Source organism: Talpa europaea, assembly GCF_964194135.1.
Source record: "Talpa europaea genome assembly, chromosome: 3".
NCBI classification, from domain to species: domain Eukaryota; kingdom Metazoa; phylum Chordata; class Mammalia; order Eulipotyphla; family Talpidae; genus Talpa; species Talpa europaea.
The window spans coordinates 116,246,943-116,776,916 of record NC_140069.1 but is presented as its reverse complement, the minus strand read 5'-3'; the positions used below and the strand labels follow the sequence as shown (position 1 = coordinate 116,776,916).

Sequence of the window (529,974 nt, the reverse complement as noted above, 5' to 3'; positions counted from 1 at the left end):
GCTGAACAGAAGATTTTTAGTTTGACATAATCCCAGGTGAAAAACACAAACTAATTTTTATGGGATTACTGCATACCTAATTATCCAAGACTGCAAGTATTAGGTACCTTAAGGGATGCTTGTACTTCATTTTGTATAGAACTCTTGTAGAAATAGTCATCATTTCAGAAAAATCTCAATACTGATGGCAGTGTTATGCTATTGATTTGCCAACACACTGGTATCCTTCCGTTGTCATATTATATATAGGTACAAGTATGCTGTCAACTCATAATTTCTGGTATGGCTGGGAAATACTTATTTTAGGCATTCCACCTCTTATAGTTAGGATATTATATTAGTTTTTTTAAATAATAAGTGAAGGTTATATTATCTATAGATCTTATTGCAAGGGAATAAAGGGGCCACTTGAAAATATTTCTTATGTAAAAATGGCTTTTGTTTTGTAGGATGGAGAATCTTCATGAGACTCTACACCCCAAGCCCCTATCTCTGTCACTTTATCCCAGGCACTTTCTACCTGTTCCCTCTGCTACCACAATGGTTTCCTCCTCTCTCTCAAGCCCAGCAAATAGGCTTCCACATCAGCCCTTTATGCTCCCTCTTCCCTGTGATCTCTCTAAGTACCTTCCTTCACTTGGGTCTCAGCTCAAACATCAGTGGCCTTCCCTGGCCTCCCTGTTGCAGTGGCACCTTTGCTTCACTGCATAGCACTAAGTGCTTTATCATTTCCCCCGTCTATCTCATCACTCACCTGTCCTGTATCTGATGATTTCTTTTTATGGCAGCAAGGACTTTGCCTTGTTCACCATGAAATGAAGGAAGGGAAGTTGAATTCCTTGAACAAAGTACCCAGGGCATTGACAACTTACATAGTTTGGATGGGTATTGGGTTTTTTTTTTTTTTTAAATGTGTGAAACCATTTTCTAGAAATTGAAATGCATAAAAATTTACAGCTTCTACCATTATCAACTTTGTTAGACTAAATAACCCAATTTTTCAAGATGCTGTTCTCTTTGGAATTTATCTCTAGTGATGCTGCAAAGAAAGCTTCAGGTTTTGATATGTTGGATCCCAGGAACAGTTTGACAGTTTCCTTACTGCTTATACCCTGCAGTTCCCTACAGAGGCCCCCTCTCCACTGCAGTCTCTGCCAAGTAGTTGTCATAGCATTAATTAAACTGAAAGAATAAAGGCATTGCATGTCATTTTCTATATTGGATGCCTTCATGTTATGGACTTATCTCCATGGAGAAATCCCGTACATAAACTGAAAACAAATGCCTGGTAACTTTACAAAAGCTCAATCAGGGTATTGTTAAGAGTAGAAATGCAGCATATCGAAATATGAACTCTGTTGCATGTATCATATTTTTTAAATGTCTAGCGAAATATGAGTTCACTACTTTTTTACCTTGCTAATTATATTTCAACATTGTCCCCTAAAACATAGTTATAAAATGGTTTCCATCTTTTTTATGTACACAAGCTTTATCATTACTAAATCCAGGCAAAAGCTATTAACTGCTGTGCAATAGAGAAATATATTACCCTAGCATTCATACATATGGATAAAATTTTAGATTTACTTTCAGATGTTCCCAGTGCCATACCTACAAACTGTATTAAGTATGTTGCATTTTAAGAAATATGTTTTTTTAATAACAGTGAGCATAATGAAATATAAAGTAAACTTAAAATTGTGGCCTCATTCTCCAACAGAGGAATAATGGACTTTGGAAAGATAAAGCTTTATCCCCAGGATCAACTTACTGGGCTTCTCTTAAACTAGAATTTGCAAGGATTCCCTAAGAAGCCTCTGGAATAGAAGAAATTGTGGACAGTTAACAGAGCACATAGGCCAACTTTGTGAACTAGAGGATACAGGTGAGGTATAGTATGAGCCTAGGAAGGGCAGAAGAGAAGAGTGAACTCTGAAGCAAGGTCTAGGTTGATGCTTTTCAGTGTGTATTTCTTCAACTACACTGCTGGCCCACCACGCTGTATAAAGGTATATGTTAAGACTAGGTGTTTACAATTTTTATGGCAATTTGATAAAAATTATATTTCCAATGAACCTAATGGTGTGTTTTATTATTCATTTAACTATTATTCTTAAATTTCAATTTTTTAATTTTTTTCTAGTAATTTTATTATAATGTATAGAAGTATTGCTTCACTGAAAACTGGAATATTTTTTTTAAAATGGCCCACCACTGCAGATAATTTTAGAAGCATTGGTCAAAATCAAATTGAACCATTTAGTATATGTGCTGCTGAAGCGAGCACTCAAATTGAATCATTTAAATATATTCTTTGACAAAGAGTCTGCTTTTAGCAGAATTGATTTTAGGACATTAGAGGAAGTACATACTGTCCTCAGTTGGTGTTAGATGGATCCTGAAAAATTAAGGTGTCAGGTAGGAGGTCAGATTATTTTTAAGGTATCTTCCTACCCTGGTTATATGATTAATTAATTAATTCACTTAACAAATATGTAGAGGTATAAGTTGTTCTGGGTTCCAGGTGCACTAGTGAAGAAAACAGTAAAAATGGAATTTACATTCTAGTTGGAGGAAATGAAAATAAATAGTAAGCTTAATAAACAGGTGAATCACCCAAATGTAACACAGTAAGTCAGTGATAGAAATGCCAGTTAGTAGTATCAGAATTCCAAAGTTGCTGTATGGAATGATTCAAAATGAAAAGAGCAAGCCTCATTGAGAAGGTAACATTTGAATAAGTTTGAAGAATCTGAGGGATTAGTCATATGACTTTGTGGGGGAAGAATAGTCAAGTGTGAGGGAAGAGCTTGTGCAAAGACCCTGGGGTGTGGTAGGTGGGAGGATGTGAAAAGGAAGCAACAAGGTCAGTGTAAGAGAGTAGAGTCACCAAGGGAAGGAGATAGGTGATGACATCAGAGAAAGGATGGGAGCCCAGATCTCTTAGGGCCACTGAACAATGTTGGCTTTTACTCTGAAATAGGAAACCATAGAGCATAGGACTTGAGTATTGGAGTGACAGATTTTAAAAGGATTAGTCAGGCTGCTGTGTTGAGACTTGAGTGTGATGGGAGACCAGAGAGAGAGATGGTAAGAGATGATGCCAAGTGAGAGACAGTGTGGCCTGGTCTAGGGTGGTAGCACAGGGGTGGTGAGAAGTGGGTAGATAGTAATTTTTACATTAGAGCTAACAGGATTTTCTGACCTATGGGGATGCAGCATATATGAGAAAAAGAGAAATCAATTGTTTGGTTCTCAAATCTGATTTTTTACAATCACAATTTCAGAGATGTGATTCCTTAGAGAAACTTTTCTCTGTTGTGTGTGGAAACCACACTGCATTCAAACACTAGATTGTGTCCTCAATCTAGACGCAAGCATTGTGTCTTCCCCACCTCTAACTCCAGCATAAGCCATGATTCCAAGTGTAATACAGGCTGTAAATAAATGTTTTATGGAATAAAAAGGATAAGGATGTTATATTTTATTTACATATAAGATACATGCATGGAATTTTCCCATACAGCCTTTGAGACCTTAATCAGCAAAAACCCCAACACCCCATCATCACTTACCAATTAGTAAATATCTATATCAGTCTTTTTTTATAGCAGTCTTTATATGATATTGATTCTCATATAGTGGCTTTTGCCTTCTAATGGGAGTGTAAGCAGTGGAAGCTGCTATATTGGCTAAGTTATTATTTCCAATTCTCACTGGAATTTCTAACTCAAAGAAACCCAAGGAGCACTTTCTTTACAAACACCCTAAAGAAGATCTGGATCCTGGTGATGGCTCATTGAGACAGGTAGATCCTCACACACTTATCTCTGTTGTAGAGCAGATAGGATCTACTGGGCATTCCATAGAATCTGTTCAGCAGACATCAAGCTGGAGAGCTGCGTGATTTTCAACCACGCTTTTTCTAAAATCTAACCTCCAGTCACACCTGAAATTTAGCCTCTTCAAAAATATGCATTTTTATCATAGTTCCCTGACATCAGCAAGCTCTGCATTTACCACCAGAACATTGTCTGATTTTAAAAACAAAATTCCATCCTATCCAGGAGTGATAAAGACACAACTCAGTGAGGCAGCTGTCCAAGAGCCTGTACTGAGCCCTTCACACACACAGTCTCAAATCCAGCCTGCCGTCTCTGAGGCCTGCATTACCATCCCAAGTGATAGACTGGTGAACAGGCTTTGAGTTTAAGCAACTTGCCTAAGATCACCCAGCTGGTTGCTGCAGCCAGGATTTAAACTCAGATGGTTTGATTCAAAGCCCTTTGACATGCACCATCACTGCCTTTTAACATAACCTAACACTTGCCAAATGGTAGTCCCATTCTGTCATCTGAAACTGCAACATACCCTGGTGGAAAATCCTTTGTAAAGATGACCAGGCCTATCTCTACAGTTAACCAGCTCTGGGCATTCATCTTGTCTGGATTGAACTTCAGCCAGTTCATTTTCAGCCAAGTCTCCAATTTGGGCAGCCAGTGGGTAAAACACAAAAACCACCCTGTCAACATCAGATGAAAAAGAAATACAGGCTGGGGATTTTTGGCATAATGATGAAGCAGGAGGTCCAGGTCCCTTGCTGGTATTTTAAATGGTCTCCTATTGACACTGAACAGGGAACATCCCTCTGGCAGGAGATACAAGAGCAGCAGTCCCTCAGTGGACCAGCAATCACCACAAACCACCTTTTGGGTTTTGGAGAGAAGGTTGGAATTGCTGATGCCAAAACAAAGCAAAACTCTATCCACTCCACCGCAACACCCACAATTGAATAGTGCTTGGCTATAGTACATGAAGAATGATAAATACTAAATCAGCCAAATTCAGTTTGACTGACTGCAGGATTCAAAGTGGAAACCACAAGAAGTGGATTGAAATGGTTCTTCTCATCCTTCTGTTCATCTTCAACACACATCTATCCTTCCCTTTATCCTTTCCCCCTGCTTAGCTCTCAGCTGCCAGGAGCGCTCAAATAGCCCAGGTGGGAAGATAGGTGGGCAAAAGAAGTAGTCATCTAACTATAGAAGCTTAGGATTTTTTTCTCTTTGCCCTGGAAGCAAGTGTCAGTCAGGAGGGAAAATCTGGAGCAGCTACAGAGAGAGAACTTTCAGATTCTTTTAGGAGGAAGATCATGAAAGAGATAATGGGAAGAGAATTCAGAGTAGGGAAAGTGGAGGAGGACAGAAGGTGGGAAACTAGAAAAGAGAGGAGGAATGGAATGAGAGGAGGTAAGAGAAGGACCCCAACAAGAATCCAGGAACGCCTTCCAAAATAGTTTTTTCCTAAATAATACTGTCCCTTCCATCCTTTCTTCAAGTCCTTAGAGAATTCAAAAATTTGTAGTAGGTATAAGCATAGAAATTGGAAGGTCTTTTTAGCTCATTTACTGGACCCATCTGCCTGGAACCCCATGGTCTTCCCTCACAGAACTAACAGTTACTGCCACCATCTGTGTGCAAAGTCCTCTCCCCGCCTCCAGACTCAAGGGCAGGGACTGTATCTAGATGGTCTCTGTAGTCTCAACCTATAATATGATTCCTGCCTTAATAAATGATAAAAACATAAATATCATAAAAGCCAAATCATTGGGTAGACAGAGAAGAATACATCCTGTGTAACAATGTAGATAAAGTCCCCAAACAGGCGAAGCTCACCTGGGGGTAGGAGTCAGGATTACTCTCAAGTAGAGGTAATAGGTAGGAGGTGAGTGAGAAGACTTCTGAGAAGTGGTAATGCATTGCTTGATCTAGCTGGTACTTTTTTTGTTTCCTTTATTGAACTGTACACATATAATTTGTGCTCTTTTTTGTATATATGTTATGTATATTCCAATAAAATGTTTACTAAGAAAAGAAAAATTAAATCCAGACAAAGAACCTATCAAAAGAAATTGAGGTGAATGAGAGATTCTAATTATACAAGGAGCTGCTTCTCCCTTCTTTCTTTTGCTAAGTATGAATTAAAATAGCTTGCAAATTGTATGACAAGCCCCACTAACACTTTCTAAACATAATTACTCAGTAGCATATCTTATTTCACTGCTGATCAATCATTGATCCTTAACAGGTCCACAAAAAGAAATACATCCATATGTATGTACAAATTGCAATCTAATTAAGGACTCTATAGTACCATGTCCTGTATTATTGATTTCCAAAATGTTGTTACACAGGAGGTGAACAAAAAGACTTTTCTGCATCACTAAGCTCTCAGGATGTCAGACACTGAAAAGTGAATTGTGCCTCTGATTAATTGACTTTAATAATAATAATTTTATTTATATAGAGACCTTGCCAAGGCATTCAGGGAGCTGTAAAGCAACCCATAATCCATGATTAAAGCATTATGCAAGCAATATATAACAAGCCTCCCTCCTAAAGTAAAACAAAGGGAAGAGATGGATGGGGCTGAGCTATGAAGGTACAGGAGAGGGAAAGGGCTGTAGATTCAGTGTGGAGAGGGTGATAAATGCTTCATTAGGGAAAGAGGGGAATTTCTTCAGATTGGTGAAGGGGTGTAATTTACAGAGTTGGATTGAAATAGTGGCCTGTGGGGATCAGCCCTAACTATGCAGAGTTGTGTGCACTTCCTTCTCTCTGATCCTGATGGAGGGAACACAGATAATAATCACAACTTTCCTACCACCTACATCCTATCTATAAGTAGGATTTTTCATGATGATCCTTATTTCTTGTCACTGGCAAAAGATGTATATAATTTTCTTTTTTACCCGCTCTTAGTCTTGGAAAATAGATACTTGAAAGTATCTGTGACTGTGTAGGTGTCTAAGCGTGAAAGTTCTGAAAGAACAGCAGGAATTGAGAATTAGGTATGATTGGTTGGAACTTGCTTCTTCTGCAGACCCTTCCCCAAGCCTGCCTACACTGCTTTCCCAGGCTACCTACCACTCCCAGCCTTCAAACCCCCTAGCCCTAACCCTGTACCCCCTTCCCCATCTTCCCTGTCACATGATCACTCTCCTCACTCTGGCTCCTCAATCTTCTTTGGTTTTTTATTTTCTTCTATTGTAGCTGGCAGCTGATGCATGGACATTGTAAAAGACGTAGAAAGCAGAAAAAAGTTTAAAGAAATAGAAAAAAAAAATCCTTTTTCAACTATCCAAAGGGAACTACTTGGCAGATTTAGAAAAGATTGTATTTATGTGTGTGTGTGACATATATATAAGAAAAACATCTCCATGCCAGTGTGTCACTGGTTATTTCTAGTTAGTGGAATGATGGTTGATTTTAACTTTTATCTTTATACCTTATGTAATATTAGAGGGTAAAAGTATATAATACCTATTTATTAAAATAAGGGAAAAAACAATAAAGTAAAAAGAGTCGAGCAGGTTATTTCTTTATTGAGCTTTGCCACCTGATTTTAGATGTTATCTAGTCCATCTTTTTTAGATTGAATGATATAATAAAATAAGACTTTCCAAAAGATGGTATGACTGATGCTGAAGCAAAATTATGAACACAAAGCTGATGGTGTAGTGCCACTCCACTTTGGATTACAAATTTAATTTGTATCTAGTTTCCTGAGTAACAGGAAAAGAAAGATTTCATTGTAGGAAAAGGAAAAGTAATTAACAAACAACACAAGCAATGAGATGGAAGATTAAAAGGGACACAGTGTCACTAGCCAGGTGATATATGCAGTTAAACAGAAAGGTCAAGATTACTAAAGGGAGTTTTCTCTAGCCAGAGCCTGGACAAGGAATTCCCTATGGCTCAATTAATTTCACTTAATCCTTGAGCAAATCAAATAAAATCTTTATCTTATGCAGAGTAGATATAGTGACAAATATCTACCCAAAAGACTGCGATGCTATCTGTAATGAGATTTTTTTAAAATGTTAAACTCTTGTTTTGTATTCTTCTTATCTAGGTTGGCTATGTAATCAGGTGCCTTTGATGAAAGCTGAAAAGATGTTCTGGCAGGGATAGAAGGGGAGCCAGAGTTTACTGGGAATCCTTGGGCAATGAGTGATTGATTAGTGGGTGAGGAGTCAAGTGAGAGCTAGTGCCCTGGATTGAATAAAAGAGCTTCCATTATTCAGAGCATGCTAGGGAAGGATGGGGAGAGAGTACATGGAAGGCTGCCATGAGTCTAAGAGAAAAAAAGCAACTTTCTGGGAAAAAAAGCAGACATTAAGGCAAAGAAGGCAACTGTGTTCTACCCATTGAGCAAAAAATTTGACATTAGGGAGGACAGGGGATAAAAAATGAGTCTAGAGAGAGGCAGATTGTAGAACGTTAGCACTGTATGTGTTTGGCTTTTGTGGGATTATTTCTCCTTCAATATTTGCCCTTCTCTGATTGCTGATTATGTAATCACCAATTTTATAGATTGCTATGTTCAAAATGAGGGATTTTTAAAAAGCCTGTGACTGAGGCTACAGATTGCTCAGTTTTATCTCTTCTGCATTTTTGTGTTGGCATGGTGTAGATGGCATCTGACACTATTACAAAAGAAAGAAAACAAGAAAGAATATAAGCCTTCTTGGTCACTCAGAATGGGGTAGCAACTTAATCAAACAGGTTATCTGGTGACAAACCGAGGTCCAATTCTTGGATTACTTTGATGTGATAAGACTGAGTTTCTCCAAACAGTGTTTATCAAGCCGCAGATTTGGAATCATTATTGACTTGTGAAATAAGTTGGGTAGATTACTCAGCATTTTTGCAAAATTTAAGAAACAATGGAAAATATCAGTGCATTGCATAGAGTAAGGGCACATATTGTTTCATAAATTTGCTGTTGTTCCTATGCATACAACCACACACACTCGCATTCCTTGTGTGAGTATTAAGTTGTGATGTAAATATATTTTTATGTGGATCAGAGTTAAAAAGTCTCAAAGCTACTGTTATAGAGTGCATTCTTTAATAATACCAAGTTACAAGTTAAAAAATATGGAAGCATTAAAATCCCAATTCTTTGAAATGAATACTTTATTCTAATGATTTCTAGAAGGATTTCGTAGCAAGGAGAGCTCAGGCTTGAGTTGTTTCAAACTAGACCATGTAAGGATGGTCTCAATAACTGCTCCTAGTTAGCATGCTAAATCAGCAAAGCTAGTGAGGGTATCTGTATGTGAGGGATATTTGATTTAACACATGTCACCTTTTGAAGCCTAAATATGTTAAATCTATATTTGTTCAATTTTTGGTAATTTAGAATAATATGTGGAAGTTTAGCAGATCAGAGAATTGAAAATACTAGATAAAGGAAAACATAACTTGTATTTGTTTTGGAATATGCTACTTGAGTTTTCTTACTAGGTGCTCCACTATTTACATTTCCTATAGAGTAGTTATATTGAAATGAATTTCCGACTGTGAATATTGTCTCACTGACAATGGAGAAAGGTGAGTGACTAAGCTAACAGAGCCACTGGAAGTTGCCTCTTTGAGATTAAAATTTGCCTCATATAATCCACAAAGCTGCTATCTTAAGGGATTTTGCAGCTAGCAGAATTCACATTTGTGAGATATATATATATATATATATATATATATAGTTTTGTTCTGATTTTGTTTTTTTTAATTTAATTTTATATATTTTTTACATAATTTTTCATTTTTGCACAATGTATGCATTTTCATCTTGGTTGTATTCCCCATACAATTCCCATTACTTCTATTACATAATATTGGCCACAGAGAAAAATTTAATTTGTTTAATCAATCTTGAGTCCTAGTGTAGTAAATTTGTTTTTAGTGCACCAAAAATGTTTATTGTTAGGAAATTTTACACCTGAGTCTGTCTTGTTGTAGAGTCTGTGGACAGGGATAGCATATTAACTCAATGTTCATGTGTACACTCACCTGATGATCCATTTACTACCCAGCCAGGCCCCTGTGCTTTTTCAGGACATCACCCAAGAGCTTGGTGTAAAATGGGGCAAACAGTGACATAGATGTGGAAAAAAAATCAATTTTTAATGTAAGTAGTAATATGTTTCACATTTATTTTGTTATACTTAAAAAAAAAAAAACCACGCATGAGATTCCCTCCAAAAGGAAGTCCTTGCTGAACTTAGGTTGGAGGTGAGTGATGAGGAGGCATTGAGGAAAAAAATGAACAGTGGAAAAAAAAAAAACAGCTGCAAGCCCAATAGGGGAGCATTTTATTTTAAAGTCTTTTTCTTTGACAGTCAAACTTCTTCAATGAAGTAGCATTTTAAGAGCTTACATCAACAGATAGAAGTGTGGTTGGTAGTTTTTGAATTTTCATTTGCTGAAAATACATCTTTTAATCTGTTCTTCAGCTAGTTGTTGGAGCAATGTAGTACTCTCTTTAATAATTAGCAATCAGATTTCTTCAAAAGTAAAAAAAAGTCTCTTGCAAAATTATCTTTTTTTTTTTAAAAAAAGTTGCTGATTAAAGAGCACTAGTTCTTGGTGAGAGTGCTGTAGATTACTTGGCAGCACACATCTTTATTCATGAACACCCTTTGAAATTCAGTTTTGCATGTATTTAATGCAATTTTTCTTCAAAGCGAATGAAGTTATTTAAAAATAAGAATAAATACCTCACGTTTAGTCCTTTGGAACAATTAAAATAATTTAAAGTGATTGTCCTTGAAAAGCCTATTGCTTAGAAAAACTTATTGATTATCATCTAAAAGTCATTCTCTGTAGGTTTAAAAAATATTAAACATAATTTCTGTCAAAACCCTAGCTCTTTTTTTTTTGCAGAAATTGATTTGGTGATATTAAAATTCATACAGGGGGACCCAACATATCCAAAAAAATCTTGAAAAAGAAGAACAAAGTTGGAGGACACACACTTTCTAATTTCAAAACTTAGTACAAAGCTATAGTAATCAAGTCTAGCATAAAATTAGCATTAGTTTAGACAAAAATATCAATGGACTAGAATTGAGGGTCCATAAATAAACCAATTCATTTATGGTCAACTAATTTTGACAAGGGTGCCAAGAGAATTCAATTCAAGAGAATTCAAAAGAATAGTCATTTTGACAAATGAAGCTGAGAAAGCTGGATAGCCATGTATAAAAAAAGTGAAATCAGATTCCAACTTCACGCCATATACAAAAATTAGTCTTAGATCTAAAGAGTCATATCTAAATATAGGAGTCCTATATCTAGTAAATATGTAAGTCCTATATTTATTAAAGTCCTATATCTATTAAATATAAGAATCCTATATCTACATATAAAAACTATGAAAGTCTTAGAAGAAAACATAGAGGTAAATCTTTGTACCCTTGGATTAAGGAATCATTTATTGGATATGACACCAAAAAAAAAAAAACATTGAATTTTATCAAAATTGAAAACATTTGTTCTTCAAAGAATAGCATAAAGAAAGTAAAAATACAATTCACAGAATAAGACAAAGTATTTGTAACTCATAGATCTGATAAGGGTTTGGTATCTAGTATGTGTAAAGAACACATACAACTCAATGAGCAAAATATTTGAATAGACATTTCTCCAGAGAAGAATAAATGATAAATAGCTATATGAAAAAATTCTTAGCATCATTGTCATTGAAAAATGCACATCAAAACCACATGAGATACTCCTTCACACACATTAGGATGGCAATAATTAAAAAAGTATTGGAAGATGTGAAGAAGTTGGAAATCCCTAGATTGCTGGTGGGAACATAAAATGGTTCAGATGCTTTGGAAACAGTCTGGAAGTTAAACACAGAGTTACCATTTGTTCTAGCAATTATATTACAAGGTACAAATTCATGAAAGCTGAAAACAAATGTACACACAAAAATTTGTACCTGAATATTCATAAAAGCATTATGATAGATCCAAAATGGAATCAACCCCAAATGTCCATTACCTGATGAATGAATCCATACAATGGAGAATTACTCAACCATGACAAGAATACAGTATTGATGCATTCCATAACATGGATCAACTTTGAACCACTGTGTTAAGTGAAAGAGGCCAGATATAAGGGTCACATGTTGTATGATTCTGTTTATATGAAATGTGTAGAATAGGCAAATCTACAGAGACAAAAGTAAATAGTTGACAGGAACTGATGGGAAGAGAGAATGATAAGTGGCTGCTAATGAGTCAGGATTTCTTTGAGGTGATGAAAATATTATGGAATTAGATATTTATGATAAGGTATACTAATACCACTATTGTACACTTTAATTGTACACTGAATTTTTTGGTATGTGAATTATATCTCAATGAAAAACACAGTAAAAAAGAAACCTTTTAGGGGACAATTAAGGAATGTTAGATGATATTAGGAATAATTTCTAATTTTTTAGGTGAAAAATTAATATGGTTATAAAATATCATTATTTTCAACTGATGAATTCTGAAATATTTAGAGATAGATTATGATGTTTGCAACTTAAAGTTTCATCATTTGTCACTTAGTGAATACTACCTCTGTTTTCTTTATGGGTTGGTTATGAGGATCAAGAGATCATTTGTAAATGCCATACAGATTTCAACAATTTGTGTTTTAAAACTTTGTATTTTTAGCGATTGGAGTGTATCACCAATGAAGTGCAACAAATTCAAAGTCATTGCTTTATGGTAAGTCCATTTTCTGCCCTTTCTTACCATTTTATGGTAGGTCCTTTTCTGCCCTTTCATGTATTTTTGACATACTTCATTTTTCTATTCAAATTCTTTTTAGAAAAATTTCAGGACCACTTTGGGTTAGGTGATGAATAGTTAGCTCTGATTATTTTGATGGCTAACTTTATTTTTCATGCCACTGTGGGGGGAAATGTATTGTACTTCAGAGAGTAAAAACAGAAACATTAGACTTTGCTTGATATACATCATGAGATTCTTGAGAGGAACAGAACATAAATGAGTATTAGCTTGTAAATAGGATTAATGGACTGAATCAGGAATTAGTCAAAATAGAGAGAGCTTAGGAAAATATTATGGAGGCAAACCTCATTTAAGACTGATGAAATAGGGCTTCCTGGTGGCACAGGGGTTAAAGTCTCCGCACTATCAAGCTCTCGCCAGCCACAGCAACATGAGTTTGATCCCCGACCAGGGAAACTCTTTTCAGGTGCACCAGCACAATTTATATAGTATTGTAAATCAATTGTAAATCAACACAGTTATTAAAATAAGAATTCTTTCCAACAGAAAGATCTGTGGGGTGGCCATGTCCCTCTGACTCCCCTTTGGCTCAGTGACTAAGTGACCCAGCGATGTTCTGACAAGTCGGAGATGACACTGCAACACAGGAGCGGGATGAAATCAATTTAAGTTCCTGTCCTTTCTTCATCTCTCCTTTCTGGGTGTGTTCTTATTTTCCATTCCTAAAATGAAACTCATTCCCAATAAGAAATAAGATTTTGAATGTCTCAAAAATGATTTTAAATGTCTTCTTTCCTTAGGTTAATTGCAGTTTAATAACCTAGCAATGTCTTACGCTAAGGAGTAAAACTCAAACCATGGAATTTCCGATATTATCCTTCACAGGAGGAAGCATGTCCTGGCTAGATTAGTTTCCTCACCCATCTCAGTGACCTACTTAATGTGCATCTAAAGCCAACATGCTCCCTGGGAGTCACCAGTTTATATCTGAAGTTGGCACTGGTTGTTCTTGGTGACAACTTGATATTTATGTGAAATGAAGTGGTAATTTCATTTCCTGTTCCTTGTGCAAAGATGCCCAATGCACAAACTCCATCTAACAAATTTCCACCAATAATTAACACCCTATAGGACATCAGACACAAGGGACTGAATAGCCCAGAGGAAAAACCTCTCTCCCTTGAGTGCTTCCTTTAACAAAAAGTTGACACATCCTTCAATAGGGAAGGCTGAGAGAAAGTTGAGAAAGAGCTTGATGTGCAACTTTCCAACCTCTGAGGGTATAAATTGGGTAAGCATTAGGATTCACCAGAATCCGATTTCCTAATCATTTTGAGAAAGCAGCATATAAGTTCAACATGAATTTAGAGATCCTCTTGCAAGGAGAACTAAGCAGTACAAATGTTGTCTTTTAGATTTACAGCTGTAATAGTAGACCCTGCATGCATTTCAGATGATGTGGTCATATTCTATCAAACTCTATGGCTCTAGTGTGAACTCTGTGTGGATCATTTACTGACTCTCCTGATAATAAAATCATCGTAACAGAAACATTCCTTTCTTTGAGAGCATAACAGAGAGATAGATGCTGCATACAATTCTGTGCTTGCATAAGCCAAAATACTGTTATCATCCATTATGACCAGGGTTATATGAAAGTTAATTTGGATTCAAGTAATAGAAGTGTTTAAAGTCAGAGAATTGAAATCATAGGCTTAAAGTACCAAATGTTATGAATAGTTCTTTGAAGTTGCTATATAAGATACTACTTTTTAAAAGGAACCGACATCTTAGAATAGCTATTTAAAATCACAATAACATGAGAACTTCCATGTTTTTTCCTAATAATAACGTTTTAAACACACAGTATTTTATCTCATATATACACATATGTGTGTGTGTGTATATATATATATATATATGACTATGAATACTATTTGCTAAGAATGCTAATTATTATCTATATAACCTTGGATAAGATTTTTTAGCTTTTCTGTGCCTCTTTTATTCCTTTATAAAAACAATGTTAGAGTAGCACCTACCTCCTGACTGTGGTGAGGATTGAATAAATGAAGACACTTAAAGCACAAGATGGTATCTGACAAAGAGTAAGTCCTCCATAAATGATTGTTCTTAGTACTGTCATCTTTTTCATAACCTACATTCATCTGTATTCACAATAAACTTCTGAAATAGAGAGAAGGAATATTAATGTACAAAGTGCTAGTGATAGAACTAGCTTAAGCAGAGAGGTAACTTGGTGACTTATGAACCCAAGGAAGAGTTGGACACCCAAAACTGGAAAAATTCCAGATGTATCTGGTTTTCAGGACTTCTGGAATCAGGACATGGATTCCCAAGTACATATTTTTTACTTTTTCATTTCTGTCTCCTTCTGAGACTGTCTTTCTCCTTCTGCAGACTATCTTTCTTTCCCTGATATGTAACAGCTTCTGATTTCACTTTAGGTTTAACCCTATCAGCTTCTAACACTGATGAAGAACTCATTACTTCTTAATCTGATCCCAAGTGTGAAGTCCTGGGGAAGGATCCTGATTTATAGAGATTTCTAGGGGCCAGTAGACGGAGGCCAGAAAGTAGGATTTTATAAAAACATCACTGTCCCGTTAGATATTTGTGGAGCTGGTGTGTCCTTGACCTCAGTTCCTGTAAGTGTGCGGGTAGTGGTCCCTACACAAACAAACAATTTTCAGATACCAGCAGGATGTCAGAGAATTCAGTTCAAAGCTGGCACAAGCTACCTGGAGATAGCGTTAGATTCTACAGGTAAAGGACACAGTCTCCCAAGATCACTCTCTACTTCAGATGCTGCTTATAAGACTTAGGTGGTTACCTGTGCTTCTCTCCAACCAGCTACACACTGGAGGATTCTGTGACCTCCTCCTCAGACTTCAGGTGCCTGTTGCAAGCCCAGATTATTATATGTGCTTCTGATTGACTAGCTATATATTAGAGATTCCCAGATACCCTCCTCAGATTTGAAAAAGTTGCTAGAATAGCATACAGAAATCATAAGGAAATCCCTTTACTCATTAGATCATTGATTTATTACATAGGATATGAGTCAAGAGCCGGATGAAAGAGGTACAGAGAGCAACACATGGGGAAAGGCCCGGAGCTTCCATGCTTTCTTCAGGCAAGTCATTCTCCAAAAATCTCTATGTGAAGAAGCTCTCTACATTCCTTCCTTTTGGATTTTTATAGCGGTTTCATTACACAGGTATGACTGATTAATTCATTGGACACTGGCAATTGAATTCAACCACCAACCCCCTCCAATAGGACTGGAAGTTCCATCTTTCTATTCCTGTTGGTTTCCCTGGCAACCAGCCCCCATTCGCTGGTGTTTTCCAAAAGTTACCTTCATTAACAGCAAAATATACCTTTAAAACTCTCAACACTTAGGCTTTTGAGGGGCCTGTGAGAGAGGAACTTTGACGACAGCCAAGTAAATATTAGAAATATATATATATATATATATTTTTTTTTTGGTTTTTGTAGACCTCAAATATATATTTCTTGTAAACCACAATATCCCAGTATCCCATTCTGTTGATGGTGGGGGTTAGGAGGTAGAGAATGAGGTACATTCAAGAACAGCAGGGTTGAGAGGAGTGAGATGCTAAGATGCTGGTAGTAACCAAAAAAGATTTTTAAAATTAAAAATTTTTGTTGTTATAATTCATAAACATAAATTCACCTTTTAAAGTATACAATTTAGTGGTTTTCAATATATTTATAAGGTTATGAAATTATCACTGCTATCTAATTTTCTCATACCCCCCCCAAAGAAACTCCTTATCCACTAGTAGTCATTCTTCATTCTCCCTTCTATCGCCTAACAATAGCTAATCTATCTTCTATCTCTATGGATTTGCCTATTCTGGATAGTTTATATAAATGGAATCATAAATTATGTAGTCTTTTGTGTCAGGCTTTTTTTGCTTAGCATATTTCAAGGTTCATTCATGTGGTATCATGTATCAACACTGTATTCCTTTTTATGGCTCAGTAATACTCCACAGACTGTATAAATCACATTTTATCCATTCATCTGGTGATAAACATTCAGGTTGATTGCACTTTGGGACCATTATAAAACATGTTGCTATGAACATTCACTTACAAATTATTGTGTGGACAAATGTTTTCAATTCTCTTGAGTTTACCTAGAAATGTAATTGCTGGGACAAATGGTAACTCTGTATTTAATATTTGGAGGAGCTTCCAAACTTTCCAAAGGAACTGAACCATTTTATGTTCCCATTAGCAATATATGGGCTACCAGTTTTTCCACATCCTCACTTAACACTTGTAATTGTCATCTTTTTTATTAGAGCCATCCTAATGTGTGAAGGGATATCTCACTGTGGTTTTGATGTGTATTTCCCTAATGACTAATGAGGTTGAACATCATTAATTGAATGTACTTGCTCAAACAGATACCTGTGTTTGTTAGCAATGGCATTCTGGTTCATTAGGGCAACTCAGCTGCCATTGACTAATGGACTGATAATAGACAAGGTCAACCTTCAGAGGTCATCCAACCTATACCCCTAGGAAAATTTGCACTCAGCACTATCACAGAGAATGATGGGAAGTATCTCTCCAAATGTGGGAAGGCCTGGCTTCACCTACTATGATTATTAAACCTACCCCTGTCCTGAATATTATAATGGATGTTCTACTATCCCACAAGAACCCCTATCAGGAATAAAATATTTATTATTCCATCTGTTTGGAGTGCTGCTGGCTGATCGTCTTCAACCATCTTTTGGGATTGCCTTAGCTATGAGGTAAGAAAAGATAGATGATGCTAATGTAAGGGAGAAATCTAAGAAATACGAAACAAAATTTCTATCTTTGAGTAGCTCACAGTCCTGTTAGAAAGACAGTCTATAAAAAAAAAAAAAAAAAAGAAGTAAAATTGAGAAGATGAGACAATATGCTCACCACAAGGGTGAGCCAGGCAGCAGTTACAGTAATTTGGAACTTTAGAGGAATAAGCATAATGTCATTTTGATTAAGGTTTATCATGGTAAATTCTCTTTGTAAAGGGTCTTGTGGTCAGATAAAATCAACTAGAATATAGTACAAATAAGGTTGATCTAGAAATTTTTTATCTCTAGCAGATATGTCTACCCTATTTCAAATAAGAATCATAAATATCTGGGAGAATTTATTCCTGCAATGACCATGGGAGCATTCAAATAATAGATGGATTTTATAAAAAGAGATCTACTCATTCTTGCAACAACCCTATGCAATAGGTACTATTATTATTTCCACTTTCCATATTAGGAAATGATGCATGGGATAGCTAAGTGACTTGCCCGAGATTTCACCCGATAGGTGGTTGTATGTTTTTCTACCCTGTTTGCAAGGCTAGTACGGCTTCCCTCTGAGACACCAAAAGATGAGAATTGGATTGAATCTGTTTTTGTAGTGATAGTTATGGATAAGCTACTGTGCCTCTGGGAAAAGGAGCTTGTTTATCATTTCTCATGTTTTCTACAAAAGCAATTTTTGCAGCAGCTCACGTTCTATCATGAGTAAATGAAACAGGTGCTCATTAGACCTCTAGGCTCATGTAGCTCTCACTTTGCAATTGCTGTAAGTGGTGGGGAAGATGAACAACCCTAAAAACTCACCGTAGAAATCTGGACATCTTTTCAATTCATGAGTTCATTGGCCCTAGTTTCTTTAGGCTGGGTTTTATGAAATAGTCAAATGTTGCTGGGTGGGGAAGGGCTTAAAAACAAAAACAGAAGTAATAGAAAAATATTCCCTATTTTTTCCTTTTATGCATACTATCTTAGTGATTTTCATGAAAGTTAATAAAAGAGGCATTTATTTTGGAGATGGGTCAGCTAGTGGCTGAATAGTCTTACTTCAGCTTTGAGGCCTTAGCAGAGAATGTGTGGTATTGTGAAATGTCTGAACAGAAGCCATCCAGTTTGCACAGAGACAAATGGGATTTTACAAACATGGGGAGAGCTCATTGATCCACAGGATTCCTGAAATCACTGATTCATTTTAATGACTTGTTTGGTACTGTCTTACCATTCACCTGAAGGTAAGCCTAGGATCAAAGTTCTGGTTCCCCCAGGATTAATCATTTTCTTCTTTATCTTCATCAAAGTTCTTTGATACAACAAAGCTTCCTCTTTCAGTTGAACTTACTGTATGTTTAGATTTCAATCAATAATAGTAAATATTGACTTGAGAGCTCATGCATACTTGAGGGAAAAGGGTTATCATTACAAAAATTGCCATTTGCACATTTTAAAACTACTTTTCTACTTCTTTTCATAAAGAGGTTTATTGTTATTTTCTCTGAGAACAGAAGTTAGGTCAAACTTTCTTCACTGTTTCACTTATTTCAAAATGCTTAGGGGAATTTTTCTGGTTCTAGGTATATTTTGCTGTATAGGTATTACACAGAGTTTGGAAATACAAATAATTAAGCTGATTTGTGATTCTGTACCTTCTCATTGCCAAACATTGGGCAAGATACCAACCTCACAGAAGGAGATAATGACAAGAGCTACATTTTAAGTTGGTTTTGAGTTTCAAAAGATATAATCAATATAAAGGATTTAGTCCTTGCACGTAAGTGCGCAATAAATATTGACTATCTATGCTCTTGTAATATTTTAAAATACATTTATATGCAAATTATGGTATGTATTTGCATAATCTAAGAACTGTTACAGGTTACACAATCTGGATGTAAGTGGACTCAAGTTATTTTCTTAAAAGCTCAGTAAATCTTAAAAGTCCTTGAACAGAGATATCATTTATATGGGAATATCTAACAAAATTTTTAAAAAATTGGCATGTGCACCAAGCCCAGTTTGATTTTGCTTTAAAATGGGTATATTTTCACTTTATAATTCAAATTCATAGTGTCACAATGCCCAGCATAGTTCAAATAATGTGTATGAAATACATACTAGTTGAAATAATATATACTAACTGAACATGTACAGTGTGTGTGTGTGTGTGTGTGTGTGTGTGTGTGTGTGGGCACATGTAAATGTGGCCATCAGTATTTCAAATACGTAACTGTTGGCCTATCAGTTAGCGGCAATGATATCTTTTCTGTTATAGACAACAGGGAAACTGCATTGCATCAACACTTTTATATGTTTTTTTCAAAATACAGATGCGTAGGCCTCTCTTTGGACTTAATCAGAATTTTCTAGAACGGAATCAAAATATTTGCTCTTCTAATACTGTATTTCTGCCATAACTATAGAAAACTGGGCGGACATATATGAAAGTGGGCTTTGGACATTGGATAACAGGCCATGTGAGACTGGGATCCCTGAAAGGAGGCAAACTCATTTATTCATTTAGCTTCCTTCCTAAATGAAGAGGAACCCAAACAGTGCTAGAGGATCTCCGGTTCTGGGAGGCCAAAGTGGGTACAATTTTTGGGCAACAGAGAAGAGAAAGTTGCGTAGAGAATGTTCTGGAGATTGGCAGAAGGTTCCCTGAGTCTCTGACTAGGTACTGACTTGTTTCTGAGTTGACACTCTGTGAGCCTGCGAAGACCCACCCTCCAGACTCTACTTCCTCCATTCTACCCAAATATATCCACTCAAGAGTATTTTTGCCGGGCCTCCCCGGTGGCACAGCGGTTGAGCGCTGGGTTGCGAAGCTGCCCGCGGCCTCTGTGGCGTCGATTCGATCCCCGGCTGCTCCCCGGCCACCAGAGGAGGGTCCCACGTGGTGCGCAGACCTCTCCTGCCGCCCGCTGCTCCCCTCAGCAGTGTACTTCGGTCCTTCTGCCTGTTCTGCTCCCCGCTCTGGCTCTGGTGAATTCTCTCACCCTCCCGCGCTTCTGACTGTACCCAGTGCATGTATAAACAAAACAAACAAACAAACAAATAAAAAAAAAAAAGAGTATTTTTGCCTATTTTTTTTCACTTTACATAAATGGAATCATATATACATTTTTGGAAGGGTTGACTTATTTTGCTTGAGATCATGTTTGTGACATTGATCTATGTTCACACATTGTCATTGCTCCATGTTCTTTTATTATATTACTAAACCACATAATAGTTATCATTTAGCAGTTAATCAAACTTTGGCTTTTGTTTTTTTTTTTATTTTTAGCTATTGGAAATAATGGTGCTATGAATATTATTGCACATTTGTCTTTCACTTCATATATGTCAGCATTTTCTTCAGCATAAAGCTAGGAGAGAACTAGTTGGGTCATAAGATACTCTGAATGAGAGTTCTAGTTGTTCCATATTCTTACCCAAAATTAGTATCTGTCAGTCTTTAATTTTAGCCATTCTGGTGGAGGTGTGGTGGTATCTCACTGTGGTTTTCGTTTGCATTTTTCCCAGACTAGTAATAATATTCAGCGTCTTTTCATATGTTAATCGACTATTTGAATATCTTTTATAGGGTTGTTTGTGTTTTTATAGATTTATAGAAATTATTTTTTTATATTCTCTTTGTCATGTTTTCCAAATTGCAAATATCTGAAACACCCTGTGGTTTGCATTTCACTCTCTTATTGGTGTCTTTTGATTTAGGAACAAGCGTTCCTAAATTTAATTTACTTGCATTTATTTATCTTTTATTGTTAGTGATTTTTGTGTTCCCTTTAAGAAACTTTTGTCAAGCTCACTTCATGAAGATATTCTCTTATATTTTTTTTCTAGAATTTTTCCCTACCATAGCCAGTGTCCCTAAGGTACTTCACCTATTCAGCTTAACTGTCTTGTGTGTTTCTCTGTGTGTTTGTATACATATGGGTGTGTATCTTCCTGCTTTTCTAGGTTCACTGGGGAGTTAGAGAATTTTAAGCTAAAAAAGCAGTCTCAGCTCATCTTGTGTTAATTGGTTCATTGTTGCGACAGGAATTTTGTTGCCGATTTGTGGCAGGAGCAGTGAGGGACACAGCAGTTGTGGAGCAGATTTGCAAGGGAAGACTGCTACTTGAGCAGAAGTTCCGGTGTCATTTATTGAAATCATACAGGCCAGTAAAAGCTGATCATGCGATAATGGTATGAGGAATAAAATCCAGAGGGTGGGATAGGAATGGGGGACAAAGTTTTATGAGAGACAGGGAAGGGGACATTGTGACCATATGTCAAGAGACATTTGCATCAGCAAAGTATATGATATCACAGGCAGAGTTATCCTGAAACCAGCATGGAGATAGTCACATAATAAGCCTAGGTGTAGGCTAGTCACAACAATGGCCTATGCTTCCCTGGGCCTGCCTCACCATAGGAGCTATACTCTGTAAGTAGTCAAGGAATGTTCTGCTGTGACTTGTAGATAGCAAGTAGGTCACAGTTGCCCCTGAGTGGCTAGCTAGTAGCCAGCTCATAGGAGACCTCTGTCTAGAATTCTTCTGGCATATTCATTTTTTTTGTTTGTTTGTTTTCCCTGCTTCCCAGGCATTTGCTTTTGTAAAAAATTTTATATGCTTTTTACATCATTTTTCATTTTTGTACAATGTATGCATTTTCATTTTGGTTATAGTCTCCGTGAAATTCCCACTACCCATTTACCCGTGAACCATCACCATGGTGCCTTGTGCTCTTCCCACTCCTGTTTTGATCCTACTCCCTTCTCCCCGCCCTGCAGAATGTCTCTGGTTTATATTTGCCTATTGATTTTGATTTTTACTTTATTATAATTACTTTTTTTTCCCCTGATCCCTTATTTGGATCCTCTACATTCCTCCTATAAGTGAAGCCATCTGATATTTTTCTTTTTCTTTCTGGCTTATTTCACTGAAGCATGATCCCTTCCAGCTCCATCTCTCCTGGCATATTTGTGACTAATAAGATAATTGTTTTAGGTCACCAAGCTTTAGAATGGCTTGCTACTCTGTTGGAATTGATGCAGATTTTGGTAGCTGTATCTGCTTTTCATACTGCTGCCATAAGAAAAACCTAAAACTTGTCACTGGCTTTGCCAGCATGTGGTTGTTGGTAGTTGGAAGGAACACGAGGAGAATATTAGTGAAAACCTAAAGGGCTTTGAGAAGAGTGTTAACAGAAGTCTGAAATCCCCAGGGAAGCTACAAGCAAGGGTTTAAAGGAGAGGAACATGGAAGTTGGAGGAAAGGGGGCCCTTATTATGTGTTAGCGGAATATGAAAAATATAATAAAAGAAAATAATAGAATATAACATTAAACTTGATGTTCTAGCTAAGGAGGTTTCCATGAAGAGCACCGATAGTTCTGCTTAGGGTTTTTAGCACCCTATAATGGAGGATTAGAGATGAATCGAAAGGAACTGTGGCAGGCAGAATTCTAAGATTGTCCCATGACCTTGAACTCCTGATGTTGCACCACTGATTTGGGTTACTTTATTTTTATTTATTTATTTTTGATGAGGTTACTTTATATTGCAGAAAAAATTGAAGTCTTTAATCAGCTAACTTTTGGTTAATCAAAAGATTATTCTAGGTGGACTTCATCTAATCAGGTGAACCCTGCAAAGGGACCATTCCCTTTCTGTGAAGAGATTTGAAATGGGAAAGAGCCATAGAAGGGCCACATGGCAAAGATTTGAGAATGTTTTCTAAGAACTGAGAGCAGCAAGGAATGGAGGCCTCAGTTATACAATCCAATGAAATAAATTCTGCCATTAACTGAGGAAGCAGATCTTTCCCTTAGCTTTGCCTTCAGATGAAGACACAGATGACTGATATCTCGATTCCATCTTTGTAAGGCCCTGAGCAGAGGGCCCAAATAAATTATCCTGGACTCCTGATCTGTAGGAACTGTGAGATAATAAGTTGGTATTGGTTTAAGCTACTGTTTGTGATAATTCGCTATACAGAAATAAAAAAGAACTAATACAACAACTATTCAATTTTCAAGAGAAACTAGAAGAAATGTAAAGAAGCTAACACTTCTTAGGTTTGAAAATAACTATCTTCTTTCAATCTCTTAAGATGACAAATTAGTTTCAAATTAAGAAATTGCTTCCAGGCAAAGTTCAAATGTAGGATGGGACTATAAGATCCTTTTTTTAAACCTCAGAATGATTTAAGATGGCACCTCATAGATTCTTTTTTTTTTTTTAGAGGCATGTTTTATTTATTTGTTTGTTTGTTTGTTTGTTTTTATACATGCACTGGGTACAGTCAGAAGCGCGGGAGGGTGAGAGAATTCACCAGAGCCAGAGCAGGGAGCAGAGCAGGCAGAAGGACACTGCTGAGGGGAGCAGCGGGCGGCAGGAGAGGTCTGCGCACCATGTGGGACACTTCTCCGGTGGCCGGGGAGCAGCCGGGGATCGAACCGACGCCGCAGAGGCCGCGGGCAGCTTCGCAACCCAGCGCTCAACCGCTGCGCCACCGGGGAGGCCCCACCTCATAGATTCTTAAGTAGACAAAAGCTCTTCTAAAGATCTTAAGGTATGCCTCACAGACTCTGCTGAGTAGTGGAACATCTTCAAATTTTAAGGGATTATCATTCAGCAGCTTCATAAAGACTCTAAGGTAGAATAGAACTTACCATAAAGACATTTGAGGTTGTGGCTTTTTTTTTTTAATAAAAGATTTATTTATTTTTATACAAGAGCGGGGGTACAGGCCAGAGGTGTGGGAGGGTGAAAAGATTCACCAGAGACAGAGCAGGGAACCAGACAGACAGACGGATCGAAATACACTGCTGAGCAGAGCAGTAGGCGCGACAGAAGAGGTCTGCTGCACCATGTGGGAATCTCCCTGACTGGCCAAGAATCGAACCCACGCTGCAGAGGTTGTAGACAGCTTCACAGCACTGTGCTTAACCCGCTGTGCCACCGGGGAGGTCGTGTGGCTTTCTTAAAAGAACTGAAACTTACTATCATTCATGAACACCCACAGAATATTTAAGAGATTTGTTCTAGTAGAAGCACCGTCAACTTGAATTAAAAACCAAGAATAGAGAATCATTCCCAAGGAACACAACTGGGCTTTCATCAATAAATTAAAACCTGTGCTTGACTGTCTTTCGGAATTACTATGGACCAGTGACTGCCACATGCCTCTCCTTGCATTTCTTTCTCCTTTTCACAGCTTCAGCTATGAATCAACTTTCTGACTTCCCATCCTTTCTCTCTTCCATGATGGCACAACCAAGCCAAAGCAGCTTCTGTCTTGCACTGAAGCTTGTGGTCTCTGAGAGATCCATACCACTGTGAGGTTAAGAAAACTTAGACACAGGCTTTATGCTTTAGATCCATTTCCTGACTCAGGTGCCCTTGGACTACCACAGACATCTTCAGGCAAATGAAAGCAAGATTGTGGGGAAGGATACTGCTCAAACTGGTATATGTCCTTCCCTCCATAGGAAAAATTTCTTTGCCCCTTTGCAGTCAAATCCATTTTCTTGATTTAAATGTTTAATAAAAGAAAGTTATTTTATCAAACACAGAAGCATATGAAAAAGGGAGGTGCTCTAATCAGATATTGCACAGGACCTATCTTACTACTTATTCCCTCAGTCTGGCATCTCCATTAGCTAGTCATTTAGCAACTACCTGCCCCAGCCCCCATCCCATATGTGGCCACTGGACTCTCAGGATGTCCTTGTTAGCATTGGCCCAGCCATTGCACAGATGCAGAGAAAAGGCAAGAAAAAAAAAATATCCGTCACTCAGAAATATTTCTCTCAGAGATACTTCATAGAATAAGATGTGGGTTGACAAAATTGCAGTTTTCCCTCTGACTACACTACTAGAAACTACATACTTTATTTCTTAAAATGAAGAACAGAAGAAAAAAGTTGTCTAAAATGTGCCACATGTGCTTTTTCCTTTCCTGAGGGAAAACCTGTTCAACTTTGGTTTCACCACCCATAAATTATCAAGTTATTTCTCACTTATGGCATAAATATCAGTCTGGTTGGTATATGCACCCACACATCAGCTGAGACTAAAGAGAGCTAAATTTACAAAACATTAAATCAATAAGCATGTGTGAATGGGTAAACAGCGTGATATCCTTAACTTAATAAGGCCACAGCATTACTGTTAATCATCTGTTTTGCAACTTCTGAAGTTTTTTTCCTTCTAATTTTATAGTGTTGCTAGAAGCCTAGATGAGTGAAGGTCCTTCTATCTGAAGAAGAGAACAATGTACCTCAAAATAGAAAATGAGAAATTCTCCTAAGGAGATGAAGCCATGATACAGTCCAAGAGTAGCAACCATTGCAAGATGCTGTATTTGTAAGGAAGGAATAACAACTACAGTGCATTTCCTTTATTTAAACAAATGAGAAACCTTGGACGAGACAGGGCTGCCAGATGTCTCTCAGAAAATCACCAATTTTTCTGGATGAAGAATGGGGAACAAATTTGGAAAAAATAATAAAAATAATATTTTTTCTCCTTTTTTCTAAAGCTCCCCCCAAAATTTGTCTTCCAATTCATAAGGACAAATTGAAAATCTCCTCACATCAAAAAATATCTTTCTATAGAGAAATTCCCACCACATCATGGGCTTTCCTTCTACATTACCAAACAAATGTTACAGGTTTGACTGGAATATTATTTACCAATGCCCAGAATTTTCCAAGGACAATGTACTGGAGGGACCTATTAGTAGATGAGAGACTTCATATAGTAGAAGATGATAATAATTACTACAAATTAGTAAAAACTACAATCCAAAACAGTCCTGTATAAATGCAAAGAATAATTGTTTGAAGATAACCTAGCTGTCAGGCAAAACCCAGAAGGACTCTGGATTTGCAGTTGGCAGGGGTACAATATGAGAGTGAGGTGGGATATGGAAAGTATGGTATTAATTGGAAGTCTGTGGAAACACATAGAACTGTCGGAAGAGAATTAGAGCAGCTGGGTGGGCTCTGGCCTCTGTTCATTCATCTGCCCAGATACAGACCAACTCCCCACCACTTATTCTAAAATAGATCCTATCTATTGATGCCTGCCACTCTCTCTCTACCACCATTACTACACATAAACACAGATCCCAGGCAGCTTTCTACACAGGCATGAGAATAAAAATATACATAGGTATGTAAATTTATATACATATAGATACACATATATACTAACATTTGCAACAGGAGAAATCTTTATCTGCTACTTAGAGCAATCTAGTCCATTTTTACATGTGAAATCACATGAAGAAAAGCAGAATCATGAATGGAAATAAAGAGAATATCTATCCCCAATAACTACAAGGTAATTTAGGAAAGAGAAGAGGATAGAAGAAGGAAAGGAAACTACAACTATATTTCCAAAAAGCTTCAAGGATTTTAAGTTTATAAAATCTCTGAAGAATTCATAGGAAGTTATAGGAGGATTGAATTGAGCTGGGAACTGTGTTAAGAGAACTTATTTGTTACTATACATATTTTAAATGTATTACTATTTAAGTCAAAACATTAATAAAATATGATATGAAAATATGGTAATAGCCCTACATTAAGAACAAAATATGGTAATAGCCCTATATTACTAAAGAAAAGGAACTGAGAACAAGAAGGAGCTCTTGGAAAATAAAAATATTACCAATGAAATAATACAAAAGTTGGAATAACAGCAAATATGCAAAGAGACAACAAATGTTACTCATACGTGCTTCATGAAAATAAAATGGAATGAAAATATAGAAATTATCAAAGAAATAACAGAAGAAAATATTTTATGGGACTTTTCAAGACTTCTAGAACTATTCCCTTTATTGGACTGGTAGATTTGTGGCCTGGGTTAGTATACCTCTCTCCCCATACCAAGTTCTGAGCCCAGAGATGAAAGTGGCAAACAAAGATAAAAATATCAGTTTTTATTTTATTTTATTTTTTTATTTTGTACATTTTTTACATAACTTTTCATTTTTGCACAATGTATGCATTTTCATCTTGGTTATAGTCCCCATACAATTCCCACCCACCTTGTTTTGATCCTTTTCCCTCCCCCCTCATAGTATGTCTCTGGTATATAGTTGCTTATTATAAAAATATCAGTTTTATTGCTGATTACTTTTGAATTGGAAGATGTAACTGGGGTGTGTGACAAGAGAGAAATCCTAATTCTAAATCTCAGAATTTGACCAACTTATTTACTCATCAGAGGCAGCAGAGGAAAACTGTGACCTCCCTCTGCAATGGCAGAGGCTTTAACCACTAAGCTTACATTTGGCACATATTTTCTGCAAGGAGACAAATCTCAAAGTGAAAGGAGGCGTAGGAGGGACTAAGTTAAGTAGTGGCACTCCCTGTTCCTAAGGTCTCTCAGCAGATAAGAAATTCCTCCTTTCCTGGGGATGAAAAAGGGATAATGGAGTCCAAGACTGTTATGCAATGGATGTCCCTTCACAAAGACAGAGACCTATGAAAGGAAATATGGTCCCATGTATTCCTCCTTCAGCCTAGTAAAATTGCTGATTCCCTATTCATTGTTGTGTCCTCCATGCACAGAGAGGGCATCCCCTTTTGTCTGGCACAATAGTAACATTATGCAAAAAAAAGAAGAGACACAAAAATTCAGTGAATAATCAGAAAACATTTTGAGATAGCCGCTAGAGATTTTTCCATCTAGGGTAGGCATAGGAAGTAGACATCTAACAGAAGAGAATTTCCTTTGATGAGTTATAGGCAGTATTCTTACATACACCATATTCTTTTACGACCCTTACAATACCATAATTAATTCTGGGTCATCAAACATAGTTTATGGCCAGAGACTTCTTGCAGACAATTGCTTTATTGTTCTTCACCTATTGGGGCTAGGATAATGTGACAGAGGCCTTCTTGAATAACAGTGAGATTTTCCCATAAAAGTCAATCCTTTTGGTCAGATTGCCTATGATAGCAATGTGTTAAAACCTTGGGTTCCTCTGCCCTTTTCTCCTGGTACCTCACCCATTTTGTGTTTGAGATCCAGCCCTAAAAGATGGATTAAGGAAGGTACACAGGGTACTAAGGTTAAATGTTACTCTTCCAGCCTACTTATGACTGAAACAACAATAACAATTTATTTTGCTTATCTCTCAGTATAATTAAAATATATGTTGATTGTAGGAAAAAGTACCCTGAAAAGCTTGCAATCGAAATAATGTTCAGGGCAATACTATAGAACTAGAATAGCCACAAAACTCTTGAACTCTTTGATAAGATAAACTTCTTTCCTGATTTATGTCCCATTTGTAGTGAAAATGAGGTTTGTTCTTGGTGGTGAGAAATCTTAAAGTCATTTGATATTTGTGGCTTTATTATTCAGAGTAGTTAATTACAACAGACAACCTTGAAATCTCAGGGGTTTAACACAATAAAAGTTTATTTCTCACTCTCATCACAGCCAAATATTAGGCAGGCAACTCTCCATCTTCTGTACGATACATTTGCATGCTCCCTGAGGTTGCCTTTGCTGAGGAAGAGAGTGATAGAGAAGGTATTTCGGGTCCTGTTTCCCTCTGTCTGGAACGGCCAATTGAATTACTCAGTCTAGTCATAAAACTCTAATATAACTGCAAAGGAGATTGGGAAATACCTAATGAAGGTGTGGGCTGCTCTTTTAAAAAAGTACCCAAAGAATGCTATATGCAGCATAATTTTTAAAGGCACTACCATAGAGAGAGCCCATGTTAAGCAAGGTTTTTGTCACTTACCTAATCACAGCTTTTAGGCTATCTTTTAAATCAGTAGTGGTTTATTTTAGCAAGGCATGCCTACTGCATTCAGAATCTTCATTTCAAATCCTTAAGTCTAGAAGCAGAGGTATTAGCATGTTTAAATTAACCGTCAGATATTGTGGACAATACTTTTTCTTTTTAACTTTGCTAAACCTGTGAATAAAAGCTGATATTTGTAATAGTTTTTTTTTTTTTAATTTCTGAGCCTCATTGTCTAGTACTCTCATATCGATTTTGCTTTAGTCATATGGAATTGGAGGACCATAGATAATATCCTTTAAAAGTTGTTCCTGTAACATTATTTAAGAGGGCCTCCCCGGTGACGCAGCGGTTGAGCGCTGGGTTGCGAAGCTGCCCGCGGCCTCTGCGGCGCCGGTTCGATTCCCCGGCTGCTCCCTGGCCACCCGAAGAGGGTCCCACATGGCGCGCAGACCTCTCCTGCCCCCGCTGCTCCCCTCAGCAGTGTACTTCGGTCCTTCTGCCTGCTCTGCTCCCCGCTCTGGCTCTGGTGAGTTCTCTCACCCTCTCGTGCTTCTGACTGTACCCAGTGCATGTATAAACAAACAAACAAATAAATAAATAAACATGCCTCTATAAAAATAAAAAAAACATTATTTAAGAAATCTTTAAGATCCCTGGGTGGAGACAGATGGTACATCTCAGCAGTGAAATAATCAGTCCTCATCAGACTGTTGATCTTATATGTGGATCATAAATCTCAGACAATGACTGATGGTGCTTGTGAACATTCTCCCACAAATTCATCAGATGTATTTGTCATAATGCAGCCAGAGAACCGAGTGTCCTACCGTGGTGATTGTTAGTTACACAGGCAATGGAAGCAAGATACACTTGTCTAAAATACAGTGTTTGACTTGCTTTAAGATAGAAGTTCTCAATCTAAGAATCCCAGGAAGTGGCAGTGTTTGAGTTCAGATCCCAGTGTTTGAGTTTAGATCCATTTGCTAAAGAGTAGAATTTGAAGGTGGATTTAAATATATATATATATATATATATACATACAAAAGGGTAGGTTTATTATATTTTTAAAAAGGAGAGGAAAGAAAAGGATGCTTGCATTGACACAAGTGGACAGATAGAGCTGCAATGGGAAAAGGTTTGTGAAAACAAACAACTGCATGGTCCCAGGCTGGAAGGAGAGCTGCATTTCTGAAAGGGGTAGTTTGAGAGAGAGACACCTGCATAGACACAGGCGGGCAGTCTTGGGAGGAGAGCTGCTGAAGGTGGCTTTGTATGGAGTATTGTTTTCCAATATCTTGGGGGCAATTATCCCCTCTCTGTTGTTCAAAAAGACTGAATTTGTTCTTCATTGTTTTAGAAATACTCCAGCTATCCTCATCTTTGTTTACTAAGAAATGCAAAGGGACCAAAAACACTAACACGGAACCACTTTCTTATAAATATATGCATATATAAAATGACTTTTGCTCCATTATATATGTGTGTGTGTATTAAATGTCTTTGCTCTATTTTATAGATGTTATAATTTCTCCTCACTTTTTAAATTATTTATATATGCTTTACATCATTGTTCATTTTTTTACAATGTTTGCTTTCTTTTTCAGGTGTTTCAAATACAAATATTTAAATATGTATGAAAGGAAATTAATTATGAGACCCTAAGCTGATAGCCATCCTATCAGCATGTTATATTTATCTATTAACTTAATGTGGTTGACTTTTTATTTTTTATATTTATATTTATTATATATTTATATATTTTATGTTTTTACTATAATTTGAATAACCAATAGGTTAATAATCCATTGAGTCAATCTAACACATTGATAAACTTTCATCCATTTAATTATGGTCAGTAATGGAAACTTTTCCTGACATATTACATATAGCATAACTTTTATTTTTCATTTCTTGCTGATCTCTTTTATGAAAGAAAGTTTGCTCCGTAAAGGCAAGGTAGTATCTCTTTTGTTTACCCCTTATTTCTAACATACAGAACTGTGCATAGCATATAGAAAACATACCAACAAACTATATAACCTAAGTGAAGTAGAGAAATCCGAGGGCAACAAACTATTGAAAACTACTCAAAAAGAAATAGAAAATAAAAGGCACAGTTGCAGCCCAGATTAAGAAACAAAACCCAACCTTTTGCTGTCTACAGGAAACACATTTAGCTACAAAAGATAAAAATAGGCTCAAAGTTAAAGGATGGAAAACAATCCTACAAGCAAATGGACCAAAAAAGAAAGCAGGAACAGCTATACTTATATCAGATAAAACAGACTTCAAACTCAAAAAAATAAAAAAAGATCCCAATGGTCACTACATCATGATCAAGGGGACAATACTTCAAGAAGAAATAACACTCATTAACATATACTCAACAAACGAAGGAGCACCAAAATATATCAGACAACTGTTGTCCTCTCTGAAAACAGACATCAGAGAAAACACATACGTAGTGGGAGACTTCAACACACCACTATCAACAATGGATAGATCAACAAGACAAAAAAATAAGTAAAGAAACTAAAGCTCTAAATAAGGACCTAGAGCATTTGGGCTTAACAGACATCTATAGAACACTAAACCCCAAAAAAACGGAGTACACATTTTTCTCAAGCGCACACGGATCATTCTCCAGGATCGATCACATACTGGGGCACAAGACAAACATCAACAGATACACCAAGATTGAAATCATATCAACCATCTTTTCTGACCATGAAGGCATCAAACTAGAAATACACCATAAAAAGAAGGCAAGGAACTTTCCTACCTCATGGAGATTAAAAACCACACTACTGGAAGACCACTGGACTAATGAGATCAAAGAAGAAATTAAAAATTTCTTTGAATTGAATGACAAGGAGGACACCAATATCCTAAATGTATGGGATGCAGCAAAAGCAGTAATAAGAGGAAAATATATAGCAATAGAAGCTCACATCAAGAAACAAGAAAGAACGCAAAGAAACAACCTAATCTCGAAGCTCAAAGATCTAGAAAAAGAACAACAAAAAAACCCCAAAACCAGTAGAAGAAAAGAAATAATAAAAACCAAAGCAGAAATAAATGAAATTGAAACTAAAAAAACAATCCAAAAGATCAATGAAACCAAGAGCTGGTTCTTTGAAAAAATCAATAAAATAGACAAACCCCTAGCCAGGCTCACAAAGGAAAAAAGGGAGAAAGCACAAATAAGCAGGATCACAAATGAAAGAGGAGAAATCACAACAGACACAGCAGAAATCAAAAGAATAATCAGTAACTACTATGAACAGTTATATGGAAACAAGTTCAACAATCTAGAGGAGATGGACAAATTCCTACAACTCTACAATCACCCAAAGCTAGATAAAGAAGAAATAGAACACCTAAACAGACCAATTACAATTAGCGAAATGAAATGGTAATCAAAAACCTCCCCAAAAACAAAAGCCCAGGACCTGATGGATTTACAAATGAATTCTACCAAACATTCAGAGACGAATTAGTGCCTATCCTTCACAAACTCTTTCAAAAAATTGAGAAGGAAGGGGCAATACCAAACACATTCTATGAAGCCAACATTACACTAATACCAAAACCAAACAAGGACAACACAAAAAAGGAAAACTACAGGCCAATCTCCCTAATGAACACTGATGCAAAAATCCTCAATAAAATTTTAGCTATCAGAATCCAACAATGTATCCATAAGATAATTCACCACGACCAAGTAGGATTCATTCCAGGGACACAAGGATGGTTCAACATCCGAAAATCAATCGTTATCCAACACATCAACAAAAAGAAATATAAAAACAATATGATAATATCAATAGATGCTGAGAAAGCTTTCGACAAAGTGCAACACCCATTCATGATAAAAGCCCTTGAAATTCTTGGGATACAAGGAACATACCTCAACATCATAAAGGCCATTTATGACAAGCCAACAGCCAGTATCATTCTCAATGGTGAAAAGCTGAAAGCAATTCCATTAAGATCTGGAACAAGACAAGGATGTCCAGTCTCACCACTGCTCTTCAATATAATACTGGAAGTCCTAGCCAGAGCAATAAGACAAGAGAAAGACATCCAAGGAATCCAAATAGGAAAAGAAGAAGTCAAACTATCAGTATTTGCAGATGATATGATAATATACATAGAGAACCCCAAAAACTCCACAGAAAAGCTAATTCAACTCATCAATCAGTTCAGTAAAGTGGCAGGATACAAAATCAACATGCAAAAGTCAGTAGCCTTCCTATACACAAACAATAATTCTGAAGAAGAAGAAATCAAAAAAACCATCCCTTTTATTATTGAAACAAAAAAGATCAAATATTTGGGAATAAATCTAACAAAAGAGGTAAAGGACCTATACAAAGAAAACTATAAAACACTGTTAAAAGAAATAGAAGAAGACACAAAGAAATGGAAAGACATCCCCTGCTCATGGATTGGAAGAATAAACATTATTAAAATGGCCATCCTACCAAAAGCAATCTACAGATTCAATGCTATTCCAATCAAAATTTCAATGTCATTCTTCAAAGAAATAGAACAATTATTGATGAAATTCATATGGAATCACAAAAAACCCCGAATAGCCAAAGCTCTCCTGAAAAATAAAGAAGGGAATGGAGGCATCACACTCCCAGACTTCAAGCTCTACTACAAAGCCATAATCATCAAAACTGCATGGTATTGGAACAAGAACAGACACACAGACCAATGGAATCGAATAGAAAATCCAGAAATAAACCCACAGATTTATGGTCAACTAATCTTTGACAAAGGAGCAAAGACTATGCATTGGAGCAAAGAAAGTTTGTTCAATAAATGGTGCTGGGAAAACTGGGTCGCTACATGCAAAAGAATGAAGCTTGACCACTACCTCACACCATACACAAAAATCAACTCAAAATGGATTAAAGAACTAGACATAAGACCTGAAACCATAAAATATATAGAAGGAAATATAGGCGAAACACTACGTGATTTGCACATCAAAGACATCTTTACAGACACATCACCCAAAGCAGTGATAGTGAAGGCAAAGATAAACAGCTGGGACTACATCAAATTAAAGAGCTTCTGTACAGCAAAAGAGACAATAACAAAAACAAAGAGAAACCCCACCAACTGGGAGAACATTTTTGCACCCAACACTAATGATAAAGGACTGATCACAAAAATCTGCAAAGAGCTGATGAGACTCAACAACAACAAAGAAAATAATCCCGTCAAAAAATGGGCAGAAGAGGGGAGGGATTGGGGTCAGAATGGGGGGGCTGCAATTGTATGGGGAATATAACAATAAAATTTATTAAAAAAAAATGGGCAGAAGAGCTAAAAAGAAACTTCTCTGAAGAGGAAATGCAAATGGCCAACAGGCATATGAAAAAATGTTCAACATCACTTGTCATCAGGGAAATGCAAATCAAAACTACCATGAGATACCATCTTACACCAGTGAGAATGGCACATATTAAAAAAACTAGCAACAACAAATGTTGGCGAGGGTGTGGAGAAAAAGGAACTCTTCTGCACTGTTGGTGGGAGTGCAAACTGGTCCAACCACTGTGGAGAGCTGTGTGGAGATTTCTGGACCTACTAAACATAGAGCTTCCATATGATCCAGCAATTCCACTCCTAGGTATTTACCCAAAGGACACAGATACATCAATTCCAAAGAACACCTGCACCCCTATGTTTATAGCAGCACTGTTTACAATAGCTAAGCTTTGAAAACAGCCCAAATGCCCAAAAATAGATGACTGGATTAAGAAGATGTGGTACATATATGCCATGGAATATTACTCAGCATTCAAAAAAGATAAACACATGCAATTTGCAGCAACATGGATGGCGCTGGAAGGGATCATGCTCAGCAAAATAAGCCAAAAAGAAAAAGAAAAATACCGGATGGTCTCACTCATAGCAGGAATCTAGAAAACTTAAATAAGGGACCAGAAAAATGAATAACTATAAGAAAGCGAAAATCAAAATCAACAAAAAACTATGAACCAGAGACACTTTTTGGGGGGCGGGAGGGGAGGGATTGGGGTCAGAATGGGGGGGTTGCAATTGTATGGGGAATATAAAAATAAAATTTATTATTAAAAAAATAAAATAAAATAAAATAAAATTAACCACTCAAATAAAAAAAAAAGAAATAGAAAATATGAAAAGACACATATAACAAATACATACAGAAAGTAAAGAGATGAATCATTAATTTTAAAACTCCCCACCAGAAAAATCAGATCCAGGTAATTCACCAGTTAATTCCACCAAATATTTAAAGATGAAGTAAAATCAGTTCTTCACAAATTTTCAACAAAGGGAGGAATGGGGATCACATTTCCTAATTTATTATATGAGACCAATATTAATTAGCCTGATAATTAAAACAAACCGGCATCACAAGGAAACTGTAGGCCAATATCTTTTATGACTATTAATGTGTAAAAAGTCCTTAAAAATTACTAGCAGACAAAATCCACATGAAAGATTTTTACAAAATGACCAAGTGGTATTAATCCTAGGAAATGTGAGGTGGTTCAGCCTTCAAAAATGGGCAAGTATAATATACAAAATCATTGACTGAAGGACAAAGACCATATGATCATTTCCGTGGATGCAGAAAAAACACTCGCAAATTCCAATACCCTGTCATAACACATAGATTACACACATCCACATAATAGAAGGAAACCTCCTCAACCAGATGAAGGGCATCTACAAAAATCCACAGTTAACATTATGCATACTAAGGTAGAGATTCCTAAGGTGATATAATATTGTGGGAAGATTATTTCTTTATATTCTCCTTTCCCTCTTCTGGTATCTGATTCTTCCCAGATGTTTGGAGAGAGAAAAGGAGGGAATAGACAGGATTTCTTTCTAATGTAACTGAAGGGAAGGAGACAGATAACTAATAGATCATGCTGGACGCAGGGAATCTCCTAAGGGAATTCACCTTTGCAGTATGATGTGTCAGAAGAGTTGCTAGATTTTTCCATTGTGAAGCCAGATGTTGTTGAAAGGTTCTTTCCTACTTCCTAGTTGCTTCCATTTGAAGCTTCCTTTCTTTCCAGTATGTGAGAGAAGTTGGATGGTACATAGAACAACTACAACCATTAACAGAGGTAATTTACAGGATGAGGGCTGCAGAGGCTGGGTAGAGAAATGATTATAGAACCTTAGGTACTTTTGAAGGAAACAAGAGAAGACACAGAAATAATGCCTTCTGATAATTGAAGTCATTGGGGCTACCTGAGAATTTAAGAATAAATTCTGAGACTGAAAATGGAAATCAGGGATGACCCAAATAAAGTCAGTTGTAAGCCTTTGCTACCTCAAGAGCCCCGAGTGGGTTGGAATACTCATGTTATTAAGCTCTGGAGTAGTAACAGATAACACTTATTGGAACTTTGGTTTAAGGAATGTGTAGGTTACCCTTACCATCACTCCCAGATCCCCTGTAATCTCTTTAATTTTTCCAGTCTGAGATGAGGAAGTGACAAGAGCCATGAGTAGGACCAGTTAGCATTCTCTTCCCAGTAAACGGCCTGCTTTCACATCGTGGATGAGAATTAAAACTTTCTCTTTTAATTTGTATTATCCAGTGGTGGTTATACACACACCACACACAATTTCCATATATTGGGGATCACTTTTCTGTGTTTCTTTATGAGGTTATCCTAATAAACTCTTACATTTAGGGTAGCAATGGGAGTGGTTTCTAATTAGGGGAAATGAAAGGGATTGAATTAAGAATGAGTATCCTAACTATAGAAAAAAGAAAAATATTCAGTAATTTTATAAAAATAACAAATACAACTCCATTTGATAAATATCCCAGGGAAAACTAAAAAAAGTAGGGGCCTATGAATCTGGCATGGTCCCATTCTCCTAAAAGATGAAATCTCCAAAATTTTGTTGTACTCACTAGTGTGTGCAAATAAGGCCCACAATTAAAGAGGACCAAATTCCTGTTTAAATAAATAAAGAACTAAAACTCTTGCCCACATAGCTCAGAATTTGCAAAAATTTTCATTTTTTAGTTATTCAAACCACCCAGTGATTCAAGCATATCCAAGCACTCAACTCTCACCTATATTTATGAGATGAGACACAATTACTCTTGGCCACAATAATTTAGCATTGGCAGGGCCAGGGTTCCTTCATTGTTATTGTTTTAATGTCCAGAAAAATGCTTTGTTTGAAGCATATTGCAGGACTAATACTTTTTTCCAGTGTCAGAATTCATATGCGTGCATCTCTTCCTAGTCCCTTACCTGTCATTATATAAAACTTTTATGACTACTTGGACACAAAGGCCAAAAACAAACATAAGGGGAAGAGAAAGAGAATAGTTTAGTAAATAACAAACCAGCAATTTAAGCTCACTTGAGGAATTCAGCATTCAGGCCCCAGACTGCTGAGAAGGTGGGATTCGGGTGTAGATGACATTGCTGAGGGAGAGAGATGAGCTTTAAGTGCCCTCAAGTCCTGCTGTTAGTGTACTAACCCTGGTTCAAGTGCTGCCCAAATCACAGAATTCCACATCAATCATTTAATCTGCTTAACTGTTTCTTTTCTTTCTTTCTTTTTTTTAAGGAGCACGTTTAGTCTATTTTTAAAGTTGTTAAAGACTTCTGCTTATTTTTTTCTTTTTTTAAAAAAATTGAGGTAACATTGGTTTACAACACTGTGGTTGAAAAACAGAATCACAACTCCCCCTGCATGTCACCACTCTCACCCACCACCGAGGCCCCCCTAGTTCTCCATCATAGTCCCCTGTGCCTCCTCTGTCTTTCCTTTTCCCCTCCTATTTCCCGTCCTTCAGTTTCTATTCCATGACTGTTTTGTTACCTGCAAAATGAGCCTAAAAAAATAGGTCTCTCCTTTGACACACAATATTTCTATAAAGTATTGCTAATGAAAAACAATTAGAAAAGGCAATGACATCTGCAAATTGTGATTTAAATTCTCTGTAATGAAGATGGCACAACTGCAGGCAAAAAAAGAACTTTGGTTTCTCCTTAACAGTAATAACCTACATTCATGGAGGGTTATGTGCCAGGAATTATTTAAACTATTTCACTTATTTAACCACTTATTTAATCTTTTAAGAAACCCCATGGGCCTAGTATTTCATCTATTGAATGTAGTGAATAATAATTCTACATCTGCAAAATGCAGAGAATAATAATTATACATCACAGAATTGTTGGAAAAATCCAGGCATGGAGGAAAACTCAGTAAATGTTAGCTGTTGTTATTTATTTCAGAATCTACTCCTTTTTTGCTCCCTAAAATTCAGGCATTCTGGGTTGGGGTTTTCTCTTACTTGCACCCAAAAACATTCTTTTTGTTTCTTTTTTGAGTGTACTTTTCTAGTTGGAAAGTGCTTTCCTTAATAATTAACCCATGGTGGGCCTCCCCAGTGGCGCAGCAGTTGAGCGCTGGGTTGCGAAGCTGCCCGCAGCCTCTGCAGCACCAGTTGGATCCCCGGCTGCTCCCTGGCCACCGGAGGAGGGTCCCACATGGCGTGTAGACCTCTCCTGCTGCCTGCTGCTCCCTTCGATCCTTCTGCCTGCTCTGCTTCCTGCTCTGGCTCTGGTGAATTCTCTCACCCTCCCGTGCTTCTGACTGTACCCAGTGCTTGTATAAGTAAGTAAGTAAGTAAATAAATAAATAAATAAATAAATCTTTTAAAAAAATAATTAACCCATGGTGATGATATTAATCAGTCCTTGGGTTAGGTTCAGAAACCTCTTCTATCAGCCTGTCTCATAAGAATTACTCAAAAAAGTATTTTGGTCCATATGTGTGACATTTTCTCAGTCAAGTCTTCATAGTAAAGATAAGAATAAAAATAAAATCCATTTTACTTTACTGTCTTTCACATGTTTTCCTCCTAAATATACCATCTTGATTTTTTATGTAGACTGAACAATTATATACAAAGTCCTTTGTACTTAATGGATCATTATTGACAAAATGTTGACAATAGCAATAATCAGCAGTAGCATGTGAGAAAGACCGATGAGGTTTTATACTTCTCTATAATAAACCTTCAAAGAATTCCTGCTAGTGAATGATTTGCTGCAAATTCTTGGGCCCCACTCAAGGCCTAAAATTTGCCAGCAATCTGTTTTAACAAATCCTCCAAAATAGTCTGTAACACCTTAAAGTTTGAGGGCCATCGTATTAGTGAAAGGATGGTCAAAATAGTTAGGCAGAGACTCCCAGTAGTGGTTATTGGGGAAAAAATAAATTTAAACATATGACTGAATACGAGATCAACAGATTTATCCACAAAGCATGTTGACAAAATATTCCCAGTCAGAAACAGATTACTTGCCTGACAATGTGTTATTTGATAATCTACCATGAAAGTCAATATTTATATGAACATAGAAAACAGTGTTAATAGAAAAGACCACGGTTGTAACTGAAAACCATTAGTTGATTTTTTACTTTCTAAAGTTCTATTAACTAGATAACCCAGCTTTATCATGAAATGGCAATATAGAAAATTCTTGTTCTTCCAAAATTTTAAGGGACACAACGCACTTTTTTGGTTGTAGACTAAAGAGAAAAAATGCCTTGGGAATAAATACATTTGGGAATGTGAAACACAAAGTCCTAACTTTCCAGGGTTAGTCTCTGAATAGAATGTTGGGGATAAATGTACTCACTGTATCGTAGATGAATAGTGGTCAAATGAAGTTATATAATCTCATGTAATCTTTCTCTTTCTCTGAGTCATTTATTGTCTGACACTTTGTCTTTTTTTTTGTTTCTTTTCCTCCTTTGAGATCTGTAGGAGGGTGCTGTAGCACAGCGAGTGCAGCATGGCCTTTGATGCTGATAGCCTAAGTTCAAGCATGGGTTTACCTCTTTTTAACTGCCAAATCTTGAACAATTTAATTTTCTGCTCCTTTGAGTCTTCATATATAAGATGCATATACAGTTAGTTCATTTGTAATGCCTGTTAAGAAAAATGCAAATGTTTCAAAGAAGTTGAGCACAATACACTGTTGTATAAGAACATTAGATGAATGCAGAGTTAGAGCTGATCCAAGTTCTAGTGGATTGTACAAACATACACATGTGCACATGTGGTGAGGACAAGGAAACACACCCCTCAACATTATAACCTCCCCTCTGGTTTCTGATAACCCTTCACAAGAACTCACAGTCACTTAAACCAACAGATGCTCTCCCCTCTTCAATTTTCCCTCTTTCTTCTCAGCTAATTTTGTTTTTCTCCCTTCCCTGTTCTTTATCTCTGTTATCTCATTCTTTTCATATATTACTTTGTTATCAACACAGGATGGCAAACTGGGAGTGGGTGGTCAGCCTGCTGGAGACAGGCACCCAGCTCTACAAGCTTGCTTGTAGACCTTTCAAGGTAAAATGCCTTTTTATTATGTATTTTATAACTACTTCACACCATTTTCATAAATGTTACCATTTTCATAGGATTCTATCTTTTTAAAAATGTGCTACTGAAAATTTTTGAGTATTGTCCTGAACCCTACTTTTCCATAAAACCTGTTTTTTATGACATGATTTTTCAGAGTGGTGAAATGTATACACAATATTAGAGGAGAACTAACAATATCTGTAACTGTCTCCTTCATAAGGCTAATAATTGAGTTAATATGTACAGAACATTTAGGGTAACACTTGGAGGTAGGAAGTGGTATATTAACAAAGGCTATTTTTGCTTTACAAAGAGGTATTGAAATAGATCCAAAGATCTTCCAATTCTGGCGTTTTGTGCATGAGTCTAGGGCTCCTCATTATACAAAGGAGATGGAAGAGTTGAGGACTACTCAGCACCTTATGTTATGAGTTAATGAGGAAATGAGAAAGCACTGACTCTTACTTTCTCTCCAAACCAGTGACTCACAGAATGAAGGCAATAATTGAAAACTAAGTGTAAAGTCTTAAGTATCTCTCAAATTTGAAGACAGACATTAAAGCTTTCCTGTTATGGTAAATTGTGTCAGATGGAAGGACTCTAAGACTCTTAACAGTTTGGGTTGTGTATAAATTTATAGCCAGAAGGCAGATGTCTAGCCTATTCAAGTGTTTTTCTGAGTTCCAAGCACCTTTTCATCTTTGTGCCTGAAGGGAGAAAGGCATACCAGCGTAATATCAAGTCATTGGTAGAGGAACACCTAAAGGGCAATAAGATGTTTATTTTCTCTACCACATCACACTGTAATCTTTCAATACCAATTCCCTCAACCCCCAACATTCAGAACACTCATGCCTATGGGTGAAGGATTTTTCTATATTGGTTCTGGTGTAAGCATGCATGCCTAATTAAGAAGGAATATGTTTTTGTTTGTGTTGAAATATACTTAAGAACCACTATGAATTAAACTCTCTTTAATAACTCTTTTTGTATTGGGTGAAGATTAAAATAATAGATATGTACCCTTCATGCATTATAACCATCATTTGACATTTAGGTTATCCTCCACTCTATAAATGCTGATGACTTTACCTTTATATTGCATTCTTTGCAGCTCTACAAGAACAATATTTTCTCTTTGTTTTTTGTTTTTAAGATAGTTTGAAGGGAACTATGGGTTAATTAATTTTACTCATATATCATTACTTCTTTGGGAGAAGATGAGCCAATACAAATGTGTACAGCCTGCTTGATTTGTGTTTTCATTTCCCAGACTGGATTATATTAAAGTATTAGCAAGCTGGTTTCTTAGAGCAGTGCTTCTCAAAGTCGATTTCATAGACTCTGAAAGTCCTGGGAACCATTTTAGAAAGTCTTCAAGGTCAATATAGTTTCATAAAAATACTGAGATTTTATTTGCTTTTTTTACAGTGTAAAAGCAAGCTTCTGGCACCTTAGCCCAATCAAGGTACCAAATTACACTAATAGTCATTGTATTCTTCACTGGTATGCACTTGCAGTTTAACTGACAGACAGACAGACAGACTGACTGACTGACTAATCTAGCTTCACTTAAGAATGTCCTCAATGAAATAGTGAAAATTGTTAATTTTATGAAATCTTGGTCTTTGAGAATGTCTTTCTTAAGCTGTGTGACAGTTTGGAAAGTGTTTATAATGTACCAAAGTCCAATTGCTGAGTCATGAACTGAACTCATCACTTTTTTTTTTAACTTTAAAAAAATTTTATTTTATGCATACAAGAGCTGGTATGTAAGCCAGAGATGGGTGTGTGTGTGTCTGTGAGAGAGAGAGGACTCACCAGAGACAGAGTGGGGAGCAGAACAGGTGGATCTACTGAAAATGAATGCTGAGTGCTGAGGGAAACAGTGGGCGAGACAGGAGAGGTCTGCTGTACCATGTAGGTCACCTCTCTGGCTAGGGATTGATCTGCGGTGGCTGCTGATAGCTTTATAGTGCTGAGACTTAGCCTCTTGCACTACCAGGGAGGCCCTCATCACTTTTTTTTATGGAACACTATTTTCACTTGACATGAACAAAAGGCATAGGAAATATGCATTATTAGACTGCAAAAATGAAACAAGTAACATTGGTTCTAACTATAGATATTTGTTGCCATTGATAAACTTCAAACTACCAGGTGAAAAATGGGATTTGGGGAAGTTCATATCTGCCACCACGAGGTTGACATTTTCTCAATACTTAAAGATTTTTCTGATAATATTGGTGGTGATATTAATGAGCTTGATTTTTAATACTGTATAGTGAAATAAATCAAAATTTGGAAAAATCTGGATGACTCAGTAAAACAACATTTTCCATGGCATAAGCTTTAGTGATGATTCCTTTAAGGATTCATCATCAACAGCAAGGGAAAAAGAGAGAACATAAACAGTTGGGATTACATGAAACTGAAAAGCTTCTGCACAGCAAAAGTAACCGTAACTAAACAGAAAAGACTCCCTACTGAATAGGGGAAAATATTTGCATGCCATACATCCAACAAAGCACTGTTTTCAAAGATACACAAAAAACACTTATCCAACGTTACAAAAATAAAACAACCCAGTCAAAAAATGGCAGAAGAACTACAGACTGTTTCCCAAAGAAGACATTCGGACTACAAACAGGCACATGAAAAAATATTCACCATCATTTATTATTAAAGAAATGCAAGTTAAGACCACAATGAGGTACTATCTTACACCTCTGAGAATGGCCCATATTGAAAAGATCAGAAACAAGTACTGGCAAGGATGTGTATAAAAGGGAACTTGCCTTCTCTGCTTGTGGGAATGCAAACTGTTCCAGCCCTTATGGAAAATACTATGGAGGAGACTCAAAACATTAGAAATTGGATCTACCAGTTGACCCAGTAATTCCACTTTTAGGCATTTACTCCAAAAATTCAAAAACACTAATTCAAAAGGAAACTTGTACTCACATGTTTATTGAAGTGTTATTTAGTGTAGCAAAATTGTGGAAACAAACTAAGTTGCCCTAAAACAGAAGAATAGGTCAAGAAGATGTGGTACACACACACACACACACACACACAGGAATATTACTCAGTGATCAAAATGGATAAACTCATACCATTTGCTGCAAAAATGAATGGAGCTGGAAGGGGTAATACTAAGTGAAATAAATCAGAAGGAGAAAGATAAATACCAGATGGTATCGCTAATATGTGGAATATAATATAATTAAACTGAATTAGATGAGGACAAGCTTAAAAACTAACTTGTGATAGCTGACTATAGAACTGAAGCACCAAGGGGAGAAGGGGTAAAAACAAAGAAGAAGAAAGCACAGTGGACAGTGGTGGTGGACTGTGGGTGATTTGGTGGTAGGTGCACTATGGTGATAGTGCATACCTGATGGGGTATGCAAATATTACCTCAATTAAAAATAAATAAATTAATGAAAAAATTTAATTGACTAAGAAAACAGAAACAATATTTTCCAAATAATATATGATGGCACAAAGTCAAGAATGGGTAAAAAGGACATCAAAGATACTAGTGAGATAAATGGATTTTAATTGACAGATTATGAAAAGTTTATTGATAGGGTTTCACTTGCTGAGTTTTGCTGTAACATCAAAGAAAAATAGTCACAATTATATGAGAGGTTATTACAGTAGTTCTTTCTTTTCCAGCTGAAAATCTGTTTGAGGCCAAATTTTCTACATAAACTTCAAACCTACAGCAACAGATTGAATGCAAAGCAGATATGAAGATCTAGCTCTCTTTTATGAAGCCAACACTGAGAGATTTGAAAAAATGTAAAGCTATTACACTCTTTTCACTAATTCTTTTTGTTTTGGAAAGTATAGTTATTTTTCCATAACCAATGTGTTATTTATATTAACATATAGTGGATTTACTATTTGTTAAATGAATTTATAAACAAATTGTCTTTAAATTTTGGATACAATACATTGATAGATATGACCTACCAAAACAAAAGCTTTCCATTTTCTCAATATTTCTTAAAATTTAAAAAGTTTCCTGAAGTCAAAAAAGCTTGTCTTAGAATGCTGAACTGGATCTAAAGATATGGTTACTGAAGTATAGTTTGTGAACCAGCCCCAGTATTATTAAAAATAATATGTACATATATGTATAAAGATAAATATTCCTGAGGCCCTTCCCACATTCTTGAAATGAACTTTTATAGAGTGGGGATGGGAAACTTCCATGTCTGAAAATTTCTCAGTAATTCTTATGTCCATACACATTGGTCAAGGATCCTGGACTTAATGTCCAGATTGGCTACAATTATTAAGTGATCTTGGGTCATTTGTTAGGTTCTTGGAACCTGTTTTTGACATAGTAAATTGGACCCATGGGCTCACCACAATAAAAAACCTATTGAGAGTACCTCTGATAAACAGCTTTAGAAACATCCCACATGTTGCCTTTTCTTAAATTACATGGGTTAAATTACTAAAGTACATGTTGCAAAGATGGTATCCTTCACTTTAAAATAGCTGCAAAAGTAGTCTTTTAAAAGACTTTTAAAAGTAGTCTGCTGGATCGATTGTCCATCAATTTCAATAACTCAGAGTGGACAATCTTGTCATTAGTGCATATTAGCTGATTTCTGACCCAAAGTGCATCCCCCGAACTACCCAAAAAGGGAGAGCAAAAGTAATTAATATAAAAGATAAATGTAGACTGCAAAAAACAAAAACCAAACCACCAGCTATAAAACTCAAATATTAAATGAATCTGAGGTGCCAAGGGGCCTAATGGAAGGCTTTTTGAAATGAGAGATGATCCTCCCTGCCTGAGGGCTGCATAAGGATAGAGATGTACAAACTCTTTAATGTTCTGCTAACCCCCAGAGTCCAAAGTTCCATTCCCTTAAACCCCCCCGAAAGGCAAGGGCTAGCCCAGAGTTCATAAAGCTCACTTGGAAGAGTCCTTTAAGAGCTTTAAAAATTAAAAGCAAAAACCTTAATGTGTTGCTTACACAAAAATCTGTTCAAGGAGGTTCAGTTGTGGGCAGATTGCATCCTCTCTGCTCTTCTCAGGAAATGGGGGCCTGCCACTTTGCTGTGTTCCCTTCCAAAAACACATACAAGCCATCCAGTAGCACCTGATAGAGGTTCACTGTACATCTTTCCTTTTTGCCCTTGTACTGGTTCATCATTTCAAAGAAGGCATTTTCCCCCAGAGTAGCAGTCCCTTGATTTCCTACTCTGTTAATAGAGAATGTTAGATATTAGTGGGCCACATTTATTGAATATTTATGTATCATGTACTGAGCTCAGCAACACTGCCAACAATTCTGTTGAGGCAGGGACTATATCATGAAATCTGTTTATCCAAGAGGAAACTGAGGCATAGGAAGGCTAAATACTTTCAAATATCTTCCAGCTAGTAAATAAGTTTAGGATTCAATCATATGATTATATGAGTCCAGGATTTGGGCTCTGAACAAATAACCTATCTGTTTTCTTATGAAAAGAACTGAGAGGTAAAATACCCACCCTCGGGGTGAGTGAAGTAAAGAGGGAGCCCCTCAGCAAAGCCTTTGAAGCCCAGTAATACCTGCAGAGCACACTTATGATATTTAACAAAACCTACAGATTTTTATTAAAAATCCCATTTACATTAAACTTGTTTACATATTTAGTGTAATTTGTTGACCATTTCATGGTAAATGGTAGGAAAGCTGCTAATTTCAGGATTGTGACAGCCAAAGATTTCTAACTCTGTCTCCCTCCGTTTTTTGTTGTTGTTGTTGTTTTTTTTTTTTGCTGTGTCCATTGGTTGGGATTCAGGGCAAAGTCATGAATAGGGATTTTGAATTGTGGCCTAGCCCTAACAAACAATTACTTGTGAGCTAGTTCTATATTTACTCTTTGTCCACTCAGCACAATGTCTGAAAAATATTGTCTTATATTGTACCTGAAAGAAATGGAAGTTCAAAGAAACATTTGTGAATCTATTCACTGTCAGAGCTGTTGCTAGATGCTCTAGAATTATGGTCTTTCTGATATTTTTTCTTCCTTCCTAGCCTCCAAACCTCCAAGCTGAGACTAAAATTATCGTTTCTAGTAGCCCCCATCATTCTTTCTCATGTGTCCTCCAGCTTTTCCCCCACGGAGTCCTTTTTTATATCTCATACTCTTAACATTGACTTTTGTTTTTAGTCCTAAACTTACTTAAGTCATTTGGGAGTTGTATGATCATTGACTTGAGCTGTACAGAGTGAATGTGCTGTAAAATTCTAAAGAAATAGCTTCCTTGCTCAAGGGAATGTCAACAGACAAAGGGAAGGGAAAAACTCTGATATTCTAGAAAGTTTGTATTAGTTTCTCATGTCTTTTTTTCATTTTTTATTACTATTAAACTTCATTTTACTGCAATGAAGGAGTCTTTTGAGAGTTGCCAGTCTGATTTATTAGACAATTGGATTATAGAGTATATTAGAAGAGAAGGTCTTCTCCTTACTATCAAATCCTCAGAGTAAATTATCAAGGTTTGCCTTGTTGGCATGGTGATGGCACTCAGCAGCATTCTGTCTAAACTATAGACGCAGTTGTAACTTAATTTATTTAATAAAATAGTATTTATATGTTTTAATTATGTTGTTATGCTTGTCTTCACAGCAAATGCTGTTCAGCAGGCATCGTTGATAGTACTCAGAATGTTAAAGAATTGGTTTGAAGTCAGGCAGGAAATAAGCAGAGGAGCCAGAACCTCTTTCCTTTACATTAGTAATCATAAAAATTGTTCAGTTTGTGTTTAACAAACATACTGTCATTCAGCAAGTATTTACCATACACCTTTTAAATTAAGTCACCAAAGAAAAATTTTAAAGAGGTAATAGGATCTCAGCCTAAATTCCCTATTAAAGAAAACAGACCTTATATCAACCTCAGTTATAACATATGCAATCAAAAGAAGATGGAACTTTGGAATGTGAGCTGAATATGTGTTTAAAGGGAATAAGGATAACTTGCTATTTCATAGCACACTACCGTGAATTACTTTGCCATGTGAATATTCATCTTCTAGTTTCTTTTCTTTGTCAGGTGACCTTAAACAATACTATTTGTTTAGGTTCTAAACTTTAGACTGAGATAATTTATATTTTGAAATATCTTTCTTATATCATTAGTCTCTAAGAGAGAAAGAGAAATTTGGCTCAATTCTTTCCCAAATGAGAGCAAATTCCAAGTGGGTTGAGCACAAAGTATATTTTAAGAAAATTTGAAATTCAGTTCCATTCTAAGTGAGAAGTCTGTAGTGCATTGCCCACAGGTCTATATATAAAACTATCTTTGAGATCTTACTTACACTAATCACTATCCTTAATCGCAATGACCATCAACTCCTGACATTTTATCTTATATATTTTGACTTGAAGCAGAATCATTTGATCAATTTACCAACCATTCTCAAAGGTGTAAGGTAATATCTTGTTGGTTTGATTTGAATTTCCCAAAATTCAAATAATAATAATATTAGTATAATCTTAAGATTAGTATCTTTTCATGTATCTGTTGGCTATCTGTATGTCTTATTTGGAGTAATGTGGGCTTAGGTCCTCCTCTTATTTTTTTTTTAAAGATTTATTTTATTTATACAAGAGCCGAGGTACAGTCCAGATGCGTGGGAGGGTGAGAGGATTCACCAGAGACAGAGTGGGGAACAGAACAGGCAGACTAATGAAATACACTGCTGAGGGGAGCAGCGGGCAAGACAGGAGAGGTCTGCTCTCCATGTGGGTTGTTCCGAGGCTGCATGGGATTGAACTGGCACTGCAGAGGCTGCGGACAGCTTCATAGCACTATGCTCAACCGCCTGCGACACCAGGGAGGCCACCTCCTCTCATTTTTTAATCAAGTTTTTTGTATATATTTTTTCTTAAAGATTTATTTATTTATGCATACAAGAACTAGGGTACAGGCCAGAGGTGTGGGGGTGAGAAGCTTCACCAGAGGCGGTGGGGGGGGGTACAGAACAGGCAGATATACTGAAATACACTACTGAGGGGAGTAGTGGGTAAGATAGGAGAGGTCTGCTGTGCCATGTGGGTCACCTCCCTGGCCGGGGATCAAACTTGTGCTGCAGTGGCTGCGGATTGCTTCATAGTGCTAATGTTTAACACCTTGTGCCACCAGGAGGCCCCAGTTTTTTGTATATTTTGGATATTAACTCCTTGTATGATGTGTGATGTACTAATATCTTCCCACATTCAGTGGATTTCTTTTTTTTTAAAAGATTTATTTATTTTTTATTTATTTATACAAGCACTGGGTACAGTCAGAAGCGTGGGAGGGTAAGAGAATTCACCAGAGCCAGAGCGGGGAGCAGAGCAGGCAGAGTGACCGAAGTACACTGCTGAGGGGAGCAGCGGGCGGCAGGAGAGGTCTGCGCACCATGTGGGACCCTCCTCCAGTGGCCGGGGAGCAGCCGGGAATCGAACTGGCGCTGCAGAGGCTGCGGGCAGCTTCACAACCCAGCGCTCAACCGCTGCGCCACCGGGGAGGCCCGGATTTCTCTTTTGTTTTGATGCAAGTATTTTTTCAATGGGCAGAAGGCTTTTGGTTTTATATAGTCCTATTGGTATATATTTGGAAAGCATCCTAATTATTAACACTTACTGTAAATGAAAACAAATGAAACAATAATGAACTTTTAATGTCTTTTTGATTTCTCAGGTTAAGGATATTACATAAGTAGACATTCTTGGATGGAACACTTCCAAGTAATATTCTTTAAGCCCATTTGTGAATAGAAATGGAATGTGTCTCTTCAGGTTCAATTTCCTGTTGGGCTCTAGATTCCTATACAAGATCTCTCTGATGTTGAAGCCCAAGGGTCTATATTCAACCAGCAACATAAGATTGTTGAATTCAGGTATTTGACATCTCTGTATTCCCCAAAGCTTGACTTCCCTCTAATTAAAAACATGCCCTCAAGTCAAACCAGATCATTATGGTTATTTTACCCAGTTGCCCATTGGTGTGACGTCATTACTATAGCTTTAAGATCCTTATCCTTTTTTGTAGCAATGCAAAGTCATTATTAATTCCATACTCTCCTCTTTAAATTGCCTCCTCACATGAGAAATAGATGTCTTCTAGTATGAGGATTAGTAATGCTTAAGCAATTTATTTCTTTAAAATTAACAACATTATAAAATGTTTCTCCAAAGAAAGTATATTTTCTAAAAGAGGGCACTTGAGAATATTTATAAGAATACTTTTCTGTTTTTATTATATGGCATTCTAGAAAACAAGTTAATATAAACATATTTTGCATCATTTGTATCTTATAATTGAAAACTGTTCCAAAGTTTTACTACCCAAATTCCTGTTTGTGCTTCCAACAGAAAGGATGCCAAGTGGTAGAATTGTTGCCAGGTAACGAGAAAAGAACAGCAAGGTGCTTGATACACTGAGGATGGTTCTCACCCGAGGAAGGTCAAATGGTAGCACAAAAGGCCAACTGTGTGAACTAGGTTTCTCAGTAGCCTAATGAGAGAAAAATGAGGGAGAATTGAGTCATCAAATGGTAGCATGCCAAACTTTAAATGAACTTTCATCTTAGCATTCATTTCCTTATTAATGTTGAAAGCAAAATGTAGTTTCAAATAGCATGATGTATCATATAACATTTAAGTTGTTAATTGGCTTGTTTTTGCAGATTTATTTATATTAAATTAAATTTGCTTCATATACATAAATATATAAAGGTATTACACGGAAAGTTTACAGCTGTTTATCTAAGGACATAGTGTAGTACCATCTCATTTTATCCCTTACTAGATGTGTGCTCTTGGGCAAGTTATCAATATATAACCTCTTTTTTCCTCAAATTTCCTGATCTAAGAAAAAAGATAATGATTTTATCTACTTCCTTAGATTTTGTGAAGATTAAATGATTTAATATATGTAATGTACTCAGAAAATACCTGAAATTGGGCCTCCCCGGTAGCGCAGCGGTTGAGCGCTGGGTTGTGAAGCTGCCCGCTGCCTCTGTGGCACTGGTTTGATCCCCGGCTGCTCCCCAACCACCTGAGGAGGGTCCCACATGGTGCGCAGACCTCTCCTGCCGCCCGCTGCTCCCCTTAGCAGTGTACTTCGGTCCTAATGCCTGCTCTGCTCCCCGCTCTGGCTCTGGTGAATTCTCTCACCCTCCCGCGCTTCTGATTGTGCCCAGTGCTTGTATAAACAAAACAAACAAACAAACAAATAAATAAAACATGCCTCTTTAAAAAAAAAAAAAAGAAAGAAAATACCTGAAATTATGGTAAGCACTCTGGGTTAGATCTATAATACCTACTACTATTGCAAATAAAATAATTCAAGCCAAGCCTGAGGTTCAAATGGAATTTTTTCCTTTTACAAGTGTATACCAGAGATTAATGTCTTTTTTATTTTCAGTGACTGCTAGAAAGTTGACCACCAAATCTGTGCTCTCTGAATAGCAAGGTTGAGATTATTTTGTCTTATCTGGCCTTTTTTTTTTTTTTTTTTTGGCTCTGTTTATGTTCCTACCATGTTTTCCTTTGTTCATACTTTCAATTTTGAAGGTCTTGTTGCACTTTATGTGTCTTTTTAAGTGCTCTTAGTCCATTTTGGAACAGAAGGTGTGGTACATAAAAATCAATAAAAATGCATATTCATTCATAGACTGTGTGAAAATAGGGCATTTAACACACAATAAGGCTCACTGGGACATATTACCACATACAGGAAGGATCTCAGAACTCATTTCCTGAACTGTGAGATATTTTCTCAGGGGTAGGAGTACAATATAATTGACCACAATTATCTTCTGTCTGTTCTATGAATGTTGCATGTGTTTATCCCATTTCTGTAAAAACCCCTTATGTAGTATTTTTTTTTTCATTTTTTAACTCTCTCACAATGATTTCATTTAGGAGGCTCAATATTTGTCTATATTCTATTTAGATTTCTAAATTTTTGATGCTATCTTTATTTTTCTTGAGAGGAAAATATAGGCATTTATGGTAAAAAAGCCTGTAAGTCTGGTCTAGAAGAACAGAATATTATTTGTGGTGACAGTTATATAATTTCCCTTTCCTGATCTTTCTGCTCCATTTTCTGGGCCAGATTTCAATTTCAAACATTTTGTACTGAGATAAATGAATACCCTGTAAGAGATTTTTAACTGTGTATTAGTATTTGTGAAGTGAGATGAGAAATAACATGATTCATCAGGTGTTGAAATTTGCTACTTATAGTCCTTGGGGGAAAAATACCTATCAGTATATCCAGAATTGTTTTGCTTATAAAGCAATTAGCACTTTGTATTGGGTACTGAGATGGTAGTGAGAAAGGAAGTGATAACTTTATTTAAAGGTGTCATCCATATCCATAATTCTCCAATTAAAATTCCCTAATCAATCTGAAATTCAACTCTCACTTCATTTTTTTTTTACCTTTAATGTTATTTATGTGGTGTGTGATTTAAAACAAGAGGGAAAAAAATGTAGAGAGAAAAAATTGAACTTGAGGACTTCCAAATAATAACTTTTTTTAAAGATTTATTTATGCATACAAGAGCTGGCGTGCAGGCCAGAGATGTGTGTGTGGGAGGGCAGTGTGCATGAGAGAGGATTCACCAGAGGCAGAGTGGGGAGTAGAACAGGCATATCCACTGAAATACACTGCTGAGTGGAGCAGCGGGTGAGTCAGGAGAGGTCTGCTTTGCCATGTGTGTAGCTCCCAGGCCAGGGATGAAACTTTGTGATGTTGTGGCTGTGGATAGCTTCATAGTGTTGTGCTTAACTTCTTGCGCCACCAGAGAGGACCCCCAAATAATAACTTTAAAGTGTTTTTTTGTGCTTCCCCGCATGGAGCCAGTTCAAATTTTATGGCATGACTTATGTGAGTTTTTCTTTTGTTAATTATTACCATTTCTGCTTGCTAGACTTGCTTATAGGTATAACAGCAGAATATTTATTCCCTCAATATCGCCATCTGTTCTTTATGTGCTCAACATCTACTTTCTGCTGGTAACAAAAGTTAGATAGCTACAAATTTTTTTCAATGTCCTTGTGAAATACAATCACCAACTTTAGGTTTCCTTGAGACATATATGTAACAAATAATTTTGACACAGAGAGGTTTCTGGTTCCTTCTGACCTGTGAATCAGCCTGCTACAAAAATGACATGTGGTTGGGTGATAGGAATATTGTTAATAAATTATATGCTAACAACCCTTCCTGCCATGTTTTACTGATTATTATTCCAATGTGAAATATGCCCCTCCCAACTTCCTTGGAACCTGACAACAAAAATTTTAAGTTCAAGAACAGATTTCTATGCTTGATATAGGAAGTATTTGATGAGTTATAAATAGGTAGATCAAGTTAATGGTATGTTTTGAGAAGCTCCTCTTCTATTGGTCCTGATGATTTAATTAAAATAGACCTATTTTTCCCAGATAAAAAGTTCAAAGTCAACCTTTAAAATTTAGATATTCCTTGAGGGGTTACATTAAACTCTTTTCTTTTAATTTTAATTTATTTTTTATAGAAGTAATATTGCATTATAACATTATAAAAATTTCAGATGTTCATCATTGTATATTAAGCTATTTCCAGTCACTGGCATTAGAATTATGTTACTTGTTAAAGAAAATTCAAACAGTACAATTGGGTATAGAGAGAAAACCTTTCTTCTCCTTACTCATACTCAGATTCCACTCCACTTTTGGATATCTTCTGGAAATTTTCTGTGCATAATCAAGTATTTAGTTTAGATTAAGTATTTTCAAGTGGAACTATCCATATATTTAAATGATTAGTCTTTTCATTTATACCTGTACTCCCAGGTATCACAAAGCTTTCAGAATGCCCATACTCCACACATTATTTAGTAACTATTTGCTCACTTAACAATATGTGGACATGCCTCAAAAGTAATAAATACAAATCTTGCAGTTTTTTTCTTTGCGTAACTACACTATTATTTACAATGCATATACCCAATGCCAGTATATGACCTGTTATTACAGTAGTCTTACATCTTATTTTTACATGATAAAATGGATTCCTCAAAGTGAAACTTGTATGTAAAATAACGTATATTACATCTTTAATGATATGGCCATATTTCAAAACTGTGGCAATTCATCCTCAAACTCTTGCCAGCCGTGACTGAATGTGACTTTTCCAAAATGATTGACAGCACTAGATTTGATCACTCTTTATAATTTGCTCACTGCTTTTACTTGTACTTCCCCAATAGGCTGAACATTTTTTGTGTGATTATTGGCCAATAAAATTTACTCTTTTGTGAATTAACTAGTCATATCATTTTGGGATTGCTTGTCTATTTTTATTGCTATCAATTTGTAGAATTTGTTGTATATTTGTGGCATATTCAGTGGTAATATATGTTGCAAATATATTTTCTTAGTCAGTGATAAGAGAGGTAACAGTGTAGTGTTCAGTTTCTGGAGCCAGATTGTCTAGGTTAAATTCTGGGTTTTTTATTTATTGGTTGTATGACTTGGAGCTATAAAATCATCATCTGAAATATGGGAGAGATAATATCACCTAGTTCATAAAATGGGATGAGAATTAAATCAATAAATACAAGATAAATAGAATATTCTCATACTCACTAAACCAATTTTTTTTTGCTTGCTAATATTATTTTTAAGTTGTTATATAGGAACTATATTATTAGTTTACTCCATATTTCCTAAGTTTCCTGTCTTGTTCATGAAGATCTCCTTTGTCCCATGATTATGCAAACTAATTGCTTTATTATTTTTAGTTAACTTTAAATCCATATATAATTTATTTCTGTATATGTAGTGCGATGGGAAATAAACTTTGTGTTTTCTTCTAGATAACCTGCTATATTTGCACTATATATTAAAAAACTCCAATTCTATGAAATGGAATGCTACCTTTATCATTTAATTGTTTAAATTTGATGTTTATTCATTCACTTTCTATTCCACTATTTTATTATCCACTTCTATTTTTTAATCATCATAGCATTACTTTATATTTAATATCTGGCAAGGCAAAGCCCAAATCAAAGTTTTTATTTTCAGATTTTCTTTTTTTATAACTTCTTTAAAGTGGGGGAACATTGGTTTACAATACTGTATATGATTTAGGTATAGGTTCATACCACTTAGATGTTTGTTATTATACCATATCTGCCTCCAAAGCACCCATAATCCTCCACCATAGAACATTGCCTTTGCTCCTTTGTCCCAATCCCCATATTTCTAGGGCTTGTTCTGGGTAAGTTTTGTCTCTTCCTTTGTCAGAGTTTTCTTGGCTTTTCTCAGATGCTTTCAATTGACCTTTAAAATGTTCCTCACCAAATGCAAATGGCCAACAGGCATATGAAAAAATGTTCAACATCACTTGTCATCAGGGAAATGCAAATCAAAACTACCATGAGATACCATCTTACACCAGTGAGAATGGCACATATTAAAAAAACTAGCAACAACAAATGTTGGCGAGGGTGTGGAGAAAAAGGAACTCTCCTGCACTGTTGGTGGGAGTGCAAACTGGTCCAACCACTGTGGAGAGCTGTGTGGAGATTTCTGGACCTACTAAACATAGAGCTTCCATATGATCCAGCAATTCCACTCCTAGGTATTTACCCAAAGGACACAGATACATCAATTCCAAAGAACACCTGCACCCCTATGTTTATAGCAGCACTGTTTACAATAGCTAAGCTTTGGAAACAACCCAAATGCCCAAAAATAGATGACTGGATCAAGAAGATGTGGTACATATATACCATGGAATATTACTCAGCATTCAAAAAAGATAAACACATGCAATTTGCAGCAACATGGATGGCACTGGAAGGGATCATGCTCAGCGAAATAAGCCAAAAAGAAAAAGAAAAATACCGGATGGTCTCACTCATAGCAGGAATCTAGAAAACTTAAATAAGGGACCAGGAAAATGAATAACTATAAGAAAGTGAAAATCAAAATCAACAAAAAACTATGAACCAGAGACACTTTTAGGGGGGCGGGGGGGACGGGAGGGGAGGGATTGGGGTCAGAATGGGGGGGCTGCAATTGTATGGGGAATATAAAAATAAAATTTATTATTTAAAAAAAAACAAATAAATTATGTATGTAAAAAAAATAAAAATAAAATGTTCCTCACCTCTAAAATATGTATATTAATTGAATTACATTTACATATTAATTTTGGAAGGGTAATATTGATACTAAATCTCATTCAGGATCAGAGTATATCATTTAATTTGTTCATCTCTCTCTCTTTTTTTTTTAAAGATTTATTTATTTATGCATACAAGAGCTGGAGTACAGACGAGAGATGCGGGGTAGGGGTGAAAGGATTCACCAGAGACAGAGTGGGGAACAGAACAGGCAGACTGACTGAAATACACCGCTGAGTGGAGCAGCGGGTGAGCCAGGAGAGGTCTGCCGCGCCATGTGGGAATTTCCCTGGCTGGCCAGGAATTGAACCCGTGCTGCAGAGGCTGTGGACAACTCTGTGCCACCAGGGAGGCCCTCTATTAATTTTTAATACTATTAAGTTATTAAAGTAGTTTATTTGGGGTTTCTATGTCTATAATCACATCCTGCCAAAGGAGTAATTTTTAAATTTTCTAATATTTGTATAAATTATTTTCTTTTCTTTTCTAATGAGTTAGCTCTAAAATGATGTTGAATAATAAATAATATTGAAGCGAACATTTTGCCTTGTTCCTGATTTTAATAGAAATGGATGCAGCACTTTACCAGTTAGTTGTTGTTGGCTCTTGGCTGGTGACAAGGAGTTTATATCATATTTTCCTTCTTTTTTTTTTGGAGGTATTGAAAATTAGGAATGGATGGTGAATTTGATAAATCTTCTTTTAGTATACTATTATTATATTCAGAGCAATATTCACTGTTACACTTAATTTGTTGATGTAATGAATGATCTTGAAAGATAATTTAACAATGAACTATCCTAATATCTAGAATAAACTCAAATTTTTGCTCTTTTCAATTATTACTGGGTTAGACTGATAATATTTTACTTAGAAATTTGCATCTACATTCAAAGCAAAGCTGATTTATGATTCTTGTTTTTACTCTCTATTGGATTTTTAAAATTAAGTATGATTAGCTTCATAAAAATCTGTTTTCCCATGAACTAAAGTACATTAAGTGACATGAATCATCATATTTTAAAGACTAGATATGACTGTAAAACTAGCTGAATCTAGACCTTTTCTTAAAGTTAAATCATTATCTTCTAAGATTATTAGTCTATTTAGGTTTTTATTATTTTCTTAGACTAGTTTTGGTGATTAATATATTTTGCTGCAGAATTACCACTTCCTTTAGATTTTTCAATTTCATTGTCATGGGGTTCCACAGATTTTTCCCTGAAACTTTTATAATCTCTTTCATACCTATGATTAAATGGCTCTTGTTATAACATCAATAGTTTCTTTTCTTTCTTTTTTTTTTTTAATAGAGACATGTTTTATTTATTTATTTGTTTGTTTTGTTTGTTTGTTTTGTTTATACATGCACTGGGAACAGTCAGAAGCCTGGGAGGGTGAGAGAACTCACCAGAGTCAGAGCGGGAAGCAGAGCAGGCAGAAGGACCGAAGTACACTGCTGAGGGGAGCAGCGGGCGGCAGGAGAGGTCTGCATGCCATGTGGGACCCTCCTCTGGTGGCCGGGGAGCAGCCGTGGATTGAACTGGCGCCTCAGAAGCCGCGGGCAGCTTCGCAACCCAGCGCTCAACCGCTGCGCTACCGGGGAGGCCCTCTTTCTTTTTTCTTAATCAGGCTTATCTTCTATTTTTTCTTAAAGAAACCACTTTTTTTCCTTTTTAAAGAATGTACTTTTTTCACATTATTTTTCAAGTAAGAGTTAATTGATATTAATAAGAGTTAAATGAAAACATTTGGACACAGACAGAGTAGAGAGGAGAATTCAGAGAAAGGCCCTGTAGTGGGAAAGCGTAGCTGGCTCTCAGCACTGTCTCACAATTCTGTCTTAATAAAACTAATTCTTGAAAGCTGACTATAGAGCTGAGGCATCCAGAGAGGGAGAGCGAGGGGAGGGGTGCGGACAAAGTAAGGAGGAAGCACAGTGGACTATGGTGGTGGATTGTTGGTGCTTTGGTGGTGGGTGTGCTGTGGCAACACCACTTGAATTGGATCCTATACTTTCAAAAGACAAACAATGATGTAAATCAATGTTAGAGCTATTTAAAAAAAAGAAAAGGAAAAGGAAAATTAAATAGATTACAAATATAAAAAAATTAAGTACTTCAAGGGTTAGATAAAACTATAGTTTGGTAGCTATCAGTGTGTCTCAGTGGTAGTTTGGCACAGTGCCAAGTCAAATGCAGCAGCTTGAATGGATTGGAATCTACTGCCTCCTTCTCCATGTTGAGGAAGATACTGAAACCATACTTCTAACAATAGATTTAATTATTAGATTTGGTTCTAGTTTATTTACTAATTGTGAGGTACATTGTTGGCAGTTAACCAATAATTATTTAAGTTAATTATTTAACTCCATTGAGTACTCTTAAACTCACTACGCCTCATCACTTGCACCCCTAGAATGGAATGGTAATACCAACCTCATGGGTTTATTTTCAGTAATAAATAAAAAAAAATGGGTGCTGTGCATGCGTTTTCTCAATTACAAAAAAATAAAATTTATGGCTTGCAACTGTACTAAAATTAGATTGTTGGATTGTTGAGTCATCTACTGACCACTGGCAGTATTTTGATTTCCCTGATCCTTGTTAACAGTTTATCATTCAAAAATAAGCAATTTGGAAAATAAATTTAACATGGATTGCTTATTGGAATTTGGGGGTAGTACATAGGGCTTGCCTGGTCCATGATAGCATGTGACTTTAGGGCTTCCTCAGTCCCTCAACTTAATCTTGTATATATTTTTTTAATTTAGTAATTAGGTCAGGCAAAGTATTTGACCATAAAATCACACATTGGCCCAATTTAACATAATCTGCTCTCATTTGAGTTCTTAAAATGACATCTTACAGGCAATTAGGAAAATTATTCTGATTATTGAATCTAAGAAATATGCCTTTCTTCTTCCCCAAATTCAGATTTCCTTGTTTGTATCTAATTTGACTAAGAAAAAAAAATCAAGCTATTGAAGGCTATTGGATGCCTAAAATGTAACAAAATAAATACCTCCAAGACAAAATCATGACCAGTTTTATCAGAAGTATTGGGTAATGCAAATATTAAGTCAATGCCTTAAAGATCTTTGAAAGTTTAAATATAATTTTTTTTCCTCTTGGAGAATCAGTCACATATGCTCACTTTAAACCTCAGTGAGCGAGTAGTTATTTTATAGATCAGAACTATAGTTGTCCTGATCAAGATTAGCACACTGTTTTAAGCAAACTCGAAATGAGGTAGACGGAAGAAGTTCCATCTAGCATACCTCAGATGTTAGATCTTAACCTACATCCAGCCATCCTTGAGCAGTGAGAACTGTTGTATTGAAGGTCATTTTAAGGTCAGCATTGTTTTTCAACACCAACACTTGTCACAGTCCTCTCTTAAGTTGCAATTGTCATTTTCACCTCTTATTTTTCTCTTCCTTTGACCTGAAAACCCCAGGGCAGGCCATTTGCTGGACATTTATCAGGCCACCCCAGAGTTAAAGCTCTGACACATTCTCAAATTCAGAAAAGGGAGCTCAATGATTAACAGAGTCAGGGAGAAGGGCTGTAGTGGATGCCCACCACTGGGTTCCCAGAAAGTAGTGCTTATTGACTTTACATTTTAGTGTTAGCAATCAAAGCTCTTGATCCCAATTACTCCTCAGCCTCTGTCACCCTGTGTATGGATCAGCTTGTGTCTGCAGGTCAGAAAGCATGGCTTCCTTAGAGCGGCGTGTGATCTTTATAATGGGGTGTCCTAGTACCTTGTCCTTGTGACTTGGAAGCATTTCTAACCTCATCTCATGTGGAGACCCTGCACTGCCCATTCTTGGAGAAAATCCCCTCTCAGGCACTTTAAGTGACTCTCAGAACTGGCCTGGCCACTGGACAGGCTTTTACAAATTAAGCAATGTGGTTAGAAGATAATAGTATGAGGTGAAATCTCATTGTGTTTTGATTTGCATTTCCCTAATGATAAGTGATGTAGAACATTTTTTCATTTGTCTGTTGACCATCTTTATAGCTTCTATGGTGAAATGTTTATTTAGATTCTCTACCCATTTTTTAAATGGGTCTTTTTTTTTGTGGTTGAGTTGTACAAGTTGTTTATATATTTTGAATATATAACCTTTTGTCTGGTATGTGATTTGCAAATATCTGTCATTCACTAGGCATTTTTAAAAATTACTATTTTTAATGAAATACCATTGTTTTACATCCATCTTAATTTTTTGACACTCTAGAATTTCTCCCTTCAAGTGTGATCACCATAGTTCTCCTGTGTTTTCATTTTAATGATGTTTTCTTTTGCTGAGCAGTAGCTCTTTAGTTTGATGTAGTTCCATATGTTTTTACTCTTGTTTCTCTTGCTGTTGGAGATGAATCCACAAAGACATCAATAAGAGTTTTTTACCTTTATTTTCTTCTGTGTATTTTATGGATTTTAGACTTATTCAAGTCTTAATCTATTTGGGTTGATTTTAGTATACAGTGTAAAGTAGTAGTAAGCTTCATTGTTTTACACATGACTGTCCAGTTTTCCCAGCATTGTTTGTTGAAAAGACTTTCCTTTCTCCTTTGTATGCTTTGGCCCTTTGTCATAAATTGTAAAACCTCATATATGTGTTTTTATTTCTGAGCTCTCAATTCTATTCCATTGATCTGTTTGCCTGTTTTAATTACTATAGCTTTGTAGTATAGTTTGAAGTCAGGAAGCATGATACCTCTATTTTCTTTCTGTTTTTCCTCAGGATTGTTTTGGTTATTTGAGATCTTTTGTGATTACATACAAATTTTAGGATTTTTTTGTTCTTTCTGTAAAGAATGTCTTAAGGATCTTAATAGGGGTTGTGTTGAATTTATATATTGCTTTAGGTAGATGACCATTTTGACAATATTGATTCTTCCTATCTATGAGCACAATATATCTTTACATTTTTTTTTTTTTTTTTTTTTTTTTTTGGTGGGATCCTCTCCGGCATCCGGGGAAAACTGCTGCGTCACCAGGGGAGGCCCTTATAGCTTTACATTTCTTTGTGTCTTTTCAATTTCTCTCAGCAGTGTTTTATAGCTTTTAGTGCATAGGTGTTTTGTAGTCTTTTTATATTTGCTCCTAGATATTTTGTACTTTTTGCTACCATCATGAATGATATTGTTTTACTTAATTCTTTTTCTGCTTGTTTGCATATAGAAATCCTGCAGATTCTTGTATATTGATTTTGTGACTTGTAACTTTATTGCATTCATTCATTATTTCTAATAGTTTTTATTGTGGAGTCTTTTGGATTTCCTATGCATAATGTTGTATCATCTGCATATAGTGACAGTCTTACTTCTTTTCCAATCTTTTCCTTCTTTCATTTCTTTTTTTTTTTTAAAGTTTTTTTTTAATAGAGGCATGTTTTTATTTATTTATTTATTTATTTGTTTGTTTATACATGCACTGGGTACAGTCAGAAGCGTGGGAGGGTGAGAGAATTCACCAGAGCCAGAGCAGGGAGCAGAGCAGGCAGAAGGACCGAGGTACACTGCTGAGGGGAGCAGCGGGCGGCAGGAGAGGTCTGCGCGCCATGTGGGACCCTCCTGTGGTGGCCGGGGAGCAGCCGGGGATCGAACCGGCGCCGCAGAGGCCGCGGGCAGCTTCGCAACCCAGCACTCAACCGCTGCGCCACCGGGGAGGCCCACTTTCATTTCTTTTTCTTGCCTAACTGCCATACTCCATTATTTACAAAACTAGCAGGATTTCAGCACTTTTCAACAAGAGTCCAAATTCATTTATACTTCTTAATAATGATGCTATAGCATTGGTCTTGTTATAAATACTTTGCCTCACATTTTAATGTAAAACTTGTGATATTTAACATTTCCTGTATGCATTATATAAATGATAGCGAATTTGGCTAAGTTGAGGCTTTAAAAATTATTATCATTACTTTTTACATTAGTATCTGCAGCTTTAAGAGCAATTTTATAAAGCCATGTCTTATGATGATCAATTTTATAACTCTTAAAGTGTTAGATTTTCAATTATAGAGAAAATTTTGTCACACAACTTTCTATTATTGAGTTCTTTAATATTAGCAAACAATGAAATGTTTATTAAACTATTAGGAAATAAAGTTACATTATGCTGGGTTGTGTAATTCTGAGAAGTTTATGTCTTCAAGAAAAATATTAGACCTGTCCCTGATTTTGAGCAATATCTACAGTATAGCTATTAACTGCAAAATAAAGACAAAAATATGCCATTGTGTCCATTATGTGAAAAATAAAATCTCGTAATATCATAGGCATGGAAGTTGCTTATCATTTCACATTTAGTGCTTTGTTTGAAACTGACCTATGACTTGTTTGAGATCAAAGTTCATGTAACTGGCAAGTAATGGTGGCATTATTGTGTGTCTCTGACATGTGGAATGCACAAAAAAGGAATTCATAGAAATAAATTGCTTAGTACGAACAAGTCCCCTCTAAGCTTTACAGACTTTCTCAAATTCAAGTGATGATAAAGAATGAGACAAACGATTGAAGGTAGCTGGTTTTTTTATTTCCCCCCCACTGTCCCAAGACTTTGGATTCATAGTTCCTAAATATTTGTATGCCTTTCACAGTGAGTTTCATGGTCCAAGACCCACACATTTACTAAACATGATAGAATATTTAGCAGTAGAATAGTGCTATATTTATTTTATCTGTATAATGTGCTAATTAGGCTTTTATGCCCAGGCTTAGCCCCTAACTATGGTTTACTTTATTTGTGGGGAGGCTGAGAAGGGAGTGAAGTAAATTCAGAATTGGAATGAAATCTTCCCTGTAAACATGCACATAGCCAAAATTACGTCCGACATGTCTGTGTGCCATGCACGGGGCAGGCAGAGGGTTGGGGGAGGGAAGAAGTCCCATACTCTACAATGTAAACTTGAGAATTGGCTGGAACAGAATAAGCCCTTAGCTTATTTCTTAGTGCAGAATTTCTACCTTCTACCTCTTCAGGGCAGGGGATGACTCAAAAAGGTGTGAATAGTGCTCTACTTCTTTCTTCAGCACCATTTTCCAAGGGAGTAAGAATAGACTTCTACGTAATAGTTTCTTATATCACATTTATGAGGGGTGATCATTTAAGAGAATAATGAGAAAGAGGACTGTCTGTCCAGGCTAATATTCAGCGTTGGAAGGTTTGTGTTGAGGGTCAGCATGACTAGGTACTTGCAGTATTTCTCAAATCCAAAGTCCTTGGTTTAATCTATACTTTTATTATATAATGGAGACCTTGAGGATGTCACTTGTTTTTGTAAACTAAATTCTAATGGAACAGCTCCATCCATTTGCTTATGTTTTGCCTGTGGCTATTTTCATGATATACTTGTAAAGTCAAGTAGTTGCAAAAGACACTGTATGGCTTGAAAAGTCAAAATTATTTACCTGGCCCTTTATAGGAAAGTTTGGTGACCCCTGATCCATATCAAATGTTAGTGAAACAAACTGGATAAACTACTTCACACTAAGATGTGAATGACTAATATTTCTTCCATACTAGCCCTTACAATATTAACCTAGCAAAGTGCTTTTAAGACAAAATTAATTGCAATGACATGAAAAAATTTTAGTAGGTATTTGACAGATTTTTTTTTTTAGTAAGTACCCTTCTCAAGGTCTACCAAGAAGTAGTGTATTCTTCACTTAAACTGAGCCCACTGTATTTGCTCATTTATTTGCTTGGTTTGCCCTTTCCATATCCATACCATCCCTTGTACCTAGATAATTCTTATTTGTCTTTGAGAATTGGCTCAACTCAATTCTAAGACATTTATTCCCCATTGGATCATCCAACACTTCTACCATCCCACTATATTACTTTTCTTGTTAGGAAATAGGAAATAAAGTTAATTTATTTGAATTTGAATTTTAAGTCTAAGTATCCTAGAGTATGTTATTTGTTTTATCAAAATATTTGTAACACTTTATTAATAATATAATTACTTGTGTGTATGCTTCTTCCACTAAACTATAAACTTGAGAACTCAGACTGTCTGTCTTCACTCTTACATCCCCAGGACTTAGCACAGAGTTCGGCATACAGTAGATGAATAATATTTAATGAATTGATATTTATTAATCTCTGGTAAGTATAATTCAGACTATTTCAATGAGAAGAATGTTTATAGGAGAACCTCCTCGGAATATTTCCTTGTATACTGTGAAAAGAAAGTCAGTAAACATCATTTACATTGTAATCTTATCTGGAACAGAATGTTTCTTTTTCAAGCATTACTAATAGCTTAAAATATTTAAATATAAAATATTTTTGCGTGAAAAAGTTGCCAATAAAGTCATGTGCTCAAAAAGTATGGAGTGTGGCTTTTTATAAGCCCAGGTGTGTCAAGCCATTGATAATGTGGGCAGTATTTTCTCAAGAATGAAATGTTCCTGAATAATTTTTCCATTACATCAGTACATAGCATTGAATCCAGCAGTATTAAACAAATCCTTCTTTTTTATTTAACTTTACTGGAAAGATTTACAGAATTATATATTATTCATGTAGGACTTTATCATGGAAGTAGCAGACTGAAGACCCAAAAAGGAAATACCATTAATATTATTAACTTTTATACAATGTGCAAGGCCCAGACCTTCTTTTACAATGGTCCAGATTTTTCTTGGTGAAGTTAAAACTTACCTTACCATGAATTCTGCTTTTGAAAACTAGCCTGATCATCAGTCACCATTAAACAGAAAAATCTATTCAGATATATTGTCTGACACCCTCCAGTTACTAGGGAAGTACATGACACCAAATGAACCTCTACCATTAGATAATGGAAGAACATTTCAATCTTCTGTTGACATGGTGCAAATTTGTAGTTTGTTCTGCTTAGCTTTCACCTCCCCTCTTTTTGATACATCACATTGACTGTTTCAGGGATTGGTACAGTTGATACCAAATTGATAAAGTTGCCTGACCTTGCCAAGGGCTACCATGTTGAGAGGACCTGCTCAAGAGTGATACTATGCAAGAAATAATAGAGCCCAAAGATGGGGTAAATGGAATCCTGGCAGCACTATTAAGTGCTGCCTGAAACTAGAACTTCCTGTGGATTTTCTGTTATCACAGCCAATAAATCACTTTTTCGGGATTAAACTAATTTGAGTTTGGGTTTTCATAGCTTACAACCAAAAGGTTCTACTAAATGAAATCTATAAGTAATAATGTAAAGAATTTAAAAGTTATCTGGAAAAGATGTCTGGGAAAAGTCCAGAGACTCCAAATAATATAAAAGTAAAATTTAAAGGGAATGAATATTAAATATCTCTAAAAGCATTTTAAAACTACATTAAAAATTTAGGCAAACCCTAATTGGAATGATGTGAAAGAAAAAAGTTTTATTTTCACTTTCCATATTTTAAATTCACAATCTTGAGTATAGCAGTTTAGTCATATTTTGGGCATGAATATTTTAATATTATAATTGATATTTAAGTAGAGGCTATCACTTTTCCTTAATTACTTAAAAAATTTATTACAAAATATTTTATATATCTGGAAATACATTCAAAACATAAAATACATACGTATATATATAAATAAAATAGCCAACACCTGTATACCCATAATTCTGAGTGGAAGAAGTCAGATACAAAAGACCACACATTTTATGATACCATTTATATGAAATATCCAGAAAAGGCAAAGCAATATATAGAAAGTAAATTAGTAGTTATTTGGGTGGGGGTAGAAGATAGGATTTAATTCAAATGGGCATGAGGCATCTTTCTTAGGGTTATAGAAATGTTCTAGAATTGCATTGTGGTAATACTGCAGAACTGTATAGATTTACTAAAGATCACTGAATTATGCACTTGAATGGATAGAATTTATTGTATTTAAGTTAAACCTCAGTGAAGCTGTTACAAAAACAAGAGCATTTGCTCCATTGTATGACCAGGTCATTTATTCATTATTCTATTAATGGTTACAATTAGTCTTAAAGGGAATCCTCTTAATGTTTCACCAACAAGAATAATTTTTCCTGCAGAATTTCTATAAATAACCTACATCATATTAAAGTAGTTCCTTTCAATTTTCCTTTTGTTGTGAGTTCATTATAAATAGATGCTGGATTTCCTGTATCTATTGAAATGTTTCTTTAATTTTTCTTCAATTGCTAATATAGTAAAGAGGTTTTCTAATGTTAAATTATTATGTCAGTCACTGCATGAACCCAGCTTTGATGGACCCATCCTGTATTATCTTTTTTACATTTTTGCGGGATTCTGTTTGTTTGCTAAATTGTTTAGGATATTGCATGTTTGTGTATAAATAATTGGGATTGTGCCTATGATATAACCTCTAATCTGTACCTATATATCATGAATTCAGTTTGTTCCATATAATAGAGAGTAAAAGTATTTCTGGGCATTTCATTAGTTTGCCAATGCATTAAAAGAGGTTTCCCAACTAACCAACGTTCTCTCTCCTAACTGATATGTATGCGTATGTTCACCAAAAAACATGGACAAGAATGTTTTTAACTGCATTTTTTTATAGTTGTTCCAGACTCAAAATAGTCAGATTGCATTAACAATAGATAAATGAGTTTTGATCCATCATATACTATATAGTAATAGGAATAAACAAACTATTGCTACATGGATGCTTCTTAGCCACATGATATTGAGCCATGAAGTCAGATATAAAATCACATATATAATTTCATTTAGATAAAATTTAAAAATAGACAAAAATCAACCCTCTTGAAGATGTTATATTCCTGCTTAAAACTCTGACTCAAAGGGATCACCAGCTCTTCTGTTCCATTTGTGAAAATGCATCAAGCTTTAGACTAATTATTTGACTACTTTTTCATACATGTTATACTTCATTAAAAAGCTTACTTAGGGCCTCCCTGGTGGTACAGCAGGTTGAGCGCAGTGCTGTGAAGCTGTCCGCAGCCTCTGCAGCGCAGTTTTGATTCCCGGCTGACCAGGGAGATACCTACATGGCACAGCAGACCTCTCCTGTCTCGCCTGCTGTACCCTCAGCAGTGTCTTCACTCTGTCTGCTCCCCACTCTATCTCTGGTGAATTCTCTAATCCTCCCACGCCTCTGGCCTGTACCCCCGTGCTTGTATAAATAAATAAATCTTTAGGGGAAAAAAGCTTACTTAATAAAAGTATTTTAAAAAATAATGTATTCAATAGCAACAGTCACCCAGCTGCAATAGACTAAAAGTTGTGTATCATTCATCTCCAATACTTCTCTTTACCTGTGTCTAGTGATCCAATCTATCATCTAGTCCTGTAGTTCTCTCTGCATAGTACTACTTGTCACCTCATCCTCCTTTTTGCTTCCTTTATAGATCACCATCTCTCATCTGAGATGCCTGTACATTTTAGTCCTCTCCCTGCATCTGCTTTCATTCATTGCTTTCCAATCCGTCCTCCACTCTGTAACCAAGACTATCTTCCAAAAGTACAAATATAACCATGGCATGTCCCTGCTTAAAAAGCCTTCTATGCCTCACCATTGTCTTCAGGAAAAACACCAAAATCTTCACTGTGCACTGTGACTGACAAGGTCCAAAGTAGTCTAGCCTCTGCCCATAATAGGAGCTTGTCATACTAGGATCAGTCTCTTCCTTGTTATACCACTGTTACATTTCTTTACTCCATCAGCACTGACATTCTTTTGGGTCTTGAATCTGCCACTTTTCTTTCCACCTAGGCTCCTCTTTATTCACAGTTGCTTTGGCCTGAAATTTTTTTTTTCCCTTCTCACAACCACTTTTTACCAAACTCATTACTCATAGATCTTAACATTGACTTCATCCTTAGTTATGTCTTCACTGGGCCTCCCTAGTGGGGGAAGGGTTTAAGCACCACACTATGAAGCAACCCGCAGCCTCTGCAGTACAAGTTTGATCCCCAGCTGGCCAGGGAGAAACCCACATGGAGAGGCAGACCTCTCCTATCTTGCCCGCTGCTCCCCTCAGCAGTGTATTTCAGTCAGTCTGCCTGTTCTGTTCCCAACTTTGTCTCTGGTGGATCCTCTTACCCTCCCGCATCTCTGGCCTGTGCCCCAGCTCTTGTATGCATAAATAAATAAATCTTTAAAAAATTAGGCCTTCACTATTTTCTTTTTCCACTTGCCATCTTTTCTTCCCTTTAAAGCATATACCACTGTTATATTTCCATTGATTTTAATAGTTGATGTTGATATCTGTCTCTCCCATTTAAATGTAAACTCTATGAAGCAGACCTGTATCTGTCTTGTTCACCACAATGTTCCTAGTGTCTTAAAGTATTTTTCATGTGACAAGGCAGATCCTATTCCTAATTCTAATGTTCAAGGGGATTCTAATCTTAATGTTCAAGGGGATTCTATATCCATTTTTTATATTTTCCTGATTTATGTTTTAGATTATTAAAAAGTATTTATAATGACCAGTTGAACTGGATTCAACCAAGAAAGTCTCAGAGATGTGTGAACTATGGCCTCAGTTACTAGAAAGCACAGGTTCTCTTGTTAGTCCAAAGGACTGCTACGTGGACTATGCCAGCATTTACCCCTTCCTCGAGCAGTTCAGCATCACTCAGGGCTTTATCTGAACAGGCTTTGTGCCTGTTAATGAATAACTATAGGGATGTAGCCAGAAATTTGAGTTTGCACAGTTAAGAGTATAAAAATCACTCAAATGCACATAGGTAAGTAATGCAAAAAGCTAAGAAAGCATTAAAAAAGGGAATACTGGGGGGGAAAACTTTGTTACATAAATTGAATGTTACAAAAGCCACTGTGAAAGCTGCATGAGACAGTACTTCTTATAGCCTAGAAAGAGGGGAACCTCCTGGGAACTGAGACCTTCTGGGAATTAAATGTCAATTATGTTCTGGACCAAATATTAGTGCTTTAGTAAACATGGTTTATGTAAAGCATTGACCTTGGGATCAAATATGGCCAGATTGGCTCCATGGCTCCTCTTTTCACTGAGTGCCCTTGACAAATTAGTTCTGTGAATGTCTTCTCTTCTAAAATGTGAGGATAATTATACTTATTTCACAGGGTAATGAAAGGATTAAACAGGGTAATCTGACATTGGATAAAGAATAGTTTTCTCTCTACTGCTCTAATAACATCAACATGCCCTAAGGAACAGCCCTTCCTTAGAGACATGCAATTAGTTTGTAATGGGTAAGTGTGGGGCCTCTGGCTTGACTGTTTAACCATAGCTTTCTCACTTACCGATGAGTGACCTTGAACAAGTTATTTGACCTTTCTGTTCTTTGGTTTCATCAAATCTAAAATGAGAATATTAATAGTACTTTCCCATAAGGTTGTTTGAGGAGTAAAGGAGTTAATGTATTTAAAGTATTTAGGACAGTGCTGGTCACATAGTAAACATTTAAAGTGTTAAAAAAAAAGTTCAATAGTTTCATATTCTTTCTAGAAGTGATTTGTCTTGTCTTAGTGTGCAATCACAAGAACACGCGGAAATAGTCCTGCCAGCTGTGGGCAGGTAGTTTGTGATTCCATTTGGGGCAACACTGCCTTCCAAGAACAGGTGGTGGTGATAGCCTCCCCTCGAGCTAGAGCTGTAGATGGTTGCAGGGCAGTTCCAGGGGAGCCTCTGGACTCAGCAATCCAGTCAGTCATGCATCCAGCCTTTGTTACTGACATTGGGCAGATTAACATTTCTGACTCTCCCTTGTGAAAAGGGGACCATTTTTGGCCCTCGGAGTGGTGTGAGGATTAAATGAAGTAACCTACCTAGCCTGCATCCAGCAGTTTTTAGTGGCAGCGATAATTTCATCAAATATATACAGCAGTTCAGCCCTCGGGGATTTTGAAGGGAGACCAGAAGGCAGCTAGAAGTGGGCCCTGTCTACCTGCCTGAACTAAGCCTGGGTAAAAGGAAGAAAAACAATCTTTTCCTTTAGCAACCGGGTGACGGCAGAGATCTCCCCTTGGACCCTGCCTTTCACGTTCATCCCCCGCCCAACAAAGCCAGGCAAAGAAAGACATCCTCCCTTCCAATTTTATAATCCACCGGTTCTGAACGTGCGGTGTCAACGAGGTACCGTGGCAAGCCAAGGGTGGGTGGGAGAGGCATTAAAACCTGGCAATGCCGCTCCCCCCATCTCCGGATGCCGCGGGGCTCCCGCCCGCCGTCCTCGGTTAAAAATGTGTTTTTTATTTCACTTGCCCGCAGTCTCCTGTGCAGCAGCTCATTACCAACCGCTTCAATCACCGCTGCCACCATGTCCCCAGAACGCTCCCTCTCCCCTTATTTCAGGGACCTTGGCCGTAACTGACATTTAAAGGAAATAAACACTGATTTAAAAAATTACAGCATCTCCGCCTGCAGAACTCAGTGGCAATGAATAACAGAGCAGCCCAGCGAAGAGCGCCGGTCGGGTCTCGCTCCGCCAGCCCTGCCTGCCACACAATTCCCCACACCCGACCAGCACAAATCACCATTTCCAGGCACCACTCGTGCCTGCCAATTCCACTTTCGCTTAATCTTTTAAATCCGGCCGCAGATGCGGCTCTGGTGCGGCGGCGACGAGCCGGGCGGGGGCTCGGGAGGGGGGTGCGCCAGGCCGGGCCAGGAAGGAGCGCCGGGGCCCCTCGCGGTGCCGGGCCGCAGGCGGGTCCGGAGAGCGAGCGCCGGCCGCGGGAGCTCCGAGGCGGGCGAGCCCCGAGGGGCGCGGGGCGCAGCCGGCGAAGACAAAGAAGCCGGCGCCAGCGCTGGTCCCCACCGCCCCTCTCCCTTCCCCGCGCCTCCTCTCAGGAAAGAGGGAAATTTGAGGGCCGGGAGGGATGGTCTCTCCTCCACACAGCCGGGAGGGAGGTTTTCTCTCTCTCGCTCTCCCCGAGGCGTCCACATTGCTCGTTCTACGTTCGCGCACCCCTCGCCCCCCGACTCCCACCCGCTCCCGCCGCTCGGGCACCTCGGCGGCGCCTCCAGGTGCTCACTGGACGGCGGGGCGGCGGCCCGGGAGGCGTGCGCCGCGCCAGGCGCGGACGGGCGGGCGGGGGCCGGCGGGCGCGCGCGGGGCGGCGCGCGGGGGCGGGGGCGCGGCCGCGACACGTGTGGCGGCGGCGGGGGGGGGACTCGGCGCCCGGGGCTTTAAGAAGGTGTGGAGCGGGGCGGGAGCTTTCCCAGGCCTGGCCGAGGGGCGTCGCGCACAGGCGGCGGCGCGGCGCACGGAGTCGGCCGACGACGCGCTCTCGGCGCCCACAGCCCCGGCCCCGCGCTCCCGCGGCCCAAAGAAACTTTGGGCGCCGCCGTCTCCCGCCGAACTTCCCGGCCGGGCTCTGCCCCCGCGCCCGCTCTGCGCCCGCCCGCCGCCTCCTCGCCGCCCCGCCGCGTGGCTTCTCCGTCCCGGCGGCTCCAAAACTGAATGCGCGAGCGGCGCGCGGGGCGCTCGGCGGCGGCGGCGGCATGGAGCGCAGCGGCTGGGCCCCGCGGACTTTCCTCCTGGCGCTGTTGCTGGGGGCGACGCTGAGGGCGCGCGCCGCGGTGGGCTACTACCCCCGCTTTTCGCCCTTCTTTTTCCTTTGCACCCACCACGGGGAGCTGGAAGGGGATGGGGAGCAGGGCGAAGTGCTCATTTCCCTGCACATTGCGGGCCACCCCACCTACTACGTGCCGGGACAAGAATACCATGGTAGGTACCACAGCATCTCCGCGCTCGCGGCGCGGGCCCGGCGCCCGCCAGCGCAGCTTTTGATCCCTTTCCTTGTTCCGAGGGGCCATTTCGACAGGAGCCGTGGCGAGCCTGACCTCCACGCTGAGCTCTGTGGAGGGAGAGAGAGCAAAGTTAGTGGAGATTCGCGTCGCGAGTTGGGATTCATTCACCAGCCCCCCGCCTCACACTCCCCTCACGCGTCTCCTCGGAACGGGCTGGTTCTCGTGAGAAACGCCTGGGAGTTCCCGGGGGTTGGTGTCTTTCCCTCTCACTCCCGTCCTTGCTGGTGACACGTTGAAGGAACCCGCGCTTCTTGTTTCCTCAGCCCCTGGTCTTTGGAGAACACACCCTTGTCGCGCTGCCGACTCCCCAGAAGGGGCCTCGGTGGCGGCGGGGCTGGCGCGGCGCTGCGCCCCCAGGCAGGTGACAGATTGACGCGCCCCGGCCCGCGGCCGCCCCGCGCGGCGCGCGGCAAAGTTCCCGCTGCTCGCCAGCCGGGGGTCCCTCTCGCCTTTCGGCGTCCGCCGCTCTCCTGAAAGGGGGCTGCTGCTCCCAGCTCTAGTCTTGTTCAGAATGTCAGTAACTGACGCCTTTTCTGATTGTCTTTTACTTTTAACATGGTGCTTGTATCTGTGATGTTTAATTTCCAGGCAGGGACTGGAAGCCCCTTATAATATAGAGATAGAGAGGCACCTTTCTAAAAAGAATCATTATGGAGTTTGTCCAAAAAAAAAAAAAAAAACCCAAAAAACAAAACACTGTCAAGAAGTAAAATTTAGCTCCAAGAAAACAGAATTTTATGAACTGCATGTATTTTATAGTAATTTAAACCAGTATATTGAGCCTGTGGAAAAATAAAAAGGTAATGTCTATTTTCTGTATTTCCACCTGGAACTCACGAATATTTCACTTCTGTGGAACTTTTAAGCCCCAACAGGCACTGTTTGATTAGAATTTCAAAGCAGAAGTCTTATAGCCAACCGAATAGAAACTATTCGCTAATAATCTCATTTTATAGTTTCGATTTCTTGTAGGCAAACAATTATTGACATAGCAGGAGATAATCCACGGAGCAGCTGGCATTTCAGATAAATATGCATATAAGAATTTTAAGAATCTTTAAGAATTTTCTATTTTAAAAATCCCTTTATATCTGCTTTGAAATATTTAGCCTAAGTGAATGCTTCCTGGAGGCTTTTGAAAATAGTGCTTTTACAACTTTCTTGTGCATGGTGGCTGGCTGCCTTGTCTGTAAAACAGGAGTCTGATTTGGTGGAATTTTTTAGACTTTGGAGAATTTTCTATTTCCAGTCCCTTCTTTAGTAAAAGTGCTTACTACATTCTCTTCTCCAGAAGAGTCTGGTGTTTTTTCTGTGGTCAGGAGAATCTTTAGGTGGAAGGACCAGCTAATATGATGGCAACCTGGATCTAGACCAAAGGCTGATTGATAGATCCTGTCACTCCATGTGACCCTTAGTAAAGGTGATTGCACATTATTAGCTCTAAGTGAGAGTGGTAGGTAAGTGAGCCAAGGTTGGACTCAAAGGGATGATTGTCAGATTGTGATGTGGGGCTATGTGATGATTTCAAGCTTTATTTGTTTTCTATTTTTTACACCATTTGTAAGATGTCCTATAGAAAAATTAAAAATACCAAAATATGACGTAGCCTTTGCTTTTGCTATTAAAAGGTAGCAAATTAAGGCAAAGACTGACCGTAACCATGTCTCCAAGTCCGAAAAGGAATTGATGATAGAGTGAGAATAAAGTGTAATGCTTCAAGTTGGACGTTGGGGGGAAGGTCTCGATTTCTACCTCTTTTCTGCCACCAGAAAAGGTAGAGAAATTAAGTTCAAAAAGATCAAATATTTATATGTTTTGAGAATAGTTTATGTCAGACTTTAAATTCCTATTACTTGTTACAGCAAATATTTAAATTTTGAAACTGCTCATAGGCTTTCAGTAAGAATTTCCTCCCATAAATATTCTACAGGTAGAAGAAATGTTTAAAAATGAAATGAAGGTTATATGTGTATTCTTTCCCTTTAGACTTTTGAAACTTGATGCTAAGGTTTTAATTATATAACATCTTTAGGAACTGAACCTACTGATAGGAGAACTTAACGTGATATACTTTTGTGGTTGGCTCACTTTACTAGACCAAAATAGAAGATCATTTAGCAAAAAATCTCTTAAGCTAAGAAGTGTGTAAAATATTAGTATGAACCTTTGTTTCTAACCTCTAAATAATTAAAATGTAGCCTTTACATCAGCAAAAATCATATTCACGTTATCTAGAATTCTCATTGAATGCATTGTTAAGAGGAATGACAACTGATAGTTGTCACTTTTTAATCTAACAGAATGATTGATAGTGGCACCTAATACCCAATAATACTATTGCTAAGACTTTAGCAGTTGCTCAATGAGATTAGCATGGTGTGACAGAGCTTGAAACGTGAAATGGAGCGGCAAATGTCAGTCTAGCATAAAGTGTTTCAAAATTATTTAAATATTTCTATTGAAAATATTAAAAAAACCCTAAAATTAATATAACTTGAAGCATATGAGTGTTAAACAAAATTTACAAATTGCAACATATCTATTACATTTTTGATGACTCTGTAAACAGTAGGTGGTTTCCTCTAGTAGTTTTCATCTCTTAATTAAAGGATGTTACTTGGTATCTCTCTTGCCATCTTCTTGTATCTTTTAGACTTTGTGACTGTCTTGAGATGGCCTTGATAGTCACAGTGAACTATGGGGTCATTGTATAAGTACACTACAATAGAGAAAGTCAGCAAAAGGAGGTCTCATATACATCATGTTGACTTAGAGAGTTCTCAGGGTCAGAACATTTTTTTCTGGAATTTCCCCTTTTTCCACAAATCTCAATATAGGATCCAAATATGGTTTCCAGGCCCAAACCCTGAATTATTGGTAGAAAGTTGAAAATGATGGGGAATAGGAAACAGGAACTTAGACCTTCCAGTCAGGTAGACCTCTCTCTTTGCCAGCCATGCCTGGCAATCTGCTGCTCCTCCTAGGACCAAGACAAAACTGGGAAACATAGAAACACTGAGTTGATGGGTGCATCTTTCTTTTCCCGTGATAATCCCTCTTCTTTACCCCAAACCCTCAGGTTTTTATAAATGCTTTTTGTTTATAACCCACTTCTCCCTTCCAATTTATAGTGCCAATATTAAGTTCTCCCAAATCTTAATTACAACTGTGGAAGGATGTTTTTCCCATTTAGTTTAAAGAAGTGTTGACATAGCTGAGCAGGCAAATGATATATTTGGGTTGGGAAGAATTTTGGAGACCTGTGAAATCATGTCAATAAGGACCTACCTACCCACAAGGTCAGCTTTACTCAGTCACCACCAGAAAGGAGAGATCAGATAAAACATTATTTGTGCAAGCCAAGCATGGGTTAAATGCTTCTGCCTAAAGTGATTGAGCTTTTGTGAGGCAATTTATTTGAAATTCTAAATAGGGTGGGATATGTTACTGCAATATCAAAAAGTGGGGAAAGTGTTCTGTTACAGTGAAAAAATACGATTGAGGAGAAAAATTTGTCTTAAGCAGAACTTAGTTGATGATATGGCATGATGCTTTAAGAAGTGGAATTTTTTTTTTGTCTTTTATAAATTCACCATCACTATTGGTAATTCTTTTGTGCTCAATTTCCTTTCCATTATTTATTTAACCATATTGTGGGGTAGACAAGAAAATCAATTCCTACTGCTAAACCTGAACATTTAGGTAGAAAAAGATTTAAGGATAAAGTATTCAGGGCACTTTGTTATAACAATTGCCAGAATTACTATTACACATATATTTTTTCTGGAGTCAACTTGATGCTATTAAAAATCATTGTTCAGAGGCAGTGCAATGTAATGACCTTTTAAATACGGGGTGATGTGTATTTCATACATAATATATACCTTTCATATATACCTTTCAAAGGAATGATTTTATTATTTGAATTAAAGACATTTGCTTTTGCTAAAGTAATTGTTTTGTTGATCAGGTGTATGGATATTTATTCCTTGTATAACTCAGATTCCAGAACAATATGTTTCAGCTTTCAAATTATTTGTCAAATGCAATTTGCTAGTGAACTGCAGCTGTATCCTCCTTGTATGTATCTGAAAATCTTAAAGCTTTACTTGTCACATATTTTATCACACTTTTTACAATTTATCTCAGACATATTTTACTGATGTGGTCCAGATTGCTTCTTAGATCATATAAATTTTACTTTAATTTATATTTCCTATGTGTTCCAATTCCAACTATAAACTCAAAAATCAAGCCTTTATGATCACAATTAAAAATATATCATTTAGGCATATATTCTTGTATCATTCATAGCACTGCATTGCTAGAAATAATGTAGTTAGAATAAATCCCTCCAATTTGTATGACTATTTAAGCTATTTTTGTTTTCATTAAAATATTAAAGAATAAGAGTGTTTTAATATTATATATTTTTACAGAATTGTCATATTACAAAAAATTCATCTCTAAAAAAGTAGGTGGTAGGTGTTTTAACAAGATATTAAAGTCAATAGTATTGACTTTCCTCTTGTTGCATAAATTAGTTTTATTCAAAAGAAAATGTCAAAAATCTGTCTTTGATTTATTTTTTCCCTCTTTGCAACTGGTTAACTTTATAGATCTGGGAACCTTGCATTATCAGTTATTTAGGCTATGTGGCAAATTATACCATAATTGTTGTTCTGATTATTTTAAATGCTACTTTGACAGTTATCAGTTATGTCTTTAATCTTTACAAATAGTTGCTGATGCACTGATATCTTTATTTCAAATAGCCATTCCATTTGAAAAGCATAAATCAAGCAACCAGTCCTTTTTGAATATTGGAGTTAAAAAAATGTTGAGGTAGGGAAGAACACAGGGAAATAGGATGATGCTTCATGGGTGATATGGTGGTGGGAGAACTATGGGGATTACAATGATGTAAGAAAAACAACTTCATATACATAGTCTCACATAAAAACAAAATTCTTTGTATCGTGTAGAATTAGGAAAAATGGATGGCCTTATACTTCAGTAGAAAAAGAAGGCAGGTGGAGTGCATTTGTTTGGAATGGTAGGTTCACTATGAACAGGGAGAAGTGGAGTAGTAGATATCTGAGTAGTGACATAACACATATAAAAGGAAATTAATTTGTTAAAGTGTATTGGTTTCAAGATACATTTGAGTGGTTAATTCATCTCTCCCACCCCACTGATTTTAGGGTTATTTAAGGAATAGCCAAACTTTATAATTTCAGTCTCATCAACCTTAAGCCAAGAACTATTAAAAACACTTTCAGAAATAGGATTTTTCAAATGTGAAGATTCCACAATGACTGTTCAAATACAGGAATGGTGTATTTTAAAAAAGATTCTTGACTTTTAAGGAAATTTCCTATGAGGAGATCTCACTTTGGTGTCAGTTGTGCAGCTCAGAGAGTCATTTTCACCTTGGTCACCTGCTATGCCCATCTCATTGAAGGCAGAGTTTCTAGAGGGTTGAATGCTGTGCCTGTGGGTTAAGCAATTATTTCTAAAATGTGTGCTTTTCTAAATCTATACATTTTTTCTTCTTTATTCAGTTCCCTGTAGGAATCTACTATGGCAACTGGATTTGATGTATGAAAGGATTGATATAAAGTATAGATATTAATTTGTGACTTACCACACCTCTGATAACTCAAAAATAAAACTAATTAGTTTTTGAATGCCACAAAGACATAGAGAAATTCTGAGGTTCCAGAATAATTGTTGAAAACCCAGATTGTCTTTTAATGCTGAATTAGCCCTCCTTAGAAAAATAAAGCTTTATTTTGAAAACAAAATCAATTCTACTAGTTAAAAGATCCTTTTAAAGTATTGGATAACTCATGAGTGTTTCAAGTAGCAATGCTAAGTGACCTGGAAAAGGAATGATGGTAGTTTACCAGTGAGTGCTACGCTTAACTTCAGAATTTTCTCTCTCTGCCTTTACTGTTCTGCTTCCCTGTTTCCTACATTGTCTCCTCCTAAATTTCTCATTGTCTTTCCTCTTTTGCTTCCTTTCTCCATGTTACAGGCCCTTCCTTTTCCTTTCTCTTTTCTGCTTTACTATTCTAATCCTTTTCTCTTTCTATTCTTCCTTATATTTCTTTATATATAGAAATATATATTTCTATATATATTTCTTTATATATATTTATAAACATAATTTATTATATATTTATTATATAATTTATTATATAAATATATAATTTATAAATATATATTTCTTTATATATATTTCTTTATATATATATATTTCTTTATATATAAAGATAACAAGATGAGTACATTACATCTTGGCTAGAAGTTATGGGTAATGGTGGAGCAAAAGGAAATATGTGTGTGTGCCTATAAGTGGCCATGAAATTTAGTCAGATGAAGTAGAAGTCTACGGAATGGGGTTTGGGAAAGATACTGATAAAATTGATGAAGTTGATTTTTTATTTATTTATTTTTTATTTTTATATTCCCCATACAATTGCAACCCCAATTTTGACCCCAGTCCCTCCTCCCCCCACCACAAAGAGTGTCTCTGGTTCATAGTTGTTTGTTGATTTTGATTTTTTTTCTTTCTTATAGTTATTCTTTTTCCTGGTCCATATTTAGGTTTTCTAGATTCCTGTTATGAATGAGACCATCCGGTATTTTTCTTTTTCTTTCTGGCTTATTTCGCTGAGCATTATCCCTTCCAGCTCCATCCATGTTGCTGCAAATTGCATGTGTTTATCTTTTTTGAATGCTGAGTAATATTCCATTGTGTATATGTACCACATCTGATGAAGGTGATTTTTGAGAAGACTCAGCAAATACTTGCCTTTTGCTCCACCCTTTCCCATAATTTCTATTCAAGATGTCATATAAGCATCTTGTTACCTTGAGGATAATGGTCACATACTAGGGTGGTAGACCAAGAGTTTAGAAGAATCCCAGGGCTTTATATCTTTGTGCACTTGTACCAGCCCCGGAATACGTCTTGTTGTCTTCTAGTATCTAAAGAAAAATAATTTATATTAAGTCAGGCTCCTATTGTTTGCAGCTGAATGTAATCCTAATTAATAGGTATTTCTTCTAAACTCACAGATGAGCCAGTTTATATTCTCTTTAGGTCACTCACAATTCTTGTATCAAGTCCTGAATTATTCCAGTCCTTCTATAGGACTGTAACTTGTTTTTAGTTACTTTGAAGGAGTCAGGATGTTTCCTAAAACACTTTTGACAATATATTTTCAAAATATCCCTCCAGGTGTACTGCTTTGTAGGTGACACAAATGAATGCATTTTATATTAACTTTTCTAGTAATGCTTTGAGAAGGTACCTAAGCCTGACCTCCAATTTCTGGAATTTCTGGTCACTGACAATTTTTGCTGGTTTCTTTTTTTTTTTTTTTTTTTTGGTGGGACCCTCACCCGTGGCCGGGGATCGAACTGGCGCTGCAGAGGTTGCGGGCAGCCTCGCAACCCAGCACTCAACCGCTGCGCCACCAGGGGAGGCCCTTTGCTGGTTTCTTTTACTGAACTTTATTTCGTGACAGTCCTCTCTCCAAAGTGCAGTGTCACCATATGTAAATCCTGTCAACACATGAAATACTTAGATGTGTGACACGCTAGTGAATGTGAGCTCTGCCCCAACCTTAACCTTGTTTGTTATGTGTTGCTCAGCCTTTAGGACCAAATCCAGCATTATCATTTCTGGTGCTTGCTACATATTGACAGAGGAAATAGGCACCTCACTTTTCCTTCAGGAACATAAAATCTTTTTGTTTAGGTCACCTTTGTTATGAATGTTGAAATATCCTATGATCACAGTTCCAGTTCTTTTCCTACTTCCTTTTCTCAAGCCAACACTTCCTGCATTCTCATCCTGCAAAACATGTCACTATTCAGTATTTGTGATAGAGGAATGTAAGAAAATTAGTTGGTTGTGGGATCTTCTAGAAAAAGCAAATTTGCACTCCTAATCAAATCCTGGATACTACACAAAAAAAGGCAACTCAGTGATTTTGGCATAAATTAATACCACCATTAATAATAGCAAATCCTAAAGTAGCTCTTGGTATGTGTCAGGCACTGATTTAAATGTTTTACTTATTTCCATATGTACATATATATGTATAGGCATATAGTCCATGTAATTATCACAACTTCATGATGTAGGAACTATTATCATCTTCAATGGATGTAGAAACCAAGTCATGGAGAGATGAATGTTTTGCTCAAGTCTATAAGGCTTTATGCAGAAGTGCAGAATGCCTTGTTCCAGAATCCATACTTTTTAATGGACATACATTTATTTTTAGAAATGATTATTGTTTCAGGAGAGGGAAAACAATAGGAATTATAAAAGACATTTCATAAAGAGAAAACAACAAAAATGAAAAGCTAATTTTGTTATTTAAAATAAAGATTGCAGAATCAAACCAGGTAGATGATATATCCATGCCAAATAAGGCCAGAAACTTATAGTCCTAAATGATCCTTGACTAGACATTATCTTCCACATAAAAGATATCATTTAATATTTTTTCTTTTTGTTGTACATATTTTATATTTTTAAATAACTTGGTGGTCTTCCCATTTTATATATGTGCCACATTTTCTTAATCTAATAACCTATATGGGCAGATTGTTTCCATTTCTTAGCTATTGTAAATAGTGCTGCAGTGAACCTAGGAGTGTATCTTAAGAAAAATAACCTCTCTCTGTTTTATAATTAATTTCTTCAGGGAGGTAACATTGGTTTACAAAATTGTATGTGATTCAGAGGATAGGGCCACAACCTCCTCAGATGCATATCACTGTACCACACCCCACCACCAAGGTACCCAAGGATACCCTTGGTATCCTCCAGATGGGAGTGGTCAACAGTAGGCTTTGTGGCACCTGAGGAATTACAAGCTGTCGTGTCTAGTGCTTAGATATAGGGTCTTCCCTTGCCTTAATAAGACTTTCATTAGCAGTGTGAATTTTTTCCTGATTTGTCACCATTATAGTTTACCCCAAAATTTGCCATCAGGCTAAAGTGAAATCCACTGAGCCCCAGTAAAAGACAGATGATAGACAGATGATAGAGTACAGATTTAGGTGGAGAGTTTCACAGAGGTGCTCAGAGGGCCTGGCAGGAGTCTCAGTTTTTCATTAGGAGAGAAAAAGTGCTATATTGCAACCCAAAGGGCAATAGTCTTTATAAAGATATTATAAAAAATGTAGAGAAAGTCTATATATAGATATTTTCTTTTCTCTGACCAGTAAGCCAGATCATTTTCCCCTTTAGCAAATGCTGATTAGCTGTTCCAAGTTGTAGCTCTAATGGGAGCCTCAAGAGTGTGGTAGGAAGTCATAGACAGTTTATGTGGCTATATGACCTGATGCAGGTTTTAAACCTTTTAGAATATTTCTCTCAAACATAAATGGTTTATGTCAGGCTTTTAACAAAGAGTGTAAGACAGAGACTTCAATTCCAATCAAATTGTGAAATATTTTAAACATATAGAAAATGACAGCAACTGAAAATTCAAAATTGGTATCACTAATGAGTACCCAAGGGACACCTGTCTATATTCACTGAAATAAAATGTAAATGCTCTGGAGATCAAACTCTTCACAACTGTTCAAATACTACTCACGGATTTGTCCTGTACTGCTCAATGATTTTTGTTTATCTAAACAGGTTTGTCCTGTCCCAGCTATATCATTTGTTCCCAAGCATTTATACAATATAATGAAAACAAGGGAAGTCCCTCAAACAGGATTGGAAATCTTGGATAATGCTCATGCTTGGTTGCCATCCTGTAGAAATAGCTATTAAAAAAACTTCATGATTTCCATTAATTAGAGGCACATATTTCCAGTGAAAAAGGAGAAGTGTTTCTCCTTAGAAATGTTTGTCAGAAAAACATTTGAAATTAGACTTTAAGGATGGTTATTGGAATGTTGCTAAACTCATACTTTTTTTTGTCATTGTGATCATGGTCTCTAAACCTTTACTTATGTTAAAAAATCAACCCACTAGAAGGTTTTCTTTTTTGGGGTCCCTGAATTCTAGATTCAAATTCCTGACACCACAAGTCTCCTTGGCCTGCCTGGAGAGTGATGTTGGGGTGGGAGGGATGTTTCTTCAAAGGAATAGTGAGGTGCTTTAAGAAGAGGGAGTAGGGGTAAAGCAGGCAAAGACCACTGATGATAGCCACAATATTCAGTATATATGTTTAAGGGGGGAAAAGTGTAGAATGCCCTCTGGGATAGCCAGATGTTGTTTGTAACAGAGAACATGTGAAGAAGCAGTGTTCTCTGGGGGCACTATATCATTAGACGCAATGATTTTAGTGATATTTTTAAAACAGAGTTATCGTCTTCCTGTATCATATAGAGCTTTTGTAGTTTCATGAGAATGTCATTCTCTTCTGAAAGCTGCAGTGTGGTAGCAGACTGCCTATCCTTGTAAATGATGTCCAGATTCTCTGAAAAGCGTTTGCTCCTTTTTACCTCAAACCCTCAGGGATTTTAAATTAACAACCTGCAAGAGAATATCAAAGGTAAATGAGCGCGTACATTCCTCTGCTTTCATACATCACTATAGACATCCCATCCCAATATTCACTAGAAAGATGTCAGACTTCTTCTCTCAGTCCTAAGGTTACCAGGACCACAGCAGCACTTGTTACAGTTGACCATCCTCTTCTTGACATGACATACGTTTGACTCTTTGAAGGTCCCTCCTCATTTCTCCCTACCTCCATGACTGCCCCTTCTCTGCCTCCTTTGCCATTTCTTCCTTTCATAATTCTATAGTGTTGATGCACTTAGGGCTTTGTCTTTTCTCTGCCCTGTCTCCCCAGGGATGCCATCCGTTCTGATGTTTTAAGCGCCATCTTCAAGCTCCTTACTCTCACCTGACATCTTGAAATCCTCCCATGTCCTACTCCATACTCAACATCACTTGGATGTCTGTTGGCATCTCAAACTTAATATATCCCAAATGAGCTGCTTGTTTCCACTTATTTTACCATCCCCAAACTAGCTCCTCCTGGACTCTCCCTAACTCCACTAATACAGATTGAGTTCTTATAGTTATTCATTCCCAAAACCTTCTTTTAGCTCTCATCCACATCCAATCATTCCTAAGTCCTACCAGTTTTCCTTTAAAACACACCCAGAAATCTGTTGTTGCCACTGCCACAGCTCACCTGGATTAGGAGAGAATCCTAATCATGTTCATTGCTTCATCACTTGCTTTCCTTCATTCTTTTCCTAAAACAAGGGCAAGAGTGATGCACTTACAACCAAGATGATATCAGTCTTCTGCACCATACCCATGAAACTATACATTCCACAGTTTTCCTGGAACAGGTTTCTCTGACTCTGTTTTTCATTTTCATTCTAGTTTAACATTTTACCAACAAAGGTTCAGATGGCCAAATGTGAATTATAAGTTCTATCATAATTCTAGCCATCCCTTTTGTTGCTTCCAATCTCTCTCAAGAAAAAGAGAAAGTCTCTGGCACAGTCTATAAGGCTCCAGAGCACCTGGCTCTTCCGTTACTTTTCTGACCTTACATCATTTTGCACTGAAACCATGAGGACCTCTTTTCTATTTTTCAAACATATAAGGGGATCAGTCCTATCTCAGGGCCTTTGTACTTATTGTTCCCCTTTCTAGCATGCTCTACTCCAGGCAGCTCCAAGCTGCCTCCTTCCTGCTTCAGGTACGTATTCAAATGTCACCTTCCCTGTGAGGCCTTCCCTGACCACACTGTCTCAAACTGTTTTCCTTTCCAGTTCTCCATATCCCCCTGAACTGCTTTATTTTTCCTCATAGTGCTTTATTTTTTCTCATCATTTATGTATTTTACTTTTTACTTTGTTTTCTGCATACCATCAGTATAATGCCTTTAAGCTCATGTAGAATAGTGCCTAGCATGTAACAGGCACTTCAAACATTTTGATTTGGTCAGTGAGCAAAACTGGCACTTGGGAACCCCATCTAACTCAGTTACAGTTAAAATTGTTGTGTGATAATGGTAATGCCAAAATAATCAAGAAAGTAATTTATAAAGGTGGATTTGTGCTTTTAAGTTCTTAATTTTGGCCATGATAACAATGCTTAAAAAAATCTGAAAACCATGTTTCCACTTTCCCACCCTCTAAACTTACAAAATTCTCATGACTTTTATGAGACGATCCAATGCTATTTATAGTGGTCTGTTGAATTGGCTTTGTTTTAACTATATGTTAGCATATCCAAAAAAGTTCTCATAGCAATTAGTGACTACAAGTATTAATAGAAACTATAATAGACTTTAAGTTCTTATTCCCAGAAACTTCAGTATGCTGCACCATAAATAAAATTGAAGCAATTTTGATGAATGGGTAGCTAGTTTGTATTTAAATTTTCATCTGAATGGGGATAAATAATAGGAAGAATAGAGACCAAAATATACTCAACAGATAAGTAATAACCTTGTAGAAGACATGCAAAAGTGAAACTCAAAAAATTCTCAAAAGACTTAATCTTCTAAGAGGAATCTATTTGGGAGAGTAATTGATTGTTCAGGGAATAGCAGCTAAGAATTCTAGATTTTTATTAAATTTCACTTATTGATATTCTATAACTTGAAAGGATAGGAGGTTCCAGACTTGTGGATATCAGCATGAATGTTTCTAGTTATTGGTGAGATTTTAAAGTTTTCCCCTTCTTGTGTCTAACATATTGAATACTTTTAAGCTTATGAGCCTTTGAACTCAGAGGAGACTGAACCCTTAGGGATTTGTGGTGGTGGATAGCAGATGAGCTCAGGAGACTGGCTGGATTTATTTCTTGACATTGCACTTTCAGCCACCCCTCCAAAATTTCTGTGTCTCATTTTTATCATCTGAAAAATAAAAGTGATGATAAAAGCATACAAGCAGGGATGGTTCAGGAACAGCCTTCAAAACTTAGGATTCTGATAGAAAGGAAGGAGGAGAAAAGGCATATCACGAGGAGGAGAGAGGCATGAGAAAGTATTGGCTGTAGAGATTTGTAGGAAAGGTTTAGTCTCCTAGGTTTTTAATGAAACTTCATTGAGATAGTGCTTGTACAGAGCAACACAGTATCTCACACAGAAAATAATGTTAAGTATTATTGTTGTGGCATGCTTTCTTTTTCCTTGTAGGTAGATCTTTATTTACAGTAACAGAATTTATTGCCTTTTTTCTGTTAAGATTATGTGCTTATTATTTTGATATTTTGCAAAAACATGATTTTAGTGGCTGCATAATATTCTATTGTGTGACTAGTATACTTATAAATTTATTGATGTTTGCTATCTTTATTTTGTTTTCAGTGTTATAGACACTATGATGAATGTCTTTGTACATCTTTCAAATTTGGCAAATTTCTTTTCCCTACAATGTGGTTTTATTTTTATTTTTTTCATGAATTTTATATGCAGAATATGTTAACAAATTTATGAAAACAGACATATCTTTGTTCTGCTATATCGTGTTTGTGCTTGGAGTATCTTTTCCTACTTAGAGACAAGGTAAGTGATATATACTAAGCAAGATGAGGTATAATTACTAAATATTTTCCCTAGTTCATTTATATTTTAAAGTGTGCATTATAATAACTTGCATGGATTGATCTCATTTGTTTATGTTTCTTTTTTTGTGGGGCTAGTAGCTCTCTTAGAACCACAGAGGCACTCTGTGTTGTTACAGTAGTCTTCCGCCCTTACCTGCTTTGTCTTAACCACTAATAGAAATGCTCTTGAAAGATCTATCCCATGTACCATATGGATTGAATTATTGATCTGACTTTGGTGGTTGAGTACAAATGCCAGATGCCTTTACTTAAGCCTCAGGGGAACTTGGCTTCTTTGAAGAGCATATAGTTCACTCTCCTGTACAGGATTCTTTTTGGGATTTTAATATCCTCAATTATGAAACACCACAGGATCAGAGCAACCACTGGCATCATGAATGCATTCTTTTGCTGATGGTACTTCTTGTGAATGTCAATCATAAAAGCAGGGATGGTTCAGGAACAGCCTTCAAAATTTAGGATTCTGATAGAAGGGAAGGAAGGGAAAAGGCACATTACGAGGAGAGAGGTAAGAGAAAGTATTGGCTGTAGAGATTTTGTAGGAAAGGTTTAGTGATCAGTGGTATATAGTCTTATTAGATATGAAAAAATTGTTAAAAGGAAGGAAGAGGCAGGGTTGATTTAAGCAGATGATGGAGTCTCGCACTCAGGACTGAGGCGTTCTCCTTTTGTCTGTGGGCAGCAGGGAGCCACTGAAAGTTTATCAGTTGGGGCCAACTCCCCAGTTGAAAGCTATTGGAATTTCTCTCTGGGGAATCTCTTGAACTCTGACTGAAGAAAAGATTGCTCCATCTGAGGTCTGCTAATGGCTATATAGTTATAGAGTTCCCTGAGGAAGTGCAAACAACTGCCAAAATCAGCTGGTGATCAGTGAGGCAGAAGATGACACAGGCCCCTCACATCCATGGAAAATGATTTAGTTCTGTGGGGTTGTGTAAAGTGGACTGGAGTGATGGAAGCCTGAGGAAGGGAGACCAGATACTAGGTTCCTAAATAATAAGAGGGAAGGCTATGTAGCAGGGTGGGTAAAATTGTGGCCTTTGTTGTTGGTCTGGATGTCTTAGAATCCTGCCTCTCCTACTACTAAACCTCATTTCCTCATCTGTGAAAGAACAACACTCATTTCTTAGTAAGTGCATGTAAAGGACCTCACTTCTTAATGGGCATATAGCAAATGCTTAATAAATATTAGCTATACATATAGCATTGCCAATGAGGAGGTTCGGAAAGGTCACAGCAGTCACGAAGGAATGGTAAGTAGGACATGAGTAATTGGGTATAGGGGTGAAACAGAAAAAGAGAGAATCAGCAGTGACCCAGCATCTAAGTTATTGAGGAGATGGTAGAAGCAGTGGCAATTGATAGGAGTTTTTGAAAGACATGCTCATTTTCTTGAAATGAGCATGATTGTAGACCCCTGTGTGTATTCATTTCCTTTAGGGGAAAGATGTGTGAGTTACTCTAGGATTACAAAATAATCTAAAACAAGCAGCGTGTTCAGTTTGTTCATTCAGAACTAACATTTGGAAAATAAAGGAAGTAATGTAGTCTGGCTTCTGATACATTAATCTTCAGTCTGAAATACTCATCAATAAACACTGTAAATTCAACCATAACGAATAGATTTTTTTCATATTTTGTGTCCTTACTGTCTATTGCTATGTGAAAATTAAATTATATAATTTTAAAAATAAATTATAAATCCAAGATTTTGATGTGGTAAACATAGGTAGGAAATAATTCAAATGTTAGGAATAGGAAAAGAGCAAACAATTGGTTTTATTTATCTTATTTATTTTTTATTTATATACTTTTACATCATTGTTGATTTTTGTACACTACCAAGACATCTGTGAACCATCACCATAGATTCTTGTGCTCTTCCCCTCTGTTTTGATCCCTTTCCTTCCCCCTCCCCTGATGAATGTCTCCAATTTATATTTTAACTGCTAGTTTTGTCTCCCCCCCCCATTCCTTCTGTGGTTTCCCTATGTTCCTCCTATAAGTGAAACCATCCAATATTTTTTCTTTTTTTTAAAGATTTATTTATTTAGGCATACAAGAATTGGGGTGTAGGCCAGAGGTGCAGGGGGTGAGAGGTTTCACCAGAGACAGAGAGGGGAGCAGAACAGGTGGATCTACTGAAATACACTGCCGAGGGGAGCAGTGGAGAGACAAGAGAGGTCTGCTACGCCATGTGGGTCAGCTCCCAGGCTGGGGATCGAACTCGTGCTGCAGTAGTTGTGGATTCTTCATAGTGCTGACGCTTAACCCCTTGTGCCACCAGAGAGGCCCCCCAATATTTTTCTTTTTCCTTCTGGCTTATTTCACTGAGTATAATCCCTTCCAGCTCCATCCATATTGCTGCAAATGCCATGTTTATCTTTTTTGATTGCCGAGTAGTATTCCATTGTGTGTGTATATGTGTGCGTGTGTGTGTATCACATCTTCTTGATCCAGTTACCTGTTTTGGGGCATTTAGGTTGTTTCCATAATTTGGCTTTTGTAAAGAGTGCTGCAATGAACATAGGCGTTCAAATATCTTTTTGAATTAATGTCTTTGTGTCCTTTGAGTAGATTCCTAGGAGTGGAATTGCTAGGTCATATGGTAGATCTATTTTTAGTAATTTGAGGGTCTTCCACATGGCTTTCCATAGTGGCTGGACCAGTTTGCATTCCCACCAACCATGTAAGGGTTCCTTTTTCTCCACATCCTTGCCAGCATTTGTTAGTTTTTTTAATGTGGGCCATTATTTCTGGTGTGAGGTGATATCTCATTGTGGTTTTGACTTACATTTCCCTGATTACAAATGATGTTGAGCATTTTTTCATTGCCTGTTGGCTATCTGTATTTCCTTTTTGGAGAGGTATCTTTTTTTTAGCTCTTCTGCCCATTTTTTGACTGAATTCTTTATTCTGTTTTTGTTGAGTTGTGTAAGCTCTTTGTAGATATTTTGATACCAGTTCCTTATCAGCCTTGTGGAGTGCAAATATTTTCTCCCAATCAGTAGGGTGTCTCTTTGTCTTGGTTACTGTCTCTTTTGCTGTATAGAAGGTTTTTAGTTTAATGTAATCCCAGCTCAAACAACTGGTTTAGAACAGATAAATTCTTTAGTTCATGAACTTAAATGTTTAAATAGTTTTAAATGTTAAATTTTCATGGTAAAAATCTTCCAAATGTTGAATACTGTTTACGTAAATGCTTTAGATTCTCTAGCTTAATATGAAATAAAGGGCTCTGCTATGCTGGCAAGAAGAGAAAAGGTCTGGAAGTTAAATTGATCCAGTCAGGTGAGTAGGGAAATATGTAAATAAAATGGGTTAGCATTGCCATAAATGCCAAGATTAATTTTATGTGCTCTAATGGATTATTTAGAGTCCTAGTCTCTAAGATAACACAAAACATAGAACCAATATATGAGACAGAGTGCTTAGGAATATATAAAAATGATGTTTTAATTTATATTCTTTATATTCAAATACATGATTTTTATGTCAGTTTTATTTATTTAATATAACATTTGGTTTCATTATAAAAGACTATAATGTATTTTCTAGCAAGAATGTTAATGAAAGTGCTCAGAGTAACCATTTTATTCTTCTGGATAAAAGCACTTCATTGATTTTAAATCTGGGTTATTTTCCTTGTGCTATATTAATATTTTACATTTATTTAACATACTTTTTGTTTTGTAGACTGTGAATATACCTGTAAGCACCACTTAAAAAATCCCTATTGCTTTTTTTAATTTAAATTTTATTTTTATATTCCCCATACAATTACAACCCCCTTATTTGGACCTCAATCCCTCCTTTCCCGGCCCCCACCCCCCCATAGGTGACAAAATAGAAGTTCAGAAAGAACAGTGTCTTACCAATAGTCTCATCATCTGTAACTGATGGAGCTGTCCACAGGTTCCTGGCTATGGCCTCTTGAGGGTTGTGAAGTCATGCCTTTGTATAATGATGAATGAAATTTCAGAAGTTAAATGCCTGTGCCTGTGATTTTATTTTTTACTTTTTATTTTTGGATCACCAAAAGGGGATCAAATTGGAAGTCTCTAATCCTTTATGCAGGCCAAAGTTTGGGTGCCAATAATTTGTTTAGTGGATTCACAGGAGTGACTGTTGTGAGAATTGTAGAGTTTAACCTAAGTCATCTGGGTATGTGAGATAGCAGATGGTAGTGGTTAGTAGTATCCAAGTGATGCCTTGAGATCTCCTTCCTTTAAACCCTGGTCTCTGAGACACAGCTTGGTCCTCTAATTGGGTGTAAGTTATTTTTTCTAGTCATTTCCAAACAACTCTTTGGAAGATAAATCACTTATACTTTTTAGATTGATATAATCACAGAAGAAAATATTTACTCCAGTCTCATTTGCTTCTCTTTTGAGTAGCAAGATAAAGAAATCTATCACAATAGTCAGAACTAAGAAGTCAGCATCCAGATCTTGTTAATAGTTGAGGAGTGTGACTCCTGTATGGGTGACTTAGTATATTAGCCTACGTTTGAGTGGCACATTTTGTTTCTGCTTGCTTCCTTACCTGAAAAAGAGAACTTTTGGTATTAGTACACACTCAACAAGGTTATTTTTACTTTCCCTTGTATTTATTATGAAATAATCTGTTTGTGGAGAAAACAAAAGTATGATTTAGCATTTATGCACTGCCACACAGTTGTAACAAATATTAATATTTGCCACATTTACTCAGACTTTTAAAAGAAATGAAACAATAGAGATAGAAAAACTGTATTTCCAAGCCAGTGCTACTCACACCCACAGACCACATGTTCTGCTAGGGATCGCCAGTATCCTGAAGTGGTCACAAGGTTATTTGTATTTAAAAAGACAGATTATCTATGAAAACTCCTAGAAAATCTGTGAAGTAAGCTTCATTAAGCTTTTATGTATCTGTTTATATGTTGGGGAGTAAAATATTGGTTTTTCTTATCTCAGAGTCTGACATAATTATGTGGAAATGTTTTATAATCTATACAGTAATATAGAATGTAGGGCAATGTAATTATTACTTAGTTCCAAGGTCTGTTTTATTGTGACTGGTTATGGAGAAAAGGCTGGGGTGGGAAGAGAGGATAATATGAAGACAGAAAAGAGCAGGAGCAGAGAGGGAAAGATAAAAGAGGATGGAAAAGTAAAATGGGACTTGGGATGAGGGGAGTAAGGACATCTTCTGTAGAGTAGCTCAGTCTGACTTCCCCAGCCTCTTCAGATTGTCTTATTTCCATCCAGGCTGACTTATGCCTCCTGGTTCTGGTGTTTCTGTCTCTAGCACTATGAATATTCTGTGCTCGCCAGAGACTCTTCTACTGGTGAGGTGCCTTATGAAAGTGATTTTGTGATGTGACAGATGACCTGTTTGTGGCACAGAGCTGTTAGTAGGGACACATCACACGTGGTGGTGGTTGGAAAGACAAGCAAGGAACAGAAGTGACAGAGGGAGGCAGCAGGGAAAGGTGGGAATGACAGTTCAACAGAAAGGGATGAGTCCAGCAAGTTGTAAAGGTGTGTACATGTGTGTGTGTGTTGAGAGGGGTGTGTGGGAGGGAGCTCATGGACTAAGGCCACTTATGTAGTTTAGTATAGTAGTTTATATGAACTACAGTAATTAGGGAAGAAAATGAGAGTTCACTAAGGGTCTTAGGGAAGCGTGTTTTGTTACAGGTGTTGTATTTTGCTTTCTGTAACCAACTGTAGGTAAGTGGAGGTATTAGAAATTAAATAAAATAAAATAACTCAGGAATGAAAAAGGAAGGGGGGCTGGTGAGTGTTTTGCAACCATCCCAGGCCAGGTAGGTTCACCATCAGTTCTAGTGCTTTGAAGGAGAATTTTGGAAACCTTGGCTTCATTTTCACAGGTTTGGATGGTAAGCAGGAGGAGCAAGCTAACAGGGAGACAGCAACTTTAGCCTCCTGCGAATCGTTACATGCTTTTTTCTGTGGGCTTTCTCTGGCATTCTTTTGTGGTCTCTTCCTCTCATAGCAGTCCTTGGTTATCTCACAGCTGCTCCGCCGTAGCCTTCTCTGAGTAACATGCCCTTACATCCCTGGCCTCCGGGCTCAGGTGTGCACACTTACACATGTGCACACACCCATGCTCAGGTGTCTATAGTCAGGCACGCATGCCCCACACCCATGTACTCTCTCCATTAATAAGATCAAGGCCGCAAGTGATAGCCACAGAAGGCCAATGGCATAAAAGCCTGACCAACTTCATTTACCCTACAGTGAGGTAAGGAGGAAGGAAGGGAGGGAGAGAATAAAGAAGAAAGAAATCTTTGGGAAGATCCCTCCCCTCAAAATGTAAAATAACTTATTTTTGGGGCCTCCCTGGTGGCACAAGGGGTTAAGACGCAACCTATGAAGCTAGCCGCAGCCACTGCAGCACGAGTTCGATCCCCAGCCAGGGAGCTACCCACATGGTGCCGCAGACCCTCCTGTCTTGCCCGCTGCTCCCCTCAGCAGTTTATTTCAGTCAATCGCCTGTTCTGCTCCCCACTCTGTCTCTGGTGAATCCTCTAAACCCCCGCTCCTCTGGCCTGTACTCCAAATATTGTATGCATAAATAAATAAATCTTTAAAAATAATAATAATGACTTGTTTTTATTTCGTTGTGGTGAGGAGAGGGACAGAGACCCCTTTCACTGGTGTTTGGGAGACTCAATTTATGGCCATTATTAAAAAGTAGCTAAGTTTACTCCCTGCTTCTAACAGATACTTTTTTGGCTACTTTATACGTTATCTCATTTACTTTACAGTTATTCTTTGAAATGTTATTCTCATGCATGGTTTTCACATGAAGAGACTGAGGCATGACAAGAATTAAGTGATTTTCTTAAGTCATAGGATTGCTAAATGGCCCAGCAGAATTCAAACCCATAAGGATGATTTCCAGAGCTTGAATTCACAATTCTGAATTACTTTTAATATATTTGTCTCCAAGCAAAGCAAAGCAAAACAAAGCAGAAAATACAGAAACTAATTCAGCAAACATGTTTGTATTTACTTTGCTCTTAAGTTTATAAGACTATACCATTTGCCACTATGTATGAGTGAATTACCAGCACCTGGTGACACATTACTCAATCAGCTAGTTGCACTTTATTTCTGTTCTGGTCTTATCTTTCCCATTTTATTGTACACTTTTGATCACAAGAATATAAATGATTAAAAATGGGGTTGGGGGAAGGACTTTAATTCATCTGTTTGTGATTTATAAGTCTTAGTTAAGTTGTTCCATAAGTAAGCAAAACTAGATAAAAAATATTTCTCAGGTACTGCCAGCCATAAATTTTAAAGATGAGTTTTGAATTCCTTAAAATTTAAAGTTTACTAAAAAGTATAGTGGGCTTCCCTACTGGCACAGGGGTTAAACACCGCACTGTGAGGCAATCCATGGTCTCTGCAGCATGAGTTCAGTCCCCGGCCAGCCAGAGAGAAACCCACATGGTGAGGCAGACCTCTCTGGTCTTGCCCGCTGCTCCCCTCAGCAGTGTATTTCAGTCAGTCTGCCTGTTCTGTTCCCTGCTGTCTCTGGTGAATCCTTTCACCCCACCCCCCGCCCCCGCATCTCTGGCCTGTGCCTGAGCTCTTGTATGCATAAATAAATAAATCTTTAAAAATAAATAAAGTTTACTAAAAAGTATAGTTTGGGGAAAATACTTGTTCTTCATCAGTACCTGAAACCGTTGTAGAGTATCTTTTTAATTCTGTCTTCTCTCAAAATTGTCATCTGTTTATGTTAGTTAGCCAAGAGCACAGAAGTCTGTAACAGGCATGATTTCTATTTTTGTATTTCTTGTACAAGCAATATTTTAAATTTCCCTCTTCATTAGCACTTTGCTGACCAAAAATATAGTCCACTTTTGTGTTTAAAGAAATTCATCTGCCCTAAGAATTTACATATCCTGCTTGTGTACACTCACTTCCCAAAACATCAGATATCCATAAAAGCTTGCCCAAGCTTGTTAGTGATTTCTGAAGAGTAAAATTAGCTGTGTGTGAGAAAAGCACCTTCCAGTGGTATTCTTTATTAGCTACATGGGCTCTGCCATTTATAATCTGTGGGAAACAGTGCTGCAGTACTTGTTTCTTTATTTAAGTGGGAATCCAGAGGCCAGATGAGAATTTAACTTCACTTTCTCATGGGTATCTTCACAGCAAACACATATATACATACACAGGCATGCATGCGCACTCTTATATAAAGAAAGATATGTAGGCATTTTAATATAAACTTTAGTCTTTTCTTAGTCACTGTAATCCTGCTCTGGGTATCAGTTTCATTTAGAAAGGATTCTCCTGTTCATTCACTGATGTATTCATTCACTTATCAAATATGCTGGAAACTTTCTGCCTTTGTAGAGGTTATAGCCAAGAGGGAACAGTCAGAAAATAAGAAGATAAGTATAAAACATAATATGTGAGATGAAAAATAAAGCTAAGGAGGAAAAACAGAATGGGGATAAGGAATGTCAGAAGGTGAATGGTGGGGAGCAAGGCCCTCTAAGCCCATGAGAAAGAGACTTTTGAGAAACGATTCCAAAGAGATGAAGGTTGAGCTCTGCAGCTCTCTGGAGGAAGAACTTTCTAGGCAGAAGCAACAACAAGCACATAGGAGCTTGCTTGCCTTTGTATTTGAGTCACAGCAAATGTGGACAGTATGCCTAGGGTGGGGACACAGATGGAAGTGAGGGAGATGGGGAAAGGACAGAGATGATGATGCAAAACTTCATAGGCCTTTGTGAGAACCTTAGTGAAAGGGAAACTTTTGAAGGATTTGAGCCAAGACAGAATCCCATCTTGTTTCTTCTTTTAGAAAAAATCTTTCTGGCTGCTGAGAATGAACTGTAGAGGCATAGAAATGGAAGGAGAGACCAATTCGGAGGATATTGTAACAATATTGTTGGCAAATGATGGTGAATTGGACCAGAGTGATACTAGATTTTAACATGTTGAAGATAATATGGGAGACACACACACACACACACACACACAGAGAGAGAGAGAGAGAGAGAGAGAGAGAATGGGAGAAGAAAGTCAGGATGGCTTTAAGAGTTTTGACTTGAGTGACTTGAATTGAATTGTCATTTATTGAGATGGGGAAGATTGCAGGAAGAGGATTTTGGGCAAAATACTACAAGCTTGATTAAGACACATTGGGTTTGAGGGACTCTTAGACATGCATTAAGATTTCTAATAGGCAATTGAATACAAGGTCTGTCATTCAGGGGAGAGGTTTGGGTGGGGCGAGGGAGCATACATATGGGTGCCATCTTCATTTAAATGGTATCCTAAGAAATAAGTTTGGTTTAAAATCCATGGAAATTCAATAAGTAATGCAGAAGAAAAGGAGCAGCGTGTGATTCTGAAAAAATTACTGGGCTATGTGTTTGTGGTTTGTGTGACTTTGAACAAATCTATTTTCAGAGTCAGTTTTCTCATCTGTAGAATGGAGAGGTAAATTGCTACAGCCATCCCTTTCTTTAATTAGATGATCTTGAGGGCTCTGGTCACTTCTGAATATAAATTAATGTTAGTGATTTTATTTCAGTTTTTAGTTTGGCAATGAAGAAGCTCAATTAAATTGCCAGTTATTTCAGTGAGATTGTTTCTGACAGCCATTACATATTACGTAGTGATTTATTGTGTACAGCTAATCACAGGAACTATTTCTGATGCTAGTATCTCCTATGTCCAAATATAAACTCTGACCACAAGCACACACAAATACTTATGCATGCACACACACACACACACACACAAACATATTCACTGAAATCAGAAACACATCAAGACCCTGACAATAGCAAAGATTTCCCCACTATGTGCTCTCTGGTAGGAAGGAAGATGGCTGGGTGACTGAGAGAACAGTGAATATATTTTTTTAAAGATTTATTTATTTATTTTATTTATACAAGAACGGAGGTACAGGCCAGATGCACGGGAGGGTGAGAGGATTCACTGGAGACAGAGTGGAGAACAGAACAGGCAGACTGATGAAATACACTGCTGAGGGGAGCAGCACGCCTGACAGGAGAGGTCTGCTGCACCATGTGGGACCCTCGCTGGCTGGCTGGGATCGAACCGGCGCTGCAGAGCTGTGGACAGCTTCACAGCGTTGCGCTCAACCACCAGCGCCACCAGGGGAGGCCTGAGAACAGTGAAAGTAGAAGACCACATATGAGGCTGTTTCATTCACATTGGACCAGAGATTCTGCTGTACATGTGGGTTTTCATGAATTTTGCAGGAAGTAGGTCCCAAATCAGAACTTAATCTTAATTCAGGAATCTCAGGTTACTATCTTTCCTTGAAATAGTGGAAGGCCATGTATCAAATCTACATAAAATTAAAGTTTTGGGAACAATGGCTGGCACTGGGTCTTATTTATGAGAGAGGAGCAATGCTTTATAAACTAACAAGTGACCTATTCTTAGGGAAGGGGAACATTCATTGATTACTTAACCCGTGTGGGTGCTGTTGGGTGCTCCAAATTTATTATGTTGATTTAGTTACCTTCATATGAACGTGGTAGGATAATTACTGCTCTGCCCAGTGTGTAGATTTGGACTTGAAGCATAAGTGGCTTAAGTTCCTTGCCCTGGATTTCACCCCGGGGCTGATAAGTTTAGGAGTCTGGAATCAAAAAGTTCTGGAACCTTAAAGCTTTTGTTTGTCCCATGATATACTTTGTATTATCAGGGCGAGCAGGTCAAAGGAGCCAAATATTGGAGGGAAGGTCTGGGGAGGGAATTTGAAGGGTGTAAGTCTGCAGATGACAACTGAGGTGTGTGCTGGTTTGGAGTTTCCAGTGCTCACAGGACAACTGAACTATACTTCATTATGCTTCAGGCTATTATTAATTCCTTCTTTAATCCACATTGAGGAACATTTTTTTGCCTTCATGTGGATTTTCTGCAAATTCCCCTTCCCTCCATTCCCCTCTACAAATATGTGTTACTTAGCCAACCATCCAGGAATGACTGTGAAATCTAAAAAGTCCCATCTGAAAAATATTCAAATATCTATAAAACTAATGCACATGCATTCAGGAGAGGGAGGTACAGAGGGCCTGGAATAACAGAGGGATGAACAAGCTTTGCACTAAGGTCTTGTCGTTGACTCCATGTGAGTGTGTGTGCATGCATCTTGATTCACAAAAAGACAAAAGAGATCAGGTAATCTCCACTATCCTTGTATTATAAGATTCATATAAAGGTTAAATTAGACATGTAGCAGTGTTTAATGAAGTGTTACACACATGTAAAGGATGGCTATTATGGTTGAGTCAACCGTCTTAGAATTAGATAATTCTTTGTTAGTTAAAAACCAGGGGACTTATTCTTCTACTTTCAATCCCTGAGATAATTATTGCAACTCTACTCATTTTCTTTCTACTAACTACGCATCAAAAGAATAATTTATTTTACCTCATATTAATTTTCTTCTGGAGTGCTGAGAAAAGTTAGAAAAAATCATTTTTCACTTGAGACAGATTTCTGTGTAGTGTTCTTTTTCCTCCTTAACTCAAGGGAACTGAATTCCAGAGATATTTCCAAAGAGAGTGGACTGATGAGGTCAAGGCAAACAGCCCAGTGCCCCTGCAATTAAACCTCTGCAACACACATCATTTATCCATTCCTGTCTTCTGCCAGTTTTCTTTCCTGCTTTCTGGCAAAAATTCTTAGCCTCCTATTACCTGTGTTTATGCTTATGATTCCAAATATGAAGTGTTAATTTTCTCTCTGACTTAGAGAATCCCAAGACACCAGAAACATCCATTCATCCTTCTTCACCATTTTTTCTTTTCATGTTCCTCTTTGCCTGTCATTTCTAAGCTCAAATTGTAGAGTTGCCAGAACAGTTCTCTTTTAACACTCCAGTGACTCCATTCTTCTTTATTTTGGGCCAACACAACAGTACTTGCCATCTACAGCTTCATCTTTAGCATCTACCTCCTTTTCGACTCTACATTGAAAGTTCTAAGCCTTCTTAAATCCTTGCTAATAATCCCTTTTGGGAGAAGGTATAAACATAGTTTCTTTAATCTAACACATTTTCATATCTTTTCCTTGTTAACCAAGCTTCTATCTGAAGATTATAGTAGATAGTATGATTCCTAATTAAAAAGTTTTGAAAACTCACCCAAAGGAGAGATTTTCTCATAAGATTATTTTTTACTATCCCCATTTTGTAAAGATAAGCTTTTATGTTGTGCTGATTAAAACTCACAGTTTTTGCCATGCTTCTTAAGTTCTGTTTGACTTTATCCTGGTTCTTTCTTTCCTGGGAAGATTAGTTCAGCAATATTGTTCCTTTGTTTTCCTTATAGAACACTTCCAACATCAAAATCAGTTTTACCAAAGTCTCATGTCTTTCAGGGAATCTATTAAATTCTATTAGTAGTTTTTCTAGAGATGAGGATGACTGTGATGTCTAACAGCAGTGAAATAACTAAAACTGACACTGCCGCTGAAAACTTGATCATGGCCGAGGTACCACTAGGGATGGATCACTTCAGTGTCTGTGTGGAATGTAGATTTTGCAATAGGTAAAGAGTGAACTATCATGGGGAGACCCTGCTGCCATTTCAGACATACTGAATGTTACATTAAATAGGGCAGGGCATTTCTAAAAAACACATAATTGGGCTCAAAAGCAAACTGGAGGCTATCTTCTAGTATGGGAAACAAGAAAGGGACTAAAGACATGGTAAAAGATAGAAGCTGCAGTGACCCATGGGGGTATCTGGACCTAATATTTGCCATAGGAGCTGAGGTTTTTAATGTCTGAATTAAGGATTCAGTTCTCTATAAGTGAAAGAAAGATGGGCTTGGCCATCCAGTGTAAGGTTCAAAGCTAAGGCAAGGTTTTCTTATTCCTGTTTGAGTACCAAAAACTCTTTGGTCACCACACTTGGTGTGGTGCCAAGAATGTGCCAAGAATGCAGCACTAACACCATCCTACTATCTAGTAGAAGTTCCAGAAGGAGAGGGTGCAGCAGATGCAGCAGGTTGCAATATTCAAAGATATGATGATAGAGAATTTTATGGAATTAGAGAAAAATTTTAATTCTTAAGTTGAACATTTACATAGAATATCATTGAATAGGATTAATTTGGATCATGTATAATCACAAAGAATACAAAAGTCACATTTGTTCTGCTGGTGAGAAAGTAACCTTAAATTCTAGGAGAGACATTTGATTGTTTTTACACATTTATTAATTTCTAGTGGAAGGAATTCAATAACTGTTCAGGATCATATAATACATCTCTTAGGAATGCCACAGGAGCATAAGAGATTTTGAGCTAGTTTGTATGTCATTGAATTTGTTTCTGTTTTTATGGCTTATTAAATTGAGGTCCAGGAAAATTGGTTGAATTACTCAAGGTCTCCTACTATATAAAGCAACATGTCACTCCAAACATATAAGTACTATGTATCTTCACAGTCTGAACACCAGACCGGTGTTATGGGCTGGTATTCTTGCCTGTGTTTAATGGTTAGAATGGTCTGGTATTAGCTAAAATCTCTTTTATAAAGAGTCTCCCCAGTTTTTCTCTTAAGCTAGGCTTTTTCCACCTTCCTAATCTTGATTATTGCGTTTTCTGAGGCTCTTGAAATTACTCTCCTTAAAAAAATTAGCAAAAGAAAAACATGGAAACATTTACTTTTGTCTAGCTGTTTTTGAAAGTTTTAAAATTTAGCCTGCATCCAAATTGATAACTCCTTGTCATTTCTATTTTAGTTTTCCAGAACATAAAAATAGGTTCTTTTCAATCCAGATTTCAGTATTTTGATAACCTCATTATAAATCTATTGGTGATATATATTTTGTCTAATTTTTCATTTTATATGTATCTGAGGCCAGAACTTGGCCTTAGGTATATTTGGGGATTCTAGTATTTCATATACTTTTGTTCTGTGCCAGGTCATATCTTAATTCAGATAACCTACAAATGGAAAATGATTTTCAGTGGATTTTCTGGAAGACTGAAGAATATCTTTTTGTCCCAGTAAAGAAAAAGGAGAGTAAATAACTCATGTGTGCATACATGTGCATGCGTGCACACATACATTCACAAACACCATGCACCCACATGCTCACTCGGTATTTTCTTCTGTAGTGTTTGGGTAGATGCTTATCACTGTGGCATATTTGGCAACTGTACTTAACAACTAGAAGAGATAAACATAGGAAATGAATAAAGCTGGTGCGTCTTGATCACTTATTTTTTAAAATGATTTATTTATTTATGCATACAAGAGCTGGATGCAGTCCAGAGGTGTGGGGGGTGAGAGTATTCACCGGAGACCGAATGGGCAGCAGAACAAGTGGATCTACTGAAATACACTACTGAGGGGAGCAGCAGGCGAGACAAAAGAGGTCTGCTGCACCATGTGTGTCAGCTCCCTGTCCGGGGATCAAACTTGTGCTGTGGATAGATTGATAGTGCTGAGACTTAACCCCTTGTGCTACCAGGGAGGCCCTTGATCATTTATTTTAATGAAAACACATACACTACAGTTGCTAATTGATATTTGGCATATTTAATATTCTTTATATAAAATTCTCTCCATGTGTTTATGTATATGACCCCAAAAGCAGCACATTCAAGCTGCTTTTAGGGAAGCTGTGGAGAAAACTGAATGTTCTAGTGATTGAATCACATTGTCTAAGTTGTGAGTCCTGCTGATGCTTTATAAGGCAAAGAGTGCAACAAATTGTGTGAGTGGATTCAAATTCAAACAAAAAAGGACAAAAAGGGACAGACTTCAAACTGGCCTTGTGAGTTTTCACAAAGGCATATTTTAACTTTTTCAATAAACTACAATAAGTATGAGTTTAGGACATTTTCAAGAGTTTATTTCCTTTGGAAGCATTTTTTTCCCAATGGTTTTTCCCTCTATCGTGCTGATCTTGAAACAAATCTTTCTTTGAAGTCAGCAGGAATCTTGGAGATTGGATCAATGCACAGGATAAGAGAAAGGGAGGAACTAGGCCTTGGTGATATAGAAATGGCTGTGATATCATAAAGGACTTACCTAATGAGAGTTAGTGGAAGGGAAACACCTTTTAATGAGGCCAGAGCCATTTCCATGTTAAAATAGGATTTTTTCCAGTTACTGAAAATGGGAAAAAAAGTTAAAAACAAAAATGCATATTATCAGAAGATTTCTTTCACCCTCCTTACTATTCAAAAAATATAATTAAAAAATTTTTTGCCTGAACTTTCTTTCAAATATGATAGCTATAGTGTATGTTTTTTTAGTCATATCTCCCTAATGCTTTGTGTGGGGAAAATTCTAGTTCTTAATTTCTGATTTACTTTATATGCATTTATGCCCTTGGGGTGATTTCCACTGATATATTTCCTGACTCAGAAACTTTTTTATAGTGTCAAGTTTACATCAGAAATGAGAAATAGAAGAGGCAGAGTGTGTTTAATGAAATGTTTATAGAAATATTATATGGCAAAATATTTATTTTAGTTGGAAGTTGGAATGGACTGAGAGCAAATTGTTAACTCATGTTTGTTTAAGTACCAAAATGGTAAAATTTAAGGAAAATTTACTTGAAATGAGTATTTTACAATGTGTTTGCAAAGTCAGGAATCAGAATTGTATGTAACTACTTGTAAAAGTTAGTTTTCCATGACTTTGTGAATAGTCTGTAATATTGGTATCTAGAGTCAGAATTCAGCTTCTCACCGATATTTGTATGCAATCCTTTACTCTCTGAAAATTTATCAAATAACACCAACAACCAAAAAATCAAAGCAAAATGGAACATCAACAAAACCACTGGTTTTAAGACCTGAAAACGATAGTATTACCACCAAATCAAAATTATTTTCTTTTTTTTTTCAATGTCTACATATCTTACTTTATTTTTTTTATTTTTTTTTATAAATTTTATTGTTATATTCCCCATACAATTGCAGCCCCCCATTCTGACCCCAATCCCTCCCCTCCCACCCCCGCCCCCCTAAAAGTGTCTCTGGTTCATAGTTTTTTGTTGATTTTGATTTTCACTTTCTTATAGTTATTCATTTTCCTGGTCCATTATTTAAGTTTTCTAGATTCCTGCTATGAGTGAGACCATCCGGTATTTTTCTTTTCTTAAGGATTTATTTGACAATTGTTGCAATGAAAAGATGTTTGACTACCCAATGAGGAGTTGATATATGAATATGTGACTGTAAGTCACCAGACTTTTTAGTTTAGGGGCTTAAAAATCAAAGATGGACTAGAATATAGATATATGTGAAAGCTAAATCACACAAACTCAAAGAATATAATGAAAACCATTTCATGGTTAAGGAGCGTTGGAAAATTTAAAGAAAGAAGTTCAGGCTAAGCCAATTTCACTGAATGATGCAAAACTAGAGTGGAAGGCGTGTCTCCCGAAGGCAGCAGAAAAAATTGAGGTGAACACAGCTCCCACCCTGCCAGATGTGTCTTGTTAGGACTATGCTTTAGGTGATGTGTGCAGTCTCCAAAATAATAATTATATAATAATAAGTCGATTATCATGTGCTGATGTCAACTCTATAATACTTAAAGAACATGGTTTTATTTCCTTTAAAAATGCCATGCTTACTCTCCAGAGTGTTTTCTTCCTTCCTATTTCATTTAGTTTTAATTCAAAGCTATATATTGAAATAGATATTATTTGCTTGCAGTTAAAGATACTTGCCTGTTAGCATTTGGGAAGTGGATAAATGAGTTATTGCAAGTGGTATCAGATTTCTGACAGATTTGATTTCTATCAGATAGATTTGGAGGGTTGGTGAACTCTCTGGTTAAAAAAAAAATCAGCTGCAATTTTAGTGATCGATAGATAGCCTTAGAAGTCCTTTTTGGCAGAAAAGCGTTTCAATATTACACAAATTATATTTTCAATAAATATAATTATATTTATTATAAATATATAATTATATTTTCAAGAAATTTCTTTAATATGGAAACAAACACATCATGGCTGTATGCAATGTAGAAAAAATATGTCTTCATGAAAACTGTCCTTTAAGAATCAAAAGTGTTTCCAAAGAATCTGTGAGGAAAGAAAATGTTCAGAATTTTCCTTGTAGCAGAAGACACTCTATCTGAATAACTGAGTAGAACAGATGTTAAAAACATTTAGTAATATTTGATGCCTGGGATGTTTGGTATTTATTTAAAAAGTTTTATCTGTTATCATATGGCAAACTCTCAGGAGCCACTTAAAAAAAAAAAGCCCTATCTAAATTTAGTATTCTGTGTGACTTCTTTGGAATAAAATTCATACTGTTAGTTTTTTTAATTTTAATTTATCATGAATCATTTATCATGAATATATTAATAGCTTTACTTTTCCATACATGGCTTGAAATTTTATTTTAGGATATTATCACTTTTGTAGAATCTTATTAAACTGATGTTAATTATTATAAGTTTGACTGTGTTTCTTATATTTATCTTATTATAAACTTCACATGTTTCTTTCAAAACATGTGATAAATATTACTGTAAGTTGTTTTGTTTAGTATTTTACAGCATTTACATGCTTTGTTTAGCATTTTGCATTGACACAGAAGGATAAATGCAACATCTGAAACTTTCAGACATTAGCAGTGCATCTTATAGCTAAATATTGGATATTGATCATGTCAGAGGTGCAGAATAGAAAAAAATTTCAAAATTATATTCTTAAAATAACATTCTTGTTAGTTTGTCCACTAATAATGAAAGGAGCAGTTGTGATCTATTATGTCATTATCACTTCTCCTTACACTTGAGCAGACTAGTCCCAGATTTGACTTTGGAACTATGATCTTGGAGAAATTACTTTCACTCAGTGGAAATTTCTGATTGTAAATAATAGTGTCCAGTCTATATTTTCCACACATAGGCATTTTGAGAACTAAAACATTAAACTGACTAAAAAATGAATATATATTCTAATTTATGCAAACTTGATGTGAAATCCCAAATTAAAAAATAATCTATTGAGATATGGTGAGGAAAATTTAAAAACACATACACTGATTATATAAAGAAGTATATTTGTGTTTGTGCATGATTGTTAACCAAATATTTCTTCACATAGCAGACTTATTAGAGAGTACTGCAAATGTAATTCTAATCACAAAAATGTAGTTCTAGCATAAGGTTTCTAAACAAATTACATGATTTAAAAACATTTCACATGTTTTATTAGATATCTTTGCTGCATTTCTGATTATAATGGCCCTGGGTATCAATTGTGCTATATACATTAATATACTTTAGATACACTTTCTTATGCATTTGTGTATCTGTTCTTAACTTGTTTTACTTAATGAGCAGTACTGTTATTTAATGAAAATAATCTATTTTATACTTTATTCTTTGCTGTAGTTAGTTTTGTAATAGGTAGATATATGTGGACAGAAAATAATTTATTTTGAAAAAGATAAAGGGCAATGTCATGCTAAAAATCTACATCAGTGTGGTGAAAGTTGAAAATATCTGCAGAACAAATGTCCTCTATCAATATAATTCTCCTAGGTAACATTGTAACATTGACATTGTTACAAGTAATATTTAATAATATATGATATACAATATTTTGTTCTTATTAATATATTTTTAGAGTTACATTGCAGCTTCACTGGGACTTTAATTTTTATATTTTAGGAATGGAATTTTTCAGTTGTAATGCACAGTATTTGCTTATGTCACTGTTTGTTTTCTATAACTGTTGTAACAAAGAGCCATAAACTAGGAGGCTTAAAACAATGGACGTGCATTGTTTCACCATTCTGGAGGTTGGAGGACTGAAATCCATAGAAAGAATTGGTTCCTTTTGAGGGGTGTGAGGGAAGGGTGTTGGCCTGTGGATGGCCATCTTCAAGTGTTTCCTACTCTCTTCTTTTATGCATGTCTGTCTCTAGTCCAAATCCCCCCTTTCTTATAAGGACACTAGTTTTAATTGTTTTAGGGGCCACACATATGACCTCACTTTACCTTGATTATCTCTGTAAAAACCCCATCTCCTATAAAAGGTAACATAATGAGGCATTAGGACGTCAGTGTATCAGTTGGATGGGGGAGGAAATGTACAGTTCAACCCATAACAGTCACTGGTGTTTTGTATTTCATGAACAAAGATGCTTCCCTGATAGGGTTAAAGGAACTGAATATGTTGTAAGATATAATGAGTCCAGTTAATTTCCTTGAGTTTTCTGAGTGACAGAGTATGTATAAGAATGAAGCATTATGGCTATTATTGAAGTTTTAAATGCCAACATTACTTTTAAGATGCCTGAGAGGACTTGGAATGAATGAATTCATTTGGGAGGATATTATTCTATTTCCACAGTTAGTGTTTAGAAGATTTACTAGACTAACATGCAAGCAGGAACACTTTGTAGTATCTAAAATGCCTTTAGCATACTACTTACATTTATCTAAGAGAGTTCATGAAAGCCTGGTTTTTAGGAAGCTGCTACAAATAATTCATCATGAATGAAAGGCAGTCACATCCCTCAGCACCTACTTTTGCTTATCATGAGTGTTTTTTGTTGTTATTATTATTATCTCTTTGCATCTGAGATAAATGTGTTGAGGATTTCATTGGAAGCTTAATGCACTATAGTCACATTTTCCTCTAATGTAAGATCACTACTGTTCCATAATCAGAATTCTCAGATATTATATATCAACTCTATTGTTATTCAGTTATAAGAGACATAGTAAAATGTAATAATTTCAAGAGACTGTAGAAGCACTAGCATTAAATATTAAACATTTAAATGAGGAAACACTGATTAATTCATAATTTTCTGAGCAGCTCATGAATGTTTAATACCCATATCTTGCCCTGATTGGATATTATTTAACTGAAACTATGGTCACTGTAGGAATACTTAGTTACCATTTTTATTTGCAGGCCCTGTTTAAAAAAATGATTCATTTTATTTTAGGTAAATATAATTTTGAACTTCTCACCATTTTGTCCACTGTTTCACAAGCTAGAGCAGAAGGAAAATTGAAGGTTAACAATATCTGTTAAACGTTTATCTTTAAAGTGATAGTTGAGGATAAGTTTGCTTAGCCTTGAAGTGAAAGTACCTTAGGAATAACTGCCTTGATTTTAATTTTTAAATGCTCTCATTCATTCTGTAGATATTATTCATCTGTTCTGTGCTTGGCACTGGGGTAATAGTCAGCAATGAATGGTACTGTCAGTGCTTCATGAAGCTTACAGTCTATTGAGGGATTTAGAGATTGAACAAATAATTACTCAAATAGTTATTTAATTACACTATGGTAAATTTTAATCAGGAAGATTTGTGAGGATATTTAATGGAACTTGCAACCTAGTCAGGGGGTTCAGGGAGAGTATCCTTGAGGAAAAGCAATTATCCTATATCTTTCAAGCAAAAGAAGAACTAGGAAGAACTAGAAGGGAGACCATTCTAGCCAGAAGAAACCCCACAAGAAAGCCTTGAGGCACCATGAAGTTTTGGGACGGGGTAAATTGAATCAGGATTGAAATTCAGAATAACATTACAAATGAGAACTGCTTTTCTTTATAGATTACAAATAACTTTGGAAAATGTCAGAGAAACCTACAGAATCTTTGTAATCTTCATTTGTAATAATGGATAATGAATACTCATGATTAAGACTGATTGTAGGTAAAGGGATAAAATTACACAAATTTTTGGCAGAGTTAGAGGTAGGGAAGGACCTTTCCAACATCCATTAATTTTGACCTGCTGTTTTCCCTAGTCTTTTGAGAGCAACCCAATCACCCTAGGAGCTTCTAGTATTAAATGGCATTGTTCTGAGTTTCTTGCTATTTGCAACTTGTCTTATCTTTCTTTGAATGTGCTTAACTTTTATTATAATTCTTGAATTTCTGTTTTGTGGGTGAACTGGAGGCATTGCCAGGTGGAACTACAAGGGGATTCATAGGTTTTTAAAAAAATACCTAGGGCTCTGAATTTTGACATTTATGGTTTTAGTAAAGAAGTTATAGGGCCTTATTACCCCAAACTGAAACAAACAAGAGGCTGTATCCAGCACCCAAAGCTCAGTCGGCATTGGTGTCTTTGGTGTTATTTGCTCATATGAGAGTCTGTAAACATGTGGCCGAGAAGCTAAAGGTCCACCTGTATGGCCCACATTGCCACACTGGGAGCCAGCTCAGCCCATGATTTGCAAATCTGCACCTTGCCCAAGGTTTTGCTTGTTAAAGACTCATTTTTTTGAGCTGTATCATACCTAACTTCTAAGTCCTTACTTATAAGATGCAATGAAGGACCCTCCTTTTTCTTCTCAGCCTTGATTAGCATCACAAGTGAGAATTCAGGGGTTCCCTGATGGTCATGACTTAATCCAAACTGTGTATTAATGCTTAACTTAAGTCACCCTTACTTGAACTGAACTTCACTGTTCCTGAGCCATACCTTAGCAGATGACCAACTGTAGTCTAACTCCATATTTTTCTCTGGGATAACAGAGTCAGAGCACTCTGCTCTTTCTTGCTCCATGAACTGTGGTTCTGGCTTGAGAACCACGGTCACTGCCTACCTACTTTCTATCATACTCTTGTAATTCTTAGCATAAAAATAAGATATATTATTAAGGATTATGACGAAAGGAGGTTTTTCATTTGTGCCCAGAAAGCTAAACTCTGAACCATGAGAAATGTCTTCACACAGAGGTGTTTATTTTAGGGGCCCATCAAGGTAATCAGTGGGATAGGCTCTTGAAAAATATCAGCTCCCAGAATGGCAGGTGTTCTGAGATTATATAAGGGGCCAAGAAATTTGAGGGAAGTCAGGGCTTCTATATTTCCAGCTGCAAGAAGCTACCCGGTAGTCTGGATGACAGGAGTCAGGGTGTTTCACTTTTCCAGCAGGGTGTTTTCTCAGTAATCAGCAGATGTTTGTTTCTGATGCCACTATCACCCTCAGAGGGGCACAGAGAATTTTTATTAGGGATGTAACACAATTTCCCAAATCCCCAGGAATGCACTTGGAGCCAGTTAATGGTTAATGGCTAAGAGGGGTTAGGGGAACAGAGGACAAAGGATGGTTAGAATTTAATTCACTTATATCCAATTTTTAGCCTAGGGGAACTTTTTTGTTGCAAAATGGAGGGGATCCATCACACACCCTTCACCATAGCCCATTGGGATCCTTACCTGCTTTAATGTTCACCTTCCTCCTATCTCTCTGGTAGCCTCAATTTTACAGTCAGATTTCTTGGCATTTTTTTTTGGTTTGGTTTTGTCTGACCCTTTGTTTTGTTTTTCTGTATTCCCATATATGCAAAACCATTGGTATTTGTCTTTTGCTTTCTGGTGACCAGACCTTTTACTTGATTTCTGGATAAATGATATTTTGGGTAACTTTCTATCATTTTTAAAAAACATTTTGAAAAATTTCAAAATTTTTGAATGAGTAGGCATTACACTTACAATTACAAAAAAGTATAACTTAGTTTTAATAAGTGAGAAACAGTTTTCATCTGTGAAAACTGAGATAGAGACTAAAAATAGTCAATACATGAAATAAAAAGACATTTCAGTCAAGAAAAGAAATCAGGTAGCTTTAGATGGAGATTTTACTTGTGATTTTGAGTAAAGGGGGATATATCAGCATGTTTTAAAAGGAAGTAAACAGCTTGAATTCTTTCATGCCATTTGGACCATCTTGACAACCTGTATTTGTCTTAGTAAGTTACAGTTTGTCTAAAAGTGTTTTAGCTGCCATTTAGGGGAAATACAGGAGGGTGTGAAATTTATGATAAGACTAAATGTAGTAGAAATTTCAATATGTCTTTTTTTTTCTCAACTGTATGAAAACTCTCCCAAGATGACAGTTATGAAAGTCTGGTCTCTTCTGAGGGAGTAATTTCAATATGATGGGATAGGCAGAAGGGGAAATGGCGATAATGAGGGTCCTCATCCAGAGAGGAAGATTCGGCTCTGCCATGTTTGTTGAGTAGAAGCTAACCTCAATTGACCCTTAACCTTTGGAAAAAGAGGTTATTATTAATTTAGCAATCCTGGATAGGATTGAATCCAAAGTGTCCATCACAGTGTAGATAATAGGTAAAAGCTTAAACAAAAGAAGGAAATGTTACCCCACAGCTGATATCTTATAAGATTACTTCATTAAAGTCAACTGTGGAAAGTTTTGGTTTCTGGTATTTCGTCTCTAAATCCATTATGCCTCGGGGGGTATGGGGGGGCTCCCAGGCTAACCCTATAACTTTATGGGGTACTGTAAGGAAGGAGAGATTGGGGGTTCCACATGAGGAGATAAGTGTGGAAATGGTAGGAGTGGTAAGCAGTGAGATTTGTGGCAGGGGGTTTGAGATAATAGCACAGAATCCTCTCCAAATCTGTATTTTTCCAATAACCTCAGTAAAAATGCAAGTTTTCTTTAATGACAAAATTTTAAAGGTTAAATAATGAATCTAACAGCTTTGAATATATAACATGTACTAGACAATATTCTAAAAAATTCAATATACATTGCCTAATTTAATTTGTATGACTCCTTCATGATTTCAAGATAGATCTTTTTACAAAATCATTAAGTTACTAAGGCAAATACTGGGGAGATTAAAATCTTTTTGTTTTTAAATTTTCTTCCATTTTTTTTTTGACCGTGGTATTTATGTGAAGCATGGCAAATCAACCCTTAAGAAATGTTTTATTGATGAATATCATGCATGCAGAAAAAGAATGAATAACACGAATGTGCAGCTTGCTGAGTTTTCATGAACTGCATGCACCTGGTCAACAAGCAGAGCCTTTCAAAGGATGCTTTTGAACAGAATTGAATCTATTTGCCACTTGAATTTGACATCCTGCTTTTTTCCACTTAACTTTTTATTGTCAGATATTTCTCATGTTGCTATATATTCCTCAAAAAGACAAGCTTTTTAAAGGCAGCATGATAGATATTCACATGGTATATAATAACTTATGTATCTATTCTTTGAATATTGGCAATTTATGATATTTCTCTTTATCATTATTATAAAAAATATTATATATTATAGTATTAGACATAAATCTCTGGCTTCAACTTTGATTATTTCCTTAGGATAAATTCCTAGAAATGTAATTACTAGGTCAAAGAGCCTGAATTTATTAAAGTTCTTGATACATATCAATAAATTATTTCATAGAATGATTATAAAAATCCACCAGATTTCATGAATGTGCCCGTATTCCAATTCCCCCACAGTGTGTGTGTGTTTGCCTTTTGATATCTGGCCACTGTTTGGATTTTCTTTGATTTTGGTAAGGTTAATGTGTTTTCATATGCTTATTAGATATGTTCATTTTAAAAAAAGATTTATTTTTATTTATTCATGCATACAAGAACTGGGGGATAGGCCAGAGGTGCAGGGGGGTGAGAGGATTCACTAGAGACAGAGTGGAGAGCAGAACAGGCAGACCTACTGAAATACACTGTTGAGGGGAGCAGCGGGTGAGACAGAGAGGTCTGCTGTGCCATGAGGGTCAGCTTACTGGCTGGGGATTGAACTCAGGTGGCAGAGACTGGCAATAGCTTGATAGCACCGAGACATAACCCCTGCACAAACATGGAGGCCCCTAGATATGTTAATTTTTTAATCTCTTTTATATAGAAGCTAAAATAAATATAACTACAAAAGTGCTCCTGATTGTTACTTTTTAGTTTCTTTGAGGAAAAAAACCTAAAAAACTTAAGGAGAATGTCTTTTTTAGCTAATAAATTAATGTTGAGAAAATGATGAAATAACTTTTCCCTTTAAGATAATTTTTTCTAGCTGCTTTGGAGAAAAATATAATTTCATTTCTGAAATTTAAGAAGGATTGTAAATAAGATTAGAATTAAAATTATACATTCCAAACCTTTATAGTTGGCTTAATTGTGATATTAAGGTAGTTTTTCAGGACTTAAAGATGTATATGATTTTTATTACCATCTTGTAGTCTTAAAATGTAGGAAGTTAAGAATATTTTTAGGAACTGGTGTTTTTCTAAAGTAGCTTTTGCAGGGAGGCAGTGGAATTTTAATAAAATAGAAAGAATACATTTACAAAAATGAAGATCAATGGGGATGAGGTAGGAGGTCTGTGATTGCTAAATTTATCTTCATTTTCCTATGGTTCTATCCTGAGCCTGGTTTCTGAGCAGCAGCTGCCAGGACTGGCAGATTGTGGTGTGGTTTATGTAATAACCTACAGCTCTGAGCCTGTTAGGATGAGCCCATTTTAACATGTGTGTCTTAATCCCTGTGTAAGAATTCTGATAGCCAGATGTTATCAGGATTAAGCCATTGTTTCCTCTTTTGAAAATAAATTTGGCATATTATCTATACCTCTTAGTATCTGAATATTGACTTTGACTTTTAGTTGTTGTTTATTCCTTGCTCTATATTTTGTTATCAACCAAATCCAGTTACTTTAAAATATATTAAATTTTCCTAGTAAGGGGATTTCTTAGCAGGGATTAGAGACCGGGTTTTCTAACTTCCAATTAATTGATCAATTAAATATCTATTCAGTGCCTACTTCCACCAGACATTACTGTTTTATTTTTTAATAAAAAATATTTACTGTTTCATGTGCATGTCACATACTTAGAACAACAAATTTGAGGCTAAGTACAGTAAATAATATATTAATCTGTAAGTTAGATAAAATAAACATGAAAAAGATGCTGAAAACTTTAGTGGAAATAATAATTCTCTGAGTTTACAAAAATTCAGAGAAGGAGATGGTGGCTACATTGGGGATAAAAAAAGAGAATAAATGGAATATCAGATAGTAAAAAGTTCCGCTGCTGACGTGTGATGACTTTCTTTGATTAACAGAGAACCATGGGAACAGTTCAAAGCAAAAATGTAGTAAATTGAATGAGCATATGGAAAGCAAGGAAGTTTACTTACTACATTTGCAGAAATAATAGGATTTTACCAGGCAGATGTGAGTGTGTGTGTGTGTGTGTGTGTGTGTATAAGAATGTTCCCTGAAAAGGGAACAGTAGATATAAAGGCTCTATGATGGAAAGAAGGGAATTGTGGTTAGAATAAGTAGTAGGGGACATGCTATTTCAGATGAGTATGAACATTAGCCTTAGGCCATTGCTACAGCTTTGTCTTCTGTCCAAAGAAAAAAGAAAAGTCATTGGGATGTGACTAGGGAAGGAGAGGCCTGTGACCAAATATATATATATGCCATTTGAAAAGACTACTCTGGCTTCTGTGTGGGGAGGTGAACTACAGTAAAGTTTAAAACTTGAGTTAAGAAGGCATTGAATCAATACATGATACAAGCTTGAAATAGGGAGGAGATGAGCAGGTTGACATATGGATAGACTTCAGATCATGTAAGAGAGAAATTGATAGTTTGGGGTGTGGTGGAAGAGAAAATCAGATTCTAATGCTTGGATTTGTACCTGGTTGGATGGCTGTGTCATTAAGGGAAGTGGGGAACACTGAGAAGGATGCAAGTTGGAAGGGGGAAATGAACAGTGATTTTATATTTTAAAAGACCAGGGGCTCATTCATTGATGTCTTTCAGCTCTAGAACAGTGACGACACATAGTGGGCAGTCACTAAATATTTGTTACTTCAGTGAATTTTTCGCTCAATTTTGGACAGGTTGAATCTGAATGTCTTTGAGATATTCAGGTGGTGATATCAAATAGCTGCCTAGAGTTATGGGGATCTAAACTGGAGCTTAGAGAAGAGGGACTTGAGATCCATTGTCATGAATGTGGTAGAAGATGCTGAGGTTGCGTAGACATATGGAGTAGAATAAGTGGAGAGGGCCAAGGACAGGACCCTAAAATGGTGCACTTGATAAAAGCTGGGGAGGGATCAGCCGAAAAGAATAAGAAGACATTTCTAGTGATAATGTTAGGTAAAAACAAAAAAATGAGGCCTGCAGAGGCTGGAGCAGCGAGTATAAAGGTACAGGGCAGTCAAGTAAAATGGAGACTAAAATGTCAGTGGGTTTAGCAACATGGAGGTCATTATTGACAATTGGGAGAGCTCTTCTGGTGGCGTGTTTGAGATTGAAGCTAGATAGGAACTGATGGATGAGTGAATAGGTAGTAAAGAAGAGAGGCAGTAAGTTTAGAGGCAGAAAATGAGGACGCACCATTATTTATAAAATATAATTATAGATGAACTGAAAGCCCAGGAATTAGGGAAACTGGAATGTGCTTTTTACCATAAATGCTCACGTTGCAGAGAAATCTCATTCATTTACAGCCAAACATTTAGTGAGCACTCTCTTGTGCTAGATTCTCAGGGGAATTGACAATGTTACAGGTGTTGTATGTAGCTCTGAGTTTCAGCCACTAGTTTTGTTATATGATAAACAGGGAGGTAACCATGTAGATTAAAATTCTATTCTGAGTGGGATCCCTTTCAGTATGGTTGCTTCTTCAAAGATTGTGGTGAACTTTCTTCTATTGTCATTCAAAAACCTCTTTTGGCCTCTCAATTAATTGGAGCCCTAAATTAGCCAGGTGTCCTCTCCTGATGCTATCAGCCATTCCAACTCCAGAGTCAGTGAATAAGTGCTGTCGCTGCCACCAGGTGGAATAACAGGAGCACATATGTGTTTCTAGGCACCATGGTTGCCTAGCAACAGAAAGAGATGCTGATGTATTCTAGATCCAGGTGCTAGATGAACACACTGATTATATGGACCCTCCAGGTCACTTGGAATTTGTTGTTCTGAGACTGGGAAGCTGGACTGACTTTAGAAGTTGAATTTAGAAGAGAAAAGAGGAATATTATTTGTGGTCATTTGGTGACATAGATAGGTACCGAAAAACCAGATTTGGGCTTCTGGCTATGGCTTAAACTATGAAAATAATGGGCCCCTGGAAAAGGACAAGTATATTTTTTTCAGTACAAGAAAGAGTATATTTAGCAGGCATGAGATTCTCACTGAATATGAGGAAGTAGGAAACAAATGTCTACATAAATCCAAAAGACAAAGAAAAAAGGTAGACTTTACAAAGAATACCAAGTATGAAGTAGAAAAATCTGCAGTGGAAAAGATACACACAGTGAAAATGAAATTTTAATACAAGACAAATAATTGATTTCCTAGCTATTATTGAGACTTGGAAGCATTGTGCAAAACAAGTCACTATGTGGTTATCAACTGCCCTGAAAAGATTTGGACAAGTTCCACAATGTCACAGTTTGATAGTTTGGGGTGTGGTGGAAGAGAAAATCAGATTCTAGTGCTTGGATTTGTACCTGGTTGGATGGCTGTGTCATTAGGGAAGTGGGGAACACTGAGAAGGATGCAAGTTGGAAGTGGGGAAATGAACAGTGATTTTATATTTTAAAAGACCAGGGGCTCATTCATTGATGTCCTTCAGCTCTAGAACAGTGACGACACATAGTGGGCAGTCACTAAATATTTGTTACTTCAGTGAATTTTGTGCTCAATTTCAGGTGGTGATATCAAATAGCTGCCTAGAGTTATGGGGATCTAAACTGGAGCTTAGAGAAGAGGGACTTGAGATCCATTGTCATGAATGTGGTAGAAGATGCTGAGGTTGCGTAGACATATGGAGTAGAATAAGTGGAGAGGGCCTATTAGTAAATGGGCATTATTGTGAAAGCTTAAAAGCAAGGCTGCATCTTTCATCATCCCAAAGAGAGGTAGGCAGGAAAGGGCTCTATGGAACTTGAGGTGTAGTTCTGTTGCAGTAGAAGGACACTTCCCTCCCCCATGGGCCTCCCCTTTTATAGAGAAAGTGAATCAAACTGGTCTTGTCAGTGAGTCGGCTTGGGACTAGGCAGTGAGAAGCTAGAGCTGTCTGCAAAGTCACCGGCCTTAGTTCTGGAAACCTTCAGTCCCATGGAGTATTGCAGCTTCCAGTCGAGGAGGAAGCCCCCTATTCTATGGAAAGCTAAGTTTGAGTTGCACACTAGCACCCATCTCCACATAGCTCTTAGGTTACCTGGACTTTTTAGACAATTCTACTTGTTGACCCAAAGATAAATAAAATACATGGTTGAAATGCAGCTTAAAAGGAAGTGTTTTGCTTTAAAAAATCCAGATACTGCAACAGATATTTTCATGTCTTCCTAAATCGAAATAGCTCATGAATGCCGTTTATTAAATTGACAGGAATTTTGTGAGCCAGTCATTATTTGAAATTAAATTATGTACAATTACTATTGAATAAATTATAGTAAGAACAAAGCTCATACATACTCAAAAATCATAACTTCCTAATTTTTTTCACTACATGTTACTGTTGCTTATGTCTCTCGTATCTCTATGGGGAAAATCCCCTAGGATGGAATCCTAGTGTGCTGCTCTTTTTCTCTTCCCAATTCAGTGTTCAGTGAGGAAGCAGCTGTTACCTTAGAATCATAAAACACCCGGGCTTTTTGCCCTCAGCATACTATTGCCCATATCTTTGAGCTTTACCGTTTTACTGCAGTCCAGCTTGCATCTCACTGCAGTTATTTATATCCCAGGCTAGAGGACTTTTTCTTTTTTTTTTTTTAAAGATTTATTTTATTTATACAAGAACTGGGGTACAGGCCAGAGGTGTGGATTGGTGAGAGGACTCACCAGAGACAGAGTGGGGAGCAGAACAGGCAGATGGGCCCAAAGCACTGCTGAGGGGAGCAGCAGGTGGGACAGGAGAGGTCTGCCGCACCATGTGGGTATCTCCCTGGCTGGCTGGGAATCGATGCTGCACTGTGGAGGCTGTGGACAGCTTCACAGCGCTGTGCTCAACCCGCTGCCCAACCAGGAAGGCCCTAGAGGACTTTTTCTGAAGGGTCAGTCTGCTCCTGCCTCTGTGCACTGTGAAACAGCACTAATCAGTGAATGATGACCATCAGAGCTTAGATACTTTTGCTTGCTCACTTTACTCCCAAGGTGCTCATTTTGAGGCAAGTGTTTTATACTATTTCCCAGAGCTTTCTATAGAATTGTTTCAGTTTCCCACTCTGTAGTTTATGTCATGTTGTACTTTCCATTTGTTTCCTCTCTACCCCCTATCACCTTTTCCACTTCTGTCCTGTTACTCCCCCTACCTTGCCTCAGGGTCCACCTTTACAAGAGTTGTAAAAAGGGGAGGAAAGGAGTCCTGTATGGAAAAATAGAAACATACTGGAGAACTTTAGGGTAGGAACAAGGGAAGAGGTAGAAATGTGATATCCTGTGCAAATCAACAGTACGTCATCCATCAGATGGCCCACATGGATGGTGACACTCTTAGCGGGCAGAGAAGCAAGGTAAAGTAGTCATGAGTGACTTCAACTGTATTCATCTCATTCAAATTCTACTAAAAGCAGGGGCCTCCCCGGTGGCGCAGCGGTTGACCTCTCCTGCCGCCTGCTGCTCCCCTCAGCAGTGTACTTTGGTCCCTCTGCCTGCTGTGCTCCCCGCTCTGGCTCTGGTGGAATTCTTTCACCCTCCCGCGCTTCTGACTGTACCCAGTGCTTGTATAAATAAATAAACAAATAAATCTTAAAAAACAAAACAAAACAAAACAAACTCTACTAAAAGCAGAGCATATCCACAGTATTAGTACTGTGCTCAGTGGTGTGGCAATGTGATGAATAAGACATTCCAAGGTGCTTGGATAGGCACCAGAGGATACCAGATGTATATGTGTGTGTGCATACATGCCTGCAAACACACTCACACACACACATTTCAAGGCTTCAGGGGGTAAGTTTCACTGCTGTAAGTGATGGTAGTTCTTCGTAGGGAGAATGAAGGAGGAGTGCCCTGAAGGAAATGACATTTTAGATGAGACTGTGAGGAATGGGATGGGTTTCAACAGGGAGAGATGGAGAAGAAAGGAATTCTGGGTGGAGAGAATGGTGAGAAAGGCTTGAAGCTGGGAACACAATCTTTGTGTTCACTTTCTTGGAAATATAGAGGTGTACAGGGGCATGAAATCATAGGAAAGCCTTGAAAGGCAGTTTAGAGGCAAGTTGTGGGGGCTTGGATCAATTTCTTATTTGGCCTTCTAATAAAGTGTTCGGAATGGAGAAGTACTATATCAGGGGTCTTACCCCTCAGTCAGAAATTCCAAAAGGTGATTTTATAAAACCTAGGAGGGACAGAGATCTCTAAGCAGCCAACTCTAATTATAAATTGTAAATCATTATCATAATGAATAAAGGGAAGAGAGTCCTGATTGATTGGAATTTCAGAAGGCATTTTAAATAGGCAGAACAAGAGACACACAACCTAGAAGCATAACCTGAAGTATGCTTTTGAGAAGGTCAAGCCTCCAATGAGTTGAAGTTCAGAGAAATTCAATGTGAACTAGAAAGCTACTGATGCTATAAAGTGAATTATGTTCCCCCTCCCCAATTCATATGTTGAAGTCTAACTCACAGTGCCTCAGAATGAGACTGAATATGGAGATAAGGCCTTTAAAAATGTAATCAAGTTAGGGCCTCCATGGTGGCGCAGCGGTTGAGCGCTGGGTTGCGAAGCTGCCCGCAGCCTCTGCAGTGCCGGTTCGTTTCCCGGCTGCTCCCCGGCCACCGGAGGAGGGTCCCACATGGCGCGCAGACCTCCCTGCCGCCCGCTGCTCCCCTCAGCAGTGTACTTCGGTCCTTCTGCCTGTTCTGCTCCCCGCTCTGGCTCTGGTGAATTCTCTCACCCTCCCGCGCTTCTGACTGTACCCAGTGCATGTATAAACAAAAACAAACGAACAAGCAAATAAATAAATAAATAAAACATGCCTCTATTAAAAAAAAAAATGTAATCAAGTTAAACTGAGATATTTTGGTAGACCCCAATCTAGTATGACTGATAACATTACAAGAAGTGGAAATTTGTGTGTGCAGAAAGGATACAGAGAGGATACATGTGCAAGCCAAGGATAGGGTCCCCAGAAGAAACCAAACCTGCCAACACCCTGACTTTTTTTTAATTTGTATTTTACATCATGCTTCCTTTTTGTACATTGCATGCTTTCTCTTTTCAGGTGTAGTCCCCGCAAAATTCCCATCACCAGTTCACCCATGCACCATCACCATAGTCCCTTGTGTAAGAACACATTCCCTCCTCTGTTTTGGTCTCTCTCCCTTCCCCCTCCCCTGCAGAGTGTCCCTGATTAATAGTTGCCTGTTAATTTTGTTTTTTTGATTTATTATAATTATTTTTTTTCTTGTCCCTTATTTGGTTCCCCTACATTCCTCCTATGAGTGAAACCATCTGATATTTTTCTTTTTTCCTTCTGGCTTATTTCACTGAGTGTAATCCCTTCCAGCTCCATCTATATTGCTGCAAATGGTATGAGTTTATGTTTTTTGATTGATGAATAGTATTCCATTGTGTATATATACAACAAATCTTCTTGATCCAGTCATCTATTTTTGGGCATTTGGGTTGTTTCCATATCTTACCTATTGTAAATAGTGCTGCAATGAAATTAGGGGTGCAGGTATCCTTTTGAATTAATGTTTTTGTGTCCTTTGGGTATATAGGAGTAGATTTGCTGGGTCATATGGAAGCTTCATTTTTAGTAGCTTTCCATAGTGGTTGGACCAGTTTGCATTCCCACCAGCAGTGTAGGAGAGTTCCTTTTTCTCCACATCCTCCCCAATATTTGTTGTTTGCTGTTGTTTTAATATGTGCCATTCTCACTGGACAACACCCTGACCTTAATCTTAAACTTCTGTGAGAGAATATATATCTATTCTTTACCCACCCAGTCTGTGGTTCTTTGCATGGCAGCCCAAGCAAACTGACATGCATGGCATGAGATAAGCAATGAATGTGGCCTTTGCCTGGGAAGATGACACAGTATATCCTCATTTTTCCCAGATTCCATATTTTTCACTTCAACTACTTGCTAAAATTTATTTTTAACCTTCCAAATCAATTCTATTGGTGCTTTTGCAGTCATTTACAGATATTCACAGAGCAAGGGGGAAAATTGAGCTGGCAGACATGTATTTTTCTAGCTGTAATTGATGCTCTGCCATCTTGCTTGATTTCTCATACTGTAATCCAGTGTCCTTCTCACAATCTATGTAGTACCTTGTCTCTTGCATTTCTGTGCTTTTTGTTGGTCCCCAAATGATAGTGCTGAAAGCTATGATGTGCTTTATAAGGAAAATATGTGTTAGGTAAGCTTCATTCAGGCATGAGTTATAGTGTTGCTGGCCTTAAGTTAAATGTTAGTGAATTGATAAAATATATTAAATAAGATTGTCTTTAAATGGAAACATACATAAAACAAAGTTCTACAATGAGTTAATGAAAATGTGACAGAGGCTGAAAGCAACCTAACTCTGTATGTCCCCAAGGCGCAGTGGTGCAATATTCATTAATTTGGTGATCATGGTGGCTTTGTAGAACATAAGTATCACAAAAATGGGAACCAACTGTAGGATGTTGTAGAACAGTAGCAAAGTGTAGACATACAAATTCTGTTTCTTCTACCAAGAACATTATTGCAAATGAAAATGAACATAAGTATCTTAAGAGTTAAAGTTCAAAGTAGATGAAGAGGTAATTAATGAGATAATCTTGACATTGGAGGTGAACTCGGTTTTTCAGCATCAATTCTGAAAACTGTGCACATGTGGTTACTGAGCTACTGTTTCTCCATTTCATGGACAACAGAAGTAGCACAACTACTTGTGATGATAAAGATCCAGCAACCACAGACCACTTAACTTGATGTTGGATCATTAGTAAACTCCAGAAATTCTAATGAGCTACTACTAACAGTCAGAAAAAAGAGAGGTGCACCATAGTATCTAGAGAGGTTGCCTAACAACCAAACATGCCAACTTAAACACCCACACTGCCACTTATTTTTTGGGTATTGAGTTCATGACATGTAACATTGGATAAGTGTTCTGTAGAGATAAACTTGTCAAATTCAGGAAATAGCTTGTTGTTTTCATTGTTAATTCATAATCAGGATATATAAAATATTATTATAGACTCTGACATTACTATTTAGGTTTATCCCAAATACATTGCAACCTTAGCTGTTCATCTTCATTCTGGATTTGTTTCTATCCTCATCAGTCGGAGAAAATTTGCTGGCACACATGAGGTCTCCTAAGAACAGGTGTCCTATTGTATTCTCATCTTGTTAAATATCATTTGCACTAGGATGAAACTGTTGTATAATAAAAGGCAAAATGACTCTTTACTATAGAGGAATTCTTAATGTAGTTTCTACTCAATTCAATTGTAATTTTCAATTCCATGGTTAGCCTTCATTGGAAAGTCAATTTCCCATGAGGTATCAATTTGGAGCTTTTCATATTTCTGTAATCCAACTCATGATCACCTACAAAAAGTTCCTGGGTTGGACGCTTGCTAAATATGCTTATTACTGAACTTTATCCCAAACCTATGAAATCAGAGTCCCAGGGCAACCATGGGGTGGAGGGGATGGGTAAGACCTGAGAATATGAATTTTAACAAGTTTCTTGGGTGCTAAAATAGTAAAATAACCTTTGGGAGACTTTAGCTTGGCTAATGGTTTTACCAGATATTTTAGTAAAAGTAATAATTTTATCAGATAGCGCTTAGAGACTATGAATCTGTCTGTGTTGATTAGATATTATAAAGGTTATTTTAAATCCTATTGGAATTCTGAACATTTCTGTATACAAATTACTTGTAAACAAGATGTACAAATTTATAAAGATATATCTATATGCAAGTTTTCCTTTAATCTCACTCTAGTTTTGTATAACAAATCTTCACCTTAAGAATTTCAATAAATTTTCTCAAAAAAGAAATCAACAAATCAAAAACAAGTATGTACTAAGGCTAGATTAAGATTTTCTTAGGTATCTTGTACCAGAAAATAAGGAATACCACAGGTGCAAAGTATATTCGGTCCTTTGCAAGCTACTTTTATTAAACCGTTTTTATATAGAGAAACTTAAGTTTCTCCTATATTCTTAAGCCTCAAGATTTTCCTGATAATTAGTCACACCTGGAGTTTTTCTTTATCATTGAAAAAAATTTCTTATAGTTGTAATTGAAAATGCAAATTTATACTAAACTACAAGAGATTTTGTTATTTTCAAAAGGATTTTAAAGTGTTGTAAAACACAAAGTGTGACATTTTCTGTTTTACACATAGAAATATTATATGTAATTACAATTTGACATTGTAAAATTAACCATGCGCTTATTTCTTTTATAATTCATCAAATAACTGTCAGATGCTGTCATTGTAAATGTCACTTGTTATATTTTTATTTAATGATTGAAGAGTAACTAGCTGTATCGGTAACCTGAAAATTTCTTTTACACCATTTATTTTGAGAATTTCAGTGCTAGCAGTTTGAGATTTTATGAATTGGATTTTGAAGTGTGGACTACTATTCTTCTGAAAAGGGACAGAAACAATTATTCAAATTTATTTTTATAAACATACAGATGGCTCGCCGTTGTATCGCCAGTATTGGGTAGTAGCACTTTATAAATATTTGTATCATGAGTGAATGAGTTGAGCCTGAAATATACATACATACAAATATAAGTAAATGAGAATTTTGTATTTGTTCTATGTTGGTTATAGAGTTTTGTAGTTAGTTTAATCATATGTATACCATATGTATAATATAGTCAATATGTATTTAATGGATTCTCTGACTTGAACACAGTTGCTTGTAAATAGTGAAGTGTGTTGAGATGTACATATAGAAGTGTCAACTGAGGATACTATGGAAAATCCCCTTTATAAAAAACTGCAATATTTTTACATCTACATTTGGTTTAACCATGTCTATCGGGTTTATTAATTATTATTTATTAATGTTGATTTAGTCAGTATAAAAACATAACAGATATATGATAACTTGTCACATAGCATATGGAGATTACAGGATATACATCTGAGTACCATGTTTGGCATGTCTTGAACAGGTACACAATTCTTGTAAATATGAGAATATTTTGAAAATTTATGTAGAGTATCAATATGTTGAACTACAAGCAAAAGCCTATATTTATGTTTTGAACAAATTGGGTCACTATTAAAAATCATACTGTGATTTGTTATGAATTCAACTTTAGTTTTCCTTAGTCAAAACCACACTGGGGTGCATTTCATGTTAAAAAGAAAAAAATTCAAGAAAGAGTAATTAAAAAAAAAAACAATTACAATTCAGGTGTATAAAGGCTTTAAACACCTGAATATATTGGAAAAAGTTATACATGTATTTATTCTTAGACATCTTTGCATTTTATTGTAACATATTATCTGTATATGTGCTTATGAGAATTACTAGACTTATTTTTCTCAGCCTAGAAAAGCTTATTAACATCCATGTATCAAGGAGAAAAAAAATTCTTAGAACTTCTCTTAGAAGCTTGATGGTAATATATCACCCAAAATGCATTTTTTAAGGCTTATCTTTGCTTATATTTTTAAAAGTTATGATAAGTTACAGACAAGGTATTCGTCTTTAAAAAAAAAGAACAAAAGGATAAAAATTGCTGAAAACCTGAAACCACATTCTTATTCATATCACTTTAATAATTTATTGAGTGCAGGGCCAACAATATGAAATTTTCATGTATGAGTATCATCCAGCTTCATATAAAAGTAACACATGAAAAATAAGGTCAGAGATAAATCACAAATACCAGTAACACTTGGCTGCAGTTCTCTAAATAATAATAAGTATCTTTTATAAAGAAAAAAATTAATATTTTTGGTTCTAGGAACTAAACAATTTTATAATGTGTAGAATCTTTTAATTCAGAATTATATTGTGAAAGCCAAAGGGAGCTGATACTGTTTTAACTGCAATTAGAGTTATAAGTAGGGTAGAGCATTGTAAAATATTTTTTCTTTGTATTTAAGATCACTAGTTAAGAAATTTGTGTTAGCATACATCGAACAATCTTAAAGAGATTTAAAAAATAATGTTCAGGATTTCATCCCAGATGCTTATTTTGACATAGATATTTAAAGTCTTGGAGAGGAACTTCACCTGAATAAGATATGTGAAATTTACACCAAAGATTAGCGTTTTCAGAAATGCTGTGTGTGCTGTGTGTGTGTGTCCTGGGGCATAAAGAAGAAAGGCATGTGGAGAAATGGAGAAACAGTAAGATTTCCTTTACAGTCACCAAACACTATCATTTAAAGTTATTTCCAACGGGTTTAATTTTAAAATAAATTCACAAACACATTTGACTGCACCTGTTTTATCTCCTAAGAAGAATTTAAAGGAGGGGGGAAAAAATCTCAGTGTTTCTCCTTTTGTTACTGGTTGTGCTGAAAGATTTAAAGACTAGGTGTGCTTCATTTAAATCTCTGCATCTGTGATAAATATGTCATAATAGGCATCCACAGAGATGGTGGATTCCTCTTCCTACTACCAAGAACATTTTCACAGACCCTAGAAAATGTTTTAATACATCATTAAATTTTGCATACACTGGGCCATACCTGTCACAATTCCTGGATCCTGCTCAGTTTTTCCTCTCCTTTCAGGTGGAGACAAAGGTGGGAGGTTGTTTGCTAGGGCTTTCTGCCCCTGTTTTCAGAGGTGGGCTGATCCAAGAGTCTTTGACCTTTTTATTTTGATCTTCAGCTTAGTCTTCCATCACATTGCACTTAGTCCTCCCTGGAGGCCATTCTTTCTACCTTCTTTGTCCTCCGAGGAACAGTACAAATCCATGTAAAATGAAAAAGAGGAGTAATAATAACAATAATAAAGGGCTGTGACAAAGATTGGTGCAGGAGGCATCAGGTTAAATGCATTCTACAGAGCAGCCTGCTGGGCATACTCCCAGGAGACCACACCTGTACCCAGAGCTTGGGAGTACCACAGAAGCACTGCCTTCCAAGAGAAGGTCAAGCCCTTGCCACCCTCTCAGGACTTTCAGGAGAGGGAGGCTGTTGTATTTAACACAGTCCGCTTTAGAGCCAGCTTTTACATGCCACTTGGAAGGAAATGAAGAGAGAGTACCTAGCCCACTCCTTTGTTTTAGTTTTCTCATGGGTAAAAGCTATAACAATAGTACTTATTTCATAGGGGTAGTGAAAGGATTAAATAAGTTAATTCCAGTAAAAGGCTTACAACAGTATCTGACATACAGTGCTTAAATATGGTTTAACTATTATTTTTTATTACTGTTCTTGTGGAGACTCTAAAGGTAAAGAGATTTTAGAGACTATCTAGGCCAGCCATCTAATAGGGACGTAGGGAAGCAGGAAAAGGCCAGTGCTATAGAAGTGCTTTTCTGGAGATGGGGTGGGGGCCCTGTCCTAGGTGGTTAGCCATAGCCTTTCTAGTCATGCCCCCTTTGGGTATTGGTAGGATAAATAGGCGAGGCGTGGATGATCTTATCCATCACAGAAGGCTGGCTGGAGTTTATTTGTTCCTGGTCTAGTTATTTAGGATCTCTGTATTCAATTCATTACCTGGATTCCTGCCTTTCCTTGATGAATCTTGACCTCGAGTCATTTCTTTCGCATATTTACTGGGACTCTTTTTTCCTGGTTGTTGTTGTTAAACAGTGTTATTATTGAAATATCTGGTTTAAGGTTTTCAAGGACAAATTCCTTGAAGATTCTCCTGATATTAAAACTAAATTTCTTTGTTAAAAAAAAAAGAAATACCTGGTTTAATATTTGAAAATCACACAAAACCATGTCCTAATGGAATTAATGTATGTGATGAGAAGTAGCTCAGGGATCAAGTTCCTACACAGAGTTTGAAAGTATATTATAATGTATTTTAGATGGTCTGTATTTGGTATTGAGAGCTGGTAGAACTTCAAAGAATTAGTAATTGAGCACACCTTGTTGAAATTTTGCAGCAAATAAACTCAGTTTATTTCATTTTCAAGTAATATGTTTGTTCCTCAGGCTATTTAATATGTTCTATATTCAAAAGGCAAACGCATTTCTGTTCATAAGGCAAAATGTGGCAACTTTTTTAAAAATACTGATGATATTAGTTCTGCTGGTGTTTTTAATCTTCAGAATATATAAACTTTAAAAATGGGAACTCTTTGTAATCAGTGCATCATCACTATACTTATTTTCAGCATTTTTGCAATTTGCTATCCTCTAATGTTTGTTACCTTGTAAAAGATGGAAACATCATTTCAAATATTATATGTTTCTTTTCTACACATATTAAAGGTCTTTATGTATAAAGTAGTAATGGAATATGCCTGAAGTGATCAAAATTTAATGGACCATAGAGCATTTGTGGACCAGAAGCTTTAGGATAAATGCAAACAGCGTTAAATGTCTAAATTTATTTTCTTCCAGACTTTCATCTTATAGTGATTTTCTGCAAGAATGGTATTAGGGTCTTGTTGGGAACAGTTAATAGAAGCTATGATAGATAATAACTGACTCTGTAATTAGTCATTTCAAGACAGCAGTACTCTTTGAGCCACTGATAAGAATTGAATTGTGTCGCTACATCATGTTTTCATTTTGCTGTCACAATCCAGCAATCCATATTCATAGACTCCTGGTGCTAAGCTCATTGCCAATTTAACACAGATGTGGGAGAGATATCTACAGCCTCCTAGCATTTTGATCCTTTCTTATTTTTTATTTGAGGAAATGGCGGAGTACCTTCAGAGTAGGCTAAGGGTATAAGGTTTCTTAGTAACAAAATTATCAGTAGATTAATTTGGTCTGTACATAGAATTATACACACACACACAAAGTACTTGTATGCAAAAGAGACAACATTATAAATAAATGTAAAATTCAACCAAAATTTTTCAAATGGTTCTGATTTTGGGGTACTATAATGAAATACTGCATTCTTTTAAATTTTTTTTCTATATTAATTTTTAAAATTTTTTTACATCATTGTCCATTTTTAAAAAATATTTGCTTCCCCCCACCCCCTCAGGTGTAGTCCCCATAGAGTTTCCTTCATCAATGCACCGGTGCACCATCACCTCAGTCCCTTGTGCTCCTTCCTCCCTCCCTCTGATCCCTCTCTTGCCTCCTCCCCATGCAGTGAAATACTGCATTCTTTTTGTCCTTTCAGGAGAAATCTCCATTTTCATATATCTAAGAATAATTCTGGCCTTTTTTTTTCTGTAGGAGGAAGGTTAGATTTCACAATTTTAGTTACATTAGCTACACAATATTCTCAATTATATTTTATTTTTATATTGTAACAAAGGTTTCTTTATGATCAAGTCAGTAAATGTTGATTGAGTCCCTCCTCTGAGCCATGCTCCGTGGAAGGTGAAGTGTGATCAAGTGTTCCACAGTCTCTGATGGCTATGGAATCACAGAGGGGAGTGAGGTCACTTTACCCAGGAGGTCAGAAATGACTTCAGGAGAAAGATGGCTTATGATCCTGTGCCTGAACAATGGCAGGGTTTTAAATAAGGGAAACAGAGGAAGTCTTTCTAAGGTAGGATGCCCTTTAAAGAAAGACAAGGAAATGGGCAAGTAAGGATGTTCCAGTTAATTGTATTGTTACAGGGCAGGGAGAGGGGCAGCCCAAACCCTGCAAACCTGCCTATTCTAAATGGGTTCTGCCATCTGCCGCATCAACACAACACATATGAGACTTTAATGGAAAGGAACTTTAATACAATTAGGAAACAATACAGGAAAGGCAAAGAATATAGTTTCTAAATCAAGCACCCAAAGTTACCCGTCTCCTCGTGGGTAAAACTCCATCCAAATGAGATTGGCCCAGAGCAAGGCCCCAAAGCCTGCCACAAGTCTAAAGCATGGGGACCCACAGAAAAGGGTCAGAAACAACCAGACAAGCCCAGAAGGAAAAGAGCAAAATCAAAATCAAGATAAAAGCCGCCATTGTCACCTCCCCTCAGGTCTCTCACCCACATCTCTGTCACCCAGTCCACGACCAAAAGGCAAGCGCAATTTCATCATGCGTCTCTCAGCTTCATCTGCCTCCCCCAGGTCTCCTTCTGGCTCCATCCTGCTTCCTTCCTTCCTCACTCTCCTCTGCAGCCTCTTCTCTCCCTGCTCAGGTCCACCCTCCCTTGGGTGGGCCAGGAAACCTGGAACCTCCCCCTTTTCTGGGGACCACCCTGTTATAGTATCAAAGGGGTTTTCAGATGAAATGGTCATATTTGCCTGGAAAGATTGGTTATGGCAGCAACCTGAAAGTCTTGGAAACCACAGTGAAGATTTAACTTTTTCATCTATGGATGGTAGGAGATTAGAGTTGTTTGTTGAATAAGGAATGATGTAATCTGATAAGACACATTTGCTTTTTGATTATAGGTAATAATATACATACTTTATTTCTTCCCTACTTATACTGGCAAGTTCATAGTTCTACTTATAATCTGTAATATCAATATTGGTTTTAGTCTCTATAATTAAAGTAGTTAGATCTCTTTATAACATTTTAATTGCGAACCTCTAAAAGATATGAGTCTGGGGGGGAATACTAGGGAGGAATTTCACAAATTTTACCATGAAACTTTGTATAATCATGAAAAGAAGTAGATTATCTATCAGACTGAACTATTTAAGCAAGTATTTACCTGTTTACTGTCATTAAATTATTTGACAATTTATACAAATCTTTGGTGTCTGAAATGGATAACTGGTTGGCTCTATCCATAGTGGTGATATGTTTTAATTTGTATAAAATATTCAGAATAGATATGGTACCAGATAGTTTATAAATGTATATATCAATAGGGAACACATTTTAAATATCTATTTTTGGCTTTATAGTTGCTAAAACCCAAATTATAGTGCTAAAAGCTCTTGGCGCATGGAAGTTTTCATATATGTGTATTTGTAGTTTGGTTCTTAATATATAGTTTCTAGGGAATTTATTGTTTGGGTTAATTTGCTTATCCAAAGTGCATTTTGAATAAATATTTTTCTTTCCCTCAACTTTTTAGCATGAAATTTTTCTAAAATGAAAGATTAGCATAACAGATATATGTGTTACCTAGATTCATTCACGATCTTAATATGCACACATTTATATCTTTGAACTCTAGCATTTATTTATGCAAAGATAGTAGTTTCATATATAAATATTTTTAAAGGCCATTTTAAAATTGCATTTGCTTTGGAACATTTAAATTATGTAGTTTGGAATCACAACTTTCAACATCAGAGTATCAAAAACTTACAAAAATATCTGTTGTGAAAATTTAGGGTTGTGTATTTTACATTCTGCATAATGAGTGTATTTTACATCTGCACATAAAAACAATCTTATGATTAATGTATAGTTTGTTTATTTAAAATAATAGACAACAGATATCTGTATTTAATCACCTTTACCAATAGACCAGATATTATGGTAACCATGAGATTTGTAAGTTATCCTTTTAGTTATATACATATAAAATAATTTTACATTCAGAAGTGTGAGCTTTAATATTTTCTATTATGAGCTATATTAGTACTGTGTATAGCAAACTTTTCTGTTAATTTTCATAGATCATATTCTGCTTTCAAAATGATTACTTCAATTATCTGGATGGCAGCAGTTTGTGGGTATAAGTAATGAGCTAAGACTAGAGCAGCTACCATAATGTTGAAGTGTGAGTCCCAGTGGAGTTAGAGGAAAGGAAGTTGAATCAGGGCACATAGGAAGGATAGGAACCAATGCACATTTGGGGAACATGTGAACCTTGATAGAGAGGAGTCAGGGAACTATTAGAGGGTAAGTGAGGGGAGAGGCTTCAAATGAAAAATTAAACCTTCAAGGGCTTATGACACATTTCACAGGTAAGCAGAGTTATAGAGCCCTAGAGATTGTAGCCAGAGCAACCTCAATGGAACAATTACACACACACACACACACACACACACACACCCCTCTCTCTCATTTAAAACTTCTGTATGATTAAGTCAGTCCTCTCTCTCTCTTCTATGTGTGTTTAGAAACCCATGGCACACTAACCAGAAGTTGCATATAGAGCTAAATAGAAGCCACTTGATGAAAGGGAAAGAAAGGGTCAGTGAGAAAGGTATTCTTCACAGCTTCAGTTCAAACTGCCTTGGTGTAAAATCTTCAGTCTCCTGCTTAGATCACTTAATGTAGTTACTACCAGTGCTGTAGTCAATCAATAAAAAGCATGCGGGCTCAAGACATTCTGCTATTTCCTACAAACTGCCAGGGAATCCAAATTGTCAGGTGTTTTTTTTCTTTTTTTTTTTTCTTTTTTTTTTTTTTTTATAAATTTTATTGTTATATTCCCCATACAATTGCAGCCCCCCATTCTGACCCCAATCCCTCCCCTCCCGTCCCCACCCCCCTAAAAGTGTCTCTGGTTCATAGTTTTTTGTTGATTTTGATTTTCACTTTCTTATAGTTATTCATTTTCCTGGTCCCTTATTTAAGTTTTCTAGATTCCTGCTATGAGTGAGACCATCCGGTATTTTTCTTTTTCTTTTTGGCTTATTTCGCTGAGCATGATCCCTTCCAGCGCCATCCATGTTGCAGCAAATTGCATGTGTTTATCTTTTTTGAATGCTGAGTAATATTCCATGGTATATATGTACCACATCTTCTTGATCCAGTCATCTATTTTTGGGCATTTGGGTTGTTTCCAAAGCTTAGCTATTGTAAACAGTGCTGCTATAAACATAGGGGTGCAGGTGTTCTTTGGAATTGATGTTTCTGTGTCCTTTGGGTAAATACCTAGGAGTGGAATTGCTGGGTCATATGGAAGCTCTATGTTTAGTAGGTCCAGAAATCTCCACACAGCTTTCCACAGTGGTTGGACCAGTTTGCACTCCCACCAACAGTGCAGAAGAGTTCCTTTTTCTCCACACCCTCGCCAACATTTGTTGTTGCTAGTTTTTTTAATATGTGCCATTCTCACTGGTGTAAGATGGTATCTCATGGTAGTTTTGATTTGCATTTCCCTGATGACAAGTGATGTTGAACATTTTTTCATATGCCTGTTGGCCATTTGCATTTCCTCTTCAGAGAAGTTTCTTTTAAGCTCTTCTGCCCATTTTTTGACTGGATTATTTTCTTTGTTGTTGTTGAGACTCATCAGCTCTTTGCAGATTTTTGTGATCAGTCCTTTATCATTAGTGTTGGGTGCAAAAATGTTCTCCCAGTTGGTGGGGTTTCTCTTTGTTTTTGTTATTGTCTCTTTTGCTGTGCAAAAGCTCTTTAATTTGATATAGTCCCAGCTGTTTATCTTTGCCTTCACTATCACTGCTTTGGGTGATGTGTCTGTAAAGATGTCTTTGATGTGCAAATCACGTAGTGTTTCGCCTATATTTCCTTCTATATATTTTATGGTTTCAGGTCTTATGTCTAGTTCTTTAATCCATTTTGAGTTGATTTTTGTGTATGGTGTGAGGTGGTGGTCAAGCTTCATTCTTTTGCATGTAGCGACCCAGTTTTCCCAGCACCATTTATTGAACAAACTTTCTTTGCTCCAATGCATAGTCTTTGCTCCTTTGTCAAAGATTAGTTGACCATAAACCTGTGGGTTTATTTCTGGATTTTCTATTCGATTCCATTGGTCTGTATGTCTGTTCTTGTTCCAATACCATGCGGTTTTGATGATTATGGCTTTGTAGTATAGTTTGAAGTCTGGGAGTCTGATGCCTCCATTCAGGTGTTTTTTTTCAAATACAGAAATGGGACCCATTATCTTCTTGAGTAAAAGGGAATCTGGTGATCAGAAAGATAAATTCAAAATCCGAGAGTCTCGAGATCATTTCCTCTTTTTTAAAAACAGAGACCTCTTACCAGTATACATATGGATTATGCATTACATCTATTTTAAGGAGGAAAATGAATGAATGGTCCACAGCTTCAAGATAGTAGCACTTTTCTAAATACAAATATCATTTTTCTTAAAAAATAATTTAATTCCCAGCTCCAGCAAGCAGGAAAAATATTAATTTTTAACAGGGACTTTTTCTTTAGATGATTTGTGAGAATGTATGTATACCTCAGTCAGTCAGCATTTTTTCAGAAATGTCTTTGATATCTTAGTTCTCTCTGCATTGATCTGTGTTGCACTTTGGAAGACATTTTAAATATATAAATTGCCAATTGTTTTCTTTCCGTGTGGCTTTCTAAGTGGCATTCATATGACATATAAAGGTTAGGATTCACAACATACTTTTCCTCTGGAAGTAAGTTAAATGTAAGATAGCCTCTCACTACTGTTATGTAAATGAGTTATTCACTAATAAATATTTCAATAAATATTTGTCACGCACCCAAAGTGTCATAAATTACTCTGGACACATGAGATATATCACTAAGCAAACACTTGAGGTACCCTTAATGGAGTTTAAATTCTGCAAATGAGACTGAAGATAAGCATAATTTAAAAATATCATAAGTAAAATGTTATTGTTGTTTTTGGAGTCTGGATTTAGAGTGCGGGATCCTTGGGTTTACTCTGGGAAAGGCTTCACCAGACCTCCCGTTTCAGTGACACACAGTGAGTTTCCCAGGCAAGTTTCTCCACGAGACAGAGACGGTAGTTATATTTAAAGAACAGGTTTATTAGGGAAAGGGATAGAAGAATAAAGGACACTTGCATAGACACAAGAGGGCAGGAAGAGCTGCCCCAAAGAGGCCTGTGGCGTGGTTGCAAGCAGGCGGCCTTGAGGAGAGTGGCCTCTGCTGAGGGAGGTCAGTGAAGAGAAGTCCAGGCATGCTACAGGTCATGGGCAGCCAGAAAGCTGCTGCCCTGCAGAGGAGAGAGTTGATGTAAAGAAGCACCTGCATAGGCACAGGTAGGCAGTGTGATTGCTGCCCTGAGCCAGTGAAGAGACTGCATTAATATAGTCTTCTTCTGTTTGGGAGAGGCTCATTCCTTGTGAGCCAGTCAGTTTGTAGAATTTGAAAGGGACCAGAGATTCTACAATGGGCTCAATCTCCATATCTTTACCTTTGGATGTGCCCTGGGATCCCTGCCTGGATGTTATGCTTTGTCATCTAGGTGTCTGCCCCTAAGGATCATAGTCTGCGCCTAAAGATATTAGTTTCCGTAACTGTGTCATCAGTGCCTAAGGATCTAGGTTTCCATAGCTGTGTCAATGGCTTTGCTAATCTCCTCTACCCCCAACTCCTTGTGCGAAACAGGTTTCTGGTCTTGTGGCGCACCTCCTTTTCATTTTTTTTCCTATTGTCCTCCATTAGATATAAATTAAAGTTAAGTTCCTGTGGCATAGAAATATCACCAAACTTCTAAATAAAGGCCTAAAATATTCCTAGACAGTCATTTGTATGCACATATTCAATTTCCAACCTGTCTATTCCGGTTCAGTCCAGAATAGGTACCGGAACTTATTCAGGTAGCTCAGGGCCCTAAGTGGCAACCAACTTTGGACAGAACACCTTTCCCTCACGGGGCACACTTACACACAGCCGCTCTCACTCAGACTGGGACAATTTAGACATGCCATTAACCTAATGTGCACACCTTTGAGATGTGGGAGGAAACTAGAGTAGCCGGAGAAAAACTGTTCTGGCATGGGGAGAACATGCAAATGTCATGCCAGCAGCGGGTGCTGCATAAATTGATATTTTTCCCCCTCATCAACATGAGAAATAAATGACATTGAACAACATATTTAAGAACCTGATATAGTATGGTTAAGGCAGGCTTCATTGAGAGGGTAACATTTGAACTAAGACTTGAAAGTGGTTAGGGAATTGGCCCTTGAAGTATCTGGAGGAAGAATCTGATGTAGAAGACAGGCTTGGTGCAAAGGCAGATACAGGGATGTCTGTGCAAGGCTCCAATTCTCAGAAAAGGAAGAGCAAGACAGGGCATAAAGGCCTGAGAGAGGTCAGGGGAAGCAAATTAATGTTCATTGATTAGTTTCTGCATAGAGGATTGTACATATATGACTGATACAGAGATAATACTACATTTCTTTTAATATTTATAGAAAACCTGATAGTATTATCCCATTTTTGTAAAAGAGGAATCTGAAACTTAACCTCAGGTCACACACTGATCAGAGATAGAAAGAGATGAGACTCAAATTCAGGTTTGCCTCACTCCCAAACACATAAAACCATTATTTTTTTAGAATCTTGGAAACAGTTATCAGAGGAGAAACCTAAAAGATTTGAAAGGGCTCCATAGGGACTGTGCTTATACCCTAATACAGGATTGCTGCTATTTTATTGGACAGAATGGAGTAGATTGAGAGGAAATGGACAAAATCAGGGTCCCGTGGTCCACAGTGAGACCCTACAGGTTGGGTCTTATTTGCTGGGAAGAACCAGAGAATCCAGTGGTCAGTGGAGTCTATTTAACAGGAAGTAACTTAATTCTAAATCCCACTGGATGGGGGCACAGAACCAATTTTAGTGCATTTTAACTTAGTCAAGATTGAACCAAAGAATGGAGGTATCAATAGAATCAACTGTGGAAATCTGGATTTAAGCAAGACAGGAGGCTGATGATTAGGGTGGGATTCTATAAATGTGGAAATTTAGACTTAAGAGAGATGAAGTGGTTTGCTCAAGAACAGGTGGCAGAAATCAGGGCCTAAAATCCAGATATCATTGCTTACCTAGCCTAGGATTCTGTCTTAAAGGTCACCTACAGGTGACCCTAGAGGTCATCTCAGCAACCTTTGGCCTTCTGCCTCTCTGCCTCTCTAGTAATAGTGCTATTGATTTCTGCAGCCTTCCCTTTCCTTTTTTTTAAGATATTTCTCATGCATATAACTAATTTGGGAAATGGGTCATTAAGCAATTGTTTGGCCATGATAATTTTGTCCCTTTGGGATCTGGGAAGAGCAAAGAGAAACATAGGAGAGAAGGCATGTAAAATGAATCAAAATATTTAAGTTGATATGAGATAGTCTTGAGTTCACAAATTTCTCATTTGTATCTTAGGAATATTAGTACTCCTTGCATAGAGATTTTTGAAAACTGGAGATAATGCATGCACAACATCTATCTTTGTGCCCAACTAAATGGTTTACATGATTCCTCTCAATATTAGCTATTATTGCTTGTTAAAGGATATTAATGTCATTTACTCTAACATCCAGTACCACTTTAAGGATCCATGATATGAGGCCATTCTGCTAATATATGTTTCTTATTTTATGGTTCATGGATGTTTCAAACAGTTCAATTCTGTTCATTGATCAAAATTTGTATGGTTCTGAACATTTCTTTTATGGCCACCAAGCACGATGACAGCCTTGTACTGTGCACTACCCAAATAACATTACCTTCTCCCAGCTGCTTCTTGCAACTGGCATCATCTTGATCTTATACAAACCAATATGGGAGAAAAATATGTCAAGGAGGAAATTATGATCAATTTTTAGGGTGGAGAGCAAGATAAAATTTTAAGAAGCCAAATCTGATACATTTACTTTTACCCCTTTCTTCCTAGGAACAGCCTGATTTTCTAATTATGAAACCATTTGGATTCTTCATGTAGACTTCATTCTAAAACTTAAACCATGCTGTGGCTTCCGTTTTTGTCCTCAAAAGGAAAAGGGCTGATGGTCTTCATGCAAATTAGTCTGCTTTTGTTGAAAAACTTCAGGGGACTCTTCTGTGAAATGTAGACTCACAATAAGAAATATGGTGCATCTTACTTTTCTTTCAGCTGCTGTAAGATTGTTTCCCACAGTTTGGAATACTTACAAAAAAAAAAGTGTTTCATTACAATGCCAGAACTCTAGCAATGCCTTTGACTGCCTTCAGGGGAAGTGGCGGGAGGGGTGAGGAAAGTAGCTATTCAGTTCTACATTATTTGCAGATGATTTTTCACATAGCTGGAAAAGTGTAAATGAATGTAGAAAGGTAGAACTGGTGTGCTAAATTTAGGATCAGCAATTATAGTTGTTGGATTTCTGAGCTGCTTTTTGCTGCTCCTCTGTAATTTCTAATATAAAGAAAATACTAACTAAGGGTAGTATAAAAATAATTTTTTAATAATGAGTAACGGTTGTTTTGACAATGTCTAACACTTCAGAAATGTATCTCATTACTCTAACTGTATTAATTAAGGTTTCTTTTCTCTCTCCCCCCCCCAATTTCAGTGACAATTTCAACAAGCACCTTCTTTGATGGCTTGCTGGTGACAGGACTATACACATCTACAAGTATTCAGGCTTCACAGAGTATTGGAGGTTCCAACGCATTCGGATTTGGTAAGTTATCCTTACAAAAGAAACCAGTGATTGTGGATATTTTATTCAGTTATAGGTCTTTTTTTGTGAAATATGTTTTGAAAGTATTAAAGTTATTATTTCATGAAAGTAATTCCATGAAGTGATTTTTGTATGTTTGCTTGAAATTGGGTGAATTGAAATAAGTCACATGAATGTATCAACCATGAGTGCGGTGTCATCACACCAAGCTTGATCTGAAGGGTTTGAGTAAATTTCTGTGTTCTGTAATTTAGGTTGTAGGAATGCACTCTGAGGATCATTGCTATCATTCAGTAACCTGTTGTGACAAACCATTCTTAAAACCCAGGAATAGGTAAAAAAGTGTTATATTAAGTTTGACAAGTAAACATTGTATAAAGTGGAAGATATTAAGATTTGTTGAAATGGTCAAATTCTGTGAGTACTCAGAAATGCCATTTCATATTTAAAACAGTAAATTAGAGACCTTTAGGTTAGTTATGTGGAGAAGCATAAGGTTATCTGATAGTCAACTGATCCTAAAGAATTCTGTATTTGAGAATTCAAATTTATCCATGATACTGTAAACACGCCAAGTTGGAACTAAGTAGACCCTTTATAGCATCAACAATATAAGTTTAAAATATCAGCTTAGGGCCTCCCCTGGTGGCGCAGGCAGTTGAGCGCAGCGCTGTGAAACTGTCCACAGCCTCTGCAGCACCAGTTCAATCCAGGCTGGCCGGCAAGAATCCCACATGGCACGACAGACCTCTCCTGTGTCCCCCACTGCTCCCCTCAGCAGTGTATTTCAGTCAGTCTGCCTGTTCTGCTCTCTGCTCTTTTCTGGTGAATCCTCTCACCCTCCCACATCTGTCCTGTACCCCAGTTATTATATGCATGAATAAATAAATCTTTAAAAAAATATATCAGCTTATATAAGACCTTACTTTAAAACTAGAAAAACTGCACAGAACTTCCATTAAGGTGAGAAAGATAGAATTGCATTATCAAAGGCGATTATGTGTTCAACATTTTTTTCTAGGGTTTTTATTGAATAAATAGTTTTTACCTGCTTTTGATATATGAAAGGGCACTCCCTCTATGTCAAGTTCCAGCAGGTGTTCTGCCCAGGTGACTCACTGATTGATTTCAGAGCAATAATGTTGATGCTGTATTGTTACCCTGCTGGCAAAAGATGAGGCTCATAGCCTCAGGGCTTAAAGGAAACCTGAAAGTCATTTAATCATCCTGTTAAATTATTTGACATTGATAGTTTGTCCTGTTGTTAAAAGATATTTTGATGACTACTTCTAAGGTCTAATTCTCAAAAGAAAAAGTCCTTAGGTTGAAAAATTCTACTTTTTAAGCCCCATCTTTTGCTCTGCAGTGTGAAAGGTAAGATTTCAATTACATGTGTGACATATGATGTTCTTACAACCTGTTGGATGACACAGTACCTATAATTAGATTGAGAAAAATTTATAATGCTTCAGGTTAAATTTTGATTTAAGATAAAATTTTTAGTACAAGTATACAATATTTGGAATAAGGTATCCTGGGTTACACTTTAACCCAACTGAGCAAAAACATTGGAACAGGATTTGGATGTTGGTAATTTTTAAATTTCCTTTTGATGTTGATTTAGGGTTGAAAATCAACCTAAACTGTTTCAGATCAGCCCAGATCCTGGGAAACTTGTAACTACAGAGTTTTAGTTACTCTAGACTTAATGAATAGAAACTCTGGACTGTGACCCAGTGACAACATTTTAACAAACATTCCAGGTGATTTTGATAGACGCTAGGCTTTGAGAACCACTTTATACTTTAATGAAGTGGGACAGACAGACATTTATTTACTTTTTTTTGTTGAATTGTATTCTTTTAATTGAGGTAATGTTGGTTTATAAAGCTATATATGATTGAGGGGTATAGGTTCATGCCTCTTCAAATGGATGCCACCACATCCACCACTAAAGCACTCATAGTCCCTCACTATGGTCCACTGGGTCCCTTCAACCCTGTCGTTTTCCCACATTCCCCTTCCCTTGTCATACCCTAAGTCCTGTAATCAGACTTTTGAGGTTTGTTTTTGTTTAGTTTTGTCTTTTTATGTTCCACAAAGGACTAAAATCATCCAATATTTGTGTTTCTCCTTTGAGAGAGACATTATTTAACCATATAAATGTATAATAGCAAATCTTACTAGGGGTTAACAAAGAACTGATTGCTGGGAAAGAGTATGGCAGAGAAACTAGATCTGTTTGGGAATATAGTGGGGTATAGTTAGGAAAGGCTTTCCTGAAGAAGAGGTATTGAGCTGAGATGTGAAAGATGAGTAGGAATTTGTTGGCTAAAATCTGTGGAAGGTGGGGCACAGTATACCTGAAGTAGATGCGAAGGCCTCAGCTTGCAAAGAAGCTGGCTATATTCTAGAACTGAAAGAAAATTTTGGAGTGACTGAATCTGGAATCTAGAGGGAAACTGAATAAGGCTGGATATGAACTAGAGCCAGACCATTCAGGATTTTGAGAAGGGGAACTCATTGAGGGTTTTGAATAGTTTTTCTTTTTAAGGAGGGTCAGCTTGGAGAACAAACTGTAGAGTCAGGACAGGTTGTACCAAGGCTATGCCTCTCCACATAAGTGCAGGTTCTAAGAGGACAGGGCATTGCAGGAGTGCAGGTGCAGGCTGGCATGGGCAACCAGAAGCAGCAATGTATGGAGAAGTAAGAGTTTGTCTGTAGCATCATGCAGACCTGCTTGCAGATCCAGACCCCAAACTTTATTAGTCATGTCCCTCAGCTACATTGCTTAATGCCCTTAAGCTTAATTTCCTCATTTATGAAATGTTGATGATAATGGCACCTGCTTCATAGGATATTGAGTAGTTATGAGGATTAAGGGAGGTGATTTATCTAAAGGGTTTAACACATAGAAAACACTCGGTAGCACTAGGTATTCAAAAACTGCAAATCTTGATAACCAAAGCAGCTGCTTTCCTCAGTTCAGGACTTGTTTATGCCTCTTTTTTTTTTTTTTAAAGATTTATTTATTTATTTATACAAGCACTGGGTACAGTTAGAGGCACGGGAGGGTGAGAGAATTCACCAGAGCCAGAGTGGAGAGTAGAACAGGCAGACTAACGGAAGTACACTGCTTAGGGGAGCAGCGGGCGGTAGGAGAGGTCTGCACACCATGTGGGACCCTCGCTGGTGGCCTGGGATTGAACCAGCACTGCAGAGGCTTCAGGCAGCTTCACAGCCCAGCCTGAAACTGCTGCACCACCAGGGGAGGCCCATTGTTTATGCCTCTTAGTGTTGGGGGACCGGTGGTGGTGTGGGGGAGGCACAGTTCTTAAGGTGGAATTAATCTAGAGTTTATAGGTCAAAATGATTTAAGAGGACTTGTATGAATGAAGTTACTATCATTTACTAAAACAGACGCTTTAAAATGGCTTTAAAAAGCCATTAAGTATAATTCTTAAATATTTTATAAACACATCTTAAAAGGACAGATAGAATATATATATCACATTGTTTCAGATTTTGGCTAGTAAGCCAAAAAAAATCCACCTGAGAATGAAATTGTTAGAAATTATTTGACATTCAAGCTTCAGAACATCTTCTGTGGTGACTTTGAAAGCTGTAAAAAAATAGTTCACTTGAATTAGAATTTATTTTAATTAATTTTAGTTGCACTTTGTCTTCCCATCAGCATCAACCCTATGTCAGAGGGTTGACTGATGGTCTGAAGAGGCTTCTGAACATAGAGCCCATTGATTGTAGTTTGATTTCTATAACCAAATTGCTCAGCTCTTCTATTAGACACTTGGCACTTTTGTAGGGCATGATTTTTATATGAATGGATAGCTCTGTGAGATCATTGTTAAGTTCCAGTAACTTCTCAGTAATTTTCTGTGTATTTATATGAACATTGTTAACAGAGTTAATCTTCCTAAATGATGTTTTTGAATAAAAAGTAGGGTGTGAAATGTCTTTAGATAAATGGTCACTATGAGAATAAAAGAACATTGATTTTTTCTGGTATTTGATTTAAATTTAACAATATTTCTACAATTTAAGGACAAAAAAGATTTAATATGACTAGGGCACAGGTGACAAGGTAAAGGAAACTCTGAAGGTAAACTAGAAAAGAATTGCTGCTTTTGAGTAGTTTAGTAGTTATATTAGGACCAGACTGAAATTATGTAGCATCCTTTGATCTAGAACAAAGGAATTATTGAATACATCATCTATCATTAGGCTTTGACTTTTTTGATGGAATGCTAAGCAAACATGATTTGTTTGGCATTTTCCCAACATGTTGTGAAATTAGTGTGATGTGCATAGCTAGCTGTGATAAAATAGGCAAAGTAAAGCATGTACTTGAGTCTAAAAGTGTACTTGTGAAAGATTTTTCTTTTTTAGAGAGGTAATTTTAATTATACCCATTATACTAAAGTTATAGCAATTCTGCTTTGAATATAAAATGTATGGATGACCAGCCAAAAGAAGATCATGATTATTTTTTTTAAATAATAAATTTTATTTTTATATTCCCCCATACAATTGCAAACCCCCCATTCTGACCCCAATCCCTCCCCTCCCGCCCCCCACCCCCCAAAAAGTGTCTCTGGTTCATAGTTTTTTGTTGATTTTGATTTTCACTTTCTTATAGTTATTCATTTTCCTGGTCCCTTATTTAAGTTTTCTAGATTCCTGCTATGAGTGAGACCATCCGGTATTTTTCTTTTTCTTTTTGGCTTATTTCGCTGAGCATAAGATCATGATTATTATTTTTTTTTTTTTTATAGAGGCATGCTTTATTTGTTTGCTGGTTTGTTTGTTTGTTTTGTTTATACATGCACTGGGTACAGTCAGAAGCGTGGGAGGGTGAGAGAGAATTCACCAGAGCCAGAGCGGGGAGCAGAGCAGACAGAAGGACCGAAGTACACTGCTGAGGGGAGCAGCGGGCGGCAGGAGAGGTCTGCGCGCCATGTGGGACCCTCCTCCAGTGGCCTGGGAGCAGCCGGGGATCGAACCGGCGCCGCAGAGGCCGCGGGCAGCTTCGCAACCCAGCGCTCAACCGCTGCGCCACCCGGGAGGCCCAGATCATGATTATTTTTAAGATACTATTGTACAAATGTAATACCACTAACACAACTGCAGCCTTTTATGCAAAATCAGAATTCTTTAAAATGCATGCCTCACTGACCCAAAATAGACAAATGCCTAATAGTCAGAAATACATTAAAACAATAGCAATGCAAAAGATGACTGTATACCAGCAATGCATGATTTGAAATACCTCATTTTACTTGTCAATATAAGAAAACATGCTGCCCTAGGGAAGTGTGATGTTTAATTATGGATATCTCTTTGTGCATCCCAGAAAAAAAAATTGCTTCCCTCTAGTCGTTAGCATTGAATTCCAGCTCAATCATGTAAATCTTCAAGGCCATTGTAGTCTCAATGAAGGGCTATTTGAATATTCTTTCATACAAAATTGTTCCTTTTCCAGAGGCTGAAATGCATTTTACTCAATATTTAGTATTCTGACTCTAAAAACATTTTACTCAATTTTTGTTATTCTGGCTCTGAAATCTGAGAATTGGGTTTGCAGTTCTGATATGTAGCAGCCAAACTTGAAATTGTTAGACCATTCATAAATTAAACTTTTGTGTTTTGCAATTCCTAGATAATTTTGCACATCTAATACATTAGCCATTTTATCAGTTTTCACATAAACTTCTGTAATTTCTTTTGTTTTTCATTTCTTTTTCTTTGTAAAAATTAGCCATCCTAGATCCAATCATTTATTGTTATAAAACTTGTTAAAAATGGCAAGATTTGATGAAATCCAAATGGGGGGGAAATATAGTAAATAGCTAATATTTTTTCTTTTGAATTTTCCATTCAGTCAAACATTCTTTACTTAAGAATAAAGAGTAAACAACATAAATTTAATACTTTTAATATTATCTATAAAATGTTATATTAGAATTTTTGAACTTAATGATCTGAATTTTTTCAATTTAACTTGACATTCTAACTTTAGGTGAATAGGGATATATTTGCAAAACAAATTGTTTAACTCTTTTAATAAATACTTCAAATTTTAGTAAATCTTATGTTCATCATTAGTTGATAAAAATATACTTTACCAGTAGATTCAGATTATATGTTATTGTTTCATTTCCAGAATGCAAGTTTTTGTTACTACTTTGTTTTATTTTCACTAAAAATAAAAATATAGGGTTTATTAAAACTAAATTTTGGTTCTCTCTCACCTTAAAGCTAAGCAGAACCTTTTTTAACTTTGTCAGTTATCACCAGGACCCCTGCATTCCTGGGCATTAGCTACATTTTAATCGTAGGTGTGACTATGAGGTACACATATGATATGAATATTCATATATTGAGAGTTCAATCTCTGTAAAGAGGGAAAAGCCAGTAGCAATTTCATGAAGTTAAAGTTCTGTATAGTAGTGGTATTTATTAATAAGCTTTTATTAAGCTAAATTACTCAGAATCGTCATGTTAAATTTATTTTGTCTTTTTACAAGTAAATGCTTTGTAAGATAATTGATCAATTTTAAACATGTTGAGGGATTCAAAGGTTGACCTTTTATTGGATATGGTAAATGATCTAGAGTTAACAAAAAGACTCCAGGTTAATTAAATGAATTACTCTAGTCAGCGGTACAAGGAGAATAACTGACAGGAGATGAATTTGCTAATAATTTTTCCTACTTACAGGGTATTAGCCTAAGTTTGGTCTTAATTCATTCCATTTGCTATACCAACATTAGCTTCATTAAAAAAGATTACTATCAGCAGCTCTCCTGCCTGCCTGCCACTCTGCAGATGTTTCTTTTCCCTTTGTAAAACAGCAGCAGCAGCTTTCTTACCTACCTGTGACTATACAGGTACCTCTCTTTTTCTCCTTTCCCTAATAAACCTGTCCTTTTAAAATGTAAAAAAAAAAAAAAAGAGAGCGAAAGAGAATATTATCTATTGGGTTGTCATAGAAATCATGATGTATTTTTCTGTGTTTTTCAAGCAAAAATGCATCATGTCTTTTCTAAAAACCCAATAGTTGGTGTTTAATATATGACAAAGAATTCAGGAATATTTCCCAATTCTTAAATAACCTAAAAGGTAACACTGTTGAATTAATCATTTAGTAAGTTGCTAAGGCAAATGTTGAAGGGCATGAGATTTGGGCCAGTTGGAGAAAGACAGCTTAGTGCAGTGGTTCATTACAAGACCTCTGGAGTTAGGGTCATCAGCCTCCATGCCTCGTCCTGCTTCTTGCTGACTTGTGTCACATGCTGTCCTTTCATGTTCTCATGATCCTCAATGTCTGCACTTGTGAAATGGGGATGATAACATTGGATCTTAGTTCACAAAGTTGTTGGGTAGATTAAATGAGATTATCTAATCAAGTGCTTAGAATTTATTACATGCTCAAAATAGGAATCATTTATTTATTTTTTTAGAGATTTGTTTATTTATGTATACAAGAACTGGGGTACAGGCCAGAGGTGGGGTGGGGTGGGGTGAAAGGATTCACCAGAGACTGAGTGGGGAACAAAACAGGCAGATTGACTGAAATATACTGCTGAGGGTAGCAATGGGTGGGTCAGGAAAGGTCTGCTGTTCCATGTGGGTTGCTCCCTAGCCGGGGATCGAACTCGTGCTGCAGTGGCTGTGGCTAGCTTCTTAGGTTGTGTCTTAACCCTTTGCACCATCAGGGAGGCCCAAAATAGGAATCATTTAAAGACTCAGAACGGAGTGCAAACTCTTCCTTCAAAGTGGGAGACAGAATGCATTGGTGGTTCAAGTAGCACAATGTTTGAAAGAGGGAAGTTGACTTTAATTTAGAGGTTGGGACTCTAAATTAAAAGTCAATCTAAAGTTGACTTTAATTTAGAGGTGTACCCTATCACCTATCCATAGAATTTAGAGTGAAATGAACGTTTGATAGAGTGTGGCTCTCAATTTTTGGATCTGAATGTGTGTGTCAGGAAGCAAGGCCGAGGAAGGACAAGTGGTGACTTTACTTGAGATAGTGTAAGTGTGACGACTAAAACTAGCTAGTTATTATTCGTTCCTGGCAACTACTGATTTAGTTGTTCATCTCTTAATGACAGGAATATATTCTGAGAAATGCATCATTACCTGACCTTGTCATTGTGCAAATGTGATATAGAGTGTAATTATAGCTAGCTGGGATAACCTATGACACACTTGGGGCTCTATGGCATAACGTATTAGAACTGCCATCATATGTATGGTCTTTTGTTGATCAAAACATCATTAAGTGACACATGACTATACTTTTTGTCCCTATGATTTGCCTCTTTTGAGCATTTCATGTAAATGGAATTATATATTATGTGATTTTTTGTGTCTGTATTCTTTTACTTAGCATAATGTTTTCACAGTTTAGCATTGTTGTAACCTATATCAGTACTTCATTTCTTTTTTGTTGCTAAATAATATTCCAGTGTATGGGTATACCATATTTTGTTTCATGGGTGGATTTTGGGCAGTTCCAAGATTCTTAAAAGGATGCAAAAAAGAAAAGTTTAAGCAATAGAATCAACAAATCCCTTAACTACTCATCAGTGATTCTAAAACCTCTGTAGATCCAAGTTGCTGAGCCTGTTCTCTGACTCATACCTGAAAATGGCTAAACTTAAAAATCAAGATGAATCTTCTTTACCTTCCTTCCTGCTATTCAAGAGATATATGTCACTATGTAAGTTTTTACCCTTAGGTGTTACCTTCAGTTTAAGCCACTAGATAAATAACCAGGCTGAATCAATCAAATTTACTAGTACAGATATTTGGAATTGACACTCATCAACACAGTCCAGCTTCTTCTTGAGTTTTATCTAAGGCACATGCAAACATTTGGGATCTCTGGGCACCCATTCTCCACAATAGCTCAGAGGAATGTTGTGCAGGGAGAGGAAAAGGTAAGAGAGACAGGATGTTGCCTCAGATGCCAGAGCTTCCCAGACTCTTATTTTAGACTTTCTTCCCACCAGGTTCAGATAGTCTTGGATTCTAGGAAATAATACTAAAAATAGCTAACATTTATTAAGAATTTGCTATGTGTCAGATGTGTTGCAAATATTAACACTTTTGATCCTAACAAAAATCTTAACTATACTCATTCTCATTTTGCAGATAAAACACCTAAGGCACAGAGAAGATAAGTAACTTGCCTAAGGTCATGCCTCAGGAGTTGCAAAGTCATAACTGAAATCCCTGCTCTATAGCCTCTCATTAAGTAACCCTTAAGGCACAAGCCAGGTTGAATTGCTTTCTGTTACTTCCAAAGAAACCTTGACTGAAAAAAGGCCCTATCTGTTGTAGCCCTGCTTGTCTCTAACCCCCATGTCTTCTCAGCCTCCTTCCATTCTCTTTCTGGTAGGTTTTTCCCAGCACATTTTGCTTGTAATCTAGTAGGTGGTAAATACACATCTATACCCACATACCTATCATAATAATATACACGCAATTCCAAAATTCCAGGTTTTTTTAAACCTCTGTGCTCTTGTTTATGGTCTTGGAATTCCTTCTGCTTCTCTCTGCTGGGCAAACATCCTGCCCATCTTTGAGAACCTCTGTCCCAACTTACATCTTTTATTGAATCCTCCTTTATCAAGCCATTATCACCCCTTCTCTCTGCTCCTCCTTGGTTTCCACTTCCATGGAACTCTTTACTCCTTCCTCCATGCTTCATCCTCTTCTCTCACCTCCACCTGTCATCTCTAACAATCTGTTGAATTTACTTGTAAGTATGGAGGATGCCTATTGGACAATGGATGCCTTGGTGATGGGTGTGGTGTGGTGACACACATCTGAAGGGAGATGATCTGATACATCTGAAACACATACAGTGTTGCAAACCACTATTTTCTCAATTTAAGAATAAATAAATAAAAACCTTTATACCTCTTTGAAGAGATGACCTGCTCACCTCCACTCCAATGGCATATAACAAGTGTTCAATAAATATTTTTTGAATGAATAAACCAATAAACTCTGAAGATTTACAGAGCCTCTTACTACAGATCTGCTGTTAGTAAATGCATGGGTGTGTAGCAATATATAGGTATGGACAAAAGAGAGAGACTATTATGGTTTTTACATTTGATGGTATTTCTGCATACACACATATCTTTATACATAGATTTAAAACTATTAATATATAAACATGTGTAAATTTCATCATCAAAGATTCTGGGGAAATTTATGATTTTACCTCCCACTTTATCCCTTTCTGTTCTGGAAGTGGCTGGCACCAGTGCTTTCATATAGGAGAGTGATTAAGCGCTTTCTGTGGATAAAGAAACCTTCAAGAAATTGTTTAGTTCAGCCTTATAGCTTAGGGAGGGTTAGTGTCTTAATGACACATATTAGTTAAGTTCTTTTTCTGCCTCTTAGATCTTCCCAAAAATGATGAGTCTATAATTTTTTTGTGAACATATTCTAAGATTGAATCAAGTGAAATGATCAGGGAAGATTTGCTTGCACATATGTGTAAGTTTTAACTTTAGTATCTTGCTCATAATATCTTGTATGACCAAAAATGATAAATGATTGTTAAAAAGGTAATTAAGTCACTTGTTTTCTTGCCTTTAGGCAAAAAGAAAAAACCATTCTGTGTACAAGATTCATTCATTTTCTAGCCCCTTAATAATTTTCTTAATTTGTGTCAATTTTCTCTGGACACTTCACTGGTGCTAGATAGAAGAATCTAGTCCTGAAATATGCACAAAAATCTTGCATGTACTTAAAAAAGTACCCCTAAGGAGACTTCTGTCTTGGCTAAGTGTAACCTTATTTCTGTTATTAAAGAAAATATTTTCCCTAACAACTAGGCAGTGAACAAACAAGGTCATTGTGTGGGGTACTTTCCATGTGTTCAAGTCTTTAAGAAGAACTCTAGATAAAAACAGAATCAGGAATACTTTTCTCTCTCTCCAAATAATAATAATAATAATAATAATAATAATAATAATAATAATAATAATAAAATGCCTTTAGGAATTGTGGGTCTTTGCTGATAAGAGAGACTTGTGTTTCAAAGAGAGTGACACTTCAGAGTATGCCAGACTGTCCATTTTAGCAGGAGACATGGTGATGCTTAAGGGAATTAACTTCAAAGGTTGACTCTGACCTATCAGTCATTCTGCTTGTAATGTAGTTTACTTTTGAGCTTTTCCAGTCCTTTTTTTGGTTTTCAGATAATGATAAATGGGTTCATGTTTCATGTTCACAGTAATTGATTTATACATACCCTTGGATAAAGTTGGCTACTTTTCTGGCAGTTAAATTTAAGAATAACTTAAAATAATTTTATTATGTTATTACTTCTTAAAAATGATTTTGATAGTTATCTTTAAAATATTTTTGAAAAGCATTGCCTAGAAAATAGTTCTGAATGCAACACAAATAGATGTAATTTGAAATTAGATGTAGGAGTCTACTAAAGGAACTTCACCAGTGCTGGTTTTGTTTCTTGTCTTCTGTTCTACAGTTAGTATTCAACCCTCTGATGCTGAGATTTGTATGTAGCCTAACAGACGGGTAGGCTGCTGTTTGAGGCAAGCACACAATTAAATTGGTGTTTTCAGGGCTATGAATGTCAGACTGGAAAGATACTTAGTAGTGTGGGAGTTGCCATTTTGGAAAATAGAATAGCAAAAATTTTAATATTTTGGTAAAAGTTCAGACAGAGCTCCCCTCTTGCTTTTCTTCCTACATGTTTTCATACATCAGAACATTGTTGTTATTATTTAGTTGTTTAAGTTCTTCTGAAAAATTCTTCTCCACATTAACTTTAGAAAACAGCAAGTTAAAAGTAACATAAGTGGAGCTGTCAAAGATCATGTGCTAGGAAGATGTTTTCTTTATCCTTAGTTATTTTCTTTTAAACATAATGAATTGCTTGTACTATAGGAATATTTTTTTACCTTGACTTTTAACCTGTATGATTTGATAACATTTCAAGTGATAATAACAAAAGTGGACAGAACCTGTTACTAATAAAGGAAAAACTCAGTTGGAGTTTGGCTTTCTGTTCCTAGAGAATGGGACAAATACCAGATCTAGAATAATTACAAGATTGATGAAGTTTATCCTTCAAGCCCTAACCTACTATCTTTTCCTCCCTTTGTTTTTGTATTCTTTTGAACAAGGAACTGATATGGATCATATCTTAGAGTGAATTTTAAAATTTTGTGTTAATAGTAGCTTTTCCTTCATGTTCTTGCGAACTTATTGTCTCATAATGTGTTAATAGGTCATACATGGGAAAAGATTATTGCAGTATGACAGCTGGAAATATGCTCATTAGACAAAGATAAACAGTACTTAGAATCCTTTAATGTGTTTTACTTTTTGAGCTATAATTCACATAAGTCCAGTGATTTTTAGTATATGTTGTGTTTCAGTATATGATAGTTGTGTTCTACAACCATCACCACTAATTCAAAAACATTTCCATCATCTTTCCATCACCCCCAGAAAGTAGTCCTTTACCTATCTCCCTTTTTCCTCTCCTCTGGCAACACTAATCTACTTTATGTCTCTATGAATTTATCTATTCTGGATATTTCATATAAGTGAAATCATATAATATGTGAAATTTTGTGACTGACTTTAACAAGTTTTCAAGATTCATTCATATTAAAGCATATTGAAGAATGAAGTTCCTTATGCTTGTTTATAATTGTATAATATTCCAGCGTGTGGATAGTCCATATTTTATTTATCTGTTGATGGTCATTTGGCTTGTTTCTGCATTTGGTACTATGCGTAATGCTCCTGTAAAAATTTGTGTACAAGTTTCTTGTGTGAACATATATCTTACATATTCTCTTGGGTATGTACCTAGCCATAGAATAACTAGGTCATGTATTAATTTTGTTTAATTTTTGAGCAACTGCTAAAATGTTTTCTATAGTTCCTGTACCATTTCATAGTCCCACTAACAATGTATGAGGTCCTAACTTCTGCACACTATTTGCAAAACTTGCCTGGGGGTATGAAGTGTTCTCTCATGGTGATTTGAATTTAATTTCTCTAATGGCTTATAATGTTGAGCATTTTTTCATGTTTTTATTGGACATTTCTGTATTTTTTTGAGAAATATTTATTGAATGCCTTTACCTATTTTCAAATTTGATTATCAGTCTTTTTATTGTTGAGGTATAAGTCAATATACTTTACACATCATGAATTTTTAGGAACAGCACATCATGAGGTTTCTTTTAAAATTTTAACATTAACTATTCCCCCAAAGAACAATTATTTTGTTGTATGTACACATTGCTTTGGTTATATGGAGTTAGATTCTTTCCAGTCATCATAACTTTTGGGTGAGTAGAAAGCAGTTATAAGAATTCACATACAACATTTCTAAAAGTTTCTCTTTAAATATTGCCTCCTTGCTTAAAAACTCAAGACACTTTCCCATCATGCAACATTATTTTTATGCTTAAGTTTTTCATCCCACACATGTAAGCTTCTGATATTACTGCACCATTCTATTATATAAATGACTGAAATTACTTCACATTCTTGGATTATACTGTGATAAGCCAAATAGGTTTCAGGACACTCCCTTCACACCACAGACACATGCCAGAAACCAAACAGATGGTAAACTAGGCAGAAATGACCCTCGGCATTCTCATTAGAGCAGTTGGAGAAATGTTAATGGCCCTGCATTTGCCTCGTGCTGTATCTAATACCCTTTGAACTGCCACTTTTTTTTTCCTTGTTACAAGTCAACAACCACTCTGTATATTTTAATAGGGATTATCAAACACAATTTGCCCAGAAGATGTACAGCTCTCTAATGCTAATTAGCCAAGTTTAAGTAATCACTGAGTTCTGGGATAATTGGAAAGAAACACTGTTTTTCTTGCCAGTGCGTAATTACTAATTAACAGGGAGATAAAATATCTGTGTAGTGGTCATATCTAGAAGAATCTCTTAAAAGTTGATTAACTGGTAGTTGGCGCCAAGTTAATGTTGGTCCAGAAGTTTACAGATTAAGTTCTTTCCTAAGATAAATAAATAAATAAATAAATAAACACACTATGTAAAGATTACATCCTTGAGCCAGAGCAGAGTGTGGGTGGGGTAAAGACTGCAACTTTGGCTTAGCATTACAGTGCTTAGGTAGATAGTCATTACATTAAAGAATTAGTGTTCCTTTGGGTCTAAATATTAAAAACACCAACTGCTGCTTGCTACTCTGCTGCTTACACTTAGACTTGAGGCTTTATTAATTTGCTTTTCTCTTGATCCTAATAATTGCATGGGCTTTCTCAGCCCTAAAATTTTCTCATGAGATTGAGAAAGCCTCCTCTGTGTTTTCCTGCCTATTAGAGTTAGAATATCAGTGTATGAAATGCGGCTAGAGATTTATAAAGAAGAAAATAAAAACCTGATTACTAATTTTCTTTGTTTTTATTAATCCAGGCGTTACTATTATCAAAAGTATTTGAAAAAGCATACATTAAATCATTTTTTAAAGGCAACCTTTTTGTTAAAGAATAGCATGCTCAGCATTACTCAGCATTCAAAAAAGATAAACACATGCAATTTGCAGCAACATGGATGGCGCTGGAAGGGATCATGCTCAGCAAAATAAGCCAAAAAGAAAAAGAAAAATACCGGATGGTCTCACTCATAGCAGGAATCTAGAAAACTTAAATAAGGGACCAGGAAAATGAATAACTATAAGAAAGTGAAAATCAAAATCATCAAAAACTATGAACCAGAGACACTTTTAGGGGGGCGGGGCGGGAGGGGAGGGATTGGGGTCAGAATGGGGGGGCTGCAATTGTATGGGGAATATAACAATAAAATTTATTATAAAAAAAAAAAAGAATAGCATGCTTTTAAATTGAGTTTTAGTTTTTACATTTAGACCAATGAGTGAATGGGTAGTGTCAAGCATTTAATACATACTTCTTGGAGATTTAATTGTTTTATTTTTTATTATTTTTTTTAATAGAGGCATGCTTTATTTATTTGTTTGCTGGTTTGTTTGTTTGTTTTGTTTATACATGCACTGGGTACAGTCAGAAGCGCGGGAGGGTGAGAGAATTCACCAGAGCCAGAGCGGGGAGCAGAGCAGGCACAAGGACCGAAGTACACTGCTGAGGGGAGCAGCGGGCGGCAGGAGAGGTCTGCGCGCCATGTGGGACCCTCCTCTGGTGGCCGAGGAGCAGCCGGGGATCGAACCAGTGCCGTAGAGGCCGCGGGCAGCTTCGCAACCCAGCGTTCAACCGCTGCGCCACCGGGGAAGCCCTGATTTAATTGTTTTAAAATTGCAGTTTGCGGGGAGAGTCTTTTAATCACTGGTCAAAAACTAAAATTCAGTTGTTTCTTTATGAACGCATGATTTTTCTTTAAATACTTCTTTGCAAAATCGCTATTGCAGTAAAGAACATACTATAGGTAAAAACAAGAATGTATATGAAAGTCCTATAAATAATAAAGTGTTAAATTGTTCAAAAGATAGGAAGGTGATAAAACACTTGGTAAAACTATGGATTCATAGTTAGCAAAGACAAATAATAGTTCTATTAATTTCTTTTAAAACAAATGAAAATAAAGAAAACTTTCTAGCAAGAACAATTTAATCCCTGTGCACACACTTCCATTTAACACATGAAAGTTATGGAAATGACACCAAAATAGGAATTTTAATGTCATAATTATTCCCTCACATTCAGACCTCATTCAGAAGTCAGCCACACCTGAGAGTAGACTGTCTTCAAAGAATGAAAATCAACATAGTGTCATGGTTTTATGTCTTTGTATTATTCTGTTTTGATGATGGGAAATCACTTACCAAATTGTTAATTACACACATCCCTATAACTTAATGATCCCGAGACTTTGGGAGATAAATAATATTCTTTTGTTAATGTTTCCACATGTCCTGAAAAAAAGACACATATTGTTTCTTTTCTTTTTTTTTTTTTGGTTGTGTGTCCCTTTTTACAAAGTAAAAATATATTCTCTGTTGGATTGTGGTATTACCAGGTTTTGAAAATCATTGCCTTAAGAGTTCCTGCCATTACTGTGTGGTTGCTTATATATGTATATTTAGGTTTATTTATTTATATACATTAGATCTTTGGCATATAAGAACTAATGTTATTTAATGACTGGAAAGCCTACTCCTAGAATAAGACCTTATAATAACTTGCATTTCAGCTAAAGCACAATTTTGAAAGTCACATTTTGCACTCAGTACTTACATCAGTGCAATTTGTTTCTCTAATTTTTCTTACTCAGGATGGGAGTGATAAGAACTTTTATTTGTGAAAATGTCCTACAAAGAAGAAGATATTTATAGCTGGAGGTGACCATGAAGGAAAAGAGAAGAGCTTGAGTGCTCACATTGCTGGGGTTCTGAACTTACAGGTCTTTCTTAAGGGCTCTGCTACCTGTAGCAGTTTCTGAGGCATCTGACTCACCTGTAGCTAAGTGCTAGCATCCCTACTATATTCTACCCTCACATTGAGTCACCTGTGAGCACAGCTTTGGGGAGCACAAAAGTGAAACCTCAATTTCAATCTTTTTCCATGTGTAGTGTCTTTATCACTTTTATCCATGTGCTTGGGGTATGCGGAGTTCCTTCTGACCTCCCTTCAAGGCCACATGGTTGGTCACAGAAACCTGACCAAGAGTCTCTCTTGTCTTTCCAAACTCTTTGTTGGGCTCAGAAGTAAAGACCCCCTTGTTTAAGCATCATCTTTTCTAGTATACTTCTGACACTTACATTAATGATTGATCACAGGTAGATTCTGAACTCTGTTATTTCCTATAGACATACAGGAATTTCCTTACGTAATCCTATTTTTAAAATGATAAACGTCAATACTGGAAAATGCAGTATTATTTTGGAAAGGCTTCATGATTTTAGTTTTAAACTAGACAATACCTAATTTATATGCTAGGGCATGAAAAATATAAGCAAAAAAAATGTATAATCTTACAGAACTGCACTGATTTGTTGAACTGACATTTTTTTAAAAAAACTAGACATGTAATCAAACCTAAAAATTTAAAAGTGGTTTGATCACACAAATTCTAAAAAATCAAATATTGAATTACTTTATGAATAATTGAAACACAAATATAGTTTTTGTGTAGGAAAAAGTCCTACTTCAGAGATGAATGTGTTTACATTCTCCCATAGTTTCCACTTGATGCCCATGCTGGGGCAGAGACATGGGTTGGACAGACCCTCTGAAGCAGTGAGAAGGACTGGTAGAGGTGGCTCAGAAGACCCTGGCAATGGAATGATCACACCAGGCCTGGAAAGAGGCATAAAATGTATTTGCACACCTTACTATTCTTGCTATTTTCTTCTTTCCTCACATTTCAAATTTCTCCTCTATTCTATTTTATATTTTTCTCTCTTCCTTTTAAAAACTCCTCTTTTCAGTCTCTCCTCAGTGCTTCTACTTATTTTTCTACCCCTTTATTTCTAAGTGGTTATTCTTTTCCTTCAATTCTAGATTCCTTTTTATCCTTACTTCAGTCCTACATTCCTCTTTTCCATTGTCTTTGCCCTCCCTTTACTTCCTCTCTTTTTAGCCTCCCTCTTTTCTCTTGGCCTAAATTCACTTTCTACCCTTGTCCCCTCACCCTTTCCCTCACTATGTAAGCAGTATTTACTATTTGGGAGATCCAGATTGATAGTATTTAAATTTCTGGTATATTTCACATAGTCAAGGGGAACATGGCCTGTGTTTCTAGAATGTCAGGACAGAGTAGACTTAAGACTGCACATCAAGAGGATATAGCATTTCAACAAGAAATTTTAAACCAGAGACATACTACAAGGAGGAGGGAAGGGAAGGAGAGATTAGGGTCAAAATAAGGGGGGTGGGAATTGTATGGGAAATATAAGCAAGATGAAAATGCATACAAAAAAAGAGGATATGGCAGCCCTGGTGAGAGACTGGTGTTGTGAGACCTTTTCAGGTGACTGGTAATAAAGTGGGGAAAAGAATATTTAAAAATAATTATATTATGAAAGTATATATTTTTTAAAATTGTTCTTAATTGTATTATTTTTAAAGATTTATTCATTCATGCCTACAAAAGCTGGGGTACAGGCCAGAGATGCAGGGGGGAGGTGAGTGAGAGGATTCACCAGAGACAGAGTAGGGAACAGAACAGGCAGACTGACTTAAATACGCTATTGAGGGGGGCAGTGGGAAAGACAAGAGAGGGCTGCTTCCCCCAGTGGGTTGCTACTTGTCCAGCCGGGGATCAAATTCGTGCTGCAGAGGCTGCGGATTACGTCATAGTGCAGTGCTTAACCCCTTGTGCCACCAGGGAGGCCCATAAAAGTATATTTTAAGGTATGTTTACAATTATTGAATAAGGTTTCATGCTTCCTGTTCATAACTTTTCTTTCAAATATTGAGATAGGTTACAAATTTCAAAGTATAAAATATTACAAATGCATTCATTCTATGTAATTCTTATGGACTACAAGACAAACCTGAGCAGAAGTTGGTTATATTTTATTAAAAAAATCACCCAGATTCCCCAATACACCTCTATAAAGCAGAATTCTTTCCATCACTGTGTTGAGACCTCAGATGTAATCATAGAGTAAAACTGTCTGTCATATAACTTGTACTCTCAATGATTGTTTTCCTCTCTTTGTTCTCATCTTTTAAATCTCCTAATGAATTGATAGATGCTATCATTTTAACCTGCAAAATATCAGTGACTTCAATAAATAGAATTTCTATCCTCACTAATAAATCATTTCATCAGAGTTTCTATGGAGGTTTTGCTCCACATAGTCATTGAAGGACTGACAGTAGCTCTTGTTTTTTTTCCTAAAGATTTATTTATTTATGCATAAAAGAACTGGGATACAGGCCAGAGGTGCAGGGGTGTGTGTGAGAGGATTCACCAGAGACAGAGTGGGGAACAGAACAAGTAGGTCTACTGAAATACACTGCCGAGGGGAGCAGCAGGTGAAACAGGAGAGGTCTGCTGTACCATGTTGGTCAGCTCCCTGCCCGGGATACCCAAAAGAGAGTATCCAGGGTGCAGATGACATGATGCACAAGGGATTTACTGGTTGGGAAAGAAACTTAGTTCTAAAGATTCCTAGATATGGGTTTGACAAAAGAAGCAAAGGAATTAAAGGGCTCAGTGAGGGTGGTTGTAAAGGCATTGGGTATTTGTTGAATAAGTGAATAAACAGTGAGCTGGGGGCAATCTATTAAGAACAGGAAGAATAGGAACATTTGGTCAGGGTTGGGATAGTACCCAAGTGGAACAGATCTAGGTAAGAAAAAGGTCCACATGTCCGTTGAAGTGTTGCTGAGGTAGAGTGGAGAGAAGGTAACTGGCATTGAACTTTTTTTTTTTTATAGAGGCATGTTTTATTTATTTTTTTATTTGTTTGTTTGTTTGTTTTTGTTTATACATGCACTGGGTACAGGCAGAAGCACGGGAGGGTGAGAGAGTTCACCAGAGCCAGAGCGGGGAGCAGAGCAGGCAGAAGGACCGAAGCACACTGCTGAGGGGAGCAGCGGAAGGCAGGAGAGGTCTGCGCCATGTGGGACCCTCCTCTGGTGGCCGGGGAGCAGCCGGGGATCGAACCGGCACTGCAGAGGCCGTGGGCAAATTCGCAACCCAGTGCTCAACCGCTGCGCCACCAGGGAGACCCTGGCATTGAACTTTTCATAGAACTGGGAGAGAAAACTGTAAAAGGAGCCATCCATGTAGGCAGTGATCATGCTTATGATTAGGCACGGCTAGTGCTGGAGATTACTGAGCCTGATGCAGTCATTTGGAGATAACTCTCCTCACCAGCAACATTAATTACCAGAGATAGCACAATGATAAGAAAATTGCCACCCTAATCAACACATTAGTGTGATATGCTGCAATTTACAAATCAATTTCATACATATGCTCTCACTTATGTAAGCCTGAAAGTTTCTAAAGTGAACACAGGGTTGTTTTTAAAATGAAAGAGACTTTATTCTTCTTGTTCAGGCAGAGTAACTAAGGAAGATGTTTAGAGACATGAAAAATGACCTAGTTAGATCAGTTGTTAATTTCTTCTCCAGTAAATAAAGACTTTGATGGAATTCCACTTTCAATTGCTTCTACCCATTTCTTAATTCAGAGAGAGTGGGGATCACTGATCAGACCATTTTCTGTGGTGCTTAATTCCTTATATGGGATCTTGATTGCTCAAATACCAAGAGGGCTTTGATCTGCCCCATAATAGAGTCTCACAGTGTGAAGCCCAATTTTTGATAGACACATTGCACTAGAACTGCAGTGAGGTGAAATAACAGAGATGTGCTTAATTAGATAGAAAAACTTTTAAAAAAGAAGTTCTGAGTTCTACCCACTGTGCACAACCAGGCCCAAGACATAAAGGGAAGGGAAACCAAAAGCACAAGTGACTTAAGTACAAAAACCATTGTCAGAGGAGCCACAGGAAGAACTGGAGTAAAATCAAGGAAGCAGAAGAGATGAGTACAGTAACAAAGGTCATTGAACTGAAAAAAGAATTGCTGGTACTGGTTGGCCAGAGCTTGGAGAAGTCCATGTGCAAAGTGCCAGCTTAATTGGTGTTGGAGAGATCACATATTCAGCTGACGCAAACTCTGTTGGGCTACCTACTTGAAGCACACTGGGAAAATGCATATAGTACCAGGCCATTTGACAAAGACTTGGAGATTGATGAGTCTGAAAGAACCTTATTCCTCCCTAACAAGGAGGTATTTGAATCTTTGTAGGTAATGATAAAACCATTCGACAGAACCTTTACCCACTTTACAGTGTCATTTCCATTTGTAGTTTCATTGTCTCTCCTGCCTGCCTCATTCTGTCTGTCTGTCTAGCTGCCTCTTTCTTTTTTTGCTTTTCTCTTAATCTATCAAGTGGAAAGAATAAAATAACCCTTGTAAGGCTGTACGTTCTGGAGAAGTGTTTGGCTCCATTTATACCTGATTCTGTCAGTAGTAAATGAAGAGTGAGAAAAACAAAAAGTATCTCCTTCAATAGCCTTCCACCATTCTTTCTTTATTAAACCTGTTGACTCTCAGAAGTATAAACTTTTAGATGGCTTTTCACACTTTTCATGAGTTGTGCACTTTAGCTCATAAATTACACATTAATTTCTCAGTAACATTTGCAAAAGAACTAAGAGCAGTAGATCCTCAGTCCTCTGTTGTTAGTTCTCTCAGTGGGTGGAATCAGGTGCCTTCTTGCTACCAACATTCCTGTGTTATTAAAGAACTGCCAGCAAAATTAATCACCTCGAAAATGTGTGATATCAGAAAAACAAAAGTGTTTTACTTACATGACTTGAAGTATAGATTGTTTTCACCTTCCAAAGAAGTCTGGGATCTTAATCTTAGAATAGTTATAAGGTGGTGTAACTGTCTCTCCACTCCTGACACTATCATCCTTGATAAACATAAGCTTCTATAATTGGCTGTTTTGGCCTCTGCATTTTCTCTCATCATAATCAGGGCTGGGTGACAAGGGATCAGAACAGGAAACTGCAGTTTATGGGTCCTCAGCATGCTGAGGTCATGGCTTGTGGGTCAGTGGCCAGCTGGACAGATGAGAATGTCAGGGGCTCCAGAAAGCCAGAATGATAAGGGTCGGTCAGTAAGAGTCATACAGAGATGAAAATTGGGCCTGGAAAGTGGCTGAAAACTTGGAACAGAGTTGCTGTGGATGGCTGTGCAATTTGTACTATACACTAACCCTCCTGGAAAATGGGGTGAAATCGGGTTCATTTTGCATTTCCCGTCTTGTGCTTTCTTGCAACACTATCTTCCAGGAGAAAGCACCCATAGGTTACCACGCTATGGGGTCATGGGCTTCATTTATCCAGAGGGAGTGTCTGTGTTCTACAGAAGACAAGATAGGCTAGCAGTGATTTTGTCAGAGAATCTTCTAACTATTGAGAACATTTTTACAGTAAATCTTCAGAATTTATTTTGTATAACTAAAAGTTCATACCCTCTGACTAACACCTCACCACTTTCCCCCTCTTGTGGATCATGGCAACTGATGTTCTAACTTCCTGCTTCTATGTATTTGACTATTTTAGGTTCCACATATATGTGAGATAATGTTGTCTTTCTGTGTCATCTTTATTTTAAAATATTTATTTATTTATTTATTTGTTTTGTTTATACATGCACTGGGTATGGTCAGAAGCATGGGAGGGTGAGAGAATTCACCAGAGCCAGAGCGGGGAGCAGAGCAGGCAGAAGGACCAAAGTACACTGCTGAGGGGAGCAGCAGGTGGCAGGAGAGGTCTGCACACCATGTGGGACCCTCCTCCAGTGGCTGGGGAGCAGCCAGGGATCGAACCGGCGCTGCAGAGGCTGCGGGCAGCTTCACAATCCAGCGCTCAACTGCTGCACCACCGGGGAGGCCCTTTCTGTGTCATCTTATTTCACTTAACATGATATCTTCTCAGTCTATTCATGGTGTCACAAATTATTTGATAGCCTTCCTTTTTAAAGCTGAATAGTAATACTTTGTATGAAAAATTGCTCAACATTACAAATTATCAGGGAAATTAAATCAAAATCACAACGAGAAATCACTTTAAGACTGTTGTATGATGGATATTATTAAAAAAAAAAAGTGAGGACTGCCTCTATTGGTGAGGATGTAGAGAAAATGGAACACTGTGCACTGTTGGTAGGATTATAAGTTGGTGCAGCCACTCTAGAAAACAATATAGAAGTTCCTTAAAATAAAATTACTTAAAGAACCCTTGTGAGCTGGGGAGAGCAAAACCAGTTCCTTGTGATTCCTTCCTAGGTCTCACTTTACCTTCACTCTAAAAAGACTTAAATATTTGATTCCAGGTACTCAGCTTGTATTTTTTTCTTAGATGAGCTGGTATAAGAAAGTTCAGGTCCAGATGGCTGTTTGGGAGAATAGGAAATTTTATTCAGGGGAAAGCAGATTTGTATGAGATTTTTATGCAGACCAGAGGGTGACCTTAGATCTCTCAGGATATCCTGCAATGCCTGGAAGCAACAAAGAATCCTGACAGGGGAGGAGAAGGCAATGAATGTGCTAGAAATTGAGGCTAGACTGATTTCTAAAGGAAAAGGAGCATAATTGATCTATGTCACTGAGTTTCCTCCAAAACTCTGAGCTAGTTCAATCCTAGTTATTTAGTCATTTTATATTTATGTGTAAGAGGAGAGATGAACATATTCTTTCTAGAAATCTTCTGAGAATGTCAGAGACGAAGGTAAAGAAATAGAAAATCTTTCCCAATTCCAGTTCGTCTTCATTAAATCCAGCCATCCATCTGTGTTTGCACCAATGACACCCGTGTACACACCAAGACACTTAAATTACAGCAGAGACATTTATTTCCACATGACATTCCATGAATGTCCTTCGTGTCTAGACTATGTTATTTTCATGTCTGACCACAGAAAGCTCTTACTCATACAGCATTCAACTCATAATTCTCCATCCCTTCCTTCCATCTCAACTGCCAAAGTCAAAGTAGACCACAAAGCATGATCATGCTATACCCTTCATTCATATTTCTTTTGGCTTTTTGTTGCACAGGAAGCCCATCCCTTTCTTAGCACTTGGCTCTCTTTACATAGTTTACATTTAAGCTACCAATATTTGAGTTTGTATTCTCCCAACCATGCAAACTTCCCTATCTCTTGCAACTCACCTTCTGGTTTGTTCTTGTACACTTTATGAGGAGCAATCGCTTGCATTCTGTACCCTTGCAGGTGCAATGGCTCGGCAGCTTTCTTTTGTTCACTAGATCCACCCAAGACTCATCACAGTGTAGTGAACTAACTCTTCTTTCTGTGTAACTAATAATCAGCCAACACCAATATTGGTATAAACCATGAGTTTGTATGGGATGCCAAATATTGAAGTTGAAAAAGGAAATAAATTCTAACACCTCTGTTTGACCTCTTCAGCAGCTTCTTTGTCTCACAGCTGACATACTTTCTCTTTAGCAATTAAATTAGTGCCAGAACCCAGAACTTCATCTGCATGAAGCACTAGTCTTCACATTCCTGTTATTATTGTTCTGTCTTTATTTGTATTTTGTTCTGCTATATTTATTTCTTCCTGTTCTTAATTTCTGTTGGTCCATTTATATTTCCAGTAGATTGTTACGTTCAAAGGTGGAAGCTGCCTAGAATAAACTCCATTGCATCTAGTACACAGATAGATTATGGAAAAGAATTATCACTAGTAAAGAAATACATCCTTACAATGACAGAAAAATGTATTTCATTAGGGAGTGATGAGTTTAGATGACCTTAATTGTTATCACAACTATTAGTTCATAACTAGCTATCCTTATCTCAAAGCTGCTTCCTAGATAAGATTATAACATTATAGGATTTGCTTAATTAGAAATACTTTTTTTTAATGTTCTGAATATCAAAATGACTTTCATGATCCCACAAAACAAATAATTCACCATAGCTTAAAATCAAGATGTGAATTAATTTGTACATGAAAGATAATCCTTTGCCTGAAAAAGGCTAACTGGGGTTAGCTTCTGTTAGTACAGAAACAGGAAATAGCTTTGATTTTAGCATATGTATAAATCCCTTTTCCAGACTTCCCATGATGAAGAATATCTTTCAGTTGGACATCCTTTAAAGGATTTGATGCATAAAGAAAAATTCTTATCAGGCAAAAAATGTTTGTCCATTTCCTCTCGATATGGATAATGAATCCCCTATCCTATTAGCAGTAGTCGAACTCATGTATACTAAAGAGATGGGGCTCCAACTGTTTTTTTTTCTCCCAAGGTTTTTTCCCCTATACTTTGGCCTATTTATTTCATTTTGGCTTTAAGACTGACAAAAATAGGTTAAAATTGCTTCTTCACTGTAAATACCATTTATCACTTATTTTTATGGCATTGTCTCATTAAATAATAAGATCTAATGTTTAGTTCCTTCACAGAAATTATTTTAAAGATCTGTTTACTTTCACCCATGCAAATAACACAATTTATTTTTTGGAAGAACATAATGGCTGTAGAAATAATCATCATTTTTTCTGGAAAAAATAAAGACCTTATTAGTCTGATAGTAAATGTTTTTAAGAAAGTTTCAGGTTGGAAACACCTTTGATTTAGAAATGTAACTGCGAGGTTCTCAATGCATTTTAAATGTAAGGCATTTTAAAATTTAAAGCATTAGAAAGCTATTACAGTAAAATAGGCATGGGGTGATGAGAGCCTGAACTACACTGGGTACAGAAAGATTTTAATGGAAAAGATAAATTAAGCAATAGCTCAAGCATATTTGTGGGAACTAGAGACTGGCTCTATTGAGATGAAAGAAGGAGTCTAAGATAACTCCAGAATTTAGAGTATGAACAATGCTAGTAATACAATCAGAATGGCCACATAGGGCCCTGGTGTGGAGGGTTATAGCAATTCAGCTTGAGGTGACAGAGAGGGGACACATCTGAGTGGAAATAGTTAGTAGAAAATAAAAGAAGACTAGGTTTAGAAGCATATTAGCGGGAGCTTTAGATTGAATTTAAGTAGCATTAGTTCTTTTCATTTATCCCTTCCTCTCCCCTCTTTTGTTGTCTTCCTTATGCTGTTGTTCAAAGGAAAATTTCATTAAAACAAGTGAAAACTACTAAATTTAGGGTTCTTTGATTGGTGGAATGGCTGATGGATTAGTTGGTTTGTTGGTTCATTCATTCAAGGGAGCTTTATGAGCCAGGAATCTGTTGGTTTCAAGACAGTGAGATGTGATTCTGCCCTAGAGGAACATACAATCTAGAGGGTTGGGGGCATTTTGTGTACCTATCACAGCCAGCAAACCACCCAAAACTTAGTAATTTAAAACAGTAACAAGCATTTATTTGCTCATGACACTGTAATTTGGGCAGGGCTGCTTGGGGAAACTTGTCTTTATTCCTTAAGACCTTTACTGAAAATGGAACATCGAAGATGACTTTTTCACTCACAAATCTGGAATAACTTGAGAATAAGGTGATGTTTAAACTGACTTTTGAAAGGAAAATATGAAGGATAGGGGAACTAGGAGAAGGAATATAAACAAAAGATGAAATGACATACAGAAGACAGTAACAGTATGTAATATGATGCATTTAGGGAACTAACAGTAGGTCAGTGGCATGAAGGGAGAAATGAGTCAAAAATAAGAATATATGATTAATTATAGGAACTTAGAAGTAAGCGAGGATGGTCCACAAAGAGTTATATTTGTTGAACCAGAAAGAGCCTAAAGCAAAGGATACTGATATTGCCGGCAGTTAAGGGTCTATTGAAGAAAAGGAGTTCACAGGAAATCGGAAGGAGCAGGAAAAAGGTAGGAACAAAACTGAGAGAGGGTTATCATGGAAATCAAAGGAGAAAATGTTAAGGATAACATGGTCAACAGGGTCAGAAGCTCTAGCGAGCTCAAGGAAAATGAGGAATGAGAAGCATCCATGAGATATAGCAGTGGTGGACTGTAGCTTTGGTAAGACCACCTTTAGTAGAGGTAGAAACCAAATTACAATGGATTGAACACTTGAAGTAAGGAAATGAAAACAAGAAGAAAGGATAGCAGCTAGGGATGCTAAGAGATAGCAACTAGAGATAGGGATGGAGAGAATTGGTTTGTTGGTTTAAGATGGGCGAGGCCTTTGCATACTGGAAAAGGAATTAGTGAATAAGAAGTGGAATATACTTATTGAGAGCTTATTATGTACCAGATAGAGATATGGAAGCTCAGAAAAATGAAGTAAGTTGTTCTTGGAGATACAGCTAGGAACTGTAGGAGCAGCGCTGAACCTAGGCCTCACTTTCCAGAGCTCTTGCTCTTAACCATTATGCTCTGAAGATACACAATGCTGATGAGGATGGTAGTGATGATGATGACCACAGTGATGATAATGATGGTAATGAATTTTGACTAATGAAATGGGCTCTGTATACATGTAGCCTATACTTTGGTGCCTTACTTTTCTTACTTTTGAAATAGTAACTTTATAATGGCAACAATGAGCTAAATATATAAGAATAGCTAAAAATAGCTTTAAAATGATGTGACACATTTGTATGTATAAAATTCTTTTCTGTGTTTAAAATCCTTTTATTAAGTTCTAAATAAAAGTTACTTATAAATTACACCTAGGATGTGTTAGCTTTTCTGTTTAGATGTGCTATACCACCTTTCTGCTTGTGATGGTAGATGTTAAAATTGCCTCCTTCCTAAATCAGCCATCTGTCTGTAGTCTAGAAGTAATACAAATGAACAAGTGGGCTCAGTCTTGGCTGCTGTTGGGAAGAAATGATTGCATTTTTGTAATTTTTAATTTCAGAAAAGGATAGATGTCTTATTTAAATACGCTATAGTATTAGACCCCAGCTTGTGGAAAATGCTTACAAGCAGTTTTTGTGGTATTTTGATAAACACTGCAATGATATGTAGGGGAGAAAAATGGCTCAAGGGAAAGGAAATTAATGATGGTTGGGAAAGAGCCAGCTGTGTGATTATATGTGTAGAGGATCGGTTTTTAGAAAACATTTTTATTTTTCCTGTCAGTGTCTTCAGTTGTCAAATATTAAAAATTAGAAATATGTCCAAAATAAAATTGGCTCCTGGGAAAGACAACAGTCAAGGTTATCAAAACATTAGAAAACACTGAGTTATCTCACCCATTCCTAGCACCTGCGAGGAACTGAGAAATGATGGAAATGCATATGTTGCCAACCCTGCCATCTGTTCTAGCTAGTGTTTGTCTGGTCAGTTTTTGGAATGGAACACATGTCAGAGAAATTCACGTGTTGCAAGAAATATAGTTGTTGATATATTGGCAGGTCGTTCTCTTCTGTTGAATCAAAATGAAAGAAATGTTTTGGCATTAGGAGTCTGCATGCAGTGCACTATCCTTCCAATGGAGTATGGAAGTATGTTTTGGTTCCCTTACTGTAGTGGACAATCCCATGGCACTTAATACAAACATCAGGACATGAAAAACCAAAGGTATTGTCTTCTCCCTCTTCCTTTTTTAACTCTAGTTATTGTTGCCTGACTTGGCAAACAGAAGAAGGAATGATAGCAATATTATTAAAGGCAATGAGTACTTCGTTGTTTCAGACGTCATGTTAAGCACTTTGCATGTGTTAGCTTGATTATTTCATTTAAGATACCTTGAAAAATATATAATCTATATGAAAAGTAAAGCTAGGAGAATCTGAATGACTTGCCCAAAGTTGTAAAGACAATGACCTGAGACTGTAATCTGGGGCCTGCCTGGTGGCACAGGGGGTTAAGTCTCAGCACTGTGAAGCTATCAGCAGCCCCTGGCCTGGGAGCTGACCCATATAGCACAGCAGACCTCTCCTGTCTTGCCTACTGCTCCCCCTTAGCAGTGTACTTCCGTCAGTCTGCCTGTTCTGCTCCCCACTCTGTCTCTGGTGAATCCTCTCAACCCCCTCACCTCTGGACTATACCCCAGTTCTTGTATGCATAAATACATAAATCTTTAAAAAAGAGAATATAATCTGTGTCTTTAAGTGCAGAACTCAACCACTTAATTATAAAGTTAGATTCCTTTTCATGTCTGAAGAGGACATGGTTGGTGATATTTTACAGATAGTTTGAAATTTAAATTAGAGTACACATATCACATATCTATTTCCCTTTGCCCTGCTGGGCATTAGGGTCTCAGCCTGAAGATCACTTTATTAATGACTCCAAATTTACTGTTTGGAAATTGACCAAAAGTAGTCAAACCCTGATCATTTGCCCACCTGTAGGGAAAGAGGTAAATAGCAAATCAGTTTGGGTTTGTTCTGCGGTCAGAAGCCTATAACCTGGTGGAGATAAACATTTGAACAGAAGCTTTTTAAAAAGGGCTTTGTGAATTTACCTTATTTGAAGACAGAAAAATAAATTCAGTTTTTTGTTTTTTTTTTTTTTTTACTGAATTCTAGTATTATAATATCCCACCTTCATCCTGGGCACACGTGACTATGCAATTTTGATATATCTGTTAGAGTTAATTTTTTTGAAGCAGAAAATTTTGTGATGTGCTCTCAACCCCTTGCCAGACCCTGCAGCTGGGCTCCTTTCATGCACTTCTAGGCAGTTCCTCAAGTTGGAGTCACTAGTGATGTCCATCTACCCTTGTGTTCAGAATAGGCAGTAACTTCTGCCAATTTCTGATTGGTTTATTGGTTTTCTTTTTGTTGAGTTATATGCGTTCTTTGTAGATCATGGATTTTAACCCCCCTTTTGGGATGTATGGTCCACAAATATTTTCTCCAATGCAGTAGGCTGTCTTCACTTTAGTGAGTTTCTTTTGCTATGCAGAAACTTTCTAATTAAATGTAGTACCATTTGTTTACTTTTGTTTTTGTTTCCATTGCCATTGTAGTAAAGTCCCCAAAGACATCTGTGAAGTCAATGTCACAAAGTGTTTTGCCTGCATATTCTTCAAAGTATTTTATAACTTCAAGTCTTATATCCATGTCTTTAATCATTTTGAATTATTTTGTGTGTGTGATGTGAGATAGTGGTCTAGTTTCATTCTTTTTATGTGACTGTACAGTCTTTCCAATGCCATTTTGAGACTTTCAGAGACTTTCATACTGAATTTTTATCAGGTGTTTCAATTATTTTTTCATATTGTTATCAGTTTTTTCATATGGCATTAAGTATTATGTGATATGTTTCTAACAAGAGCATGCGTTGTTAAACTTTTTATGTAGACTTTAGTTCACACAGAGAAAATAAAATCAACCATGCACCATTCTTTTTCCTGTTAACGCTCAATGTAATTATAAAGTATTACTAACATTAACAGAAGGTACATTACACATGTGATAAAAAGTTTAATAATAACTTCTGTTTGATAATGTTTGTATTTCTACATACATTTAAGAATAAACAAAGCTTATAATCCAATAAATACTTTTGGAGAGACAGGAGATAACCATGATTACAGAAAATAGTAATTTACATTCTTTGTGTTCAGAGCTTTCAGTAATATAGTACATCTCAAATTAATACTCTGCATCATATGTGTGAGCTTGGCCTTCCATATTGTCTTCCACAGATATATGTGTTTAGGGCATAAAACAAAAAAACATAGTTGGGGGAAATAAAACAATATATTTTCTTTATTTACTGCCTTAATGAAATGCCTTTCCTTTAGTCTCCTCATACATGTTAATCCCAAAAAAGGGTCAGTAATGTCCAATTTTTAAAGAAAGCGAGAGGCAGAAAAAAGAATAGTCCCTTAGGAGTACATAATCAAACAAATAACTATCCTGCAACAAGAACATCTTGACAACTATGGGGATTCATGTTATGTTATCTTTAGAATGCTTTTTCAAGAATACTTGCTAGAAAGTGACTTTTATGTGATGTTGCATTGACTCTTGGGGGTTACCTCTCACATGTACTTAAAATATGAATTATGCCTTAAGTCTCTTGAATCTCTTCAGAATCATCTTACTCCAAGGAAATTTCATTTGGAATGTCCCAAGGTGATTTCCATTCATCAATTATGAAAGAGAGATTCAGGGATTTGAGTTTTAACTGCTTGCTGTTTTTGACATTTCCAGACTGTGCCTGGAAAAGAAATCCCCAAGTCCTGTGTGTATTTTCTTTTTCTGTGGCTATTGAAGAACCAATTCATAGGTTTATATTCACTTTGTAGTTTTTAATAAGATATTATAAATTTGCTTGTTTTGTGATTGATATCACAATTTTTGAAATTATAGCACATTATATCTCTATTAAATATAGTATAAACCTGTACTTACTATCTGGAAGATATTTCAAAATGTGATATTCTAAGACACTTGAAGTTTTCTATCCAAAAATATGTTCACACATTGTGGTCAGAATGTAAATGATTTTATAAATAATAAGCATTATAACTCATTAGTTTAGTTTCTAATATAATAGTAAAAATTGATGTAATATTTCTAATGTGGACTCTAGTATTTAAAACCTCTGGTAGCTCCCTTATCTTGAATGTAGAAATGTTGAAATATGTAAATGAATAAACTGGACTATAAAACAGGGTTTCCCTTCTTTGCAAGGATATTATTATGGTTACATGTTAAAATGTTTTGTTATTCAAGTTCTCCTCTTCTCATTTCTAATCTATTATTTTATATATGGCGCCTAAAATAAAACTAATTCCCTATTCCTTCACTTCACAGTCTGTTGTAAGTCAATAAACAGAGCAAGTCACTGAGATAAAGTAGTCATTTTTGCTCTGAAGCCATATAGTTAAAATGCATTTGGTTGATATCATTTATTTATACTTTATACTTCCGCATTTATGAAAATAATTTGAGGTTACTTACAATATAAAAAGTTGTTAAAGAGTTCACAAAGAATGAAAATAAACTACTTAGAAGATTGATAGATGTGTATTCTAGCTCTTGAGTTAATTACTTTAGTTGAGTACTCACTGTTACTCTGAGGCTTTTCCACTTCAGCCATAATGGAGTACTAGTACTGGAATAGCTAACCTACTATAATCAATCTTAAAACCAGACAAAATATATGCAGAAGCTATTTACTTATGGGACAAAAGGCAGTATAAGAGAGAAAGTAAGCATCATGGTTGCCTTAGTTTTCTCCTTGGGGACAGTTTCCTAGCCATGGAGCAGTGAGTGGAATGCAAACAGAGCACAATGATCAGTTGAAATGTGAAGGCAGACCAGCGGTCAGGGCAGGTGAATTTGCAAGTATATGCCGGATAGATCACCAGGAGGGAACTTTTTAGTGGTAGGGTCTTAATGGTGCTGTGGAGATTGCTCATGAGTTCTTGTTTGACAGTGGGGCTGCACAAGTACCTATGAGACCACACACACAGTGCCTGCCAGATAGAGGCATGTAAAGTGAATGGAAGAGAATAGAAATAAGGGTGTGTAGTGGTGGAGGTCATTGAAGGTTTGGCCTACCCAGAGGGAAGAGATCATGTTAATGCTTTGAAAACATGCTTAGCATCCAGTCATCAAGATCATTCCTTCAGAGTGGGGACATGACCTAGAGTGAAACATCCTGTAGAATCACCAATTCTTGATGAGGATCCTCAAGGATGACAGAATTTGAATGCTGAATCCTGCTAAGTGAGAGGGACTTAGGAAATTCATTGGACCTTTTACAGATTGGCCCTAATTAAGCTATTATAAAACAAGGGTTACACAGTGTAAGCAATCAAAGACAAAAAACACTATTAATATAAGTGAAATGACTGCTTGCTTGTCAGAAACACTGGAAGCAGGGAGACATGAATGGCATCATTAAGGTATAGGAAGAAAAAAACCCTGTCAGCCCAGAATTCTATATCCAGTATAGATACACTTAAAATAAATTTTAAAAAGATTATTGTTAGATAAATATCAATGGAAATAATTTGGTGCCATCATACCTCCACTGAAGGAGATTCTGAAAGACATTATTTCAATTAAGAGGAAATCATTGCAGGTAAAAACATGGTTCTATACAAAGTAAAGGAAGTATAAGAAAAAGCACTGAAAGTAAATAAATATAAAATGGGGTGGGTGTTTTTCCTCTTGTAATTTCCAAAAGGAAGAAGAAAAACTGTAAAATTGAGATATTTAACATGCCTATTATTACTACTTTCCTAACCCTTTACACCTCCTTTGTCATACATTTCCTTCTATACACCTTTAAAGCACACATTGCACAAAATTTTAGGATTATTATTTGCCACTGGACCTTTGTGCACAGAGTGAGATATGAAAAAGTGATAGACTTGAACCTATCAGTAATCACATTAAATACAAATTGATTAAACACTGATTAAAAGACAGAAATCATCAGACTGGATATAAAAATCAAAATCCACATATATCCTGTCACAGAGGTGCAGTTATATAGAAAAACATAAACCAATTAAAAATATAAGCATGGAAAAAGATGCACTAGGCAAACAGTAATTATAAAAAAATTGGTGTGAATACATAAGTTGAGATAAAGTATCAGGACATTATTGAAGATAAAAGAGGCAATTCATTAAGAAGTTGTAATTATCTTGAACACATGATTATACACTATTCAGCAGTCTCAAAATTTATGAAGCAAAACTGAAAGAATCAAGGGAGAAATAGACAAATCAAAATCATAGTGGAAGATTTTTAATTTAAGTATGATTATTGGGTTCTGTCTGGTTTTGGAGGATGAGATGGGCAGGCTTTCTTAAGCACTGGATTCTGGGAGGGATTTTACATCACACTTAAAATAAGTACATTTCTTAGTGGACTAAGGTTCTCAAATGATATGGAAACACTCTTTAGATGGAATTTCTTATTTTCTATTTTCAAGAAAATAAAATGTAATAAAATAAATTTAATTGACTTCTACAAAGAGCTAGGTTTAGAAAACATCATCTGGTCTTTTAAATTTATTTCAACAAAGAAATAGATTTAGGATGATCTAAATATATTAACATGGCCTTTGCAACCTTTTTTGGGATGTCAGATGGTTCAACCGAGTTTAGCTTGGCCAATTTAAGGCTGAATTTTCAGTTGGCTCCTGAGATCCTATTTTACTGATTGAAAAGAGACCCATGTGTTTTAGGTTACAGAGATGCAGGTGGTATTTCCTTATGAAAATTCAGGCACTCTCTTTGTACTCCTGTCCATATGGAGCACCATCCCACTTATGCATGGAGGTGGCCTTAGGGGTGCCTTTGGATATGGCCAAATTTTTTCTTAAAATAGTGCTTTGAATTTTGTCAAGCACTTGGACAGAGCAGGAGGGCACTTGGCGCCAGGAGGAAAAAAGGCATTGAAAAGGGAGGTGGGAGGACACAGTGGATGAATTTGGCTGACTTCACATCGTTGCCTGGGGTTTACTCTGGTTTGGAATATGAATTAGGTAGTTTGTGATTGGTACACATTGTTTTCTTACTCAAAGAAAATTGGTAGATTTCCCTCCCCACTTGCTGTTCTATAAAATAAAATCAGGAGTATAGCCACTTGTATAGTTATTAAACATTATAGCCCCCTGCAGTCATGAGGAGATTAAATTCCAGGATGATATAGAGGAAATGTGCCAAATCAGGAGTAACAATAAAGATTTTTTTAAATAGCATATTCAAAGGTAAGAATTCTGAGCCAAAAATTAACTATAATATTTCATTTGAAGAAATACTGATTTTTTGAAACTATTTTCATATATTCTGTTAAATTTTTATTTTTTATATCTAAGTATAATAGTTGTCTGTTCATTGTACCAAGTTTGGACTATTTTAAGGTATATAGTTGATGGAGGGGTATAAGAAATCATTAATAATAGTCATTGAATGTACTTAATAATAATAGTTGCATAGAAAACTCAGTAACTATGATCCAGCACATTTTAAATAGTTTGTAATATATATTCCAAACAAAATGTAGTACAGAATCTTCTCTGACTTCATATTTTCATGCCCAAAGGACATATAACAAACCTATGTGTGAGTATTTTTCTTCTGTAAGGCAATATAATGAACTAATTTGTCTCTTAAGGGTTGACATTTCGGGGTACTATTATCAAACTGGGAAATATAACTGGTCTGGTTTATCAGGTTTCTTTTTTAAATGAAGATACTATCTCATGGTTTGAATGCACTGTGTGCGATAAGAGTACATAAATAATATTTATTTTGGAAAGATCCTCACAGAGGTCCTTAATTAAATTCCTTTAAGTAAATATTAACTGTCACTTATTTAACTGTTGCACAACTTATGTAACATCTATTTAGATATGGTTGTATACTTGAAGCAATCTAATTTCAGTGTTACTTGTTCTCATTTTTAGTTAGTGTCTGTGCAAGTGTATTTTATGTATTATCTGGTTTTTAATATGTGATATATATTGACTTACTAAGGTAGTATTTAGGGATAGCTAATGATTCCTTTTCTAATTAATTATGAACAAAGTACCATCTAGTTCTGTGTATCTAAAATGTGGGTGTGAAGAAATGGGGCTGCTATGCATACATCATAGATGTTATGCAAAATGATCTATTGGATGATGTAAAGAAATTATTAAAACTCCTATTTATATGTTGTTTAATCATTACCCTGTTCTCTTATACTTTCTAATTTGGGGTCTATTTTATCACATGCATAATGTAATAGTACAGTAGCAAGTGCATATTTATTATAAAATAAAGATGCAGATAAAGGATTACATGTTATAAAAATATTTTGCTGGTAGGGAAGCCTGATTACTGATTCAAATACAAACACCTTTCCTTTTGATTTAAATATGAAAATAAGAGAAAAATAGCAACTTTGTAAATTATCCCCTTTGGTTACCTAAATATTTATTGTGGTCTAAATGACTTCAAAAGTACATCACAAATACCTAGTTCTTTAAAAAATAACCAATTGTGCCACTTATCATTTGGGTTACCAAAGCTACATCCATTCCAAAAAAGAAGCAAACCTAGCACCTGCTGTCAAACATGCCTTTAAAGCTGGTTTTTAAAATGCACTTTGATTAGGGAGAACCATCAAAGCAAAGCAAATCTGTTTTGATATGTTTCTCACAATTTTAATCAGGATTTTTTTTTAAACTTGTGGTAATCTTTTGTGGTGAAATAGTACTCATTGCTTGCTGCTAGTTCTAGACTGAGGAGTTCATCATATTTCCAGGACAATTCCATTTCAGCAACTGATAATTTTAAATAGTGATAGTTCCTGACATTGTTATAACTTTACAGTGTATAAATTATTCTGACTGGCATTATTTTTTGATCCACCTAGCATACTGTAAATAGAAGGTGGGGAATATTAACTTCATTTTTCAGGTAAAGAACCAGAAATTGACTGGTTGTGTAAGTTGATCAACGTTCCATGGTTTCAAATATCAAATATGGGTGCTAAAGAGAAAAAGAAAAAAAAGAAAGTGGTGCAAGTGATTCTACCCATCTTCCCTCCAAAGAACGCATATCTCTGAGCGGAGGTGAGATCTGGGATGTGAGTCTGCTGTTGTTTCAGTTGGTCTGAGTCTCTCGCATGGTTTCAATGGTGTAAGTACCCCCCTCGGCTGAGTTTAACTATTGTTTAAGGATTCTTATGTCTTGCCCATCATGTCACCTTCGTGTGAACCAACTAGCTCTTTTGGCTCTTGGTCAACAAAACAGTGATCTCGCCCATTGCTGAGTAGTTTAGGGAATTTTGTGAAAGAAAATATTGATTACAAGTGATTTTGCCTTATGTGTAAGATGTTATTCTACCACCATGCCCTGGAGTGAAACTTCCTCATCTATAGAATGAGGTTAGTGATGTCCACTTTACCAATCTCAGGTTCAGTGAAGAAATGCACAGGGAATCATCTTGAAAAAAAATCATCAAAAAAAAAAAAAACCCAAAAAACAACAGATATAAGATAAAAAAGTTAGATTGGTTTAATTACAAAATTGGCCATCCTCTGTATTCCATAATGCAATCAAGGTACCCTGGATACCTGTAACTAAGACCCACTCCAATTTCTTCACAAAAATCTTCCTCAATAGAATAGTACTCAGCTATTTAAAAAGATGATGAAATATTGCCATTTGAGACACCATGGATGGAACTGGAGGGCATTGTACTAAGTAAAATAAATCAGAAAGAGAAAGACAAATACTAAATCATTTCACCCATAAGTAAATTTTAGAGAAACAAAACAAAGGATGAAGGAATTTTGTGACCTTCATCAAATCACATAATCTTGTAAAGTGTCAGTTGCCTCCTCTATAACATTGGATAATCATACCTCTTTTCTGTGGTGTGCTGGTAAATGTTAACAACCAACTCTGCAGAGGATGAACAAGGCCTAATTTGTGCTATTTGCCAATAGATGCTCAAACCAGGACCAAAGCTACCAATTTACTATGAAGGGTTGGAAGACATTTGTACTGCATTCTGTAATCATGATAATTCAGCTCCACTACTGTTAATTCATAGATTGTAGTGGGGATTTGCTGGGGAGAGGGGATAATGCAGGTCATATAGTGAGCATCAATAAATGGTAACTCTTACTGTTGTTAAGTCCAGCCTAATGAAACTAAGAGTCCTTCAACAAATTCTTCCTTGCTACATGTTTTCATGCATTTGAACATCTAGTTCTTATATATCAAGGGACCCATAAAGCAGTGTGGTTCCATCCACTGACTTACTCCATGTAATAATTGGCTTGCTACACATTATAATTAGAATAAAGACTTAAATACGTTGATTCCTTAGGGAATATAGTAAAGAAGTGTTAGTGCATTTACCTCACAGATTTCTTAATATGGTGAATATTAAGTATTTTGAGGGTTGAGTATAAAGTTAAAGTTATTTCAGGGTTGTTTTTTTTTAGTCTTGTCATCATTAATTATCTTTTGCTATTGATAGAAACAGCTGGGGAATATTAAATAACTCCATTTATAGTTATGATATAATGAACAACATATGTCCAATTCAGTTTATGTGACTTGGCTTGCCTGTTTAAAGCCAATAAAACAAGTAATTGTTCTAATGCCTTTAGAGGATGCAGCTTAATGGTTTACTTACATTGCTTTGACATTTTGTTCATGGGGATTTGAGGAATGTTAATTGTAGATGTTGTGTACATTTTTTTAAAAAATTGAAATGTTTTCATTGTCTTACAGTGGATATCGCCTCTTTCCTACATGATCTTTTCTCAGTGAGCTGAAGGCAAATTAGACAAATACCAACCCCCTGCCACTATGTTCTGTAGTCCATTTATTCAGGTTTTGGAAGCTTGCTAAAGTAGATTAAAGAAAAGGTTTGACACAAAAACAAATACAAACATAGTGTTCTAGGTTTTGTGAAGAAAAGTTCAAGAGGCATAAAATTGTCTCACTGTAGGGAATCAAATGTAATTGTATAATTTATTTGCTATATTGTTGAAAATTCAGTTAATATTATGCTTACATTATATTTGATCCAGTATTAATAAGATTAAATAGAAACCTTTAAAAATACCAAGTGTGCAGGACATTATCACAATGAATCTGAAATGGCCTTTCTTTGAGTGATATTAATCCAAGAGTTACATATGTGTTCTAAAAATACACGAAACATGCAGTGTTTTGTCATGAAAGTTAATCTGAAATTTCTATGTTCTTCTTTCCTTCTTTACCCTTCCAGTTTTAAAAATAAAATGATAGAACATTTGTTGAGGGTTGAGTATAAAGTATACATTCTCCTATGATTGGCATACTCATGAAGGCTTGAATATATAGAATAGAGGCCTTTTATCTCCAGACTTCTATTTTCTGTATCCTCTAGGGAAGTCTGTGCTTAGATCTTCATTATGTATAATAAAACATGCAGGGACTTTCTTCCCTATAGGGCTAGTATTCATTTATAAGGTCAGTTAACCATAACAGGATCGATTAATTAGTAAATAAAATCTGCATCACATCATCAACATTTGCTATAATAAAGAATGAAAGCTCTTAGATTACCACTCCACTTTGTTGGAGTGTCTTTGTGTTTTATGTATTAAAGCAATGAGTAATTACGTTCATGAACTAAGGATGTATATTAAGGGATTCTCTAATGACAATGCTGTTACAGGTCAGAAAAGACAGACTTTTATGAATAAGCTAAGTATAGTTAAATACTATATAATTTTTAGCAATGTTTAGGATTTGTAACAGTAATTACCAAAAAAAACCTTCCAATATCTCCCTGAAAAACATCTTATTTCTCAATATTTCTGACCTTTATTCCTCATTACAAGCCATCAAAATATTTTATTTGCTTACTTGAATTTTATAATGTTTCTCTTTTAGGAATGTAGCTTTCATGTTAATGGTGAGCAGATAGTACACTGAATTACAGTAGGTACATTTACTAAGCCCTATATGACAGGTACTGTGCTTAGAGTTTTGCTTAAAACCTTAAATCCCATTAAATCCTTCCAACAATTCTAACAGCTAGGTGTTTTTATAATCCCATTTTATAGGTAAGAAGATGGAGACCTAGAACATTTAAGTTGGCCAGGGATACATAACTATTAAATAGCAGAGGCAGGATTTGAACCCTTTTGTACTCAGTTAACCATTACATTAGACTGTGTCCTATATACAATATATAAAAATAAAATTGATGTGATGTATTTATTTTAAATGCCATAGTTAACACCTGATAGCATAGAAAATGATTTCAAAGATTTTGAAAGAGACTACTTTAATAGGATGTTGTATGGAATAGACATATTAGTGAAGTCATAATTAGGGATAAATGTAAAAATTTAACCCAAATCCTCTGAAATGCCTTAAAGATGTGACTCACCTCCCCTTTACCTCCCCATCTTTCCCTGGTGACTTGTTTTCCTGGAGTAGAACAACTGATTAGCATATTTTATTTCTGTTGTTAATGCCAAGCCTGTTTGCCAGGACTGGTTTTGCCTGATTGGTGGCGTTTAGTGCAGTGCTTGACGGTTCTCTGTGGAGTTCCTAGACATCAGCTGTAAATCATCTGCCCAGCCTCCCTGACTGTGAGCTCTTGTACCTCCCACCTGGTGCACTGGGCACAGGCATCCACACTCTCACCATATGTGAGCAGAATCACGCTCTGCCTCTGGGGGCAACACTGCAAATTAGTAGGTGGATTTGCAGCTCTCTGGACAGGCCCTTACGTGTGCAAATCCTGTTCCTTGTAATTGGAATTGTGTTCCTAAATCCCTATACACTCAGGTGAAGCTATATTATACCACTACTTTGGATGAAAAGGAAAAGACAATCTGCTTAAAAGAAGCAAATTAATTTACTCTAGAAACTAGACAGTTTGTATGGGCTTTTTGCAGTCATGCTCTTTCAAGGAATATAATCACAATCATTCAATGGAGAGCTGCAATTTCTTTTTTTAAAAATTATAAACTACATTTAATGACAGTTTACATAAGGAGGGATTCTTTTTTACTAATAGCTTTTACTAGGTACAATGATTTCTTCCTATTAAAAGGTCTTTGATGGCAAATTTAATGATCATTCTTTTGCCTTCTGTATGTTCTTTTAGAGTTTATGGTAGTGATTTTCAAAACTAGAAGAAAAACATGTGACAGTGGGCTGTCTCAGTAAAGATACATAGTATTGGGTTGTCAGAAAAATCATGATGTGTTTTCCTATTGCAAAGTAAAATTTTCTGTAAAAGTTTTTGTCAACATTTTTTAATATAAATAATCTTTATTCTTCATGTTGCACATCCTTCTAACTCCCTTCCCCTACCCATTGTTTTGTGTCTTGCTTTATTCTGCTTTATTCTTATTTATTCTTGCTTTATTCTTTTCTGCTTTATACTGTATATTTTAGACATGCTTAATTTGTGAAACAGTATTTAGAAAATGAGCTGTTCTTTGATAGCATCTTACTAAAGCATATCCTTTTTGCCTAACACCAATCCACAGAACATTGTGCATGCTTTCTAATTGGAAATGTATTTCTCTGAGTGAGACTACTGCAACTTTTTATGTTTCCCTTCATTCCCTTGAGGTATGTTATGGGTTGAATTGTGTCTCCTCTCTAAAATATATGTTGAAGTCCTAACTCCCAGTACCTGAGAAAGTGAATTTACTTGGACACAGGGTTATTGTAGCTGTAATTAATTAAGTAAAGATGAGGTCATAACAGAGTAAGGTGGGCTTCTAATCTTATTGGTGTTATTACAAGAAAACAGCCATGTAAAGACACAGAGACAAGGGGAATGCCATGTGAAGATAGAGTGATGTATCTATAAATCAAGGAATGCCTGGGCTACCAGAAATTAAGAGTCATGGTCCAGATTCTTGTTCACAGCCCTCAGAAAAAGCAATCTACTGACACCCTGATTTAGAACCTCTAGTCTCCAGAACAGAGACAATAAATTTCTATTGTTTTACTTATGATACTTTGTTGTGACAACCAAGCTACACTAATACAAAGTATAAAGATATCATTTTAGATAAAAATTCTTCTTACACTAGAATTCTAAAGCTCTCATGTGTTGTCCAGTCTCTTGCAGGCACTGTCCTTGGTGTTCTTTGGTTTACACCAATCTATTTTCTTTTTAAAGATTTATTTATTTATGCATATAAGAACTGGTGTACAGGCTAGAGGTGTGCTGTGTGAGAGGATACCAGAGACAGAGTGGGGAACAGAACAGATGGATCTACTGAAATATACTGCTGAAGGGAGCAATGGGTTGAGACAGCAGTGGTCTGCTGTGCCATGGGGGTTAGCTCCCTGGTTAGGGATTGAACTCATGCAGCAGTGGCTGTGGATAGCTTCATAGTGCTGAGACTTAACTCCTTGTGTCACCAGGGAGGCACAGCACCAATCTATTTTCTATACCACTATTATTTAAATATTTATTCTAACAAATGCAAAGATCTAGTGGTCATTCTGCATTGTCTGCAGCAGATCCTCGAGTGATACCTTAGAAAATTTTCCATTCTCTACTCACTTGACTTTGCAACCCTTTCTCCCCTTATGCCTTCTGTGCACATCACTGAATTCTAAGCCAAACTTCACATTTCTCTTTAGTTGGCTCACTGTTACCAGCAATTTTCCATTTCCATCATGCTGTTCCTTTTGTAATATCCCCACCCTAGAGTATTATACTCCTTTCCAAAACAGTCTCAAATGGTAATGTATTTGTTTATTGATTCTCTGTCACAACTAACTGCACACTGAGATATCAAATATATCTTTGCCCTCAAAATAATGTATGGCTATTTTATAATACTTGTAGTAATTTTCTTTGTTTTATCAGTATCAGTGCACTAGTGTTCCAGTGTATTAAGCCCTCGAGATCTAGCATCCTTAGACTAGGTCATGATTCCATAACAGACCTACCAGAAATATATTCTGCAAATTTCAACTTTCTGCTGTACACCTCCTGACTTGTTCCCCTTCATTCCTAAGAGAATACAGCAGTGGGCTCAAATTAAACTCTTTCTGTTCATATCCATCATTATTATATGTCATATCTCCTTACTGACCATAGGAGGATCCTTCTTAGAAAGTCACAGGAAGATGATTTTATTTATTATTTTTTAAGACTTATTTATTTATTTATACAAGCTCTGGGTGCAGTCAGAAGCGCAGGAGGGTGAGAGAATCCACCAGAGCCAGAGCGGGGAGCAGAACCGGCAGACAGACAGAGGACACTGCTGAGGGGAGCAGCAGGTGCCGCAGGAGAGGTCTGCGCACCATGTGGGACCCTCACCCTGCGGCCGGGGATTGAACTGGCACTGCAGAGGCGGTGGGCAGCTTCACAGCCCAGTGCTCAACCGCTGCGCCACCGGGAGGGCCAGAAGATGATTTTTAACAGTACATCTCTTAATTCTCTCCATGACCTGGTGAAGTCTCTAAATTAAATGAGGAAAAATATTTTTATTATATTCTATTAGTAAGATTTTTGAGCCTGGATGTATAATTATACATTTGTCCATTTATTATTTTATAAACTCAATAAACACATGTACTTATGTACTCGGTACATTATAAAAAATATAATACTTGATAGTAAAATACAAAAGTTCTAATATTTTTCCTAACTCTGAGTGGAGATATATAAATTATTTAAAAAAATGTTTGTATCATTATTATCTTTCATTTAGAAACTATAGGTAAAATAATTCCAAACCTAAAATTAAATTTGTTTCTCTCGAAGAATGTAAGCTGGAAATAATGTAAATTTTACCAGTAACATAGGAAGCATACATGATTATAAATTAAAATTAAAGATAATTTGTTATGCATAAAGCCCAAATGAAGCCATTCAGAAGGAATATAATCATTCAAATAGATGCTTGGTATGACAGAATTTGAATGGAAAAGAAGAAACTTTAAAGTTCAAATAGTCAACCATGATTTATTATAAACAAATGAAAACCACAGGAGAGAACAAAATTAAATTTATCTTTAACAAATAACTTGCTTTACTGAGACATATTTTTGGTGACCATTCAAGTGAGTGTGTATGCAAAAAAATCCCTATCTCACTTTTTTTCAACTCAAGTCAATATGCTTAGTTTAAATTGAAGTTAATAGCTTATGACAGTTTTTAAAAAATAGCTGTTTTTTATCTTTTTCCTTTATTAACCATTTTAAATATGTAGGAAATTTAAGAATTTCTAAGACTAACACTTGTAATTATTTAGCCTTGAGGAACATGAAACACTCATGTTTCTTATCCAACATTCAAATTATTCCTTCAATGGAGTATGGATTTTAATAAAATTTAAATAAAAGTATTGTACATCATATTTAAAGTTTTTTTCTGTAATTTGACTTGAAACGTTAGACTGTATTTCTTTTATCTGATTTGGAATCAGATTAACTGAAAACATAATGAAATATATTGCATCAAAAGAATCCATACATTGTGTCATTATGTAAATTGAGCACACACAGTTTACATATAATTTAGCAAGGACATAGCTAGTGTATGGTAGACCTGGGATGTGAATCAGGCAGTTTGGCTCTGGAGTCTTTGATCCTAGTTGCTACAATTCGCCTTACACTCATAGTTTTACTTTGCTGTAAAGTTTGATTTTTTTTTGATAATAGGAAATATGGAAAAGATGAAAGCAGACTTAGAAGCTTATTCATTCATTTAGAAAACATTTTTTGAGTGGTGATATGCAAAATCAATAATATGAAATCACTAATTTCAAGAAATTTACAATCTAATAAAGGGAATAGAAGATATGTTATATTAAAAGAATGTGTTAATCAGGGGAATTCCATTTTGCTGTAATAATAAATTGACCCCCAAGTTGCATCTTAAATCAACAGTCTGATTTGAGTCAAAGACTCTTCAGGGTTGTTGCCCTCTACACATATCTAAGATATTTTCATCTTGTAACTATACTATCTTTATGTGGCTTCCACTGTCATCAAGGCAAGGGAATAAAGAAAACTAGAAGACGCACATCCTCTATTATGTACTTCAGTTAGGAAATAGTACATTTAGTTTCTTTTCATATCCCATTAAGCAAATTTATTCACATGGCCCCTTGAACTTCAAAGAAGCTGGGAAATAAATATAAGGGCACATATGGCTCTTTGATCAGCAATAAATGCCTTGACCAAAAAGTAGGTACCGTTAATTGGAGCAGATGAGATTTGGACAAGAGTTAGTTTTGAAACTACAGGAAGTTGACTAGAAAGTGGTAGAGAAAGTCCTGAAGTCATAACAGAGACCAGTGAAAGAAATTGAGAAATACAAAGCATAAGGCTCTGGGCATCCCGTAAGAAGGAGCTGTAGCAAGTCTTGTCAGTACCATGGAGAGCTCATGTCATTTAATACAGTGATACCATGTGATGCCAACTGTAATGCCTTTATTCATCAACAGTTCATTCCACAAACATTTATTAAATACCTAAGATAGATTTTGTGAATATAAGTCCATAACATCTAACAGTCTAATGTGGAAGATGGACATTTCTCTACAATGTAATAAGTAGTCTTCACAGCAGAACTATTCTCTGGGTACATGAGAGCATTGAGATGTGCTTAACGTTAATAATGGCTACAGAAAGGAGTTGTACAGGAAGATATTGTGGAGGAGATGATTTATGATCTCATATTAAGTGATGGTAAGAATCTGGCCAAGCCAAAGGAAAAATGGTCACTTTTTAAGGCCAGGAATAAGCAAACTTTTGTTTGCTTTTTCTATCTGACCACTTGGTCAGATAGAAAATATTTTAGACTTTTGGAGTCATAATAGTAGGTATCTATTGAGTATCCTTTTTGTTTCACAGATTTTCAAGATGTAGAACTATTCTTCACTCAATGGTTGTACAAATATAGTTATAGAGAGAAGACCTAAAGTTGAGATGTGAACATACAACTATATTCAGTTTGGTTTTTATGAAGTATGAAGTTTGAATAAGTGTCAAAATAAATGAGCCCAGCAAAATAGATAGGGGGAGAAATGTCATGTTGAGAAACCTAGGTTTACTCAGGAAGTATGAATGACCACTTAAGGATATAAACCAGTGGGATGAAAAATTAACTTTTAGAAAGATACCTGTATTTAAAATTAACCTGAGAATGCAAAACTGAACTTAAAGTTAAGTGCACATATGCACTTAACTATGAGATGTGTCTAGCAGAGGACAAAGTAACTGATGAGGAGTTACTGTGTTTGGACAAGGAAGGAGGGAATAAAGGGTAGTGGGGAGAAAGGAAGCAGGAGAAAGAGCGAGAGACCTGAGCTTTGGCCTAGAGGAGGGGCCCTCTTCCTGCTCATGCTTAGATGTTTTGCACTACATCAATATATTTGGAAAGAATTTATATTAGAACAGGAGTCTGTTCCAGAAATTAAGGCACTTCCACTTAAAGGTAGAAGAGGGAAGGAAAGCCCATTGACAGTGTATGATAGGAAAAGTACCTGTGTTCAGGTACCATTCATTTGCTCTTATCCTTGACAAGTCACTTAAATTCACTGATTCTTGGTTCTTTTATCTCTAAAATGAAAATGATGATGATTGTTAACACATATAGCACTATGTGCCACATATTAATTTAATCTTCACAGCCACCCTACTATTATCTCGATTTTACTAAAGAGGAAATTGAGGAACAGAGTGGTTGAGTAACCTGCCCAAGATCCCACAACTTCTTGGCAGTGAACCAAGCATCTGAACCCAGGAATACTGTCTCCAGAGTCTATGCTCTCAATCTTTCACTTTTCCTGCCTCTCCATTAGTAGTAGGTAATAATAAGGATTAAAAACCTGACAAAGAGAAGGCATTTGGTGAATGGTTAGTGCTGGAAGAGGAATGGAAAGAGCAGCACCCAGTATTTTTATCTTTGTTTAGCTGCACTGAGTGAGGAAAGAATCAGGTTAGCATAGAATAAGCTCCTTTTATATAACAGACAGGAGATTTGCAAATAGCATGGGTCTTCATACATTTTTTTTAACTCATTCCCATGGATATAACATTCCAAATGATTTTAGGAGGCTTTGGTGCTTTTTAACTTGTAGACTTGAATCTGAAACCAAATACTTTCAAGTCAATGCTTTAAATACTAAACATGCCCAGTTCACATGTGTGAGTGTGTGTGTGCATATGCGTGTGCATGTACTATTCATTGTCTTGTAACATGACTTGAAAGCAATTGTTTTCATACCCATCTTCATCAAGCTGGTACTTAACAGATAAGCTGCAATCAGGATATTTTCAGGAAGTTCTGTGACTATTTTTCAGCATATAAAATCATGTGTAGCTTAGTTGAAATATTTGAGTACATTCATCTAGCAAAGAAGGCAAATAATAGACAATTCAAACTTGGTAAGTAAACAGTTATTCATATTTGAATCAAATAAAAAGGTTAAAGAATGACAAAATGGAACTCCATAATTCATTTTCTTTCTTCACTTTCAATATAGTCCTAACTTTGCAAACGTGATTTTCAGAAGCCTGTGCTTTTTAATCAATGGAAGCCTTTAACTAGACTTTGTAAAGAAAGAGTAAATGATGAAGAGAAAAGAATAGAAACCATCTTAAAATATTTGTGCAATTCTCCTACATTTCTTGTGTAATATTTATTAAATTTACTAAATTTCCCAACACAGCACTTTAAAGCATCTGAAAGTGTTTGAAATGATAAAAGAATTCTTAAGATTTGATCACTATTAAATACAAAGTTTACATTTTCACATACAAAAATTTGTGATCTTATTGTATTTGTTCTCTGTTTTCTGATATCTAATCCACAGATGTCTTAGTTCTTGAGACCATGAAGAATAAATCAAGACATGTTTTTACCCACTTTAACACCACCCATGGCAAATTGCAAACTAAATAGATTTGAGTAATTCACATCTTTAATCCACAAAATATCGAATTAACCCAACATGAGTGTATAATTTTCTCACTACACATTGATTATTTTTGGTAACAAAATCTTCAGTGTATTTCTTAGAAGTGAATAGCCTACATTTTAAGAGAGTATGTACATTTTATTTTAGAGATGGGGATCATAGAAATTCTAGTTACAGATCTGAAGACCCAAGGTATGCACATTAAAAGCATAGAAGAGTATTCCTGAGGGAAAATGAAGTTCATACAAGGTTTAGTCACAAACTTAAAATAACTGAAGACTTGTCAAGGAAAATGACATTCTGGAAGGCACAGAAATATGTATCACTGTCTTAAAAGGGATGATGGAGGCAACTTTAGAACAATTAAAGACATCATGAGCCTAATATTGCAGAGGTATAATGTGGATAAAGGAAACTCTGGTATATACTCCTATTCTTTAACCACAACTTTGATAAAGAAAACAAATATTAGATAGGTTTAATTTAGCTATCCAATGGTTTGTGGAATGACTTAAATGACTTTAAAATACTCATAGTTTGCCAAAGGAAGACTTATTTTAAAGAGTTATATTGATTTTTTTATTGGGGGCCTCCCAGGTGGTGCAAGGGGTTAAGACGTAACCTATGAAGATAACCGCAGGCACTGCAGCATGAGTTCGATCCCTGGCCAGGGAGCAACCCACATGGCACAGCAGACCTCTCCTGACTCACCTGCTGCTCCCCTCAGCAGTGTATTTCAGTCAATCTGCTGTTCTGTTCCCCACTCTGTCTCTGGCGAATACTCTCACCCCCGGCCCCACACCTCTGGCCTGTACCCCAGCTCTTGTATGCATAAAAATAAAATAAATCTTTTAGAAAAAGAGATATATTAATTTTTTATTGAGTAAATTTGACATATAACATTGTATAAGTTTAAGGTGTACAGCTTATTCCTTTGATACATTTATATATTGTGATTTGATTGTGGATATAGTGATACTATAGTACATAATTATAGTACAAATTACTGTCCATATTTATTACACTATGTGTTAGATCTCTATCTTATCCATCACCCCATGGTAACCACCATTTTACTCTGTTTTTTATAAGTGTTACTTTTTTAGATTCCACATATAAGTGAGAGCATACAATACTTGTCCTTTTATGTACTTTTCTCACTTAGCATATGTTCCAGCTCCATGGATGTTGTCACAAATGGAAGGATATCCTCCTTTCTCAATGCTCTCTAGCATATACCATATTGTATATGTGGTCCACATAATTGTACCCATTCATCCATTGGTGGGCATTTGGTTTATTTTTGGTGTCTTCGCTGTTGTGAATAATGTTGCAAAAAACATGAGAATACACACACACACACACATGTTAAAATCCTGTTTATTTTCCTCTAGTATATGCTCAGAGATAGAATCATGTGGTATATCTATTTTTAATTTTTTGGGGAGCTGTATTGTTTTCCATAGTGGTTGAATCAATTTACATTCCCAAGAAACATAACCATTTCCTTTTCACCACATCCTCACCGGCACCTGTCATCTTTTGTCTTCTTGATGTTAGCTCTTCTGACAGGTATGAGGTGATAGTTCATTGGGTTTTGATTTGCATTTCCCTGATGCAAATCTTTTCATGTGTCTGTTGGCCATTTCTATGTCCTCATTGAAGAGAATGTCTATTTGTTTTTTATGCCCATTTTAAAAGCAAATTGATTGTTATTGGTTGACTGAGTTTTTTATGTATTTTAGATATTAGCTGTTTCCCCAATATATGATATGCAAACCTTTTTCCCCATTCTATAGGTTGTCTTTTTGCTTTGTTGATTATTTCCTTTGTGTGTGGAAACTTTTGACTTTAATATAGTTTCATTAGTTGATTTTGCTTTTTTTGTTTGTGCTTTGGGCATCATGTTCAAAAAAATCATTGCCAAGGCCGATATAATTAGCTTCTTGTTATGTTTTCTTCTAGGATTATTATGGTATCAGGTCTTAGGTTTAAGTCTTTGATCTATATTGAACTAATTTTTGTGAGTGGTGTAAGATAGATGTCCACTTTCTTTGCTCTGCATGTATTCCTCTAGTTTTCCCAGAATTTGGTGAACAAAACACCCTTTCTTTTATTGAATGTTATTTGATGGCTAGATACTACATTGATATTTATATAGAAATTATTGACATGTGGGCCTCCCTGGTGGCCTAAGGGGTAAGTCTAAGTGCTAGCGTTGCTATGGCCTGAGTTCAATCCCTGGCCAGGGAGTTAACCTGGCACAACAGACCTCTTTTTCACCTGCTGCTCCCCTCAGCAGTGTATTTCAGTAATATCTGTCTGTTCTGCTCCCCGCTCTGTCTCTGGTGTATCCTCACTAAATGATCTTATCCCCACACCTCAGGCCTACACCCCAGTTCTTCTTGCAATAAATAAATATTTTTTAAAAAGAAAATTTTGACACAGAAATTATAGCTCGATTATAAATATTCTATTTTTCAATGTGTATACACAATATTCAAAAGAAAAAATTATTTATAACATGAATGCTTGGGGTGAGAGTACAGTGAAAAGAAGCACAGTAGACTGTAGATGAGGACTATGGGTGTCTTGGTGGTGGATGTGGTATGATAACAATATCTGATGGGGATGACCCTATACCTCTAACTCACATACACTATCCAAAAATTTAAAAAGATGTAAGAAAATAAAAAAATAACATTTAAAAAATAAATCACATATAATGTTGTAAACCAATTTTACCTCAAAATAATTTTTTTTAATTTTGCTAAAATTGAGATAATCAATCCTGTAGGACTTCAGAATTTGAAGGCTGTGCTCCATTTTTTGGATACAAAATTAACTCAGACAAACTCTATTACTTGAAGTGCTTGCTTCCTCTCATAGTACAGTTCTCTTGGAAAAGTATAGCTTCTTTATCTAGAGAAGAAATTCTTCATGAAATTTTCCTTTGTGTGATAGTTTGCACATAACCACAATGATGAAAATGAAGTCTATTATAAATATACTATACACATTTTTATATTTATATACCTCCCTGAAATACACTGTGTATTAAATTCTTTTATTATAGATTCCGTTTTCTCTTTTGCAAGTAATGTTAAAAGCTTATATATGTATCATATTATCCAGCATGCAGCAGGATAACCACCATCTTAAATTTAAATTCACTATCAAATTTAAATTTCAGTTATTACAAGAATAGGGTTTCAAGTCAAATATATTAATTAGATGATATGTCTTTCACAATATAAAAGCCATCAAGAAAGTCACTTTGGTGGATGCTGTAAATTGTGTTTTGTAGAATACTGAAAGCTAATTCTGACTGTTCTCATTCTCCTCATTCTCATTTCATATGCATACTTCTACCCATTATGTCTGCCTTGGTGAAATAGTCTCCCATCTTTCTTCTGTTTGTTTAAATTGTATTCAGAGAGTTATGGAACTGAAAGGAGTCTTAGTGATTGGATCAACATACATCTGTGTGTGGCAGAGATCAGATAGTCTTTTGATTATTTCCTGATTCCTCATGTAAATAAAAACAAGTCCATATCGGAAATATTAATGTTCCTCTCAAGACTCAGTCCCAGTTTCCCTCTTTAATAGAGCTATTTCTGACTGTGTAGCTGGGACACTGGTTTGAATTCCATTTGCTGTATGACCAAGAGCAAATTCCTTTTCCATTATGTTAGTGTCCTAATTGGTAAAATGGAAAAAATAATAGCCCCTATCTCTTAGGGTTGTTAAGAGCCTTAAATAAGATAATATTCATGAAGCACTTAGAATAGTATCAGGTCATAGAAACTGTTCAATAAGTAGTAGTTATCATTAGTATAATTGTCAATATTAATCCCTCTTTTTCTCCTATTTTCTATTTTTCATTAATACCACTCAGTTAACACTTATTTTCTGACTGTTCTATTTAGAATATTAGTTTATTACAGTTCCTATATTTCTCCCACATACTTCCCAGAACCTGACACAGTATTTGATGCAAAATAGGGGTTCTGTAAATATGGTTCTTTTCTGCCAGTTAATATGAGGGTAAGTAGATTTCTGGCCAACTTATCAATTTTCTCAAAGAAAATGCCAGTTAAAATGTGGTTACACTATAATATGTTGGTGCTCTATGGTAAAAATGTAGACTGATATTTACTCATAATTTTATTTTTTATTTTTTTTTCTTCATATATTCTTTTTTTTTTTTATAAATTTTATTGTTATATTCCCCATACAATTGCAGCCCCCCATTCTGACCCCAATCCCTCCCCTCCCGCCCCCGCTCCCCTAAAAGTGTCTCTGGTTCATAGTTTTTTGTTGATTTTGATTTTCACTTTCTTATAGTTATTCATTTTTCTGGTCCCTTATTTAAGTTTTCTAGATTCCTGCTATGAGTGAGACCATCCGGTATTTTTCTTTTTCTTTTTGGCTTATTTCGCTGAGCATGATCCCTTCCAGCGCCATCCATGTTGCAGCAAATTGCATGTGTTTATCTTTTTTGAATGCTGAGTAATATTCCATGGTATATATGTACCACATCTTCTTGATCCAGTCATCTATTTTTGGGCATTTGGGTTGTTTCCAAAGCTTAGCTATTGTAAACAGTGCTGCTATAAACATAGGGGTGCAGGTGTTCTTTGGAATTGATGTTTCTGTGTCCTTTGGGTAAATACCTAGGAGTGGAATTGCTGGATCATATGGAAGCTCTATGTTTAGTAGGTCCAGAAATCTCCACACAGCTTTCCACAGTGGTTGGACCAGTTTGCACTCCCACCAACAGTGCAGAAGAGTTCCTTTTTCTCCACACCCTCGCCAACATTTGTTGTTGCTAGTTTTTTTAATATGTGCCATTCTCACTGGTGTAAGATGGTATCTCATGGTAGTTTTGATTTGCATTTCCCTGATGACAAGTGATGTTGAACATTTTTTCATATGCCTGTTGGCCATTTGCATTTCCTCTTCAGAGAAGTTTCTTTTAAGCTCTTCTGCCCATTTTTTGACTGGATTATTTTCTTTGTTGTTGTTGAGTCTCATTAGCTCTTTGCAGATTTTTGTGATCAGTCCTTTATCATTAGTGTTGGGTGCAAAAATGTTCTCCCAGTTGGTGGGGTTTCTCTTTGTTTTTGTTATTGTCTCTTTTGCTGTGCAAAAGCTCTTTAATTTGATATAGTCCCAGCTGTTTATCTTTGTCTTCACTATCACTGCTTTGGGTGATGTGTCTGTAAAGATGTCTTTGATGTGCAAATCACGTAGTGTTTCGCCTATATTTCCTTCTATATATTTTATGGTTTCAGGTCTTATGTCTAGTTCTTTAATCCATTTTGAGTTGATTTTTGTGTATGGTGTGAGGTGGTGGTCAAGCTTCATTCTTTTGCATGTAGCGACCCAGTTTTCCCAGCACCATTTATTGAACAAACTTTCTTTGTTCCAATGCATATTCTTTGTTCCTTTGTCAAAGATTAGTTGACCATAAATCTGTGGGTTTATTTCTGGATTTTCTATTCGATTCCATTGGTCTGTATGTCTGTTCTTGTTCCAATACCATGCAGTTTTGATGATTATGGCTTTGTAGTATATTTTGAAGTCTGGGAGTGTGATGCCTCCATTCCCTTCTTTTTTTTTCAGGAGAGCTTTGGCTATTCGGGGTTTTTTGTGATTCCATATGAATTTCATCAATAATTGTTCTATTTCTTTGAAGAATGACATTGAAATTTTGATTGGAATAGCATTGAATCTGTATATTGCTTTTGGAAGGATGGCCATTTTAATAATGTTTATTCTTCCAATCCATGAGCAGGGGATGTCTCTCCATTTCTTTGTGTCTTCTTCTATTTCTTTTAACAGTGTTTTATAGTTTTCTTTGTATAGGTCCTTTACCTCTTTTGTTAGATTTATTCCCAAATATTTGATTTTTTTTGTTTCAATAACAAAAGGGATGGTCTTTTTGATTTCTTCTTCTTCAGATTTATTGTTTGTGTATAGGAAGGCTACTGACTTTTGCGTGTTGATTTTGTATCCTGCCACTTTACTGAACTGATTGATGAGTTGAATTAGCTTTTCTGTGGAGTTTTGGGGTTCTCTATGTATAATATCATATCGTCTGCAAATAGTGATAGTTTGACTTCTTCTTTTCCTATTTGGATTCCTTGGATGTCTTTCTCTTGTCTTATTGCCCTGGCTAGGACTTCCAGTATTATATTGAAAAGCAATGGTGAGAGTGGACATCCTTGTCTTGTTCCAGATCTTAATGGAATTGCTTTCAGCTTTTCACCATTGAGAATGATACTGGCTGTTGGCTTGTCATAGATGGCCTTTATGATGTTGAGGTATGTTCCTTGTATCCCAAGAATTTCAAGGGCTTTTATCATGAATGGGTGTTGCACTTTGTCGAAAGCTTTCTCAGCATCTATTGATATTATCATATGGTTTTTATATTTCTTTTTGTTGATGTGTTGGATAATGTTGATTGATTTTCGGATGTTAAACCATCCTTGTGCCCCTGGAATGAATCCAACTTGGTCGTGGTGAATTATCTTATGGATACATTGTTGGATTCTGATAGCTAAAATTTTATTGAGGATTTTTGCATCAGTGTTCATTAGGGAGATTGGCCTGTAGTTTTCCTTTTTTGTTTTGTCCTTGTTCGGTTTTGGTATTAGTGTAATGTTGGCTTCATAGAACGTGTTTGGTATTGTCCCTTCCTTCTCAATTTTTTGGAAGAGTTTGTGAAGGATAGGCACTAATTCGTCTCTGAATGTTTGGTAGAATTCATTTGTAAATCCATCAGGTCCTGGGCTTTTGTTTTTGGGGAGGTTTTTGATTACCATTTCAATTTCGCTAATTGTAATTGGTTAGGTGTTCTATTTCTTCTTTATCTAGCTTTGGGTGATTGTAGAGTTGTAGGAATTTGTCCATCTCCTCTAGATTGTTAAACTTGTTTCCATATAACTGTTCATAGTAGTTACTGATTATTCTTTTGATTTCTGCTGTGTCCGTTGTGATTTCTCCTCTTTCATTGATGATCCTGTTTATTTGTGCTTTCTCCCTTTTTTCCTTTGTGAGCCTGGCTAGGGGTTTGTCTATTTTATTGATTTTTTCAAAGAACCAGCTCTTGGTTTCATTGATCTTTTGGATTGTTTTTTTAGTTTCAATTTCATTTATTTCTGCTTTGGTTTTTATTATTTCTTTTCTTCTACTGGTTTTGGGGTTTTTTTGTTGTTCTTTTTCTAGATCTTTGAGCTTTGAGATTAGGTTGTTTCTTTGCGTTCTTTCTTGTTTCTTGATGTGAGCTTCTATTGCTATATATTTTCCTCTTATTACTGCTTTTGCTGCATCCCATACATTTAGGATATTGGTGTCCTCCTTGTCGTTCAATTCAAAAAATTTTTTAATTTCTTCTTTGATCTCCTCATTAGTCCAATGGTCTTCCAGTAGTGTGGTTTTTAATCTCCATGAGGTAGGAAAGTTCCTTGCCTTCTTTTTATGGTTTATTTCTAGTTTGATGCCTTCATGGTCAGAAAAGATGGTTGATATGATTTCAATCTTGGTGTATCTGTTGATGTTTGTCTTGTGCACCAGTATGTGATCGATCCTGGAGAATGATCCGTGTGCGCTTGAGAAAAATGTGTACTCCGTTTTTTTGGGGTTTAGTGTTCTATAGATGTCTGTTAAGCCCAATTGCTCTAGGTCTTTATTTAGAGCTTTGGTTTCTTTACTTATTTTTTGTCTTGTTGATCTATCCATTGTTGATAGTGGTGTGTTGAAGTCTCCCACTACGTATGTGTTTTCTCTGATGTCTGTTTTCAGAGAGGACAACAGTTGTCTGATATATTTTGGTGCTCCTTCGTTTGGTGAGTATATGTTAATGAGTGTTATTTCTTCTTGAAGTATTGTCCCCTTGATCATAATGTAGTGACCATTGGGGTCTCTTTTTATCTTTTTGAGTTTGAAATCTGTTTTATCTGATATAAGTATAGCTGTTCCTGCTTTCTTTTTTGGTCCATTTGCTTGTAGGATTGTTTTCCATCCTTTAACTTTGAGCCTATTTTTATCTTTTGTAGCTAAATGTGTTTCCTGGAGACAGCAAAAGGTTGGGTTTTGTTTCTTAATCCAGGCTGCAACTCTGTGTCTTTTTATTGAAGAGTTTAGTCCATTTACATTTAGAGTTAATATTGATATGTTAACATCTGTATTTGCCATTGTGTTTGTCTTTCCTTTGATTTTATTTATTTATTCTTTTAATAACTTTTTTTTTTTTTTGGCCTTCTTTCATTGTTATTTGTCGCTCTGAGGTTCTGGCTTTAGGACTCCTTGTAGTATTTTTTGGAGTGGGGGTTTAGTTGCAATGAAATTCCGGAGTTTCTGTTTGTCTGGGAAGGTCCATATTCTTTCTTCAAAGAGGAAGGAGAGCTTTGCGGGATAGAGTATTCTTGGTTGGCATCTGTTTTCTTGGAGTCTGTTGACTATGTCCCTCCACTCTCTCCTTGCCCGTAGTGTTTCTTCGGAGAAGTCTGATGTCAGCCTGATTGGTTTTCCTTTGAATGTTATCTGTTTCTTCCCTCTTGCCAGCTTCATTATTTTTTCCTTGTCCTGGATTCTTGGGAGCTTTACTATTATGTGTCTTGCTGTATTTTTCCTTTCGTCGTGGAAGTTTGGCGTTCTTCTTGCTTCTTGTATATCAATTTTCAGCTCCTTCTTCACATTTGGGAAGTTCTCTTCAATTATCTCTTTGAATATTTTCTCTGTTCCTACATCTCTCTCCTCTCCTTCTGGTATTCCTATAACTCTTATATTTCCTTTCCTCATGGAGTCAGATAGTTCCCGAAGTCTTTCTTCGTTCTTTTTCCTTCGTACTTCTCTTTCCTTTTCTGTTTTGGTTCTTTTTATTTCTGTGTCTTCAAGATTACTTATTCGTTCTTCCATTTCATCTATTCTGCTTTCATTGCTTTTCCCAGAATTCTTTAGTTCTTCCATTAATTCTTTGATCTCCTGCATTTCTTTTACTTCCCTCTTTAGGGACTCAATTTCTTTCTTCTGACCATTGTTTTCCCTCTCTAGGGACTCAATTGCATTCTTCTGATCGTTGATTATTTTTCCCTTATCATTGTTTTCCTTTATGACTTCTGTCAGTTTTTTAATCACAGCAATTTTAAATTCTCTTTCTGGAAGGCTCAGAAATTCTTCCAAGTTATTGTCGTTGCAATCTGGGGGCTGGCTTTCTTTTTGTGGTGTGCTTTTTCTCTGGAGAGTTGCTAGGTTGCGTGTGGTTCTTCTCCTCCCTACTGTCTGTTTTCTAATTTGCCGTATGCGTTGGGACACTGTGTTGTTGGGACTTGCCGGCATCTTGGGTGGGCTTCTCTGTTCCCCTCTGGTTCTTCCAGGAGTCATCTGTCAGTTTCAAGCAGCCTTTACTGGAGAAAGGTCCCTGTTCTAAAATGCCGATGTGGGGAACACTCCCCTGTGCGCCTGGTCTGCCCCGGCGGTGGGTTCCTGCTCCCCTCTGGGCTTGGACTGCAGGCCAGAGGGGGTCTGGCGTGGGCGAACTTCCCCCGCTCACCTCTGGCTCCTGAGGAAGCCTTGTGCAGGTAGTCTTTACTGAAGAAATGTCCCTGTTCTAAAATGGTGATGTGGGACACACTCCCTGCGCTTCTGGTCTCAGGCACACTCTTCTGCGCGCCTGGTCTGCCCCGGCTGTGGGTGCTCGCTCTCCCTGTGGGCTCAGACTACTTGTTCAGAAGGGGCCCGGTGTGGGCTAACTCCCCAGCTGGCCACTAGCTCCTTCAGTAGCCTGTGCTGGGGTCAAGTCGCTAGGTGGCACCAGAGATCTCTCCTAGAGCCCTTGGGGAGCTGATTTTCCACCCCGTGGGACAGGGAGCAGAGCGGGGATGGTAGGGTACACCTCAACGGCTTTGGGGTGCTGTGTCTGCCTTGTGCCCCACCGTCGTGGGGATCCCACGCCCCTAATTTTGTGCCCCGGGTCTCAGTTCCAAAGCCCTCAGTTCCAGGACGCGGGCTGTAGCCCAGATCAGTGGCGCGGGAATGGCGCCTTTTGAATCCTGCTCCCCTGCCTGGGCGCCTTGTTCCTGCTCACTCAGGGAGGGCCTCCGCCGTCTCCCCGCAAGCCTAGGTCGCAGGCGCAGGGGCCTGGGCAGCTGCAATCCGAGCGCCGCTTTCGCGCAAGCTTACCGGGCGGCCGGGGCTGTGTGCTGGTGCTGGTCTCCTCCTGGGGGGCGGGGCTCTCTTTAATGGCGCCTGGAGCTCACCTCCGCGGCGGATCCTGCAGGGTTCGCCTCAGCTCCCGTTCACGGGGTGTGGTGGCTGAAATAGTTCCTTTCCACTCACAGTCCCACTTGCTGCATCCGTTTTTCTTGTTGGGCGTTTTGGTTTGTTGTTTCCCTCCTCTCTGCCGGTCGGAGAGTGCTGCCTCTGTGGGCGGGGGAGGGGAGCAGGGTTCTGCGCTTCCCTCCCTTCTGGTCCTCTTTTATGGCAACTTTCTTCTTTGGGCAGTTTGCTGGAGTCGTCCGTTTATCTTCCGTGTCCCAGTTCTCACTGGGACCTGCCGCTTTTCCTCCCTATTAACTTTTTTTAATGGGAGATCTTACTGGCAGCGTCTCCTCGCCGCCATGTTGCTCCGCCCCCCTGTTACTCATAATTTTAAAAGTACATAAACAGGTCCTCAACATTCATGTTTGGGATGGTTTTAGGAGTAGTGTAAGAAGATAGAATATTTTGCCTTTACCATGGTCATTATATAAGACACTGCTGGATACTTATAAACTGTTTATCTGTACCAAAGTGATATGGCTAATATTTCTACAAGCCCTGAATTCTAGACGTTTACTCAAACACATTTTTATGCACATTCTGGCTACACATTAGAATTGTTTGGTGAACTTTTAAAACTCACAATACCCAAGCTATACCCCAAACCAGTTAACTCAGAATCCCTGGAAACCAGTATTTATTCAGTCTCTTTAGGCGATATCCCTGTGTAGCCAACAGTGTTGCAGACTGTTGGATGCAAGAATGTTTTCTGTGGTATAGTTACCCAGGGCAGGTCGTGGGACAATTGAAAAAATATAGCTATCGTATAAAATTTTGTCATTTGGTATCCAGCCTAGACATTAACTCACTTTCTAAGAGAGGTTTTGAGGAATGAGATGTTTGAATGTGAATCCTGTGAACATGTGAACAAAATAAGGCGTTAAAACCTTATTTTGTTTGATTCATTTCCCTTCCCGCAAGATTGTGGCTGGAAATTTTATTTTCCTCTCTAGCCAGACTGACTCCCACCAGTGTGTCATTTTCCACACATTGACTCTCTGCTTTATGCCCAAACTGGGGAGAGTGGCAATTCTTGAGTCATGGCTACTGACTCTGTGATTTCCCTAGGAGTCTCTTCTTTCTGCCTAACTTTATGGTTTCATCGACTTGATGAATTTTGTCTCAAGATGTAGCTTAGAAACAACTTGAAGGAAGAGAGCATCATTAAGATATGTCAAAATATAAAGTTATTTTTCTAGTTTCCAGGATGGCAAATAAAATCATTTCTCACTATATAATAAGGGGACTGGGGTCGTTTCCAGGGTACAGGACTTTTAATACTAAAGTCAGGAAATTCCTGACCCGCCTAACCACCTGCTCTCTAAAATAACCTAATGCAAACCCAAATATTTTAACAAACTCCTCCCAATAACCACTTAACTGAGAGTCCTCCCATTTCTCAGGGGTATCAGATCTCCCTGCTTGTAAATAATTTCAGTGTTTACCACACACCTTGGAGGTGTGGTTATGTTGGTGTTTGGTGATGGGCAAAAACCTAGAAAATATTATACCAACAACTTTAGTAGGTTACTGATTCACAGTATTATTTTAAATGTTTTTTTTTCTTTTCTGATAATAGAAAGTGGAAACTATTTAACATATGAGGAAGTCAAATAACATTATGAAAGCTTAACATGAAAACAATGTCCAGAAAATATTGTTGTGCCACAGTAAGACCGGCTTTGGTAGTCTTTGTAACAGTTTCTTATTTTTTCTTGCAGGAATCATGTCTGACCACCAGTTTGGTAACCAGTTTATGTGCAGTGTGGTGGCCTCTCATGTGAGTCACCTGCCCACAACCAACCTCAGCTTCGTCTGGATTGCTCCACCTGCTGGCACAGGCTGTGTGAATTTCATGTAAGTATCCAATGTGAGCAGTAAGGAAGGCAAAAATTTTTGCCTCTCCTACAGTTACATTTAGGGTAACTACTTAAATGTATTATAATTTCAAAAGGTTTGATTTTAATTAAAGCCACTTATTTTGGTGTCAAAAGAGGTCAAAATTATTAATAATAAGTAACCCTAGCACTTTATTTTTGCATATTTATATACACTTCAAGAATTCTACATTACATTGATGTTAGCTAACAAAATTGCACAATAAGATAGAAGTATGTGGAAAAACAAGGCTAAGAAAATGACTAGAAAATAAGATAAAAACAAGTACAAAATATGCTGTAATACCCCATACACTTTTTGTAAGAAAGCCACAAATGTAGTTTTGAGCTTTCTGGTTGTTAGTGTCAGAGGGTAATGTGATCAGTTATGTGATTCAATGGAAATCTAATGAGTCTTTCAAATTCTTCATGAAGAGGAAACTGGGAATATAGTGAGCAATGCCCCAGCAGCATCCTTAAATAAACACTGCATTGTTTTGGTTCACAGACTGTGAATTGTGGCATCTCTCAATATACAATATCCCCCTACCACTGTCTCATAGTCACCACTCCTCCATCCTGTAGTCTTCTCTTTTCCACCCCCACCCCAAGTATTTAATTTTTTCACTTCTTACACATGATATACTTAATTAATTTCATTATATTTAATGTTTATTGCCCGTCTCTTTCTGCTAAAATGCAAATTCCTTGACAGTGAGAATTTTTTTCTACTTTGTTCACTGATTCCCCTCCACTGTTTAAAACAGTTTTTGGCAAACAGTAAGCAATCACTAAATATCTGTTGAATGGATGAGTAAGCCACTGGAACAAGGTCAAAGACAGCTCAGAAACAGCTATTCTATATGGACAATCAAGCAAAATAAGGAGGCATCTTGAATGATTTTTTTATTCCAGCTTTTTGTTCAGACAACAAAATCCTCTAAAATCTGTGTTCTTCCAAGATTTATCACTACCTTTCCTTCCCCCTTGATAACTTGCAGTTCAGTGTCAAGGCTTCCTATGGCTCCCACATCACTGATGATATACACTTCTGCCTGTCTTCTGGGTTAGCCAGGCTATAAACATCAGATTCATCCCACGTAGCTAGCTGACATTTAATTCCTTGATTTTCTCACTCAGGAAGTTTTTCATAACCTGAACCTTTTCATTCCAATATTTCTTTCTTGCTAAGATACTGCAGTAGCATCCTAACTGGTCTGCTCACTTCAGATAATAGAAAGTCCTCAATAAATATTTCTTAATTGCTAGTAATGATATATTTTATTGATTATAAGATAAAGACCTTTTTTTTTTTTTACCATTTTGGGAGCTCTGAAGTAGCACCACATCTTACATTTGATGTCATCTTACAATTACAGTTGGCAGCATTGATTCTTACAATTGATGGTGATTTGGATATGAAGAACCTCAGCAACTAATATATATCATTTAACATGTATGTGGCCTCTCTAAAGCTGGCAGTTGAATCGACACTGTTCCCCATTCTGTTATCTGATGTAGGTACAGTAAATGTATGATATACATGCTGTGATTTTAAAACCCAGTTACCTATTTAAAAGTCCATCATAAAAAAATCCCACAGTGAGAATTATGGAACATTTAAACTAAAACCCAAGACAATAATATAGATTTCTGTGTGTGCCTTTCCCAGAGAAGAGCAAGTAGCACACGGCCTGGATAAACCAGCTGTCACTGGTAAACCACTTAGCCACACAGCCATCAGGGTCATCTGTTTACGGCCTTTCTGGTCAAAAATAATCAAGTGAGAGACATAAAGGAGAGGATGGCTTGAGGATAAAGTGGCTGGTTTTACTGGTATAGGTTTATAAAATGGATCAGCAACTAAAATTATTTTATCCTGAGTCTTATGACACCTGTTGATAATGTTTACATTTTAAGTGATTAATTTCACTTGGAAATCTGCTTGATGTCTAGATTTTATGACAATTTAATTTTCTTTACTTTTATATTTGTTAGTTTTTTTTTTCAGTCTTCCCTGGTCTGAGGGGGGCTGTGCTTTATTTTTTTTTTTATAATTTATTTTTTATTTATATCTTTTAGTTTTTAGTGACTAGTAAGATGTAAGTTGAAAGAAGTAATTATCCAAACTTCTTGGATAGAAATTTAAAAAAATCCCAAGGTTGAGGTCAGCATGTGGAAGGAAGAGGGAGGGAGAGGAGGAGGAGGAGGGAGAGCAGGAGAGAGGAGGGGGAGAGGGGGAGGAGGAAGGAGAGGAGGGGGGAGAGAAGGGGGGAGAGGAGGGAGAGAGAGGAGGAGGAAGAGGGGGAGGGAGGAAGGAGAGGAGGAGGGAGAGGAGGAGGTAGAGGAGGTGGAAAAGGGGGAAGAGGAGGAGGGAAAGGAGAAAGAGGAGGAGGGAGAGAAGGTGGAGGAGGGAGAGGAGGGAGGAGGGGGAAAGGAGGAGGAGGGAGAGGAGGAGGGAGAGGAGGTGGAAAAGGGGGAAGAGGAGGAGGGAGGAGGGAGAGGAGGAGAAAGAGGAGGAGGGAGAGAAGGTGGTGGAGGGAGAGGAGGAAGAGGGAGGAGGAAGGGAGGAGGAAGGGAAGAGGGAGGGAGAGGGAGGAGGGAGGGAGGAGGGATGGGAGGAGGGAGGAAGGAGGGAGAGGGAAGAGGGAGAAGGGGAAGGAGGAGGGAGGGAGGGAGAGGGAGGAGGGAGAGGGAGAAGATGTGCAAGGGTAAGAACAGGATACAGGATGGAAGACAGGGAGGGAGGGAGAGGGAAGGAATGAACAGAATCTCCAAGCCATGTATCCCTAAGAGTTAGTGAGAAACTACCCGGGGAAGGGGGTTATACAGTCATAGTTACAACATTAGATTTTTGAAATGTTCCAACGAGCTGGCTACTGTTCTAAGTAGATCACATCTTTTCATCTAATTTTTTCTTATAGTAATTTTATAAAGTAGGTGCTATTATTGTCTATGTTTACAGAAAAGGATTTGAAGTACAGAGAGGTTAAGTAACTCACCTGGTGAATGACAGTCTGGATTCAGAAGGCAATCCAGTTTCAAAGACGTGATTTTAGTCCTTCTAAAATGATCACTTATCTATGTTAAAACATCTGTGGTATTTATGCAATAAAAATTAGTTAGAATTTGCAGTGTGAATGCAGAATCTCCTGACCTTTTGAAAGTGCCAAAATGTGTTCCCATGTTCATTTTTAAATCTGTGTCTATATGAGAAATAGTAATGTTATCTAATACATTAAAATATTGAGACAACAGTTAAAACTTATAAAATGTGGAGGGGCATCCCCGGTGGCGCAGCATTTGAGCGCTGGGCTGCAAAGCTGCCCGCCGCCTCTGCAGCGCCAGTTCAATCCCCGGCTGCAGGGTGAGGGTCCCACATGGTGCGCAGACCTCTCCTGCCGTGACTGCTCCTTCCCTCAGCAGTGTATTTCTTTGTTAGTCTGCCTGTTCTGTTCCCTGCTCTGGCTCTGGTGAATTCTCTCACCCTCCCGCGCTTCTGACTGTACCCAGTGCTTGTATAAATAAAAATAAATCTTTAAAAAAAATAAAATGTGGAGAACACAATAAACTAACGCATCAAACATGGAGTGTGTGTGTGTGTGTGTGTGTGTGTGTGTATTCAGGCAGTATCTATCATGTGGGTCCATTCTTTGGATGCTGATTATATCCCATTCCTGGTTACAAAGGGACTTCATATAGAGGAAGTATGCGAATGAAAGACCAACTTCATCTTCATTAGATTTAGGTTTAATTGCTTGGACAGAGATGTTAACATAATATTAAAATATTAAAGGAATATAAAAGAAAATCAGTTTGTGCCTCATTTAATGAGGATTTAACCTTAAATGAATTTGATCAAAATTGAGAACAGACTGAATCAAGCAGTGTTCTATTTAAGATACTGAGCAAGAACAAAGAATGAACTCAGGTCAGCAAAAGATACACAGGTAGATCATAATTGAACACTTGCTATTTTAAAGGAAGATCCTCCTAGAGCACCATTTTTTAAAAGTACACAAAAGAAAAAGAAAAAAAAATCATTTTAAAAATTGAAGACACTAGCAGTTTCTGAATACCAGGCAGGCTCAAAATAATACAGATGGAGAGATTTGAAGTGCTGGCTTAAGTGTATCTCAGGTGCCTTTAATTTTTGATGAGAGTCATTCCAGTCTGTCTGGAGAATTCCTTGGGAAAGAGTATGGCTGCCCACTTATTTCCATTGATCAGAAGAAAGCATCCCAGTTATGTTTGCCTTGTTACTTAAACATTTGAAGTAAGATCAAAGACTCCCTCATGAGTGTGTTTATTGGGAGTGCATTCATACCTACAGATAAGGATGCCAACAGTTGATACATATAAATATTATTTTATTTCCTAGATTACATATAGCTTACTGCAAAAATAAATTACAGGACATATAAAGCTGAAATGAGAGTAGCCACACTGTTTGATAAAACCAGATATGCTATTTCCCAGAGGAATTTCATCTGTCTCCTAAATCACATCTGTTTTTTTTTTTTTTCTGATTGCCCAGTTTTCTTTTTTTAAACAGACATTTCCCAACTTGAGACAATTGTTTCAGTGCTGCCTCAAAAATGTACTCTTGAATGACAGGATTTAAAAAATACTACCTGCCCTTAGAATTGACTGGTTAGGAACCTGATAGCTCCCATTTCCCTGCAGTCCCCTGTTTTTCATTGAAGTTAAATAGCCAGGGCCTCCCTGGTGGCGCAAGGGATTAAGATGCAACCTATGAAGCTATCTGCAGCCACTGCAGCACGAGTTCAGTCCCCAGCCAGGGAGAAACCCACATGGAGCAGCAGACCTCTCCTGATTCGCCCCCTGCTCCCCTCAGCAGTGTATTTCAGTTGATCTGCCTGTTCTGTTCCCCACTCTGTCCCTGGTGAATCCTCTCACTCCCCACACCTCTGGCCTGAACCCCAGTTCTTGTATGCATAAATAAATAAATCCTTAAAAAAATGTTAAATAGCCAATAAGGTTTGGACAAGGAGACAGTTTGAGTTCAGGGACTTAACGCATGTTCTTATTTATCAACATTTTTGCAAATTCAGTTAAGATTTTGCATTTTAAGATTTTTAATTTTAGGGAGTGTGATAAAATATATCCATTAATCCTCAGGTGTGAAGGAAATGATTTTTGTTATATTAATTTTATAACATGTTTTTTAAAAAGTTAGCAGATACTCAAAAGACGACATTCTCCCTTCATTATTTTCTACACTCCTTTCTCCCTTTCTGCATCTCTGCCTTCTTCCAAGAAGCCACAATAAACACTGGTTATATTAATCTTCTAGAGTCATTGTGGCACTTTTCTTTGCATCAAAGTCATAAGATCATGAATTATATTGAGAAAACTCTTCTATTTCAGTAATGAAATATTTTTAACTAGGATCCAAATTCTATGGAATTCTATTCTACAACAGATGTTAGTGAATTAATTTTTTAATCTTCTTTCTTTTTAGGTAGATGTATTAGTTTTTCCTAATGTTAAAACTAGAAGCAAAAAAAAAAAAAAAAAAACCCCAAACAAACAAGAAACACCTCTATGGCAAACCCACCCTTTCCTTTTTCCTATTCCCCTTCCCTTCTTGTAATGGAACAATAACTTATGGAGGATATTTAAGTTAATGAACTGATGATTAGAATCCACAAGATGCTCCTTATTACAAGGCCTTGTGGTTTAGATGGGATTTCTATTCCACTTAAAACCACATGGAACATTTGTGGAACATTTGTGAAAGCAAAAAAGACCAAAGTCCAAGTAAATCTAAAAGCTTTGTAAGTTACAATTATTAATAGTTCTCTGTATCTAATAGAAATTTCCTAACTGAGATATGGGCAGAGATTTCTCTATTAGTAGAATTGATGAAACCAGTTTTAGAAGCCTCAAGTGTGAAATTATTTTTTTCTTTAAACTGCCTACAGAGTTAAAAATAGTGATGAGAAAGATCTGGGAAACAGGTGTATACATTTTTCTCATGGCAACTCCATGAGAAAGTCACTTTTATAGTCACTTGAATAATATATACTAGCTGTAGGATTTTTATTTTTGCTCTACTTTAAGTAAAATCTCTTAATACTGAATATTTTTATAAGACTGAGTTAAAATTTTGACTGTTTCTTCTAGGTAAGAATATTTTAAAGAACTTACTTTGTCTTCTATGACTTATTTCAATAGACCTGTATATGTATTCATATACAGATATATACATATATACCCAATATATATGTATTCTAAAATTGTGATTGAACTGTATTTTAACCACAGTAGTGACAAGCCACATGTGACTACTTAAGTTAATTAAATAAAATCAAATAAAAAATTCAGTTCCTTCATTACACTAGCTGCATTTCAAGTTTGCAGTGTCAAAAAGGGCTAGTGACAATTACATTAGATAGCACAGAACATTGTCATCATTATAGAAAATTCTCTGGTTTACGATTCCCTAAACAGGGAATCTAATGAGTGATCTTTCCCTCTAGTGTTGTCTTAACGTTTACAGAATTTAATCATGCACTTCAAAGGACATTTAGAAGGACATATAGAAGCTAAGATTTTATAGTTGATCTCTGAATTTGAAACATTGTAACTGCTAACCTGACCAAATAAGGTAGTTTTATGCAAAAAGTTATCTAAGTGTTCATTTTAATTGTTTGCTAGTGCAATAATTTCTTTGGGCTTAACTTTATGGGCAATGGTAGGTCAAGTGTAACAGATAAGGATTCCCTCTTGTTACCTTCTCATACAGTTCTGAGGGCTTAGTGCTGCTTTTTGGTTGTCCGGAGCAAAGCTGACTTTATTCTCCTTGTGCCCATCCCTGGATCTCAGCTCTTGTTATCACCTTGCTAGTTCTCCTCTATTTCCTGTAAGTTCTGGCCCTTTTCAAATGTTCTGTTACACCATGGGGAAAACTTACTGCCATGTACCTAATACTTAAAATTAGCTGGTCTGAAAGGTTAATCATTATTAATTTGAAAATGAGTGATAATGGAATTTGGAATGCCATTTGATGATGATGATGATTATAGAAGAGCAGCTTTCATAAACTGAACATCTGTATACCAATAGTTCCCTAAATTCTTTTACTCTCCCATGACCACTGTTATTAGAGGAAGATCTTGAAGAATTCAGAGATAAATTTGTTTCACTACAGAACTTGGCCTTTTAACTACATCATAATTTAGGATATTACTTTTTAATAGCAATTTAGAAAACAGTATAGTAATTTGGAATTTGCTTGGACTAGTAAGTGATAAAAGCATAAAGCATAATTTCTACAATTTTAAATACATTAAAATTATGTTTGCAGAAGATTTCTGGCTTCATGGAAGACTGAACTCACATAGCAGAAACTCCACTAAAATCACAGAAACTCTAGCCTAAAATAAAGCAAAAATCTTAAATACGTATAAAACTCATTAGATAAAAAGTGAAAACACAAAGTGCCACAAAGAAAGTAGAGGTATCGATGCTGGATTAGGAAGTATGAGCTGACACTGTGGTGGCCCAAGGTATTTTTATTTTTTATTTTTTATTTTTTTTTAAAGATTTTTATTTATTTATTTATTTATTTATTTATTTATTTATTATACAAGCACTGGGTACAGTCAGAAGCGCGGGAGGGTGAGAGAATTCACCAGAGCCAGAGCGGGGAGCAGAACAGGCAGAAGGACCTAAGTACACTGCTGAGGGGAGCAGCGGGCGGCAGGAGAGGTCTGCGCGCCATGTGGGACCCTCCTCTGGTGGCCGGGGAGCAGCCGGGGATTGAACCGGTGCTGCAGAGACTGCGGGCAGCTTCGCAACCCAGCGCTCAACCGCTGCGCCACCGGGGAGGCCCTCAAGGTATTTTTAAACTTGGGTTTAGGTAATAGGCCTGAATCTTGGAGCTGTGGTTGTGAGTACCTTCACAGACAACAAGAGACAGAAAGAGAGGGAGCTGGAACTGGGCCTACTGCACAAAGCCTGGTCCTCCAGTATTATCCAACTCTGGGAAAACAGCAAAGAAGTTTGTCACCTGCCTAGAGTTTTTGGTAAAGATGGGTCACTTTTGAGAAACTAAAACTTTCAGCATGTAAGGAGTCTGATTTTATGGTTTTAACTTGTTGATGATCATCCAGCTAAAAAATTAACATCAAATAAACTTTAAGAGGAAAGAATAGGTGGAATGAGGGCAGGTATATTGAAAAGATAACGATGAAGAATTTTCTAGAAGGAAGGAAGTATTGAGTCTTTTCCATTTAGGCAACAGTAATAAATTATCACTGATATAAATCACTGTGATCTTTAGAATATAAAAGGTAGGGAAATTCTCATAGGTAACAAAAAGAAAAAACAGATTTTCTGTCAATTTAGTCCAGTACTTTTCTCGTTAGCAGCAAGAGATGCCAGAAGACAATAGAATATCTTCAAAATGGTGAAAGAAAATAACTGTCATCCTAGAACTCTACACGTACATAAGTTATCATCAAAAACAGTTGAAAAACAAAAGATATTTCCAAAAAAAAGTTTGAAATTTGTACCACACACATACCATTTTAAAGTAAGAGTTTAAGGATGTACTTCTATAAAAGGAAAACAAACTTAGAAAAAATTATAGGATATAAAAAATTATGATGTATAAGTAAGCATATTAGAAACTCCAATAAACATTGAACATACAAGTAAATTTATATTAAAGGCACATACTGATAACTACTTTTGAGATAGAATTTAAAGACAAAGACAATGAAAATACTAAGCAACATCAGTGTATAAGTTGAAAGGCAGAGGAAAATCAGTAACAAAGTTTCCTAAGGTCCTCCAATTATTCTGGAAGGTGAATGCAGACTTCGTTAAGACTACCATAAATGTACAGAATGGAAATAAAAGTATAACTTCCAAAGCAGGGAAGATAATGGGGAAGGTAGAAAGGGAATAATGAAAATCAATCCTATAATGAAAAGAGAAAAAAAAAAAACTAAAGAGCATAAAAGTATAAAATGTAATATAAGGTGCTATAAATAAGTATATATATATATATGCATATATTTACAATAAATGTAAACAGATTAAATTCACCAGTTGAAACACTTTTACTTTCAGAATGCAATTTCAAAAATCCAGCAATATCTTACTGTCTTGCATTAGACAAACCTAAACATAATGGTACAAAACATTGCTAAGTATAGAGATGAAAAAAAAAACCAGACAAATGCTAAACAAAAGAAAATTATGTCACTGTGTTAATAGCAGGTAAAATAATAAAAGTGATAATATTAGGGATAAAGCAAAATGACTTGCATAAAGGCAAAGCTGAAAGAAACATGCAAAAGTAAAGACTATTGATGAGGTGGCAAGAATAATGAATATATACTTTCTAATGTTTCAATTCAGTAGTCTTATAAACTTATTTGGACAAAAAAAATCTTTCAATTTATTTGTTTAATGGATAAATGAATTCTTGCATATGTGAATGAAAAAAATGCATGAGTGCACCCAAGAAGATTGTGTTAGAAAATTAGTTATTTGTACTATGCTATTTAAACCTCCAGGCACACACTGGCAACAGCTGACTTTATAGCATAACATTTTTGGTATTCTGGAAATACCAATTTAGTCATTTTACAAAATGTTAGCAATAATTAAAAATTCTGAGGCAGTTTTTCCTCTAATAATTCAAATGGTATTACCTAAATTCCTCTTCTAAATAGTGATTCTGAAGTTTAAACTTGTATGAGTGAACTATTTCTACTGTTAATTAAGTTAAACAAAATTTCCCCTGCTTTTTGAATGCTCTTTAAACTAACCTAAAATATAAAATTTAATATTATTAACAGTAGTTTTACATTGGAGGGCCATGGAAAATTTTGCTCTTAAGGTTTTTAAAGTTCTTTTAAAAAAAATGGTTTGAGGAAATAAAAAATTTAAAACATATTTTATTTTAATTTTAAGATAGTCTTTAAAATTAGATCTGTGCATATTTAGAAATTGTCTTATTCAGCACTGAGAAATAAATATCAAAATTATTTCCATCTTCATGTTAGCACTGTACAATATTGAATTTAGGTTTTGATTACTCACATTGACAAGTCCTAAGCTAGAAACAAAAATGTGTTAGTCAAATCTCCATTTGTTCCCACTATAAGTATTTATGGACGCGATTATGAATAATATGAGCATATTAGTTCTCTGGACTCACATGTATTTCAAAGTGCAATGTCCTAAAATATATGAAAAATAAACAGTAGAAATGCTTCTAATTAAAAATATACACTGTACTTGCAAAAGGGCTAAGATGGTAGGTCCCTTAATCAACCCTTGGTTTTAACTTGAGCAAATATATTGAAAAGTATGGCTGTAAAGCTAAGCTACATAAGCCTTTCTTCTAAATCCTCCACAGGCATTAATGCTCAGATTTGAGATGGCGTCTTTATTTGCTAAGTGCAAAGATGGTTACAAAAGAGCTTATTCTCACTTTGAGGATAAAAGCTGAAGTATTCTTTAATTTTGGTTACTGCCTGGCTCATCTCAGCACCATAGTAGTTATTTGGCTCAAAACCAAAAAGTAGCAATACAGTCCTTACATGTCTGTGGATCAAAATTAGATGAAAAATTGCTGTTTCTCATCTCCAAAGCTATTTGCTGCACATTTTATAACCCTCAAGATGCCTTTTGTAATATATGATAACAGAGCCAACTGCAGCATCTGCCTGGAAAGAGATTACTTTAATTATGGACTCAATGTCCTATTTTCTGCAAGTGATCCCCAGAGACAGGCTTCCCGCTGGAGAGGTGCAAGGATGCACATTAAAGTCTACACATCAACCACGAAGAGGTGGATAAAGTGAGACAAGGACACCCATAAACTGCCTTAATTTTCCTTGTCTGTGATGCAATGGACGAGTCTATAGTGCTAGGTTTTAATTATTCCAGCATCTGTTATAGACTTCTGATGTTGAGGGCAAGAAGAGCTTATAAAAGAGCAAAACCTTCAGCAAGTCTAAACAGAAAACCGACTGTATTAAAAAGGGTTGGTAAAATATAATTTTCTTCCAAGTTGTCCTTTCAAATTGAAAAATAGATGTGATCTATCAGTTACTTATGTAATATTATTAGAAAGTGGTTTCTTGTCAGCCCCAGTTCTGGATAACACACCAAGTGCTTCATCATTAACAGTTCATTTGCCATTCAGTATAATAGAGCTGCTCATAACGAATTTCACTTAGCATCAAAATCAATGTGTTGTCTTGTATATTTCTATGAAAGTTCTTTATAATTTAACATTGATTTATCATTATGAATGGACACTTAAAGCAAATTGTTACCTTGCTCATATTAATTATAGAATTAGACTCCTTGATGAATAGTTTTTTTTTTTAAGAACGAGTGTGTGTTTTTTCATTTTAAAAGCACAGCATATTTTCATATAGAGTATTTTGGATTTCATCTGATTTCTCAAAAAGTATAAGCATATTTTACATTTTTTTAAAGATGGGGGATTGTAGATGAGTAACTGAGAATTAATTTTAAACTTCAAAGAGGAATTTAAGGGATTTGGCTGGAATCATTTTGTGTGGGGGAGGGAAAGATGAAACAGAAGAATGTACATACAATCATAGTTGGTGAAAATATCAAGTCTATTAAATATTATACCATAACTATGACACTATTTTCTGGTGTTAAATATTATTAATATTTATATACTTTAATGAAGAAATACAAATGAATATACCTTAGGGATTTTAAGTGGTAGCACTTAAATCTAGATGAAATATTTTATATTTTCCAGATTTTCTAATTTATACTAAATACCACATTGGAGGAAAAATTTTTAATATGTCAAAATGAATATTTTACAGACATTTTTATATTCTTTTAGATGAACAATTAAATCTACATTATCTGTTTATCATCATAACTTAAAAATAGAAAAATGGGTTCATGTTTATTTCTGTTTAAAGATCTTGTATATAAGGAATTAGAGCAGTATTTAAGGACTTAAGCAAATAGACTGTTTTAAACTTGATGTTTAAATTTGGGATTAGGTACTACTTATTTTAAAATAAGCTTTAAAATCATTTTATTTCCTGATTGTGAAAGCAACTCATATTTACTGAAGAAAACATTAAAACTAGAGCTAATCAAATAGCTATGTTAGTGCACACACATTCACACTGACACTCGTACCCATATGTACACATGCGTAAATGTGTGTACATGCACACACACATGTTCTTACTATCCCAGAAATAGGAATAGTTAAGTACCTTTGTGTATATTTTCTAGATAACTGTTTGTGATCAATTTTATTTTCAGCAACATTGGGGTCCTATCATACATTCTATTTTATAATCTAGCTTTGTGATTAAAACTAATATTTTTTACAATATAATTCATTATTTCTATATTTTACATCATTGTTCATTATATATATTTTACAATATTGTTGAAACAATGTTTGCTTTATCCTCTCAGGTATAGTCCCCATAGAATTCCTACCTCCAAGACACCAGTGCACTATCGCCATAGTCCCTTGTGCTCTACCCTCCCCTGTTTTGACTCCTCTCTCTCCCCATCCCCTGCAGAATGTCTCTGATTTATAGTTGCTGTTAATTTTGTGGGTTTTTTAATGTTATGATTTTTCCCCTGATCCCTTATTTGGTTCCTCTATATTCCTCCTGTAAGTGAAACCATCCAATATTTTTCCTTTTCTTGCTGACTTATTTCACTGAGCATAATACCTTCTAGCTCCATCTAGTTTATCGTTTTTGATTGCTGAATAGTATTCCATTGTGTATATGTACCACATCTTCTTGATCCAGTCATCTATTTTTGGTATTTGAGTTGTTTCCATATCTTACCTATTATAAATAGTGCTGCACTAAGCATAGGGGTGCAGGTATCCTTTTGAATTAGTGTTTTTGTGTCCTTTGGGTAGATTCATAGGAGTGGAATTGCTGGGGCATATGGTAGCTCCATTTTTAGTAGTTTGAGAAACCTCCACACTGCTTTCCATGGTGGTTGGATCAGTTTGCCTTCCCACAAGCAGTGTAGAAGTGTTCCTTTTTTCTCTTCATATTTGCTAATATTTCTTTTCGCCAGTTTTTTAAATATGTGCCATTCTCACTGGTTTAAGATGGTATCTCATTGTGGTTTTGATTTGCATTTCTCTGATTATAAGGAATGTTGAACATTTTTTCATATATTCTGTGGCCATTTGCCTTTACTCTTTGGAGAAGTGTCTTTTTAGCTTTTCTGCCCTTTTTTTAAAAAAAAGATTTATTTATTTATTTATACAAGCACTGGGTATAGTCAGAAGTGCGGGAGGGTGAGAGAATTCACCAGAGCCAGAGCAGGGAACAGAACAGACAGACCGACGAAATACACAGCTGAGGGGAGCAGTGGGCGGCTTTCTGCCCAATTTTTGACTGGATTGCTTACTTTGTTTTTGTTTAGTCGTGTCAGCTCTTTGAAGATCTTTATGATCAGTCCTTTATCAGAAGTATTGTGAACAAAAATATTCTCACTATCAGTAGGGTGTCTCTTGTTTTAGCTAATGTCTCTTTTACTGTGCAGAAGCTTTTTAGTTTAATGTAATCCCAGCTGTTAATCTTTTCCTTCACTTACTTTGCTTTGGAGTATGAGTCTTTAAAGATGTTACTGAGGTGTATGTCATGTAGTGTTTTACCTGTATTTTCTTCTATATATTTTATGGTTTCAGTTCTTATGTTCAATTCTTTTATCCATTTTGATTTGATTTTTGTGCATGGTGTGAGGTAGTAGTCTAGCTTCATTCTTTTGCATATGGTGGTCCAGTTCTCCCAGCACCATTTATTTATTTATTTTTAAGGATTTATTTATTTATTTATAGAAGCACTGGGTACAGTCAGAAGCGCGGGAGGGTGAGAGAATTCACCAGAGCCAGGGCGGGGAGCAGAACAGGCAGAAGGACCGAATTACACTGCTGAGGGGAGCAGCAGGCGGCAGGAGAGATCTGTGCGCCATGTGGGACCCTCCCTGGGGGCCAGGGATTGAACCGGCGCTGCAGAGGCTGTGGGCGGCTTCGCAACCCAGCGCTCAACTGCCGCGCCACCAGGGAGGCCCCCCAGCACCATGTATTAAACAAACTGTCCTTGTTCCATTGTATTCTTTGCTCTTTTGTCAAAGATTAGTTGTCCATATATCTGTGGCTTTATTTCTGAGCTTTCTATTCAATTCCATTGGTCTGTGTCTGTTTTTGTTCCAGTACCATAGTTTTATTAAAAATAATATTACATTAATGTTTTTCTAATAACACTTATCTATAATGTCATCTGGATAGTATTCTATTATATGGCCCTTCTATAATGTATTTAACCAATCTTTTATTTATGAACATTTCCTTGTTTCTAATCTTCACAATTATAACAGCTTTTTGATGAACAACCTTGTAGTTAATAATCTTTGCACACTCCTTATTGTGAAAGTGTATTATTTACCTAATAGGATCAAATATGAAATCAAACTAACGTATAAATGAAGATCTAACACATATGCATAAGCCATATTATGATTTTTGTGTTAAGGTCAATGTCACATAGACTAATTGCAGTTAACTTCTCAACTTTTAAAAGTAATAATCCGGGCCTCCCCGGTGGCGCAGCGGTTGAGCGCTGGGTTGCGAAGCTGCCTGCGGCCTCTGCGGCACCGGTTCGATCCCCGGCTGCTCCCCGGCCACCGGAGGAGGGTCCCACATGGCGTGCAGACCTCTCCTGCCGCCCGCTGCTCCCCTCAGCAGTGTACTTCGGTCCTTCTGCCTGCTCTGCTCCCCGCTCTGGCTCTGGTGAATTCTCTCACCCTCCTGCGCTTCTGACTGTACCCAGTGCTTGTATAAACAAACAAACAAACAAACCAGCAAACAAATAATAAATAAAAGCATGCCTCGATTAAAAAAAATAAATAAATAAAAAAAAAAAAATAAAAGTAATAATCCTATACACTATTTTATAACTATTCATAGCTTAAGATAAATGCCAGTTTCTATGTTACTGTTCACTTTAATTATAAAAACATTGTATATTTTCTGTCCCATTGTAATATTTCAAAAATGCCTTCTAAATATCTTTTTCATAAGCTATTTCAATAGAAAAGTAACATATTCTGTCCCCTTTCCAAACTCCTGGGAACACAGAGCCTTGCAACTAAGTAGCTAATAGTGAGTGAGCTTCTTAGACCAATATTTATGGTTTTACAATTTCTTTATTATTGATATTTCAGCTATGTAATTTGAATATAGTATTTCTATTTTTTCTTTTGTAAGGAAAACATAAGAGAGTGTAAATTTCACCAGTGAATTAGAGTTAGCTTTATTATGTAAATATTTACCTTCTAAATTCTTAATTATTTAAAAAGTATACACCTATCGTAGAGTCTTATAACTTGTCATGAGCGATGATATATACATTTTTTCTATTTATTGATGCCATTTTATTATAGCATTGCCACTGCCTAATCTTTCTTTCTTCTATATTCTATTTAGTTTTCACTATGGAAGTGAATTCTTAATATAAATATTTTTAAGCTTATCCCAAAAGAAATTCTATAGACTGATTCCTAAGACATCATGGTCTATTGTATAAACAAACACAAATGTGAGTGTAGTTAATAATGAATATTTAAACAAGTTGAATATTTAAACAAATCCTTTTCGTGTAAGTTAAAATCTACTTCACCTTCATGCCTACTTTTGCTATATTTAAAAGCAGGGCATTACTTCAAATACAGAGGATCTGGCCAAATATTTAGCTTGCTGCTGTGGCTATCTGTTTGCTGTTGGTCTCAACTCACTATTATACAAATCAACTAATGTGAGTATTCACAATGAAATATTCATATTTATGGGAAACACTAGACTCTTCCCTGGATTGAAATGCCTCATGATTTGAATAAATTGCAGGATGTTATTGTAAACAGAGTAGGCAAAAGAATAGCAAAATCAGTATCAATAAAGACAAATTTAAAGAAATGTAAGAAAGGAAAAATAGTTTGAGCTGTTATTGCAAAACCTGGGTCTGTGAGTTATTGGTTCTATTCCAAGAGGAAGACTCAAGGAGCAATTACAGACTGAGTCTTGAAGAAATCAAAACAGTGCTATTGTGGTTTACATGATCCTCCAAATTCTGGAAATCCTCTCAAGGGCTATTGGAAAGAGAAGAGCTAATAATGTACTCACAAGCAGTAGTCCCTGGGACAGTGGTTGCTATGTTAGATAAAATTGTTTTTGTGTGAAGTCTGTATTATATCAGTCTTGAAGGAAAGACCTTGGAAAGCATGTGTGTTTCTGTGTGTGTGTGTGTGTGTGTGTTTCTGGAGGAAAAAGGCTCTGCATAAGCACTATAAATGTCTGCTTTCTTTGGGGAGAAAACTTCCTGCATATGATTTTTAAATATTTTATGCAAATTGAAAGGTAATTTCCATTATCTTAATTTTTCAATATAATGATGCCTGTCTTGAAAGCTGTATTGCCTTTCTGCTAAATCTATATTGAAAACATAAAGACAAAAATCTAAAGCATTCAGAGTGCCTTTTTTTCTTTTAGAGAATTTGAACACATAACGGTTCAATTCACATGACATAATACATGATTGAACTTAAAAATAGATGTTTTGTGAAATATTTGATCAGTGGATTTAAGTATCAAGTAGCTCTAAGATATATTTTTGCTGTTTTAAGTCCTTTTACACAGAGCTTCTCAGTATAGCAGTGTTTGGGATAAGCATGGCCTTGGATGATTAGTATCTATAAAAAGATGCTGTTTTCTTGTGCAGATTTTTTTTAAAGTAACACACTTACGTGTGTCAATTTTGAAGCCTTCAATTTTATACATTTGACTTACAAAGGGATTATCAAACTACCATTATCATAGTATTTTAGTTGTACCTCTGTCACTTCACAAAAATGACTCCCCCCCATAATGCTAATCAACAAGCAGAGATTTTATATTTAAAATATAAAATTGTCTCAATGTTCATTAACAGTATTTGACTAGGATAAAGTATTAATTACTGACAAATCAAATGTTTAAATTAATAAAACTGCATCATAGTAATATACTCAGGTGTATATTACTCATGTATAAGTATACTCATACATTAGATTTTCATGGACAGCTTACTTTTCACTCAGTGACCAAGTTGAACTCAAGACCTTGACTTTAAGTCTGAGGAAAATTACATCTTACATGCATTCACTCACTTGTATCTACAAATGTCAAAACATTGGTAGGGCCTCCCAGGTGGCGCAGAGGTTGAGAGCTGGGCTGTGAAGCTGCCTGCAGCCTCTGCAGCGCCGGTTCGTTCCCCGGCCGCTGGCGAGGGTCCTACATGGCATGCAGACCACTGCTCCCCTCAGCAGTGTACTTCGTCGCTCTGCCTGTTCTGTTCCCTGCTGTGGCTCTGGTGAGTTCTCTCACCCTCCCGCGCTTCTGACTAAAACCAGTGCTTGTACAAATAAATAAATTAATTAATTTTAAAAAATTGGTAAATATTTGTGGGGTTTTTGATTGGAAAGAGTAAAACTTTTATGTCATTGTAAAACATACATAACTTTACAAAGTCAAACTTAAGTAAAATATGATTATGAGGCTGAGAGTTGAACTTCTCAAATAATTACTTGAAAATGGAAAAAAGAATAATTCCACAGCAAAACCAGAAATAGTTGTAAAATATTATTTGTCTGCATACACACACACACACACATACTGACTTTCCAAAATAATATCTGTCTCCCACTTTAAATAGTAAAGACAAAGGTAGTCAGATTAACTTGTTAAAATTCTGATGTCATTGTCTTCTTTGACTCATTTTCCCTCTCTAAGATAAAATTTATTTTATTTAAGAGAAAATCATAAAAATTGCTTCAGTGTATGTCACCTTGCTACTCCTGGGTGTCAGTAACTGTATGGATGAAGCATTGTGTCTTGCCTGTGATCTTTTCTCAATTTCCTTGTAGTTTTGCCAATAAACTTCAAATTCATAGGGATATAGATGTTACCACATAATAGGAAACAAAATAAGACAACTGATCAGGGTCATAGAGGCTAATTGGCCAAATATGTCACAAGAGAATTGGTTTCCAGTGACCTTCCAAGGACACTAATATCATATCTACATTAACATCCTGATTATTGACCTGAAACAAGGGAAAACAGCAAGTTAATTAAATTTTCAGATGATTTTAAGTGGAGCAGTGTTTGTTACTAAATACCAGTGAGGAATAAGACAACATTCCAAAAGTCCTTAGAGAATGTTAGAGATAAGAAATAACAAAAACAACAACGAAATTGAAGCTTAAAAATGAATGCAGATGTATCTAGAGAGGAAGTAATTTTAAACACTGATATTAGATAAGGTAGAATTGGAATGCAATAATGACAAAAGAGGCCTTGAGGTGATATTAAGCTGAAAATTAGATATAAGCTTGAAATGTAATATAGTTAAAATGCTACTGTATTTAGGATCCTTGTACTCAGATTTTGCATAAAGGATCAGATAAACACTCTTTGCTGATGAGACCTTATTTTGACTTATCTTGATTACAGATGATCAAACAGTAAGAAAATGTAAAGATTATTCTTTGTCATATGTATGCAAATATCCTACAACCTAGGAAAATCCAGTATTAGTCAACTACAGTTATAAGAAAGGACTCTTTCTCCTTCAAACTATGCTTTTTCCTGTCTGAAGTAGTGTATGAGGTTCTTTAGAATAACTGTTTCATCTTTGTTTCTATTGCAGTTATTTCTATTAAATTGTCCATTCATTACCTGTGAAGAATAAATCTGGGAATGAATGTGTTGAAAAAACTCCTTAGCAGCCATGTGGCAGAGGCAGGACTCTGAGGAGGGGAGGTACTCAGAGGACAGATGAATGTGTGACATGGGGTCTGCACAAAGGTCAGAAGGACCAGGTGGGGCCAGATGGTGTGCCCTGTGCTGCTTCAGTGACTCACATCTTAGGGTAGTTAGGCAGCACTCACTAGGTGTTAACTGATTGGGGTGGGGGGAGTTAGTAAAAGTCACTTGAACTCAGATGTTTTCTGATTCACATAAGAAAGCAAAGTGGCTGTGGACATAGCTTTCTATTTTCTTCTGGCCCTATGGATGCTACAAGGCAAAACCACTTGAAAAACTAGCCTCATTCTTACCAGCTTATTTTTTTACATAAAGGATATTAGCTTATTCAAGGACTTTATGGGAGAATCATTATATCACTCACTGGATAGACTCACAATTTGAGGCACTAAAAAAAATAGTTCCATTGAATTTAATACCTGAAATGTGACTCCCTTTGGATGAAAGAAGTTTTGGGGGTTGATTAAAAAAATTCGCTTTGGTTTATGTCTGCCAAGAGAAATCTGCAATAAATTAATTTTGCTCAATGAATTTTTTCTCTTATAAAGTTGTTTTAATGCCAAACATTACCCATTTTGAATATTGTACCAGAGATATTTATTTACAGGCTGGTACACATGTAGTTTGAGCTCTTAACATAACTTATGGTGAATTAATGATTTGTTATTTATTGCTCAACCACTCTGCAGAAGTGATTTATAGGGCCAAGCTATGCACTGGCGGTTACTTTGCAGTCTCTGTGCTAGCTGTCTCATCAATATCATTAAATGAATTCACAGTGACACAGCTCTGCTACTGTAGTTTTTGATATGAGGGATAACTGAACATAAATCAGGACTTATGTTTAATTCATAAGATGTACCAATCTCTCATGTAGGCGTGAGTTAGGTTAGAGGATGTCACAAATGTGTTTTACAGTACCTCTTGTGATTAAACCCAGGCCTTTCTATATGACTTTATGCACCAGGTAAAAATAATAGGTTGTTCTACACTATGCCATTTTTCAGATAAATGCAATTTATTTTTATGTAGATATGATTGCTTTCTACTACTGCCTCACAACTAGGATATGTTTTAGAAGGTAATACTGGGCAAGGCATAATGAAAGAACAGTTATTTTAAGTTTGTAATTCTTATATATTTCTTAACTAAATATGAATAGCTACAATTTATTTTTAAGAACATTTTACAAAATAATTGAGCATTACTGTTGAGTCCACATAGTTTTTATTTTAAGCCTTGAAATTTCTTTTCAGTAACAAATAAAAAATATTTAACTAATTATGGGAGGGTAGGACTGATTACCTTTCCTTGGTAGCCCAATCCAAAACAAAGGAGATATTACAGCTTAATATACAGCCAGGAAAATTCAGTCCTTTGCTTGTTTGGAAGTGAACAATTATACAGAAATCATGATATATATATGTATTGATTTCTTTATATATATATCTTGATATATATATATCTTGATCTTATGTATATATATCTTGATTTCTTGAATATATATCTTGATTCGATATATATACCAAGATATATATATATCTTGAGTTCAGTATTATATATATATATATATATATATATATATATAGAGAGAGAGAGAGAGAGAGAGAGAGAGAGAGAGAGGTCCATTCCTAAAAAGAGAGGAGGAAAAAAATGGACTCTCTGTAAGTTAAGAGAATTTTACTGGCTTTGTTTTTAATCATTACTATAAAGCCCGATATTTACCCTTTGAACCAAATACTGAGTGCACTGTAATCCATGCAGAAGACTCGAGTTTTTCTCCTGGAGAGAAGGGTAATCTGGATCCAGCTGTGCTGCACCAGGGCGTTAGGATAATAGTGCGATTGCCAGGTTGTCTAGCCTCGTCACTGGCCCGCTGTGTAGCCCTGTGATCAGCTCTGCTAACTGTCACAAAGAAAGAATGTGACATGTTTCTGCCAAAGAAAGTAATTCCAACATATGCAAGAAAGTGACACAAATGTCTTCTCCTCCTTCCTCTGGTTCCAGTTGATTAGACCTAGCTTGAGGTCGTGATGATTTTAAGACCTACTTATTTGGGCCTTGCTCTGAAAAGAAGATGGATGAGCTATTGCTTTCAAGGCCCAAGTGACAAAAGGATGAGAGGAAATGACATTACTTAGTAGTGTAATAAGTAATTGATTTCATAACGCTTGAGGCAAAGGGCAGAGTAAATGCACGTGTGAGAGCAAAGGACGCCCCAGGCCTGTCAGCAGAAGGGAAAGAGAGTAAGCACACAAGTATTATGGAATAGGGTGCCTTGGAGGGAAAAAAAATTGCTAAAGAAAAGCAGTTGGACACAGCAAGATAATTGAAGTAATTTGGTATGAATTGTGAGATTAAGAATTTATTAAAGTAGAGACTTTCTATAAACAGTATCCACTGGATAATATACATCCTGGAATTTGTATCATTTGGGGAAAGGTTCTACTACAAACAAAAGAAAGCCTGACATTTAGTGGCTTAAAAAACAAGTCTGTTTTTGTTCCTTCTGTGTGTTTTTGCTTTTCACAGTCAGGCTCCTCTTGTAGCTGGTTCTTTAATAGTTTTCCTCCATATTTATATGTAACATGCTTATTTTGCCAATTTTTGTTTTTGTTTTTTTTTTCTGTTTTAGGCATTTATCTATCGACTTTCCACAATGGAAGACTAGATTCTTGTTTTGAGATTTTGGTTGGACCAATGTTAATGGCCTATAATATGTCTAGGTACCATTCAAAGACAAATCATATACTGCCCTGTAATTTCTTTTCCTTTCCTGGTTTGTTTTCCCAGAAATTAACAATTTCCTTGCATTTTCTTTACCTTTTGTTTTCTAAGTATTTGTTACTCCCCAATTGTATCATCCTTCTCTGCACACATTCAAACCTATTAGGTTTTTCATCAATTTAAACTTCTTGAAGAAATTCTCCTGGATCCCTGACTGTTCTAATCTGGACTGGCTGCTCCTTCGGCCTCTGCATGGCAGGTGTCCTGTGGCATCTCTCTCTCTTTTCTCCTGCTTTTGGTCTCCAGTTTCCTTTATTTTACATATTCCTCTTTCTTAATATAGTCCCTGAAACCCCCTCCCCATTTTTGTTGCAGTTGTTGTTTGGAAGTGAGCATCTTGACTACCTTTCTGAATAAGAAGAAAAAGTTTTGAGACTGTTGGTCTGAAAATGCCTAAATTCTACCCTCTTGATTGAGAGATTGATTGTGTATAGAATTCTACATTGAAAAATTTTCATAATTGGGAGCCTAGCAATTTGGCTTATTCTTCATTCTAAAAATAATTATGTGACCAATTAAAGCACACTTTGATAAGCTGAGAGAGCCTGTAACCCAGGAAAATGTGAAGTCTTCACACATCCAAGACTGAGTAACCCTCATATCAATAGCTAACAGAAGAAACTTTAGATTAAAATTCAGATGGCAGGAAGTTGATTGGAGTACCAGACAGGGTAAGGGGGATCTTAGGGCCCCCAAACCTGCCTGTTCTAAATAGGTTCTGTCATCATTGTATTGAGACAAAACATACACCCATGGGTAAATGTCCAGTCACACAGGTTTGGCCCAAAGCTTGCCAAATGTCTAATGCACCTTCTGGTGGGGACCCATAGAAAGGATCAGAAGGAGCCAGGTAAGTCTGGAAGGAAGGGAGCAAAATCAAAATCGAAGTCAAGATAAAGGCTGCCATTGTCAGCTTCCTCACAGGTCTCTCACCCATACCTCTGACTCTTTCAAGAGGCTTCTTCCATATCCTATAAGTCCCTTGTACAGGCCAAGACTGAGAAGCAAGTCCAGCTTCTTCACATGTCTCAGCTCCATGTTCCTCCTCTGGGTCTTCTTGTTGACTTCCCATCTCTCTCTCTGCTTCTCTTCAGCCAGGTTTTCTAGCCTCTCTCAATCCTTCTTTTAGTCTTTTCTACCTTCACCTTGCTTCCCAGCTCCACCTTCCTTAGGGTGGGACAGGGAACCTGGAACCTCCCCTTTCTCTGGGGACTATCCTGTTACATATCCAGGAGGACTTAGGAGGTGGAATCATTCCTTCCTCTGAACCACACTGTAGTATATCGTTTTAAATATTTAGACCAGAGGAATAGAACACTGAAACTGGGGACAGAGTATTGATTACAGTTTTACAGATTTGAAAGTTGACAACACACACTCACATACCATCCACACTATGGTTAACCAACCAACCAAACAGCATTCAAAAACAGAAGTTTAATTCTCTACATGTATCATATCTTTTACCATTTATGAAACATTCTCAAATCTGTTGCTTTTGATGCTCACCTTACCTGTGAGTTAGGAAGACCAGCTATTGTTCCCACTTTGCAGATAAAGAATTTCGTGTTTGGTCAGATTATATGCTTGCCAAAGCTCATTCACCCAGACCCTGAGTGAAAAAACTGAGAACTGTATCTCTTTTTCTTTTTCTTAGACCTTGAATTGCTCCTGACAGAGATATATGTATTTTTTGCTCAACCTGAAGGAACGTATATGTCAGAGAATTGCTTAGCATTTTTAAATTCTGTCATAAAAGTCAAGTCCTTGCTAGAATTCTTGATCAGCAACAATTGCTCATCATTCATTCTTGATCATTTGTTCACTTCCAAGAATTAAAATTATCTTGGTGGATGTAATGTTTAGTGAAAGGAAAGAGTGAAAATACATCCTGAAGAGCTACCCTGTACTGAATACCTTGGGCAAGCTGTTTTCTAACTTAATTTTGTAATTCATATTTAAGACTTAGGATATTAATTTGTTAGCAAGAAATAACCTATTGCTATTTTCTGCATTATATCTCAGTGATATCATGCATTAGTTTATTAGGTATGTCTAAAAGATTTGCTTTTTATTCCTTATAAATAATTTGTGGGTGCCCAGACATTAGAGAATCAGGTTTGATATTACTACGCATTATTTATGACCATATTCTTTTAACATATTTTAACGTGGAGATTGTGTGTAGATTTCCACATTTACATAGCTAATATATGCATTGTCGCTGCCACACAGAAAGAAATGCTTACCTGACAGACTGTGACCTGCATAGTGTAATAGGCATTACTCCTAATTTGTCAGAGATTCCAAGCATAAATTATGGGTCTCTTTTCAGACTATTTAGTGCCATTCTATTTGAAATATATAAGATGTCCAGAAACTTCAGATGAAACTTGAAATTTTTCCTTGTTAATATTTTGGCTTTGTTGTCAATCATGATGTTAAGTTAGATATAATTTATAATAATTTTATATGTCCCTGAAATAACCTTTCTCTTAACCCAAATCTGACAATGTTCGTAAAATTGTCAAAAAACAAAGACAAGACTCAAAGATCAAGGCATGAACATTTTAAGAATATTCCAATAGTAGAAATTTTTCCCCTACAAGAAGGGGAAATAAATGGATGTGATAAAAACTCTGTCTCTCTCAGCAGTAGTGAAGGTGAAGCTAATTACATGATGGAGGTCTCCTTTCCGATTACACATCATTTGAAGATCTTAAACACAGAATTCAAAGATTCTCAGTGTTTTTCATGGCCTGTAGATATTTTGGGTGCAATTTTCACCTCTAAAAAAATTTCCACCTTGTAAAATAACTAATGAACCCCAATTTTTTAAAGCTTTTCCTGTAACTGCATCTGTTGCTAGGAGAGGAGCAGAAGGAAAAATGACAGCATCTTAAGATCTATAACCTTGCCAGTTCCTGTTGTCCTGGAAATGTAAGAGTCAAGGTTGTCATCAAGCCGCATAATGATCTTTACCCATTATCATCTGCACAGTGCCTGGAAAATTCCGTGTCTCTAAGTTACTTCTAGTCTTAGAAACTGGATATAGTATTGCAGTCTCTTCTAAGCAATTTGATAGCAAGGTTTAGGTAACTAACCCCCATAGAACATAGCATAAACCCTTATACTTAGAAAATGTCAAAGAGTATTTGCTGAATCAACCATTGGAACACTAGACAATGTCATGAGTTAGTATCATAATTTTTCAATTATTCTCACTCTGATCAGCTGCCTTTTATTATCTAACATAGTGTTAACCACCAGATCCCTGACCCTAAGAGTTTATTATATAAGGGAAGAACATTAAGTATATTTATGACTCCTGGCATATGAAGATGCATTGTGTGAAGGCAGCAAATTCAATAAATAAAGACATGAAATGTGTTTAAAGTGCGAGATATAGTCATGTTTTAATCATCATCATTGTGAGTACATTAGTATGAGTAAAAGATAAATGCATTTAGTAAAAAGGCATATGAAAATTCACCAATTGGATATGTGTTCGCAAAGTGGGTTTGTCTGGGAATGAAGATGAAGTATTTCAGTTCTGTAATCATGAAACTGGAAACAGTTTTAGGGAAAACAGTGAGCTTTTTCCTGACCCAGGAGAAAAACTCCGAACTTTTGTTTGCATGTATCTATGTGGGTGATTCCAGTTTGGAAATAAAGCCTGGAAATATTTATTCTACATATTTATTGGAAATATGAAAATAACACATTTTAGTATATATTTTCTTGTGAAACAAATGCATTTTAAGAAGTACCAGAATCTGAAAATAGTTTTATTTTAGGACCATGGTTATTTTAGATTCTCTTTTTTCTTTGAAGTCAGTAAAACAAGCTTTGAAGGAATTCTTATATTCACATTTATATGAAAGGTATATTTAAAAAAATCCCTGCTTGGATATTTTATATGTAATTATGTACCTATTCCTGAAGCCAATTCAAGCCTTTAAATGGAACTGGCACTCTGATTTCATAAGGAGTCTTATAATTATATCAGTACTTAGAAGCTTAGTTTATTTTCCTAGGGATTTTAATGTACAGTGCTAACGTCCTTTGCAACTGAACGAAATGCTTCTCAAAATTTCACATTTAGATATCTTGAACTTATGTCACGTTTTTAGCATTTAAATTTTTATATTTAAATTAATGTAAATTCTGGTGAACTTATTCTATGAATAAATCCAAAATATGATTATCCAAGTTTATAAGAAAGACTATTTAGAGGATTATGATTTATTTTACAATAATAATGCTATAACAATCAATCTTCTTTTGTGCACTTAATGTCTGAATGTCCTTGTCTACCTTTTCAGGAACATGTGCATAACATCATATAAGGCAGATATTAATTTTACTTGTTTTTTGTCTTATATTGTATTTTCTTACTGAAAAAGTTGACTTTAGCACTTGATCATTTTTGTTTCTTTTTTCTCTCAAGAGTTTTTCAAGAAACTCTGACTAAATTTTGAATGTCATAAAATTATTTACTTTTTACCTCTTGAATTTGTGAATTTTATTGATCTGATGTTGCTCTTACCTTTATTTTCTTACTGAATTTCATGCATGAACAATTTTCTCCCATCTAAATAGTAAAAGGAGAGGAAACCAGATTTATTTTGTTTCTCATCCATTCAGTAATTCAGCAAATATTTATTGACTATCCACTATGTGCCTTGGATTAACCAAGCCTTAGAAATATGCATTAGTGTACAGACAGACTTGTGTTATTGTTGTTGTTATAATAAATCATAATCATTATTGTGGCTCACATGTATTGAAAGTTTGCTATATAGCAGGCTAAGTGTTTTATGTGGGTATTATCTTTATATCTTTATTATAACTGTATGAGGTAGGTCCTATTATTGGTGAAGTAAAGTTGTCATGCGTTAATGTGATTTACTCCAATAAGTTCAGAAATTAAATTTAAACTCAGGCAACTGGATCATACAGCCTGTACTCTTGACCACCCTACTATACTTCCCAGCTCCACCCCCCACCCTTAGTAACACAATTGTGACAAATGCCATGAGGGGAGAGTAAAAGGTATATGAGCAGTTATAACAAGGAATTTAATAAAGTCTGGAAAGTGATGAAAATCTCTCTGTGGAAGATATTTAAATAAGACCTCAGATGACTAGAAGTTCGCCAGTAGAAGAGAAATTCCCCAAAGGTAATTGCACAACCTATGCGAATATCCTCAGGTAGGAAATGGTTCAGTGCTTAGAGGAACACTCTGGGCTATGGATGAGATAGGTAATGAATTCCATATATATTTCAGTGTTGGTGGTTCTATTTCCATGAGTAATGCCATTGAAACTTTCTAAGGGATTGCACTGTATCTGTATGTTGTTTTGGGTAAAATGGCCATTTTAACAATGTTAATTTTTCCAATTCTTGTTGGGGCAACATCTTTCCATTTCTTTGTGTCATCTTCTGCTTCTTTGAACAATGTTTGATAGTTTTCATTGCTCAGGTCCTCTGTAAAGAGGAGAGAAGGGGAAAGTTCTTCCCCTTAAGGAGAATTGTTTGCTCCTAGTTATTTCATTTTTTTAATGCAGAAGCAAAGGCCATCTATTCATTTTTCTCTCTTCTAGTTCACTGTCTATAGGAACACAACTGATTTCTGGAGATTGATTTTGTAACTTGCCGCTTTACTGTACTGATTTATTGTTTTAGTTAGTTTTTCTGTGGAGCCATTAAGGTTTTCTTAGTGTATAATCATTTTGTCTGCAAATAACAATAGCTTTATTCTTCTTTCTCAACTTGAATTCCTTTTAAATCTTTCTCTTTCCTAATTGCTCTAGCTAGGACTTGGATTACTTTATTGAGTAATAGTGGTGAGAGTGGATATCCTTGTTTTGTACTGGATCTTAGTGGAAAGGCTTTCCATTTTTCACCATTGAGAATGTTAGTTATGTCTTTACATATATGGCTAGTATTATGTTATGATAAAACATATCATAACATATTTATGATATGACATCCAAGTTTTTTAGGGTTTTACCATACATGGATGTTGAACCTTATCAGATGTTTTCTCTGCATCTATTGATACAATCATATGATTTTTATCTTTCCATTTGTTGATTTGGTAAATTGCATTGATTGATTTTTGGATGTTGAACCACCCTTGTATATTTGGAATACATACCACTTGGGTATGATGTATAACCCTTTAATATATTGTTGAATTGAGTTTGTTAAGATTTTGTTGAGAATTTTGCATCTGTGTTGGTCATTCTAGAATGTGTGTGTATGTGATGTCCTTGGCTGGTTTTAGTATCAGAATATTGGCCTCCTAAAATGTGTTTGGAAGCATTCCCTTTTCCTCAATTTTTGAAGTTTTAGAAGGATAGGATATGTTTTATTTTTCTGTCTGCTGATTTTGTTACTTTAGATGTTCTTATTTTTAAAAAGTGTCTGTGACAGCAACTTAAAGATTTGTACTGCTTCTGTCGTTCCAGCTGGTGGCACTGTCATTTGATTAAGTCTGGAGAATGCTCTTGGATCTACTGAGTCAGGGGGTGGGGGAAGGACTTGGAGGGAACTAGTTGCTGGTTGGAATATGCTGATCTGGAGGCTGTCTCATGTCTGTGGTACCACTGATATCCCTTTTCCCTATTGCTCCAGAACTGAGTCTCTGCCATCTACATGCTGTCAGTGCACTTTTCAAGGTCATTACCAATCCCAAAAGGTAGAGAAGGAACACAACCCAGCCCACTGTCCTTCATTTTCACTGCTTACCCAGCCCACCAAGAGTTCTAATCTCCATGTGTATTTTCCTCAGTCAAAGGTATATGACTCTACACCACTCAGCTCTCCTCTCTCCAGTATTGCTGATTGGTGCAGTGGCAGCATTGTAGATTGTTTCTGCTTTTCTAGCCTAGACTACAACCTCTCAGCATTTCTCTCCACCCACCTCTGCTTAATGAAGCATGAATCTCTTCAGTGTCTCTTCTGTTGCAATCCACTCTGATCTCTACTCTCCAAGAGGTGCTCTAGTTTCACACCATGTCACAGGAACCGCAGGGTGCAGTACTGGTCTGGTTCACTCTCACTATTCTCCTAGGAATAAAGCAAGGAACCTCCTCTGAAGCCATCTTGATCAGATCTGACACTTATTAATAGTTTTATGAAGGTTGTTATAACATGCTATACAGTAATTTTTCTGATTAGATAAATCAGAGATCAAAGATATTCCATTGAATTTTGATTGGTTTCAAAACATTCCATTTAAAGATCCAAATGAGACAAATTGCTAAGCTATTAAAAATGTGTTTTTAGTTTTTGTGTGCTATATGAACTCTTATGCAATTTTAAGTATAGAGACTAGAAATGGGCTTATACTGATGGTACTTTCTACTCTTTGCGCACAAATAAATATCAGAAGCTTTTCAAAAAATAAATGTAAAAATACAGATTGTTGGTAGACGTTGCATGTATTGAAATTAGGTATACTACTGGAGATATGATTTTGCATGTGTTTCCCAATCAAGTTTGAAGAGATCTGGTGTACAATGTACTTCATTATATAATTTCGTTACTATAATGTAGCTAATTCTGACACTATTTCAGCTTATTATTACTAGTAAGGTTTTAACCCCCTGGATGATTTTATTGCTCTTCTAAATGTTAACTCTGGCAACCCATGGCATGTGAAAAGCAGGAAGGAACGTGTGGATAGCTCTGACACCTTTATTCAGGAAAATAACTTATGGCAGAGAATGGCTAGAGGTTCTGAAACAGATGGGGGACAGTACAGGCCAAAGGAAACTAACCTGGGAGTTTTCCTTAATTGGGACCCACTGATAAATCTGAGAAGGTAACATTTGGAACCCAGAGAAAAGATGTTTTGCATCTTTAACTCAGGGTGACTTCATATACATGACGTAAATTCTTGAGAGCACAAAATATCTTTTGTTCACTGCTTTATCCCCAATGCCTAGAATGTTGCCTCACATTATAATCTGGAGATTTGGGGGGGCTGATGTCTTGGCTTAAGTCAGAAGTCTTTTGGGATAGGTGGATGGGAGACAAGAGTGCCCAGGATTCTCACGTAAGGAAAGAGTCCCAGATCTGACTGGCAGTGAAAGAGATAGGGAACCACACATGGTTCTCCAAAAATATGGCTAATTGCTAGGATCATACATCTGAAGAGGTGGTAAATTCTAAACCTCATCAGATGATAGGGTTGAAGCTTTGTCCTTTGCCCTTCCTGACTCTAGGATTGATTTCATGACAGGGATGAGATTGGCCTTTTGGGTGTCAAGGATTACCGTGTGCCAAGTACATATTCATGAAGATCCTCTCATTTAGTCCTCACACAAAAATTAAAAGTAAACCTAGACTTGGGGAGATCATTAAATTTGCCCAAATTCAAGACTGTTAAATGGTAGCTAAAATTTGAACCCAAATTTGTTGACAAAGCCTATGCTCTTAATCATAATATTTTGCCACTTCTTAAAATACATCTTTGCTCTCATGTAGCTCCTGAGGGCATCACGGGGCCATATATTCAAGGTTGGTTCAGAACTGGTTCTGAGATCCAGTGAGTACTGCTGCCCTGGGCTGGACAATCAGAGATGTCTTCACATAGGACTCCCTGGGGTGAGGAGCTGGAAAGGCTGAGGAAGCAAAATGGTGACTGACCAAGGGCACAAATCACAGAGCATGTAGAATCCACATACAAAGATTTTAATCCGTGACTTATTACCATAATTAATGATTTGTTGTTTTCTCTCAAATTAAAATTAGTTTGTCAGATGTAGTAATTGAGGAAGCTAATTACATGTAGCTGCACAGGGCCTGCCCCAGGCAAAATTGAATGTCTCTTGGCTTTGATTTGTTACCTCCTTTCTTGGCAGCATTTCCTTCCCTTCACAATCCCTTTATATATCCTCACGTGCCCAGGATTTTTATGTTGCCCTTATCTTTCCCTTCCAGAAGAAAATTGATGTAATAAATGAGTTCATAATAGGACTGGTGGGTAATTTAATAAATTACACTGCCTGGAAATTTTTGTATTTACAGAAGCCATCTTACTAAATACAATGTAGTGTCCTGGATTGGATACTTAAGGGGGTGGGAGGGAAGAAGAAGGAGGATATTATCAGAAAAACTGATAAAATCTGAATGTTAATTTCTTAGTATTTAGGAATGCACCATGATTATGAGGAATTACTATTAGAGGGAGTTGAGTGGGTGAAGGGTTTATGGGAACTTTCCTATATATCTTTAGCAGCTTTCCTGTATATATTTGGCAACTTTTCCAAAAATTTAAAATAATCCCAAGCCTCACTGGTGGCCTAAGGGCTAAGTCTCAGTGCTGTTACCAGAAGGTGATTTGGCCGAGTTCGATACCCAGCCAAGGAGCTAACCCACATGGTGCAGCAGACCTCTCCTCTCTTGCCCGCTGCTACCCTCAGCAATGTATTTCAATTGATCTGTCTGTTCTGCTCCCCACTCTGTCTCTGGTGAATTCTCTCACCCCGACACCTCTGCCCTACACCCCAGTTCTATGCATAAAATAAATAAATCTTTAAAATAACCCCAAATAAACATTTAAATTAGCAAAGAGCTCTTACAGAGAGATCAATTGTGTTGAATATATAAGAATTTCAGACATATAGTCATACCATATAGGTCTGTAAGGATAACTGTGTAGCTTTGTACCCATTTACTTTCTATGGACCCTTAACTTATTTAGCCATTGAATATTTCTGTTATGAATTGATCAGGGTAAAAAAAATTGTTCTATTCTTCTTACTGCAATAAATGATGCCAAAAGACAGAATCCAAGTTGATACTGAAGGTTGCAAAACAGGAAACACACAGCAGTTTTTTTCCTCTTTGGGGAATGATAAATGGTTACAGAAATCTAAATAGGTAAACATTAATTGATGTGCTGGGAGATGAGTAATTTAGAAAAACCAAGGTTGCTAAATTGCCACTATTTCAAAATATCAGAAGGAAAGCAAATTCACCTGGGCTTTCAAATATTCAGAGAAAGGTGGTTCTTTATCTAATGGCAATGTGGACATCAGTAGTCTTTATATGACCTGATTAAGAGGGAAAAGTCTTGAGAACATATACTAAGTTTAATGTACCCAAAGAATACATTGTGTATAACTTCAGGGGCATTAACATTAGGTAAAGATTTTAAAAGCATGATTTCCCTCTTGGAAAACGTAGAGCAACTAGTTGGCACTATGTCAGGTGAGAGACAATAAGAGCTTGTTCTATTATTTATACAAATTGACTGGTTTGGCAGTTGCTACAGCTATGAGCCATAATGAACTACAGAAAAATGAAAATGTGATTTCTTTAGCATTATACAAAAATGGAGTATTCACAGGAAGGCAAAGAATGACACTATAGAAACCCAAGCTATGTCAAAATGGTATTCCTTGTTACTGCTTTTTCCAGAATATAATTCAAATAGTGTGTGTTTACTGGAGCAAACTTGTAATGATGGGTCTTCATTTTTGTACTGTTAGTCAAGGGACCGTGACTTGTAACTCCAAAGGAATTTTAAAATATTCATTTTCCATGTCTGACTATTCATTTTTAAGTATATTGTCTGGGCCTTTTTTATTTTTACATAAAGACTTTCTTTTAGCTAAGTTTCTGAAATTGGATGATTTGTTCATCACTTCTCAGCACAAGGAAGAAAAAAATCATGTAAGCATATAATTCAACATTAAAATACCTATTTCTTTTTCATTGACTCATTCTCATTTTCTCTATTAGAGGATCCCAGGTATTTGTAGTATGCTCTTGACTTCAAACTTTTACATTTATACCTTATATTCCCATCAATTCCCATTTATCCACACTGAGCTTTTTCTACCAATATTGTGAACACTTGCAGGTTTCCAGAATTTAACAGTAACATAATGCATTTCAACTTTCCCAACCCCAAGGGCTGTGTTAGTCAAAGAATAAACTCAGAAAATGTGAGTCAGAAGAAAGAGAAACCCCTACGACTGGGAGAGAAAATTTTTGCACACAACACTAACGATAAAGGACTGATCACAATCTACAAAGAGCTGATGAGACTCAACAAAAACAAAGAAAATAATCCAGTCAAAAAATGGGCAGAAGAGCTAAAAAGAAACTTCTCTGAAGAAGAAATGCAAATGGCCAACAGGCATATGAAAAAATGTTCAACATCACTTGCAATCAGGGAAATGCAAATCAAAATTACAATGAGATACCATCTTACACCAGTGAGAATGGCACATATTAAAAAAACTAGCAACAACAAATGTTGGCGAGGTTGTGGAGAAAAAGGAACTCTCCTGCACTGCTGTTGGGAGTGCAAACTAGTCCAACCACTATGGAGAGCTGTGTGGAGATTTCTTGACTTATAAACATAGCGCTTCCATATGATCCAGCAATTCCACTCCTAGGTATTTACCCAAAGAACACAGAAACATCAATTCTAAAGAGCACCTGCACCCCTATGTTTATAGCAGCACTATTTACAATAGCTAAGCTTTGGAAACAACCCAAATGCCCAAAAATAGATGACTGGATCAAGAAGATGTGGTACATATACACCATGGAATATTACTCAGCATTCAAAAAAGATAAACACATGCAATTTGCAGCAACATGGATGGCGCTGGAAGGGATCATGCTCAGCGAAATAAGTCAGAAAGAAAAAGAAAAATACTGAATGGTCTCACTCATAGCAGGAATTTAGAAAACTTAAATAAGGGATGAGGAAAAAGACTAATCAATACAAAGTAAAAATCAAAATCAACAAGCAGCTATAAACCAGAGACACACTATTGGGGTGGGGGGCATAGAGAGGCGGGGAAAGGAAAGACGAGTCAAAATGGGGGGGGGGTGGTTGCAATTGTATAGGGAATATAACCAAAATGAAAATGCATACATTGTGCAAAGATGAAAAAAGATGTAAGAATTATATAAAATAAAATATTTAAATAAAAAAATAAAATAAAGAGGATTACTTTCAAAAAAAAGAAAAGAAAATGAGAGTCAGACAAAACGACTTTCCTAAACTGAGCTTAGCTTGAAGCAGCGAGAGTCACTTATACAGACATTGACTGGAGAGTGTGTACGTTGGATCTTACTTTTCTCTTTTTCCCAAAGCAATGCAGGGAGCTAGTTTTGACTGTTCCACAGAATTGACATCAGCATAAAATGCTACTTGTTATCAGGTGATATTGTATATAATTACACTATACATGAGCCAAATTTGAAATATTTTTTGGAGTATACATGTCAAAATGAATGACATTCAATGTGGTAAACAAAAGGCTTAGTGTAAATGTAATTTTGATACCAGCAGTTCTTATAAACCTGTGTACCAGCAATTCTCAACAGTGTTCCCAAGGGACATTAGACAAAGTCTGGAGTTATTTTTTTCTTGTCATATCTGTCATCCAGGAGGTAAAGACCCAGGATGATGCCAAACATTCTACTATGTACAGGATAGCCTCCTACAGCAAAGAATTATCCAACTCAAATGTCTGTAGTGCTGAGGCTGAGAATTCCTGCCTATATAACCTGCATTTAAATGACTGTAGGAGAGACAGATCTGAAGATGGATCATTTCATACAGTAGCCCTTTAGGTTAATAGGGCAAGCACATTTCACTGAAAAATGACTCTTCCTTGCTGTTATTGTTGTTGTTGTGAGTTAGATATACATGAGATTTCATCTATCAGTGATAATGAAAAATCAAGACAGAATTAGGGGCAATCCCTGCCAGGTCAACAAGACAATTTTTAATCCTTATTAAGGGGTCTTTGGTTGGAGAAAGAGGGGATAAAATGACTTGCTGGTTGTGATGGTTGTTACCAGAGTGGAAGATGCTATTAAGAGGGAAGGTGAAATATTTCTGACTAACAGAGGGAAGGCACAGGGTACATCTCTTTAACCCAATGTTTTTCAAGTCTGACCTCAAGTGGAATCATGTGTGCCTGCACCTTGTGCCCAGAAATTCTGAATTAATTAGTTGAGGATGGAGTCTAGTAATCAGTATGTTTTTAAAGCCTCCCTTTTCTAGAATCACTATTCTAGGTGGTTTGAAAATCCATCTTTTAAATGCCTTAAGATATTAATATCTATGTAGCAAAATGTTCATGTGTCCTACCCACGATGACCACTGTCTCTCTTACTGTCCACCCCCATCTCCTGTATCTTTTGTTCTCCCTGAAAATGTACCTCCTTGGGTTTTACACTCAGTAGTGAGTTTTATATTTGTCACTGGGGTCACTGCCTATTTTTCATTATGGTGTAAATGGTTCTTATACTTGTGCTGGATTGTACTATTCCAAAATTGGACTCATTGATGACAGAGCTGGTGATATTGTCATGAATCCCACCCACTCACTCTACCTAGTGACATGGCAGTATAGAATTTACTTGAAGCACTGAGGTGATTCAATCCAAATATGGTCCTGTATTAACTTTAGGGAATATATTTCTAAGTGACTAGAGCCCAGGAAAAATTCTACCTTCATTTAGAGAATATCTTGACCATTCATTCTGTTTATTTCCATACTGTAATTTATCTTTAAAAAATGATACCCATGAATGCTTTTGAATATTCTTGTAAGAATTGTAGTTTTGCCTGCTCAGGGCCAAAGGACTTTGTTATGAATATGCTAGATAATTTAAGGGGACTTTCAATTAATCATTACATCAATAATTTAATATGTTTTCTTTCATCTAAATGTGTCCTGAGGCAGGTAAGAGAAGCACTACTTATACATTGCGAAAGAAAAATTATTCTCTCTCTGGGCTCAAAGTTATATATAATATGTAGAAATTAAACCTTAGTTTAATTGAAATTTGGTTGCAATTTCAGGCTTTATAGTTTCCATGGGCTGCCTCCTCCATTCTTTTTAATGAAGCATCGAAGGATGGCAGCATTGAAAAAAATTACCAATTTAACTCTTCTCAAGATATTTTGTACAACAAAATACTTCTTTTTGTGTGTTGTGACATCAGCCACAAGAAAATAGAGATATTCCTAAAATAGACCTGACCTTAATAATCATTATATAGGTATTTATTATTAACTCATCTACAACCTTCTAGAATGTATTTTAGTTTTAGTTTTTTAATTGCAACTTCATTGACATAATTAAGATACCATAAAATTCACCTTTATTCACCCTTAACTACTCACTTAGTAGTTTTTAATATATTCACAGAAATGTGTAATCACTGACAAAAATTTCAGAACATTTTCATCACTCTGGAAAGACACCCTGCAGTCACTCCCCATTTTTTCATCCTCTGGCAAACACTAACCTACTTAATGTCTCTATGAATTTCCCGATTCTAGACATCTAGACATTTCATGGAATTAATGATTCCATTAAATGGAATCATACAAGTAACTTTTTGTGACTGACTTTTAAAACTTACCATACTTTTAGCTTTTTGTCTTCCAGTTATAAGATTAACAAATTCTGGAAATATAAAGTACAACATGGTGGTAATGGCTTGTACCATTGAATCATATACTTAAATGTTGTCAAGAAAGTAGATGAATAATATTCCTTTTGATTGAATAATATTCTGTCTATCTATGTATTTTGGCAAGATTCTACCAATATTCTCCTAATTTGTTGTAATTAATAACTAGATCAGAAATCTTGTCTTTTATTACCAGTTTCAGCAGCTTTGAGTAAATATACCATACTTTCTTTATCCATTCATAAATAGATGGGCACTTAAGTTATTTCCAGTTCTTGCCTATCATAAATAAATTATTAATGCTACCATTAACAGGGAGTGTGCAGTCTTTTAGAATTTGTGTTTTTGCATTTTATGGGTAAATACCCAAAAGTAGATAACTGGGTTGTATCTTATTTCTAATTTTAATTTTTTTTTGAGAATCTCCATATTGCTTTCCATAATGGCTGTGCCAATTTACATTCCTACCAACAGTGTAAAATGGTTCCTTTTTCTCCACATCCTTTCCAACACTTGTGGTTTCTTGTCTTTTGGATACCAATCATTCTCACAGGCATAAGGTGAAATCTCATTGTTGTTTTTATTTTTAAATGAGATAATTTTTAAAATGAGATAATACCTTTTCATGGACATTTGTGTATCTACTTTTGGAGAAATATCTATTCAGATTCTCTGCCCATTTTTTAATCCTGTTGTTTGGGGTTTTTTTTAATGTTAAGTTCTATAAATTCTTTCTGTAATTTGCATGTTAATCCCTTGCTGGATGTAGACATGCAAATATCTTCTCCCATTCAGTAGGATGTCTTTTTGTTTTGATGCAAGGTATTTTTTTTTGCTATGTGGAAACATTTTACTTTGATGTAGTCCCATTTGCTTATTTTTGCTTTTGTTTCCCAGTTAGAGCCCAGTCCCCAAACAGAACTCTAAGACTGATGTCAAGGAGCATATCACCTTTTTCTTCTATGTATTTTCTAGCTTCAGACCCTACATCCAAGTTTTCAGTCCATTTTGAATTAATTTTTGTGTATGGTGTGAGGTGTTGGTCTACTTTCATTCTTTTGCATGTTGCTGTCCAGTTTCCCCAACATTTATTGAAGGATGTCCTTGCTACATTTTAAGTTCTTGGCTCTTTTGCCATAAACTATTTGTCTATGAATGTGGTTTTTATTTCTGGGCTCTCATTTCTGTTCCATTGATTTGTGTATCAAGTAAAACATTTGAACTGTGGTGCAAACACACATCTGATTCCATATTTGCAGGTTGAAGCTCAGAAAATATTCAGTCTAAACAGTTTATTTTATAGGTTAAGAAAATGAGAAACATGGAATTTCAGTAATACAGCCTGAATCATGGATATAGTGTCAATCCTAGAACAAAACTCCTATTCTTATGTATCTGAAACTAGTACTCTATTAATCCACTCTAACATGAGACATAATGCTTGCATGGATTTTCAACAAATACACATGCTCTTTAATTCAGTACTCAGTGAAGAACAATTTTTACTAAGGTTTTCTTTGGAATTGGCATACTGTTTTACCAGTTTTGTCATTGTCTTGCCAAAGGATGCCTCTGAGGCAAGTCAACACAGGCTTACTTAGTTAAAAGGTGTTTAAAACAGTAGAATCACTTACATTTTTCTTTGATGAATTTTTTTTTGTGTGACTTTAATGAATTCTATTTTTAGATTTTTTTAAATAAATTTTATTTTTATATTCCCCATACAATTGCAACCCCCTTATTTTGACCCCAATCCCTCCCCGCCCCGCCCCCCACCCCCCCATAGAGTGTCTCTGGTTCATAGTTTTTTGTTGATTTTGATTTTCACTTTCTTATTGTTATTCATTTTCCTGGTCCCTTATTTAAGTTTTCTAGATTCCTGCTATGAGTGAGACCATCCGGTATTTTTCTTTTTATTTCTGGCTTATTTCGCTGAGCATGATGTATGAGAGGTATTTTTATTTTGAAGTCTTGCATTTCTGGAATACAATTTGTCTTAAGACTAATCTGGAAGATGTTAAATGATAAAAACATGTTGCAATAATAAAGAAATACATTAGCTTATTTACTGTTCTTACCGCTTACTGAATTCCAAGATTAAGCTTACTTATAATATTATTTATCATGACCATCTATTTTTATCACCTAATTGTCTTTTTCAAAGTATTTATTATACAACAGTTCATTGGTTACTTAATAATACATTTAATATTAAATAGTAAGTATGACACAGACTATTCATTCATATATCCCATAAGCATTTACTGCATGACTACTATATATCCAGCACCAAGCCCAATATTTTAAAAAAGAAACAGACAAGATCCCTGTAACAAGGGTAAACATTACCGCTTATATAAGACACAGTTTAAAAACTCAAAAAATTTCTTCTGTACCTGTCCTGTATCAATAGGAAGAGACTAAGAAATGTGACTCCCTAAAGCAGGTTACTGCATTAATATCTTATTAGATTAATATTCCTTATGGGTTTGTTGAATAATTATTTACTGGAGGCAGAGAGAATATGATCTTTTTATTAACAAAAATTATATATACTTTTTGTTGTTTATAATTGAGGATGTTGCTTCTTGTTTTCTGAACCAGGAAAATTCCTAACACAATCCATGCAAAGCTGTTGAGAATTTGTACGATAAAAATGGTATATAGCACTCCTCCATTCAGTTTCAGAAATGTACCTGGTGAGTTGGAAGCAACTGTTTGACACCTGGGCATATATGAATCAACCTAATTGACCTTCCCTTACTTTAGAATTCTGTCATTAACCATGAGAAATTTGGCATTTTTGCTCTTAATAATGGGTGGAAATAGTCCTTTTGCACACTAATAAAACAAAACATGGTTTTATTTGCTTGAAGGTAACTTCTCTCCCTAGGCCCACGTTGCTGTTGACTTATAAAACAAAAACAGGATTAATCTCTGACTTTAATAAATGTTTGCTTCTCTTTAAAGTTCTATCTCTGCAACTATTAGTGCTTTTTTAAAATCAAAATCACCCTTTATTTCAGTGCAACATTACATAGCAGTGTTACTAAAACTGAGAATAAGAGTTCCAACTGCATTTGGGTGGATGTGTGTAATACCACAGATGAGCATAGCAGCAGGCAAACATATTCATCTGTGTGTTGCTGAACTCCCACACATGCAGGCAATGGTGGCCATGTCACGACCGACATGTCTTCTGAGAAGCTGGTCAATTGCTTTTGACATCTATAGTGAGGTGTTCTAGACATCAGAAACAAAATTATTGTGAGAAAATTATCTATTTTAGAAACAAAGAAGTGAAGTTATGGCTTTAGGCCTGACTCTAGTCACACTATCTCAAGTCAAATTCATCAGTTACCAATTGGGCTTCCATACCTAAAATCTGTTTTCACATACTAAAAATATCAAATTTGATTATAGAAATAAAATATAAATGCATACCTTTAAAAATATTATGTAGGAGCTGGAGTTGGAAAGGATTATGCTAAGTAAAATAAGCCAGAAGGAAAATGATAAATCCTGGATGGTTTCACGTATATGTGGAATATAGAAAAACCAAACAAAGGGTCAAAGACAAACCTTAAAACAAACCCTTGTGTGCTGACCATAGATCTGAGGCATCTAGGAGGGGAGGGGCAGGGGAAAATAGAGGGAAATAGGTGGAGGTAAAAGGCCAGCACACTGGACTATGGTGATGGACTATGGGTACTTTGGTGGTAGGAGAACTATAGTGACCACACCTAAGGGGAGAAATCCTAAACTTCCAAAAAATTAACAAGGCTTTAAGAAAATGGTACTTCATTAAAAATAAATAAAAAATATGTGAATAAAATAAATGTAAGTTTTATATTCCTTTGGGAGGAATTTTTTTGTATGGGCTAAATATAATGATGGTTGTACCAAAAATGGCTTTTTTATACCTCAAAGTAAGGCTAGATATTTTTTTCATTTTTCTTTCCTCTCCTTTTTCTTTTTCTTTTGCCTAAGGACCTTCAAACTACATTCAAAGTTGGAGTTATTGCTTTGGAAAATTCCCATTGCTAATTCAATATGCAGAATGCCTCTGAAAGTCTTTGAATAGTAAATGTTGGTAAGGAAGATAATTTCTGGCATCTTTTTTCAGTGATGCCTTGTTCATTTTTTTATGGATGTTAAAATCCTATAAATAATAATCTTTCTTTTCAATGATTTTTGTTTAATTTTCTGGAAATTTTTTTCATACTTCCATGTTAATGTGTATAATTTATCCTAGAACTCACTATAGCCAACCAGTTCTCTCCTTGAAGAAGCATCCATTGTTTATATTGAAAGGCTCTTATTTAATGTTTTAATGGAGCATGTTAAAATTTCAAAGATGGACAATGCTTTTGACAAAATATTTGCCAGCTTCATATATATATATTTTTTTCCCAAATACCTGATCATACACTCAGGTAATCAGTTTTAAATCTAAGTAAACACTCAGAGTGTTAACCTTTACATTATTCATTGCATGGGTTTAGCCTTATATTATTTGAAATTATTGGGTAGTCATGAATATGAATTTGTTACTGACCATGTTGTTGGTGTTTATGATAGGAATGACTACAGAAATAGAGGCCTGAGCTACAAATCGAGTCACAATAGGTTAGAAAGTTCATATGTTAGAGCTATGGAAATTGGCTATGTTGTCCAGGGAGAAGGGTTCAACATTACCTGGGAGATTAAAGAAGTCTCTATAAGGGGAAGCAATTCTTAGATAAATTTTGTAGGATGAATAAAAGAATTTTGGCAAGGGTCCTCCTTGCACAGGGATTAAGACGTGAAAAATCTGGGGGGCATGAATGAAGTTATGCATTCTGGAACCTATGAGGACTAACCTACCTCTCAATTGCAGGATGTGGTGAGAGAGGAGGCGGAGTATGTAGGCATGGACCAGATCCTAAAGAAACTTTTAGGCTATCCTAAGGAATTTGACAGATTCCTTTAAGTGATGAGTAGTTGCAAAAGGATAGCAAGCAATTTTAGAAAGAAATTTGGCACAATATGGAAGTTGGATTGGCATGATGGATGAATTTGGAGGGGGATCCCAATCAAGAGTATTGTCTTTTAGAGCAATCTGATTAAGTCCTGAATTAAAGCTGTGACTGTGGTGATGGAGAGTTAATAAATAAAATTGACAAACTTTGCTTATAAGTGAGAAACTAATTTTAGGAATCACTTTCTTACTTGAATGATTTAGGTAAGTTTGTATTTTTATGTGTTAGGGTATTGGCTGTGTTAGAGATTATAGGGATTTAGCTGTGTTAGAGATAAAATATATATCATCTATATGCAAAACTGTTTACACATACACAAATTGAATTATACATTGAAACACGAAAACAACTGTTAAAAGCTCCCATGGGCTGATACAAGCTTGCTCTGGCATACCAGCTGACATAAGTTTGATCTAGTACCCTACTGCTCCCAGGGTGTATGCCCCACACTGTTTCAGGGAAGCACTGTAATGATGCAGACTGCATTTAGCATGACTCTTGTATGTGTATTTTTGTTCACATGCTCATATATACTCACTTTGACTCTTGTAATCATAGAGTTTTAGAATTTAAAGGACTGTGGGAATCATTTTTAAACTGATTTTTTAAAAAATACAAGTCAGGAAACTAAGCAAAAGTCATGGAACTAACTCATTTTATTTTTACTGAAAAACAAATCCTAGACATTAATTTTAGTACTTTGCTGAAGCACTTAGAAGTAAGTTACTATTAACCATTAATTTATTGGCCCTATTTAAATGATCTTATTAGACGTGCCTGTACTCATTTTTGCAAAGACATTGGCGTAGTTTGAGAGTTTAATGTAAAAGAAGTTTCTCTCTAAAGTTATTCATTACTCCTATCCATTACTCTTTTTTATATATTTAAAGCTTTGGGGCTTTTTTTCTTATTTTAATAAACATGAAGCTATACCCAAACCTATTTAGTAAGTACAGTAATTTGCTGATAAAAAGAGGATGAGAATCATTGCAAATGAATTGATTCATTTAAAGGTCAAATTTACAAAATTCAGACTACCTTTTTCTTTTCCCAGGTTTCATGTCTTTAGTAACATTTCCTGGAGGGTAGTTTTGGCAAGGTATGCTGCTATTACACTAGATTAGCGTCAGATTGCTGATTAATGAATGCTCTTCCAACTGTGAATGAACAAGGCACAGTAATGTACCATATTTCATTTGTAAAGCACTAGAAAAAGGTGGGGAAAGTACCCCCCTACTGGTGGTAGAGTACTTTGTTCTAGGTTTAGAAGAGATTCTTTAGGTTAATTAATAAACAAATTGATTCGTGAAATAAGCAAATAATATACTTTGGTAGGGAATGTAGCAACTATATCAAAGCCCCTTTTATTCCTTTTTTGGAAACTGGATGGTAATATTGCACATTGGAAAGAAATTGTGAATTGGATAATTATAGCTTTGATTCCCTCATATGTTCAATTCGCTATGACAAGTGTATTCTAGGGGATAATTTCTTTTTAGTTAGCTACTCCTATTCCAGAAGCTTGAAATCTATTGAGATTTAGAAAGACTGACTACAAGTATTTGAAGAATGAATATTAATATAATTATATAGTAATTATTATTATGCCTGTCAATGAGGGAATCTGAAGCTTGGAAAAACTAAGTTGTGCAAAGTCAAATAGTTCATAAGTTGCAGTGGACTGTGCTCAAAGGTTGGCCTTTCTGATTCCAGAGACAGTGAGCTTCAGTGCTGCCCTTCACCTCAACATGCACTAATCATTGGGCAGATGGTTCTCTAGGAGTACAGTTAAAATTAGAACATGGCATGTTCTTTTAACTTCATAATAATGAAGACTATTTTCAGCTCCAAATATGGTGATCATAATGAACTTTCTTCATTCAGTAGACTCTTTATAGCTTTTCAAATGATAGTGTATTACAGCTAAAGGGACCTTAAGATTACTTATTTAATAGGGATTCTTATTGGCAAAATTGCTCTAAAAATCTTTGCATCTCCTAAGATGTTGATAAGTACTTATTATAAACTTATTTAAGAAATCTGGTCTACTCCCCAGAGCAGCGAACAATAAGTATATTTTCTGAACTCTTCTGAAAAATTACTATTGATTATGGAAAATTAAGGCCAAGTAGTACCAACATAGTTATTAGCACCACAAATTTCATAGCCTTCCCCCCAAAAGAGAGGTATACATTATATAAGATAACAATTCTGAAAATGAATAAGATCTGTCACCATAGATCATAGCTGTACATACTTATAAGAAAAAAATGCTGTGAATTAAAAATTGATGAACATGACCACTAGAGTATTTTAATTATGCTACTTTGCTTTTAGCATTTTTGAATCCACATAAAATGTTTAATGTTTTAATTAAAAATATTTATGTGTAATGTTTATGTGTATAAATATATTTGTATTGTATAAATTATATTTATATATGCTTATTTTTATAGTTTATATTTTAAAATCTGAATGTATCTATAGTATATATTTTATATAATATATTCATATATATTTCATAGAAAGTTTGAAGTAAGTGTTGTGATTCTATTGATAAACCATGAAATATGTTCAAAGTAGACTGGCCATTTTTGACATTAGCCACATTCTGAAGCATGTAAGGCCAACGTCTCATGAGATGATCAGTGTAACTTATGTTCTTACTGATCACCTGGGCTTCTGCTCTTTCTTCTCCCTAAGATAGGATGCTAATATGCAAGCCCTGAAACTACTACCCATGCACCTATGATAGAATTGGATATTTCTGTATTAAAATGTCATCTGAAGAATATAAATGTTTGTAAAGAAAGAGATGCACATGATTATTATCTATCATACATGCATGTGTGTCCTGTATGTCCCTATAGGGACTGGGCAGTGGCTCTTATTTGGTAGAGAACAGGAGAGAGACAACAGATCATGGAAGCTATTGGAGGATATGTGACATGGAGTTGAGGGGATTTCAGTGAGCTGACTAGAAGTTGAGAGACTCATGAGAGATCATGAGAAATGGTATTTTTAAAGGCAAAAATCCCATAGAATTGCTGGCCAAGTAACCAAGACTACAACCAGAAACAGAAAAGAAGTTTGTCCGAAGGAGGTTAAATAAAAAGACTTAACGGTGTACTAAAGGGCTGGAGTGGAAATCACAGCCAAATGAAGCATAACTTTCAAGATTAGTCTCAGAAATTAGGCTGTCCTTCTGAAAAAAGGTAGAAAACTACTGTTAAATATTTGAACCAGGACCTCCCTGGTGGCACAGTGGCTGAGTGCTGCCCGCAGCCTCTACAGCGCCAGTTCGATCCCCGGCCACTGGCGAGGGTCCCACATGACAAGCAGACCTCTCCTGCCATGCCCGCTGCTCCTCTCAGCAGTGTATTTCGTCAGTCTGCCTGTTCTGTTCCCCACTCTGGCTCTGGTGAATTCTCTCTCACAGTCCCGTGCTTCTGACTGTACCCAGTGCTTGTATAAATAAAAAAATAAATCTTAAAAAAAATATTTGAACCAGATCAGTGACGATTTAGTGTAATGATTAATAGCAAGAATTCTAGACTGCTTGGGTTTGAAGCCTGGCTTTACCATCAGATGTGTTCCATTAAGCAAATCACCAATATTTTATGTTCCAGGAAAATGACATAACATTCACCTTGTAGGATTTTTGTTGGGATTAATTGAGTTAATTTATATAGAGCCTAGCAGGAGGTAAATTTCAATTCATTTCTATATGTGTGTATATATGTATGGATGTATAAAATATTAACATATATTCATATATACATACACATATACCAATCATATTGTTATTATCACAACTTCTACTTTTCCCAGGCAGAGGACTTCTCATAATGACTTTGAGCACACGGTGTACAGTGCTCCTCAAGCCAGTTCTAACTATTGAGTCCTTTCTTCAAACAAAATTAATTAGAAGATATTAAGCCCAAGTTCTCTGGTTGAACTGATGGTGCCTAGAGCACTCACTAGTCCTCATTTGACTTCCATGGAGACCAGACACTTAGGGCACCACTAGGGAGTACATTTGAAACTACTTATTCAGGAAAAAGAATGCAAAGCTTAGAATGAAGACCTGAAATCAGGTCCTCTCTGCCATTAACAGTCTGTGACATTCAGCAAGTAAATATCCTCACTGGGCTTTAGTCTCCCAATACTCTTAAGAATTAGACTAATCCGGTGGTTTTCAGAATCTGCTCCATTAAAGCCCTAAAAGTTCCAGAGAAGTGAGCTAGGAAGATTTGGGAAATAGGGGATGGGGAACAAGTTGGATGTTAAAAAACTAGGGCTTCTCTACTTCAGAAATTGAAATTCCATAATACATGTTAGATGGATAAGTACCATTGCTAAAGAAATAGATGATCTTTAAAAGTTCCTCCATTTTTCATTATTCTCTAGTTCCTAAGAAATTTATTCATTGAACCAAAGTAGCAGAAATAAGAGCATGAATGAAAGCAACAATGCCTAAATCTGAGGAGATCAATGTAGACTATTCATAAGATGCCGTAGAGTGACCAAGATATTTCCAGTTTTTTGGTATCCTGGGAAAAAGAAAAATTTTGCATGAATTTTATCTAAACACTTTGAACTTATCATTTTTATGGGAATCACAGACAGCACAATTATAGCTAAGTAGTGGGTGAATAGGAAATATTACTATAGTATTATTATATTTACAATCAAATGACAAGTAAAATAAGAAATTATTTAACACTGTACTTTGTAGGACTTTTCTTGGTGGTTTGTGATTTTGAAAATATATCACTTCTGAGGTGTGAATCTGTACCCCTAAATCATATACAGTATTGAAAACCAACATTACCTCAATTTAAAAAAGCAACATTTTTATTTTTTATTTTTTTAAAGATTTATTTATTTATTCACACAAGAACTGGGGTACAGACCAGAGGTGGGGGGGTTGAGAGGATTTACCAGAGATGGAGTGGGGAGCAGAACAGGCAGATTGAGTGAAATACACTGCTGAGGGGAGCAGCGGGCGAGACAGGAGAGGTCTGCTGTGTCATATGTGGGTTGCTTCCTGGCCCAGGATCGAACTCGTGCCACGGTGGCTGCAGATAGCTTCATAGGTTGCATCTTAACCCCTTGTGCCACCAGGGAGGCCCCAAAATGCAACTTTTTTAAAAAAGAGAAAAAAACCTCCAAAGCTGATATCAAATTAAAATTCTATGTTTATGATCATTGTGGTGCTGCTAGCTGTATATGTGAACTCAGAAATACTTGGCTTGATGGAGATTGAAATGCATTTAGGTAAATAAAGTTTCTATGTTTTCTCTGGACATAAACCTGTAACTGGTAAGTGAATTTGTGGGGCATGTTGATGGATTGGATTTGCCTTATGTTTAATCCTCATTTTCAGCTTGCTAAAAGGGAAGGAAAAATCTATAAACATATGTGACTATATAGAGAGTGGTAGCATCTGCTTCTCTGTAATTTTGATGATGATTAATATGCAACAACAAGGTCTGATTACCCTTATAAACTTCACATGTGGTGTGAATTGAAGATTGACTAATGATTTTTCACTCCAGTTTAATCTCCATTCCACCATTCCAAACTCTCAAAATTGTATCATCGTGTATATGAATGTGTGTTAAAATATAGTATTTTCAGTTTCACTGCTAAAATATGTTAGTTTGGAGCATCATCACTCATTAACACTTCAGCTTGGCTTAGTTTATCAGATTACTTTCATAAAGTTGTGTCCTGGAGGAACTGACATTAGGAGTAGCAACGGCTCCTTGAGGAACAGTCACATGTAGACCAGAGTGGGAAATGCTGAGATCCATGAGATCCTACTGAAGCCTGCAAAGGTCAGGATGTTGACTGAGGACTGCCAACATGGAGGGGGTTATGAAGAGGTCAAGCTGCTCTCTCAGTGCCTTGTATATAGTTTATCTTCAGTAAGTGATGACTGAATGAAATTATTTTTGTAGGACTAAACTACACTAGAACTAAAGTTGATATAAAATGTTAACATTTTTTAGGTATTAAAAAGGTTTGTCATATGACTTATTTTCTAAAATCAGGTTTTCGTAGAGACATGATTTTGTTTGTAATTCATTTAAATAATACATTTTGTGCCAGAAAAATCCTTTTTAAGGAAAAACACTTCATATATAAAGCATAAATAATTCTTCCTTTAATAAGACAGTTCCTAATATAGCCATTGAACAACACATCTGCTGCAAAGATGTTATTTTTTTCACCTATCCATGTGCAGAGCTCTGATTAGAGAAGGTAAAAGAAGCATTCAAATAAAGAATTAGACCCAGTGGTAGGGGAGGTGTATTTTATTATGATAAAATCTCTGACTATGCTCTTTTTAAAAAAATACTTTTAAAAAGGTAATTCTCTGACAACTCTCTGTGTTATGGACATTATGGATTTCATAAACAAGTACAGTAGGAGTGTCTTTCTTCAGTACTAATATGATTGCTCCACAAAACATTTACATCAAAGTCTCCCGAAGAAGTTTTTCTAAGTTTCCTTTCCACATGTTTTCTTCCATCCAGGATTTACTCACATTTGCTGATTTTGGAAAGAGCCCACAAATGTTATATCTATGTAAAATAAAATGAGAAAACAATTCTCAAATCAGGGGCCTTAAAAATTCATATTCATACAATAATATTTTAATCACTTTTTTAAAAGATAAAAAAACACATTATTACCAAATGTGACAAGATTTTGATTAACCTTTTCCTATTTGTTTCCAGGGCTACAGCAACACATAGAGGCCAGATTATTTTCAAAGATGCTTTAGCTCAGCAGTTATGTGAGCAAGGAGGTAAGAATCATGTTATTTTTCCATACTGGTTGTGTCAAAATTATTTATGGTAGGTCCTTTGTTCTATATACAGAGTAGGGATTTTATAACCGTTACTTGATTGTGATGCTTTAAACATGGAATTATTGACTCCTTCATTTCACTAATAATTATTTTAGTACTTATTGATAAAGATCTATAGGTTTCTGAAAAGAACAAGTGTAAACTAAATAAATAAATAACAGGTAAAAACAACTCATACTTTTTAAAACAATGAATTATCTTTAGTTTCCAGGAAATATTAATCTTAGTAATAATTTTAGAATTCTACAAAAACATATCTGCTCAACTTATCATTTAAATGTCTTGACAACTTTGTTGAGAATCTTTGTATTTATTGTTTTAAATATTTGATTGTGTTATGTTTTATATATGTATTTCATATGTGTTGGACCATATGTCAGTTTCACCATCATCATAGACACATTATCAATTTTTGTATAGAGTGATGTTTTTATAAAATTTCTTAATTTAAGAATCATAACTGAATTTAAATGAAAATTTTAGTAATTAGCTTTTTGCTAAAGAATTAAATGGGCTTGAGGGGAAATTATATTGATTTTTGAATGCCTAAGAAAATATCATTTATTAATTGTAATATATTTAATACACTTGTGTATGTACATCAATAATATGGCTTTACCTATATAATGTGGTATTTGCTAATTATGGCTGGAAAAATTCTGATTATTAGAAAACCACTTTTTTAATATTTATTTTTATTTATTCATACAAGAACTGGGGTGTAGGCCAGAGGTGCAGCGGGTAAGAGGATTCACCAGAGACAGAGTGGGAAGCAGAACAAGTAGATTTACTGAAATACACAACTAAGGGGAGCAGTGGGCAAGACAGGAGAAGCTGCTGCACGATGTGGTTAGCTCCCTGGTGAGGTATTGAACTCATGCTGCAGTGGCTGGTGTTAGTTTGATAGTGCTGAGACTTTAACCCCTGCACCACCAGGGAGATCCTAGAAAACCCCCTTCTAATTATAGTTTCAAACATAATCGGTAATGCTGGGTTAAATAGATTTTTAATCTGTGGCTTCTGAAAATATAAAATGTGATAGTCTCTGTAGTAGGCTCAAGAATCTGTCACAATGTCAATATTTTTTCAAACTATATAATATTCACTTTAGTGAAAATGTAGAATACTGTATCACACAAAAACACTAATATTCTGAAAAATGCAGTGTCAGGGAAAGATATGTCTACTTTTATTTACATTTAACATTCCCTAAAAATGCGTTTCTTTTAAGCCTTGGATTGTTGAGTCTTTTCTATTGTAAATGAATTGTTGGAATTGGGCTCATTTAAAATGAAAGGAAAGAGCCAACAAAAGTCACTCGGAAAATGTTCTTAGTCAATGAGGGGGGGGAAAAGCTTTATATGTTAGTTGTACATGAATATTATTTATATAATGGTAGATGTGGATGTGGGTGTTATTAAAAATGCTTTTCAGCCTAGGACCAAAGGAAAACATTGAGTCTTTCAACAGCACCTAATCAACTGAAATCATATCAATCCATCCCAGATAGGGTGGAAAGAATAGTAACAAGAGTGATAGCGTCTGCTGTCAGGAATAATAAGGGAAATAATTGGTGCTATAAACCATATATTTATTTTGGCTCCTTCTACTTTTAATTAAAACATCAATTATCTCCTAAAGTAAAATAACATAAATTTATCTTGTAATAATTTTCTTTTCATTGGATGTGGAATCTCTAATGAATTTATTAGAGGGGAAAAATGACAATCTCTATATATACAGCATAGTGCTTTTCAATTACAACGTATTCAGTAGGCTTATTCATTTTAATTAAATTTAATAATATAAACATACCAGGTTTTGCTTTGTGAGATATTATTACAAGACTGTATTGCTAGGTAAGTTTAGTGAAAAAGAAAAAAGGATCAGAAAAACACGCTATTGATATCTTGATCCCTCTTCTTAAAAGACATTTATTGAAGAATTTTATTCTGCAAACATGTATCCAGCACCTGCATGGCTCTGCCCTAGCTAAGTGCTAAGTATAAAAGTGAAAAAGACCAATTTTCTGTTTTTCCAGTATAGAGTGTAAATGGAAGACCAGTGGATCCAGGAGGCAGCTACATTTCCCTGGGGGGCATTAGAAAAGGCAGCCAAGGGAGCTAGTCCTGAAGGTCAGCAGCAGTTTAAGAGAAAAGGTGTTTCCATCTATCTCCTTCCCACTGCCACTCACCCATCTCGGATCAGGCCCCATAGCCTCCTCTGGAAATTTCTGAATAGCCTCCTCTCCAGTTTCTCTGCTTCCACTTCCTCAGTGCCCTACACAGAGGTACCATAATGAGCTTTCTAAAATGGAAAAAGGATGTGATCATTTTCCTGCTTAAAACCTTTCAATATCACAGTTGGAGACAATAGTTTATAGTCAGAGTAAAATCTCTATTGCTGTATAAGTAAAATCCTTCCTAAGCTGGCTTTAATTTGCCTCCCTCACTACAGTTTTTCTCATTCTCTTATTTTCTCATTAGAATTCCTGTGGAATACACCTTACTCCATCACTAATACTGTTTGCACTCTATGCTCTCCCTCTCTGTTTCATTTGTGTGCATGATCATTTTACATCTTCTTTATCTGGATAATTCAGGCTTTCAGACCCTAGACCTAATCCATATCCCTCTGAATCATGTAAAAGGAGTTCTATTGAAAATGCTAATATGAGTGATACGTATATATGTGAATAATATTTGAATTTATGTTCTGATCATAGATCTGTCGGTTTCTTATTCATAGATTCACCACTAAGCCAAAAAAGTTAACATGAGAAAATATACACTACTTGTAAGGGGCAAGTAGATCTCAGCTCTGGGCTCACAGCCCAGTGTTGGCTGCATTATACCAAAAAGATCCTTACATTTAAAACATAAAACTTTAAAAATCGTCAAGAACCACAATTTGAATAAACAGGTTCACTACCAACTGTCACTATTCCCTGAACTCCTAGGAGAGAATATACACTTTTGTGTTTTTTTAAGATTTATTTATTTATGCATACAAGAACTGGGGTACAGGCCAGAGGTGTGGGGGGTTAGAGGATTCACCAGAGACAGAGTGGGGAACAGAACAAGCAGACTGAGTGAAATACACTGCTGAGGGGAGCAGCGGGCGAGTCAGGAGAGGTCTACTGCAGCATGTGGGTAGCTACCTGTCTGGCTGGGGAGGATCGAACTCACGCTGCAGAGGCTGTGGATAGCTTCATATGTTGTACTTCACCCCTTGCACCACCAGGGAGGCCCAAGTATACCCTTTTTTGGATCCTATGTAAGATAATGTGGCAAGTGCAAAGCTGATGCAAATGTGTCTGCTTGGTCGCTGCTGGTCCAGCAGTGTGCACAGATCATGGGAAGGGGACATAGAGGAGGTAGGGCAGGGAAAATAGTGGCATTTGTATATTCATTGCCCTGTGAGCTTCGTGGCATGCCCCCTTCAAATGCACACATTGATTATTTAGCAAGTCCAGATGGCAAGCTTAACGGCCAACAGTAGCTGTGCCCTGTAGTGCCCCCAAAGGGTGCATGCCATTTATAAAACATGCTGGAATTCTCTGTTGTTGGGTTGACGGGAGTAGATATAACCAAAGGCAAATGTTTTATGTCAGAAGGAAAAGGGTCATGCTTAGAGTTGGAGCAGAAAACCTTGGCAGCTTTCTGCCACGCTCAGCAGTTGTTCTATTTATCACCCGCAGAACAGTGAGTGATAGAAAGTGTGGCTATGTTTTCTAAGGACCATTGGGCCATAGTGGTAAACTGTGTATTTATTTCATTTAGCCCCCAAACTTGGGAATTTTTTTAACCCTGTGTAATAAGCATTGGTGAAGATTTATTTAAATGGTGAAATAGAGGGAGGAAAAAGTCTCAGTTAAGTCCACTAGGTGAATGAGGTGTTTAACCTAACTAGATTTTTTTAAAGATTTATTTATTTATGCACACAAAAGCTGGGGTACAGGCTAACTAGATATTTTTCTGTGCTTTAAAAATACATTTGAATGTGAGGTCAAACCTGAGAGTGATGTTTACTTCACAGTGTATACATATACAAAGACATCAAGTTGTACACCTAAAATATATAACATGTTTTAAAAGATTCATTTTTATTTATGCATACAAGAACTAGGGTGCAGGCCAGAGGTATGGGGGGTAAGAGGATTTACCAGAGACAGAGTGGGGAGCAGAACAGGCAGATCTACTGAAATATACTGCTGAGGGGAGCAGAGGGTGAGACAGGAGAGTCTGCACCATGTGGATTTGCTCCCTAGCTGGGATTGAACTCATGCTGCAGTGGCTGCAGATAGGTTGATAAAGCACTGAGGATTTAACCCCTGTGCCACCAGGAGGCCCATATAAAATTTTTATTGGTCAATTATATCTCTATAAAGCTGGGAGTGGGGATGGGAAAAGAATACCTTTGTATCCAACTTTTTTATGAAATGTAGATTAGATGTACCAAAATCTTCCCTTTGCTATTCCTGATTACTTAGTAGCTTATATTACTATTTAGCTTTCTAATGCCTTGAATTTCAAATTGCCTATTAATTCAGATGAAACAAGTCAGAATCAAATAATAGTCAGAAATTGAGTTTTATCTTTTCTACTTTAATTGTAAAAAAAATAGTGAATGATGTGTTCTACTTGAATTTGTTCAATGTTAAAACTTTTATTATTCAAAGACATCTGTTTTCCCCATGGCTATCTTACAGCTTACATTTCAGTTCAGCAGTCGCAACTGCTGTTCCCAACATCCCTGTACTTTATAATTTACAAACAAAGGGAGCCAAAATAGGAGACTTGATTATAACAATTCAGGAGCACCTGTTGTGCTTTATGGGTTCACAGAGTACCCAATCATTGAAGGAACTGAAGTCCTGAGGTGTGGCAAGCAAAGAGTGTCCCTAAATGATCCTGATGACAGACAAGATTAAGAGGAAATGACAGAGCTCACAGGACCCTAGTATAATATCTTACTACTATGTCTAGGTGGATCTGAACACTTTTAATTTCCTAAAGAATGGTGTTTTTGACTCTTGGTACTGTTTATCCCGAGAGGATTGAACCTATACTTAAAGAGCTTTCTTTTCAGTTCTCAGGGCTGCAGGCATTCCCACTTGACAGCTTTATCTAGTCCAAAGTCAAAACACCAAGATTTATGCCTGAGAGAATGTGACATTGAGTCCTTTTGGATGTCCATAGAAGTATGGTTTATACTCAAACTGCTATGTGATCTGCTGGATTCCCCCATAATTAGAAAGACAAAGACTAATTTAGATCTATGTATTTACTTGAGGGAAAGGAGAAAAGCTTTCAAAACACATAAATTACAACTTTATTATTAAATTAAATTTGTATTATTTTACAAATTTATTATGTTAAATATTGTTTTATACAACCCACTAAACCAACCTTATTTTTTTACATTTGAAGAGTCAGTTTTTATTGTAATTAAAACATTTTAATAATTGTATTTTAATGGTTGGAATTCATTAATAGTAATACATGCTGTTCTGTGTCCCTGATTGGCATATGTGGAACCATATACTGCATACTTGGAAGTTCCAGGGTCATATAAGGAAGTTACACATCCTATGCTGAATAGCTTATAATCACCCAAAAAAACCCCAATGTAATGGCATTCCTGTCATCTCCTCTGGACCTTGCTCAAGAGTTTTGTCCTCTCTTTCCTGAATCATCAGCCTTTTCCTCTTCATAATCTGCTCCTCCTTAGCACTTCAACATGCCAAATTCACTACTACTACCAACAAGCACCAGTAGGGTTGTGACCGAAATAAAGAGAGGCTACTTTATCCCAAAAAGGAGCCTGTCCCAGACCCACAGGAAATTTCCTCTTTCAGTTAGAGTTTAGGCCAAACTTTTTTGGCAAAGTGCCTGAAATTGCAGGTGAGTAAAATGACTAGAAATCTACTTCTCAGCAATAAGCCAGTCCGGGGGTAGATTGTCCAGCACTAGTGAAGTGACTCCATTGTGCTAGTACATACCTTCCAGTGTAATTCACCAACAATAGCAGATGGTATATTACTTTGTATTCTTATTTTTCACTTAAAATTTTTATTCATACCATAGTCAAATTCTTAAAAAGTGTATGGCTATCTCTTCAGAAGAGGAGGGACATGAAAATTGCAAGACAGTGAGTCTCAAGTTTTAGTGTTTAAAATCTCATTATTGATAGCTCCTAATAGAATAAATCATAAGAATTCTCTGTTCTTCCATTTGTAGGTTATAAAGATATGTGATTTTTGTTTTGCTCCTATTCCATTTATTTTAGAATATGAGAGATGATAAGCTGTTTTGAGACAAAGTCAAATTGAGGTGGGAAATAGGGGAGGAAAGGAGAAAAAAAATACTTCCTAATATTGCTGGTTCCGTGTGTCATTTAGCTGTCTTCAAATACAAGTAATCTTTTATACTGATCTTAAGTATATTCCTGAACACAGGGAGAACTATTTTCACTCTAAATTTATAACATTTTTGGAAGCTTAATTATCATATTTGAAGGTCAAATGGTGCTTTATTGCAATAAAATACAAAAAGTAATAAAGAAATTATTCCTGGGGAGATGAAAGTCTAGGTTCATAGCTCATTAAATGGTAACTTCACAGACCATGTCTAATTTGTCATATTTAGCTTTGGAAGTTTCATACATTTGAATTTCAAATTAGGTGAAGGGAAACCTGAGGCAAAACTACCTAGGGCCTTTGAATTCTAAAATAATTCAGCAGATATAGTTTCTGTAACATAATACCTTTATTATGTTATAGTTGTATATATTGCAGTATACATATAGTGCTTGTCTTACTCTAAAGCTGTTTTTTAAAAAAGTAATCACTAATATTGGTGTGGGGCTCAGTAAATACATCTCTAAATTTTGTCAAACCTTCCTTTTTCCACCCAGTTTATTAAAATCTCCATCCTTTGCATTGAGAATTTGTTCAACAAGTTGGCTGAAATGCATTTTGGGCTCACATGATTATTTAAAAGTTGCCTTCCAAAATTAGTCAGTTGAAAGAAAAACTCTTTTGTCAAAGAATAACCTTTGGGGTAATTAAACATAATCTCTTTTTTTAATGGAGATATTTTGTTTCTTTTTAATCAGCAGTTGGTGGTATAATAAATTTAAGTGGCACATAATTTAAACATTTAAAATAGCTTATCGAAGGATAATCTGCAACACAGGATGTTAAGCCTACTTATGAAAATAACACCTCTCTTTTTAAAGGAGAAAGAAAGGCATGATAAAAATTATGGCCAAAAGTTTGGGTTCATTTGGACACTTATAGATGACTGTATAGGCATGTTTGCAGTGGTGAAAGTAATCCACTAGATTTAGAAACACTGTTAAGGTAAAAAAGGAAAGTTATGCATTTCAGAGTAAATATATAAAATTAAAGAAAAATTTCCACAAATGCCATAAAAGCTCTTTTAATAGCTAATATTTTTTAAACATTAGTATTGTTTTAGGGAAAACCTTTTCTCATTGAACACTTAATTAAATGTTCAATGTATTAGATAATTTACAGAGAGAAATAAGTTTTGTGTTCTATTCAAATTAAAGAACCCATGAATATAACATCCTTGTAACCTATCCCCTACCAAAGCTCAGTTTTGCAGAAAATAAACAGCTTTACAATTTAAAGAAAATGTATAGCATTACAGAAATTTACAGAACTCTCTTTTCACCCTTTTTTGTAACAGCAAAGGCTACAGTTATAGACCTGAATAATCAGGTTATAAAAAAAAAAACTACATTTTTCTTGCCATTTAAAAGAGGTAAAAACCTAAGAACACAAATGACAATAATGAAGAAAAACTACACTGAAAGTAATTCTATTTTTGATTTCAAGCAGCATGGATTATACTATTACTAAACATTAAAAGAAAATGTGGCACCATGAGCTGGAAAAGCAACAAATGATTCTGTGATTATGCCAGCCTAGGGAGCTGACACTGGAATCTGCCACAGTTTATTTAACTTGACACCAACCAGCCATCTTAAAAAGACTAGAAATAACGTAGGGCTTAAAACTCACTGCAGTGTCTCTATTCCTAAAATTTGAAGATGATAAATGAAACATTTAAGAAAGTCCTTTCCTCCCTTTTCAAGGGATTTTTCTTGTGTCACTAGAAATCCTTAAAATAGTTGAATCATATTCTGTCTGGGTTTACCTACAGTAATTCATTTGGCTGAAATTTGAAGCCCGTCTTCTATGAATTGAACGTACATTTGAACATTAACAGGTAGTTCTTTAAATATCCTGGCATTTGATCTATTTGTAGTCCATCCTGGGAGAGAATTATACTGAGCTTCGACTTTATTTAAGACTTCTTGGTTTGCTGGCAAATCGGGTATGATTTTACTATCTAACTTATAAGCAATTCCAACTTTGGTTTCTATAAACATGTCCAAAATATCTACTTTGGTAAGTGCCAGCGCAGTAAATTCCTTATTCCTATGAGCATTTTTGAACAAAATGAGGTCCAGTCAGCTGAAACTCCTTCTTCTGCCATTAGTTACACCCAACTCTCTATCCTAAGCTGCAGATCCTCCACCTTTTCTTTGCCTTGGTGACCCCACTGTGTGCAGATCACCACCGCCATTTGGTTCCTGCTGGGACATGGCTGGGGCAACTGCAATCACTGATGGGAAGGGAGGATGAGACTGACTTGGTTGAGGGGAACACCAAGGCTCTGGTGACCCTAGGTGGCAAAGAGTACCCATGACCTCATTTTTTCCAACATGCCTATAATAAGGCTGTTGTGACCTAATGAGATACTGGTGGGCTCAACTTTTGAATGACCGTAAACACAGAAATGCTTTTTAAGAAATGAAGCTTTACTTTTAAGCATGTAATTTGTCTCTTGGACAAGTAGAAATGATAATAGAAAGAATTTGTTTCCATTTAATGTTGAGGAGCCTTATAGTGGATCTGTAACTGGGTGGTCCCCAGGAAAGGGGGAGGTTCCAGGTTTCCTGCCCCACCCAAGGGAGGGTGAAGCTGAGCAGGGAGAAGAAACAGCAGCAGAAGGGACTGAGGAAGGAAGGAAGCAGGATGGAAAGCCAGAAAGAGACCTGGAGAAGGCACACGGAGCAGAGAGACACATGAAGAAACTGTGCTTGCCTTTTGGTCGTGGACTGGTTGAAACAGATGTGGATGAAAGACCCATGGGGATATAACAATGGCAGCTTTTATACTGGTTTTCATTTTGCTCTTTTCCTCCCAAACTTGTCTGGTTGTTTCTGACCCTTTTCTGTGGGTCCCCACTAAAAGGTGCTTTAGACTTGTGGCAGGCTTTTGAGCCTTGCTCTGGGCCAATCCTGTTTGGGTGGACTTCTACCCATGAAGGGATGGGTAACTTTGGGTGCTTTATTCAGAAACTATGTTCTTCGCCTTTCCTGTGTTTACTCATTGTATTGAAGTTCTTTTGCATTAAAATCTCATATGTTCTGTGTTGATGCGGCGGATGGCAGAACCTATTTAGAGCAGGCAGGTTTGTGGGATCTTGGGTGCCCCTCTCCCTGCCCTGTAACAGATTCATGTTTATAATAGTTATGGAAAAACACCCAGTGGTCTAAACTATTAAAGTGTTGTTACGAAAAACATGGCTGTAAGCTCCAAGATCCTAGTGCAATAATAGAAGCCAATGTAAAATTGGTTGGTATTTGCTTCCACTTTTATTTATTTATTTTTATTTATTTATTTGTTTGTTTGTTTATACATGCACTGGGTACAGTCAGAAGCGTGGGAGGGTGAGAGAATTCACCAGAGCCAGAGCGGGGAGCAGAGCAGGCAGAAGGACCGAAGTACACTGCTGAGGGGAGCAGCGGGTGGCAGGAGAGGTCTGCGCGCCATGTGGGACCCTCCTCCAGTGGCTGGGGAGCAGCCGGGGATCAAACCGGCGCCGCAGAGGCCACAGGCAGCTTCGCAACCCAGCGCTCAACCGCTGCGCCACCAGGGAGGCCCTGCTTCCACTTTTAATTTACAGACACTTTCTGATCTTCCCGTTGTATGTGAAAAACTCAACTAGTGCGCTCTTGCCAGTGTCATAAGGACATATTAATAATTATAATCTGTGAGATTATCTAAATTACTGGAGTTAATAGAGAAAATGTAATTTAGTAGATGAAAGATAATGTACCAAGAGTGAATATATCAAATGCCCAACAATTGATATTTAGTATTAGCTGTGTTTGAAAGTTTGGAAATGATTTGGTAAGTAACATATCATAACATATTAAAAGTCAAATTAACTCACATTTGAATGGAAAATAGTAAGCTATGAAAATGAAATCTCTCAACCTGGCTTTTCCCTAATAAAGATATCCCTTAGGAAGGGACCTGTGACTCTAGAAGCATACAGGTGTATTAGCATATATGGGCTAAGTGTGTGTTTTTTTTTTCCACTTAAAGTGTCAGTACACGTCTCTCTACTTTTATTTTAAGATTTATTTATTTATGCATACAAGTACTGGGGTATAGGCCAAAAGTGCAGGGAGTTGAAAGGATTCACCAGAGACAGAGTGGGGAACAGAACAGGCAGACCGACTGAAATACACTGCTGAGGGGAGCAGCGGATGAGACAGGAGAGTCTACTGCTTTGATCCCTGGCCGGGGATTGAACTCATGTTGCAGTGGCTGGTGATAGCTTAATAGTGCTGTGTCTTTAATCCCTGTCCCACCAGGGAGGTCCTCTACTTTTAAGCGAATAAATAATTTTGCTTAAAGAGACCAAGAAGCATGTGAGTACTTAGAAAATTTTGTAGTGAGTGAATTTACTTGTTCATGTTAGGCTGACTCAATCTTTGTGATGTGAATTGCTTGTCTTGATTTGAATTGGGTCTTTTTATAACTGTTTCACATAATAGTCATTTGTCTTCACTATTATTGGCATAATTGCCTTTATCAAATTTGTATTAGTATGATGTTCATGTATTCATTCAAAGCATTTCCAGTCTTCTTTTTAGCCACCTCATGGAGATTAGCAAACCACTTCAAGAATAACACAATTAAATAAAAAGGAAATTCTACAAACAATATATTTTTTTCAGAAAAAATTTAAAGTGACCTTTAAAAACAGTAATTCTGGGGCCTCCCTGGTGGCACAAGGGGTTAAGCACCACCCTGTGAAGCATTCCTCAGCCTCTGCAGCATGAATTCAATCCCAACCGGCTGGAGAGCAACCCACAGGGTGAGGCAGACCTCTCCTGACTCGCCCGCTGCTCCCCTCAGCAGTGTATTTCAGTCAGTCTGTCTGTTCTGTTCCCCACTCTGTCTCTGGTAAATCCTCTCACCACCACCCCCACATCTCTGGCCTGTACCCTAGCTGTTGTATGCATAAATAAATAAATCTTTAAAAAAATAAATAAAAACAATAATTCAGGTTACTTTTAGTTTCATTAATACTACCTTAGCAACTTGAAAAATCCATACCTGTCTTCTTTACATTGTTCATGAAAATTTGGTAAAATATCTAAACTTCCGGTCACTTAATAGTACCCTAGCATCTAAGAAAATGCCTGGCTAAGCAAAAACCTAGAATATCATTGAAGCATTTCATTTTTGACCTAAACATTGTATTCTACCAAGATAAGTAATGTGGGTAGGTCCTGCTAAAGAATTTTGAGAACAAAAAACTTTTCAGTGTTACTGTCATGAGCATCAAAAGGAATCTAGAAAATAAATCATAAATATATAATTATGAGTGATTTGAACACTCACAAGCACATTTACTACCTATCCAGGAAGAAAAGTATATATTATGCTTAAAACTTTAAAATTTTCTCACTATTTTTCTCTCATTTACCTGCTCTCAGGAAACATTTGATTAGTGAAATTACATATATCCTTGTTTATCAATACTTTTCTGGTAAAAATAGCTGTAAATATGTGTTGATAATTTTAGATTTAAAGGTGTTTTGGTTTTTCAACTAAAAATAAGTCAGAGTAGGTCCTTCCTTCATTCTTAATCCTTTGCTAGAAATAGTTTTGTAAATCATGGAGCCTGTAGTGAGATTCTAATCATGATTTTTTACATTCTGCTGGCTTGCTTTTACTTTTTTTCTAAGTAAAGTGAAATCTTCATTTTTAACTTGCCTGTTTAGCATTTCATATTTTATCTCTGCGTTTGATTTACTTGACTCACTCTGATGACTTTTGTTGTGCTCCTTAAATTATCAATATATAACTTACATTCAATTTCCATTTTAGTACAGACACTTGAACTAATCATGTTTTACAAACGATGTGGTTTCTGTAGTTTCTGTGAATCACAATGGCATTGTTTGTGGGTACAGATGTGTGATTATTTTAGATGAGATTTAAAATTCACTGAAACACAAATTTACTTACTCTTTATGTGTTCTATAACACAGATCTTATCTTGCCTGGGTATTATCACACCATCTTGCTTGGTATTTGTAGAAAATTAAAAGACTTAGAATTATGAGTTGGTATCTTTATCCATTGTCAATACTGATGGATATCCTTGGAATGATCCAGAAAATCCACTGTAAGATATGATATTCCCAAATCACTATAGGCTATTTCAGAAACATCATTGAAAGTTTTAGAGTCTAACCATTGCACTGATTATAAGAGTTTACAATTTTTTTGTTAGAAATTTCATATTAAATTGAATTGTCCCAACATTTATGAGATGATAGATCATTTAATAAGTAATCATGTGTTTGCATAAACCAAAATGAACTGGGGATTTTTTTCTGTAGTGTTGAAGGTTCAACTAACTGTTTTTGTAAATCTAGGATTATCCAAATTTAATAGCTTGGTGTTAGGATAAAAAGTGAATTCCTCAAAGTGTAAAACTGAGTCCAACTTCTGTGTGTCTTATGGATCTCATTACTACTGCTGCATAAGGACCATATAATAAAGCTTCCGCCACAATGATCTCTCAGAGTACAGACCCACTGCAGTCTGTCTTCCCCTCTCTCCAATTCAACCTCCTCTGATAAGTGACAAGAAATCCACCCTTCATATGTCTGTGGTTGTTCATCTGACCTGCTCTTCTGTCATTATAGACACATGGGAAAAATTAGGATGTCTCTGACACTTCAGTTAAAGGCATGTTCTCTCCTGTTTTCTCCAGTGTCAAAATCTTACTTCTTAGGAACATTTTAGTTCTTAGAAAAAAATCTTCCCAGTTTAAGCCATTTGGCAACTTTATATAGTAACCAGAATTAGTCATACAACTTCAGATTCAAAGTTGCTGATATATTGAACCAAAGTAGGTGATGGGATGGGGCCAGTCTTTCTTTGGAGAAGCAGAAGATCAGTAAGATCTTTTATCTCAATGTTGAGATAAAAACATTTGAGTGGGCCTCCCCAGTGGCGCAGCGGTTGAGCACTGGGTTGCGAAGCTGCCATCGGCCTCTGCGGCGCCGGTTCAATCCCCTGCTGCTCCCTGGCCACTGGAGGAGGGTCCCACATGGCGCGTAGACCTCTCCTGCTGCCCGCTGCTCCCCTCAGCAGTGTACTTCGGTCCTTCTGCCTGCTCTGCTCCCTGCTCTAGCTCTGGTGAATTCTCTCACCCTCCTGCGCTTCTGCCTGTACCCAGTGCATGTATAAACAAACAAACAAACAAATTAAAAAAATGCCTCTATTAAAGAAAAAAACATTTGAGTAATCAAGAAAGATAATTCAGAACAAGTTCAATAGCAAAAGAGCAGGAACGGAAAACTTGGAGATATGCTTCTGGGTAAGCACTTATAAGACTGCCAGATTAGGACCTCTGCAAAGCATTTTAATTTAGTAAAGAGAAGAATAAAGACCTTTTTACAAATTCACATAACTCAAGAACTTAGTAATTTACCCATGTTAGAAGTCTGAGACAAAGTTGGTACTAACCAAGTGAGAATGTAGTAAATGATGTTGTACTATGTTATATTTCTTTAGGATACTTTTCTAATTTTTCTTTGGTGCATTTACCTTGATAAATGTGGAAAAGATGGTGAAATTTCTACAGGCTGAGAAAAATATGTATATACTACACAAAATTAGATTGATATAGTCAATTCCTGAGATATGGTTAAAATAAGCTTCCCAGACCCAGCACTTTACTAGATTTGGACTGTATTTCCATATACAGTACATGTGTGAATATTTTTCAAATAAATTTGTACTTTTTCTTTTATGAAGTTTAATGTATGCTATACATATTTTTCTTTTTGAGAAAATAATGTTTAGTTATGTCAGACAGTGGGTATTTTTGTTAACATTGAGTTGAGTCTTCCTAACTAGTGATATAAATATATCATTTCAATTTGTTGAGTTAAGTAAATCCAGGAGAGTTAACATATTGAGTTAACCCAGACTATTTATACTAAAGGACTTTTTAAAGTAATACTATATTTTGTCATTTTCAAAGATTTGAATATTTATTTGCCAAAATACCATAAACTATATTATAGCTATAAAGTACCTTCAGTTCAGTTCAATTTAATTCAGCATTTATTGATAATCTGCTAACAGTTTAAGCTGATGTCTTAGACGGCATTTCATTTCATTGGAGGAACTTATTTATTCTTGGGAGAAAAGACATTATTTAATACTGAGAACAGTTTTGTGTGCTATCAAAATAAGGAGACAGGGATGGGTGTTTCCTAATGATTAAGGGATCAATATAATAGTCTGTGAGTGTTCCCTTTTATCTTGTCTTTTTTTGATAATAGCCATTTTAACAGATGTTAAGTGATAATTCATTGTGATTTTGATTGGCATTTTTATACAGATGTTGAATTATAATACTATGCAGCTGAACTTATATAATATAAAACAATGTTAACTCAATAAAATTCATTAAAACAAAGTAAGTGAAAAAAATCCTTTTGGTCCTAATTCCTCATTAGGTGCTACAAAATCTCATACCTTCTTTGCAAAAAAACCTTGAATGAGCAGTCCGCCCAGCAGTTAAGAGTGTGGCTCTGAGGCCCAATCCTTGGGCTAATCTACATACAGACTCTACTTAACAAAATGCTTGGTAACAGGAGTTTTCCATAGATACCAACTTTATTAATTGTATGTTGTTCTCTCTTCAGCCCTCTTCTCTAGTAAAACACTATTTTCTTTGTTTCAATATGGAATGCATTCTATCAGTCTCTTCTGCTAGTTTTTCCTCTTCTATCAGTCCCTTAAATGCATACCTACCTCTTTGAATCACTTCTCTTTTTATTCCCTACTTTCTCTCTGAATACTTGGTCTTCTTCCATGACTCCACCACCTTCTTGTGATAATGATTCCCTGATTAATACCTAGTTCAGATCTCTCTTGTTCAGAAGTAAAGTGCCAGCCATAGTTGTAATGTTCAATATCCTAGTAACCACATTTAAAAACAAAAAGATATCAATGAATTTAATAATGCATTTTACTTAACACAGAATATTATGACATAGTAGGCATTTTAGTATACAGTAGTCCATATAAAATTATTAATCAAATATTTTACTTTCTCTTTTTTGTATTAAGTATCCAAAACTTGGTATGTATTTTATAATTAGAGCACATTTAAGTATTAGAATATTTGATCAGTATTAAAATTTCATAATATTTATAGTTAAAAATAAGTCCATATATCTGAGTGTTTCAGGCCACTTAAAAGCCTTCCAGTAACTGAATCAAATATAAAAAAAAATACTTAATATATACATCCACCTTGACAAATTTTATCCATCTTTTTTCAGAGGAGCTGATTTAATTTTGATTCAAAAGTATATTGGTTTCAAAACTACATCCATTCAAGTAAATTTATTTACTCTTTTGTCAACCTAGTATTTTTAACATGGAATTCACAGAGATATAGCATAAATGGAAAAGCAACTCCAAAATTATCAGTTTCAAGAGGACATTCTTTAGATTTTTTTCTTTTTTTGAAGATTTATTTATTTATGCATACAAGAACTGGGGTACAGGCCAGAGGTGTGGGGAGGGTGAGAGGATTCACCAGAGACACAGTGGGAAACAGAACAGGCAGATTTACTGAAATACACTGCTGAGCGGAGCAGTGGGCAATTCCTGAGAGGTCTGCTGTGCCATGTGGGTCACCTCCCTGGCTGGGGCTCAAATTCCTGCTGCAGTGGCTGTAGATAGCTTCACAGTGCTGAGACTTAACCCCTTGTGCCGTCAGGGAGGCCCTAGATTTTTTCTTGCAGACAATTTAACACCTGACTAACCCTGTATAATAAGTAACTGTGCTGTATATAAGGGGTTCTTCTCTTCATTCTAGGAGTAATCCATTACTTTTCGATATAATAAGAAATAGATAATCCATTACTTTTATATGTAATAGCTAATTGAAATGCTGATGTCTTATTTTAGATGCTTATTCTTATTTCTTCCTCAAAAATGTTCTGTAGCCATTTGATTTGTATACTGTGAGCTACATTTTCTAACAGTGTTTGTGATTATATATTGTTATATTTTACATCCCTGCTAATCAATCATCTTTCCTTTTTTTTCCCTTGGTCTAGCTCCAACAGAGGCCACATCACACCCACATCTAGGTATGTGTCTAAGACCTGATGTACTAACCTTAGTATTAGATCTACTTGTTTGACATCGCTGGTTATGTGGGCAGATGTTGTAGAGGCAAGGAAACTGTCCTCACTGATGTGTTGATCATTCACTGCAATTGGACCTAGGGCACTTTACTCTTGCATGAAGGGCTTCACCAAGTAAGGTTTTCATGCTGCCCAGTGCACAGCTAATGAAGTTCTTTCAGACCTGTTATAGAGCATTCATCCTTGGGATCTTATTGAGTGTGTCCTTTTGACAGAGTATTCTAATGCTATTTCCCCAGAGCTTCTACCATCATAAATAGTAGAACATAGAGACAGTGGGTAAAATTTGTGAGTGTAGAAGAATTGAGATCATTTCAGATTTTTAAGTTTCTGCTCAAAATATTACTAGTTTTTTTTTAATTTTATTTATTTTTGTGTAGAAGAACTGGGGTATAGGCCAGATATGTGGGGAGGAGGGTTAAGAGAATTCTCCAGAGACAGAGTGGGGAGCAGAACAGGCAGATCTACTGAAATACACTGCTGAGGGGAGCAGTGGGTGAGACAGGAGAGGTCTGCTTCGCCATGTGGGTTTCTCCCTGTCTGGCTGGGGATCGAACTCATGCTGCAGTGGCTGATGATAGCTTGATGGTGCTGTTTTTAACCCCTGTGCCACCAGGGAGGCCCTTATTACTAGTTTTAAAAGAGAAATAATTTGGTCATTTCTTCAAGAATCTAAATGAAATGGATTTTTAAATAACTTCCTGCTTTTATTTATGGCATCATGCAAGTTACCATCTCTCATTTTTCTCATGATCTTTTTATAGTGCCAGACACTTAGTGGATCAGTTCTTGAAGTAGGATTGTGCAGTGATTAAGAGTACAGATCCTGGAACCAAACTGCCTGGGTTTATCTCACCTCCATCCTTTGCTATTCATGTAGTTCTGGGCATGGGACTGTGAGAGGCAAGCCCTGTGTTTGACTTTGACCATCCAGCTTCTCCTGCTAGTGACTTTGGTAGGACTTCTCTTTGTAGGGTGCTAGTTTCCACACTTCTGATGTCTGAACAGTAGAACCTTTACACTTGTTCCTTAGTAGTTTAGGGATAAAAGAAATATAAACATTTAAAATTACATTTTAAATTAAAATACCTTTATTCCTCAAAAGTATAGTACATTGACTCTTGTTTTTCTAAGTCTTTTATTGTAGACTAATTCTTTTCTGTACATTTTTTCTTTTAGCTGAAATACATAGTGACAGCATTATCCTGAGAGATGACTTTGATTCCTACCACCAACTGGAGTTGAATCCTAATATATGGTAAGTTTCAGGAATGTGCCTCACTTTGCATTGTTCAATGAAAAAAACAAAATGAGGCTGATTGCTCCCTTGGAGCAGTTATGTAAAATATAATTATTCTCTGTCACTAAGGTATCAGTGAGAATTGTTCAACTATGAAACTGGGCTTCATGTAGATTGCATTTCTGGACTTCTTTTAGTGCTGAATATAGGAGTCCCTCACAGCCATGGGTGTAATTAGATACTTATTTCAATTGTATAAGTTCCTTTAATATAAAACATCATACACTAATGTATCTAATAATTTCATTTATGCCAAGAGAAAAAGGGAAATGGTTTATCTGCAATCACAAATAATTTGAGTCATACTTCCAAATAACTTTAATTTATTGGTTTACCTCATTATTTATTCTTCAATCTCTCCTTCCAAGGCTCTTTTAGGCACAACTCCATGGGATTTTTGTGGGCAATGAAATAATGAATCAGAACTTACTCATTAAAACTTGTTGAATACATAAATAGATGCATGAATTTGTTGGCAATCTGTTGCATTTTTGCTGACTCTAAGGAAATATGTCTATCAACCCAGACTTACAATCAGTCTGTATAATGTGGGAGAACATCTGAATGTGGATTTTTTTCTATATTAGATGTTTTTATATATACAAGAGTTCAAGATAAAACAGAAGCACTAATATAAACTCAAATTGCGAACAAAACCCAAGCAATACTCCAGACTAGAAAGAAACCATTTTATCCTCAATGTCAATATGTGGTATACATTTCTGTTTTTGTTTATTTTCATTGTTCAGTAACTGTTGCACAATAATTATATTACTTTTTAAATAGTAATATTTAAAAGTAGCTAGTGGTTTAGTAAAGGAAATACTGAAAACATATTTTTACAAAGTTTATAATCCAGGATAAAAATTTTTAAGTATAGAGAGGTACAAACAACATGTTACAGGGTTTCCAAAGAAGGTGAGATGACTCTACTGGGAGTTTCTTAGAGAAAGTGTTTCTTGATTTGAAAGTTAAAGATGACATACATATAGAGAGTGGTGGTGCTTGGTGTTGTGAACAGAGGAAATTTTTCTGTCTTTCCTAGAAAGAGATGTAGATTTAGAAAGTATAAATATGCAAAAAATAATCAAAGTAGACAGTCATCAAGTCTTATAATTATATGGCATTTTAAAGAAATTTATCAACATCACTTTCCAATAAATATACCCTAAATGTAAATTTCTTAAAAATGAGCCCCAAATCTTATTTTTCAGGCAAAAAAAAATATCCTAAGCACTGATTTTACTCAAGAAAAGTTCTATACTTCTCTTGGCCTTTTTTTAAACATTCCATTAATATAGATATTAGCAGATGATTTGTTTCTTTCAAGGCAAGTTCATTTCTGTCAACCTAATTTATATTCTTCATTGAGCTTTCTTGACAAATACAAAGCGTGACTGTTATGTGGTTAAAATTCCATTGTTTTTTTAATCAATAAAACATGATTGATTTTGCTTCACCTATTTTCATGACTGATCTGATGATGTATACTTTCTTGACCCAAGTTATAGATTTTGTGTCCCTTTTACTTAAGCTATGATTTTTCTTAGTTTTCAAAAAAGCCTTTTAGTAACTTTAAAAAGCCATGTACTTCTGTCTTCTATCATATATGTTTCAGGATTACTTTACTTTATCCCTTTTTGCCAACAATCTCCTTCACCGTATTCTCTTTAAGACAAATAACAAAGCAAATGTGAAACTATCATCATTTGAGAGATGACTTTGTTGAACTGAAGATGACAGAGGCGCTGAGTTCAGGCTGGGCCTATGTGACTGGACATAGACACTCGGCAGCTGGGTATCTTCAGTAAAAGAAAAACTGTTTCACCTCTTTGAACCCATTACTTTGTCATTAAGAGTGGGAAGAATACTGTCCTTACACTGCTATTTTAAAGCTTGATGTATGTGTAAAGGTGTGGCACTACACCTGGTGTGTTTTAAGTGCTCACTACAATTTAGGTTCCACCTTTTTCCCTCCTTCCCTACCTCCCTCTCTCGTTCCTGCCTCAGTCTCTCCCCCACACCTCTTCACTCTCACCCTGTCATCCTCTATTCCCCTTTCTCCTTCTCATCCTCTCTGGTATATTTTTACTTTAGGCTATTTGTCTCCTCCAAGCCCAGATATGACCAGAAATTATTATTATTTAATAGTCTTCAATGAATCTATTTAAATGAGTCCCCAAGTCTTCCCTCACCGTACTTGGCTAAAAGGCAAACACCAAATTAAACATATATGTATTATATCATATATGGAGTTAATATATTAATGAAGACAGTATTATAGTGAAATCATAGAAGAAGAAAAAAAGATAACAGATGCCTTAGACTCCTTAAAAATAGACATAAGCTCCCTAAGGTCAGAAACCATCTCTCAGTCAAATCAGATATTCCTGTGAAATATTCCCCATAAAATAAAGGGCACTATGTAGGTTATTTAATTTGTAATTTTTAAGACAAGCAAAGAGAAATTAAGACACTAAAGCCATGTCTGTCATAGTTGCAGCAGCAGAAACAGCTTAAAAATTAAATCATTCACAACGTTTTTGCTTTCATTAGCTTCATCTAATGAAATAAACTTTCATCCACTTCATTTCATATAATCCTTAGTATCCCGGCTTTTCTCATATACAAATTACTGAACATAAACACCACAGACACAAAATGATATTGCTGTTATTAAGAATAAGCATAAACAAGTGTTTGACAGCAGTTGGAGTAGAATCAGGATTCTTTTCAAAATAAACTCAATATCAAATGTACTGTGGAGCTATTTAGCTTAAATATTAGATTTGATTGGATAATTAATACACATACTTGACAAAAAGTATAATATAAAAAAATAATTAAAAGTCTTCCTCCACTAGACCTATAATGTCTTTTCTCCAGAGGCAACAACTGTTAGCTGTTAATTAACAGTTTCATCCAGTTCTTCCTGAAATTGTTAATGCTCTTACAAGTATAAGCAAGCATATTCACAAGTGTAATTCGTAAGTTATGAATTCCATCCACAAACTTGGGTATCAGAGAAGTAAAACGATTTTTAACCTTTCACAGCCCAACTTAAATTTCTTCCATTGTCCTCCTTCCATTGGTGGCGGAAACTTAATTTCAGTAAACTTTGTCTTGCCCTTTCCCATTTTTCTAATGTTGTAAGTTTCAAGTTTTTTTTATTGCAAAGTAGTGGTCCACCCTGTCATCTGTTCCTACAGATACCCACCAAGACCTTCCTGTGTCATCTAGACTTTGGTGACTGGTCTACAGAGGTGGTCTTGTCCCTGTCCTAACCACACCTTCATGGCAATGGCTCTATTATGAGCCCTGCTAGAGGCACAGAAATGGATTTGCTGCTCCTGGACCTGGGCCAGGGGCATCTTTGTGATGCTCTCTTCTGGCATGTTATCATGAAGCTATGTTTCTTTTGTCTCCCTGAGATGAAGAACATAGAGTTCTTTGTTCTTTGCCCTCCGGATCTCACTGGGGCTCTGCTAAGAAAGTGGCCCTGGTTTCTTTGTTAGGATGAAAAATGAGAAATAAAGTTGCAAATGAACTTCCCAAACAACAAAGCCTCTTCATAGGAATATAGTGGCAATTCAGGCTTGATGAGAGTGAGGATTCTCCAATTTAACTTGGCCTGATACTGGACCACACAAAAGTGCCAGACCACCTCTGAACCGCAACCATACTTCAAAAATTCAAAGGTACCACTGAACTCGAGAAGGGAAGAGTGAGGGTGGATGGAGCAACACCAATTTATCAACACTGCTAACAACTTCCCATCATCAAGTGTGTGCACAATTGCACTGTGGATCATGGAGAGGATCAGTAGTGACTCAGTCATAGGGAGACCATTAGGTTGAAAACCTCATATAACTGAATTTGAAAGGAATTTAAGTAGTTATAGATAGGTTTTATCTCATTAACAATTTACCTAAGAGTCTACTACTTGCCCATCAACTACATTTTCATAGTTCCTTTGTATGAATTAAACTATTTTAATATGATATAAGCATTGTCAGTATTCCATGTGAATGGGAAGCAATTGTGATTTCCATATTAAAAAGAAGTATACCTAGGGCCTCCCCGGTGGCTCCATGGTTGAGCGCTGGATTGCGAAGCTTCCCACAGCCTCTGCAGCGCTGGTTCAATCCCCGGCCACCAGAGAGGGTCCCACATGGCGCACAGACCTCTCCTGCCACCCGCTGCTCCCCTCAGCAGCGTACTTTGGTCCTTCTGCCTGCTCTGCTCCCCGCTCTGGCTCCGGTGAATTCTCTTACCCTCCCGTGCTTCTGACTGTACCCAGTGCTTGTATAAATAAATAAATAAATCTTTAAAAAAAATTAAAAAAAAAAGAAGTATACCTAGTAGCCCAAATCTGGGAATATCCCAGGTATCCACAAGAGGAGACTAGATAAACAGTGATACATCTGTATAGTGTAGAGTGGAGTGAATTATTGATACTTGAAATAACATGGTTGAATCTCAAAGTATTATGTAGGATTATAGAAACCATACCTAGAAGAGTATGTACTGTATGGGTCCACTTCTATGAAGCCTCAGATAGACACAATTATCCAACGTGCTAGAAATTAGTTCAAGGATAATTTCAGGGTTTGGACGGTTGATTGGGAAAGGGCATAAAAAACTTTCTGGGGTAATGAATATGTTATATATTTTGAGAAGACGTGGGTTACATATGTGTGTGCTTTTGTCAAAATGAGATCTGTGCATTTTACTGTATGCAAATTTATCTCAATAAAATCTTCAACAATAGTAAGAAAATCAGTGAGGAAAAATCAATAAAAGATACTCCTGATTCACAACTTGGAGTTACAAAGAGTTCAAAGAGAGAGTGGAACTAAAAAGTAAATTAATTTTTTAAAAACAATCTTTCTTAAGATGTCCTCATCCTTCAAGCAATTACAAAGTCAAGGAGGAATCTTTGTTTTGCTTCACAGATTATCCCTTTAATTCTTGCTTGCTAAACATCACAGATGACATTCAGAGTCATAGTATCACCACTCTTATTTTCTAATGGGAAACATGGGACTGCTAGAAAACAGATGATGAATGGCAACTAGATGACAACAGATGTTTCCCTTCTAGAACAATAATAATGGAAGAGGTGTCCTATTCACCTGAGATAGGGAAAGAACAGGAGTCACTACTCAGAAGCAGCATCTTAGATGAGTTAGTCATGATGCCACAGGGATATGAGACATCAAGAAAATGCAGGTGAAGTTGTCTCAGATCATATGGTACAGAGGGAGAACTCTGTCAGTTGGTTTATCAAAGAGAAAGCCCCACAGTTTATAGCAAAGAAAACTAAAGTTATGACTGGCATTACTTAGGATTGCTTGAACAAGAAGAGACTAAAATATTTTCATTTTTATATGTAAAAGGTCATGCTACAGAACCAGGGAACTAGATATCACTGTCTCTGCTGCATCTCATATTCACCTGAGAATATTAATTTAATAGAGTCATCATTCTGAAATGGACCAAAAAGACCAGTGACTTAGCTTATTCAAGTTTATTTTCTTTAATAAAAATAGATGAACAAAGATTTTAGAAAGATTGAAAATTTTGGAGGGAGACAAATTATTCTAGCTGGAACTTTATTCAGTGATTAGTGACTTAGCCAATAAGAGAAAAGAAGTCTTAAACAAGCAGTAAAATCACTTGTGGGTCATTACTATCCTGGAATTCTATATAAAAGTACATCCACCTTGCTCAGTGTTCAGCATTAAGTAAGCCTGAAACACAGTGTTGGGAGGAGAGGAGCACCAGCCATGGACACTAAAGGTGCCACATCTCTGCTGAAGGGTTTTCAAGAGATTTTTTTTTTTTTGTAATGATGATCTTTAGAAGACATTTGACACAGTAGGTCTGCCCACTATAAAATGTAGCATAAACCTGATAATTTTTCCAGAGCAGGCAGCTAAGGCAAATTGTGAATAGATGAGAAAAATCAGATAAAATAAATATTTTCTCTTATTGATACCTTTGCCAGAGCCTCTAATATGTCAGTGTATTTTTGCACTGTGGAAATATAATTTGATTTTTAGGATTTAATGATCCAGAATTATCACCTTATGTACATCTTTTTTTTCCCTTTTGTCTGACTTTATCCCTCTTCACTTATTCCCACCATTTCTGCTCTCTCTCTCTCCTCTTTTGTTAATAACTTTTGTTTTTCTCACAGTAGAAAACACTCCTCATGCTTTCTCTCTCTCCTTCCTCCTGTTTTCTTACTGTGATGTAATTGCTCTGGGGAAAAGCTTCATCTACAATAGAAAGGTTAACCAGGAGGTGTCCCACTAATAAAATAAGGTATGAATCTGGAGGGTTATTATTTCCTTCTTTAATCTCTGTTTTAGATGACAGAAACAAGAACTCACTCAATAGAACTAAATGTCAAGTACATTAGAAACAAGCGAGAAAATATTTCTTCAAGCAGCACAGAATAGAATTTACCGTAGTAGGAGGTCAGGATATTGCATGCAGTGGTGCGAAATTAGAGGGTTATTTCTAACCCAAATAATATTTGTCATTGTACCTGTTAATAAAGAAGAGATCAAATTTTTAAACTCCCTAGTGAAATAAGAAGAGTTCTCTTACCTTCCTCAGTGAGAAGTAATGAGAGAAAAAGAACTGTAAATGGGGTTTGTCATTTTCACATTTAGAGAATGTGTTAGTGCCTTAGAAAAAAAGGCATGACATAGTTGAAGGTGATATTGTTCTCAGTCTTATAGAGAGAATTCTCCTTGCAATTTTTCTAAAAATATCCCACCTTTACAAAAAGAAAAGAATTTTAGGATTTTTTTGAGATTTAATTTTTTAAGTTTGATCATTTATAAGTAAATAGTCATGCCCTCCCTATTATGAAACATTATTCTGTTATTGCAAAATACAATAAAAAGTTGAGCCTTTGGTTGTTGAGATATGAATGGAAGGAGCTCTGGTATCTCCAGAAGTCAGCTGACTGCCCAGTTACATAATGCATTTGTTTGGTGGATTCACCAATCTTGCCTGGAAACTCACACCTCAGATTTGTTAGCATATACAGTATAAGCTGTACCTGAGGGAAGACATATGCTATCTTTGGGCCACGAAGTTCCTATTTCTTTTTCCATTTTAAAATATTTTTTTATAATCAGAACATTTGTTGTTTAAAAATATTTTAGTATCTCCATTCAGAAATGCTGGTGAATGAACAATTCTGGCCCTTACAATGCCAGATTGCTACTTCCAGATCTGAGTCCCAGTCCCTGACTCCTTTAGGGGAAATAAATTATGGATAGATAATATGATATCCTTGGTCTTGGGGAGAAGTGGTATATATTTCAAATGAGAATTTGATGAAAACTGACTGTCAGTGAGTTTCCAGGTGATTAACTTGTTTCAGCAGAATGCCTGACTAAAGGCTGAGTAATTTCATTCTGATCTAAAAGAAGAATGAGTCATATAATTAAAGTGCTCTTGAGAAAATAATATTTCAATTATTTATTGTTATCAGGATGATGTCACAATCAACCTTTCATAAATCTCTAGTTGTGCGAATGAGCCTGATTTTCTCATTATTCCTCCTCCTCCTTCCTACATCCTCTGTGAGTCACTGCAGTGCGTGGGTACCCCAGACTCCAGGGACATTTCACATCAGCTTCCTCTGTGCCTGCAGAATGAGTGCTTTGGTGTATCTTCCAGCCTAATAAATTGAAATCAGGATTAAAAACATAATTATACCTTCAGAAGTATTCTCTCCACTGCACCAAAGCACATTATATATAATTCTTCATCCCAGACAAAAACAGCCAGCTAAATAAAAAAAAAGGTCACAAACTGACACCAAAATAACAAATATCAAACTGCAAGGGAGCTTGTTATAGTAAAAAACAAAGGCCTGTCTCAAAGAATTTCTTATTCTTTTATGTTTATGGTTTGACTCATGTTGGTCATGAAATAATGGCCTTTCTATTTATTGTTTCTTTTATATTTTTTGATAACAAAGAGATGATAGCATGATAGTGTGTGTATACAATAGGAATGAATGATCTAAAGATGCACACAACCAAAGGAATATTGAATTTGATTATGTGCTTCAGTCCAGTGAATACTTAACATTTTTGATGAAACCATGGCATTTCTTATTTTTGTACATTTTCATAAAAAATAAAATCCTTTGATAAGTGAGAAAAGAATTCTTAAGATAAGTCATTATATCTTTTCAAAATAAACTTGGGCAAACATGCTTTGAAATACACATTGTTCTTAGATAAATGGAGTTCTTTTCTCTTAGTGGCTGTATTAGGAAATTGGAAGAATATTGAACAAGGAGTCTTGGAATCTGAATTTTAGTCCTATCCTACCTTTTGTAAAATAAGGGAATCATGACACTTGGTGATATTTCAGGGACCATCTAACTTAAATGTGCAATGATCTGTGAGCACTAGTAATAGATAAGCCTCATGTGGAACCTAAGCAAGTGATAAATAGGTTCAGAGAGGGCTTAATAATTCAGTCTGCATGGTCTTTGAGGATAGCACGCATTTCCCTTATAATGTCTTATAATCATACTACTCATAGCACAATATATTTTGAGGTGGAAGTTTCCTATGATGTATCATGGCTATTTACCAGATTCTTATGTTCTGTTCCTTATGTTGGGAAATAGGAAGGGGAAAGGTTTCTTAGATTAGAGAAATACTCAGTACTGCTTTTACTATTAGCCAGAGAAGCAATTCATTTCTAATCCTTAGCCTGGGAGGTCAAATTCCTTTTTAAATTAAAAAATAAAAGTCTGTTTAACTGGGATTATTTAAAATTTCCTTCTTCCCACAAATCTCTGAAGAATATGTTATCTAGCTTTACAAAGCCCATCATTTTCCTGAGAGAATGAGAAAATAGTATAAATTCAATTGGGAGGCCACAGTTTAAATGTCAGGAACAAACAGCACCATAGCATGATTATTTTTTCCTCTGAGCCTGCAGAAAATTGGACTGCTCATCATCCAGCAAATTTAATCTAGTTCATAGGAACTTGTAGAACTTTTCCATATGGAAAGAGTAGGATATCAGGCTACTAGTATTCTCCACAGAATTCTCCATTCGAGTATTAATCTAAGTCTACTTAGACGAGAGAGAAGGATAGGACTGAAACAGCACTTAGGTATTGTTTTAAATTCTGGATGAGCCAGTTATTACTTTTCTTGCAATCTGGATACTTATTTACAGCTAAATGTTTAAAACGCACCTGTCTTTCTTACCTGGGTCTCTATTTTCTTCTGGAACCTTTGTATTATCTAGTTCCCAACACCCAATAATTGTGTTGATCTTGAAATTATGATTTGCCTTTTTTCTTTATGAAAAAAGTAATTACACTGAACTTTATGCTTAACTTTAATGATAGAAAAATTATTATGAAGATCACATGATAGATTCACCATTAGGAAAGTCACTTTGATAGGCAGCACAGGGTGTTAGGTACATGAATAGAAATGTACCCACTGCCAATAATCGTGGAAAGCTAAGCAAAAACGGACTTGGTTTAAAACACACTGAGGGCCAGAACCTTCAATGATGGTTACCACCTTCCAGAACAATATTACTGTTCCCTAGTAATACTTTCTTAAACCTCTTCTCATTTTTATATACTCTTCTCTTCCTGATCCCCAATAATATGCACTCCTGTGAATTCAAGCATATCCTAATTCATGTCAGTGCTGATCTCCTTTCTCTGAAGTTTGGATACATAATCATTGTCAGCAGGTCATCACCAGTTGTCAGCAAACCAGATAGCAATCAGTTTCCAAGCTCTGTAATTCTCTAGAGCCGTGCTGCCCAACATCGTAGCACTGATTATATGTGGTTGTTGAACAATTGGAATGCAGCTAGTCTGAATTGAGATGTCCTCTAAGTATGAAATATACCCCACAATTTGAAGTCTCATAACAAAAGAAGATAAAATGTTGGTAATAATTGTTATTGTTATGTTAACTACATGTAAAATATAATTTGAATAGTGAGGTTAGGTAAAACATTAATAAATTTAATTTCACCTGTTCCTTTTTATTTTTTAATGTAGACATTAAAGTTGAAAATCACATTGTATTTCTCTTCATTAGCAATACTTTAGAGTGTGCCCACTTTCCACATCACCACCTTATTCAAAGGCAATATTATATCTTGCTTGTGTTACATCAATTGCCCTGTCTTTTCTACCTCCAATTTATTTATTTATTTTTTTGAGAGACTGATTTTCCTAAGATTTGGATTTGTATTATGACTTTGGAAACAGAATAATGGGAGTTTGAATTCTAGTTTTATAATTTGCAAGCTGTGTAACTGGACACTTAATATTCTAAATCTTAGTTGGAACATCCTCAAAATTGGGGATAAAAATAAAGGGGGTGTCATATGAATTACTTGAAATACTATATTAGAGCTCCTAGAACAGTATCTATAATTTGTTAAATGGTGCATTAGAATTTTCAGAAGGTAGTCCCATTTTCCAGCCGATCCTTTCTGCACTTCACCATGTACCAGTATGGTCCTAACCATATTAACGCACTGAAGCAGCATTCAACGTGTGTGTTGCAATCAATGTGTTTTCTGTGCCCTGTCATACACTTTACCTTTTTCCTTGCTTGAGTAACTCCTATTTCTCACTCAGAACCAACTCCTTCGGGACCATTCTTCCTCAGTCCACATTAGGCACCACTGCAACCAGTATAAATTTCTATTGTAAGGAGTGAGAAGCAATGAATAATGTCATGGATATTGAAATTGGCAACTGGGTCCAAATTGAAGCTCTGTCAGTTTTATAGCTGTGTGACCTTGAGTAAATCTTAACTGACTGAAACTCAATTTTCTTACTAATAGAATGAGGATGCCCATAACTATCTTACAAAGATGTTGAGAAATTTCAGAGGGTTTGGGGGTATCTGCCACATAGTAGAATGTAGTATATAGTTATTATTGCATTGGTACTCTATATTGTAGCTATGTGTCTTCTTCTCTCCCTTTCCATCTGGAGAGTAAAATACTAGAAAGAAAAACACTATTTTGTTGGTGTTTTTGCCAGTAAAACTCACCATAGTGCCTGTAGGTTCTCAATACAAACTTGTTATATACAAGAATTAATGAACAATGTATGAATAAATAACACATGTTGTAGCTAAGAGTGAGTTGGATTTGACCATTCAACTCACATTTGACCATCCAATGGCATGGCCATTCAGGATAAACTATATTCACAAACCCAGTGAGACTGTGAGGAATTCAAGCAAAGGATATTTAAAATACCCAGGCAGGAAACTACCATCAATTTTTGGTAAAGCATTTATATCTCCAAGTGGCAGCAACCTGGTAAGAAATAACTGATAATTCTAAGTCTTTAAGTGTCCTCAAAAGGGTAATAGCACCTTTATAAATTTTATTTTAAGTTTCTGTGGCTATAAAACACCATGAGGAAGAGAAAGTTCAAGAGAAGGTATTGAGCTAAATGGGGAGAATACCTGTATCTGTTTGCTTTGTACTTATGTTTATTGGCTCTTTAACTCCAGTTATTACACAAAATCAGAATGGTTCTTCAAACACATTAAACATCTGTTGTCTAGTCATTGGTTTTCTATTGCCAGATCATCTATGTTAGAATCACCTTTAAACAATATACAGATATCTAGGCTGTACCTGAATCCTTTTTGATTAAAACTACAGGGGAGTTATAGTACATGTATTTTATTTTTCTGATACATGGTTGATTTGGGGACTTCTGATCAATATTTAGGAATAGAATAATAGTTATGGTAATTAAGCATCAGGACTCAGACTTCACATCAACGATGCTTATTTTGAGAGAGTCATGGGAGGAAATGTCAGGAAACCATTGTGAGAACTGACCATTCTTTCAGTTTTTCTCTGCTGAAGTTGGTATTTCTCTCAACCTATTTCAGAATGAGTCAAAGACCAAATATTCCTCATCTTTCACTAAGTAAGATCCCCACTATGATTTTTGTGGTGCTTCTCACTTTTATCACAATCACCCTCGTTGGAAAAAAATGAATGTATAAAGAAGAGTAAAACAGTAATAAGTTCATATAGTGCGTTGACTATAGGAAAAAAAAACTAACACACCATAATAATAATAATAATAATAATTTCAAATACACTAACATGTGTATCATGTTTGCTCTGTGCCAGGTACTATTATTCTAAATACCTTAGACCCAGACCTTAATAATAATTCCATTCATGAAGTTGTCTTATATTCATCCCTTTCTTACACAAATATTTATGGAATACAATATTCCAGGCATATAATGGTGAGAAAATTGTTAGTTTATGAAGCAGTAGAAGCTTCATGGAACTGCTACTATGTTTCTTCTAAAGACACGGATGTTTTGTTAGAATTTTACTCCACGGTAATCAAGAGATTATTTAAATCTCCTACTAATATGTGTGATGCTATGAGCTACTATATCAAAGCATTCTATATTCATTCTTTTTAAAATTTTTTTATTTATATCTTTTGCATCATTGTGTATTCCCCATAAAATTTCTACCAAACTTGGTTCATCACCTTATTTAAGAGTACATCTCAAAAGATTAGAATAAATAACCACTTATTCCATATAGGGAATACAATTATTTGCCAAGATAATGTTTCTGGGTCTTGTCTTTGCGGGTTACCTAGTACCTATTCACACTTTTGTCTCCTTCCAACTTGAATGGGAGTTTCTATTGTCTGTTTCCCTGAAATTAGTAAACAGCTGAAAGGGCATAATACAATGATCTCCAAAACAAAGGGCACAGTGCCCTTTCCACAGTATTTGGCACTGGAATGTGAAAGTATTTGAAAATGTTCTTTCTGCGTGAAATACAGCTTTCATGTGGTTCGAAGTTCAGACAGGAAACAGATCTTTTTACATGATAGGCATGTAATGATTGCAGGTTGAAATATTACAATGCAAAACATGGTGTTACTGTAAATATGCAAAGTCAAGTTCAGAGTGTTCATACCTTCAAACTCTACTAAAAGATGTGGGTGAATTTTATTTTTGAAATCCAGTTCTAAGGTTTTATTACCTACTTCATAAATAATAAAGTAGCTAATTAAGTTTTACTTAGTGAAGCAACTAATTTAATTATTTGCAAGATTACATGTTAACTCCAAAATTTGCCTGACTTAGAATTTATGTATGTTTCATATTAATATGCAGATTAAATATAATCTAATCCCATTATTTTTAGCATGGTGTGTTTTGTAGAGATGTGAAGTTATGGAGGGTGGTTATTTTCAACATTTGCAATTGTTATAAGTGAGAGAAAAAGGGTTAAATTTGTAAAACACCTTTTAGTTTCAGAGATTTTAAATTTTTTAAGTATACTGCTTGCTTATCTTTAATACTTACAGGCATACTTTGTATTGGAGGTAGTATATATTCTTTGTAATTACTGATGAAAATTCCATTTGCCCCTATTATATGTCTACATCAGACTGGTTCTGTGTTTTGTATGCACTCTTATTTAATCCTCACAATTACTCTGTGAGATTTAGGTCAGTATTATTATCCTCATATTCATAAGGATATCCTCATATCCTCATAAACTGAAACTTCATTAGGTTAAGTATTTGCTTAACAAAACACCATTACCTTCCTCGAAATGTTGATTTGAGATGAATAACAATAACTATTACATCTTTCTTTATCTGAGCAATAAACCACTTTGTGCTACTCAGGTCTCAGACAGGATGTATTCTGTGTTCCCACAGGGTTGAATGTAACAACTGTGAGACTGGTGAACAGTGTGGAGCAATTATGCATGGCAATGCTGTCACCTTCTGTGAGCCATATGGTCCAAGAGAACTAGTGAGTATATGCTATTTACGTTAATATTCCAAGTACACTGAGCTTTTTGCCAGTTCAGATGGAAATTTGTAGTAGTATTTATGAGTTCTATTACATATGTCTCAAAATTGGGAGGGGTAGTTTTATTTTATTTTCAAATGTGAAAATAAAGAATTCAGTAATAAAATTGGCAGTATCAATGGATGTCATTAAACATGGTGCATTTCTACAATTAGATGGCTTTTAAAAAATATAAGCATAGGGCCTCCCTGGTGGCGCAGTGGTTGAGCACAGCGCTGTGAAGCTGTCTGCAGCCTCTGCAGCACCAGTTCAATTCCTGGCCGGCCAGAGAGGTACCCACATGGTGTGGCAGACCTCTCCTGTCGTGTCCACTGCTCCCCTCAGCAGTGTTTTCAGTCTGTCTGCCTGTTCTGCTCCCCATTCTGTCTCTGGTGAATCCTCTCACCCTCCTGTGCCTCTGGCCTGTACCCCAGTTCTTGTATAAATCTTTAAAATATATATATAAGCATAACATGTGATATATGATATACATGACCCACGTATTTTATAGCTATATCATATCTAAATAATTCATGATTTTAAAATGTCTTTTATAAAGTTTTACTTTTTAACTTCTAATATTCTCCTGGTAAGCCAAAAATATTTAATGAGCAATTTTATCACATTATTTTAAGACTTTATCTCCTAACCACAAAGGAACCTTATTGAATTTTCTTAAGTGAAAGAACAAACTGAATATATCATTTTTTTAAAAAAAAATTTGGTTTAATCCAAAGTATATAAGAGGAGGTTACTTTCTTTTAATCTAGATGATTAGACTTGCTTGAGAGAGGTAAATTTTTGAAGCATATGTAAAATGCAGCATGAGTATTCTAAACTGAAAGCAGTGAAGGAACAAACCGTCAGCATGAGGCCAGTCTTTTATTGTTACTCAGAATTCCTTTCTGGAATGAAGACTACATTCATTTCACATTTTTAAAAAGGACAAGAAAGCAATTGTTATCTTATACTTTCTTTGTACCTAGTACTCTTCTTGTTACATCTCATAGGCTTTGCTTTTCTGCTTTTCATTTGGGGCTACAATGTTTCTCCTTTCTTCCTCTCACAGCTTCCTTTTCTTAGGACTTTTAGTAACAGGTTGTATTTTTCACTTCTGCCGCACATATTATGTTTTGAATTCATTAACTATAAAAGTGGTCAAAAGATAGCTTCCATGGTAAAGGGGGAGGGGGGAACTTACCCAAGCAGTTAAAAGAAGATTTAGTTATCAAAATGTGAAAGTCAATTAATTTTTATAACATGATTCTTATTTTATGCTGCTTGAATACCCCTTTCATGGCAATGGATACATTTAATTTATTAAAGATACAAGCTTCAGAACATTGATAAATTGAAGAGTTTTAGCTGAAATTAGAACACAAACAGAATTAATTGGATGCAAATTAAAATAATAGGTGCTCATAATTCAAGTCTCACAAAGTGTTATAATATTCCTATAACAAATGTGACTCTGGTAGTGAAGTTCTTCTGGAAAAAATAGATTTGCTAGTACATTTTAAATAATGTACCATGACTGAATTAATTATCTGTAACCCTTAAAACAAAATTGAATTTTTACTGTAGTTAATTGAGTTCAGAATAAATACCTATTTTAAAATGTTCTCCCAGTAATGTTTCAGGAAATGGTTGGAAATTTCTTTTTTGTTTCTACTTAAAATATGATGAAAAATCATGTCTGTGGAATAAAAATACAAGTATCTAGTTTGTTTCATTCCATGTATGTCTAATCCTGGTTCTTTCACTATATCACAGTTTACTTAGCATTTGAGTTTATACACCCATTAGGCTGGTTTTGATTTTATTATTAATAGAAGGTTTATATATAAGCCTTTCAGCTAAAAATATTCAAAATAATTATCTTCATCTGAGAAAGAAAAAAACCAAATTTAAATTTCCTTTGTATTTCCCTGTATGAAACTGCGTTGTAGATAAAGGGAATAAATGAATAAATATTTAATGATGGGGTTGACATCCATGTTTTATATAATAGAAACTGGTAACTTTAAAGAATTTTTTATTGTATTGGTGTCCCAGGAGCAAAAGTATATTCTGTACCCAAGTTGTTTTTATAGAAGACAGCAATTGAGTGAAAAGTGAGGAATTCAGATGTCAGTTGACATGCTGCTATGTTTACTAAAATACAAATATTTGCATGGTACTTCCAAACTGAATCTAGTCAAAACTGTTGTGCATGAGAACTGATAAACAGTATTAGCCCCCAAACATCACTTTTAAAAAATGCCTTCTTATTTTCATAAATCCAGTGCTTACTGAAGTTATGAAACAAAGAAAGAGTAGACTAACACTTTATCTTTTAAAATACTCAAAGGAGTGTCTTCATTTTGAGTACTTAGTCAAATGGCCATTAAAAGGTTTTTTTTATGTATATATTGAAGAACCACTGATTTACATCCTTGTTAGTGTTTTGCAAGTAGGATTTCTCTCAGGTGTAGTCACCATAGCACACCCACCACCCAAGCACCCATAGCACCCATAGCCCTTCACCATAGTCCATTCTGCTCTCCTCACCCAGTTCTTGCCCCTTTGGATGCATCAGTTCTATGGTCAGCTTTCAAGGGTTGGTTTTAAAGTTTGCCTTTGACCCTCAAATAGCCATTTTATTTCAGTAAATGTAAAAGCCAGTAAGAGGTGGCATCTGCCTGTGCAAGGGCACCCCCATGTTTATGTTCCACTGCTACCATGCTGTATAACCCACCTGTATAACCCAGAGACCTCTCCATATTTTGGGCAGTAACAGCTAACTTTATTCATCTTGCCAATCTAAAATTGAAGTGAAAAGGAATTTATTTACCAGCACCTTTAAGAGAAAATGTGCTCTTTCACAAATCAAAATGAAATTAGTTCATTTACCCTCCATTTTTAAAAAAATTAGTAAATTATTCTCATGTACTTGAAAATGATTTTTAGTTACTATGGTAAGTTTGTGTTAAAACAGTATTAAACCCAATAAAAATTTGCAGAGAACAGTTACAGAGTGAATAGCTTCACCTGTTCATTTAGTGATCGTGCTAATTTTTTTATAGTTGGAGTTTATGAGTTTTGAGATTATGTAGGAAAAAATATTGTCATGTCAGACATGCATAGTTGCTAGATTAGTAGTCAAAAGCCCTTTAAGAGACATTTTTCTTTTCAGAAAGCCTAATACAAAAACGTAATAACTTTTTGTAGCTTACAATTTTACTAATAAACTTTAACCCTTAAAGTTTAAGGGTCAAACCTAATAGCTTTCAAAGAAATTTGAGTCAACCATTCTACCAGTCTTTAACTTCCCTGGTGAAGAAAAAAAATATAGAAATCAATGACTAATCAAAATCTAAGGTCACCCTCAGTAGCTTAATTTGAAATTTGGCAGTATTTCAAGCAACTTTTATTTGCTAGCAGAGGTCATACCGTGGAATTTGATTACTCATGTGACACAAGCATCATTTATTACACCACCAGGATACATAGCTAAGACTCCCCAATGTATTTAATGCGTAGCAGTAACAATAACTATGATGCTTTTAACTTATATAATACCATTGTTTCAAAGAACTTATATTCAAGAGCATTTTGTAATTCACCTGGGAATCCACTCAGTTACATAAAGTCAGAGAGGTAAAGAGCAATCATTCAATTTATTGAAAAATATAAAAATTTCCATATGCTTTTTGGACTGGATCAAATTATCCAAGTGGAAACCTGTGAGGACAAATATTTGAACGTGCTCTAAGAACTGTGAAAAACAAAACCAGATATCTTTTAAAGGAATCTTGAAAAGAAGCTAGTATCCCAGTTATTTAAAGAAAATTCTATTGGTGCATTTTTCTGTGATGACTCTGGTCAGGGGAAGGCAGTAAGAAACAGAGGTCTGGTATGATGGGTCCATTTCCTAGCAGGTCATCTGTGCTAATCAGAGATTTAACTTAAATAGTGAGAATTTCCCCTGACACCCTGCACTAGTGATTATTGCTTTAGTTAACATCAGTCAGAAGCTGGTCAACCTATTGATATTTATAAAACTTACAAAATGTTTCTTTTTCTGTCTCCTGTGTTACCTTTCTTGCTTCTTCATGAATTTAAGGCCACATACAGTTGACCCTTAAGCAACCAAAGGTTTGGGGTACACTCCTGTATAGTTAAAAATCCCAAAAACTTAATTACTTATAGCCTACTGTTGACTGGAAGCTTACTAATAACATAAACAACTAAAAGCATATTTTGTATGTTATCTGTTTTATATACTGTATTCTTACACTAAGGCAAGCTAGAGAAAAGAAAATGTTATTAAAAATTATAATAAGGAAGAACATTTATAGCACTCTACTGTATTTATCAGTGCATCATCTGTATATAAAAACATTTGCATATAAGGAGATCTGTACAGTTCAGACCTGTGTGGTTCAAGAGTCAGCTGTATATTTATAGCATACATTCAGTCATCGTTCCAAACTGTGTTGAAGAAATGAGAAGGAAGCCTACATCCAATTTTAGGTTTTTTTAGTGTGTTTCTTTAATCATAAATTATAATAAATTTAAATAAAAAATATAGACATTAGTAAAACAGTATCCTTGTGATGTGTATTTATAAATTACTGGGTATCTAATAATAGATTTGAAAAGTATACAAAACTGTAGTTCCCACCCATATCCTTCACTATAGCATGTATTTACCATGTCTAAAAGAAGAAAGCTTTATCAAATAATATTGACATCTGCTTGGCCAATTCACTCAGATGGATAGAATTATCAAGCATTTAACTGTAATATTCACATGTCAGATGAATTCTGGCAGAGGAAAAGGCTCACTTAATCCACTAGTTCCAGTGATTCATGAACTGAGTGTCTCTCAACTTCATCACTTAGGAGCTAACAAAGTGTAGAGTTATACCTAAGGATGTTATTATGAATAAAAGGAGCAAAAGTGGCAGCCTGCTGCTTCTGCCACCTAAAAATACAGTTGTACATTTTCTGTTTTGTAGGGTGCAGTCAGAGGCACTCAATAAGAGAGTTGTTGAAAATGAGAACCTTATTTTTCATCTCATTTGAGCCAGTTTGAGTTAAAATCGTTACTCCAAAGAATAATAAATATTTAAACTTATTTAAAATTAAATGTTACCCTTCCTTTTTCAGAAAGGAAAAATTGTATAAACATGTTTCTTCATGAGAGTAAGGGAAAGTAATAGGAATGTCTTGGAAAGATAATTCTAAGTCCATAGTTCAATTATTTTTTAATATTCATTCATTTGAAGTATATAATTTGAGGGCCTCCCTGGTGGCGCAAGCGGTTGAGCGCCGTGCTGTGAAGCTGTCAACAGCCTCTGCAGTGCTGATTCAATCCCTGCCGGCTGCAGAGATACCCACATGGCGGGACAGACCCTTCCTGTCTCGCCCGCTGCTCCCTTCAGCAGTATATTTCAGTAGATCTGCCAGTTCTGCTCTCTGGTGAATGCTCTCATCCTCCACACCTCTGGCCTGTACCCCGGTTCTTGTATAAAAATAAATAAATCTTTTAAAAAATATAAAGCATATAATTTGAGACTTTTAGTTTGTTCACAAAATTATACATCTGTTACCACTATCAATTTTAGAACATTTTCATCATCCCCCCAAAGAAATTCTGTGCCCTTTAACTGTTCTAATTGTTTGCATCTCAAAATAATCCTATTCTCTTTGTTTTCTCTTAGTTTATCTTCCAAGTTTTCTTTGTTAGCCTTTTTATGACTTTCTCTCTGGGACCCAGATTTGTTGATGAGGTGGGAGGTAGTGGGATAAGATAAGGAGGCTGTGTTAAGTGTCCTCATGAGATTACCTGGTAGATTACACTAACACAGTTTTTAATAGTACATTGAGAAAATGTACATGAGCAACTCAGTCAGGATCTCACAGGTTTGTTCCCCACAGGGAAACATGAAATACATTTGTGTTCAAATATATATGTTTAAGCTAACCATAGTTAATGGCTCCTTTCTTTCATCTTCTTTTCACTCTCCCCACCCCCAACCCCCCAATAATTTTTGTCTCTCTTTTTCTTCTTCTTCCTGCCTTGTCTTATTTTGGTATATTCCTTTTTTCTAGATTACAACAGGCCTTAATACAACAACAGCTTCTGTTCTCCAATTTTCCATTGGTAAGTGTTTTTAGCTTTCTAGAGATTTAACTTGGAAGTGTTTGCCTTAATTGTAGTGTGTGATCAGGATTATAGTGCCAAATGCTTTTATATTTAGAGAAAAATAAGTTTTAATTTTGCAGTAAATAATGTAAAACATTTTTAAAGTGATACAAAAAATGTAATGCTACCTTCTGTTCTACTCTTCAGAAGTATTTCAGAATGACACAGATAAGCCAAATATCTCAAAGTGGTTTACTTATGGATTTTGAACGCATTGGTTTATTTTCTTAAAGCATAATTACATTTTTAATTGTTTTTTGCTCAGATTAAGATTGAAATCTTTTAAATTTCCTGGGTTTTTACTAACTGGTAAAGAAAGAGATCATTATTAGTATCTGAGAAGCCAATTAGGGCTTCATGTTGACATAAATAATCTATGATAAATTCAGATATGGATAATGAAAAAGTGACCATCTCTGGCAATATTCCTTTTAAGTGTTTTTGTATTAAAGCTGAAAATTCCATAATATGGACAGTTGATTAATACATAATTTCTGTTGTCTGTATATATACTGTATTCTTACAATAAAGTAGAGAGAATCATAAATCAAGTATTTAGACTTTTAATCGATTGTTTATAGTTTTATTATATTTTTATTTTCATTTCAGGGATATAAATTAATAAATAACAAGTACACCTTTTTAAGATTTTTTTTGAGGTGACATTGGTTTATTACACTATTTATGAATTAGGGGTACAGGTTCACACCTCTTCATATGAATGTTACCACACCACACCTACCACCAAAACACTCAAAGTCTTCCGTCATGGTCTATTGTACTTGCTCCCCCACTCAACTCTCCTGCTTTTCCCTTCTCCTCTGGTAGCCTCAGTTTTGCAGTCAGGTTTCTTCTAGTGTTTGTTTTGATTTAGTTTTGTCTGTCTCTTTGTTGTGCTTCTTTATATTCTACTTAAGAGTGAAACCATCCAATGTTTGTCTTCTTTCTGACTTATTTTGTTCTGTATAATCCCCTCTTGTTCCACCCATATTATCACAAATGACAAGGTTTCATCTTTTTTGTAGCTGAGCAGTATTCCATTGTGCATGCTTATCACTTTTGCTTAATCCACTCATCTGTTGTTGGGCACATATGTTGTTCCCATAACGGGGCTATATACTTTTCCAAAGGGAATGTATAGGGTAAAGAAAGACATTACCTTTTAGGTCAGTTCTAGCTTTATTAATCTTAGTCCCGTAATTTGGAATCCTCCTCCTAGCCTCTCCCATGTCATGATGATGGTTGATACATCACCTGCCAATCTCCACCATCTTCAACGGCACATTTTTGGACACCCCACCATTATAAAAGGATTGTTTTCCTCGGTATCCTGATAGTCATAATTGCCAATTGGTTTTCTTATTGCCAGGAATCCACTGTGGTTGATTGTGTGTAAGAACAATTTTCTTCAAGTCACATAGTTGTCACTTTTTAGTGTGCCTCCTTTTAGCTTCTGCTGATATTAGCTGAAGCTGCCTGATTACAACTGGGTTATATTCTTTGCACATTGATAGCATAAACTACAGTTGTAAATGACCTCTCAGAAGTCCATATGTGCTTATAAAATAAGTCTTATTTAGCAAAACCAGAATAATAACTTTTTTTTACAGTGGGATTTTTTTAAAGAGGCATGTATTATTTATTTGTTTGTTTGTTTGTTTATACATGCACTGGGTACAGTCAGAAGCGCGGGAGGGTGAGAGAACTCACCAGAGCCAGAGCGGGGAGCAGAGCAGGCAGAAGGACCCAAGTACACTGCTGAGGGGAGCAGCGGGCGGCAGGAGAGGTCTGCGCGCCATGCGGGACCCTCCTCCAGTGGCCGGGGAGCAGCTGGGGATCGAACCGGCGCCGCAGAGGCCACGGGCAGCCCCGCAACCCAGCGTTCAACCATTGCGCCACCAGGGAGGCCTGTATAATAACTTTTAATAAGAGGATTTTTTTTATCTACTAACAGATGTATCCTAATTTTTCTGTAATCATTTTCTATACAGACCATGTAATAGTTTTATAATCAGGAAAAAAATTCCGTTTATATTTTGAAAGATGTGTTAGAAAAACAAAATTTTAAAATGCTATTATGACAGGCAAGTAACAGAGTTTCTTAGCCAGGACAAATGTGTTTATGTTTATTCTCCTATTAATACAAAAAATAAGCTGAATAATTATTTATCCGTATTCTGAGCATTCTTACTTTTTGATGGAGCAATGACTATTAATCTCAGATAGTATCTTTAAGCAATTATGAACAATACAAGAGAATCCACTTTACAATATATGCCTCATACTTCTACTAGTACTTGAAATTTTTCTATGGAGAAGAACCCAGCACCAATTAAATTATTTTTCTTTAAGGAAAAAAGAATATTTTTGTAAAAAGTGAAGAGCGTACTGTGGATCTAGCATAGGTTCTTTATTTTCTCACATTTCAATAGCAACCACAGTGAACAATAGAGCTGATGAAAAGGGTCTGGAAATAAGAATTAACCAAATAATGAAGGATTTGTACCTGAAACCCAAAACTGAGGACAAACAACATGCCCCAGGTCGTGGGACTACATACCCTCAGTTGGTAGACTTCAACCCATCATGCCAGAGTTGTTTGTGTTAAAGCATGGATTTGAACCCTGGGTAAGAAGACTGAAAGAATAACAAACTCAGGGAGTTGGAAAGAGATGATAGATAGAGAGATGGATGGATGGATGGATAAAGCTCATTTGTAACTAGTAAATATAATTCAAAATCTTTTTTAGTGGCAATTTCAGAATCAAAAGTACAAGCCTAGTACGTCCTTGTTTGGGAATGGAACAAAATATTTAGTAAAAAAATTGTAATTTATTACTTAGAGATTGGGGAACTTGCTTACTACATTTTGAGAATAAAAATTCTTAGGAACTAAGAAGGATTAGGGTGGTTGAGAAAAAAATGTAGTGACAAACCATTAACTATATAGTATATGGTGTTGTGTGGTAAATATAGTGTAGTTGTCAGAATTTTCCAGAAATGGTTTATCTCATTAGGAGTACTTGGAGTAGCCTCATTCTGTTTGTATGGATGGCGTGAAGGCTAGACTGGACGATTTACGCAGATTTCAGAGATGTCATAATCATGTATCTTCATCCTGAATTATAAAGCCCCCTGATAATCAAAAATCAAAGTAGCAGTGAAGTAGCCATTGCATTTGCATTAGTTCAAAAATTATAGTGAGTATGTTATTTTAAAAAAGCATTGCACACACTTCAGATCTATGTTGGTCATTTAGAATTAATGTTACTCCTTAGGAAGTCCTTTAGCATATTAAATTGCCATTGTATAATATTATGATCCAGATGATCTAAGACCCAAAACTCAGAACAAGCGCAATGCCCTAGGAATATAGGTGACTTTCTAGGGGATTCTATCATTATTTATGGTGAATTATGCTAATAATTATGCACATATAAACACAATTGGATCAATTCTTGCCATGACATTTTTTATTTTACTCTTACAAACATTTTCAATTACATGAAAAATTTCAAACCAAGAGAATCTCAAGCACCTTAGAGATGTATGTGTGTATATATACATAAACATAGGATATCTTAACCAAATGAATTTTATTTTTTTTTTTTTTTTTTTTTTTTTTTTTTTTTCCAAATGAATTTTAAAGTTAAAACATTCTAGAAATACAGCTCTGCAAGCTGAAATTTACCAGGTTATCAACACCTAAATAATCTTGAAGAGTGTCCTAAAATATTCTTAGAAGAACTTTTCATTCTTCTATTCCAGTATAAGATCTATTTCTGTGCTAAGGCATCGATCTACTACAGTCTTCACTTGATACATTAGAGTCAACTGATGAAATTTATGGTTGTAACCTCAGTAGCATTTCCCTATTTTCTTCAGATTGCCTCGGGGATAGGGAAAAAAATATTGAGATGATACCCTTGCAAACTATTATCTTACAGATGCCACTAAACTCTTTTTTTCCCCAGGAAGGGTCCTGGGTCCGAAGGAAGTGCTTGGTGTCTGTCATTCACTTAACAAGATTTTAATGAATAGTCCCTGTGTACCCAGCATTTTCCTGAGCTAACTTTAACTATGGGGAAAAAAAGTGAGAAAACAAACATTTTTCAGCATGTTGGGAGTGTAAGAGGAGACTATACCTATAGACAGCAAAACCTCTAGAGAACTGCCACATTATTACTGACAGAGATGATACGTTACCCTGATGTCAGGGCCCAATGAGATTTCACAGGGTAGAGGATTCAGGAGGGCTTCATTTTTTTAAGTACCTTTTTTTAATTGAGATTCCACTTGTTTACAAAATTTATAAGTTTCAGGTTTCTCACTTCAACAAATGTATATATCATATCACACCCACCACCAAATGTCCTATTACCAGCCACCCCCAAGCCTCAGAGAGGCCTCTTAAAGAGTAGGGGAATCCCTGGAAATCAACAATGTGTGTAAGGGCAGGAAGGGCCACTGAGCAGGTTTTCTGATCCAGCAGACCAGGTAAAGGAGGAGTCCTGGAGCCCTCAGTGGCCTTTGCATGCTTTTATTGGGATTACCAGGTACACAGCAGGCAGGGGCGCTGGGGGGCCAGGAGGCTGGCAGGCCTCCCAGCCCCCAGCAAGTCTTCACTCTATCTGGGCTCTCTGGCCTTCTCTCTTGTTCTCTCTGCTGCTTCTCTCTCTCGGTTCTGCTTCTCTGCTTCTTTCTCGGTTTCTCCGTGACGCCGCCCTTAAAAACCCAGTCTTAGCCCAGGTGAATCCCATCTACAAATGCCCACACCCTATTTCAGGTGCTCGCCATCAGGCATGCATTCAGGACCGCAGATCTGTCATCTATCCTAATGGCGGGAGGGCAGAAAAGCCTGATACTTTTTACCTTACCCTACAGAGTGAATGGAAGATCACAGGTTTTTCTAGTGTCTGAGCAGAAAGAGTGACAAAAGGTGTAGATGGGAATAAAACCTGCCCTCCGAAAGCAGCAGTTCTGGTCAGGGTGGCTATGAGCAATGTCAGATAAAATTGTGTCCATCTGAAAAGTTCATCTATGACAGTTGGTTTTTTTTTAACTTATTTAACAGGAAATGGGGGTTAGCAAATGGCCTCTTTCTCTCTTGAGCAATGAAGGAAGATAATGAAATTAATTCTTAAGAAAGATTATTTGGACAGTTGTGTTAGGAGTGGACTTGTTCTTTCTTCCATACAAATCTGTTCTTTCTTCCATGCAAATCTTCCATACAAATTAACTCAATAAGAATTAGCAGTATGCTTGTTCAATTTAGTCGAGCTCTTTCTTCAGATTAAAAGAATTCATCAAATGGGTATTAAAGGTAAAACATTTAAAAACATACACCATGAAGAACAAATTGTTTGGAGAGTACATCTCTCTTGTCCATCATGGTATACTCATACCCTAAACCAGAAAGATAAAATAAGTAAACACTCAAAAAATATTTTTTGCCTGAGTGACAGTAACTATTACAGACATATCTGTAATAGTAGTAACCATGTGCTAACTTGGTATGGTGCAGACATTTCATGCCAAGAGAGGATTTAGGGGTGGTAGGCTTAGGATCTCAATCAATGGAAAAGATACCAGAAGGAAAGAGAGAATCACAAAGCTCTGTTTACAATGAAGGCATTAGATAAAAAATTACATCCATCTATTTATCAGTATGTTATTGATAAACTAGGTAGAATCTATATTTGTTTATAATTTATAGAATTAGTACCTTTATTTTTTGGCTTTACTTATGGATATCCATAAGATTTGGCCAATCATGTGCATGCTTTTATTCTTTTCTGCTCTTTGGTTTGCTTGTTTTTAATTGTCTCAAGGCAGAAGAAAGTCATTAAATCATAAATGTTTTATATTTACAGGTTAAGATATGAAATGCCCTTAGGCCTAAATTGTTCTTTTGTGTATAATATGTGCGGCAGAGTCTCTGAAATAAATGATAGATATTCATTTTGCATGAATGTATTTTGAAAAATAAAAACTAGAATATTACAAAAGTTAGAGGTACTCTTATTCCTTAATTGGAACAGTGCTTTGTTATAGAAAAGAGCTCTGACATTTTTTCTCAAGTAGATATAAGGAGTAAAAGGTCACATATAAGAGGCATTATATTGCATTTAGCATAAGGGAAGCAGTTTTTCCCTTAAATATTTTAACTACTCAGAATTTGATTCAATAGGCAAACTCAGAATAGCTAACTCAGAGGATGAAGAAATTGAGCCTTTCATATTTTCATATAAATTATTGCTATTTTCCCTGTGAACTTAGTGAGATATATTTCTAATGAATTCTCATTTTTCCCAAGAGTCATTCTCCCTGGTAAGTGGGTAAGACCTCGGGATTTTATTATGAAATGATGAAAATCTCTTCTGAAGACATGAAAATCTCTAAATATGAGACTCAGAAAGTCTCTGGTGACTTGAGTGCAAAACAAATATAAATAAAAAATAGAAACTTACAAATTTAGTTTTATATGTATGCTTTATAAGATTAAATTCATGTTTTATTTGAATAAGATTCTTGGATATAAAATATATTAAAGTGTATTTGTTTATTTCTTGATTTTTAGACCTTCAACAATCTATATTAACACAAAGCTGAAATATTTTTATGTTGAACACATTCATGTTCTGTAAATGTACTAGGTTTGGAACTGATTTAATTCAACTTATCCTTATTCTTCACCCTGGAGTTGGCCTATCCCTTTTTAGGGGATGTATATTTTTAAAGACCAATAAAAATGAACTTTATGTATATTTTAAATCCACCTTATCTATGTTCTTAAGTTATATTTTAAGTAATGAAAGAAGATATTCTGAAATACTTCAAAATTCTACTAAACATTGATTCTGGCAGAGATGTTGAGATAATTGTGTTTTGATTTATTAAAACTGATAACTGATAACTAAATAAGGAATTATCCTTATGTGAAATAAAATATTGTTTGACAGTAGATACTATGTCAGTAATTCATTTATAAATATGGTTTACTAATATTTGTTGAGGGCTGTTCTTATAAAAGGGGTATAGGAGGGAACTACAGGAGGAGAAGATATTGGTCATTGACATAGACTTTATGGTGGATCTTTCCTTCATAAAAGCTCATCCCATTGCCCCAACCCAGTTTCTCTGAATCCTCTCTTCCTCTGGATTTCCTTTATGAAACCTGCTTCACTCTTCTTTGATTTTTACACTGACCATTTCTGCACTTCCACTTTCACTCTTCATGGCTTAGGCATTTCCTTGAGGGTTAAATAGTGTACAAACAAACTTCCCTCTTTGTGTATAGGGCAAGATTTTGCTCTTAACCGGAACTGGATAAATATGAACCAAATTGGATTAAATTCATAGGTTAGGAAAGGTGATGTTCTTCATTGGGGATTAGTACTATACTCATTCCTGATTACCAAGGCAAGGGAGTATGCTAAATGAAAGCCATGGGCAATATTAGAACTTGACCTGAGCCATCAGTTTTCCCTTTCTTATCAATCAAATAGTCTTGATCAAGGATTCTTCTATCAGAGAGATCTTTTAGGATGTGTACTATGTATAACGTGATGTGCCTACAACCACTGTGGGGAAAGCAAAATCTAAGATACTGCCAAGCCTATAAAGAGTTTATTATCAAATTGGCATGTGTGTTAGAGTGGGAAGTAGTTTGCATGTGAGAAGAAACCAAGGGAGACTAATTCAGAGGTGCAGACCACTGAGAATGAGAGTATAACCTCTTGGCAAGTCTAAGAAACAGGGAGGTCCAGAGGCAGGACTTTATCCTTTGGAAGGAACACTGACAAAGCAGGTATGGTACCACTAGACGGTACCATAATGCAGAATAGAAGGACAGCAGTCTGCAGAAGACAAGGCAGTAGCCAGTCTAAGACCTTGAGACCAAGAGCAAAGCCAGAATAGCAACAAGGGTTGTAATGCTAAAGCTCCAGATTGCTGGGGGTAAGAAGGAGTGGCACTTAACACCTGCTGCCCAATGTGGGGATTAGTCCTCCCTGAAAATGGGCCAGGCAGCAACACTTGGTCTAGGTTATGGCCTTGCCCCAGGGGTAAGCAGGTTTGCTTGACAGGGAACCTGGCCAGCTCTGCGCATTTGCACTTTTCTTTCTTGTCTTTCTGCCAATGTAGGCTCTGATGCTAGATCTAAGCTGTGGGCTTAGGAAGAAATCTGCAAAAGGTGGGCACCTGATAGTGGTTGGAAATGGCATGGCATTCTATAAATTGGGAGAGGACTGGTCCATTTCTCCCTTATGATAGGAGTGGTAATCTAAAGGAAGAAATGCAAATAGTTTGGAAGTGAGGGAATGGGAATAGAATTGAAAGGGAGAAAGGTGCAAAAAGGGAGGAGAACAGCTGTTCATTTCATATCCTGTGGTCATTGCCCATCTGTCTAAACCGAAAGGAGTCACCTAATGATGTTTGGAAATTTCAGCAAAGGAAGTGACTAAGAGACAAAATATTAAGTACAATAAATCACATGATGTCACATTTATACAGAAAGAAAGGGTTACAGATCCAATAGTCTGTTCATTAATAGTCAAAACAGAAATTATTACTAGTAACCACTTTTTAAAATAAATAAGAAACAGAAAGTGACAGAGTTGCTTTAAAACCCAGCTCTTTTTCTAAATATTATGAAAGAGGACTTTCATGATTAAAGGAAACATGCTTTTAGTGTAAGTACAGAATTTTTTTAGGTGTTTTTATTGTTCTATATTACTTGATCTCTCTTAATCCTTAGTATCAGTTTTTAGCAGCTGCTTAAATTGGACATTTCTCTTTTGTTTTAATGGTCCTTCTTACAACACTGTCCTTGAAATATGTTTCTTCTGTTGAAAATATGCTAAATTTCCCCCAAGGTATTTTTTGGTGGTCAAAACAGTATAGATGTAAAACCTAGATTTTCATATTCAAATAATTTCTTACTTGCTCTTTTGAGGTCACTGAATATTTTGGGCATGTTGATTTCTTTAAACTGACAATTTCTATTAATAAAATGATGATTTATCTCAACTTCTGTCATTGTATTATACAAAATTGAATTTATTTGCTCTTGTCAGTTCCAAGAGTAATTCGAGGATTTCCTCTCATGTGGAATGGAACTGTTCTTAATTAAAGTAGTATCTGTGGGCTCCTTTCAGTCACAATTCCCATCCCTGTCATTTGGGACTGAGAAGCCTCAGGATGCTTCCCGCCTGGGTTGCCACAGCACATTACCCGATATAGCAACCACTTTTTCCCTTCCCTGCCTCTTACTCATGAATCAAACTGCTACCCCTTTGGCAACAGACACTGAACTTCAACAAAGCATGAGCTCTCTGTATTTTATGAGAGACAGGAGCGGCCCTGCTTCACAACATATGCAGGCAATGTCAGATGTGGGGACATTGGCTGAGAAAATGCCTGAGAAGCTGGGGGTCTACTGGCTCAGCCACAAACAGCAGCCCCTTTCTCATGGATTTATTCTCATCTTTCCAGGTAGAGTCCCCCCTCCTTTCCCTTGAATTCTACATCCCTATACTATACTACAGTCTACATTCCTATACTATAGGAATTCTATATTCCTATACTATACTGTGTTTAACTAATATGCACAAAGGTAATACCTAACAAAACCAGTTTGATTTGAAGTATATCAGACAACAACCTAGCTCACTATTAAAGAACAAACTTGATTGTATTTTTACAAAATTTACAAATTAATGGAACAACTGTATATAGATATGCCACAGTACAAAAGACTATATACAGATACATAAAATCTTATAAAGTGTAGGGTTTTGTACTAGGAGAGAAATAAAACAAATGTAAAATCTAAGAAGCAGTATTATATATTAAACCAGTTCTCCTGAAAATTACAGCATTATATGCTAAAACTTGAAGTCATAATTTAGATGCTGTTAATCAGGTATTACTTCCAGACTTATCATATTATCAACATGTTGCTCTATGTAGGTTATATTGATGCCATGGATCAAGAAAATTAATGCCCTTAGAATTGTTATGGCTGACTCAGTAATGAAAGAAATAAAAATCGAAGTGTAATATTCCTGTCTTTGTTGTTGTTGTTCCTAGAAATAAGCATACCTGGCTGCCTCCATAAAATATTTGAACAGAAGTTTGTAATACTGTCAAAATATTGATCATCTACATAATGCTGGTTCATGACTTATTTTATTTTTTTATAAAGAATTATTTATTTATGCATAGAAGAACTGGGATGTAGGCCAGAGGTGGGTAGGGTGAGAGGATTCATCAGACAGAGTGGGGAGCAGAACATGCAGATCTACTGAAATACACTGCTGAGGGGAGCAGCAGGCAAGACAGGAGAGGTCTGCTGCGCCACATGTGGGTTAACTCCCTGGCAGGGAATCATACTCAGGCTGCATTGGTGATAGCGTGATAGCACTGAGACTTAACCCCAGAGGCTCCATCATAACTTATTTTAAAGAATGGCAAATCAATAAATAAGCTTTACTGTATTTCTTGATGTTTTGGGGTATTTTCTCCCTACTGAGTAGTGCTGTCCTCAAATATCTGTCTGAAAAAGGATAGTTGCCAAAACTGCCTATTATACCACCTGTTAGATTGCTGATCACATATTTTCACAATATAGAATGAGTCAAGTCCCTCTCTTGAATGTCCTACCTACAGTAGTAGCATGTAATATCCCCTGGAAGTGTAGCTTTTTAAAAGCTTCTCTAAAAGTTCCCCATTCACTTAGCCGCGGGGCCGCGGGAAGATGGTGCAGGAACCCGGCGCCATGGAGGACAGGCAGCTCTCCGACTCAGACTTGGAGATGGCAGTGGCACCCAGCACAGGCCGCTGCCGGTGCTGAAAGCACTAGGTGGGGACTGCACAGTGAGGCCCTTCCAAGGTACTGCAGCAGCATGTGTGCCGTGCCGGCATCACATTATCGGACTGTTAAAAGTGTTGATTCACGTGAAGAGAGTTTTTCTGATTCAGATGATGATAGTTCCCTTTGGAAACAAAAGCGGCAAAAGTTTCCACCCTCCTCCCAAACCAGAGCCTTTTCAGTTTGACCAAAGCATCCAGAAACTACCTGTTGCTGGAGGAAAAAAAATTAACAACATATGGGGTGCTGTGCTGCAGGAACAGAGTCAAGATGCAGTAGCCACAGAATTTGGAATCTTGGGAATGGAGGGCAGTATTGATAAAAGTAGACAATCTGAGACCTACAATTATTTGCTTGCTAAGAAACTTAAGAGAGAATCTGAAGAACATTCAAAAGAATCAGACAAGGAGCTAGATGATTATATGCATGGTGGCAAAAAAACAGAATCAAAGAAAGAAGAAAATGGGCAAAGTCACCTCAAATGGAAACGACCTGTCAAAGACAGACTAGGAAACAGACTAGAAATGAATTATAAAGGTAGGTATGAGATAACAGAGGACGATTCTTAAGAGAAAGTAGCTGATGAAATTTCTTACAGGTTACAGGAACCAAAGAAAGATCTGATAGCCCGAGTAGTGGGGATAATTGGGAACAAAAAGGCAATTGAACTTCTGATGGAAACTGCTGAAGTTGAACAAAATGGTGGCCTTTTTATAATGAATAGTAGTCGAAGAAGAACACCAGGTGGAGTTTTTCTGAATCTCCTGAAAAACACTCCTAGTATCAGCGAGGAACAAATTAAAGACATTTTTTACATTGAAAATCAAAAAGAATATGAAAATAAAAAAGCTGCTAGGAAGAGGAGAACACAAGTACTGGGGAAAAAGATGAAGCAAGCTATTAAAAGTCTAAATTTTCAAGAAGATGATGATACATCATGAGAAACTTATGCAAGTGACACAAATGAGGCCCTGGCCTCTCTTGATGAATCACAGGAAGGACATGGAGAAACAAAGTTAGATGCAGAGGAAGCCATTGAAGTTGATCATTCTCACAACTTGGACATCTTCTAGTCATTTTGAGGAACAAGCCTTTCTAGAATAAAATTGTAATAAACCATTTCTACTGAGATTTTTTTGTTGTACTTTGCACTGTTAAACGTGAAAATCTGGAGAGAAATCTATTCTTGTTTTAAATAAAAATGAGTATAATGGGAAGTGAATGTGATTGATAGAAACATTAAAAAATTTTCTCATGTCTGGCAAAATGCTTAAAATATATATGCAGAGGATTTCAGTTTTTAGTCTGTTGCATGTGCTAGTGATTACTAGTTGATAATCAGTTGCATGTGCTAGTGATTACTAGTTGATAATCAGTTTTGTCTACGTCATTATAACATAGTATTCAAAAGTTTTTCTGATTTATCTGCTGTGAATTATGATTGGTTTTAAAACATTCCATTAAAGGATACAAATGAGACTGTTATATTATTATGAATGCATTCACATTTAGGTTTTTCTATGTTAAGAACTTTTAGACAATTTTAAGGATACAAACTGAAAGTAGGTGTATACTGATGGCTTGTACCACTGTCCAGAAGTAAATCAATATCAGATGCTTTTCAAAGAAATATTGGTTCTTCTCCTTTGTGTTTGACTTCTTATTAATTAACTTCGCCATATACGAAATTCTGAAAGTTATATATAGCTGTGTAATTACCATGGACATTTTAAATACTCTCAGTGGTAACCTAAGAATGTTTTACCTTATGTTAAGGACATTAGGGTATTAAAAATGTCATATCTACTTGAAGTTTGAAATTATTCATTTATCAAAGGAAGTAAAGGTAACTAAGATGTTCCAAAAGTTGACCATAGTTTGCAAAAATAAGTAAAAATGTGTAGAAAGCAATAAAACTATTCTTTGCAGACAATGTACTTAAAGTCCTTGGTAATTCCTGAAATACATAGTCACTAAAGTTGGATGTAAGGATCTAAGTGTGAAAAGAGGAAAATGAAAATGGCCATTGGTTGGTTGGTGTTTTGTTGTTTTTTTTTTTCATAAAAAATATAAAAATAAAATTAGATATGTGGCAATCCTTAAAAAATAAAAATTAAAAAAAATAAAAGTTCCCCATTCATCTTTCTCTCTCTCCATTCACTCCAACCTTGAGTTAATGGTCCTCTTTTTATCTACTTTGAAAAGATGAAAGGATGTGTTGATCCTAAGATTTGCACCAGTCATAGCAGAGCGTTCTAAGATGTCAGATTATATCCATTTTATAACATAATGATCTGTCTCTATCAAATGCTGTTGTTTACATGTGGCTCGTGGAACCATGTTTGTCTTTGAGTAATGGCAGCAGCAGCACTTGTGATGCAAGAATCCTCAGCAGGGCTCTGTCCAGACACTGCTCGAGCCTTCAGTATTTATGGGCCCTGCTCTGCTACCTTGAGGCATGATTTCTGGCAGTGCTTTTCCCCATCTATAAATTCTAAGAGATCAGTTCTCTCCTCCTTCCATGGCCCTGTGCTACATTTAAAAAGGCAGCTTGTTTTTCAAGCAGAGCTTTGAGGACAGAAGCTGCTCCAGGCAACCACTACCAAGCCCCCAAGAGGACAGTAGCTCCTTCTATTGTTTCTGCTCTGATTTACTTTGAAAAGTCCTGGGCTTTGTGGATAAGGGCATAACCAAATAAAAATGAAACTACCCAGGCCTTGAGAGACTAAAACCAATTGATTTATCCTTCTACTATAAAAGTAAAAAGAAATAGAGAGGGCTACTGGAGATACAACTCACAATACCTAATCTGTAATTCCTTATCACAGAAAACTTGGAAAAACCACAAGTTCATTTTTTTTTAAGTTTATGTGATGGCAAGGCCTGATATGACCTGAGTTCATTTGGTACTAATGTCTGACTTGAAATCATTTAAGGCTAGTTATAATCTTTATCTATACTGCCTATATAATCTTCATGGATTTTTGCTATAGAAATATTGATATATTGATTATAGAGGTTTGAGCTAGACTTTGCTGGGGATGTTGGGTAATACATGATACATGTACTATATTACCTTTATGAAATCAATATGTTATTTAAATGCATCAGTAGCAAATTTAGATTTTGAAATTTGTCTAACCTCAGTATATTATAGATTGTATGGCTATTATTCTTAGAGAGAGAGTAACCCTTGAATTCTTACTAGAAGAATTGACTAATATTTCTATTTTTAAGTGACCTTGATTTTATACCAAATCATTTTATTCTTTGAGTTGTTTATTTTTATGGCAGCTACCCAAGAGGGATGGGAAGAAAGGAAGAAGTTTATGAATTTTGAAACGTCCTGGCTTTTGAGGTAGTATTTATAACTCCCTGCATACATGTACATTATGGTTAGCAGGCTCTTGCACAGTGAAGAGGTTTTCAGTGTGCTTACCCTGGGCCTCACTGATTCGCACATACTTGCTACTTGCTCAGGTGTTTGTGTGTTCTTTACATTATATGCTCTAACAGCTCTTCTTCCAGCCAGCACACACAGAAGCACTTCAGTTAGCAAGTCCCAGGAGACTCAGTTTCACTCTGACTTTTGTTGAGCCCTTTGTGGCTCATGAGTGTCCACATAGGTTTCTTTTAGTTTCATCTCCATCACAGTCCAAAAATGAATGACATGCTTCTTATGTAAACAATTACTTGAATGTCTTTCATCAATTCTAACCCAGTGATAATATTAAGTATATTTTAATTAAGCCAATTCTCCTTTAACTTATAGAGAAGAAAAGTTATTTCAAAAATCATCACATCTCATTCTCTTTTTATTGTTGTTCTGCATTAAAATACGTGAATCACTTGAATGTGCCATGCTAAGCAAAGTGGAAATGAACTATGCAATTGAGACTCCTATGATCTGGACCTGTGATATAAGGCATTTGTGAACTACAGGAACATGTGCAGAGCACACTCTGGACATGGAAAGGTTCAGGTTTTGTGGATCCACATTTGAGGCTTATCTAATTTGGGTGAGGGTTATATGCTCTCAAAGGGGAAAAAAGTGCAATACTGCACATTCAAAATTAGATACAAATGCAAATATTTATTTAGAATGAGAAAAGAAATCATAACAAATTACAAATTTTTCAAAGCCAACAATATCACAAATATTACAAATCCTGAATTATAACCTTGTATCTTTGCTAACTTCCTGAAATGTCCTCTAATAGCTTTGTCTTTTTTTGTTTGTTTGTTTACAAATTTCAGCTGCTTTTTGTCCCCTTCACACATTCTGTTGCTCCTTCTTTCTACACCCATGCCAGCTGATGTTCATGACCTGGATCAGCCTGACAGTCCCTACCTCACTGTCAAGCATACAGGCAGAGTATCTGCAACTTCCCTTTCTTACTGAAAATGAAGAGAACTAAGTCTAATTTAAGAAATATCATCTATGTTCCTCTTTTAACAGGTTCAGAAGGCTGAAACAGAACTGTCAGATGTGTCCAATTTAGAAAGGACCTCATTTTCCTGGCTAAATGGATTGTTTATCACAGAAATACACTTTTCATTTTAATTAGTTCCTGTTTACCTCATGTTAGAGGATTCTTATTTATCAATGAACATGGTACTTTGCTTCCTTGGTTATTAGATTTATAAACTTAAAAACAAATTCCCTTCCGAATACTTTTATATTCTGAAGCAAACCAAACTTATGATTATAGAATAATTCTTCTCTATCTGATTCTTTTCTTGAACTGACTGACTCCTATTTTAATTTTTTTTTCCAGGGCCAAAAGTCAGCTTTATTAGAGAAAACAGTCACAAACCACACAGTGACATCAAGCTTCAACATTGTTAGCCAAATCTTGGTGTTTCTCACTCTTAAATCTTAATACAAAACTTGAGTTAAAAAAAATAGTTGAAGGGGGCCTCCCAGGTGGCACAGCGGGTTGAACACCACACTGTGCGCTGTGATGCTGTCCGCAGCCTCTGCAGCGCGGGTTTGATTCCCAGCCGGTCAGGGAGAAACCCACATAGTGTAGCAGACCTCTCCTGTTTTGCCTGCTGCTCCCCTCAGCAGAGTCTTCGGTCAGTCTGCCTGTTCTGCTCCCCACTCTGTCTCTGGTGAATTCTCTCACCCTCCTGCACCTCCAACCTGTACCCCAGTTTCTTGTATAAAATAAATAAATCTTTAGGAAAAAAAAACAGTTGAAGGGAAATTATGATTCATTGTTACTATTCTTATCTCTCAAAACAGAAAGACTAATCTAGTATTTGATATGATCTTATCTTTCCTTTTTCCTGTTTGTTAATTTAACTAGGTAAATAGGATCTAAACAGTAAGCAAGACTGTCTCCATAGCACAAGAGCTCTGATAGGGATGAGGTGAAAGCTATCCCAGGGGAGGTGGGACACCTTTCAGATGCAACCCCCGAACTATGGATGGATAGTCTTCATTCCTATTAGTGGCAATTTGATTTTTACTTGAAGGAACTGCTGAGGTTAGTGCATGATGAACTATTTTTTGTGGCCAATTGGATGGTCTGATCTCAGTCTAATTTTGATAGGTCACATTTTTACTTTCCTCCATTGTGTATAATTTAGGTATCTTCGTACCTCTGTATTTGTTTTGTTATTGTTTTAAAATGGACCCTTTAGAACTTCTTTCTTGTCTGGCTTGAAGTCCACATATTCTTTTTAATTTTTGCTTTTCAGTGAAATTTCTTACCCTTAAGCCTATCTTGAATGATTATCTGGTAGAATAAAATAGTCTAGGGTGGAATTTGTCTTTGAGAAATTTGAGTATCTACTGCTGTTCCCTCTTGCTTGTTCAGTTTCCACTAAAAAGTCCATTATAGGTAATCTTTCTTTCTCTTGATCGTTTCAGTATTCTTTGTCATTGACTTTCCATATTTTTTATTACAATGTTTCTTGGAGTGTGTTGGTCTAGTATTAATTTGTTTGGAACTCTTTGTGCCTCTTGGATCACAATGTCTGTTTTCTTTCCCAGTTTGAGATGGTTCTCAGTGATTATTTCTTTAAATAATTTTTCTCTGCCTTTCTCTTTCCTTCTGCCCTCACCCACACAGATGTTATTTGTCTATAGATTATCCCAAAGAGCTCTTACATCGTTTTCACTTTTTTTATCTTTTATTTTATTTTTTTTTAAATTTTCATGTTTTATTCTTAAGAAATCGTCATACCATTTTTCACAGGGGTTGCCCCAACTTGCATTTCCTTGGACAGTGGATGAGAGTTTCTTTTTTACTACAACCTTGCCAACGTTTGCTGATTGCATTTTTTTTTTAATATGATCCATTCTGATTGCATGTTTTTTACTGATTGCATTTTTTTAAATATGATCCATTCTCACAAGGTTGAGTTGGTTCCTTTTTTAATTTTTGAGTTGAGCGGGGAATCAAGTTGTTTCTTCTTAAAGACACAGAATAACTATTCATTTCTAGCGACATATGGGTTCTGCCTCCTCAGGGATGAAACATCTCACATCAATCTGCTGCCCCAGACTACACCTACAAGTATATTGCCAATGCTCATAGCTTTAAGGAAAAAAATTAATTCCTGTCATATTCCAAGTTGGACAGGAAAGCAGGCTATCAGCTTTACCTGGCCAGGTAGGTGAGGCCAAACACAGGCACTATGCATAGTCACTTTCTGGAAAGTTTCAGCATCTTCACTGTGGATGTGGTATAGCACGGTCCCACACTCGAAAGCCAGGGTCTAGACCAACTGTTTTCTGGTCCTTGTAAACTTCAGTTACTCTTTACTCAGGGCTTTAATGACCTCCAGGGCCCCAACATATGGCCACTTGCTCCCTTCCTCATGCTCAAAGCCCACAGTTACCTGATGCCTCTGAGCACTTAGGCTACAAGAATGGAAACAATGATTGCAAATGCTTTAAATCACTCTGCCTGGCAACTTTATAAAATCTATAGAAAATAGAAAAATAATTCTGCTTCTAGCTTCGTGACTTAGAGTTTATTTTTCATTGTTAACATTTAACTCCTTATAGATGACATCATTTATATTTTTAGGATCATTTTCACATTGGAAACATGGGAAACGTCCAATTTCCTTCATATATCATCTATAAGATTTAAGAGAATTTTAATTTTTCTTGTGCAGTGACTAAGTGCTCTTTGTTCAGTTTATCATCTTTGACTTGAATTATACTACTAGATGTGTCGGCACAGCAGGCAGTAGGACTGTACCTGGAAGTTCTTTCTATTCTGAGAATGTCTGCACTATAAAATAGAAGAGACCAACAAAACTATGTAACCTTATCACACTAATCCAAAATAAGGTATCTCCAACTCAACTTTCCATTAGCTGGATCACAAAAGCATCCATGGCCACACCCACACCCTCTGACATGAGAGGTACACAGGGAATAGTAACAATGGAGACAGTGGTCTTAACCAGTTGCAAATGTATAAAGCATGGTCGTGTGAACACATTGCTAGAGCAATGCATTAGCAATATGTTAGAATTTACATATATTGATACACATATTTACATTCTAATAAACATGTCATTTCCATATTGTCCATCCCGCTGTTGGAGTCCCTGTGATTTTTGGACATTTTTTTGACCTATGAAATCTTAAGACAACTCTGGGCTACTTCTGTATTGCAGGGATGTAAGAACCATATGCCTTTAGCCCACTGAGGGATAGAGGTACAGTTTTAGCCTGAAGGGACTGAGAAATTGCTGAAGGACTATAAGCAGAAAGTTAACATGATTCGATTCACTAGTAGGAAGGGCACTGTAACGATGTGGCTGGGTGAGGGCACTTGAGGATAGAGACAGAGAGACATATTCGTCAGTATTGCAAAGTTCTGGCAAGAGATAATAAGGGCCCATTGGCAATGGTGAGGAGGAGATGGATTTGGAAGATACTAATTTTTATATATGAAGAATTTAATGACTAAATTCTGAGGAAAATGGATTACCTGTCAGGTATCTTTTTGTTCTATGCATGCATAATAAACTTAAAATCTCCCAACAATGAGATGGTAGCATAAGATAATACACAAGTTTTTTAAAAGGAAAGAAAATAGAGATTTCATATTTGTTATCTTGTTTGGGTGCATTTTCAGATTTATCAGCTTTCCTTCTGAATTTGTAAACATTTGCGAGAGATTGCACTTGGTTATCATTGGCTCTATTTTTTCCTTTTTTGGAGACTCACCTTTTATACATTTGCATTTAAGTATTTATGGTACATAGACCATAAGGAAAACGCATAAATAACATTTAAATCTTTAAGCTTATTGAACTTTCTTTTGAAATGAACAGATTTTCTGCCAGATATCATTCTTACTTGTGTTAATGTTTGTCCTACATAATTCTGGCCATTCTCACTTCTTACCACAGTTTAATACTGATTTTAAGCAGCTGCTTATGAAAGGTAGAATTTAGCAGTAGTCAAAATGGCATAACATGGTTCTCCATTTGAGCTTAGGCAGAGCTGCTAAGTAGCTTTCCTTTGAATACCCTCTCTTGCTTGCTTCTTCACCTATATTTTGGCTGTGAGAATAAGTCTAGGTAAACCTTTATTTCGCCTTTTAGCACATTGCCAGCTTTGGTGATTGCAAACTAACTAGTGTTGTACTAAACACCAAAGACATAAAATAAATGAGTCTGATGAAAGCTTGGAACTCCTGAGTACTGTAACAGATGCCATTTGTTGAAATTGAGACTCCTTTAGCAGATGTGTGAAAGTTAAACATAAAATGCTCTATTTCTTTTTCTTTTGGTTCACATTTGTTTTAAATATAGTTTTAAAAATTCTACATCAGTTACAACAAACTTCTGGCATATGTCTCATGATTGCTTTGGTTATTCAGAGAAGATCATTGAAATTAGTCATGCTGTGCTTTATCATATAAATTCATTGAACATGTAGAAATAAATTCTTACCAGTTTTAAAACTTTCTTGAGTCTACCAGAGAAAGAGGAGGAAGTGGGGAGCAAATGGTGAAGGTAGGGTCCTCTTTGGTGGCCTAAGTGTTAAGTCTCAGCACTATCACAGCTATGGCCTGAGTTAGATCCCTGGCCAGGAAGCTAATCCACATATGGCACAGCAGACCTCTCCTGTCTTGACCACTGCTCCTCTTAGCAGTGTATTTCAATAGATCCACCTGCTTCTACTCCCCACTCTGTCTCTGGCGAATCCTCTCAACCCCCGCACCTCTGGCCTGTACCCCGGTTATTCTATGCATAAATGAATAAATAAATCTTTTATAAAAAAAAAAAGTGAAGGAAGGTGAAGGTAGTCCTTGCACTGGATTATGGTGGAGGACTGTGGGTGTCTTGGTGGTAGGTATGGTATAACATACATCTGAAAGGATGTAAGCTTTTACCTCTAAATTATATACAGTGTTGTAAACCAATGTTACCGCAACTAAAAAAAAGAAAGATTCTAAAAAGGGGGAAAAAAACATTCTTTGGTGCTCATATTTCCAATAGTGAAAATAATAGTGAAAAATAATCACTAAATTCACAATGGAACATAACAGCTCTCTTTTAAATCTTTAATGTTGAACTGTGGTAAAGTCATATCAACTATACCTTTAATAGTTCTCATTCATTTAGTACTTGAACTTTCTTTTCAAGATATGCTTTTCACATAATTGTCTCATTTAAATAACACACAGAAGAAGAATAATATTTTTATTCTTTGATCAATTTAATGATAAGGCAATTACTGCAATCCCTATTATTTGATATTAACTAGTAAGAACCATATGGCTTTATTAATCATTTTATAATATTTAGATTTTTGGCATAGAATTTAGTGCTTATTTTCATAATTTAATTTAGTAGTTCAGCTTTCCAAAGAAACCTGCAACTTTTTAACTTTTTTCTGATTCCTGAAATTATTTTTCAAGTAATATTTAGAGAACAGATAATAAGAAAATTCGGCATAATTACAAAAATGGAGAAGCAATAAGGTCAATATCTAAATGGCTAAAGGAAATTATCTAAAATATTTACCAGAAAGGATAATATGTAATTACACTATTTTTAACTTGGAAGTTTTTATTATTTCTATTTACAGGTTCAGGTTCATGTCGTTTTAGTTATTCAGATCCCAGCATCATCGTGTCATATGCCAAGAATAATACTGTGGACTGGATTCAGCTTGAGAAAATTAGGTTTGTTATAATTTAAAGTATTTTTATAAATTCTTATATAGGAGGATTTTTTTCTCCCCTATTTGTCTTCATTCTACCACTGACTTTATTATTCATGGTTTGAAGTACTCTGGTTGCTAATTATATTAAATTTCATGAATGCACATATTATTAACAGTATTTGAAGAACTTAATTAGAAGTGTCATTTCCATTCAGAATATCTCACTGTCAGTAGTAGCTGAAACAAACTATTTTTTGTAAAAGTACATTAGGGATCATTACCTATATGATGACATTCCTCACAAAATATCATCGCCACCCATCTCTCTAGGAGGCCTGGTTATGGCTAGTTTATAGAACTGGAAATATATCAGATTACCACCTAAATTCTTTCCAGTCTGTAGTAATAACCACTTCATCTTTTGCCTCTAATCTCTGATTCTGATATTTTCCTCCTAGTTTTCCTGAGGCCAGTTCTAAAATTCTGTTATAATTGTGATGTATCTTGTAGTTATTTATTACATTATCTTTATTTTTTAAAGTCCATCAATAAGAAATTGAAGAAGGATATTTGAAGAAAAAGCTCATTCACATAGAAAAACTTTGGCTAAACTAGCAAAATTCAAATTATGTTTACTATTTCTATATCATTTAAAAATTTCAAAATAGGGCCTCCCCTGGTGGTGCAGGTGGTTGAGTGCAGTGCTATGAAGCTGTCTGCAGCCTCTGCAGTGCCAATTCATTCCCGGCCAGCCAGCGAGGGTCCCACATGGTACGGCAGACCTCTCCTGCCTTGCCCGCTGCTCCCCTCAACAGTGTATTTCGTCAGTCTGCCTGTTCTGTTCCCCTCTCTGTCTCTGGTGAATCCTCTCGCCCTCCCTCAAATCTGGCCTATACCCCGGTTCTTGTATAAATAAATAGATAAATCTTTAAAAAAATTCAACATAGGTACAGAATTTCAGGTGTGGTCAGGCAGTTAAAGGAAGAAGTTTTTTCCTTTTATAACTTTCATAGTTATTCTGATTAGATATTATATTAGTGTAATTCAAGAAGAACATTTTCTACCAGTTTTGTGAATTTTCTGTTTTCATATTTTGTTTTTCTTACCATAATTCCATACTGAAAGAATTGTGATTTATTTAGGGAAAAGAATACATATCAAGTTCTCAGTCTTTAATACTAAACCAATCTCTCAAAGTTTAGCAGTATTTCAAAGAAATAAAAATTGCGACAAGTCTAAGCTGCAATCTAACTAAAACCTGAGAAAAGTGATTCTAACTCATGAAATTTAATATAGTACCTCCCTCTATGGCAGGATTACATATAATTTATAGGCATCTGGCATGTGTCAAACTCAGATGTGTTGTACCAATTTTGTAACAGAGCACTGTGTTATTCCTTTTAATTTCTAGTAGTTATTGTGAAAATACATTGCATATTACAAAAATACTACATATATTTCAGATATATAAATGGCTTTCAGAAAGGTAGCATAAATATTGGAAATTTTACCCATAGCTTCATTTTATCTCTTTCTAATAGTTACGTATCATAGCTTAGGTAAATTGTAGTAGATCCTTCTTATTTAAAAACAGCTACATGCTTTTGATATCACGAACAGTAAATGTACACATTTAATTGCAAAATATAGATCACTTCTGGCTGATTCCATTGACTTTTTTCTCTAAGTAAGACTCAATTTAGGCCATGCATCAAAGTACCATATACATTTAAGTAGATTTTCCTCACAATTAGTGACCAGAGTGAACAAATTTTCAGTTCATTTTCTAAAACTAAAATATATTATCTTCATTGGTTTAAAATATATTTTGAGACTGAAAACATAGTCATCATGAAATATTTTAAAAGAAAGAGGAATTGATTACCCCAAAAGGTAAGGTACACCATCTATAACCTATACTGACAATTCTATGAATATATGGTGAGTGAGAAATATGTCTTTTCTTTAGTCCTTTCAAAACTGATTTATAGTAATCCCATGGTACCACTAGTTTGCATTTTAGTACCACTTTTAATCTTGGCTAAAGCAGTCATTTTTGCTATAGCAGGTTTCTACTTTGGTAAAGTGTTTAATAAAAGTACTTTATTATGTAACACAAAGGTATAGATTCTAACAGATGTAATATATAAACCATATTAAATTATATTTTAAAGGTTTATATGCATGAAGTTACAACTAATTATAAATGAGAACATTTGAGTCTCATGTTAAATCTTACATTTCATATGGACAAAACAAATAAAAATGCATCTGGTTACTAGAAATAAATTATTATGGAAAGACTGATTATGGACCAGAGCATACAATGATTTCTAATAGATGCAAAATTACAAATAATCAAAATTGAGATCGTAATTTTATCCTTTTTCTTCTTAGTATCGCACTAAAATGGACTGCTTTAGATTATCTAAACATGCACAGAATTTACTGGATACATTTTTATTTTTTAATGGCCATCCTGGCAGTGTGTGCCATTTTCTCTTCAATGATTCCTTTTCTGGCTTATTTGCACATCCTTAGTGCCTGCCTTGTGTTAAAAGCAAAGCCCTTGAAGGCATTTAATATTTAATTGTCTTCACTCAATATGAACATCTTAATAATAAACATATTAAAAAATTTAAGAGCTATGGGATTGTGCATATTAAATCTGTAATGTATATCATATTTTTAAGATAGGAAACTGCAATCATAATTAATAAGCAAAATTGATTTAAAAGAAAGAAACCATGGACATTGTCAAACTTTACATTAGCACCAATTCCCATGTTGCCATATGTTCCAGAGCCCCTTCCAATGTGAGCACAATCATCCACATCCTCTACCTTCCTGAAGACGCCAAAGGGGAGAACGTCCAGTTTCAGTGGAAACAGGAAAATCTCCGTGTAGGTGAAGTATATGAAGCCTGCTGGGCCTTAGATAATATCCTGATCATCAACTCAGCTCACAAACAAGTCATTTTAGAAGACAGTCTTGATCCAGTAGACACGGGCAACTGGCTTTTCTTCCCAGGAGCTACAATTAAGGTTTGATCTTTATTTTGTTCATTCTTCTACCTTCTAAAACCTAATGCTCAAGAAACCAAATAATACAAAGATAGCTATTTTACCAAAACCACCATTAAAGAAATAAGTAATATTCTCATTTACCTTACTCTCCCTTTTAAGGATAAAAAATCATTGGAACAAAAACAGTCATCTAGTCATCCCTTTAACAAGTAGTTTCTTTTTTTTTTTTAGAATCTGCTATGCAATGTACAGGGCTGACGCTACAGAATATAATGACGAAAAGATAGATATGTTTCTTGCCTTCCCATGGCTTTCAATTTATTGGGGAAGCTAGACATGCTGCCAACATGCAAATACAAAACAGCGTAAGAGTGCTGTGGAAGTACAATATACAGTACCAAATCCAGAGAGAAATTAAGGCTATCCAGGAAATGAACAAATCCAAGCAGAGATCAAAGAGTAATTTGGCTAGATAGGAGGAACAGGATTTCTAGAATCAGAAATCACATGCATAAAGGCTGGAAGGAAAGAACCCAAAGAAAGGTCTTGAACAATGTTCAGAATGGTTGTCTAGAAGGTTTTGAGTTAAGACTTAAAGTAGTTAAGTCTGGAGATATGGCCAGTAGCAAGAACATAAAGGTCTTTTTTTTTTTAATTTTATTTATTTTTAATGGCTTTTTTAATTTAAATTTTATTTTTATATTCCCCATACAATTACAACCCCCTTATTTTGACCTCAAGCCCTCCTTTCCCCGCCCCCCACCCCCCATAGAGTGTCTCTGGTTCATAGTTGTTTGTTGATTTTAATATTTTCTTTCTTATAGTTATTCTTTTTCCTGGTCTCTTATTTAAGTTTTCTAGATTCCTGCTATGAGTGAGACCATCCAGTATTTTTCTTTTTCTTTCTGGCTTATTTCGCTGAGCATGATCCCTTCCAACACCATCCATGTTGCTGCAAATTGCATGTGTTTATCTTTTTTGAATGCTGAGTAATATTCCATGGTGTATATGTACCACATCTTCTTGATCCAGTCATCTATTTTTGGGCATTTGGGTTGTTTCCAAAGCTTAGCTATTGTAAACAGTGCTGCTATAAACATAGGGGTGCAGGTGCTCTTTGGAATTGATGTTTCTGTGTCCTTTGGGTAAATACCTAGTAGTGGAATTGCTGGATCATATGGAAGCTCTATGTTTAGTAGGTCAAGGAATCTCCACACAGCTCTCCATAGTGGTTGGACCAGTTTGCACTCCCACCAACAGTGCAGGAGAGTTCCTTTTTCTCCACATCCTCGCCAACATTTGTTGTTGCTAGTTTTTTTAATATGTGCCATTCTCACTGGTGTAAGATGGTATCTCATTGTAGTTTTGATTTGCATTTCCCTGATTACAAGTGATGTTGAACATTTTTTCATCTGCCTGTTGGCCATTTGCATTTCCTCTTCAGAGAAGTTTCTTTTTGGCTCTTCTGCCAAAAATAATCCATTTTTTGACTGGATTATTTTCTTTGTTTTTGTTGAGTCTCATCAGCTCTTTGTAGATTTTTGTGATAAGTCCTTTATCATTAGTGTTGTGTGCAAAAACGTTCTCCCAGTTGGTGGGGTTTCTCTTTGTTTTTGTTATTGTCTCTTTTGCTGTGCAGAAGCTCTTTAATTTGATGTAGTCCCAGCTGTTTGTCTTTGCCTTTGCTATCAGTGCTTTGGGTGATGTGTCTGTAAAGATGTCTTTGATGTGCATATCATGTAGTGTTTCACCTATATTTCCTTCTATGTATTGTATGGTTTCAGGTCTGAAAGAACATAAAGGTCTTAACGTCTACAGCTTGAAGTTTATCTAGCAGATGTTCGGGAGTCACTGAAGTGCTTTAAATGAAAGCCAAATAATTAGATTTAATTTTTGAAATATTCAAAATTCTGGAGGACAGACTGGGTGGGAGAGAGTGCATACTGGGAGACCAATTGGGCAGGCAACTAATCTGATGGGAGAAAGAATGAGAAAATGTAGATGAAGTTCAAAATTTAAAGGAGAGGGCCTCCCCGGTGGCGCAGCAGTTGAGCGCTGGGTTGCAAAGCTGCCCCCAGCCTCTGCAGTGCCAGTTCGATCCCCGACTGCCGTGCAAGGTTCCCACATGGCGCACAGACCTCTCCTGCCACCTGCTGCTCCCCTCAGCAGTGTACTTTGTCAGTCTGCCTGTTCTGTTCCCCGCTCTGTCTCTGGTGAATCTTCTCACCCTCCCATGCTTCTGACTGTACCCAGTGCTTGTATAAATAAATAAATAAATCTTTAAAACAAACAAGCAAAAAAAAATCAAAGAGCCTCGAAAAAAATTTAAAGGAGAGGAAATGGGTTGAGAAGATGAGAGAGTGGCAGATGTCAAGGACAAGATTTGGGCAGCTGGGTGGACATCAGTGTCATCCATTGAAACAAGAAACATGGAGGAAAAGCAGATTCGCAGGAGTACGTTAATCCACCTTGGACATATTGATCTTGATAATCCTGGAGGAAAGCAAGAAATATTTGGGGGAATCATACTTGATGGATCAGAAACTTGTAGAAATACCCAAATTTGGCGATCAATCTTTTGAATAGAAATTGAAATCATGCACGTGACTGCCTGAAAGTATGAGGAATAAGAAATTGTCCTAGGTAATATAGAAAATGCCATTTATCTCTCAGCTGGAGAGATAATCATTTCCATACATGAAAATAAAATATAAGTACAACTGACAAAATTTTATAAAATGTGAATCGCTTGTGCAAAAAAAGTCCTGTGCTGCATGGGGATGAGGTTACAGGAATGTCAAGTAGAAAATAAAGATCTAAGATGTTTACTTCCTTTTAATAATTTATTTTAATTCTAGGGGAAAATATGACGTCAAATTGCTTAGAAAATCTTCAACACAAGAACTTTCCCTGACACATAATAACTTCTTTCTTAGCAAATCAAACCCTAGTCATTTTACTTTAGGTTGATAAAATTACACCCATTGACTGGCATAAGGAAACGGCATCATTCTCAATGTAAAAAAATACCCAGTAAACCTTCTGGAAATTTATTCTGCATAGAGTCTAAGACTTAGTCCCTTTAAAGAGAGCCTATGGATTCCTTTCATATGGATATATTATAGAAAAGAATCTTTGTTAGGATATCCCATGTCATATTCCACTACCAATTGGTTAAAAGGATTTCGATTGTCATTGTATGGCATTGGCAAGAAGATGCATAAACTTAGGAAATACATTGAGACCTCAGGGCCTGCCATTCACATCCTTTTCTCATGATGATCATTTACCCTTTTGTCTCAATTTCCTTTCTATATAAATGTACTTTTTATGCCTTGTTTTACAAACCATTATCCTAATCTAATCAGCTATTTGGTTTCTTAATGCATTGCACTTTGGTACCACCCATAATAAAAATGCATGAAGTGTGGTTTTGCTTCAGTGGTAATGTTTAATTAAATTACTATTTTGTGTGGAATATACTTTTGCTTTGTGATCCCTCATTCTATTCACGAGCTTACCAGTACACATTTGAGACCTGCCCAGTGACTTCTGCCACTAAGGAAAAAAAGCATTTTACTGCTAATTTATGTCATTGTCTTTGACTTGGCTATCAGATAGAAAATTTTCTGATGTTTCATTTTTAAAACTCAGATAAATGAAAAATAAAATCTTATTTGTAGATTTTACTCATTTGTATAGTTACCCTTTTGCTTTCTCACTCAGACATCTGATCATGAAAAAAATTGCTTTTTCCAAGTGATTTGGCATTCTAGAAATACATTTTTTTGTTAAACTGTATATAACTTCTTTGTCAAACATTATTCCTTTATTTGGTGACCTGAGGTGAAAACTGAATACAACCAGTTAGAAAGCATATTTCAATGATACAATTGCTCACAGAAAGTACTTAAACATTTGTACTTTTAGTTTGGTTGGTTGCTTGCTCAACATATGTGTTATCTTTTCTATGTTCACTAAAATTCTCCAAGATGTTTATATTTACCCAAATCCGAAATCAAAGAGTGAGTCTAACAGCAATTGAGAAAACGTGCCCAATTACAAAATAGTGTTTATTTAAGAAAAAATTCCAAGCACAGATAAGTTACTTTTTGGCAAAGCAATAACAGCTACTTTTTATTGAGCACTTATTTTTCCAGGCAATTACTAGTCCAGGTCTGTGGGTGCACTCCGCTCGCGCTCTCTCTCTCTCTCTCTCTCTCTCTCTCTCTCTCTCACATGCACACACACACACACACAGAGGATGTTTTTTCATCTCATAATTCGGTCCTTATAAAACTATAAAGGTGCTATAATACAGATGTGAAAAGTAGACATAAAAGTGTTGAGCAATTTGTGCAAAATTCACCCTCTTGCCAGCGCCAGGACTTAAATACAGGAATCTGATTTCAGACCTCTTGATCTCAGTCACCCCATGACTTAGCTCTTGTACATAGTAAATATAAACTGACGTGTTTCCTGTTTATCCTGTGTTTCTTCCCAACATCCATTTGTTATCTGCCAGTTTTCTTCTCTATCACTTTCTGGCTATAGATTAAAAGACTTATATTTTCCTCATATTTCTTGACCCTTTAATAGCATTATTGCATTTGTCCAATATGTTCCTTCCTCCATATGACTGGTTTTCATACATTAGGATTTAGTAATTTCAGGCCAAGCACTTCTCTTCCATACTGTAACAGGCTTCTTTGTTTTCACAGACCTAGTTACTGGCCCATCCCAGGTATTGACTGCTGGGCCTAAAGTGATGTTAGGAGATATGAATAGTAAAATGTTTTCTTTATGGAAGCAGACAGCATTGGCAGTTACCAATACAAAAGGTAAAATAGTATGAGAACCATGGGAAACTACAGAAAGAGAGGGCAGCTGTGCAATCAAATAGACTGCCTGTGACTAGCATGTTGGAATCAAGGATCATACAAAAAGATGCCACTGACAAAATCTCCAGCATCATTCCTGAAATGGCATCATGCTCCCTTAATACTCAAGACCTTTGCTGGCTTTCTGTGGAAGCTTACAGTACATAAGCCAAACTAACTAGCACATAATTCTAGTCCTTTTCAACGTAAGCCAAATTTAACCTTTCATTCTCATGTCCTGCTGTCCTGTACTCCAGCCTCACAAATAAAACAGAATTTCCCAATCCTATTTCATTAGATGTGATTTTCCAGCTTCCTTTTTTTTTTTCTGCCTAGTAATCTATGTCTAGATCCTTAAGGACCCAGATCAAATTCATTGTGTGAAGTTTTGTGGAGTTAATGATGTCTCCCTCCTCTCTCTACTGGTTCAGATTGAACAAGCAGGACTTGAGTGTGGAGACTACCTATTTTAAAAAGTGGTCTATTTTTCACAGAGAACATTCAAATTCCCCCTACAATTTCTTTATTTCTGCCCTTTTTACACAAAACTAGGTTAGGTGCTGAGACAGCTAATAGATCAAATGGATCATCCAATCAACTTCAGTCAAAAGTCCCCACTGAATAACAGACACGGCTATTTAATAAAGTAAGGCAGACTCCATGTTTCATCCATAGCTTCTCTCCCCCTCCAACTGAGATGTGCTTCAGAAGGAATAGAGATAGAGGTAAACACTTTCTTCATCCTTATAGCCCCCAAAAAGCTTTAGCTTCTGGACCATTCTAGACTTGGTTTTTAGGAAGAAAAAAAGTAAAGAGAAAGATATTGTTGTAGGTCAAATTATTAATATTCAGCCTAGCAGGTAATCAAAGCTGGCTTTCTCTTGAATCTACAAATAGGCCCTTTGGAAATGTCTCCAATCCCTTATCAGAGCTGGGATTTCTCACCTGCGCTTCTTCTGTGCATCTCTAAGGTCCTACCTGCATCTACTCTTAGCTACTGGACCTCTATTTAATGACTACAATCTATTTCTGCTAAGAGTTCCTGTCCCCTCCAGGGAGTTGTTGGGGTCGGATCTTAGAAAAACTTGAATGTCTCTTATATGCATGAACCCAAGCATAAACTGGTAATTGTTCACCTTGGATCCATTGCCAGGAGAAGAGAAATAACTTCTCAGCACAGCCCTTTTTTATCCAGCCACCTGGATAAAAGCATTGGTCTAAGCCCATATAGCCTGCCCTCCAGGTGCTATCCTTGAAGTCCTGTGTATTGGGCTTGGGTTTGAATGGGACTCACAGTTCACCAATAACCTCTTTAAAGAAATCATCTCTGCTATCCAGCTTCCTACCCACATCAGCTTCAAGCTTGCATACCTCCAATATGAGTGACTAAACCATTTTACCACCTCTTTTACTATGTCTTTATAATTGGACACATTTGGAATGTGGAGTACTTACACCTACTTTCTTGGCATCTCATCTAAAACCAATGCTAACCTAGTTCCATTTCAATATTCTGTTACACTACACATATGTCTCTATGAGAGCATTTACAACATTACTTAATATTCGTATTTCTTGCTTCCCTGTTAGAATGTTAGCTTCTTAAACTCAGGTTTAAGATTCAACCATTTTTGAATCCCCAGTGTTTGACATAAGGTGAATTTTTAGTGGGTGTTAATTGAATGGATGAAAAAGTGGGGGAAAAAAAACAATATCTAGTTTGTGGGGAAAGAGGATGAATTTATATTCAGTGATGACTTGGGGGCTACTGAAACTATTGTGAATGAAACTCGGTATAGCACAGCTGTTAAGAAAATGGACTTCACTCATTAGAACCTTGGCTTCACCAGTTATTAACCACATAGTCCTGGACAACTTATTTAACCTTCAGTTTCTCAGTGTCCTCACCTGTAACAGAGATAATAATCATTTCCACCTCATGTTGTGATTATTAAATAAGAAGATAAAACCTTTAGAGCAGTGCATCACACAGAGAAATAACAATAAATGTGTTCTCTTCATCGTGTAATTCAATTTATTTACAGTGGTTTTGTAATTAACAACAAATAATTTAAGTGCTACTGTTTATAAAACAAGATAATAGAAATCAACAAGCAACTATAAACCAAAGACACACTACGAGGGGGGTTGTGTGGGTGTGGGAGGGGCGGGAAAAGGAAGGACCAGAGTCAAAATAAGGGGGGAGGTGCAATTGTATGAGGAATATAACCAAAATGAAAATGCATACATTGTGCAAAGATGAAAAAAGATGTAAGAATTATATAAAATAAAAAAATTTAAAAAATTAAAAATTAAAAAAAATTTGTGGGTAAGAGGTCAAATAGGAAAGATAAAAATAGTCACTGGCATTTACAATACGTATTTTTCCTTGTCTTCTATATATAGATTTTTTCAGTTTCTTTGGGAATGTTTAATCCATTTCATCTGAGCCTATCTTTGTTCATCTGAAGTAGGGCAAAAGGATATAAAACTAAATAGAGTAATTAAACTTAAGGAGTTTATGTGATCTGGAAAATTGCAATTATTGATCACCAGTTTAAATCTACCCTGGGTTACCATCTGCTGACTTTTTAGTAATTAATATGAAGTAGGTATATAACAAAATCAGCTTTTAATGTAGAACTTGGCCTTACCTTTGCTGTGCTTTTTGATTTGGGGTTGGTAAGCTGAAAACTGTAAGAGGTTACAGAATTAATATGTTCTTCCTAAACAGCCATCTGTGTTTCTCCATCATACTTCTTTGAAGTTTGTGGCCTTTCCTGACTCATCTTTCAATGTTTTCCAGAGAACTTGCCCACGTGGAAGAAAATGCACACCACATAATGACTTTTTATTTCCCATGAATCCCTAATCAGGTTCCTTTGTTCACAACCAAGTAGTTGGGGCTCCAAATGCCAATAAATATAGTGCTGCAAGTCCAAAAGCTCCCCAGAGCACCACATTAGCAGTCTTCCAGAGTCAGCAGATCATGGACTTAGCAAGGCAAGGAGCTGGAAACCCACTCAAGATTGAATCACCTATCTTAAGTTTTTGCTACCATGATTTTGTTATCTTTTACATAATATTATATCCTTTTTTTTCACTTTTGCACATGATTTCTAGACTAATCAATAATCTTTTGGGTCAGTTGTTCCTATTCTAAAGCAACAGAATATCATCTCCAAGTTTGTCTGCTGTTGCTGGTATAGCTACTGCCTCCTCCCAGCAGTCTGTCTCCCCACCAGGTGACTCTGGGTGTTTGTGCCACAATTAGAAGTGGGAGGCATGTTCTTCCTCCCTGAAATTGGAGAATGATTAATTTCAGGGCAACTTCTGGCACTCCAACTCAGTGAGAATGTTGTTGGTTTTGCCATTAAGGTTTAAGAGCAATAAACTGATTTTTTTTTTACCTTTCCACTTAAAACATATAGTATCGGGCCTCCCTGGTGGTGCAGGCAGTTGAGCGTAGCACTGCGAAGCTGTAGGCAGCCTCTGCAGTGCCAGTTCAATCCCCGCCAGCCTCAGAGCAACCCACGTGGCGAGCAGACCTCTCCTGTCTCGCCCACAGCTTCCCTCAGCAGTGTATTTCGTCAGTCTGCCCGTTCTGTTCCCCACTCTGTCTTTGGTGAATCCTCTCACCCTCCCGCGCTTCTGGCCTGTACCCCAGTTCTTGTATAAATAGAATAAATCTTTAAAAAAATATATAGTATCAAAAATCAGCATTTCGTCTTGGGTGTGCTTCTCATATCCAGAAATAATGCAGTAGCATAGATGCAGCATAATAATACAGTAGCATAAATATAGCATAATAAATAATAATAGTAACTATAATTATGAAAAAATAGTAATAATAATAGGAGAAGGAGGTGTAGCATTTCATGAATTCTTTGTAGGTGCCAGCACTATGAGGATGGCCCTATCATCCAAGTTTTATCTGCAAAGTAGATGAACATTGGGTGTCTGTAAAGTTACTTGGTTCTTAGTGTTCAGTTCTCCTTAGTCATTCCTGACATGTCTGGACAAGATCATCAGAGTCATTTTTTTTCAATTCTTCAAACACACATTCTGCAATCTGAGAATATCCTTCATTTCAAGTTCAAAGGAAAACAGAGGGCCAGCCTGGAGATAGTACAACTCTCTACTTTGCATAACTTTCATCAATGAGAACAGCTGCAAAGGTTGATTGAATCCTCAGAGCAGAACTCAGGGACAAATGATTTAAAAAGATCTGTGAGCAGGGTTTTGAGTTTTTTGTTTTGTTTTTTGTTTTCCTCATCCTTTAACAGTATCTCAGGAAGCTGAATTTCTGGGTGGGTCAATATTGCATGGAGGCAAATATTGGTTGAATAGCTGATTGAGTTTGCTTTCTCCCATCTTTGGGCAGCTAAACTGTATTTGAAAGTATGAATCACCCATGAGTCCTTGATATCTGTGTGTGTGTGTGTGTGTGTGTGTGTGTGTGTGTAAAAGAGAATTAGAGAATGCTTTGCTTTCTGTTAATAGATGTTGATATCTGCTCAGCTAGCCCGGTTACTCTCACCTTGCAAAAGCATAAATCACTGGCTTCTGTCAACTCTGGAATTGACCCACAGATTAAATGCAGATCACTGTGAGATAGTACTGTTCCACAGATTTTTTTATTTTTAAGAAATCTTTCCTCCCTGATTGCTGTGCCTACACCTACTAGCCTTTTTTTATTTATTACCCTAGTTCATTGTATGAATAGCAAAGAATTCTAGATTAATCCTTCTATACATTTATGTCAAGTTGTATTGAGAAGTCAGTCAGCACTAAATATCATAGATTCTGTTATAAAGTTTTATCCTTTAGAATAGACTGTGATTTGATCAGATATATTTAAAGGAAATTCTCTTAGAAAGTAACTTACTGGATTTTGCAAATTTATGCTAAAGATTTGGAGTTACTGAACATACAGAATTTAGAAGGGTCATATCTTAACCTTCTCTCTATTACTACTTAGAGCTAGACATACTCCCTCCTCTTCATTTACTGTTGATAAATATCCAATAATGGTGTCAATTTTCATACTTTAACAAACAGCAAAAGGCCTTGACATGGACAACAACCATTAGATAAAGCTACAACTCATTAAGGGAAAGCATTAAGTTAAAACAAAAGAGTCTATTAATTTTCTTATAGCTCATGTACATTATGCATTTGCCAAAACACTGTCCCAGTGGACATGAAGCAAATCTCTAGTCCTGAATAGAAATTGGAGCATTTATTCTGTGATTCTGCTGTCACCTGTCTAATGCTATTGTCACAAATCATTGATTGTTAATGGAGAATAAAGGTCATTATGTCCAAGTTATTAAAATACTAATTCGTCTGAAATTTTTTAAGTCTTAACACAAGTTGAGGCTAATAAAAAAAATGGTGAAAGGCATGATCACACTTAAAACAGAATTCATTTTTAAGTGTGCTTTTTGGGATATAATTTTAGGCAGAGCATCACCTGCCTACTATAATATGCAACTTGTCTTCCAGAATTTGGGAACCCCAGAAAAAGATTTAAACAATCCATTCAATGGTTTTTCTTTTATTAGAGTTTAAGGGCAAACAGGAGGAAATCAGATATGCCTTTCAGATATGTGCTTTGCAAATCGCTGTACTGGAAACTATCTGATCTGTAACTTGAGGGATTTGAGTACTGGCTTTCTAATGAGGATAAACCTGAGCACAGTACGACTTGTGGCTAGTCCATGTTCCCATGTCTTTTTCCATTAAGAATCGGAATGTTAACTATGATTTTCTGGCCAGATTCCAACTTGGTTAATTGCATGCTGTCTACCTAAATTCCCTTTGCTTGGGATGTTCTTCACTTTGGATTGCATTGCTCTTATTGTTATGTTTCCCCCAAGAGCTGGGTACATGATATTGTACAATGAGCCAGAATATAATTTGTTAAGCAAATAAGAGTACTTCGGGGATGAAGGGTTAAACATAAGTAGTGTGCGTTTCACAATTTCCCCCCGATGTGGCCTATTTGTACAGTAATTAATGTGGAATAGCATTAGTGACACATGGAATTCAGCCAAATCTCTAAGACATGAATGGCAATAACACAGAGACAAATAATTTTGATAACTTTTACTGAAAATAATCATTCAAGTAAGTCCCCAGGGCCTCCAGGCCTAACATGTCTCTTTTTGGTTTGTTTTTGCTCTGAAGCTGAAACATTTAATCACTAATTAACACAATTTTTAAAAGTAAAATTTTATTCTGTACAAACATTAAAAACATAGTAACATTTTACATAGTAACATTTAACATAGCCCAGCACATAGCACAATAACTTGAGTAGTGATACTCATTTAAAAAAAAGGTTTGTTAAATAAATAAAGTTGGGGGGACAATAAAAGGAGGAGGGCGGTATTAGCATTTGATGATTTCCTAAGATTCACCACTCTTTAGAGTAGGGTTACTATCTACAATATTTTATGTAATCCTCACAGTTACTCTCATTTCACAGATGAAAAAACAGAGGCTCACTGATACCGAATGACTTCCCCCAAATCAAACAGCTTTGATTTTCAGAGCCTAGTCTGTTTTACATAAACACTCGTTATTTTGTTCCTCAGTATCCTTCAGCCTCCTAATGTGGTGCCTGGTATCCTTGGCCTTAATTTGAGAAGGCAAGTCTGAAAACCTCAGATACTGTGAAAGTCAGGTTGATCCCAGTAGACAAGGTTAACAACTGCCCTATGGAATTTTGCATTGTTATCCTTCCACTCATTACTCCGATTCAAATCTGCCACTATTGACATTTTAGAGTTGTCATAACTATTGCCAAGTAATTATACACTTGTCACAAAATATACCGTAAATTGAATCTTTATGAATCTAATAGAAAGTGGTTCAAATATGAATGCATAATAAATCCAGAAAATAATGAGAAAAAAAATACTCTTAAGCTGCCTAGAATTCACTAACCATGGTTAAATCTATTGTGTTGACTACAGAAAATGTACTTCAGTCCTTCTGCACCTGGACTGTGTTCATAGCCAAGTTTTCGAATTTTTAACTGGCATTAAATTACCCAGAAATTGAATGTGCAGAAAATGACAGAAATTCATCTTGCCTTATGAGAGAGAATTCATTCTCTTCCTAGTTTGATTTTTTTTAATAACATGAAAATCCATACCTTTAAAGACATTTGAACGAGGATATAAGAAATATGTATTTCTATAGAATGGCTATACTATAGTCAAAGGCTTAGGAAACACAATGATATGTAGGTTACAAGTCAGTCACTTTCCAATCACTCTATCACGCATGTCACTTTAATCCAGAAATTCCTCTACCAATACATTTTATTTCCAGCCAGACAGTGGCTAATTTATGGCTCTGCCAACAATGCCATTTTAATTAATTTTATTCATCTTATTTCTCTTTCCTCTGCTCCTCATATCTCATCTGTTTGCATTGCCTAGATTTTAATTAAAAAACCTCTCCTCTCTAAGGAGCACTCTGAAGTGGCAAAAATAATCACTTAAAATATTACAGTCATTAAAAAATTGGCTGTGGTAGAAGCCATGCATTTTCAATTTTCCTACAAATGATGTTTTAGCTTCCTTTTAAAGTGCACTTTGTATCTGAATTGTCTGCCACCAGCCAGCTTGGCTATCAAAAATGGTCTTCCAGCTGGGTGGGCTGAGTGACAACTCTTTAATGGAGGAAATGGATGGCTCTCGGCTCATGTGGAGGGGAAGGCATACCAGGCAGATTTCATTCCATCTGCCACCAGCTCTCTGCAAGCTGGCATTGCCCGAATGCCCAATATACTCATTCCAACAAAAAGGATATTGTCAAAAAATAAATTGTAAGAATACAGATGCCTGAAAGTATCATCAAGGCCATTAGACCCCAGGGAGATAATATTGAGAGGTACCTCCATGTTCATCTTTGATGAAAACCTAATTAAACTATGGTAAAGGCGATTGCAGTTACTTTTACAAGTACAGAGGTGAAGCGATTAACATTTTCAGCAGAGTATAGGGAGCAGTCTTAGAAAAATGCTTTCTGAATTGTGGCCAAGGACTTGTTATATTGAGGAATTTGCACTGATGTTTCCTGTTGATGCTTTTATGAATGGCAAATTCTTGTCATTTAGTTACGCTGTGTTCTGCTTTTCAAGTAAAGGAAATCCAAATAGGAATATATTTTTGCAAATAGGAAAATATATTTAACTGAAAAATAGAAACAAATAAAGACGACAATTAAGGGATTTTTTGAATATTAGAAATTTGCTAATACTCAGAAATACAAGGTGTATATCATTGACCAATGCTAAAATAATGACACAAAGTAAAAATAATTATGATTAATTTCATAATTAATGTACATTATGAATACTAAAATAAAAAGAAATATTTAAAGCTATCTGAAAATTTTATACCTTATTTTACCCAAAATCAATACTTAATTGCATACCTGTGTGTGTGTGTGTATATATATATATATATGTGTGTGTACACACATACTGATTGTAAGTCAATCAAAAGCATTGACTCAGGAAGTCACATATTATTTATAATCATTTGCTCAAGAATACCTGAAAGTTTTTTACTATACTCAAAATAGTCCTAAATTCTAAAATATTCTTGTTTTTGTCATATCAAGAGCTCAAGTATCTCTTAATTAGATATTTAATTGTCCTTTGAAGTTGTTTACACTTTAATTGTATTGCATATAAATGATGAATTTGAATAGATGTTGAATAAAAACAGCTGGGTATTAAAATCACTGAGAGCAATTTCCTGAAATTCTTTTCATTCTTTCAAGGCACATTATTTTTGGATTTTTAGTGTAGTAGGTTGATGTTCAACAATGCAAGTTCATCTCTAAGAAAAGTGGCATCACACATCTTGCATTATTAACTTTTCCTGGCTTAGGAGAATGTTTGGTAATCTGCCAAAATTTGGAGGGCTTTTAAAGTTCTAATTGATGATTCTTTCTGCCTTGAAAATGAATTAATGTTTGCAGTATTTTTTACCATACCGTGTTATGGAGCATATTCTTTTATATTTTACTAAAAGTTTTAAGTTGAGCTGTAGAATTTTTAATAACTATTCTGATAAGAAACACAATGTAAAATAAATTTAAATATTCTTCTAAATTTTTATCACCTCCTGCTAAGGGTATGATAGCTTATTTTTGGAAAAAGTACATATTAAAATATAAAATTACAACTATTGTATAGCATTTAGAATTTAAAAAAAAAACCACTTTCCACATACTTGTGCTTCTAACAATATCTCTAGGGAGTAGATATTATTGACTTATTTCTGCAACCTGAGAAATGAAGTTCTAGCGTGGTTAAATGACTTGTGTAAAATCATGTAATCATTATGCAGAGAAAATGTATGGGAACATGCCCTCTGATTCCAAACCACAAACACCTTGAGGATGGAAAGTAACTGAGTTTTCATTCCTTGTTATTTTTATTGGTTTGGGTTTCTAGTATTTTGTTCTTTTCCAGCCAAAATCTCCTGATGGCTAAATGGTGAATTAATTGAGTTGGATTCTAGGGGAAAGTTCAAGCAATTCCCTAATCAAGCAACCCATGGATTCCAATTCAGAGCCAAGGTTGCTGATCAAAAACCAGCAGACTCAGGGACTCTATCTCAATTTGAATCCATTTAGGCATAAATTCTTGGTTTAGAGAGCATCTGAGAAAATAAGCCAATTCTAAGACATTGAGAACTAGCATGAAACTCTAACTAGCCTTTTAATTGACTTAGGAAATCTCAGAATGAGAACCCTAAACTGGGACCCTGTGCTTCCCAGGATTCCTAAATTCAGAACCTATACATATTCAATTTAGAGAAAAAAGAGGGACTCAACAAGTCCATTGCTGCCCATTCCTGTTCTGATAGCTCGGAAATTCACCAATTTCAAATAGACTAACCCCTATTTTAGAACCCCAGTATTACTCTGCTGGCTCCTATTACTTTTTCTCCAAGCCTTAAAACACTAGATTGTACTCAAAATGGTAGAGGAAGAAATCATGCTTGATCTCCTTAGCATGATGGGGAACAGAGCAAGCAGTGTTGGGTTCTGTGCTGCCCAGAAAATGACAGACTGAGAGTTAGGGAAGATTGAGCCATGTCCCACTGAGGTGCAGTTGTTTGGTTGGATCACAACTTTCTTTAGTGATGGGTTCTTATACTAAGACCATGAAGAATTTTGTACAATGAATTTGACAATTTGCTCTCTACTTTTATAATGATAATTTACAAATTTTTTCCATTTTAACTAAATTAAAATGTGTATCAGGTATGTTAATAACATAATTCTTGGAAGAGTAGCAAACATAATTATGTATAACACAGTCTTAATATATTTAAACAATTATAAAATAAATAGAACCAAAATTGAAATAATTAAATTGATGTTTAGCTAGAAAATGACCAAAGTTTTATGTCAGGTGAGTTATTCTTTTTATTATGGGAATATATCATTTTTAAATTGTAGCTAATGTTTCTCTTGTCACCTGTATAGGTATTTTACATATGCCATATCCTTGGAAAGTAACATGTCATTTGTGTGAATGTCAGAGTCCTTGTAGTAAGGCCAAATAAACATAGTATATAGTTGTTCTGGATTCCAGAATGTGAATAATAGTGAATACTATTATTTAGAGGTCAGTGGACCTCTATTACTAGAGGTCCTTTCTATTCTATTACTAGAGGACCTTTCTTTTACTAGAAAAGTGAACTTAACTATTCTACATAACATTTTTGTCTTTACAAAATGAAATTAGTAGAGGATGCCTGGATTTGTTATTATTTGATAGTTTCTATTTACTGTTAAATAAACCGATTCTGGGGGCCTCCCTGGTGGCTCAAGGGGTTAAGCACTGCACTATGAAGCAATCTGCAGCCTCTGCAGCATGAGTTTGATCCCTGGCCAGCCAGGGAGCAATCCACATGGTGTAGTGGACCTCTCCTGATTCGCCCGCTCCTCCCCTCAGCAGTGTACTTCAGTCAATCTACCTTTTCTGTTCCCCACTCTGTCTCTGGTGAATACCCTCACCCCCTGCATCTCTGGCCTGTACCCCAGCTCTTGTATGGATAAATAAATCAATCTTTAAAAAAATAAACTGATTCCTAGTTTTGACCATTCTATACATATTGATCAATGGTTAAGGACCATAGATAATGATCTCAATTTAGTATCTGTGAAAATTTTGTATTTATCGTGGTGTGAAGAAGATAATCAGGCAGGTGATGCCTGGCCACACTACAGTTTTATCTAAGATGATGGCGCATATGAATGTGTCTCACATCCACATGAATTGATCACCCCTCCCCACAAAGTAATATGCTCTGACTCTATTGAACTTCTGAAAGCTTCTCCAAGTTTTGTCTATTCTTTCAATATAGTACTACGATTCCAACCGTCAACTGACTTTACCAGCAGTAGTCATTTCATCGTATAACGTTTCTTTGCATACATCACTTCCTTGTTTTAGAACACCACTGCCAACAGAATATTGTAAAGATCTCATAAACAGACATTTAAGATCCTTTATAGGGCCTCCCCAGTGGTGCAGCAGTTGAGCGCTGGACTGCAAAGCTGCCTGTGCCACTGCAACGCCAGTTGGATCTCCGGCAGCCAGCGATATTCCCACACGGTGCACAGACCTCTCCTGCCGCGCCCGCTGCTCCCCTCAGCAGTGTACTTTGGTCTTTCTGCCTGTTCTGCTCCCTGCTCTGTTTTGGCTCTGGTGAATTCTCTCATCCTCCTTGTAAGGTCACTTGAAGACTTTCTCATCCTTGAAGTCTGCTCATCTGGACCAGTTCTGTCCAGATGATTCTTAGTATTTCTCACTCACTAGCACTTACCATATGCTGCCTAGTATTGAGACCTGTCTTTGATGCATCTCAACCATATTGGAATTTTTTGAGAGCAAAGATTATGTGTTATTTTACTTTGTTTTAAACTCCTTCCCCTCTAGTACCTTCCATAATGCCTTCTACATAGTGAGTTGCCCATAAAAAATTAGTTGAATATCAGAAAAAGTATAGCCATATCTTTCATTCATTTAGTGAATTATTTAATAAATATTTTATTTATCTACTTATTACTCACTTACCAAATTTTATTTACTATTCATTTACAAAAATATATTATTTTAAGTGTACAGCTTCACACTTCAACATGTGTCTGTGCTTCACCCATCCACCACCAACATTCTAATACTATCACTGTCAAATTAAGCCCCTCCATCCTTTCCTCTTAACCTTTCTCATCCCCCTGGAAAACACCTTATTTTTCACAGTGTGTAAGAGTTATTTTTGTTGCTTTCTGTAGTTTGTTTGCTTTGGTTGTTTTTATTCCATATATGAGTGAAACCATCTGTTAATTGTCTTTCACTTTTTGACTGATTTCACTTTCCATAATCACCTCAAGTTCATCCATGTTGTTGCAAAAGGCAAGATTTCATCTTTCTATAGCTGAGCAGTATTCCACTGAGAATATACCACAACTTCTTTATCTAGTCATCCACTGATGGGAATTTAGGCTGATTCTGTGTCTTGGCTCTTGTGAATAATGTTGGTATGAACAGAGGGTGTATGTCTTTTTGATTTAATGTTGTATGCCACAGATACATAGGAGTGATACTGTTGGGTCACATAGTATTTCCATTCCATTCTGAGGAATCTTAATGCTGTTTTCCATAAAGGCTCCACCAATTTACATTCAAACCAACAGTGAATGAGCGTTTCCTTTGCTCCACATCCTTGCCAGCACTTGTTGTTTCTAGCCTTTTTGATGTAGGCCTTCTCACAGGTGGAAAGTGATGTCTCATTGTGGTTTTGATTTGTATTTCCTGTTTAATGAGTGATCAGTGATTTTTTTTATGTTAGTTATGTGCCAAACACTGTCCTCAATTCAAGGATACAACAAAGAACAACATGGACATAATCCCTGCTGTACAGAACTTATAGAAACTAGGCCTAAGAGATATTTTTTGTCCAATTATTTTTCTTCATTTCTATTTCATTTTAGGATTTTTGAAACTTGAAAGAGTGTTTGATCTTTCATTTATTTGCATTTCTGTGTTTTATTCCCAAGAAATAATTAGTGCAAACAACATTTTTATAAAAGTGGTTACTTAGTTTACTTAGCTCCAGACTTTGATCTTGCCTTTGACTATTCACTTTGAGCTGAAAAAACTATAGGTTAAAAACAATATTGAAAGATGAAAGATATTCTTTTTCTTCATTCCTTGAAAACGCAGTGTTATTTTGGAAAAATAACAAACTTTGTGATTTCCCAGCTTCTTGTTAGAGACATCATACACTTTCTAGGTCTGGTCAGAAACTTTTACTCAAAAACAAGCTGAGGATATATAATCAAATAAGGGATTACCTTGACCTTTTCTGTATTCCATGTTTTGATTAGCTGGCTATCCTACTCATAGCCCATTTACAGACAAATTGTGAAAGACTTGAATGGCAAGCCAAAAATATATGGAATAATGAAAAGGTCAGTGCAGTTAGCCCATAATCACAGAATTGAAAATATATGACAAGTCATTATCACAGTTAATTCAACGTGGACTGTGGGAAAGATGGGAAATTACTCCAATTAAAATATTCTTGTTTCATACTGAAGACTGAGGTGACAAAGCTCAAGTGCCCTCTCAACTCCATTTTTGTGATGACTTAATAAGTTAGGAGGAAATTGTAATTGAATTAAACAAGACAAAAAAAAAGATAACAAGTTCTTTTGATTTGAGAGTCCACCATAGAGGGAATAATATAATGACTTTTCTGCAAACTCTAATTATACATGAGTAAGACAGATACAGTTACAAAACTAATTCAACAGCCACCCCATGCTCTCTTTTTTAACTACAGCATAGCTGTCAGTCAGATGGGAACTCCATTTATTTCCATGGAAATGAAGGCAGTGAATTCAATTTTGCCACCACCCGGGATGTCGATCTTTCTACAGAGGATATTCAAGAGCAGTGGTCAGAAGAATTTGAGAGCCAGCCTACAGGGTAAGTAATTGTTATCTCCCATCTGAGTATAGCACTTACATCCATTCCACTGAACATATTTTACATATACAGTGTTAAATAACAAAAGCATACTTGAATCAATGCTGATGATTGTTTTCATATTCAAGTCAAAGAGAGTACACTTATCCTAAATATTCTTTATCAACTATTTTTATGCATATTAAAAATGTGTGATTTTTTAACTTCAGTTGAATCACATCTTATCTTTGTTTATTCATCTTTTAATGGGAGAAAATGTCCCCCCCCCCTCAATGTGTGTCAAGTACAAAAATCTGTCCACTACCATTATATTGAGACTTTTGGTTGTCTTTCTGGAATCTGAGACTCATAGACACTGCCACCCAATTTTCAGTGGTATATGATTTTGATCTGTAGAAATGATTTAGGGGAGAAAAATTATCTTTGAAAGATTTTTAAAGGCAGAATGTGAGACTGCAGTTGAAGTAGAAGAGACTGGTAGCAATAACATTAGTTTGTTGATGGAGTTTTCTGATCATTCTGAGTTGCACTCTTTCTTCTGGGTCCCATGTTCTTAAAGTATGTCTTTTTAATTGAACATCATTTTCAGAAGTTCAAGTTGAAAAATATTCATAGGTTCAGAGAATCAAAACTCATCAGGTTGTGTAAACTGGAAGGCGATACTAGATATTTCTCGGGTATATGTTTTCTAAGACTATGATGAATGAAATTAGCATGAGTTGTAACTTCATAATGAATATATAATAGTAGTAATTTAACTGTTAAATTGTGAGAAACTTTTCCAGAATACAGCATTTGAGATGCAGTCATGTATCTCTGATCTCAACATATTAAATCAAAACTAAAAGGAATTTCAAAGTGCCTGAATGGCTAGAAGGCCATTTCTCTCTTGGGCTCCCTCCTTCCTGTACACTGCCAGAAAACTGCATTCAGATTCATTAAGAGGAAAAATGACAGGTAGTCTGAGTCACTATTGCCACTATGACCATTACTGCCACATTTCACTATTGAAAGTAAACTTCTACTGTGACTGACCTGGCCCTGTTCCCCCATATCTCATCAGGGAAGTCCTCTGGTACTGATCAGGGTAAGCTTCTGAAGGGGGTTGACATTTGGAGGGCTACCCCATCCTCTTGCCCCAGGATCTACTCTTTGTCTCTCCTCGCCTAGTTCAAGCCAGCCTTTAGTTCTTAAAGTCCTTCTCCTCTGAATTTTCCTGTCACCCTTAAAGTTTTATGTCCAGCAAAATTTCATTATCTCCTGATGGACCAGTAACCACTGCTGTCTTTATTTATTTATTTATTTATTTATTTATTTATTTATTTATTTATTTATTTATTTTTTACCTTCAGAACCTCCAAGTAGTTAGATTGCTTTCCTTTGTAACCTTTATACTACATAGAGCTCATTACACTCCCCTCACAGATGTGGGCTTTGATGGGGTTCATAACTTCAACAATGCATGCAAGGTGTGTTTACCTCTTTTCTGGAGACACAGGATTCCTTGCCCACAGCATTCTTTCTTTCTGACCCCTGGTATAAATGATCAGTTCAAATCCCCTTCCTGGTTATGGAGCTTAACTGCCTATTGTAGTATCCTAAATTTTGAAGCACTAGAGACTTGTTGACCACCACACTCCCCTCATTCTATAATTGTTCCAAGTTAATACCGCCCATGCAGTAACAGTGATGGGTCATCTTCTTCAGTGAGACCTACATCCCCTGGGACTCTGATGATTTCCTGGTGATATCTAGCCCCCACCCCACTGAAGCAGAGAGAGAAAAACACATATTTAATCTCAAATGGTACCATTCAGATTTACATAAATCCTAATCTGTCTCATCCTCCCCATCTTCCTACTCTTCCCCCTTCTCTCTCTCCCCCCTCCCACCCACACATACAGTAAAACCCATAGTCTACAATATAACTTATTTATACTTTAAGTGGTAAATAAAATTTATCTTTATCTATGGCCTTGATATCCTCATATTCCCTCTTCCAGAATGTCCTCCTCAACTTTTTTGAAAAATTCTTGTGTCATCAAAGTCTGTCTATAAAAGAACAACAAAAAAAAGATTTTACTGGATGGACTAAGGATCCATCCAGCTCTCCTATAGTACTGTAGGGTAAGCTAAAAGTAGCAGACGTTTCTGCCCTCCCGCCATTAGGACAGATGATGGATCCCTGCGGTCCTGAATGCATGCCTGATGGTGGGCACCTGGAATAGGGTGTGGGCATAGGTAGATGGGATACACCTGGGCTGAGACTGGGCTTATAAGGGCATCACAGGGATACCAGCAGAAGAGAGAGTGTAAAAACAACCAGAAGCAGAGGCCACGAGAGAACGCCAAAGAGCCCAAAGAAAGTGAAGACTTGCTGGAGCCTGGGTGGTCTGCCAGCCTCCCGGCCCCCCAGCATCCCTGCCTGCTGTGTACCTGGTAAATCCCGATAAAAGCCTGCAAAAGCCATTGAGGGCTCCAGGACTCCTCCTTTACCCCAGTCTGCTGGATCAGAGAACTTGCTCTGTGGCCATTCCTGCCCCCTACAAGTACATAAATGGAAACTTTGTACAAATGCGTGAAAAACCCCTTTACGAATTAAACCTAGGAGTTATTTTATATTAAAAGAAAACATATTATAGAAAATGAATGCACTCCTCAGAGATATAGCTGGCAATATAATATATTCCAATTAACAAATCAGACATTTTCTTTTCATAGTGCACTGGTGATATAAGAAAATTTGTGGCTAAATTAAATATTCATCCACCAAAACAAAAAAAAAGGAAGAAAAAACATTTATGCCTAAAAAAAAGATTAAATCAATATGAAACATCAGAGCAAATTTGATCCACTCGGTGACTCAGGTGGTTTCAATTATGCTCCTTGGCCATTTCTCAAGACTCAGGATGTACCAGAGTTTTAGTCACAGTTAAGAGGCTGATATTTTCAGGCCATGGTGTTGTCAGCGGTTTTCTAATTTCAATAACCTAGAAAAATGTGCTTGACAAAGCACCTGTACCATTTTAATTGGTATACAATTAATTCTTCTATATTCTAAGAGCAGTTTAATTATTTTAGCGACCTTCCCTTAGGTTTATTTCTAGCTTTTCTCCTAGGCTATCTGGCCACAATTCCCAGAATCACCTCATGTACGTTCCCAAATGGTGGCTCAGTTATCAAACTGCTGTTATATTATAAATATATAAAAGAATGAGAAGATCTAGTATTTCCGTCTAGGGTAATGATATGTTAGTTTAGTCCATGGTGGTAGTGGTGGTGTTTGTATGGGTGGGTGGGTGGGAGGGTGTGTGTCCGTCTGTGTCCCTTCTCATGTGCACCCAGTTGCAAATGGTACTTTACCAGTCTTGGAAAGAATGCTATTGTAATTTTTAATCATAGCTTCAGGGAAAAAATCCTGTCACAAAATCAAATTGATGTGAAGCATTTTTACTTGGGTAAGAGCTGACAAAGTAAAAAAGATTAGGAATTTGGTAGTGAAATTTTTTGATGTGTTTTGTTTTCTCACACAGGTTTACTGAATATTTTTTCATTCTCTTCATCAGCCATCACCACCCACACAGACAATTTATTATTATAAGCTCCACCTGATAAAATAGAAAACATATGTGATAAATCCCAATTCTATTCCAGAGCAACCGAGTGAATTGATTAAATTCTGCAATTTTAAGGTCACTTTTTAAAAATAAAAATGTAATTATTAGATGGATATTATAAAACTATGTTTTAAAACTATGTTTTCCTCCCATAAGAATTATGAGAGAGAAAAAGAATTCGCGGTCCTCTCTAATAATATCTCCAAAATATTTCATATGAATGGTAAGAAAGTAAAGGAAGCCACTAAGTCATGTGACTTTTTTTGGAACCCACTTTCTCATCTATACCTGTTTTCCTACCATTTAATCAAAGTTTTTGATCTCAGAACACAAGAATGCAAGAGGTTTTTGCCTTTCATATCATACAGCTATCCCAAATCTTACATTCATAGTTTTATTTTTTAAGTGGAATTCTAAAGTTTTTGTTCCTGAAGAAAACACATCTGTTACTTCACCACAAGAGAAACTTTAATAGATACACTGATAATTTATGTGAATTTTGCCTTAACCTTACAACACATCATTTAATTAGCAACTACTGTATCTCACCTAGATAAGACTGTCTTTAGGTGGGAGGGATTTTTGTAGAAAAATGCATTGCTGTTATATAGAAGTTGTATACTTGTCTTCCATCCCAAATACAAACATTGTATGCTTCCACTATTCAAGTGCATTTTTAAAAAAAAAAATCTGTTTTGTTGCTGTCCCCAGAGTTTCTGTGTTAAAGAGAAAATCCACAAATGTAATGAATATTAGAATAGTAAATCAAAGCAGCATGCTTTAATCTTCCCCACATGCCTTAAGTCCTTTGATATTATAGAAAATGAGCAAATGAATTTATAATGACACAACAAAATAAGAAATTGTGCCCTATTTGGATCAAGAGTTATGAATGATTATACAAAAATAGAGACGGGAGGAGGAAGGGATCTAATGAAGAAGTAAACTATGGGTCAAAATACATGTTGAATAAGACACTACAAAGGGTGTAATAGCACTGCTCCAGAACACAGGTGCTGGATCCAGGACTCCAGGTGGGGTGATGGTGTGCTGCTTTAGCAGCTGTCAGGTAGGTGAGTCCCTACTACAACCACTTCCAAGTAGAGGCTTCTGCTCCCAAGAACAAGCAATGTGTTTGGATTCTTGACTAGAGAGTCAGGGTAGTGCCAAATTGGGACTGAAAACTTCAAGGGGAATGAAGAACCATCCTTCATGGTGATCCCTACCAAAGGCACTTCTTTCCCTTATCAGTGGGTATTTTACACCAAAGTGAAGAGAGAATTGCAGTTACAAATGTAAACAAGTATCTAGAATCATCAAACCTGAGGAAAATCAACTGCATAAAAAATGAATCATTATGCTGAAGAACTAAGAGCTGAGAAAGCAGAAGTAGCAAAATAACAAATAGTGATACTATAAAAATGATTAATATCTTCAAAGAGAAAAGAGGGCACCGAATTTGTGAAATTAAAACAGATTTTATGAGGAAAAATACATAGACATGTGTGAAGTGAAAATATCTAATTGTTAAAACAAACTAAATGGATTTTCACCTCTGAATATCAGTATAGGCTGAGCTGAAGAAAGAATTGATGAGCTAAAAATTTGACTTGAAATCTTCACAAAACTGATAAAGAAGGAAATCCTAAAGCTTCTAGGTCAGATCCATTATACTTCCCTTATTGGTATTAAGGAAGTGTATGGGTTTTTTTTTTTTTTAATGAAACAGTTATCTTAAGAGTTATTAAGAGGAAATTATTTAGAACATAACATTCCTTTCCATTCAAATGTCATGAGAAAATAGAAGTATTTTCAGTCATGCAGGGTTCAGAAAGTGCACTAACCCTAAACCCTCTCTGAAAGAGTTACAAGAAAATAAATCTCTGCAAACAAATCCAAGAGGAAGAGGAGAGATTCAAGAAAGAGTAGTTAGCATATCAAAAAACAAAGCTTGTAGATCAGCCTGAAATTTTTTAATAAAATTTGGGACTAAATCCCAGGTGACTTCAATATGTGAAATACAGGCAGATATTGGGAAGAATACAATGATAATAAGTACATAAAATCTGGCCAAAGTTCATCACTTGCTAGGAGTGAGGATATAGATCTTGGTTAACTGTACATGGTAAGAAAAAAAATTAAATGTAAATATGTGTGATGAAAAAATTAGATAAGTCAGGCTATATAACTTCTAAAGAATTAGGTTAATATAAAGCAAAGGACTTAGTCCAGCAAATTTAGAAAGTGAAAAAGAGAAAACAATAAAAAACAGGGCAGTTAGAAAATAGAAGATAATTTGGCAGGAACCAATCTAAACATATCAGTAGCAATAAATTTGAGTGAACTATATTCCTTTATTAAGATTCTCACACTTTTTAAAAAAAAAGTCAGTTGTATATTTGCTATTTATGAGAGACCCAAAATAGACTAACACAAGAAGTTGAAAGTCAGGAAAGAGAAACTGATATAACAGGCAAATGCTACAAAAAAATACAAGGAGGCATATTAAAATTGGATATTCAAATCAGATCAAATTGGATTCATACTAAAAAGAGCTATTTTATGCAACAGTTTATGGATTTTTTACAATGCATAGCACATAGTAAGCAAACAAAATTTAAAAATTATGTTATTCCAATTATAATTACTATCAATAATGGGCTATCACCAAAGTGGCACTTGATAGGAAACTATGTTCATATTTAATAAATATAATGGAAACACAAAGTTAAATAGGCCAATGAAACATACATCAGATTCTCTGAATAAACCAATGAAATATGTCATTATGAAAAAAGAAAATATTAAATGGTATTTAATGTAAACTAAAGTAAAATTATACCTTTAAGTTAAAATAGTAACTGAATACTTTTTTTTTAAGGTTTATTTATTTATTTATACATACAAGCACTGGGTACAGTCAGAAGCGCTGGAGGGTGAGAGAATTCACCAGAGCCAGAGCAGGGAGCAGAGCAGGCAGAAGTACCAAAGTACACTGCTGAGGGGAGCAGTGGGTGGCAGGAGAGGTCTGCACGCCATGTGGGACCCTCACCTGGTGGCCGGGGATCAAACTGACGCTGCAGAGGCTGTGGGCAGCTTTGCAACCCAGCGCTCAACCGCTGCGCCACCAGGGAGGCCCGTAACTGAATACATTTTTAAATGATGCAAATGCTGAAATATGAGTCAGCTTGTTACAGTTTGTTAGAATCTGTGTTACTTCTTGTTTAGGTTTGTTTTGATCTAGTTTCTAACTTTGCTTTCCCTTTAAGTAAATTGATATTTTATTTTAAAAATATAAATGGTAATTTTTCAAATAATAAAAAATTAAGATCCATATTATTGGGAATGCTAAAATTGTGAAATTCTTCATAGATTTTCTAAGGCTTTCTTTAAATTGGCAGCACATTCACTCACTATCTTTGCGTTTGGCATGGCCATTCTTGAGTTGGTTAATAACCTTCTCCAAGCCAGCTGTCCACGTGAGCTGGACACAGCATCTGGCTCCCTAACTTAGAGAGAACCCTCTTTACTAAAGTCATTAGGGAAAAAGAATGAAAACTGAAACCTTCTGAAATAATTTAGATCCTGGCAGCTTGGCACATTAGCCAGAGATGAGATTTTTCTATGGACGGTGTCAGGAAGTTGTTGACACAGAAGTGTTCAGATGCCCACTTCTTCCCCTGTCTGTGTTGTCTGTCTCTTTTTAGTAGTTCACCTGATCAACACTAGCCACAAGGCAGTTCTGAATATCTGGGCATTTATGTAAAAGAAAAGCAGAACTCTGACAACTCAAGAAGTACAGCTTGGGAGTATCTGTATTCTGGAACACATACAGGAGCATTAGGGAGTTAAGAATTTAATTCCTCAGTCCCATACTAAATACTAAAGAATGTGATTATTTATTATTGTACTTTGAAATCCAATAATAGAATAATAGCTAAGTATAGTTTGGTATATACATAACAAAAACAACTTGGCCAGTTTATAAAGAGTTAATTATAATCTGAAAAATGTAATGAAATTAAGTGTAAAAGGGCACAATACAAAATTGTATGTATAATATTATTACTACTATTTGGATATATATGCATAAACATATTGGAAATAAATATACTAAAATATTAATTGGGGTTTTCTCTAAGATAGTTTAGTTATGAGTGATATTTTTTCCTACTTGTGTTTCCAGTTTTTCGATAATGCTCATGTTGTTATGATAGAAAAGTTAAATAGAATTTCTTTTTGTTTAGCTTAAAATATTTCCAATGTTGCTGCTCTGCACTTATTTATGCAGGTGTCTTCTCACAGGCTAAGCCTTCACTTCTGTGAAGAGTTTTCACCTAATTAAAAGTAATTAGTAGCAAAAACTTCCTGAATATGACAGAAAACCTAGAATTCCAGTACACCAACAAGATAGAAAAGATGCTACAGTGGGTCAGGCAAAAGTTATCCTGGCATCAAATTTCCTTTCTCATCTTTGGCCTTGGATCTTTTCAAATGGTCAGAGAGAGTAGTTGAACTGCTAATCTGGTTATTTCTGGTTGCCTCCAACTTCTAGTCTTAACAGTCCTATTCTACCACCGGTAAGATAACTGCTTTATAAATTTGCTCCAAGATATTCTTTCAAGAAATATATTTGAAAACAGCTCATCGAAGATTAAATGGGGAAAATGTGAACACAGACAGTGGTTCCCTCAGGTCAGCCATGACTGTGATACAAAATTTACTATAAAGGGTCCAAAGTGCAAAGTATTATTGGTTATATATTTTAATGGTACTGCTTGAAAAGTTGGCCATAACCACATTGACCTAAAATGTCTGAAAATTTGATGCTATCTTATGGAATAAAACCAAGAAAAAGGCAATGTAAGATCAAATGAAACAATTTTATGTTGTCTTCCTTGTTCCAGGGAGATAGTACCAAAGAATCGTACATTTATTTTTTTTTTCTTTTTTTAAATAATAAATTTTATTTTTATATTCCCCCATACAATTGCAAACGCCCCATTCTGACCCCAATCCATCCCCTCCCGCCCCCCACCCCCCAAAAAGTGTCTCTGGTTCATAGTTTTTTGTTGATTTTGATTTTCACTTTCTTATATTCATTTTCCTGGTCCCTTATTTAAGTTCTCTAGATTCCTGCTATGAGTGAGACCATCCGGTATTTTTCTTTTTCTTTTTGGCTTATTTCGCTGAGCATGATCCCTGCCAGCGCCATCCATGTTGCTGCAAATTGCATGTGTTTATCTTTTTTGAATGCTGAGTAATATTCCATGGTATATATGTACCACATCTTCTTGATCCAGTCATCTATTTTTGGGCATTTGGGTTGTTTCCAAAGCTTCGCTATTGTAAACAGTGCTGCTATAAACATAGGGGTGCAGGTGCTCTTTGGAATGGATGTTTCTGTGTCCTTTGGGTAAATACCTAGGAGTGGAATTGCTGGATCATATGGAAGCTCTATGTTTAGTAGGTCCAGAAATCTCCACACAGCTCTCCATAGTGGTTGGACCAGTTTGCACTCCCACCAACAGTGCAGAAGAGTTCCTTTTTCTCCACACCCTCGCCAATATTTGTTGTTGCTAGTTTTTTTAATATGTGCCATTCTCACTGGTGTGAGATGGTATCTCATGGTAGTTTTGATTTGCATTTCCCTGATTACAAGTGATGTTGAACATTTTTTCATATGTCTGTTGGCCATTTGCATTTCCTCTTCAGAGAAGTTTCTTTTTAGCTCTTCTGCCCATTTTTTGACTGGATTATTTTCTTTGTTGTTGCTGAGTCTCATCAGCTCTTTGCAGATTTTTGTGATCAGTCCTTTATCATTAGTGTTGGGCAAAAATTTTCTCCCAGTTGGTGGGGTTTCTCTTTGTTTTTGTTATTGTCTCTTTTGCTGTGCAGAAGCTCTTTAATTTGATGTAGTCCCAGCTGTTTATCTTTGTCTTCACTATTACTGCTTTGGGTGCTGTGTCTGTAAAGATGTCTTTGATGTGCAAATCCCGTAGTGTTTCGCCTATATTTCCTTCTATGTATTTTATGGTTTCAGGTCTTATGTCTAGTTCTTTAATCCATTTTGAGTTGATTTTTGTGTATGGTGTGAGGTAGTGGTCAAGCTTCATTCTTTTGCATGGAGCGACCCAGTTTTCCCAGCACCATTTATTGAACAAACTTTCTTTGCTCCAATGCATAGTCTTTGCTCCTTTGTCAAAGATTAGTTGACCATAAATCTGTGGGTTTATTTCTGGATTTTCTATTCGATTCCATTGGTCTGTATGTCTGTTCTTGTTCCAATACCATGCAGTTTTGATGATTATGGCTTTGTAGTATAGTTTGAAGTCTGGGAGTGTGATGCCTCCATTTCCTTCTTTTTTTTTCAGTAGAGCTTTGGCTATTCGGGGTTTTTGGTGCTTCCATATGAATTTCATCAATAATTGTTCTATTTCTTTGAAGAATGCCATTGAGATTTCGATTGGAATAGCATTGAATCTGTATATTGCTTTTGGTAGGATGGCCATTTTAATAATGTTTATTCTTCCAATCCATGAGCAGGGGATGTCTTTCCATTTCTTTGTGTCTTCTTCTATTTCTTTTAACAGTGTTTTATAGTTTTCTTTGTATAGGTCCTTTACCTCTTTTGTTAGATTTATTCCCAAATATTTGATTTTTTTTGTTTGGATAATAAAAGGGATGTTTTTTTTTTATTTCTTCTTCAGATTTATTTTTTGTGTATAGGAGGGCTACTGACTTTTGCGTGTTGATATTGTATCCTGCCACTTTACTGAATTGATGAGTTGAATTAGTTTTTCTGTGGAGATTTTGGGGTTCTCTATGTATATTATCATATCATCTGCAAATAGTGATAATTTGACTTCTTCTTTTCCTATTTGGATTCCTTGGATGTCTTTCTCTTGTCTTATTGCTCTGGCTAGGACTTCCAGTATTATATTGAAAAGCAGTGGTGAGAGTGGACATCCTTGTCTTGTTCCAGATCTTAATGGAATTGCTTTCAGCTTTTCACCATTGAGAATGATACTGGCTGTTGGCTTGTCATAGATGGCCTTTATGATGTTGAGGTATGTTCCTTGTATCCCAAGAATTTCAAGGGCTTTTATCATGAATGGGTGTTGCACTTTGTCGAAAGCTTTCTCAGCATCTATTGATATTATCATATGGTTTTTATATTTCTTTTTGTTGATGTGTTGGATAATGTTGATTGATTTTTGGATGTTAAACCATCCTTGTGCCCCTGGAATGAATCCAACTTGGTCGTGGTGAATTATCTTATGGATACATTGTTGGATTCTGATAGCTAAAATTTTATTGAGGATTTTTGCATCAGTGTTCATTAGGGAGATTGGCCTATAGTTTTCCTTTTTTGTGTTGTCCTTATTCGGTTTTGGTATTAGTGTAATATTGGCTTCATAGAACGTGTTTGGTATTGTCCCTTCCTTCTCAATTTTTTGGAAGAGTTTGTGAAGGATAGGCACTAATTCGTCTCTGAATGTTTGGTAGAATTCATTTGTAAATCCATCAGGTCCTGGGCTTTTGTTTTTGGGGAGGTTTTTGATTACCATTTCAATTTCGCTGCTTGTAATTGGTCTGTTTAGGTGTTCTATTTCTTCTTTATCTAGCTTTGGGTGATTGTAGAGTTGTAGGAATTTGTCCATCTCCTCTAGATTGTTGAACTTGTTTCCATAAAACTGTTCATAGTAGTTACTGATTATTCTTTTGATTTCTGCTGTGTCCGTTGTGAGAATCCTACATTTAACTATTAACAACCAAAACTGTGTGCAAATCAAGAACTATCTACATTTTAGCCCCTTCAATGTAACTTTATGCTTGGGGACTGTAACCAAGATGAAAAAGCATACATTGTGCAAAAATGAAAAATGATGTAAAAAATATATAAAATAAAATATAAAAAATAGACTTTAAAATTATTTAAAATCCTCAGAACAGTTTGAGCATCATCATATTATTTCCTACAATTTCTTCCATGTGTCTTACTCAGAAGAATTATTTTCAACAAATATTTATAAAGGTAAAGAGGAATTTCATTTAAGCTTATAATTCAGCATAACTGAAGTGAAGATTGATTGATGGTCTGAGTTAACATTATATTAAAGGATCCTCTTTTTTATAGATTTGATAATTATTATAAAAGCAAAACCCACTTGAATAACAGATAACATAAGTAAGAATTTTAGCGGTCCAGATAAATTGGAGCAAAAATTTTAAATAGTACAAAAACCCACAGGTAATTAAAGTACAGTCTTTCAACTAAATATTATTTAAACAATAACACTTTACATATTGTACTGCAATTTTGTCCAAGATTATTGCTCTGCTAATTCTAGTATGAAAAATATTAAAATATTATTTTAATTTAGAATTCAATTGAATTACAATTTTAACATACTTTAAAAGAAAAATAGCACTATGTTTTACAGGAGGAAAAAAGAAAACTAACATTTATTGAGACTATAATGTCTCAGATGGTGTATTATTTTCTCTAAACATCCTCCAGTATGGTTTATATTTCTGTCTTATTGGTGAGAAAGCTAAGTGCTTTCTACTATTCTGAATCCAATATTCTTCATTAATGAAATTCCAACAAGAGTGTAAATAAACATAATGCATGTAATAATAAAAACCTAAAGCAAAATTCAATTTAAATGAAACACAGGGGAACCAACTGAAGAAAATAATTTTTGAATGCAGTGTATGCAGGGAAGCCTTCAAACAGAGCTCATCTTTTGCCTTCACCTAAGCTGTCAGGCTAGAAGGAAAACCTATGAATGCAATGAAGGTGGAGACGCCTTCAGTCAAAGTATATACCTTGCTAGACATCACGGGAATCATACTGGAGATAAACCTCATGAATATAAATGAATGTGGAAGGGTCTTTACCTGTGGTGCATTTCTTATTAAATATCAGAGAATTCATCCCAAATAGAGACTTTATGGATGTGATGAACTTATTCAACCTCAAAGAATCCATAGTAAATTAAAAAAAAAAAAACTTATTTGGTAAATATGAGATCTTACAGGCAGGCTTTATTCTTTATCTTAGTTAAACCTAAAGTTGCCAACATTAGGTGATTTAATATATTCTGGAAAATATAATAAAACTAATTTTCATACATAATTTGAAATGTTTCATTACCTCTAGAGCATTATATACCAATACTAGTAAAGAAAAAGTTTTGATTAAAATATAAGATTTCTGTTGCCTAGGTTCATATTCTTAAAATTTTAATCAACCCATAATGAGATAATTTAAGTTTCATTCTGCTTATAACCATATTAATTTAATGTCTTCCTTCTTTTCCCTGGAAACTATTTTCCTTTTGCAAAGCAAATGTGTAAATTAAAAACAAAGTCCTCCTTCCCCGAAGTCTCTCTCCTCCCACTCCTCATTGTTAAAAAATTGACATAAATTCTGGCAAATATTCATTCATAAATTTTTCTACCAAAAACCCACTAGAACCACATTTTTCACACTATATTGAAACTTGATTTTAAAAACCTAACTGCATATGAAGAAATGTCTCTTGTGGTAAGTAAATATAGATCATCATTTCAAAAGGCTAACATACCTGTTTAACTGAACCCCTGCTAATAAACAAGGGATATCAAAATAAAATTGGACAATCAGGTAAGTGTGTATAAATACATATATGTATTATGTAATTTTTTTGATAGTCACTGCCCTATTGCACCTCAGAAATATGTGTCATACTTTTTTTAAATATATGAAGGTATTTTTTTAAGTTTCAGCTTTTTGAGGTATCATTGACATAAATTTGTAAGATATTTAAAGTATACATCAACATCATACAAATACATTGTGAAAAGATTCTCACATATATCACCTCACATATTTATCTTTTTTTGGTGAACATGTTAAGTTCTACTCTCTTAGATCATTCTTAAAGGTATTTAAGTATGAACTGATTTAAAACATAATCAATTTTATTCTCAAATCATTCCAAACTGGTAAGTTGTAAACTCTACCAGATAAGGAGGAAAATCATCTTTCCAGCTGAGAAAATTATTTAAATATTTTTTCTTACAAAAATATTTCTCTTCCTTGACATAAAAGCTAGAAAGTTGTATTTTTAAATTATAAATTAAATACTACTGTGACCTTGCTACCTCTAAGGAGCAAGGTTACCTTACGGCATTTTATTGATTATTAAATTTTTTCTGTGTTCCAACTTTACCCCACTCTATAATAAATAATAAATATCACTATGTTTATGATAAATAATATAGGGGCTTTTTTTTAGACTTAATCATCAAAGAATAAATATAAATTGCTATATTGCAGTGAGCTTTCCCCCCAGGAGACATTCCTTCAAATGCAGTCCTATGCAACTTGGGCAAAACATAATTTAAATCTGGAAAAGTAATATTCATTTTCAGGGAAATTGCTGTGCCATCCATGCCAAAATATTACTAAAACCACGGAAATCCTCAAATACCTCTGCTAGCCTCACAGATTTGGTTATAATTTTACTTCAGGTAACTGTTATACTAGGAGAGATTCAGAGACCATATCATTTTTAAGCTTTTCACCCTTTTCGACGGGGACTCAACTTCAGTGAGGTGAAAAGCACTCCTGAGCCCCTCAGTAGTTGATGGAGCTCTGGGATCCCCTCAGGGTTACTTGCCTCCAACCAAGCTTGAGCCAGTATTTCTACAAATTCATGAAAGAATGAGCTTGTGCTAAAAGACTCCTACTAAATTTTTAATAAGTGCAAGATAACTTATTAAAATCAATGAAACTTTCACAAAATGATTTTTCATGTCTGGGTTCATTTACTTCAAAACAGACTAAACATTTATTTCACTCACTTATAAATATTTTGATTTCTAAAAAAAATTAACTTCACTTTTGTTATCATCTAACAGAGTGGGAGGAATAAAGACTAATGTAGAGTAAAATTTGAATATGTTGGACTTTAAAATAAAGACCAAAAAGAAATAAACAGTCTGAGTCGTATCTCACTCAATTCTGTGGTAGAGGTTGTGAAAAGAAGTCATTTAGATTAATGTAGAAGAATTATTTAATTACAACTAGTAATTAAGAGAAAATGACTAGTAGTGTTATTTCTTATTTGGATAGAAGATTCTTTTAGTCCATGACAATTCTATCTTCTTCAATATAAATTTTTATTTTAAAAGTAGTCTAAAGCAGATATATGCCTGAAAGGAGTCATCATATGTATCATTTATAACCTTAACTTGCTGTGGTTTAATTGGGATAAATGGAGCAAGTAAAGTACCAATGAACTAGTGTGAAGCTTTCTTGTATGAGTCAAGAGATATTTCTTGTTAATTTATGGTGATCCAATACTATTAAGAATTGCCTCAAAAAGTTATATATCTGTTTCTTGAATGATGAATATAATTTGTTAAAATACAATAAATAGGCATTTCCTAAACTTTTGGCCCCATGTATATTACACACTGGGATGGTTCAACATAATCATCCTGTCATAGTACATAATTACTAAAATAACAGCAAACTGAAAAACAGAAGATCTCAACTTTAGAGCCAAACACACAGTTGGCCTTAGGCAAAGCACTTCTGTGTATCCAAGTTTCTTCCATCTTAGGCAAGTTATTTGTGTAAATTGCAATGACCAAATTAGACCTGACTGGAAATAAATTCAAAAGAGAATAAGAGAATAAAAATACAAAGCATTTTTGTTGTCTACATATTCAAATTTCTACAAATACAAGATCCACTGTAAATCCCATCTCCTTTCTAAAAAATTTTAAGATCCTTGCAGTTCATAACACTTTTCATTCTATAAGTACTTTAAATGTGTAAAACCCCATAAGGTATGGTAACATATCTTTTATAATTCCCTGTTTCTTTAGGTTAAGGTAAATCAACTTTGATTCCCCACCTTTATTTGAGACTAAAGTTAATCATGTAGTAGACACACTTCTCATAGTATTAATTAAATTTACCTTCCTACAGCAAAACCATAATTGTGATTGAATGTCTAAATTACATTAGATTTATATCTAAAATCTGTATTGGGCCTCCCAGGTGGCGCAGCGGTTGAGCGCTGGGTTGCGAAGCTGCCCGCGGCCTCTGCGGCGCCGGTTCGATCCCCAGCTGCTCCCCGGCCACAGGAGGAGGGTCCCACATGGCGCGCAGACCTCTCCTGCCGCCCGCTGCTCCCCTCAGCAGTGTACTTCGGTCCTTCTGCCTGCTCTGCTCCCAGCTCTGGCTCTGGTGAATTCTCTCACCCTCCCGCGCTTCTGACTGTACCCAGTGCATGTATAAACAAAACAAACAAACAAATAAATAAATAAAACATGCCTCTATAAAAAAAAAAAATAAAATAAAATCTGTATTACCACACCTTTATTTCAGAATTATTTATTATTATGTATTCCTTATTAAAAATGAAATATTATACTCTACAAAGCTTTGACTTGTCTAACTCTTAATGATTCTCATTTTTTTAAGGTGGGACATCCTGGGAGCTGTCATTGGTACCGAGTGTGGAACAATAGAATCAGGTTTATCAATGGTCTTCCTTAAAGATGGAGAGAGGAAATTGTGTACTCCATACATGGACACTACTGGTTATGGGAACCTGAGGTTTTACTTCATTATGGGTAGGTACATTTGAACAAATTTTGTTTAACTAGGGCAGATTTTAGGCCAGCACCTAATACTGAGAAAGTAAGATTGTTGTCTAGAATATAAAATGAAAATTCATGAATAATGAATTTCTACTGGTTGAGCAAAATCTCACACCTGCTTTAGACCAAACCTGCCAGAACCATCCTGTAAAAGATCTATCTAGCCCTGGTATGCCCTGACCTATCTTCAAGACACAGTGCCATGAAATCTTCCTCTACTTCCCCTTCAATGGTCATAGCTGAAAAGACAATAAGAGAGAAGCTGAAAACAAAGTTGTCCTTTTGTACAGAGCTTCTAGCTTTGGACAAAAAACAGTCACCAAGGTGAGTCATTTGTTTTTAAGGATAGCTCATCATTGCATAACTTTTATGTTGTGGGAAGCTAAGAATGAAACAAGTTTTTAATACTTTAAAATACTTTCTACTTTCTAATATGTTAGCAAATATATAAATAAAAATATGCTAAGATGTATTTTTCTTCAAACTATTACAGAGGAAATAAGTAATTACAAGTTTGGAAAAGTACCCAGACAGGAATTAGGGGGTTGAAATATGTGACCTCTCCAATTTAGCCCTTTAGTCAACAAGAGTCACAGTTATGTATTCTGGAAATCATTCCAGAAATGTGAGTAGATGTCACACGATTTCTTTGTTGCAAGACTGGAAAAGCACAGGCAACACCTGGAAGTGAAACAGGAAATAAACATTGTCCACCTTTGAACTTACTAGCAAAGTTGTCAGTTCATCAGGACAAAAAGGCCTCCTGAGTCTAGGCCTCAGCAATGGCTGTTTATTTTTCTCATATTCCTCACTTCCTACAACTCAGAATGGTATGGTCAACCCCAGGTTGTATCATGCTCCCAAACATATTACATGTGTGATGCTACTTCATTTTCAGTGATGATCTGTTTGATAATAAGCAAGTTGTGGATATAGAATATAATAAAATAGTTTTCCTACATTAAGGGTATCCTCAGCTTGTCTCTGAAATGATTTGTATGTTTAAAGATCATTCCCTTTAAAGAGCCCATTTCCTTTAAATAATTTGAATTCAAACTGGCTCTCATTTTATTAAAAGTGATTCCTGGGAAACCTTAAGCCCCCCAACCCCCCAAAAAAGGTTGTAGTAAACATTCAGTATACTACTCTAATTTAGGTATTTTTCCCATTAGGTATTATATATTTTCAAATATATAATTTTATATATTTGAATTTGTGGATTTTCCATAGTGAATCATAGTAAATCAACCCAATGGCAGTGGCCTTTATATGAGAGATTAAGTCATTTTAATTTTTTTCTGGAACACAGTAGATTATTAATAAATTAATTAAAATAATATTGACTATTAGAGAAAATATTACTTTGAATGAGCCCAAAAACAAAACTCCTTTGGACAAGGGGACAGTCATAGGCTAAATGAAAAGAAGGAAGCAACTAAAGTTCATACCCTATCAACTGTGGGGATTATGAGAATGGTATTGGAAGAGGACACAGAATTCTTTCCTGGCTCACTAAAAGCCAGACTGAGAAGAGACATAGAGATGCAGAAGGAAGGTGTCATTCTACACGAAAGGAAGGAGAGTAGCTCAGGGTTAGGATGACAAGACTGATCAGCTATATAGGGAATGCCAGAGAGAGAGAGAGAGAGAGAGAGAGAGAGAGGGCAGTCAGGATAAGGGCTGACAGGCCACTGGTGACTTTTTTGAGAGAGCATTCTCAATGGTGTGGTAACTGGAAAACTAAAGTACATACAGTAAAAAGAAATAAAGACATATGTCTCTGAAAAAGGGTTGTTCCTTCAAGATGTTTGCCATGAAACAGAATAAAAGAAAGGGGTCTGGATCATGAGGAGAAAGTAGTGTCTAGCAAATGTTATTAGCATAGGATAAAATGGGGTGGGATAAGATAAGATGGGTTGGGAGGGGTTGGGATGGGACAGGACAGGATGGGATGGGACCGGATGGTAGGGTAGAGTAGGATAAGACTTTAAAATGTCGGTAACTGATGGAAAAGAAAATAATATGAGAAGACATGAGATGTGACAGATAGTTTGTAAGTAATCACTCTAACAAGCATCACACATTAGGAAAATCAGTTAATCTGGACCAGATCACACTCCCTTCCTTTCAGACCCTTTGTGTATTCTTCTTGGTTTCCCCCCTTGGTTCATATCAATCTACTTGTGATTACCATTTCTGAATAATTTGTTCTACTTTCAAAGTTTGAAATCTGTTTTTTTCACTCATGTATTTATTTTTTCAAGACAAATTCACTGAGAATCAGTACCCAGCACTGTTCTTAGAAGCACAATGCAATGAACAAAATAAAAATAACATACATCATTCATTCATTTATTAAATATATAAATATTTTAAAAATATTAACTGAGCATCTCCTATATATACAGGTCTTTTAACCCACACTTGCTTCTTTTCCCCCTCAATTTTGAGGGCAGTTATAGTAACACAAAATACCTACTGCTAATCACCATCCTTTCATATCGCTTCATCTTATTTCCCTGGTTAACTGACAAAATTTTGGGGTCCAGGGCTTATTTCCCCTTCTAGCCCAATGCCCTGCACATTGTAAATAACAAAAAACTTTTTGTTAAGATTTATTTTTATTTATTTATTTATTCATTCATTCATTCATTCATTCATTCATTTATTTGTTTGTTTGTTTATTTGTTTATTTATTTATTTATACAAGCACTGGGTACAGTCAGAAGCGCGGGAGGGTGAAAGATTCACCAGAGCCAGAGCTGGGAGCAGAGCAGGCAGAAGGACCGAAGTACACTGCTTAGGGGAGCAGCGGGCAGCAGGAGAGGTCTGCTCGCCATGTGGGACCCTCTTCCAGTGGCCGGAGAGCAGCCGGGGATTGAACTGGTGCTGCAGAGGCTGCGGGCAGCTTCGAAACCCAGCGCTCAATCGCTGAGCTACCAGGGAGGCAACAAAAAACTCTTTATTGATATAAATGAGTATCTTTAAAAGCAACTTATAATTGGACTTAAAATATTTAAAAACTGACTATCCATTTATTTTTTACTGAAATCTCCTGTACCTTAATTGCTGTACAAAATGCCCCTTGAGTCCTGCCTTTCCACAATACATCAAAGCCTGTGAAGCTGAAGGAGAATGCATACCCTTCTGTAGGAGCTGCTGTCACTGAAACTCCACAGAACTGATAAATTGCCCCCAGAGGGATCTTTCAGATAAAGTCTGTCATCACTTAAAAGTCTTGGCTTCTTTTGGACTTCCTTCTGTCACTCTGGGCTGAATGAGCCTCCCACATGTATTTCAGTTCTCTTCTCTCTGAAAAGCATGTGCCATTCGTGAACTGTTCTTAAGAGAGCAGAGAGGATTTACACGGAACAAATTAATGAAATTAGACAGTCTTGATGGTTCTGTTTCCTGTGTCTTTGGTTATGGTTCTTTAACCCATAATGGCTGTGACCTTTCACATTTTTTCCTCTTTTTTGTTTAGTTTTTAATATGTGCTCAATAGATAAATTACATTCTTAAAGGAAGAATTTCATATAGATATTTTTAAACAGAGATTGTCTTCGCTAGTTATAGTTATAACATTAAATATCAGTGAAATACTAAAAAAATCCAATATCAGATATCAGAATCATAATATACAGATGTTGTCCTTGAACAATAAACATCTATTCGAATGAGTCCCATTTTATCATTAAATCTGCTTTCTCTATTCTAAATTCAAATTACTTAGCTCAGTAAATATTTGTTATATGCCAAGTTACATATGTCTAGCAGATATAACATGCCAAATTTCAATGCTTAAAAATATTGCCATCCAAGTTACTTTTGTTATTGTCCTCTATCTTGTACTGATTAAGTTCTAGCTTTCTTACTTAACTTCACCTATCAGTAATTTGTCCTCAAGATCAAACCCCAATTACCCAGATTGAGCTTGAACCAGATATTTATAAAAATTGACACTTTTTCATTTATTTATAGAGATAGTATCAATCAATGTTTGTTGACTTACTAGATTTACTCTCAGGAGGAAGTAAACTTGTTCTAGAGTTTTGAGTTTACTTTTTGTTGTCATTGTAGAAATTGCCTGCAGATAAAAATTGACATTGATACTGGTTGATTTAAATATTGGAGGATTTTTTTTGAAGTAAAATAAAATTTAAAAGTTAATATTATAAATTTTGGATCTTTGAAATAGAATGTTTTCCAAGAAATTTAGCTATATAAAATACTCCTGTTATTACAGTAGGTGTTGTTTTAGGGTAATGATGGGTAGGAAAAGACACCTAGATATACATCTATTTCTTTAAAACCCAAGTTATACATATAGTAGATAAAAATCAGCAATAATAAGGATACTGGACAATTGTATTAGTGAAAAGAATAGAAGGTAAAAGTGTTTAAAGATGTAACATCAGCTTCTGTCTCTACTACTAGTTAGTTGGGCAACTTTTAGTTTCAATCACCAGCTCTGTCATTCAGTTTCATCATCAACTGTGTGTGTGTGTGTGTTTATAACATCATTGCATCATTGTTCATTTTTGTGGAAGGGTTGATTTCTCCTCTCAGGTGTAGTCCCCATAAAATTCCCACCACCAAGTCACTCATGAACCATCCCCATAGTCCCTTGTGCTCTTGCTGCCCATTGTGCCCACTGTTTTAATCCCTCTCCCTTCTCCTCCCCTGCAGAATGTCTCTGATTTATAGTTCCTGGCTAGCTTTGGTTTTTTATTTATTATTTTTTTCCTGATCCCTTATTTGATTCCCCTATACTCCTCCTATAAATGAAATCATTCAATATTTTTCTTTTTCCTTCTGACTAATTTCACAGAGCACAATCTCTTCCAGCTCCATCCACGTTGCTGTGAATGGCATAAGTTTATCTTTTTTGATTGCTGAATAGTGTTCCATTGTATATATATACCACACCTTCTTGATCCAGTCATCTATTTGGGGGCATTTGGGTTGTTTCCATCTTACCTATTGTAAATAGTGCTGCAATAAACATAGGGATGCAAGTATCCTTTCAAATTAATGTTTTTGTGTTCTTTGGGTAGATTTCTAGGAGTGGATTTGCTGGGTCATATGGTAGCTCCATTTTTAGTAATTTGAGGAACCTCCACACAGCTTTCCATAGTGGTTGCATTCATACCAGCAATGTAGGAGAGTTCCTTTTTCTCCACATCCTCACCAGCATTTGTTGTTGCCAGGTTGTTTTTGTTTTTTTTTTTTTTAAGATTTATTTATTTATTTATACAAGCACTGGGTACAGTCAGAAGCGTGGGAGGGTGAGAGAATTCACCAGAGCCAGAGCAGGGAGCAGAGCAGGCAAACTGATGAAGTACAATGCTGAGGGGAGCAGTGGGCGCAGCAGGAGAGGTCTGTCGCGCCATGTGGGACCCGTGCTGGTGGCTGGGGATCGAACCAGTGTTGCAGAGGCTGCAGGCAGCTTCGCAGCCCAGCACTCAACCGCTGTGCCATTCTCACTGGTGTAAGGTGGTATCTCATTGTGGTTTTGATTTGCATTTCCCTGATTGTAAGTGCCCTTGAACATTTTTTCATATACCTGTTAGCCATTTGCATTTCCTCTTTGGAGATGTGTCTTTTTAGCTTTTCTGCCAATTTTGAATGGATCATTTACTTCATTTTCATTGAGTCATGTGAGCACATTTACTTCTTTTTTAATTTTTATTTTGTTTTATATATTTTTACATCATTTTTCATGTTTGCACAATGTATGCTTTTTTTTTTAATAAATTTTATTGTTATATTCCCCATACAATTGCAGCCCCCCCATTCTGACCCCAATCCCTCCCCTCCCGCCCCCGCCCCCCTAAAAGTGTCTCTGGTTCATAGTTTTTTGTTGATTTTGATTTTCACTTTCTTATAGTTATTCATTTTCCTGGTCCCTTATTTAAGTTTTCTAGATTCCTGCTATGAGTGAGACCATCCGGTATTTTTCTTTTTCTTTTTGGCTTATTTCACTGAGCATGATCCCTTCCAGCGCCATCCATGTTGCTACAAATTGCATGTGTTTATCTTTTTTGAATGCTGAGTAATATTCCATGGTATATATGTACCACATCTTCTTGATCCAGTCATCTCATTTTGGGCATTTGGGTTGTTTCCAAAGCTTAGCTATTGTAAACAGTGCTGCTATAAACATAGGGGTGCAGGTGCCCTTTTGAATTAGTGATTCTGTGTCCTTGGGGTAAATACCTAGGAGTGGAATAGCTGGATCACACCTCTTACTTCTAGGGTCCCATTATTTCATATGACTGTAGAGAGATAGGGAATAAACTGCTGTATATATCCTCCAACAATCAAATGAGGTACCAAAAGTAAAAATGTAAAGTAATCTACATTTAGTAGATTTACAATAGCCAAGCTATGGAAACCACCTAAATGCTCAAAAGTAAATAAGTGGGTTAGGAAGATATGAGAACACACACACACACACACACACAATGGAATGTTACTCAGCTATATGAAAAAAAAGATAAACTCTTGCAATTTGCATCAACATGGATAGAAATGGACAGAAATATGCTAGGCAAAATAAGTCAGAAAGAGAAAGACAAATACTGGATGGTGTCATTAATATGTCAAATATAGTGAAATAATACAAACGGTCAGATAAAACCAAACCAATAACAAACCTTGGAATTTGACCATAAAATTGAGGTTACCAGACATGGGAAGGAGAAGGAAGTAGCTAAATGTGGAGGGTTCCCAATGGAATGTGGTGGAAGACTATGGATGCCTTGATAATGGGTGTTATATGGTAACATATACCTGAAGAGGTGTGAACCTATACCTCTCAATCATACATTGTTGTAAGCCAATGTTACCTCAATAAAATGAAATAAAATACTAATACCAAATATGGGCTCAAATATTATAGATTCTACTTGTAACTATTTAAATAAAACATTCAGAAAATTTTGACTTAGTTACCAAACTTTTTAAAAAAACAATCAATAGCTTCTGAACTTTATCCATAATGACTTCAAATATGAGGAAGTAATAGTTTATTAAAAAGCAGAGCATATCTTTTTAATGAGGGCTAAAATATGGGCATGCAATCAATGACATTGATTTCATGTGACGATTATATGAGTAATCTCATTCAGCAAGTAGTTTGGACTTCACAAATGTCATGTCTTTGATCTTTAGCATGGCCTGTCTGAACTATCCTCATAAATTATTTCCCTAGGTACAGTTACCTTTGTTTAGAGTCATTTTTAAGTAACCTCTAGGTTCTATAATTATTTTTTATTCTGAAATTTAATATTATATTTGATATGTAGTTGATACTGAATGCAAGTTGATACTGAAAACTTAAAATTTTTGTTTTATGCAGGAGGAATTTGTGACCCTGGAGATTCTCATGAAAATGATATCATCCTATATGCAAAGATTGAAGGAAGAAAAGAGCATATTACACTGGATACCCTTTCCTATTCCTCATATAAGGTACACATATCAATCCATGCACCAAATCACCCCATCCTAGATACTCTAGACAAGCACAGATTAAAACCATGAAGGTCATTTGGGTTGTTTCCAAATCTTAGCTATTGTAAATAGTGCTGCTATAAACATAGGCGTGCTCAGCATTCAAAAAAGATAAACACATGCAATTTGCAGCAACATAGATGGCGCTGGAAGGGATCATGCTCAGCGAAATAAGCCAGAAAGAAAAAGAAAAATACTGATGGTCTCACTCATAGCAGGAATCTAGAAAACTTAAATAAGGGACCAGGAAAAAGAATAACTATAAGAAAGAAACTATCAAATCAACAAATAACTATGAACAAGAGACACTCTGTGGGGTGTGGGGGGCGGGAAAAGGAGGGCTTGGGGTAAAAATAAGGGGTTGTAATTGCATGGGGAATATAAAAATAAAATTTAAATTAAAAAAATAATAATAATAAAACCATGAAGGTCATGCTAGAGATAAAGGATAAATCTGTCTTCTGCAGCCCAGAAAGTTGCCAGATTTCTTTAAACGTGACATAGACATTTTAACATCACATTTTTTTCTGATACAAACAAAATAAGGTTTGTCAAGAATAAATTAAGCCTCAGAGACAATAAAGCAGAGCTCAATATCCTGACTGACAGCTATTCTTGTCCTCAGGAAAGCCCTAAAAGTGGTTCTAATTATGTAGCCTCATACACTTGCTATCAGGTATAAAAGTTTTTATCCAGCATTTTGAGACTTCCTAGGCAAAATACGTTGTTATTACCTTTGCTTTTTTTCTTTGCTAATTAGATCATGTTGACCTTCTTTCTTTGTCTTTTGGATTTATGACAGGTGTTGGTTCTGCAGATGTTGGAAACATCTTCAAGATTATGTATAATACTTGTCATAAGGGATAGAATTCTTCTTTTTCTAGTCATAGATTTAGTTTCCTGAAACTACACACACATTCATTATTGGTTAAACTCTCCACCCTAGGTGCTTTCAAGAGTTTGAACATAATCACTTAATATCTTATGGTTTCAGTAAGCCAGGAAATAAGCATTGAAGTCAGAATAGGGAACAACCAGAGAAAGAATCCAGCATTTTCCCCATGTGAAGATCACCCAAATTATACCATTTAGGATTTCATAGTGGACTATTTTTCCAGGCAAGACTTGGTACAGTGGTACCTGCTCCAGTCATCTGCATGCCTCAGACCAAATTTATTATGTAAATTAGCATGCGTTGACTCTTTGACTGTGTTTCTGCTTAGAGGCCTATTCTCAGAATATCTAGCCTGGCAAACCATTTGTACTATGTGAATCTACTGTAAAGAAGAATGATGATAAAGTATAAATGTCAAATGCCTTTTCTTTGTGTTAAGATAGATAAAATGGATACACATGCTTTGATAACTTTTAAGGACCTTATACCAATTTATCTTCAGGCAGGGAGAGCCTAATTAGTTATAGAGATTTCTACTTGCCTAAAAAAAGAGAAATTCTAAGTGACTAAAACAAATGTCCCCCCCCCCAAGAATAGCATCTTCCATATGAAATAACAAATGGAACACAGAGGATGTTGCTTGGTGCTTAATAAATGACAGCTATGTACATAGTGACTGCAAGACTGAATCTAGGAGAGTTCACCAAGGGAAAAGGAAGATAAGGAATGACTTGGGTTTCCTTTGTTTTAAAGGTTCCATCTTTGGTTTCTGTGGTCATCAATCCTGAACTTCAGACTCCTGCTACCAAATTTTGTCTCAGGCAAAAGACCCATCAAGGACATAATAAAAATGTTTGGGCTGTAGACTTTTTCCATGTCTTACCTGTTCTCCCTTCTACAATGTCGCACATGATACAGTTTTCCATTAATCTTGGATGTGGAACTCATCAACCTGGTAACAGGTGGGAAACCCTACTTTGTAAGTGTGTAAACTTACAAAATTAATTAAAAATGAATACATGGATTGCAGCTAGATTGTAGTAACTTCTCAATAGATTTTCTACTGAATTACATGTATATATAGAGAGACATATATATATATATATATATATACACACACACATATATATTTCTCCATAATGAAATCTGCACTTTCCCAAAAGAAAAGTTCTTCAATTAATGTACAGGGTATGATTGGCTAGATTTTAAGTAGAAATGACTTCATTCAAAGAACTTGATCTTAGGTCTCAGAGGTGTTCACACGTGCTGTGGCAATGCTCCATTTCAACAGATTGCTGAGAGGAGAAAAAACAAATAACTGGGAAAAATAAAGCTTGACTTCATGTTGGTTAGTGACCCCCTAATAATAGGCATGGAAATCAATTAGCACTTCAAGAGCTATGACTTCTCAGTTTCCTTGCTGAAGTGTTGCTCATGTCCTTTCTAAGATTTTTGTCAGCCTCACATTCACAGGATGAAGTGGCAGTGTGAGACATGGTAATTGCTTTGCCATCCATCAAATTCAGGAGTACAAACTCATGTTACCATTTGTTGTCTTTAAAACATAGTTTGTTTCTATAGCAGTAATTTAACTGCTTGCCCTTTGAAAGCTGGCCTCAGACTTCAGTGGAGGGAAAATAATCATTTTGGAAATAGCAGCTTAAAAAATGTTTAGACTAGCTTCATGATTGAAATGTATTTAGCCAGAGATAAATAATTCCATTGTATTTGTTATCTTTGCCCTTTTTTTTGTTGTGTTTGTTCTGGTGTTATCAGTGTCAGCTTGGAGTTTTCTACCAACCACGGGCGTACCTGGTCCCTTCTTCATACTGAATGCTTACCTGAGATCTGTGCTGGACCCCACCTCCCCCACAGCACTATCTACTCCTCTGAAAACTACAGTGGGTGAGTAAATTCTCTTTAAGAGATCTAAAGACTTGAATCCATGCTGCAGACTCACAACCAATGAGTAAGCCCAAGACTAATATTTTTGGCATAATAGGTAATGAATCTACTTTCTCTTATTCAGCTAAAAGTTATCTTGTTAAGAGAAAGAAAAAGTAACTTTTGTAATTCTAATGCAAGATCACAATTTGTATAGCCATTCTTTTAAGTATTCGAGTCATATTTTGAATTACATAACTTTTCATTCTTATAGTGATCATGTGGTTACTGACAAAAACTTGCAATCAAAATACTTATGAAAAGATGCAGCATATAAAAATGGAATTGATTTTTGATTCAAGTTCTGGTTCTGCTATGGACACCTGTATAACAAGATTTACTCTCTAACTTTCCACTTTTTTCCCCTTAAATTAAGAACAAGGATAAACCCTTTCCAGGATTGCTAATTAAAGATGACTATGTAAAATCCATTGCCCCTAGATAATAGCAGAGATATTTCCAAGGAAGTCAAATTAAGCTGAGAAGTATTTTCTTTCTCAGCCCATCTTTATATGTACATAGGACTAGAGAATAGCAAAAAGTAAAAAGTTATCAGTACCTCAATTCTGAGCAGATACTTACCATAGAATAATATTTATAGTATGAGTATTGGTGTAGAATTTTCTGAAAAGAATGTCTAAAATCAAAGTAAATTTCACTTGCTGCCTCGAACAAACCAACCCTCTAGTGTGCTATGAATGTTTTTAGAAGTTATGATGTCTATTGTAAAATTATAAACAAACAAACTTCATAGGTGAATTTAAAGAGTTTATGTTACCCCAAGCATACAGAGACTAGCATATCAAAAGCATGTAAAATAGATACAAAGATCTGAACATAGTTGTGAAGCTGTTTTGTGCTAAATTTCTTGCAGGTGGAACCGAATAACTATTCCCCTTCCTAACGCAGCACTAACCCAGGACACCAGAATTCGCTGGAGACAAACAGGACCAATCCTTGGAAACATGTGGGCAATTGATAATGGTTAGTTTATGTTTGTCATAATCACATGCCATTGATGTAGAGTCTTCCTGTGCTTTTGTTCGTCAGCACAGACTTAATCACATTTCTAAGTCATGGTCTTGAGCTTCATTAAACGCCCTTTCTTCCCATTCTCCTTTGCATTCCATTAGAAGCCCAGGGATGCACAATCAGAAAAAAAAGGCAGTAGAGTCAGCAATATTAGATGCTAGAATATTTCAACATACATAATTTAAAAATGCATAAAGCCCTGAATCTCAAATTCACAGTTGATGACAAGGGCTATCCTAACATTTTCTTTGAATGTCTGATATAAAATTAACATAAATACTTACCATACTGCATGTATTAAAATAAGGCCCATTCTTCTCTTAGCAACTACCACAACATCTGGAATGCTTATCTTTTAGACGCAGACACCACACATCAGGAAACATCATCTCTAAAATGCTATTGAAATTTCTACCTCCTATTCAGAAAGCAGTATAAAAGGAAAATTTGTATATACATAAAAATAGTGTTCTTTAATTTTTAACTGAATCATTGATAAGCTTTTGCATTGCTTTAAAGCCAATATCACTTATGACAAGCATGTGTAAGAGAAGATATTTAAACTATTGGGTTTCAGAACTGTAAATTTCCTGTTCTTGTTCTTAAAAGCCAACTCTTTCTAGGTTGCTAATAATTGGACAGATTTATAGATTTCCTGTTTTCAAAAACTATATAAATTTGACTGCATGCTTGTATATAAGGAAATAGAAAAGGGAGGGAAGTGGACAAAACATCAATGCTTAGGTAAATTTATCATAGCCTTAAGACTAGGGAATAGCAAAAAAAAATAGTCAATTTTATAAAGTGGGAAAAATCTGTACCGTTTTAATGCTGTTTTTTCATGAATTATATTTTTGAATAATTTAGAAATTGGAACACAATTAAATAAATTATTGAAATTTGGGAATAATTTCAGGCTAGGTAATTTGTTAATTACCTATATGAATTCTTTAAATGATCTGTATGCAAAGAAGACCAATAAAAAGTCCAGACTTCAAAGATCACATGTGTTAAATGGACATAAACAGTGCAAAACATTTGTAGAAACATCTAAAGATGAATTTGCTAAATTGGAGTCTCTCCACTGGTAGAACAGTCTGCATAACATTTAAATTACTATACCAGTTAATTAGTTCTAGGGTATAGTATAAGAAGATATGGGTGGCTTTTCCTACTGTTATACTTTTTAAGAATCCTATAATAAATTTATATTATTTTGATAATCATAAAAGAAATTGAAAAATCAATTAAATAAAACAAATGAGAAAATTAAATAAAACACATATAAGCCTATGAAAAGATTTATAAATTATATAAATTTTAGAAATTTATATAAATTTTCTAAAGAAGACTAATACAACATGATTCTAAGTCAGAAAGCACTTACTACATACACATCCTGCGTTCCTACCTTCATGCTTTGAGTAGAATGAGAAAAGGTAAAAATATGTGGAAGGAATACGGTTAGCAGTATGTGGCCAGTACAAAACTGAGGACAGTATCATTTCAATGACACTGTATGTGACACTTTCACAAAAACAGGATCTGCTCTCTGGCTTCTTCACAAGGCAAGAAGAGGATATACACACACAAACACTCCTTCCTGAGAGATATTTACGACACCTTGCCAAAGACCACCACTGAAATCATTTCCATTTTACTATGCAATTATAAAATCCAGAATTATGTCAAGAGAAACAAACAGGGAAAAAACCAGGTTAATGTCCTAATACTGTTAGGTATACCTTTAATGTTGAAATTAGTTCCTGCTAAGGAGTAAAGGAAGTATTTTGAAAATTGTTCTGAAATTCTTAGCAAAATGAAAAATCTTCCATTGTAAAATTTGTTGACTTAATTACATCAGTGATAAGTGAAGAAAGATGGTCCATCCTTTCCAGACTCTTAGGAACTAGGCTGTAAACTTGCTCATATTAGGAGCCCTAATGCCTCCATTGTTAGCAGGGAGGGATAACAACAAAATTACTAATTGCATTTATTTCGTCGACTTGGAAAGTCTTGTTTTATTGTTGACTTTTTTTTATAATGGGTACTTTTTGATGATGTGTGCTATATGATAGTCTCCAAAGTTCACTGAAGAAAGCAATGAACCACTTACAGGGTTTAGAGCAAATCCCACCATAGTGATAAAATCAAGAGTGCTGGAAAAGCATCAATACATTTCTCAACATTAAAGAATGAAATTTTTTTCTGATTCCTCAGTACTTGATGTCTAGTAGAATCCATGAAAGCAGATTAGTCAAAAAGGTGGTGAAGAATGTCTGACTCCATTTGGGTTGTTTCCATATTACTCAGCAATCAAAAAAGATGAACACATGCAATTTGCAGTAACATGGATGGAGCTAGAAGGGATCATGCTCAGCAAAATAAGTCGGAAAGAAAAAGAAAAATACCGGATGGTCTCACTCATAGCAAGAATTTAGAAAACCTAAATAAGGGCCCAGGAAAAAGACTAATACAAAGTAAAAATCAAAATCAAAAGCAACTATAAACCAGAGACACATGGTGGGGGGGGGCGGGGAGAAGAAGGACTAGGGTCAAAATAAGGGGGGGGGTGCAATTGTATGGGGAATATAACCAAAATGAACATGCATACATTGTGCAAAAATGAAAAATGATGTAAGAATTATATAAAGTAAAATATTAAAAATAAAAGAATCTCTGATTCCAGTGTGGTGATAATGATTATATCTGAATGGTGCTAAGCATGAACTATTTCTCCTATTTTTTCCTCAGGAGAGATAATTCCATGTTAAAGAACAGGGATGCTGAAACTGAGATGGCATAAATCACTTATCCAAGGCTTCCTGGGTGAAACCCAAAATTTGAATCCAAGGTTATTTGACACCTAAAACCAATACCTGGAACCACTCAGCTTTCTAGCTAATCTCTTCCTAAACCAGTGGTTTCCTTTAGCAAGAGTCTTTCCATTGGCCTGCTTTGCATTTCATTTGAATTCCTGCACTGACTCCAGGGAATAAGTGCTTTTAGGAGCAGAGACCACAAGAAAGTAGATTTTAAAAGAAAATTATTTAACTATTTGATAAGATTATAAGATAGAGAAGAAAATGGTAAGAAATGGTAAATATTTACCTGAACTCAAATACATGAGATCTTAATAACCATTGAATTACTAATTCCTCATTGATTTTGTCCCACTTTTACTATATTTGGTATTTTTGATTGTATTGATTATCCAAATGCTTAATATATTTAAATGTTTTTGAATCTAAGTATTTGAGTATCATTTAACAATCAGCATTTCAAAGATTAGAATTTAGGTTTGTAATATCATGACCAGCCAAGCCCATCATTTAGGAAAAGATCTACATTATGGTGAAGACTTCATGCTCAACAACAGAAATCTGTTTCCTCTCCATTTCAGGAAGAGTGGATTAATATTGATAAACACTTGTAATACTTAACCTGCAATGTCATAGATTTCCCCCTATAAGAAAGGAAATTATAGTTTTTAGGTTAAATTATAATGTCTCCATTTTTTAATATATCATTTTAATCCTTTGAAAATCTTTTATGTCTACCTAAAGAATATAACTATGTAAAAGTTCAAAACAGAAGTACTAATTTACTGCCTAAAATAATTTTAGGTGCAGTGACTCCATGAAGGAACCCAAATTATTATTCCTAACTTCGTTGCTTGAAACATTAAAATCTCAAAAGGATTATTTGTGTAAATTAAAACAATTCCAACAGATTTATAATTAGATGCCTCTAGTCCTCTACACATCACCCTAGATTCCTGTGCACCACAAACGTACAATAGGCTAGATTTCATGGGTATTGCTTAAAAACTCATTTCATGTGCTGGAGATGTTCTTGGTCTTTCCAATTCTTTCACAACATTTCACATGCTCTCTTTTGCCCTACAGTATATATTGGGCCATCCTGTCTCAAATTCTGTTCTGGCAGAGGACAGTGCACTCGACATGGTTGCAAGTAAGCATTTTCAAATATTTCTATTTTTTGGTATATACTTTATATATTGAAGCCACAGTCATGTTAATTTGTCTTCATTTCTTTTTAGATTTTTGAGGTCTTTTGAAGGCCAAAAAGTAGGTTATTCCAAATGGAATTTTTTTTAATGATTTCATTGATTACCTTATGTTTAGTGTTAAAACACTGTGTAAAAAAACTTGTAATACCTTTGTTTTCTGTTTCTGTTTCAAAACTGAGTATGCATCTCTGTGCTTTTAAATCAATCACCAACTCCTGCCCAGAAACACTAACTCATTAGATTTATAAAATATTGGCTAGTGTTTTCTTCAATTTGTTATATTCATTTATAATCCACAACCGGACTACCCTTTTGTATAGTGCATTTCATTTAAAATTAACATTAGACTGGACATTTTTGTAATTCCTGAAGTTGTTCTGAAATCTTATCTTAATTTTTATTTTGAGTTTTTTCCTCCACTTTTTAAAAACTAGGGGAAATATTAACATTACATATTAATAATAATTGCTAATGATGATTAAACAATGTGTCCCAGGAATTACTGAAAAGCTTTGAAAACAAATTATCTGAAATGACAACTGCTTTTATTAATGAAAATAGAAAGTGCTATTTTTAAAAGATTATAATTATAACAGGTTATATAGCATACTTCATTTTTTGTGTACCATATTTCTCTTTGCTTTAACTGGTTTTATTAAGGCAGCCATCTGTGTCACCCATGATGGATGAAAACAGAAATCTGAGTGGCATTGCTATGCTTTGGGGCATTATTGGTTTTTTTGTAGCTACACATTATCCTGATATTCCTTCTGAGGTTCTGCAAAATATTTCAGCAATTGAAACTTTAGTATCTTCTCTATTTCTAACAGTGTTTTATGTAATATTCATTTAATTTTTCATCTGTGACTGAGCACTATCTTGGCATTACCTCTTTTTCCAATAATATGTACTTTGTCAAGTTTAGACAAAATTACACAGAAAAAAAAAATCATATTGGGGCCTCCCCGGTGGCGCAGTGGTTGAGCACTGGGTTACGAAGCTGCCCACAGCCTCTGCAGTGCTGGTTCGATCCCCGGTGGCCGGCGAGGGTCCCACATGGCGTGCAGACATCTCCTGCCACCCGCTGCTCCCCTCAGCAGTGTATTTCGTCAGTCTGCCTGCTCTGCTCTCCACTCTGGCTCTGGTGAATTCTCTCACCCTCCTGCCTTCTGACTGTACCCAGTACTTATATAAATAAATAATCTTTAAAAAAAAAAAAAGAAATATCTAAAAAAAAAAATTCATATTCAAGATGACCTATTTCCTTTAAACATATTCTCGAGTTTTGGGCCTCTCTGGCTTTGTGTTTTCCTCCTTCCCTTGCTCTCTTCTTCATTTCTGTTACTTTCTACCAGGATTCTGGTCTCCTTGAAAGTGTTTTAGATTTCCGAAAATCTAAAAAGAAATGCAAACAAATTTAAAGTATAAGGGTACACTTTTTTACCTATATCCAGTGCTCAAACCTATGTTTCCAAACTGACAACTCACTAACCCACTCCTGTTAGATGAAAGATCATTAGAACCCTTTCTACACAAGTGCCACCTTAACAGTGAGGGCTTTTTTCCTGACATATAGGAAATATATATATATATTTAAGGGTGGGTAGATGAAACATTGGAGGACATATTTGAGGCCAAGATTTCTTCATGTCATTCCCAAAGTCATCAATACTTTGCTTTGAAATAAATGCTGCAAAGGTATTTTAAATATGTGCTTGGAATCTTTATCAGCATATATCCCAACTGAGTAACTTGATTAAAAGTATGCCTTCAGGGCCTCCCCGGTGGCGCAGTGGTTGAGCGCTGGGTTGCGAAGCTGCCCGCAGCCTCTGTGGCACCGGTTTGATCCCGGCTGCTCCCCGGCCACCAGAGGAGGGTCCCACATGGAGCGCAGACCTCCTGCCACCCGCTGCTCCCCTCAGCAGTGTACTTCGGTCCTTCTGCCTGCTCTGCTCCCCACTCTGGCTCTGGTGAATTCTCTCACCCTCCCGCTCTTCTGACTGTACCCAGTGCATGTATAAACAAAACAAACAAACAAACAAATAAAAACATGCCTCTATTAAAAAAAAAAAGTATGCCTTCAAAACTATTAAATGTGACTGCCTCCAATGTAAGTCATCCCTGAATGGTAACTTTCCTCACAGTGACTGGTCCTCAGACACATTTAAGACATGCGGGGGGCCTCCCCGGTGGCGCAGCAGTTGAGCGCTGGGTTGCGAAGCTGCCCGCGGCCTCTTCGGCACCAGTTCGATCCCCGGCTGCTCCCGGGCCACCGGAGGAGGGTCCCACATGGCGCGCAGACCTCTCCTGCCGCCCGCTGCTCCCCTCAGCAGTGTACTTCGGTCCTTCTGCCTGCTCTGCTCCCCGCTCTGGCTCTGGTGAATTCTCTCACCCTCCCGCACTTCTGACTGTACCCAGTGCATATATAAACAAAACAAACAAACAAACAAATAAATAAATAAAATTAAAAAACATGCCTCTATAAAAAAAAAAAGACACGCGGAAAATCATTTGCCCTTTCGTGCACTCTGACAATAGTTTATTGGGGGACAGTTATTCCAATTTGTGGCCATGCTGAACCACATTCAGTTTCCCAATATTAAAAATGCACCTTCCTCAGATGATTTTTTTAATCCTTTTTTGGAGACTGCTTGGCTATTCAGAGTCTAGGTTAATGAAATAACACATGAAAAAAGAAAACTATTTAAGACTCATTACATGCTCTGTAAATGCTGGTTTTCATTTCCACACCCATCCCTAATGCAAAAACAACCCTCAAATACAATAGTATTGTGATATCTTGACATTTTAAGGTCCTACTTCTTTGATAATCTGATGATTGCTATGACTTTCTCTCCCAGGAAATCTGGTACACATAAAATTTGGCATTTCATCTTAGCACATTCATATGCTCTGTGAGGCCAGCATAGATTCGCATTTCTGTACTAGTTCTATGGAAGTAGCCTTCTGATTTATACCATAATAGCACTTTCTTGATATACTGACTTTATGAAAGACTTGTTCCAGACTCTAGGAAGGTTTGACTGGTTTGATGAAAACCCCCTCACCCCAGCCAAGAAAGGAACTAATTTAACATTATAATGGGTGGCATCAAAAATATAGCGAGAAACAATAATGAATTTGAAACCAATTCCTGATGAGTAAATGTCTTAAAATAAAAGAGGTATCTAATATCCAGTTGTTGAGTGAGCCATCTGTGATGAGTATTCTCACTGAGAGAAGACTCAGGGGCTCCAAATGTATTCTGGGCAGCAACATAAATACAACGCACCCTTGAATGGCAGCAGGCAGGTTGTGTGTGGGATTTTTTCCCCCCTATTTTTCTTGAAGCACTGCTAATTTGGGATTCCACTGAGAGGCAACACAGTTCTGCTAAGGACATCTATGTAGGTCAAAGGTGTGCACATTCTCTTTGTAAGCCAATCTAAGTTTGGAATAGTTAAAGGGAGATTTATTGTCTAATCTTTCCAAATATTTTAAATAATTCCAATCACAAACGTGTGTTTTTACATTCTTAGAGATAATTTATTCTAGATACCTTATTGAAATTAACTTACTTACATTGTTTCTTTTATAAACTTAATGGACATCATCATGAGCAAAATCATACAGACATACCTTTAACAAAGATTTTAAGTTGGAAATTGCACAAAAGTACATGCATTTGCAGAAAATTGCTGGCATTGGTTGAAGGGGAGTGTCTAATTGTTTTAATTTGAAGCTTTTTATAGCAGGAACACACAAAGACTATATTCTACAATATTTGCAGTTGCTCTGCTCTTATCAAGACTTCAGATTCAATATTCTCTAAAGACTAATAAGCCTTGCTTGCCTTACTTGCCATTCAATCAAATCCTGACCTTTGCACATCCTGCTCCCTGAAGTAGGTTCAGGAATCTCTGAAAAGACCAACAGTTTAAGATTTAATTTCATGGTATCTCTTTCAGATGTGACCCTGGATTTTCTGGCCCAGCTTGTGAGATGGCATCCCAGACATTCCCAATGTTTATTTCTGAAAGCTTTGGCAGTTCCAGGCTCTCCTCTTACCATAACTTTTACTCTATCCGTGGTGCTGAAGTAAGCTTTGGCTGTGGTGTCTTGGCCAGTGGTAAGGCCCTGGTTTTCAACAAAGATGGGAGGCGCCAATTAATTACATCTTTTCTTGACAGCTCACAATCCAGGTAAGTAAGGCGTGGTAGAAAGCATGCAAAAACCAGATACTGGTGATTGAATTTAGATCTATTTATTTTTCATTTTTAGTCTCTTTTCTTTTTTGCTGATCTTCCAAATATTAACCAGGGTGAAAGGGAGCTTAGTTTATATTGGGTTAACTTGCCCTTGTTTTTAATAAATTAAAAGGTTCACTGATGACTTTACAATGCTAAAGACTTACTAGATTTTAAAAAATATGAAGTGTTAACATCAAAACTGTGTTCTCAAGCCAAGGGCTAATTAATTATTTATGTAGTTTTATTTATTTGACAGCTTGCAGGGGCTGATTAAATTTACCCTACATCTTCCCTTCCTCCAGTGCCTAATAAATAATGCAGTAAAGGAATGATTGGCATTTTAAGTATGTACACGAATGTATACAAAGATGTATAAACATAGTTATATTTGGATGGCTATATCTGTATATAACATGTGCATTGACCTCATCTTCTGCACTTATTCATATATCTCACAGTGAAATTACTTACATTTTATAAAAAAGGGATGAATGGATGCCTGTAGCTTTTGAGTAGTTCATCAAATTTGTTTGAAATTATTTAAAATCCCATACGAACATTGTGATTAAAAATGTTTATGCACACACTAATCATAGACAATTCGTGTCCAGGTTTCTCCAGTTCACATTAAGGCTGGGAAGCAAGTCTGTTCTAAGCACATGCAGAGCCCCTGACCAACCTGGTGAAGGAGTTTTATTGCATTATTCTTATGATAATGGGATAACTTGGAAACTATTGGAACACTATTCATATCTCAATTATCATGAGCCCAGGTATGTTGGAAAAGATTTGGGAAAATGGTTAGAGTGACTTCTCCTTCCTGGAGAAATCATCAATTAAGTGATATACTATTCCAGATATTTTTCTGTAGAAAGGTGGTGAGGACAAAGATGGATGTGTCTTGCAGTGAAAAACTACTGTCATATTCCTCTAACCAATGGATCATTTGTCTTCTGACTTCTGATAATTTGAAGAAATTTAACTCATACTTTGAAATGTGTATTTAAGGAAAATATTTTGATGACTAGAAAAGAAAAACAGCTATCATTAATTTTCTTAAATTAAATATAGGATAAACTATTGGATATGATTTAATATAGTACTAAATTGTAAATATCAACAAATATTTGTTAGTGATATAAAATGTATGTTGTCTTATATAAATTGTATAAGGTAAAAATTTATAAAATCTGATAACCAATATGTTTTTTAAATTTGCATATAATTAAGTAACAAGTACAAAGACATTTTTCTAGAATGTATAGAATCCCTGGCAAAGATAAAATGTGATGATATATTTAAACTCTGTCTGAAGGTCATTTCTGTTTTCTATTTAGCTTATATATTTCATAATCTATAGTCACAACTATAAGATTTAAGTTTTACTTGAAGCAGGGCCATCCTTCAATGTCAGGAAAGTAGTAATCACCATTAGTTGTACAATTTTGATAGTGTCCAAAGGATCCATTCCCTCCTAGAACACCAGCTCATTGAAATCTTTTAAAATAGCAGAAAAGGAAGGTGGGAACATTAAAACACCATTAAAGGAGGGAATATGTTGCCTTGCATTCACAGCCAAATAAAAAGAACTAACACCATTTTTCTTGCTGAAAATACATGTTCATCATGGGCAGATGTGAGAGTGAGGTTGCTCTGATCTCATAGCAAAAAAAGGAGGGCATTAATAATAGCTCTTACTTAATTTAAGAATTTGCCTAGGATTTTCACTATATCTAATTATTTGCAAATAGATGAAGACTAGTGCTTTCATAGGAAATGAAGAAGCATGTACTAGAGATAATGTTAGCAGCTATTATGAGTTGTAACTAACATACATTATAAAATTTTAAGAATGCATGAGATGTGTTGAACACTTTTCCTGTAAAGGTAGATATAAGGCTAAAGTCAATTTTTCCTTAGTAAGGGCACATGGATCTTAAGGAAATGTTCCATAGACTTTTCATAATAAACTTTAAAAGAAAATTAAACATAAATCAAGGTGATAATAGTGATGAAAAGGTAAAGAAAATATCACCATCCTAAGTTAACTTAGCCCAAAACACAATTTTTTTCTAACAAGAATAGACAGCTCCAAAATTCAGTACTCAACCTATATCGTGCAATTTAATTAATCTTTGTTGATATGAAAAATAATTACACATTTAATGTGCTGTTGCGAAGGTGTGTTTAATCTTGCCTGCCATTTGACAGCAACATTTTTCTTCTAAGCAGAATCAAGGTGGCTTTTCAGCATTAGGTATGTGCATAGCTTGAAAGATTAAGATCAGAGTGGAGTTTTTTTAAAAAAAGAGAAGTGATAAGAACTCTTTCATTTTCTATATATGCACCTCTATCCGTGGGACTGCCCTGCTACTCTCTCTCTTACTAAAATCAATAAAAGGTGGCAAGGCAGAAGTAGAATTTGATGTATTCTAGATACTAAATTATATTTAATATGATAAATAATACAAACCATGTAAATACTTCATAAGAGAACTAAATATACCTTGATGCCTTTGGCCATGTGCTAGATTTTCTCCAGTATAAATTGCTGCCTGTAATTGCTGTGAATTCATATTGTTCCTTTCTGCCATTGTTGTTCAAAAACAAATGATTCATAAATTAGGTATACTCGTTGGCTAGCCATATTGTTCCTAGCCAGTTTCTAATAATTTAGTGCCTATGATTCACTCAGTAAATAAAAGAGCGCTATCTGCATGTTATTTAAATTTTTTTCTTTCTTTTAATTTAAATTTTATTTTTATATTCCCCATACAATTACAACCCCCTTATTTTGACCCCAAACCCTCCTTTCCCCGCCCCCATAGAGTGTCTCTGGTTCATAGTTGTTTGTTGATTTTGATATTTTCTTTCTTATAGTTATTCTTTTTCCTGGTCCCTTATTTAAGTTTTCTAGATTCCTGCTATGAGTGAGACCATCCGGTATTTTTCTTATTCTTTCTGGCTTATTTCACTGAGCATGATCCCTTCCAATGCCATCTATGTTGCTGCAAATTGCATGTGTTTATCTTTTTTGAATGCTGAGTATTATTCCATGGTGTATATGTACCACATCTTCTTGATCCAGTCATCTATTTTGGGGCATTTGGGTTGTTTCCAAAGCTTAGCTATTGTAAATAGAGCTGCTATAAACATAGGGGTGCAGGTGCTCTTTGGAATTGATGTTTCTGTGTCCTTTGGGTAAATACCTAGTAGTGGAATTGCTGGATCATATGGAAGCTCTATGTTTAGTAGGTCAAGGAATCTCCACATAGCTCTCCATAGTGGTTGGACCAGTTTGCACTCCCACCAACAGTGCAGGAGAGTACCTTTTTCTCCACAACCTCGCCAACCTTTGTTGTTGCTAGTTTTTTTAATATGTGCCATTCTCACTGGTGTAAGATGGTATCTCATTGTATGTTATTTAAAATTTAAAACCTGTTAATATATCTAAGTTTGTCTTTCATTCAAACTGACTGAACTGGTATTTTTATTAATGCAAAACTTTATATCACTAGTGGGACTAAAATTATTCTAGATTTTTCTTTTTTTTTTACTCTTTTTATTTATTTATTTTTTAATAATAAATTTTATTTTTATATTCCCCATACAATTGCAGCCCCCCCCATTCTGACCCCAATCCCTACCCTCCAGCCCCTCACCCCCCAAAAAGTGTCTCTGGTTCATAGTTTTTTGTTGATTTTGATTTTCACTTTCTTATAGTTATTCATTTTCCTGGTCCCTTATTTAAGTTTTCTAGATTCCTGCTATGAGTGAGACCATCCGGTATTTTTCTTTTTCTTTTTGGCTTATTTCGCTGAGCATGATCCCTTCCAGCGCCATCCATGTTGCTGCAAATTGCATGTGTTTATCTTTTTTGAATGCTGAGTAATATTCCATGGTATATATGTACCACATCTTCTTGATCCAGTCATCTATTTTTGAGCATTTGGGCTGTTTCCAAAGCTTAGCTATTGTAAATAGTGCTGCTATAAACATAGGGGTGCAGGTGTTCTTTGGAATGGATGTTTCTGTGTCCTTTGGGTAAAGACCTAGGAGTGGAATTGCTGGATCATATGGAAACTCTATGTTTAGTAGGTCCAGAAATCTCCACACAGCTCTCCATAGTGGTTGGACGAATTTGCACTCCCACCAGCAGTGCAGAAGAGTTCCTTTTTCTCCACTCCCTCGCCAACATTTGTTGTTGCTAGTTTTTTTAATATGTGCCATTCTCACTGGTGTGAGATGGTATCTCATGGTAGTTTTGATTTGCATTTCCCTGATTACAAGTGATGTTGAACATTTTTTCATATGCCTGTTGGCCATTTGCATTTCCTCTTTTTTTTTAAATAATAAATTTTATTTTTATATTCCCCCATACAATTGCAAACGCCCCATTCTGACCCCAATCCTTCCCCTCCCACCCCCCACCCCCCAAAAAGTGTCTCTGCTTCATAGTTTTCTGTTGATTTTATTTTCACTTTCTTATATTCATTTTCCTGGTCCCTTATTTAAGTTCTCTAGATACCTGCTATGAGTGAGACCATCCGGTATTTTTCTTTTTCTTTTTGGCTTATTTCGCTGAGCATGATCCCTGCCAGCGCCATCCATGCTGCTGCAAATTGCATGTGTTTATCTTTTTGAATGCTGAGTAATATTCCATGGTATATATGTACCACATCTTCTTGATCCAGTCATCTATTTTGGGCATTTGGGTTGTTTCCAAAGCTTAGCTATTGTAAACAGTGCTGCTATAAACATAGGGGTGCAGGTGCTCTTTGGAATGGATGTTTCTGTGTCCTTTGGGTAAATACCTAGGAGTGGAATTGCTGGATCATATGGAAGCTCTATGTTTAGTAGGTCCAGAAATCTCCACACAGCTCTCCATAGTGGTTGGACCAGTTTGCACTCCCACCAACAGTGCAGAAGAGTTCCTTTTTCTCCACACCCTCGCCAACATTTGTTGTTGCTAGTTTTTTTAATATGTGCCATTCTCACTGGTGTGAGATGGTATCTCATGGTAGTTTTGATTTGCATTTCCCTGATTACAAGTGATGTTGAACATTTTTTCATATGTCTGTTGGCCATTTGCATTTCCTCTTCAGAGAAGTTTCTTTTTAGCTCTTCTGCCCATTTTTTGACTGGATTATTTTCTTTGTTGTTGCTGAGTCTCATCAGCTCTTTGCAGATTTTTGTGATCAGTCCTTTATCATTAGTGTTGGGTGCAAAAATTTTCTCCCAGTTGGTGGGGCTTCTCTTTGTTTTTGTTATTGTCTCTTTTGCTGTGCAGAAGCTCTTTAATTTGATGTAGTCCCAGCTGTTTATCTTTGTCTTCACTATCACTGCTTTGGGTGATGAGTCTGTAAAGATGTCTTTGATGTGCAAATCCCGTAGTGTTTCGCCTATATTTCCTTCTATGTATTTTATGGTTTCAGGTCTTATGTCTAGTTCTTTAATCCATTTTGAGTTAATTTTTGTGTATGGTGTGAGGTAGTGGTCAAGCTTCATTCTTTTGCATGTAGCGACCCAGTTTTCCCAGCACCATTTATTGAACAAACTTTCTTTGCTCCAATGCATAGTCTTTGCTCCTTTGTCAAAGATTAGTTGACCATAAATCTGTGGGTTTATTTCTGGATTTTCTATTCGATTCCATTGGTCTGTATGTCTGTTCTTGTTCCAATACCATGCAGTTTTGATGATTATGGCTTTGTAGTATAGTTTGAAGTCTGGGAGTGTGATGCCTCTATTCCCTTCTTTTTTTTTCAGGAGATCTTTGGCTATTCGGGGTTTTTTGTGATTCCATATGAATTTCATCAATAATTGTTCTATTTCTTTGAAGAATGACATTGAAATTTTGATTGGAATAGCATTGAATCTGTATATTGCTTTTGGAAGGATGGCCATTTTAATAATGTTTATTCTTCCAATCCAGGAGCAGGGGATGTCTCTCCATTTCTTTGTGTCTTCTTCTATTTCTTTTAACAGTGTTTTATAGTTTTCTTTTTATACGTCCTTTACCTCTTTTGTTAGATTTATTCCCAAATATTTGATTTTTTTTGTTTCAATAACGAAAGGGATGGTTTTTTTGATTTCTTCTTCTTCAGATTTATTTTTTGTGTATAGGAAGGCTACTGACTTTTGCGTGTTGATTTTGTATCCTGCCACTTTACTGAACTGATTGATGAGTTGAATTAGCTTTTCTGTGGAGATTTTGGGGTTCTCTATGTATAATATCATATCGTCTGCAAATAGTGATAGTTTGACTTCTTCTTTTCCTATTTGGATTCCTTGGATGTCTTTCTCTTGTCTTATTGCTCTGGCTAGGACTTCCAGTATTATATTGAAAAGCAGTGGTGAGAGTGGACATCCTTGTCTTGTTCCAGATCTTAATGGAATTGCTTTCAGCTTTTCACCATTGAGAATGATACTGGCTGTTGGCTTGTCATAGATGGCCTTTATGATGTTAAGGTATGTTCCTTGTACCCCAAGAATTTCAAGGGCTTTTATCATGAATGGGTGTTGCACTTTGTCGAAAGCTTTCTCAGCATCTATTGATATTATCATATGGTTTTTATATTTCTTTTTGTTGATGTGTTGGATAACGTTGATTGATTTTCGGATGTTAAACCATCCTTGTGTCCCTGGAATGAATCCTACTTGGTCGTGGTGAATTATCTTATGGATACATTGTTGGATTCTGATGGCTAAAATTTTATTGAGGATCTTTGCATCAGTGTTCATTAGGGAGATTGGCCTGTAGTTTTCCTTTTTTGTGTTGTCCTTGTTTGGTTTTGGTATTAGTGTAATGTTGGCTTCATTGAACGTGTTTGGTATTGTCCCTTCCTTCTCAATTTTTTGGAAGAGTTTGTGAAGGATAGGCACTAATTTGTCTCTGAATGTTTGGTAGAATTCATTTGTAAATCCATCAGGTCCTGGGCTTTTGTTTTTGGGGAGGTTTTTGATTACCATTTCAATTTCGCTGCTTGTAATTGGTCTGTTTAGGTGTTCTATTTCTTCTTTATCTAGCTTTGGGTGATTGTAGAGTTGTAGGAATTTGTCCATCTCCTCTAGATTGTTGAACTTGTTTCCATATAACTGTTCATAGTAGTTACTGATTATTCTTTTGATTTCTGCTGTGTCCGTTGTGATTTCTCCTCTTTCATTGATGATCCCGTTTATTTGTGCTTTCTCCCTTTTTTCCTTTGTGAGCCTGGCTAGGGGTTTGTCTATTTTATTGATTTTTTCAAAGAACCAGCTCTTGGTTTCATTGATCTTTTGGATTGTTTTTTTAGTTTCAATTTCATTTATTTCTGCTTTGGTTTTTATTATTTCTTTTCTTTTACTGGTTTTGGGGTTTTTTTGTTGTTCTTTTTCTAGATCTTTGAGCTTCGAGGTTAGGTTGTTTCTTTGAGTTCTTTCTTGTTTCTTGATGTGAGCTTCTATTGCTATATATTTTCCTCTTATTACTGCTTTTGCTGTATCCCATACATTTAGGATATTGGTGTCCTCCTTGTCGTTCAATTCAAAAAATTTTTTAATTTCTTCTTTGATCTCCTCATTAGTCCAATGGTCTTCCAGTAGTGTGGTTTTTAATCTCCATGAGGTAGGAAAGTTCCTTGCCTTCTTTTTATGGTTTATTTCTAGTTTGATGCCTTCATGGTCAGAAAAGATGGTTGATATGATTTCAATCTTGGTGTATCTGTTGATGTTTGTCTTGTGCCCCAGTATGTGATCGATCCTGGAGAATGATCCGTGTGCGCTTGAGAAAAATGTGTACTCCGTTTTTTTGGGGTTTAGTGTTCTATATATGTCTGTTAAGCCCAATTGCTCTAGGTCCTTATTTAGAGCTTTGGTTTCTTTACTTATTTTTTGTCTTGTTGATCTATCCATTGTTGATAGTGGTGTGTTGAAGTCTCCCACTACGTATGTGTTTTCTCTGATGTCTGTTTTCAGAGAGGACAACAGTTGTCTGATATATTTTGGTGCTCCTTCGTTTGGTGAGTATATGTTAATGAGTGTTATTTCTTCTTGAAGTATTGTCCCCTTGATCATAATGTAGTGACCATTGGGGTCTCTTTTTATCTTTTTGAGTTTGAAATCTGTTTTATCTGATATAAGTATAGCTGTTCCTGCTTTCTTTTTTGGTCCATTTGCTTGTAGGATTGTTTTCCATCCTTTAACTTTGAGCCTATTTTTATCTTTTGTAGCTAAATGTGTTTCCTGGAGACAGCAAAAGGTTGGGTTTTGTTTCTTAATCCAGGCTGCAACTCTGTGTCTTTTTATTGAAGAGTTTAGTCCATTTACATTTAGAGTTAATATTGATATGTTAACATCTGTATTTGCCATTGTGTTTGTCTTTCCTTTGATTTTATTTATTTATTCTTTTAATAACTTTTTTTTTTTTTTGGCCTTCTTTCATTGTTATTCGTCCCTCTGAGGTTCTGGCTTTAGGACTCCTTGTAGTATTTTTTGGAGTGGGGGTTCAGTTGCAATGAAATTCCGGAGTTTCTGTTTGTCTGGGAAGGTCCATATTCTTTCTTCAAAGAGGAAGGAGAGCTTTGCGGGATAGAGTATTCTTGGTTGGCATCTGTTTTCTTGGAGTCTGTTGACTATGTCCCTCCACTCTCTCCTTGCCTGTAGTGTTTCTTAGGAGAAGTCTGATGTCAGCCTGATTGGCTTTCCTTTGAATGTTATCTGTTTCTTCCCTCTTGCCAGCTTCATTATTTTTTCCTTGTCCTGGATTTTTGGGAGCTTTACTATTATGTGTCTTGCTGTATTTTTCCTTTCGTCGTGGAAGTTTGGTGTTCTTCTTGCTTCTTGTATATCAGTTTTCAGCTCCTTCTTCACATTTGGGAAGTTCTCTTCAATTATCTCTTTGAATATTTTCTCTGTTCCTACTTCTCTCTCCTCTCCTTCTGGTATTCCTATAACTCTTATATTTCCTTTCCTCATGGAGTCAGATAGTTCCCGAAGTCTTTCTTCATTCTTTTTCCTTCATACTTCTCTTTCCTTTTCTGTTTTGGTTCTTTTTATTTCTGTGTCTTATTAATAAGAGTACTTATTCGTTCTTCCATTTCATCTATTCTGCTTTCATTGCTTTTCCCAGAATTCTTTAGTTCTTCCATTAATTCTTTGATCTCCTGCATTTCTTTTACTTCCCTCTTTAGGGACTCAATTTCATTCTTCTGATCGTTGATTATTTTTCCCTTATCATTGTTTTCCTTTATGACTTCTGTCAGTTTTTTAATCACGGCAATTTTAAATTCTCTTTCTGGAAGGCTCAGAAGTTCTTCCAAGTTACTGTCGTTGCAATCTGGGGGCTGGTTTTCTTTTTGTGGTGTGCTTTTTCTCTGGAGAGTTGCTAGGTTGCGTGTGGTTCTTCTCCTCCCTACTGTCTGTTTTCTAATTTGCCGTATGCGTTGGGACACTGTGTTGTTGGGACTGGCCGGCATCTTGGGTGGGCTTCTCTGCTCCCCTCTGGTTCCTCCAGGAGTCATCGTGCGGCCAGGGGCTGTGTGCTGGTGCTGGTCTCCTCCTGGGGGGCGGGGCTCTCTTTAATGGCGCCTGGAGCTCACCTCCGCGGCGGATCCTGCAGGGTTCTCCACAGCTCCCGTTCACGGGGTGTGGTGGCTGAAATAGTTCCTTTCCACTCACAGTCCCGCTTGCTGCGTCCTTTGTTCTTGTTGGCCATTTTGGTTTGTTGTTTTCCTCCTCTCTGCTGGTCGGAGAGTGCTGACTTTGTGGGCGGGGGAGGGGAGGAGGGTTCTGCGCTTTCCTCCCTTCTGGTCCTCTTTTATGGCAACTTTCTTCTTCGGGCAGTTTGCTGGAGTCGTCCGTTTATCTTCCGTGTCCCAGTTCTCACTGGGACCTGCCGCTTTTCCTCCCTATTAACTTTTTTTAATGGGAGATCTTACTCGCAGCGTCTCCTCGCCGCCATGTTGCCATCACGGCAATTTTAAATTCTCTTTCTGGAAGGCTCAGAAGTTCTTCCAAGTTACTGTCGTTGCAATCTGGGGGGTGGTTTTCTTTTTGTGGTGTACTTTTTTCCTGAGGAGTTGTTAGGTTGCGTGTGGTTCTTCTACTCCCTACTGTCTGTTTTCTAATTTGTCGTATGCATTGGGACACTGTGTTGCTCGGACTGGCCGGCGTCTTGGGTGAACTTCTCCGCTCTCCTCTGGCTCCTCCAGGAGCCATCTCTGGCTTCTGAGGGAGCTTTCTGCTGGTTTCAGGAAGTCTTTACTGAAGAAATGTCCCTGTTCTAAAATGGCAACGCGGGACTCGGTCCCTGAGCATCCGGTCTCAGGCACACTCTTCTGCGCACCCGGTCTGCCCCGGCCGTGGGTGCCTGTTCCCTCTGTGGGCTCAGACTGCTGGTCGGAAGGGGCCTGGCGTGGGCTAACTTCCCAGCTGGCCACTGTCTCCTCCAGGAGCCTTCTGCCCTTTTTAAGCAGTCTTAAGAAATTTCCCTGTTCTATGGGGTGTTAGTGACCTTTTTTCTGGTCGCTAGGTGGCGCCAGAGAGCTCTCCTATTGTCCTTCGGGGGCTGTTTTTCGCCCCCCCCACCCTGTGGAACAGGGAACAGAGCGGGAATGGTAGGGTAAACCTCAACGGCTTTGGGGTGCTGTGTCTGCCTTGTGCCCCACCATCGTGGAGAACCCACGCCCCGAACTTTGTGCCCCGGGTCTCAGTTCCAAAGCCCTCAGGTCCAGGACGCGGGCTGTAGCCCAGTTCAGTGGCGCGGGTATGGCGCCTTTTGCACCCGCTCCCGTGCCTGGGCGCCTGGTTTCTGCTTACTCAGTGAGGGACTTTCACCCCCATGAGGGCCTCCGCGCGTCTCCCTGCAAGCCTAGGTCGCAGGCGCAGGGACCTGGGCAGCCGCAATCCCGATCCGCGTTTGCTTTTCAAGCGCGCCAAGCGCGCCGCTTTTCCGTGCAAGCTTACCGGCCGGCCCCGGGGCTGTGTGCAGGTCTCCTCCAGAGTCTCTTTGTTCTCTAATGGCGCCAGGAGCCGTTTGCTCACCGCCGCGGCGAATCCTGCAGGGTTCTCCACAGCTCCCATTCACGGGGTGTGGTGGCTGCAATAGTTCCTTTCCAATCCAGTCCCGCTTGCTGCGTCGTTTGTTCTTGTTGGTCGTTTTAGTTTGTTTTTTTCCTCCTCTCTGTTGGTCGGAGAGTGCCGACTCTGTGGGTGGGGGAGGCGAGCAGGGTTCTGTGCTTTCCTCCCTTCTAGTCCTCTTTTATGGCAACTTTCTTCTTCGGGTAGTTTGCTGGAGTCGTCCGTTTATCTTCCGTGTCCCAGTTCTCACTGGGACCTGCCGCTTTTCTTCCCTATTAACTTTTGTTAAATGGGAGATCTTACTCGCAGCGTCTCCTCGCCACCATGTTGCTCCACCCCTCTATTCTAGATTTTTCTTAATGATAGGACTTGTTATTCTAAAATTGTGTTGTCTGATCTTAGTTTAGTTTTTTTAATTGCATTTGATTACAATAAATTATGAACTCTACCTAGTAAAGGAAGATTGAGAAAATTGGCTTAAATGCCTGAGTCATTTTTTTATTAAAGTATATTCTATCTTTTTGTTTTTTTAAATTGAGGCAACATTGGTTTACATCATTGACTATGTCTTAGTATAGGATCTCCCCTTTCAGGTATTGTTACTACACCACACCCACCACCAAAGCACCCATAGTCCTTTGCTCTCCCTCCCCACTTAGTTCTTGCCCCTCTTCCTCGCCTCTCCCTCAGTTCTATAATCAGATTTCTGGAGTTTATTGTTAGTTTGGCTTTATCTGGCTCATGAAAAAATGTTCATCCTTGAGTTTTATCTGGAAATGCTCTGATCAAAAGATTTTATAGCTATTCTAACACAGCCACAGTAATATGCATAGAGTAATGAAAGCAGAAACTCTTCTCTCCCCCAAAGATATGATGCAGAGGTCAAGGGCACATGCTCTGGAGCCATACTGCCTTGGTCCAGGTTCTGACATTGTCACTTAAAAGTGGATTAACTTTGGGCCTCCCTGGTGGCGCAAGTGGTTAAGCACAGCACTGTGATGCAATCCACAGCCTCTGTAGCACGAGTTTGATCCCCAGCTGGCCAGGAAGCAACCCACAGGCGCAGCAGCTCCCCTCAGCAGTGTATTTCAGTCAATCTGCCTTTTCTGTTCCCCACTCTGTTTCTGGTAGAAACACCCTGCATATCCGGCCTGTACCCCAGCTCTTGTATGCATAAATAAATAAATAAATCTTTTTTAAAAAAGTGGATTAACCTTAAAGGAAATATTTAATCTCTGTGTGCCTCTGTATACAAATACCTATCTTGGTGTGCTGCTATTATATAAATCATTCATGCAGCAAGAATTTGTTGAGTTCTTTTTATGTACCAGGTATTGTTCTAGATGCTAAGATATGCAACCAAAAAAAAAAGTCTCTGACTTTGCCATAAAGATGTTATTATCCCAACTTCACAGATAAAGCTGCTAAGAGACATAGACATTAAGTACCTTCCCTGGTTGCAAAATCATTAACCATTAGGTGTCAGTGGGGGCTTTCACTCAGCAGTCTAACTATAGACCCAACAGTCTCAATGTCTTTGCTAAGGAAAATATTGATCACTTCATTTCAATTAATAAATTCAATTATCACTGTATCTACACTATTTTTTTCTTTAAAGTTGCCTGAGAAATTCTCCTTTTTAGTTATTATTTTTTAATTATATTTTCTTCAGAGAGAATAACTGCTTTTAAATTATTAATGTATGGAAAATTATAATTTTATGATATCATGCTAATCAAGTTTAATTATTAAGTTAATGCACAACATTTTCATTATTGAGCCAGTTTAAATATAGTGGATTAAAAATAAATATTTAGGAAAATTGAAGTGAATAGTGATAAATACTAAATTTTATTATTTTTCTCTAATAAGCCCACTTTAGCAAAAATAGTCATCAGATTATGGAAAATATATAAACTCTCTCTTTTTGGCCTAAGAAATATCTTAGAAGAGGGGAGCAAAGGAAGGAAAGGGTGAAGGGACTATGGTGGAGGATTGTGAGTGTTTGGCAATGGGTATAGTACTGTAACATACATCTGAAGAGGTGTGAACCTATATCTGCAAATCGTATACAGTGTTGTAAGCATTGTTACCACAATAAATATATACAAATTAATTTAATTAAGTTAAACCACAGGGACATATAAAAGGTAACTGTTAACTAATATGAGTTTTTTTATAACTTATGAAATAAGTTTCATAACTTATGTTCTGTATGTACATTATTTATATAAAGTTTATGTTGTAATTTGGAATGTTCTATCCTAACGGTAATGGAAACCATTGAACTTTAACAGAAACCACAGAAATAAATTACGTGCTTTCAGGGGAAAAAGGAAATGTATTAAAATTTATATTTCTTTTTCTGAATATTGATTTCTATAATTTAAAAGGTATAATTTCTTACATTGCAACAAAAATCCTACCAGTTTTTTACCATTTTGTATGGTTAATGGTGATATATTATTCTATGCCATAATTCTATGTACAGATTATTTAAAGAGAAAATAGATATTATTTTTAATAATTTTCATTGTGTAAAAAATTACATTCCATAATATAATTGAAAGTATCTTCACAAATAAACCAGAAGGAAAAAGAAAAATATCGGATGGTTTCACTTATAACAGGAATATAAGGGGAACCAAATAAGACATCAGTGTAAAAAAAATAATAATAATAACAGTACAAAACACAACAAAGCAAAAACAGACAATTATAAACCAGAGACATACTGCAGGGGAGGAGGAGAGAGAGGGGTGAGAGGGATGGAGGGAGGTGCACAGGGGACTGTGGTAATGGAGCATGGGTGCCTTGGGGAAGAAGATTCTATAAGGACTCAATCTGAGGGTGTGGGGGGAAGAAAATATGGTCTAAAAAATGTAAAAAATGATAAATGTTAAAAGTAAAAAATGAAAAAAAAAAAAGAAAGTATCTTCACAAACAACTAAAGATAAATGTTACACATACATCTCTTTTTCAATAAATTCATCCTTAGGCATTAAAGTTTTTAAATAATTTATTTCTAAGATATTCAGTTAGTTACTAATCTTTGGGAGTTTTTCCTTGCACACTAGGAAAATGACTCAGTCCCTTCAGTGTACATTTACTACAAACACCTCTCCTAATGTTTAATTGTACCTTAATGGAGACAAATGTTTCATTTGCCATTTGCTTCACATTTCACTTTAAGTATGCTAGTGAGTAGTGTGGTACTATGATTTATGGAGCTTTCAAACAGATGTCACTGCAGTGGCAATTAATGTATGATTCTTGCTGCTGTGTACAGTAATTGCTCCTGGAAATTAGATATTGTTCTTAATTTTCTTCACCATTTGTCAGAAATAAGTTTGTTATCATCACCACCATGACACAGCAAGTGACCTCACACACTAGGCTAATCTCATGGGAATAAAGAAAAAGTACTATGATTCCAACCAGCCCCAAACCGTAGTATGTGTAACAAGCTGTGCCAGATCCTTTACCAGGCTAAGATGAATCCTACCACTTTGACAACTGTTTTATTGAGTTATCTTTTCTGAGAGCAAATGAGTGAAAACAGTCACATTTCTAGGAGTGTGGAGAAAACAGTTGCTTAGAAAACTGGAAATCTCAAAAGAATGAAAAAGTGAGAGAACTGTTTTTTAAATACTATACTGAAAAATTAAAAAAAAATCCTTCTGTAAACATTTTGTATTTTAAAATATCAAAGTAATCCATATTTTCACTTTTATTTTTTTCCTTTAGAATAATTTCCGTAGAATTACCAGAGGATGCAAGACAATTTGGAATTCAGTTCAGATGGTGGCAACCATATCATTCTTCCCAGGGAGAAGATGTATGGGCTATTGATGAGATTATCATGACATCTGTGCTTTTCAACAGCATTAGTCTTGACTTTACCAATCTTGTGGAGGTTACTCAATCTCTGGGATTCTACCTCGGAAATGTTCAGCCATACTGTGGCCATGACTGGACCCTTTGGTGAGGATTTCATCTTTTTTTGTTGTTACAGTTTACATTAAACATTGGAATAGAAGAATGATCTTCCAGTCCCTCAAGAATTTAATCATCTAATTATAAGTATTTACTGAACACGAACCATTGTAAAGTCATTATTATCTCTCCATATAACATATCTTTGGAAGAAAGACCAAAAAAACAAGAAAATTGATAGATTTAACTAAACACAAAATGTCACCACATTTATTCTCAAAATTTTATTTCCCACCATCTAAATATAAAAATGCTCTTCAGAGAGTGTTAATAACTGAAATGATTATCATATTGTTCCTACATGATCATAATGAAATAGGAGATCACACTAGTGACTATTTCAGTGAAATTTCTCACAAGTAGTTCTGTTTTCATGCTATTTACCTGAATTCAAAGAAGTTTTATCACCTCTAATGTATTAACTAATATCTCCCCTTTTATCAAGCAATATTGGACAGTGACTCATATAGGTCTAATCAGTGAGATTTCAAGATTATGGAATATCTAAGTCAAGATACCTTTTATTCTTATTTTTCTTCCTGTGAACATATGGAAACTTAATTCTATAATGAATGGCAAATAAATCATTTAAGACTATAATTAAAATTTTAAGAACAGCAGTAGGATGCTATAATAATGATTAACTGGAATAAGGAGATAGCTGCTTCACATAGAAAGGAGGGGGTATGTTCAGATAGTTTAGGAAATGTATATGATACATTCCATTGATTGGAAAGTGAAAGAACGAGAAAAGTGAGAGTGACCATAGCATTTTCAAGGACCAAGAGGGAGGTCCGTGACACTAGAACCCAGGTAGTAAGGGAGTCAGAAATGGACATTGAGATGTACAGAAGTCAGATCACGTAGAACCTTCTAGACCCTTAGATCCTGGATTAAAACTCAATTCTTCACAGTTCCAAAACCCACAACTATCACCACTGTGCACACTGTTCTTCACTGAATTTCTTGAAAATTTTAAACATGATCGAGGAATAATTTTCTAAGAGACTTTTACTTTCTATTGAGTAATAGACCAATTTAATTTTCCCACATGAATCTTGCTGAAAGCTATTTACTGAAATTGTCTCCAGAGAACATATCATAAGTGACCCATCAGTGACCTTAGCATAATTAGAGGTAAATTTTACACACCATTGCACAGAAAATTACCTTTGATGGGAATTGTGCGTGGACAGTCAAATCTCACACACAGCAGGCTAAAATTCTAGCATCAAAATGACAGCTAATGGAATGAAAGTACAGCTGGTCACATTTGCTGTGAGTACTGTCCAACCGGATATAATGAAATTTTTATATGACAAAGTATAGAGTTATATTGTGCGTTTTCTATTTGATAGTCCCAGATGCTTATTTTTATAGATGTTCGTTCTTAGCCATGGAGTCTTCAAAGAAAATAAAGGGGTAAAGCAAAAAAGAAGATGCAAAAATGTAAACCAAAATGAGATTTCTTAGAATTTTATGCTTTCTGAAAATTTAAGTGATCTGAATTGACAGTAATTCAAATTGGTCATATACCATAAACTGTATCTCCCAAGTTTGTGTAGTAGATTTTTCCCCAGCACTTTTAATACAACAGAGTCATATCATGAATGCAAGTCCTGTATCATGTTTACTTTCATAAATAGTTAACATCTGCTCAAATAAACTCCAAAGTTGCTGAGCACTTTAATTTAACACTTGGGTTGAATGCATGATAACAGCAATTTAATTTCTGTGCTTTGATCAAAACCCTAAGAACAATATCCTTTCACACAAGTCTGATGAATATTCTTAATCTAACACTGCTTTAATTGGTGGAGATACATTTACTTTGTGAAAGTACAATCACAGTAATTATAGAAAACCATAAGAAAATATAAATAACTATACAATCCCCATGGGCACCTTGAGCAGCACTGTAGGAGCTTTATTAACAACCACATGTGAGCAATCAGATTTGACTTTCTGATCTTCTCTGAAATGAAAAGGAGTTGTCTTGGTTATGAAACAACAGAGAGTATACTCTGGCAGTGATAATGAGACTAGAGAAACACATTAACTGCTTTAATAAGGACATGAAAAATGCTTGCTACTCATTAAAATGAAACAACATGGAAGATCTCAAACTGTTCCCATTTTCTTAGCCAATGAGTCAGAATAAAGCCCCTTTTAATGACAGTGTTTTCTCTCTGCTGCTCTTGAAAAATATATTGTCCAAGTTCAATGTGAACTCAGTGTTCACTCAGTGTTCAGTGTTTTTCAGAAACACTTGTTACAATATTGAAATTCAAATGATGGTATTGACCAACTATTTACCATAGCCTCCTAGTCCAAAAACAAATTATTTTTTATGTAAAACCTTTTGATTATCTTATTAAACAAAAATTCTTTGAACATGTTCAAATATGTGGCCTCTACCCTTCAATGCCCTTGTTTCTCTCAAGGGAAATGTTAAAATGTATATGTGTTCTCTACAAATGACTGGTGTTAAATTAATTATTGTTGGCTTTTCCCAGCTGTGAGTTCATTTGGTTTTCATTTTCTAACTCATGACTTTCCATGAGCATGGATTGTTGTTACTAAGAGTGTTCTCCAGGGAAAACTTGGACAATTGCTTTTTCATTAGAAGAACTACAGGCAATATGCTATAAATCACTTTACAGTATGTCATCTTAGAATACTTTTTTCCATAGAGGAATGAGTTGCTTTTAATTATTTGTTGTACTTTCATTCCTTCCATACATATTATCTGAAATCATAACCTCTGTCTGCTTTATGTTAGAAATGGTCTTTAAAACCTCTTACATATATTTTAATATCATTAAGGGAAATTTTTAATTAAAGTTTATTAAAAATATAAATATCACTAAGTACAAATTTATAGTTAAATTCAGAATGTTATAATAGTGATGAATAAATCACTTACAAATCTAGGATGAAGGTTAAGAGACAAAAATAGTTAAATAACTATAACCACAATAATTTGCTAATGAATATACAAAACAACAAGATGTAAATTTTGACAGCAAAAACATAAAACTGTGTGGGAGGAGTGAAAATGTAGAGTTTTAATATGCATTCAAACTTATGAATTTAGAATAGACTGTTGTAAGTCTCATGGTAAGTATGAAGCAAAAATCTATAGTAGATGCACAAAAAATAAAGTGAAAGAATTCTAACCATAGAACTATCAAAAAAAAATCATCAAATTACAAAGAAAAAAAAGGAAAAAAGGGAACAAAAGAATTATTAAACAACCAGAAAGCAATTAACAAAATGGCAATAGTAAATCCACACCTATCCATAGTAACTTTAAATGTAGAACTGAAATCAAAAGATATAAAAGAGTCTTCAATCAAAAGACATAAAATGGTTGAATGGATAAAAACAACAAAAACCACAACTACATGTTGCCTACAAGAGACTCACTTAAGCTTTAAGGATATCCTAAAGCTGAAAATGAAGCTTGAAATAATACATTTCATGCAAAGTAATATGAAAGCAAGTATAGCCATACTTACATCACACAAAAATAGATTTTAAGCCAAAGACCTAATAAGAGACAAAAAGGTCATTATTTAATGATAAAAGAGTAACTCCAGCAAGAGAATATAACATTTGTAAATATTATATGTACCCAATCTAAGAACACCAAATATATAAAGCAAATATTGACAGACCTCAGGGATAGACAGCAATATAATAATAGTAGGGGACTTTAATGCCCCACTTTCATCAATAGATATATCATGTAGACACAAAATCAATAAGGAAACATTGGCCTTAAATAACACTTAGCAGACATTTATATTTACATCCAAGAGCAGCAGAATGCATATTCTTTCAAACACATATGGAACATTATTCAAGATAGTTCAAGACTCATGTCCTCTCATCCAGACAGCTGACTTTTAAGTCATGTAATTCTCCAAAGTTAGATTTTCCTAAAAATTTTATGTTCAACCAAGTCAGTGAGGTTTCAGAAGCAATATAGTGTACTACTGAACAAATTAACAAGAAAAATTTACACTTGATGATTTACATTCACAATGATTTTTATCTGTTGTTTAAATGAAAATTTAATAGCTGAGGCAATTGCTTTCTATGGTTAGTAGAAAAAAATCACAAATTCCAGTTGAATATTTTTGCAACATAATATGCATAATTGACATGGAAGATGGATGCATTTTAATGTTTGCAATGGTATATATAAGGTTCAAAAATAAACATGTAAGACTCCATAAAATTTCAAAATGGCCTAACTTTAGTGTGCTCTAAATAATGTACAAAACTGGAATGATAAAGAAAGAGAAAATTTCAAAGATTCCCCATGTATTTTTCTCTCACCTCACCTTTTCCCTCCATGCTGAACATTTTTGGTCAGGCTATCAGTGGACCAGTATTTTACTTTCTGAGAGGAAGTGAGGTACAAGAGGAAATAGGAAGGGTACTAAAAGGAACAACAGGAGTGTGTTGAAAAGGCATGTGCTAATGAAAAGTAGTGTAAATGTGGATTAAATAAGTTCACCTTATCTAAAATTGTTTTGGGGGTTAATATGGGTGCAATGTAAGAGCAATAGGACTAAGATGGTTCTGAACCATAAAAGAATCTGAAGTGAGTTTAAGTTATTAGCAGAAGTAGCAGAGCCTGAAAACAGCTAAAACGCCTCTAATTCTCCTCCCCCACCATAAATGGGAAGTATTGCCAGTAACAACTTCACACATACACACACACACACACACACACACACACACCCCACCCCCAAGATTCCTGACAAGAGACTGGCAGGTACCACAAGAGTTGAGAAGAACTGTATTCCCTTGGGCCATCAGTCAACTCTCTGACAGTCTGTCCCTCAGTTGCCCTCTATTTCTCCCTCTTTCTCTTTTTAGGGACCCAACGCAGACTGTGTTTTGTGCTGACTCCCACTCTGACTTTTACCTGGCAGAGATTTCCCTTTTCTGCCACAGTTTACGCCAGCTGCTAAACATTTCTTTAAAATGCTGTTAGGTAGGAAAAATGAAAATACAGCTGAAATGACAGACATCTTTAAAACCACTATCTCACCAACAAATTTCCATAAACTATAAATCTAGCTTTAATTGGAATTAATATCTGGCATCTGACATTGGGTAAATTGGGCTAGATCCAGAGGAAGCAAAGGTGTGTGTTAGCTGCAGGTAGAACTCTGCATCATAACACAGGATGAGGAGTAACTCTGTGGCTCCTCACAGACTTTCCCATCTATCTACATGGCGGTGATCTTGTAGGTGCGTGCAACCTGCCAGAACGAGAAGACTGTGCCCATTTCAGTCATGGTCATTGTGTTCACGCAGCCTGAACCGCTAACATAGGTTACACATTCCTCCCAGTTTTATCTCCCAGACATGAAGTTATATGATCCTTGAGAAAAAACAATCTTATTGCTGAGTTTTATTTGCAAAGAGTCTGCTTTCTGTAAAAGCTAAATAAGCAGTAGTTTACCAGCTCAAATTATGCTTTTTATTGACCTAGGAGTTTATGCAATTTAAAGTAAGATTCTAGTCCTTACTTGAAGAACTATGTGTAAATTTCCAAACTGAAAAAATGGAGATGAGAATGAAGAAGTGAAAGAATATAAACTATGTGCTTTAAATAGGAATGGTAAAGATAAGCAAAATAAAGCAGGTGCTAGGGACAAAAAACATAAAAGCAGCCTGAAATAGATGCTGAAACACGTGTGTATTCCAAAATATCTTTAATTGCCAACTCAACCCTGAAATCTTAACAAGATAAATAAGGAGTGATCTAGCCACTTAGAAATCCATAAGGACTTTTTGAATGAAATATTGAATAAAAAGATGGCAAAATGTATTATGTGGAAAGTTTCAAGTTTATCTGAAGCTAGACTGAATGAAGGTAGTAAAAAGAGATGATAATAAAATTAATTTGGTATCTAGAAATTTCTTATATAGCTAATCAGTCCAGTTGAGAAGCTGTTTGGGAGAATGTAGTTAGGAAACCAAGGGAAAATTAATAAATCAATTTATCATAGAAATAGGGTATGTTAAGTGCACATATTTTACTTTCTTTCCAAAATCCCCACTGAAGGGAGCCAAGCAATGTAACAGAAAATTCTGTCCTCTTCTCGGAACTTCAAACTTGAAAGAGTTTCTCAAAGAAATTATGCTGGAGGAAAGTATGCTGATAACTATAAAGTGAACAAAAGTTAAGTGGTCCCTCACTCCTAGACCCATTAATCTCTTCTGGACTGAATTGAGTCTACAGACCAGAGACCAATTACAGAGGTTGTACCAGGGAGACAGAAGTCCACAGAAAAGTGAAAGCAGTTGGGGCTTCAACACACCATATACCAAAGCAGGGAGACCATACAGAAAATCTGTTAGGATTACACAGAGGAAATTACAACAACCAGAATTCAGAGTGTGATTTGTTTTGTTCTAGTCCTTGAATGGTTAAACAAAGGTAAGGGAGGACCTGGACAAATGTAGAGTAATTAGCAGGATGATTTTCTAGAAAATGGAAAGCTTATGCCCTACAAATAAAAAATTATTTTCAGGGCATCCCTGGTGGCACAAGAGGTTAAGTCTCAGCACAATGAAGCTATTGGCAGTCACTGCAGCACAAGTTCTATCCCCAGTCAGGGAGCTAACCCACATGGCACAGCAAAAATTTCCTGCCTCACCTGCTGCTCCCCTCCGCAGTGTATTTCAGTCATTCTGCCTGTTCTGCTCCCCACTCTGTCTCTGGTTAATCCTTTTAAACCTCCCCCCCTCAGCCTATACCCAAGTTCTTAGATGCATAAATAAAATAAATCTTTAAAAAAATCCTTTTCAGATTTCCATTGGATATTTGCAAAAAACAAAAATGACACCAATAGAGACCAATAAAACGTTCTCTTCTTTGCTGTTTGACACAAAAATAGGGACCATAAAGGTCACATATTCCACCACTTAAATTTTTTAAACTTGTATTGGAAGGACAGATGGGACCTCCCTGAAAGCAAAACATGACAACAAATTGGGAGCAGAGGGGTTTGGATAGTTGCAAGACATATGACAGACTATATATTCCAATATATAAAGAACTTTACAAATAAGTAAGAAAAAGATAAACCCAGCTTTTTTGTTTGTTTGTTTGTTTAAAGATTTATTTATTTATTTATTCATACAAGCACTGGATACAGTCAGAAGCGCGGGAGGGTGAGAGAATTCACCAGAGCCAGAGCGGGGAGCAGAGCAGGCAGAAGGACCTAAGTACACTGCTGAGGGGAGCAGTGGACAGCAGGAGAGGTCTGCGCGCCATGTGGGACCCGCCTCCTGTGGCCGGGAAGCAGCCGGGGATCAAACCGTCGCTGCAGGGGCTGCGGGCAGCTTCACAGCCCAGCGCTCAACCGCTGCGCCACCGGGGAGGCCCAAACCCAGCTTTTAAAATGAGCAAAGCACATGAAAATAATACTCGCACATACAAACCAAAGAAACTACAAGTAGCCAAAAATATAAGTAGCTTTTTAACTTCTCTAGTATCAGGAAATGTAGATTTAAAAACTATGTGCATAGTAGACTAAAATGAAAAATATTGTTAGCGTTCAGTATTGGTAAGTGGTTAAGAACTGGCATCTCAGTCATTGCGCTAATTCTTGGTATAACCTTTCGGGAGGGCAACTTGGCAGTAAGTGTCAACTTTTAAAATTTGCTTTCACCAAGCAGTTCTGCTTCTAGGAGTTTTTCCTAAGAAAATAATTGGACAAGTACACAGAGATATATAAGAATGCAACTTTATAAAGCCTTGTTTATAATAGTGAAAAATGGGAACAACCCCCAAATTTTCCATAGTTAGAGATAGGGCTCTATTCATTAAAATGACAGTTTCACCATAATTTTTCAATATGGTAAAATGATAAATAGTAAAAGAAAAAAGTTGATTATGATTTTATAATTTTTTTTAAAAAAGAAAAGTGAATGTGTATGTTTTGAATATGTAAGCATTAAAAAGTCTACAACAAAATGTTAGCACTTATCATCTCTGGTAAATAGAATTGTTTATTTTTATTTTTTTTAAATGCTTCTATATTGTCAGGTCAAGTTTTCCAATAAGTATAGAATTTATATAAGCCACTAAAAGAATATGCTCATTTCTGCTGTGAAAAAAAATTAGCAGAAATAACAAATGAGTTTAAGCTCATAATATCAACAAGTTTTTCTAACAACTCTAGTAAACATTTTTTTTGTAAAAGTATCTTTCACATGTCCTTCTTCAGATGAATATAAATACTGAATGGTATCAAACCCAACAATAGCTTTGTGTTGCTGTTCTGTTTCTTTAGAAATGAGCTCTACTGAGTCAGTCTTTTCTGTGGGTTTCTGAAAATAATAGAATATTCTCTAGGTTTCTAAGAAGTGTAACTATTAGTGCATTGTCTTTTATTGTGGCTCATTGATAAAGATATTTCAACCTCTTTGTCTTACCAGACTATTCTTTTTTTTTTATTTTTATATTCCCCATACAATTGCAACCCCTTATTTTGACCCCAATCCCTCCCCTCCCCGCCCCCCACTTCCCATAGAGTGTCTCTGGTTCATAGTTGTTTGTTGATTTTGATTCTCACTTTCTTATAGTTATTCATTTTCCTGGTCCCTTATCTAAGTTTTCTAGATTCCTGCTATGAGTGAGACCATCAGGTATTTTTCTTTTTCTTTCTTTACCAGACTATTCTTTAAGAGATAGGGATCAAGTGTCAAAAATTGCCCATTCTCAGTTGATGTGACTGTTTTACATGCATTTGCTTTGAAGGCACTTTGTGACCAGAGTATTCTCCCACTTCCTTTGGTTATGTGTCTCTGCTTTTCACATAAAAGAGCCTTTTTTTGGAAATGGGGATGCACCCGAGGAAATGCAGAAAGAGTGATTTATTTAAGTGAGGATAACCTCATAGCCGTGTGTGTATCCATTACAACATTTAAGTAAGTTTTATAAAATGTACCTTCTCCCCTCACTCATGTGCCCCTTTTATTTAAATCCTCTAAGTGCCTTTGATAAGTGTAACATAGAGCAAAGGACATCAAAGTAGAAGTCAGAAGACCTCGTTTCTAGCTTTTTGATAACTGTGTGACCTTGGGGCCATTATCTCAGCCTCTGAGTTTTCCTCCTCCACAATGTTAGGGCTCCGCAAGAGCTATACTCTATACTAAGTATAGAATCATGGAGACTCTGTTTACATTTTAGTCTCATTCACTTTAGCAGGGTTTTAGTAGAGCCTTCTTGCAGGCCGAAATGAAAAGGAACCAGTATGTATTCTTGTCCTAATAGAGGTATCCTCATTCACTCATTAAATCTTGTAATAGATGCAGGAACTTCTATTCTGTTGTTCCTTTTTCTTTTTTTCTTTCTTTTTTGAGCTATTCTTGAAAATCAATGTGAACAAAGCTAAGTCTGATTCCTAATGCATTCTGTCTCCAGAATTTCTTCTCAAAATGCTGATGTGTGCTATTCTGTTTTTGTGACTGTAATAGACAAGTTCAGCTTTGTTTTTGCCATTACAAACATTTTTTGACTTCAACAAGTAGCAAAGAGCAGTTTAGTAAATTAAAGGATTTGACCTAAAATCACTGGCTTTCAGTCAGTCTTAAATAAATCATAAAATAACCAAGTGAACTGGTACTGTGAATAGTAAAGATGTTAAGACACAGAAATCTGTGCTTTTCTTGTGGTGTTTTGTTAAGACATCAGGGTAGCCATCATATGGTACCATGAAGTACTGTACGTATGTATCAATTAGAAATGCATTCATTCAGCTCTAAGTTACAACAAAAACAAGAGACTGACTATGGCATAAACAAAAGTGATGAGACAACACTTGTCACAAGCAATGCAGGTCTGGTAAACAGCTTAAGGAGACCATCAGGGACCCAGGCTCTCTCCATCTTTCTACTCTACCATCTCAGTAGAGACCGCCACCTAATAATTCCTTCCATTATTGTCACAAGATGGCTGCTGCCACTCGAGGACAGAAGGGGGGCAGTTGAAGTAATAGGCAGAGGAACATGTCAGCCAAGTCTATCTGTTTCCTTAAAAGCTTATATTAAAGCCAAATGAGTAAAGCCACCTAGCATCTTACTCTAATATCCCAATGGGGATAACTAATTGATGGATGTCAATGCTCCCAGACTAACCTCTGAAGGTGACTAGGGAGAAAAGAGGCTGTGATGGAGCTGCATCAGCCTACCCAACCCTATCTGCCCACAACTACCAGTTGAAGAGATATTTGCACTAAGTAAGAATTTAAAGTTGTGACTGTTTAACTGACCTCATTTAGCCTCTTAATATTTCTTTTTCTGTAATTTTTGTATTGTTTCTTTTTTGGCATCTTGGCAGCTTTACAAGCTATTATCATCAGGCTAACTCATGGAGAAGTTAAGTCTATGTCTGAATATTTCCTCTCTTCAGCCAATTTCATGGTTAATTTGTAACCTACACATAAGTTAGGTGCTGGCAATATTTGCAAAATGCAGCATTTCTTTCTGTTTCTGTATAGAACTGTGAGGACACAATACCATCTCAGGTGGAAGGAATTTACAAAGAGGTGATTGTGAATATAATCCTATGTTATTTCAGAAATGCTGGGGCGGGGAAATACTATACATGACAGGACTGAGAAAGTTTTATTGCCTTGGCGTGTCTTGCAGACCATTCAACTCAGGTGCTACCATGCACTGGCTTTCTCCCCACATGCCCATGAGGTAGAGTGTAGCTTAAAAAGTAAACATTTCAGGGCCTCCCCAGTGGTGCAGCGGTTGAGCGCTGGGTTGCGAAGCTGCCCGCGACGTCTGCGGCGCCGGTTCGCGGCGCCAGTTCGATCCCCGGCTGCTCCCCGGCCACCGGAGGAGGGTCCCACATGGCGCGCAGACCTCTCCTGCCGCCCGCTGCTCCCCTCAGCAGTGTACTTCGGTCCTTCTGCCTGCTCTGCTCCCCGCTCTGACTCTGGTGAATTCTCTCACCCTCCCGCACTTCTGACTGTACCCAGTGCATATATAAACAAAACAAACAAACAAATAAATAAAAAACATGCCTCTATATAAAAAAAATTTAAAAAAAAAAGTAAACATTTCAAATGAAATTATTTGGCTGCCTTTCTCATCAAGGGTAATACAAGCTAAAAGGTATATTTATTTCTCACAGGAAGATCATCTGGGGTTTCTTGCCTACTTAAAAAATCCTGAAATTTCTATCAATGAGTTTTTGCCTGTACAGCTCACTGTGCTGATTTCTTTCATTTTGAATAATTGCTAAAATCTGCATCCACAGCTCTGTTTTCTAAATTACTGCCTATATATCCTAACACATAGTAGCAATCTTGGTTTTTTTAATCTCTAACATCAGAATATTACTGCCTAGTAAGTAAAAATTAATGATTTTTAAATTAACTGTAAATGGAAATTATACAAAAAGGTTTTCTCTCCCTCTTAGAGTATTTTAAGGACAAAGAGGTAACTAGTGCTTGGGTTAGGAGATTTCGGAGTCAGGCAGAAGTGATTTCTCATTGAGTCTCACTTGATACCCCCATTTCTTTATTTGTTACATGGAGATACTTATTTGTATTTCTCAAAGTTATTTTCAGGCTGGAACTAATATAGATAATGGGGTATTGTGTTTAGCACAATCTTAGGATGTGGCCTAGACTCAACAACAGGTGGACATCTTCATGAATAATAATAATAAGCACTACTAATAATAAGTAGTGTTTATACTGACTAGATTTGCAAGGCCAGTAATATGAAATATTGTCCTTCTTTTTCCAAACATTCATCTAAAGAAGAGATCGGGGATCTTACATTTTATTACTCTATTTACTGTCTAAGTACATAATCTTAGTTTAAAAACTGTTAGTTTAAATAATAATTAGTCATTGTTGAGAAAAGCCTCTTATATTTTTCAACCTTGAGCCCAAGTTCATGTTGATCCTCTATTTAAACAGCATTCCATCTTTAAATAACATCTTAGTCTCGGCAAGAAGCAAGTCGGAATTTTTACTCCTTATTTTGCTAGTTCAGCAAAGGATAAGCAAGAAAAAAAAATTCAATGCCTCAAAGATTTCATGGAGTTTTTTGCATTATTGCATTATCTCTTTTGTCTTTAGCAGCTAAGGCACCTAATAGGAGACATTGTTGAAGAAGGTACTGGACCTGCTTCAGAAGAGCAGAGCAAAGTACTATGGTATACAAGCCCTAATGTGGCTGACACTGGGAATACTGGCGTTGACCCATATTAAGTAGGGTGGAAAATGTATCCATATTTTAATCTCCTCTGATGATTACAAATCTTTGAGAAGTTTTCTCTAAAAAAGTAATTGTTCATGCCTTTAAGATATTTAAAATTACTTACTCAATTGGGACTCAATAAAGAATGTGAATTTTACTGACTTGAGGCACAACCCTTAAAACTACATTATGATATTTTCAGTATTTAATGCAAGAACTGAAGACTAGAAAGTAAGGGGGAAAAATTAAAAATATTCAATTGTCCACGTTCCCACCACCAAACAACCACTATGAATATCCTGGTGAATTTCCTTTTTGCATCATTTTGTGGAATTTTTTAAACTTTTTTTTAACATTTACTTGTTAATGTGATTATATTATCTTCATTAATATTTGAAATATAGATATTCTGTCAGGTGGCTATACTGATTAAGCACTTTGTTTTCCCCTACAGTTTGATGTTGAAATTGTTACCAATTACTATTATAAGTAAATGTGCAGGGCCTCCCTGATGGCACAGGCAGTTGGGTGCAGCGCTTTGAAGCTGTCTGCAGCCTCTGCAGTGCGGGCTTGATCCCTGCCAGCCGCGGAGCAACCCACATGGCATGGCAGACCTCTCCTGTCTCGCCTGTTGTTCCCCTCAGCAGTGTATTTTCAGTTAGTCTGCCTGTTCTGTTCCCCGCTCTGTCTCTGGTGAATCCTCTCACCCTCCTGCACATCTGGCCTATACCCCAGTTCTCATATAAGTAAATAAATCTTAAAAAAAAAAACTTAAAAAAAACAAGTAAATGTGCAATAGTCAACATATTTTATGAAATTGTCTTTGATTTTAGGACTATGTCCTTATAATATATTCAAAAATAGTGAGATGAGTCAAAGGATTTATTCTCATGAGCAATATATGAGTACTCATTTTTAAGTTATTGACTCTAGGTATTTACTTTAAAAATACTGTTTCCATGATAGACTGTATTTTAGTTTGTGTTGTTGTTTGTTGTTTTGTTCTTGGAGTGGGGAGAATTGTACCCAAAATGTATTTATTAATTCTTGAGAGGGTGGTTTCCTATTCCTCTTGATTCAGGGTACTTTGGCCTTGCCTCCATCTGAAGGCGCCCCTTTTAGGCTGGTCAAAGGCAGCAGAATCACCAACACATAAAACCACCATTTGCACATGACTACAGATGGCTTGTATTTGTAGCTTCCTGGGCATTTCACATCCATGAAGTAGTAGGTGATGCTCTGCACAGGTGCTTCTTTTCTCTTCTCATCTTGAGGAGATCCTCTACTAGAGCATGTTCCTGTGGGACAATTGTCACCAATAGAAAGGCCAGAGAGATTATTGTGAGTGCATGTACTAAGTGACTGAAATCCACTCTAGTACTTGGCATGATTTAAATAAGTAAAGTGAAACTTTTGGGGCATATGGTGTAAAATGAAGAGCTTAATTCTCCCCTGATACATTGCTTTTTAAATTTTTCTAATTTCCATCTCTTTCTTGCAGTTTTACAGGCGATTCTAAACTTGCCTCAAGTATGCGCTATGTGGAAACACAGTCAATGCAGATAGGTGCATCCTATATGATTCAGTTCAGTTTGGTGATGGGCTGTGGCCAGAAATACACCCCACACATGGACAACCAGGTGAAACTGGAATACTCAACCAACCATGGCCTTACCTGGCACCTTGTCCAAGAGGTAAGTTTATATTCTTCAGAGCTGGTGATAGGAAGCCTCCTCCTTTCTATATATTGGAAGTAAAGCAATTCTAAAAGTTTGTTTGGTCGCAAAGAAACATTGTTATTTGTAATTTAGAATTGATATATAAAGTCAGCAATGATTATAAGGATGCCCCATTCTGCATTACCAGATACTAAAAGGTAATTTAAAATATAAAAAGAAATACTAATAACTTCAAGAATGGGTACTCTAGGATGATATTTTGAATATTGTTTTCTCTGACCCTATTTCTCTATAAATGTCTCTCTTCTTTCTGTGTAGCATATCTTAATGGTATCTTAATGATATCATTTCTAAGTCTCTTTACCTATATGTAGACCTTATTAAGAATATCTTAAGTATATCTTGGCTGAAGGAAAAGAAAAAAAGAAACTCTAGAAATCTGTCTGTAAAACTGAGGCTACCAGAGGGGGAGGGTAGAGAAGTAAGGGGGAAGGAGACAGTAGACTATAGTGGAGAATTGTTGGTGTCTTGGTGGTGGGTTTGGTGTGCATCTGAAAAGGTGGGGGCCTGTATTTCTGAATCAATTTTAAAAGCTTTATAAAACAAGAATATCACTCATCAGGAAAATAAATAAAAGTTAAAAGTTAAAAAAAAACACACAGAAAAAAAAAACAAAGATTCAGTTTGTTGAAATAAAATGTACTTTTTAGATACAAATAAAATGTACTTTTTACTTTGTTTTTTAAATTTTTTATTATTTTAAAATGTATTTTCTTAATTGGTAAACATCTAACATTGTAGTAAGGGATGTTACAATCATAGTAAATAGAATAATTTTATCAAATGCTAATATTATAACAGTTCAAAAAATGAATTCTAATCCATTTCTGTTTTGTTTGTCACGATTGGAAAATATTTCAATCCACTGTTGTATCTCACTTTGTTTTATAGATATTTTAGCTTCACAGAAAAAAAAAACATCCCAGATTACATCCATATTGCAAATAGTTAAGATTATGTCATTAGGCTTCTCTAAGATTTTATTTTTGCCTGACTCTTTTAGGAATGCCTTCCAAGTATGCCGAGTTGTCAGGAATTTACATCAGCAAGTATTTACCACGCCAGCGAGTTCACACAGTGGAGAAGAGTCATAGTGCTCCTTCCCCAGAAAACTTGGTGAGAGATGTCTTTAGATATAGCTGTTATTTAACTTTTACTTTCTCTACTAGTATGACTTAAATGTTAAGAAGAATTAAGCCCTGTGGCAAGATGCATTCATTTAATGTCATCATCAAAAGACACAGATTTTGAGGCAGCGATGAGAGGAGGAGGGGAAAGAGCACGAGGGATGGGGCAGATGGATCTCTGGGGCTTTGGTGGTGGGAGAACTTCGGGGACAACACCTGAGAGGAGAAATCAAGTACTGCCCTAAAAATAACAATGATGTAAGAAAAAAAAGAACTTCATCTAAAAATTAACAAAAATTAAAGAAACAAAACATTTGCCATCAATTAAAAAAAAGATCCAGTTTGTCTTTCAAACTAAGGATATTTGAAAAATAGAGCTAATTACACTTTGTTTTCTGGCCTATCCTAGCTTTTTCTGACCTCTGTTTTTTGTAGGAGAATGCAGTGAGCCAGTCCCTTTAGGCTTGACATACAAAAGGGAATGATACAAAAATCTAAAAGCTCCTATGCCAAGACAGTTTGAGTTGTAAAGTTGCTTCATTGCTGATAAGTCCTACTTTTAATTTCAAAAACTTGGTTTACACTCTTTTTTCTCCGATTATGTTCTTTGGTAACAATGAAAACCATCCCCAGGGAGCAGAAACCTCAGAAACTAGGAATAAAGTCAAACATTTATTAATGTGAAAGAGAAGAGCACAATCCCCGCCCCCCACCACCCCCAGTATTGCATTGTTTCACGTTAGATTAACCATTGTAAGCAGTATGTCAGGAATAGATTTTAGAAGATTAGACAGGGAGACCAGTACAGGGGTTTCAGGCAATAAATGTTGGTGACTTGGAAGATGATTGTAAAAAACCTGACAAGAACCATCAGTTGTGAAATATATTCTGTTAAATAGGGTGTGCTGTAGTAGAAAGGGAAGACAAAAATAATTTCTAAATTCTGGGCCTGGGAAACATGTTGGATGGTAGTAGCTCTGATTGAGATGGGAAAGACTGAAGGCGTGGATTGGGACAGGAAATTAAGTGTTCTGTTTTTGTGATGTGAAGCTTGAGATACTTATCTATCCAAGCAGAAATATCAAGAAGCCAATTGCACTTATGAATCTGAAGCTCAGAAAAGAGATTTGGGCTGAAGAGTTAAATACTATGAGTAATACGAATATTTGTGAGCATGAGCTCACCCAAGAAAGAGCCTTGGACTGTAAATGAGAAATCTTGAGTTCATAGTGATTAATTAATTACATGATTTTAACCATTAACAACTTCTTTAAGCCCTATTTCTTCTAAGTATAATAAAGAGGCTTAATTAGATGATTAAAGGTCCCTCGCAGTCTGAAATGCTAAGATTCTGTTATTTGTGTAGTAAGAAAAACATCAAACAATACGAATTTTATTTTTCTGTGGTATCTCCTGTCCAAGAATCCTTATGTAAAGATAAAATTACTAAACAAACTTTTCTCAGATTATTTTATGTAATCCGTACGCTCTGTAAAAAATCAAATGATCAGGGCCTCCCCTGGTGGCGCAGCAGTTGAGTGCTGGATTGCGAAGCTGCCCGCAGCCTCTGCAGCGCTGGTTCTATCCCCGGCCGCCCGCGAGGGTCCCACATGGTGCACAGACCTCTCCTGCCGTGCCCGCTGCTCCCCTCGGTGGTGTACCTCAGTCCTTCTGCCTGTTCTGTTCCCCACTCTGGCTCTGGTGAATTCTCTCACCCTCCCGCGCTTCTGACTGTACCCAGTGCTTGTATAAATAAAATAAATAAATCTTTAAAAAAAAAAAAAAACATGAATGTTCATCAATTTAAAAAAAAAATCAAATGATCAGATAATCTAGAATTATTCGTGTACTTCATTTAGTTGAAAATTGTATTGTTGCATTATATAAGAATACCTTTTTGATTATTTTTAACAATTTATCATTATGTTTGAAATTTGATTTTCACAGATTTTTTTTTTTTGTGTGTGTGTGTGTGGGACCCTCGCCGGCAGCCAGGGAATGAACCGGCGCTGCAGAGGCTGTGGGCAGCCTTGCAGCCCAGTGCTCAACCGCTGCGCCACCAGGGGAGGCCCCACAGATATTTTTTATATCCAACTGTGAGCAATTTCCTGGATACACTGTTAATGCTTCATATAAGTACCTACTTTCTCTAACATCCTACCTTTTCATATCTACTGCTGTGAATATAATCAAGAGTTTTATTTAATTTCAGTGATATTCCAAGCATATATAGCAAGATTAGAAAAAATAACCCAAGACATCAAACAGTTAAAAAACTGGTTATTCTGGGTGGTAAGCTAACAATGTTTTGTTTTGTTTTGTTTTAACCATTAAGTGCATTATTCTCACTATTTAAAAAATATTGGTATTTAATTGTTGGCATGTGTAGTACAATTTCAATTTATGATAGTAAGATAATAATTCTAGTTCATTTTAGAGATGTCTTTTTATCCCCAGACATGTTTTTAAACTATTATTCTTAATCCATATAGTTTCAATATCCAAAAAATATTTTCCTTATCAGAAAAATTTTGTAGATTATTTAAAACTAACATTATATGTTGCTTATTTGCTTAAAAGATAGTACCACTGAGTTGAATGTATAATCAGAAAAGATCTCATCAGTGTTACTTAGACACTTTAAATACATTGATCCTAAACCCTTCAGTTCCAACAGTACCTGACACACAGTTGAGGTGCTATATAGAAGTTGGGGAATTAAAGAGAATTTTAATGCAATGTACCTCAATAAATTAAAGAGATGTTTTATTACAATGTACTTCATTTACAAACAGAAAAAAAAAGTCTGCTAGATTATTCCCCCAACCATTTGTCTTTAAGTGCATGTACATAAATAATTTAATTCTGTTTTTCAAAATTTCCTTCAAAGCCCAAGGTAAAAAAAAAAGCAAAAATATTTTTTTAATCAACCCAATAGGGTATTTATTTTAATGTTTCTGCTAAACATTATTGCTATTTTTTTCTAAAGCGTATTCAACTGGTTATCATGGTTTTGAGATCTGCATGCTTAAAAGCTCTGCTGTAAGCTTATGGTACATTTAATCACCTTGGTATTCTTGGTAACTTTATATTATTCATATAAAACTTCTGCAAAGACATGTTTTTCTCAAGTATTAAGGGAATACAGTTTAGTTTAAAGCAGTATTCTTTTTGGAAAATATTTGTTCTGCTGTTTTGAGTTAAGCATATGTAACTGTAAATTGAACATATGCAAGCAAACGTGGTTTCTACACTATAAAAGATCTGTTAACTTTGGAAGATATGCTAGATAGGACAACTTAGAACGGAAATATCGAATATACATACACCTGCTCAGAGAAATTATATTGTATATGAACTGAACATTTGTTACCCAATGAAAATTAATTTTGCTTTTATGAGAGACATTTACATAAGAACAGGGCCTAATGAGACACAAACAGCTGTCAGTTGCTGACTTTATAAACAAATCAACACCTAATGACTGAATGAGTTTCAGAATTATTGGGCAAATATAATTATACTAACTTTGAAGGTGGAAAATACAATTTAGTCAGCCTCCATTTACCTTGATTCCTCAGGTTGCCAAACTATCAAGAGATGACTCAATGCTATTTTATTTCAGTCTAGAAGTTCATATGTGGGGTAGAGGGGAGTCAAATAAAGAGGACTGTCAAATTTTGTCACTTTGCAGAATCCATAGAGTTTGGACTTTAAATGCAGGTCAACTTCATTTCATGATCCACATGGCAGCAGTCCCACTTTCAGATTCAATCTAGAGCACATAAGACTGCTCCTAAGAATGGTTATGTAGCTTAAGAAGAGAAGGAGAAAGAGAGAGGAAGAGAATTGGCAAATTAGATATCTGTATTAAGGGCATATCTAGCAGTGATGGAGCTGCAAATCAGCGAGATCACACTTTTTGTTCCCACATGTGACCAGCAGGAGATTGCTCACAGGACTAGTTGTGTTTTTTTTTTCTCACTAAAAATGAAGCCAGTATTCAACCTCTTTTTGCTTACTCCTCTGTTAATTAACATCAGCACATTAAACCGTGGATTGCAATTTTAAATGGAATAATCCATTTTAAACTTTTTATCTTAAGTAAATATCCTTTTCAAGAAATTGTAAGGTGCATCTAAGGTTTCCTTTACTTAGAAAAAGAATTTAGAATGTGACTACATGTCACTGTTTGAAAGGAAAATCTAGGGCAGGTTTCTGAAGTTCTCAAACCTCATTTTAATGCTTGAAATACCCAAACCTCGAAATTATGGATGCCATGGGTTTTTGCTTGGGCATGTGACTATAAAGAAAATAAACTATCACTTCAGTCAACAAACCACCAGAGCAGTCATTAAATTTGAGAGCTGGAAGGGATCTTAGAAATTAGTTTGCCAGATCCCTTTATTTAAGAAGCAAGAACAAAAAACCCTGAAGGCTTAAAATTCTCACTAAAGGTCACACAGCTGATAAATTGCAGAGCCGGGGTACTGGGGGTCAGATCCCCTGACTCCTAATACTTCTTCACCCCATTACCTACAGAAATCAGAAATGGACTGGCTGGCCTTTTCTGAACTGTCCATCTACTACTCATTGACTCATTATTAGTAGACTTTTTTTTGATTCCTACTTTGTTCTGTTCCTGTGCAAACTATTGAGGAAAAAAAAAGATATCCCTCATCCCCAGAAGAGCTCTCTCTCTCTCTGTATATCTGAGTTCCTGGACTCAATTCAGATTATAATCCATCTTAAAAGAAGATAGTCAACTTTTTTTTCTGACACTGGTGCATGAGTCTTACTTCTTTTCTGTGAGACTGTATGCTCAAAGACAATGTACTACTTTATAGTAAGTTTCTCTGAAGTCCATTTCTTAATGGGACTATGAAAATTGTGATGGCTGTTAGAATTACAAATAGTAACTATTACTATGGATGAGTGCATCTGTCCCATTGTATGTCTCATGATGGGCACTGAAATGCAGCAAACTTAGGTCTCCTGGATACACCTTAGTGAATCCTGGGATTATCTTACTGGGATGAAAGTGCAACCTTTTAGCCACAGATTATTTGCAAAATAAACAGTGAAGGCTTATCAGGATTTTAATGGTCTGTTATGTATCTAGGGAGTATTTAATATGTGGGTAATTGATGCAGGGACTTTAATGTGTTAAGACCAAATGGATCTGTAGATAGTGTGCTTGGGAAAGGTTTAATCAATAAAGCTAAACATGCATGTTGGTTCTGCAAATTCGTTTTGTTTTGTTTTGTACTGTGAGTAAAAAGAACTAGTAAAGGATCCCTAAAAATTCCTAAAGGTGAAAAATATGATGTGATTCTAAAAGAATGTGTTGTACTAAACATTCTTTCATGAAAAAAAATGAATGAAAACTTTCTTGGCATTGCTCTCAAGGATCTTCTTTAGTTTTTTTTAGATGACACAAGGTCCCACCTGTTTTTCTAGATGGAACTTTAACTTTCTGTCTCCATTTAACATCAGCTTATCCATGAAACCCAGGCAAATTAATGTTTCAGAAATAATAAGTGGAATGTGTATCCAGATGTTCTTACTTGTTCTTTTATTGTAGCACATCCCCTCAACCCTAAAACAGCACCCCAATAAAACTTTTGTTTTATATTGAGAACTAAACTGCAAGTCTAAAACAAAAAAGGTTGGTATGTTTTTATGTATTTCTAGTAATAACTCTGCAACAAAATTAATTTAATTTTCTTTAAAACATCTCAAATTAAATTAAGATTGAGATATATATATACATAATAGGCAGATTTCATTTTAGCTTCCCTTCATTATAGAAATGTTGAATTGCATAATAATTGAGTGGAAAGTAAAGAGAAATGACTGGCAGCCAAATACAAGCTCTAAACCATTATCTGAAGATTTTGAATGCTGACATTTTTTGTCTGTGCCACCACCTGCCAGTTGAAATCTTGTTTTTATTACTGTACTTTGTTTCTAGGTCCAGTGCCACCCGCTTCCGTTGGAGTCAGAGCTATTACACAGTGCAAGATGAGTGGGCTCTCGACAGCATTTACATTGGCCAGCAGTGCCCAAACATGTGCAGCGGGCATGGCTCCTGCGACCACGGCCTGTGCAGGTGCGTGTGTCAGGCAGCGAGACTGACTCTAGGGATTTGTATTTATAAGGATATCACAGCCATTGTCATCAGGGTTTTATGAAGAGACTGATAAATAATGAAATAGCCAAAAGAAAATGATCCTCCTCGCTGTTCTTATTTTAGTCATATAAAATATTGTTACAATTAAAGAAGTATAAAACTTCAAAACCTAACCTCAAGATGAAGCCTCCTGGATTTAAATTCCACAGTTTATTAATTAACCCTAAAGTCATCTCTGGTAGTTAAAAGAACCTTGCTATTGTTTCCCTTTCCTCCCCCTGACAGTTTTAAAGTATGAGTCAAACAGCTGCTACATGCTCTCCTACATGACTTCCCAGAAGCTCAAGGTTGTATACACCGTGAGATGGTGATTATCGCTAATGAGGATGAGATGGGGCACATTGGAATACTTAAAAACTAAAAGACATATGGTTTAATGAGAAAGGGATCTATAAAATGTGGCCAGAGTTACATGTAGGTTTAGGTTAAGCAGACAAATACTAATATGTGACTTTTTAAGGCTACATCTCTCTTTCACCTGCCCACTCACACACATACCCAATCTGTCTTCAGTGCTACTTGGTACTGTGATTCTACCATTACAGCATTATTTATTTTAAGAAAGGATTCTGTCCTTTTTTGTGGTGTGAAAAACTGAAAGTTGTTACAGCCACAGCCACAGCCACAGAGAAAAATCAATGTGAATGCTAAGACCTAAGCAAACGTGAGACACAGAAAATGCTGCAGGTCACGTGATCACACATTTACCGGGGTTGTCTATGACTTTTTCACTTGGCCTTCCTTTCTCATAGGTGTGACCCAGGATACCAAGGCACTGAATGCCACCCAGAAGCTGTTCTTCCTTCCACAATTATGTCAGATTTTGAGAACCAGAATGGTTGGGAGTCTGACTGGCAAGAAGTTATTGGGGGAGAAATTGTAAAACCAGAACAAGGGTGTGGGGTCATCTCTTCTGGATCATCTCTGTACTTCAGCAAGGTATGACAAGAATAAGTGAGCAAGGCAATGCCTCATTCAGTAACTGATTTGTAGAGCAGCCTTAAATCAGAAGGTACAAATATGAGATGCTTTTGCTTTTCCCCAAATTCCTGCTTTTGATTAGGCCTTGTCAAATTCCTTTTTCCTTAACTACATTTGGAAATTTATAGTTGGATGATTTTTTTTGGTTAGACAGGTATACATCCATTTTATATGCCAGTTTAAAATTCCTATCTCTTTTTGTGCCTGATTTAAATATTTGGTTTTCTTTCCTTCAGTGTCTTAAGGCCCTTTAAGTGGGGAAGGGTCTTGGTCCCTTCTCACCCGGTCCTTGAAGGGTATGTGAGTGTGCAATGCTGTGGGTCAGGGCATGAGTAGTAGTGGAGGTGGTGGAAGCTAGAGATTAAAATCAGCAACTCTAGGGGCCTCCCCAGTGGCGCAGTGGGTTGAGCACAGTGCTCTGAGGTTGTCTGCAGCCTCCGCAGTGCCGGTTCAATTCCCGGCAAGCCAGGGAGATTCCCACGGGGTGCAGCAGACCTCTCCTGTCTCTACGGCTGCTCCCCTCAGCAGTGTATTTCACTCCTTCTGCCTGTTCTGCTCCCTGCTCTGTTTCTGGTGGATTCTCTCACCCTCCCATGCCTCTGGCCTGTACGCCAGTGCGTGTATAAATAAATAAATCTTAAAAAAAACAAAACAAAACAAAACAACTCTAAAGCCAAATTGCCTGTTTCAGTCTGATTCTACTACTTCCTTGTTGTATGACTTTAAGAAAATTACTTAACCTGTCAGTGATTTGGCTTCCTCATATATAAAATGGAAAAAAATGAGAGTATCTACCTCATCCAGATTATTATGCAGCTAAATGAGTTTGTACTTGTAAATCATGTTGAACAATGGCTAACACATGGAAAATGTTTAGATTTACCAATGCATTAATCTCAGGTATGTGATAGGAGGAGAGAAGAAAGGCAGTGTGGGTGGGATATGTAGAAATGTTCTTAGGAAACTGAGCATATCTCTGAGGTCCTATTTTGACTTGATGTGGTGCTGCTCATGTGGAACTGTTTTAGTTAACTTGAGCTACTATACAAAAATGCCATAAGTGGGGTGACTTAAACAGCAAACATTTCTTCCTCAAAAGTTTGGAGATGGGAAGTCCAAGATCAAGACACTGCCGGATTTGGTGTCTGGTGAGGACCTGCCTCTTAGTTTGCAGCTGGCAGCAGAAGCTCTCTTGTCCTTTCTTCTATCCTCATATAGTGGAGGGAGCAGAAAGAGAAGAAGCAGACTCCCTCAGTCTCTTCTGAGGCAATAATCCCATCCTGAGGACTCCACCTCAAGACTTGCCAAAGCTCCCACCTCCTAAGTACCATCCCACTGGGGGGTTGGGCATTCAGCATGTGATTTTTAGGGACACACAGATACAGTCCATAACAGGGATTCTACATAGATATTTTTCTTGCAATGTTCAACTTCTCCAGTGGCGGCACCAGGTTGGGCAAAGAGGTTGGTGACACTAATGGGGACTGAGGTACCAGTCATAATCTCTCTAAGATTGATTCTCTCTGAATATCCCCTAAATTATGCTGCTTGGTTAGGGCTAGGGGAAGGGACCTGCCTTCTTCCCTACAATCTAGGCAAGTGTTCTTTTTTTCCTCTCTCCAATTCATTTCCTTATTATGCTTCAAAAGGACTAAAGGGGGGAAGTAGCTCCAGTTTTCAAAATTGAGCATCATGTCTAACCCAACTCTCTCTAATCCCTCTCCCAGTAGGTATTATAGACATCAATTCTAAGACAACTGAAATTGTCCCAATCTATGCCACATCACAAGCACACATTTGTGGGTGATATGTCATAGGGCTGATATGTTGCAGTATCTGTTTGGGCAGAAATCCAAGGCAAGTTAATTTATGCAAATGCAAAAATAGGTACAGGTTTCATTTTGATGCAGGTGCAGAACAAAGAATCAGCAAGTAAACAAGATAGAGACTGATAGAAAATGAGGGATGGATGCCATTTAACAATATTTTCTACTTATTGACATTTGACAGTCCCCTGGTCATTACTGTAAGAGATAATCATGAATACATGACCAGTATACATTGCATATATGTAGATAGATAGATACACTATAAAATGAGAAGATTGTGCCTCCCATAAGCATTAATTTAAAAGAAGATTGTGAATCCTTACCCAGTGTGGGGCCAAACCTCTCACCCCACAAATATGTATGCACAGGTATTTTAAACATATAGAGGTTACATAACAATGTTTTTTCTTCTTAAATCAAGATGTTCTGTAGCGTCCAGCTACCTGGGTTTGTTTGTACCTAGGCTGCAAAACTCAGTAAATTCATATTGCAAGGTTATAATATCTCCTGATATCTCAAATGAAAAGTAGGATGTTGAGAGGGTTAAATGAGTTAATACAGGTAAAAGAGCATGTTGGACACATAAAAATAGCTCAGTAAATGTTAGCTATCAAAATTACATTTTAGGAGAATAAATTTTAAATCAATACCTTTAAATATCCCATTTATATTCCTTGCCACTAACTTAAAATTAGCATTTCAAAAAAAAATCATTTCTTCCCCTCCCAATCCAGTTTCCTCCCTAGATTTTTTTGTCAGCATACCTAAGGATAATGTTTTTATTTTTTTCTCTTCTGTCAGCCAGATCTTTTTTGAATTCTAAGTGAGAGAAACTAGCTTAAGGGGAAAAAAAAGAAGGAAATTTAGCCTATGTAGACAAAACACAAAGAGTGCTCAGATGGAACTGGCCTCAGAGATATCTGGACCAAGAAACTCAAATGCCCACAGAACTCTCTCCTTGAAAATAGACTATTTTCAGATCAGTTGTTTCATTACTAGAGTAGAACTGTGGCCACAGCTTTCTAAGCAGCTCAGTAGGGAATTCTGAGGAAGGTTTCTGAGTGGCCAGTCTCAGCGTCCTGGGGAAGTGGTGTTCTATGATTGGCATAGCCAGAGGCATGTGCATAATCCTTTGGCAGAGAAATGGTATCTAAAACTCAGCAGCCCCCACCAGCCAGTAAGACTGAAATACAGAAGCAAAACCCCTTACCTTTAGCACATTGCTATGGATTAATTTATCTGAAATCGTGTTTCAGTCCTGTTACTGTACTATCACAGCTGTTCAGGATGGTCAATACCACTGCCCTTCCCACGTAACTTATTTTTAGTCCCAAACACAAGCCCTCTGCTCTAACCAGGAAGCTCTTATCATCCCAGGTTTGTTTCCTTGTCTTCATGGCCTCCAATAGTCTCTGCATCCATGTAAAACTGTCAGCATCCTGTTCATAACCTGCTGCTTCCATGGGGATTTCTGGGACTATGACAAACTACTGTGCTCTCTCCTCTCTTTGAATCACTCTCTCATTTATGTGCTATACTTGTATTAATCATTTTTTCCCCTCACATCAACCAATAAAATGCAGAGTCCTGCTTAACTAAACAATTCTAGATAAGGTGTTTTACTCAGAAATGCATGTTATGTGTGCTAGGCATTTCATGCAAATAAATACCATAGAGACTGAATAGATTGCTGAATTGATAAATGATCTATGACAAAGTAGAACTCAACAAGACAAGAACTTACTCTCACTTGTCACTACTATCACTGTCACATTCATTAACTCCTTTTGTGTTTGTTTTCATAACACATAGTGTTGTGCCTGGTATAATTGGCAGCCAATAATTATTTGTTGAAAAACAGAGAGAGAAAGAGAGAGAGAGACTTAGAAAACAAAAGTTTATAAGGAAATGATTATTTTCAAATAAATATAGGAAAATTATTTTTCTAGTGTCATTTTCATTAAAGAGTTTAATGGGAGGCAAAAATTAAAACTTACATTAAATGTTTTAGAGGTTTATTTATAGAGATTTTAGATTGCAAAGGCATTACCTGCTAAGTTTGTTTTATTTTAGCTAAACACTTCAAACATTGAACCTGTTTCCTACACTCCAGGAATGAGGAGAGACCCTTACTATCCTGCTCTAACATACATTCATTACATATGTATATATGGCTACATGTACACACATAAATACATTGTTCATAGGGTAATAGAAAAACTTCAAAGCATGAGTTTCATCAATCCTAAACTCTGACAAAAACTTTGCCATGATCCATTTCCCTTTTTGTTTTTTCCTTCCTTTAAAACTATGGTCAGCTCTTCAGGTCACTGAACAAAAGAAAATGATTTGTGCTATTCTGTAGAAAAAAACCATCTTCAGTGCCAAACTAAGTATTTGTGTGATATTTTCCACCATTTGCAAAAATCCCACAAAACAGTCTTTCATAACCTCTATAGACTAACACCATAATCTCCTGGAAAAACAAGACTACTCTGTGAATTGCACAATAGACCAGTCATTCCAACCAGCTAATTGTGATAATTGGATTTTTATAATTCTCTTTACCTTAGATCTTTATTTTTCTGGCTTATTTCTACATGCTAAGTTTTTCATAGGTGTTTGCTGCATTGGAATTAACCATCTAGGTTCTGTACTTTTTCTTCTCAAAATCATTCTTCCTATAATGATCCTGAGGCATGAAAATTCTAGGTGAGATTATAATCTATGAGGTGTTTCTTGTAATATTTCAAAAAAAAGAAAAATTAAAATGAATATATAACACATCAAAAATGCACATTACTTTTAAGATTTCCTCAAATACAAGCTAAAAAATTGAGTGCTCCAAGGAATGAGAGATCCTGTCTTAGGATTTCTTTAGGTTTTTGTTTCACTAGCGCCTCATTTATTTTGGAATCTCTTAATTGGCTTTAGATATATGAGTAACAGTATACTCGCTTTTAATTAGCCCCAAGTATTCCCCCCTGTGACTTCTAATAACTGAAACCCTGTCTTAATTAACTTAGTGGATTAGAGTAAGATTTAAATGATAGTGTAAGGGGTATTACTATGTATCCTATCTCAGTGTTTCCTCCTGACTTTTAATTGAACTCCTGGGGACCTCCCTCTCCAAAACTGGTTCAGAGCAGCCCATGGTTTAGTTTTGGCAGAATCTATTTGGGAAGAAGACTCACTTGAACAAAACTTTTTTCAATCCCATCAATGTGAAACCACTTACACACAAGAATGACAAACCTTGCCAATTTGCTTCTAACACTTTACAACAAGAAAGTCCCCTACTGGGAACACACTTAACAAAGGAAGCAAATTGCTGGATTTAAGGAAATTTTTAACACATTTAAGTTAAATTGATCACATAACGTTTTCTAGATAATCCCTTCCAACCTCTATGTCAAAGATAGAGGGAGAGAACAAGGAAGAGAGAGAAAGAGAAAGAGGGAGAGAGAGAGAAAGAGAGACATAGAGGAAAAGAAAGACAGAAAGAGAAATAGAGACAGACAGACTCCAGGATTCTGAAAGTGTTGAGTACCTTTTCATTTTGCCAAGAAGTTTCTATGTTGCCTATTTCACTTTAATTCCCGTTGAGCAGGAGGGTTAGGGGATATCACTGGAGAGGATGTTCAACCAGTGCAGCATACAGGGTGATAGACAAGTTACATACAACATGTTATTTCATCGAATTGTCACAAAACTCTATAAGGAAGATGATATTACCCATATCATATCTTTGAAGAAAATTAAAGTTCAAAAACATAACACACTAGGGAACGGTATGAATAATGGACTGAGATTCAAACCCAGCTCCAGCTGATTTCAAATTATATGGTCTTTCTTCCCCATTACCCTGCCTGAAGGAGATTTACAGAGCAAATGTTGAAAGTGTTTTCATTAAAATTAATTTTGCTTGATTTTTTAAGACTTTTGAATACTCTGGTATAATTTGCAGTTCCCGAGGCTCTCATAAGCAAGTCTGGGCATCAGTGATATTGAGACTAATTGAATGTATCCAGGCACAGTCACTATAAGTAGAACAGAAACTATTAAATGGCATTACTTGCTCCTCTCAAATGGGAATGAAACCACCTCCACATAGTGCTAAGATGTTTGTACGAATTTGAAACTGTAACAACAAACTGCCAAAGAGCTCTAGATGATTGATTATGTTATTTTTCTGTCTATGGAAGGCTGGAAAAAGACAGTTGGTGAGCTGGGATCTGGATACTTCTTGGGTGGATTTTGTCCAGTTCTACATTCAGATAGGCGGAGAGAGTGCTGCATGTAACAAACCTGACAGCAGAGAGGAGGGTGTCCTCCTTCAGTACAGCAACAACGGGGGTATCCAGTGGCACCTCCTGGCAGAGATGTACTTCTCAGACTTCAGCAAACCCAGGTAAACACCCCCTGATGGCCTTCCAGTAGTTCCCCAGAATGGTAAAGATTACATTGTTGTTGAGCTGGTCCCTAAATGTTGTTATTAACTGTTGCAATATAGACAAAATCATAAATAACTGACAAATAATAGCCCAACATATAAAGATTTCATTTTATTTATATGTCTGGGTAAGAAAGCATTTGTATTCATGTTTGAATTTTTAAAGAATTTAAGAAAGATCGTGACTAGAAGAAAAGCAAGACTATTGACCAGTTTTTCTAAAGAAGCTCTCTGTGATAGTGGGATGTTCCAAAGCTCACTTTTCCCATTTGCAAGTTTTTGAACATACACGCAAAAATGTTTATCTGTTAGATTTAACAGCAAGATGAATTGGGTGTAAACTTTCCATAAAACTGCACCCAAGGCTATTCTAGATAGTGTATAAATGGATCTGTAAAGTTCAGACTTTATAAAATTTTGTTGACCCAACCCTATCTTTATTTTGATAGATAGGAAATATATAAAATATAAACAATAAAATGTCTTAGATAATGGAAATTAACAAACTTGGGTAAGTGACTTGTGTCTAAAATATATGTACCAGACGATGTAATTGTCTCTATTTAATTTATTGCTATTGTAATTGTGTAGTATCTTGAAATTCTCTATTTATAATTTATATTTTATACATCATTAAAATATGCTGAAGGATATCACTTTGGAGTATTCCTTTTTACACTCTCATATTGGCACCTTAACATAAAGACAACTTGTTTACATTGACCACCAATCATTATTAAATTTTAACATACTAATGTCCTTGTTTTGCATTTTACAATTGACTGAATATTAATGAAGTAATATTTTTGAAGACTATTGAAATCCAAGTCTTACTAATTAAATATATTTTAGCCATAATGCTTTAAATGTACCTATTATGTACATTGAAGGTTTGTGTTTAAAAGTGACATGACTTTCCCTAATACACAAAAAGACATACAGACAAACCAATTAAAAATATTTCTTCTAGGGCCTCCCCGGTTGCGCAGCGGTTGAGCGCTGGGTTGCGAAACTGCGCGCGGCCTCTGCGGCGCCGGTTCAATCCCCGGCTGCTCCCCGGCCACCAGAGGAGGGTCCCACATGGCGCGCAGACCTCTCCTGCAGCCTGCTGCTCCCCTCAGCAGTGTACTTCGGTCCTTCTGCCTGCTCTGCTCCCCACTCTGGCTCTGGTGAATTCTCTCACCCTCCCGCACTTCTGACTGTACCCAGTGCATGTATAAACAAAACAAACAAACCAGCAAACAAATAAAGCATGCCTCTATTAAAAAATAAATAAATAAATAAACAAACAAACAAACAAATAAATAAATAAATAAATAAATAAATAAATAAATAAATAAAACATTTCTTCTAAGGCATACAGGGGAAAGGCAGAAACCAAAAATGAGGCAACTGAGTAAAACAAGAGACACATGATCCATGGAGAAAGTCAGGAATGTTGTGTGGGAGACAGCTTAGTGAGATCCTCCAGAGGCAATATAGTAGAGTGAGAGTGGGTAATGGTGCTAAACTGGTTTAAACAATTTAAAATAATTCAAATTACTTTTCTCAAGTACATAATCAGCTTAGAAACTATTGAGAGTTCAGCAAAACACTAGACAACTATATACATAAGCAAAAATTTGTTTTTTTCAAGTTCCAGAAATATTACATTTGTATCAGAGTTCTGTGACACTAAAATGGTTAAGAAATTCTGAGTTGGGAGATAACAGAGAAAGATGTCATTTGTGATGACAAATATATAAATAAATGTAGGGAATAACTTTAACAAATAATGCTGAGAATATCTGTGAAGAAAACTACAAAGCCTCAAAACTTCCTTTGGAGATATAAAAGAAAACAAATAAATGGAAAATAACATAGCATCCCTGGATGGGAAAACTGAACTGTGATATGAAGATATCTCAAGTTTAATATGATTCCAATCAAAATTTTAGTGACATTTTTTAACTTTATGTTTAGAAATATAAGCTGGCAAAAATAGCTTAAGTTTTTGGGGGAAATAGAGGAATTAAAACATAACATATACCCTAAATAATTAAAAGGTATATTGCCAGTGTTTGGATAGACTAACAAAAGATGAAATCAAATAGAGGACTCAGAAATTGACTCAAATGTATATAAAATCTAAGTCAAATGTATGTAAAACTTATATATAAAAAAAGGCACATCAGCTATCAATAAAGTGCAAATGATAATTCAATCAAGTGGTGTTAGAAAAAATGGATAGACTCTTGGGGGAAAATATCTATTTTATCACTGTATATCATCAAAACTGTTAAAGACTAATTAAAGATTTAAACATTTAGTTTTCTATCTGATCTTGGAAAAAGAGGTAAATGTAAATCCAATGAAAGAATTAACAACAAAAACGCTACTCATATAAACATATGCTACATACAAACACAAGAATACATACACATGTGAAACATGTCAAAGAAAGCAAAAAGAAATGAAAAGAAAAACAGATAACTATAATATAATGTTAACTTTTAAAACATAAGATGCCAATTTATAAATATATTTAATCCTTATAAAAGATGTACATGATCTTTTGCATCAAAATGTTAACAGAGGCCAAGCCCAGGCAGTGAGCTATGGGTGATTTATGCTTCCCTTTAAGTGCCTTTTTATATTTTTCCATAATAAGTAAGAATTGCTTTGAAAAAAATTTAAATGCTCTTTTAAATAGTAATATACAAAGATGTTTCCTTGGTAATTCCATTGTCATGTTAGTCAAAAGATAATTGGTGAATCAAATTTAGTTGAAATAATTCTCTCCAAAAGATACAATTCCAAAAGAAATAAACATGACCGGGAATAATCTTTCTTACAAATTACAACCTCTTGTCCGATCTATCCAAACTTAGAAACTTTTCAAAAATATCAAGAGATCAAGCAAAACTAAACTTACTCTTGTTTGCTACCCTTATTATTTTAACAGCTGCTAAGAAAAGCACAGCTTTTCTTCTCCCAACCATAAATCATTTGCTCTTATGCAGATTTGTCTACCTGGAGCTTCCAGCTGCTGCCAAGACCCCCTGCACCAGATTCCGCTGGTGGCAGCCAGTGTTCTCAGGGGAGGACTATGACCAGTGGGCAGTCGATGACATCATCATTCTATCTGAGAAGCAAAAGCAGATCATCCCAGTTGTCAACCCAACTTTACCCCAGGTATTTCTCATATATCCAAACTCCAAAAAGAGCAATGTAAAAGAGGAATGGGATAAAGAACTCCTTCCCCAAGGATGTAGTGCTTTGACACCTGAACATGTGTAATGAGTTTTCTCTTTTTGCACTTAATTTTTTCAACTCTCTATTGTTACAAGTTCACAGATTATTTAGATGCAAAAAAAAGAAAAAGAAAAAAAGAAGAAAGACTATGAAGTCTGACAAAGTCAGACTTGGTTATTAGTGTGTTTACAAAATTATTGGATACACAATTGCAAAACAGTTGTTGAATCACCAGGAGAAAAATAATAGTTGTAAAAAAAAGAAAATCAGTTAATTTAGAGACTCCACTGTGTTTTCCTAGAAATACAAATAGTATGTCATGGGTTGAACATCCCTTTTTGTTTTCAAAGTTATCAAAGTGCCTTTCTGTGTTGTTTATAATTTTTCTATTAGAACTTTTATGAAAAGCCAGCTTTTGATTACCCTATGAATCAAATGAGTGTGTGGTTGATGTTGGCTAATGAAGGAATGGTTAAAAATGAGACTTTCTGCTCTGCCACGCCCTCAGCCATGGTATTTGGAAAATCAGATGGGGATCGATTTGCAGTAACTCGAGATTTGACTCTGAAGCCTGGATATGTGCTACAGTTCAAGGTAATTATGCATAAACATTTTCCCAGAGAAGGTTAAGGAGCAAAATATCTTTTAAGTTTATAAGTAAAATTCACAGAGAACACACATTTTTCATATTCTATAAAGAAGCCACTCACTTTAAACAAAGTTTCAACAATCTGAGTTTGTCAGTGTTTAATAAACCCCAGCAGTTGGAGCTATGTTCTGTGGCTCTTGGAGCTCTACCAGAATTTAAAAGAAAATTGACTCAGGATTTCAATCTGGTAGTGACTTAATGAATCTCATGTTTCTCAATGGTAATGGGTAGGTAAGTTATTTTCAGCTTACCAGTACTTTTTGGAGTTATGGGTTATTTTTTGGTTTTGCTACAGGGTTTTCAAAAAATTTCTCTTTCTTTGGTTCAATTAAAGTTTTTCTTTATTGTTCCCTTAAAATCTTGCGTTTCAGTACTATGATAACATGTTAACATGTATAGCAAGTATTTACTTTGACGGGCTCTTGTTTCAGAACCCTAATCAAAATTTCATTGTGTTTATAATAAAATCCCATTGGTGAATTCTGAAGTCAAAAGTAATGCAGTTTTAATGAGCCAGAACAACTACATGGTCCTTATATAACGGCAAGATGCAGATGCTAAATAATTTACAAATGGAATTATTAAAGATATCAGATGTTTATAGGCGCCTCTTCAAATATAATTTCCACAGGTCTGTAAACAAGGAAATGAGTTATAAATAAAACGAGTGGTGAAGTGTTATCCTTCTCTGTTTAGATTTTGATGCCAAACTGAAATGGTATATTAACAGTATATAAATCTACATTAACTTGTAGGTACTGACTAAAATTGTAGCAAAATAAGAACAATAGCAAATATATTGCCAGAATACTATATTGTTTCTCATATGACACTTTTTCTACTTAATTAGTTATAAGACCATGATAGTGCAGGTGTTAGTCTGGTAAATGTATTCTGAAGTTTAAAAAAAAAATCTAAATAAAAAAGAGTATTAATGGTTCACCAACCTATATATCTAAAGAGGTGTGAACCTGTTCCCCTAAATCATATACAGTGTTATAAGCCAATACTACCTCAATAAAAAAAGAGATAATTATTTCAATAACCAGAAAGAATGAATAACACCAAGAAAAATCTCAATTCTCCACTTCACACCAATTATTGATTTTCTGTTGATTTCTTGAGAATAGATATATAACATGGGTCACTCAGGGATTGATAATTAACGTATATTTGGAATCTATAACAAGATCTTTAGTGTCATTTGTACAAGAATATACATTTTTGTGACTGTGCCATATTTCAAACTTTAGGTGCTAAGAATATAGATAAGAAAAATATGCCCCTAGTCCTCAAGAAACCCAGAAACTCACAAGTAAGCCAGAAAAGTCACAGTATTGCTACAGTAGAAATAGACTCTGGAAAATAGTGGGAGTAGCGGTCATAGTGCCTGGCATGTGACAGGTCCTCCAGAAATATCTGTAAGTTAAATATATGGATGGAAGGATAGGTGGAGGGATGAGTTGAAATTCTTTAACCAGCTGAAAAATGAAAGGGGAGGAATTCAAGTTAGAGAAAACAGAATGTGCAAATGTGTGAAAATACAGGAGTTTGCTATATGTGCCATAGAGGTGAGAGATAAAATTGATCCTAATTGATCCCCTTCTGGTAGCCTCAGTTCTACAGTCAGATTTCAAGGGTTTGTTTTGGTTTGTTTTGTCTATACCTTGTTTTGTTCTTTTATATTCACATATATGTGAAATCATCCAGTATTTGTGTCCTTCAGATTTATTTCACTTTGCATAATCCCCTCCCGTTCCATTGTTTTTGCAAATGTCAGATTTCATCTTTATTTTTTTTTAACTTGAGTTGTATTCCCTTGTGTATTTATATCACATCTTCATTATCCACTTTGGTGACTGTTGGGAGTACATTAGCAAAGAAAAGGGAAGAGATCGAAAGACCAGGGGGGCACTATTGCAATGATCTAAGTAAGAGATGATGGGAACTCCACTATGTAATAATAGTGAAGGAAGGAGAGAAAGTACTCCAATTGTTGCATATATTTTGAGTAAAGTAATGATGCTAAAACAGTCATCTAAATAAGAAATGAGGAGGTTAAATTAAGACATAGCATAGAAAATAAAGGTAAGTAGATGGATCTGCGAGATACTACAGAAGTATAGATGACTTACTTATTGGGTGATATGATGAATTTCTAGAATGATTCCTGCATTTCTGGCTACAGTCACTGAAATTAGAAAAGCAGAAAGGGGAGGATTTGTTTTATGGTGGTGAATAATGATGGGCATGGGGAATTAGGGATGCCTGTAGACTGCTGAGATGTAAATACACAGTAAGCTGTTACATACATTATCCAGAGAGCAGGAAAGGGACCATATCTAAGAGTCATAGATATTCAGAATATTTGAAATTATGATTGTGAATGAGATGAAAGAGCATTATAGAGTAAAAAGAAAGTCAAGAATTGAATTCTAAGAAACAGCCATTAAAAGGCAGGCAGATGGTTAACTTTAAAAAAAGTAAACATAGCCACAAAACTAAAGGTTCCATTAATTTGCCTACTTTAGAAATAATGGCAGTCATAATAAGTCTAAGAACAAAAACAAACTGTATGCCCAGTATGACTACACTTACCACATGCCAACCAAAGGCTGTCCTTACTAATGAGTCATGAAAGGAATTTTTGATAAAACAGTTTAATCATTCATCTGTAAGGGTCATGTTTTTAATTATACTTTTGATGTTTTACTGTATAAACTTGGATAGATGAATCAAAATGAAATTTCTGCTCAGCCAACTTTTAACTCTAGAAATACTTCCTTCTCTGAGTATGGATATGTGGAAGGTATAGAATTTTCTTTTTAAAGACTGGATCAAGCTGCCTTAGAGACATGAGAATGAACTGGTTGACTTTATGAACTCTTGCCCATTATCACTTACCTTTGGCTCTACCTTTTCTTCAGCCTTTACTCTTTTGTCATAATCATGTAATTTTGAGTCTTCAATTTTTTTTTCTATAAAATTTTACTACTTTTATTTATAAAGTCATATACAGTGTAATTCTGTGGCATCTCCAACAAGCAAATAAAGCAAGATCTAAGTAGAATGTTTATTTAAAACAGTGTATAACTAGATAAATATCAGGAAAAGAGTTTGACATTTACAAGTATCAAAACTATAAACTGAAATAGTATTAAAATCATTCATACTTTATTATTTTACAAAGGAAATGACGTCCTACAATAATAACAAATGTGATAAAACCAAGCCATTTGAACCCAATAGATTAAAAATGAACACTTATAGTAGAAAATTTTAAGTGTTTCTACATTTTGATTCAACAATAATACTTGTAGGAATTTATTTGACGATAAATCAACTCAAGAAGAAGAGGTTTTTTTTTTTTTTTTGGCTAAGCTGCATGCAATAATAAAATGATATGGTTAAATAGAAAGTTGGAGGAAAGTTCTAAAGAAATGATAGCTTCAACTATATGACCCAAATGTATGTTTCCTTAAAAAGATTAGAAGAGAAAATAAATAAATAAATAAATAAATAAATAAATAAATAGTTGTACCTGGGGGCATTGGGATTTAGGTTGCATTATTTTACAATTTATTTAATGTTAACACTATGATAACAATCTCTATAGTACATAGAATAGTTATTTTATTTCTGAATTATGTTGCTGATTTGATACTGTGATAAAAATTTAGTTCCTTCATCTAAGTTGACAATGATTTCTTACAGAGCTTTTGCAAGAAAACAATAAAGGTGCTTTTTTCCCCTAAAAACAGAGAGCTGCCTTCTCTTCAAGTAGCCTTCATGTTCCGAAGAGGAATTCTTTATCTTCTGCTTCCCTCTGCTCATACCATCTGGGAAAGGAGAAGAAAGCAGTTACTTGTCTTTTAATCTTGTGTCCAAGGTTCCAGAATCACATCTGTGCTTCTCTCTTCCTTCCTATAATCCCCCCCCCAAAAAAAAGCATAAAATTGACAACTGGATCCAAGTTTCTGTTAAGAAGCACCCTCTGCTTGCCTGAGTAAAGACTTCTAAAACCTATAGAAGGGTACTGTTAGAAATGCGCTACCTGTCTTATTATAAATTTAATGCAAACTCAGTAAAAAGAGCTTGACTGTTATAACTCCTTATTTGTTAAATACTAACTTAGAACCAAAGCCTTGTATAATTCTGTCCTTCCTTTCAACAGCTAAACATAGGGTGTGCCAATCAATTCAGCAGTACTGCCCCAGTTCTTCTTCAGTACTCTCATGATGCTGGTATGTCCTGGTTTCTGGTGAAAGAAGGCTGTTACCCAGCTTCTGCAGGCAAAGGATGTGAAGGAAATGCCAGAGAACTGAGTGACCCTACCATGTATCACACAGGGGACTTTGAAGAATGGACACGAATCACTATTGTCATTCCAAGGTCTCTTGCATCAAGGTAAACTGACCTGCCACTTCTTGGGAGCATATATTTATCTCAGTGCCTTTATCTCATATATCTCAATAACCTAAAAGAATTCATATATCTAGCTCTATATTCAAGTAATGACTCTTGAGGAAATGGCGTGCATACTTCTGAAACAAATTCACTCATTTATTCATTCAAAAATATTTATTGAGCACCTACCTGTGCCAAGTTCTATTCTTGGCACTCTGAATGCAGCAATGAAAAAGGATGTTAAAGGATAAAAGAATTATGATGCCTCTTTTTATAGACAATTTGAGATATCTTGACAATGAATGTGAATACTAACCAACAGATAGACTAAAAATTAATTGACAGAAAAACAAGAGAAATGTATCAAGAAATTGAACTGAATTATTTTCATTAATAAAAGTAAGGGCAATAAATTTAACTTGTAGCTTCCTGGAAGCTAGGACATATGGCAAAATACTGGGTCACTTAGCTCTCACTACTGGGTAAAAAGAAAGAAAACATACACATCAGATTATTAAAAAAACGTACTTCTTTTTTCCCATGCTTAGTATTCTAGAATAAATTATAAAGTACATCTTTATGCCATGTAGAGTAGGTAACACAGAGATCAGTATTTTTAACTCTATCATTTTACTAAAGATAAACTATCTTTAAATGCTCACTTCTTTAGTGAATCCAAGACCATATCTTTCATTGTAACTCATTCAAGGCATTTCTGTGCAGAGCTAAGATAATATAAGTCTATTATCAGTCTGGATATGAGTGTCTACACTACTGAGTGACTTCCTTGCCAGCCTACACTGCATATGTAACATAAGCAAGAAGTAAACTGATGTTCAGTTAAAACTCTGGTGCTGGAATCATTTGTTACTATCGCATTACCAGCATAACCTGTCTCATCCTGACTGGTAAAAGTCTAGCATCTACAGGAGCAACTTACTCATAAATTTCTTAGAAACCCTTCTGTGACATCTTTCACCTAATTGAACATCAAATTTACTCTGCATCATCTAGCTAGATACACTGGTTGTGTTCTCTGCCTGCCTCGTTACTTAAATCCATCAAAAAATTACAAGGCCGACTTTGATAGACAAGCTTTTTAAGTTGGGAATTTGTTTGGTCATGATGTACAAATTTTATGCTACTCTACTGAACCTTGAAACATAATCTTTAAATACCAACTATTCTGAGAAAGGTTTGTCAATTAATGGATCCAAGTCAACATGTAAGTAATTTTTTGTCTTTGTTTACCTCTGTTCTTTGTAGTTTAACAGAGACTTGAGTAATGTGAAGTGTAGGGGAGGGTTGAGGGTTGATGAGTTGACCTTCTTTATTGAAATTTAAGAATTTTACTTACATTTTACTTTAGTACAGGATTAGCTACTGTAACAGAAAAAAAAAATACAAGTGCTGAACAAGACTTTAACAAAATGGAAGTTCATTCTTTCTCACATAGCTATCTAATGGTGAACAGTTCAGAGCTAAAAGTATGATTCTGTTGTCCTGAAAAATAGTATGTGTATAATTACCTATTTCTTTGCAACATGGCTCTCCAAAATTTAGTGACATAAAACAGCACTGATTTATTATCTCTCCTGGTTTGGGGAGATTAGCTGGATAGTCTCTCCTGAACTCCATCCTGTAACTGCATTCAGTTAGTAGGTCAGTTAATGTCTGGGCTTAGCAGAACTTGTCTCTCTATGTGATCTTAATCCCAGTATTTTTCAAAGCTCAGTGGTTCTAGAATTGCAAGAGAACAAAAATATGACCTAAGATCATATTGTATTTGTCACATGCTATTGGTCAAAGGAAGTCACAAGGACAGTTCTGTTTTAAAGGGTAGAGAAAGAAACTCCCCTATTGATAGGAAGTTCAGAGAAGTCACAATGCAGAGCAAAGTGTGCACAAGGAGGTATGATTCATGGGATGAGAGCACTACTGTAGCAATCTTCCATAGTCTGCCCTAGCCCTAAGGAATCACATCTCTTTCACATACAAATGGGTTTACACTCTTCCCAAGACCCCCCAAAGTCTCATTTCATTGCAGCATCAGTTACTAAGTAACTAGTCTGCATCAGGCCAGAGTATGGATCATTTTCCTATTGATCTTAGACCTTTGAACATACAAGACATGTTATCTACTCCACCCATATCCAATGTGTGATAATGAAAAGTGATAACATAATCCCTTAAAAAAAAATGGGGAAGGGGGAAAGAAGAATGCCCATAGAAATTTTGAAAACCAACAAGACACTTGTTACTAGGGCTCTCTCATCTGAAAGCAATGTTCTGGGCCTCCCTGGTAGCGCAAGAGGTTAATTCTCTGCACTGTGAAGCAATCCCCAGTCACTGCAGCAGGAGTTCGATCCCCAGCCAGGGACTCAACCTACATGGCACAGCAGACCTCTCCTGTCTCTCTGGCTGCTCCCCTCAGCACTGTATTTCAGTTAATCTGCCTGTTCTCCCTACTCTGTCTCTGGTGAATCCTCTCACCCCTTGCACCTCTGGCCTACACCCCAGGTCTTGTATGCATAAATAAATAAATCTTTTTTTAAAAAAAGCCATGTCTAGAATAAGAAAGTTCCTTTGATTAAGACAGTTTTGATCCCTAGGGGTGGTTCCCTAATCAGTTGTTCTCAGCTGTTAGTTCTATATGCATCACCCTCTGCAACAAATTTTCTTTCCCATAAGAGTATATATATGTTTATAGCTAAGTTGCCATCTGTTTCCACTGTCTGCCATCTCAAACTGGATATGTAATAGAGCAGCCCTTGCAGTCCTCATTTTCATCATTGCCTTTCTCTCCCCAGGCTTTTCTGAAACTGTGGCTAAACCACGGCTCCTCCAAATAGATAGGTGTAGCATACTTTCAAATAGTGCATATTTATTACAATGACTAGAATATCAGGGTACTACTAGTCAATAGAATCAGGAATCAGGGAATGCAAATCTAGTTTCACTCCCCCATATAATGTAAAGTGAAATCAGAAACTGCAGTTTGCTTGATTTTGGGTGGAATAATCCAACTAGTAAAGCCACATCTGAAGAATAAGGAAGCCAATATTTTGAGACACCCAATGCATCAATGTTTTCTTATGCCTCAACCCTTGGAAGAAGAAAAATTTTTCATTACAATCTAGCATCTTGGTAAATTTGAATACCATCCAACTTGATGGTTGGTGGCATTCGTGACAAAGAGCTCGCTACTAAGGAATAGTTAATATGTTTCTACCTTAACACAAATAAATGAGCTGCTGTTATTCCTTCTGCAATATGTTAAAATCAGATATCTCCAAATGCAGTGTTGGGAAGCTGAGAATTCTAAGTGTGAAAATTGCTAAAATTTGGAGCTATTTTGCCACAAGGCAATATGCTTATAATAGTTACTAGAACATTGCTCTTTCACAAATAATTCTAAGCTGATTTTCTCAAAGGAGCAGTTTGTGCTCATATTAAGTCTCCTGCTTCTTGCCTAGAGAGGAAAGACTTGGGTGGCAATAAATATTTGCTGCACCATCCTCCCTGATTCTCAGTAGCCTCCCCAACCATACAGTGTGTCACACAGCCTGTTCTAGGTCCCTAGGCAAAATGGAAAATGTTTATGTCTCAGAGGAGTTAGAAACAGTTGCTTAGTTATCTGCAGAATAGCCCATACCACCCATCTCCTGGGCACCTCTTCATAGACAAGCAGGTGCACAGCAGCCCTCCTAGTTTAAAAGGCAAATGCAACGTCTGTCTGAAGTGTTAAGGTGGAAAGAGCAAGTGTAGAAACTGATTCTCCTCATGACTCGAGGCATCCTCCAAACACAGGTGAAATTGGGGAAGGGGACAATGAAATTGTCTTTTCTTCTATGTCTTTCTTATTGGGATATTCAAGGCATGTGATTTCAATACACAAATCACACTATGGTTTATTTCTAGTGAAATTATTTAAAATTAAACTCAGTCTTTTCCTTAATCACTTCCTCTAACTCCTTCCCAGACCGTCCTGACTATCAAGTCAAAGACTTCTATTGCATGATTGCCTAGCTCTGCCACGCATGCTGGTACTTGTATCAGAGTTGTACATTTACATTTCTGTGTGAGGGAGTTTGATTGTGTCTCCTCATTTGGCTGTGGACTACATGAAGGCAAAAACCAAATGGGGTTTCTATTCCCCATCCTACACCTGGCCTGTTGTAGATAATTATAAGCACCAGTTCTGTGAAGAAATTGAGTGAGGAATAAGGACCAATAGGTGATTAGCTACAGTGAAGATGCCTTCCTATTAAAAATATACTTTTTCTTTTAAGATTTATTTATTTATACACGCACTGGGTACAGTCAGAAGCGCAGGAGGGTGAGGAGGGTGAGAGAATTTGTTGTAGAGCAACCCCAATACAAAACGGGGTGTCTGACTGTGGGTCCTCACCCGCGCACTTAAAAGAACTTATCAATGCTCTACTACAGGCACACGTAAAAGGTTAATAAAAAATTTATTTACAAAAAAAGAAAAAATAAAAAAATGTACTACTCTGAAAAAAAAGTAAAAGACAAAGTTTTAAATAAGTCCTACCCAATCCGCTGATCAGGAATCCCAAAATGGCGCTCTCAGAGTTGACCGCCAGCCAGGAGCGGTAAAGCCAGGAGGCGAGCGATCGAGAGCCAGAGAGAGCCCAAGGCCCACATGTTTGGTTTTTATATCCAACCTGGCTGCCCAACTCCACCCTCAGGTCCCAGCCACCCTCCCTGGTGGTGATGGGATTTGTCTTTCCCAATGTCTTAATGGCTTTAGTCTGGAGTGGGGGTAGGGTCCACAAAGCCTGTATGAGATTAACTCAGGACATCGTTTCCCCCTAACAAATTCACCAGAGCCAGAGCAGGGAACAGAACAGGCAGACCGATCAACGAAGTACGCTGCTGAAGGGAGCAGCGGGCAGCAGGAGAGGTCTGTGCGCCATGGGCACCCTCGCCTAGCGGCCAGGGATCGAACCGGCGCTGCAGAGGGATCGAACCGGCGCTTCAGAGGCTGGGGCAGCTTCGCAACCCAGCACTCAACCGCTGCGGCACCCAGAAGGCCCTAATAATATTTATAATTACAGGGCTAGATCTCATCTATCTTAAAAGTAAAAAGATAAACTGTGGAATCTAGACATGCTTAGTGGCTTAACTTTGACCTACTTATTTCATCCCTTTTTCTGATGATCTATGATAATAAGTTTTTTAAGTAAATTTCTTCCTAGTTCTTCCTGTTATGCCAGCAACCTTGGAGTTGCTAAATTACTTGTGCTCAATTCCAAGGTTTTACAACTGAGAGAACAGAATAGCAGTAGGCATCAAGTACCAGCCACAACTTAGAAAAATTGAATGAAGCAGCAATTGCTTACCTCATGATCAGCAAAAAACTGGCTACTTTGATTTGCACCTTCCAACTAAAAACCAACTAACAAAGATTCAAAGAAAAGAGGTGCTATCTTTTGTCCATTCACTCTGAAATATGGGTTTCCATCTAGGATCTTGGCTATGACTCATCAGATCCTGAACTCACTCTATTAACCAAATGATAAGTTGTTTTGCTTTGGTTTTCCTTTATTTACATATCAATCCCTTACTACTAAGCTCCTGAGGTCTTTCACCTTTAAATATCTAACAGTGCACTCTACTTGTTGGGTCTATGAGCAGCTTTAGGATCTACAGACAAGGGAACCTCTCCATTCTGTCCAAAGACCTTTATTCTTTTGTTATTAAAATCAAAATGACAGAACCCCAAGAAAGAGTGACAGGTGAAAGGTTCTCAGTGTCCTTTCATTCACTCGCAAGTCACCCTTGCTTCTAGAATCCTACCTAAAGGTAAGATTCGTTAACTTTATGAATGCTTCTGTGTCTCAATCTGAGCATGCTTTTTCCTTGAAGTAGGGCAGTCAGTTGGGGAAATGCCCTCATTTTACGCAGGTAGGGGAACAGGCAAAAGATATAGATTCAAAGGGCAAAAATTACAGGTCCATGTTTCTCTGAATTCTGTTAGAGAAACATAAATGAAGAGATTAGTATGGCTTTTAATCAAGAGCACTTGTGTCAGAATTGGTGCATGTTGCTACCAGGACATTGGTATATTTATCTTTTTTTTTTTCATTTGGTTACTTCCTCTTTATCATACTTATGCTACTTATCTTTTGGAAAGAGCACAGATGCCTTGCCATTTTCTGTAAAAGCAATTTGCAAAGGTTCTGTTCATCAGTCCATTTACTTCCTTTAAGAGGAAAAATGTCTTCACAGCTAAATAATGTTATGTCCCCATTTCTCCCAAAGAGAGAAATTTTCCCAAGGTCCATGACATTAAGACTGTATTTTCTTTTTTTCTTTAATTCAATTTTCTTTTGCCTTAGAAAATAATACCAGTATGTTTTCACCTTTCTCTTGACACATTAAAAAATGTGTGTTGATTTGCATTAATACGTGATTAATCTCTGAACACTTTTAAACCTACTAAACAACATTATTGGTTTACATTTTGCAAATTCTCCAAGAGTAGGAGATAAGGAAGGGAAAAACCAGTATTATGCCAAATATTCAGTGTTGCCAAATTACCTATGGTAAATGAAGGGCCAGAAAGAAATGCATTCTGATGCTGCCATGTTATTTTCACAGTAATAGAAAGAATAGGGACCTATTTTGTCTACAGGTACCTTTGACAATCTTCATTAATCTTTAAGATTCTTTACCCTTGTTTGCTAAGAAACTCAAAAAAATCTATAAACATTGGCAGCAAAATGAATTGGAATCTAAAAGCCTAATGTATCTCCCTCTTTGGTGTTGACAGAACTAAGAAGGAAGAGCTCTTTTCCAGATATGAAATTATAGATATCTGTGTGTGTATGTGTGTGTTTTCATATATTTGAAAAGAGATGTGTTGAAAGGATTGAAAATATTGGAAAGCAACTGGGACAAGTCTTAGTTTGGTCACCTCAAAACTATTGTTGTGAGTAGAGAAGAACTGGACAGCAGCCCAGCATACTGGTGTTCCAGGGTTTTTCAAGCACTGGGTCCAGGTCCCTTTTTCATTTATTGGCAACTACCAGTATTCATTGGCAGCCCAGCTGGTTGCTAGGCGCTCAGAGAAAGAGTGTTTTAGAGATTTGAAGATGAGAGATGAAGAGGAAGGCAGCAGGTGGAAGTAGAGCTGTCAGTACAAACTTAATTCTTGCCGCCTAGGCTCATGCCAATAGCAAATAGCTAAAGCTATTTATGTAGTCTAAAAATGAGCATTCTATTTGATAGCTTCCAGAATTCCCAAATAGTCTCTTCTAACAATGCCCACAAAATTAGTGCAATGGGGGTGTCAAATATTAAGTAAGGAGACTATCTTTCTGGGTTTTATCACAAAAAGAGCATGAGGTGGGAAAAAAACTAAGTAAAAACCTACAATAAGTGTCTAATCATCAAAAGTCTATACCTGGTAACCTCCTGCTAATGAAATATTACTCTAAAGAAGAAATCAACAAGTTTTGAGAAATATTTGAGAGACCTTATGAAGGGTAAGTAAGTCAAGTGGACATGACTTTCAAATAAATATTAAATCTCTCCTGACTTTTTTGAATCATTTTATATTCTAGTGCTTTGGCATTAAATGTGGTACAAGAAACATATATTGTTTTTTCCAACAGCAAGACCAGATTCCGATGGATCCAGGAAAGCAATTCACAGAAAAATGTGCCTCCCTTTGGTTTGGATGGAGTATACATATCAGAGCCTTGTCCCAGTTACTGCAGTGGCCATGGGGACTGTGTGTCAGGGGTGTGTTTCTGTGACCTGGGGTACACTGGTAAGGCTATGTACCTGTGTCTGCTTGTAAAATATTCATTTCTTGTTACTGTATTTTGTGTTACTTCTTCCAAGAAAATAGATTCTCAGTTTATTCTTCAGGTCCGAAGTGTAGGAATTCACAACCCAGGTACATGCAGTGGTAAAATATTTAATTTCAAGGCATCTAATGAAGAAAAACAATACAAATTTCACTCCCTAAAGAGGATTTGTTCATTATTAATGGTACATTATTAATTATTACTAACATTACTTGAGGCTTGACTTCATGCCAGACACTATAGTAAGTGCTTTTTATTTCATCTCATTTAATTCCAACAATAACCCTGTGTCATAGTATTGTTGTTGGCCATATTTAAACTTTTGAGGGAACTAAGGCACAGAGAGCTTTTGTAATTCTCCTAAGGTCACACAGCCAAGAGTTGCTGGAGCTAGGCATCAAAGCCTGGTACTTGTTCTCTAAAATGCAAATTCTAGATTTTACTTTGGCTGCAGGATCTCCCTATGGTTCTTACATTGCTTTTTATAAGAAATGTAATTTTATACACTTAAAGTAAAAATTGACTTATGAAGTGATAAGGCCAACACTGCCAAGAGAGAATTTGGCAAAAGAAGTATTTTTTCCAAGCACAGTTACCCTTGGATGTTGCTACAAGCAAAAATAAAAAGGGAGCTGAGATTAAAGAATAAAATTGGATAAGCTACTATAAGCTTCAAAATATTTTTAAAAATTTTCCTGGAGGCAACTTCAAAAGGATCCTTCCTAGCTTCCCAGTGACCTGCCCTTCATCTGGCATATAACCAAACAAACATATGTTGTTGCTGGCCTTCTGCAGAGAGTGCTGTCATTCATGTGGTTTCAGGACAGTATTTTTTTTTTTAATTTGGGCTTAATGCCCCTTATTGATCTTTTAATACCAGGATAACTAGTAAGTACATTTTATTTTAGACAAAATCTATTTCTCAGTTTTCACAAAACCCTGAGTAGCAAGAGCCATGGCAATGTGTGGTTCCCCATATTCCTGTAAAAAGAAATAAAATTTATGGGGGCAGAATTGTATTTTTAACGATGGTGGTGATGATTGTCTTTCAGACAGACAATGGCAAGATAACAAATTTCCATGTATGTTCTTTCTCCTGACATCTATGGAAATGCTTCCTTTGCCCATGCGTTAAAATACTGTCTTATATTTAATTATTTCAACAAACTTTCTCTCCTATATATTTCTTTTCTTGGAAGCTGCACAAGGAACCTGCGTGTCTAATGTCCCTAATTACAGCGAGATGTTTGATCGGTTTGAGGGGAAGCTCAGTCCTCTGTGGTACAAGATAACTGGAGGCCAGGTAGGAACAGGCTGTGGAACGCTTAATGATGGCAAATCTCTCTACTTCAATGGTCCTGGGAAAAGGGAAGCAAGGACTGTGCCTCTGGATACCAGAAATATCAGGTAAGTTAACTGGTACACTTCTCCATGAATATAGTATTTACTACATACTGTGGTCTAACTTAAAAGCACTCTGTTCTGTGATTGTGGGTTTATATACTAAATGTTTCTTCATATGTAAAAATGAAGTATAACTTTAGTTCTATCATAAAATAGGTAATGTCTCCAAAATTTATACCTCTGTTCGTTAATCAACATCCTTTCGTCACCAAGGCTGTATGTCTGAAGTATGTCAGCTTGGTTTTCTAAAAGGTCTGTGCTATTCTGAAGACTGTTTTGTATTATTTTTAATATATTCCATGTGAAACAAAGACTTTTCCCAGATTTAAATTCTGTGTCCAAAAATGATGCAGCCCATTTATCTAAGTTTGTGTCACTTATTGAAAACTGCTCCAGAAAGTTAAAATACCTACACTGACACCTGTTGGTAAAATAAATAACTGTTTGGTCTTAAGGTCCAATGAAATAGTATAAAACGTTGCTTTTTAAAAAAAAATCAATTGAATTATTTGAAAATTAGAAGAAAGGAAAAGAAAGAAATGTTTGAACTTTTAGACCAATGTCCTCACTAAAATCTGGAGTTCTGTATAATTTTTTTTCTCCCTTCAGTCTCTTTATCCTCTGGTGTCTTTCTAACAGAGGTGTGTGCCTGTCATGTCGGCACTCCCTGTTGGCTTATAGTGGACTGAGAAATTATTTACAACACACTGAGTAAGTGTCAGTTGTGAAAAATTAAAACATCTGAGTCTAAATCAGTAATACATAGGTAATTATCTACCCTAAGTATATATACTATTTAACCTCTTCATGCTTGATTTTTTGCTCATCCTGAGTTTCTAAAGATGGTGTTATCTGGATTTAAGGAATTCCCTTCTCAACAAGGTCATTAAATTAAAACAGACTGTCACAATGAAATGAGGTTAAATTTCACAGAATAAAATTAATATCATTAACTTTTTAAAAATGGTTACAGAATTAGCTTACTTGATAATCTGTGTTATTTTTGCTTGACATATGCTCTTTGCATTTAAAAGTAATACTTTTAAGAAATTTACAGGAGTTTTTTGATGTATAAGAATATAAAAAGTCACATTTCTTTTGAATCATTATTTGTAAGTAAACTGAAAGGTTTCTCTTCCCCCAGACTTGTTCAATTTTATATACAAATTGGAAGCAAAACTTCAGGGATTACCTGTATCAAACCAAGAGCTAGAAATGAAGGTAAAGTACTTTATTTCTATTGAAATTTGAAACTATAGTTAATGTTGGCAAATTTGTCCTTTTTCCTCCCAAAGCTTGACCAGAATTTGCAAACCCTGAATTTTTCCTCCTTTTCTCCATCACTGAATAGGTGACTGCATCAAACCATGACTTCTAACATCTAGATCCTTAAGCCTAAAAAGCGTTAATGTCTGTGCCGTGTCAAAGTATATCTGTTTTATACAAACACAACAAAACAAAACAAAAACAGACAATTATAAACCAGAGACATACTGCAGGGGAGGAGGAGGGAGAGGGATCAGAGGGAAGGAGGGAGGAGCACAGGGGACTGAGGTGATGGTACCCAGGTGTATTGGGGAAGGAAACTCTATGGGGACTACACCTTGAGGGGGAAGCAAGCATTGTTTAAAAATGAACAATTATGTAAAAAATTAAAAAAAGGGGAAAAAAGTATATCTGTTTAGGGAACCTGTTTCTTTATAACTTTCCACAAGAGGAAAAATAGACTTTTCCACTCAGCATGGAGAAAGGGGAGTAGAGACTTGTTTATATAAGGCAGTATTGAATGCAGATCAAGCTCATACTTCCTGCTCATAAACACTCTAGAGGTATTAGAATCCTTGAGTAGAAAGAGCAGGTCTTGATAACAATAAAGATCAACTTTTTCTGAGCACATGTTGCATGCAAGTCATTGTTCCAAGTGTTTTGTCTTGTTAATTCATTTAATCTCCATTATATCCCTTTGCCATAGCCACTGTTTGCCCTATTTTACAGATGTAGATGCTGAGGCACAGGGAAGTTAAATAACTTATCCAAAATCATGTGTAGTAAGTAAATGAATGAGCAGGGATTCAAACCAATTATACTCGCTTTAGAGCCTATGCCTTAACCAACTTGATATACACTACCTTTCTCCTTGCCCAGAACTGTATTCTCAGTTGTTATCCACACCATGTTCCATCTCATTGATTTAGTTATGAAAAAAATGAATATCTTGAAGTATACATAGGTAACCTTCTAGAGCTCTACAGATATGATGAGATTCTTTAAGGAACCCTGAATATGAGTTGGTTCCTAGCACAGAATCCATGGAATTCTCAAATAGGTCCTTCTCCAAACCTTGATTTCATGAAAAGCCTGTGAACAGTTTTTCAGCTTCTAAATTTGTTATAATTTCAAGTGCAACATTGTAAAACATTTGGCTTAAACAGTATCTATTAGTTAGTAGAGTTACTGATAACTCTGTTCATCAGTTTTGAATGTGCTTGATCATGTCATCACCAACTGAAAGCTTTAAAGACTTTTTCTGAGTATCTCAGAATCTAGATTTAACAATAATCACCCATGTACTGAAGAAGCAGTCTATGAACTTTTATGGACCATTTTGCATTCCTTCATCTCTTAGACAAATATTTACTAAGAATGTACTCTAAGCCAAATTCTTCTCTAGGTGCTACAGATTACTGTGTCATCAAGAGACTGATACATCCACCATGGTGAACCAGGTTATGCTACAATGGCACACAACCCTCTAAATCTCAGTGGGTTAAAGCAAAAATGATTTCTCCTTTGTGCTACATTTTCATGTGGGTTATCCAAGGTCCTCATTCCAGCACCTAAAATAATGAAAAAGCTGTCAGTTAGATTTTGTATATTGCCTGTCATGTGGCAGAGAAAGAAGGAGTGTGATGAAGGGAACAAGAAGTGTAAGCTTGGGCCTCCCCGGTGGCGCAGCGGTTGAGCGCTGGGTTGCGAGGCTGCCCGCAGCCTCTGCGGCGCAGGTTCGATCCCCGGCTGCTCCCCGGCCACTAGAGGAGGGTCCCACATGGCGCACAGACCTCTCCTGCTGCCCGCTGCTCCCCTCAGCAGTGTACTTCGGTCCTTCTGCCTGCTCTGCTCCCCACTCTGGCTCTGGTGAATTCTCTCACCCTCCCGCGCTTCTGACTGTACCCAGTGCATGTATAAACAAACAAACAGCAAATAAATAAATAAATAACATGCCTCTATAAAAAAAAAAAGAAGTGTAAACTACCAAGTGCCAGAAGAAGAGCCCAGTGTGGCACCAATGACTACAGCAGACAAAACACCTGCCCTTAAGGAAATTTTTGTCCTGAAGGGAGGAGTCAGAAAATAAACAACAAAGAAAAAGATAAGCAAGAAAATGTTAGCTGTATGAGCTAGACAAAAATAAATAAATGGATGGGAAGTAAAATATGCGGGGGAGATACTGATTTGGGTAGAATCACCTCGAAGGGCCTCACTGAGGAAGTGATATTTATGTTGAAACCTAAAAAATAAGAAGGAACCAACGTATGAGAGCTTAGGGAAGTGTTCCAGACGTAAACAGCAAAGGCCATGAAGTGGAAAAGAATTACCGTGCTTGGGGAATAGAAAGAATGTGAGTGTGGTTGGGCTTGTGAAGGTTGAGAAGTGTTCTGGCCTGAGAGGCAGGAGCCAGATCTTACAGGACCTTGCCAGCCTTGATTAAGAGATAGGATCTGAATCCTATGTGGTGGAAATTACAGAAGATTTTTATCAGGCAGCCATGTAATCTGATTTATGCTTTTACAAGATCACCCTACATAAACAAAATATAATACAGATCTATTAGAAATTTCTAGAATGCTATGCAGGAACTTTGATGTGTACAAAAGAAGGCAGAGTCAGGTTCCAGGATCTTGTTTTCTAATTGGGAAGGTAAATCATGTCAATGTTTTCTTTAACCCTTGCAATGAACTTGTAATAATGAGTTTATAATCCTAAAGTTCTTGTTTTAAAATAGATAGTTCATGGTTGGGATAGTGTAGCAATTTTATTAATGATTCTTCTGAAAATTACAAATCTATAGATAAAACAATCTATATTGTTTTTTATAAAAAAAATTAAAACTCACAAGAATACAGAATGAAGCATCCATATGTCATTAATAAGAAGCTCTGCTCTATACTTAACTTCTCATTACAAGTGCTGATATCTGCCCTGTAGGACAAATTTCCTTAGAAGTCCTTTAGAAGCAAGCAACTTTTTTTTATCTGCTCTTGAGCCATTTCCTTGAATTCACTGCTAGTCCCATAATTCACATCTCACAGTCATTTCTAAGCCTTTTATTGAAAACTGGCTGTTAAAATGTAAATCTACCTAAATCCTTGAACACATCTCTTCCAGTGATGAAAGTAAAGATTTTTTACTTACTAAAGCTGAAGCATCAATTTGCATATTTGGAAATAGAATCAAAATTAGTCTATTTTCAATAAGACTGGGCAGAATACAGAAGGAACTGTAATATAAAAAGAAATGTTTTACATGCCTTAAACATTTGGTAGATGAGCTAAAATGGCTTGGTTTATCGGATATACAATGTGTTAGATGACACAGCTAATGAAACTCAGCAAGTGATATAAAATATGGAGATTGCTGGTTCCCTTTCTTGCATTTCTCCAGTTTCATACTTATCTGAAAGGCACTCCTTCATTGTGCTTTTGGACCTTGGGCCCCATCTATGCAGATCTTGCTGCTGCCTAAAGGTATATGTGACACTCCTGAGAACGCTAATGAGGAGAAAGACAGCAAGCAGAAACCAAATGCAGCATGGACCTCTTGCGCCATGCATCTCATGTTTTAATGTACATCCAAATCTTCGTGGAGCCTTATTAAAATGAAATTTATGATTCAATAGGACTTGGGTGGTATGTTTCACAGTAAATTACTCCAAAACTGAGTGACTCCAAACAAAAAAACAGAGAGAGCTCACAACCCAAAAGAGAGAACAAGGAAGAAGCTCCACATTTTTTTTCACAGATTTTTTTTTTAAAGATTTATTTACTCATTCATACAAGCACTAGGTACAGTCAGATGCACGGGAGGGTGAGAGAATTCACCAGAGCCAGAGCAGGGAACAGAACAGGCAGACTGACGAAATACACTGCTGAGGAGAACAGCGGGCGGCAGGAGAGGTCTGCAGCCACTTGGGACCCTTGCCAGTGGCCGGGGATCAAACCAGTGCTGCCGAGGCTGTGGGCAGCTTCGCAGCCCAGCACTCAACTGCTGCACCACCAAGGGAGGCCCTTCACAGGTTTTTTTTATTAAACTTTTTGATTTTCTTACACTGTTGTTCATTTTTGTATTGTTTGATTTCTTCCCTCATGTGCAATCCCCATAAATCTTCTACCACCTATCATCTGTGAACTCTACCATTGTCCCTTGTGATCTTTTCTCCCGTTTTGATCTCTCTCCTTCCCCCTCCCATGCTGTATGCCTCAGATCTGCAGTTTGCCTGCAAGTTAAGTCTTTTTTTAACACTTTGTTTGGTTTCTCTATACTCCTCCTATAAGTGATAACATTAAATGTTTTTCTTTTTCCTTCTGACTTATTTCACTGAGCATAATCCCTTCCAGCTCCATCTGTGTTACAGCAAATGGCATGAGTTTATCTTTTTTGATTGCTGAGTAGTATTTCATTGTGTAGATATACCACATCTTCTTGATCCAGTCATCTGGTTTTGGACCTTTAGGTTGTTTCCATATCTTAGCTATTGTAAAGAGTGCTGCAATAAAACATAGGAGTGCAGTTTCCTTTAAAATTAATGTTTTTGTGCCCTTTGGGTAGATTCCTAAGAGTGGAATTGCTGGGTCATATGGTAGATCCATTTTTAGTAATTTGAGGGTCCTCCACACAGCTTTCCGTAGTGATTGGATCAGTTTGCATTCCCACAAGCAGCATATGAGGGTTTTTTTCCACATCCTCACCAGCATTTGTTGTTGTCAGTTTTTTTTTTTTTTTTTAATGGGTCACTCTCACCAGTGTGAGGTGGTATCTCACTGTACTTTTGATTTGCATTTCTCTGATTATAAGTAATGTTGAGCATTTTTTTCATATGCCTGGTAGCCATTTGCATTTCCTCTTTGGAGAAGTGTCTTTTTAGCTCTTCTGCCCATTTTTTGACTGAGTTTTTTTTTTTTACTTTGTTTTTGTTGAGTTGTGTAACCTCTTTGTAGGTCTTTGATAGCAATCCCTTATCAGTTGTATGGAGTGCAAATATTTCCTCCTAATCTGCAGGTTGCCTTTTTGTTTTGGTTATTGTCTCTTTTGCTGTGAAGAAACTTTTTAGTTTGTTGTAGTCCCAGCTTTTTATTTTTTTCCTTCATGTTCTTTGCTTCTGGGGATGAGTTTCAAAGGTGTTTCTGAGATGTATGTCATGGAGTGTTTTGACCATGTTTTCTTCTATATACTAATGGTTTCAGGTCTTATCTTCAAGTCTTTTATCCATTTTGAGTTGGTTTTTGTATATGGTGTGAGGTGGTAGTCTAGTTTCATGCTTTTGCATATAACAGTCCAGTTTTTCCAGCACCATTTATTGAAGAGACTGTCCTTGCTCCAATGCATATTATTTCCTCCTTTGTCACAGATTAGTTATGCATATATGTGGATTTATTCCCGAGTTTTCAATTAGATTGCATTGGTCTGTGTGTCTGTTTTTTATTCCAGTACCACGATATTTTAATATTATGCTTTGTAGTAGAATTTGAAGTCTAAGAGTGTAATACCTCCATTCTTCCTCTTTTGAGTCAATAGATCTTTGGCTATTTGAGTTTTTTGTGATTCCATATGAATCTCAGCAATATTTTCTCTATTTCTTTTAAGAATGCCATTAAGATTTTTATTAGAATTGCTTTAGGTGGGATGGCCATTTTGATAATGTTAGTTCTTCCAGTCCATGAGCAGGGAATGTCTTTCCATTTCTTTGTGTCTTCTAGTTCATTATCAATATCTTGTAATTTTCTTTGTATAGTTCTTTCACCTTCTTTGTTAGGTTGATTCCCAGGAATTTATTTATTTATTTATTTTGGCACAGTTGTAAATGGGATGGTTTCTTGATTTCTTCTTCGGAATTATTGTTTGCATATAAGAAGGCTTTTGATATTTGTGTGTTGATTTTGTAACCTACTACTTTACTAAACTGTTTTATTGTTCTAATTAGTTTTTCTGTGGAAGCTCCACTTTTTTAAGGGAGGAGTATCAAAAAATATGTGGACATAATTTAAAACCACCATCAGTAGTACCTGTACCCATGTGTTCAGGTCCTAGTCCTTAGATCACACTTGAATGAAAGGCACTAGAAAGGACCAGCCAGTGAGATTTTATTCTCATGATGCTTCCTTATGGTATTACAATCTAACTTCTGGATCGTTATCCCCTCCCCAGATATCTATCTAAATTATTTAGTTTTTCTCTTGTCTTATTAAATGTAATCTATATTAAGACAAATTAATAGCCACAACAAAATTTAAATTTGAAGTATTTGTTCTCTCAGCCACCCAAAATCACCCTATAAAGCCAATATTATAGGGCATATTTTTTAGCAAAAATAAAGGGTCAAAGATTGGGGTTCTGTCAAACACACCTCAAACTTGACCAGAATAAAGACTAGAAACAACCTAGCTTCAGTTTGCTCCATGCGCTTCAAGTTGGCTCTCCCTCCTCTAACACATCTATCTCATCTCAACACACTGAAGTGCTAACTCCCCATTTCTGTATAGCATACTATCTCCCTAAGGAGTTTTTATTCTTTGAACTATTTTTATCCCTTCTTTCAACATGATGATTTCTTCTATTTTAAATGTGATAGGATTAATTCTCCTAAGATTTCCTTTTTTTTTTTTTTGCATATTAGCAATTATTGCCCCTGGCATCATCTCTTATCAAATGAGGTGACAATAATCCCACATGCTATCAATTATCCTCAAAGGCTTTTTTCAGTTCTATATTTTATCATAATATTTCTCAAAACTTAATTTTAATAAACTCTTTGTTATCCAGCATGATGAAAGGATTGAGATCTTCTGGTCAGTCAGTAATGGGGAAATTTAGAAAGTAATGTGTACCATGAAGGACTTAAAATTTTCCAGAGAAGGTTTTAATATAATAAATCAGTACAGCAAATGCAATGTTACAAATGTAATTTATGTGAATACTCAGGAAATAATTCACTCTCTTACCCTAATCATAATTATAAATGTGCAGTGCTAGTCTTAGGAACAGTTAGGCATGGGTGATTATAAGCCAAGAAAGTTCTCTGCCCCCTCCCATCAAAAAAAAATTGTTGATTCCCATTTTATTAGTAGCAATTTTTTCCTTTACATTCAACATCCTCCTTTCCCTACGTCCTCTTTTAAAATGAAAATGTTTCTGGGAGAGGTAGCAGGGACAGCGTATGAGTTCCCTTAAATGTCCCTTAAATGTTTATGTGCAGTTTCCTAAATCATGTCACTCTTGTGACAGGCAGAAAGGCATTGCATAGATGAGGCAAGTGGAGAGGGGAAAAGAGAAGGCTGACACAGAGAAGGGGAGGGTAGAGCTAACATTAGGGGGAGTAAGTTTTTTCAGCTTCGCTATTTAATAATTTGGCTTCATTCAGGCTTCAGTGACCAAGGTCTGACAAGGTGTGAAGTGCCAGTAAAAAAAAAAAATGCTTAATAGAATTTCAGATTGAGCCATGCTTACTATCTGGTGCTTTGGAGGCAAAGAGCATTACTTGATTTTGTGCTGGAGAGATTGAGATATTTCTTCTGAGTATATAATAATGATATAAGACTTTGTAGTGTTCAGGACAGAATCTAAAATTCAAATACATGATCTGGAGTGGATTTTTATCTTCCCCTTACCAACCTACTCATCACTCACACAAGCTGAGTGGTCTTTAAAAGAGCTTATATATTTTTTTCCTCCATTTCGTGGGAGTTGGTGCATTAGAAACTGTCAAGGAATTGATGAGCCTTCAGGTCTACTAATTCATTCCTTGAAAGTTAGATGAATGTGCCCTCATTCTGTGAGATGCAATTTGAAGTTTCTGCTACAGTCTTGCCATTTAAAGAGTACTGTTCCTTGCCCTTTTTTGCCTCTAGGAGAGCTGTCCAAGTAACTAGATTTATGTCTTTTAACTCAGGGCTTGTTGTTCAGTATTCAAATGACAATGGAATACTCTGGCATTTGCTTCGAGAGTTGGACTTCATGTCATTTCTGGAACCACAGATCATTTCCATTGACCTGCCACGAGAGGCAAAGACACCTGCAACGGCTTTTCGGTGGTGGCAACCCCAGCATGGTAAGTAATTGCTCACCCCAACTTTACTGGTAGTGTTTATATCACACAGTTAAAGACAATGTGTGTTTCTTAATTTGCTGTCTGGACAATGTGATTTAAAATCACAAACATAAAATCTTCATATTGCTATATAATGAACCTTCTCTAACTGCCTTTATTCATCTCATTTCAGGAAAGCATTCAGCCCAATGGGCATTGGATGATGTCCTTATAGGAATGAATGACAGTTCTCAAACTGGATTTCAAGACAAATTTGATGGCTCTCTGGATTTGCAAGCCAACTGGTATCGAATCCAAGGAGGTCAAGTTGATATTGACTGTCTCTCTATGGATACTGCTCTAATATTCACTGAAAACTTAGGTATATATTTTCACCAGCTAAAGCAAGAATATTTAATTAACTAGAGAACTAAATTAACTGAAGCCCAGGAGGATATTCTCTAATGCAGAACTGTATACAAATTTACCTGTATAGAGGGAGGCCGTTAGTGAAAAAAAGAATTTGGTTGTTCATATAACTTGGTGATCCCAATGACGTTTATCACTGGAACTGTCTTTCATGAAGAACATATGATATGACTAAGGCTTATTTTAAAAAAAGGCAGAGCAAAAGATATCTACCTGAGGACTTTCCTATGTTTTATAATTTGCAGGCTTAAGACTCTCCGTCAGCCCTTTTCAAGGTGGTAAAACTTTTCAACTTAGCATTCTCCCGTACTTCCAAGTTTATAGTAATCGAATAAAACTTAACATGAGAAGAAAAGTCACAGATCATATGAGGCACTTAAAATAAGACATGATTTTTGTTTGCTACTGGAACTGTTTATTGCAAGCATAAATGCCAAATAAGAAAAGAGAATGCAATTATATGCTACCATTAAACTTTTCCTTTCTTGTAGGAAAACCTCGTTATGCTGAGACCTGGGACTTCCATGTGTCAGCATCAACCTTCTTGCAGTTTGAAATGAGCATGGGCTGCAGCAAGCCCTTCAGCGACTCCCACAGTGTGCAGCTCCAGTATTCTCTGAACAACGGCAGGGACTGGCATCTTGTCACCGAAGAGTGTGTTCCTCCAACCATTGGCTGTCTGCAGTACACAGAAAGTTCAATTTACACCTCGGAAAGATTCCAGAATTGGAAGCGGATCACTGTCTACCTTCCACTGTCTACCATGTGAGAATTGTCATTTGGCTACAAGTCAGTACTTTAGGTTTCCGTCACCTAATCTGAAGATAATTGTGATTCCACTTGGCAATTCTATTACTCTCTCACGATAATTATGCATGGAATGTGCCAGGAGGAAAAAAAAAGTGCAAGGTGCTGTGAGTTGCAATTTTTAAATGTGGTTAGGAGAGCCAAAAGTTTTACAGGGCTGAACTTTTCTGTTCTTTGTCTACTAGATTCAGTTTTTCAAAACTTGTGAAAATGAATACCTAACCAATAACCAGAATGATTATTATTAAATAAAGCAGTACATGAAATCATCTCATACAGGAAAGTATCCTTAGTTTGTAGGTTTTTGTTTTTTTTTTTTTTAATCTCAGTGCCACAGCAATAAGAGTAAGAGGATGGTTCCTTTGGAATGCCCTTTTTCATTTGCATATTTCTTCCCCTCCCCCACATTTCAGACTCTCCTTGTGGTTTAGGCATGTGTATAATTTGGGGATCTTCTAGGGCTGATGTATACTGTGGTGACTGGTTAGAAACTGTACCATCCCAGGACTATTCCACCAGAATCTCTGTCTCTCCCTTGTCCTGCTCTGTTCTGAATCACAGGGAAGTTGGCCTCTGCAGGCTGTTCCCAGCCTCCTGTGTTCACTGATTTCCTGATAGATTTAGACAGTGACAGACACTGGCAAGAGATTAGAGAATGGAAACAGATAAACTAGGGTATTCCCGCCCCCACCCCCTCAAGTGCATCTCAGCCAACTTCAGTTGCTCCACCTCCCACCAGATGGTACTTCATGTCGCCCAGACCCCTGGCCACCAGTCTCCTCCTATGTCCCTCTAGCTTTGGACTTGTAGTGGCTTCCTGAGTTTGCTAAATTCTGGTTTCCTCACTCCCCCATTTGGTTTCTTTGCAATGTCACATCTTGTGCATCCAGTTCCTTGCACAAAATTCTCTCTGTTCCTATTCAGAGCTGTGCAATCAAATGAGGCACTATTTATGCTGTTTCATGAGACTGCATATGTTTCTGGATAAAGTGGTTTTAATAACAGATTGCAAATATAATAGAAAATACAGGAATGCATTATATCTTTGTAGTCCTCAGCTTTAGGGAGCCAAGATAGTAGGACCCAAAATAGACGCAGGAGTTCATAGGGCTCCCATTTTATATATCAGAAACCATTTAGTGACAGTAGAACAGGGACTTAATGGCAAAAAAAAAAAATTCGTAACAGTCCAACCTTTCCCATGTTGTTCATCCTCAATCTCTTTCCCAGTACTAAATAGCCATAAAAATCTGAGAACAAATCCTAAATTTCCACATGTACTCAAAAACAGAATAAATCAATAATTTGAAGCAGCTTCCCATCTCACCCATCTGTTCAGAGAATCCTATCTGAAAGAAAATGGTGAAATACTTGAAAGTAGTTTTCTGCACTCCTGTGTGTGGGTGAAGGGGAAACAGCCTCCAGTAGTTGTTATAAAAATAAAGCGGGTCAAGTAAGAGGGAACTGGAATCTGGAGGAAGACTTTAAAGCAAAAAGATAATTAAAATAATATTCTCATGCTTTCAAAGTTGGCTGTCAAACCAAGTGTGTGGGTTTTGTTGTTTTTTTATTTTGTTTTGTTTTGTTTTGGTTTGGTTTGGTTTGATTAGATCTCCCAGAACCCGATTCAGATGGATTCAGGCCAACTACACCGTGGGGGCTGACTCCTGGGCTATTGATAACATTGTGCTGGCCTCAGGGTGCCCTTGGATGTGCTCAGGACGAGGGATTTGTGATGCTGGACACTGTGTGTAAGTTAATAAAATGAAAAGATTTTTCTTCGCAATGCAAAAATAAAAAATGGGTTCTTGAACTTACAACAAATAATGTCTTTTCTCCACTCATTTTTACCTTAGGTGTGACCGGGGCTTTGGAGGAACCTACTGTGTGCCTGTTGTTCCTCTGCCTTCCATTCTGAAAGATGATTTCAATGGGAATCTACATCCTGACCTTTGGCCTGAAGTGTATGGTGCAGAGAGGGGGAATCTGAATGGTGAAACTATCAAATCTGGAACATCTCTCATTTTCAAAGGGGTCAGATAAGCTTCTACTCTCCACCCTACTACTGAAATTCCTTTCTTCATTCATTGCTACACAAAAATGCATTCCAGAATCTGTTCAGATAACATATCATTTTTTTTTCTTTTTTTTTTTTTTTTTTTTATAAATTTTATTGTTATATTCCCCATACAATTGCAGCCCCCCATTCCGACCCCAATCCCTCCCCTCCCGCCCCCGCCCCCCTAAAAGTGTCTCTGGTTCATAGTTTTTTGTTGATTTTGATTTTCACTTTCTTATAGTTAGATAACATATCATTTTATAATTAGTAATTGTATAAATTTATTTTATACATTTTATTATTATATAAATGTTATTGTATATGCTATCCCAAACCCAGTTTCCTCTTCTAGTCAATCAATATTTTATGATCACTTGGGCATAAAATTTTTCCTCTGCTTTGGTAATACTTTACTTTCTGCTAGAATTATAGATTCAGGTAAATGGATGTACATATAAACATATATATACCTATATACATATGTAAATTATAAATATACAGTTTCTAGAATCCTCTTGACTTCTAGAATGTAATGCTACGTGTTATTAAATATTTAACTTGCAATATTTAAAAAAATGATTTTATGAAAGGTCATTGTTTTTTCCCTTTCCCTCCTGCCAAAAGAAATATTTGGTTATGGGCCTCCCTAGTGGCGCAGCTGGTTGAGTGCAGTGCTGTAAAGCTGTCTGTAGCCCCTGCAGCACACGTTCAGTTCCGGCCAGCCAGGGAGATTCCCAGATGGCCTGGCAGACCTCTCCTGTCATGCCTGCTGCTCCCCTCAGCAGTGCATTTCTGTCGTCTGCCTGTTCTGCTCCCTGTTCTGTCTCTGGTGAATCCTCTCACCCTCCCGTGCCTCTGGCCTGTACCCCAACTCTTGTATAAAAATAAATAAAGCTTTAAAAAAAAAGAATTATTTGGTTACTAAGAAAACTAAGCATTTAAGTCAAGTTAAATAGCATTCTCAAACATTTTTAGTATATTTTTGTATTTCAACCTAGATGTCTAGTTAGAGAGATGTTAAGCAATTATGTGAAACCCTGTGCTAAACTGGCACATCTTCATATGTGACTACATGCCACATCCCATCTCTCTCAGCATGGAGAAGCCAGCTAATCTAGGTGTACAAATGAAATCTTTAGCAAAAATCTGCATGGGCTTCTGTACAATCTTAATGATTGGCACCTAAACTTAGAAAATTAGACACCCTGGAACTTTTTCAATTATAGCTAATAAATGCAGACTACCATCCTTGTTTGAATCCAGAATTCTTCTCAAGTTTTGGCTAAAAAAAAGCCAAAAAAACAAAAAACCACTTTAGGTCGAGAGATTTACAAGTCCCTAAGAGTTATGAGGACCAAAGAAATTGAGGCAGAACTTTTCAGAGTAGAAACTACTGAAGATTTTTTGCTTTTTAGCCTTGTGTAAGACTATAGCTCTCAATACCATTGCTCATTTCTGATCTGTTTGAAGCTGTTGACAATATCAAAAAAGCAGATATCCTGTAACTTTTCATGTTTCAAATCTCTTTTTTTGTGATATAGAAGTCTTGCTTTTTTTTTTGCTTTTTTAAATTAATTTTTTTATTTTTTTACATCATTGTTCATTTTTAAACAATATTTGCTTCCCCCCAACCCCCTCAGGTGTAGTCCCCATAGAGTTTCCTTCACCAATGTACCCGTGCACCTGATAAATTTTTAAAAGGTAGAATTTAAGTGGTCCTAGATCCTATAAACAAGGAAGACACATAGTCTTTTATATTTCCCTTTAGCCAGCCAAATGCAGGAGCAGTCAAGCATTATATACATATTGGGCATATTATCTACCAGCTCTGCAAGATATAGAAAGGGCTCAGCATGTGCCATTCACTAGGCTGTAGTTTGACCTAGAAAGGCATTCTTTTGTGAAAAAGGAAATGATCATCTCTTTTCAATGTTTATGGATTCAGGAGTACTATCAGCTATTAAAATAGCTTGTTGGATGCAAAATTTTCCTCACATTTTAGATACTGAACCTAGAAAAAAGAAAAGAAATATATCTATATGATCTATAATATGTGCAGAAGCAGGGCCTGACAGTTCTACTGTGCAATTATCAAGTGCTACACTATAAACAAATATTGCATATATGAAAGAAAGGTACTTTCATATTACAGATCATGCCCACTTTAAACAAAAATGCTCCTGCAAAATGCAGTGTAATATGGGTCCTTTCATGGCTGCTGTGTATTTGCCTGTGGGGACAATTTTATACTTGCATTATGTAATCAAGTGAGAAAGAACAAACATGTCGCTTTATCTTGATCTACCTCAAAGCTTTTTCTTTTTTAAAAAAAATATTTATTTATTATACATACAAGAACTGGGGTACCAGGCCAGAGGTGTGGGAGATGGAGAGGATTCACCAGAGAAAGAGTGGGGAACAGAACAGGCAGACTGACGAAATACACTGCTAAGGGGAACAGCAGGCAAGTCAGAAGAGGTCTGTTATGCCATGTGGGTGGCTCCCTGCCTGGGGATTGAACTTGTGCTGCAGTGTCTGCTAATAACTTCATAGTTTGCGTCTTAACCCCTTGCGCCACCAGAGAGGCCCCTCAACGCTTTTTCATCACAAGTGAGGGGAACCACTTTCTCCATAACCCCAACTTGCATATGACACTGAGCTGTAATATCATGCAAGGCTTTATGCTTATAAATGTATGAGAGAGGGTAAATACATTTAGAAATGAAAAATAGGCATTTATTAAATGTCACAGATTGAACAGGGCAATGAGTTATTAGGTGTAAAAGAAAAATAAAAGCTGTAAATACAAGCTTTTTACATGGCAACCTTTAATCCTCAAATATGAATCTATACTTTGTGCAGTTCAAAGATGGCTGTAACTGTAATTACCTTTTTGGTATGATATCAGGCAATTCTCAGATTTTTAATTTAACATTATCTGGATTTCTTCTCCCAAAATCAAGAGTTGTTTTAATAAACATCTTATCAATGGTAGAGGATAAATTTCAGAATCTGATTAGCTGCATTCAAATCTTGCTATCAATACTTATAAGCTATGTAATCTCAAGCAAGTTACTAACCCTTTCTGAGTTTCAGTTTCTTTATCTGCAATATGAGAATAATAGATTTCCCTTAGTGTCGCTACTGCTTGATGCTTGAAAAGAGTAAAGTCTGTCTTAGAACCCAGCATGTTGTAAGCACTCGCTGTGTGGTTGCTCTTATGAAATTCATTCTATTTAAAATTTTCAGCTATTGAGGAATATGCTATATAATAAATGCTAAGAAGAGAGAGGAAATCACTTTCTTTAGCTAAAATTACATTTGTTAATTGGTAATTAAGAAGTCAGGTGACAGTGTACACTCAACCCTACATTACACCATCAATTGCAGCTGAAAAATGGAAAGACTTGTTTGGACCTTCAGCATAGTGAAATTCCATTTTATTGGCTGCCACTGCAATCCTGTACATATGGAGAAAACAAGCTATGGAGCTGTCAATCCCAAGCAACCAAAAATAGCTAATTAGCAGAAAAAATTACTAAAGCTTATGCGATGGCTTTCCTCATTCCTTGACTTCTCTGCATGAACAGTTACAGCTTTAGCACGGGCACTTGCCTTAGTTATGCCTTATTTAACTTGACCAACTGGGGAGTGTTGTGTCAGCCTGAATGAGAGCCTCTTAGGCAGTAAGAGCACAGATAGGACTAGTAAATTCCTAAGATTCCTGGAGACCCTGAAAAAGTTACCTATTAGTTCCAGGCTTCAAGCAGGAACAGTTGGCTCATTTTCCATCTGTTTCCTTGTTACTTCACTAACGACATGCTGTGAACAAACGAGCTATATTTTTAAAGTCTATAGATATGTAATGCTATCATTTTGTGCTACTTTTTATGGAGAAAATAAAAACAGTAAAATGTGAATTAGAATTGAGACTATGAAACTGTGTTATTCAGACATAGGAAATGAAAGCCATTAAAAGGAGAGCAATGAGTTTTTTTCCTTTTAAACTGGAACAAATACTGCTTTTTGATCATTTCTTATAAGTATCTATTCTTTAGCTAATGCAAGAAGGTATAGAAATTCAAAGGAAAATAATTTTGCAAATGAAATAAGGTTGCTTAAGTTGTGTGTTTTTGTTTTCAGGAAGGACTAAGGATGCTTATTTCAAGAGATCTAGATTGTGTCAATACAATGTATGTCCAGTTTTCACTTAGGTTTATAGCAAAAGGTAAGTCATTTCTGCGATTATGAATTAGTTTTCTTCAAGAAAATTCCCCCATACACATTCATCCTCCACAAAGAAATGACAGGTTTGAGGCCCATAAATTTTGTCATTTGGGAAAGTAACAAAAATTTCAGTTAACATAAATGTTCACAAGTCTACTGTCATATGAATTCATCTTAATATAAATGTAAGCTAGCTACAAATTTTTTAATAACTTCATATGTCTGTAGTAATCATTACTAGCTTTATGGTAGTTAAATTCATCATGTCACAGAGTTTTTCCACCACTATTTTCTAGCCATAACAATTTTAAATTAAAAAAAAATTTAAGGAAATATCAGGTTTCCTGTTATCAATATAAACCTCCCAAAAGCCAACATTTTGTTGTTCTGACCTTTCATATTAACAAATAATTTTTTGACAAATTATGCCATTTGGATATAATACTTTTCAAGAATTTTTTCTCTGTGTCCTAAGATTTAAATGATTGAATTTTTGTAAAATTAATGATCCTTTGTCATACCTGTAGAGTCGTAACATTTCTGATGGCAATATTTCCTAAATGAAATACAAAATGTTATAGTCACATGGTCATTTCTGAGAAAGGAAGGAGATACTATTGTGTAAAAACCCAAGATTTTGGTGTGTGTTTTGACATGTTCATACAGAAAACACAACCTGTCATTGCTTTAAGATGCCTCTGAAGCATTTGGGCTATAAACTCTATATGGCACTATAAGTCAGTTTATGCACTGATGCCAAAAGAATCGTTTAAGAATATACCATTTCCCCATATTTTTATCACAATACTTTTAATATCTGTATTATCTTCTTCCTAGGTACCCCGGAGAGATCTCACTCTATTCTATTACAATTCTCCATCAATGGGGGAATCACCTGGCACCTGATGGATGAATTTTACTTTCCTCAAACAACCAACATACTTTTCATTAATGTTCCCTTGCCATATGCTGCCCAAACCAATGCTACAAGATTCAGACTCTGGCAACCATATAATAATGGTAAAAATGTACATGTTTTCCTTTATCAAACATGATTGTGGTATGTTAATGTGTTTATTTCTAGGTGTGGTGGAATCATTTGGTTTTTTTTTTTTATTTTCTTACATCATTGTTCATTTTTGTACAATATTTGATTTCTCCCCTCATGTGTAGTCCCCATAATTCTCCCACCACTCAGCACCCAAGGGTGTGGTAGAATTGTCTCTCAGCTAAGTGGCTCAGCTTAGCTATCCATAGCACACAATTTACACGCTTCACTTTTCACAAATCTCAGTAAATATTTAACTTTTTATACCTTTATCATCTCTGCATAATTGACTCTTAAGTTCTCCTGATCATGTAAACATAGTCAAATCCTGTCACATAGGAAAGATTTTTTTTAAAAAAAATAAGCCAGTATTAATGTTAGGCACTCATCAGTTGCAGCTACGTTTTTGATGAATTCATTTAGGAATACATAGTTCTTCTGAGTGTGGCATTTCATTAGGGAGGTAGAACAACATTGTAACAAAATTCACCAAGCATATAGTACCTTAGATAAAATATTCTTACCACATACAGTTGCTTCAGTGATAAGTTAAAGCGAATGTATAATTTAATAGCATTTTCAAATGTTACAGAAAATGATTTTACAAATTTGTAATATTTTATTGCTTCTTAATTTCTATTAACTACTGATTATAAAAGATCATATTCTATAAAATTATGCACTTAATGGCCCAAGTAAGCATGGAGATATATCCCATTAAGCAGTTTCTTTGCAAAGGTAACACAGAAATAGATAGGAATGTTGTACTGCCATCTCTAAAGTATTTCCTTTATAACTAATAGGGCAAAATTAAAATAATTTTAATTTACATGAACAGAAAAAAATAATCTGTAATCACCAAATGTCTTTTAAGAATGCAACCAATTTCATAGTCCAGAAAATTGTTGCCTTCATGTTATGTTTAGAATTCTTACCTGACTTTTCTTCATTGTTTTCACCAACTGTTTCCAAAACAAGAAAAGGAAAGAAAACTACTAGTATTAGAATGATGATAGGATTAGAGAAAGACCTATGACTTCATTAAAATTATGAGGTTGTTTCTACAGGCTTCTATTTACAGATCCTTTGATATTTTTTAAGAATTGAACTAAAAAAAGGAATTAGTGAATCAACCTAGGAAAATCTTGTATGTCTTATCTGTTTCCATTTACTTCAAATAGTGTTTTACCCTTATCTGTTCTATAATATCTTTCTTAAATACCCAACTTAAGGGGCCTCCCCGGTGGCGCAGCGGTTGAGCGCTGGGTTGCGAAGCTGCCCGCAGCCTCTGCGGCACCGGTTCGATCCCCGGCTGCTCCCCGGCCACTGGAGGAGGATCCCACATGGCGCGCAGACCTCTCCTGCCGCCCACTGCTCCCCTCAGCAGTGTACTTCGGTCCTTCTGCCTGCTCTGCTCCCCGCTCTGGCTCTGGTGAATTCTCTCACCCTCCCGCGCTTCTGACTGTACCCAGTGCATGTATAAACAAAACAAACAAACAAATAAAATAAATAAAACATGCCTCTGTAAAAAAAAAAATAAAAAAATAAATTAAAAAAAAAAATACCCAACTTAAATCTCTGAATTAAATTCTGTGACAACCTAAGGAGTGATTTTACTAGTTTTCTATGTTTTTTCATGTCTCCAAATGAACATACAAGTTTTGAAAAGCATTGAGAGGGAAAAAAAGTGTTATATGACAGTATTTTCTTTTGTATAGTTTTCAAAAATTAAATAAAAGTAGTATCAGACAATAGTGATGGCCCTTTAGACTGACTGAAACCCTCATGCTAAGTCATGGGCTAACTCTAAAAACTCCTGAGATGCTTGAATAGAAGAGTTAGTTCGTGTACCTCAGTTCTAAGTCTGTAAGCTAACTGCCCATCTTCATAGATGCAGATATGTTATAGATTCCCCTATATCAAAAAAGCATGACTCGAAGCCCACTCTTGCCAGTGTTAGGGGAAACAACACCAAAGTAAGGGGAGAGGCAGCACATGTCACATAGTGATTGTCCCAGCTTTTTGCAATTGTAACCTTGTTCCATGCTATGTTGATTTAATATGATTGAAAGTTTACCTTTTTCACACTTTAGCTCTATAAATATACTGCTATGTAGATTGTGTGTCTTTGTCTAGAAGCCTGTGTTTAACCAGTTATTATCAAGTTTCTTCTGTTTTCTACATTTTTCCAAAGAGCAAAAATGTCCATCTGATTTTCACCATTGCAAAAACTTACTTTATCCAAAAATGTCTTAGGTAAGAAAGAAGAAATCTGGATTATTGATGACTTTATAATTGATGGAAATAATTTAAACAACCCTGTGATGCTTCTGGATACATTTGACTTTGGGCCCAGAGAAGACAATTGGTTTTTCTATCCTGGTGGTAACATTGGGCTTTATTGCCCATATTCTTCAAAGGGAGCACCGTAAGTATTTAATGAGACACTAAAGATAAAACCACTATCCTATATAAAACATGATGAATTTTTGCCATAATGGATTCCTTGTTGTTTTCTTGTATAACAGTGAGGAAGATTCAGCTATGGTGTTTGTTTCCAATGAAGTTGGTGAGCATTCCATTACCACTCGTGATTTGAATGTGAATGAGAACACCATCATTCAGTTTGAGGTATTGACTTTGTTCTACTAGAAATGCTTTAAATGTTATCTTAACAAAACCTAGGAAGGAGGAGGAAAATCTCAGATTATTTCATACATTACAACATTCCATTTTGTGCAAGGACAAAAGAGGTTTAACATCATAATTCATTTTTAGTAGCACAATCATATTTAGGTTTATTCCTGAATTTTATCCTTTATTTATGATATAATCTCCCCATCTACTATAGTGGGAAGCTGTTGAAGTAAGTTATTTCAAACATTATAAAAACACGGCCTCCGTGGTGGCGCAGGTGGTTCAGCGCAGCACTGTGAAGTTGTCCACAGCCTCTGCAACGCAGGTTCGATCCTGGCCAGCCAGTGAGAATACCACATGCAGCAGACCTCTCCTGTCTTGCCCACTGCTCCCCTCAGCAGTGTATTTGTCTGTCTGCTTGTTCTGTTCCCTGCTGTCTTTGGTGAATCCTCTCACCCTCCCGTGCATCTGGCCTGTACCCTGGTTCTTGTATAAATAAATAAATCTTAAAAAATAAAATTATGAAAACAGAAAAGACCAAACTATTCCAGTATTATTTTCACAGTTTTTATGTGTTGCTTAGAACCCAGATCAGTGTAATTATAGTCTTTACCATACCAGCACATTTACAGTATTTACCATGGTGTCATGAACTTTACAAATAAAATAATACTACACTTTTTATCATTTCAAATATATTTACTCTGTGTATTTCATTAATATTTATGAGCTCCTTATATTTTTCAAGAAAGCAAATTAATAATGTATCAGAGACCTTTATGTATTTCCAAAACTCAGATTAAAATTAGAAGAACCAAAGGTGCCTTATGCCAGTGTTCAATAGTATTAACTTGCAAAGATACTGTTTCATAGCCGAGATCCATCCAAACACTGGGCAGACTTACTTAAAATATTACCTAATGCATCAACACAATTTTGAATATTTGTTTAATGTTTAATCTCTACATCCTCTAAATTAGAATAGTCTCTTGTATTTCAAAAGCCAGGGAGCAAATGATGACTTAGTGGAGAAATTATCTGTATCTACTTAAAGTTTTTGTTATGTTTCTAATCTTGTTAATTATACTTTCTAACATTTGTACTTTTGTGATTATTTGGAGAATAGAAGTTCTTCGTATCACCAGATTGAAAAACAGCTAATGGTTAGAATTAGGGAAACAGTCTTTTCATTACAGTTTGCTTGGCTGGGCTATGAAAGTGGGGCAAAGGTAAATTTGGAATTCTGGGCTAGATTCTGCCTTATACACTTTCCATGTTTTTCATAAAGTGAGGGAAAATCAATTTTTCATGAGGTCCTTTGAGGATCCTTATGAGAAAATTATTATTTAAAGGTAATATATGCTGCTATTCAGTTAGGCAAAACAGAATTTTATAGTGTTAAATATTTCAACAAGACAGTTCCCAGGAAAATGGACTCTTGAGAAAATAATGAAGTGGTGAATCCTTTCAAGGCTTGTTGCTCTGAAATAATTTGCATCATTTTTTTCTTCCCCAAGATCAATGTTGGATGCTCAACTGATAGCTCATCTGCTGATCCGGTAAGACTGGAGTTTTCAAGGGACTTTGGGGCAACCTGGCACCTACTGCTCCCCCTCTGCTATCACAGCAGCAGCCACATAAGCTCCTTGTGCTCCACTGAGCACCACCCAAGCAGTACCTACTACGCGGGGACCACCCAGGGCTGGAGAAGGGAGGTAGTACACTTTGGAAAGCTGCACCTTTGCGGGTAAGGACTTGCTTCTCTCAGCATTTGTGACATTTTCTCCCTGCATTCATCATTAACTTGCCACCTTATTAGAAGGAAAGCTCCACCTCACATTTCTTCCTCAGATCAATGGATATTTAAAATATAGTCTACCACCTATGGACAATAGAATGGAGGTTTTTCAATATATTTTTTTTCAGTGCTGCTGCATCAGAAACTTTTTCTTTCTTTCTTTTCATTGAGTTAATATTGGTTTACATTATTGTTTCCGTTATAGAAGAGTAGGATTCCCCCCTCCCTTCAGGCAATTTGTACCTGCCACCAAAGAATCCATAGTCCCCACCATAGACCCTTTGTTCCCTCCCTTCTTCATTCTCATTCCTCTCCTCCCTTTCCCTTCCCTGCTGGTTGCCCTCATTTACAATAAATCTACCATATGATCCAGCAATTCTACTTCCAGATATCTATCCAAAGAATACAGAAACTTTAATGGAAGGGATATATGTATCCTGATGTTTATTGCAGCACTATTTACAACAGCCTAGTTTTGAAAACATTCTAAGTGCTCAAGGGCAGATGAGTAGATTAAGAAGATTTAAGCTATACACAATGGAATACTACCCAGCTACAAAAAAAAAAAAAAAAGATGAACTGAAGGGGATTATGCTCAGTGAAATGAGTCAGAAGGAGAAAGACAAATACCATATGGTTTCATTCATATGTGGAAAATAAAGAAACAAAGGGACTGACAAGACCAAAACAAAACAAATCCTAGAAATCTGACTAGAATTGAGGCTACCAGAGGGGGCAGGGGAAAAATGGGGGAGGGGATCCAATGGCCTGTAGTAAAAACTTTAAGTGGTTTGGTGGTGCGTGTGGGATGGTGCCATACATGTGAGAGGGTATGAATTTATGTCTTTGAGTCATATACAGTATGTTTACATATCACATAAAAATGTAGAGGAACCAAATAAGGGATCAAGAGAAAAAATACTTACAATAAATAAAAAAAATAACAAAATTAACAGGTAACTATAAATTAGAGACATTCTGTGGGGTGGGAGGGCACAGGAAGAGGGATCAAAACAGGGAGGGAAGAACACAAGGGTCTTTGGTGATAGTGCACAGGCAAATTGATGGTGGGAACTTTACAGGGACTTACTTTACCTGGGGGAGAAAGCACAAATTGTACAAAAAGGAATAATGGGGCCTCCCTGGTGGTGCAAGGGGTTAAGTCTCAGCACTTGAAGCTATCCACAGCCACTGTAGCAGAAGTTAAATCCCCAGCCAGGGAGCACATGGTGCAGCAGACTTCTCCTGACTCTCCTGCTGCTCCCCTCAGCAGTGTATTTCAGTCATTCTGCCTGTTCTGTTCCCCACTCTGTCTCTGGTGAATCCTCTCACCCCCAACCCCAGCACCTCTACCCTACACCCCGGTTCTTGTATGCATAAATAAATAAAATGAAAAAAAAATTTTAAAAAGGAAGGATGATGTAAAATATATATAAATAAAATTTTTAAAAAGACAAAACAAATAAACACCAGACACTGAACTGACCCCAGCTAATTTGAACTGACCCCTCATAATTTGAAGACAGTTTTACAAGAGTACACCATGGAGTTCACTCTGGGGTTCGTATTCCCATGAGTCTTTGTTAGATCAGTTAGGAAGCAACGGAAGTTTGATTTTCCCCTAGTGTTATAACCCCCCTCAACTCCTGCACTCCCTTCATAATGTAAATGTGGTTAGAATTGTGTGACTTTCAGACATTTATGTATGTACCTTGCACATGGGAGGGCATATATGGATAGAAGCCCAGAGAATATTCTATGTGTCTGATAAAAATGAATTATTAGCTCTCTCACCCCAGGCATTTCTACTTTTTTAACCTATCTCAGCATTCTTGTTACATATATTTGACTCCTCTGTTGAAAATTTATTTGGAGACAAAGAACTTCAACTCTAGTAGAAATGAAAAGAAAACTATAGTTCAAAAAATTAAACTAATAATGTAAGTGAACAAAGAGGAAGTCAACAAAGCAGACTGCCTCAGAACGTGTCTTATCTCTCAGAATAAAGAACTTATTCTTTCAGGGTATGTCAAAAAAAGAAGAAAGTATTAATATCATACTTTAAAAATGGAAGTGGATTTATATTCCCGATTTGAAATTCAGCATAATTAGAAGTCTTGGGTCTTCAAGCAAAACTACTAATACCTAGTGCCTTTCCAAAAGAGTGAATAAAAGTCTGTATTTTCAAGTCTGCATTTTCTTTGAATGTAAATCCATTCACTCCTCATTACATCATCAGCATAATTTTTATTATTTGATTGCTAAAGATTTTAATATTTTGTTTTGTCAAGAATGCCATTTATTAATTCTTGCTATTGTATCAGGATATCGTGATATTATTCTAAAGTAAAATCCAACTATTAAGAAAATAAACATCACTTAGAAAATGTTCTCAAGGTTTTTTTAGAAGTGACATTCAAGGAGGCAAGGAGACTATCCAGACACCACAGGCATATCTAGGGCTCACAATTCAGCCAGAACAACCAGAAAGCTGCTCTGAGGAGTTAATGGATGAACTTGTCTATAGAAGAATCTGGTAATAGAAAATAGCTCAGGAAAACCTTCTTACCCAGAACCAGTTGTATTATTTAAGATACTGTGTTGCAAGAAATATAAAGAAGTTTGGGAAAAAGTGGAAGAATTTATTGAGAACATACTGGGAATCTGTGTGGACTGCACTCAGGAAGTATGAGGACGTCAGCAGCAGCAATTCGTGACCCTCATTTTTATGGTGCTGACACTAATGTCAATTAGGACATGACAACTCAATTAGGACATGGAACTCCTAATAGTCTACGTTCTAGAAAAGAAAATCTGAACCAATCAGTTTTGGGCCAGAAAATCAAGTGCTGCAATAAAAGCAGAGATGCCAAAAACCCATGCTTACAGGCCATGTGGGCAGGGAAAAGGACCAGAGATGCCACCCTTAAACAGCTGTGACCAAGACCATGACTATTATGGTGATGCTGAAAAGCTCCAGACTTTCTCTTTAATGGACCCCAATTGCCCTACTAAGAATTAGATTCAATAGAAAATAGCCCTCCTTGGGCTTCCCTGGTGGCACAGGTGGTTGAGCACCGCACTGTGAAGCTGTCCGCAGCCTCTGCAGCGTGGGTTCAATCCTGGCCAGCCAGCGAGGGTCCCATATGGTAAGGCAGACCTCTCCTGTCGTGCCCGCTGCTCCCCTCAGCAGCGTATTTCAGTCAGTCTGCCTGTTCTGTTCCCCTCTGTCTCCAGTGAATCCTCTCACCCTCCTGCACATTTGGCCTGTACCCCGGTTTTTGTATAAAAATAAATAAATCTTTAAAAAAAGAAAAGAAAACAGTCCTCAAGACAGGTTATACGTCTTGAGGTTAGCTTCAGCAAGTTCCCTCCAGGAAAAAAATCCTGTTTAAAAGAGTATAAAATACAGTCACAAAGATCTACCAATCAGAGATCCTGAGTAAAGATGCCCACTCCAGGACAATGTCATAGAACCTGCCTGACATTTGGTGATGTCCACCAGGCTGTGCTTATACCTCAGGCATGTATAATTTCGAGATTTCAATAAGAGAAATACAGACATCTGTAGTTTCACCTGCTGGCATTAGGTATCAATTTATAATATATTTCCTCCAAGTATAAATGTACAGAATTTGAAGGATTGTGTCAATGTAAACAATGATGTAAACCAATATTAACTCAAAAATATTTTTTAAATATTTTTTTTAAATACCTTTATTTTAAAAATAAAGGTACAGAATTTAAAACATCATGTTATTTGTGTTCTGTGTCATTTTTATCTCTGTGAAAGGAAAGTAAATCTGTTAAGGAGTCAGGCTCACTCTTAGAATGGTATAAACATACCTTTCAAATAGTCCTTGACCATTTCTGCAAAGAGAAGAATTTGCCTTAATAGTGCTGTCCAATCTTTGTTTCAGGAGGAGAATTAACACTCTTCTTAAAACCCAGCAATGCGTGAATTGCTGGAAGGCAAAAGTTAAATTTTCTCCAACTCAGTGAACCATTCCTTGGTTTGTGTGCAACATGGTATATAATTATGGCACAAGTACTAGATACTAAAAATATATACTTATAACCCATGTTTAAATTACCCTTTTCTGTGTAGTTACTGAACACTATATATACCCAAAAAAGTATATTAAATATCTTAGGTGCAAAAATGACTTTTTTTGGCTCCACATACAGTCAATTCACATTTGAGACATAGTATTGGGCTTCCATCTGATTTTATTCTTGTCACCTTTGTGTCCTTTTTGTCTAGAGTCTTTTTGTCTCTAAACTTCCTAATTGTTTTTGCTTTATGTGGTTTTATAATGAGTCAACCAAAATCCCTATTTAATGAAAGCACTCTTGTGTGCTTGAAATTTTAAGTTTATGTTTAAAAAACAAAACCTTTTGAATATCTCTGGCTTGGGAGAGCAAAGTCTGACATTTACCACGGAGGGTGGTGGTGAGAAATTCTCAAAATAAGATTTCAGCAGAAGGGAACCACAGTGAAACCAGATCCTTCAGCCCATTTATCATAGTGCTTGCATTTTCAGTGTCAAAGCAGGTGAACAATAATAAATATCCAACCAAGGTGGTTCATTTGTATTCAGAAGATTTGAATAAATAAGAAGTTCAAAAAAATCCATGTAGGTTTTTGTTCAAAGGAAAACTCCAGCCATTTCCCTCAGCTCAGCAGTCTGAAAGTTCAAAAGGTAGGAAGTGCTGCTTGCCAAAACTAAGCTCTGACAAGTACTTGAAAATAAAATTTAATTATGAACTGGCATTTTGGGGGCAAGTTAGGGTTAAAATTATATGTGCAAATTTGATTTCACCTATTTTACTACTTACCAAATTTTAAAAGTGTAATAAATGCTTCTGATATTTACCTCTTGTTTATGTTTTTCAAGTAAAAAAGTTTCTGAATTTAGTTTCTATGAAAATTGAAAATTGGGCAGATTCCAGGACACAAAAATGGTGCAGAGGCATAGCTACTCCCTCTAAAGTCAGTCCATCCTTTTTTAACAGTTTTGTAGTTAACAAAATATATTCACCATTTCTGAACTGCCACCTGAAAACTGTAGATTATTTCCAAGGAGCTAACTTATCAGCTACATGATAGGACAATTCACTTACAAATAAAAACAAAATATCTTTGATTTAAAAAGAAGAGACAGGACCTCCGTAGTGCCTCAACAGGTTGAGCACAGTGCTGTGAAGCTGTCTGCAACCTCTGCAGCACAGGTTCCATTCTGGCCGGCCAGGGAGATTCCCGCATGGTGCGGCAGACCTCTCCTATTGCACCTGCTGCTCCCCTCAGCAGTGCTTTCGGTTTGTCTGCCTGTTCTGCTCTCCACTCTGTCTCTGGTGAATCCTCTCACCCTCCCATGTGTTTGGCCTGTACCCCCAGCTATTGTATAAATAAAATAAATAAATAAATCTTAAAAAAATAAAATAAAAAGAACCATCTATCTAAAAATAAAGTTGGTGTTGTCATTTCTCTCATTACAATAATCTGTGGCCAAAAGGGTAAAATTCAAAACATCTTAATTGCATCCAAAAACCTTTCACAAAAATTACAAACAACTTTATTTGAGCACCTACTGTGTGTGAAAACTGACTGCTATGAAAGGGTGCAAAGAACAAGACATGACATGGTAGTGGCCTCTACAAGTACATGGCCTAGGGGAAATAGGTACCCTTTTAAATAACTCTAACAATAATGATAACTGCAATAATGAAAATTCCATCAAAATTATAAAAAAGAATGAAGAGAGAGAAATTAAAGGATGAGTTATTTACCATATGACCGAGCAATTTCACTACCATTCTACCCCAAAGAATTGAATACAGGTATACAAGCAAATACTTGTACATGAATGTTTATATTTCCATTAGCCATAAGATGGGAAAAAGCAAATGGCCATTAACAAACATATGTCCATTAAGTAAGAAATGGATAAAATTGGTATACCCATACAATAGGATATTATTCAGTCATAAAAAATGTTGAAATTCTGATATTTGCTACAATATGAATGAACCTGAAAACATTATGTTTAATGAATAAAGCCAGGTACTAAAGGTCACATATAGCAGGATTCCATTTATATGAAATATCCAGGCTAGGTAAACTCATAGAGGATAGAAAGCAGATTAGTGGCTTTCAGGATCTAGGGTTAGAACAGAAATGGGAGTGACTGCTTAACTGGTGCAGGTTTCCTTTTGAAATTCAATAGAGATGACAGTTGACTGACACTCTGAATATGCTAATTGTCACTGAACTGTACACTTGAAATGGGTGATGGTTAATTTTATGCTATGTGAATTTTACCTCTTTTTTTAAAAAAAAAGATTAGTTATGTGGAGTAGGGATAGAGAAAAGCTTCACAAAGAAAATCAATGTTTTAAAAGGTGAGGAGCTGAAAGAATTTTGACAGTGAAAGAATTGGAAGGACTTACAGAAAGCAAGAATCTTATTGGCAAAATACTGGGGATTGAGGGATAAAGTTTGTGTTCTTGAAAAGGTGGATCATGTTTTCAATTTTGCAAGTATGGTGCAAAAGTACTAACTCCCCATTTCTCATTGATCAGACGTGCTTACTTTACTTTAAAAGTGTATTGTTTTGTTGATTTATTTTTTAAAGGCTTGTACCTCTTTTCCAGATCTGTGCGTTTCAGATGGTACCAAGGGTTTTACCCTGCTGGTTCTCAGCCAGTGACATGGGCCATTGATAATGTCTATATTGGTCCCCAATGTGAAGAGATGTGTAATGGACATGGGAGTTGTGTCAATGGGACCAAGTGTATATGTGATCCTGGCTACTCAGGTCCAACCTGTAAAATAAGCACCAAAAATCCTGATTTTCTCAAGGATGATTTTGAAGGTAACCCTTTCTCATAAATTCTGTATAGCTTTGTTTAAAAAAATAACATATTAAGCACAATTTGCAATACAGAAGAAATTAAGTTCCACTCTAATATTTCATTATAATTACAATTGTCAACATCCAAATCTTCATTTAGTTACAAAGTTTATATTATTCCATTTTCGAAACAATAGTCAGTGAAAAGTAAATGAGAAAAACTAATGTTATTTTCACCATTTTTTTTTTCTGTCACATGTAACTTCTGAAAAATAATAGTTTTCAAAAAATTTCTGAATCTCCTTAAGTTGAGGGAGCAAGTTTCCAGAAATATAAATCCCTGTCATTTGCTTTACCACCAATTCATTAAGCAACCTCTCATCACATTCTATACCTTTGCTTTATATCACATATCTAACAGCATTATGTGAGAAAACAACATTACAACATAGAAAATGCAATTACTGTGATGCAATTATTGTGATGCAATCAATCATCACAATTAATTTTATATCTATCTGATATACACTGATAAATTATGGAAAAGCATTTCATAGTAGAAGTCTTGAACTAACTGATAAAAATTTTTTTCTTTTCTTTAAGTTGTCTATGAAATTGTTATATTTATGGTTTTAAGGTACATTTCAAAATTAGATTTATGGGCCTTCCTGGTGGCGCAGGCGGTTGAGCGCCACACCGTGAAGCTGTCCGCAGCCTCTGCAGCGTGGGTTCCATTCCCGGCCAGCCAGGGAGATGCCCACATGGCGCAGCAGACCTCTCCTATTTCGCCTGCTGATCCCCTCAGCAGTGTTTGTCAGTCTGCCTGTTCTGTTCCCCGCTCTGTCTCTGGTGAATCCTCTCACCCCCCATACCTCTGGCCTGTATCCTGGTTCTTGTATAAATAAATCTTAAAAAAAAATAAAATAATAAAATAAAATTAGATTTAAGTACATCAATAAAATGGGATATTATTCATATAAAAATGAAGTACTGATACGTGCTACAACGTGCTACAACATGGATGAACCTTGAAAACAATATGCTAAGTAAAAGAAGCCATACAGGAAAGATCACATATATGATTCCATTTCTATGGAACTTTCAAAAAGGCTAATCCATAGAGATAGAAAGCAGCTTAGTGGTTGCCAGGGGTTGTATGAGGTAGGAAAAGGAAGTGGCCACTTGATGAGGGGTTTTCTTTAGTGGAGATTAAAAAAAAAATTCTGGAATGAATTAGTGGCAATATTTAAATAATACTGTGAATATAATTTTATGTTATGTGTTTTCGTCCACAAATAAAAAATCAGTTAGATCTAAGATGAGTATGTGAGGTCACTTAAGGGCTGGTTTTGAAAGATTATTTAATAGAAAATACTAAATTACACAACAATTTCTTCATTTAAAAACTGTATTTTTAAAAATATTATGTAATGCCAGGCGGATATTGTCCTCACAGTAGCAAGGACATGGTAAAGAAGCCAATATCTATTTTGTGCAGTGTAGAGGAGCAGAAAGGAGGGACCTGTGTGATATTAAGAGGGACACAGATATTAAGAGAAAGACCCCTTCCTTCTCTCATGGGGACACTTCAATTATGCAGCCATGACTAAATGGTTTCAAAGAACCAAAATGTTGAGGAGACTTTTTATCCCAAAATCTGTGACTTCAATATTTATGACTTCACATTTTAAAACTACATAATACATTTATCATATTCCTTTGAAAAAATAAATATGATTATATGTTAGGTCATAGTTAAAGTACATTTTCCACATTTTTCAGGTCAGCTGGAGTCTGATAGATTCTTGTTAATGAGTGGTGGAAAGCCATCTCGGAAGTGTGGAATCCTTTCCAGTGGAAACAACCTCTTTTTCAATGAAGATGGCTTACGCATGTTGATGACACGAGATCTGGATTTATCACATGCTAGGTAATCAATTTTTCTCTTCCTTTTTTAACTGAGCTAACATTGGTTTATAACATTATATATTTTTTTTCAGGTGTACAACATTATAAATCAACACCTATACATAATACATTACATTATCTACCAAAGTCTAGTTTCCATCCATCATCATACAATTGACCATTTTTACCTAATTTACCCACTCTCCTACCCCTTTCCCTTCTGGTAACCACTGTTTTGATTTTGTAGTTAAAAGTTTTTGCTTTGTTTTGTTTTTTCATTTTTCAGTTTCTTTATGTACCAAATATGAGTGAAATCACATGGTGTTTGTCTTTTTCCTTCTGATTTATTTCACTTAACATGATAGCCCCTAAGTCCATCTATATTGTTGCAAATGACAGGATTTCATCATGTTTATGATTGAGTAGTATTCCATTGTGTATGTATACTACATCTTTTCTACTCGTTAAGTAATGCCACTTAGGTTATTTACAACTCTTGACTACTTACTATGAATAATTCTGTGGTGAACATGGGGATACATATATCTCTTCGAATTAGTGTTTTCATATTCTGCAGATAAATACCCAGAAGTGGGAAAGCTGAATCATGTATTATTTCTATGTTTAATTTTTTGAGGAAACTCCACACTGTTTTCCATAATGACTGCACCAATTTAGGTAATTGTTTTTAAATGCTGTTGAAAAACCACATGGTAATGTACAATAGCAGAACATAATTAAATCAGAAAGAAGCAGAGAAATCTCCAGGACAAGGGCTTCCATTGGAAATGCTGTGCTTCCCACTTGTCAAAGAGATTCCATTAAGACACAATTTACATAATTTCCATTCTAAAACTGAGAGAAATTTGTGCCATAACTAGATCAGAAATGAAACACAGCGGAACAGACAAAAGTTAATATCTTCTATTTTACAACATGGTAACTAGGACATGACAATATTTAATTTACTTTAACTTCAAGAAAATAATGTTGCCTCTTCTCTATTCACCTTCTACAGAACACTTTTCATTAGGTTGAACTATGAGGAAATTTTTTTACATTTATTTATACCATGCTTAGCAGAAAGCTTAGAAATTCAATACATACTAAAATTATTCACAATTAACTTTGTATCCATCAGCAACTTAAGAACATTTGAGGCATAGTCTTATTATTTAGAAGCATTTCTTTCCAATGACTCACTAATATATTGTAAGCAGTCACTTTCTAAACTGAGCACAGTCACTCAGAAACAAACATTTTAAACTGGATCAGAGAATTATGTCCTGTCAAGATGTGTATCCTTTGATCATTTGATGAGCCAAAAATTTAACCAGGAAAAAAAAAATGCAACTGAACATATGTAAAATGGAGCCCTGACCTATTTTTGCCAGTGGACAAAGAAATCATGGTTTTTGTTTTTTTATTAAACATTTCAAGTATCTCAAAATAAATCAACATATTTATCCTCTTTTTTCTCCTAAATCTGCCATTTATTGAATTACAAATTTGGTCATGCTTCATAGAGAAAGTATTATCTTTGAAATAATAATTTTACAGTTACAGAAGACAAGATTTTATTCATCTCCATTCTGTTTTAATACATCTGGTTTAATTCAATGCTCTTTATTTTAGATTTTTATTGGCAGCTAAGTACTCTAATTTAGAAATTATTAGTTTTTTCCAAATAATTCTACAATGGTTCATGTAAAACTAAATTGATACAAACATTTCCCCAATACAAGTAGTCAATATGCTAAAAAAAAAAATTGGTGAATGATTATTGTTTTTGTAATATAAATGTCACTAAGCCTTAACCTTGTATTTTTTTCATTAGTCCAATGTTAAAAGCTCCATTATTTATCTCATCTTAGTAACATGCTGCGTAGGATTTGCATATATTGACCTCAGAATGCTCCATGAAAATCCCAGTTTTCTCAAGGTTATGAGATAAGCAAATGCCCATGTAAAGGAGGGGGTGGAAGGGAGGGGGTTACTCATGAAGAATGCATGATTTTATATATGGTACTGATAACATATTATAAGCCCCAATATATTTCATATGGTTAACATGCATACATTATTGGGTATATGTGTAGGTTAAACATTAAATTTATTCTGCAATACCAGTTAGGCACAGAGGCCAGAGCAAGCACCAGCAGCTTGCCTGCCAAAGATAACATGTGAGCTAGTTTTCATTGGTACCTCAGCTGGTTGTTGCCACTCTCTCCACTCCCTGCCAACTGGGAAGGCTGCCACTGGCTGGCCGCCACTGTTCTCGATGGCCGGTATCATCCATCCCAGAACCAGCAACAGTCAGAGACTGGCACAGCCCACTACCACTACCTCCCATATTCATGCTCCTCTGCCCTTGGCACAAAGACCAGAAGAGGCCTGGGCTTGACTCACCTCTTCTAAAAGATGCCAGGTCTTTCACAACAATGTGCTACAACTGGTGAATTTAAATGTATCTCCCAAAACCAATCATATGAGATCTAAAAAATTACTAGTAAAACCTGAAAAGGGATGATTTTTTCCAATAGATAGCATTAATTACATCAACTACATTCTTCCAGTTTCAGATACTAAAGACAAGGATCCAAATTTATCCTCTTAGGTGATGATACATATCCCCAAACTTAGACAACCTTTGGATCCCTGCCATCTTACAGAATAGCCGGAGGGAGCAGGAAAATCTCACTTCCCTCAGACTACCCTGTGTGGAGGGGCAGGAAATATAAATATGGGTACAGAATTGCCTTCTTTCAGATGTCATATTTATTAACTTCCTTTCACAATAAAAAAAAATGAAAATCAGCTTTAAAGTAATTGCTTTGAACAGTAGTTAAATCATCGTATTCATTAAAACCATGCATTTCCCCATGTGACCCCATGTGCTTATCTTTTGCTAATGGTGTGAATTTCTCTCTGAAGTATAAAAGTCTACAGTAAATTTTACTCCTGTCAGATTTGTACAGTTTTTCATGAGACTGGGATGTGGTAAAGGTGTTCCTGACCCCAGGAGCCAACCTGTGCTTCTACAATATTCTCTCAATGGTGGCCTGTCATGGAGTCTCCTCCAAGAGTTCCTTTTCAGCAACTCCAGCAACGTGGGCAGGTACATCGCCCTGGAGATACCCTTGAAAGCCCGTTCTGCTTCTACTCGCCTCCGCTGGTGGCAGCCAACTGAAAATGGGCACTTCTACAGTCCCTGGGTTATTGACCAGGTCAGTCTCTTAAGGATTAACTATTACTTTTTGTCTCTGAAGCTGAATGTAGCCTTAGATAGTATTTAGTGCAATCCTCTCATTCTTTGAGGAAGCCCTGAACTATTTAGTGTGACTTGCCCAAGGGCATGCAGCTAGATTAGGTATGGCTTTTAGCTTCTTTTCATTCTCTAGTCCTTCAATTGCCTGAGTCTATAAAAATAAACATCAGAACAGAAGGCCCAGGTCCTGCTCATTGAGGATTCTGCCATATGGATAGAGAGACTTTATCAAGCTTGATACGAGGTTGTAATTCTCTGAAAAGGAAAATGTGCAAATTAGCATTGGTGCTGCATGCCATAGTTCCCAAATCCTCTTTCCTACCCTTTGAAGAAAAAAATAAATAAATCTCCCTAACATCTTTATGGATAGTTCTAAAGGATCTTCATACATAATGAAATGCATATCAAATAGAACTCAAAGAACCTGTTAACAAACGGCAAAATCCATGCAAAGAATTGGAACTGAAATGCCTTAGGGTACAACTGTCCTTAAATAGAAATTTTACATGGAAAATAGTCACATGTAAGCCAAATTTTGCCTTCCCAGCTTGGGTACATGCAGTTTTCAAAGGCACAATTTGGCCCATGAAGGCTGTGAATGGTTTTGTCAATCCTTTGATTTGTTTTCTGTAACTTCTTGCCAGATGGGCAAGCAGACCACATAAACAAGAGCATTCTGAAAGGCCCCCTGACATTATGCTTGCTGCATGCCAGTTCTGAGCAGTCTGATCAATAAAAACAAACAAATGAAAAAAAAAAAACTGATTTTCTCATATCTTAAAACCAAATTAAAAATTTGCATTTTTTTTTCTTAAATACATTTCAGATTCTTATAGGAGGAAATATTTCTGGTAATACAGTCTTGGAGGATGATTTCACAACTTTGGATAGTAGGAAATGGCTGCTTCACCCCGGGGGTACCAAGATGCCTGTGTGTGGCTCTACTGGTGATGCCCTAGTCTTCATTGAAAAGGCCAGCACTCGTTATGTGGTCACCACAGATATTGCTGTGAATGAGGATTCGTTCCTACAGATAGATTTTGCAGCCTCCTGCTCAGTCACAGACTCTTGTTATGGTAAGCACACCATTGCAGATAGAGTAGTAGATGTCTGTAAAAGAGCATCTGTGAGTGCCTCTGCCAAAGGACTATGCTAAACCTCTGGTAGGAAAAACCAAGTGCACTTTGAATTCAGCCATAACTGCGTTCCTGAAAATGTACTTAAATCAAGCTTTAGTTTGTTTTAAAACATCTGAAGCTTATTTTTAATGATATGCATTTGAAGATTTTTTAGTGTAAAGTAAATAATAATCTTCATTTATGTCTTCCTGTAAATCTGGATTTTTAGTGTCAAATTTGCAAAAGTCTTTTATCACATAGAGATGCCAGAATAGGTAATAAGAGCTATACATAAGTTTTTGAATGCAAGAGTTTTAATCTGTAGGACTTCAGATTAGTCCAGTTATTACTCCTGCCCATCTCCTCAAGAATCATGAAATTTTGTTATTTTCATTTTGCCTTATACTCTTGGTCAATATATCTCATAGCATATTCTAGGCCAATGTCATTGTGACCATTGGGCATCCTCCAGATTGTGGGCACACCCACTCATACACATATCTTACACACACACACACACACGTCTTAGGTGAAATTAAAACTGAGACATCCTTGCATACTTGGACCCTTCACTAGAACTTGCAGATTTGTCAGGATTCTTTGGGACCTCCTGATTTTTCATCACTCCACATCACTTTTCTTCCAAAAGATGCAACCTGGGCTATTCACAAGGATCTTGTTCTGTTTTAGATTCTGCATGGTTACTTTCAGAGTCTGGCAAAATCCAGATTTTGCATGTTTCTACTAGTTTTAACTTAATAGACATATCTTAGGAGTAATCAAAGGTTCTATGTCAGGTTAATCAATACTAAACTTGATACAATTTAAGGTACACATGCTGTCTTCAATAAGTAAAGACTAGTTGAGGAAGCTTTCAAAAAGTTAGTCCAATAAGTGACTCAGTCAAGTGTCCATGGAGTGGTGCTGATGCAGAATACAATGAGAGTTCGAAGGACAGAGAGATGGAGAGTTCGGTGGACAGAAAATCCACAGAATTTGAAAAGTTTCACAAAGAAATTAAGTCTCAAGTGGACATGGATGGTTGGATGAATTTGAAGGGTAAAAGGACAGAAAGGATACCCCAACCTGGACTTGCAGCATAGAAGCATAGGTGGGAAACCTCCTGGTCCTTGGGGGCCAACCAGTCTGAACAGGCATACTTGCCTCGAGGAGAGCAGAGTATTCAGTTTGAAAATAGAAAGGAACTTTAACTTTCTGAGTGCCTGCTCCTTCATTAGAATAGGAAACCAAGGAAAACAAAGTAGGCAGCTTGCGACATGACCAGCCTGCAGCAGCACAAACCGACACTCTGTCCTCATAAGCCTAGTTGTGTGTACTTTCTACCACAGCTGGGACAATCTCTTAAGAAAGGTTGAACTGAATGATAAAATGAAAGAGAAAAGCAGTTAAGCAGAGTTGGCAACAAGTTATGAAGCGTCTTCAAAGGCAGGCACAGGAGTTTGTGCTTGACATAATGATGAATGAGAGGGCACAGTGCAGAAGAGAGATACGACATGTTTTAGGGAAGTTAACTCTAGAGCTGATGAAGGTAGGTAGGGAAGAACTCTGGTTAAGATTAAGTTAACTCTAGAGCTGATGAAGGTGGGTAGGGAAGAACCCTAATTAAGATTCTTTTTTTTTTTATTATAGTTAGGGATTTTTTTTAATATTTTATTTTATATAATTCTTACATCATTTTTCATTTTTGCACAATGTATGCATTTTCATTTTGGTTATATTCCCCCATACCATTGCACACCCCCCCTTATTTTGACGCTAGTCCTTCCTCTCCCCCCCGCCCCCCCAGTTAAGATTCTTGATGGTAACCTCTGCAGAAGGTGATGAAGACCCGCAAAATGTGCCATAAAGAGAAAGGGAGTAGATAAAAATCAATATGAGACAATGAGGAAAAAAAGAAAGAAGCAGCAGATCTTAAAACTGTCAAACATGAGGCAACAGGTCTTACATAGAAGGTAAAGGAAAGAGGAATAAAATTTCTAAAATTATTTTCAAAATTTTGAAGTCAGAAAACTAATGTAAAAGAATTATCATGGATAACATTTGGTACTACTTTAGTTGAAAGTCATTTTAAGTGGAGATAGCCTTTCATGAAGAGGTTGGCAATATAGAAAGTAGGACATTTATTTATGCTTACATTACAATATGCCAAGGTCCAGCATAATACCAGGCTGAACAAATATTTCTTTAATAAAAAAAATCAGTTTTGGCACACATAAGATTGGGAGGCTTGGGTACAGAGGTAGTAGTTGAAACCCTAAGAATATCATGTAGAATAGATGGCCAGAAATGGAGTCTGGAAGAAAGCCCATCTCTGGCATAGTTACCACAGAAGTCAGAGGAAAAGTAAGACAGGGACTCAGAATAATGTACCCCCAAAGAAAAGAAAGCACAAATCAGAAAGTAATCAATAGTGTTCAACACCATAAGGAGGACAAGTACTTGAAGACCAAGGCAGAAATAAAAACTGAAAAGAGCACTAGGATCCTTCGAACAATGAGTGCTTCCATGCTGGCTGCATATGAGAATCATCCGGGGAGTTTTAATATGCCTGACACCTTGGCTGTGCCTCGCAAGAGTGAAATCACTATCTCTGGAGGTGGTACTCTGGCACCAGTAGTTTCTAAAGGTACCCAGGTGATTTCAGAGTGCAGCCAAGTTTGAGAATCATGGCCTTAGAGAAAGTAATTTGAGTAGAAAAGTGGGGGCTGCAACAGTTTATAAAGACATAAGAGAATAAAGAGAGATAAATATAAAAGTGTCTAAGTTGAATGTTTCAGAAAAGAAAAAGAAGGAAATATCTTTCCATAGACCCACTTGGAACAAATTGCACAGCATTCAGCTGTCTGCACATACCTCTCAAATTCCCCCAGTATATTCCATAACATAGCAGAGCAAGATATATATGCAAAAGAGATTTTGCAATTTTTATGAAGTGGCACCTATTCCAGGATCAAGTTGCTGAGGCTCCCTACAGAATGGTCAAATTTCGAGATGTTTGCTCAGTGGTTTTTTTTTTTTTTTAAAGATTTATTTTTATTTTTATAAAAACTGGGGTACAGGCCAGAGGCACAGGAGGGTGAGAGAACTCACCAGAAACAGAGTGGGGAGCAGAACAGGCAGATGGACCAAAGACACAGCTGAGGGGAGCAGCAGGCAAAGCCGAAGAGGTCTGCCGCGGCATGTGGGTATCTCCCTTGCTGGTCGGGAATTGAACCTGTGCTGCAGAGGCTGCAGACAGCTTCACAGCACTGCGCTCAACCCAGTGTGCCACCAGGGAGGCCCCGGCTCAGTGTTTTTTAACTACTTAAAAAGTAATCATTGAAATATATAGTTACTATGTTCTGTTATCTGCACATTAATTATTAAATAAGTTGATATATTGTTATGATATTAAGGTATATGTAAGGCTTCTGTAATATATATATTTGAAAAATATTAGACTGATAAATATATATAAATTGTAACTGTTTCATGACTTGATTTAATTGGTTATGAGGCAATAGTTTTGTTATAATTGTTCTGAGTTTCTCAGTAAAAGGAGAGATTGAGGAAAATCTACTTTATGTTTCACTTGATCATAGCCCCATAAAAGAAAAAATATTTCAACACAGGAAGGTAAAAATAATAACTGTAATGTACAAAGGAAAAATCAAACCAGGACACATTTCAAATTAACAAACACATCTATGGGGGTATCAAACTGACATTTGATTAAAAGTAAAACATAGGAAAACATAAAAAGTAATTATGGTTTCTAGGTCTGCAGATATATTTTTCTATCCAGAATTATGCTTCCTGTTTCAGCCATTGAGTTGGAGTACTCAGTTGATCTTGGATTGTCATGGCACCCATTGGTAAGGGACTGCCTGCCTATTAATGTTGAGTGCAGTCGCTATCACCTGCAGCGGATCCTAGTGTCAGACACTTTCAACAAGTGGACCAGAATCACTCTGCCCCTCCCTCCTTATACCAGGTACGGATACTTCTACGTGTTGTGAAGCTAAATGTGAGATAATTTGGCTTTCAGATTTCAGCCCAGCAAGTTTAAATGAGATACATGAGATTGTTACTTGTTAATGATGTTGCCATGCTTGAATTATTTTTGTAAGATTTATTTTTATTTATTTATGTATACAAGAACTGGGTTCTAGGCCAGAGGTGCAGGGGTGAGAGGATTCACCAGAGACAGAGTGGGGAGCAGACCAAGAAGATCTACTGAAATACACTGTTGAGGGGAGCAGCGGGTGAGACAGGAAGGGTCTTCCCCTCCATATGTGTCAGCTCCCTGGCTGGGGATCGAACTCATGCCGCAGTGACTGGTGATAGCCTCATGGTGCTGAGACTTTAACCCCTGTGCCAGCAAAGAGGCCCTATATGGGCCTAGGTGCCACTTCTGATTCCATACTTGAATTATTAAGGCCATCTTAAATAAAATAGAAACCAGTCCTTGTGATGACATTGTTCAGTGTTCTCCCAAAATCCAGACCTTTACTGACTTTTAACTCTAATATTTTTAAAAATTGCAATCTCAAGAAAACAGTGACTAGATTTGAGAGCTTTCTAACTTAATTCAGTTATGCTAATGACAAGTCTCAAATTTAAAATGAGCCCATTGGTAATGAGACTGCTGTAAATAGCAGTGAGTGATGTCATATAACACCACTATATGTATGTAGCAAATAAATGTGTTAAAATTAGTATGTTTTTGAAATTTTATTTTGAACCATATCTTGATAACATTACCCTCTGGGACATTATTTTATGTGTAAAACAGTTGTAAATGCTCCACTCATAGTGTCTATGAGACATGATGGTAGCTTAATAAAATTTCTTGGTAAATATTGGTAAAATAGTTAAGTCTAACTTATGTATGTATTTGCACTCTTGTTTGAGTAAAGCAGATAAAATATGCCTTGCCTAGTGGGATGGTGTTACATGCCTTGGTTTCTTCAGTTTCTAAGTAGGTGCTAAGCATAGAAAAGCTTTAAAAAATTGATAGAAATTTCAGTTCTCTCCAGGAAAATGGTTATTAGTCACTGCTGTTAAGAAAGAAGCAAAGCAACCAATGCAGAAATTATAGTTTGTGTTCATTATTGTTCTCTTGCCTCCCCACAAATGAAGAATGAATAAATCTTCCTAGCAAATGGCCATAAAATTCAACCATTCATCTAGGGCATAACTTTTCTTGGGATTATCATAAATGGGATTATCATAAATGGGCAGCCTAAGGCTGCTTTACAATTGCTGGCTCAGAGATACAAGACTATATTAACTGTCAGCAGAGTTGCCAAGTTTAAATGAGATACGTGAGATTTTGTTGCTCGTTAAAGGTATTGCCACACATGAATTATTAAGGCGATCTTAATAAGTAAAATAGAAAAAAAAAACTCCATTAAGGCAGCAGTCTTTTAAGTCTTTATGAATCCTGTGAAATATTACCCAGCTACTTGGTAGCATTTCGCAAATAAACGGCATACTAAGATTTATTCCAGCTAGTCATTATACCCTTGAGTATTTTACTCAAAAAAGTAATTATTCCTCGTCTTTTAATATATCTTTTAATTGTCTTTTATACATACTCACAAGAATTTTGACCCTTTCAAATGATACTTGGAAAATGTTGGATGCAGCCATTTCCTCTTGTTATCACATTGATAACATGCAGTTTATTTATTATATTACCCTCAAAGCTCATGTTGCACAGCATTTTTAAAGGTGACAGTAACTTATAAATAGACCTTTTGGGACATTCAGAAAGAAATATGCAAGGATGGAGACCAAGCCAGGCCCACTTCTATAATGCTCTGCTATATGCCAAAGATCATTTGAACATGTCAAGCTCAGAGAACTTTGTTAATATGTCTATACTGTCTCTGCTTTTACATCCAGTTACTTTAAAAATATCATGTGTTTTTATTTTCATTTGAATTTATAGCCTCAATATCTGTGAAGTGTTGAGACAGCTATGCTTGTGTTTCCCACCAGGCGAGAATTGAGTATTTCGGTGTATGGCTCGTCGCTATAAACAAACATGATTGGCAACTTAAAGTCATGTGCTACATAGGGGCTAGGGGTGACTGTGACAATGTGCCAATTGTAGGTTTGTTCACTCATCTGTCCACATCATATAACCCAAGGCTAGGATCCTAGTATTGTTGGCACAAAAGTGGTGAGAGTCCACTAAAGCTGATTGTCTACAGATTAACAGCAAACCATTCACCAAACTGAAATGACCGGTAATCATTAATAGTGATTATTAATTCATTCAGTGATTCATTAAACAAATATTTTGATGCTTTACTATCTGTTAACTCTGTGTGAGGGGCTGAACTTACCTCTGCCTGAAGGAACATTTATTTCAGTGGAAGAGGTATTAATGAGAAATCACCAGTAGTCACAAAAGTAAATAAAAAATTCAGCTGTTATAAATGATGGAAGACAGTTGCATGATGCTAAGATTATATATATCATAGGGAGATTTGCCTTGGTCAAAAATGCCAAGGAATGCTTGATTGTTGAGGTATAATTGAGGATAAATGAGGTAAGATGTGAAAGATGGATAGGAGTTAACTCAATGGAGAGTAACAGTAATAGTTTTCCAGGTGAGGATAACAGCCTATAGCAGGAGGACCTTCCAGGCATGTTTGAGATACTGAAAGAGTAGATCTGTTGGGGACAGAGACAGACAGACCAATAGGGAGGGAGTGAAGTGTAAGATGTCAAACCATATAGAGCATTGCAGTTTGTACCAAAAATTGTGCTATAAGAATGCCAAAAATTCTGTCAGAATGCTTAGAAATAGGAAGACATGATCAGGTTTATATTCAGAAAATCTTATTTTAACTAGAGAACAAATTGGGCAGGGTAAGAGTAGATATAAGGCAATTCCTAAAGATGCAATATATGCAGGTGACTTGAACTAATAATGAGCCCAAACTATGATGCAGCAGACATGAAAAGAAGTGGAGAAATTCAAGAGAAATGGAGGCAATAAAACAGTCTGATCTTAATGATGAAATTGATGTGGGAAGGTGAGGGAAAGGGCAATGTTGAAGATGACCTCTGGTTTCTGAGTTACAAAACTAAGGGAGTGCTGGTGTTTTTCACTAAAAACAGAACACTAAGACTAAACACAAGATACATGACACTCTATCCCAGACATTGCTGTGTTAAAACCTAAATAAATTGGGGTAGAGAGAATCATAGTCTCTATTCCTTCCTTTATATAATGGTTAAGCTAAATTATACTGGAAAAAAATAATAAAAAGCATTGTAATGTAGTGGAAGACTTCAGCCTTTCAGGCCTATGTGCTTTTTTTTTTTTATAAAAGGGTTTTATTGCTTATACAAATAACAGCTTGTAAACTTATGTTTCTAGTCATATTTCCATTGACCAGAGTACCACCTCCCATTCAAAGTTACGAAATCGGATAGAAGCACCTTTGTCTACCCTCCAGACAGTCCCGGGCCCACTGACTAGGCAGCTCGCTCCAAGAGGCAGAGATGCAGGCCTATGTGCTTTTAAGAAAAGTCATTTCATGTCTTTAAACTTCAGTTTACTTATCTGAAAAAAAAAGATATTTTTTACCATATAGAAACCAATAAGTGTGCATGGAAATATTTGGAACATTATAAAGATTTATAAAAATGTAAATGAATTAACCACATAACCATGCTCATTAAACATATTTTATTTTCAGACTTCAACTCAAATTAAGACATCTTCTAAATTCAAAGTTTGGTTTAATAGAGCACAATAACTTCAGTTCCTGCCCCAGAGAATGTGCAATCTGATTAGGGAAAATGAGTAGTATACCCAATGAACAACTTATAATAATGTATGCTGTGTTTAGTTTAGAGCTCCTCTGAGGAATGGGCTAGAAACACTCTCAGAGTTGAGAGATGAGAGATAGTTTAATGCCAGAGCTAGAGAGGCCTTCATGGAAGAGATGGCCCATGGCCTTGAAGGGTGACCAGGAATTAGGTGAATAAGGAGAAGAAGATTCTAAATCAGGGGAACAATGTGAACAGGACAAGAACGGATGAACAGTAATTGCTGATTAAAGCAGGCTCATATCTGGAAATTGTAGAGATGTGAATTTCTAGAGTTAGGTTAACTTACAGCAAAGCAGACAAGATTAGACTTGTACCAAAGATGAAATGTAGACAGTTTTAAGCAGTAAATATTCTTTCAAGAAAATTAATGGGAGAACAGAAAGACTCAAGTAAGAGAAAGAGTAAAAGGCATAATGATAATAACTATACATGAAGTAACAAGGGCCTTGTCTACAGCTAACATGGAGGAGATGAGGCACTGTTACATGATATTTTGAAGAAAAAATTGATAAAATTCAGTTGCTAATTTCTTCTCCATTGCACACATCAAGAGACAACTCTATAATTTAAAGCCCGAGAGAGTAGCAAGTGGGGAGAGAGGTGAAGTAGATTCCAGAAGGGACAATACAGCAAATGTACTCAAATGATGCTGAATTAAATGAGATGACTGGAAATATAAATAGAAACAGCCACTTGACAGAAAACAAACTTTGGAGACATGTGGACAGAGATGATGATAGACAATGTTGTGAAATAGCTTTCCATAGGAAAGCATTTAAAAGGAAAATAAAGGATTCCTAAATTTAATGGCAAAATGAGTGAAAATGCCTATTATAGGAACTGGGAGGATACAATCATGGTGGCAGATGGCAGAAAAAGAATCCAAATAACATGGTATCCAAAAGTGAAGTGAGACCAGAATTCAAGCAAAAATAGGTGGCCATCAGCAACATATGCTTTAAGTCATGAAAAGAAAAGTTTTACAATAAATTTACTAGATTTTTCAATAAGAAGAGAATTTCAAAACAGTTTTGGTCAGATACTGGAAATAAATACATGTTATCTGACTCCAGAGCCTGTGAGTTTAACTGCTATATTAGTACTACATCTTTATTGCTTGCCAAAGAGATATGGTCCTAGGAGAAACTGGAAGGGAGAATGCTAAGGGTTCTTTAGAGACAGTGAAAAAGAAGATAAGAAGATGCCAAAATCTATTTCATAGCCCTTGATCTGAATATGCCTCCTCCGCCCGAGACCTAAAAATAACAGGTGGCTCAAGTGGTATGGGTTCTTGAAATGTTACCTGAGAACCAGGGTGAGTCAGTGGAAGGGCAAGTAACTGAAATCCGCCAAGAAAAGGGGGGGGGGGGGCTGCCACTGGAAGTTTCAGGTTTGACTTAGCTATTTTAAGTCACAGTTTGAAGATTATCTATTCCTTTCTGCTAGCCTAATGACTTAGCTGATACCATGGTCTTTAAAGATTAACTACAACACTTTGGAAGCCAGGAGGTTTTTAAACACAGCAGGGGAGCTATTTAATGTTTGCAGGGAGTTTAAAGGAAAGGAGATAAGTACAAGAAAGGGAAAAAATTGTGGGAGGATTGGGGTGATGTAAGGGGAATGAGGAGGCTATAGCTTTTTACAGGTAAATTTTAAAAGGGAGGATATTTTTCAATGATATTCTATCTACTGTAACTATAAACAAAGAAAGAAGCTTGATATAAAGCTAAATGTAAAATTTATTGGATGTGCATGGAGAAATATTCAAGGAAATTACAAGTCTGTTTTCTAAAAGGGAAATTCTTTAAACACTTTTTATTTCTCTTCATTGTTTTTTCCAACTTAAAAGTAGCTTTGAATGACTTGCGTCAAGCACTCACATGACTGATCATCTTGTTGAAAATGTTCAGTCAAGTCAAGGTACTCTTGGATTTTTCTTAAATATCCATCTTCTCATACATCATTTTGATACATGCCAGGTTAAAGAGACTAGTGTTCTAGACTTCCATATGGTCATCTTTCAGCCTCAACAATTATCCAGTCGGAAACAACCTGATTTCATCTATAGCAATATTTACTCTTGCCCTTGACTACTACATTATGTTGGAGCAAATCCCAGACATCATATCATTTCAACTGTAATATTTTAGTATGTCTCTCTAAAAGAGAACCTTCCTAAAAAAAAAAGACTTCAATACCATTATCATACCTAAAAATTAATGATAATTTCTTATTTAATACTAAGTCAATGTTCAGTATTCAGATACCCCTGCTTATGTCATAAAATGTGTTATCACAGTTTTGGATTAGGATATAAATCAATATAATTGGTTGCATATCTCTAACATCTCCTTTAACTTTGAAGTCCCTCTACATGCCCCTAAGTGTTTAAGATGAGAACTAAGACACAATGAAGTTATTTGATTTTCCCCACAGATTAATAGTTGCTGAACTAGGTTCTCCATTTGCTTTCTATCAAGCAAGTGAGAAAGGCCTTGTGGGGTGGCTCATTAAATTCTTCTATTGCTAACTCTGTAATGTGCTTTCCACCTAGCTCCCGAGAAATAGCACAAGGGATCTAGGTCATCTTATGAGGATGCCTTACCTTTATCACGTTTGCTCAGGGTCAAAACCTGTAATCCAAATACTTTCTCCTCTCATGTCAGCATTCAGACCTCAGTGTATTATAAGTAATTTAGAAGAAAGGAAAATTTAATAGCAATGTACATTCTTTCATGGACAGATTATTACCTAAAAATCCCAAAATGTTACAGTGCCCTCCATGTTTTTAGAGAATTTTTCTACCAGAAGATGTGGGATGCCTCAATTAAGCTGCCGCCATAGCTGCCAAATTTAGGGTCTCCCAGACTTTGCCTGCCATAAACCTGTGGCAGGCAAAGTTCTCAAACATACAACTCCAGCAATAGTGTGCTAAGTGAGGAGATAGTAGGTTTTAGTTCAGTTCTAAAACTGAAAAGCTATATAAGACCCATCTTTGATTGGCAGTCCTCACACCTATGAAATTAGTCAATTGTATAAAACATTTGCAAAATGTTTCATTTCCATCCTCAATTGTGACTTCCTTCTTTTGTTCATGGTTTAGTGTCATCTTCATAAGGATCTCTGCCATTACTAGGATTTTCTTGCTCCTTGTCAGATGGCCCATCACCTTAAAGCCCTTCACCACAGTTAATCCACTCACATTCCTAAAACCAAAGCTCATGTCTCCATTCCAGAACCTGCTCTGTCTCTAGCTGTTATCTGTATGTATATGGACATGATCTTCTGTTTAGCTGAACCAACTGACATATACTGTTTCCAGTTATATGCATAGTAGTGGAATTGCTGGGTCATATCATAGCTCTATGTTCAACTCTTAGAGAAACTGACAACCTGTTTTCAGCAACAGCCATACCATTTTACATTCCCACCAGCAATGTATGAGGTGCTGTCTCCACATCCTTGCCAACATTTGCTATTCATTCACATTGACTTGCAGAAGTCAAGATAAGTAGACCTGTGGATATATACAGCAGCATACACACAGCCTTCCTTAGCAAAACAACTGTTCTTATTTAGGGGTAATGGTAGGAGTAGGATTATTTTGTAGAGGTGATAATGAACCAGGAGATTCCTTGCATTATCTCAGTTTTGTTGGTGAGTCCATGTGACTTGGGGTGCTGAACTTGAACTTCTCCACTGGTACAGTGGAAACACCAGGCTCTATTTTCAAGTCCTAAATACTTTATGTATCTCTTTGAGAGTAAAGGAAACATCAGGGAAGGGTAAAAAGGTTTTTTAAAGTACATATGGTTTCTGTTAGAGAACTTTTCCTGATGGTGATTATAATGAGGATTTTATAGATTAGAGCTATCCTCAAGGAAAGAACAAAGACTCTGAGTTAAAAGGTGGAGGCTGTGTAAGGGAAGGTTCCTGGGAAAGTAATGATTGGAACCATACTATTGCCAGTAATGTTTTTTTAACTGCTTAGCAATGGGCAACTATTAAACATATTAAACAATACTTATGTAGTACTCACTATGTGCTGTAGATGGAGAGGAAATGATAGAAATTCAAAAAGAAGCAAGGAGAGAGGCTTCAAGGGTATGGAAAAAGGAGAAATCTGCTCTGGCACCATTCTCCTCCAACTCCAAAAAGCAGCAGCTGGTGGTGGCCATCATTATAAAGAAGCTTCAGGATAAATGACGACACCTGCCAAGAGCATCACCAAGACACTCACAGGTCTTGGTAAACAAGAACTAATTAATTTTCATAACACCCATGTGAGGTGGGAAGTAGCATTTCCCTAGTTTTACAGACTGGAAAGTGTCAGCATGTAAATATAAGTGATTTGGCCTCTTCACATAGTGAAGCTGTGACAGGTCTGGGAATAAGAAGTCCCGGCAATTTACTTCCAGACTTTCATTTTTAACTTCTTTTCAAATTGTCCCCCTTGATAAACATGTTTTGTTTTCTTGTGAAATAATAGTAGTTGGTATATGTACCTCTTCTTTTTGAGTACATTATTGCTAGGTGTAGTTATTCCCAAGGATATAATATCATCTCATTTTGAGAGAGGACCTTAGAAATCATCTTATTTAACCCCCTCATATATGTTGACTTATGCGCATGGACATAGAATTTACCTGTATCAAGAGTACAAACTCCAGCCCTCACTTTCTTTTTACTGGCCAAGTCTAGTTTTACAGGTGGTCTCTTGCTGATTTCTTTTCAGTAGAGTAACACAGAGTTGTACAAACTGAAATAATGAGAAACCCCCATTAAGAATGATAAAACCCAACAATGTATCTGGCTCTTTAATCTTCTGTATCTTCTCTCTATTAAGTGAGTGTCTGGACTGTGATTAAACACAACCAACCATTAAAAAATCACCACCTTTTGGGCTGTCTGTGCCACCTCCCAGTTGCTAGGCAGTGCTCCTCTCCCTTTAACAGTCATCAAATCACTGCACCCTCCACAGCTCATCCCCAGTCCCTGCCTGCCCTCCCTAGAAGAAGTCCCTTATTTGACTCTTCCTGGGCTTTTTTATTGCTATCAACTTAATATTCTTTCAGTAAATGTTTATAAAGTCACCAACAATAAAATGAGATGTGCCACCAACAATAAAATAACAAATAAGGAGAACTATCCAACAGAAGAAACTACAAATAAACAGAAACTTTTAATACAGATGATAAAGGCTTTGATGGAACATTTATAAAATATCAGGGGAACAAATACTGCTTACTATCTCTAAGCACTGAGATACAAACCAATATTCCCTGAAGGATCACAGAGTTGTCCTGCCCTGTAGAAGTTTATAGTCTTAAAGAAAGGATAATTATATGTGTTGATTTGTCAAAATCCAATTAATGATGTGCTATATAAATATGATTTCAACTATGTTGTTTATAAGATGTTGCTGCATGTAAGCAGTTTTGACTATTACTTAACTTGGAGAGTGGCAGCTTATGTATAACAACTCTGCACCTATAGAGCCATACTAAGTGCTAGGCACAGTACACCGAGTGTACAATGTTGAGCAAAAAGGGATTAGCCCTGTTATGATATGACTTATTTTTCTGAGGAGACAGACATTCAATAAATACATATGCAAATAAATATAACTACAATTATGAAAAATACAATAAAAGAAAAGGACAGTTTGCTGTGGAAGAAATGTGACTTTAAAAGAGGTCGATAACTGTGGAATTGAGGCTACAAGATGGTGAGAGAAAAGGAGGGACGACGGACTATGGTGGAGGCCTGAGGGTGCCCTGGTGGTGAGCATGGTGTGGCAACATGCGTGGTGTGATCCCATGCCTTTGAGTCACACATACAGTGTTGTAGAGCAGTGTTACCTCAGTAAACAAAATAAAGAATAAAAGAAATCAGGAAGAAAATTTCTCTATGACATTTCCTCTAAGACCTAAGGATACACAAGGATTAACAGGGCAGCAAGAAAGAAAAACATGCATGCAGAAAAGGGAAAAGAATTTCATAAACTTTGGGAACTGAGAAAGGAACAGTGCTCCAGAAGTGGATAGCCAGGAAGAGGGCGGGGAGCTCCCAACCCAGGCAGGAGGGGCAAAGTGGGGTTAAATGCAATAACAAGTAAGTATTAGGTAAACATTTCTCTGCTGGAAGAAGCATCTGGAAGCTGGGGAGCAAGAAGGGTTATGGAGAAATCAGTTAGTGCATAGGTTCTCACTAAACAAATACCCATCCGAATCATTTCTTTTCAGAGCAGAGATTTCAGTTCTAGTCAATTTATCATCTATTTTCTAAACTTAATGTTTTCAATAAGAAAATATAACAACCTTGCTGTTGTTTAGTTTCTTTTCCTATCTGAATCAGGTATCTTTTAGTCAAATGAATAATAATCTCTTTATGACACAGATTTATGAATCGATAAAACAAAACTTGCTTTGGTTGATTATGTCCCCTACAGGTCTTTGAATATTCCGACTCACGTGAGCCTCGGGCATTGTTTGAATTTTACTGCCACCTAGTGTCTTGGAAAGCATAAGTTTATGTGTGCTTCTGATCAAGACAATTCCCCAAATTGCAAATTAACAAATATATTTCGGCTTCTGGAAGAGAAGCGTCCCTGCCATAGTTTTATAATTATTGCATTTAAGTCAATGTAAAATAAATCTGGTCTTGTTTATTACCCTCTCTCTTCTCTCTAATTGTCTTGAGTTTCATTGATTCCTCTCATTTATACTCCTTCTGTATCTTAAGGCTTTCACTGGGAGAATTCCCAGGAATTCTGTGTGAGGTGGACCAAGATATCCATTGCACAAAAGCATCTGACTGTAGGGAGCGGGAGTTGAAATCCAGGCCATATCCTGTTTCTTTAGTCAAATGCTGAGGGGCTGCAGCTGCTCATAGACAGGCATTATTCTAATTTGCACTTAGAGTTAGCATCAGCCCTGGCATCACTCCACAGTGGTTCTCACACACAGTCGCTAATCCCTTGAGGCCTCTGGTTTTAGGATTAGTTTTAGTTTCTGTTTCAGTCTATTTTTACAAGGCTCAGAAAGATCATTGGCCCAAAACATAGTCTGAAGCTATGGCAGTTTGGTTTGGTTTGATTTGGTTCATAAAGTTTTACATAGAATATTTCAATGATGAACGCTCCTTTCAGGACACAAGTGGAGATGTACTTGCATTTGATTACACTCCTCCATGCACTTGTTCGAACATACCAAAATACATTGTCTTTTCCACCACATCCTTCACTTTAATTCTCTTTTACTTCACAGGTCCCCAGCTACTCGTTTCCGCTGGCATCAACCAGCTCCTTTTGACAAGCAGCAGACGTGGGCAATAGATAATGTCTATATTGGGGATGGCTGCATAGATATGTGCACTGGCCATGGAAGGTGCATCCAAGGAAATTGTGTGTAAGTAGATTTTTTTTTCTTCCTTCTGCAGAAAGTTTCTGATTCACCTTCCAGCCAGTAGATTTTTCTGAAAGTGTTATTTCAATCACTCCCCAGCTACCTTAAGTTACATATTTTCCTGAAATATGACTTTGAGCAAACTATGGAGTTGATGGATATTGTATCTTCACTCTTGCTTAGAGATTAGGAGCTGAACAATAGCTATCTTGTCAGGAGAGGACTGAATTATAATTGACTATTTTATTTCCTTCTGTCTTTCTGTGATACACCTGAGCCTTGAAAAAGACATTAGATGGGGTTCAGGAGTTCAGTATGTTCTGGCTGAAAATAATACATCATGAGTCTTTTTCTCACTTAGATATAAATATATGTAATGATATGCATTACTTGTGACTTAATTGGTATTCTCGTATATTTGCATAAGAAAGTATATAAGTGCCTGATCAATTTAAAAGGCATATTTGATGGTGACATGTAATATATTACTGAGAGAGCCTTAGCATCTTTTTAGAAAAATCTAAACCAAGTGAGTGTATGTGTGTGTATGTGTATGTGTGTGTTGTATACTACAGTTCTCTGTGCTTGATTTTCAAAGATCATGCTATCTGATGGGGTGGAATGTATGAAGATGCTGATAGAGAATTCATAGCCCCTTTTCAACTAATCTCCCCACACCCATGAAGTTTGTTACTTTAATCACTATTCCAGCCTATATCCAAATGCCCCTTGAGATCCCTAAACCTCCATTCCAGTATTCATATTTTCTCCCATATTGAACAGAAATCAGTCCTTTGGTCAAAGATATAATATGTGTCCAAGTACCTTCTGCTGTTTAAAATATGGTTTCTTGAATATCTAATTGGACCAAAGGGTCTGTTTTAAAGACCAATTCCTTAAATTAACGGACCTACCAGTTTAGTTTGACAGCTACAGTTGTTTATCAGCCATTCAGCCATCACATAGAGGCCAGCCTTCAGTAAATTCTTTGCAGTTCTTTCTTTCTACATATAAGCCCAAGACACTGCTTTAGAAAGCCCAGAGGCAGTTCATACTGAGTTCATTTCTAACCTAAAGCACTATTAAAAAGAGCAGATGAATTATGGGGAGCTCTGAGGATAAGTAACCTTTCATCATCGTGGACTAGGAAAAAGAGTTGCTCACTAATTTGAGAACACACTTCTAGGGGCTTTGTTTGATGTTGACTTCTTCTTTCTCTTTCTCCACACCCAGCTGTGATGAGCAGTGGGGTGGCCTGTACTGTGATGAACCCGAGACCTCTCTTCCAACCCAACTCAAAGACAACTTCAATAGAGCGCCATCCAACCAGAACTGGCTAACTGTGAACGGAGGGAAATTAAGTACTGTGTGTGGAGCTGTAGCTTCAGGGATGGCTCTCCACTTCAGTGGGGTGAGTGTTTGACTGCTGGTTATTTCTGTGTTCTTTGAATTCTCCTTAAATATTGGGTCTCTTTTGAAATTTAATTGGCAAATCAAGATGCACTTAGTCACTCTAAATGCACAACCCTGATCTTAGCTTCCAACTTTATAAAAACAGAAAAATACTAATTATTTCCAAAATTTTCCAACCATAAATCAGTGGAAGCAATTTAATACTTCAGGGTAGCATGAGCACAAGGTATATTTAAGTTCATTTTTTAACAAGGACTTAAATCAATTTCCATCCTGGGAGAAAGCTCTTGCACAGTGTGTGAGGATCTTCCAGCTGGATGATGCTCTAATTGAAAACTCTTGCAACAGATTTGGGATTTAAGGAGTCAGAAATCTGTAAAATGAGATTCAATGTTTCTTGAATTTATTAACAACAATTAATTCTTCCTTTCTCTAAATTGTCCTAGAAAGAATAGTTATAAGTAATCTAAGGCATTTGTATTTATAACATATTATTTTGTGAATGACAGCAGCAATGTTGGCATTCTACTTTGCTGCCAATAACTTGTTTAAAAATAGAATTTCTCTAATACCATAATTAATTTCATAGGCAATTTAATTTTTTTAAATTATAAATTTACTATCAGTTCTCTATTTCCCTACTGTACTCTGTCTTAGAGTTTGCATTTGTATCAATGAAATATATTACTTATAATTCGAGATGAGTAGCAAGATGACATATAGAGTATATAGGATTCTCACAAGTCAACTAAAAATTTTCTACCATTGTACATTAATGAATTAATATCAATGACAAAATCAGCTCTGAAAGTTTGAATAAAAAGCATTACAACATTAGCTCTAATTATAATTAAACTATATGAAATTTTCAACTGTAAACATAAAATTTAATATTAGTCATCTCAACATGCTGTTTATTAATAGCTGGTTTCTTTTTAAAAATATAATAAGTTCCTATGAATCATTAAAAATAACTTAATAAAAACATAGACTGGTTACTTTAATTTCAGCTCTGATTTTGCTTATAAAGTAATAGAAAATAGCCTTAGAATTAATTGTTCTTTGTAAATCCTTAATACTGCAATTTCAAAGTTCAGAAAATAATTGCTGGGTACCTACTATGTTCTAGGAATCATGCCATAGTAGGCAAGATGATAAGAATATCAGTGTTACAATATCATATGATTTGTATTGCCAGAGAAATATAAAAAGAATAAAAGTCAGAGAAAATCTCTCACCTTGTCACTGTTTTGTTGCTTGCTGCTTCTTTCCTTAGGGTTGCAGTCGACTGTTAGTCACCGTGGACCTAAACCTCACTAACGCTGAGTTTATCCAATTTTACTTCATGTATGGATGCCTGATTACACCAAACAACCGTAACCAAGGTGTTCTCTTGGAATATTCTGTTAATGGAGGCATTACCTGGAACCTGCTAATGGAAATATTCTATGATCAGTATAGTAAACCTGGGTTTGTATTCTTCTTGACTTCTAATAACCAACATGTTGGGCAAAGAAGCTTGGAAAGGCCTGCCAACAGTCAATCACAGGGATGCCAGGGGACCTTGACCTTACTGGTTGGTTGAGGATACTGCTGGGAATGACCTGAAGATGAGGTTTCTGGGTTGGATAGACAACTAGCTTTGTTAGTGAAAAATCAAGGGGCACTGAACACTCCCATACTTGTACATTTTTTTAAGATTTATTGTATTTATGCATACAAGAACTAGGGTGTAGGTGGGGGGTAATGGGGGAGAGGATTCACCAGAGACAGTGGGGAGCAGAACAGGCAGATTGATTGAAATACACTCTTTAAGGGAGCAGTAGGTGAGACAGGAGAGGTCTGCTGGGCCATGAGGGTTAGCTCCCTGGCCGGGATGGAGTTTGTGCTGCAGTGGCTGCCCATAGCTTCATAGTGCTGAGACTTAACCCCTTGTGCCACCAGGGAGACCCCAAACTTGCACATTTTAAAAGGATCCTGCTATCCATGCACAAAAAGACAAAGGAGTGTGCATAGAGAGAAAATAAAGGATAATAGTTCCCAACAAAACCCTCAAAGTTACCCATCCCCTCATGAAAAAATGCCCAGCCAAACAGGGTTAGCCCAAAATGGGGCTGCTGACATCCAAGAACTTGCCACAAGTCTAAGGCAACTTCTGATGGGAAGCCATAGGAAAGAGATGAAAGGGGTCAGACAAATGTGGAACAAAAGGAGCAACATCAAAGTACAAATCAAGGTGACAGCTGTTGTCAGCCTCCCTACATGCCTCTCACCCATATGTCTTTCAAGTGCACATCTATATAGCTTTCCTCCATGTGTCCTCCAAGTCCCCCCAGTCTCTTGTGCAAGTCAAAAGCCAAGAAGCACCTTCTTCTCCACCTGTCTTCTTAGAGCCCACCTGCCTTCTGTTACATAGCTTCACCTGGCCACTCAGTTCTGCTCTCTAGTTCCCAATAGCTTGTCCAATGCATCTGCATGTAAATCGGGTGGGGAACATGGTATCTCCTCTGTTTATGGAGATGCTTCTGTTACAATTAGAATTTTCATTTTAAGAAAAGCTAATTTTCGGGCCTCCCCAGTGGCGCAGCGGTTGAGCGCTGGGTTGCGAAGCTGCCCATGGCCTCTGCGGCGCCGGTTCGATCCCCGGCTGCTCCCTGGCCACGGGAGGAGGGTCCCACATGGCGCGCAGACCTCTCCTGCCGCCCGCTGCTCCCCTTAGCAGTGTGCTTTGGTCCTTCTGCCTGCTCTGCTCCCCGCCCTGGCTCTGGTGAATTCTCTCACCCTCCCGTGCTTCTGACTGTACCCAGTGCATGTATAAACAAAACAAACAAACAAATAAATAAATAAAAAAAAACATGCCTCTATTAAAAAAAAAAAAAAAAAGAAAGAAAAGCTAATTTTCAAATTCCAGGATAAGATATACTAACACAATGCTGATAGTGGATAAGACCCAATACAGAAACACATAAATTAATAAGTATATAATAAATAATTTCAACGTTTTGGGAAATTGGAAACAGAAAAACTATTTACATGTTTATTTAGATAATGTTCACTCCATTTTGGAGAATCTGGGGCTCGAACATAACCACAGTAAAATATAAATATCCTTAAGAAATTTAGAGTCTAGGGCCTGCCTCCCTGGTGGCACGGGTGGTTGCGCGCTGTGCTGTGAAGCTCTCCGCAGCCTCTGCAGTGCCAGTTGGATCCCCAATGGCCTCGGAGCAACCCACATCACGAGCAGACCTCTCCTGTCTGGCCCGCTGCTCCCCTCAGCAATGTATTTTGTCAGTCTGCCTGTTCTGTTCCCCGCTCTGTCTCTGGTGAATCCTCTCACCCTCCTGCACATCTGGCCTATACCCCAGTTCTTGTATAAATAAAATAAATCTTAAAAAAAAAGAAAATTATTTTAAAAAAAGAAGTCTAGAGTCTGTTTTTAAATCCCTTCTTTGAAAAAAAGAAGTTGGCTAAAATAAAAACAAAGAACCTTGTAGATGATCATTTAAATTTAATGTATCTGATAAAAAAAAGGTTTAGCTGTGAATGAAAGAAAACCTAAAATAAACAGAAGGGTTTCTTTCTCTTACATAAATTGGTTCCCAAGGAAAGTAGCCCTGGGCTCCTCCAGCTTCAGCTGATGGATCATTGCTTCACCAACTCCAGGTTCATGTTCCTTCTGCCACATTCAACCCAACTTCCATCTCATGGTCCAAAAGGGAAACTGTTGCTCCTCCACATGGCAGCCAACAGGAAGGAGGATGAGACAAGAAGGATGTGCTGTCTTTATCAGTACACTTTCTAACAGTTGCACAAACACCCATTCACATTCCAGTAGCCAGTACTTAAGTCACAGAGACACTCCCAGGAGCAAGGGAGTCTGGATGCATTGGCTTTATTCTGGGCTACTATTTGCCATATAAATATGGGCTCCTGTTACAAAGAGAGAAAGAAAGAATGGCAGTTAAGGAGCAGCAGTCTCTGCCATAAGCCAAAGCTAAATTGTCCACAAGCATTAATATTGGGACACCAATAAAGGAATGCAAATAGAAGCTGAATGACAAACTGTAATACTGAAAAGAAAAAAAAAGTGTTCATATATCAGTAGGAGAAAATAGGCCAGGTAAACCATTTCTTTAGTCTTTGTGGAAGAAGTTATAAGGACTCTCAAGTATAAATTCCTAAAATTTTAAAGAGCCTATTATATAGGAAGAAGGAAGTTAGTTTCTATAGAATAAAAGCATAACTGTCTAGTCTACTTTCATTCCATGAAGGAAAAACAAATTGACCAAGATAGTAATAGTGGTCATAATTTATTTAAACTTTGGGCTTTGGGAAGAGTGGGGAAAAGGAAGAATGTGATGGTGTGATAGCATTAAAACTTTGGTGATGGTTGAGCTTCAAGGTATAAAGCTGTACTCCCCAAATTACATAGTTTTGTAAACAAATGGTAAATCAATAAAATTTGATTTTAAATAACCCTCTTCAGAGTGAAAAACAAAAGCTAAAGTGGTCCTCATCAAAGCCCTCAGCTTAAGGGTTCTTTACAAATTTGGACTTCTCCTGAACCACTAATACTATGGAATTGGGGCTCTTAGAGGGGAAGGGTGGGGTTGGAGAATAGAGCAAGGAGGGAGCACAATGGTCTATGGTACAGGACTAGGGGTGCTTTGGTAGCAGGTATGTTGTGGTGACACATCTGAGGAGGGGTGAATCTATCCCCTAAATCATAAACAGTGCTGTAAATGAACGTCACCGCAATAAAAAATGGTACAGTTTTTAAATTAATTATTTTAGCTCATATCCTCCCCTTACCCACGATGTGATATGCTGTCAATCTTTTAATCCAGTGAGACACTTGACAAGAGTTTATTTTCCACCTGCACCATCATTTTCTTGCAGATTTGTGAATATCCTTCTCCCTCTTGATGCTAAAGAAATTGCTACTCGCTTCCGCTGGTGGCAGCCAAGACATGATGGCCTAGATCAGAACGACTGGGCCATTGACAATGTCCTCATATCTGGCTCTGCTGACCAGAGGACGGTCATGCTGGATACCTTCAGCAGCGCCCCAGTGCCCCAGCACGAACGCTCCCCTGCAGATGCAGGCCCTGTCGGCAGAATAGCTTTTGACATGTTTATGGAAGACAAAACTGCAGGTGAATTTTTCACTAATACTTAATAATAAGTCCTGTGAAATGCACTTTAGATTTGGACCTTTTCAAAGTGTGCAATATGGAACCTCTAAAGCTACAGAATCAGTGAAATAATAAAAAAGGATGACACCTCTTTGTTTCTCTTAACCTTCTTGCTTTACATTGTAACTAAACCCTTTCTTTCATTTGAGTCAGCAAGTATATTTCCGTTAGTAGCATTCTATAACTTTATTAACAGGAAAATTTCTTTTCTTCGAAAACTTTCTTTTCTGTTCCTCCTGTTTTCTACTTTGAGTAGAAAGCCAATAATCCCGTCACTTGTTTTAATGTTCAAAGATAAGTATTTTGTTTTGCTACATGCCAGACACATTTGTGGAGGCATTTCTTGTTTCAGAGCGTATCCAAGGTCTTGCTCGTTATTCTTCATTGCCAGGAGAAGTAGCAGAGTGAGCCCAGTAAACTGGAAATGATTTCCCCATACTATTATTATTTTAAATATCTTATTTTCTTTTCAGTTCATGGCACTATTCTGGTCACCTTTGTCTAAAGTTGTGTCTTATATTAAGTATGTGGCTTTGTCATGCCATTTCCAGGGTTCTACTAAATAAAATATAGTATCTTCAGGTAAAGTAATGATGTTTAATAATACATCTCATATGAACACTGCCAGTGTTATCCATATGGGGAAAACAAAGACACCACTATAGATTCTTCAGACAATGGGATTCTGTCCTCCCCAACTCAGCCCTGGAATCTCACATAGAAAGAACAATCTGGAGATATTTTACTGATGAGAACTTTCCATAGAATGCAGCATATGCTGAGAAAATTTTGAAATTTTAATTATTTAAATGGTTTATTATAAAAATAATACATGTTCAAAGTATCAAGTTGAGAAAGTACAGAAAATCATGAAGAATGGACATAAAAATCATCCAGAAGGTAATCATCAATATTTTAGTATTCTTAGAGGTTTTTACCTCTATGACTTTATGTGAACACATATTTGACAAAATTGTTTTGTGACATATTTTGTAGCCTGCTTTTTTCATTTAGAATTAAATCCTCATAATTTCCCCATATAATTAAATATCTTTGAAAATATAATTTTAATAGTTGTTTAATATTCATCATAATTTAGTTACCATTTTGATGTTATTGACTATTCTCATCAATTTATTAGTATATGTTTATTAGTATGTGGTGGTATAACTAACATTTTTATAAAAATCACCCTTTTAAATAAATTTAAAAAGCTTAAAAACATTCCTCACCACTACCAAATAGTCTCATTCTCTTAAGAATAAATCTGAAATTTATTTACATTGATGGCTCTGAACTTTACTTAATTTCTCACTTATTTTTCCTGTGTAATGGCTTTTATAAAGGAGTTTACAATCAGAGAAGCATTTAAGTACTGCCTCTTTATGAATAAAAGAAAATACAGATTACTTTTTGAAGTTCCAAAATACTGATATTTACTGTATGCTTAATTCGTCATGTACAATCAAAGGAACAAATTTTCTGGCTTCTGCTGCCTTGCAAAAATAGTATTCCTAAAAACTGCTATTTTCTTATGGAAGTGGTTTCTGATATTGCAGAAAAGATTGATGAGTTAGTTGGTTAATGTAAGTCCTCTTTTATCAGGCTTGCAGACTAGCATAAAATTTGTATTCCACAATAAATTAGCTTGGGTTACTTTTGCTGGAATTCAAATTTCTGTGTATTTTGACTCTGAGTCTTATATCTGTGATATAGGATTAAATGTAGCTCCAAATCCCATGAAATGAAAACTGACAGAATACGGAATTACCACCACAATAAAGGTCATAAATTTATCTATCATCCCCAAAGTTTCCTCCTATACCTCCCTTTTTTAAAAAGGTTGATTTTTCTGTTACAGTGAGAACACAACATATAGGTCCTATGTTTCACACTAGATTTCCAGAACTTGTCTTGCAAACTGAAACTGTATCCCTGACTGATCTTCCCATTTCTTTCTACCACATCCCTTGGTAACCACTGTTGTGCTCTCTGATTCTGTGAGTTTGACTACTGCAGGTCTTAAATTACCCATATGATACCAGTAGAATTTGAATGAAAGTAGCTAACTTACTTCACTATCATGTTACAAAAAATTATTCCTCCTTTATTAGACCCTGCCTAAAAAGTCAAATATCTATTAGGAAAAAAATTAGATATATATTTCTGTTAGCTTTTCATTTGCTTCACATACAATATAATCTTTTTTCCCCAAATGTTGACTTACTAATATCAGAGAGTACCTATATCTCCACCTCACAGTATGTTGTTCCTAAAATGATGTACTTACATTGGTATTTTGTCTGCAGATTATATGTAATATACAAGAAGAGATTTCTACTTAATGTAATTTTAGATCTTGCTTAAAGTGAGAATTTGCTTCTACTATTTCTGTCATAAAACTTTTGTGTATATGTTTTGTTTTGTGTGTGCTTTTTTTTTTTTTGCTTGTTTTTTAGTGAATGAGCACTGGCTATTCCATGATGATTGTACAGTGGAAAGATTCTGTGACTCCCCTGATGGTGTCATGCTTTGTGGCAGTCATGATGGAAGGGAAGTGTATGCAGTGACTCACGACTTGACTCCCACTGAGGGCTGGATAATGCAGTTCAAGGTGAAGATGCTATCGTCTCAGTTATATAAATAACCATGCATGAACAATATAAAAATGGGGGAAAATGTAGAGACAAAGCTCTTCTAATGTTTCATTGACTTAATATGTACTTTGAAATATTAAGGTAATATAACAACTCAACTATATGTAACTTAATGATTACAAGTATTTTATTTCCCAACTATTTCAGGGTGAAACTTCCTAAGAGTCAATGTGTTTCTGTTCAGGATTAAATACTGATAGAGAAAAATATTGATAATAAAAATATAGCATACTGATTCCAATTCCTTGAGTTTAAATCATTATATAACTTAGGCAATTTTTCCTTAAGAGAAGTTTAAAGATATACCTCCTTTCTTAGAAGAGCATTTTGAGGAAAAAATAATAGAAAACAAAGGTATGATTAGCATTAGTGCCAACGTTAATTTTGGCCAAGATTTTATGTCAACCAATTTATTTTGTCTACCTCATTGCCACTGTATTACATTATGGCTATTTCCATCAACAAAAGATCCTGTGCCTTATTAAAAGTACCTTCTGTTACTACTCCATTGCATCTAACTTGTAGTTGAAAGTGATTTATTGAGTCATAAATTGTTCAACAAAATAATAAACTTGGTAAAGCTGTTAGCAATCCTGGTTGGTCGAGTATTCTGCCAAAAAAAAAAAAAAAAGTGCCAGACCATTAGCACAACAAACAACAATTTGTAAGAGTAGGTCCAGGCTTTCCAAGGCAATCAGCCAGCCATGGCAGAAGTACAGTGTTTAGCTTCTCTCCAAATTCCCTGCACAATATATTTGGCACCTTCTATAATTTGTTACCTTGGGCAACTACATCAACTCACCCATCCATCAGCAAAACAAGTTATAAACCTGAGAATACAGAATGGATGTGGTACAGTGTCTATCAAGTGATGAGAAAATTTCTTGCTGCCAAATTCTTAGAGCAAAAACATATAGTATTGTTTCAATACCTTAACAATCTTTCTTTTCTGTTTACTAGATCTCTGTTGGCTGCAAAGTATCTGAAAAAGTTGCCCAAAATCAAATTCATGTGCAGTATTCTACTGACTTTGGTGTGAGCTGGAATTACCTGGTCCCCCAGTGCTTACCTGCAGACCCAAAATGCTCTGGAAGTGTTTCTCAGCCGTCTGTATTCTTCCCAACTAAAGGATGGAAAAGGATCACCTACCCACTTCCTGAAAGCTTAGTGGGAAAGTAAGTATAAGATATTTTTAAAGCCTTGTCCCAAGCATCCAGAAGTAGATTAGGGATGCTGTAGTTGAGCCTGAAATGACATGTGATTGTGGGAGAAGTGCTTTCTTCTTCATTATTTTTAAAGGTTCTCTAATTTGGTTATCTCCTTATGAGCTGCCTTGAGGAAACTTCAAGTTGTAAGGCTAAAGCTTGGTAAAATGGGCTTTACCAGGCCCTTCTATTCTCCATGTCTCCACAGTATCTGCAAATGGGCACAGAGCAAGTGATGGCCTTGGAATCAGATGCATGAGGTCTGCTGTTTTGTTGATTTAGTATTCTGTGGCCCACTGTGTATCATATGCTTTCCACATTATTGCCTGTCAATCCATGATAGACAAAACCACAGGCAAATCCTAATTCATCATCATTTAGGAACCCTGTCCCCAAACCTAATTCAAACATGGATATTTGGAAGATAACATCAGATTCCACTGGCTAAGAGTCCCCTCTACACATGGTTGCAAGCCCACACTGTTATGTTGCTTTGTCCAACTGACTATAAATCAGAGGCTCCCAGGACCCGCTTCCCAGGTTGTATTAGTTTGCTATGGTGAGTCACAGAACTCAGGAAACCCATTTACTCACTAGATCACCTATTTGTTAGAAAGGGTATACCTGGGAACAACCAGATGTAAGAAATGCATAAGGCAAGGTATGGGGAAAAAAACACAGTCCCTCATGCCCTCTGCAGGTGCACCATTCCCCCCAGATAGCCACATGTTCACCAACCTACAAGCTCTCTGAAGCCCTTCTTTGTTTTTTTGCTTTTTTTTTTTTTTTTTTTTTTTTTTTGTAATTTGGAAGCTTCATTACTTAGGCATGATTGGTTAACACATTGGCCATTGGCAACAGAAATCAATGTCTAGCCCCTCCTCTCCTGAGATGGTGATGGGCCTGGAAGACCCAACCTGCTAATCAGAGTTGGTTCTCTAGATATTAGCCTCTTTCCTGAGGTGACCAAAAAGTCACCTCATTTACATAATAAGGAACACCTTTTCACTCTCACCCTTGAGGAAATTTCAAGGCTTTGGGAGCTGTGAACCAGGAACTGTGGATGAAAGCCAAATATATATATGAGAAATATATTTTAGTCATCTGAATGACCAAATATATTTTTCTGATAAATCACAACATAGCAATAATGCTATTTATAAATCTTAACAGTTCGTACTATTTTTACAAATGAGGCTTGTAGAATTTGTTTTTCTTTTATCAAAGCATTATGTTCTGCACCTGCAGTGAAAAATAATTACCCTAGAGCAGTGGTGAGCCAAGATGATTAAACTGTTCTCTGAAAAGTCTGTGGATAAGTTAATTTAAGGCAATTCTGAAATATTTCCCTTTGACTGAAAAATTAGAAGAAAAGACACTTTAAAGAAAATGGCAGTTGTACTTCTGCCATGTGACTCACAGAATCTGGTTAAATGAAGAAACTTCTTGTGAAACAATTAAAATATATGATCAGAAAAGATAGGGTCTTTGACTAGGTGGTTGCACACCTCTTTTAAAGTGTCCCATCAATATCAGTTACTACATGACTGTAAAGGCAAGACTGGACATGGAGCAGGTTTTCTATGATGCAGCAGACCGGGTGTAGGGTAAGAAAAAATGTCAGGCTTTTCTGCCCTCCTGCCATCAGGATAGATGATGGATCCTTGCGGTCCTGAATGCATGCCTGATGGCGGACACCTGGAGTAGGGTGTGGGCATAGGTAGATGGAATTCACCTGGGCTAAGACTGGGCTTTTAAGGGCGGCGTCACGGGGATGCCAGTAGAAGCCGAGCAGAAGCCGAAAGAAGAAGCGGAGGAGCAGCAGAACAAACAGAAGAGCAGAGAAGCAGAGGGAAGGCCGGAGAACCCAGATAGAGTGAAGACTTGCTGGGGGCTGAGAGGCCTGCCAGCCTCCCATCCATCCCCCCAGCACCCCTGCCTGCCGTGTACCTGGTAATCCCAATAAAAACCTGCAAAACCACTGAGGACTCTAACTCCTCCTTTACCCGGTCTGCATGGGATCAGAAAACCTGCACTGTGCCTGTTACTGTCCCTACACCGGGTAAAGGAGGAGTCAGAGTCCTCAATGGTTTTTGCAGGTCTTTTATTGGGATTTTACCCAGTACACAGCAGGCAGGGGTGCTTGGGGGCCGGGAGGCTGCCCTTAAAAGCCCAGTCTCAGCCCAGGTGAATCCCATCTACCTATGCCCACACCCTACTCCAGGTGCCTGCTATCAGGCATGCATTCAGGACCGCAGGGTTCCGTCATCTGTCCTAATGACGGGAGGGCAGAAAAGGCTGATACTTTTTACCTTACCCTACAATGGCCACCCACAACTTTCTGGAACAAATCTAAAGGGTTTAGGTAATTAACATGTATAGGGTAAATGGAAGTAATCAGGTTTTTTCTGACCTCACCCATTAGCATCAAGATCGACACCTGTGGTCTTACACGCACCTGGAGCATGGTGCAAGTGTGCATAAGTGGGCACACCTGAGCCGAGAGACAGCGCCTCTAAGGGCGGCAGCAAAGTATGGGGTGGCAGAGGACCATGCAGTAGAATGTAGTAGAGACCAGAAAGAGTAAAGATTGCCAGGGGTTAGGAGGCTGGCAGGCCTCCTAGCCTGTCCTGCACCTGGTTGCCTCACTACAACTGGTATAAAAAGATCATTAAAGGCCTAAAAAAGCCATCGAAGGTTCCAGGACGCCTCCTTTACCTGTCTGCCTGGATCATAGAAAACCTACTCCATGCCTTGCTGACACTACAACATGCTAGGAAACTAAATCAGGGCACTTTTAGCTACAGGTAACAGAAAACCCAATTCAAACTAGCTCAATAAAAAATTCAATGTATTCTATCTATAATGAAAAAAATAAAACAAAGATAAGTAGACTCTAGGATTAGTTGATTCACAAGTTCAACAATGTCCTCAAGGACATCATTCTTTCTTACTCTTAATTTTTACTCTACAGTGCACATATTGCTGTCACATCCAACTTTAGGGCCAGGTCCTCTCATGAAAATAGCTGATTACTAAAAAAAAAAAAAAAAAAAACTGAATTATGATGCATCCTAACAATATTCAATGAGAGAAAAAAACAGTTGCTTTTCTTTCAAACAGAGTAGGAGTAAGCACCTCCTTGCATCCCATTGGTAGAAATTAACTCAAGAAGGCCCATTCCTGACCCAGTTCATAGTTAGGGGAATTATGTTATAGTTATCTCATATGAATTTTCTGGGATAAAATGCGTGACTGGGGAGCCACCGCAATGTCATCGTCTCATTTTCTCCCTCCCATGCTCGCTCTCTTTTATAATAATGACACATTTAGTAAGACACACACATCTTAATTGTTCAGCACAATGAGGTCTTGCCATTGTGTAACCCATGTAACCACCACATAAAACAAAATACAGAACATTTACATCACCCCAGAAAGTTCCCTCATGCATTTTGGACTCTTCACACCAAAATAGTCTGGCATATTTTAATATAAGGTTCATTATGAAGCTTGTATTTTTCCCAGAACACAAAGAAGAACAATGGTGAAATTAAAATCTCAGGGAAATTGTTTTTTGATATAATCCTTTCAAAATTGTTTTCTAATTAGCATAATTACTATGAGAATATTGATTATCTTTGGGAAATTCAAAAGTTGCTATTTTCCAATTGCCAGAAGGCTGTATGTGTACTGAGAAGGCTCTGTCAATGGATTCACTCTCCTTCTGTACAATTTCAGAAATTCAATTAATGAATCTAAACACAACCACTGAGCTTTAGTTCATAAGCGACTTGATTTATAACAACTACATATTTGTATTTTAAAGTGTTACTATTTCTTGAAAGAGATTCCAATGTATTTTCATTTTGTCTCTACAGGTATACTTACATATTATAAAATTTTAATGAAACTGGCTTAAATTTCCATGACTAGAAATAGAAGGATAATGGCCATCAGAGAAGATATTTTTAACCCATTTCTTCCTGTCACCCTGTCTTAAATGTTCTTTTTTTTCTTTTGAGCACTGGAAATACACTCAAGAAGATGAACCTGAATAAAATTAACTTTGTTTTTCACTCTTTTATATTTGTGTTCCCAATAGTCCAATAAGGTTTAGATTCTATCAGAAGTATTCAGATATGCAGTGGGCAATTGACAATTTCTACCTCGGCCCTGGATGTTTGGACAACTGCAGGGGCCATGGAGATTGCTTAAAAGAACAGTGCATCTGTGATCCAGGATACTCTGGGCCCAACTGCTACTTGACACACACTCTGAAGGTAATGGTAAAAGTCGCTGAGAGAAACATTTACCCAAATTGCAGATCACACCTTAAGAACACAGTGTGAAACTAATGACTAAGTCCAAGGTGTAATTCTGTATTGCTTTCTCTGATTATCTTAAGCTACATGCCACTTTTTTTTTTCCAGACATTCCTGAAGGAACGCTTTGACAGTGAAGAAATCAAACCTGATTTATGGATGTCCTTAGAAGGTGGAAGTACATGTACAGAGTGTGGGATTCTTGCTGAGAACACTGCACTGTATTTTGGGGGATCCACTGTGAGACAAGCTATTACTCAGGATTTGGATCTCCGAGGGGCAAAGTAAGTTAATGTTTTGTTATTTTTATCATGACATAGCATTTTGGCCCCAATGCAAAAAACATATGTGTGGACGTTGTTATCTAGGATTTGAGTAGACTGTTCTGATGGACAATGTGTGCTTCCATTCAGATTCCTGCAATACTGGGGGCGCATTGGTAGTGAGAACAACATGACCTCCTGCCATCGGCCCATCTGCCGGAAGGAAGGCGTGCTGTTGGACTACTCTACCGATGGAGGCACGTTTCAGGGATTAAAGTCATGCCTTGCAGCTGCATCCCACATTCCATCCAATGGCCCTGGGCAAAACTTTGCTGACTTCGCAATGCAAATAGTGGAAGTTAACACAGGAAAGCTATAGATCTTGCTTATATTACACTTTCCATTTGTTAAGCAAATTCTACCAAAAAAAAAAGGATGAGAGAAATTGTATTTAAAAAATAAGCCCCAAACTTTATGAATAAGGAAAAATCTCTATACTTAAAAGAAGTTTGATTATAATTGATATAATAAAATAAATTTTGTGTGGTTTTCCAAGTAAAATACAATCTTATAAACATTTTCAAAACATGTTTTTAAAAACTCGTGTGTGAATAAGCATGTAATAAATACTATAGAGAATCTGCAAGAAAACTTTATTGTGAAAAAAGATAGTTCAAATTTATGAATCCATCATATACTATTTTAACAAAATTCTCTTTCATTATTTTAATGTAGCTGAAACCAGAACAGTAATACTATGGTCTTTAGAAAGGCCATCTATCAGCGTTAGCAGATAGATCTCATTCTTAATAACTAGTAGATAAATAAATAGAAAAACCCAGAGGTATTTAAGGTATAATAAAAGTGCTTTCTTACATAATTTAAGCACCCCACCTATAGTCTTATCAACTGATAGTTTCTTTTCATTTCAACAAATCAGAAGTTGCATAGAATTATAATAACTACATTTTAAAATACTAGGACTTCTTGTCTTGACACATGTAAAACATGGATTATGTCATAATTTATGAGAAATAGTGCATGTAGGAATTGAGAACAAAATTTTGAAAGCAGAAAATAAAATTGTTTTGACTTTAGTGTTTCCACTTTTGGCCAAGTACTACTAAACACTCATCCCCTGATATCATCATCCTTATTTTAATATAGTGTTTATAAGTAGTGAACACTCATTAAAGTCAGCAAAATCAGTTTATTACCTGGATTGTACCAGCTACAATAGACTGGTGGTTTGTGAGAGGTTTTCCAGTTATGTTACTATGTTGGCATATTTGTTATTGTAGGAATTACTTGGACTTTGCTTCATGAAATGGATTACCAGAAATACATTTCTGTTAGACATGACTACATACTCCTTCCTGAGGATGCCCTCACCAATACAACTCGACTTCGCTGGTGGCAGCCTTTTGTGATCAGCAATGGACTTGTGGTCTCTGGGGTGGAGCGTGCTCAGTGGGCACTAGACAACATTTTGATTGGTGGAGCAGAAATCAATCCTAGTCAGCTGGTCGATACTTTTGATGACGGTAAGAAGCAAGATGTTCAATAATCTTCCATCTGAAATTTTCATCTGCTTATGAGTTTTATGAGCCTTTGTCTTCAGATGAGTTACTACATGAGAAACAGTTAGAATAGTGCCTAGTGCATATTCACTGCTCAAAAAAATATTAGCTATTATTTTCCCCAGTGGTTTATAAATCAAAGTTTGCTACTTATTAAAATATCAACAAGAGAATGTAATAATTCCTGCTAAAGAAAAATGTCTGACTAATATAATTTGAAATTTCAATACCCCCCGCATTTTAGTTTCTTCGGGAGTTTCTGTACTGCAGAGATATATATTGCAACTGGTTTAAAAGTGTACCAAATGGTGCCAGTTACCTAGACTAACAATGACTTTTTAAATTTTGGCAAATAATTCTATTTGCATTTAATAATCTTTTCTAAATATGACTGCTGATTTTGAATTTATATATTAACTAACTGAAATGAAAATCAGTCTTAAGGAATAAACAAAAAGCTAGAGCATAGATAATTAAGTAATTCAACAATAAACCAATCAGATCAAGAAAATAACATGCCATATTGCTTTTGATTTTCCTTCACAGAAGGCACTTCCCATGAAGAAAACTGGAGTTTTTACCCTAATGCAGTAAGGACAGCAGGATTCTGTGGCAATCCATCCTTCCACCTTTACTGGCCAAATAAAAAGAAGGACAAGACTCACAATGCTCTCTCCTCCAGAGAACTCATTATACAGCCAGGATATATGATGCAGTTTAAAGTAAGGGGAAGTGACTCTTCAAAACAGAATATGGCATTACATTTGGGAGATAGGGGAATGTGTTTGGGGAGAATACTTATGTGGAAAACTATAAGAAAATGATTGATTTTGTTCATTAAAAGAGACACTATCCTATGAATAAGTCAAGTAATCTTTCACAAAAGCCTTTATCAGGTAGCATTATTTGAACACAGATAAAATCTGTGAGTATGTTGGGATATAACAAGAAATGTAACTGTATAATACCTCATACATGTAATACTGAGTTCAGCTTCCATCAAACCATTTTGCTTCTTGATCTAAACATTTTCATTATGGCTTTCCATTTTCCCTTTGTCCCTGACTTCCAAACAAAAACTTGTACATTAGGTCAGATGGAATTTCCCAAATCCTCAAAAAATTAAAAAGGATCCTCAAATCTTTTAATATATTTTATTTATATGAAAAGGATAGAAGTTAAAGCTTAGAAAGTAATTAATAGACAGTGTCAATAAGGCGATAAACCAATATCAATTGATGGCTTTACTACAGAACTCATAAAAAAAGTCATTACAGAAATGCATTTTATTACTAGAGCACTAGTGATAAAGACAACGATGCATTGTTCTAATGCCCTTGTATAAAAAAAAGTGCTAAAATGTTCATTAATAGTAAAAATCCTTACTAGTAGGAATAAAAGTATATTCACAGCTGGGATGAAGGGGAAATGGGAAGTTACTTAATGGATATAGAGTTTTAGCTTTTTCAGATGGAAGTTTTGGAGATGCATTGCAAAAAATTTTTTAGGCATTCACTCTTCCTCTTCGCTATGTTAAACTCTACTTCTGAGACCAGAAGGTGAAGCAAGTTTACCAAATGCTGCCACTTCCACACTATTGTTAAGATAGTTATATAAAGGATATTCAGAACTATACCCAGAGTTACATCACCCCAAATTCCAAGTCATGTTCCCTAAAAGTGGAGGCTTTCCCTCTACGATGGTCCATATCAAAGTTATCTTATTTGACTGCGTCGATTGGGGTTTCCTCATTTGCTGCTTCCAACAATCCAGAACAAAAGAGATTGAAACTTTTTCTTAACCAAGTCAATTTTTTTCAAGTTTGTCCCAGAAATTTAATAGTGTCAGCAAAACTACATTTTTTAAAGTTGCCATAGACCTAACACCACATCCAACTGATTTACCCATTCCTCCTCTTTCTCTTCCTCTCCATACCATTGCCAGTGCTGTTCTTGCCATCTACAGCTTATAAAATTCTCTTTGCCCTTGACTCTGGGTTCTCTGCTGGTTCTCTTCTTTTCTTATGCCACTATCTCCTTGATATTTACTTCTTTCTTCTTCATAAATATTATCATTTCAGTACTTCATCTCAACTTTCTTCTCTTTCCATTAGTAGTCTCACCTCTGGGAATTCTTCCCATCTTCTCATTTTAAGTATTATATCTCTAAGAGCAACACCCAGATCTGAATACCCAGCCTTTACTAGTTCACTAACAGTTAATTTAGTATTTTTAATAGCCTGTGTACATTTCTACACCTTTGTCTCATTGACATCTCAATTCAGTATCTCTGAAAATGAACTTCATATCTCCCCTCCCCACACCAACTCCTCTTTCTGATTTTCCTTTTTGTGGTGACAGCACTACCTGTCACCTATTCACCTCTTTAAATTTTAAAGTAGTCTTTAATTTTCACTTTCAACTTTACACATCTAATCAGTTGCTTCTTCCTTTTCTTTCTAATCCCCAATGTTTTTTACACCCATTCCATCTTCTCTCTTCACACTAGTCCCACCTCCATTCTGGTCCTAATTAAATCAGTAGTCCATTACCTAGTCTTTCCACCATTCTTCTTGCTCAAATTCCACCTTTAACAGCACAGATTGATCTTTTCAAATGACAGCTCTGGGTATGTCATCCTACTGTTCATAACCCCTTAATGAGTCCCTAATGTATACCAAACTGAGGTCATTCACCTTAGACTACAACTCATGGTCTGCCAAACTCAACCAATCTTTCTAACCTTTTCTCCCAATATTTCACATAGTCTACACTTGGACCAAAACATAATCGCATGCTGTGCTCTAGACATGGCACAGTGCTTTCCCACTGTGTCTCTGTCTCTGCACATACCCCTTCTTCCAGCTCAGTGTCTTTCTCCTATGACAATCTCTCAGATTCTTCCCATTCCTTGAGCACATGTCACATACATCATATTTTATGAATTATTTTCTAATTCATTTAATTAAATATAATCTTTCTTCCTATGAAAAACCAAAGCATTTTATTTGTATCTTTTCTGATTTCCAATTCCATTTTTGGAATGTGTTTCTTATCGCTCTGAAACCAGGATTGGTTTTTTTTTAATGAATTATTTTATTTTATATAATTCTTACATCATTTTTCATTTTTGTATAATGTATGCATTTTCATTTTGGTTATATTCCCCATACAATTCCCACCCCCTTTTTCTGACCCTAATCCCTCTTCTCCCCCCCCACCCCCCAGTGTAGTATGTCTCTGGTCTATAGTTGCTTGTTGATTTTGATATTTACTTTATTGCAATAGGTCTTTCTCCTGGTCCCTTATTTAGATTTTCTAAATTCCTGCTATGAGTGAGACCATCCAGTATTTTTCTTTTTCTTTCTGGCTTATTTTGCTGAGCATGATCCCTTCCAACTCTATCCATGTTGCTGCAAATCGCATGAGTTTATCTTTTTGATTGCTGAGTAATATTCCATTGTGTATATATACCACATCTTCTTGATCCAGTCATCTATTTTTGGGCATTTGGGTTGTTTCCATAGCTTAGTTATTGTAAATAGTGCTGCTATAAACATAGGGGTTGAAACCGGGATTGTTTTATTGATGAATGTTTGATCTGAAATTTTTAGCACTAACCTTCCCCAATATCTGCATTGAAATAAGACTTGTTGATTAAATAGAAGATTAGGATTAAATCTGAATTACCAAATTTTTATAGCATTTTATGCATTATTGATCATTCAAACATTTAATTGCATATACTATGAAAAGCTGTTATTCACATGGATGTAGGGGAAATTCTAATAATGAATATTAAATAATTAAAATTTCCAATTTTAATTACCCATAAAAATTTAATAGTAACGTTGGAGAAGTTAGAATACCAATGAAAATGTCTTGAACCAGTGGTATTTTTTTCTTTCCATAAATTCTCCATATTACTTTCCTATGGTCAATTTATAGTTCCCCAATTTATGATTACTATGTCATACTATTAAGAAAATAGAAATAGCATTTTTTAAACTTCAACTCTCATCTCCACAGAAAATATTATGTCTTTTTTTTAGAACTCAAAAAGAATGTATTCTTGGTGTTCTGGTAGGCTATTTTGTAAAATTTTCTCTGAATATTTCTTGGTTCAGAATTATATTGCAAAAAAAATAGGATCTCTGATTGATAATAGGTATCGTTCAGTCTTGTCTGATATGCATTAATGATTTGTGTTTCTTTTAGATTGTTGTGGGTTGTGAAGCCACTTCTTGTGGTGACCTTCATTCCGTAATGCTGGAGTACACTAAGGATGCAAGGTTGGTGAATAATTTTTTTACATTTCCTCCAAACTTGAATATGCAGCTCAAATACTCTATTTTTTTAATTTTTTTATTTTAACATTTATCATTTTTCACATTTTTTGACAATATTTGCTTCCCCTCACCCCCTCAGATTAAGTTCCCATAGAATCTCCTTCTCCAAGGCACCTGTGCGCCATCACCACAGTCCCCTGTGCTCCTTCCTCCCACCCTCTCACCCCCTCCCTCTTCTTCCCCTGCAGTATGTCTCTGATTTATAATTGTCTGTTTTTGCTTTGTTGTTTTTTGTACTGTTATTCAAATACTCTATTTTTAAAGTAACTGCTTACAGAGGAACAATCTTATGTGTTAAAAGTGACAGTTTATGTGTATTTCACATGTATAGATTTCATTCATATAAAATTCACACATATCTCTTATTTTCAGATTTTCCTTCAATCAAGAAAAATCAATTTCATATTAGGCTGTATCTGACAAACTTTATGTTTTAAAATATGGAGCACAATGGACAATGGTGGAGGGTTGTGGGTGCTTTGATGTTGGGTGTGGTGTGGTAACATATGCCTCTAAGTCATACACCATGTTCCAAATCAGTGTTGCCTCAGTAAAAAGTAAAATAGGCAGGCCTCCCCTGGTGGCACAGCAGTTGAGCGCTGGGCTGCAAAGATGCCCGCAGCCTCTGCAGCAACGGTTCGATCCCCAGCCACCGGCAAGTTCCCACATGGCACATGGCGCACAGACCTCTCCTGCCGCCCACTGATCCCCTCAGCAGTGTACCTCGGTCCTTCTGCCTGTTCTGTTCCCCACTCTGGCTCTGGTGAATTCTTTCACCCTCCTGCACTTCTGACTGTACCCAGTGCTTGTATAAATAAATAAATATTTTTAAAAAAAAGTAAAATAGGCAAGACACTAGATTTGTCTTCAAAGTAAAAACTGTCTTTTATTCCTGTTGCTCATTTTCAACCAAACTTCAAAAAAAAAATTAAATCAATAAAAATCTGAATATTGTTCAGCCAAAGTTATTATCCCCTGAAGCATAAGAGCAATGCTGAAAAAAGTCTCACATAGTGCAGTCACCTTATGAAAGTATTGAAAACCCGGGCCTCCCCGGTGGCGCAGCGGTTGAGCGCTGGGTTGCGAAGCTGCGCGCGGCCTCTGCAGCGCCGGTTCGATCCCCGGCTGCTCCCCGGCCACCAGAGGAGGGTCCCACATGGCGTGCAGACCTCTCCTGCCGCCCGCTGCTCCCCTCAGCAGTGTACTTTGGTCCTTCTGCCTGCTCTGCTCCCCGCTCTGGCTCTGGTGAATTCTCTCACCCTCCCGCGCTTCTGACTGTACCCAGTGCATGTATAAACAAAACAAACAAACAAACCAGCAAACAAATAAATAAAGCATGCCTCTATTAAAAAAAAAAAAATTAAAAAACAAAACAAAACAAAAAAAAAAAGTATTGAAAACCCAGTCTCCTACACCAATTTTAAAAATGAATTATAGTGAGTAAAGTTAAGGTAGACAGAATTTGATCAGTGGACTCCAGGCACATTTCTGGTAATAATATCAGTGAGAAGGAGCCATTAGAATGCACCACCATGCATGCTATTATTTTTTCCTATTATCTGTGAATATATTAGTGTGCTTGTAAAGGTTATATGAAACAATTTTCCATTTTTCTTTTCATTGTCTGTACTTCTAAAAATATATCAGAAATTGACATAAAAATATCTCTATTTAACCTAACCCCAAAATATTACCCTGCCATTAGAGAAGATCAACATTTTTTTTAAAGAATTTTCTAACACAAACTCTTTGGTTTCTTCAGGTCTGATTCCTGGCAGCTCGTTCACACCCAATGCCTACCTTCCTCTTCAAACAGCATCGGCTGTTCCCCTTTCCAGTTTCATGAAGCCACCATCTACAATGCCGTCAATAGCTCAAGCTGGAAAAGGATCACCATTCAGCTGCCTGACCATGTCTCCTCCAGGTAGGCTGCATACAGTGGTAAACTGTGGAATTATCTGGCAATAGTGACCTGAGAACAACTGATAAAATGAGGCCCGAGTGTTAGCTGCAACTCTAGTACTCTCTTCCCACCTCTCACCAACTGATGCCCCAAAAAAACTGTGTGTCCCAAAAATAAACAGGAAGACATGGGATCTTATTTATAAGTGATTTGTACATCTCAGATTTTCTTTATACTAAATACCACAGCACATGCCAAACTCTGTCTTGGGCCCCAAAATCACAGATGACCAAAGACCTATAGTTGGCACCGTATCAGCCCCAATGTCCTGTGTTCCCCAGAAGCTGCACATCTCATCTCAGATACATATTTCCTCTGGGGTGTGCACTTCTGGCTGGGTTATACAAAGCCACAGGATAAACATAATGGAGTGTAGTCATCCTAGAATTAGCATTCCTTTTACCCCAAGATTGGAAAATGATATACTACTATAGAAAAAGTACTCTCAGATTTACTGTGGTTTGGAAAAGGAAATTTTCAGAAAATGCACAAGCTTCCAGAACTGGAATTTTAAGGAATATTCTGAATCTAAGGGGACTCACCTTTTTCAGTCAGGTGCATCAAGGAGAAGTTTGGGGAGCCCTTTTTTTTTCACAAATAGTCCCCATTCACAGAAGCTAGAAGCTGGGCATAGCCATGGAAAGTAACAGCACACTGAATCCCTTCTGCTTTCTGTGGGATTTTCAGTGCAACACAGTTCCGCTGGATCCAGAAGGGGGAAGAAACTGAGAAGCAAAGCTGGGCGATTGACCATGTATACATCGGAGAGGCTTGCCCCAAACTCTGCAGTGGGCATGGATACTGCACTACCGGTGCTGTTTGCATCTGCGATGAAAGTTTCCAAGGTCTGAATCTAGACTGATGAATTTAAACTTTAGACAAATGAACAAATATCATGTCTCACAAGGAGTCCTAAGTGTTTGGAATTTTCCCTTTCCCCTAATCCCAAAAACGATGATCTTTTGAATTTGAATCTTTGTAAACATTTATAAAAGCATTATTTCAAATCAAAGGGAAATGCAAGCACCCACATCTATCTCACTTAAAGGCCAGTATTCAGCTCAGTGATCTGAGAGACACTTCCAGTTTATTCATTATTCATTTATTTGTCCCAACTTCATTATTGAATATCTTGTGTTGCTAATTACTGTGCTAGGTGCCTGAATCCAACAATGAATAAAATACAAACTGTGCTCTCAAAAATCATCATGTATAGAGTCCTCCACAAAGGGGTGGAGAAAAATCCTAGGTTGGCTTCTCCTGCCAGGGTGAACGTTCCCTCCTGAGACCAAATAGGGTAAACAGACAGATGCTGTGTTTTTTAAAAAACAAACTTATACAAGTAGTAAGTACATTAGCCCCTACATAGTTTAGTAAACAGTGACCCAAAAATAATGTTTTTTTTCCAACAAGATAAGTCAATAATTGCTAAAATAAAAAAGAAATACTAATTTCTGGGAGTCTGTATCTGCTTGGTGTTTTGTTCTTACAGTAACAAGAATGGATTAAATCTGAAATTGAATACTTGTTCTTAATCTTTGATGATTCTACTTATTCCAAGTAATTTTGGTGGTTGTTCATTTCCCTCCAGGTGATGATTGTTCTGTTTTCAGCCATGATCTCCCCAGTTATATTAAAGATAATTTTGAGTCAGCAAGAGTCACTGAAGCTAACTGGGAGACCATTCAAGGTGGAGTGATAGGAAGTGGCTGTGGGCAGCTGGCCCCCTACGCCCATGGAGACTCGCTCTATTTCAATGGCTGTCAGATAAGGCAGGCTGCCACCAAACCTTTGGATCTCACTCGAGCAAGGTAAAAAAAAAAACTTCTGTTGTGCAGACAAAGAATTACTTGCAAGCCTGTCATTGTCCACTGCCTATTAGGTATGATCATGAACTCCTGGCACAATGTCACTAAGCAGTGGAAACTTAAATATCGTTTAAATTTGGTATGAGAAAGCATTTATATATTTTGCATCTCATAATTATGCTTTGCTTAAAAAATTAAAAATAAATAGAGCAATGTTTTGCTTAAATTTATTGTAATTACCTTGTATTTCATCGCTCATACTCAGTGGTAATGATGTAGGCATAAGCCTAGAGAAAGGTCAAATATAAAAAATTGGTGTGTATTAAATCAACACATTGTTCACCTTAAACTTACAACGTTATATGTCAATTATATCTAAATAAAGTTGTAAAATATTTCAAGTTGACTCTGGATAAGCTATATGGATAATTTAATGTTGACTAATTGCAAGCATGTAAATATAAATGTGCATGTGAAGTAGATTTGTAATATACCTATATTTAGCATATGTAGATACAAATAAAAAAAAAGAAATAGAGGATTGATGGAATGGACCTTTAAAATTTTACATGCTGGGGCCTCCCTGGTGGCACAAGGGGTTAGGCACCACACTATGAAGCAATCCACAGCTTCTGCAGCATGAGTTCGATCCCTGGCCAGCCAGGGAGCTACCCATATGGTGAGGCAGACAGATCCTGTCTCGCCCACTGCTTCTCTCAGCAGTGTACTTCAGTCAGTCTGCCTTTTCTGTTCCCTACTCTGTCTCTGGTGAATCCTCTCACCCCCTTCATCTCTGGCCTGTACCCCAGCTCTTGTATGCGTAAATAAATAAATAAATAAATAAATATAAATAAATAAATAAAATTTTACATGCTACAGGAGCTGCAATCTCTGAACAGAGATTGTGCAAATCAACCATGGAGGTAACAGAGAAAAAGAGATTCCAGGAGAGTTGAATCCCCTCCTGCCCTTCTCAGCCCCACCGTCTTCACCAGAACAAGGACAGCTTTTTTTCACTGTAACTTGTAAAAAGATTCCAAGGCTTTGTGAAGACTGCAGAGTATTAGATTATACTCACTAAACGCTGAAACAGTTCAGAAACTATGCAGATATTTGAGAATTAGATGTTTGGTTAATGAGGATATAGATGTTTACTTGAAACTTTTCACTTTGGAAAATATTAATGTGTTTTGTGAAACAGAAAGGTAGGTTTTGGGGCCTTCAATAGGATAAACAATGAAAATGTAAGAAAATTAATTCCTGTATAATAACCATGAAGATGCCAAAAGTAATTGTTACCACCCATCTCCATTTTTTAAAAAGACACACTTAATCTAGAGACAACCTGATACTTTCCATAAACAGTAACAACTAACTGCTGAATTAACAGTTGCTGACCATGTTATAAAGTAATTTTGTTTTAAATTAGTTTGCAGTTCTAGGTTAAATTCTTCATTTGACCACCTACACCAAATAGAACTGCTCAATTAATCCTTAGGAATCTCAGGATGATAGATTTCCTATTTTTAAAAATTCTATCTTGTAAGGACAAAGATGCCTATGAGAAAGCAAAAGGACATGTCAAATAGAACAGCAGACACGGTGCAGAGCCTGCGTGTCTGCCTCACTTTTCCCTCAGCTCTGATCTCGACATCCTTTCCTAAAATAGACATGATGATTTATCTTTGTCCAGATGCCTGCAGCTTAAAGCTATTTGTAAAAAAAATCATGCAGCCTAAATACTGTGGCTTTATTCCTTGTCCTCTCTATGTCCTCAACTGTCTATTTGGTCCATAGCATTTTCAGAAAATAGAAGATGTTTCAGGTAAAATCCTCTAACAAGATTTCTAACATCATGAAAAGAGAAAAGATTTTTGAAAGTCACAATTTTTTTTTATGTAGAAAACCATTCTTCTGAGGTTATTCTTCACATGCATGAGACGTATGAAAGATAATATAAATAAAAAAAATATAAAGTTTATTGTTAGTGTGACAGAGTCATGAAACGGAATGCTTTTATTTTACCTATATTATAAACTCAGAAATTATAGCCTGTGGAACAGAAAGATTAAAAAAAATGAAGTATAACTCCTTTAATACTTTGTTTAATTACAGAAATAATTTTATTTATTAAATTTATATATTTTCTTAAATCATTGTTCAATTTGTACAGTGTTTGATTTTTCTCCTCAGGTGTAGTCCCATAGTTCTCCCACCACCATAGTACCTATGATCCATCAGCATATTCCCTTGAGCTCTCCCCTCCCCTGTATTTCTGATTTTTGTTTTTGTTTTTCAGCAAAATCATGTTTGTTTTACAAATTGGGAGCGCAGCCCAGACAGACAGCTGCAACAGTGACCTGAGTGGCCCCCACGCCGTGGACAAGGCTGTGCTGCTGCAGTACAGTGTCAACAACGGGATCACCTGGCACGTCATTGCACAGCACCAGCCCAAGGACTTCACACAGGCTCAGAGAGTGTCTTACAATGTCCCCCTGTAAGTGGCCTGCATGGAAAGTCCTGGTCTTGTGCTTGATTTCTGTGAACCAGAGTTTGAGTTAGGAGTTCAGTGAAGTTACTGAACCAACACTGCAAAAGTAGGTGGTGACAAACAAGACTTACCATATCTCCAAAGTTGGGTTACTGCTTTCTATTAGAACAACACACAAAAAGGGAAGCCAGGAACAAGAGCAGGAGGAAATAGAAAACACAAAATGCACAGGCACTTCTTGCATAGTTCCCTTTCTCTAACCAGTATTTCTAGTTCTTTAGAGAACAACGTTCTAAATTTTCTGCTGGGTACACTAGTTTGAAAACTTTCTGAGTCCAGGCAACCATGTCAGCTTTGCATAGCTTCTAGCACCGTTCCTTTCACACAGAAGACATTTTTGTCAACCAAATGTTTTGCTCTTCCAGGTACTAGTGGAGCAAGGGGGAGAAAAAAGACAAATGTAAAAGTATTGCAAGTCCAATGGCAATAAAATTTAACATTTCTCAGAAGAGTACTATGACCTATGCAACTCTAAATTCCATACCCAAAGTTTTTGCTGATTGAGATTATCCATTATATTTGAAGTCTGGGTTTCACTTTCCAGAAGGCTGTCTCTTTTCTAGTGTCTAATCTTTTTGTCCTTCTGTGACCCAGGGAGGCACGGATGAAAGGAGTTCTTTTGCGCTGGTGGCAGCCACGCCACAATGGAACAGGTCATGATCAATGGGCTTTGGACCATGTGGAGGTCGTCCTGTGAGTATCTGACATATACAGCATCTTGTGTCGTTTCAGCAAGGTTTGAAATTCCTTTGATATGGCATGCTCCTTAAATCAGTCAGAAGTGTTCCTGATGAGAAACCCCCTCCCCAGGATTTTGGTTTATATTCTTCAGCAACTGCGAACTATAGCTCAAGTCGACATGAAATAACAAAGCCCCAAATGTGATTGAATGTGCCTTAGAAAAATTCAGTAAGCAAAATGTTACTTTTTAGGATTTTAAGGATCTGACAATATTAGTCAAATTGGATCAAATGAAGCCTCCAGGTTAATGGGGAACAAGGTCTTTACCAGATCTGGGTTGCCTTATAAAATGGAATGAAAAGACTGTGCTAGATGATGTACAGATTATCACTAGAAAGTATGCCTAATTTCAAACACCTGTCTTACCCACAGTTGCTTGAGGCATTCTCCCACTGAATGATATGGTTGCAACTAGAACAAAGAATTTGTGATTTCAGTGTTCTCCTGACCAATCCCAGTTTTTCATAAGTTAAGGGTGTTCCCCCTTATGATTTCTCCCATATAATAAGGTTGTGACTGCTCTCACCTAGCTGGGTTGACTGTTCCACAGAAGGATGACTTGCTTTTTCTCTAACAATCTAGTTCCTGTAGAAGGGGAATGCTTATGTCTCGACGGGTTCGGACTGATGGCTCCAAGTGGTTGGCAAGGAGAGGCGAATCTTCTCGGTAGATAGGTTCAAATGTTCATTTTGTTTACCAAATCAAAAATGAAATCAGTCCCTTGGCTGATTTCAGTCATTTTGAAAGCAAATTAAAGTGATTAATTGGTAGGAAAACTACCAGATTTGTTTTCTCTCAATCATAGCCATAATCTGAATTTTTCAGTCTTGAGTTAGACCTCGTCTTAGTTTTCACTGAGGCACCTGCTTGCATGGCATCCATATCAACCCCCAAATCCAAGAGCTACCCAGACCCTACACAAGCCCGCACTATGCGCTCTGCTGCTTTGGACAACTTGCTGGGCTCTGCCTCCACAAGACAAAGTTGAAATGTGAAGTAACAGTCCAGACTCATTTGAATCTATATATGAGGCTGATGTTTTGCTTAGGTATTGATGTCCTCAGACCACATTATTCCAGGAGAGGAGAATAGCCTGAGCTTCAAAATGAGTACAACTATGTCAGGTCGGAGAGAGAATCCAAATAGTATAAAATCAACCCTCCAGTCATTTGTTCCTGACTACTTTCCTTTCAGAGCAGTGCTTCTCAATTTGAACATCAGAATCAATTGAGAGTTTTTTTTGATACATCAATAAATGTCCCAATGCCCAGGCCCATTTCTACAGATAATTTTATTTAAATTGATCTGTAGTGAATCCTGAGCATCAGCCTTTTTTAAACGCACCTCAGGTGATTCTAATAAACTGATTAAAAATCAAATTTAGAATCAATGACCATTTTTTATCTCTCAAATCTCTTGCCAATACAATTTACATTAATGGGGCTTCTGTGCCTGATGATGCATCACCAAAACTCCTATAGAAACTTCAAAACTTGACAGCTCTCAAAAGAAGACAGGATCTTAACATATCATGCAATGGAGTAGATATTTCTTCTCCCACCCAGCCAAGCAATTACAAATATCTGTTTTAGATTTCAGAGGCGTTTCATCACTAAAATTTCTCCCCTTTAACTAAAATTAAAGAGCAGGTTGGGACAGAAATGCAAATATATCCCCCTAGTCTGAAATATCCCCCTAGTCTTGAAAGCAGAACTCTTCTCTGCTCCCTGTTTACCTGCATCCTCAGAAACTCTGGGAGTCCCTAGGAAGTCTTTCCACATAACCCCCAGTGGAACCTTCTGGAATATCTGGTGTTGGTATTATTTTTATAAGCAGCTACCAATATCATGATATTATTAATACTACAATAATTGAAATACCAGAAACCTGTTATTACTTCTATTTTCCTAGAGCAATAACCTGTATTTATAAAGACTTCACTTTTATTCCATCTCTAGAAATTTAAGACTTTGAAGAATCTATTACTTACCGGGTACCTATCTGCTCTGACACTGCTTTATTGTCCAAAATTCACAGGGCAATATAATATTAATGCATTTTTTCTATGTTTTTCAAAAAAAATACATTATGACTTTTCTGACAACCCAATATTTCTTATGAAAAAAGAGCATTGCACATAGGCACAAAGTTGTATCATTTGAGTATTATTCTTTATCTTTCAGTGAATAATTTAAAAATTACAACCTCATACATACCATCATATAATTTCATGTATTACATATATTTTATGTATTTTACATAAAGTCATACACATATAACTTTAAAATCAAATCCTATATCTACAATGACATTTCAAACATTTATTAAAATTAAAGGACTTAATTTATTTTCATTCTTTTTTTTCATTCTTTTCCACCCGACCCTTTCAAAGTACTGCATGAAGTTGAGTTGTTTAAAAATAAAATAAGAAATTTTATTTTGGGAATTATGTTTTAGATGTTTTGCTCTTACTATTTCTATTTCACTCTACCCTTTCAAAGTACTTCATCTCCTAAAAGTCATAAAAAGTTTTAATATGCCATTGTAGTACCACAAAATAGTTACTTTAACTCTTTCATTTGATGAGCTTAAAATTGAAAAGGAAAGTCCCAGAGAATTCAGAAAAATAAAATGTAACAATTTCCCAGAGTGTCTTTCAACCACTGAAACACAAAGAGCTAACCAGAGTTCACCTCACAATTCACAAATATTACTAATTATGACTTTGCCACAGCAGATGCATATTTTGAAATAGATCCTAGTGAATAAAGTCATTATTAATTCAAAATATTCTCTTAATTAACTATACTATAATAACAGTTATATAAAGTGACAATGTTAACTCCTCAAGTATGAAGGGGAGAACAGATCAAGGTGTATATCTAAACATATGAACTCTATCTAACTGAACACCACAAATAGCACTAATAATATGTTTTTGCAACTAATGGTTGGGGGTGTACATTTTTAGAATGTACTTTCTTTTCTGAGTAAAGATTGGCCTTATTCTATCTCTAATGCCATAGTCTTGCTTTTGTGCGTGTGCACTAAGGACACATGCTAAAAACCCCTAGAAAGAAAAAAATGTGGTCACGCATGGTATCTTGAGTTTAACCTCAGTGCTGCCCATATTAACCAAGAAGACATGAGGTTGATGAGAATAAATTTAATACTTTTTAAAATATTTCAAGGTTTATGGGTGCTCCTTAAATGAACAGGACACATAATATATTTTTAATTTAATAGTTTAATTCTAAAATACTCCATGTGGAAGGATTTGAGTTTCATAAATATGGATATACAGAATGACAGTCCCATACCATCAAGAATAAAACCAGTTTTCATATTTAACAAGCATTGTCACTTATGCCTTATGCTTAAGAGTGTGATCTTCCCATTCTGATGATATTTTTCAGTAAAGCCTGAACATTAAAAGGACTTCATGATTAGTTCCTGCTAATCTGCCTTAGAAAAGATGAACCGAATTGACAAATCACATTTTTCCAGCCTCACAAGCTTATGAAAAGTCCTCATTCCATAAAGTCAGAATGATGTAACATAACACAATCATTGATGATTGAGTGTCAGAAAACCAATTTCTCTCAAATCGTTCGCTAGTGTAGAATGTTTTCCAGTAAATGTTTGTGAATACATTTGGGCAGATCCCTCACAAGATCCATGCTGGTGGGGTTCTTCTTAGGATAAAAGAGAACTCTTTGTCTTAACCTTTTTTGCTGGACACTCATACTTGTATCCTAAGAATCTCCCTCACCCAACTATGCATTTCATTCACACATCACATTTCCTGTGTACGTGTCTAAGTCACAACCTGTCATGTGTATAATGAAGTGGGCCAATTTTTGCATGTGTACCTTGAAAGCAAATTGCTCAGTAAAGAGAGCCTTAATGAATTTATTTACTAAAAAGTGAATTATTACCACATTCACTGAAATTGAAAACCAATAGTTGCTAACTATGGTCTTAAATGCATTTATCAAATTTTAATAATATGGGTCCCATCATGACCATCCTTTCATGCTATTCATTATCAAGATAATGTCACATTTTTGGCACAAATGATTTATGGAGATGAACATTTGTTGCAAAGCATATTTATCCTTTATTAAATTTGACTGTGTTATCTGATATAGAGGACTTCTGTATTTTTAAAAGCCCTTTCTTTAATATATTCAGGAATAAATGTTTTCTAAAATGTAAATAATTTAAAAATCAGATAATAAAATTAATAGTTATTGATTTATTATCTTAATATTTATACTTTATATGCAACATTTATGCCAAATGTAGTATTATAGTCACATGTACCTTGACATATGGTTATGAGCAAATATTGCATGTTGCATTACATAGAAAATTAAATATATGTATGTATTGGGTATAGAAGAATAACTTCTTAATTTCTATTTTCAAAAGAGATGAAAAATCCTATATTGCGTCTAAACCTGATCAGACTTTTATGACTAATCACAGTGCTGCATGCATTGAAAGGCACTTTTTAACTTGTGTTATATTTCATTATTTGCTGTCATTGGTTTTCCACTAGAGTAAGGTAAGTCCTCTTGCTAAATCTGGGGAATTGTTTACTAATAGTTTCATCAGTGTCACCTATGTTAATCGAGAGGTTTTATAGAACAACTTTGCAATCCAAATAAAATCTTGAAAACAAATTTATATTTGATATGGAGATATACTGGAACATTTGAAAACTAGATCATGTAAACTCAGAGTTCAGCAAAATTGCAATAAATCTCTAATATATAAAATAGTGGCACAACAGCACATAATTGCATCACTGGGTCACAAATATGATTTAGGTAGGTCTTTCTCTATGCCGGGCATTGTATAAGGTGCGTGAAGTGCTCACAGTTTGTAAATTTGTTTTGAGGGGAAAGTGAAAATAGAAATGTGGGCAAAAGACCTAGAGGCTCTGATTAAATGTAATGCTTTCAAAAGAGCATTGTGCTGGAGATACATGAAGTGCCTTGAAGTCTCAATGCTAAATTTATAAATGAATGGACAGGAGTGGATTTATTCATAATACTGTGAGTTCTAGATACTATCCTTAAGTAAGGTTGACCTTCTTAAATATATATTTACATGTTTCCTCCAATGGAGGTGCTTTAAAACTTAAGAAGGTAAAATGGTCATTACTTGTTGAACTGCATATTGTACTAGAAGTTTTAATCTATTCCTTCCAACTTTCTAAGCTAAACTTTATCAAATGTTCTCATCTCCATTTGGCAAAGAAAAAAATGTTAAATCTCAAACATGTATGAGTTCTTCCTTCTATATTGATATAAAGTATTATTTGTTATATCATGTTTGATAAAAATTAATTGCTGATCTATAAAAATACCTCAATTTCTATGAGCTCAAATTACTTCTACCAAGTATCCATCTTCCCTGAGCCACTATCTTATATAAAGAGTAAAATCTCAAAAGAACACAAAGTCACTGGTTCTTCAAAGATCTTGCACTATCTAAATTTCCTACACAAAAAGAACAAAGTATTTTATAATTTCATATAGTACCTAAATGCCTGAATTCCTTTAAAAACTTTTGTCAGCATTTCCAAGAAGCCATTGATGTTCATTTTCCCTTCCTTCAATGACTTACTAAAAACAGGAGCATTAAAAATGGACCTCATTCTATCCACAGCCAAATGAAATGGATATGTCAAGCAATGTAATTTATATGCCTTGGGATGAATATTACCTGCTTTCATTAAACTTACAATAAAAATTACTTTCTCTCCTGTAATTACAATGAAGAAATAAATCTTTAAAATTCCATTGTACCTATTATTATTATGGTTAAAGGTTTCTATATTCATCTACATATAGATAGCTATATGTTTCGTCAAAAACAAAAAATAGTTTCACAGCTCTGCTCCACACATAAAAAAAGAGTAACTATGCGATCTTTAAACTTATTTCAGATTCTCCTAATACCCAATCATATAAGTTAAACATAGAAGCCACAATAATTATTTAATAATCATGTCAGTTTATTATTATGATCATAGTGTCAGACAGAATTTTGGTATAGCTTCCCATGCTGTTTGATCCTAAAAAAAAGCTCAGAAATTGTGAAAATCTGCTTCATTAGATTCCAAACAGCAGAGGCACTTATGTTTTACATACCAAATTACCAGCTAATTGCGAGCATGCCTTGAAAATATCACCACTTTTAATGTGATGATATAAAAACTAGATAAATGTAGTAAATGCTGTGTGTGCATATTAACATTCTCAGAGATGCAAAGATTTGCTACCGATACATAAATTTATTAAAGGGTATTCAATAAATCAAATGTCCCCTAAATTAGATGTAAGCTTCCACACTGAACTGATTAAGATATGAGAGATCTGCAACCATTTATATTTATTTTCTCATACATAAAGATGGAGAATTTAAATCAATTCCATAATAAGTAAATAGTTACATGGAGATTTGCTTTAAAGTTACTAAGGACATTCATCAATTTTTGTTATAATTAAATGTTCCTTTGTTCCCATATATTGAAATTACTTTCATGTCAGTCTAGTTTGCATTGAAATAACTAAATATCTTAAGTTTTCTGAGTTTATCTTTTTTTATGTAAAATATTTTAAATTCTCTTTCAGTAACATAACTTTAAACGTGTATTCAACAAAATAATTTTCATTGCTTAACTTTGCAATTATTCCTTATAGTTAAAGAGTAATGATTTACAACAGGAATCCAATCAGTAAGTCATCAAAGGTCAACAAATATGCCTCAACCCCCCCATGGGTGAGGCAAGAGGCTCAGTGCTGTGGTATGGGGGTTGGGGAGGGTTGGGGGACAGGCTGATACACCAACAGAAGTTTAGTCATGGGGAGCCAAGATATGAACACAAATCTATTCAGAGCAGAAAATGAGCACTGTGAGCATTCAGGATGGGGGTGGGGGGTGGAAATCATATCTGGAGGGAACAGGGAACGGGCAATAAAGGAAATGTGACACTTGAAAATTAAGTAGAAATTTAGGAAGAATTATTGAAGATGGGTCAATGAGGCAGGAAAATGAGGCAGACAAAAAAGGTCAAGGTGAGTTTGAGTAAAGCAATCTGTATAGGACATAGTGGGGGAAAAGACTTGAGAAACAGGAGTAAACATGCAAAGGACTTGAAATATCTAGCTACAATAGATGTCGCTCCACAGATAAAAGGATTATGAATTTATTTTCAGCAAGATAAAGCCTTTATTTGAGGAAAAGTTTACTAAAACTGGTGTGAAATCAACTGTATGCCTGTATGGGAAGATACACACAAACACACACACACACACACAACTCTGCATTCAGTAATACTTCCTCTGTATTTCAAGGTTTCTTTTTGGTGGTTTTTTCCCATAAGGGAAGAGAATGAAAAGGCGAGTTTAGAGGGCCACTCACAGGATGAGAATGAATGTTAATTCTAGTGTTTTGTGAATTAAGACATAACAAGACCCTTTCTCCCAACACTTCATTAGTTCAATACTTTTAGGTCATTGTGCTTTTTTTTTTTAATAACTGGACTTTGCATAGGCAACAGTTGGTACTCATAGCAGCCAACAAATAATGAATAAACTCATTTCATCCTTCAACCATGATATGGAAACTCATGAACTTAGTTGATATACATAATATTGTCAATTAGGGGAGAGAGGAGAAGCAAAGCTACCTGAAGACAGACATATTGTTATCCCTTTCTCTGCAGTATCTTCAGAGTATATTTTTTCTTTCCATTCTATAATTTCTTGCATTTTAATAATTTAGAAATCCAGGGTGGAAAATTATTAGCACTTCACCTTATTCCATAAAATATGTGTCAATGTTATATCTATCTCTTTATCAGGTTTTCACTACAGATACTATTGTTTGACTAAACATATCTGATAAAACTCACTTTTTATATTCTCTTGTGTGAGATTTTATAAATTTTCTCTTCTAATGATTAAACTTAAATATAAAATCATTTTAAAGCTTGTTTTATCTCAAAGGTGCTAGTATAATATACCTAAGTATGATAATTAATATACTAGATGTAAAATGGTATCATTTTACATCTTTGCATATTGATTATTAATAACCCAAAATAATACAGAGCTCAATGCAGAATTCCCCTTTCTCTCCTCTTTACCCTAACTCAAGTTCATGGCATGTTGACCTTCATTATGGAATCTCATCACATGACATTATCCTATTCCAGATGCATTTTATGTTTCCATGAAAATAAAGGAAAAGATTTGGGGACTAAAGAGTATTCAAAAAAAGTGAATTTGGAAAATATTGATAGGCTCACACTTAAATCAACACTTTAATGCCTCATTTGGATATATCCAGTGTGTGAAAGGAGTATGATTCTTTTCAGTGATGTTAGATAGTGATCTTTTTTAAAGTATGTTTTCCATTTAAAAACTTCAGCAACTAGGCATCCCTGGTGGCTCAGGGGTTGAAATCGCAGCACTATCAAGCTCTCGCCAGCCACTGCAGTACGAATTCAATCCCTAGGCAGGCAGCAACCACATGGCACAGCAGACCTGTCCTGACTCGCCCGCTGCTCCCCTCAGCAGTGTATTTCAGGAGATCCACCTGTTCTGCTCCCCACTCTGTCTCTGGTGAATCCTCTCATCCCCCTACACCTCTGGCTTTCACCCTAGCTTCTATGCATATATAAATAAAAATAAATCTTAAAAAAAAACATAACTTCAACTATCTCTAATAGTATTGCACAATTTCCTACAGATTCCTAAAATCAATTTTCAATATTTTTCTCAGCTTCATATAGCATTTATGTATGAATGTGTATATGTACCTACTTGGGAGAAATATATACACATGTGCATATAATTATAGATACAATTAACTTTCTTAGTATTTTGTGATCTTTTTTTCAGTGGAGTGTCTTTCATAAGGTTATAGAATATATATGCTTATAGAATATGACCCCAGCTGCTTATTATTGAGGAGGACAATAAAATCCAACATTCTAAGAAAAACTTGTTTCATTTTGTCCCCAAGACTGCCTAAAATAAGGTCAAGCTGATTCAGCTAGCAAGTTGTCTTTTTCTTGATTATCTTGTTTTTTAAGATGTACATGAGAATGTTTGCTAAAGGAATAAAATTTCCTACTTGTTAAAGATGTATTTAAATAGGTATTGGGTTCAACACATGTTTTCTCTCAAATTAAATCCATTCAAGTAAATATTTTCAGGAAGAACTCAAGAATAAAATTAATCCAAAAGCAGTTTCAGTCCACACTTACTATAAATCAAGAGAATTTTTTTTCTGTTCTAGAGCTCACTCATGAAAAGCAAGAAATTTCGAGACAGAGGCAGTGAACAAAGGTGTCAGCCTTTATTCTGTCCCAGGGTGGTGATGTCAGCATGACCTATTAACCCTGAACATTTTCAAATAAATAACAGGGTAACTTAGGAAGGACCTAGTCTAGATTGTGCTTTCAATGATGGGACTTACATACTCTTTCTCCTTTCCCTCCCTGCCTCTATCCTTCTTGATTTTAACAGCACTCGCAAACAAAATTACATGATGAATTTTTCACGACAACATGGGCTCAGGCACTTCTACAACAGAAGACGAAGGTCACTTAGACGATTCCCATGAAGAATCAAAAAGCTTATTTTTCCTTCCAACATGTGATGTGTTGCTTTCCATTATTTTAAATCTCGCACTGCATCTGATATCAGGAAATATCTGTGAAGGACTTGACGATTAACTGAAAGCCCTTCTCAAGACCAAGTGTACACCACTTCCCCACACTGTGAACTAAGGACAAGTGACTTATTTTCTCATAAGTAAATGTCTTCATGTTGATGTGTCTGTGAAAGTTGTGATCTGTTGTAATATCAGTTACAGTGGCAGTATTGAAAATAAGAAATAGTTTAACAGAAAAAAAAGTTTAAGCACAAAAATTTAAGAGATGTTATGTTTAAAAAATGGCATTTAGTACAGTATTTAACATTCTTGGTCACAAAGCTATTTAAGTGGACTGTATTTCAGCTATGTTTTATATGATTAAATTATCATTGTTTGTCTTTTTATGTATTCTCTTCTACAATATAACACATTGACACTGTATTTACTTCTTATGTTGCAATATTTTGCTGCTGAATTTCTGGCTACTTATATCCTACAGAAAATTCTTTGAAATACCTATTCAAGAAATAGTTGTAAAGATATTGTATCTCCTTTAATATGCTCCTTAAAATGTATGTTGGTTTAGCGTTGTTTTGTGGATAAGAAAAATGCTTGACGTTGAAATATTTTCTACTTAAAATTTGTGGATGAAGGCCCTGTCTCCCACAAAGGAGTTCCCATTTCCTTGTCTAAAGATTTTTTAAAAGTGTTCTGTGGCTGATTTACTAACAGTAACTGCCATTTTGTGTCTGTGGTAACAGAGTGATTTGTAAAACAGTGGATGTTTTCATTGTGTTCTCTTTGTGGTTGTTTTTTCGGCGGGTCATATTCATACCTTCTGATGAAGTTGTACTAACACCAGCAACATTATAATGGCCCTGTAGCCCTGAAGTCTCTATTAACATAACTAAAAGGTTGCACTGTAGGGTGAACCAAGCTAAAAGCCCATGCTTAAATAAAAATTATGTCCAAAAGCCATTTGAAGTTCAGTTGTCTTTATTCATTTTTAATTAATTTTGTGTTGGATTTGTAACCCCCCTCAAGTTTGGAAAAGACAAGGTCAGTTTTTGTTTCATCTTTGATAATTGCAATATGAAGTCACACATTCAATTCAATCATTTTTCTCTTACTCAGCTTTTTCTGTTAATCACTCTATCATTTCACTAAGAAAAGTCAAGGAGAATTTTGAAAATTATTCAGCTCCTGAGAATTTTATTAGCTGCTAACACAATGTCTGTCTCATAATAAGCACTCAAGCATTCATATATCTGCTGTGTGTCTGCAATATGCCATAATAGCATAAGTGGGGACTTAAATAATTAGATGTTTATTTGCTTTGAAAATATAGGCAATTTGAGTGGAACTTCAAGTACTGTTGGCTCAAATGATTTATCTTGCTATAGAAGACAAAGTATAGTAATACAGAGATAAATACTTGTATGGCCAATTCCCATGATTTCTGCACTTTTTTCACTTATTCACTGTATACTTTATGTAAACTATGCTGAATATCTATTCTTAAGCATGACATAAGACCCATATACCATATGGAAAAGACTTAGTATTATTGGTCTGTAATTAGTTGGTAAAACATCTGCATAACAGGAGACCACGAAGTCAAAAAAAAAAGAAAAAGACATCACTGAATGAGAGAAGAAAAAAATCATAATATATAACCATTAAAGGAGAAGACTGGAATATATATGGAACTCATGGAAATACACAACAAATAAAAACAATTTTTTTCAATGGGCAGATAATAGGAATGGAAATTCACAGAAGGAAAACTGAAATAACAAAATATTTAAAGACACTCAATCTCACTAGTAATCATGGAAACATTATTGAAAATACAATGATTTCATAACTAACCAAGGTGACAAAACACACTGGTTTCGGAAAGAGGAATTTCAAATGAGAATAGGAACTCTCATACAGTGTTGGTATATATTGATACAACCTTGTTTTTAAATGTAGGTTTTATTATTCTTCAGGTCTGAGGAGTCCAACAGATCAGAAGAGAATTGCCATTGAAAAGATAGTTATGTTGTGGTTCCTAAAAGGAGAGGGGCCTGCCATGTCTCATCACACAGAGGTCACACAGGAAGCACCAGCATCAGTGAGGAGGCAAGTGAGTGTGGGCATGAGCCTTTATTATTGTCTCCACTGAAAAGGGAAACAAGACAGAGTAGCCAGGTTTAGAACTGGCTAGTTTGAATAATTCCTGCAGGCTCTTGGCCATAGGGACTTCTTCTACTTGTCTGGTATACAAGTAGATGACCCTGGGATGATTAGGGCTGGAATATTGCCTCCTGGAATGACAGAGCCAGATAGAAGTGGCTCAGTGTAGAAGTGTTTAGTTTTTGTATAAAGTCACAATCCTGGGAGGAGGTTTGCTATCTCTAAGGATTGGTAACCCTAGGAGGGAGCGTCTCCCCAGTTAGAGACCCCAGATGTCAGGATGTCAAGAATACAGAAAATTTAGTTAATACGAATCTTTTTAGAGACCAATATAGTATTATGAGTTAGTATGAGTTAGTAATATTGAGTGTTACAATAGCAGTACTGTTAATATGCAGATACCATGTCTACATATGACTTAGTGACTTCCAGACATTTATCATACAGAAACTCTCACACATATACACAGAAATGCATGCAGGAATGTTCATGGCAGCACTGTTGTATTGCATATAATCAGAAATGATCTAAATGAGCATCAACATAAGACTGGACAAATAGTGGTTTATTTGTATAACAGAATACTATATATGACAGTTAAAATGCATAACCTTAGCTATTGCTAACAACATAGCTATTACTAATAACAGCAAAACAAGTTGCAAAATTATAAATATGGTATGATGTCACTTATCAAATTTTGAAGCTTTAGGCAAAGAAAAAGATTTGCAGAGGCAAAAAGTCAGTAGATTTATGAGTACCACTGTGAAAGCCCTGCCCATTGATGTAGAACAGCAGAAATAACCTGGACACTCTGGAGCCCTCCCCCTTTGAGTGACCCACAGACATCCTGCCAAACAGGCATTTCCTCAAGGTAAAACCTTTTATCACCTAAATTCTTGCCCTTCTCACATACAACTTGCCTACCAGAGTTTAATATTAGCCTGCTTAAAAAAAAAAAAAAAGATATTTGAAGCCTGCAAATTGTTTCCACTGTACACTTACCTTGTGAGTAACTCCTCCTTTTTCCGAGAAAACCCTACCTACCTCAACCCTTTATAAACCAAATCCCACCTGGAGGGGGGCAGAGGGAGGGGTTAGTGGAGCAGCAGCTGACTAGGACAGTCTCTCTCCTGGTTTGAATCTCCACTTTATTTAATAAATTTAACTATCAAAAGATTTTGTTCCAATTTAACAATATGTAGCAAAAAAATGAAAGCATGTAAGAATTATAAATACAAATTCATGATGCTTGTTGCTCAAGCAGAGGCATAAGATCAGAGGGGCTTATGGAAAACATTAATCCTATCTAAAATGTTTTATTTCATTTTTAAAAAGAACAAAACACAGTAAAATGCTAATGTTTGAAAGATTTGTGTGCATCTAAGTGTTTGCTGAATCCTCTTTTGAAGATCTAAATACTACAATCAAAAAAAGAAAAAGAATAAATGGAATTTGTCAGGAAAATCAGTAGGGAATATATTCTAGGAATAGAGCAACAAGTGCTAAGCACAAAGGCAGAGACTAGCTTGGCTCCGTAGGGGATTTGCATATGATTTGAATTTGAGGAGGGGTTGAGTGGAATCAACCTGGAGAAACAGGCAGGAGGCAGTATTGCTGAAGAGTGAGGAGTGAAGAATTTCTCATATTAACAAAATTCAATTTTACTGAGGGGGCATTGAGGAATTGTTGGAGGGCTTTAAGCAGATGACCTTGGGGTAAGTCCATTCTGGCCAAGTGGGGAGAGTAATAGGTAGATGTGGGACAACAGCTGAGGAATAATTTTAAATTATCTGCTACAAATTTTAAATTTGCTACAAAATACAGTAGCAAATGCCAAAGATAATTACATATTTATTTATTTATTTATTGTAGAGGGGGAAAATCTGCTCTTATTGAAGAAATTCTATCTCAGAAATAAGAGGGTATTGTCATTATTACTGCATTGAATCCTTTGAATCCTTTGGGTACTTATTATAAATGAATTTTTACTGTTTTTTTAATCCAACATGGGTGGAAATTGATGCTGTTTTCATAGATAAAGAAGACCATGCAATGATAGTGGGAAAGTCTACCCTCTCCAAGGGTCTTATTACATTATTCCAGTGTCTGGAGCCACCGTTCAGAAATCATGCCAATACAGCAGAAAAAGAAAAGTTAAGTCTAGAAAATAGAAGTTTTTGTGGTGAGAATACTGGTAGAATAATATATGTAAATAAAAAGGCACAGAAATGTGGATAAGAAACATTGTGTCAGTAAATCTAGAGACAGTAAACATACCAAAGTTATTACAAGAATTCCTTGATGTCACTATCCATGGAAAGCAGACATACTGTGATAAGTTAGATACTTTTAGACACCTGTACAATCACCTTAACACAAACTAAAGGACTCCCAACTAAAGAAGTAACCCCTGCCATTCTTATTTTAATGCAATTTCTTTCACATCATATTTTAGGTGATTTGAAGCTGATTCTTTGGTATACCTCTACATTTCCCGTGTCAGAATATTTACATTCTAGCATTAGGAGCTTGGTAAAACAGTGCAGGAGGAAAACTGCCTTTGGGCCTCTCTCCCTAAGACACACCCAGCATATCCAGAACCTAACCCAAATGCCCACACAATAGAAAACCAGCTTATTCTTTGGATGTCAGTTTGTCTCCAGTCCTTTATAGCTCCATGCTGCCTTTAGAATATTTACCCACGTTTGAAGATATACTTTTATAACATGATTATCTGACCAAACTCTCCTCCCTTACTAGTGTGTTAATTCCATTAGACCAATTTACCTTTATTTATTATTTATTTTTTATATATTTTTATACCATTGTTCATTTTTAAACAATGTTTGCTTCCCCCAACCCCTCAGGTGTAGTCCCCATAGAGTTTCCTTCACCAATGCACCCGTGCACCATCACCACAGCCCCCTGTGCTCCTCCCTCTCTCCCTCTGAGACCAATTTACCATTGTATTCTCATTGTCTGCAATAGGGTTTGAAAATATGACAGTTTTAAAATAAATGAATGTATAATACTTTGAAAAAACTATATACATTTATTATATTTATGTGCTTGAGCAAGTCACTTCATATTAATTTGCTTGTTCACCTGTAATAGGAAAGAGATAATATCTACTTATGGAACGATTGTAAGAATTAGATATATATGTGACCACAGTTTTTTTCTATCAACAAAAATAACAGTTTCAAGTCAAAATACACAAGAGAAAATGAGAGGCTATATTGGAAACATAATTCACGTGTAAAGAATGAATATACCAAATATACGAAGATCTTTTGAAATTGAAGTGGGGAAAATAACACAAAAAAATACCAAAATGTACGAATAGATAATTCAGATAAACATAAAAAGTGGTCCTTAAACTTATGAAAAGATATTCAACTTCAAGTCCCACCACAGACCTACTCAAGCCTTTGAACAAGACCCCCAGGTGATTCAATGTACATTACTGGTTTAAGTAAAGGACTACAGGACCTGTATATGACAAGCAAATCCCCTAAAATGACAAAGGCCAAGTGTCACTCTGTTAGGATTCATGCAGAGGTGTTCAAAGCCTGACGAAAAGCTAGGTTGGTTTTACAAATATGCCCGAATATTATTAGCAAATGGTCAGCACTGGGCTGGAGTGGTCTGGCGCCCTTGAAGAGAGTGCCCCCGTGTGGAGTAGAGAGGAAATGTCCAATTCTCTCTCCAGCACCTGCGTTCTTCAGCCGACGCCTCTTCTCAGGAGGGCTACCTTTTCAGAGGTGGCGTCTCCTCATCTGAAGCCACTAGTGTCCCCCCGGAGCGCGAAGACCGGCCGTCGGCTGGGTAGCTGATGCCCTGTGTCACGCAGGGGACACGCGCAGACAGCGCAACGGTAAAAAAAAAAAAAAGTCCCTGGTGTCCCTTGCTAAGACATAAAGCTAGAAAAAAGTTTTGATATTGAAAGCTTGCATTGAAAACCTTTCTGTCCCTCACCTTAGATCGGGACGCTTCTATGCATTCAACTTGTGAGGAAAAAAAAAAAACAGGTTCTTTCGTATTCTTTCTGTTCTCCGTTTTCCCTCCATTTATATTTCTTTCTCCTAAATTAGCATATTATGATGCTTTTTTTTTAAGATTTATTTATTTATTTATTTATACAAGAACCGGGGTACAGTCAGAGATGTGGGGGGGGGTGAGAGAATTCACCAGACAGAGCGGGGAACAGAACCGGCAGACTGACTGAAATACACTGCTGAGGGGAGCAGCGGGCGGCAGGAGAGGTCTGCGCGCCATATGGGACCCTCGCAGGCGGCCGGGATCGAACCTGCGTTGCAGAGGCTGCGGGCAGCTTCACAGCGCGGCGCTCAACCGCCTGCGCCACCAGGGGAGGCCCGATGTGGGTTTGTTTTTGTTTTTGTTTTTGTTTTTTTAGTTTTTTGTACATTCTAAGTCGAATGCGCCCGGAGAAGAATCTATCCGACACCATCTTTTGGGACAATGAATAGTATTTATAAGTTGTGTATTAATTGAAGGGAACGCGTCAACGCTTTTTTTGTAAATCCCACGCTGTAACTCAGAATTTCAAAGTTTCTGGGCCCCTCTGTGTCCCCATGATGATGAAGGGATGGTCACAGGTGATCACAACGATTAGGGACCCCAGGTGTCAGGCTGCTTTCATTTATATAATAATAACAAGCCGCGTTTTCTGCTGCGGGGGCTGCTGCAGCTTGCGCGCTGTTTCCTTCCTCGAAGATACCCGAACCTGGCCTGGAGGCGCGCACGGGCGGTGGGAGATGAAAGCGGCCGTGTTCCCGCCTCTCTGAGGGCCGGCGGAGCAGGTGTCGGGCCGGAGGCGGCGCGGCGCGGCCGGGAGGGGGCGGCCGGGCCGGGCCGGGCCGGGCGGGGCGGGGGGCGCGGTCGGGCGGGGGCGGGCGGGGCTGTAACGCGAGCGGCGCGGGCCCTCGACGGCGCCTCCCGGGAGAGCGCGCGGGCAGCCAGCGGCGCGGCGTGCAGGCGGCAGCGGCTCGGCTCGGGAGCGCGGCGGGGCGGCTGCTCCGCCCAGGGCAGCCCCGGCAGCGCGGCGGGTGAGTGCGGGCGGGCGGCCGCGGGGTCCGGCGCTGAGGAGGCCCCCGGGGCGCGGGGTCCGGGAACGCGGTCTGGGGCTCCGGCTGTCGCCGCCTCTCCGGGCGCTCCTGCTCGGCTGTGCGCGCGGGCGCGGCCTCTACTTTCCTGAAACTGACGTAACAAACTGGACCCACACCTCGCCCGTCTCTAAACCCTGACAGGAAAAAGCCTCACAAAGTGTTTTCTTAGCAAACTTCCGCGGAATCCTGCACCCTCTGGCGCCACAGCACCGGATTTACTCGGAATCCTGCACCCTCTGGCGCCATAGCTCCGGATTTACTCGACGTTTGTTCTGTACTGGACGTTCGTCTCCCCTGGGTGCTCACCCACCCTTTTCCGTTTACAACCCCGTGTTCATACCTTCTGGGGCACCCAAAGGACTCCCGACCTAGCCCCCTTGGGCCGGTAGCAAGACGCCTTAGCACAGGCCTGTTTGTATCCCACTAGAGGGAGGGTATGTTGGTTTAAAAAAAAAAAAAATACATCTCTATTTCCTTTCGTCGACTCCCGGGAGAGCAGGAGCGGCCCGCATTTCTGCCCCGGTGGTCTTATCCACCCCGGGTTCCCAGGTAGGGGTCGGCAGGGGGCCGCGCACCTCAGCACCCAGCCAGTCTTGGTCCTGGCGTCTCGGGCTTGTGTGTTGAAGAGCGGTTGTGAAGAGCCTTCCTGCCCCAATGCTTGGTCTGTGACCTTCTGTCTAAACTTTACCCCTTTCTTTCCTCCTCACGTTGGCGGGCCCTCTACCATAGTAGCGATTCTGAGAGTCGGATACTTCTAAAAGCTTCTGGATGCGTGTTTATTTGGTAATAGGTCTAGTTCATTTAATTGCTCAGGAAGTCTACGTTCTCGTATTGACTGTCCCTTGCTGAGTGCGCTCTCTGGCCAGGCCTGGCAGAGGAAGCTTGCTAGTTTTTCTTACTGACGATCAAGCCCACCAACGTGGAAAAAACTGCAAGGGTCTGCTAGCCGTGGAGGAGATAGGTGGGCCGCGAGGCGTGGGAGTCTTTTCCAGACTGGGGTGAGCATTGAGTCTAGAATTTTTGAAACATGAATGGAAATCCTTATCACAACAAAATGGCAGTGGAGGGAGGGCAGAGAGGGACTGAGATTCAGCTTTATATCTAAAATTTAGGCTCAATATGCATTAGATATATATGCATAGGCTAAGGTAAACTTGGAAATGGAGGGAGCTTTGAAACACGCAAAAGAGTAAACCTTTTCGAAATTACATAATCATTTTTACCAGGCCGTCCTAATTACTGTAGTATTTCTTTACATCAGAAGACTTTCAAGCAAGGGAAGGCTGGAGAAAGAAATTCAAACTAATTTGCATTTGAAAGAAACTTAGGGTGAAGAATTCTAGGAAAGGTTGCTATGGTTGATATCTTAAGTGCACTGTTGGAAAGCTTTCTTGTCTATTAGGTAACACCTGAAGCCCCAATTAGGTAACACCTGAAGCCCCAATTACATAGCGTTTCTTTTTTTCCTCCCTTTAACTACTGTGAAACTAGACAGAGTTACAAGTTCCTCATTAATTTATGACTGATACCAAAAGAATTGACTCAATCCAGCAAGTATTTGAGTGTCTTCCCTGAATGCTGCTTTTCTAAGTTTTCAGGAATTTCACACACACACCAATTTTTGTAGCCATGCTAAATGTAGGGATAAGTTAAGCTTAAAATTTGAACTTGCCCACTCTATGTCCCTCTTACACACACTAGGAGTTCACCTTTGGGGAGGAGATATGTATTTATTTACAATTTATATTAGGTAATGTACATACTCCATGTAAACCACTGTGATAGTAGTAATTGTGTCTTGGGAGAGAAATGAATAGTCAGCATTAAAGTATTTTGGACATAACTTCTTTCAAATAACAAACCAGCAACTGCCAAATTAACTTCCCTTTCTTCTGTTTTTAGGGCCGAGGAGTGAGCTCTCCCTTCTCTATCTCTCAGCCCCTCTGATCAAAGTTTCACTGATCTGCACTAGCAGGGGACCCATCCCTTGCTGGGTGTGCTGCAAGTTGAATCTGGGTAAGTGGAGGGGCCCCTGGAACTAGTAAATGGGTCATAGGTAGTGATGGATTACATTTGGACCACTGGATTCCTTAACATTTCCAGATGCATAAATCACATACCACTATTTGGAAGAGTAAGATGCTAGAACCGTCACAGCTTACTTCTTTCTTTTAACTTGGAGCAGGACCACCCTGCCTGATCTTTAGATGTGAGCCAACTTTGACTTACCTTATTACTGAGTCACAACTAGGTGTGTGGTCACAACCCTAGTGTGTCACTGGTAGATATTATTGGATGAATAAATTAACAGAGATGGTAGTTTTGACCTCAGCACTGCCATTAACTAGGTATATGATATTGGACAAGAAACAAACTAGTTAAGTTCTTTGGACCTTAATTTTTCTATGTATACAAGGAGGATGTCATACGGGATCAGTGATTCTTAACTTCTTGTAGTTCCATGCATTTCACTCACCCGAAGAGCATTTAAAAGACAAAACATAACACTGGGTCAGAGATTTTCATTAATCAGACTGGGGCAGGCAAGCATCTTCTAATTTTTGAAAGCCTGCCCATGTACACCCTACAAACATTAATGTCCAGCCAAATTTGAAAATCAGTGGGTTAATTAATCACTGAGAACTCTAAGATTGTATCACCTAAAGATAGACGACAGATCCAAACATCCCGTTCATACACAGCCTGACTCAGGATTACATATACCCGATAGTAACCAAGTTAAGCATACCTAAGAAACAGTCCAAATCAAGCACTGTCAGCTTATTCAGAGCAAGTGCTACTCCTTCTCACCATTTTAGTATTCTCACAATGTTGGTTTTTTTTTTAAGATTTATTTATTTATTCATTTATACAAGCACTGGGTACAGTCAGAAGCGTGGGAGGGTGAGAGAATTCACCAGAGTCAGAGAGGAGAGGAGAGCAGGCAGAAGGACCGAAGTACACTGCTGAGGGGAGCAGCGGGCTGCAGGAGAGGTCTGCGCACCATGTGGGACCCTCGCCCGTAGGCCGGGGATTGAACCGGCGCTGCAGAGGCTGCAGGCAGCTTCACAACCCAGTGCTCAACCACTGTACCACCAGGGGAGACCCTATTCTCACAATGTTTTACCAAGTTCTTAGTACTTAGTGTGTAACCCTGCCTGTCCAAGATGATTAACTGTTCCTAAAGGTCCTCAGAGACAGTTATCTCTCTCCTCTCAGTATCCATGCCAGTGTTTAATAGCCTGTTGAAATTTTCTCCTACGGGTGATCTGTGACTTGAGGTGGAGGAGAAGGGCATCAGCAAGGGGTAAGGATGATCACCTTGATTGTTGCTGAAATGTGAGCTTCTGTGTCCAAACTGAGATAAAAAATGATCCTCACACCTTCTCAGGTAATTGTAGACTATTGAGTTACCAGAACCTGGATAGGAAAAAAAGAGCACATTCACCTTAATCATTTGTTGAAACCAAACTTTTTTGCCATTACATTGTGAATTCTATAGATGATCACATTTTAAAAATTATTCTTAAAGATAAAACATTAAATTGTAATCCATGAAATTTATTTCTGTTTATCCTACTTTTTTCCTCCTGCTTCCTTTTGTATCCTAAAACACCTTGAAGAAGAAAGCAAAACAATATATAACTGTCAGATCAGTAAAAGAGAAATGAACATGAGTTATTAAAATATGGAAAGACATTAACGAGAAAACATAGAACAAGGGTAGAAGACAAGGATTGCAAGGAGCTACATTTAATTTCTTTTCTCTCTGCTTTTGGTCTTCTTAACTTCTATATCTTTATGTTGAAGTTTTCTAAAATTTTGGTATATCATTGTACCCCTCCCCCGTTATGTGTTGGTAAATATAGGCTTATGGCCCATTATTCCTGCCTTCTCCCATACACAGTGTATGGAGTGGTGTCTCTGGGTGAATTTGCAGCCTAGAAATATGTTGTCTAACCCAGCATTGACCTATCTCAAGGACTGGCTTAATTTAAAAAAGATATCTATTTGTTAGGTTTTCCTGGCATGGAAAGCTGCAGGCTGCAGGGCTTTTTACCTTTGTGTCACAGAGGAACTGCCCTCACCTGGTGTCAAAAATCTGTTGCAGACCTACAGAAGCAGCTCAGCCCCCCTGCTACCTCTGGCTAGACCTGGTTGCAACTTACTGCCATTAAAAAAGAAGTCCTGGGACTAGATTCATTTTATGTGTTTACTATTGATCATCGTTCCTAAACATTTCATAATATTAGACACATGCTGTTTTTCTATTTCATAATTCTGTACATACTTCTTCAAATGAAGTAAGATAGAAATAAATGGACTGTGAGAGGTTTTTGTCATCATAACTTTAAATCGAATGAAACGATATTATTAAATGCAAACACCTAGTTACGTGTTCCTAACGTAAATTTTTTTTACCACAAATCTAATTTCTAAAGATAAAAATTGTAGTAGAGGCTGTTCTGGTTCTTAGGATTATCATTAGTTTGCTTTTAAAATTTTTACTTCCCCCAAACTATGAAATGCTGCCAAATAATTAGAAATGATAAATTTTCCTAACTAGTGCCTGTTTTACTTAGTACTTTTAACAATACTCTCAAAAGCTAGCAGGGGGGCGGTTTCTATCTTCCTTTCTTTCTTCCTGATTCATTCATTTACTCAAATGTTAGTGAATTTCCTACTAAGTGCCTGTCCTGGTGTAGCTCTTATTCTTGTGAAGGGAGAGAAGGCAGAAAATAAAGTAGAATACTACGGTGTGGGGTAGATGGTGATGAATGCTATGGAGAAAAGGAATGCTAGGGCAAGAAAGCAGTGGAGGAGTTAGTTGGGCAATTTTAAAAAAGAGTGGTCAGCACAAGGGACTATGTTGATGGTACACAGGTGAATTGGTGGTGGGAATTTCATGGGGACTATACCTGAGATGATAAGGCATACATTGTATAAAAATGAAGAATGATGTTAAAAATATATAAAATTTTAAAAAAGAAAAAAAGTGGTCAGGAAAAGCTGTTCATGAGAAAGTAGTATCGAGTGTAGACCTGAAGGTAATGAAAATCAAAGTTACAATAGCACCTGGCAAGATAGGGCCCTAGCCAACACAAAGGCCCTGAGGCAGGTGTGTTCTTGGCACATTCACAAAACATCAAGGAGATCCAAGTAACTGGAGCAAAATGCCAGGATGGGAAGCAGGAAAAAATTGAAATCAGCAGAGAGGGGCAGGTGTAGGACAAGAGTTTGGGAGGGTAGTAAAGATCACAAGGGACCTTTTGGGCCCTTTTCAGTGGGATTTGTAAGGTAATATGGAAATGCCATTTCTTAACTCTTTAATCAAAATAACAATAGCCCTCTAGTCCCTGTTTCTTCTTTGTTGCATACTCTTTATGTTCCCCAGCTTGCTCCCCAAGTCAACCTCTTTCTGTTCTTTTCCTCGTCATTCCCTTTTCCCCAAGCCTAGAAATGACATGGGATTCAGTCTCTCATTCTCCTTGTCTTACTTGATTCCCTGAAAATGAGGCTTGCCCTTCCTTTTTAAAGAATTTGCTACTAGTCACTAAAGAATAAAAGCTCAGGTAGTACAAAAATCAACTATCATAAGAGAAATTAGTAAGTTTATACAAAATGCACTCTTGCTTGTCCAGATAACAAGGTGGTTGTGTTGCTGGTGAGCTGAATTACTCTGTGGATTTCATTGAGCCCGCACAAATGAAAATTTGTGTTGGTTTCCAACATTTAACAATTGAGAAAGTTTTTGTTAAAATGCAGTTTCAAATTCTCTTTAAAAATTGGAGGTTCTATTTATATGCAGTTCTGGAATAGGCAAAATGAGCTTTGTTAATAGAGGCCAGAACTGAGGTCGCTTGGTACAGGGGTGTGGCAAGGATTGACTGGGTAGGGGCATAATGGAAATTTATGGAGAATGAAAACATTCCACTTAGAGTAATCTATTCTGAAATGCAGAGTAACACTCATGCAGTTCACTGTATGTAGATTAAACCTCAATATAAAGAAAACTTAAAAATGGAAGCCAACACTCAATGTAAGCCGAATAGCAGCTGATTACTGTGGGCTTGTCACATGTTCTCCAGATTGCCAGAGACTCACTTGGTGCACTTCAACCTTTGTCATTACTTTTGTGGCCCCTTCTTGGTGGTATTGGTGTGTGATTCCTATAGCAAATTCTCAGTGGATTTGGTTTCAGCCATCAATAAGGAGCAAATCCAAAGTGAAGAAAACAGTGAAGCTCTTAACAAAAACAAACCTTATCATTTAGATCAGTCAAGCAACTAACCTGCATTTCACTCTCAATTCTTGGTATTTTTCCACTCTAGGATTCTCAGAGATCTCAAACACAACTCTCATTTTTCTTCTCAGGTGCTCAGGTTCTGAGGTATTTACAGATTCCTCTGAAAAAAATAACAAAAAGTACCTGTCATTGCTACTAGCAGCACTTGAAACTTAATTGTATTAAGTTCATTACAGAAGTGATAGTGTCTGCTGTGGAAATCCTAGAAAATACAGATAAAGGAATAAAATTGCCCACAATTCTACCATCCAGATATAACCTCTGTTTGCCATTTTGTATTAAATGTTTTCACATTTCACATTAAATGTTCACACATCTATGTATTTTCACACCTACATATTTTATATTTAAAATGTGTTCAATTCAATTCATAAAATTTAGCACACAACTGCCTACTATCAAAATGGAAAATAACAACGATGCAAAGATTAAGGATGACACACTAAATAAAATTGCCCACAATTCTACCATCCAGATATAACCTCTGTTTGCCATTTTGTATTAAATGTTTTCACATTTCACATTAAATGTTCACACATCTATGTATTTTCACACCTACATATTTTATATTTAAAATGTGTTCAATTCAATTCATAAAATTTAGCACACAACTGCCTACTATCAAAATGGAAAATAACAACGATGCAAAGATTAAGGATGACACACTAGATATAAGCATTCACCTCCTCTATCAAACAACTCTGTAAATGACTGTAAAATTATACAAAGGAAGGAGAACTATGAAAAGAATTGACAGGAAAGTGTCTGCAGGCAAATTACTATTGAAACAGAACCAAGAATTAGTATAAAATGAACCACATGGGAATGAGAGTGACCTTCTAGAAACTCTGAACATGGAGCCAGCAAGGACAGAGTTGGCTTGAGCCAGGGGGCCTGAAAGCAGAGAGATTAATGAAACGCTTTTATGTATTAATTAAAGTGAACTAGTTCTTCTACTATGAATTTGGCACTATAGATTCTTTTTCTTTCTGGCATCTGGAAAGAGGGTAGGTCCTCACCTGAAGGCCAGCTCTTGCCCCCTTTCCGTAAAATCAAGCAAGAGTCCAGCCAGACCAAAACCTCATAACTACCATTTCGCTCAGGAAAGGATTGCATCTGGGAAATATGTATATACTTGATAGTGGAGCAAGTGACTCCAGTAGATAGAGCTGGAGTTGAGGAGAAGAGGGTTGGGAAACTTGCTTTTCTTCATTAGCCCCCCCATCATACTTGCAATTTTATTGTGTCTGTATTATGTTGACTGAGAGTTATTATTTGAGGAAAATAAATGACTAATAAAACTGTAGTTTTCTTTTCCCTTTTCACTTGAAGTAGATAAATTCTAGAATACCTTTTATTCAAACTTAAGCACCAACTTGAACTACTGAGCATTTTACCCATGAGAAGATTCTAAAGGCATTTTCTGGTGAGCTTAGTGATCTAAGTGTTCTTAGTTGGAAAATAAATCTTGCAATTTATCAACTTACGAAGTCACAGAAAATTAGTGCTGGAAGGAATTCAGGTTTTATCATGGAATTGAGTAAGTTTCCCATAGTATAGTTTAAATCAGCAGTTCTGTATAGGACAAAAGAGAATTGGAATATAATCAAATATTAGAGCCTGTGACTTCAAATTGGAACCTGCAGCCTTTGTACTCCTACAAGAACCGGTCCTATTCCACAACACAGTTTCATTTCCTGTAACCACCCAAATTTCTACCAATGCTTTCAGGATTCTATGAGCGTGTCCTGTTAATTCTTACCATCGTTTCTCTGCAGAATCACATGCCCTCACTTTGCCTTCTACCTACTATTTGAGAGCTACTTCAGTATCCTCTCTGAAGCCTTCCTTGACCTTTAGTGTTATTTCTAACTTTGCTAAGATCATCACGTTTCATAAACAACAAATCATGGCAAGTGGGAATACAAATATATAATTAATGTAATTTAAAATTAGATGAACATATGGTTTAATATGATACACATTTAATGAGGTATAGCACAGCATAACAGGGTGCTTTCTGAAATAAGTGGACCTCATTTCCAATCCCCACTGTTACTGCTCCAAGAGACCATCAGAGACTTTATCTGGAAAATGTGGATAATTCTTCCCCTACATGGATGCTCTGATTCTTTAATTGCACAATCCCAATAAATGTTAGCCACTACTAGTATTTTTAACAATCATTGTGTGTAAATAAGAAGTTTACATAAATATTTACCATTCATTGTAGGTTTTTATGTACTCACTTTGTATTATCTAATACTTAAAATGAGTATAACATTGCTTGCATGTCTTCATACATATACACTTACAAACAAAATAAAATTTCCAAACTGAAAATTTGGGAAATTAATGCAAAACTATTAAGATATATTTCAGCTATATAAATATGTAGTGTAAATATATGTATTTACAATATATATTTAATATCATTTATGCATGAGAAGGAAAACTTTCCAAATTTCTACAGGGTGATATATTACTTTCACATTAATAAGAAAAAAGTAACATGATTTATAGCAGTGGCCTTTGATCTCATTTCCTAAATGTTGATATTTCCTTGCTAACAATCTCTTGTTCTCATACCCCCTAACTTGCTATATTCTCCTATATGCTCTGTCATTTCTTAATGCCTCTACTCAACTGTAAGAAATTCTTAAAAGGCTGTAGATTGCTTAAAAGACATTAGATAAAATTTTTCTGAAGGTTTACATCACAGCAAATTGATCTCTAAGCATAGCCAGCTTTAACATTACAGCCAAGCACTAAGTGCCAAGCCAGGCACTCCATAGATTTATACTGAATGAATGAATAAGTGGAGACCCAAGGTCTTGAGAAATAGAGCAGGTAAAAAGAAATAAGTATGAGATTTATTTAAAAGGTAATAATAAACACAAGTAATAAATATTGAGTGTTTTAAGTGTTTTATAATTCTTATATTAATCCTCAATGCTGCATTGTTAGGACTGTCTAGATAAATTAGGGGGAATCCATGTGGCAGCACACTATGCAGCTGTTTAAAATACAAAAAAAAATGAGTATGTTCCTCGGTACTGACTTGGAAGATCACCAACATATATTGTTAAATGAAAAAAGCAAGATGCAAACAGTGTTAAGAAGGGAAGGAAGCATGTATTCACATCTGCTTGTGTATGGAACATCTCTGGAAAGACACATGGGAAACTTTTGCCATAATTCCCTCCCAATCTTGGAATGAGTAAAGTGAGACTTTACTTCTTTTTACACATAAATTTTGCACCGTGGAATGTATTAGTGATTCAAAAAGGCAATTAAATAAAAACAAAGCAAAATCATTACTCCCATTTGCGAATGAAATTAGTTATCCTGCCCACTGTAATAAAAATAAATAGTAGTAGAAATAGTCATGTTTATTAAATACTTACTGTGTGCCAATCCCCACTATAAGTACATTAGAAATAGGGCCTCCCCGGTGGCGCAGCGGTTGAGCGCTGGGTTGCGAAGCTGACCGCAGCCTCTGCGGCGCCAGTTCGATCCCCGGCTGCTCCCCGGCCACCGGAGGAGGGTCCCACATGGCGCGCAGACCTTTCCTGCTGCCCGCTGCTCCCCTCAGCAGTGTACTTTGGTCCTTCTGCCTGTTCTGCTCCCCGCTCTGGCTCTGGTGGATTCTCTCACCCTCCCGCGCTTCTGACTGTGCCCAGTGCTGGTATAAATAAATAAACAAATAAATCTTTAAAAATAAAATAAAATAAGTACATTAGAAATAATTTCTAATTTATTCCTCACAGTCCTGTAATGAGACTTTATTTTTTACCTCAGTGTTACAACTTAAGAATCTAAAGGGGGGGAGGGATTGGGGTCAGAATGGGGGGCTGCAATTGTATGGGGAATATAACAATAAAATTTATAAAAAAAAAAAAAAAAGAATCTAAAGGGAACATATAATTTATTACCTAATCCAGAATATTTTTGGAAGTAATAATTACTCTGGGATAGCAAGGATAAGTCAGGACTTGTGTTTACCCTTCTTAGACAGATTAATATCTTACTAAGTATGCTATCATAAAGGCAGAACCAGGACTGGAATTGAGGTCTGTGTGACTCCACAGCCTACATTGCTAACTGCTATAAACAAATAAGGAAATGAAGAGACAGAAAAAGCGTATGCACCTTGCAAAAAACACACAACTTTTTTTTTTTAAGATTTATTTATTTTTATACAAGAGCTGGGGTACAGGCCAGAGGCGCGGGAGGATGAGAGGATTCACCAGACACAGAGCAGGGAGCAGAACAGGCAGACTGATGAAACACACTGCTGGGGGGACCAGCGGGTGAGACGGGAGAGGTCTGCCGTGCCATGTGGGATCTCCCTGGCTGGCCACTGCGCCACCAGGGAAACCCAAAACACACAACTATTAACTGCTTGTTCTAGCCTCCACAAAGCCTACCATACAGATACTAATCTAAGAGTCCTTTGATAGAGGAAGTTAGAGGGAGAGGGTAAAATGAAAGCAAATAAGACTGGGCAGTGCCCCAGCTCACTACACCAGCACTATCTTGGCCCCCATCACTCAAATACACTTGTGATGTATTTGAATCAACAAATGCCTGGGAGCCTGGTACTTGTGGACTGTGTGCTAGGTATTCAGAGACAATAGTCCTGCCCTAACAGCTTACAGTCTACATTCAAGACTAGCTTGCATAGCTTTGGGGACCTTTGTCTTTTCCCTATACATTGGACCACTGCAATTATTCAGTGATTGTTAGTAAGGAAAAGAAGGTAATAATGTATCTTGGTTATGCTATGAGACCCAGAAGTATAGAGAAGAGAAAACAGATTTTTAAACTGCCTCAGGAAAGGGTTGATAGTCCTAAGTAACTTTTTCTGGACTATTACCTCATTCCATGAACTTAAAGAAATACAGATTCAAGAATTACTAAATTAGAAGCCCCAAAGTACCTGGAAATCTGTAGTTTAAGCTCCCCCATGTGATTCTGACATGCTTCCAACTATGGAAACCCCTGGTCTATTTATCTTAACAGTACAGAAGAGCTCAGATACTTGAAATGCACAACTGAGGCTGTCCCCTCCCTGACCTGACCTCCAGTTTAGAGTATCTTCTACAAAATCATGGTGAATCCCCACTACTGGCAAGCAATTAATTCCTGCTTAGCTTGAGGCTAAAAATGTGGCTATTGTGTTACTGTAATTTTTACTCAAAAGTAGCTGTGCCTTTTCATTGTGAGGACTACTTTGAATAGGAAAGAGTTTACATTTGAGAGTGTTTTTGGATAGTCACTTCTCTGAATATAGATGAGTCCATTTTCTCACCTATTAAGTGAGGGAGTTAAATTGGAGATCTCTTGGAGATCTCTCCAAGATTACTTTCAGATAAATCTGAGATGAAAGATGTTCTAAACTTTTTTTTTTTTAAGATTTATTTATTTATTTATACAAGCACTGGGTATAGTCAGAAGCGCGGGAGGGTGAGAGAATTCACCAGAGCCAGAGCGGGGAGCAGAGCAGGCAGAAGGACCGAAGTACACTGCTGAGGGGAGCAGCGGGCGGCAGGAGAGGTCTGCGCGCCATGTGGGACCCTCCTCCAGTGGCCGGGGAGCGGCCGGGGATCGAACTGGCGCTGCAGAGGCTGCGGGCAGCTTCGCAACCCAGCGCTCAACCACTGCGCCACCGGGGAGACCCCTAAACTATTTTTAAATTCCTTCTTTCACAGCTGTGGAATATGGAACTGCACCTGTAAGTCACGTTGCTTTTCCACCTTTAGTATGTTTGTTGGAGGATCCACCAGAAGTGTTGTCCCTATAGGCCTTCTTAGAGATAACTTTCCTCATATGAAGGCTTGTGTAGTTAGTTTTACAACTTGGGGATTTATAATTTCAGTCAGCATACTGGAAGCTTATCTGTCCGATAACAGTCTAGTCATTTGATCTCGAGTGTTGGTCCATTGGTTTCTTTGCCTCTCTTTCTGATAAGGTGTTCATTGATAGCTTTCAAGTCTTTAATTATTTAATCATGTTTAAGCATAAAAAGTTCCCCAAAAGGGCAGTCTTTCATTATAACATCCTCATCTCCTTTGCAGATTCTATCCTTCCCCCAACTCTTTCTTTCTTTTTTTTTATAATAAATTTTATTTTTATATTCCCCATACAATTGCAACCCCCTTATTTTGACCCCAATCCCTCCCCTCCTGCCCCCTACCCCCCATAGAGTGTCTCTGGTTCATAGTTTTTTGTTAATTTTGATTTTCACTTCTTCCCCCAACTCTTTCTGTTCCAGGTTGAGACATTTCTAAATTGCCAGATACATCAAGGAGGACATAGATTATAGTACCGCAAACATATTTGGGAATCCCCTCTTCTCTAACTCTTCCTAACCTACAGTTGCCAGATTTAGCAAATAAAAAGTTTAAGATACCCAGTTAAAGAATAAAATTTTAATATAAGAATACTCTGTGCAGGGGCCTCCCTTGTGGCGCAAGGGGTTATATCTCAGCACTATGAAGCAATATGCAGTTCCAGCAGCATGAGCTCAATCCCTGGCCAGGGAGCTACCCACATGGTGCAGCAGACCTCTCCTGTCTCACCCACTGCTCCCCTCAGCAGTGTATTTCAGTCAATCTGCCTGATTTGTTCCCCACTCTGTCTCTGGTGAATCCTCTCACCCTTCTCACCTCTGGCCTGTACCCCAGCACTTGTATTCATAAATAAATAAATCTTTTTTAAAAAAAATGCCTTGTGCAACATTTGGAACATATTTATAACAAAGAATTATTTGTTGCTTATCTGACATTCAAATTTAACTGGACATCACACATTTTATTTGGCAACTCTACAGAGACTACTTACCCTAATGCTTTCCTAAGTCTGTTTAATGTTTTGAGAATTTCATATTTTTTAAAGATTTGCTCTTAATTCAAACCTGAGTGAAATGTTTGTAACACATTGCATAGTGAATGTGGCTGGGCCCACCTACACAGAGCTACTTTTTGTTATGAGATTGTAAGAATAAAAAGCAAGAATTTGCTTGAAAAGCCTAAGCTAGATATTTCTCTTCTGTGGTTTTATTAAATATTTCAAGGACACATAAGTAAATCCAATAATTAAATGCATTGCACACAGTTTACATGCTATTCAGTTGTTTGTTTTTTTTTTTTTCTTTTCCTTTGGCTGGGTAGATGGGTTTAAGTGTTTGTAATGTCATCCCCTAAGTCAGTGGTTTTGAACCTTGGCTGTGCGTAAGAATCAACCTGGTGAACTTTATAAAGGCTGAATCCCTGCCTGCTTCCCAGAGCAATTAAATCAGAATCTCTGACAATACAGTCAGGCATCGGTGGTATTTCAAGCTGCCCAGGTAATCCCACTGTGTAGCCAGGGCTGAGAATCAAAGCCCTGGATGAAAATGTCAAATTCAAAGAACCATTTTTTACTGCTAAATCATGTCATTTTTCTAATTCTTTCCTCTTTAAAGATTATTTCATGTACTTTTCAACAGGTACATTGTATTATATTTATTATGTTCTATTGTTTTATGTTCTAGTATATGTCTAAAGTTTACTTTTAAAATATCTCTTTTAGCTTTTAATCATGTAACTGACTCATTAATTATCTAAAAACTTATAATTGGTTTTTATTTTCAAATATTTCTTTGTGGCTTTTTTTTAATATGTATTTCTCTGTTAGGTTATAAATCAGTGATTCCTAACTCTGCTCATTAGAATCATCTCAGGATGCTTTGGAAAAAATTCCTGGCCCCTATCACCTAAAGGCTTTGCACTAATTGGTCTGCTTTGGAGCCCAGGCATTACTGTTTTCTAAAAGCACCTGAGGGCATTCCAGGTTCAACTAGAATTAAAAGCCAGTATTTTTAAAATGCCAAATACCCACCTAGCTGATCATTTCAATCTCCTGGGAAACTTGAAAACACAATTGTCCTGGTTAATGAAGTAGAAGGAATTGTGAGCTTCTAGGAGAAATGAGAGGGTGCCAGATGGCCTTTGGAGTAATGTAAAGGAGGAATTTCTGTCAGGCATAGCCGGAGGACCTTGGGGAATAGGATAAGAATGTCTAATTTAGCAATGTTTTATTTTCTTTGCTACACTTCCATGTAAATCTATTCTGTTGCTCTGAAATCTTTAGAGAAGGCCACCCCACATGGGTACAGGGACACATGCCCACATCCACACAGAGTGAATTCTCCATTGTCCTTTGTCCAGCCCCACCCTTGAAAATGCTAACTCAGGAGGTTCAGAGTCTGTATTTCACAGCCTTCCCCAGCCCATTGTGGTGATTGGTCAGGTTTGGCCTCCACTGCCTTGAGTAGACA

At 36.4% G+C, this 529,974-nt stretch overlaps 1 protein-coding gene and 1 pseudogene across 2 annotated transcripts; both read left to right on the top strand.

The window, feature by feature from the left end:
- Positions 1 to 71,324: 71,324 nt before the first annotated feature.
- On the top strand, positions 71,325 to 507,998 carry RELN (reelin; the record flags this gene model as incomplete). The annotated part of the gene is made up of 64 exons (XM_084229490.1): positions 71,325 to 71,550; positions 134,243 to 134,353; positions 193,293 to 193,428; positions 241,370 to 241,440; positions 258,004 to 258,036; positions 259,273 to 259,351; positions 273,165 to 273,261; positions 279,400 to 279,451; positions 300,439 to 300,535; positions 303,320 to 303,560; positions 322,315 to 322,460; positions 338,568 to 338,719; positions 346,110 to 346,222; positions 347,913 to 348,121; positions 348,936 to 349,064; positions 349,978 to 350,087; positions 354,044 to 354,110; positions 358,137 to 358,370; positions 359,030 to 359,191; positions 373,221 to 373,457; positions 387,229 to 387,421; positions 388,470 to 388,582; positions 394,568 to 394,705; positions 395,539 to 395,725; positions 401,802 to 402,007; positions 405,052 to 405,223; positions 405,677 to 405,877; positions 410,107 to 410,339; positions 417,983 to 418,140; positions 419,380 to 419,587; positions 420,729 to 420,805; positions 428,748 to 428,906; positions 429,079 to 429,267; positions 429,806 to 430,079; positions 431,732 to 431,872; positions 431,978 to 432,155; positions 436,324 to 436,408; positions 437,245 to 437,427; positions 439,712 to 439,883; positions 439,984 to 440,086; positions 441,610 to 441,839; positions 448,545 to 448,765; positions 450,527 to 450,674; positions 453,621 to 453,879; positions 454,747 to 454,996; positions 458,864 to 459,032; positions 470,164 to 470,304; positions 471,535 to 471,712; positions 472,991 to 473,184; positions 476,614 to 476,870; positions 479,369 to 479,523; positions 480,527 to 480,741; positions 484,877 to 485,054; positions 485,205 to 485,380; positions 485,510 to 485,616; positions 486,661 to 486,903; positions 487,486 to 487,661; positions 491,157 to 491,230; positions 493,050 to 493,211; positions 493,938 to 494,095; positions 494,842 to 495,061; positions 497,358 to 497,555; positions 498,204 to 498,302; positions 507,902 to 507,998. The coding sequence occupies 64 exons, from the start codon at positions 71,325 to 71,327 to the stop codon at positions 507,996 to 507,998; spliced, it is 10,377 nt and encodes a 3,458-aa protein (XP_084085616.1).
- On the top strand, positions 290,253 to 291,439 carry LOC311169106 (phosphorylated adapter RNA export protein-like; annotated as a pseudogene). The gene has a single exon. The product of its transcript is annotated as a phosphorylated adapter RNA export protein-like (transcript).
- Positions 507,999 to 529,974: the final 21,976 nt, after the last annotated feature.